Source organism: Lissotriton helveticus, chromosome 5_1, assembly GCF_964261635.1.
Source record: "Lissotriton helveticus chromosome 5_1, aLisHel1.1, whole genome shotgun sequence".
Lineage (NCBI taxonomy): Eukaryota > Metazoa > Chordata > Amphibia > Caudata > Salamandridae > Lissotriton > Lissotriton helveticus.
The window spans coordinates 162696053-163272768 of NC_136065.1; the positions used below are offsets into that span (position 1 = coordinate 162696053).

Consider the following 576716-nt stretch of genomic DNA (forward strand, 5'->3'; position numbering starts at 1 on the left):
AGAGCTTGTATGGGAAATGCACTGCTAAAGACTCTTGCTTCCAGGCCTGTTTCCTGTCATACTGGATCCACTCTCACTAACAGAAAGAACCTATCTAAGAGTAGAGGGCATCATGAGGTAAGAATCTTTATCTGTGATGTCTTGATGTGTCCTTTAATTAGAAATAGCCAGTGTTAGGAGAAGCTATCCATGGTTTGCCCTTCGGTAACCCAAGCACTGCCCTTGCTTCCTCTTTTATTAATGGTCAAGAACCATACCCCCTCTCCACAAAATTGTGGGGCGGTTGAAGGTGAAACAATTGTTAATCTTGTGATGCCATTGGAGGTTAAAAAGTGATTTCGCTACTCATTACACACCATTAATGATTTATGTCACATATATGTAGCCACAGTGGTACACATAAGCACACTAAACCCACTTGAATGCGTGACATCCAGGACCAATGTAATCGAGTGCAAGGTGGGTTTTTCACCTTTTGACACTTTATTACACTGGTCCCCATACAGTAGGCTAATTGCATCAGTCAAAACTAACTTATCACATTTTTTTTACACATTGCTATAGTTGCGTCAATTTTTTGACCAACTACAGCAATATGCCATTTTTGGGCCAGATGCCTTTCGGCATCCTTCCCATGGATACGCCAGAATATTTGACGTAACCATGGGACCTTGCGCCATGGAGCCCCAAATTGTAAATGAGGTGCATCCATGGCATCATAAGGAATTTGCACACAGGCTCAATGATTTTTGCTGCATCACTGTCTTGGCACAGTGATGCATCATCTCTTGTAAATAAGGCCCTAGGTATTAATGTAATGTTACACAGACACCCCTACAGTGACTGTTAGATTTAGGGTTCAAGATAGAGTTTGCTTTACTGCTAAAGGATTACGATTAAGGATTAAGATTGGTGTAAACCTTAGGGTAAATTTTGGGGTTGTTTGGAATGGGCTAGGTCTAGGATTAGAGCTAGGGTAGAGATAAGGAAAAGGTTCAAGGTTAGGCTTGGGGTAAGGTTTAGGGTTAGTTTTAAGGTTAGGGTAAGATAAGGGTTGGGTTTAGTGATAGGTTAGCCCAGGGGTACAGACAAGGTAGAGTGTAGAGACAGGCTAGAGATTTGGATAAAGTTTAGGGTTAAATGTGATTGATGTTTTATAATTAGGGCTATCGGTTTTATGGTATTTTTTTTTTGCCATTTCCGTCTGTATTTCGGGTTTTGTGGGAAATTTTTGCTGAAATTAGGATATTTCCACATTTATTTAACCGATAAATATGCACTCATGCTTGAATGTCTCCCAGGTTTCAGTGCTGTGAACACCCGCAGAAAGATAAATCAATGCACCAATATGAAAATATGCACATTTTAGTATCAACCTTGTGCATATCTACTGCTGTTAAAGCCCCTTTACTAAAAGTCCTTTCTTTTTTAACCCCCTTATCTATCAAACCATAAATCCAGTGGACTCGCAGTCATGGCAGACAGTATTTAGAATTACTCAAAAAGCAACTCAATTTCCGTTTTTAACCACATTTAAAAATAAACACAAACAAGAAAACAAATGTTTTCTGTCTGTATTTATCTGTAAAAATCAGTAAAAACGGGAAATGGGAGCCTTATTTATGATATATTATGGTTTATTTAGTGGTCTGTTACATTGCATACAAGTTTGATGTCATTCCAGGAGGAGCTAGTGGTGCGGATGTATTGGTAGGTTGGCTTAGCGGCATTCCAAGCAAAAACAGATTTACGAGTCTAAAGGGCCATTGCACTGATGAGCTTCAGGCAGTTATCAGAGAACTTGGCATTACATAAGGGTAAGTTTCAAAAGAAGTGTTCCTGGCTGGTCACATGGCAGGCGACCAATGAACCATTCTGTTACTTTCCCTTGTGCATCTCTAGTTTGGCGTCCTTAGCGAACATTGTGTTAATTGGCCTCCTGCGTCTCAGTCTTGGCCTCCCCTCTAAGCAATCTGTTACTGGGCCTTCTGCATCTTGATCTCGACAGGTGCAGGAACTGCAGGAGGAGGATGCAGGGGTAGTTGACAGTGGAGGTCTGGCTGTGGTAATTTCTCTGTGACGCGAGGTAGAGGTTGCCTCTCCCATTCACCCTGCAAGAGACAAAAAATGAGTTGCAAAGTTATACCCATGTATTTATTCATGTGAGGTACGCATGCCAATAAATCTAGAAACAAGGGGGCAGATTTACAAGCCCCCTGCGGCACCAGTATGTCACTTTTTGTGATGTACTGGTGGCGCATGTTACTGCTCCATATTTACAAGAACAGGAAAAGCCACCCCTTTACACGTAACACTTTGTGTGAAAGAGCCATTCCATTGGTGTTGCTGTGGGGGCTCCCACACAACACCCATGGAACACGACACATTTCCAGATTTACGAGGAATCGTAAATCTGGAAATGCATCTGAATGCCACGCCACCCTCGAGGTGGCTTAGGCAGGCACAACGAGGAGAAATATTTTCTTTGGGGAGGTCAAGATGCTCCTTTTCCTCTGCATCTCTGTCGGAGCTGCATTGGTTCCCGATACTGCAAAGAGTCCAGTTTAAATCACTCTGCATAGTATTTAAAGCCTTGCATGGGTTTGGACCGAAACTAATACAGAGGAAATTTGCTTGGTATGTGCCTGAGAGAAATCTTCGGTCTTCCTCAGCTAGAATGGTGAGGGTGCCCAAGATTAAAAAAACATAAAAACAGGAGGTAGAGCTTTCAGTATCTCTGCTGCCCGATTATGGAACAAGCTTCCATTGGAGCTGAGACAACTGGAGGAGCTCCTCCCATTTAGAAGGAGACTGAAAACTTGGCTCTTCCCTAGTGCTTAATTGTTTTTTTTACAATTCCCCGGAACATTGGTCGTATTGTGCACCTATATGTTAGCCAAAATACATAGAAAAAAGGATAGATCTGCCCCGTATTTAATCAAGGATAGGCTCTTATAGAGTCCAGTTTTTTTCAGTAGTCACCCATTTCAGCGCTCACCAAATAATCAGGGCCTGATTAAATTCAAACAGAAGCAGATTTATAGAAAATATATATCATTTTTATTATTATTTTCTTCATATTTTTAAAGCACATATATGCATAATCATTTATTCGAACATTTCACAATAGCAAGGTAAAAAACTTTTTTTTAAATATACACCCTATCAACCTTCCAACATTCGAACTTCAACATATTCATACATCACAAACAGTCATACTCGTACAGAGTTCATTCATACATTCAACTCAGATAAGATTTAGGGAAAATTGCTCTGAGGAGATCCTGAACATTCCTCTCAGCCATAGGCCGGGGATAGGTGATTATAGGTTCAGGACAGGTTGTTTCAACGCCGACGCGCGTTTCGGTGCCAGGCCGAAAAATTAGCCGCACCTTCGTCAGGGCAAGGGAAAGGAAGGAGGGGTTGTACTTGACAGTGGGGTAAATGCTTCTGATATCCAGGCACTCTGTGGAAAGAACATATCTTTTAGTATAGTGTTTAGCCCCCATTCAAAAAAGACCCTTTATAGAGATACTCATTAGTTATCCTCATATTTTTCTTTTTCTAAAACAATTTTCCTATAGACCTATACATGATAGTGCTGGTCACATAGTACCTTATCATAGTAATAGAATCACATGTAAGAGAGACACTCATTAGTTATCCTCATATTTTTCTTTTGACCAATTTTCCTGTAGATATATACATGTAGGTACTGGTCACATAGTAACTAATCACAGTGATTAAATCATGCATTGGGGGCATTGGTGAGCTCGAAAAAATGGGTGACATATATGAAAGGGTTTAAAAACATACAGTTAACAGTTAATATTCAAGGTACATTCAAGACCCATGCAGTGGACCCTCACACACATACTCATTCTACTGTCTCTATACTTTTATGCAGTTCAAAAAAAAAAAAAAACATTTTCGAGCTCACCAATGCCCCCAATGTATGATTTAATCACTGTGATTAGTTACTATGTGGCCAGTACCTACATGTATATATCTACAGGAAAATTGGTCAAAAGAAAAATATGAGGATAACTAATGAGTGTCTCTCTTACATGTGATTCTATTACTATGATAAGGTACTATCAGCCTGATTCATCAAGCTAAATTGCACTCGCAAAGGGCAAGATTCTCAGAATCTTGCCTTTTGCGAGTGCAATTTTTGCATTTGGGATTCATCATCCCAAATGCAAAAATCGCTATTTAAGAATTCGCATATTTGCGAGGAATTGGATTTAAGGAATCTCTAATAGAGATTCCTTAAATGCAATTCATCAACCAATTAGAAATAGCGAAATCGCAATATTTGGTCTCAATTTACCACCAAGTCTGACTTGGTTGCTCTACGAGCATCCAGGTCAAGCGCGTTGATATGTCACAATCATCCTGTTTAGAACAACGTACATTTACATGAACTGTGGGAGTGAATTTGGTACTGGTCAAAGGTTTTTGATTGACATCGCTGGGACCTGAGGTCCTTCACAGAAGTATGAGCTTTGCACCAGGGGTGTGTTAATGGCTCACTCGCAACTTTGCAAACTGGTTATTGCCCACCAATGCGGCTCAGCGCATTGCCCATCAGCTCCATCTGCACATTTTGCCCACGAGTCCCGTTCCATTCACTGCCCATAAGTGCTAATTTCTCCTTCTGCCCACCAAAACTAGGTCCTCATATTGACCAGTGCCAGCTCCTCACTCTGTCAACCAGTGCCAGCTGTTCACCCTACCCACCGATGCCACTTCCCATGCGCCCACCTGTGCATCATCCTATAAAACTCAATAGTTCCTTTTTCTCTTGCGACCCACCAGAATCAGTGACGCATTTTGCCCACAAGTCCCTGTTTCTTACAACAGAAAACATCAGCTCAAACCCCTTTCAACCAAGGCCACCTCCTCAGCTACACATCAATATAAAATCCTCACAGTGAGGACTAATACAAGCTTCTGACACTGCTGGTGTCCAAGAATGCCAGCTCATCTCACTGCCCACATAGATGACTAGTGCCTGCGCTTCACACTGTTCACTAGTGCCCCTGTCCCACTGTTCACTAGTTCTGCTCCCCACTCTGCCTACCAGTGTTAGCTTCTTTTACTGCTTAACAGTGGCAGCTCTTCCTGACATCCAACCATGCATTCACCCCCATCTGCTCCACTGCAAACCAGTGCCTACTCTTCACATTGTCTACGCGTCATCTCCTTGCACTGTATAGCAGGTACTGGGCACACGTGTAAGGATAAACAGTATTGATACTGAGAGATTTACACAAAATTAAGTCGAGTGATAGGATTGGACAGATTTTCACGGTGCAGCCAGTGTAGAGGAATACCCTAAACCTCATAAAGATACCTGTGACTCTTCAGGGCTGATTACCGAGACGAGCACCGCCGAGACCTGTTACCACAAGGTCTTGGCAACACAGACTTATCCGCCTGTGTCTTCACCTTCACCCTTTCGAACCGTACCTACAGCCCCATGTTTACCCGTCGACCGGGTTGGAACTATCACCGGTATTTAGATTCACGTATCACGCATGTTCAGCCCTGAAGAGTCACAGGTATCCTCCTGTTGACGAAACACGTGTCGGCTGGTGTCGTATGTTCTGAAAAAAAAGAAAGAAATCCACATAAACAACGTGTTTGTTACACCACCGGTGTCGACTTAATTTTGTGTAAATCTCTCAGTATCAATACTGTTTATCCTTACACGTGTGCCCAGTACCTGCTATATGTTTTTCCAGTGCCAAGGGTGTTCATCTTTGGCTCTTTATGAGGTTTAGGGTATTCCTCTACACTGGCTGCACCGTGAAAATCTGTCCAATCCTATCACTCTCTAACTAACTATTTATACAACTGTTTGAGCGCCAACGTCCTGCTTTCTACTAAACCCTACGCAGGGCAGGCCTTCTATCTCCTTGCACTGTCACCAGTGCCTGTTAGTGCTACCTCCTCAGACTGCCCTACAATGTCAGTTCTTCATAATTCCCAACAATGCAGGCTCCTGGCACTGCTCACCAGTGTAATCTCCTTATAGTGCCCAATAGTTCTGGCATCTCGCACCACTAGAGTGTGCCAACTGCTCACATGGGCCGCCCAGTCTCCTCCCACTGCCCACAAGTGATTGTTACTTAGGCTCTGCACCAGTGTCTTGTGCTTGCTGTGTCCTTGTGCCTGCATCAGACCTGTTCCTGAGGCTCAGGGGGAGATTTAGACACCAGGAAAGCCTCATCAATCATGCATTAGCCAGTGCGCAGATAGGGATTTTCCTGTTAAGAGAAAGTCTACCCATATTGTTGTTCTGTATCTTTGTCTTTCTCCTCTTCTTCCTATAGCATTATCTCTCTCACTCCATCTCCTTTGCTCTAATTCTCCATCATTCTCACAGTCCTCTTCTGCTCAGCTTTTAATTTATCATCCCTTTCTTAGCACTGGCTTGTTTGCTCCCCCTCTCTTGCCTCCACAACTCATACCCACTTTCTCACCCTCCTTATTTTGTCATCTCTCTGCCTTTATTCTTCTCTCCTTCTCTTTCTTGCAGCTCTCCGTATGGAGCACCCCATGGAAGAGGGTATCTCTGGGCACTAGTGCAGCTGCTTGCATCCTGGCCCCATGTGCCTTTGTGACAGGGAGTCCTTGGGAGAGGATGTGCAGTGTTGAAACACCAGTCCTGTATAGTTCTCAAGGGACCTGCATTGAAGCTTCAGCCTTATACCAATTACATTTTTACAGAAAAAAAGTTTACTTTCTTCTTATACTTTCATTCTGCATTTCTTTATCAGTAGTCTAATGAGTCACATATCACTTTCACAGGTTAAATGTTGATGCCGCCAAATTTGTAGTATCTGTGGGCTCAAACTGTAGCATCATTAGCAGAATAAAAACATCTTTTTACTATAAAAAAAAGTGGAAATTATTCTTTCTGACAATAACACTTGACTTCGGGCTACTGAACCTATGCACATTTTCTGTTTAATTATGGATTTGTCTCACTTGACACATAATCCACCATCTGCTGTGCAATTACTGTGCAGATTCCAACAAATTAAACCGTTTTCCAGCTCTAGCAGCTTAAGTGTCACTAGAAATACTGCATGTGGGGTGTAACACTGCAGTAGTCAATCCAAAAACTTTTGCATGACAATCTTTAGGAAAATTACAGAAATTACATGAGATCACGCTCATGGAACAGACATTTTTATCTGGGCCTAATATATATATGACAAATTTTAAAAGAAGCCAAATATGACTTTACTCAGCAGATAATCTACATATTTGCCTTTCCTTGTGGCATTATCTGCCTTTCTTTTGCTGTATATTTAGGTAAATTGTGTTGCATAATGTGTTCCTCCTTTGCTGCATGCTCACCTTTCAGCTGTTGGTTGATGTGTTCACATATTAAAGAGGTGAGAAGTTTACCCATATGCTGTGGAACTCCCCAGCTGATGGACTGATAAGGGTTTTTTATACAGCAAAACACACACTCCTTACATTTTTAAATATAATTGCAATGGCGACGAAATAATGCAGCATTCTTTGTCAAGAAAATGTTTTCTTTCAGTAATCATGAACATGCATGTTTACATGACAGACACTGCCACCAAGCAGCTGTGATTTCATGAAGGCACTTAGATTAGATTTCCAAACACTATGCATGTCTTTCCACGGTCTTATGCTCTGAATTTTAAAGTGCCTCCTGATAAGACACCTACACGATAAACACATTATTTCCACTTCTGTCTTGCGCTTAGAGTACACCTAAGACTAAAAAAAAGTTTTAGAAAATAGCTGAAATATACAGAATAATCGAGGCACGCTTTTTAAAACAAATAACGCGCAAGTGTAGCCTGTTGTCTGCTGAATGCAAGGTTATGTATGTTTTAAACAACCTATTTTACTCTCGGAGGTAAAAAGGGCAAGCAATAAAAACACGTCTATGCTTACATGCAAGAAAAATTACCATATCTGAAACAGTGCTTAATTTGTAAAAAAAAAAAAAATGTATGTGCCAGGGCCCTGTCACGGGGGCCACTGCAGCTTGCAGCACCCACTGCCCGTGCCAGTGCTGCCAATGACAGTACTTAAGTGTAAGTGTGACAATTCAAACTATTTGAGGCCCTAAAACTATGAGAGTGGCTTGGGTGGCAGGTATTATTTGTTTTTATTGTGTATTGAATTAATAAATAACTGATTTTCTGCTCCTCTCTAAATAACACAAACAGCGCCCCCATGTGGCAGCTGTCATAAGTGTCGGTGTTGACAATTTAGTGCAGGGCCGAGCACCGGAAACCAATGGCTCAATTTAAGCACTGATATAGAACAGCCGCGGTCGGTAGGGGAGTACCTGCCGGGGCGGTGACTTGGGGAGGGGGTGGGGCAGGATGGGGGTTAGTAATGTATGGATAATGGAGGTTTGCAGGTAAGTAAACATTTAAATAAATCAAACGAATTTCGTTGCGCGCACTGCATTGCATTTGGGGATGCAGTGCACGCAACAAAATTCGTTTGATTTATTTATATGTTTACTTACCTGCAAACCTCCATTATCCATACATTACTAACCCCCACTGTGCCCTCCCCCTCCCCACGTCACCGCCCCGGCAGGTACTCCCCTACCGACCGCAGCTGATATAGAATTGTAAAGTGTAAAAAGCATCAAACAGATGTCACATATGCCCGTCTCTTGTTGACCCTGGGTCTTAGAAAGATGTTTCCTATTGCTGGGGACGGACTGGGTTATCAAAAACAGCCATGGCAAAAAAACAAAAAAAAATCTCAGATCAGCCCCTCTTCCTTCGTTTCCTCTAGCAGGATCCATCCATTCAACCATCCATCCACCCACCCACCCACCCGTCCGTCCGTCCTCTCTCTTTCTCCCCCACCTTCTCTAATTGCTTTCCTCTTTGGTCCCCTCCTTCTCCCTCTCTCTTTAAACCTCCCCTTGCCTCAAGAGCAGCCCTGGGCTTTCAAAACCGGCCTCCAAGTACTCCAACCCACTTGGGAAATGTCCGGTGCCACCCCGCCTATTCGTTAGCCTTGAGCTTCTACTGCCTTAGATGTCAGATAAAAACACCTTCCTGACACACCACTCACTGTAGAACCACCCGTTGCATGGTGTCAGGTGCCCAGTCCTATATAGTGTGGGACTTCCAACACTGCTTTTTCCACCCTGGGACCATCAAGCATGGCTTAGTGATCTGAGGCACAGAAAACATGCCACGCGCTTGAGAAAGCTCCTGCAGGTTAGGGCCACTGATGTTGCTTTGGAGGTCTGTCTTTGAAAAACAGACAAGGTTGCCATTCTGTCATGCCACCATGGCACAATGGAATGGCCGACATTGATCACATTTCTCGAAAGTGATCCTGTAGAGTGGGTGGAGCACCATGGTTGAAATATCTCAGTTCTAATGACCGAGATCTCTGGATAGGGCGAGAGAGTTATTATGGGTTCAGCATAAGAAGGTCATTCATACCCCCAGCAGCTCGCTGACCTACCTGCTGGTTCCAACTGAGCCTCAAAAAAATCTATCGTAGGTAAATACATTGAGACTGGGTTCTTCTGAAGAGGTACAGTTTTATAACTATAAGTGGTGGTCCCTTTGGCATTAATATTAACGGTGTGTGAAATTCGTGTAATATGCTTTTGCATATTTATGCAATATTTCAGGAAAAATTACACAAAATGACTGGAACTATATGAAATGTAAAACCGTCACATGGTCTAAATTTCAGAGTGACATGCGTCACCTTGTTCATTTTGGACACGAGAATGTATTTTGTTCTTAAAAAATGGGTCAGGAAACACAAGATCAACAAACAGCAGCCATTTGCATTCTGGGCATTTATTTGTGTTGTGTTGCGCAACTATGCAATGGGGCATAATAGAATGATTTTAGGAATTTTATATGACAAGCATAATACAAAATTACAGAAATTACACAAAATAATCTCGTGTAACAGACATTTGGTCTGGGCCTAATAAATATGACAACATGTTAAAACAAGTACATAATAACGATGTAAAATAAGCAAATATGACTTTACTCTGCAGATATGCCGCATATCTGCGTTTCGTTGTGGCATTATCTGCCTCTCTGTTGTTTTACATTTAGGTAAATTGTGTTGCATAATTTCTTCCTCCTTTGCTGCATAATTAAAGTGTCCTAATTCCTAATATGAGTTTATGATTTCCGAAAACGAGAGACAATTGTTAGTTTAATGCTTCTATGGGTTGAAGAAATACTAAATATTCTTCAAATTATGATTTTCCCTCGCAGCTTCCCATGCGGGACAGTAATTCTCAAGCTGTGCTCCCTAAAAGTTGGCAGGGTATGCTCAGACGTTGAGTCCCTTGCTCACTTTGCCACTGGATTCAAGCAAGCCTGGCTGAACACGGCTGTAATGCCAGAAACTGGTCCTAGGAAGCTTGATTCCGGTCCAGGGAAGGCATGGCTTGGCAGTTCGGGCTGGACTGTTCCCATGAGGCACAGGGTCAGACTGATTTGCATATGGCCATGTCTGAACTGGGGTGGCAGAGTGGGCTAAAGAACGGTGATGGATTAAACCCAGGTCTGTTGACTGGGTGTAAGTGTTTGATTGGTTCAGATGCTCCGTCCATCACCATCCCCTTTTGTACCGCTTTGTTTGCCGTAAGTTGGCAGGGTAGGCTCAGACGTTGAGTCCCTTGCTCACTTTGCCACTGGATTCAAGCAAGCCTGGCTGAAGACGGCTGTAATGTCAGTAACCGGTCCTAGGAAGCTTGATTCCGGTCCAGGGAAGGCATGGCTTGGCAGTTCGGGCTGGACTGTTCCCATGAGGCACAGGGTCAGACTGATTTGCATATGGCCATGTCTGAACTGGGGTGGCAGAGTGGCCTAAAGAACAGTGATGGATTAAACCCAGATCTGTTGACTGGGTGTGAGTGTTTGATTGGTTCAGATGCTCCGTCCATCACCATCCCCTTTTGTACCGCTTTGTTTGCCGTAAGTTGGCAGGGTAGGCTCAGACGTTGAGTCCCTTGCTCACTTTGCCACTGGATTCAAGCAAGCTTGGCTGAAGACGGCTGTAATGCCAGAAACCGGTCCTAGGAAGCTTGATTCCGGTCCAGGGAAGGCATGGCTTGGCACTTCGGGCTGGACTGTTCCCATGAGGCACAGGGTCAGACTGATTTGCATATGGCCATGTCTGAACTGGGGTGGCAGAGTGGGCTAAAGAACGGTGATGGATTAAACCCAGATCTGTTGACTGGGTGTGAGTGTTTGATTGGTTCAGATGCTCCGTCCATCACCATCCCCTTTTGTACCGCCCTAAAGAATCGGGGCCACACACAATAGATTTCCGAAGCCCCAGAAAGAAACTGTTTTTTGCAGGGCAGAGACACGCTAGCAGGATTTTTTCTCACCCCTCCCAGTGAGCGAGGCTCATTTGGATGGGAATGCCAGGAGCCAGACAAACCTATCAGAGATCTCTCATCTGCAGAAGATTTTCGAAACCACAGCTTAAACTGCAAGATTAGTTCACAAAGTTACCACTAGTTGACTACAGCTATTATGTATCTCTAGCGGTAAACCCCTCCTACTTTATGTCATTAGGCCTGAACTTAAAGAATCGCTTCCCAGCACCCTTAAGAAGCTTCTCCACTTGACTCGCACCGCCCCAAACATTGTTACCTTTTATAACTTTTTAATACATGGTGGTCTATGGGTTGAGGTAGGGCTCGATACTTAGCTCCTGTCCTCTTTCCCCACAGTAGATAGAACAATGCCTTGGTTCTAGTTTCAGGAAGCATGTGGCGTAACGGCCAGAGCTGCGGACTTTAACAGGGGTACCAGGTTCGAGTCAGTGACGGCACCCACACTGTGGGTATCTCTGCCTTCCACCCTGAAGGCCGAAACGGGCTGTCCTCCCGCAAGAAACTGAAACCGTGGCTGCTGGTGGACTTATGGAGCGCTAAGGCCGTGACTGTATGTTTTGCACATGTACCTCCTAGTAATTAAGACATTCATAAGACAACAATAGAAAATGTTTTCGTGTTCACTGTATTTGCAAAAAAATATTTTAGTATATTTATTTATAGATATTTGCAGATCCCAAATGTAGCTAGAGGGGAATGGAGTTCTGCTTGATACTTGTGATGAATTCAGTACTGACTACGCACCGGAAGCCTCATTTATGAGGCTGTGTGTCACTTTTACGCCGCTGGTGCGTCACTTTTTGTGATGCACAAGTGGCGTAAAAAATGCGCCTTGTTGCGCCATATTTACAAAGTGACACATCTAGGTAGATGTGTCACTTTGTAAACCCCTGCGCCACATTATGCCTGCGCAAGGGGGCGTATTGACGCAAGAAAGGGTCGTAGAAGTGACGCAGTGAAATCTATGTGATTTCACTGCGCCACTTCTAGGACACAAATGCGTCAATTTCTTACGCCTGCCTCACAGCAGGCGTAAGACTGATGCAGGCCCTTTCACATGGGGCTTGCCCCATGTGAAAGGATACATTGCTGGAGTTGCGTCACTTTTGTGACACACTCCAGCAATGCGTCACTTCTGCGCCATACAGATACGTCAGAAATACTGACGTATCTGTAACTCCTTGCGCAATGATGCGTCATACTGTAAATATGACGCATCATTGGTGGTGCAAGGAGGGCGCAGTGTAAAGTGACGCATCGCTGTTTTCACGCAGTGATGCGTCACTTTTCATAAATGAGGCCCCGGGGTCTATTAAAACCTTTTCTTGGTCTCAAAGCGTGCAATTTTGCAAAGTCACAGGCTCTGTGGTCACAAAAAAAGCAAGTCGCTATGTACAAAATCGCACTGCAAGCCAGAAATGTCTTTTCAAGTCAGAGAGTGCTCTTTGCAGTGCATTTCAAATTGCAAAAGCTGTCCCACCCATCATCTTTACATTTCGCTAAGAAATTTATCAACGCTTTTGCAATCACAAGCTATTAATCAGATACCACCTTTTTAAAGGTAATGGTATTCATTCCACATCAGACATCAATGACTGGTTTGCGATCCGATCTTCATATGTTGGTCCTTATATCAAGTTTGTAACTTTAGCAGCTAGAGTGAGTGAGTATGTTAATTTGGGTGAAATTAGAGTAGTGGGGCTAAGAGCGTATTACCATTGTGCTGTAAGCTATTAAGAGCTGTTAATTGCCCTGCTCCTCTTTATGATTCCGAGACTGTGACTCAAACGCATAAATGGGGGACAGGCCATTAAGAACTGTTAATGCCCTGAGAAGAAGCCATTGCTCTCTCCCTGACCAGTATGGCTATTGTTCATATATTAAATACCATCCTCCACACAGCAGCAGTGGTGCCATCGCATTTTAACATTCCTGTTGATATTCTGCCCAGAACAAAGACAGGGGCTCTACATTATTGCTACAGCGCTCAGCTATTAGCAAGCAAAATCCGCCCACGGAGAGACGAGGCGGGCGGGATTAGGTTCACTTGTTTAACTTAACAAAGCAAAGGTGGGTGTAGGATAGATGACAATTGTTTGTTATAAATACTTTCCTTGCTTGGAGGAAAACATTTCAGAATAACAAAGGGGCCCCAGAAAATCGAAGGAACTTGCGGTGCCGCAAGAATAAGAGGCGGGAAACCTTAAACAAGCTTCACAGCTGGCTCTTTGGATGATAATGCCTATCCATATTATGTAATCACTCACTTGAGATGGCCTGCTGTTTTCAGGTTTAAATGCTGCCTTTAAATTTATGTCAATTGCTTTCACATTTACCCAGCCGCGGCCCGTGCAGGTAAGAGCGGTGGGGCCGAGTTGGGGGTATTTCGACAGACGACAATGAGGGAACATTAATTATTTATTTGATTTTCCAACGTCGTCGTCTGTTGAAGTACCAGGCCGCACCACTCTTAACCGCACGGGCCGGGGCTGCATTTACCAGATAATAACTTCTCTTAATGAAATGTGCCTCTTTTATACAAATCAAATTCTGTGTTACCAAAGTAATTTGTATGTTTTTTGGGGGAATTTTACCATTTCATTGATACTTTACAGACATTTTTTTTTAAAAAAGGTCATTGTATGCTTGGGAAGATGTGGAAAAACGTAGCACCAGAGTTAGAGATTGGCAGACTTTGTACTCAACCACAAGCGTGAGGAAGCACCCTGTCCACCAAACCCTTGGTCCACCTGGTCAATTCTGAGTCATGTAGACTGTCATGTTACCAAGTGGCAGAGACCCCGTTAGCAATTGAAAACAAAATAATATATCCAGGCATCAACAATGTAGACAACTGGTACAAAATAGACATATCACAAAAAACACAAGCAAAGTGAAATACCAACTAGTTAACCATGATATCACAAAATTTAATAACAGTAATAAAAATTGATGAACACATTCAATCAGATAGCGAATGATAAAAAGATAAAAAAGAGAATGCAGTATTTAATTATCGTATTCTCTACAAATTGATACGGAGAAGTGAATTTTGATGATTTCCCGGCTGATTATCAAAATCGATGCCTGTCTGTCGACGCGTTTCGACACAACCAGTGTGTCTTCATCAGGACAACATCAGCATATTTCCGTAATTGATTTTCATATGTTTCTTCTTGAAATATTTTCTCATAGTACGTTGATTAAAAATGGTGCAGCATAGGATTTACTGTTTTGTTGTGACCTTACTATCTGTAATCTATCATTCAGATGAGTATAGCGTTTTTATTCAGCTCTGTTATTATTAACAAACCATCTTGCCTTGAAACATACTCAAATTATTCCTTATAAAGTCAAGCATGATCATGCAAAGCAGCATTCAAGGGTGCCAAGTACGATAGTACAAATAATTTTTTGTGGTACGCTGTCTAGGTTACTTGGAGAGCGTCCGAGATACTTTAAAAGCGTCTGATGATCACGGCGCCAGAGCTATTTGGAATCACGGCAATCAATTCTCGATATTAGAGGTGCCAGAGCTGTGCAGTTTCCCAGCAAACGGTTCCTGGTGTACAACCTGTAATAGACGTCGTACCACAGCGTGTACAATGGCGATGGCTGAATCCGTAGGAAGAAGCAAGGATTCTCTCCAAGTAACCTGGACAAAATTATTTGTACAATCGTACTTGGCACCCTTGAATGCTGCTTTGCATGATCATGCTTGACTTTATAAGGAATAATTCGAGTATGTTTCAAGGCAAGATGGTTTGTTAATAATAACAGAGCTGAATAAAAATGCTATACTCATCTGAATGATAGATTACAGATAGTAAGGTCACAACAAAACAGTAAATCCTATGCTGCACCATTTTTAATCAACGTACTATGAGAAAATATTTCAAAAAGAAACATATGAAAATCAATTACGGAAATATGCTGATGTTGTCCTGATGAAGACACACTGGTTGTGTCGAAACGCGTCGACAGACAGGCATCGATTTTGATAGTCAGCCGGGGAAATCATCAAAATTCACTTCTCCGTATCAATTTGTAGAGAATACGATAATTAAATACTGCATTCTCTTTTTTATCTTTTTATCATTCGCTATCTGATTGAATGTGTTCATCAATTTTTATTACTGTTATTAAATTTTGTGATATCATGGTTAACTAGTTGGTATTTCACTTTGCTTGTGTTTTTTGTGATATGTCTATTTTGTGCCAGTTGTCTACATTGTTGATGCCTGGATATATTATTTTGTTTTCAATTACTTTGCCCTGATCCAGGATTCTGATCTCATTCAGGGGGTCCCTGTTCTAATGCCATAAGAGACCCCGTTAGCTCCGGCATCGGACAACTTACTGAGAGTAGGGGCCGTCAGAGTAAAGCATCAGACCACGCGCCCTATTTAGGCCTGATGGTGCCCGTCACCACCTGGAAAAAACTGGTCATCACAGACAACAAAAAATAATGACCCCCAAACCCAAAGAAAAAATATCTCCCTTTGGGGTCATTATTTGTTTGATTCTAAAAAATAAACTCCCATTTTATGAATTCACTTTTGGTAAAACAAAAAGTTTGGTGGGCTGGTGGACAGCCATCAAAACCATCTGGCGGCAGTCCTCCAAACATTTTCTTCCTTCCGTGAACTGCTGTGAAGGACATCCCACAGAATGTCCGAAGGCACTTCCCTGGTTACTGTTTCTAGACAAATTCTAAAAAGATTTAGGGCCTCATTTATGAAAAGTGACGCATCGCTGCGTGAAAACAGCGATGCGTCACTTTTCATTGCGCCCTACTTGCGACACCAATGATGCGTCATATTTACTGTATGACGCATCATTGCGCAAGGAGTTACAGATACGTCAGTATTTCTGACGTATCTGTATGGGGCAAAAGTGACACATTGCTGGAGTGTGTCACAAAAGTGACGCAACTCCAGTAATGTGTCCTTTCACATGGGGCAAGCCCCATGTGAAAGGGCCTGCGTCAGTCTTACGCCTGCTGTGAGGCAGGCGTAAGAAATTGACGCATTTGAGTCCTAGAAGTGGCGCAGTGTAATCTCATAGATTTCACCGCGTCACTTCTACGACCCTTTCTTGCGTCAATACGCCCCCCTTGCATACATTATACCTGGCGCAGGTATAATGTGGCGCAGGGGTTTATAAAGTGACGCATCTCCCTAGAGGCGTCACTTTGTAAATATGGCGCAACAAGGCGCATTTTTTACACCACTGGTGCGTCACAAAAAGTGACGCACCGGCGGCGTAAAAGTGACGCACAGCCTCATAAATGAGGCCCTTAGTATTTGGAGTTTGGACTAAAGCGAGCACATACATTTTGTGAACAATTTTCAAGATCTGGCTTTCTGCAAACGAAATGAGATACTTTTAATGTGTTAATGGCTCTGGGGTAGGGGTGTTAGTATCAAGAAGCACGTGTTTTCCTGATGCTCTACACAATTGAAAAAGTTTGAATTATACAAAATAAAAAAACAGAAATAAAAACGGAATTAACTTAATCTGGCATTTCAATGAAGACATTTTTGATGAGTCCGAATCCGAGGAGAAATACTTCTATTTCTCCTCATTTTTAATTCTTTCTATGCATATTGCACTCTGCAGCGCGCATAGAAAGAGGAAATGCCATCAATTACTGTTGTGCAGCAAGGTGTCCCTTCCTGCACAAAAACAATCGTCCACACAATGCCGGCACCCTTGCAACGTGACGCAAGGGTGTCTGCGTTGGGGCATGACTGCTGTTTGTGAGCTGGGGAGAAGTACTGGAATGTGCCGTATTTTGTAGATACAGTGCATTCCTGCCCTTTTATTTTGATGCACGGCAGCGCAGCAGGAAGGCTTGCTGCCATGCTCAGTGTCAAAATATAGTAAATGAGGCCCTTAGAATACAAGGTAGAATAATTTGGTCATGTTAATTATTTAAAAGGAAATTACGTTTTTTAATTAAATGCTGCAAGAGCTAATTCATTTTCTGTGGGAAGAGACTGGATGTCAGATAAACCTGGTTATGGGCAGGAACCTGATTTCAAAAATGCTTTTTTGTATGTGACTTGTAGGACTGTCAATCACTAGCTGCAGTCATGACAACAGGGACAAACCGCAGTTCCACAGACCCCACAGGGCTCACACCGTCCTGAATCCATGCACCACCATTCTGAAGGCAGGGAGGCTTAATATATTTAATGGGGGTTGGCCAGCACTCTTTTGCTAAGAGGTATGCCATAGTTTAGGCCAAGATAGAATCATGTTAAGTTGATCTGCAGGTCCTGTCATATCATCTGTTGACATACTAACACGCCCATGTAGTAGGTACATTCTGCATTCTATTTACTATGTCTATGGACATGATAAACGATTCATTGTGTCCATTGATACAGTAAACATCCTATGAACTAGGTCCTTCATTTACTATGTTCCCAAGGCATTTACTTTGTCAATCAACATATTATACCAGCTTGATTAAAAGCAGGATAGTCAGATAAATCCCCCACAAGGGTGGACGACATCAAAAATGAAAACTTCCAGGAAGGGTCCTTGTGTCACATAAAGGGCTTCAGTATAGTCTCAATTGTTGGAACTGGCCCTTTTTGCAAGGTTATCCCTAAACTTCCTCCTGTATTTTTTCTGACCTGTTTTTGTTGTTTTTCTGACTCTGGGCAATTTGCCACGGGTGATCAGTGCTAAAGTGCACATGCTCTCTCTTGTAGACTTGGTAAGATTGGTCTACACCTGTTTGGCATATCCTTGTATAGTGGCATCCTCTATACCCAGGGCCTGTAAATGAAATGCTACTAGTGGGGCCTGCAGAACTGCTTGCGACACCCACAGAAGTAGCCTTTCAAATCTGTCTCAGGCTTCTGCCACTGCAGGGAATGCACACACAGTTTACTGCCGCAGTGATGTGGCACTTACCGTGTTTGTCACATCTAAAACTTCCCTTTTACTACATATACGTCACCCTTAAGGTAGGCCCCAGGTAGCCCTATGGGCAGGGTGCTATGTAGGCAAAAGGTAGGACATGCGCCTTTGTTGTGTGGCAAGTCCTGGTAGTGACAAACAGCCTATTTGGTTTCTCACTGCTGTGAGGCTACCCTCTCCTATTTTTGCATTGGAAATTCCCTGATATGTGCTTCAGTGGTAATTTCTGATATGAATAAGGTAGCATGACCATGTTTGGTATATTTGAAATAGTAGTAATGAATCCTGCTTATTGGTGAAGCAGGTTTGTTATTACTATTTTAGAAAAGTCACTTTTAGAAGTGGGCATCTCTGTGTGCTTATGATTCTTTGTGCCCGGCCTGGTTGTGCCTGGCCTGGTTGCGTACTCACCGTCTGGTTTGGGGTGACAGGAGAAGGGGATATGCATTCACTCTAGACAGTCACAAGGGGGGGGGTTGAGGCGTGTCCTCTATTTCCTGGGCGACTCAGCGCTGGACTGAATAAACCATGGCTGTATTTAGAGTGGTGGGAGGAGTTTTCCTTATACCGGAATAGACCTGGTCTGCATTTAGAGTGGAGGGAGGAGTTGAACCCGAATAGGGCTGTGCCTGCCTTTCACAGGGCTATCCCACCCCCCCTGTAGTGTGTCTTGAGCCAGGGCTTGGGATTGAATGGGAGTGTAGTGCACTTCTCAAAATTGTTTGAAGTGCCCCCAGAACAAGGACTTTTGGACTATAACTACCGGGGCTGTGACCCGATGATTTGAGACACTGCGTGGGCTAGTAACCAGATGCTGCTGGTTGTACACCAGAGGACTGCTGGACTGCCAGGAGGAACCGCCTTGGGACTTGATTACTCTGAAAGTGCTAACCTGCTGCCTGTGGGGCTGAAATATGGACTGCCACTTTGCTCTGATGACCCTTGTGCTGGCTTGCCTGCTTGCACCCTGCTGGTGTGCCCCCACTACTCCCCCAGGAGTGCTGTTATGCCCCTGGTCCTTGTAAACTCGAACGCATGGTGAGTGCCAGTCAGTCAAACAAGCTTTATTCGACAATTAGTCATAAAAGCGAAATACAAAACATATTACTAAAAAGATAATTCATTATCGATGTGCTAAGTAGCTATACATTATTGACAGAGTTTTAAAAACGCAATTGGATCATCATAACAAATTCTTTTTTAAAACCATAAAAACAGTGATAAAAAAAGCATTAGTAGTTATCACTAAAAACAACCACTAGAAGCAAGCACTGTTGGAAGTCACTACTGCAAGGTATTAAACTTTGGTCCTAACATATGGAGCCAGCTATATAAAGCAAGGTGCATCTTGGCCAAAGTGTAGTTGTGACTCTCCAAATACTAATGAAAAAATAGCATATGTTAGGTAGAGAGGGAGTGTGACCTGATGGCCCATGACCAACCCAAGCGAGTGCCTCTATTCCTCCTGACCAAGTGACCCGCGCATTGTGTTCTGCTCCTTCACTTTCTGAAGTGTAAGAGCATGAGTAGCGCTTTGGTCTCCCCTGCAGCGCCTGCCGCGCTGCACTCGCCCTGTGGTTCCTGAGTGATGGAAGGGGAGATCTGAGGGGAAAAAAGCACTCTCCCTCTCCCTGGTGGCTGGTTGTGTTTCCGCATTTGTATCTGCAGCTGGGGCTCTGCTACATGGCCCGGGCTGAAAAGTATCACAGCAGCCAGGTAGTGAGGAATCCCGGCCGGGAGTTCCTCTGCATTGTAGGGGAGCGGGTCGACCGTGCGTGCCAGAGGACGCGGAAGGACGCAACCCAGAGAGGATTCCTGCGGGCTGAGTGTTTTGACCCTGGCCGGGGAAAAGAAGTACGACAGTGGCTGCTGATGGTGACCAGCAAATGAGGAGGAACAGCGGCACATTTTCGTCTTTGCAGCCTATGGCCTATTGAACTGTGGTAACATCACTACAATTCTAGAGGTATCAGTCTGGAACATAACTTCTTTGCTGGATTTTGGATCTCAAGCTGTACACACTACATCAATACAAAGAAGTTCTTGGAAGGTCTCAAGGTTCTTTGGTAAACCAAGGTCTAATTACCTGAGTTTGGCTGTTTTGTTCTTGCAGGGGCTGTGACTTGAAGCAATACATCTTTGCCCTTTCACAAACATGAGTGATTAAAGAAGAAAATGTCTGACACCTGAATCTGTGTTCTAAAACATTCCCAGTCCACTCTGGGTGAAAGTTGGCTTCCCAGGAGGATGCATAAACTCTGTCCTGCTAGGAGAGCCAAATTGTTGTGGTCATACTGCCCTGGATAGACACCACAACCCATTCACTCACAACCCCTTCTTTCATTTTAAAGATGACAATAGTTTTAAACTAGTGGCATGGTTGGTCATGACCTGACATAGCCTGACCAAGAGGTAGAGGAGGAGATACAACAGAGTTCACACCCACACACTCATGAGTGAAACAGACAGATTGGAAAAGAGGCGTAGAGAAGTAAGGAAAGATTCAAAGGAGAAAAATACAGAGAAAGAAAAATTGAAAAGAGAGAGGAGAAGCTGGGAAAGGAGAGCTATGGCGCTGCAGAATGGTGGAGACATAGAAAGCAAGCATTGGCATAGCCAATAGGTCGCACCTTTGGGACCTTATAAGTATTTAGTTATGCAGCACAATATCCCTGCTGCAACAACATCAACTGTTGCATGGCTAAACACTTATACGGTCCCAAAGGCGAGGCCTATTGGCTCTGCCAATGGTTGTTTCTCAGCATGGAACGAGCTCCTGGACCTAAAAATCAGCACAAGCAGCATGACATGCTGAATTCCACCTGTTCGCTGAACTTCGTGGAATCTCGCAAAGTTTTCATGTAACTTTGTGGAATTCCACAGAGTGAAACTCCACACGTTCTGTGCCCCCTTAAATATTTTACACTATCTTTATAATATGCATTAATAAAACCTGAAGATTATGGTTAAGGCCAAATGTATCTCATTATGTTATATATAACAACGAATCTGGAGGACTTTTAGAGAGACTTTATTGTGCTTAAACAATGAATGTGCCTTATCTATCTGTCCCATAAATTGATTCGTTCTCTTCATGGAAATCATGCGTAGGCATAAGAACATTTATAAAATGTATGTTTTAAGCTAATGCAATCTAGACACAAGTCAGATGCATTTCCTTTTGGTTAGAAGAAGCTTTACCCAACTCTTAGATGGAATTCCCATTAAATTTGCTTGTGAAAAGATGCTTTATATGGCCTTTCAGAGACTTTCATGTTGACACTCATTATCCTGACCTCTCTTACTTCTTACAGACTTTCCCTTAGCTTAGCAGCGTGGGGTATTCCCTTTATGGTAAAACTGAGGGGCATATTACCAAGGGCCTTATCGCCGCTTTAGCGGGAATGTTTACCGCTAAAGCAGCGATAATTTAATCGCCCTATTACCTAGCTGTTGCTAACACCAGTTAGCGACAGCTATTAGGAGATAGCGAGCTTCTGGGGGCCTGACTTTGCATGTCAGCGATATATATCGCTAAAGACATGCAAAGTGGGCGTGCCAAGATGTTAGCGACTGGAAACAGTCGCTAACATCGCTAACTCCTATTACCTACTTTTGAAAATAATCGCGCTAAGCGCGAATATCTCCAAAAGCTAACACCTGCCCAGAGCAGTTCTTAGCCATGTTATCCAATGGAAGGTGGATAACATGGCTAAGAGCATTGTCACGCTAATGAATGAATATCGCTGATTTCTCAGCGATATTCATGCATTTCACACGATTTTTACCACTTTTGAGATAAACCTTGATAATATCAAGGTATCTCAGCGGTAAAAATCGTCGGAGCGTGGCGATATTATTATGCCCGCTAACCAAGCTTAGCGATAATTATCACTATTGCTTGGTAATATGCCCCTGAATTTGTTCTGTTTTCTTTGAGACAACTGTATAACAGCTAGTCATGATTTTGGATTGATTTGAAATATATTGACTAATGCATTCATTTATTGGCTATTGAATTACAACTAATTTGATGATTTGAGTTTTAAGCTTTGCTAATCTATTAATAAACCTTTACGGTTTGCATATTTAATGCTATCTGTCCTTTTTGTGAAGCCTAATGCACTTCACATTATTCAACTGTATTGATTGTGATGAGTAGCCTTAGTCAGAACTAAAGATCCATTTGAGTTAGCACCGTGTGAACCTGAGTGTGCACCATCATTTGGATGGAGCAAAACGCCCTATCATGTACACAGGACTACATTATATTGCTGGTTTTGAATAGCACACATGGAGTCAAGGCCACTGTAGAGTGCTGATAAAAAATGACACACATCACAAGAGTTATGAACCGTGTTGCAGTCTGTACCACAAACAATTTGATTTAATTACATATGTTAAACCTGACACAAAATTCATAAGTTTCAATAGAAATAAGAATGATACCTGTGCATAGCTTCCTTATATTTAGATTCATCAATTGTTTATGCATTTGCAAATCAGGTATATTACATTTGCCAATTATTCCATGCTGTGTAAATGAATCAACTGTTTATAAATGCATGGATTACGCTTTAAATGTAGATCTGCTTAACATTCACTGGTTTTTATTCACAGGCAAGTAGATAGATGTATGTGTATATGTCATTTAGATATGAATAAATACATTATATACATACATTTAGATAGATAGCAAAGACTGTATCTCAACTTTGACTCTTATATAGGCTCATCCACTTTTACATGAGGAATATTATATTGCTGTGAAATAACTTCTGATGTCACTTTTGTGACATTACTGAGTGTGATGTCATTGTAAACTGCATATGCTAATTAGTCCGCCTCCAAGTTTGGGGGAATTGTGCTTCGGGGGCATAGCCAGTGTGTCATGGATGCTGGTGCAAGGAGGAAACCCCTCTGGTTGCTGTTTGAATTATAAAATGCAGCAATAATCAGGGTTCAGTGGGCCTCTCAGGCCTCTGGGCCCTGGTGCCACTGCACCTGCTGCACCAGTGGAACATACGCCCCTGTTGTGCCGAGAATGAGGTTGCCTAATTATTTAGTCTCCGTCAACATGCTCCCCAGCTGCAACCTGATTAAGCAAATGGAGGTGCCAGTGAAGGAAATAACTGAACATACTGGGATTAAACTTTCCATTGCCCTTCTGATTGACCCAAGGAAAATGGACTCCTCATGCGATGAATAACTTGAACCCATACGTTTCTTCTGTGCATCTTTCCAGTGCAGACCGACCATGGCCCTCATTACCAGTGGTGCGATACAGCACATTTCGGAAATATGAGTTTTGAGATAAATATCACCAGGTCCAACCTGCCAATATTTCAGGGGGGAAATACTGCTTTTGAGCAGTAAGAACAAAGGGGCATATTATCAAGGGGGTTTATCTCCGCTTTTTTGGCTTTAAAAGCCAAGAAAGCGGAGATAAAATTATCTCCCTATTACCAAGCTGTCGCTAACACCAGTTAGTGACAGCTAATAGGAGATAGCGACCATCTTGGGCCCCGCTTTGCATGTCAGTGATATTTATCACTAATGACATGCAAAGTGGGCGTGCCAAGATGTTAGCGACTGGAAACAGTCGCTAACATCGCTATCTCCTATTACCAACTTTTGGAGATATTCGCGCTAAGCGCGAATATCTCCAAAAGCTAACACCTGCCCTGAGCAGTTCTTCACCATGTTATCCAATGGGAGGTGGATAACATGGCTAAGAGCATTTGCTCGAAAATGCATGAATATCGCTGACTTTTCAGCGATATTCATGCATTGCGGCCGTTTTTTATCGCATTTGCGATAAACCTTGCTAATAGCAAGGTTTATCTGCGATAAAAATCGCCGATGTGCGGCGATAATTTTTGTCTCTAAACAAGTTAGAGACAAAAATTATCACTAGTTGTTGGTAATATGCCCCAAAAATCTTAATGTTACTCCTCAAGAGCTTGTGATAGGCAATAATTATCAAACTGGGTAAAATACTGAGCAACTCGGTGTCGACTGTTATGGCCTCCAATTGGGGACAACTCGCAATAGGGCCTTTGCATGCGCGCTGCGTAGGCGAGACCTAAAAAGGAGCATGTGAAAGAGTGAAGATATTATACAAGGGAAAATAAAACATGTTGTGGAGGAGGGCCTCAGCGAACCAAGGGAGGGCTAAAGATGTGTGAACTATAAAGACCCTAGGCGCTGGAAGTAGCGGTCTGGGGGGTGCTGCACCACCCCCAAACTAACCATGCTGGAGTTCAGAAGGTGAATAAGCAATACAGATGCCTTAAAATGTGTTTTTATCTTTTCACATTTGCTGTGCATTCAAAAACAGAGTTCAAATGTCAGTCTATTTCTTCCTACAAATTGCTGCTTATTCTTTTAACATGAAGATTGGTGTTTGCTTTTATTTCCCTAACTTCAAATCTAGAGGATTTTGTAAAGTAAACTATCTGACAATATTGATGGGGTACAGGGAGTATCAAAGGAAAGGTAGTAGGTGTCCATTTTTGTCTAACACACAGCTTCATTTAAATGCCAGTAAAGGAACTGTACATATATCTCAAAATAAATTGTCAGTTAGGAATGAAAAAATAGAGTACTTTTTTGTGATTCTGTATTTTGATAGAAACAAAGATTTGAACAGGGTCAAAACAAATCAAGACACTTTACTTGGTGATGTACAAATGCTAAATTCTTGCTTAAAACCGATTTCCAAGCATTGTTATTTGTCCACTATATAGTTTTATAGTTTTATCAGTAAAACTGCATGTGAGTGTTAATTTGGTGCCCATTTCAAAGGAAAATGTGCAGTCTGTAAATATGTGTGAGCACCAACACCATGCTCTAGTAATATATTCACAATAGTGTGCTCCAAAATGCACCACTGGATACATACCACACCCTTTCCACTACACTGAATGGGCATTACTTATTTGCTATACTTTGTGTGATGCTTGGATTTTCTACTGTCCCTATGACGTAAGAGATGTAGCATTGATGACAGCACACCTGCTCTGAAAATTGATCCTGCATCACTGATAAAGACAGTGGGAAAGAGAAAACAACAGGAGTAGCTGAAGAAAGAAAGAGTCTAAGTGAAAGCAAGTGAGAGATTGGAATATACTTCGAGAGGGGATGAATATGGGAGGGGGCAAGTAAGAAGTAGCAACATGAAAGAGAGCACAAGAGAGAAAAAAGCAATGGGCAGTGCCTAATTTGTGCCAGTGTTTTCCGGTGCTCGGCACTTAATTGTCAGCACAGTTATGACAGTCTGCGACATGGTGGCACTCTTTGACTAATTTAGAGATAATAATAATAATAATAATAATAATAGGGAGTTTTGTAGAGCGCATGGTGACGCCAGACGGCGTGTCCCCGCGCTGTAGTGCTAGCGCTTGCAGAAGAGTTGTAAAGGTGGACCACTACTGGGCGTAAAGAAAAGTTTTTAGCTTAGCTCTGAAAATGGGCTCTGAGGGTTCCAGGCGTAACGCCACAGGGAGTTTATTCCACCGGATGCCGCCAGGTACCTAAAGGACCTGCCACCCATCCTAGCTTTGGACACCTTGGGAACACAACAACCGTTGTTTATTATTTAAATGTACATTAAAATGACTACAACCTGCAACCCACACCAGCTTTTGGGGGCCTAGAATAGTCTGAATTGTCACACTTGTAGGTTGTGATGGTTAATTGTTATGGTGATACTATCATTGGCAGTGCTGGCAGGGGCAATGGGTGGTCCAAGGAGCAGTGGCTCCCTGACGAGAACTTGGCACTTATGTTTTTTTTAGGTCGAGCCTGGGCAGCGAGGCATGCTGTATTCGAGTGTGGAGTTGAAGCCCACCCACTCTCCGCCCATATTTTTCATTGGCTTGTGTGATTGTCCTTTGTAAATGCTGGCTTCTGATTTGTTAATAGGCGTTTTAGTCTCTCCTTAGTACCCCCTTGTCTTCATTTGTACCCTTTAACCATTGCACAACAGGAGCACAGAGGGAAAAACAGGGCACAGGTTGCCCCCCACTCACATTACTCTTATCAACAAAACCTGCCCCTTGCCTGATAGGGTCTTTCAAACAGCACCCACCTCCTTAATTAGTGAGGATATTCATAGTACGCGACATGTCTGCAGTACTAACAGGATGCACCTATCTCCTTTCTTAAAATCCTAGAATCCTAACTGTGTCTGTGTCCCCACAAATCCAACAACACCCTCCAAATTATAAAGGTGATCAAAAAAGTGTGTGCAAGATGGGAAGGAACCTCACGGAAACAACCACCAGGGAACTGCTGACAGGTACTCATCAGTATGTTCTACTTATCATCATCGGTGCCTTCCCACCTAAAAATAAATAACGTGTAAGTAATGTGAGTAACTTAACGGTGAAACCAACTACACAAAAATCACTACAACCCAACCCCCCTAGGCTAGAATACCTGCATTCAATGTTCCAACCCAATAAAACTGAGCTAGGCACCACTAGCACTATAATCAACTTTATTCGCTGCTGGGTATCTGCTCACATTAAAAACCACAAGCTACTGTTGAGCTTCGTTTTAACATATATGAAGTCAACATGTTTCATTGCCTGTCAATCTGTATCGGCAACTTCTTCAGGGTTGGGGGTCAGTCCACACCCTGCTGTGACTTCATATATTCATGTGTACCCTCCCATGAAGACTGGCCCTTTTACTTCTGTTGTTACACGGTATGTCTTTTTAGTCTGTAAGCACTATTTTCTTTAATGAGTTGCTCCTATTACATGCACGACGTGCTTTCCTGCAACACTCACCGCGCCATGCGTGTTTTCATTTTCCAAACAGTCCGGAACAATGTCGGCCGCTTCTTTGAAATTAAATTGCTCTCGCTTTTACAAGAGTTTCAGCTATTGGCATTGCAAATGAAAATGCCTTTTATGTATCTGCTAATTATCAAAACAGATAAATAAAAGGCATTGCCATTGCCAATAGCTTAAACTCTCGTGAATTCAAGACCTATTGCATTGCAAATTCTTGTTTAAATCAAGAAATGGCAATAGGGAAATATTAGTGGTGGTAAGTTTTGGAAAAAAGAGAGAAAAAGAGAGCGAACAAGAGAGAGCTAAGACTTTAGAGAAGGGCAGAGGGAGAAAGGAAAACAGAAGGGGACTACGGGGCATATTCTCAAGGAGTTATCACCGAGTTAACCGCACTTTATCGCAGCCAAAGTGGCAATAAATATATCGCCCCATTCACAAGCTGGTGTTAACAGCCCATATCACCAGTTTACCTGCGATAGCTGCCGCATAAAACATCACCACAAATGACACCGGCAACTAACGCTAATGAGATGCAGAGTAGGCGTTCCCGTACCAAAAGACGCGACAAAACCACTGCACAACATTCTCAACGACCAGCCAGATAGGAGATAACACTCCAAAAAATGCAATAAGGCGCGTTAGCTGCAGGAAATTAACACCTGCCCTGGTGCAAAGTCGGACAGCAGCCTGCACCACAAAAGGGAGCCCTGCCCAAAGCCACACCAGAAAAACAACAGATGCCATGGACCCAAAGAACATGCAGCTCGGAGCCCCAGCTTGTCCACAACACCGACTCCCACCCGGCCCATGACCACCCTCCCCAGACCAACACTGAGGAAGCATAGACAAAGACAGCATCCCTCAGAAAATGCACCAACCTCACAGACCCAACACCAGAGGATGTCATTGCCCACTACAGGCTCAAAAGGACAACCATCCTCCCCATCCTGAAACTCATTGCCCACAGGCTGGAGGTACCAACACAGCGGACAACCAATATCACACCTCAGACAAAACTGCGGCCTGTGCTGCATGCGCTCCAACCAACAACCGCCTGAGTCGGAGGAGTTCACAGCCGGCCCAATCCAAGTCCCACACAACGGTCATGGATGACACCATCAGCTTGGTACTCCACTATCTATATGTCCCCCACACTGCGCAGGAACAGATGGAGACCAAGAAAGGCGTTGACGCAACAGCTGGCTTTCTGCACATGTTATGGGGCAATTGAATGCACATATGTCCTACTTGTGCCCCCTGGCAACACTGCACACAATAAACGCAACAGAAAGTGCACGTATTCCATCACTGTCCAGGCAATAGCAGACCACCGGGGACTCTCCACCAATGTCACCGCTAACTACCCAGGCATTGTGCATGATTCCTACATCAACCGACAGGCCATCACCAACCAACGCTTCCAGGATGGCACCTACGGAAATTAACTGCTCGTTGGCAAGAACCAAATGAACACACCACACACCCCAAGTCCACAATCATACAACTCACAACTCCAGGAATGCGCACTTTCCAAACTCACATACAACATGCCAAACAACCTGCCCACCCACCAGACACGACAGTCCAACTTACTGTGGGAACCTGGGGCAGCAATGTATATGAGCCATCAACGGCATGGCACAGCAGCCACACAATAGCAGATTGTTTGGAGAGGTGGGAACCAGGCATGTGCGAAGGAGGCAAGTGACCCATGAATGAGACTGCACACAATGCCAAGTGTGGTGTTGATGTGCTGTACAGACTGCAGAATGCAGACCACACACATATCCATGTCGACATACACCCCTGGTGTTTGGTGTGTACTGGACAGTGGACGCAACCATGTCACCCCATCCAGTGGGAAAACTTGTGGAAATGTAGCTTGTAATGTGCCCCCCCGTAAGCGTGAGCGGAGTGGGCTGTCCTGTTGTACGCCAGGCCAGGGTAGGGGTGTGAATAAAAGGCACTTAACTCTGGGCGTGGTTCTCTTCCAGAATGCCCAACGTCTCTGCCAGGGTGGCGCCTCTCACCCCACCATGAGGCCAATGCAGTCGCCGTGAGCGGTGTTGCCTGCTATCCCGTGCACCCGTTACACCCTGGCCCGATGGTCCCCGAACCAGTCTTGTACGCCCATGCGCATCCAGGCCTCACTGCTCACATGCCGACATCGGCATATGTCAAAGAGGGCCCACCGCATGCCGGTGCAAGCTTCAAGCCCAAGGGCCGCGACCCTGGCAGTACTCCATTCTCGTTGACGCACTCCACCGGTAGACACCGCGGACTAATAGCTCACACATTTGGAACTGAGTCTTGATTACACTATGGCAGATAACATTATTTATTGCTGCGTTTATGTCACTATACTCCCTTTGATGTGGTGCCACCAAGTCTGTGCATAGCATTTCAACCACACGTGTCTGTGGGCCCACGCGGATTACTGCCTCTCCTACGCTATGCTCGAGTAGGTCACACAATTGGAATTGAGTATCGATTTTTCAATGGTAGAGTACATATCATTGCATGCAAGGTGAGGTGTAAGAGGATGATGCGTTGCAGTCAGGAGGAAAACAGGATTATCTTTACGGAGGTGATTGAACACTACTGACAACTGCCCTGGTGTCACTAACTCTGTGCATCGCGAGCCAATGGCACGTGGCTGTGGGCCACTGCTGACCGCTGCCTCCAGTCTACACTGCGGTGGAGTAGGTCACACATTTGGGACTGAGTCTTGATTTAGCGATGGCGGAGTACATATCATTGTACCGGCATCATCACAGACTGCATCCCCTCTCAGCCCCGGTGCCACTAAGTCTGTGCCCCGACATTTATGGACACTCTCTGGTTGAACTCTGGTGGCATCTGAGTCTATGAATTGGGGGTAGTTTTCATCCTTATGTAGCTGATACCAAATTGGTGGTGGAAACAAGGCAGGAGCATTCCACTCCTCCATTTGCTGCTTTCGGACGGCTACTGCCCTCTGCATCATGCCCTGGAGGACACCTTCCACTGTCCCCTATTACCCTCCACCACATTCCGCTTGGACATCGTCAAGGACCCGCTCAGTCAGAGTGGCCCTACCTCAGTGGACGCAAGTCACCGTCCCGTGCCGGTGTGCCTGTGTCGTCCGCTGTGCATCCGGGGCCACTAACTCTGTGCGGCTCAAGTCAAGGGCCCTGTCTGATTGAATATTGGATGTTCTCTGAGACGATGGCCTTGGGGTCATCAACGCCATGTGTCTGTGGCCCTGCTCTGTCCGCTGCCTCCGGCCTCAACTGCAGTCCACCAGGGCTCACACATTAAATCGAGGCCTGACCAGCCCGGATGTCGTATCACCGCAGGAGGCACACACCACCATCGCCAGGACCACCTCCAACCGCCATCTGCCAGAGTCAAAACAGTGATACTGGCAGACTAACGGAGTTGCTCACACCTGTCGTGGATGCCATCATCTGCCTGATACCCTGCTCAGTATTCCAGGTGCCACTGACTCAGTGCACCGCAACCCATGGACCGTTACTGATTGAGTTTTGTGCTGTGGAGAGGTTGCACAGCAATGTCACCTCAGGCAGTGTGGGAGACCTAGGACGATGTTGAGGAAGAGGATGCAGGTGTAACACACCCCACTGCAGCTGCATCTGGTATCTCCTGAAGGGACACAATCCTAGACAATTTGTACACATGAGCGCGCTCAGCTCTAGTGCCCCAACCTCAGTGCACTGTAACTAATGGACACTTCTGTTTTCATATTGGGTGACCTTTGAACTTGCTCCGGCTACCTCCATGTAGTCAGAAGTTGTCTCTGTTATGCTGGTGTTTTCAGTTTCCGTTTTGACGGTGTTCACTGTACAAGCTGTTGCCAGCACCAACCACTCCGCGCGGGCTAGCTTACACTCACCCCACACACATCCAGCACAGGCGTCACTGTACATGTGGCCCTGCCAATAAAGGGGCCAGGCGCACGTGCCCGTAGCCAGTTCCACATACTATCTGCCTGGGCCCCTGTGGTCATGTTGTATGCATGAGGGCCCTGGGCCCTACAACATTACATTGTGCTGTGCACAACAGACGCAGACATGTCACCGCAGGCAGCGGGTTAGAGCTTGTACATGTGGCTTTATCGTCATCCACTCAATATGTAAGAGGAGTGGATTGGGCCGTCGTACACAGAGTCAAAGTGGGTGTGTGAATAATTATTGCGTGCCTCTGGGCATGATTCTGTACTGGAAATGTGCATATACATGTGTCCCTGTAGCAGTGTGGGTCTCCTTTGTGGGGTGTGGGTGGTCGATAAAGGGTATTAGACACCCACGTATGTGATCTAGTTCATCTTCCATGGGTTTGGACCCCACCCGCACCGGTTTGGCCACCTCCCTTTGGCATTCTGACACCTGACATTGTAATGGCATGTGTGGCTCGGTGACGTGTTGTGAGCCAGCCGTGCTTGTGGGTGCTTGCTGCTGTGTAGTCTGTGCAGGGGCTGGGTTCTCATCTATGTAGCTTGGCTGCCCTAGTTGTGGGTTGCCTGGGATGTCCATGAGCTGTTGTAGGACGTCGGTGTCGTAGGTGTGGTGGTCCGCTCAGGCATCACTGATGAGTTGTCTGGTGTGCTCTGTTGAGGTGTTGTTTGTCCCGCTGCAATGTGAAGGGGAGATGCATGTTGACATTGTGTTGACATGTATGTTGGTGCATTGTTCTTGTTTACATGCAGACTGTATGGCAATGTACATTGTGACTGTTTGGGAGGTGCTGGATTTTGATGGTGGACAGTGGACATTTGGAATACATGACGGATGTGAGGTTGTACACGTACATTTCCATCTCACAGTTTCCTGTTATGTTAGATGTGATTGGTGTATTTCTGCACATGAGCGGACCCAGTTGTGTCCTCTGTCCTGCAGTGTCAGAGTTGCACATTGTCGTCAATGTGGATTTGCTGTTCTTGCTATGTGTGTGTGTTGCAGTGTGCCACATGTATGAGGGACATGATCCAGGGTAATTGTGGGTGTGCAGTGTGCTACATGTCATTGTGCTTGTTTGCCTTTGTGCCCATCTCCCCCTGTGCCCCCAGTCCCTGGTCGTTACTTGCCCTGTTGATGTTGTGTCAGGTCCTCTGGAGCTGTGTCCGGACTCCCAGCTCCTTGCACCATCTCCACTCTGATGACTGTGGCCCCTGTTTCCTCCAGCACCCCTGTGGTGCAGGACTCCCACCTCCTGTCGCCATTGCTGCCTTCCTGTTGACAGCGGGTTTGTCCTTGGTTTGCTTTTCACATCATGCCAGAGCCTCTTGGCCTCCTCCATTGTCCTCCTCGACACTATGACTGCATTCTCGGTAGTCCAATTGTGGGTCAGTTGATGGTAGTGTTCTGTCACCTCCATGACGCTGGTCTGGTTTGCCTGCAGACTGCACCCCATCTTCCTCTCCCTCTTCTCCTTGGCCTTCCCCGACCCCATTGTTCTTTGCTGGTGGTCTGTGGGGCTTGTGAAGTTCGCGTTTGGCCTCTGCACGTGGTCCGGGTGCGTCCATGTTGCTCCGCACTTATGTATGTTCTTTTTGTTGTTTTTATAGTGCATTTTCCCACCAGACGCATGGGATTTGCAGGCCTGCCACTGATTTTTGCTGTTTTGGTATCGCGATTGGCCTCATTGCAAGTTTTTTTTAGTTTGTGTTTTGCATTTTTACGGCATCGTGTAGGCTTTATCGCAGCCTATCGCATGGTGCCTCCATGTTGTGAATACTTAGCTAACACAGCGTTATTTTGCCTCGATAGACTGTGATGTTGAAAGTTGTGTTAAGTTAATTTTGCAATGGTTATCACACGTTCTTGAGAATATCCCCTTTCTGTGTCATGATCACTGTTCTTTTTCAGGATGTGTACATTGTCCATACCATAAGCACAATCAACAGCGAGTTATTCTGTGCACATAGCCATATTTAGCTATCTAGTTCAATACAGAGGATGTGCTATGAAATGCAACTAGGTCTGGAAATATATACATATATATATATATATATATATATGCTGTCCCTTTTAGCTTGAGGATGTGCCGTCATAAAAATAATTAGAAATTGCTTTCCAAGAAACTTGCACATCAGCGATTTTGGCAGACTGTTGCTCAATTATTTCTTTTGGAATATCTGGGCTGAGCTTTTGACATTTTTAAATTTCATTTACAGTATAAAGACGCTATGAAACATAGTTTCGACCATAAAACCGCGGGATTCAGGTATTTCATTAATGATATTGCAAATGGATACCAGGGATTTTAATTTTCTTTTTTCCGCATGCCCCCATTACTTTGGGATCTTTACTCAAGAAAAAAATATTGGAAATAAAATGACACTCTTTGAGCAAATAATGAAGAATTTAAGTAAAGCAGATCAAATGTTCCCCCGTAGTGCCTAGGTTTTACTGAACAGGTTTTTGCAAAGTTTCTACAAACTGTTGAAGCGAATTTGAGGAAGCTGTTGGATGAATGACTTATTTTTATAGAAATACATTAGATTTTTGAGGTTTGAATTCATATGACAAATTATTGACGTGCATGTATTGTAAATCCACATATCCAATAGACAAAGAAACAAAGGGGCATATTTGCAAGCCACTATGGCACTTTGCGGAACGTTGTGGTAGCACTAGGGGCTTCACCTTATTTACAAGGCAATGTTAAGCCACTTAATTTGGCTTAACGCTGCCTTGTAAATAAGGCACCCTATCACGCTGTACTTAGCGTGAAAGGGGAGGGCAATGGGTGTTGCAGTGAGCATTCCACTGCAACACCCATTGATTTTGATGCTGCGTAAATAGAAGGCAGCGCCAAAATTAAGACCAGGAAAAGCCTGGTCTCACCACAGAGAAATTAGGATTTTTAAAAATGTCTCCTTGTTTTTGCTGTTTGCATGTGTGCTGTTTGTGCAGGACACATGGAAACAGCAAAACACCAATGATTTTTTATGTGCCGGAAGGTGTCCCTTCCTGCACATAAACAATCATTTAAAAAAAAAAAATGATGTTTTGCAACTTCTATGTGTGCAGGGGAAGATAAACAATCTTCCCCTGCAACGCAGACTCCCTTGACATCCTTGCACGATAGTGCAGGGCGGGGTGACTTCATTGGCGCTAGCCAGCTTAACCCCTTCCCCGCGGGGCTAATTCCCCTGCTGTGCTGGGGGGAGAGGGGGTGCGCGCAGTGCCACGTGCTCGTGACGAGCTGAGCTCGTCATGACCACGCCCTTTCCAATGGAACGCCCAGCACAGCTGGTGAATTATCCCCGTGTGGGTGAGGCGCAACGGTCATAACGAGCTCAGCTTGTCATGAGCACAACGTGACTGTGCCTCATGACGAGCTGAGCTCGTCATGAGCACGGATGAGGTTAATTTAGCACCAGCTCACGGGGAAATGCAAGGCTGCACCATATTCTTGCAAATATTGTGCAGCCCTGCGTTTCTAAAGTGACAGAGCGTGTGGTTAGCCTTCTTGGCTTAACAACACGCTTCGTCACTTTACTAGTAAACATGTCCCAAAGACTCTCTGACAGCTTTGTGGTTATTTTAAACTAACCAGTAACGTTGTAAACTGAAATAAGGTGGACTGTACATAAGCTCCCAGATTTTGAGGACAGGCCAATGCTAACAGGTGCATGGAATGGTTTGCTTGAGTGCGCAATACTAATCCCAAGAAACAAACAATAACTAATAAGAATGGACTAACAACTAAACTTTGGCCCCAGAGCAGCCTACAACACGGCTTAAGGTGCTTCAACACCTCATCAGGTCAGGGGTAGTAAGCGCTATGTATCTGCAAATATAATGCAATACAACAGCTGCTAACATGCAGATAAAAGGTGTCAACAACAATGGGTTATGAAGGCATCAAATAGTTATTTATTTATTCATTTGTAGAGCGCATGGTTACACCAACAGTGTGTCCCCGCGCTGAGACATATGGTTACAAAAGGCACCCCCAAAATTACTTTCTAGTGCTCATAGATCTAGGAAGACTCTGTAATGATTGATGTTGTCCAATGCCACAGATTTCATGTCAACTCAAAACAATTCAGAATATGAGAAAGGTACAACACGTGTATCCATAAACACAAACTGGGTACATGCACACTATGGGCCCGATTATGATGTCAGGCGGATCGCCACAGACAGGCTGCAGTCCTACCGCCGCATAATGCGTCGGTCAGAGCGTAATCCCCACAATAGGGGCAAGGCACCGCTGTAGGGATTACGATGTCCCTTTTCCCTCTGCCTTTACATGGAGGTCCTACCGCCAGATAAAGGCAGATGGAATGGGACTTTGGGGGCCTCTAGATGGGCCCCTGTCCCCCGGAGCCTCTGCAATGGGGACGGGGCGGGCACATGTGGTGACCCTCCAAACAGTTATCCACTGTGGTGCCTAGCACACAGTGCATGGAGGTTTCTATACATGACTTTTGCTGCAGCCCATTTGCGGCCTGCAGCACAAGCTGCAATTGTAAAAGGCATGTTTACGAAGCACTTCACGGTGGTCGCATCATAAGAAAGTGGGTGGAGCAGCCGACTACATGTTGGGCAGTCTCCATCCTAATATGATGACGGTCGGATGCTCGTCCGACCCTCATCAGAATGAGGCCCTATTTTCTCATGAAAATTTAGCATAATGAAGTCATATCAATGAACCAAACCATAATTTAAAAACTTACTTGGAGAAACATTTTTACATAGACCTCTGTGGTATTCTGTGGATGACTAGCTTCTGGATTTACCACTCTCAGTCAATGTACAGATTGACCAAACAGTAATGTCTGTAAGAGCCACATTACGTTCTATATAAAAATGAATACCATTGCTGATGCCAGCTGACTTTCACCTGGTGATCCAAGCTCTTGCAATCTCTGGTATCAGTTATGAAAATGCCACCTCAAGGAGGTTACAAAATTCCCATGATTTTGTCTCACTTTGTTCTTACATGCCAGAGCTAGACTAGTGAATTACCACATCACCTAAGTCTGGAAAGAGCTTCACGGTTTCCCCAAGATGGTAGAATCAATTTGAAGTAGCCTGCGAAACTTTCCTAAAAAAATTGAGATGAACACATAAGAAGTAAAAGTCCCAAAGGATGGTGTAAGGGTGTTACTTTAGTGAAAATTAGGTAATGCATTCGCTTTGTTGGTCACCTTACCAGAGATAGAGGAAGCCATCAGGCAAAGTTCAGATGGCAAAGTCCCTCGACCGGACAGGGTTCCTATGGATAGCGTCAAGTGCTGTGGTAATTTGTGGGGTCCCCTCATCACAAATGTTTAGTAGCTCTCTGTGTAAAAAGATCCCTAGTTCTGGGCCCTCTCATCATTCCCACATTTAAGAAAGAAGACCGCATGTTACCTAGATGATAGTGACCAATCCCCTTGATAGACAGCACAGTCAAAATAATTGAAAGAGTAATATTCGATTGATTACTATTTTGGGCTAATTTAAACAATATTCTGAGCCCCTAACAATTTGGTTTTCATCCAGGGATGGGTACCCTGCAACAGGGCCTGAACTTGCATCTGATTGTAGAAAAGTACACCGTGCCAAGGGTAATCCCCTGTACCTTGGAAAGGCACATGTAGTGGCCTGCGATCCCGACAAGAAAAACATTTCCAACTTAACGCTTAGTGGTCAATCTTTGAGCATCATGTCGCTTTTCAACTATCTAGGGATGGTCTTCGATTCCATGGGTCTTTGTCAGCAACAGGTTAACAGCTCCCACTTGAAGGTCAGTAGGGCTGCCGGAGTATTCTCTCAGTTACCTCAGCCTGCAGGGAGGGGGACCATCTCCACTCATTTGACTATTTACAGGACCCAATGTGTTACAGCAGCTCTGTATTGTGCTGGCATTTGGGGTTATCACAATGTCAATGCCCTGATGGTCGAGAACAACTGAATATGGAGGCAGCTCCTCAGTCTACCCCCTTCCAGTTCTCATTTCATTGTTCACTCAGAGCTGAAGTTGGAGTACGTCTGATAAAGCTAGGCTGGCCCCACTCTCGCTCTGGGTCAGCAACTGGTCTAACCCTGAAGCTGGCTTAAATAGGGACTGCCTTAGTATTGATAAGGGCCTTTGCATCCTCTGATTGGGATATGTTTTTAAAAACTCGCAGGAGGCTGCGCTGCGCTGCATGGAGATTTGGTAAATCTACCCCTCAGTGCACATGATGGTTTGATCATCCTAAGTAGGGGTGGGTGGAATTTGCATAGTCGCGCTACGCAAGCTTCAGGAAACGGTAAAAAATCTCAGCTAGCATGCAGAGTTCTGCGAACACGCGGAATTGCTTGTATCGCCCATTCGCGATGCTGTTTTCCTATTCGCGAACGCTGTCTGCGTGCTCGGGGGGAAATGTCTTGCGAACACGCATTTTGAAAGTGCCAACAAGCAAAAAATTCCACGAAGCAGCGGATCGCGCAATTTTGGGCAATTCCGCGTTCTCCCCGGAACATGCAATTACTCAAATTCTGCAAATTCTGCGAGCGGAACGGAATTAACTGCCCAGGCCTAATCCTAAAATAGTCGCCCAAACTGTCATGCGCACTTGGTGTGCGCACCACTCCTCCAGCCTGCTGCTATCAGAGAATGGCCCAGCCCCAAGTCTCGGGCTTCCTCCGTTATGAAAAATAAACTGACGATTGAATTGCTTTATTATCATTTTATTTAACATGTTTTTATCTGCTTGCTCCAGCATTGGGGTGACGCTCCTCCGCCATAATGGAGGAGCCGCCACTGTCCTTTCTTAAAGCAGTGGTGAGGTGTAGGAGATGGATGGAGGGCAAAGCCTGCAGAAGCATGGTATCAGCCCTTTGCATATATTCACTTGCACATTTCTATAGTTCAAATCATTAAGGTTGAATTTTATTGTATGCATATCGCCCTCTGCGCTCTTCTAATTCGCTTTTATTTCGCTATTACGTTGGATTAATTTATTTCGCTACACGTATCATTTTGAATCTTATCGCTGTTACAGTATTTAGTCATGGCTATACTTTCTGGACCATTTTGGTACGTTGTTGCACTGCATACACTTTATTATCCATGTACATCAAAAACGTGCCAAGGTTATGTCTATTGGGCTGACTGGTGTGTGGTTGTAGCACATTCACTCTATTACCCCTGTACCCCCCAAATGTTTTATCAGGTTATTATGATGGTTGCACATAATTTTCATATATTTTGTAATATATGAACCTTTTATTGACACTTGCCGTGCCGAATAAAGTATAATTGAATTGAGCTGAAGGAAAAGTATAGTAAGAAAGGAGTTGAAAAACATAAAAAGTGCATTCATCAGTCTCCCAGGCATTCTCAGGAGGAGTAACTCCCTTGTTCCGGGACACTCATCTAGAACAATTGTGACCCCAAGAAGACCTCCATTTCTTTTCAAAAATCAATTCATATCTCCAAATGCCACTCGTATCTGGAGCTCTACATCTCCTAGGCCTTAACATTTACTGTGGCCTTTCACCTCTCCCTCTTGCCTGTATGCTTACACCACCTTTTCCAATCTTAAAACACCTCCATTTTTACTTGATGTCCACTCTTTTTACTTTTGTCTCACCTGTACACACTTAACCATGCTTTCAAACTTCAAACGTTCGTGCCATCTAAGCTCAAAATATTTTATTCAATCATTCACACAACCCCCAGCTCTTCTCCCTTTCTACCTGTTTTTATTTTCTTCTTCTTCTTCCTCAAACTTTCCTTCCTGCTACTTCCTCAGATAATATGCTTCCCATTATCTACAGTGCCTAGTTGCCTGTCTCATGCAATGTAACTTGTAATCCTAGACCTATGTCTCAATACATCTTTTTTTTTTGTTTCAAATATTGTATTCGTTTTATAATAGAACATACAAGCATATAAGTTCTGAGGTAGCATTACGATATATATTCAGATTGGTAAATCAAACCAATAGTACACAGCATATGATATACAAGCAACATACTTGAAGTTGAAGTGATTTTGGTTCCATAATATCCAGAGTAGGGATCGAGGAGACGTTGCCTATAACTGGGTAAATAAACCTGTAGTAAAGTGTATCTTTAATATTTATTGAGTGTATCGTACCTATGTGATGAATACCTGCCTGTAGCTAAGTCGTGAACCTGTTGATGCCCTGATCTATGTACTTATCAAAGGAATGCCACACCGCACTCGGAAATTGGGGGAAGGACTGGTATTTAGACTGGGAGATATGTGCTCCTGTAAGATATGAGACCCATGCACAGCAGGTGTGATGACATAGATGGTTAAATGACTTCCATTCTGAGAGGGTGACTTTCACTATAATTGTCAATAAAAAGTCCAGCAGTGCCATGTCATTAGCAATCAGGTTCAATGAGGTCTCAGAGGCCCAGGGGCCTAGTCCTACCATGGGGAAGTTCATAGATATTGGTGTGTTGGAAAGATGGCTCTGGACTGAGGACCAGTGTGAGTCTAGGAGTTGACAGCTGAAGAATGTGCTGATGTGAGCCCAGCTCTAGGTTACAGTTCCAGCTAGTGTCCTTCTCTCACAAGTTTTATTGATGTATCCTGGATGGGGTCCAACGCAGAAGGTAAAATATTTGGATCGTAGGAGTGCAGGAACAATTTTGTTGTGTAAGGAGAATTTGCCAGTTTTCTTCAGTGATATAGTCAAACAAGTCGGTGTAACAATGTTTGTCCCATTTTTAATGTAGTGTCGATTGGTGGTGAGTAAGAGTCAGATAAGATTTTGTAAATTCTTGAGGCTGTATGACCTGAGTAGCGCATTGCAGCAAGCGGAGCAGATAGAATCGAGTGTTTGGTATGATTGATCTTGGAGAGTTTCACTTGAATCATTAGGAAGCTGTAGGAGTCTAAGTTAGGGAGGTAATACGTTTTTTACAGTTCTGAAAAGGGGAGCGGGTCATTGTTGTTATCATAAAGGTCTCAGATTAGCTTGATGCCTTTGGATGCCCACAAGTGAGCAATATTAGCAGTGACTTCTATTTTGATTTTAGGATTGTACCAAAGTGATGCTATTCTTGAGTTATAAATAGATTCAGGCATACGTTAGTCTAGAAGTTTTAATGCATTTGCAGTGTTTGTAAGTGCACAAAGGGATTCAGGGGGGTTAAGTCTAAACATTGTACTGACAGAGAATATGCTGACAGGAGTGTTTAGAGCGTGTTCTCTATCCATCCAGTGGTGGGTGTAGAGGAATCTGGGATTAGCCCAAATGTGCCCTGTGCGGCTAGAAAGGCAGATTGGTCGAGGTCCTAATTCGGGAGGTTACAGCTTCCCTTTGGAAAGCTCCTTCTGAGAACCGTATATGAGATCCTTGCTCTTTTACCATTCCAAGGAAAGATTGATGTTATTTTATCAATTTCCTGGGAAAAGGAAGAAGATTGTTTCAAGGGTAGCATGGATGACACAAAGTTTACTATTGGTGTGATCATCTTGAGAGTTTGAAGTCTTTCCCGCCATGAGATGTGTTTAGGCAACCAGGAGGTAAGAAAGTCTTTGACTTTGGTAACGAATTTGAATTTGTTGTATTGTAGTGTTTCAGCTAGGCCATTAAAAAAACAAAATCCCCAGATATTTGAGGCGTTTGGTTTGCCATTTGAATCCTGAGCCACTTAAATGTGAGGAACAGCATAATGAGTTCAGAGGGAAAACCTCAGCTTTATCCTTACTTAAAGTGTATCCGGAGACCCTTGAAAACTCATGTATGATATTGCGGTTACACAGGATTGCATTTTCAATGTCCTGTAAGAAAATGAGAATGTTTTCCTCCTATGCTGCAGTCTTGTAAAATTTGCAGCCAAATTGAAGTCCTTTAATTCTATGGTAGGAATTGATTAGTTGAAGTAAGGGGACGATAACGAGTAGAAAGAACAGGGGAAGAGAGGGCAACCATTCCTTCTGCCCTGGTGCCGGTCAAAGGATGTGGAGGTGGCACTGTTTATTCTGGTATTTGCTTTGGCATCGCCATATAAGGCCATAACCATTTTGATAGATGAGTTTTTGAGGTTGTGAGACTCGAGGACTGTGTGGAGACCTTATCAATGGCCTTTATAGGCGTCGAGTGTGATCACATCTGTTGGAACTGAGGAATTGTGGGCATGGTCTGTTATGTGGCAGAATGTATGTATGTTATCTCTGGCAAGTCTCCCTTTGAAGAAACCCATTTGGGAATTGTGAATACCTTTGGGGATGTATGTTTATAAACTTTTGGCTAGGAGTTTGGTAAATATTTTAGTTCCAGATTTAGGAGTGAGATTGGGCAGAAATGTTTGTGGTCAGAGTGGTTTTTGCCTTCTTTGGAAATCACCACAATGGTGGCTTCGGAGGCTGTGACAAATACCTTGCCTTTGAGAGCAAAGTTGTCCAGGGTATTTTTAAGATGCCTGATGAGAGAATTTGTGAATGTTTTATTGACGATAATGGGTAAGCCATCCAGCCTTGATGACTTCCCAGAGAGATTTGATTTTTGACAATTTCTTCTGTTTCTATTGGGTCATTGTTATAACTTGTGTTCCCTGCTGCTCAGCTGGTATGTATGTCATATGGATTGTTGGATGATTGGAATGTTGCTGTGCTGTGAATGTCAGTTGAGTGAGGGCTGAGCAGCAGGACAGCTGCTCCTGATGGGGTTATCTTTATAACTTAACTAACTAACTTAAATAAAGTAACTTAACCTACTTTACATGAAGTATCCATCTTCCTTTTGAGTACAACATTTTGGCGACATTTGGGAACTTTACTGAAAAGAATCAACGCGTGCAAAGGAAAAAAACTATTTGAAAACTTCATTCTGACCAAGGAAAGAACGGAAAAGGTACTAGTAAAGAAGAAAAAAGAAGACTAAAGGTAACAAAAAAAAGAATATTTTAGTTTGGATGAAAAATGCGTGTGTAATCCTGGCTGGCAAACAAACCCCATCAGTGACCAAGACATCGGTCGCCCTGTAATCAAGGTTTGCCAGATTGGATTTGTTTGATTTACCAGCGACAGTGCGGATTTTGCCTGAAGATCTGTATTTGGCATCTTGATAAGACATTACCTCTCTGTCTGTTGAAAATGAAAATGAAATTTTAACAGAGCACAAGAGATTAGCGCTGCAACTGTGGAAGAAGATAATATCAGCGCTGTGTGATTAACACTATCACTATGTAAGAGAGAATAAAACTGTCGCAAGTCTGAAGAGGTTAATGTAAGAAACAATGTCTGTTAAAAACGAAATTAAAGAGGTAAACGTCACAAGGAGAAGCGGAAGTGATGTAATCACGCTACGTGGTTGCCACCTTGAATCTGTGATACTAGGCAACCCGTTTTCAGCGGAGCGACGTGACATGTCGGAGCGATGTGACATGTAGAAACTCTACTTTAATTGGAACCTGGCGCGTGGTAATGAGCGCTGAAGTGAGCAATGCGTTTTTGGTGGTACAACGATCTCAAATCCCAACTCGGTGAGGCTGTAATTTTTTTTTAGACTCTGCCTCAGACGTATCGTTTTTTTGATCAGAGGAAACACCTTAAAGAGAACTAACGCGATATTTAACCAAAACTGCTCGTTTTGCAAAGTGTGTAATTTTTAGACTCTACCAGGAAATAAGTAATCTGCGACGGAGAACCAGTGATGATGAGGATCCACGCTGGGGACACTTTGATGAGCCTAATGATGATGTTTTTGACCAACTACAGTGTATTTTGCTTGCAGTGTTTAGGATGTTTGTATGAGGATTTGTTTAGTGTAATGCTAATCAAGCACGAGGATGGGTTTCTCATTACTGCAGTGTGAGGTGTTGTCAAAGTGTTAAACTATTCATTTGTTCTCTGGTGCGCGTATTAATTAGTGTTTGTAGTGGCTACGTAGTTTGTGGTCACTTTGTCATTAGAGAGATATACTGTACTTAGTTACTCATTGGTTATAATGTTTGGTATCGGTGAGTGAATCACCATGAGTTGTTACACAATTGGTGTTGTGTGTGAGTGTCTCTAGTTTTTCGGCAACTCATTACTCATGTGTGTGGGGGCTGTGTGGTATGATATGATATGGTCAACCCTTGATTGTGTGGTTTTGGTGTTCAAGTTATTTAGCAAGAGTTGTTACACGGCTTATGTTGTGTGTGGGTGTGTCTTGACTCATTAACTCATGTTTGTTGTGGCTATGTTGTATATGGTCACTTGGTTATTTGAGGGCTATGCTGTATATGGTCACTCATTGGTTATTTGAGGACTATGCTGTATATGGTCACTCATTGGTTATTTGAGGACTATGCTGTATGTGGTCACTCATTGGTTATTTGGGGACTACGCTGTATGTGGTCACTCATTGGTTATTTGAGGGCTATGCAGTATATAGTCGCTCATTGGTTATTTGTGGGCCATGCTGTATATGGTCACTCTTTGGTTTTTTTTGAGGGCTGTGCTGTATATGGTCACTCATTGGTAATTTGAGGGCTATGCTGTATATGGTCACTCATTGGTCATTGTGTTTTGATAAAAGAGTTGTTACACAAAGTTGGTGTTGTGTGTGATTGTAGGTTCGTTATGTGCACCTGGTTTCCCGGCTACCTATGTGTTTGCTGTGTGCACGTGTTGTGCGGAGGTGTGCTTCTTGCGAGTGTATGTTTTCCCGCGGTATGGTTGGGTCACACGAGTTCTGTCACTTATAGTGTGCGCGTTGTTTCCTGGTATTTTTACATTAAGTTTGTTCCTGTGTGTCTCGCTTCTTATACTGGTCTGGCCAACTCGTATAATTAGTGGCATAAGGATGTAGGATGAAGATAGTTGTTAATGTCAGGAAGTAATGCGGTGCGGGATGTGTTAAATTTATCGTATGCGTTGTTAATTTGTACTTTAGTGCATTGTGTTTACATTACTAACTATCTGTACTAGAGTGCATCTCATTGACAACCATTTTATTGCTTATTTGCAATTGTACCCATAACGAAGGGAGATATGTTATAACTTGTGTTCCCTGCTGCTCAGCTGGTATGTATGTCATATGGATTGTTGGATGATTGGAATGTTGCTGTGCTGTGAATGTCAGTTGAGTGAGGGCTGAGCAGCAGGACAGCTGCTCCTGATGGGGTTATCTTTATAACTTAACTAACTAACTTAAATAAAGTAACTTAACCTACTTTACATGAAGTATCCATCTTCCTTTTGAGTACAACAGTCATATAAGCACACTTTGCCTGAGTCGGAGACTAAAGCACTAGGGAGGGAATTTGTAAACACCAGACATTTTGTTTTATCGCACAAAGTTTTTGGGGTGTAAAATTTTTCATAAAATTCTTGAAACAACTCAAGTATCTCTTTGGTTTTAAATTTCTGAGATCCATCTTGGGCCATAATATGTGTAATTTGGTTATTGAGATTTTTTAATTTGAGGGTGGTAGCAAGAGTTTTTTCCGATATTTTGGAAAATAGTAGTTGTTGAGCATGTACACATACATATGCCCTTTTACTGACAATGGAGTTATAGTTGCATTTTAGTTGTTTGATGTCACTTAGTAGGGACTTGTTGTTTGAGTATCTAAATGCTTCCTCCTTATTTTTGATTTCAATCCCTCTTTTTTTCACTGTTTGTTTAATTTATCAATTATTTGGGAACATTTGTTTAATATTTTGTCCTCTTATGGCACATTTGAACACATCCCATACAGTCAGAGGGGATGTGCCAGAATGTTCGTTTTCTCTGAAGAATTGTTCTATTTCGTTATTTAGATCTGCTATATCTGGCTCCTTGTCTAGGATTTCAGTATTCATCCACCAGATTGGATTTTTCCCTATATCGGGAAAGTTTAGGATGGACATTGAGATTGCAGCATGGTTTGAGACGAGAATGGGATGGATTTTTGCCTCGGAAGTGGCCTTTAGAAGTGAGGTGTCTACTAGGAGATAATTAATGCGGGGGAAGCTTGAGTGAGCAGGGGATAAGAATTTATATTCATTGCGCTTTGCGTAGTGTAGTCTCCAGACATCTGGGAGACAGTAGGAGGAGCATACGTTGAGCATCTGTTTGTGCACCTTGGGGAAACTGAATATAAACGGTTGAATGGTGTCCTAGAATGGGATCCATAGGAAGGTTAAAATCACCTCCCAGTATCATTTTTGAGTCTCGTTGGAATCTCTGCTAATTTCTTATTAAGTGCACGGCAGAACATTGGGAGAATATAAGTTCATGACATAGAGGTCGTGTTCTCCGTTGTTCATTTTCTTTGACAGGGCTTTTTTAAAGCCTATCTGTGCTTCTTGGAGAAGGTCTATGTAGCAAATCACTGACAGAATATCGACTCTAAGAATATCGACCTACAGCAACATCGACGCTGGAATATCGAAGGTAAGTACATCGACATCCTATTTACAACAAGGTAAGTACAAAAATATCGAAACTAAAATATCGATGTTAAAAATATCGTAGTTATAAATATCGTTTTTTTCAGTTAAAAATAAATGTGTAAAATAAAGTAAATAATACTAATATATAAAATAAACATAGTTAAAAATATTTAATAATGTTTAAAATTAATAAATGATACATATATAATAATAAAACATTAATTAAACATATACATAAAATATATAATATATACTTAATAATAACTTTTAATAATTATTTTAATTACTTATAAATTATGTATAAATACTATAAGTTACAAATACATCTACACACATAAAATAATAACATAAATAAAAATTATATAATTATTTAATACATTAAATTATTTATAAATACTATAAATTACAAATACATCTACACACATAAAATAATAACATAAATAAAAATTATATAATTATTTAATACATTAAAAAAATTAAATATACCTACAAAATATTCACAATTTATTAAATACTACATTATATAAAATAATACAAAAACAATAAATAAAAAATAAATACAACTACTATTTAAAGTCCAAAAAATACTACAGTAATTAAAATATTGGATAGCGTTGAATGTAAAATTACTATTCCCACTCCAAAAAATGCAACAGTAGGGAAAACGTTGGATAGCGGGTGGGTAAAAATTACTATTCCAATTCCAGAGTGTGAAACAGTAAGGAAAGCATTAAATAATGTAGGGGTAAAAATTACTATTCTCACTCCAAAGAGTGCAACAATAGGGAAAGCGCTGGATAGCGGGAAGGTAAAAATTACTATTCCCACTCCAGAGAGTGCAACATTAGGGAAAGCGTTGGATAGCGTAGGGGTAAAAATTACTATTCCCACTCCAGTGAGTGCAACAGTAGGGAAAGCATTGGATAGCGGGTGGGTAAACATTACTATTCCAATTCCAGAGTGTGAAACAGTAGGGAAAGCGTTGGATAGCGTAGCAGTAAAAAATACTATTCCCACTCCAGAGAGTGCAACACTAGGGAAAGCGTTGGATAGCGGATGGGTAAAAATTACTATTCCCATGCCAGTGAGTGGAACAGTAGGGAAAGCGTTTGATAGCGTAGGGGTAAAAAATACTATTCCAGCTCCAGAGAGTGCAACAGTAGAGAAATCGTTGGATAGCGGGTGAGTAAAAATTACTATTCCCACTCCAGTGAGTGCAACAGTAGGGAAAGCGTTGGATAGTGTAGGGGTAAAAATTACTATTCCCACTCCAAATAGTGCAACAGTAGGGAAAGCGTTGAATAGCGGGAAAGTAAAAATTACTATTCCCACTCCAGAGAGTGCAACAGTAGGGAAAGCGCTGGATAGCGTTTGGGTAAAAATATTGAACAATGAAATATTTTTCAAAACAAAACACATATTTATTATTAAAAATTGATTAGCAATGAAAAAACTTTAAAAAATAAAATTATTTTTATACCAAAAATACTTTTTATAAATCATTAATTACCAATTACTAAAAAATAGTTTCCAATTAAAATAAATTACTTACCAATTAAAAAAATTAATTATCAATTACAAACATTAATTACCAATTACAAACATTAATGATCAATTAAAAAAATTAATTACCAATTAAAAAAATTAATTAACAATTACAAACATTAATCACCAATTAAAAAAATAAATTATCAATTACAAAAATTAATTACCAGTTACAAACATTAATTACCAATTTAAAAAATAAATTAACAATTAAAATAATTAATTGCCAATTAATAATTAATTAAAATGAATTTATCAATACCAATAAATTAAAATAAATAATTGTTTAATTACAATTACATTACTTCCCACCCTATTCCCCTATAAACCCACAACCCGCTCCAGTACTAAAACATTAAATTAACTTTAAAATATCACTATTAATATATAAAAATAGTACACATGTAATTTTAAACAAGTAAAATACTTAACAAAAACATATAACACATACATATTAAATACATAATAAAATACATAATAGTAATACAAATATCAATATTAGTAACATCGAAATTAGTAACATCGATATATTTGATATCGATATTACTGACTTCGATATTACTTACATCGATATAAATAAATTCAATATTACTTACCTTAGGGTCGATATTCTGTCCAACGATATTCTTGACCTCGATATTCTTTACCTTCGATATTGCAGACTCGATATTTCGGTAGGTCGACATTACAAACTAGATATTTAGACTGTGTACCCTATGTAGCCTGATAGGTCTTTACAACAGTTTACGATTTTGGCTATTTTAACTGGGTGGTCAACCCTTGGTGTTCAAGGAAATAATGCTTAGTGAAGGCATTGGTCATTGTTCTGAATCGTGGGTAGGCTTCCTGGTTTAGGGGTCCTAAGCGCGGCCCTATGAGTCTTTTGGCAAATCTTCATTGTTCCAGTTATCCCACTGGGGAGAGAAACAAGGAGGGGGTAGGGGTGGAAGAGCTTCTGGGGTATTAGCAAACAACTTTGGGAGCTAACACGGACTCTGGGGGAACCCAGAACCAGACTAGAGCCCCTTCCCACCAGGAGATGTCTGTAAGAGATGTGGTGCATAGGGGAAGTCGTAGTGGAGCAAGGTTGTAGCAGCTATGTCTGGTGGGAAGGGCTGGCTGGGGAAAGGAATCATGCAGGAATGGGTTTATGTGTGTGTAGTAGAGGGTGGAGTGACATGGTGCTTAACACTAATAACTTAAACGCCTTAAACACGCAACTACAGAAAGAAAAACATGTAAAGAAATCGGGCAGGTTTCTGGTAGGACAATAAGGTATACTTTGTGCTTGGAGACAAGGCCTTAAATTCAATAGAAATTAGGTACATGTTAAGTACAAGTAGAAATTCAAATTACGTACATCAAGCATGCATTTTCACGCTTACCCTTAGATTAGTATATATTGAATTATACAGATTAGCAGATGGAGCAGCCATGTTAGCAAAGATTATGGTTGAGTTACGTTCCGTGAATAGCCCGGTGAACAGTCTACGTGTCAATAAAGACCTGGTGGTTTGAGCCAGACATGCTGGTCCTTATATGCTCTAACAGGCTAGTCTTAATGAGACACCATGAGGTAGGCGCCCCACTATAGGGGAGTGATCTCAGCCCTAGACCTAACTACACTTATACTTTTACCCGCACAAAGTAAATGGGCTGATCCATGTATTGAGCCATGCTATGCTCTGTCGGGAGGGTCTGTAAAGTGTATGGTGTGACCCAAAGGCATCCCAGCGCTAGCGGCCAAAGAGAACCACTACTCCAAGATCAGACTCTACACCTAAAGGATGAGTTAATAAAGGGCCAGGTCTTGAAGGATTTTCAGAGACTCAATTTGTTATTCATGGATCTAATGGCCAGAGTGAGGGCATTCCATAGCTTGGCCATGTTAAAGCCAAAAGACTGTCCTCCACTTCAAGCTCTTCTGACAGTGGGGGCAGTTTCTAAATTAGAGTTAGTGGATCTAAGAAGCCTTCTGGGGTGCAGTGTGTAACCAGTTGGTAAGAGATAGGGGGGCCTCTCAAATGAAACGATCTGTGCACCCTGCACAAGGATTTAAATCCTATACTTTGGGAAACAGGCAACCTGTGGTGGTCAATTAGACCCTGTCTGGCTGATTTCTGCCTATGTGTCCCGAACAACAATCATGTGGCTGCATTTTGCATGACTTGGAGTTTATGAATAACTGACTTGTGGGCACCTAGGTCAAGTGAGTTGCTGTAATCCAAGTGTGAAAGAATCCGAGCTTGGACTACCAACCTCCTTGTGGTCTAAGGGAGTAAAGGTAGGATCTTGTGCAACGTAAGCATGATTCCAAAACAGGTGGCAGACAATTTGGTCGCCTGGATTTCCATGATCAGAGTTTTTTCCAGCCACATCCTTCTTTTATAGCAGGTTTATGAGCAGAAGGAGGACCAAGGCAAGCCAAATTTAAGGCAGTAATTGTTCATCCAGCTGGCAACCTGCTCCAGAAAGGGTCCCAAGGTGGTCTCTGATGGGTCCACCTCTGGGACAAGTGAAAAAAACTGCTGGGTATCATCTGCATAGGAGATGATAGAGATCCTCAAGGGAGTTATGATACCCGCCTGGGGTTGCAAGTACCCATCAAACAACGTTCGACTAAGAGAACACCCATGGGGAACTCCACAAGTAACTGGTAGAGTTGCCAATGAACAGGTTTTATCATGGATCTGGAAAGATCTATCCCTCAGGAAGGAGTCGATCAAATTCAGAGCTTTCCCTGTGACAGCAGCCTTACAAATCTGATCTAAGAGTGTAACATGATCCACAGTGTTGAAGACCGCACAAAGGTCAAGAAGTATCATCAAAAATGTGGCCCCTTGATCCAGTCTCTTTTTTGCCTCCTCCACCACTGATAAAAGATTCGTTTCAATGCTGTGTATAAGCCAAAAACTGGTTTGTGTTAGGTGCATGAATTAATTGACCTTGAGGAATTCAGAAAATGCCCATTGACATATTCTTCCGATTTGGGTTAAGGTTGGGCTTTTTTGGAATGGCTTTAACCATGGCATGCTTCCATGGTTGGGGCACCAGACCCTTCTCAAAGGAAAGGTTAGACATCTCTAACAGGGTAGGAAAGATAGTCTCATCTGCTAGAGCAAGAATCCTCAGAGGTGCGGGATCTAGAGGGGTTCCAGATTTAATATTGCTGAAAAGGTATGCAAAATAGTGTCTGGGGGGACATTGCATCATGTAGGATGGGTTAGACTCCTTGTTGCCACTCAGGCAAGTGTACTTTGAAGTCCTCTCCCTACTTTGAAAGGAGAGGTAAATATCTGATATTTTAGTATTGAAATTGGTGGCCAGTGTGTTACATTTATCATTGGAGGGTTCAGAAGATGGTCCATTGGGGATGGGTTCCAACAGTTTTTTGGTGATTTTAAACATCTTCCTGAGGGAGTCGGCAGCTTCATAGATTCTAGCTTCATAATAAGTGGCCTGCACTGATCTAATTTCTGTGTGACAGATCCTAACTGCCTCCGCATTGTTTGTTTTTTTGAGCTCCTTATAATCCTTCTGCCATTCCCTGTCTGCAGTTTTGCACTGTTTTATTAAAACTCTAAGATGGAGGGAGAACCAGGGGGCTGACTTCTTTTTCTTTTTCTGAATGAGCCTCTTCTTGGGGATGGTTTGGTCAAAAGAGTGGGTTAGCCATTCTGTGATCTTATTGTTGGCTGCTTGTGGATCATGGCCCAGCGACTGAATGGTCTGACTAAGGATTTCTTTCAATGTCAGAATTACATTTTGACCAACATCTGTCTTTCCACGCCAAAGGTGTAGGAGGTTTAATTGGGGGGACGGGGGGTCGTAAGTACCATTGGGATCATAGGATGGTCAGTCCAAATAATGGGTATCGGATCCGAGACCTGATGCAAAGGGTAGTTAGTGAAATTGGGGTCTAACAAGTGCCCCTTTTCATGAGTGGGGTCCTGTGTCTTGTGACCCAATTGTATGGATGCTAAGTCTGACAGGAAGTGGTTGCTAAGGTGTTGGTGGGCTCATCAAAATGTATGTTTAGGTCTCCCAAACCTGTAAAATTGGGCTCCTTTATTGCAAAGCTGTCGTGGAACTCTGGTAATGTCTAAATGAATTGACCTGCATGGCTGGGCGGGGGGGGGGGGGGGGCAGTAAGTTAAGGCTCCTAAAAATGAGAAAGTGTGAGACATAGAGATAGTGATAGAGAATGGACACATTTCACAAAGGGGCAGGGAGAGGGTGTCCATCGTACAAATGAGGAAGGACTTGAGCATAATTGCAAGTCCTACACCCTTTCTGTCCCTTCTATCTCTACAAACTATATAGCAATGGGGGGGAGAGCTTGAACAATGTCTGGTCCTGACTCTTCGTGGAGCCAGGTTTCTGTAAGAAAGACCACATCAACCTTTGAGAAGATTTCCAGCCTATGTCGAGGGATGGAACAACAATTTAACATAAGCATTTTCCGGTCGACCTTAAAAGGAGGGGGATATTGGCTGGAAGGTTAGGTAATACTCTGTAGGAGCAGTCCTTACCGGCAGTGCACGCCTTTGTTAAGTTCAATGAGTGGAGACATTTGCGGTTACAAGCCCCTCTAAGGTCAAACAAATGCCGCTTGGCATTGACTGCTCTCTGAGGGTAGGGAGGGGCAGATGTTTTGCCCCTGGAAGCATTCCGACACGGAAGGGTGCAGACAGGATTGTCTTTGGCGTGCCACCGCCGTGCCCACTGTGCGCATCCACTGTGCTCCTGCTGCCCTGCCATGATTAAGTAGTGAAGACGCCAACCACTAGAGCGCCAACCACCTAGGCAACTCTATGGTTATGGACTCTATGAATCAAGTGCTAAGTGCTCTATTTTCCCCTGTCCTTATTAAAAACACAGTCTATTCAGTCACGTTCCCCCATCCAAATTAAGAACACAGTCAAATTCAATCACTTTGCCCCCCCAAAAAGGTAAAAGTAGGTTAGAGTTACATAACTCTAATTTATCCAACCATTATGAGTGTTGGAGTTAGACACTCAATTCATAGGCCATCATCTGGTTGCTTAAGCCTTTAACTGTTTCTTTAAACCAACATTATGATTGCCTCTTGTGGTGTGATCAATTTGTAGAGGAGCACTCAAGGCCATCAAACTAGCCCAAAACCTCACTTGTGGGCACAGAAAACAACTTTGTGCTTGGCAGTAGTGACTTAAATACCATAGCCACACAACTGCATAAAGAAGGACATGGTTCACGTTAAACAGATTCCTGGTTGAGCACCAGGGTGGGCCTTGTGAGTGCTTCTAGGGCTTTAAGCATGCTAGCCACGCATGTTACATGAACAGCGACATACTTGGATTAAACAGAATGTCAGCAGAAACAACAATGACAACAGATATTATAGTTGAGAGCTATGTGGGTGGCCCAGTGCACTGCCTATCTGTGTAAATATCCCTAGAGGTGTGGTCCAGATATTTCAGACCTCAAATGCACTAACAGGCTAGGCTTAGTAGGCAAACACAAGGCAGGAGGCCCTTGCGCGCTAATGTGGTTGCTAAGCCATCATTAAGACATTATGAGACTCTTTAGGCCATTGTTGAGGTTGCTGATTAGTGGATTGATCAAGTAGACCCTGCAACTAGCAAAAGTGAAGAGCCTGTTTTGAGATTTGCTGTCTATCTGTTTGGCCAGCAATGTAAATATCATGCCAGAATCCTGATAGCTTGTGATTGGCCCAGTGTCCTAATTGTGTGATTGTAATTGTCCCCAGGAAATGGAGTTGAACAGTTTAGTCTGTCTAGGTTGAGTATAACTTCTTAACTATTCACAATCTGAGCATGGAACATCAAACTGCAAGACAGGCATCACCATTGCCAAGTGGACCATATGAACATCGTGAGGCCATGCTAGCAGAGAACAGCCAAGACTCTAGACATACAGTTTGAAGCATGCACTGAGAGCCTGTGTCAGACACAGAATGCAACTATACAAGCATCTGCCAGTATTCCTTATAACAAGATTGTTCCAACTATAAACAAGAGGATATGTAGGTGATATTGACATTAGAGCAGTTGCATCTACGGGGATGTCGGGCAGAACAGAGCCTTGCAATGGATTCAGGTAAAGAGTCCAGGTCCATCTGTGATTCTGATTTGTTGTCTAGGAAGGCCGCTAGCTCTGAAGGGTCTGAGAAAATTCTTATCTGCCCATTAAATGTAATTCAGGGGCATATTATCAAGGGGGGCGATATGCAATTTTCGCCGGTTTAGCGGCCGTTTTTTACCTCTAAGCGGCGAAAATTCTATCGCCCTATTATCAAGCTGTCACTAATAGCAGTTTGCGACAGCTTGAAGGCGATAGCGAGCGGTTTGGGGCCCGCTTTGCATGTCAGCGATATTTATCGCTAATGACATGCAAAGTGGGCGTACCTAAACCGTTAGCGACTGAAAGCAGTTGATAACGTCGCTATCGCCTATTACCAAGGCTGGCGTAGCGATGGAAATATTCCCGCTATCGCCAAAAACTGACGCCTGCTCTGACCAGTTCTTAGCCATGTTATCCAATGGGAGGTGAACAACATGGCTAAGAGAATTTCGGCGCTAATGCGAGAATATGTCTGTATTCTCAGCGATATTTTCGCATTACGCCGCTATCGCTGGATATTTTGGCGCAATGGAGAAAAACGTTGCTAATAGCATGTTTCCTCCGCTAAAATATCCAGCGATAGGCAGCGATAAAAAAAGTCGCTAAACGCATTTAGCGATAAATATCGCTAGTTGTTGGTAATATGCCCCTCAGAGCTTTGAGAATGGGTTCTCCACATCTGTGAACCTTTTCCATAGGCCCAGAAAGCCTTTCTGACAAATGACAGTTTCTCCTGCATACTCACGAGGGATGGAGATTTTATGCTCCTGACACTTGGTCATTATAATCTTCCTCATATGTGCCAGGATTTGCTCTGTGTGCTGATGGCGTAGTGGTTTAAAGAGCAAAGGTCTTGGACAGGACTTGTATTTAGGTCAGAGTTGGCTGTGTTTGCAATTCCTTCAGGCAATCCAAAGATGTGAAAGTTGCTCCTTTGATTGCTGTCTTTCTGTTTCATACGTTCTCTCCTCAGGGAGGATTTTGCCCTTTCTAGGTTTTGCAGGTGTTTAGCTTGGGCATTAGTGTAGTCTTCAACAGTGCTAATTCTTGTCTCAGCATTAGAGATTCTTATATTTAGGTCTATGAGGTCTTTGCGGATCCTAGTGACTTCGACCTGGAGCAGATCCATGTTTGTTTTGGTGCTCCGGGCTATATCGTGCACTGTATTTAATTTGTGGAGCACGGCCTCTAAAGTAAAGGAGGATTCAGGATTTCCCTTCACTTGTGATTCTGGAATAGGGTGGGATTGTTCAGAGCTTTTTAAGGTTCGACTAAACATCTCTTCTCTTCATGTTGTTGTCTCTGTTGCCTGATTATTGTGTCTATAGGACAACAGTCTAGTTTGTAGTGTTGTGTGATTCACTGGTCTAAGCCCTGTTGTTGTGCCAAGTCTTCAGAAGGTACAACTCTACTTCACGTGGATTGAGTTTGTGTTTCAGTAGGGCTGTGGCAGTTAGGAGTTGTGATGAAGTTGGTCCTGTGTTGATCTTTCTACTTAGACCGTTGCCTTCCTTAGAAACCCACAGGTTTCATTGATGTAACCAGTACCTTGGGAGAAGGTTGTTGCTCATTGTCAACGCTGGAGCTTGGCAGTCTGGGCCCCCTGCTGTCAAGGTGATATCTGACTTAGAGATGGATGCTTAAGTAGGCCCCTGCAAAGATGGACCTGCCCCAGATATGAATTCCTCCTGTGGAGTTTGGGACCACTAGATTGGGTGCTACAGTGCGGAGTGGGCCATTGACAGTATAATGCTGGTGGTTGGTGAGCTATGGCCGAGCACAGCCAAGTGCGAGCAAGGTACATGCGGAAACAAGCTGTGGGGACTGGCCACGGCAAGCTCTACAGTAGCCTCCATTTTATTGAATCAGAAACCCAAGCACAAACATATGTTTTGTTCCTAGCCCCAAAGAAGAGTGAATAATTAATGGTACACGGTGGTCCACAAACACAGCCAACTACTAATAATTAAGGGGATGAAGATCAGCTACTTCTGTATTAGATGTTCTCCTTCTGTCCCATGTCTGGATATATTGCACGCTGTTGTCGCAGGCCTGCTGGGGCTGAAATGGTCAGTCGGACATGGAGAGTGCTGTTGAGTCTTGTTAAGGTGGTATCATGCGATCAGAAAGAATGCTCAGTCGCTTAACATATGACTCTTTGACTCTTAGCTGGGGCCTCATTCTCGCTAATCTGCCCCTCGACAAAGACCTCTAAGGTGTAGACCGCACAGCAGGGCTATGGAGGTTAGAATCACTAGGACTAGGTAGTCACCGCCATTTTGTCGATGTAAGCGCTCGCGCTGCTTAAATCTAATACACCGAATCATAAATAATCAGAGGCATAACGAGTTGTAATGATAGGCCTCACCTCCAGACTAGTGTTTGGCTATGATGCGTTCTGTAGTGATTTCGGTGCCAGATTCTTGTCCTGTGTCAGGTGAAATATGCAGAATGATGGAGAGTGCATTGGGTATGCAGAGCATTTAGGGGTTAGCGCTGAGTCCTTACCGCTTCCACCCTTTGCTGATACCACAGCAGGATTGCTATTGGGATATAGCTGGATTCACAATCTGGTACCTGTTACCAGACCACTTAATCACCGGAGGTGGGTCGGTGGCAGATGGGAGCTCTGAAGGATCGGGCGGGTCCTGCCACATTGGGTTGCCCGGTCGCAGAGGGGTTTTGGTCAGGAAACTCAGGTGTTGGCGTGGTTTGGGTCTCAGCAGTCACTACCCCATGATCACTAGATGTTCCACTGCATGTTCATATTCGTGTTGGGTTCATTGCAGTCATCTGAAGGCACGCCAGAGCCTCTGCAGAGTTTAGGGTTCAGCCACCATCTTCGCCGCCTGCCTAGCCACACCCCAAAGATATTTAACTGTAAAATTGCAGTAAAATTTATCTTGGTAAAGTTGGGTTATAGAAAAATTTGAAATACTTTATTAACACGCATTAAGTGGTACCTTGCAGTAAATAGATATTCTTCTGTTTGGGCAATGATGCATGTGGGAGGTATTGATGTGTTTACATAGGTGAACTATCTGAGTTTACGTATATTACCATAACTGCCAGAGAGGGACCTGCCCCCTGGCCTCAATTTCTACATTGATTAGGTGAAGCTCAGGTGAGAATTTGGATACAGATGTGTGAAATGCTGTAACGCTGCCTAACCTTGCACCAATAAACAATTTTAGTTTGGAATTCAACTGCGTAATACATGTGTTATACCACTGACATTTATTGTAAATGCTAAGCTATCTACATCACCTTTGTTATGTTCTCTATAAGTCACATCAATTGTAATAATGCATGTCTTTAATACATTGTTTTCAATATGCTAACCTATATCATTATTTTATTATGTTAGATAAAGTGATCTTGAACCATTTCCCTTAATTATGCCTCACTGCAACCTGAGTTTTAGTCTTCATGTATCTTGAGAGCCTCTAATTGTTATATTAATTTAGTAAGGAAATGACAGGCATATTGTGTTCATTAAAGATAAATTGCCCATGATAATTGATGAACAGACAATCTGCCTTTTGTCACTTTTTCTATCAGGCAAGCTAAACCATTTCCATTAAGCACTTTCAGCATCAACTTTAAATTGCTCAAACATTGAGAAGGGAACATTTGCAGAATATGTATCATACATCAACTTATTAGACGAAGTAGAGACAGATAACTTGGTAAGCTCTTTCTCCAGGTAAATGCATATATATATATATATATATATATATATATATATATATATATATATATATATATATATATATATATATACTGTGCTAATATGAAAGGTTGATACGATTGTTACAGTTATTTCCCAGAGGGGGTTTTCCTTTTCTAGTTTAAATAATAAGGATAACATGTAGGAAGTGGTCATCTTAGTTAAGTGTATGGATCAAAGCTTCCCTGACTCTAGTAAATATGCAATACCAATCAATCAATGTTACCTCATTCTGTTGGATTTATCCTGAAATATTTCGACAAATTCTGAAGGCAAGAGGGCGGAAATATCAAGTTACCGCTAAATTAAGAGCTAGATTGTTAGAGAGAAGATATAGACCATTTACATCATGAAGAAGGCCATGTCTACTCAGCTTTAGCCCATACAGATCACCGTTTGTTAGAAGACGCAGATAGAGCTGTTTCGTAACACATTATTGGCAACTAAATTTCTTAGGCTCATATTTACTCATTGTTCTCTTTTTGCCACCTATGTATGTCTCATCAAATCGGAATCCTGCATACGCCTCACGTGCAGCTTCAGAGGCTGAGGCGGTGCAGTTGTTGATATTGTTGTAATATTTCATGAGAAACCCTAAAAGTTGCTGTTAGAAATGGGGGTTTCTAGTTGGCAATGCTTTGCACCATTGTCCAAGTAGGGACTCTTCTTCCTAGTCAGAGTAAGGGGGATGCACTTCTAAAGTAACCCCTGCTCACCTCCTTGGTAGCTTTGCACGAGCAGATAGGCTTATCGCAGAGGCAGTGTGCAAAGCAATTGTGCACACATACACTAATACAGTGTAAACACTACAAATGGACACCACACCAGTTTAGAAAATAGGTAATTTTTATCTAAACCAAAGAAAACCAAAACGACAAAAATCCACAATATATTATTAAAAATATGACTTTCAAAAGGTAAAAAGTGTTCTGTTCAATGCACATTACACATGAAACACTTTTCACACAATGTACTTTGGATGCGTCGCGCACACATCAAAAACTGTCACGGGGAAGGTGATGCATCGGTTCCTTACGCTCAGGAAAGGTGATGAGTCCGTTCTTTACTTCAGGGGAGTTGATGCGTCGATGCCTCACTGCCACGCTGGAGCGGGATACATCGGTTCTTTACTGAAGTGGAGGTGATGCGTTGTGTTTCTTACTGTGCTGGGAGGTGATGCATCGGTTTCTTACTGCCGCCCCGGTGTTCTTGCTGGCATGGCACCCACATGCGATGCGTGAGGATCGGGGATGCATCGGTTCTCGATGCGGCGACGGCACTGGTGTTGGTTTCTTCTGCCACGGTCCCCAAGCAGCCTCACAGCAGGGCCTGCGTCTGAATCGATGCAGTGATCTCGGCCTTCGAAGATCGGTGCACTCGATGCAGCGATTTCTGGAGCCGCGGGCAGGTGCTGCGTCGGTTTCTTCAGCGATTCATCAGAAACAGGTACGGATACTTCATGCTTCTCCTTGTTGCGTTACTTTTCCAGCTCTCAGCGGCAAACAGCCTTCAGAGGTTCAAAGCAGCAGCAGGCACCTCTTAGCAGGCCAGAACTCCCAGCAAGGAAGTTAGGGGAGTTGGCGGTGATGTCTTTGTGTCCCTTAGACTTCAGAACAGGAGGCAAGCAATATTACTTGGAGATCTTCCTCAAGCAGGGGGCACAACACACAACAAAGTCCTTGTCCTTTCCCTGACAGAAACAACCACTGCAGGCCAACCACAGACAGCAAACAGCAAAGGGGCACCACTCCACCTATGTTTCTCCAGCTCTTCTCTTTAGCAAAGGTTCCTCTTGATTCCCAGAAGTGATCTAAAAGTCTGGGTTCTGGGCCCCTCTTTTTATAATACAAAATCCTTTGTTCTCTGTTGCAGAGAAGCTCTCTGCCCAGCAAAAACCAGTTCTGTCCTCTCTGGTGCAGCTTCCTGGCAGGAGGTGGAGACAGCATTGTCTGAGGAAGACCAGACCCATTCAGGTGTGAATGAAATATCCTCCCCCTACTCTGAATGCAGCCCAGTTCCATTCAGCTCAACCCTGACTCACACTGGAAAGGCACACCTAACCCCCTGAAGTGGCTGTCTGATAAGAATGCTCATCCCCAGCCATTGTCACTCCAAAGCCAGACAGTCAATACACATCCTAGCAGAGGCACATTGGATGGTTAAGCAAGAAAATACCTACTTTCAAAAAGTGGTATTTTCAAACCCAGAATGTGAAATTCACCCTCACTAAAAGATGCATCTTAACATTCTGAGTTCAGACATATCAAACTTTACTTTCCTATCTTGTCCCAATGGGTAGTTATATTTATAGTATGTTATAAATAAACTCCCATTCTATCCTATAAAACAGACAGCCTTTTAATAGTGAAAACAAAATTGGCAGTATTTCTCTATCAGGACATGCCACACACACCAGGGCATGTCCTACCTTTCACATACACTTAACCCTGCCCACAGGGGTACCTTGGGCCTACCTACCTTAGGGGCGACACACATGTAAGAAAAGGTGTGGTTAGGGCCAGGCAAGTGGGTGCACTTGCCAAGTTGACGTGGCAGTACCAAGCTGCACACAGACACTGCAGCGGCAGGTCTGAGTTACATTTCCTGCTGCTTGTGTGATTGGCACAATCAGTGCAGCAGGCCCACCAGTTGCATTTTGTTTACAGGCCCTGGGCACACACAGTGCATGGTACTAGGGACAATCAAATAAGCAAATTATGGAAACACCAATCCACAACAATTTACAGAGGGAGCACATGAACTTTGGCACTGAACAGCAGTGGCAAAGTGCCCAAAGCTTTTAGACCAGCAAGGTCTAACAGTTGCTTTGAGTCTGTATCCATGCATTTTCCTAAAATGGGAATCAACTTCTGAACAATAATGAGTAAATGAGTTTCACAAGTCTCAATAAATGTTTTCTGTCTCAATTACATTGAGTGTGGGTGTCAAACCTAACTATGTGCGTGTTCTGATATTTGGCAATTGCTTTGTGTACTATGTACCACAAACGTTCTCATATGATCTCAGGTTTTCCCATCTTAATACTTTTTGACATGTATATGTGCAAATTCATAGCCCTTTATATGTAATATTTAAAATAAATACTGCATCAAATAACTGACAGGAATAAAGGTGTATTGGGAAAATTCAGATGGTCAGGGCCCATGAAAAGCCATTGTGATTCTGTAAAGCCAGCCAAATGTCACTGATATGGATCCGCTCTACCAGCTTTTCTTAGTAACTGACCACTCACTCAATGAAACCTCCGCATATTCCTTCTGACCATTCTACCCCTGTGGCCTTAGGCTGCTCTAAAGATCATTTTAATAAGAAGCACCATGTTTAGCTGAAATTAGGTGTGTTACATTTCTAATTGTGCAGATAGACCGAGTGCAGAATCACAGACCTCAGTGTCATGATTGGTTGATATGGTTAAAATGTTGACAGAGATGTTTGTGCAAGTCAGTTCCTTAAAAAAGAGAAAGTTCAGATATTGACAGAGATAGACATTTGAAAAGAAGCTAGAGTCACGTGTAGTTCCAGAATTTATAGAAGTGCAATTTAGACTCCATAAGTTAAAGAATAATGATGGTCAGTATTTAAGTGCAAGAGGTCATCCAATATGCCACTACTGTGAATGGATGTAACTGATGTTACCAGACATTGCCAATGTTAGGTAAAGCAGGGCAGTTATGACTGAAGTAGAAATATATCCCTGTGTCCTGGGAGAGGATGTGAATTTCTAAAGTACATTCAGCAACAGGAACGGGTATGAGTTGAAGCATAAAAACAATGGCACTTGACACATGTCCGCTCTGAAATAGTTCAACGTAAATGAAGTTTGCCAGATATGATATGATATGATATGATATGATATATGATATGACTTGAGGGGGTCAAAACCCTCTGTAACAAAGGAGGGAGCTGAGGAAATTTGCTTCCAATGGTCACCGTAGTCAAAGACCCTCCCATGGTGCACTAAGCCAATTCCATACGATGATCAGGATTGAAGGGATCCTGTAGAACTAACACCTGTAACGAAAATTTGCATAATTTCTTGCCAGACTTACCGGGAACCTGACAGCTGAAGACATGTTGCAATGCATGGAGATGGGTGCAAAGTTATAGAGAGATTTCAGCACTTCCTTGCTGAATGAATTCCAGGGGACAGAGGAGAACTGCTCCGGGATGGATGTCTGGGGGCACGTACATATCTCTTCGTCATTGAACCTGTTAAAGAAGAAATTCAAAACAGCTTATTTCTTCTTGCACACTCAGTCTGATCAAACCAGAAATCATGATTAGGTGCCAACAAGAGTCAATGCGGAAATAAGGACTATAACGTATGCAAAATGACTACTCAGATTTGGCTTTTTTACCCCACGAGATGACATATTACGAAATTTGTACAGGTAAAAAATGCAAAATGAACCGTTTTGCAGATTGGAGTAGGGTAAAACATGCAGTATTTGATATTTGATATTTATTAATTTATAAATCGCCCAAATCACCCCGCCAGGGGTATCTCCGAGCTATAGGGTTGCTACAGCCAGCAGCAGAAAAGGAGCAGTTCAGAACAATGAGGTTTTTTAGAAGCCTTCTGAACTGTAAATGATCTGGGCATTGTCGCAAGTGAATGGGAAGTTACAGCCAGATTCATGACGCCACAATCGGCTCGCAAAGGGCCAGATTCTGCGAATCTGGCCCTTTGCGAGCGCTTTTTTTTGCATTTGGGATTCATCATCCCAAATGCAAAAATCGCAAAATTTGAAATCGCTAAATTGCGAAGAATTGCATTTAAGGAATCTCTATTTGAGATTCCTTAAATGCAATTCATGAACCATTTTAGAATTGCGAATTCGCAATCTTGGGCCGCTATTTACCGCGAAGTCTGACTTCGTGGTAAATAGCGAAAACCTAGAAAAATGCACTTTAGTTCATTTTTCTAAGTTGGATGTTACACACACACACATGTCCTTTGGACATGTGTGTGCGCAACACCAGTGTAAATCACCATTTCAGGGGTGCTACAGGGTGTCCTTTGGACACCCTGGCACCCTTGAAATCGCTTCCTTATTTGCGAATCGCTAATTGCTAATCGCAAATAAGGAATGACTCTGGCCCATAGGAATGAATGGGGAGTCATTCCTTATTTGCGATTCGCAATTAGCAAATCGCAAGTAAGGAAGCTGTAGAAATCGCTATAAATTTAGCGATTTCTACATGCATCCCGTTTTGCGAGTCTTTAATAGCGATTCCTTAATAATCGCTATTAAGGACTCACAAAAGAGGAGCATGATAAATCTGGGGGTTAGTTCCAATAAGAAGGGCTAGGTGGGAGAGAGCTTTACCCCCCAGGTGAAATTTTTTATAGCGTGGAGTTTGAAGTAAAGATTTGCAGCCAGATTCATCAAACACAAATCCGCTCACAAAGGGCCAGAATCTGAGAATCTGGCCCTTGGCGAGCGGTATATTTGCATTTGGGATGCATCATCTCAAATGCAAAAATCGCTAATTAAGAATTCGCTAAATTGCGATTCTTTGCATTTAAGGAATCTCTAATTGAGATTCCTTAAATGCAATGCATGAAAGTGAAAAAAATAGCGAATTCGCTATTAGGGCACGCAAATTACCATGAAGTACAACTTCATGGTAATTTGCAAAAACTTTGAAAAATACACTAAAATGCATTTTTCAAAGTTTCATGTTGCGCACACACATGCCCTAAGGGCATGTGTGTGTGCGCAACATATGTGCACACATCATTTCAGGGGTGTAACAGGGTGTCCTTTGGACACCCCTGCACCCTTGATATCGCATTCTCAAATTGCGAATCGCTAATTGCGATTAGCAAATTGAGATTGTCTTCCCATTCATTCGCAATTTGCGAGTCGCAATTAAGGAATTATTAGAAATCGCTATTTATTTTGTGAATTCTTGATGCATAGCATTTTGCTATTCCTTAATAGCGATTCGGTATTTGTCGCTATTAGGGATTAGCAAAATGTGTTCTTGATGAACCTGGGGGTTGGTCCCTGAAGCCAATGCAATTGTTGCAGAAGAGGGAGGGAGGCCATTCGGGAAGAGTTATTGGACACCAAACGAGCCGTGGTGTTCTGGACTACTTACAATCAATTTAAGGAGGCTTCATTAACTGAAATCAGTAAAGCATTGTGGTAGTCCAGGCAGCTTAGCACCAGTGCCTGGATAAGAGTTTTTCGAGTGTTTAAAGGTAAGAAAGGGCCTACTCTTCGCAAAAGACTTAACACATGGAAGCATGCGCCAACAGTAGTTGTGGCGGGCTCCTTCAGTATTATCTAATTATCCTCAATTACAAACTGAAAAATTATCCAGTAAAAGCGCAGATATGGAATGCCCATTGCACACCACTTTCATGCAGAAAACCGAGTGAAAGGGTATCATATTTACGAAGCGGCATAACGCCACTTTGTAAATATGGAGCAGGGCATTGCGCCACAGGAACGTCTGTAAAAATGACGTTCCTGTGGTGCAATCCCCTTGTAAATATGCCCCTTGACTGTGGTAACCATTGTGTTTACTTGAGACATAGCATTGTCTATAGACTAAGGATTGGGAGTTATTGCTTGCTTTTTGCATAAAAATTACCTTTCCTTGTTATGACATCAACACTTTCTCAAACAGAGTCAACATGGCTCACATGGTTTTTAAATGTACACTTTTTTCATCCTAAGAAAAATCTAGTACATTTAAAAAAACTTCTGTAGCTCAAGTACCATTGAAGTATGTATCCTGACTATCTGATTGAGTAACTAGCAGAGTGTGTTTGGCCAGGAATCTTACCTAGCGCTTGGGGGGAGAGAGCAAATGTTTGTGGGGCAGGGCACAGGGTAGAGTGGAAGAATGAGCACAGAGAGAGGAAGAGAGAGGAAGAGCAGAACCTTCTAGACAGAAGAGTAAGCAGCTGAGGAAGATGATGAGATGAGGGAGGGAAGAACTTGACATGAGGCATGGTGCCAGGGATTTGCGGACATTTCACAGCATGACAAGCACTGACTCACTCCGGATGGCGGTGTTTGTCCAAAGTGATTGCTGTTTTCTTTGTTTTATTTTTTAATGGGGTGTGCCACCCCGTACTCCTGCTGCCCTTCCCAACCTGCCGACAGGCATTTTCCCACCTGCACTTGTAGCTCTATTTCATTGGGCACCGCAGTGCAGGTGGTAAAGTGTCCGTCTGCAGGAACAATTCAACCCAAAGTCCACATGCAAGTGCTGGGATGTTTGATCCGCCATACAAAACATCATATTGCTGACCGGACTTTTCTTGAGACTTGGGGGCATATTTACAAAGCTCCTGGGCCACAGGAATGTCACTTTTTTTGATGGTGGTACGCAATGCTGAGCCATTTTCACAAGGTCACGCAAAGCCACCCTGCGTGGCTTCACATTGCCTTGTAAATATGGCCCCCTTTCATGTACTACTCTGCGTGAACGGAGCGTTCCATGGGTGTTTCCACACAACACCCATGGATTCCGAGATTTAGAGGGTTTCATAAACCTGGAATGAGACAGATTCTTACGTCTTCCCAGGGGAGGGTTTAAAGTGATGCAACAAGGAGAAATACCTTTATTTTCCCTTGTTTTCTACTCTGCAGCACACATAGAAGGAGGAAAATGCCATTAATGATTGTTTTTTTTACAGGAAGTAGTCCCTTTATTCACAAAAACACTCATAGATGCAACACAGGCACCCTGGTGCAAGGGTGCTTGCGTTGGCGCTCGGCAGCCAACTGTGCGCCCGCGCAGAGGACAGCACAGGGATGGATCGTATGTATCCCTGTAAATACATTGCATCCCTGCACTTTCCTAATGACAAAGCTCTGATCAGCATGCTCCCATGCCCCACTGAGTGGCAGCGCTAATGAGCCATCGCAGGGTGGATTTACCTTGCCTATGAAGGTGCAGTTCCTTTTTAACTAGAAACATTTTAATGAAGCTTCAGGTGCTATTTAGCAATCTGAATTTGCCTCCTACTTGTGAGGCAGACTGGCCGCTTTCTATTTCATTTAGGGGCCATATGTATCATCAACCTGATTTGCGATTCTGAAATAGCGATTTTTTAGAAATCGCTATTTCAGAATCGCAAATAGGGATGTGCGTACAAATTCGCAATTTTTTGGCGAATTCTTAGTATTCCTTAATTGCGATTCGCAAATTGCGAATCGCAATTAAGGAATACTTTCCCATTCATTTCTATGGGCCAGGAGGCCCATAGGAATGAATGGGAAGTTATTCTCAATTTGCGATTCGCAATTTGAGAATCGCAAATTGAGAATAATTTCAAGGGTGCAGGGGTGTCCAAAGGACACCCTGTTGCACCCCTGAAATAAGCATGGGTGCACATGTGGCGCACATATATACCATAAGAGCATGTATGTGCATCACATGGCACAACGCAAAAATTTGCATTTTTCAAGGAATTCGGAAATTACCACCAACTTGAAGTTGGTGGTAATTTGCGATTCCTTAAGGACAATTTGCATTTTTTTTTTGCTTCATACATTGCATTTAAGGAATCGCAAAATTTGCGATTCCTTAAATGCAATTGCAAAATAAGGAATCGCAAATTTTGCGATTCCTTGTTTTGCACCAGATTTTCCTTAATACATACCATTTGGCAAATTCACATTCGCAAACGCCAAAATTCTGCGAATATCGGCGTTTGCGAATGCGAATTTGCTTGATACATATGGCCCTTAGTGAGACAAGTTAAGAATGGTGATGTGAAAGATGTGAAAAAGCTGAACCCTTAAGCAGCTGATAAGCAGACGGTATTATCGGTTTGGCCAGAATGTAAGCTATTTTCTACTGCTGCAGTGACTTCATTCAATGTATATTCATGACAGTTTCCACATGATAGTTCTGAGTTGAGATCCTTCTGTGATAGATTCCCACACGGAGCCTTGTCAGCCCATGACTCACCGGTTCACAAGATGAAAATACTTCTGCAGGTATCCGACGTCCACAGCGCTCTTGCAAAGCTCCAGCCTGGTCTGGGGATAATAATGGACGTAGTTCACACACATCTCTTCCATGATGCTGAATCCACCCTTTAATATGGGGAAGACGCAAAAGAAAAATTACATGCAGAGCATAACATATCTCGATCAAGATCACAGAAAGTTAGCACTGTTGTAAAAAGTTTTTAAAATGTTTTGCACCTCAGGAAATAAGAAAGGAAAAGACCTTGATACCATTGCAAAAATACATAAAACATCTGTTACTCAGATAAGACTGGTTGGGATTGACACTACACAGAACCTTCTGTTGTAATCCAGTTAGACGGAGGAGTAGATTATAAGTAGTGTATTTGTCAGAGACAGCTTAAACAACCACCTTCAATCGATGTCTGGATATAACTGCCGCTAGAGACACATACAGAATGTTGAAGCATGAACATACAATAACAATTCCATTAGAACTTTAATATGAGAATGCTACACACCTTCCCCCTTTAAAAAACCAAAAAAATTTATAATTATAAATCATAAAAAACAAAATAAAAAAAATTCATGAAAATAATCTTGTAACTTTACAGGAATATGTTTGATACGTGAACTTTTCCTTAAAACAAAATCTGAAACATCAGTATTCTGTGCAACAATGTTATCAACATTCTCATTGTCAAAAACTCGTATGTCAACAACTGGAGTGCGATTATTAATCACAGGAATGGAACCATCTAAATCTTGATTTTCACACCCAAAAGTATCAACCATGGCCGATTACGACGTATCATCTTTCATGTCAAACCTTTTTAATTTGTCTTCAGAATGGTTCCCCATAGAATCAAAATTAGTTGTAGATGAGTTTGCGTGTAGGTCTACGTCCACATTCAAGCCTTTACATAAAGAAATCCTTCTAAAATTCCACACTTTACCCCCCTCAACTCTGACTGCTTTGGAAAATAACTCTATCACCCTACAAGGATCAGACCATTTATTCCATTTGTTACCAATAACTCTACCAAACTTAACCCGCACAAAATCTCCAACTTTGATCTTTCCACTACGGTTGTTCAATGACAAATAATTACTTTTCATTTTTTCTTGGTATTTCAAAACCCTTTCCCTAACTAAGGAAGAGTCAAATGAAGCCTCAGAGGGAAATTTAACTTTCATCCACCAAGGAAGAAGCTTTGAACCAGGCTTCCTACCTCTAAGCATTTCAAATGGAGACAAACCTGTAACAGAATTAGGGGAAGTTCTATATGATAACAACGTGGCACGCAAAGACTTCCTCCAATCTAAATTACTTTTAACAGCTAATTGGATGGATTCTTTAACAACCCTGTTAAAGCGTTCTGTCTGACAATTGGCCTGGTGGTTGTAATTTGACACCCTTTTGTGTACTATCCCACATCTTCTTAGAAAAGACACAAATTCCTTACTGATAAATTGCGGACCATTGTCCGACACAATTTCACCCGGAATACCTTCCCTACAGAAAACCTCATCTAAAAATTGAATTACTTGAGTAGAACCAATTTTGTCAACAATCTTAAGCTCTGGTCATTTTGAAAAGTAATCGATCAAAACTAATGCAAATACCTCCTTGTGAGTGGACAAATCAAAAGGACCAATGATGTCAATCCCTAACTTTTTCCAAGGACATGTGACAAATTCAATAGGAGACACACCCACAGTTAAAGGTTTAGCAGTTTTGTCACTTTTAGCACAAGGAGAACATGAACTGACCCATTTATCAACCATTTTATCTCCGCTAGGCCACCAATAAAACTCACGAATAAGTCTTTTTGTACTAGACATTCCCATAGGACCTTCATGAGCCATGGAAGTCACCTCTGATTATGAAACCCTGATCGAACATAAGTTCATCTTTCACTTTAAAAAAAGATAAGATATCACCTGATAAATTTCTTTCTTGAGGCCAACCATGTTGAAAATAATTAGCTACAAAAGATAAATTGGTATCATTGCTCATTGCTTCTCTCCAATCAATCTCAGAGATACCATCCGATAGTTCTCCAATACCACAACCATTAACATCATCAATGTTAAAAACAACATCAGAATCATCTCTTAAACAATCAATACCAATAGAGTTGATTAAAGGCAACCTGGACATGCAGTCGGCATGAACATTCAAACGACCAGGAACATACTCCACCATGCATTGGAATTCTTGTAATTTCGCAGCTAAACGTGCTAAACGCGCAGTTAAGGTCCTACCACCACCAGCTGCAACATGTTAATCAAAGGCTTATGATCAGTCCTCAACCGAAACTTTGTTCCCCAAATAAATTGTCTAAAATATTCAGATGCCCAGGTACAGGCCAATAATTCTTTCTCTATGGTAGAATAATTGTATTCAGCTCCCTGCAAAGTTCGAGAAGCATATGCTACTACATATTCATGGCCCTTGTCTTTCTGCATTAGTACAGAGCCCAGACCGACATTGCTTGCATCCACACATACTATGCATTCTTTACCCAATTCAAATGGTCTTAAAAAAGGAGCATTAATGACTTCTTGTTTCAATAAATCAAATGCAGATTGCTGCTCAATATTCCATGCAAATTTGACATCTTTTTTTAACAGACTTCTTAAAGGATGTACTTTTGAAGCATAATCTTGAACGAATTTACTGTAAAATTCAGTGAGACGCAAAAATGACACTAATTGTTCCTTACTCGATGGTGCTGGTGCTTTTGATATGCACTGAATGTGATCAAAATTAGGTTTGATACCTTGAGAAGAAATCTCATGGCCAAGATATTCAACCTTGCTTTGTCTAAACTTGCATTTGGACAATTTTAACGTCAAACCCTTTTTTTGTACACATTCTAAAACTTTTTCTAGGTTTTTGTCATGGTCCTCAAAGTTTTTACCATGAATTAAAATGTCATCCTGAAAGGCAATTGCTCCTTCACAACCTTCCAAGACTTCTTTCATGAGTCTTTGAAATACAGACGCTGTGCTAGCTAGGCCAAAAGGCATTCGACAAAACTGGAACAAACCCTCAGGTGTAATAAAAGTGGTTAAAAATTTTGACTCCTCATGTAAGACTACCTGATGATAAGCACTAGCCAGATCTAGTGTTGAAAATACGCAAGCACCAGACAGCGTGGATATAAGCTCATGAATGTGGGGTAAGGGGTATCTATCGATCCAGATCTCCATGTTTAAACTACGAAGATCTACACATAACCGGAGTTTGCCGTTGCTCTTAAGGGATAAAACTACTGGCGAAACCCACGGCGATGATTCGGTAGGTTCAATAATGTTTTTAGCAACAAGGTCAGACAAATCACCTTTAATTTGTCGCGGTAAGCCAAAGGCACATTTCTGACCTTATGTCGAATAGGGATCGCTGATTCTTTTAGAATAATGCGGTGTTTAAAATTGACAAAAACTCCCAAATTATCAGTAAAAATAGATGGAAATTTGTTCTTCATTTGAACTATAAAATCGTTTTCAGGTGGAACAATATACACAGGAGGTGAAGCATTAGGGTCAAGTTTAATCCCTAAATCATGTTGATGAGGCCAACAAAGAATTGATGCCCCTTTAGTAGCAATATATACTTTGCCTCTAGTTACCCTGTCCTTAAATTTAATATAGACCCACATGTACCCTTCCAGGTCAAGTTCTTTTCCAGAATATCCACCAGGATGAATATCAGGTGGTAACAACTTCGTTGTGCCCCAATATTTGTTAAAAATATTTTTACCAATAATAGTGTACCAGGCACAGGAATCAATGAGCATAGATATTTCTTTTCCATGAATAGAAATGATATCAGTAGGAAAACCTTTGCATTCAGTATCTCCAACACATAACAAAGTGTTGATTTCAGAAGGCTGTTCTAAATTTTCACACTCCTCATATGATAATAAATTAACTTTTTGTGATGACTTACACATTTTGTTGAAATGATCCGGCCTTTTACATTTTATACATACTTTGTTGCAAGCTGGACAACCTCTATAGTTTTCTACATGATCATTTGCTCCACATCTGTAACATATAATTTGAGATTTTCTCACGAAGGTTTTATTTTCCTTGTTAAAAATCTCTTTCTTAACAGGAAGAAAAGGAGGTTTCTTATAATTGGAATAATTCTTTACCAAAGAAACTTCAGGAATAACTACCATTTTACTTTTAACTTCCTGACCTCTGATTTCGCTCACAAATAATTCAGATTGTTCAATGCCTTTGGCTATGTTTAACACTGCACTGAGAGAAGACTCGGTACCCATCCAAAGACGTTCTTGAATCTTTTTACTTTTGGTACGCATCATAATCTGGTCCCTTAAAACTTGTTCGAAATGTATTGTTTCAAAAGAACAGGAACCAGCTAAAGTACGCAGTGCAGCTACGTAATTTTCGATAGACTCATCTTCTTTTTGTACTCTGGAATAGAATTTAAATCTTTCCATGACCGTATTAATTCTCCTACTAAATCTAATACTTAGTTGTTTTACAACAATTTCAAAAATATTCAAGTCTCCAGCACCTATGTTTTCAACAGGGGGTAAATTTTCCAATTCTTTAAGTCCTGCACCACCTAAACAGTTCTTTAATAATGCTAGTTTCCATTTTGGCGAACATCCATCTTCTTCTACTACATCTACATAAGCTAAAAACGTAGGATACCATAGATCCCACTCCGTCTTGGGATCGCCAGCTATTGTCAAAAAATGTGCAGGTGAAATAATATTATTCGACATTTTTCTTATAATTTTAAAGCACCTAAAAGCAAAGTTTACAGAAATGTTAAAATATGAGTAATTGACATGAAAAGAAGTATTCACTATAGACCATGTGAATGAAACTGTGAAATAACAGGTTAAAATAACAATCTAAAACAATAAAAGTTGTCACCGTAGTCTATGGTGTAAATAACATCGATTGTTGATAGATGTCAGGATGCAGGAAGTTGTGGAAAGATATCTGTTGTTAGTCACGAGTCACCACAAATATTGTGTGGAAATTAACGATGAACAAACAGTTTATCTGCAATTGCGGAAGAAAATGGTATTAGTTGCTGTGGAAACGCTCGTCTTGGTAAGTAAAAATGGCCGCCGGATATGTCATGAACGTGAAGACGTAATGCGCACACGTAGTTCCAGGAAATGCAGATGCGCCGATGCGTGGTGACGCTACTATCTTATGTGCTGGAGCAGAATCTTCAAGGCGCCGAACACAGTGAGTGCGTTCTAACAGATTGGGTAAGTTTTTTTTTTTTTTTTTTAAATTGCGTTGAAGGAATAAACAGGATAAACACTCAGAATAGCGTGAAAGACGGTGAAGACTTCAAAGTCTGTCAAATCGGACACATTCCGAAGTCTCAATACATCGGAAATTCCTTTGCGTCTTCAAAACAATTAGGCACGTTATAAAAAACTGAAAACACGAAAAGAAAAGAAGAGAAATTTCACTCCCGCTGGTGCAATCAGGGCACTAAATTATAGAAACAGCCGCTGGTGCAATCATAGTGACACAATATAAAGTTAATACCTTTTTCTTTCTTTTTCCTTTATCTTGAAAGGTGAACGCTGTCTCCCCAAACTCACTCGAAGAATTTTTTTTTTTTGTGGATTCTTCTTTTTCCTATCTTCCTAAGTATCCCGATCGTCGCCAAATTATGTTGTAATCCAGTTAGACAGAGGAGTAGATTATAAGTAGTTTATTGGTCAGAGACAGCTTAAACAACCACCTTCAATCGATGTCTGGATATAACTGCCGCTAGAGACACATACAGAATGTTGAAGCATGAACATACAATAACAATTCCATTAGAACTGTAATATGAGAATGCTACACCTTCCATCTGGGATCACTCAGAAATGAGCACATGGAAGCAGCGCCTGTGATTTAAAGGGTTGGAGGATGCAAAGGGCAGTGCATGAATACAGAGCATTCCGGGTTTAGAACTGGATAACGAGTGGGATGGCAGAGGGATGCTCAGCATGCCGCCTCTAGAACTGGAAGATGCATAAGGGGCAGATTGAAATAGAAGAATTGCAGTAACCACTTTTATGTGGTAGAGGAATTTTAGCACTATGGTGGTGTTCTTTTGGTTTATTTTTAACATTCTTGCATTGTCTAATAATTAAATCACATATTGGCTTTTTACCATTATCCGTGGTATTGGTGGTTACGAGTTGGTTCTTACCTGTTCTTATCCTTTCTCCTTTTCACGGGTTTTTTCTCATGGTTTTCCTTTATATTGTTATTTTGGGTGTCATAATGTTTTCGGTTTCATATCTGGTACTTTTGCGGCACTTCTTTTCCTATTGATTTTGATAGTTACTGCAATTCTTGAAAAATGTTCTTCTCCTTCTCACGTGATATCCTTCTCGGTTTGTTGGTGCAGGTAGTTTTTTTGATGCAAATTGACTCCCCATTGTATGGGGTCTTATAATCGGGTACATATTTATTGTTACAGCCCTGAAGAAGTCACTGGGTAATTTGCCCTTGACGAAACACGTGTTGGCGTTTGGCTGTTGTGTACTATATCAAGACTGTACCTTTGTATCTACAAGTCTTCGTGATCAACTATGGACTAAGGAAATAAAAACAAGAACTCTTTTTTACCTTGGATGTGCTGATATGGACAAATTTTTTTGTGAACAGATAAATCTGTGATATTAACAGACTCGTGCATTTGTGCTCAGGGAATCCTCCATGGTTTGCTCAATATTAATTAAGCACCTAGATGTCAAACTTCGGTTCTATAAAGCCATCAAAATAAACTCCATTTCGAAGCCACCTAAAGTGAATCACCCAGATACTGACATTATAGTCCCTGTGCTGAACACCGTAACCTTCCCATCAATACGCCTATAAACAGAAATCAAAGCACTTTGGGGCCGATTACGATGCGACCCTGAAAGGCTACAACCATCAGTCGGAGCCTTTCCGGTCCGCATCTCGATTTAATCTACAACCCCCTCATTACAATGCTGGCGGTCGGAAATTAAACCAGACGGTCATTCCAGCTAGCTTCCGACAGGCTCAAGGAGCCCGTCAGCGAGTCAGAGGCCGGCCCGTAATCCCAAAGCTCGTCCTTTCCACCCTTGGGATCATGCTACTCGGTCTCATGCAGTCATTCTCACACACAACTAGGGCAGATAAGATTTTCTTGCAAATAGTCTATGTTGGACAGTATTAAATACCTATACTATTAACTCTACCATGCCACATCTGAATTATTATTTTACTCTTCTAATTAAAAATGCTAACATTGTAGAGATACACCCTGATTCGAATTCCACTCTTTGTTTCAAGACAAATGTGTCATCCTTAAGGAAACTTGCTATACACCAGCTAGTTTACACAATAGCTTGTTCTTTGGATGTATACGTCGCCATAGTCTAAAACACACTACACATCCTTATAACCACTTAACCAAAAACAGTCCTCATCACATAGATTCAGCAAACATGTAAGTTACAACAGCATCCTCTGTTCAAAGATATTGTCTTAAATCATCGTATTAGATTCACCTACAAATGGGTATCCTCAGACACCTCATTAGTCAGAGCACTTTGCATTCTATGTGGACTACAAGGTCATATAGTTGTCAAAGTGCTATCACCACCCCAACACACACAATAACTAAATCTAGTATAAATATACCACAGCCTAATCAGCACAACATCATGTCATAATTACCTACCTGATTCATAATGAACAGCTGGAGAGCATTTCAATATGGCAAGCAACAGCAACCTATCACCTCATTCACCGAACGAAAATGGGAAAGCCATTCAGCATAACCATTCATACACATCTGTACACTTAAATCACTATAAGCATCTAATATCAAATTCAATTTACCTTCACAAAAATCAACAGGAATGGTGGTTAAACTAAAATGTTCTCTCTACCAACATCACATAAATTAAAGCCAACAACAGCAGTTACAATTGATGGCCTTTCCTAATCCACATCAAAAGGCACTTGTGAGAAATTGTAGGCCTCATTTATGAGGAATTGGCTTAGGGCAGCGCCACAAGTCTTCTTACTGCTCTGCCCTACACCAATGTGAAAGGGCAGGAATGCACCTTATTTATGAAATACTGTGCATTCCTGTCCTTTTCCCATACGCTGGTGCACAATTTTCAACCTAGCGCCAACGTAGGTGTAAGGGTGCCTCCGTTGCAGGCAGGATTACTTTTGTGCAGGACGGGACGTTTTCCTCTTTCTATGTGTGCCGCAGAATGCAGCACACATAGAAAGGAATGAAAACTAGGAGAAATAAAAATATTTTTCCTCCTTACGCCTGCTTTCGGGAGGCGTAAGGTTGTTGCGCTGCCCCAGTTTTACATGATTAAGTAAATCTGGGGCAGAGTCAAAATCCATGGCTGGTGCGTGTGAAACCCCATTGCAACGCCCATAAAATGCCTCCTTGAGGCAGAGTAAGGCAAAGTGACTTGCACTGCTTTGTCTTACTTCATATCTATGAGGCCATGCAAAGCCATGCAGAGTGGCTTTGCAAGGCCTCATAGATATGACTGAAAAGCTTACGCCACCGGAGCGTCAAAAAAAGTGATACTCAAGCAGTGCTAGCCTCTCATAAATAAGCACTCTGTGTTACTGACTGAGGGGTGTATAACACTTCTCAAGAATCAACGACAATCCTTGTCAGGGTAAAGTCACAAGCAAACTCCAATTTAACCTGTGCTCAACCCTCTGGTAGCTGGGCACCAGACAATGAGGCTGAACTTGGAAGCAATGTGTACAGTATTTGTGCAACACTTTAAACAGTAATAAACTGAAACGCAATACAACAATTCCATACTGGATTAAAAAAGATAAAGTATTCATAAATAATTCAAGACCACAATGACAAAAATCCAATCAGTAGAATCAGAGATATGCAATTTTAAAGACTTCAGTGAATACAGTGCCAAAAAGGACACAGCGCAAACTCTGGATATCTGGTTGCGCCAGACTAGAACAAAGTCACAAGTTCAGGCTGACCATGATGTAGTGTGGGCCTGCTACAGGGACCCACTTAGGCCCACTGAACAAAAGTACTTTAAATCCAGGGTGCGGAGCATTGCAAGATCCTGCGTCAAGAATACATTGCGCAGTTAAAGTGATGTGAAGTCCTGGTTGGAGATGCGCCATACAGCATTGGTTCAGGGGAGCTCCACGGTTACAATGGGAGATCCTGCATTGTTGTCGAGCAGGCTTGCGTCAAGAGAGCTTGAGAAGCGATGTTCTGCGTCAAGGATGCGGTGCACATCAATGGTTCCAATAAAGCTGCGGGGCGATGCATGGTCTTTGCGCTGGGAGAGTACTCACAGCAGAGGTGATGCATTTGTTTTGCTCGTGGTTACACCCAGCAGCAAAGGAGATGCTTCGGTTTTGATGGATCTATGTTTGGGCTGGCAGAGCACCTTAAAGCCCACTTCCAAAGGTCCAAGACTGGGCTTGAACTACTTGGCAGGGAAGGACTCGCAGTTGAAGAGTCCAGATGCTGGTTGCAAGAGTCTAGTGATTGGAGTCACTTTGGTGGTCCTGGGTAAAAGTTGCAGGTCCAGTCCTTCTCCCTCAGGCAAGAGGGCAGAAGGACTACACAGCAGGGCATAAGTCCTTCAGGGCAGCAGTCCAGTAGAGTGGAAGTCCTTTCAGCAGCACAGCAGTCTTTCTTCCTGGCAGAGTCTTTCACAGATTCAGAAGTGTACTGAAGATGTGGTGACGGGAAACATCCTTTTGGATGAAGCCGGAATCACGCTGTGCCTTAAAGGTGCACTGGCAACAGAACAAACACTTCTTTAGCACGCAATCGTTCTGCACAGAAGTAGTTGCAACAACTTGCTTTAGGGGGCGCAATGGCACTACTGTTGCGCAGACTGGAGTTGGAATAGTAAATTAAACTATTCCAATATCCAGCCCCCCCCGAAGGCAAGTCGTTAAAGCAACTTGCATGCAGAACAAATGGGTGCTAAAGACGCATTCATTCAAATGACAGAGTGCCTAAGGAATTCGTGAAAAACACATGTGAAATTCAGTCATACATTTGTTGGTGACTGAGGTCCAATACTTCTTCGGAGTGGGATAAACTTCTAGAGGATTCCCTTTGAAGTGCTAAGGTGTCCTGCCTCCCCTGCCCTGTCTTCAGACTAACTACAGGAGGTATGCAATCCTCGTGTAAAGGCAGGACACAGCCTATTCAGGGGTAAGTGGGGCTGTGCATAGTTCTGCCCTCCTTTTCCTCGCAGTGTTGACCCACCAAGGCACACCAAATCTCTCGATTGTGTGTGGTTGTCTAAGAGGAATACATAAAGACCAGCTAGACATAGTCATGAGACCCAGAGACAGGCAGCAAGCACCGAATGGCTAAGGCAGGAAAATGCCAATTTTCTAAAAGTCACATTTTAAAAACTGTAATTCAAAATCCAACTTTATCATAAAAGAAGATTTTTTAGTACAATTCCAAAGACACCAAACATGAACTGTTTTCCTGCTCTCATACGATATCCTTTTTAAATTTAATAAGGTAACTCCAAAGTTATCCTTTGATCAAGTTAGACCCTGCAATGGTGAAAAATTATTTAGGAGTTTTTCACTATCCAAAAATGTAAAACTTAGAAGTACATGTCCTACTTTTTAAATACATTGCACTCTGCCCTCTGGGCTATTTGTGGCCTACACTTAGGGTGACTTATACGTTTTAAAAAGGAAGATCTGGGCCTGGCAAATGTTTTTTTTTGCAAGGGTCGAAATGGCAGTTTAAAACTGCACACACAGGCTGCATGTTTAAGTTAAATGTGCGGCACAAGAAGTGCTGCAGGCCCACTCGTAGTATGTAATTTACGGTCCCGGGGTACGTGCAGTACCACCTAACTAGGGACTAGTGTTCCCTGTAGGCGGCGAGCTTGCACGCGCGCCATATCTTCTCTGAGTACGCAATTATGATTAGGAAGTGCACATCGAGACTGTTCATAGCTCCTGATTTTATTCTTAAAAAAAGGGAACAGAATGAAAAAAAGAGCAGCGTTGGTGATCTCATGTGGAAGGGCAGACCACATGGAAGAGGGGAGAAGAAGTTTCGTATTCCTCTCCCATGCCCCAGCCTGGGGGCTGCAGAAGGTCACACGTTTTGTTGCAAGTGGCTCTCGCACAAGCCACTTGCCGCATTTATTTTAGAGGTAGCGGCAGCGGTGGCTACAGCAGTGGTGTCTCTGATGAAAATATTTTTTTAAGTCCATGCATTAATTAGTATTGCTTGACATCCAAGGGCATGATGCAAGGTTTGCTGAATTCAATTGTTTTAACAAGGATATTGTTTTACTAATGTTTCCTTTAAAATCTGCTCTAGACATTATGTTTACTTGCGGAGAGTTGATGCTGTAGAAATGGCTTCTGATGTTCTTGGCCTACTCATTCAACGCCTGGGGTGATAATTAGATAAAGATCAGCCAGCTAGATTACTCTTTTGGCATCAGTGCACATGCACCTCTGTCTCTGCTATTTTATCCCTTGTACAAGCTGAGCCCTGAAATATTTGCCATCTAATCATGCAGCAAACGTCACCTAACATATGATGAAGTCTTTTCAAATTATAAAAAAGTACCTTTCTTTAGCAGGCAAAAGCTTGACATTAATATGCCAAATTAAAGTATTTCATTGAGAAAGTGAGAGTTTTTAAATGCAAACTTAGAAGCATTCTTGCCTGTAAGGGAAGGCAAGAATGTTTCTAAGTTCGCATTTTTGGCAGCATTTTTGGCATGCATTTTTGGCAGCATGTTTGTGAAGTAAGAGGAAAGTAATTTGTCATGTGCACCCTGTATGTGGCACATTCTTATAAATAGAGCAACATTATGGTCTATTAAATCAAACAAAATTGTCGCCTCACCTAGTATTCTGAACTAACCTATTTGAAAGTGCTTTTGTAAGTGATAATGAAACACATGGAGGATTGCTAGAATACAATATTTGCCTATTGTCATACTGTTTGGTTAAGAAGGAAGCCAGGATTAATGTAAGCTTTTCTTGGTCTCACTTTCAATAAATCAGCCACTAAATGGGTATCTATTTGTCTCTCCCGTTTATCTCAAATTGTAATGCTTTGTTTTAAACTCTTTGTGCATAATTTTCACATTGCTTATCGAGCACTAGAGAGACAGGCGTGCTGTGCAGGATTGGAAATCTGTTTAATGAATGCTAATAAGGAAACATTTAAGCATATACCTCTTAGGCCTAAACTAGAACCCCATTTACCTATCAAATTCATGGTTGATTTCTTGGCCACATAGCCTTGGCTCCAGTGTACAGACACCTTCCACTGCCTCACACAGAGGAAAAAAAATCAAGGGAACATTGCTAGAGACTTGCAAGTAAATTCAATATGCCAATTGGGGATAAGCTAATGTTACCATGATTTAGAGAGTGAGCACACACACTTTAACATTACTAGTGGTAAAGCGCACAGAGTCTTAAGGCCAAAGAAAAACAGATCACAAAAATGTGGAGGAGGGAGACAAAACATTTGTGGGGAAGACTACCCTAAGGCTGACAGGTCTAATAGCATCAGTGTCAAGAATCTGGTACAATGCCGTAGTAATAAGAGTTAGGCGTATAGAAATTTGAATAACAATACTTGTTCTTGAATGTTACCAGTGTAAACAAAGAACTAGCCTAATCCAGAACAACTTTAAAAAAATTAAGCTAACTAATCTAGCTCTTAATATTGCTTCATTATGTTATGCTTTTGGACTTTTATTTCTCCTGCTGCCGTTAGCATGGCACTACAGCGCTTTCTTAATCTGGGTGGAGTTAGGTAATGTGAAAGTAAAATGAGTCCACCCCTACTAAATATCTTTGGCATTTGTTATATGTATGTAAAGGTCAAAATAATTTAATGTTTTTCAATGATCTACATCATCGTTTGCAAATTGCCCAGCCTAAGAGGATTGTATTTAGAGTGTCACTAGCCACAAAAATCGCTATGATGTGCTGTTGTATGCTTGATGGTGTGTTTAAGCTAAAGCTGCCAGTGGCTCGCAGCCACCTTCAGTGTAGCTCACAGCCTTAAATTAAATTAGCATAGGCTGTTTTTTTTTATTTTTTTAAAACCTTTATTAGCAAGAAGAAAATACAGTTACAGGCCTACAACCGCCAGGGCCGGCCATTAACACATAATAAAAGCAGTATAGTGCTACACAGCTCTTCAGCCGGCAACCGAGGGTCCGGCAGCAATGGTGCAAGATATTATCCAAATCTATAACAATAGGAGATGGAAAGGTTTCATTTTTTATATAATCGAACAAAGAATCATAACCAAAAAGAAGAAAAGATCGAGGCTGTACCTAGGGTTATTGTGCACGTCCCATGGGAGACGGGGAGAGGCAATCAAAGAACAATATGAAAAAGCCGGAGAACTTCCAGGAGACGGGAGGGGGGACCCAGAGCCAGAGACATAGCAAATACATGGTACAGGAGGAAGCCGAAACACACAGTCAAGGGGAGCAAGGTGTTTCAGGAGGATCAGTGAAAGGGGGATCACAGATCTCCCCACGGTATGAGTTCCATTGGTCCCATATCCTACCCCATTTCCGCGGCCTGCCACGGGAGACATATACAATTTTCTCTCTGAACATGCACCAGTCCATGTTTTCTTCCCATTTGCGAACTGACGGTGCCCTCTGAGATCCCCACAGCTGAGCGATGTCCCTTTTCGCAACCATGTTACCCAGCGTGACCCATTGAGTCTGGGCGGCAGTGCAATCATTCGGTTCCCATATGTTTAACAAGCAGCGTCTGGCCTCAGGCAGCAACTCAACACCCGTTACCTCACCCATCACCGCATGCACTCTAGTCCAAAAAGACACAACATCCGGACATTCCCATATGATATGGAGGAAGATAGCAAGCATACCACAGCCACGGCGACACAGCCCATCCGCAGAAAAACCCATACGCCTCAATCATGGACCCGTGACATAGACCCGATGTAGAATCTTCAGCTGAACGAGTCGCAGACGCGCCGGAATCGCAACCTCCTTGGGAGAGGATATCGCAACCTGCCAGTCCTCATCATCCAGTTCCAGCCCATCGTTAGTCCAAGTACTACGAAGCTGAACAAGCAAGTCCGATCTATCTTTGATGAGCTTTTTATAAATAAGAGAGATAGTGCTGTCCGGAACATGTCCGTCCAGCACTCTATCCTCCAGGGGGGAGCACTCCGGAATATCAGAACCGGCCGGAAAAACCGACTCAATGGCATGACGGACCTGGAGGTAGCGAAAATATTCCGTGTCATTCAGATTATATTCCTGTTTCAATTCAGCGAAGGTCTTAACTCTATTCTTAACCCAGAGGTCGCCCACTTTACTAATTCCAATTAGATCCCACCTATCGAAACCCTTTGACGTCCTTAGTTCACCAAGCTGTTCCGCGGCAAACAGAGGGGTAGCTCTGGACAGCCTATCCACCCATCCAGTAGCTGCAGTCGCGCTGCCCCACACTTGCACAGCCACTCCAGTGGGCCCCGTCAAGTTCCTTCTGGCGCCTCTGGAATAGAGCGCCCGGTAATAATCACCCCCGGGTAAAAGCCACCGGTCCATTTCAAATGCGCGATTCGGGACCGGACCATACATAGCATGGTTCACGGCGCTCAGTTGAGATGCCCAGTAGTATCGTTTAATATCAGGCAACGCTATGCCACCATCGTACCAGGGCAACGTCAGCTTGGCCAACGCAATACGAGGCCGGCCAGCCCATACGAGCTTCCTCTGAAGGCACTCGATTTCACGAAAATAGCTAGCCGGCACTAGATCGAGCGTATTTTGGACGGCATACAAAAAACGGGGAAGAGACATCATTTTGAACAGAGCTGCCCGTCCCAAGGGGGACAAGGGTAGTTTACACCACGCCGCAACGTCCGACCGAAGCCGGGCAAGTGGAGGCAGTAAGTTCCGCTCATAGCGTACCACAGGGTCAAGCGAAATATAGATCCCCAAGTACTTAAAGCGATCCCTAGAGACCGGGATCGGGCATACTCGGGCCAGAGAGGGGGAGTCACCGGTTAGCGGGAAGATGCAAGACTTGGCCCAATTGATGACCAAACCGGAATTACGTCCAAAAGAACTCAAAACATCAAAAAGGACTCCTAGCGACTTACGGGGGGACGTCAGGTACAGCAAAATGTCATCGGCATACAGTGACACACGATCTTCGAAATCCGGGGACCACCAAATACCCTTTAGCGAAGGCTCCCAAGCAGCGAGGGGTTTCAACGCAAGTGCGAATAGGAGCAGCGACAAAGGACATCCCTGCCTCGTGCCACGCCCAAGAACAAAGGGCTCCGAGGCTCTACCGTTAACCACAACCTGCGCCAACGGCTGCTGATACAGAAGTTTGACCCACGCAATGAACTTCGGACCAAAACCGAATTTGGCAAGAGTAGCCCACAAATATGGCCACTCAACCGTGTCGAAGGCCATCGAGGCATCAAGAGAAACCAAGATGGCCGGCTCGCCGAGAGACCCCGCCCTCACAAGGACGCCATGAAGATGACGAAGATTGAGCGCAGTATTACGTCGGGGAATAAAACCAGACTGGTCAGGGTGAACCAACTCGCTAATCACCGTGACCAGGCGGTTTGCCAAAAGTTTCGCCAATATCTTGGGTTCCGCGTTTTAAAGTGAAATCGGCCGATACGAGGAACAACGCTCGCGGGGCTTGCCATCCTTATGGATAACCACAATGGAGGCCAGCCTCTGGTCCCTAGGACGGGACCCAAGGTCTCGCGATACCGCAAACATACGAAGCAGATACGGAGCCATCTTATTCGGGCATAGCTTATACAACTCAACTGGTATACCGTTAGGACCGGAGGCCTTCCCCGAGCGAAGGGAGCGTATAGCGAGCGCAACCTCATCAACAGAAAAATCCACCTCCATAAGCACCCTGTCCGACTCAGAGAGACCAGGCAACACAAGATCACGAAGTAACAAGTGCGAGTCCTCTTCCGGCATAGTCGAAATCGGCGCATACACAACCCGAAAATGCTGGGCAAACACATCGACTATCTCGACAGGGTCCACGACTCGTGTTCCATCAATTTTCTCAACAACAGGCACCACACGATTCAGTCTGTCACGCTTATCCAGCCAAGCAAGCAACTTCCCCGCTTTATCACCCACATCATACAGACGCCCTTGTTGCACACGATTCATTGCCTCAGCCGCGTCAGTCACCAAGGCCCTGTAGTCAGATTGCTTAAGAGCCAAGAAGGGCAATCTCTCGGGTGTAACCCCAGACTCCAATCGTTCCTCCAACACGGCAATCTCAGACTCCAAGTTCACCACCTCCTCATTCTTGCGCCTCCTCTCGCCAGCCACCAAAGACAGAGTCTGACCACGGATCACAGTTTTGTAGGCCTCCCATAGGGAGACCGGGGAGGACACTGATCCCTCATTTTCAGCGAAGTAAAAGCTCATACATTTGACCACCTCCGATCTAATTTTGGGGTTCTGAAGATGCCATGGATTGATAGGGGCAATCCGGCCCCCAGCCCCCGGATGTACGTCTATGTGGAGCCAGAGCGGGGAGTGGTCGGAAATCCCCCTCGCCAAATGCTTGATTTCACGCACCGAGACCAGCTGCACCACCGGCACAAGGATATAATCGAGTCTCGAGAGACTTCCATGAGCTCCCGAGTGGAAGGTATACTGAAGCCGGCCAGGGTGCAGCTGTCTCCAACAGTCCACCAACCCAAAAGCATCCAAAAATTTCCCCAGCCATAGCTGCGATGCAGGGAGGAGCCTGGGGGGGGCTCCGATCACTCTCTCCATTTAACACGGAATTAAAGTCCCCACCCACCACCAGCAAGCCATCAGGCAACCCCAGAATTACCCCACCCAAGTCGGTGAATGTAGTAGACTGCAAACCAGGCAGAACGTAAATGGACAATATGGAGATCAACTTTCCCTCCCACCTCCCCATAATAGCTGCGTAGCGGCCTCTGTCATCCAACACCGTGCCATCTATCTCCAGGGGGAGGGAGTTTCTAACTAGGATACCCGCCCCCCTCGATCCGGTGGTGAAGCCGGAGTGGGCCACTAAACGGTAGCCCCGTCTGTTCAGCGCATGACATGTATTACCCACCAAGTGAGTCTCCTGGAGCAAGACTACATCTGGGGAACATCTCTTCAAGTATTGCAGTACTATCCCACGTTTTATCCTGTCCCCAAGACCGTTAACGTTCCAGCTCAACACCCTAAGCCCCCTACCCCCATCCCAGAAGAAGACGGTCTGCCCCCCCACCCCGGAACAAACACATAGCAGCCAATATGAAACAAAGCACAGCTATGAAACAAACAAAGAGGAAAGAATGCCCCCATACCCCCAGTGTACCCACCAAACACAAACTCCCCTCCCTGCACCCCTGCGGTAGACCTGAAAGCCACCCCAACTTGCAGTGTGCCTGTCGCCCCATTACCTAACCTACAAGAAGAGAGAAAAAATCCCCAGAGGAGGAAGATTCCCTAAACCCCCCACACCCCCGGGCATTCACAACATAACAGAACAAAGTCTCTGAGCCACTGCAGCGGATTCAGGGTCGCCGATGTAGACTCACTGCTCCTGGTCCTCAAAGCCACCTTCAGCGCCCCTCGAGGTCTCCGGGCCCTCCTGGCGCGTCGACAAAGTGTCCAACCAGTCACTAACCACCTCAGGGCGGTCAAGGTAGAACGCCCGATCCTCACGTTCGATCCTTAGGCGGGCCGGGAAAAGCATAGCATATTTCAGTCCCAGGTCTCTAAGGCGCTGTTTCACTCCCGTAAAGCCCATTCGTTGTTTCTGCACCGCCTGAGTAAAGTCTGGATAGAAACTAATCGATACATTCTCAAATTTAGTGGGTCCATTCATTCGTGAAGCTTGCAGGATAGCGTCTCTGTCGCGAAAATTGAAAAGCCTGGCAATTATGGCCCGCGGAGCGGCTCCCAACTTCGGCTTCCCACCCGGAACACGATGAGCACGCTCCACAGCGAAGAATTTACTAAGGCCCTTTGGTGGCAAGTGTTTCAATACGAGGTCCTCCACCAGGATATTAACAGGCAGGTCAGCGGAGTTCTCCGGGACACCGACGATGCGCACGTTATTGCGCCTGGCCCGGCCCTCGAAATCTTCCAGCCGACTGACAAGCAGATCAGAGGTAGTCCGGAGATTGCGGACTGTGGTCTGGAGATCCGAGACATCCGTGGTCAAACTAGCAGTCTTGATATCAAGAAACTTAACACGTTCGTTAGTTTTCCCCAAGTCTGCCCTGATTAGGGTGACATCAATCTCCACTGTATCGATCTTAGCCGCCAAGGTTTCGTATTGCTGGCCCATGGTGGACTGAACACTCGCAATGGCGCCCATAATGTCCTTCAGGGTCGGCTCCTCGTTCTCAGGAGAACCGTCACCAGCTTCCTCCAGGGCACCACCCGACCCGCCCGGGGAGCCCCGCGGACGAGTAAATCGGTCGATAGTTTGGGACTGGGCGACCCCCCTTCGGGACGGGCCTCTAGTGGTGCGCCTCTCGACAACCGCCCTGCCCGCCATGACGGGCAACCAACTCCAACGGGATCAGTAGGATCTGATCAAAATGATGTCCGTTGTGGCAAGCTGGATACGGCGAGAGAGTATGGATCCAGCGCTGGCTGAAGGTCGGCAGCAATAACAGGTCCGGAGCGCCGATCGGCTGCAGGGCGTGTACAACAGCGACCAAAAACGAAACCGAAAGTACACCAGGGGCAGAGGGCGTGGCACATCAGCCGTTGTTGTTCAATTGCCACCTGGGTACCTCGGGGACTCAAGCCCCCGGTTGGCATACGATGTAGGCCGCAAACTTCAGAGTGCAGTAAGTCCGGCATCCGGCGGCCAAATCGATTTTCGAAAAGGACGTGGACATCAGCAGGGCATCAACGAAAAGTACCCGTCGTCATAATCAGGATCGTTCACAGGATAATCGCGGGAGGCAGAAAGGGTCTCGGGAGCCCTTAGCTCACGCGTCCATCATGGAAACGCGCAAAGCTCCTCCTCGGCTGTATTTATTTTACAATATTATCATCAGGCTACAGATAGCAGGGCCTGATAATGAGGAGTACTTGAGCCAGATTTTTGACCCACTGTGAGGCATAGGGGCAATGACCTTTCCAACGCATGCTGAGTCACGTGTGCCATTTCCCCGCAAGCGTAGCGATGCTTCACTGGCGTAACGAAAATTGAGGGGACCTCCCTGCAAGGTATGTAGAGGGGCCCCCTCCGGGCTCAATTAGGAGCTCTCAGGACAGATTGCACTGCCGAGGGGGCCCCCTGGAGCTTCGGGCCCCCCCCGCACCGCGTGGGCTGCGGGGGCCTGTGTTACGCCCCTGAGATGCTTGCTTGAACCAGTCCTCTGCCTTAATCACGCATATGTGTGGTTAAGGCAGATATCGGTCTAGAATCCGAATGGGTGGGGAGAGGAAGAGTCAGGACAGGAAGCTCTGGAGTGGACAGGTACGTGGGGCTGGGGCCAGGTTTGGGGGTACTTTTTAGGGGTGGTGGCTGGATAAAGGCTTAGGGTGGGAGGGGGTTGAGGTAGTTTTTGGAAAGGGGGCAGGGTTTTAGGGCTCTGTGCAGGGGGTTGAAGTAGTTTTAAGGGCTAGGAGCAGGGTTGGGGAGGCAGTTTTTAGGGGTGGGGTCGGTTTTAGGGTTCAGGGCAAGGGGAGGGGGCTGGGGTATTTTTAAGGGCTAGGACTGGGTTTGGGGGGGTTTAGGGGTGGGGGGTTGGTTTTAGGGCTAAGGTCAGGGGGTCAGGTAGATTTTTTAAAGGAGAACAACATTTTGGGCCTCAGGGGAAGAGGTAGGGTTAATTTTAAGGGCAGCGCAGGGGTACGTTTTAGGGTTTAGGGTGAGGGGCTGGGGTCAGGGTCATTTTTGGAGGGGTAGGGTTTTAGGCCTCAGGTGAGGGGAAGGGATAGTTTTAAGGGCAGGGCGTGGTAGGATTTAGGCCTCAGGGCGGGATGTTAAGATAGGGGGATAGGATTTTAGGGCTTAGGGAGGGAATTGGTGATCTTTACCATGCATATCCCTTTACTAATCATGCCTTCACAACAAAATTGTGTGGTAAAGGCATGCATGGTAAAGGCATGCGTGGTAAAGGAAAGCATGGTGAAGAAGCATTCGTGGTCAGGACCGCATTGCAGAGGCACGCATGGTTCAGCCTTGCATGCCTCTGTAATATAACTGAGGCATAGAGGTGGACAGTGGCCAGTGTACACCTTGCCATATGGGAGACATTTTAAGTGAAGAACAATATTTCTATGGAACATTAAGTCTTAATGTTTCTCTTCACATTCACATAAGCAAATTACGTCTTAATATTTTATGAAGAATATTTCTTCACTTTAAATTCCTCCTATTTAAATAAATAGTTGTATGTGTCTGTTATAACTATGGTACCATGTGTACAGGCCGCTGGGTGCAACATGACTACTGTTTGTAAATTCAACACTTTGAAATGGGAAAAAAATGAAATAATGAGTTTTGTGGAATGCATATAAACAAGTTAACTCTTCAGTTAAATTTTCCACCGTTTTAAAGTGTTGCATTTACACACAGCAGGCATCTTGCCCCCAGTGGCTTGTAGAGATGTGTCTACTGTATATCCCAAAAATACAGCCATTTTTTAAGTGGGAGAAATTTAAAGTGCAGAATTCTTTTCCATATTATGAACATTTTTGCAGAGCTTTTTTGGGAATTTTAATTTCTCCCATTCAAAGAAATGGTTGCATGTTTGTGCTATACATGTAACAGTGCCACATATGGTGAGCCTATGTCCTGTGCCACAGATACATATGACACAGGGTCCCCCATACACATATTCTCATTCTTTCTCAAAGACCACACTCTCACTGACACACCTGACAGCCCCATCACTGTGCCACTAATCAAATAATTTTTTTTCAACCATAGTATCTGGCTCTATGGACATTAGACTTAGAGAAGTCATTGAAGCTGGGCATGGGCCTGTCTGGTAAAACATCACACAAGTAGCTTGGCCTTCATTAGCAAATTATGATTTTCACTGATCAAAAGTAGCTCTCTCTACAGAAAAGGTTGGAGTCCCCTGATCTGCTATCTTCTGATGGACATTCATGTTTGTTGTCACTTGTGTGTATTAGTGATCATTACTGCTTGATGGAAGGCAACAAGATTCTTGCATGTCTTTAGTCATGTACATACCACAAATTTAGACAAATTTGTGGTGAATAAACCAAAGTAGCATAATAACAGGAAGACTAGTTATCTATGTGGCTAGTCCAGATAGAGACCGTGAAACCTTTTTAAAATATTACATTTTTTTCAACCAGGTATGGATTAAAATTAATGAAACTTTGCTGATAGTGAAATAACCATTGAGCCACAATCAAAGTTTACTACATGAGCTATGCAAAATTATGAATTCTGCCTACTGCTAGGCGTTTACACAAAATGAGTGCTATGACAATTAAAAGAGCAATCAAATTTCCAGTCTCAGCAAAAACCTTTGACGACCCAGGATACATTATTCTTCACAACTTGAAAGAGACCGAATTTTGAGAAGGGTTTATGCCACATGCCATAGGTCCTGCCCTCAAAGGGTCCCAAAGTGGTCGATCTCCAGTTGAGTGAGTCTTAGTTGGGTCATGACTGATCAGTTATATTTATCTCAAGTAACTATAACTTGCGCACTCGCCCTGCACAGTATTGTCATCAATAATGTAATTTCGCCTATTGCAGTGATGGTTTCAATGATGATCAAATGAACATGTCATAAGTGATGTAATCTGTGAGGTAATTAGCAGTGCATGGCGAGGGCGCAGGTTACAGTTATTTTAGGGCATAAGTTATAGTTTCTTGAGTTAACTAGATCTGTTGAATTTCAGTGGTTTTGTTCGTTTAAAATGGTATATTTTAACTGATATTTTCACCTAACTATAATTTCCCTTTAACCTTTGTTTCTTTCAGGGAATTTCTACGTTTTAAAAGAAATGTAAAGTAATATATTAGTACAATTCCCAACTATATGTCACTTTAACCTTTGGTTTCTTCAGTGAATTTCTATGTTTTTCAAAATTTAAAGTAGGATGTGCATCGCCAAGTTTGGCTTGGGGTGGGATGCAGGCTTTTGGCCATGCACGGTGTGGGGTTGGGCACCCTACCCCCTCAAGGCAGCCTACCCCAGCAGCGCATGGCCATAGGCGGTTGGATGCAAGGCCTCACTTGTTGGATCATGACTCACTCTGTGCCCAACTCCTCGCTGCCACCCACCACCCTCTGCGTGGACGATTGGACGCAGGGACTGGCCTCTTGCCAGTTCTATTGCAGGCAGGAAAACAATGGTGTTCTGTGGGTTGGGATCACCGGGACACAGTCCAAGAGATGCACCATGAACGAGGGCCCCGGGCCATACTATGGCTTGGGGAGTATGTCTGTACTGCCCCCTCCCAATTATTAAAATGCTGGCCCCAGCGATGGGGTCCCCATGGCCTCAATTAGATTTGGAGATGAGCCACACACCCCCTTCCCAATATTAAAATACTGGCCCTGGGGATGGGGTCCCCAGAGCCTCTTTGAGGCTTGGGGAGCAGGGTTACACAAACCTCTCCCATTCATTTTTAACTTGGCCCCAGGAGATGGTGTCCCTGGGTTCTCAAGGAGGAATGGGCAGGGAGGCCACATCCCCCCTCCCCTATTAAATACATTTTGCTGCTCACCTCGCAGCTTCTGGGATCCCACATGTTTTTGTTTTAGATTTTCCAGTTGATTTGCAGATCATCTATGAATTTAAAAAAGAAACTATGCTTTGGCCTAAGAGGCAGGGTATTCTTACCATGCCTCTTTATAGTTTTTCTCTATTTTTCTCAGGACAGGGGACTGAGTCCCCAAGTCCTAAAGAGGCTGCCATCACATCTTTGTTGATGTGGTGACTGCCAATCAGATCTTGAGATCTGTCGACTCCGTAGCTCCTCCGCTGCATGAAATATACAATGTTTTTGAGCTTTAATTCCTCAAAAACTATTGAATGGCTTCAAACTAAATGCGGAAAGCATGCGATTTGGATCAAGATCTAGCCTGCCAAATTCGGTGTCATTCCATTTGGCCCTTTTGCCTGTAGTTGAGTCTAATTGAAATAATGAATTGGGAAAACATGTTTTCGAACCCCCCCTTTTTCTTGGTCCCCGCATGACAGATCACTCCAAAACTTTCCAGAAAGGAGCTGTAGTGGTTGAGACTTTTTTGGGAAGGTTTTGTGAAGATTTGTCAAATGGTGCCAAAGTAATAAGCAAACCCAAAAATGATCTTCCTATGGAAACATGTCTTAACTATAACTACCCAGTAGCAACAACCAATGGGTAAAAGTAAAAATAAATATATGTACACACACACACACACACATACACAAACATGTATACATACACACACATATATATACATATTTATATTTATTTACATATATAGCCGGTATTCTGAAGTTGATATTTTTGAACAACAGTATTTAAAACTTGGTATTGAACGTCTTGAAAAATAAGGACATGGATTCTGTTCCTCGGTGGCAGAGTAGATTGAGTTAGGGTGGCTGTCGGGACTCATTTCTGGCTCATGGTTATATTCCTACAACTTAACCCTTTGGTGTCAGTTGATTTGGAGGGAGCCAAGGTGCTTGATAGATACAACATTGACATATGTGTAGGGTTTCAGTTGCATATATTAGCTATTTATCGGCTTATTTGTTTTTTCTGTTTTCTTTGACTCAATACATTTGTTTTACTAGTTCTTAAAAATCCTGTCACCCTGTACCCAACTGCGCCAAGCTGATGACAACATGATAGCTCTGCACATCTCAGTTACACTCGGCATACCTGGATGAAGTGAAGAGTCTGGGCTGCCTGTCTCACATGATATACTAATATAATTTCTCAAATAAAGCAAGAGTCTCGATTATACAGAAACATTTCCTACCACAGTAGCGCGGGTCCTGTCTTCAGTGTTGTAGGTGCAAGATGTAATCAGCATATCCCCCTGTGCAGGAAATACAATGCATAGGTATCACACACCCCATTGCTTCAGAAGTTCAAGTAAACCTTATCTGACAACATATTCTGTGAAATGATGACCAATACCTCAGAAGCTCTGAGGTCCCAAGTTGTAATCCCTGGGAGAAGTGCAAATACAATTTGGAGGGAAGTGCCACTGGGCCGGTCCACTGTTTGTACCGTGTGTGTCCTGCAGAAGGAGGACCTGTTCAAAGGACTTTCCTCACTGAAGCCACAATGCACAGATAAATGCTCTGCACAGCAAGAGTGATTATCTTCAGGTGACTTAAACTTTGAGATTCCTGCTGTGGTCTCATTTTGATGCAAAGACAGATTTACTAAAGACTGTGTTTTTGAACCAAAAACGTGCACCAACCCAATTATTACAAAACAAGGAGAAATATCTTTATTTCTGCAACACACATATTGAATAGGAATATGCCTCTAAGAATAGTTTGTGCTTCCTGTATGAAAACTATTCTGACCACAACACAGGCTCTCTTGCGTCGTGGCACAAGCATTTGACACCAGGCATTGACACCAGGCTGCCACACGTGTGCCAGCACATGGAGAGAGCAGAACCGCACTATGGGCCAGATGTAGGAACCCTAATACCGGTCGGTACCAGCCGAAATTACAGGATTTAGGTATTTGGGATGTAGGTGGCTACATTTCAGATTCGGTAAGTTACCAAATCGGTATTTAAGAATTCAGTAAATTACCGAATTCTTAAATACCGATTCGGTAAATTACCGAATCTGAATTGTAGGAAGCACGCAAGTGAGTGCTTTTCACCTGTAAGGATTCGTTATTTACCACCAACTACAAGTTGATGGTAAATTCCGAAAACCCTAAAGAAAGCAATTTTTTGCATTTAATAACAGTGCCATGTGGCAGACATACATGCCCTTAGGGCATGTATGTGTGCCACATGTGCACCCATGCACAATTCAGGGGTGCAACAGGGTGTCAAAGTGACACCCTGCCACCCTTGAATGTTTCCCCCCTTTCACCGAATCGGTAAATACCGATTTGGTAATTCCCATTCATTCCTAGGGGCCTACAGGCCCATAGGAATGAATGGGAATTACCGAATCGGTATTTACCGATTCGGTAAATACCGAATTGCACCGATTCGGTAATACTTACCGAGTAATTACCTACATAGCATTTACTTATTCTAAAATACCGAATCGGTAAAATTCAGTATTTTAGATTCGGTAAATGTAGGTTACCTACATCTAGCCCATATATCTTAATTGGGAAAAGTACGGCGATGTATGAGGAAGAACATAGTGCTATGTTATTTCCTATTACAATGGAGTCTCTGTTGATGTGCTGAGCCTCAATCACAGCTAATGACACGATCCTATCAGGGCCCTCATCCAGCGCCCTAATGCGCCATCATTTGCTCTATCTGAGCACTAACAATAGATGGGTGTAAAATTTGTGTCAGTGTAGTGCTTGAAAAAGAGTGATAGATTGTTAAACTGCCACAATGGTGATAACGCATCATTTAGATAACTCTTTAAGTGAGAATCAACAAACATAGGTGAGGAATAAAGTTGTAGTATGGGGAAAGGAAAGAGAACCAGACCACAGCAGGAAGAAAGAGAACTGAAGGAGAAAGAAAGAAGAGGGGACCTGAAAGAGGGAGCAAAAATGAAAACATGAGGTAGACGAATGAATTGAGGGAGGGAAGAATGGAGTAAGATCATTAGAAAGAGAGGAAAAATAGGAAAAGAGAAAAAGAACTGGAAGAAAGCTAACATGAAAAGGCCACTCACAATAGAATTAAGTTTCTGCTTACCGGCAGCACTTGAAACACTTTTTTTAACATGCGTATTTCCTGAAAGAAAACAAAATGGTGGTCTCTGTGAACTTTGGAAGATATTGTAAGAACACAATTTGCACACAGGCGTGAAAACTCTGTAGCGGATACATTCACGCGTCAGTTTGAAAGACTAGAGAAAAGTGACTGGAATCCGGCTTGAAACAAGGGACAGGTGTGGGGTGTAGGACACTATTGAAGGAGGTAGACCAAGTGATCCCAGACAGAAAGTACTTTAAAGTTGGAGAGGTGTGGTAAAAGTTGCTACCGTGGGTGGCAATGACTGAGGAGCAGATTAGAACAGTGCAGGGTTCTCCAATGTCAGTCCTGGAGAGCCAGACCCATGCCAGATTTTCAGCATATCCACATTCAGATAAATGTAGTTATCTTAAAAATCTGGCATGGATTCGGCCCTCCAGGGCCAGCATTGGCAAGCCATGGACTAGAGGAAGATCTAAACACAGGGAATAACAGAAGAGAAGAAGAGAGGATCCGGATAGTACTGGAGGAACGGACAAGATACAGTACAAATAAGAGCCATGACTCTGGTATGGTGTTTGAGAGAACAGCATGTTCAATGTGACCATAACTGAGGGAAACAGTGAGACAGAGGGCTCAAAACCGAGACAATCTGAGGTTGGCATCAACCAAGAATCCAGCATAGAGGAAAAGATGGTATTGAGACTCACAACTTTGGTTTACATTATTTATTGAATCAGTAGACCACAGGCATCTCACTCCACTCCACTCTCAACAACCATTCCCAGATTTAAGGGCTCATTATGACCACCCTGGCGGTCACATCCTCTATTTTTAACATTGCGGCGGGTGCAGCTTCAAGCTGCACCCGCCGCAATGTTAAAAATGCATACATTGCATTTGTATGCAGAAAGCGGCAGGCACCGCGCTGTGCCTGCCGATTACTGAATACAAATGCATGGGGGTACCATAGGTACCCCCCATGTGCACCCTCCACCCCCCCTTCACCCGCAACGGGCCCCCGCAGTGCAGCTCCGTATGCTTTTCCACGGCGGAAAGCCCACCGTGGAAAAGCATTTCTTTTTGGGCATCCTAATATGGGTGGCGGTGTCTGAGAGACACCGCCACCATATTAGGGCTTTTCCGCCGCGGTTGTAAGCCAACCGCGGCGGAAAAGCTGCGGACGTAAACCTGGACCCACCAGCCATTCTAATGTGGCGGTGGGTCTTTGGTGGGTCCGCTGCGGTTTTTCCGTATCCTCCGGGCCGGCGGAGGCTTCCGCCGGCCCGGAGGATACGGAAAAACCGGTATCCTAATCTGCCCCTTAATTTCGAGGCCTCCCCACCACCACTCGTGGAATGCTTCACACCCTGGGTTGTGCACAGAGGGGGAGGAAGCTCCTACCCACAGAAGAAGAAAAGCACTGGGTTAACAACAGGAATGCAGAAAGAAGCCAGCAGGATCAATAGTGCAGGAGAAGTGGAATGCAGAAAGAAGCACACAGGATAAATAGTGCAGGAGAAGGGTATGCAGAAAGAATCACACAAGATAAATAGTGCTGGAGAAGTGGAATGGAGAAAGAAGCACACAGGACATATAGTACATGAGAAGTGGAATGCAGAAAGAATCACACAGGATAAATAGTGCTGGAGAAGTAGAATGCAGAAAGAAGCACACATAAGAAATAGTACAGGAGAAGGGAGAAGTGGAATGCAGAAAGAATCACACAGAATAAATAATACAGGAGGAGGAGAATGAATGAAAAAGCACACAGAAAAGTGGAATTCAGAAAGAAACACACAGTATAAATAGCCCAGGAGAAGTGCAGATGCAAAAAGAAGCACAAAGCATAACTAGTGCAGGAGAAGTGGAATGCTGAAAAAAGTACACAGGATAAATAGTAAAGAAGAATTGGAATGCATACAGAAAAAACATCGGATAAATAGTACAGGAGAAGTGAAATGCAGAAAGAAGCACACAGTATAAATAATGCAGGATAAGCAAAATGCAGAAAGAACTACACAGGATAAATAGTGCAGGAGAAGAGGAATGTAGAAAGAAGCACACATGATAAATAGTACAGGAGAAGTGGAATGCAAAAAGAAGCACACAGGATAAATAGTGCAGGAGAAGTGCAAATGCAAAAAGAAACACAAAGCGTAACTAGTGCAGGAGAAGTGGAATGCAGAAAAAAGTACTCAGGATAAATAGTAAAGGAGAATTGGAATGCATACAGAAAAACATCGGATAAATAGTACAGGAGAAGTGGAATGCAGAAAGACGCACACAGTATAAATAATGCAGGATAAGCAAAATGCAGAAAGAACTACACAGGATAAATAGTGCAGGAGAAGAGGAATGTAGAAAGAAGCACACATGATAAATAGTACAGGAGAAGTGGAATGCAGAAAGAAGTACTCAGGATAAATAGTGCAGGAGAAGAGGAATGTAGAAAGAAGCACACATGATAAATAGTACAGGAGAAGTGGAATGCAGAAAGAAGTACTCAGGATAAATAGTAAAGGAGAATTGGAATGCATACAGAAAAACATCGGCTAAATAGTACAGGAGAAGTGGAATGCAGAAAGACGCACACAGTATAAATAATGCAGGATAAGCAAAATGCAGAAAGAACTACACAGGATAAATAGTGCAGGAGAAGAGGAATGTAGAAAGAAGCACACATGATAAATAGTACAGGAGAAGTGGAATGCAGAAAGAAGTACTCAGGATAAATAGTAAAGGAGAATTGGAATGCATACAGAAAAACATCGGCTAAATAGAACAGGAGAAGTGGAATGCAGAAAGAAGTACACAGTATAAATAATGCAGGATAAGCAAAATGCAGAAAGAACTACACAGGATAAATAGTGCAGGAGAAGAGGAATGTAGAAAGAAGCACACATGATAAATAGTACAGGAGAAGTGGAATGCAAAAAGAAGCACACAGGATAAGTAGTGCAGGAGAAGTGGAATGCAGAAACAAACACACAGGGTAAGTAGTGCAGGAGAAGGAAGAAAACAACATGCAGGATAAATAGATAGATAGTACAGGAGAAGTGGAATGCATAAAGAAGCCCATAGGATAAATAGTACAGGATATGGGGTATAAAGAAAGAAGCGTACAGGATAAATAGTGTAGGTGACGTGGAATGAAGGAAGAAGCACACAGGATAAACAGTAGAGGAGAAGAGGTATACAGAAAGAAGCACAGAGGATACATTGTGCAGGAGAAGTGGAATGCATAAAGAAGCACAAAGGATAAATAATACAGGAAAAGGGGAATGCAGAAAAAAACACACCAGATAAATAGTGCAGGAGAACGGGAATGAAGGAAGAAGAAGCACACAGGATAAAAGGTAAAGGAGAAGGGTAATGAAGAAAGAAGCATAGAAGATACATTGTGCAGGAGAAGTAAAATGCAGAAAGAAGCACTCAGGATAAATAGTAAAGGAGAAGTGAAATGCAGAAAGAAGAAGCACACATGATACATAGTGCTGGAGAAGTAGAATTAGGTAAGAAGCCCACAGCATACATAGTGTAGGAGAAATGGAAATGCAGAAAGAAGCACATATGATAAATAGTGCAGGAGAAGTGGAATGCAGAAAGAAGCACACATGATAAATAGTACAGGAGATGTGGAATGCATTAAGAAACATACAGGATAAATAGTACAGGAGAAGGGGAACGCAGAAAGAAGCACACAGGATAAATAGAGCAGGAGAAGTGGAATGTAGAAAGATGCACACAGGATAAATAGTGCAGGAGAAGAGGAATGAGGAAAGAGCACACATGTTAAATAGTACAGGACTCAGAAGGGGACTGCAGAAAGAGGCACACAGGATAAATTGCACATGAGAAGGGAAATGAGGAAAGAAGCATAGAGTATAAATACCAAATAGGAAGAGTGACGTGAGAAAAAAAGAATAAGGAAAGATAAACGTCATACTAGAATGCAACAGTGAGACTGAACCCAGGGCGAGAGGAAATTGATGGAGCCAATAAAAGTAAAGAAGTAACATTGTATACAATGACAGCAGAAGTACTACAGAGAAAAGATGGGGGCCAGTAGAGCAGTAGTAGTGGCAGACAGTGTTAGTGCTGAGAAAAGAGCTGGGGCCAGTGCAAAAGAGCCAATGGAGTAGGGATAGTTGGAGTACAGCACAGCGGTGATGCAGTTGTTGCAATGCAGCACGACAGAGGATCAACCACTGATTCTATGCTCGAGAGGAAAGGAAAGTCTCAGGGCTAGGCTGAGAACCCAATCAGCCCAGTCAAGTTTTGTCAGACCCGCCCCGTACGGTGCTTAGTGAGCAAGCGCAGTGAACGAGCCTGGCCACTACAAGGAGGATTTTAGGGGGGTGTTTCCCCAATGGAAACTTGGGAACAAATGACAAAAAATTTTCATTCAACAACACATTTTCCCTTATATATTCAATTGCATTTGCTTTAAAAGCATAGTACATTTTGACCTTACAAAGCACCAGGATACCCTGTTATACCCGCAGACATTTTTATGGAGAACACAAACATAGAAGATGTCAAGCAAGAAACACGAATTTACATATAAAATAAATGCACACATTCCCAGTTAAGCACAGCCAAGAAGCTGAGAACACAATCAAAGACCATTTAGAGGGATGTTAGCATCCTAAACCCTGATACGTGGCACAGCAGTGCTGCCCCCTTTTGTACCGGCTTTAGCTATTATGGCACTCAGTGCATTTTTGTATTGGATTTTTGCCTCCCCATGACAACCGCCTCCACATATTCCCTCACTTTCACTTTATATCACACACCTATACAGAGACAATTAATCATATGCGTGTAAGTCAGTGTACATAAAGTATTACATAAGACAAAGGTGACTACAAGGTGTAGGATTCAAATGTCATCCATACTTGTAGACATTTTGTAAGAGTACTTGGTCTGGAGAAGCACAAACTCAGGATTCAAAACTCAACACAGTGGTTATGTTTGGCTTTACTACTAATAATTTATATCTAGCAAAATAAACCATTTTGAGCATAATTAGGATAATGAAAGGCTGGGGAAAAACATAACTTTCTAACCTGTATCATGCAGTTTGCAGGCTGCTCTTTGAAGACAGTTCATAGCCCACCATGCTATTTAACAATTGCAACTTATGAACTGCAAGTAACAAAAAGATCTCTATGACAATAGTAGTAAACCACTGAGCTATCCACATAAAATACAATTCTGTGATATGCATCGTACACAATATTTTCAGCAGGCATATTAACCCTCTGCCCTCCTCAAAATGAGTCAAAATTGCCTAGCCAAAACTCTGATCCACCTTCAACAGGAACACTAGTCAGAAGAGTTATCTTGACATTTTTATTGTTGCCTGAAAACTGCTGGATATAAAAGGAACTCTGCGGCAGGAACAAAACCAGCCCCTCCTTTCTAGCTTCCCAAGCAAACGCAAATGCCCTGTAGGGCCAGAGCGGCCTTGGAGAGCCTGGGCCTCATGCAGTGGGAGAGGACGCTAGTGACTAGGACTTGTGCAGGGAGAGAGAAAAGGCTGGGATCCTGCTGATGAGCGGTGTGGAGTTAGGATCTGGTCTGGAATTAATGGGAGTTATATGTGGCTGCATCTGTTTTTGAGGTTTTGGGGTGGACTTTGTAAGGCAGATCGTGTATTGATTTTGTCAGAGCACAGGTAAGTAATGAGGGAGACCAAACAAGAGGTATGAATTGAAAAAGAAGGAGCTTCTTCAACTGGTTCAATCACTTTGAAAAAGAATCCCTCTAGGGCCAGCTGGATGGAGCTGGGAGAATGTGGCCACCAAATGGAATTTTGCACTGGTGGTTTTGAAGGTTAAGGTGCTTGAAAGTTGTTCGTAAGACCATATGTGAGCACCTTGAGCAGCTCTCTACATTTTCTAGACTCTCCTCTACTCGCACTAACCCATATTATGACCTGGACAGCCTGCCAGGCCTGTTGGCCTCAGTTGTGGCTTTCCCTTCCCAAGCCAAAACCCCTTTGAGGTGTCTGAAATGGATCACTGACATAATATCGATTGACAAAATATCGACTACCTAAAATATCGAGGAAAAAATATTGACAGACAAAATATCGAGTTTGTATGTACAAACAGGTAAGTACAAAAATATCGAGTACAAAATATCGTTTACAAAAATATAGTTTTAAAAAATATCGACTTTATTAAAAACAGTGTTAAATTAAATTAAAATTTAAAATTAATTACTAAAATATACTTAAAAATACTTAAATTAAATTATAATAATTAAATATTTAATAAAAGTTATAAAAAAAAATTACAATCATATTTGTTAAAACATATATATATGTTAACATAATATAATTAAATAATATCCAATATTATTAACGTACAATAGCAAAATGTAAAAATTACTATTCCCACTCCAGTGGGTGCAACAGTGAGAAAAACATTGGATAGCGTAGGGGTAAAAATTACTATTCCCACTCCAGTGGGTGCAACAGTAGGGAAAGCGTTGGATAGCGTAGGGGTAAAAATTACTATTCCCACTCCAGTGGGTGCAACAGTAGGGAAAGCGTTGGATAGCATAGGGGTTAAAATTACTATTCCCACTCCAAATAGTGCAACAGTAGGGAAAGCGTTGGATAGCTTAGGGGTTTAAATTACTATTCCCACTCCAAAGAGTGCAACAGTAGGGAAAGCATTGGATAGCGTAGGGGTTTAAATTACTATTCCCACTCCAAAGAGTGCAACAGTAGGGAAAGCGTTGGATAGCGTAGGGGTTTAAATTACTACTCCCACTCCAGTGGGTGCAACAGTAGGGAAAGCGTTGGATAGCATAGGGGTTAAAATTACTATTCCCACTCCAGTGAGTGCAACAGTAGGGAAATCGTTGGATAGCGTAGGGGTAAAAATTACTATTCCCACTCCAGTGGGTGCAACAGTAGGGAAAGTGTTGGATAGCGTAGGGATAAAAATTACTATTCCCACTCCAGTGGGTGCAACAGCAGGGAAAGCGTTGGATAGCGTAGGGGTAAAAAATTACTATTCCCACTCCAAATAGTGCAACAGTAGGGAAATCGTTGGATAGCGTAGGGGTTTAAATTACTATTCCCACTCCAAAGAGTGCAACAGTAGGGAAAGCGTTGGATAGCGTAGGGGTTTAAATTACTATTCCCACTCCAAAGAGTGCAGCAGTAGGGTAAGCATTTGGATAGCGTAGAGGTAAAAATTACTATTCCCACTCCAGTGGGTGCAACAGTAGGGAAAGAGTTGGATAGCTTAGGGGTAAAAATTACTATTCCCACTCCAGTGGGTGCAACAGTAGGAAAAGCGCTGGATAGCGTAGGGGTTAAAATTACTGTTCCCACTCCAGTAAGTTCAACAGTAGGGAAAGCGTTGGATAGCGTAGGGGTAAAATTTACTATTCCCACTCCAGTGAGTGCAACAGTAGGGAAAGTGTTGGATAGCGTAGGGGTAAAAATTACTATTCCCACTCCAGTGGGTGCAACAGTAGGGAAAGTGTTGGATAGCGTAGGGGTCAAAATTACTATTCCCACTCCAGTGGGTGCAACAGTAGGGAAAGCGTTGGATAGCGTAGGGGTAAAAACTTACTATTCCCACTCCAAAGAGTGCAAGAGTATGGAAAACGTTGGATAGCGTAGGGGTAAAAATTACTATTCCCACTCTAGAGAGTGCAACAGTAGGGAAATGAAATACTTCATATATTATTTCAATAAATATAAATTAATATCTATCAAAAATTAATTAAAACTAATTACGAATTTTATATAATATAAACATTAGTCAATTAAAATTACTAATTAAATTTAATTATTACAAATATTTAACTATTAATACAAATTAATTACAAATTAACAATTCATAATTTAACATTTAAAAATTAATTTACAATAAATTCAAATTAAATACAATAAATACATTGATTTATTTAATTAATTATAAATGAATTACTTCCCATCCTATTCACCTATAAACCCAAAAGCCACTACAAAAATAAATTATTAAATTGACATAATTAGCTGTTAATCAATTAAATAAAATTAATTAGCAATTCTAATTTAATTAATTACCCATAAAAAATCCATTAACAATTAATTCTACAACAATACCAATAAATATGCTTACATATTTAATGAATTATAAATAAATTACTTCCCACCCAATTCCCCTATAAACCCACAACCCGCTACAGAAAATAAATTAGAAAAATTAACATAATTAACAATTAATCAATTAATTTAAATTAATTGCCAATTAAAATTTAATTAATTACCAAATATAAGTTAATTACCAAATAATTAAAAATGTATAACAATAAATAAATCTACATATTTAATTAATTATAATTAAATTACTTCCCACCCTATTCCCCTATAAACCAACCACCCGCTACAGAATTAAATAACGCAAAATTTAATAAATTAAAATTTCATTAATTAATATTTTTATAACATAAATACACACTTTTCACACATATAATAACTCAAAAAACACTATAAAAAATTCTATACTATTAAAAATTCGATAATTTTAAGAACCTATATTATATACTTCGATATTTTAACTGTCTATATTTTTAACAGTCGATATTACTTTACTTACCTTAAAATTGATATTTTTGATGTCTATATTCTGTCCAGTCGATATTTAAAACTCGATATTATGTCCAGTCGATATTTTGGAGTCGATATTTTGACTGTGCACCGTCTGAAATCCAAGTAAAGCCGCTACAAGTTCCCGCTCAGAGACTGAAGCGATGGGCCTCATTTATGAAAAGTGACGCATTGCTGCATGAAAACAGTGATGCGTCACTCTTCAGTGCACCCTCCTTGTGACATGCTGGATGCGTCATATATACAGGATGATGCATCATGTCGCAAGGAGTTACAGATACGTCAGTATTTCTGACGTATCTGTAGGAGCAAAAATGACGCATTGCTGGAGTGTGTCACAAAAGTGACGCGACTCCAGCAATGTCAGTCTTACGCCTGCTGTGAGGCAAGCATTAGATATTGACGCATTTGCGTCCTAGAAGTGACGAAGTGAAATCTCATAGATTTCACTGCGTCACTTCTACGAGGCTTACTTGCGTCAGAACGCCCACCCTGCATACATTATACCTGGCGCAGATATAATGTGGCGCAGGCGTTTACAAAGTGATGCAGCTATCTAGATACGTCACTTAGTAAATATGACGCAATATGGGGCATTTATTGCGCTGCTGGTGCGTCACAAAAAGTGACGCACCGGCGGCGCAAAAGTGACTCAAGGGCTCATAATTAAGCCGTGTTGCATTTACTGAAACTATTTCGTATATGTGGCCTCAAGGCGTTTACTCTTTAAAGTCCAGTTATTTTAAATATAGTTCACATTCACTGCTCCGACTTACAATAAATTCACAAATAATGAAAACATATCATGGCTATGAAACATCAGACACCCCTATGAACAAGTCCTCTATGAAGCATGGAGAAGGCAGTCAGCTCCATGAATACCTGGAAGTGTGGACTGTAATGTTTGTCTTCATTCACAACGCCAACTTCTCTGCCTTCTCGCACTAAGATGGTGCTCACTTCCCTTCCTGTCAGGTGAGTGTGCAGCTGGGAGGCGAAGATGTAAATCCCATCCGTGGGAAGTGCCTAGAAAACAGATAGTGGGGAAGTTGTCATTGTGATGGAAGCACATTAGAAACAGTACACCACAGATATTGTTTCAGTATGGTCACAGCCACAGAGTCTTACTCTGATCTTACGTGTGTACCTTTAATGATGCAAAAAAACAAGTTTGGTAAACATATTACACCAAGCTCTGAGGACATGCCCTTCAATGTGCATTGGGTTTAGTGGAGTGTTGGATCAGTGCATTACAAGTAGATTCAGAGGTTTAATCATTCGCTGCTGACTTCTGTGTGTGAGGTTGATCCTGGTGGCCTTGACTCAGCCTTTCATCCTTCAGTAGGAAACCAATTGTGTAATTGTTACTTCTGTTATATGTAGTACTATGAAACAGTACAATTGAGCATTATCCAACTGTACACAACACTTATTAGTAACAATAACTGTATTCCAGAGAGGCTATCCTGAAATGGGACCAGCTACTCCGACTCTGATATTTCAGTTGTGATTGTCTACCACTGGTGGTGCCTCGTACTGCTGTTGCCTTGTCTCCTGGTAGCATCCGCAGTTTGCCTGTAAGGTTGAAAGGTTCAATGGTAGAGATATGTTCTGTGCTTGAGGGCCAGAGTTGTGCTCCGATTATGTCACTGGCAAAATCGGGTACAGAAGAGGGCACCGGGACACTGTGGCTGTCCTGCTCAGCTGATGAACTCCTGACACTGTTTCTGGGGAAGACAGAGTGTGGTGTGTTTCCTTTAGGGCCCACTTAGTTTGCTCGTATTGCATGCACATTTATACTACTTTGCGTTTGGTATGTTTATTTTTGCACCACAACCTTCTTTTACGAAAGCACTGCACGTGTTTTTGTTATTGCTTCAGACTGTCTTGTTAGTAGATGACATCGAAGACCTATTTGAGACATTTACATTACAGCCCATTGCAACACAGAAGAGGCTGATCAAATGCCTAAAGGAAAAGGCTGATTGAAAGCACAACATTAACTATGAATGATACAGCTTCAATATAGCATTTCAGGAAGCTGATGAGTTGCGGGATGACTTTGCGACAAGACTGCAAAAACTTGTTACTATGAATTTCGCAATTTCAACAATGAAGAGGTAATTCGCTGATGAATAATCAAGGAATGTTGCTCGACAGCATTCTGCATAGGAATCCTGAAAGAGACATACACGCTTGAAAAGATACTGACCATAGCAAGAACAGAAGCAAGAGTGGTGACCTATGCTATCAACATGGAAAATGGTTGAACCAAAAATGTAGAACATGTACGCCGGATAATGGGAGGAAAACTTCAATGATGACATTAGGCCTACCCACATACAAGAGTCTGCCCAGCAATGCACAAAAGTATTGAATGTGCAAAAGAGATAACTATTTTGCAAGTTTGTTCAAAGCAGGTCGCCCAAGAACTGTAAATGGATGTGTGGAACAGCGAAAGGTCAGGAGCACTTGGCTTGTCAGACAGCTGGACACTCAAAGTCTGCGTCATCCCAGAACATGCAGGTGGAGAATACCTGTACCTCACAGCAGAGGACACAAAGCCAGACAAACAAAAGGAACATGTCCAAATGCTAATCAAAAGAGACATCCTTTTTCCTCTAAGTGGCAAAACAGGAGGTCTCAGGTGTACTCGACATCGGAGCCACCTGTAGCATAATGTGTGCTTCTGACTGTGATAAGATGGCAGAAAAGCCACAATTATCAGTCCACTGCTAATGTCTTTCAGTGGAGAGCAAAGCACCATGTAACCATCCTGGGAAATGTTTGGAAGAGTTTGATGCTTGGTGGCAGATACCTTAGAGAAGAGGTGCATGTCCTAAGAGGTGAGGTGCCAGAGCCATACCTCAATCAATAAATCAATCCGGATTTCTATAACATGGCTAATCTCCCGTGATGGTATCCAGGTGCTGCGAGCACTGCTGCAGGGCTGAACAATAAGGTCTTGAGCTCCTTCCTGACTTTCGGCAGAGAGCTTGAGGTCCAGAGGTGAAGTGGTAGCTCGTTCTAGGACTTCGCTGCTAGATATGAGAAGATTTGTTGCTGCAGCGGATGCGAGGGTGTGAGCGAGAAGGAGGGAGGTGGAGTGCCGGTGTCTGGAAGGAAGGTGGTGCTTCAGGCAGTGGTTGATATATGGTGGCCGTAGGTTGTGAAGGGCATTGAAGGTATGGAGCATCTCTTCTGAATGGGGAGCCAATGGAGCATCTTGAGGTCTGGTGTGATGTGGGTCTTCTTAGGGAGGTCAAGGATGAGTCTGGCTGCTGTTGTATGGTCTGCAGTTTCTTTGGGAGGTGCAAGGAGGTTCCAATGTAGAGTGCATGCTATTGTCTAGCTGGCCAGATGACAGCTCCTTGGGTGACGATCCATCTGGTGTCGATAAGAAGCCACTTAAAGAGAATGCAAAGGGTGAGGAATCAGGTGGATGAGACTGCGTTGATCTGTTTTTTCATTGTGAGCTTACTGTGCAGGATGATAGCAAGGTTGTGGGCATGGTCGGTCAGAGTGGGTGAGGGTCCTAGTTAGGGGTGCCAACAGAAGTCATTCCACTGGGAGTTGTTGTTCCCAAAGATTAGCACTTCTGTCTTGTCCGTGTTGAGCTCTAGGCAATTGTCTTTCATCCAGTCAGCGACACTTGTCATGCATCTATGGAAGTTGGTCAGCATGGCAGAGGGGTTTTCTGATAGTGACAGGATGAGCTGGGTGTCATTGGCTGAGGGATGAACTTTGAGGGACACCACAGATGGTGTTCTTCAGTTCCAAAGTGAAGGGAGGTAGACAGATTCTCTAGGTTCTTCCAGTGATGATAGAAGTGATCCATTTGAGGGCCTCTCCTTGAATTCCAATGTGGGGAAGCCTTTTGATGAGGATGTAGTGCGATACTGTGTCGAACACAGCAGAGAGGTCGAGGAGGATCAGGAACACTGCTTTTCCCTGGTCAAGAAGGGACCTGATGTCATCTGTGGCTGCGATGATGGCGGTTTTGGTGCTCTGGTTAGCGTGGAATTCTAAATTGAGAGGCATCCGTAAGATTGTTGTTCTCGGGGTGTTCAGTGAGTTGGTGGTTGAAGACCATTTATAGGCCTTTGGCGGAGAAAGGCAGCAGAGAGATGGAGTGGTAATTCCTGAGACAGTTGGGGTCAGCGGAGGGTTTTTTGAGCAGGGGTTTGACTTTTGCGTTTTCCAGTCTTCAGGAAAGGTGGGTTTGGTGATGGATGCATTGAAGATGGTGGTGAGCTCATTGCTGATTGTCTTACTTCCGCAGTTGAAGATGTGGTGGGGACAGGGGTGCATGGGCACTCCTGACTGGGCAGAGTTCATAATGGCTCTGGTGTCTTGTGTGGTGAAGTTGTCCCAAGTGGTGAGCAGGTGGTCTGTGCTGTGCCTTGTGGGAGAAAGAAGGGTGAGGGTGTCAGTGGTGATGGGTTGGGGTTTGAAGTTTCTATAGATGCAGGAGATTTTATCGTGGAAGAAGTTTAACAGGGTATCACAGAGTTCCTTGGAAGTGGTGATGGTATTTTTGGTGGCTGAGGGGTTGGAGAACTCTCTGACGATGTTGAAGAGTTCTCGGCTGTGGTTGGAACTTCCTTCGATGCGGTCAGCGAGGGCGCTCCTTTTTGCCTGTTTCCGGAGCTGGTGGTATTGATTGAAGGATATCTTGAATGCTGCTAAGTCTGTGAGCTCCTTGCTAGTCTGCCATCTCCTTTGAAATTGTTTGCAGTTACATTTCAAGGTTCTTAGTTCTGAAGCGTACCAGCTGGTTTGTTTGGAGGCCCTTTTGACTTTGATGGGTTTCACCGGGCCACTCAATCGGTGCATTTGGTGATCCAGGCAGAGAAGTTCTTGAGAGACTGTGCTAGGTTGGTTACGCCATGCGGAGGGGAGGCCAGTCTATTGGCTTTATAAGACTTTGTTACAGCTGCGGTGTGAAGTGTTGGGCAGCTTTGGAGAGGTGATGGGGTAATCAGAGATGGTTAAGTGGACAATGGCGTGGTCCGTCCAGGTGATCTCGGTGACATGGCTGTACTTAACTCTGTCGCTGGCCATGAAGAAGAGTCGAGAGTGTGTCCTGTGATGTGTGTGGGTTGATGACAAGTTAGGTGAGGCCGATGCTGTCCATGCTTTTGAGGAGGTTGGAAGATTTTGTATTGTTGAGGCCATCAAGGTGAAAGTTGAGGTCACGGAGGAAGATGTAGTGTTTTGAGTCAATGACGAGCATTGCAAAGAATTCGGGAATGGCCTCGCAGAAACTGGGGTTAGGTCCTGGAGGTCTGTAAATGGTGTTGTTGTTGTTTCAGAGTTGGAAGTTGAGGTGTTCCATGATCGGGGTGGCGTCATCCGCAGTGGGGTGCTGTGGATGGTTTACTTGTGGATGATGGCGATTCCACTTTTGTTCTTATTAATGCGGTCCCAGAGTGCTATCTTGTTACCATCAGGTATACCTGAGGTGATATGGGGATGAGCCAGGTCTCAGTAAAGAAGATGATATCAGGGTGAGGGAATGGATGGTGTCCCAGATCTCAGTGGCGTGTTTGCAGAGGCGTTGTGCATTGAGCAGGAGGTAGTGAAGTTTTTCAGGGGTGGTCATGATCAGCGTGGTGGTGTTTGTTATGTGTGCAGGAGTTTAGGTGTTGCAGGAGAAGAGGCAGTGCCTGCAGGTGAAGGGTCCTACCATCTACTGGGACGAGGTGCGACAGCAGTTGTTGTTGTTGCAGAGTCCCGGGTCTAGGGCTCGGAGTTAGTGGAGAAGTAGGCTCAGGAGGTGGAAGAGCCAGGGTTCCTGGCACTGGGCGCAGTACAGGCTTGGACGGGTGCAGGCTAGCTTGCCTTTGCTTTTGCCTCTAGAGATTATTGTGTCACTGTAGCTCAGAACAGGAGGTCAGCCACCTAACCTTTGGAGTCACTTAGGTTAGCCTGGGATGTAGAGAGCAAGTCCAGTATTCCTTCTCAAAGATTTTTTCGTCCTGGCAAAAGGTTTCATTTGCGAGGTTGAACTGCCAGGTTAAAACTGCAAACAGAATGCAATGTAGGCCTGAGACTTGTTTAAAAGGTTCCTTTAGTGGGCGTCACAATGACTGCTGTGGGCCCAGTTGTAGCATTTATTTTACAAGCCCAGGGTACATGTAGGACCAGTTTCCTAGGGATTTACAAGCAAATTAAATGTGTCAATTTGGTGTAATCCAATTTTATCATGTTTAGAGGCGAGAGCACAATTACTTGAGCACTAGATACCAGTGGTAAAATGTGCAGAGACCTAAAAGACAACAAAAAAGTATTTCAGGAAAAAGGAGAGGGAGAAGGCAAAACGTTTAAGGATGACAGTGGAGAGATGGCCAAGACCAACACTCCCCGTAAGCAATTCAATTACATTTTAAGAGGGGAGTCATCTGTGAAAAACATATTTAATTTTTGTGCACAGTCTTGCTCCTTTGACCATGTTGAATGCAGTTATAAAGTAGACAAAGCAAACAAAAAGACATTTTACTCTTGTCTTCCTCACAAGCATTGACATGGGTTTCACTTAAGATCATTTGAGCAACACTTGCGAATACAAGTTTGATGGAGGCACATATTTGTTTTTTTACTGCCCTAGGCTCCTAACATTTATAGTACTAACTTTGTAATTATAGCCTTGCTTCAGTTTCCAAAGGGCAATTCATCCGTTTTTTCTGGCTAGACTTTAAAGTCTTTTTAGTTCTGGTTGGTCTAAAGACAGCTGTAGGAGTCTTGCCAGCCTCTTGTTTTCCAAATCAATTGTAATAAAATTATAAGCATATAGAGGGAGCTTTTAATCAACCCTCTTGTCCACTGGGCTGCACTTATATAATGCTTCCTCCCACCACACCACACAACACAGGTAAATGGGGCAGCCTTGCTTTACTATAAACATCTGCAGTTTACTGGCATGCATGTATATTGCTGGTCAAAGAAAATATTGTTAAGGATAAAGTTGAAGGCACATGAATTTACCAGTGATTGTTGGCACACATATATACTAGGTTGTCATCACATGTGTCCCATAGCAATCAAGATATTTAATGAAATTTACTCTATTGACTTAGATTATTTGTTATCCTATACCAAACAAGCACATATCATTAGTGTAGGTTATGTTGCAGCCACACCCACACTGCATTGTAAAGGACATTTGAAGCAGTTGCATCCAACTTAAGAGGGACATCTAGTAACAGTGTGAGGTGCTGCAGCTTTGTTATTGACGTTATGAGAAGTTGCTTCTGACTCGAGAGAGACAACTAGTAAAGTCTTGGGGGATGCAGCCTTGTTCAATCCATTTACTTCTGACTTAAGAGGGGTAGCTAATGATGGGCTTGAGGTACTACAGTGATATGAAAAGTCACACCTATTGGCTTTGCCAATGATTTTGTGAAGCGGTTGCAGTAAGGACCCCTTCTAAGGCTATAAAATAAAGCAGTCAAATGTTTACTCAATTCCTGTGTGGACCTTTTAAAAATGCCTATTGGGCACTTGTTTGGGTAAATGGCCCATTTGGAACAAGAGCTTCCAGGTATGGGTTTGAGAACATCTAGGCTGCATTTAAGAAACCTGGCCAATATCATCTTGTTTAGAGGAAGTGCCCACACCACTTCAGTACACAAGTACACAGCAGGCTTAAAACTACAAATCATAAAATGGTATTTTGCAGAGCTCGACTTTATTGTGCTGTGAGCATTATTAGGAAGGATGCCAGCAATGTTGTGTTCTCAGCCTTGCAGCAGCTTTTCACGGTTGAATGGTGGTGTGAAGAATGATTCTTTCTTGTTGGACTTAGCAGTGCCAGGATGAGCTATCACCTTTTGCTAATGAAGGCATTCAGAGTTCTCTGTATGCAGTCTCGAAATTGCAGTTGCTTGGCGAGGGTATTTATGGCCATGCTTAGTGATGAACTGTTAGTAACGCAGTAGCAGAGGGTGGGAGTAAACTTGATTTCAGCTGGATTAAATGCTTCACTTTCAATGAATCGTCCGCCCCAGGTTATGCGTTGGAGCGTGCTTTCACAGGTGCGCCATTGGTTTATGTACTGGTTGTGAGAATTGCATGGTGGGGGTCTCAGAGCAGTCTTCTACTGCACAAGTTAGAGATATTTACCTCCTTAATCTATACTACTATTATAAAGAGAGAGCTGAAACCTTTGAGGCGGGTAATCTCAAGAAGTACAACACCAATCACAACACCCAATACAGCATTGTAAAGGGGAGTTGCAGTAGATGGACATAGGCTATACATCTGTCCACCATATACATTACAAAGGTCAAGCAACCTTAGGGGTAAAGTAGTCCCTTGTGGGTGTTGGCGTTCTGCTGTCAGCGATGGGCGTGTCAAAGTAGCGTGGGGGGCAGGCATAAACAAAGGGGCGCGGCTTTCAGAAGCGCACAATCACTCGCCGGCATATTGTCAGCCTCAGCGTTCTCACAGGGGGCAGGCTTCAAGAAAGGGCGCGGCTTTCACAAGCGCCCAATCACACTATATTACTCAATTCACTCGCCGGAACATTGTCAGCCTCTGTTCTCACAGGGGGCAGGCTTCAAGAAAGGGGCGCGACTTTCACAAGCGCCCAATCACGCTACATTACTCAATTCACTCGCCGGAACATTGTCAGCCTCGGTTCTCACAGGGGGCAGGCTTTAAGGAAAGGGGCGCGGCTTTCACAAGCGCCCAATCACGCTACATTACTCAATTCACATGCTCCGCGGCGTGTTTGTGTGCGTCTAGCGTCAGTGGGAGCGGACACTAATGCGGTGTGTGGCGCCTAAATGCCCGGACAACGTCGGGACGGGCGGGAGCGGACAATGACGCGGTGTGTGGCGTCTAAGTGTCCAGACAAAGTCGGGACGGGCGGGAGCGGACACTGACGCGGTGTGTGACATGTAAGTGCCCAGGCAACTTCGGGACGGGCTGCTAGTATTAGATAAACTGAATACTCAGAACATTGCTTTACCCTCAGGATTGACATTAAGAATGCTGGAGCCTAAAGCTGAACACTGGTTTCCCCATTCAAATAAAGGATTTTAAAGTAAGGGCACAGTAGTTCTTGAACAGCTAATCTAAGTCTGTTTTTCCTAAGACTAGGGTGATAGAAATCAGCAATGCGTATATCTCAGCGGCGACCATTTGTGGTTGACATTTTCTCATGCTGACTATGCCAATTTGTAGCAAAGTCATCTTGTGCCCTGGGCACCCTCAATTGTTTGATGACTTTACTGGTGGTAACTGACTCTGACTGCCCCTGAGCTCTGCCTAACCAGGCCGAGGGCCAGTGCTATGGTAAAAAAGACACTTGGAATACAGTGAAAACACCTATATATACTAGGGTACCCCATGGGTTAGGGTAACCCTATGATTGCCATGACCTCCCCTATAAGGCCCTAGTACATAATAGAGCAGGGGGATTGAAATTACCTTTAAATCCTTAGTCTATAATAGGGCATGGAAGTTTAGAGGCCAGCAGCTTTTCTGCACTTGCATGTGTGCACTGCTGAAGCCTGAGGTCAGTTTAAAAGCAGTCCTATGTTGCCAGACTGCTTTTAAAAAGCAAATTGTGCCCAAACTCCACTTTGGGGTACTTACAAATTAATAAACTACAATATTTTGGCATATTAGGCACCCCCCATGATCTCCCCTAGGTGTCCCAGGAAGGGGGATCAAGTAAGGAAGACCCTTATAAAATAGATTTTATACTCCCCGGGGTTAGTAAAATTGCACATTTCATTACCCCCATTGTAGTAAAGTGCTTCCCAAAATCGACTTTTGTGCTAGGAGCACTGTGAAGTGAGGATCTGCACTATTTAGACATATTCAGAAGCCCTGAAGCCTCCCTTAGGTTTTCCAGGGTGGAGGCCTGTAAATATAGGCAGTGTCCTTATAAAAGTGTTTTATAAGCCATGGGCAGTTCTCGTGCAGAAACTGCCACAAATCTTTCACTATCGACAGTCCCCGCAGTCACCGCAGGTACGCCCGATGCACGCACCACCAAAATCCTGACCTGCATCCTGCTCAATGTGCATTCTGTGACATTCTGTGACTCTCTGGATCCTCTTAGTGGCCCTTTTCAATGCCCTACTTGTCCTTTTAAACTCCCTATGCCATTGTGCATTAATAGTTTTCAGTCTAAGCCCCCGGCGGTTAATTTGTCTACTGATATCATAGGCACAGCCAATCAATCCACCCTTAAAGTGATGCACTTGAATGTCAGATCATTGTCTTGTCACTCCCAAGAAGTCTTTTCTTTGATGTCTGATGAAAATCCGGATATCTTTTTCTTTACGGAAACTTGGTTACATGACCAATCCATGGCAGTCATTAATCTAGCACTTCCTACGGGTTATATTTTGCACTCTCTTCCTCGCAAGGCCAGGGGTGGAGGTATCGCAGTTGCGGTAAAAATCGGCTATCCCTGCATCTGGAAACCTATCACCATAGCTGGCTGCGAGAGTGCTCTTTTTAATATATCAGTGAATCCTCATTTTACCTTTACGGGACTTCTAATCTATAGACCACCTGGGCCTGATATCGCCTTTCGTCAAAGCCTTCCGGAGGTGATCTCCTCCTTGGCTTTAAAAACTGCCAACTTCACGATTATCGGCGACCTCAACCTGCATATGGACGCTCCTTTTTCCAACTCGGTCCATAGTTTGCTGGCTGATTTAGAGGCGTTCCAGCTGACCCAAATGGTACAATCCCCAACGCACACAGGCGGCCATCTATTAGATCCCGTTCTAACGAGTCTCTCTACGAATATTTCAATGCTCCATCCCAGACCTATGGCATGGACTGACCATCATCTTATTGAATTTCGTATTACCACCTCCTTCTTTTCCCCTAAGAATAACTCTTCTGCTAGTTTTAGACGCCCCTGGAGAAACCTAAATCTAGAGCATTTTCATCAGCTCCTGCTGGAATTCCATCCTTCGCCCCCTACTGAAGTTTCCAGCGGTTACGACAGTTTCTGTGAGTGGTTAAATCGCTCATTAGACCTACTTATCCCGGCCAAGTGGTGCAAGACTAGATCTAGTCCCTCTAACCCCTGGTTTAATGATTCTCTTAAAACACTCAAAATCTCCTGTAAAAAGGCTGAACGCGCGTGGCGCAAAACTTATGATACTGACCTCAAGGCAGCCTATAGGGCCTGCACTAGAGTGTATCATCGGGCTATATGTACGGCCAGGGCTGCGTTCTACTCACAGGAGATAAAGAATAGCATTAACCCTACTAAGGTCATTTTCAGGGTGTGTAAGGACCTTACCAATAAAAGGATTGATACTGCCGCTCTCCAACCTTCCAGGGCACACTGTGAGGACCTAGCCTCATTTTTTGTGGAAAAGGTGGAGGCAATTTATAAGTCATTCGCTGAGCTTCCTTCTGTGGAGACTAGCTCTACGTCTGTGGTTCACAAACCATTATTGACTATTCCGAGTCCGACATTGGATGAATTCACTGCCCTGACGATTAAAGTCAAATCCGGCTCCCCAGACGATCCCATGAGACCCAATCAATTTCGGGAATTTGCTGAAGGCTGCTATCCTGCTTTACATGGCCTTATTCATTTGTCCTTCAGCTCGGGTAGTGTTCCTAAAGCTTGGAAACAGGCGACGGTCAGTCCCATTCTAAAAAAACCCGCCCTCGATCCTACCAAGCCTGAACACTACCGACCTATATCTCTCCTTCCTTGGCCAGCTAAATTGGCAGAAGCTCATGCTAATGCTATTCTATCTTCTCATCTGCAGGAAGCAAATATATTGGATATTTCCCAAAATGGGTTTCGTGCAGGCCACAGCACAGAAACTGCCCTTCTGGCTGTGGTGGAACACATCAGGCATCTGCTAGATCTGGGTCAGACGGCGGCACTGATCCTTTTGGATCTTAGTGCCGCATTCGACACTGTGTCTCACCAGATCCTATTACATCGCCTGATGGAAGCGGGAGTCGGAGAGGTGGCACTTGAGTGGTTTCGCTCCTTTCTTAAGGATCGTGCCTTTAAGGTTTCCACGCCCCCTTTTGTTTCTGCTTCTCACCCCATACTCCAGGGTGTCCCCCAAGGGTCAGCCCTAAGCCCTACCTTATTTAATTTATATGTTCAGCCATTAGCGGAGGTTGCACACAGTTTTGGTCTCTCCTTAGTGTCATACGCCGATGACACGCAGTTGGCGGTGGCACTTAATGGCGACTCCAATATGGATGCCCCCACTTTCCAGTCAGCTTTAAAAGCCGTGGCAGGCTGGATGGCGAACAATCGGCTACAACTTAATGCCTCTAAGACCGAGGTCATTATTTTTGGTAGGGAAAGTGAATTATGGGGAGATCAGTGGTGGCCTTCTGATCTTGGCCCTGTCCCCTCCCCTGTGACGGAGGTCAGAAACCTCGGGGTGTGGTTTGACAATAAGCTTTCTTTCATCTCCCATACTAAACGCGTGGCTGGCACTTGTTTTGGTACTCTGCAATGCTTACGACCGATCTTTAAGTTCTTCGATGCGGAGACCAGACAGATCATTGTTCAAGCCCTGGTTCTTACCAGATTGGACTATGCTAGCTCCTTGTTTTTGGGTTTAAACCAAGCTGAGCTATCTCGCCTTCAGAGGGTTCAGAATGCGGCGGCCAGGATGCTTGTTGGACTTCCAAGGTTTGTCTCGGCTCGTCGGACCATTCAGGACCTCCACTGGCTGCCAGTGGGGCAGAGAATCAAATTTAAAGCCTTGTGCTTGACTTTTAAAATTCTCAAAGCAGCCTCCCCTCCTATTCTTGCACATATGATCCAGCATTATGTCCCTGCCAGAGCTCTTCGCTCTGCCGGAGCTAATTTGGCTATGGTGCCGCGTTTTAAAAAAGCTAGGATGGGCGGTCGCTCCTTTTCAGTGATGGCAGCATCCCTCTGGAACTCTCTGCCTGCCTCATTGCGCTCCATTCCTGAGTTGTTTCCGTTCAGGAAGGCACTTAAAACCTTCCTTTTTGCCACAATCTAGACCCATTTCTTTTTCACTGTTTTTCCTCACCTTTCCTTCTGTCGTGTTGTGTTATTACTCTCCAAAGCGCCGGGACGCCACTTTGCTGCGGCATCCGTGCGCTATATAAAAATTAAATAACATAACATAACATAACATAACATTCCCTGCACCGACACGCCATTGAGATCTGGGACCTGCTTGACACCCTCTCGCCCGATGTTGCCTTCTTCACAGAAACCTGGACTAACCCCACCTCCAGTCCCGACCTCGCCACCACCATCCCGGACAGCTATAAGATCCAGAGAAAGGACCGCCCGCACCGCCCACAAGGAAGACTCGCCATCGCCTCCACCTATCCACATCCAGCACGAGTGACCTCCATTCCAACACAGAACACCTCCACTTCCAGATCCAGACAAGCCCCAGGACTACACTACGCGGCACCCTCATCTACGGACCACCAAGACCTCGTACCCACCACGCAACTACTATCGCCGAGCTCACCACACCGCACACCATCTCCTCCATGGACTACATCCTACTCGGTGACCTGAATTTCCACCTTGACAATGGCAACAACCCCAACTCCACTGCTGTACTTGACAACCTCGACAACCTAGGACCGTAGCAGCTCGTCAACACGCCCACCCACAGAGCAGGCCACACCCTTGACCCCGTCTTCGTGGGAGGAACAAACATCCTCTTCAGCCACACCACCCAGCCCCCCTGGACAGACAACCACTGCATCCACTTCACCTTCTACACTACCACCTCACCCAATCACGCCCTAAGCCCGCCACACAGGAACTGGAGCAAAGTTACAGAGGAACGCCTAAATACCACCCTCCTCCAGGACCATCTCAGTGCCACGGCCGACATCATCTCCAAAGCCAAGGAATTCCACCGCTCGATCTCCCACTGCACTGATAAGCTAGCACCCCTCCGCAACCCTGCCAAACACCGCCTGCCGAAAAGCCGCCTGGTTCACCACAGAACTTCTAGAAGCCAGACACCCCTGCAGATGCCTAGAGAAAACCTGGCGAAATCAGAAAACCACGGAAGCACTGAACGACCACAAGAGCGCCCTGAAGGAATACCACCTAAGCATAAGAGACACCAAACGGACCTTCATTAGAGACAAGATCCAGACCAATGCAAGTAACACCAAGGAACTGTTCAACGTCATTCAGCAGCTCGCCAAAGCCACGGACATCACATCTTCCCAGGAACTCTGGGACAGGCTCAACGCCTACTCCCACCTGAAGATCAATGCCCTTTACAACAACTTCAGCGAACCAACGAAGTGCACCACCCCCCTACCCACCACCACCGATAAGCCTACATCATGTCCTGGGAACCCACAACCGTTGAGTGCATCACAACCACCATGAAGAAAACCCACTCTGGGGCCCCTACTGACCCCTGCCCACCACACATATTCCACAGGGCCGCCACTTCCATTGCACCGAACTAGGACGCACCATCAACGCCTCACTCACATATGCTCAGAAGACTGGAAACGGGCAGAAGTAAAACCCCTCCTCAAGAAACCTTCAGCTGACCCAACGGACCTGATAAACTACCGGCCCATCTCGCTCCTCCCATTTGAGGCCATAGACACAGTGAGACTCGTAAATGCCCAACTGACCACCTTCATAGAAGAGAAATCCATCCTGGCTGCCTCCCAGTCAGGATTCCGCATCAACCATAACATAGAGACCGCCCTCCTCGCCAGTACTGATGACATCCGCATGCTACTCGACCAAGGACACACCGCAGCCCTCGTCCTGCTAGACCTCTCCGCAGCTTTTGACATCGTTTCACATCGCACATTCGCAGCCAGACTGCAAGATGCGGGAATACAAGGAGCCGCCCGACTGGATCTAATCCCTCCTCTCTGACAGAACCCAGAGGATCCGCCTCCCTCCTGTCCTCTCCAAACCCACGGAAATCATCTGTGGAGTACCCCAGGGATCTTCACTCAGCCCCAAGCTCTTCAACATCTACATGCCATTGTCATTCAGCACAGGTTCAGCATAGTATCCTATGCCGACAACACCCAGCTGATCCTCGCGCTCACGAAGAATCTCGAAGACACCAGACTATGCTTCCAGGAAGGCATAAAGAACGTGGCAGCCTGAATGAAGGATAGCTGCCTGAAGCTAAACTCAGAGAAAACGAAGTCCTCATCCTTGGTCCCTGCACCTCCGCCTGGGACAACACCTGGTTGCCCTCCGCCCTAGGGAGCCCACCCACCTATACAGACCACGCTCGGAACCTTGCCATCATTGTCTCCTCCGTCTCCATGAACCGCCAGATCAACTCCGTCACCTCCACCAGCTTCAACTGCCTTTGCATCCTCCGCAAGACTTTCAAGTGGATCCCCTCCAACTGCAGAAGGACCGTCACCCACACACTCATCACCAGTAGACTGGACAACGGAAATGCCCTCTACGCCGGTACCAACAAAACGCTTCTGCACAGACTCCAGACCATCCAGAATGCCACCGCCAGACTCGTACTAGGAACTCCACAAACACATGACCCAACACCTACGAGACCTCCACTCGCTCCCGGCTGAGAAGAGGGCTACCTTCAAACTCCTCACCCACGCCTACAAATCCCTCAACAACATCAGACCCAAATACCTCAATGAAAGACTATCCTTCCATGTACCCAAGAGAAACTTCCGCTCTGCAGACCTCGCCCTGGCAGAGGTCACCCGTACCGCAGGAACAAAACAGGTGGGAGAGCGTTCTCTCAGATTGGAGCCAAGACCTGGAACGAGTTCCCGTTGAACATCAGACGCTCCCAAACACTGCACACTTTCAGGAAGAACCTCAAGACCTGGCTCTTCGACTGACCCGGAGCTTCACCCCCCTCTCCCCAGCGCCTTGAAACCCTCACGGGTGAGTAGTGCGCTTCACAAACCCCCTGATTGATTGATTGGTTGATGCCCTGGTGTTGGAAAAATTGCACAAGTTATTTTCCCCATTGCAAATGTCCAGCCACATAGGTTAAGATGGTCAGAAGTTATTAACTAATAATTCCCGCTAGGAGAATCATAAAAAATATATATAATTCAAGGACTTCCTAGGATGATATTGATAAATCCAGCAATATGCTATTGTTGAATTTATCCTAAAATGTACAGACAAGAAGTTATAATAAGACTTTATAGTCTGTTAGCCACAATTCAGCCTTCCAGTGATCTGTCTTGATTGGTCAGTGTTAAATGGATTAGCCAGGCAGCTTTGATGAGGTGATAAGTTAGAGAGCCATTCTGGGAGGGCGGGGATCTGCTACCTAGGTATGCCATAGCAGGAGGAGGGTTGTAAACAAAAATCTTCAATGGAAGGGGAAGACAGGCAGGAGAGGCCATTTTAATTTACACCCCTTCTCTTTGAACCCAGCCAGATGGCAGGATGGATTAGGGAAGGACTGAGCAGATGCAAGGGGGAGGGACAATATGAAGATGAACCACCCTGAAGATTTGCTTAGCCAGCTCTTGTCTCTCTGGTGGAAAATAAGCCGTGTTGGATTTTAGAGAAATGGTGCTTTCTGGGAGACTATGGTGTCACACTTTGGAGGATATGGTCATACTGAAGGGTGTTGCCCTGCACCTCATTGGACAGAAGTGGCCTCCTGCTTGATACAGAGACCTTGGAATAAGTATCTGAGAGGGGTAGAGCCTCTCAGATCTGCTACTTGAAACCAAAGGAAGAAGAAGGGTCCATGCTGAGAAGTTTGATTTGCAACAACCAGGCCCTGCACTCTGAACACTGTGCCTGCAGCACAATCTGGAACTACAGCCCTGTGGACTAACTTGCTTCAAAACTACTAAAGAGTGGACTCCATGCAAGCTACAGGTTTACAGAGCTCGCCTGGACCATCACCACCAAGAACCCCCATCTTGGAGTTCTACCAGTGGATTTGTAAGGGTTTTGTCCAAGTGGATTGTGGGACCTGTAGTCCTTAACTTTCAAGGACCATCTTGGAGCTTCCAGACCCTTGGAGTAAGTTTAGGACACTTTGGGACCCTCTGGGGAACCAGCCGTGGCTCGTGGCGGGAGTTACGGTGGGGCAGAGAGGCAGGCGGGGGAGGGGCAGGGTAGGGGTGCTAAAAACCGGAATATGAATAATTGGAGGTAACTAAACAATTTAATTAATAAAACGAATTTCGTAGTGCGTCCTGCATCGCAAAATGTGATGCAGTGATTGGTGAGGATCTGCTCCGTAGCAGATTGTAGCTGCAGTACGGGCATCTGCTTGTGCTCTTGTCGAATCATTCTCGCAAGCAGTCTATCTGCTCTGTCCACCGCTGCATGTGTGCCCGCAGCGTGCAACCCATAGTTTAAGCAGCGCAACCTCTCTAATACTTCTGCATGTTTTTGCCTGTGTGTGTCTATGTGTTGGTGCTTAGCACTGACTTTGTTAACTCAGCTTCTAATGTGGTCAGAGTATCTTATGTTTTACTTCACAGCCCAGCTGTTTCCTGACGCACCAGCTCAATCTCATGCATTGCTCTGACCACTGCTTTGCCTGCATCCCACAACACGCCTGCATCTGTAACGGACCCTGTGTTCCTTTCAAAGTATGTCTCTGTCGCTGCGCCTACCGCCTCTCTGAATGGAGGATCTTCTAATGACAGAGCATGGAGCCTCCATAGGTGGGGGTGGGTCCCCCGTCATCCCTGTATAGTCTCATGATGTGTGGGCTATGGTCTTATTGAGTTTTACTGAGATAGTTTGCACTGGGGAATTGTGCTAGTATCGATGGGCTTGCGACAAACCGGTCGATGCGGACATGCAACCCATGTGGGTGTGAGTAATGGGAGTACAAGCATGTCTGCAGGTTTAGGGCTCTCCATACATCTGCCAAATCCCAGTGGTGCAGCCACTCACCCAAACCATGAGCGTAAGATGTTGCACCTGTTTTGGCAATGGGGGGAAAGATCTATCAAGTGCTGTGTCGAGGACCGAATTAAAGTCCCCTCGAAACAGCCAGGGAATGTCGCACCTGCATGAGAATAGGCCTGTTAGTGTGTGCCAGAATGTGCTCTGGTCTATGTTTGGTAAATAACAAAAGAAATGCCAATACTGATGCATTCATTCAAATATTTCAACCAAAGGTCGTGGAGCTTTCCTATATCCTAAATCATATATTTAATGAAAACGGCACCAATGATAGGTTTTATTTGACAAAGTCTATACCCTTGCCACCGCACAAATTCAAATTACTTGTGCATCCTGAGAGATGGAGTACATGCCAAATTGTACTCCACAAAACTCTTATTTGGACATAATGAACCAGGGAACTGATCATCTTTCAAAAAAATGTATTTAAAAAAAACGGCAGGGTACCATGTATTTGTTGCTCTGCGAACATGGGGGTATATTATCAAGGGGGTTTATCTCCGCTTTTTTGGCTTTAAAAGCCAAGAAAGCGGAGATAAAATTATCTCCCTATTACCAAGCTGTCGCTAACACCAGTTAGTGACAGCTAATAGGAGATAGCGACCATCTTGGGCCCCGCTTTGCATGTCAGTGATATTTATCACTAATGACATGCAAAGTGGGCGTGCCAAGATGTTAGCGACTGGAAACAGTCGCTAACATCGCTATCTCCTATTACCAACTTTTGGAGATATTCGCGCTAAGCGCGAATATCTCCAAAAGCTAACACCTGCCCTGAGCAGTTCTTCACCATGTTATCCAATGGGAGGTGGATAACATGGCTAAGAGCATTTGCTCGATAATGCATGAATATCGCTGACTTTTCAGCGATATTCATGCATTGCGGCCGTTTTTTATCGCATTTGCGATAAACCTTGCTAATAGCAAGGTTTATCTGCGATAAAAATCGCCGATGTGCGGCGATAATTTTTGTCTCTAAACAAGTTAGAGACAAAAATTATCACTAGTTGTTGGTAATATGCCCCTTAATCCAGTATAGATAAGTGTAAGTATTGTATAGGGTACATATATAAAGAGAAGAATTTATATCTTATTTAAGCTTATTTGTGTTTGGCATTTTAGGTGTTTTCTAGGTGAAGCACTCTTTTTTGGAATAAGTGAATTGTATGTGTATTGTGTGGTTTTGAGTGAATGGGTTTGGAAGTATGTGAATGTAAGTTGATTTATTATTTGTTCTGGTGTTGGATTGGATTCTCGGTTTATTTATTCATTTCTTGTGTATCACATTGAGCATTGTGTTCCCTTTTGAAAAAATTGAAAAGAAATTGTGCTACGAAATAAAAGCTATTTATGAGCTTATGGGTGTATTGTTTGATGATTCCTACACCTTTGGTTGAAATATTTGAAATAATGCATCAGTATTGGCATTTCTTTTGGTATTGATAGATGAAGTGCTCAGCCTTACTGATTAGAGCCACACCCTTTATTGTTAAACACTGGTCTATGTTTGGGGCGTAGATGGACCCTAACACTATTAACTTACCATTGAGACGGCCTTTTGCCAGTTCATATCTGCCATGTATGTCTACTCTAGTCTCCTCTGGTGTGAACAGGGTCCGTGGCCTGATCCAAATTAAGACCCCCCCTGGCGTAAAACGAGAAGCTTGTGGATAGTATCTGACCTTTAAACCTCTGCTGCAATCTGTGAATCTTTGGTTGTGCACTGTGAGTTTCTTGTAGGAGTGCCACATGGGCTACATGCTGCTTAAGGTACGCATACATTTCGTATCTATGGGCTGGCGTGTGAATCCCCCTAACATTCCAGGTGACTATGTTTGTGGGTGGCATGTGACAGAGTCATAGGTTAGTATTGTGTGCGGATGACCTGGTGCATCGAAGGTTGGTCAACAATGTGTCGAACACCCAGTGGGTGCGAAATGCTTCTAAAGTACTTGCAGGTGTGTGGGCATGTTGTCTCAGGCAGTTGCTGAGGATGGGAACCATGTGAGGTTCAACTGGGATAGAGCAGAGGGACAACATGTGTCTGCCCAAACAGAGAACAATGGCATGCGGCAACTTACGGCTTTATTCGCTATCTTGGTCCCGTTAAGAGGTGAGGGTGGGCTAAATCTTGCAATGAGCGAGTTGGTTTTGTTTGGTCCCACTCTGCGCGTGTGTATGTGCGCGCTGTGACATCGACTGTGTAGCTCGTCAGTAGCCTGCCCTCTGGGATGCGGGAATTGGAGTTGGCCCTCCAATTAGCGCACTTTACCTATTGCCTTGGGATGTCTTGTATAAAGTGCAGACGGATTATGCAAATCCCTCATGTATGCACTGCTACAATGTATACTTGTGTGACCATGGGCTGTGGTGATCAGCTACAGTAAATCATCTGCATTCTGGGGTGTTACAACTGGAAGTGATTGCGAATCCTTGCTAACGGACCATACTGCCAGTGTACAGTCCTCGCGCAACGACTGTTCTGATGAGGTGTCTGTGTCTCTGCTGTGTTGTTGTTTTCCCAGGGCTGCCATTGCTTGCAGGGCGTCCCATCTCTCCTGCAGTACCTGTTTTCAAGTTCCAGAGAAACAGATTCAAGAAATCATCAAATTCATTGTATACAACAGGTTTCGATCTCACTTCGTGATGTTGAAGATATCTTAAGAAAAATATTTTATTAGACTTGGTAAGACTTTGTGATGTTTGTGCAGAGGTAGAGGGTAGGAATTGTTTTCACATATAGTGTATTGAATGTTATTAACTGCAGCTCAGGTAAATGACATGCCTACTTGAGAAACGTGTCCACATATTATCATTGTATTGAAGTCTCTCCTGAAGGAAATGAAACTAATATTAAGACCATGTCAGACTCCAAATCCAGAATGAAAGGAAGGGCTTTGGATTCGTTTAATGGCACAGGCAGCTTGCCATCACCATCAAACAAGCAAGGTGTGTTTGTAGTAAACTTGAATGATGAATCAAGCAGGTAAAATCTTGATAGTATAAAGTTTATTCTCAGCACAGAATAAACAAGCAAATCACCATCTGGCCAAGCACCAACTGACAGCATAGGAATTCTAAGTAGAATCATAACATCAGGAACACACTAAAGTTCTAAACAAGAAACAAGGAAAACAGACTAAACAGGTAAAGCTATTTACAGCATATCTCCCTCCCTTAAATCAATAAAATAAAACAAAATACAAAAGAACAACTAATGAATGTAATCACTTAGGTAGACAGGTGGACGGCGAGATCGAGCACTTCTCAAAACGTTATTACGTGTAGAGACTGCCTCACTTGAATATGAAGGTGTAGAAGTAGAGACAGCATCACCTGAGAAAGAGGGTGCAGAAGTAGGGATAGCATCACCTGAGTGGGAAGATGTGGAAGCATCACCACTACCCACCTCCCCCCTTACATTAGATTGAGAACAAGGGTCTGAGTCACACTGGGCAGATAACATATAACCATTGTTGGAGGAGTCAGAGAAAGGTAGAGTACCCTTCACAGACACACCAGAATGACTCCTATACAAAGCCACCCCTCTAAAATTCCACTTCTCCCCATTATCAAGAAGGACAAAATGAGGAAAACCCGCTTTACACAAAAAGGACCTCTAAATTTTGAAAGATCCTTAGAGAATCTTCCGGGCTTTACTTTGAGCAAATCTCCCACGGAAATTGGTAATGAAACACTATCAAAAGAAGACTTCACAGGAGAAACTTTGTCTTGATTTCTTAACCAAGAAGGTGTTAACTTAGTTACAGGAGAACGGCCACACATCAACTCAAAAGGAGATTTACTCTCATGCTTGTGAGGAGTTGAACGATAGGCCCACACAAGTTCTTGAACCTTATCGTTAGAAAAACAACCAAATTCAACAGACATCTGTATAATGTCCTTAACCAATCTATTAACCCTCTCACACATACCATTGCTCTGTGGGTTATACAGACTGGTCCGATGATGGTGAATACCACACTCTTTTAAAAAAAAAAAACATTTTTCCAGACGTTAATTGTGTACCATTATCTGTTATTAATACAGAAGGAAACCCCTCATCCAGAAAAACACTTCTCAAAAAGCTGATTGTAGAGTCAGTAGTGATTTCCCTGACAAAACGAACAGTGAGCCACTTAGAAAAACAATCAATAACTACAATCGCAAAGCGCTGATTGAAAGGCAACTCATTTATAGGCCCAATAAAATCCAGACAAATGGTGTGCCAAGGAAGATTCTCAAAAGAAATGCTACCCTCATTCTGAGACCCAACCACCTTCAAACGTTTCACACCCTCCTTACAAAAACTGCAACGCACCATACACTCCACAGCGTCAGCATCAATAGATGGCCACCAGAAATTTACCTTCACCCTTCGTTGAGTGAGAGTCTGGCCTAGATGTCCCTCATGAGCTAAATCAAGTATTTTCTTTCTCAGTGAATAAGGAGGAATAAACCTGTCACCCCTCATTAAAACATTGTTATCAGAAAGAGACAATTCGTCTAAAACCATGATAAAAGGTCTCACATAGGGCTCAACAGTACTCTCCCTCCTAGATCCCTTAATGATAAGATCTACAACTTGTTTTAATACGACATCACTCTCCATTCCTTTAGACCACTCATCAAATGAAAACGACTCAGCACAAAGAAACAAAACATCCTGAGTAAAAGCAATCGCACAATCATCTTGAGGCTCCACTAATGAATTCCCACAAACCATGGCCTAAATGGGAAGACGGGACAGACAGTCAGCCTGAATATTTTTCCATCCTTGAACAAACTGCACATCGAACTAAAAATCCTGCAGACGCGACGCCAATCTGGCCAATCTGGGTGCCAAAATATTTACTAAGGGTTTGTGATCAGAGCGCAACACAAACTTAGTGCCCCATAAATAGGTCCTGAAATAATAGGTACCCCACACAGCAGCAAGAGCTTCACGCTCGATTACAGAATAATTACATTCTGACACCGTTAAAGGTCTAGAAGCAAAAGCAATGGTTTTTTCTTCATTTCCATGCCGCTGAAAAAGAACAGCACCCAAACTGACGCCACTAGCATCCACCATTAGAATTAAAGAGCGTTTAATATCAAATGGTGTGATAACACTAGCAGAAGAAAGTTCAGTTTTAATCAAATTAAAACAAGTTTCCTGTTCATTGGTCCATGAAAATTTCACTCCTTTTTTCAGAAAGCTCCTCAAAGGAGCAGTCTTACTAGAAAAATCCCTCACAAATTTAGTAGAATTCAATTAAGCCCATAAAGGACCGCAATTGATCTTTATCTACTGGAGAAGGAGCCAGTTCAATTGCCTCCAATAAGTTCCTTTTAGGTTTAACGCCATCAGCTGAGAGAGAAAAACCCAAATATTTAATCTCATTAACTAAAAATGCAAACTTCTCCTTTCGCAAAGTAAGGCCAGCCTCATCAATTCTGCGCAACACGCATTGAAGGACATTATTATGTTCTTCCATGGAGTCACCAAAAATTAATATCATCCTGAAAATAGATGACCTTCTCTATCCCTTTAAATACTTCCGAAACCATTCTCTGAAAGACACTCGCGGCTGAATTAAGCCCGAAGGGTAAACTAGTAAACTGAAAGGTCCCTTCACCAGTAATAAAAGCAGTCAAATGTTTAGACCCCACTTCAAGTAGAATCTGGTGATACGCATGTTTGAGGGCAAGCTTGCTAAAGAACTTAGCCCCTTTCAAGGTAGAGACCAGCTCCGCAATATTTGGTAATGGAAAAACATCTGCAAAAACACACTTATTTAGTGACCTAAGGTCCACACAAAATCTGATTTTGTTGTCAGGCTTCTGAGAAATAACCACAGGAGAAATCCACGGGGATGCTTCCACAGGCTCAATAATCCCGCCCTGAAGCATTTCTTCCAGAACCGCCTTGACTTCACTCCTCACTGCAAATGGCACCCTTCTTGCCTTGTGCTGAACAGGGATACTACCTTCCTTCAACATAATCCTATGAGAATAGCCTTGTAACTCTCCTAGTTGTTCTCTAAAGACACGGTTAAAATTTAACAGAATGTCATTCCTTCCTTCAACATAATCCTATGAGAATAGCCTTGTAACTCTCCTAGTTGTTCTCTAAAGACACGGTTAAAATTTAACAGAATGTTATTCAAAGTAAAATCATCCACAACCATCACAGGTTCTTCTGCTCTGGGATTTACCACAATGTGGAGATCATACTGATGAATACGACCTAAAATAGCTGGGCCATTAACAGAAATATACATTTTACCATGTGTAGATCTGTTTTTAAAAATAATTTCACTCTCGAAATACCCACGGAGGTCTATTTTTTCTCCCTGATAACCAGAGGGAAAAATATCACAATCCAAAAGAGTTTTTTGACCCCACAGAAGTTTTACTAAAGATATGGGAATAATGGTCCATTTAGAACCAGTGTCAACCATAAGACCGATAGTCTTGTTATCAATAATAAAATCAGCCTTGGGAATTCTTTCCCTTTTGTCCTGACAAGCACAAACAGAATCCTGCAGTACGAGTAATTTATTGACATCGCGATTCAACTCACAATACTCATTCACAACAGTCACTCTAGAATTGCTTCTATTTTTACACATCTTAGCAAAGTGACCCTGTTTGCCACATTTTAAGCACTCCTTATTATTAGCGAAACAAAATTTCGCATCCGAAGTATGAGTATTGCTACCACACCTCGAACACACCTTAGGCTGTGATTTGGTGTACTGTTGACTCATATTTTTTTTTGTAAAGCATACCCTTTTTTCCTAACAAGAGCAACAGCACAACTTTCACCATCACTGTTATCGCTAGTGACCACAACCTTATTGGAAATTTCAGCAACTTTAAGATCAAGACCACTCTTTTGTAATTTTTTCATACATTTTTCACTTTCCTCCACAATTTTCGCAAGTTCAATAGCAACTTTTAAAGTGGGGTTCTTTGCAGCCCATAAACGTTCCTGTATTTTCCGATTGTTACACTGAACAATCAGTTGGTCCCGAATAAGTTCATCCGTCTTCTGACCAAAACTACATTTCACTGAGAGTTCTCGTAAACGTGCGACAAAGTCATCAATGGATTCATCTTCACGCTGTTTGTTTTTGTAAAACTTAAATCTTTGTAAAACAAGATTTTCCTCCTTAGCAAACCTAGTCTCGAGTCTAGCGATGGCCTCTTTGAATTCATCAAGAGGAGATTGCGAACCAGAAGGTAAAACTTGAGGTAAGTATTAAAAAATTCGCTGACCTTCCTTACCCAGAGTTGTCATCAAAAGTGCCTTTTTTCTTTTTGGAGAAAATTCCTCCCCATCTAATGCCTCAATATAATTGTAAAACATAACAATCCAATCTTCCCAGGCAGTAGAGGGATTTCCAGATTCGCTAAGAAACTGAGGTGGGAGTGCCACATTAACTTGTTGTGACATAATTACCCTTGCAAAAATAAAGACTAAAAGATCATAACATAAAACAGAAAATGTTAATGTCAAAGATAAAATAAATAAATATTCTGAATGAGGGCTTATAGTCTTACTTATATTTCCAGTGTTGAAAATATTGACATGCAGAAGGAATTCTCCACACCAACAGCAGTTAAAATACATTATGTCCAAGCTTCCTATATTTCATTAAGATATCAAGGAAAGCACCAATGCACGTAGGTTGCAATACATGAAGATCTTGCCGAATTGCCGAAGGACTCGTTGAATCGCCGAAGTAACTGAAGATTAAAGATGGCCGCTTGCGTCTGACGAGCAGCGTCAGAAAGGTGAAATGTCAAACACGAAATGATGGCCTTGACGTTACTGAGGACGCGCCAGGAAACAGGTTGCACGAGAGGCTTAATAGGTTGCTATGGCACCAGTTCACGAAGCAGGTCACTCAGACAGGCAATAACTGAACGGTAACCAAGCAATGCAGGTAATGCGTTTAAAACAAAACTCGTTCAGTGCCAATGTTTCCAAAATGCTCACCTTTGTAAAAATAAATGCACGATGTTAGTTCTTCAAGTAAACGAGGAAGAAATGTCTTCCTGCACACGGAGTTCTTTTTATAGTGATTGCTCCATTTATTCTGTAAATACTCAATGTCCTTTGCCGCTGCGCCGCTGATCATCTGAATAATGGCCAGATACGAGTTGAAGTCCTTGTCGCCAAAATGTAGTAAACTTGAATGATGAATCAAGCAGGTAAAATCTTGATAGTATAAAGTTTATTCGCAGCACAGAATAAACAAGCATATCACCATCTGGCCAAGCACCAACTGACAGCATAGGAATTCTAAGTAGAATCATAACATCAGGAACACACTAAAGTTCTAAATAAGAAACAAGGAAAACAGACTAAACAGGTAAAGCTATTTACAACAGTGTTGAATCTGAAGAAGACCAAGGCCCAAGTAAGGGCTTCCACCACAATTCAATAGCAGTGACACAAATGATGTAGTAATTGCTGAAACATCCTCTGTCATACAGAACCAAAATAGCAAATTTCAAAATCCCCTAAAGAAAGTATAAACCAGACTTTGTAACAATGAATCACTTTTTATCTACACCACGTCTGCCCTATAACACTTTGAACAGTTCTCTCCTCTCATTTGTGCTGCTGTGTTGTTTTCCATAATGGTGCACTAATCTGTGCCTCAGATCTCTAGATTTGAATAGGTTCCTTTGAGATTGTAAATCTGTGTCATTGGACTCTCTTATGTACCTAGTCATAGTCATATTCATATGTTCTTATATAGCGCGCAACTCACCGTGAGGTCTCATGGCGCTGGCAGCGAAAGGGCGATAGAGCAGTCAATAATCCAGGCTAGTTAGCGATAGGAGGGAAGAGACAGGTTTTGAGTTTTTTACGGAAACCTTTGTGATCAGTTGTAGATGAGATATGCACAGGCAATTTATTCCATAACATGGGGGCAAGGTATGAAAAGCAACGGCCTCTATTACGCAAAGTTCGAATACGAAGCTGAGCAAAGAATAATTTTGAGCTTGACCTTAATGATCTTCCTGGTACATACCATTTCAGTCTGTTTTTTAAATAGTAAGGGCTGGCATCATACATTGTCTTATGAGCTAGACTTAAGATCTTAAAGTGGCATCTCTGTCGGATAGGGAGCCAGTGGAGGGATCATAGATTGGAGGCAGATGGGGATCTGCGGGGAAGGTTGAGGACCAGCCTTGCTGCTGTATTCTTCAGGATCTGTAGCTTGGAGAGCAGATCGTCGTTCAAAGCGGTAAACAGGGCGTTTCCATAGTCCAAGCGACTGATAATAACGCCCTGCACCAGTGGTTTCCTTGCCTCGATGGGTAGCCACTTAAAGATCTTACAAAGATTGCGCATGATCCCATAACAGACCCCTAGAACCTCATCAATATGGGATTTCCTAGACAGAGAACTGTCAATGGTGATGCCCAGATTTCTTACAGCTGCCTTAGGGGAGAGGCATGTTCCTAGTTCAGAAGGCCACCAGAAGTCCTCAGCTCTTCCAAACAAGATGATTTTGGATTTATTGCTATTTAGCTGTAGCTTATTTATAATCATCCATTCATTTATTCGGGTCATACAGCTCTTAAAACAAGACCGAATGCCGACGTAGTCAGAATTCCAAGTGACGAGTAATTGAGTGTCGTCGGCGTAGGACACTGTCTCGAAGCCATAGGATCTGATGATCGCCGCTAGAGGGGTTAGAAACAGATTGAACAACATAGGGCTTAGAATGGAACCCTGTGGGACCCCTACAGTCACAGGATGACTACATGAGGTTATGGTGTCTACTGCAACAGGGGTAGATCTGTCTGCTAAATAGCTCTCAAACCAGTCAAGGGCTTTCCCTCTGACTCCCACCTCCCACAGTTGATGTTTCAATATGCTGTGGGAGATGGTATCAAAGGCGGCAGACAGATCTAAGAGAACCAGGACCGCTGATTCCCTTTTTTCCAAAGCTAACCTTATGTTGTCAACAATCTCAATAACGGAAGTCTCGGTACTGGGGGGCGGCCCGAAAGCCAGACTGTGAAGGGTCGAGAAGACCGTGATTCTCCAGATGGGTGGTGAGTCTTTTGTTGACTAGATGTTCCAGTACCTTCCCGAAGTAAGGTAACAGGGAGATGGGACGGTAGTTGGTCGGTAGATTAGGGTCGGCCAAAGGTTTCTTAAGATTGGGCTTTATTTGAGCTTGTTTCCATCTCGTTGGAACCTTGGCATGTTTTAATGACATGTTAAAGACTTAGGTTAAGGCCTCTGCAAGTAAGGGCATGATCTCGGTGCAGGCTCTGGGGGGGAAGGGGTCAACTGGGGAGCCCGATTTGATCTTGGTCAGGCCTTCCAATACTTCGGCAGCGACAATAGGTTCGAATTCATTAAGCACCGGGACATTGGTTTTTATTGGTGTCACAGGCATAGCATTAATAGAGTGGTGAGGGTCTGAGTCCTGGTGAGGGAAGGAGGAATAGATAGTTTTGATCGATTTTATTGTGAAAAAAAGAAGAAATAGATTCGACCCATCCAGGTTCATCTGACTGGTGTATGTTAAACAGCTTTACCCGTATTGCTTCTTTGGCAAATGTGTGTTCTGTGCATAGAACTTTTGAGATTTATTTAAAGTCTCAGCTGTCTATGATCATACTGTGAAATATTGTGGATGTTATCTTAGGCTGCACTTTCATTTCAAATAGGATATGGGTCCAGTGGCTTCAGGACACTGGGGGCATATTTACAAGCCTCTAATGTCACAGGAGTCTCACTTTTTCTGATGCTCTGGTGGCGTTGCTCCGTACCCCATATTTACAAAGTGGCGTTAAGCCACTTAATGTGACTTAACGCCACCATGTAAATATGCCTCTATGTGTGGTGCATTCTGTAGAACACATAAAAACCACAAATCGCCTTTAAAGATTGTTTATGTGCAGAAAGGTGTGCCTTCCTGTACATAAACAGTCGCCTCTGAAGTGCAGACACCTTTGCAACATGGCACAAAGGTGCCTATGCTGGCCCTAGGCAGCTTTTTTAGCACCAGCGCTAGGGGAAATGCAGGGGTGCGTCATGTTTGTGTAAATATGGTGCATCTCTGTGTTTGAAAAATGTCGGCGCGTGGCGTCACCAATTTTGGAATAACACCAAGTTCCGACATTTTCTTCCACATATACTCCTTAGACTCACATTTGGAGTACGGTAGCCGCCATGGAAGGGGCACAATATACTCCACTTCCCTGGAGCATGGGCCCAGTGGCTTTGGGAGACTTAGACACACATTTAGAGCATGGTGGCTACCATGACAGGGGTGGTATAATCTACTTAACTGGCAGTAGACTGACTTCCTTACTTAGAAATCTCCACCAGGCAGGTAAATAGGTCTTTGTCATGAGGAGAACCTCTGTTACAGCAGCTTCACTGAAGGCTTTTCTAAGTGTTGATCATGTTTAATAGCCCGACTGAGAAGAATAATTGTTTTTCACAAACAAACTCCCAAAGCAGGATTTTTGTATTGAAGAACAAAAAAGAAATGAATCTGACATGCTCTGAGCTATATTTCAGTGGGAGGGGGTCATTACTTTAGTTTCCTGTGCAGCTTCTGCCAGGAAACTAAACTGCCAGGCTTCTTCTCGTAGCCCTGAAGAGGAAAAAGTATGTTGGAATGTGTATCCTAAATAGAGGAGACAGTCTGAAGAACTTTGATCGACAGCCCAATATCTGTCAAAGGCATCTGCAAGCAGAGCCAGCATCGGCTCTGCTTTCAGAAACATGGCAGTTTGTCCAAATATAAATCGAACACGTGAACTGCAAGATTGGCAGACATGATATCTGCCACTTTTTCGATGAAGTATCCTACAAGCCAAATTCAAAATAAGGCTTTTAGTGAACTTACCACAATAAACAAGACCATTTTTCGCAGAGTTTCGAAATATATATAGATTGTAATGAGAGTCTAGTGTTGTCCAGAAGTTGGCTGTGCTGTGTTGTATAATACTGCGGGCCTTATTTATGAGGCCATGCGCCAGTTTTGCGCTGCTGGTGCGTCACTTTTTGTGACGCAACGGCAGCATAAAACATGCCCCCTGTTGCGTTCTATTTACAAAGTGCCGCATCTAAGCAGATGCGTCACTTTGTAGACCCCTGCGCTATATTATACCTGCGTCAGGTATAATGTATGCAGGGGGGGCGTTCCCACGCAAGTATGCCTCGTAGAAGTAATGCAGTGAAATCTATGACATTTCACTGCGTCACTTCTAGGACACCATTGCGTCAATATCTTACGTCTGCCTCACAGCAGGTGTAAGACTGACACAGGCCCTTTCACATGGGACTTGCCCCATGTGAAAGTACACGTTGATGGGGTTGCGCACACAGATATGTCAGAAATACTGAAGTATCTGTAACTCCTTGCGACATGATTCGTCATACTGTAAATATGACGCATCCAGCATGTCGCAAGAAGGGCACAATGAAAAGTGACTCATCGCTGTTTTCACGCAGAGATGCGTTACTTTTCATAAATGAGGCCCTAACTGTTTCACGATTCCTAACGGCCATCTCAAAACCTTCACCACAAAACTTAAGATATCCTCCAACCTCTACAACTTTACTTGTTCGTTCATTTGTCTGACTGAAGGTAACCTCTGTCCATTTTGGCACAAACACTGCAACAAATTACATTTCCATCCATATTAACTATGGGATATCCAAGAAAGAAGTACCTAAAAACAGAAGGACTCAAAAATTAACAAATATATATTTCCACTGCAACGTTTTGGCTTCCGCCTTCCTCAGGTAGTACAAGATGGTTTGCTCAGATGCTGCACAGTTGATACTTCTGAATTGTCAAAAAGCCTCATGAGTGAATATCCCATTAGGAATGTAGAATCAAGGCAGTCCTGAGATCCCTTAATATATGCATTAATCAGGTGGTGGTTTCAGTTCTTTTGGATGCAATGATTTTAAATAATACATCCAGACATTTCTCTGGAGTTCAGTAGTTCTCCCTTTAGACATGTTTCACAGGGAAAATCTTCAAATCCGATAGCAAATGGTCCATAAGTTTAAAATGATTGGCTACAGGCTGGTCAATTTTCTTGATAATAATTGCTGATTTGTGATTCCTGAATCGTGTCCGGAGGACCATTCACTGTTTGGCCTACGTATAGATTTTTACAGCTTTTGATTTGTCAGTGAATGATATACCTAATGCACATTTATTGACATATAGGAGGCTGTCTTATGCCTAACAATGTAAATTACACAACTACCCAGGGTTTTGTTCTTTGCAAGATAAAGCTAATTAGCAAAGGAAGATAATGTCACATTACTGCACGATTTTATTTCCCAGTATCGCAATCCACTGCGTGATACAGGGTTTAGGAGTGGGGATTCCCCCCTATTAACAGTGATCATATAAATGTAAATTTAAATGTAGTCTCTTCATGGATTCTAGGCTTGTAGTACTCCCAGCCACATTTCTCACCACCCACATAGCGTGCAAGAGTGACAACATAGGCGCGGCTTGACAAACTATGAATAATTACGGCCTCTCCGCATGAGAGGGTATTGTAGTAGGAGTGCTATAATGGGCATCACAGAAAAAATGAGAGAGGGAGAATTGAATTACCCAGCCCTGTAATTTGCATAATTACATGGTGCTTATCTCTTCGGTATACAGTGCTGTTTTGAAAGGAAGTGGATACGCCATGATGGTGGCGCTTCCATTCTTAGGCGGGATTTTTTTTAATACAGTACTGAATTAAGCCTCATCCATCTTATTGTGTGCGGCGGGGCTGAGGCGGGCGCGCGCAGTTTTCAATGGGGCAGTGAAGCAGTGATGCTTTTGGAACCGCGGACTAGGCAGATGGTTGTCAAAGAGAATTTAATCAAACGAGGACTCATCATCCCCCCACTGCGCCTCGATGACACTTTCTTGCTATTCATTGCCGCAGCGGATCATTATGTTTTATTTCCCTGCCAGGATTCCTGCAGGCAGCACAATAGGGGGAAAACAACAGGTGTTATATTTAGAATAATTGACAGGGGTTAACATGGAGGAATGCTGCAGCTTCTCCCTCCTCAATTTTCGGTGATGCCTGGGAGAGGTGATCCTCATTACCCTGACAGCGAGGCTTTCAAGACATCCCAGTTTGTCACTAACATTGGTCCCTGTTTGTCAATTTCCATCCACCCTGCAGGCCACAGGCAAAGTGCCAGCCAGGCTTACTCTATCTACATGCTCTAATTTATAAAGGTGGAATTGTGGTCCACTGCCTAATTAGGAGACCTGACTTTTAATCTCAGCTTCCGTATTAGAACACATTGTGTGATCAAAGGCAAAGTACTTTTTAATTTCTTGGAATAAGTTGGAATATGCAAACCCTGCGTTGAGCACCCGAATAACAAGCCTGTGATCCTGTTGGCAAGCATCATGATAGGGTGACTTTTCCAAAAGCCTCACACTGCAAGTGCTTTTCACCTTTCATGCCATTACATACCCCTTCACCAGCTGCATCCTTCTGATCCTGACTCTTCCAATGTAAATGTAACGAAAGGGCAACGGATAGAACTAGTGCATACTGTGATTTTTAAGCATCAGAAAATACCTTGGAATGTGCAGTACTCTGTGGCCTATTACATTTTGAGAATGTGACAATCTTTACAACTTTTTGTAACTTTCTTGTTATGCAGCAAAGTTGGTTGTGTGTGTTTATTCTCTGCAGAAGCTGTCTTTGTAGTAAGGGGGAACAAAAGGATTAGAAAAGATATCTATTTGAAGTACTTACAGGCACATGCATCATTGTAGGCTTTTGCAATTTCTTAATTGCGATTTTTAAGAAACTGCAATTAAGAAATCGCAAAAGCCTATGCATTAAGAAATCGCTGTCAATTTTGCGATTTCTAAACATTCCTTAATTGCGACTCGCAAATTGCGAGTCGCAATTAAGGAATACCTCCCCATTCATTCCTATGGGCCTACAGGCCCATAGGAATGAATGGAAAGACATTCTCAATTTGCGATTAGCAATTAGCGAATCGCAAATTGAGAATGCGATTTCAAGGGTGCAGGGGTGTCCAAAGGACACCCTGTTGCACCCCTGAAATCAATCTGTGCACATATGTTGTGCACACACATGCCCTAAGGGCATGTGTGTGCACAACATGAAACTTTGAAAAATGCACAAAAGTGCATTTTTCTAAGTTTTCGCAAATTACCATGAGGTTCAACCTCATGGTAATTTGCTCCCTCTAATTGCGAAATCGCAATTTTTAAAACTTTCATGCATTGCAATTAAGGAATCGCAAAATGCGATTCCTTAAATACATTCGCAATTTGAGAATTCGCAAATATTTGCGAATTCTTAAATTGCGAGGGCCTTTACCCTTGATGGATCCAACAAGCTAATTTTGCAATCGCAAACGGCCGACTTTTTGTGATTCGCACCGTTTGCGATTGCAAAATGGTTTGATGCATGTGCCTGTTAGTCTTGCCAAATTATGTTCTATGTTTTGTGTTATATGAAAATAATCAAAATTGGTTTAAATCTACTTCAGAGCGATTAATGTTTTAGTAATTCCTCCTCCTTAGCATTTTGATTTTCATTTGCTTACATATGACAGGGGCCACGCCCCCTTGTCCCCACCTGTCCTGGCTTCCACTCACCTTCTGTGTACATTTGTCAGTGCAATATCCAGACAGAACAAAATCGACTTCCTTCGGTGGGATTGCCATGACCGGTGTGTACACCAAGCCAAGTTCCATAATGCCCGCGTCATATTTCCGGAGAGTAGAGGTATAATGCAGGCGGATCCCCGAAGAGTCCTGAAGTCCTGAGGAGACAATTTAACATGAATGGGTGACCGAGCAAATAACAGCCAGAAATGGCTCTATACATAAAAGAACCAATTACGAAATTGTAACATCAATACATACGGTCGCAGGCACCGTATGGACCAGAGAACACAACTAACCTGGGGGCATATTACCAAGGGGGACGATAGACAATTATCGCCGGTTTAGCGGCCGTTCTCGGCCGCTAAGCGGTGATAATTCTATCACCCCATTAGCAAGCTGTCGCTAACTGATGTTAGCGACAGTTTTTAGGCAATAGCGAGCGGTTTGGGGCCTGCTTTGCATGTCAGCGATGTTTATCGCTAATGACATGCAAAGTGGGCGTACCCAACCCGTTAGCGACTGAAAGCAGTCGATAACGTCGCTATCGCCTATTAACAAGGCAGGCGTAGCGTTGGAAATATTTGCGCTAAGCGCGAATATCCCCAAAAACTAACGCCTGCTCAGACCAGTTCTTAGCCATGTTATCCAATGGGAGGTGGATAACATGGCTAAGAACATTTTGTCGCTAATGCGTGAATATCGCTGTATTCTCAGCGAAATTCACGCTATCGCCGGAAAAATTATCGTTTTGGAGATAAAACCTTGCTAATAGCAAGTTATCTCAGCGATAATTTCCGGCGATGCTCAGTGATAAAAAATTCGTTGCTAAGCCTAGTTAGCGATAAATATCGCTAATCGTTGGTAATATGCCCCCTGGCTCTGTTCTCACCTGGAAAAAACACAGTATGAAGAACCAACTGAACTGATGATAAGCATACAGGGGCTTCCAGAACATCTTTAACCTTCCTTGCATGGCTCTGCGTGGCATAGCAAATCAGCAGTAGTTCAAGGCAGCACAAGTTGCTGCCTTGCAGTACTCTGTCCTGGGAAGGCATTCCATGGGTGGGAGTTCTTACACATCTACTCATGGATTTCAGCACATTTCCAGATTTACCTTCAGTAGTAAATCTAGGAATGCGTAAAAAACTACGCCATCCCAAGGGAGGTGCAAAGAGGAGAAATAACTTTATTTCTCCTCGTTTTTTCCTCTTTCTTCATCATTCTGCAGCACATATAGAAAGGGGAAACGGCCTCTATGGATTGCTTTTGTGTTTCCTGTGAATCCCTTCCAGCACAAAACAAAAATCAAAGAGAAAAGAGGATATTTCTCCTTGTTACACCAGCCTCAGGTAGGCACACTATTTTGATGCAAATCCAGGTTTACAGACTTTAATAGGTATGGGTTTCTGTCAAATTACATTGGTGGATGCACAGGAATGCTCATGCTCGCTCCATGTAACGCCTTACTGCCACAGGGCAACACCAGAGAGTGCAAGGCGCTACCTTGCTTTACTTTGAAGGTCAAAAGTTATGCAAAGCCATACAAGTATCACCACGTTTCATGCTAAGAACTACCACTAATACCATTCTGCTAAGGGTGCACCCCATATGCCAAGAATTACATTCAGCACATCCGGATTTACATTTTGCCGTGGGTAACAACTCCCATCCCTCTGTTGTACCCTCTGTCACCCTCTCATACACACTGCCCCTCATGCACACATTATTGCAATATGCTTGTGTTGTATTAGTAACACTCGCACTGCTGCAGCCCCTACTAAACCTATCTTGTATTAAGTGAAGCTTATTAAAAATATTTTATCTATATACTATTCAACAATCAATACAAATGGTCTTGTTAATGTTTGGTTTACCTAGGATGAGAATAAAAAAGTGCACTTCCTTACAACAGCTAAACAGAGCTTATATTTTGTTTCACGTGTGGATCAAGCAGTGACAGTGCTGGAAATAGAATTAGCCACTTTTTAAAATTAAATAACACAGCATCCAATTGGTCATCCAACGGTCATTCAGACAACCACGCTACTAGTCCTAGAAAGAAGCATTGTGGTGCCTGAAAAGTCAGGGCTGGCTGAAGGAGTCAAACAATACAATGAGCAACCATGTAGAAAGTTTAAAAGCAAGGTTCAGATTTTAAGTTGCAGCCTTTATTCCTTGAAGTGACAAGTGTGCTCATGCAAGTGCTGGGTGATGGTGATTAGTGTGAGTGGTAGTAGTGCAGGGTGAAAGGTGTGCCCGTGTGTGTGCAGGGTGAGATACTTGAGTGCAAGGTGAGAGGTGGGCCCATGTGAGTGCAGTTTGAGAGGGGTATGTGCAGGGTGAGCCATGTGGCTGTGAGTGTTGGGTGACCAGTGTGCCCATGTGAGTGCAGCATGAAAGTTCAGAGTGTTGGATTAGCAGTGTGAGTGATGGCTAAACATGGTGCCCGTGTGAGTACAGGGTGATTGAAGTACCCCTGTTAGTTCATGTTGAGAGGAGTGAGTGCAGGATGAGTAGTGGGGGTGCAGGGTGAGGGATGTCCATTGAGCGTGCAGGTGTCGAGTGAGCAGCTCAATCTCAGGGTGAGCTCTGGCCTTTGGAAGTTTCAGCAGACCATTCTTTCTGTGTGAGTCCATGTAAGTGCATGGTGAGAAGAGTGAGTGCAGGATGAGCGGTGTGAGTGTAGGATGAGTGATGTGCCCATTTGAACTTGAGTGGAGTGTGAGAGGTGTGTCCCTGTGAGTTCCACCCCACATAATTGCGTCTGTGTGAATTCAGGTTGAGATGTGAGAGTGAAGAGAGTGTTAGTGACTGGTGAGTGGAGCACCATTGTGAGGGCATGATGAGCATTGTGTCTGTGTGAGTGCAGGGTAGGAGGAGCGAATACACTGTAAGTCGTGTGAGTGCTGGCAGGCAACTGTATCTGTGTGTGTGCCAGGCGAGCAGTGAAAGTGAAGATTGAGCTGTATGAGTGACAGATAAACAGCATTTACCAGAAAGTCTTAACCACGTACTGCCTTTACAACGAGGCATCTTTACCACTGCATTCCTTTACCACAAGAGTCTTTACAGTGACTGGCCATAGAGGAAGAGGCGTGGGACTTCCCTAATATTGCGAAGACTGAATTTGGAATAGTAATTGATCTCTCCAAAGTCCAACGATTTCCCCTAAGCAAGTCGTTCTTCATTGTAAAGACTTGTGTGGTAAAGGAATGCAGTATTAAAACCAGGTCATTGTAAAGATCATGTTATAAAGCAATGCATCGTAATGGCTTGCGTGGTTCCGACATACAACCGTGAGTGACTGGTGAGTGGAGCGCCCATGTGAGTGTAATGTAAACAGTGTGCTTGCATGTGTGCGGGATGAGAAGGTTGAGTGCAGGGTGAGTTATGTAAGCAATGTGCTTGTTTGAGTGCAGAATGAGTGGTGTGCATGCAGAATGAGCTGTGTGTTCCTGTGAGTGCCAGCAGACGATTGTGCTCATTGCAAGAGTGGTGTAGTGCAAGGGGAGTGGTGTGAGTGCAAGGCGAGTGGTGAGAGTGAAGGGTGAGCTATGTGAGTGATAAGTAACCTGTTTGAATGCAGATTATCTATCCCCAGGCACTCTGAGTAGTTCATCATATCATTAATGTTTGCCAAATGGGGTTTCAGATGCAATTTGCACTATTATGGCATCTTTTAGGGATACAGGGTGCAGCAAATAAATTATCTGTTGATCCTGCCGCAAACTGTCAGTCCTCTTGGACATACCTAATGTTACTTGTCCCGCAACACATTCTTCCACTGTGGCAACAACAGTCATTCTCAAATGGAAGGAACTGCTAGAGAATGCCCCACAGGGGGCATGAGAAACAGTGAAAAAACACAAATCCTCTTTAAGCAATAAATGATCTTTTTAAGACCTGTGAAATACTTGAAAGAGTATACAAATTAGGCGCTAACCCATCCCAGCCACCTCACCATTGTTCAAGAACTGTCGGTGTCCGTGAAGCTGTAGCTTTGCAGTTGGGTTAAGAGATGATAGTGGGAGGCGTTGGAGGGATGCTGGCAGCTAAAGCCCTTTTAGCCCAATGAGCATTGCCCCCCTGCCTAATGTCTACATAATGAGGTAGTGTTTCAACACAAACCTGCAATATTTTCAAGCCAGTGTTACTTTCCACTAAAATGGATGTGCTTGCTTTCTTGTAAATTGACTTTAAAATAACGGTTGGCAATAATGTTCCTCCGCCTGCGGATTTGGCGGAGTTTCAGTCACTCGACGTTACACATTTAACACAGATTTCCTGCCAAATTCACCCGACCACTGCATGGCAGAGCTTTTTCTTGCATGTGGCTCACCAATAGTAAGTTGGCGAGTGCAGGCAAGATTTGGCATCCCTAGTGCGAGTTTCGGTCATTAGGAGGGCACCTGGCGAGACTTCCCCAACACGAGCGTTCGCGACTGTTTATGGTCAGAAAGCTGCCACTCAAGTAAAAAAAAGATACTTGGGCAGCAGCAAAGTCAACTCGACAAGCCCTGTCGCACTGTGTGGTGTCATTCACCCTGATTTTTTAGCACGGAATGAGCTCCCAACATGCGTAATTCCGCCCGTCCGAGGAACTCTGCTAGTTCTGCCCACTCCTACTTTAAAACCATTTTCCATGCAAGTATGAAACTGAATGAATGTTGGTAGTTTTTTTTTTCTTGACACAACTTAAAAAGGGCAGAAACTGTCCAATTTTAATGTGATAACCCATATTTAAGGAAACATAAACTACAGGTAGCGTTGAAAAAAATGTAGCATAGTAGGCAAGACAACGACAGATGTTATAGTTTGCCATACCTCCCCAAATATAGTTATGACGAGATTTGGGTTTAGATCCTAGACCTTCCTGATCCAAAATGAATTGGTCTGTGTTTTCTCCTCCCCATAATCCTCACTGAATTGCTGTTTTTAGGTCTGGTCTAAGATAGGTCTAGCTATTCTACCAGTGTAATCTAATAAAAACGTATGATTTAAAATACATAAATATACTGAGGAACTTTGTGGTCAGCCCTCTTTATCTATTGGCCTGCTCAGCTGTCATTCATATTTTGCTTCTGTCCCCCTAACATAAAGCATAGTCCAACTGTTAATTATGGCATCTCTACTTACATCGACCTAATGTAATGGAATAACATTGACCTTCAATCTCTGCGCTGCTTCCCCTGCCTGGCTCCTTGAGCCTGGGACTCTGCTTCCTGTCCCTAAACCACAGGTTTGAGCCTGCTGTCCCCCAACTATCTCCCATTATTGTCATTGTAACTTGACATTTATTGAACTTTGACTTTTTGTGGAATTTTGGCATTTGTTCGCATTTTGGCTTTTAATGTAATTTTATTTAATTTTTGCTTGGTATTGCACCTATATCTGTTCTGTATCTGGTTTAGTCCAGTTACAGTTGTGCTGTGTTCCACTGCTGTTTTCCCCTTCTCCTGCCGTTTTCCTCCTGATCCCCGTCCTTCTACCTCCTGAACAGACTCTTCCACTCGCAGGACTACTTATGGAGGCCGCTGGGTGGCCGTACTCAGCAAGAACACCACCCAAATGCCAAAGGCATGCTACAGGCAAGCCCATCTGTGCCCATCCGTGCCTGGACCACACCCAGCGACAGGACCCCTGGCACTCCTGCCACACGCCGATACACTGCCAGTGAACTCCTGAAACTGAACACCGAATACCAAAGCAACAGCTGCTTCACCTCCACACCACAATCAACTAAAATCACGCACCAACACTTCAGCTTTTCCTGCACACAACCTACAAAGGTCCTCATGTCACTTTCACCGAGAACCACTCCAATGTATCCTGCTGAACACCCATTCCCTCTGCAAGCAGGCCACTGAACCACTGGCATTGTCTTCATCACCGAAACTTGGATCACCCCCTCCTTGAACCTCAACATCGTCATTGCCATCCGAACTGCTACAAGATGATACACTGTGACCGCACCAACAAACAAGGGGCACGCATTGTTATCAAACCATCGGATGCACCATCATCAACAACGTCCACACGCCTCTCATGGAGCACATCAACATCCAACTACAGACAGATGCGAAGACCATGATTAGTGGCATACTTGCCTACAGACTCCCGGGATCCTGTCATACTTTCTGCGATGCCATATTCAACCTCATAGCCCCCTGGACATCGACTCCCACAGCTACATCCTACTCAGCGAACTCAACTTGCAAATCAATGACACCAATAACACCAACTCCGTCACCCTCCTAGAGAATCTAAACAACATTGGCCTCACCCAACTGGTCCCCAGACCCACACACAAGGCCAGACACACATTCAACCCCATCTTCACCTCCTACGACTGAATCAAATTCAGCCACACCACAGAACCCACCTGGACTGACCACTCCATCACACACTTCTCCATCGCCCCCACACCAGATCACTAAGTGCTACACCTCCTCCCACTGCAATTGGAGCTGGGTCGCCAACTCCCACTGGACACAGGTGCTCACTACCACCCAACTCAAAGCCTCAGCAGGTCTCGACCAGGCGAACAAGAACATCTCTACCTGGATAACCAACTGCACTGACAGAGTCGCCCCACTGAAACCTTCAAAAGCCAACAAAACCTCTAAATATGTTAGCTGGTACACCCCAGAGCTCAGGACCACTGAGCGTAACTGCTACAAAATGGAGAAGCGATGACGCTCCAACAGTGCTGCCCACAAAACAGCCATCAGGGACTATCACTGCTTCATCAAGGAAGCCAAGAAAAAAACACCACCACCCAAATCGACCTGTGGCCAACCACAACAAGGAACTCTTCAAGATAGTCAAGGTATTTTCCAACCTGACCGCCACAGATAACACCATCCGCCCTTTCCAAGAAATCTGCAACACCCTCTCAGACTTCTTCCACAGTAAGATTGACACCATCTACAACAACTTCAACACTCAGACCACCATCCTCAACCACCTCAACCAACCAGTAAACACCAGCCAAACACTCATTGCCTGGTCTCCATTCACCACCCGGACTACCAAAGCCATGATGTCTTCCATATACTCCTAAGTGCCCCCACCACCTCTTCAACCTCAGAGTGAACCCAATCAGCATGGAACTCACCAGCATCCTCAAGGCCTCCATCAACACAGCAACCTTCCCAGACAGATGGAAACACACAGAAGTCAGACCCCTCCCAAAAAAAACCTCTGTGGACCCAAGTGACCTAAAAAATTATTGACCGATCTCCCGGCTCCTATACCCAGCAAAATTACTTGAGAAAGCCATCAACCACCAACTACCAAAATTCTGGAACATAACCACCTATTGGATACCTCACAATCTGGATTCCATGCCAACCACAGCACTGAGACCGTGCTTATTGTGGCCACAGATGATATCAGACCTCTCCTCGGCCACAGAAAAATAGTGGCCCTGATCGCCCTCGATCTCTATGCTGCATTTGACAGCATCTCCCATAAGACCCTCATCAACAGGCTCTACAACATCAGCAGACAGCATGCTGCCCTCAAATGGATCACCTCCTCCTTTACAGATGTGCAAAGAGTATTTGGCTGCCTCCTTTCACATTCGCCATCAAGGACATCATTCATGGCGTACCCCAAGGATCATCACTCAGTCCCACATTAGTCAACACATATGTGATCCCACCCCCCTTGCAGACGTCATCATATCCCACTGTCGTAACATCGTAACTGTTGTATGCTGGCAACACTCAACTGATCCTATCGCTCATCAAGGAGCCTATCAATGCCAAAACCTGCTTCTCCAGTGCCATGACCAACATAGCCAATGAGATGAGAGACATCTGCCTCAGAGCGAAATCCAACAAGACCAAAGTGCTAATTTTTGGGAACAACAACTCTGCCTGGGACCACAGCTGGTAGGCAGCTAAACTCGGAACAACCCCTACATCAACAGACCATGCACGCATTCTGGGGATCATTCTTGACAGCCAACTGACCATGAAACTGCAAGTCAACGCAGTCGCCTCCTCCTGCTTCCACACTCTTCACATGCTGTGCAGGATTTTCAGATGGATCCCAGTCAGTACAAGAAAGACGTCACTCAGGCCCTCGTCACCAGCTGCCTCAACTACAACACTCTCTATGCCAGCATCTTCCCCCTCCTCAGAAGACTCCAGACAATACAGAATCTTGCAGCCAGAATCATCCTGAACCTTCCTCAACAGTCGCACACCACCCTCCACCTCAGAAACCTCCACTGGCTCCCAATCCAAAAGAGATGCCAGTTTAAGGTCCTCATGCATGCCTACAAAGCCCTCCATGATCAAGGACCATCCATCATCAACCCTTGACTGAATTTCCATCAGCCCTCTAGACACCTTTGCTTCTCCTCACTCACCCTCACCCCCCATATCCGTCACAGCTGGAGCAGAGGCGGCTCTTTTTCCTACATCGCCGTCAAGACTTGGAACAACCTGCCTCTTCACCTCCGAACAGCTCCCTCCATGGCGGACTTCAGAAAGAAACTCAAGACCTGGCTTTTCAATGAAGACACGGCATCCTCAGCACCGAGATACCCCTAGGGCTTACAGTGATGTGCTCTACAAATATTGATTGATTGATTGATAAAAAGAAGTGCACTTGAATGCAAGTACTACTGGGACAAGACTTTGATCTGCTAATGCTTTATTTCTATCCATATGTTAACCTTTTTAGTTTATCTTTGGTATTTAAACTATACCTTAAGGAGACACTAGCGTAAAGTCAATCGTACCTGTTGTGCTTGGTAAAAATATGTTTGTTTTCCAAGTTCACCTGCCTGTTAGAATGCACCTGTGCTGTTTTATTAAATTATAAGTTATGTTTTTTTATTTAAACATTTAATTCAATCATACCCTTAGATGTTTAGGTGCCAGCATATTTACCTTTTTCTTATTTTCATTTTTGTGGCAACCACATGCAATAAAAAATTAAAACAAATAAACATCAAAATAGCTTGCAGAGATCTGACCTAGTACCTTTCTCAATTAGTGTTTTCTCATATATATTACACACTGAGGGGCAGACGCATCTCTGCAAATCAGCAGAGATGAGCCAGGAAAGATGCGGCACGCAAGTTTATCCTTGCGCCACCCATGATGCGCAGCATTTACAATGCTACGTACCATGGCGCAGGAATAAACAGATGCGTGTTGTATCTAGGGCGTGAAGTTGGCACAGTGCTGAAGTTGTGTTGCGTACGGCACGCAACTCCAGCACTTTTCCAACTTGCACGTGGTGCGTCAAGCCTTATGCCTGATTCAAGCAGGCGTAGGGTTTTGGCGCATCAGCGTTGGTAAAGTGGCTCAGTGGAATCTTGTAGATTTCACTGAGTCACTTTTCAGGGTGTTCCTGCTTTGGAACGCCCCCCCCCGCGTGGAAACACCCACATGAAACCTGACGCAGGTTTAATGTGGCGCAGGGCCTTACACATGACGCATCTCCATAGATGCGTCACGATGTAAGTATGTTGCAACGTGGCACAGGGTTTACGCGGCGGCGGCGGCTGCGTCACAGAAGTGACGCAACGGCGGCGCAGAAGTTGCGCAAGTCCATCATAAATCTGCCCCTGATTGTCTTGAGCTCTCATTAGAAGCATATTTACATGTTTTATTTAACTACTATAATGCTTTACACCTTGTTGCTGTGTACCTTGTACCACCGAACTCCAGGCTCAGGTCTGCACTTCATAAATACCTCCAGTGAAATTAGATAAATAAATGTGCACTTCACAGGGGGAATGCTTCTTGTAAGAAATTGGGTATTAGCTGAGAGGGGTGAAAGCCCCACTTAAATAAGAAAAACTATCCTTGTCACCCACAAAAGTCTCCAAACTAACCTGGGATGGATGTATGACGTTACAACGCATACTTTTACAACGCCTACCTTTAAAATGCATTTTTTACACCGCAACATCCATTACAACGCACACCATTACAACGCATACCATTACAACGAATTCTTTGAAACTACCTTTACAACGCATTCCACTACAACGCATACAACATTTACAACGCATACCATTACAACGCATTACATTACATTGCATGTAAGGTAAGTGTTGGATAGTGTAGGGGTAAAAATTACTATTCTAACTCCAGGGGGTGCAACAGTAGGGTAAGTGTTGGATAGTGTAGGGGTAAAAATTACTATTCTAACTCCAGTGTGTGCAACAGTAGGGTAAGTGTTGGATAGTGTAGGGTACTATGTGTTGTAATGCTATGCGTTGTAATGGTATGCGTTGTAATGACTGCGTTGTAATGGCATGCGTTGTAGTGGTGTGCGTTGTAGTGTCATGCGTTGTAAGGACTGCGTTGTAAATGCATGCGTTGTAATGGATTTTGCGTTGTAAAAGTTTTGTTGTAATGGTAGTGCGTTGTAAAAGTTGCGTTGTAAAGGTTGTATACCACCTGGGATCAACTAGTAGCCGAGCAAAAAGCAGTCAGTCTTAACTTAGAAAGAATGGGGCATATGTATGAGCCACTTTGCGTTGCTCTTGCACCACACAACGTGGTGCAAGAGCGACACAAATGAAAACTGAGATTTACAGAGCCACACAAGGCCACCTTGCATGGTCCTGCCTGGCTTTATAAATCTTGAGTAATGCAACACAGTGCAAATCGCTGTATTGCATTACTCTGTGCCAGAGAGACATTTCCATGGGTGTTGTGTAGGTGTTCCCATGCAACACCCATGGATTCTGATGCATTCCCGATTTACAAAAATAGGTAAACCTGGAAATGCACCAAAAAGTTATGCCTCCCCAGGAGAGACATAATGAGGAGAAATATCTTTATTTCTCCTAGTTTTTTCCTCTTTCTTTCTATGTATTGCATTCTGCATCACCCCTAGAAAGAGGTAAAAGACTCTCAGGATTATTTTTGTGCAATAAGGTGCCCCTTCCAGCACAAAAATGATCCTGCATGCAATACAGGCCCTCTTGCACCATGGTGCACAGGTGCCTGCAATTGCACCAGGCAGCCCATGGTGCACCAGCGCAGGGGAAAGTACAGGAATGTACTGTATTACCTTAAATACAGAGGGATCCTGCCCTTTCTCAGTGATGCAGCACAGCAAGGTTTTCATTAATATGGCCCAATGTGTGAATTATTTCAGCAGCACATAGGCAGTAATGAAAGTCAAACACAACACAATGTAATCAATAAAATAACACCAAAATTACAAAAATCCAATCAGTAGAACCGGAGATGTCAGTTAAAATGTTTGGTGAAAATGGCGCCAAAAAGTGCCACTTGCGGTTATCTGGTTGTGCTGGACCAGGCAAAAGTCACAAGTTCAGGCAAACCTCAATGAAGTGCATGTTGGATACAGAGATGACCAGGTTAGTCCCACTGAACACTTACCTCCTCAAGTCCAGTGACAAGGGTACTGTTTGCATTGGTGGGGGCCACAGAAAGGAGGCTGTTGGTGTGAGGAGCAGATTGAGCATCACAGACGGCCGTCACTGTAGTGCAAAGAGTCGGTCATCACTGGAGATTCGCATTGGTTGATTGTTGCCTTTTATGGTCCTGCTGGTGCTTCCTAGTAGCAGTTGATATTTGCAGTTTAGTAGTCACTTTGAGGTCACAAGGAACCCAAACTTCAGGATTTTAAACCTTTCTTGAGGAGAAGTTCATAAGGATGCCAGTATCTGGGGGCACCTTTAGGCGATCAGGACTCATGCCAGCAGAGACCAGCAGCAAAGCACAGGCAGTGTCAAGGCAGGTCCAGTTGGTGCTGGTCAGTTCCAGGGAAGCCTTTGGAAGGTTGTTGTATCCCTATAGCTTACATAGGAGGTTAGCCAACTGGCCCTTGGAGCTCTCTGGCTAGAATGGGTTCAAGGCAAGCAGGTCCAATACTTTCTTGAGTCAGCAGGGTAGTCCTTCTTCCTCCGACGGCAAGGCAGTCCTTCTTCTAAATGTTCCACATGTCCAGGAGTGTCTGATGAAAGGCTCTGAAGATGGCACGTTTATACCAGGTTCCAGCCCTTGTGTGAAGGAATTCCCTGACCTACCCCGAAAACTGTTTCTGGCTAGTCCTGCCGCATCCCCTGGGTTTAGTTTCAACCTGTAAAGGGTGACAAAGCCAAGAGCAGGCCTGGTGCCTGTTTCCTTTGTGGAAGTATGTCCCTCCATACCTAGGCCTATTTGTTCCCATGTCTGGAATCAGTGCACAAAATACCAAAGGAGAGATACAAACTGTCATGTGACACTGGACATATGTAGAAGGGCACATTTGGTTTAGTCAGAAAAATGGCAACTTTCTAAAAGTGGCATTTTCAGAATAGTAACTTAAAATCTGACTTTGCCTTTAAAGAGAATTCTAAATTACAACTCAGTTGAGTGTTTTTAGCATATCTCTATCTGCTCCCAATCAGAAGTTAACACTTATTGTGTGTAATAAGGCAACCCAGTGTTAGTTTATTGGTGAGATAGCCTTACAGCAGTGAACAACAACTTTAGGAGTTTTCACTGCTAAGACACATGAACAACTTAAAAATACATGCCCTACCTTTTACATGCAATGCACTCTGCCCTATGACCCTCTAGGGCCTACCTTAGGGGTGACTTATTACTATTTAAAAGGAAGGTTTGGGCAAGGCAAAATATTTATTTTGCCAGGTCAAAATGGCAGTTTAAAACCACTATGGGCTGCAGTGGCCAGCCTGAAACATTTAAAAGGCTACTTTAGTGGTGGCACAATAAGTGCTGCTGCCCACTAGTAGCACTTAATTTACAGGCCCTGTATAATAGGGACTTACATGTAACTTAAATGTTCCAATGAGATGTAGGCAAATTTTTACCATGCTTTCAAGAGAGAGCACAAGCACTTTACAAGTGCTTAGCAGGAATAAAGTGCTAGAAGCCAACAAATGTCGGTTCAGCAATGGAAGTCAGAGGAAGTAAAAAATATGGGTTGACCCAGCAGCAAGGGCCAGGTCCAAAACTTCTACACAGGCCCCTGGATATTATCAAACCATAGAGGTGAGAAAAATTAAAATAAATTATAGAAATTATTTTGTAAATGCAAATGTCCCTCTATTTCTCACCTTCAGCTAAATTTCAGCTCGCTTCTCTATTTTAAGGAGAAACTGCGTAGGCTTTGAGCAACACAAAGACTGCAGGATTTCTGGGCTGCCATCCTGAATGCTCTTTGTAGGCATGAAAACACTCAGTAGTTCAATGAAGACTGCAGCTAGAAGGTGCTTGATCAAATCCACATCACAGCTGATGGAATTGACACAGCAAGTTCTCCCACAAAAGTGACTTTCTTTTACTCATGCCCAAGGCTGGAACCAGCTGGGTAGCCCAACTGGATACTATTGAGCCTTCTCTAACAATGCTGCAAGCAACCCTTGACACTGACAAAGACTTCAAGCAGGCACCTTTGGGGACCCTCAGAGGGTAATTGATTAGAAACGTATGGTTCTCCATTGATCTATCTATCACAACATGTGAATTCTATCATAACTATTTATGTACAATTGCTTAACTATTGAATTATTAAAAACAAAAAGAAAGAAAAGAAAAGATAAATATAAAAAGGCACAAATTAAAATACAGCAACACTTGAAAGTCTGCGTTTATTAAATACAACTTAAATCTTGATATATCACCTTCCTTATACATGTATACCTTACATGGACTTATATATCTATATATTTATTACTTTACTCCTATTGTTAAAAAAATACCATTTGCATCTCTCCAATGCACTACCCCATGTTTCACCCTATACCTCTCTCAGTATATCCTCTACCTCCACTCTCTGACTCCTCCTAAAACTCATTCTACCACTATGATCTTCAAATTAACCCATTCTACTACTATGATATCCAAAGTAACTATTTTTACACTCCTCTCTCCTCTCTCCCTCCTTGCATCACCCCAAATCTCATTTTGCAATAATATCTCCCAAGCAGCCCTTTCTAAATTCTTCCTCCATGTATTCCTCCTTAGACTCATCTGAGACCTCATTTTTACTACTTAGACCTCCCTAATTCATTTCTAGAGGCTCTTCCCTCCTCCATCTCTCCTTTACACATCCCAAACCTCCTTCTACTACTATGATTTCCCAACAGACTCTTCCTTCTTCTATCCCTCCATTATCCTTTTCACTCCAACTAAGATTCACTTGTCCATCACTCAATTCATATGTCCCTATACTAATTCACCACTAATGCTTTTTGGGCTCTGCAGTAGCATGCTACTCACCGAAAAGCGCGTTGATACCTTGTCAAGGGTAGTAAGAGCTATGTAAATACAATTACAATGTACACTTCCAGGTAGTCTTAGGGTGTGCCTCCTCAGCCAAAGCTCCAGGCACGCTGTCCCTGCCTTACTTCCACCTCGATTGGATCTTGCTCTGTATCTACAGGACATTGGGGTCTGGCTCCAAATTGTGTGTCCCCGGGAGTCTCCCTCTTAAGGGCTGTACTTTATTTTGTTTTGTTTCCAGAGCCACCAAGGATGTATCTGCACTATTGCATCGATACACGATTGTAAATAGAGGATATGAGTATAGTTACTCGATTATCATCACAAAGATGTGATTCATCCAGAGCAATTTGAATATAAATATATAGATGAAATAGTTAGGCTATATTTGAAACAACAGCCATTTATTAATGTTTTATGAAGATGTATCAGATGAAATGTTTGCTAGTATTTTTGCTTTTTACTTACCTAATAAAACCTTCTAGGTAATAACTGATTTGCCAAATTCACTTTCATTGTGTGTGACAGTATAAATAGAGTTTCATGTATTTGCATGTCTAGGCAAGCCAAGCCGCTAATGGGGACAGCTGAGACAGTGCCTCCTTCAATGAGCTGAGGCCTTTCTCCGTTTGACCAGGCACTCCTGAGTAACTAGAGCATGGCGACTCCATTAAAGCATGCTCCCTGATCCCATTGGCCAGCTAATCCAATGTGAAGAGACAATATGCTCTCAAGTGAGGTAGAGTTTCCTGCAGCCTGGCAAGCGTTTGCCTTGCAATGACTGGTAGTCCTTCAAGGACAGAATCCAGGGCATCCCTTGTAATCAGACCCAGGACATTCCCCTATTGAGAAAGAGGCACTCCCATGTCCCATAGAAAAGGCGAGCAAGAGGCAGAATAAGCCCACCCCTGACACCCAGCTAGACATCTAAAATCCCAAGATCACTGTCTTAGAAACTACACGATTAGATCCTTTGCAAGAATCTGTACTGGGGACATCATCACAACAGCGACATCCTCACAGTCAGGCTAGATCTAATTACCCTTGTATCCTGAGAACCGAGCTCCCACTCTCAAGATTTATACCCTTAAACTGTTCTTAAGGTGGGTCTGCAGCCCACATCACCAGAACAACATTCTCAGGTTCAGGCAAGGCATTCCTTAGGGAGTACGCCTAATTCACTGCATTTTGTGCTTTATGCAACATTTTGGCTTTTTTTTCCCTCTTTAATTGTAATCTACTTTTCTGACATGGCTGTCCACCATGTTAGATTGGGAAAATAGAAATGATAGCCTACGTTACAAAGCATGTGCATGCATGGATCACAATGCACATGCAACACAACACACTCCTGTGTTTATGTCACAACTACGGTTTGGTGGAACTCTGGAGTTTCACTCCACAGAGTTCAACGGAGTTATATAAAAACTTTGCAAGATTCTGCGGACTTACGTGAACTGGCGGAAATCGGCACGTTGTTCTACTCGTGCTCATTTTTAGCTCCGGGGAACTTGTTCTGCGCTGCAAAATCACCACTAGGGGTGCCTGAGGGTACTTCTTCTTTGCTGCCGCTTGAGTTGATTTTCTACTCAAGCATCAGTCTTCTCACCGTGAATGGTGACAATGGTCCGGGTAGAAAAAATGTTGCTGGGTGCCCTCTTAAATCTTAAAAATCATGCTAGGGGACGCCAATTATTTCACGCGCCTGCCAACTTACTGCTGGTGAGCTGTGTATGAGAAACAACTCCAAAACACACAAGATGATGGACGAAATGTTGCACAATGGCAAAACATTCACCCCCAGTCACAGATCTGGGTTTAATCCATCGTTATTTTGCTCACCAAGCCACCCCAGTTCAGACATGGCCATATGCAAATCAGTCTTGACCCTGTGCCTCATGGGAACAGTCCAGCCCGAACTGCCAAGCCATGTCGTCCCTGGACCGGAATCAAGCATCCTAGGACCGGTTTCTGGCTATCAACCGTCTTCAGCCAGGATAGCTTGACTCCAGTGGCTTTGTGAGCACAGGACCCACGTCTGGGCATACCCTTACCACATAGGGTGAACAGCAAAACACACAAGATGATGGACGGAATGTTGCACAATGGCAAAAAATTCACCCCCAGTCACAGATCTGGGTTTAATCCACCGTTATTTTGCTCACCAAGCCACCCCAGTTCAGACATGGCCATATGCAAATCAGTCTTGACCCTGTGCCTCATGGGAACAGTCCAGCCCGAACTGCCAAGCCATGTCTTCCCTGGACCGGAATCAAGCATCCTAGGACCGGTTTCTGGCTATCAGCCATCTTCAGCCAGGATAGCTTGACTCCAGTGGCTTTGTGAGCACGGCACCCACGTCTGGGCATAACCTTACCACATAGGGTGAACAGCAAAACACACAAGATGATGGACAGAATGTTGCACAATGGGAAAACATTCACCCCCAGTCTTATATCTGGGTTTAATCCATCGTTATTTTGTTCACCAAGCCACCCCAGTTCAGACATGGCCATATGCAAATCAGTCTTGACCCTGTGCCTCATGGAAACAGTCCAGCCCGAACTGCCAAGCCATGTCTTCCCTGGACCGGAATCAAGCATCCTAGGACCGGTTTCTGGCCATCAGCCGTCTTCAGCCAGGATAGCTTGACTCCAAGCAAGCCTGGCTGAAGACGGCTGGAATTTCAAAACAGAGCAAGAGTGTTGGAATTGGGGGTTGCCCAAGTCTCAAAGGGGGTAGCATGGCATCAAGCGGGCAGGCCAAACTTCGAGGACATGTGAAGCACTCACGCAGTACCCTCAGTCAACACACCAGGCACACCACAAAAGAGGCAGGACACCAGTTTGAGTTGGAAAAAGATACGTCGTTTAGTAGGGTTTCCAACCTGCAAGGCAAAAGAATGCAAAACAGTAGTGTCACACAGGACGCCAAATGGCGCCAGAGCCAAGTGAATAAAGGGGGGAATTATTTACATAGAAAGTAGTCCATGCTGAAATAAAGAACAATTGTGATTAAATAACAGTAGACCTGGGGCCAATCTGGCGGGGCCAACTCAGGCTCTCATCCTTAGGGGGTTGGCTGAAACTGTAAGTTGCAACATTAGCGTAAGTACACCTCATGCGTGACCATACCAACCCAACCCCTGTTAGGGAAAGAAAACATTAGGGCATCACGGCATAACATGGGCAGGAACACCTGCAATAAATCAGCCTATCTGGCCCATCAATCTGGTACATAACAAGGGCCTGGAATAACATCAGGCCAACCCGTTGACCAACCTAGGCGGAATATACATCATCCAGCATGATATCAGGTAGGGGCCCTCCTCCTAGATCAGGAACACCTGTCAGGACTCAACTAGGCTCCCTTTACCATCACTAAGGGGTATCAACATCAGGGTGTACACAGCAGTCAACCCTCCTTACTTCGGGACTCCCTTAGACATTTCCTTCCTCAGGGTACCTTAATAACTGGGGACCTCAGGGCAACCCGTTCAGCAGGGACCTATATTTGCACTAAGGGAGAATAAAACTCTCTACCCCAAAATATGCGATAAGGACAACCGGCTTGCTCCTGAGTTGTCTAGAAGGACAGTTAGGTACAGGCGATGTAGGGCAGTTCAATACTTCTCGTGCCCAAGTTGCAGATGCCCTCTGCCAGACGGGCCGCCTGATAAAGTAACACAGTCCCCGGGGCGGGCACCGGCAATGTACCCCGTTGCCCTCTTTATCCCCCACACAGTTAAATGTAGGCCCCACTCACCGGGCTCAATAGGTTCTGCGGGGCGTCCTTTGGGGTCTCCTCTGCAGGGGGGGACCAGGCACCGACAATGTGCCTCGAGGCCCCCCTTTCCGTGGCATCACCCGGGGCCCAGGGGTTCCAAAACGGCCTCTGGACGGCCACACTCGCCTCACCCGGGCCTCCTTCTCTCAGAGGGGCCTGGGGCTTCAACACGGTGTCTGGACACCCATGGGGGAAGCCTGCCTGGCTTTCCTCCCACGTCACAAGGCTCCTGCAGCTGGCTTTGTTGGAGGGGGCGGGGCTGGCACCGACAATGTGCCCCGGCCCCTCACTTAGGACCGCAGACCGGCGAGGTGGCCTCCCGCTCCGGTCGCTCCAATTCGGGGCTCCCCATTGACCACGGGGGCCCCGCACCAACACTTCACCTGGGTCCCCTTCCCTCACGGGGACCCAGGGCTTGGCGACGCTCTCCTCGCTCTGGCGGGCCGGCACCGACAGCGTGCCCCAGCCCCGCCTTCTCCACCGGCCCCTCGCGTGGGGCACAGACCGGCGGGGTGGCCTCCCGCTCCGGTCGCTTCTCTCGGGGCTCCCTCCTCGGCACGGGGGCCCCGCAACGGAGCTTCACCCGGGTCCCCCTCCTACCTCACGGGGACCCGGGGCTTCGATTCCCCTTCTCCCGGCCTTCCCGGCCGATAGCCAATCCCTGCGCGGCCTTCAGGGGTCACGGCTGCGCAGGCCAATCAGTGCGTGGCGGGGGCGGGCCGATGACGCGGTCAGGCCCCCGTCACGTGACGAGGTAGACGGCGGCTTCAGGGCCTAGCGCGGCCCTCACTCCACTTCGGCGGCCCTCTCCTGGCACCGGGGGCCGCCGCAACGAGGCCCACAGCAGTGGGGGGGGTCCCACACACGCCGGGCCGCGGCGGTGATTCCCAGCGGCGATAAGGGGTAGGCTCCCTTGTAATTAATTAATTATATAGCGGACAGCGCGCTGGAACGAGGGTAGGCTCCTCAGCGCTATTCCTCCTCACAGTTTCCTCAGCGCCTGCACAGCGCGATTCTCCTCAGCAGATGGCAAAGGGGGCCACAGCTTCCTTGGGGGCACCAACCTCCCCAAAACAGCGCTTCCACAGCACAGCGTCCAGCAGGTACACCTCACAGGGGCTCAATCCTCCCCAGGCGGCTCCACCCAGCCCAGCACTTCCAAGGGGGGCCACAGCTCCTCCAGAGGGGGTAGACAGTCCCACTGCAGTTCCTCAGGGGCAACTCCTCACCTCCTGGGGGGAATCCAATTAGCTCCTTCCCTTCCCAGTACTCTTTCAGCGCGGCGCTGGCATGGTTCAAGATCCCAACTGTGACAGGGACCTAGTCAGGGGCCCTCCCTTGTCAGGGGCCCATGGGGACAGCAGAGGGGGGGGTTCTAGGGATGCAGGGCCCAGCTCACAGGCCCATGTGGCGGTAGCACCTCACAGCAGGTCCCCTCTCTTTCTTGTCCCTGCGCTGACTGACTCTCTGGTGACACTTCTCCCTATTTATACCCTCCTCCCAGGCAGTGCCAGGACCTTCTAGAATGTTGGCACATCTAGCCTAAACTGGTTCTAGGGGAGGGGGTGAGCACCCTGGGTGCCAGGCTTTCCCTCCAAAAGCTAGGGGTAGCTGGGTAATATTATCTAGACCGCTGACCTATGTCAGTCCAGTGGCAAAACCCATGGCCATGGCATTCATTTGAAAAGCAATACATTTCAGTCAGGTGCAGTTTTAAAATGGGGGTGCAGTTTTAAAATGGGGGATTTCACAAGTGCTCACATTATGTCAGGTAATTACATTTTCACAAGGTGTCTCACACCACTCATGGCCTGTACAGGTTTAATCCCATGGGGGAGACAATCTAGATAAGGGGGTCAAAAGCGAAAAATTTTGGGGGGAAAAGGCCAAGTCCAACACGACTCCCCCCCAGCCAAAAGCCAGGGTAGACATATCAATGCCTTGATTGGCTTCCCTGCTTGGGGCGGAAAAAGGTGGACGCAGGCCTGCAACTACAGGAGCACCTGCAGTCTCTCCTCCACTCTGGAACCCGATGGTTCTCTTTCGCAACCCTCCCTTCACCAACAAAACCACCCCACTGGGGTTCCCTAGTGGGATGTTTCTCCTTCCTAGAGTGGGAGGCTCTAGCCTCAGGCTTGTAATTCTCCTGGACCACTCTTCTCTCTCCAAATTGCCACTGGTCCACCCATCTGGGGTCTACACCCTCAGACTGACCAGCCCTTAGGGGCGAGGCTCTCCTCCCCCTACTTCTCCTCCTAGGGTTCCTCCATCTCCTACGCTGGGGGACACCCTCACACAACTCTCTCCCCAACCTGGAGCCGAAACCCACAGGCTGAACCGGTGACAGGGGCGAGTCCTCCCTCTCCCTGCACCCCCTCCCAGAGTTCCGCACCCTCCTACCCGGAGAAGTACCCCTGGGAGTCACTTCCGGGGGGACTCTGGTTACAGAGATCCCTCCCACCAGGGCAGGCAAACCCTGTCCCTGGCCACCCAACCCAGGATCTGCGCCCTGTGGCTGAGCCGGTGACAGAGAAGAGACCTTCCTCTCTCTGCACCCCCTCCCAGAGTTCCGCACCCTCCCACTGGGAGTAGTACCCCTGGGAGTCAAATTGGTAGGGACCTGAATTACAGGTACCCCACCCTCCAGGTCAGGCAACCCCTTAACCTGGAACCCCAGTCCAGGATCTAAACCCTGTGACTGGTCAGACCCCCGAACCACTAGAGCTCCAATTATTGATGCTCCGGGTCCTCCTGACATGAGGGGATCCCTTCCTCTGGATGACGCATCGGGACAGCCTAGTCTCCCAACCGGAGGTTCTCTTAAAGAACACTCCAGGCCCGGTGACCACAGCTGGGGCATCTCGGGACACCTCCCCGTCTCGCTCCCTTCAGGATCACTCCCCTCAGCCTTCCCAGACGCTCTGGCACTTACCCAGAGGTCTGCCTCCCGTGCAAGTTCCCTGGGGTCTGAGAACCCGCACTGCAACAGATGGTGACGCAGTCTTGGGACACAACTCCTCAGCATGTGCTCCCGGATAACGGCATGGCACAGCCCTTCCCAATCCTCCACTGCTCTCCTCACCACCCAATCCTCCAGTACAGTCCAACACTCCTCCTCAAACTCTCCCCAGGACTGATGGAACAGCTTTCCCCTGCCCCTAAACACTAACCCGTCCTCCTCTTCCGGGGAATCAGGCACAGTCTCTTGGGTTTCGGGAGTGGGACTCCTTGCACTGGCTCTACACTCGCTGCCACCACTGGATCCCACCCTTTTCGGTGAATCCAGACTCCTAAAACCACTCTCAGGGGACAACCTACCCACCTGAGCTGATCTCTCCCTGGCGAAGGCCCTCTCCGCCTCCGCCATCCTCTCCAGCGCTAGGACTTTTTCAGTCTCTAGTCGCTGCTCTTCTACCCTCAGCTGCGCTAAGCCCTCGGCATGCCTGAGCTTTGCCAGCGCCAGCTGATACTCCCTTACTTCTCTCCTATCTACCCATTCTTCTGGGGACAGGGAAAGGGATGGGGCAGTGCCCCCGGGACTGGACCCAGTGCGAGACTCCCTATCTTCGGTGTCCTCCACAGCTACTGGCGTCTCTGCCCTGCTAGACTCTTCCTCCTCCTCATCGGAGCAATTACCTCCCAGGGTTCTGGATGGGGAGCCCTCTCTCTGGTCTCTAACCCACTGACCCTTCAAAACTTCGGGGGGGTAGTCAGACAAGTCCCCATCAATCTCTAAGGGCTCTCCCCTCTTGAGGGCCTCATAGAGAAACAAATTCCTCCTAATGTTCCCTACTGGGGGTATCCCTCTCTCCAGGAGGAAGTCTATCACCTCCTGTTCGGTGTACTCCATCAGTTCCACTTCCTGGTAAATCAACCCCATCGTGGCGAGGTACACCCGGGACACACCCTCCCAGTGGAACAAGGGGACAGTTCAGAACACCCTTCAGGAGGAAGCTATTTAGCAAACAATCTTCCAAACAATAATCCCCACCACAAGGCTCTACTTGTGGTGTAACCTGTGGCCGCTGTGGTACTGCGCAAACACAAGTCCTATCCCACCGCTTTGCCACCAAATGTTGGAATTGGGGGTTGCCCAAGTCTCAAAGGGGGTAGCATGGCATCAAGCGGGCAGGCCAAACTTCGAGGACATGTGAAGCACTCACGCAGTACCCTCAGTCAACACACCAGGCACACCACAAAAGAGGCAGGACACCAGTTTGATTTGGAAAAAGATACGTCGTTTAGTAGGGTTTCCAACCTGCAAGGCAAAAGAATGCAAAACAGTAGTGTCACACAGGACGCCAAATGGCGCCAGAGGCAAGTGAATAAAGGGGGGAATTATTTACATAGGAAGTAGTCCATGCTGAAATAAAGAACAATTGTGATTAAATAACAGTAGACCTGGGGCCAATCTGGCGGGGCCAACTCAGGCTCTCATCCTTAGGGGGTTGGCTGAAACTGTAAGTTGCAACATTAGCGTAAGTACACCTCATGCGTGACCATACCAACCCAACCCCTGTTAGGGAAAGAAAACATTAGGGCATCACGGCATAACATGGGCAGGAACACCTGCAATAAATCAGCCTATCTGGCCCATCAATCTGGTACATAACAAGGGCCTGGAATAACATCAGGCCAACCCGTTGACCAACCTAGGCGGAATATACATCATCCAGCATGATATCAGGTAGGGGCCCTCCTCCTAGATCAGGAACACCTGTCAGGACTCAACTAGGCTCCCTTTACCATCACTAAGGGGTATCAACATCAGGGTGTACACAGCAGTCAACCCTCCTTACTTCGGGACTCCCTTAGACATTTCCTTCCTCAGGGTACCTTAATAACTGGGGACCTCAGGGCAACCCGTTCAGCAGGGACCTATATTTGCACTAAGGGAGAATAAAACTCTCTACCCCAAAATATGCGATAAGGACAACCGGCTTGCTCCTGAGTTGTCTAGAAGGACAGTTAGGTACAGGCGATGTAGGGCAGTTCAATACTTCTCGTGCCCAAGTTGCAGGTGCCCTCTGCCAGACGGGCCGCCTGATAAAGTAACACAGTCCCCGGGGCGGGCACCGGCAATGTACCCCGTTGCCCTCTTTATCCCCCACACAGTTAAATGTAGGCCCCACTCACCGGGCTCAATAGGTTCTGCGGGGCGTCCTTTGGGGTCTCCTCTGCAGGGGGGGACCAGGCACCGACAATGTGCCTCGAGGCCCCCCTTTCCGCGGCGTCACCCGGGGCCCAGGGGTTCCAAAACGGCCTCTGGACGGCCACACTCGCCTCACCCGGGCCTCCTTCTCTCAGAGGGGCCTGGGGCTTCAACACGGTGTCTGGGCACCCGTGGGGGAAGCCTGCCTGGCTTTCCTCCCACGTCACAAGGCTCCTGCAGCCGGCTTCGTTGGAGGGGGTGGGGCTGGCACCGACAATGTGCCCCGGCCCCTCACTTAGGACCGCAGACCGGCGGGGTGGCCTCCCGCTCCGGTCGCTCCAATTCGGGGCTCCCCATTGACCACGGGGGCCCCGCACCAACACTTCACCTGGGTCCCCTTCCCTCACGGGGACCCAGGGCTTGGCGACGCTCTCCTCGCTCTGGCGGGCCGGCACCGACAGCGTGCCGCGGCCCCGCCTTCTCCACCGGCCCCTCGCGTGGGGCACAGACCAGCGGGGTGGCCTCCAGCTCCGGTCGCTTCTCTCGGGGCTCCCTCCTCGGCACGGGGGCCCCGCAACGGAGCTTCACCCGGGTCCCCCTCCTACCTCACGGGGACCCGGGGCTTCGATTCCCCTTCTCCCGGCCTTCCCGGCCGATAGCCAATCCCTGCGCGGCCTTCAGGGGTCACGGCCGCGCAGGCCAATCAGTGCGTGGCGGGGGCGGGCCGATGACGCGGTCAGGCCCCCGTCACGTGACGAGGTAGACGGCGGCTTCAGGGCCTAGCGCGGCCCTCACTCCACTTCGGCGGCACTTCCAAGGGCCGCCACAACGAGGCCCACAGCAGTGGGGGGGGTCCCACACACGCCGGGCCGCGGCGGTGATTCCCAGCGGCGATAAGGGGTAGGCTCCCTTGTAATTAATTAATTATATAGCGGACAGCGCGCTGGAACGAGGGTAGGCTCTTCAGCGCTATTCCTCCTCACAGTTTCCTCAGCGCCTGCACAGCGCGATTCTCCTCAGCAGATGGCAAAGGGGGCCACAGCTTCCTTGGGGGCACCAACCTCCCCAAAACAGCGCTTCCACAGCACAGCGTCCAGCAGGTACACCTCACAGGGGCTCAATCCTCCCCAGGCGGCTCCACCCGGCCCAGCACTTCCAAGGGGGGCCACAGCTCCTCCAGAGGGGGTAGACAGTCCCACTGCAGTTCCTCAGGGGCAACTCCTCACCTCCTGGGGGGAATCCAATTAGCTCCTTCCCTTCCCAGTACTCTTTCAGCGCGGCGCTGGCATGGTTCAAGATCCCAACTGTGACAGGGACCTAGTCAGGGGCCCTCCCTTGTCAGGGGCCCATGGGGACAGCAGAGGGGGGGGTTCTAGGGATGCAGGGCCCAGCTCACAGGCCCATGTGGCGGTAGCACCTCACAGCAGGTCCCCTCTCTTTCTTGTCCCTGCGCTGACTGACTCTCTGGTGACACTTCTCCCTATTTATACCCTCCTCCCAGGCAGTGCCAGGACCTTCTAGAATGTTGGCACATCTAGCCTAAACTGGTTCTAGGGGGGGGGGGTGAGCACCCTGGGTGCCAGGCTTTCCCTCCAAAAGCTAGGGGTAGCTGGGTAATATTATCTAGACCGCTGACCTATGTCAGTCCAGTGGCAAAACCCATGGTCATGGCATCCATTTTAAAAGCAATACATTTCAGTCAGGTGCAGTTTTAAAATGGGGGTGCAGTTTGAAAATGGGGGATTTCACAAGTGCTCACATTATGTCAGGTAATTACATTTTCACAAGGTGTCTCACACCACTCATGGCCTATACAGGTTTAATCCCATGGGGGAGACAATCTAGATAAGGGGGTCAAAAGCGAAAAAATTTGGGGGGAAAAGGCCAAGTCCAACACGACTCCCCCCCAGCCAAAAGCCAGGGTAGACATATCAATGGCCAGTACCAAGAGAACAGGAACAGGAATACCAGCAGAACCAGGCCCCTCAGGAGTACAAACGTACCAGAAACAAGGTGTATTGGCGATAGAATCAACGCCCATCATTAATCTATCTAGTAGAACATTAACCCCGGTAGAAAAACAAGTGCTAGGTATGGGATTTAACTTCGTACCGACAACAGGGATCAATAAATTCCAGTTAGAAAAAGACTTGAGGGCTTTTTTTCGATAAATACGGCTACGCCGTTTCTTCGAAAATAGACCAGCTAGAGATGAGCCAAAAGATTCAGGACCAAGAGCAAAATCCACCTTCACCCCAAGCTTAGGGATGGTAGATAAAAATTTGGAGTTATTCGAAGCAATGGTAAAACTAGAGATAGGGAACTTACTCAGTAAGAACCATTTCCAAGAAAACAACATCAGTAAAACACAGAGGTATGCAATTGATTCTTTATCGAAGGACACCTCAATAACAATCAAACCCGCGGACAAAGGCGGAGGGGTCGTAGTCTTCGATACGGAAGACTATGATCGCAGAGCGTTGGTTCTATTGTCCAATGAGTTGCATTATAAAAGAGTCCCACAATCTAGACTGATAAATCTTAAAAAGGAGGTAGAGATACTACTATTGGAAGCCAAGACAAAGGGCGACATCACAGAAGAAGAATGGAAGTTCTTAAACAATACTAGTCCGAAAACTCCAGCGTTTTATGGACTGCCAAAAGTCCATAAAAGCTTAGATAATCCGCCTCTTAGACCCATAGTGGCCTCCATTGATTCCCTGTTAGAACCTTTAAGCCAATTCGCTGATAGGTTCCTCAAACCACTGGTAGAAAAACAGAAATCATATATCCGAGATACTTCGGACATGATTGCAAAGACAGAAGGTGTAGAGTTTGACGGTGCAAATGAAATCATGGTGACCCTCGATGTAGAGTCACTCTACACTAATATTCCACAAAAGGATACCATCGAAGTAGTCAGGACCCTCTTAGAAGAGACAGAGATCACAGGAGGAAGCAAGGAATTCATAGTGCAATGCGTCTCTATGGTTCTCCTAAATAATATATTTCTCTTCAAAAAAGATCTCTACCTTCAATGTAAGGGGACTAGCATGGGCGCCACCTGTGCGCCGAGTCTAGCTTGCATCTATGTCAGCATGTTTCAAAATAAACATATATACAACGAGGTCAGTCCATATTACGAAAACATTCGGAACTGGACTCGTTTTATAGATGACATTTTCTTTATATGGTCTGGACCAGTAGATCTTTTAGAAGACTTCCTCACCTAGTTGAATCTAGGAGACCCTAATTTGAGGTTTACTGCAGAGTACAACAGAACCAAAGTAAACTTTCTGGATATAAGTATAAAGAGCAAAGACAAACACTTGAAGGTGGAACTATTTAAGAAAGAGTCAGATCGCAATACGGTATTGCATTATAATAGTTACCACCCCAAGAGCTAGAAAGATTCAATACCCTTTGGGGAGTTTCTCCGGTTAAGGAGAAACTGTACTAACATTGAGGACTTCTATCGCCACGCAGGAGAGATGAAGTCAAAATTTAAGGACAGGGGCTACCCAAAAAAACGTATAGATCACTCCCTTAAGAGGGCACGATTTTACAACAGGGATTGTCTTTTAATCAAAAAAGAAAAGAGGCAAATTAATGAGAAAATAGTCATGGTAAGCCAGTTTTCAGCAGTGGCAAACCAAGTTAAGAATATAATAAATCACAATTGGAAAATTTTAAACGAGGGGGTAGGGACTACTTTAGAACGCCCCCTGTATGCCTACAGAAAAAACAAAAACCTTAGAAGTAGCTTAGGGCATACGTACAGAGACGACATAACAGAAGGACAAAGGACCATGACAGGAACAAAGGCAGTTGGGAACCACAAGTGCGGCAATTGCTGCATCTGTGAACTATGTCTAGTAACCAAAGCAGTAGAACTAAATGGAGCCACACAGAAAATTACCACTCTGAATAACTGCAGAACCAAAAATGTGGTATATTTAATTTTATGTCCATGTAATCAAGGATATGTAGGGGAAACAGGTAGGGAACTTAGGTTGAGAATAGGAGAGCACAAATCAGCCATTAAAAACAGCAAGGAAAATGCACCACTAGTTAACCATTGGAAGGAACAAGGACACAGCATAAAAGACATCAGATGGGTAATTTTGGAAAGAATTAAGGAACAGACCAGATTGGGAGATAGCTCAAAAAGAAGAAAACAACAGGAGCAATGGTTCATGGTCAAATTTGACACCATCAAGCGTGGCCTAAACTCAAGGGAGGAATGGGAAATCTTAATTTAGGGTAGAGATATACACTATTGAGGAAAGGAACTAGAACTGTATGCCTAAAATCTAATACAGCGGAAAAATATGAGACTGCGAGAGGGACATGAAGATGCACATGCATAAAATAAATAAACCTAGGAAGTCATTTCACTCCATACCGCCAGATTAATTCAATGGCCCGGTCAGGGTAGCGGAAATTAGACTAATAAAGTATAACACATGAGTGGGTAAATAAACCGTTTCCTAAGCAACCTCACATATATCACCCACGTTATTTGCCCCAAAATAAGAACAAGTTTACCGGTGATAAAAACAATGAATGACCTTATACAAGTTCACAACCTCTTATTAGAAATAAAATAAAGTACATAAAGTGGAGTCTAAGACTATAGGATGGTGAACAATGTAATGCCCCATTCACGCTATCCGAAGAAAACTCCAGTCTAAGATGGCGCCGACTATCGAGGGCCATAACAAACTGAACCCGTGATAAAAATAATGAATGAACAAGTTCATAACCTCTTATTAGAAATAAAATAAAGTAAATAAAGTGGAGTCTAAGATTATAGGAGGGTTAACAATGTAACGCCCCATTTACACTATCCGAAGAAAAATCTCTAAGATGGCGCCGACGATTGAGGGCCAAAACAAACTGAAAGGAGCATGCGCGATCCCCAGCTGTAAACAATTGCAGGGATTAGCGCACTATAAAAATAACAAGCCGATAGCATCTTCCCAGAAAAGGAGAAGAACGCGGCAGAGGCGCAGACAATCTCACGAACAGGTAAGCAGAAGCGGGTGGGCTCTGATCTAAAAAGGCGAGTAGAAGCGGGAGGGCGTAGACGATAGCTTCCGCCTATCGGGAGTACGAAGCTTATTTTTGAGGGCAGGGAGAGCTTTTAAATACTATTTCTTGGCTATACGCTATTGCTGCAGGCATGCAAGAATGTGGAAGATAGAAACAGCTAACGAGCTCGTCCCTTTCAAAGAATAACGGAGGGAGAACTACAATTAATAATGCACTCGAATCCAGTGAACAGGGTCACTCAAAAGAGAAGGGACATTCCCTTGGTAAATAAACCATAAGCCATTCGTTGTTAAAAATGCCTCCATGAGAGAATTAAAGGAGATAGGATATGAACGAACTAAAATATAGATGGGTTAGATCTTAGAAAGCAATTTAAATCTAAATAAACCTTTCTTACCTACAGAACATATCCAGTTCCAAAGTCAAGAAAGATTGAAAAATTGACATATGCCCGTTCAGGAGAGCGTTTTAAATTACATAAAGGTAAGATGAATGGGGACTGAAATGTACAAGACAGGCCGTTAACCACAATGAGATAAGGGCTAATTATGACCCCCTTGCTTACACAGGCTTTCACCAATTGTTGAACCAAAAAATCAGAGAGAGAGAGGGAATCATCTGGGAGAGGTGTGGCGCCGCGGCCAGGGCGACTGACGCTGGAATCTGGGGACCAGGGTTCGATCCCCGGCTCCGGCAGCAGGTTAGCCCAGCACCATGTGACTCTGGGCAATAGCTTGCTTAATCTTCCCGACGGCCCCCAGCGCCTAGAGACCCTTACGGGTGATTGTGCGCTTTACAAATGTGGATTATTATTATTATTATTATAATCAAAGTCTACCTGATTATCCAACAGGAGAAAGACACCCCTACCTTGAGAAGGTTCATTACCCTAAAGGTAAATATAGGAAACCGCAACAGCTGGGAGGGTAACGAATATAGGATTCGAGATCAAACTAACGATATTTAATCAAACTGTTACCCTATAGGCACTATTAAAAAAAACCTACAGAGATCGTCTATAGACGGCTTCCAGATGGTTGTGTCCCCAGGGGAATCATCCAAGATTTAAAGGGTAAGGGGGACACCAAAATTGGCAGCAACGAAGGATGATAGAAGGATGAATGTTGTTGTGAATGTGAGAAATAGTGTAAACCCCAAACTGTTCCCACACTAAAAAGAAACGGAGGGTATGGTCCCGTATGGCATTAGTGATCCAAGTCCCTAACGGGCAACGAGAACAGTATAACTGTGAACCGAGCTTATAAGGACATCTGCTAAATTAGAATGTAAATATGTTATTTTTCACCATCTATGTAACTTATAAAAAATGTCCTGGCGAAATTATGAATAGGCCAATCTAAATGGAATTATGGTAAAGGTCTAAATAACCTACCAGGTAACACACAAGTCGCATGAAAGCTGAGGTAACGAATTTGGGGATATGAAATAAGGTGTGGTGTACTAAAGCAGGATAACACACCCCCAGAATAGTGATATTGTTTTTTCTCTATGTATCCACACAGAAAAGAAAAAAAAAATTCTAACATAAGTGTAGAAGCCGGTGACCCCAAAGAGACGGCATGTCCTGATGAAGGTGTTACAACATCAAGCACAATAACACCGAAACGCGTCGACGCATTTGTGGCTAGAATCCCAACAAGGTCAAGGAGGTAGCAGATACTCATAAATTATAGATACTGTCTACTGTACCACCAGCATTAAAGAAAAGACCAGTGGATCTACATGAGTAGTGGCAGAAAAACATCAAAGCCACAATAATAGGGGGTTTGTGAAAAGGATCCAATTGTTGTTTTCTGTGGAAATTCTATTAATTAACTTTTTCTCCTTTGTTTTATAATTTTGATGATTGTGATATTATGTTTTTTATGTACAATGAACTGTTATTAACTGTCTTTTGAAAATTTTACTGTACTTATTCAAAGAAATGTTCTTTGGATTTTTAATTTATCTTTTTGTGACAAGAGGCTTCATTTTTACAAAAAATTAAAGAGATTGTGAACGTTTACTTTTAGTGTGGAACTTCTTATCTAATTGGTTTATTTTTACATAAAATCTTCCAGTAATACCTCTATAAGGAATGTCTGTATGATTGGTTAGTACCCGTGCAGTAACATAATACACCCATTTCAGTGAACACCCAGGGATCTCTTTTTGACCACATTGTCACTGTACCCTGTTCCCTGTGCATAGTGGGGTACTCTCTCTTGTGTTTACTGAAGACGGCTGGAATGCCAGAAACCGGTTCTGGGAAGCTTGTTTCCGGTCCAGGGAAGGCATGGCTTGGCAGTTCGGGCTGGACTGTTCACATGAGGCACAGGGTCAGACTGATTTGCCATATCTGAACTGGGGTGGCAGAGTGGGCTAAAGAACGGTGATGGATTAAACCCAGATCTGTTGACTGGGTGTGAGTGTTTGATTGGTCCAGATACTCCGTCCCTCACCACCCCCTTTTGTACCGCTGAGAAACTACTCCACCATGGGGCAGTTGGTAGGTTACAAGCATAACAAGGGGTAGCCAAAATTCTACAAACTCTGCCGGCGAAGCGGGGGCGCTAGAGGGCGCACGAGCAGTATGGCCGCACCTCTGTGAGGCTCCTGCAGCCTGTGCCAACATCCGCTAATTATCCTACGTTAACCGCCTCCAATGCAGCTGAAACTTGGAGCGATTGTTGAAGACCCTTGACCCTTCAATCGCTGCGAATTTGAAGCAGTTCGGCCATCGGAGTGCGAAGTTATCCCGCCGTGAGTGGAGCGTCGACTGTGGAGGCGGAGCCTGCCCGATCGCGAGAAGGGTCTCAGTTGCTACGTGACCTCAGGGCTCCCACGAGGTGTGTAGGCCGGGCCGCTGCGCGCCTGATTAACCGCGCTCCCCTCGGAAGCAGACTCGGGGCAGCGGGAGCGGACCAACATCAACTGCGGCGAGATTTGAGGTGAGAGGCGCCGGAGGCGTAGACGAGCCTGGCGCTGGTAAACGGACTTCGCGCTCCTGCCGGTGCTTTGCGAACCCTCCCCCCCCCGTCATTCCCGGTGCTGTGAGCGAAAGGATATTACAGGCGGGGGTAATCCTACTGCTGCCTGAGTGCCTGGAAACGCCGAGGGGAGCGGATAAAGTAGGCGACGCAGGAAAGGACTGCATTTGGTGTTCAGTGGTTACGAGGGAGATGACTGTAGCGGTGAATGGTAGACGAGGAACAACCTATGATTGCATTCCCTACTTGGCGGCCACTTTAAGCGGAATCAGATGCGACGTGGCTCGTGCATGAAGTGCATGTCCTACGCTAGGAGCTCGCCTGCGCGTCGGACCCAGAGTGGGTGCTCACGAATTATGCGGCTAGTGCTTTGATAGGGATCACTGCAGGCCCACTGGCAAGTACAAGGGACGGGCCTACGAGAGGGCAGGACAAGAGTACTTCACGCCGCCTGGCACCAGATTGACTGTGATTAGTGGCACTGCACCTGGCACATGATGGAATGACCATTGCGCATGAGGTATGTTGGTATGATGGAGCTGTGACTGCTTGGAGGCGCACCTGGAGTTAGACAATATTAGCTAGTGTGGAGCTGACACGGCAACGCAAAACGGTGAATCTACTGCGCTTCTTGACAATTGTTGGTGCTTCTGAAGGCGCGGCGGACCGTGGATGCTGAGCCCGGGCAGTGTGAGACACTGAGAAGCCAGAGCTGCTCCCTCTGCACTGTGTACCCACTGTATTGGTTGCTGCGTACAGTGGTTGAGAGGCACGCTATGATAGCGCGTGGTGTGGATTGCGACAGGGCGGATCTCTGGTGATCAGCAGCAGGAGTAGTGTGTGACCAGGATTGGCGGACCCGGCTGGAGAGATTCCTGGTGGACGACAGAGCTGGATGCTGCGACTGTAACGTTACATGTCCAAGGCTTCTGGGTCGCCACGAGGCGGGAACAGACGAACGCATTCGCTAACAGCGGAGAGGTCAGCAGGAGGTGCCGCCATGGGCCGACAAGATACTCGACAGCCGAAAATATCCTTTGACTCAGCCTCGGCGTCGAAGAAGACTGTGAAGACGGGGACGGACTCGACTGGGGCTCAGAGCCCACCAACAGCGGGGCCTAGCTGCGGTGCGGCTGCACCGGACATGCATCTACTACTGCAGGAAATGAAACAAGGGTTCGCAACGGTGGTGGATAAGGTGGATCGCTTGTCCTCCAGGATGGACGCTCTTGTCCAGAAGATGGATGTTCACGAGGAATACCTCACGGAGGCGGAGAGAAGGATTTCAGATAATGATGATACCACGGCGTCCCATGCTACTAGACTGTCACGAATGGATAACATCCTCAAAGTAATAGCTGCAAAGAACGAGGAGTTGGAAGCGCGCAGTCGCTGCAATAATGTCCATGTGGTGGGTGTGCCGGAGTCTACGAACACTGGGCGTATGGAGTAATATGTTGAACGGATACTCCAGACGGCGATAGGAGCGGACGCTTTTTCCAAGCAGTTCATTGTTGAGCGTGCACATCGTTCCCTTGGTCCGCAACCCCAGCCAGGGGCTCCGCCTAGACCGATAATAGCTCGACTACTAAACTATCGTTATAGAGACACTGCACTCCGTGCTGCAAGAACTGCTAAACAGTTAACATTTGATGGGGTTAATTTTTCGCTATACCCGGACTTTATGCCAATTGTCCAGGACCAACGGAGAAAGTTTCTGGGCGTGAAGAAAAAACTAAGGGATCTACAAATAGACTATGCTCTACTGTACCCGGCTAAGCTTCGGATCACGCATCAGGCAAAGCAGCACTTTTTCTTAAACCCGCAGCAAGTGGAAGATTTCCTGAAAACATTGAGACGCGAGCGTGGGAACCGTCCTGTGGTGGAGGAGGTAGAGAATGAGGAGGACTGATCTGCGTGTGTGGATTGCTGTGGACTCTCCTAGCCTGCTGTGACTTAAGTTTGGGAACGGGGTGCGTGCTGTTTTCAAACCGTCGCACTTGAGACTCTGCTGAGGTACTGCGAATATGGACAATCGTGAGCGATGAAGACGGCATTGGACTATGGGTGGTAAAGTATGCCAGGCGACACGCCCCTCCCTCGACTTGCCCCTCTAAGGGCGGTTTCGGAATTGGGGACGAGGAGCGGGGGGTGCTAAAGTGTGTACCTTAGATGACCCTACTAGGGTGTGCCCCTTTGAATTTGTTCGTTACACTGCGGCTGGTTGGGTGTTTGCTAGCGGTGATGGGTGGGGGGGGTTGTGAATGCTGGAGGATTGGGGTTGCTTCAGTGGGTGGAGGGAGGGGCGGGACCGGGGTTTAAACTGTTACACGTAGATTGTTACAGGGTGGGTGGGGGGGAATGAATGGGGTTGTATCTGACCTGAGTCCTTGTTGAATGAAGATGTTGCAGAATACAAAGAGTTGGACTTGCCGGATTGGGTGGGCTGGGTGGAATGGGTCATACCCGTTTGAAGGGGAGAATAATTGGACGATGATGGCCTGCACGAATGCTGAGTGGGTGCATGGTGTGGACTGGGAGCGGGTCGGTGGTATGCCTGTGATAGTTGGGGGGAGTCAGGGGAAAGGGAGGGGAGTGTGGGAGGTTGGGTGCACTGTACAGAGGATTCACACGAAATTGCAGAGTACTTGGAATATGTGGATTGGCACGTATGGGCGATGGGGGGTACGGGTGGGGGTGAGTATTGTTGCGGCTGATGCCATTAGTGATGGCTGATATGGCAGGGAGCAAATTGATGATAATGTCATGGAACGTGCGGGGCATTAACGATTCTAGGAAAGGTAGAAATATCCTTGCCTATCTGGATAGGCATAATGTGCATATTGACAAAACACATACAATGTCACATTTTAAAATTAATATCAACAATAACGAATTTTACACAGTAAAAGAATCAGAACATCATATAAAAATCGAATTATAAGTAGGGGTACATGTAAAGTAAAAAAGAGAGAGAGAGTGTGGCAAGATATTTCTCTACGCGCGTTTCGGCGAACCAGCGCCTTCTTCTGGAGCAGCCACGAAAATTTCTAAAAGGAAAATTATATACAAGGGAAAATTATACATAATACCAAATATATTCTTTAAAACATGGTTTAAGAAATGCGGTTTACAAATTCTAACAGTAGTCTCAGGTTGTACTTTCCTATTTACATTAGTCATAATATTTTGACATATGCACATTTTTGATTTCGTTTCCTTGCTTTACTGACATCGACAAAATTGAAAGGCATATGATTGAATAATAACGGATACAGGGACCTCTAGTTAGGGGAAGCCAACGAATACTATTGTGGAGCCATGCGATTCTCTAGAGACCTGTTGCGAGTTTGCAGATAGTCTAATTAATCTTTATGCAGTGATTCCAACTATAGCATACACTTACAAGAAATGATGTTATATAGGTGTATGGGGTATACTATAGTTTCTTTGTTTCTATGATTGGTGGTTCCAACAGTCAGAATCCAGGAGCTTTAAAAAGAATATATAACAGAAAGTTCCTAGATCCGGTTCTAAATAAACTTATACGTTTCGTAAGATAATAAGATGCATCTAATAATTGTAAGGCACTTACGTGAAGACGAAGGATAATATGTAAAGCCCGATGGCTGAATCTGGTTCTAAGTGAGAGGTTTTACTCTCCTAGTTTCTGGAGATAACACTGTAGACCAAAAAAAGGGGAACAAGGTACTGTTGTATACAAGTCAATAATTAATGTCTCGATATCAAGGCATTTATAATGATGATTTATACCTAGTTCAATTTGTGTCCTGGATAGATTTCCAAGTTCAGTCTTTGCTGTTTGATGCTTTTAGGTCATAGTTCTTTGGTTTTATATTTCCTACGAACATAAATCTTGATTATAAGTTTTGGAGTTTAGGAATTTATTTTAACCAAACGTGTATAGAATTCACGTTTTCTTTACACATTATCGAGTGAAGTCAGTGAATTACCTGAAAAGTTAACAGAATATCATTTGATCCCGCCGACCGGAATCTATAAATCACTTGGGCCAAGGGTGGGCTTGGTGACTCGGTACTACGAATACGAAATCCTCTTGATGTGGGGATCTTGTTGGAGGTAATCTCCTGTGCGTTAAAGGGAGGTGTTTTAGAACAAAATATTTGTTTAAATTTGAAGAAACAGGAACTTTGTTAGTATTTTCAATGCAATAACAGATAAATCTAATTACCTTGTTAGTTTACCTCCAATAGAGTTGATAAGGTGAGGTTTAAAATAACTCCCTGTCTGAAAGGTAAAAAAGGGACGAGTTGTATAAGTAAATAGTAAGCCAGAGGTGAGAATATCACGCTAAGTGATAAGAAGATCTTACCCAATATAAATTAACAGGGCTCTCGATTTCCGGCGGCGGGACGCGGGGTTTCTGCAGTCGTGTCAGGATGGATAATACCTGGATGCGCCGAGAGTCGCGTTTTTATGATGCGATCAATGGGCCGATGTAATTCAGGTGTGCACCGTATAGAGAGAGAGAAAGGACTTACTATTGTGGCGCGATAAAAAGAGGACTATATTTCTAAAGCAAGCCGGGTGAGGATACTCTCTGTACTTCCTGCTGATGCGCGGACATTGCCCTGAACTGATGACGCGTCAAGGCATTGAGATAGAAGAAGGAATAATAATAATAAGATCCCTATTAGTAAAAAATAAAGGGGGGACTATAATCCCTCTATGAAATAACGCTTCAATATAAAAATGGATGTATCCTTGGGGATTTAAATAGCAACAAAAGAAGGGCTATTAAGTAGGGCAGTTAGTTACTATTGAGGATACTATTGAGGATAATCACAGAAGATTTAGTTCATGTATCTTTGAAATTTTAAGTGACAGAGATAACTAATATACGAGGGAGCTAATTCATCTTAAGAATAGTCACAGGAGGTTAGTAGGGCTATGAAGAGTTAAAGGTGACTTAGCATATGGCATGCTCCCATGGTATTTCACTGTTCATTCCCTCGCGGAAGGTGTTAAAAACAAAAATCCAGAACACCTCCCTTTTCTTTCTGATGGCTGATCCGCCATTGGCGTCTGAGGTGTGAATTTTTTCTAAGACTCTCCAAGTAAAGTCTTCGGCACTGTGTCCTTTTTCCAGGAAATGTTTTACCATTGGGGCAGCAAGTTTCTTAGTTCTAATCGCAGAACGATGTTCATTAAGACGTGTCTGAATCATACGGGAAGTTTCTCCTATATATCCCAGGAGGCAGGGGCATTGTATAAAGTAGATCAAATTTGAGGATCTACAGTTCCACATTTCTTTTGCAGTTGTTTTATGGCCATTATGAGTGAATTCCTCTCCTCTCAGGATATTAGTGCAGGAGGAGCAGGAGGAACAAGGAAAAGTTCCTTTAATTGGGTTATTTGATACAATCGACCTTTGTGTCAAATTTCTTCCAATCACTGTGGTTTTAAAACGTGAGTGGACAATGTCTTCTTTTATATTTTTGTTTCTTTTATAGGCAAAGAGGGGTTGGCTAATTTCTGTTCAGAGGAACAATTGCTGTTCAAGATATGCCAATTCGAGTTTATTACTTGTTTAACTTTGGCATCAATGGTTGAATGTTTTGTTATACATACAACCTGTTCATTGGTTTTCAAGGGTTTGGGTTTGAGTAAGCAATCTCGGTCATAATAACGGGCACGTTTGTAAGAATGTCTCACTAACCGATGAGGGTAGCCTCTCTCAATAAATTTGCTTCTCATAATTAGAGCTTGTCTGTCGAAGTCAGCTAAACTTGTGCAATTTCGTCTGACTCGTAAAAATTGAGAAAATGGGATGGAGTCTTTTTGTGATCTTGGATGAAAGCTGCTGTAATGCAACAGGGTGTTCCTAGCCGTGGGCTTTACATGTAAGTCAACTTTCAGCTTGCCCACATCATTTATTATTTCGATATCCAAAAATTCCACCTTTTCGCAACTGATGTGCGACGTGAAATGAAGATTAAGGTCCGCTTCATTTATCCAAGAGATGAACTCCTCTAGAGTCTCTCTCCCATCAGTCCAGACAAAGAAGATGTCATCTATGTATCTGGACCAATGGGAGACAGACTCGAAAAAAGGGGCCATCTCGTTGTGGATGTATTTCTCCTCAAATGCCGCCATGTATATATTTGCGATCGAAGGTGCCACTGATGCGCCCATACTTACGCCTTTGATCTGGCGGTAAGTATTGGATCCAAATTCCAAAAATTTATCAGTTAAAACAATTTCCAGGCATGCCAGCAGAAATGTTTTAGGGCAAGAGATGTTATGCAGGTCAATAAACCAAGATGTGGTTTTCATCGCTTCGGCTAGTGGAATATTGCTATAAAGGGACTCAACGTCCAAAGTGACTAAAAGGTCTCGTTTGGAATTAAAGGCTAATCCTTCTGTCTTTTTTATCATATCACCCGTGTCCCGTACATAGGATTTGATTTTTGATACGAACGGACGCAGATAGTTATCTATGTATTTGGATAATGGTTCAGTGGCGGTACCTATGGTGGAAACTATTGGACGGTAGGGTGGATAATTCAGATTTTTATGAATCTTAGGAAGCCCATATATGCATGCAGTTTTACCTAGATTGTGATTTAAAAATTCAAATTCCTTCATGTTGATAAATCCATCTTCTAAGGCTGTTTTTGTCAAAGACATTATTTTTTTAGATAAGTTTAATGAGGAATGCGTTTGGACTGGGGTGTAGAATACCCTGTCATCCAACATTTTCAACATGTTTAATTCATATTGGGCGGTGTCAATGAGAACAATCCCGCCTCCCTTATCGCAACTTTTAATAGTTAAGTCTTTATTAGAGGAAATAGCTAATAGGGCTTGATGTTCTTCTTTGTCTATATTGTAGATGGGTTTGGGGATAAATCTCAGAGCCTGGTCTAGTTTTTTTAACACTACCAACTCAAAGGTAGCTACTTCTGGTCCCAGTTGTTCTAAAGAGGGACTAAAGGTTGATGGAAGACTCAGAGGTTTTATAATGGCAGTTTCTTCATCTCCATGACTATCTACTGCGAAAAACCTCCTTAAGCGGATTTTGCGGAAAAAGGAAATAATATCGCAATAAAGTTCAAAGAGATTGGGGGTAGAGTGAGGGACAAAAGAGAGACCTTTGGATAATAATGTAATACTGGATGTATCTAAGTCAGTTTTCGAGAGATTGAAAATAGGGATTACATTCCCTGCTTCCAGTATTGCCTGTTTCTTGTTTCGCGTATGAATTGGGGTTCCTCCTGTTGTTGATGGTGGTGTTGGGGTTTGTAATTCCCTCTCGATTGTCCCTGGAAATGGACCCGGGGGCGTCCCCGTCCCATCCCTCTGTTCCCTAAAAAAGGGTGTCTATGTGCTTGTCTGCCTTGTGCCTGGTTATAGTTTGGTTCTGGTTCATAATAGCCTTCATTCTCATTTTCCGAATCAGAACTTTGTGAGAAGGTATTTACTCGTTGTTGTTCATCCCTATTTTCTGCAGTAAAATGGTTTTGTTTATAAAAATCTAGTTTTAAGTAGGGATAGGTATTTTCGATCGTGACAAACCGTTTATCTTTTAATAGTTTATCGTTCTTTCTTTTGTCTAAATAGCTAGAGAATGATTCAAGTTCTTTGTTGCAGTCCACAATCTTTTTCATAGCATCCTCTATGTTTCCCATTTTTTTGATTTTATCTTCGAGTTCTTCGACTTCTGATCTAACTTCTGCTGCTAGCTCTTTTGCGGTTTCGACTATTAGCATCATAAGGTCTCTTGAGCACCTACTTGCAATTCTGCTCCATTTATCTAAAAATGCCTTGTAGTGGACAAAGAGACCAGGAATATTTCTTACACGGAGACCCATGGGGATAATGCCTAGACGTAAATATGCCAACATAAATTCACCGTGGGCTTCAATACGTGTGAGCTTCTTTTTGAGATCTAATAGTTTCTTAGTGTCGTCATTATGACGATTGGATTCACCTGTGGTATTGTTGAAGGAGCTCGAGGTGCCGACAAGCAACTCGAATTCTTCATCGGTGAAGCCAAACGTTTTTTGAAGAGCCATGATATTAGCTTAGACCAAATTATAGCAATTTATATGAATGGATTATATCAAGGCTATGGTTAGCAAGTAAGGCAAGGAAAGGAATTACAGATATAATACTTGATGGCAAACAACGGAATAGCCCTGCACAGACAAGCTGTGGGAAGATTAGCATATATTTAACAAGGACCCCCTGAGTTCACGGAAGTGAGGTTCCTAGACCAGGGAAAAATAAACAATTGGTATGTAACAATCTAGGCAACCCAGGAGATAATAATTGGAAGGGAACTGAGCTACAACTTTAGTTTTTGTTAAAAAATTCCACAATTTATTCAAAATTGACAAAACACATACAATGTCACATTTTAAAATTAATATCAACAATAACGAATTTTACACAGTAAAAGAATCAGAACATCATATAAAAATCGAATTATAAGTAGGGGTACATGTAAAGTAAAAAAGAGAGAGAGAGTGTGGCAAGATATTTCTCTACGCGCGTTTCGGCGAACCAGCGCCTTCTTCTGGAGCAGCCACGAAAATTTCTAACAGGAAAATTATATACAAGGGAAAATTATACATAATACCAAATATATTCTTTAAAACATGGTTTAAGAAATGCGGTTTACAAATTCTAACAGTAGTCTCAGGTTGTACTTTCCTATTTACATTAGTCATAATATTTTGACATATGCACATTTTTGATTTCGTTTCCTTGCTTTACTGACATCGACAAAATTGAAAGGCATATGATTGAATAATAACAGATACAGGGACCTCTAGTTAGGGGAAGTCAACGAATACTATTGTGGAGCCATGCGATTCTCTAGAGACCTGTTGCGAGTTTGCAGATAGTCTAATTAATCTTTATGCAGTGATTCCAACTATAGCATACACTTACAAGAAATTATGTTATATAGGTGTATGGGGTATACTATAGTTTCTTTGTTTCTATGATTGGTGGTTCCAACAGTCAGAATCCAGGAGCTTTAAAAAGAATATATAATAGGAAGTTCCTAGATCCGGTTCTAAATAAACTTATAAGTTTCGTAAGATAATAAGATGCATCTAATAATTGTAAGGCACTTACGTGAAGACGAAGGATAATATGTAAAGCCCGATGGCTGAATCTGGTTCTAAGTGAGAGGTTTTACTCTCCTAGTTTCTGGAGATAACACTGTAGACCAAAAAAAGGGGAACAAGGTACTGTTGTATACAAGTCAATAATTAATGTCTCGATATCAAGGCATTTATAATGATGATTTATACCTAGTTCAATTTGTGTCCTGGATAGATTTCCAAGTTCAGTCTTTGCTGTTTGATGCTTTTAGGTCATAGTTCTTTGGTTTTATATTTCCTACGAACATAAATCTTGATTATAAGTTTTGGAGTTTAGGAATTTATTTTAACCAAACGTGTATAGAATTCACGTTTTCTTTACACATTATCGAGTGAAGTCAGTGAATTACCTGAAAAGTTAACAGAATATCATTTGATCCCGCCGACCGGAATCTATAAATCACTTGGGCCAAGGGTGGGCTTGGTGACTCGGTACTACGAATACGAAATCCTCTTGATGTGGGGATCTTGTTGGAGGTAATCTCCTGTGCGTTAAAGGGAGGTGTTTTAGAACAAAATATTTGTTTAAATTTGAAGAAACAGGAACTTTGTTAGTATTTTCAATGCACTAACAGATAAATCTAATTACCTTGTTAGTTTACTTCCAATAGAGTTGATAAGGTGAGGTTTAAAATAACTCCCTGTCTGAAAGGTAAAAAAGGGACGAGTTGTATAAGTGAATAGTAAGCCAGAGGTGAGAATATCACGCTAAGTGATAAGAAGATCTTACCCAATATAAATTAACAGGGCTCTCGATTTCCGGCGGCGGGACGCGGGGTTTCTGCAGTCGTGTCAGGATGGATAATACCTGGATGCGCCGAGAGTCGCGTTTTTATGATGCGATCAATGGGCCGATGTAATTCAGGTGTGCTCCGTATAGAGAGAGAGAAAGGACTCACTATTGTGGCGCGATAAAAAGAGGACTATATTTCTAAAGCAAGCCGGGTGAGGATACTCTCTGTACTTCCTGCTGATGCGCGAACATTGCCCTGAACTGATGACGCGTCAAGGCATTGAGATAGAAGAAGGAATAATAATAATAAGATCCCTATTAGTAAAAATAAAGGGGGGACTATAATCCCTCTATGAAATAACGCTTCAATATAAAATTTATGTATCCTTGGGGATTTACATAGCAACAAAAGAAGGGCTATTAAGTAGGGCAGTTAGTTACTATTGAGGATACTATTGAGGATAATCACAGAAGATTTAGTTCATGTATCTTTGAAATTTTAAGTGACAGAGATAACTAATATACGAGGGAGCTAATTTATCTTAAGAATAGTCACAGGAGATTAGTAGGGCTATGAAGAGTTAAAGGTGACTTAGCATATGGCCATGGTATTTCACTGTTCATTCCCTCGCGGAAGGTGTTAAAAACAAAAATCCAGAACACCTCCCTTTTCTTTCTGATGGCTGATCCACCATTGGCTATTATCCAAAGGTCTCTCTTTTGTCCCTCACTCTACCCCCAATCTCTTTGAAATTTATTGCGATATTATTTCCTTTTTCCGCAAAATCCGCTTAAGGAGGTTTTTCGCAGTAGATAGTCATGGAGATGAAGAAACTGCCATTATAAAACCTCTGAGTCTTCCATCAACCTTTAGTCCCTCTTTAGAACAACTGGGACCAGAAGTAGCTACCTTTGAGTTGGTAGTGTTAAAAAAACTAGACCAGGCTCTGAGATTTATCCCCAAACCCATCTACAATATAGACAAAGAAGAACATCAAGCCCTATTAGCTATTTCCTCTAATAAAGACTTAACTATTAAAAGTTGCGATAAGGGAGGCGGGATTGTTCTCATTGACACCGCCCAATATGAATTAAACATGTTGAAAATGTTGGATGACAGGGTATTCTACACCCCAGTCCAAACGCATTCCTCATTAAACTTATCTAAAAAAATAATGTCTTTGACAAAAACAGCCTTAGAAGATCGATTTATCAACATGAAGGAATTTGAATTTTTAAATCACAATCTAGGTAAAACTGCATGCATATATGGGCTTCCTAAGATTCATAAAAATCTGAATGATCCACCCTACCGTCCAATAGTTTCCACCATAGGTACCGCCACTGAACCATTATCCAAATACATAGATAACTATCTGCGTCCGTTCGTATCAAAAATCAAATCCTATGTACGGGACACGGGTGATATGATAAAAAAGACAGAAGGATTAGCCTTTAATTCCAAACGAGACCTTTTAGTCACTTTGGACGTTGAGTCCCTTTATAGCAATATTCCACTAGCCGAAGCGATGAAAACCACATCTTGGTTTATTGACCTGCATAACATCTCTTGCCCTAAAACATTTCTGCTGGCATGCCTGGAAATTGTTTTAACTGATAAATTTTTCGAATTTGGATCCAATACTTACCGCCAGATCAAAGGCGTAAGTATGGGCGCATCAGTGGCACCTTCGATCGCAAATATATACATGGCGGCATTTGAGGAGAAATACATCCACAACGAGATGGCCCCTTTTTTCGAGTCTGTCTCCCATTGGTCCAGATACATAGATGACATCTTCTTTGTCTGGACTGATGGGAGAGAGACTCTAGAGGAGTTCATCTCTTGGATAAATGAAGCGGACCTTAATCTTCATTTCACGTCGCACATCAGTTGCGAAAAGGTGGAATTTTTGGATATCGAAATAATAAATGATGCGGGCAAGCTGAAAGTTGACTTACATGTAAAGCCCACGGCTAGGAACACCCTGTTGCATTACAGCAGCTTTCATCCAAGATCACAAAAAGACTCCATCCCATTTTCTCAATTTTTACGAGTCAGACAAAATTGCACAAGTTTAGCTGACTTCGACCGACAAGCTCTAATTATGAGAAGCAAATTTATTGAGAGAGGCTACCCTCATCGGTTAGTGAGACATTCTTACAAACGTGCCCGTTATTATGACCGAGATTGCTTACTCAAACCCAAACCCTTGAAAACCAATGAGCAGGTTGTCTGTATAACAAAACATTCAACCATTGATGCCAAAATTAAACAAGTAATAAACTCGAATTGGCATATCTTGAACAGCAATTGTTCCTCTGAACAGAAATTAGCCAAACCCCTCTTTGCCTATAAAAGAAACAAAAATATAAAAGAATACATTGTCCACTCACGTTTGAAAACCACAGTGATTGGAAGAAATTTGACACAAAGGTCGATTGTATCAAATAACCCAATTAAAGGAACTTTTCCTTGTTCCTCCTGCTCCTCCTGCACTAATATCTTGAGAGGAGAGGAATTCACTCATAATGGCCATAAAACAACTGCAAAAGAAATGTGGAACTGTAGATCCTCGAATTTGATCTACTTTATACAATGCCCCTGCCTCCTGGGATATATAGGAGAAACTTCCCGTATGATTCAGACACGTCTTAATGAACATCGTTCTGCGATTAGAACTAAGAAACTTGCTGCCCCAATGGTAAAACATTTCCTGGAAAAAGGACACAGTGCCGAAGACTTTAATTGGAGAGTCTTAGAAAAAATTCACACCTCAGACGCCAATGGCGGATCAGCCATCAGAAAGAAAAGGGAGGTGTTCTGGATTTTTGTTTTTAACACCTTCCGCGAGGGAATGAACAGTGAAATACCATGGGAACATGCCATATGCTAAGTCACCTTTAACTCTTCATAGCCCTACTAACCTCCTGTGACTATTCTTAAGATAAATTAGCTCCCTCGTATATTAGTTATCTCTGTCACTTAAAATTTCAAAGATACATGAACTAAATCTTCTGTGATTATCCTCAATAGTATCCTCAATAGTACCTAACTGCCCTACTTAATAGCCCTTCTTTTGTTGCTATGTAAATCCCCAAGGATACATAAATTTTATATTGAAGCGTTATTTCATAGAGGGATTATAGTCCCCCCTTTATTATTACTAATAGGGATCTTATTATTATTATTCCTTCTTCTATCTCAATGCCTTGACGCGTCATCAGTTCAGGGCAATGTTCGCGCATCAGCAGGAAGTACAGAGAGTATCCTCACCCGGCTTGCTTTAGAAATATAGTCCTCTTTTTATAGCGCCACAATAGTAAGTCCTTTCTCTCTCTCTATACGGAGCACACCTGAATTACATCGGCCCATTGATCGCATCATAAAAACGCGACTCTCGGCGCATCCAGGTATTATCCATCCTGACACGACTGCAGAAACCCCGCGTCCCGCCGCCGGAAATCGAGAGCCCTGTTAATTTATATTGGGTAAGATCTTCTTATCACTTAGCGTGATATTCTCACCTCTGGCTTACTATTTACTTATACAACTCGTCCCTTTTTTACCTTTCAGACAGGGAGTTATTTTAAACCTCACCTTATCAACTCTATTGGAGGTAAACTAACAAGGTAATTAGATTTATCTGTTATTGAATTGAAAATACTAACAAAGTTCCTGTTTCTTCAAATTTAAACAAATATTTTGTTCTAAAACACCTCCCTTTAACGCACAGGAGATTACCTCCAACAAGATCCCCACATCAAGAGGATTTCGTATTCGTAGTACCGAGTCACCAAGCCCACCCTTGGCCCAAGTGATTTATAGATTCCGGTCGGCGGGATCAAATGATATTCTGTTAACTTTTCAGGTAATTCACTGACTTCACTCGATAATGTGTAAAGAAAACGTGAATTCTATACACGTTTGGTTAAAATAAATTCCTAAACTCCAAAACTTATAATCAAGATTTATGTTCGTAGGAAATATAAAACTAAAGAACTATGACCTAAAAGCATCAAACAGCAAAGACTGAACTTGGAAATCTATCCAGGACACAAATTGAACTAGGTATAAATCATCATTATAAATGCCTTGATATCGAGACATTAATTATTGACTTGTATACAACAGTACCTTGTTCCCCTTTTTTTGGTCTACAGTGTTATCTCCAGAAACTAGGAGAGTAAAACCTCTCACTTAGAACCAGATTCAGCCATCGGGCTTTACATATTATCCTTCGTCTTCACGTAAGTGCCTTACAATTATTAGATGCATCTTATTATCTTACGAAACTTATAAGTTTATTTAGAACCGGATCTAGGAACTTCCTATTATATATTCTTTTTAAAGCTCCTGGATTTTGACTTTTGGAACCACCAATCATAGAAACAAAGAAACTATAGTATACCCCATACACCTATATAACATCATTTCTTGTAAGTGTATGCTATTGTTGGAATCACTGCATAAAGATTAATTAGACTATCTGCAAACTCGCAACAGGTCTCTAGAGAATCGCATGGCTCCACAATAGTATTCGTTGGCTTCCCCTAACTAGAGGTCCCTGTATCCGTTATTATTCAATCATATGCCTTTCAATTTTGTCGATGTCAGTAAAGCAAGGAAACGAAATCAAAAATGTGCATATGTCAAGATATTATGACTAATGTAAATAGGAAAGTACAACCTGAGACTACTGTTAGAATTTGTAAACCGCATTTCTTAAACCATGTTTTAAAGAATATATTTGGTATTATGTATAATTTTCCCTTGTATATAATTTTCCTGTTAGAAATTTTCGTGGCTGCTCCAGAAGAAGGCGCTGGTTCGCCGAAACGTGCGTAGAGAAACATCTTGCCACACTCTCTCTCTCTTTTTTACTTTACATGTACCCCTACTTATAATTCGATTTTTATATGATGTTCTGATTCTTTTACTGTGTAAAATTCGTTATTGTTGATATTAATTTTAAAATGTGACATTGTATGTGTTTTGTCAATTTTGAATAAATTGTGGAATTTTTTAACAAAAACTAACGTTGTAGCTCAGTTCCCTTCCAATTATTATCTCCTGGGTTGCCTAGATTGTTACATACCAATTGTTTATTTTTCCCTGGTCTAGGAACCTCACTTCCGTGAACTCAGGGGGTCCTTGTTAAATATATGCTAATAATGTGCATATTGCCTTGTTACAAGAGACACATTTCTGCCCTAGATCTGATTCTAAATATGCTAGTAAGTGGGCCTCGGTCAGAAAGTTCTCCTCAAATTCTTCGTATTCTAGAGGCACTGCTGTTCTGATCAAAAAATCAATTGCCTTTCAGCTGTTGGGAGAGATTCTTGATCCTGATGGACGCTTTGTGATATTGTGGGGTAGATTTGGCATAGAAAATGTTGCTATAGTAAACTGCTACGCTCCGAATGTTGACACACCAGAGTTTTTTACCACGGTTTGGGGACATGTACTGGTGACGGGTGCTACACACATTATTTGGGGGGGGAGACTTTAATGTTACGCTAGTGCCAGGCATGGATAGATCAGATGGTTGTGGTCAATATAACAAGCAAGCGAGGGATGTGTTACTGGGCGTCATAGAGGAAGCGGGGCTGGTGGATAGTTGGAGATACACACATCATGCACATAGAGAGGGCACGCACTTTACGTCATACACTAATACATGGGCTAGATTAGATTACTGCTTTGTGTCGAGGGGGCTTTGTACGGGTATAGATAAGGTTACACACTTGCCCAGAACATATTCAGATCACTGCCCAGTGTTGTTGTCTCTGAAGATTCCGGGTCATGAGAGAATAAGACCTCCATGGAGGCTGCTCCCTGCTATGCTGCTAGACACAGTCTTTAGATCGGAGCTGGGTGATGAAATCGAGGAGTTCTTCCCCAGGAACAGGAATTCAGTTAATAGTGTAGAGATGGTGTGGGAGGCATTCAAGGTCACGGTCAGAGGTATTTGCATATCCAAGGGCGGGGGGATACTGAAAGACATTCAGAGGATATTGGGCAAGTTAGAGCGCGAGCTTAAGGAGCTTGAACTTGAGATGTCAAGCAGAGTTGACTCGGAACTACATCATACCTTTAGAGAAAAACTTTCCGAGTTTGGAGAGGAAGCAGCGAGAGAAGTAAAGTTTAAGGGAAAGTATTGGACGGCGCGGCGTTACTGCGAAGGGGAACTGCCCGGCAAGGTACTGGCCGCGATAACGAGAAAGCCACGATTCAGTGCCACTATATTAGAAATAGTCACAACAAACGGCATACGCTGTCAGGATACAATAGGGATTCAGGAGGAATTTCTTTCACACTATAAGCAGCTGTATACTTCTCAACAAACTACCGAGGTAGATATGGGAAGTTTTCTCGATGATGTAGCACTCTGTTGGCTCAGCCATGTGCATAGACAATTTCTTAGTGCACCATTGGAGACTGATGAGATCCGAGACGCCATCATGTCGCTTGCCAATGGAAAGGTGACGGGATCTGATGGACTCCCCGCTGAGTTTTATAAATGTTACATCGATATCATGGCACCGGTTCTTAAGGAAGTCTATGAGGAGTCGCTGGAAGTTGGGGAATTCCCGGGATCGATGAGGGAGGTGGTAATTACCTCCTTGTTGAAACCGGGTAAAGAACCGACGGACACGGACTCATATAGACCACTATCTCTCATCAATTGCGATGCGAAGATCCTTGCCAAGGTGCTAGCAACACGACTCTCGCTGATTATGTCTAAAATAGTTTTGCCGGACCAAGCTGGATTTGTGCCGGGCCGCGCCACCACCCATAATCTTAGAACACTGTTCTCTTTGATTCAGACGATAGCCCCGGAACTGCCTGTCGCTGCTGTCTTTTTAGACGCCACGAAAGCGTTTGACTCGGTCGAATGGCCGTACCTATTTACTATATTACACAGGATGGGGTTCCCCAAACTGTTTGTTAACTGGATCGAGCTGTTATATACCAGACCGACTGCCAAAGTGGTGGTTAACGGATCACTGTCGGCCCCAATGCTGATAACGAGGGGCACCAGGCAGGGGTGCCCTCGCTCCCCTCTGCTCTTTGCTATGGCGATCGAGCCTTTGGCATGTCGAAATCTCAGTTACACAGAGCTAGTGCCTTCCACTGCTTCCAACGCCAAATTGGAGTATCGCTGTATGCAGATGATATCACGCTGTATGTGAAACATCCTCAAACCAACCTTAATCCTATTTTAAGGGAGTTCATTGTCTTTGGTGGGCTGTCGGGGGTGCATGTGAATTGGAGGAAATCCCAATTTTTCCCGCTAACGAGTGCCGTTACGAAATTCCAGCTGGACTATCCGCTCGAATGGTGTGACACAGATCTTAGATACTTGGGTATCGTCATATCTCTGGACAAGGATGTGACACTTAGATCGAACTATGGAGTGGCCATCACGAGATTAGCTGATAATGTAACGCGCTGGAAGGCTTTGTCGCTGTCGATGGCAGGGAGGGCGGCGCTTATAAAGATGGTTGTGCTACCGCAATTCCTATACCTATTCCAAAATGTACCATATTTTCCTGGCGTTTTTTTCTTTAAACAACTACGCTCGGAGTTCCTACGTCTCTTTTGGGGAGGCAAACAACCTCGGCTGCGTTGGACCATCATTACCCAGCCTTATGAGAAAGGAGGTTTTGATGTGCCGGACTTTGAACTTTATTACGTCGCTGCCCAAGCGCAATACGCGTATCATTGGTTGAAACCCTCGCCATGCATGCCGCAAATCGCCGCAGAGGATTGGATTGCGCGTCCTCTTCCTCTTAATGGCCTCATACTGGGTACGGTCAAAGCGATAGAAACGCCGTTTACCACGGTAACATTCACCATTGACGCGTGGAGTAGGATAGTAAGGCTAATCGGTGCTACGCACTTATATTCTCCGGCACTTCCTCTTACGTACCATCCTCGCATTTCCCTTTTGCAGGAAACGGGATTTCAATTGATGTGTAGGCGCACGAAAACTTCTGTATGGGGGGACTTGTTCAGTGATGGACGGTTCCGTACCAAGGAACAGCTGTTTCATGCAGTTGCACCCACGCCTCTGGAGGTGTTCTATTACATCAGCCTTAGACAGGGATTGAGGGAAGTGTTGCCCACCTTTCCGGAGGAACCGGAAGTGGTGTTACCACTGCATACCATGCTTTTGTCGGACGGACGCCATCTTGTTTCTAGACTATATAATAATATAAGGACACAGCGCCAAGGGCCGGAGAGCTCGGCGCGGCGACATTGGACTGTAGACTTAGACCGGGATATTAGTGACGACCAATGGCGCTACTGCTGTGCTGTCACGGCTCATATTGCATCTAGCAATAGGCTAAAGATCATTCATTTCAAATTTTTACAACGTTTCTATTATACACCTGTGAGAAAGCTGCGCTTTCACTTGGCAGATACCAATAGATGTGATCGCTGCAATACGGCAGGTGCGGGATTCTTCCATTTAGCTTGGGAATGCCCAGGAGTTTTTGAATATTGGACACAGGTGCAGGCCGCGCTACAGGTTATGACATCTGGGGGCAATTGACAAAGACCCGCTAATTATGCTGTTGGGATACACTCGGGATGTGCCTAAGTCTATTTGGAAATTCACAGATGTCGCACTATTACTAGCTAAGAGGCGCGTTGCTTGTCGCTGGGGTCAAGGTAGGGCTCCTAAGTTTAAGGAATGGCTTGATGACCTAGTTTATTGTCAGGATCAGAATGCTGTTTATGCAGAAATAACACAAGTACAGAGCAGGCCGAAGGATATTTGGGGGCCGCTACAAATTTATCTGTTACGACACACGGCAGCGACCACAGACTCTGAGGTCGACAGTTGAGTATCACGGCTATACCTATCACTTAGATGAGACCCTCATGGAGGACACTTTGGGAGGCACACTGATGTACACTGATGCGAGACGCTGTAGGGAATAGATTGCGGAGAGGGAATGGCCCATCCCAGCCCATAGCCGGGGTAGGAGGCTACTCAAGGTTCTACACACGCTACACTCATTATGCCATGATGTCGTGAGATCTTGCTTTCTTGAAACGACTTCGGAGAGCTGTTCCTAGTTGTCTGACCGTTAGATACCACTCCTCATGTTACATATCTATTTGACTGCCCGTGACTGCTTATTCCTATGTATTGTCCGCTCCAATGTAATGCATATGTTCTTCTGTGTGACAATTGTCTACCCGTGCTGCCCACTCGCCCATGTATAAGTGCCTATATGATATCCAAACGATTGTGATATGTACTAGTGTGACCTCTGTGGTTGTTTCTTCTTTGTGCTGTTCACTGAGGAAAAACTTAATAAATAAAGTTTAAAAAAAAAAAAAAAAACTGCCCGCGAAGCAAAATTTATCTCCACCTCAGTCTCAACATGTGCATGCGCATCGGCTGCCATCTTCGAACCATTTTTTTCCCCCTAGAAAACCCATACCAAAATGAAAAATAAATAAATTCCAAAGCCAGTAACTAAGCATTTTAGAATGGAGACCCTCTGGCTTTGGAAAAAGCTTGTTTTTTCACTATCACGTAGCAGAAACTTTAGAAACATGTACTGGAGTCTGTAACATGAAATGTCTTCCTTTTTTTTTTAGCTCCCTCGAATGTTGTTGAAGTGTGGGTTTTGGAAACGGGAAAGCACTTGTGCGCAGCTCTGGTTGATGATGAGATGTTGCCCAGGGCGACAATAATTAGCAGAGAAAGTTTCCCGGTGAAGAGCGTCTCCGGATCGTCAGCTCGGTTCGATCGAAAATGTCAACGGATAATGATCCCTCCGGTTACAGAGCCTGTTCTGAGTAGAATCTTGGAACAGGGAATCTGGGGACACCATGCCTTTCCACAGGATGCACAAGAGCACAACTTGAGCACGTGATATGTTGGCCTCTTTCTTATCCCTTTACCTCCAACCTATAATGTAATGGCAGAACTCTTATCCAAGGGGGTGTCCAGTAGGTACGGTACATTCACATCAAATACATTTACATTCAATTAGTGTTCAGTAGAAATCCTTTACATTCAGTACTTAGGGCCTCATTAAGATGGAGGATTTTCCGCCTCCTCCGGGCCGGCGGAAGCCACCTCCGGCCCGGAGGAGGCGGAAAATCCTCTGCGGAGTCACCAAAGACCCACCGCCGCATTACGATGGCTGGTGGGTCTTGGTTTCTGTCCGCAGCTTTTCCGCCGCGGTCGGATTACAACCGCGGCGGAAAAGCTCTCATTTGGCTGGCAGTGTTTATCAGACACCGTCAGCCAAATTAGGAAGCATTTGTAAATATGCTTTTCCGCGGTGGTTTTTCCGCCGTGGAAAAGCATGTGTACTTTTGATTTTGGGGGCCCGTTGCGGGCCCCCAGGGTGTAGGCGGGTGGGGGGTGCACATGGGGGGTACCTGTGGTACCCCCCAGTATTTACATGCACAAAGCGGCAGGCACCGCGCGGTGCCTGCCGCTTTGTGCATGTAAATGTTAAATATGCACTTTTAACATTGCGGCGGGTGCTGCTTGAAGCTGCACCCGCCGCAATGTTAATTATCCAGGATGTGACCGCCAGGGTGGCGGTCACATCCTAATTTGCACGGAGGGACCGCCGCTGCCCCTGCGGACGGTCCCTCCACCTCTGGGGTGGCGGACGGACGCAAGTCCGTCCGCCATCCTAATCGGCCCCTTAATTTGAGCCAGTGGTATCCGGTGCTCAGCACCAGCACTTATTCATCAACAACGGAGCTTTTCATGAGCAACAAATAAGGACACATTCATTTATGGTTGGCATGGGGAGACTAACCCCCAGATTCATCAAAGTCATGTTTTGCGAGTCCTTAATAGCGAATTGTAAGGATTCGCTATTAAAGATTCGCAAAACGGGATGCATGTAGGAATCGCAATATTTTTTGCGATTTCTACTGATTCCTTATTTGCGATTCGCTAATTGCTAATCGCAAATAAGGAATGGCTTTCCCATTCATTCCTATGGGCCTTCCATTCATTCCTATGGGCCTAAATGCCCATTGGAATGAATGGGGAGTCATTCCTTATTTGCGATTAGCAATTAGCGAATCGCAAATAAGGAAGCAATTTCAAGGGTGCCAGGGTGTCCAAAGGAACCCTGTTGCACCCCTGAAATGCTAATGTTCACTGGTGTTGCGCACACACATGTCCCAAGGACATGTGTGTGTGTAACATACAACTTAGAAATATGCACCAAAGTGCATATTTCTAAGTTTTTGCTATTTACCACGTAGTTAGACTTCGCGGTAAATAGCGGCCCCAGATTGCGAATTCGCAATCTTGGAATGGTTCATGCATTGGATTTAAGGAATCGCAAATTGCGATTCCTTAAATGCAATCGCAATTTGAGAACTCGCAATTATTTGCGAATTCTTAAATTGCGAGTGCATGAAACCTTGATGCATCTCAAATGCCATTTTTGCGGGCGCAAACGGACGGATTTTGCGATTCGCACCGTTTGCGCTCGCAAAAATGCTTGATGCATCTACCTGTATGTGATTTGCCCAGAATCACAGGATGTTGATCCAAGGCTCAAACCTGGTTCCCAAGGTCCGAAGTCAGTAGCTCTGGTCATTAAGCCACACTCTCTCCCCACTTTCATGATTAGAAGTTGGTTCTGTTTTAGCGCTAACAGGAGAAATGAGCTGCTGCAAGTTACCTTCTTACAAGAGCCCCGGTACTTATTTTGCTACAAATTAACTACTGTTTACATTGTCAGTGATTATCCTGACAATCTGGCATGAATCCGGACTTAAAAAATGTACATTGTAGGCTCATAGTAAACAAAAAGGCGGCATTAAGCAGAAGCACAACACCTGTGGCACACGGTGTCCTTGTTTGTCCTGCTTCCATTCCAATGTCCTGGCTCGCTGTGTTTATTTCTCCCTTTCTCAGAACTTTTCATTTTATTTATTTTATTCTCTCTTTTTTACACATGTTTATCCCACGTTTCTTTACTTTTTCACTCAACCCCTTCAAAACAACTCTTAAACATTAAGCCTCTGCCTTTGTCCCCAAACTTCTTGTCTCCATCCCTGTCAGCTGGAACTGATGTGAAAGGTCATTGGTATTCTGTGCAGTAGGTCAGTGGTCCCCAGCGTTGGTCTAGAAGGGGTGCTGCAAAGTCAGATTTGGGGTACCCACTATGGAAATGATTCCCATTTAGATTCAGTGTGTGTGCATTTGTTTCTTGAGGACATCCTGAAAATGTGGCATGCTTCTGCCCCTTGTCGACTATCCTTAGACACCACTGCATTATCTATATTTGGAGGGTGCGTTGGTATATATGCTTTAGAACTATGTGTTTTTTTTCCAGCTGTCAGGTTTTTTCAGCTTTCATTAAGGCCTTTAAAAACACTGGGCCTCATTTATGAGTGTTTGCCATAGGGCAGTGCCGCAGGCCTTCCTACTGCGCTGCCCTGTGACAAAAGAAAAGGGCAAGAATGGGCCATATCTATCACATTCCTGTCCTTTTCCCCTGCACCGGCTCACAATGGGCTGCAGGGTGTCAATGCAGGCACCTTTGCACCATGGAGATGATTATTTTTGTGCAGGAAAGAAAACCATCCTGTACAAAAACAATCACAAGAGGCTTTTTCCTCTTTCTATGTGTGCTGCAGAATGCCACATACATGAAAAATGAAAAACGAGTAGAAATAAAGATATTTCTCCTTGTTGTGCCTCCCTTACGCCTGCCCTGGAAAGGTGTACGTTTTTGTCGCTGCCTCAGATTTACGATTTCTCCCCCAACAACACCCATTGGATGCCCCTTTAATTCAGAAAACTGAATTAAAGGGAACAATATTTACAAGGTAGCATTAAGCCAAAAATAGTGGCTTAGTGCTGCCTCGTAAGTATGGAGCAGGCTCCTGCGCCACGGACGTTCCAGTGGCGCAAGGGGCTTCATAAATGAGGCCCACTGACTTTTGCTGTCTTTGTTCAAAACTACCTTGAGATATCATGTCATGGGAATTATAAGGAACATGAGGACTAAATTATGTGACAGGGTAGACTAAATTATGTGGCGTAATGTGGCACATTTTGTGATAGCATTATTTCATAATTCTGACATTTTTTATAGATGTTATCAATGCCTGGGTAAAGCTTTTACCTGATTAGTACTGAAAAGTGACCAGTCAACTTTTACATAGGGCCTTCTAGCTGCAACCGGTGCAGGTAAGAGCGGTGGGGCGGGGTGGGGGGGGGGGGGGAGTCGACAGATGACGATGAGGGAAAATAAAAGAAAAAAAGAAAACCACTTACCTGACGCCTCCGCATTGCCGACTCGGCGATGCAGCGGGCGCAAGGTAAGTGTTTTTCTTTTTTTTCATTTTATTAGTTATTTATATCAGTGTAAAACTTTTTTCTTGATTTTCCAAGCCACTTCCAAGAAAGCATAGTTCAAAAACAATGCTAGATCTGATTTCTCAGGTTCTTGTATAGATCGCATGGCTTGAGAATGTGAGCCTCCATCTGCAGCCTTAGCTATTAGTTTAAAGGATTGATACATTCAGGTTTGTGGATTAATTTCATCTCTTGAATAATACAGACAAGTATGATCAGAATTGATTTCTTGATGCCCTGGTTAGACATCTGATATAATCCAATAAACTAAATTTTGAAACATAGTCACAACCAATTGAAGTGCAAGCACCCATACAAACATTTTGTAAATCCGAGCGAAAATGTGCAAATCCTGACAGTCATGAAATCTGTGGAAATGAAAAAGGCAAAAGTTCATATAGTGATGTTCACTTATATATAATAGTATGTTGTTATAGGTGTGCTGATTCATTACGGTCTTTTGTACAATTTCTTCATTTTTTTTTAACACAAACTTTATTACGTTTTTCAGATTTATATACCATCTTCCATAATCACAGTAAATCCCAATACGGACCGTGTGACACGTCGTCGTACACACTGCTAATACCTTCATGAACAAGTTGCCAGTACAACATTACAAAGAGCATAGGGGCTTATTACCAAGGCAGGCGAAATTAAATTATCGCCGCTTTTGCGACCGTTTTCGGCTGCAAAGTGGCGATAATTTAATCGCCCTATTAGCAAGCTGTAGCTAACATCAGTTAGCGACAGCTTTTAGGTGATAGCGAGCGGTTTGGGGCTCGCTTTGCATGTCAGCGATATTTATCGCTAATGACATGCAAAGTGGGTGTACCCAACCTGTTAGCGACTGAAAGCAGTTGCTAGCATCGCTATCGCCTATTATCAACGCAGGCGTAGCGACAAAAAAAATTGCGCTAAGCGCAAATATCACTGGAAACTAATGCCTGCTCAGACCAGTTCTTAGCCTGTATATCCAATGAGAGGTGGATATTCAGGCTAAGTCCCTATTAGCGCTAATACCTGAATATCGCTGAATTTCCAGCGATATTCACGCATTTCGCCTCTATCGCCGGATATTTTATCGCTTTGGAGGTAAACGTTGCTAATAGCACGTTATCTCTGCGATAAAATCCGGCGATGCGTGGCGATAAAAAAAATGTCGCTAAGCTTATTTAGCGATAAATATCGCTAGTTGTTGATAATATGCCCCTCAGTTCTACGACATCAATACATTACTGTGTATACATCTTTTGACATTAGGTATTCCAGTCTATATCTTTACCTTACATTATGAGATTCCAATTATTCCTGAAAAAAACAACTACCCTGGATCCCTCCCTCCAGCCCCCACCCGCAGTGACTTAACTGGGAGCACCATCTATATCTGCCTAATAATCAGAGTAATATAGTGACATTTCATGTAGAGACCAGCATGAGAACTAGGACTTGCAACACAATCCACCCCAACCAGATATGCACAAGGATTTCTTGGGATCTGCATCCCCACCCCACTGCTCTCCAGCCTCAGCCGCGCTCATGCCACTTCTACCTGCTTTGGTTTCTCCCAATGCCTCATACAGCACATCCCACACCATCGCTATTGGTATCTATCTCAGTCCCCTCTGCAGGCACGGCCCGTGCAGGGCGTTGTGCCGGGGTGGTGACGTCAGGCGGGGGAGGGTCAGGGTGGGGGGTTGTAAAATGCGGGATATGGACCATTACAGGTAAGTACTGAAAAAAAAAATTGTTACCTGCGCTGCATCGCCAAATGTGATGCAGCGCGGGCAACAACATTTTTTTTTTCGGTGAAATGAAATTTGCTATTTTCAACTCATTAAAACTTCTATTTATAGCCTTGCGACTTTTTAGCGAACTATAAAATGTACCATGTCATTCCTGGGCTTTGAACTACCATACAGAACTTCATAAGTAAGTTAAAATGAATAAGTGATCCCTAGTTTGACCTATGGTGATCATTCATGGGTGAGCGATCTCTAAACTTGGCTATAAACACCAAAACACTAAATCGGCTATCAATTGCAGAAGAGTTCTTCGGTCTGGTACATTATGCATCCATATGTCCTGTTCAAAATAGGGGCAAGAAAAATTACTGGAGGTGTCTCTAAATTGACACTGCCTGGCAGTGGAAGGTTTGTTCAATCTTCAATAAAACAAAAAGATCCAAGTAGCTGAGACCGTAAAGAATTGTGCAAGTGATGGCAATAAATATAGTTTTCGTGCTGTCAAAACAAACAAGCATTGGCAGAGAGAATATGACTGTTTTTCGTTGGAGAAATTATTTGACATTGGTTGGATGACTGTATGCTATATCCATCTATCCTTGAAAATAATTCCCTTCTTGAACTAATAAGGGAGTATTTTTCAATAGAATGTGTAGTAATCTACTGTTTATCATAATGCATCCTCTTCCTTGATGTTCATTGATGTTCTCGTCCCTGCTGCTCACTCGGTGTGTGAGCCCATTAGGATGTTGAGAGTGTTTGTGTTTGGATGCGGTGAGTTGGAGTGGATGGGCTGAGCAGCAAGGATGCTGCTCCAGGTGGGGCGTTATCTGTAACCTGTAACTAAGTTAAATAAATTCTACATCTATAACTCACAATGATTCATCCAATTTGTAAAGGAATGCTTTTCATTTAGCCATGTTGTACCTTGAAGTAGCTATGAAAATGAGCCACGTTTGTGTTTAAATTCGGAAACATAAGATACATACACCACCCAAAAATATTGCATAGGAGACATATCGAAAAAGGAACAGAATTTCTGATACAGCTATTAAAAAAGCCTATGGCTACGCATCTCTCTATACTGCAAACAAAAGAGCTGTAAATCCAACATGTTATCATACCATCAAAGTAAAACAAATGAACACACCAGGGTGCATAGTGGAAAGCACTCTCTCTCGTTAAGGCATCCAAACAGGAAGCACTTTCTAAATAAAAAGCCATACACCAGCAAATAAAATACCTCTGTGAAACCAAGCAAATGCATCAAACAGCACACACTGTTTCCGTCGAAAAAAAAACCGGCTACTTGATGTCCCTTCACCAAAAATGAATGAAGACTCCAATGGTGCAGTGTAACCATCCACAAAATTCCAGGCCATAATGGGCAGTCCATCCGAGTAACAACAAACCATGAAAGGCACAAAAAAGACAATGGCTGAAGGAGACGGAGCCAAGGTCATTTTACTCACTGCACCTTTTTACTGTACTTTTTGGAATACTTCATTACACGAGAACTTCCGGACAGCTAAAATGTCTTTAGCCAGACCTAAAAAGATGTCTCCCATTAAGGGACTGTAGAAGATTGGTAGACAAGAAGTTAGTCTAATGCAAAAGAGAGGATCAAAAAAGCTCATTAAAACATCGGTTGAGCCTGCTTAAAGCTGCAGTGAAGAAAGTCGTTCATTTGCAAAAATGTTGGCTCGGTTTGGGCAACGAGGATTACTATCTCATCCGTCATAACTTTTACATGTCTTAAGTGGCTGCATCGGGTTTAGGGCTGAGCTCCTTAAGCTGCCGGCTTTGCTAACTGAACTAAAGCGTGCCCCAGAGAGTTCATTAGAGTCGTGTTAAAATGTATACTCAGTTGAACACAGAGGGGCAGTCTTATGAGACCCTTGCGCCACTTTTGCGTCATTTTTAACATGGGAAAAGTGACGCAAAAGTGGCGCAAGGGGCTGAAGATGCAGAAATTTGTTTACACAGGACCAGCTTCTTAAACCTTGAATCACACCTAGGTGGTGTGAAAGCAAAGCTACTTTTGATTGTGAATGCCACCCATCCTCATAGTCACATATCCTTATAAACAAAACAAAATTGTTGAACTTTGAGATGGAGGGGAATGCAGCGGTGCTGCAGATGTTCCACTGTCACAACTTTGGGTTTGAATGGGACAGGGTTAATGTCATGGTGGGCCACCTTACAGAACCAGGTGAGTATTCCCTCGGTCACACATCTGTGGGTATTCACACACCTCTCACAGTTAGTTTCTCACACTGGAAACACATGCAGGTTTACTCCTATGTTGGGCAGGAGTCAGTACATTTCCTTGGTCTGGAAGTGAAGGAGTCTCTCCAATATACAGTGGGGGTGTTGGGGAAGCATATTCTTCACAAGGAAAACTATTTTTCCTGTGCGGAAAAAATAATTAATAAAGTTGGGAATATTCGCCTTGGCAGAGTCCCTCCAAGATACGATAGGGGACAGATGCAGTGCAGGGGAGATGGACACTTGGGAAAGGGGAGAGGGGGAGAGGGGGAGCTCTAGAGGCAGTGCATGCTGGGGGGGGAGGAGGGTCATGGTGCAGAGGAAGTGCTGAGGAGGCAGCTCTAAAAGGGGACATTTGCCAACCACTATTGAGACATCCTCTTTCCATAGTCCTTCCCAACAGCAGCGAGACTAGCTTCACATTACTAAAAAGGGTCACAAAATAATCCCTTTATACGTTCTGCATTTTCCAAACCTCGTGAAGTCTAAAACCTCTAGATGTGGCTCTCCCCAAGTGCGAATACACAATTCTACGATTTATGAATGTACATTTTTCATATAGTGAAAGGAGGTAATGAGCACATTTTGAAAACTGTAGTACTGTTTGAAATGTATACCTATCATAGATTTTGAAAAGCAATTCTGTTATTCCTTGTAAAAAACAAATAAAAGTCACTGTAAACGTCAAATATAGACTGAGCCCCAAGGCAGTGGATTCCTGACTTATAAAACCCTGTTTTTGTGACTGAACTAGAATACTTAAATGAAAGCAATGAAAAAGTAAAGCAGGCCTCAAATGTGAAGCCACTTCATGCAATATTTACTAAAAGCTTGAAGGAAGTACTTGTGCTATGGTATTATAATTTGTAGAGCACTTAAGTATACCCTAAGCTTTCTTGGAGCTATACAATGGAATAACATAGTCTGGGTAATGTAAATAAGGTAGCAGGCCCACTTTTACGGATTGAAAATAAAGTATTTTTTCTGAATGATATGAGCACAGAAATTGCATGGATATCTACTGGGTGTTTATTTAGTTCTCTTGCTGTCCCTACTGGGAAGGCTCTGCCCCCAAATTAAACATTTACTTTCAGGAATTTCCTGGAGGAACTTTTCTACAGAACGGACGGTGTGACTGGGTGGGTACAGCTTAACATCTCAGACCAGGCTAAAAGGAGATAAGTTATGAACAGCCTTATTTTGTAGAACCAGTGCTTTCCACTGTGCTCTTTTCTGACTGAAAGTCAATGAAGTGCTCTGAGAATAAGAGTAATATGGTCTCTTCCTAAATGATCAGAACAAGAAACCCTTCCTTTAGAGTTTAAACAGGTCCATAGGACCCACCATTCAGAGCCAAATACTAGAACAGTCCATCATGCCTTTGTTTTTTTACAAATGTATTATTCATTATAAATATAGTACATCTTTAGAAATTCATGTGATGGCGACTAGGTATTAGTGGGAGTGTGCCTGTCTTTTGAAAGAATGGTTGGATGTGTGTTTATAGAGTATGTGGAAGTATGAGTATGAAAGTTATCGTGGGTTGTGTGGGACTGTATATGTGATATTGAATTATAATTGTTTTTATTAAACTGTGAAAGATTAAACTATATTCATTTATATTTTTGTAGTATCTGAAACTTTGAAATAATTTAAAATGAATAATAAATTTGTATAAAAAAATGGAATGATGGACTGTTCTAGTATTTGGCTCTGAATGGTGGGTGTGGCTCCATTGCCATGTTAGGATCCCCTATGGGACCTGTTTAAACACTAAAGGCAGGGTTTCTTGTTCTGATAATTAGGTTTTTTCCCCCACTTACCTGCCCATATCCTTACCCTCTGGGGGACCTCCTTCTATTTTGTTAATATGGTCTCTGCGTCTAGATCTTAAAACCAATCGTGCAGTGGCGTTTTGTACTTGCTGTAGTTTTTTCAGTGATTTTCTCTGGCATCCCAGATAGAGAGCATCACCATAGTTCGTCTAGATTGAACTAAGGGTTCACAACTGAAGCATGGTATTCTTGTGGAACATATGGTAAAGTGTTCTCAACTTCTCGCTAAAATATATGACTATCGAGTCGGACTTCCTATGCTGTCTCTCTGGATCTATGCAGATTCTCTGTACCCACCCCTTCATCTTAATATGACTATTTGCAGAGGCAGGTAGAACTTCAAGTAGTGGATCTAGATGAGATGACAAGCGATTGCCTGCATGTTGTTCATTCTTGAACTGCTTGTGATCTGGCTGCCACATAGAGATGTGACATCGGGAGAGACCCTTGTAGAGGACTTGGTTACATACCTTTCAATGGCTACTAATGGAAGACCACCAGTAGAGCTTCTGTTTGGCATGAAAGAGCAACTTGCTTCTGGGTGCAAGAGCTAACAATTGAGTCCAGTGAAATATCTGTTCCACATAGTAAATTGTGAAGCCAAGAAATCCAAGAAATCTATTAAAAACTGATGATGAAAAAATGTTAGGTGCATGGAAGCTCAAGTTATTATTGGCCTGCAGATGCAGATAGATTATTTATTGGTTGAGGTGTCCCTCATCTAACTTGAAATGCTAGATGATTTTAAGTCAAACCCCTTAAGTACCTCAGCTCTCTGATATGAAGTTATTTGGGTGAGGGACCTAGAAGCATCATTTAACAAGACATCACAGTTGGGAAAACAACTGGAAATGCATCTGAAAAACTCATGCTAATGGTGTATAGAGCAGGGATGTGCAAAACCCTTGCCCACTTAGATGAAGTTGGTAAACTGAATCTTGCAAGATAAAAGGTGCACTTTCCTAACTTTCCCTGATTTTGCTCAAGGTGAAGTTTTGTTTGCCCGGCTCCAATTCCATGCACACCATTGGCACGCCAAAGATGTATGGGTCTTCAAGCTACTGGGAATTAGTTGATGAGCTGCAGTTTTCCCACTATCACTCAGGGCTGCCATTGCCCTTCGATGTCAGTAGGGAAATATGGTGTAAGCGGCCACTGATTTGCAGAAATCAAAGCCTCCATGGCGGTGACCTCTGAAAGACAGAGGGGCAGATTTACAAGCCACTTGCGCCTCATTTACGCCGCTGTTGCGTCACTTTTGTGACGCAGCAGCGGCGCAAATCCTGCTCCATGGTGCGGGGTACTTACAACGTGACGCATCTGGGAGATGCGTCACGTTGTAATGCACTGCGCCACATGTAGGCGTTCCTGTTCAGGGGGGGCGTTCCGGCGCAGGAACGCCTCCTAAAAGTGGCTGAGTGAAATCTATAAGATTTCACTCAGTCACTTTTAGGCCCATGCTGCGTCAAAACGCTGCGCCTGCCTGAAGCAGGCGTAAGGATCGACGCAGCAGATAGGGCCCCCGGAGCATTGCTGGAGCTGCGTCGCGCTTGTGGCGCAACTCCAGCAATGCGTCACTTTTACGGCACAGATGCATCACGCAAATGCGGCACATCCATGATGGCGGAGCTGTGGCGCACAATAACTGGCGCATCCCTGCTGATTTGCAGGGATGGGCCAGTTATTGTAAATATGCCCCTCTATCTCTACCTCTTCTATCTTTTTTTATGAAGAGATCCACATGCATGTAAGTCTAGTGCAAAGTAGTAAATGTGGAAGGGACCAGGAGAGTGCCTCAAAAACGGGTCATATTCACTACTACATGGGAGGGCCTTAGAGAGGAGTAAAGATGTTTAGGGAGTGTCTGGGACGTATTTAAGGAGGTACATGCATCAGCCTCAAAAATATATCCTTAACCTTCAATGAGGCTCTTTTTTATTTCCATGGTAATTTCCTCTTCTGAAAACTCCACTATGATATGATGTCAACTTTTTGTGCTTCTTACTGCCTATTCACCCCATATTACATCTTTAATTAGCTAAATTATAATACCTTATTGCTGTATTCTCAAAGTTTCCACGGATCAATAATAAAAAGTTATGCCTACATTTCTTTTTGTCACGGCCTTTTGTACAGAGGATATTGCTCCTCCTCTGTCATCCTTAACTTTTCCTTCAAAACTCTTCCATCTCAGGGATCTGACCATTAAGGTTAAAGCCTATGTTAGACCTTGTTTTGGGAATAGGGATCACAACCCTATGGGGTTCCTAGGTAAGCAAGTACAGCCCTAGCAAGTGGCTAGAGGACAGCGCTTGGTATCGTTAGTCTGCACTTGCGCTAGTAAACAATTGCGCTGCATTTATTTGTGATATTTACAATTGCCTTCCTATATTCGTGTCGTCAGTTTCACTTCTGACCCCCCATTTTGTTGTGCTCGTGGCCCGTGGCTCCTCCCCGCTCCCGCCTCCCAGCTGCCCCTCCCACCCACTAGCAGAGTCAGCTCGCTCCCCCTGGGCTCCTGTGACCAGCTGGACTCGCTCTGGGTCGGTCGCTCCTCCTCGCTCCCTGCCTTTAACCTGCACCCCTCCTGCAGATTGAACTTTGCGGTGCCTAATACCGCCTGCAGCCCCAGCGCCTAGACGATCACATAGCGCCCATCACCTGGCTGAGTGAGAGCGCCTCGACGGGGACAGCGCTTGGTATCGTTAGTCTGCACTTGCGCTAGTAAACAATTGCGCTGCATTTATTTGTGATATTTACAATTGCCTTCCTACATTCGTGTCGTCAGTTTCACTTCTGACCCCCCATTTTGTTGTGCTCGTGGCCCGTGGCTCCTCCCCGCTCCCGCCTCCCAGCTGCCCCTCCCACCCACTAGCAGAGTCAGCTCGCTCCCCCTGGGCTCCTGTGACCAGCTGGACTCGCTCTGGATCGGTCGCTCCTCCTCGCTCCCTGCCTTTAACCTGCACCCCTCCTGCAGATTGAACTTTGCTGTGCCTAATACCGCCTGCAGCCCCAGCGCCTAGACGATCACATAGCGCCCATCACCTGGCTGAGTGAGAGCGCCTCGACGGGGACAGCGCTTGGTATCGTTAGTCTGCACTTGCGCTAGTAAACAATTGCGCTGCATTTTTTTTTGATATTTACAATTGCCTTCCTATATTCGTGTCGTCAGTTTCACTTCTGACCCCCCATTTTGTTGTGCTCATGGCCCGTGGCTCCTCCCCGCTCCCGCCTCCCAGCTGCCCCTCCCACCCACTAGCAGAGTCAGCTCGCTCCCGCTGGGCTCCTGTGACCAGCTGGACTCGCTCTGGATCGGTCGCTCCTCCTCGCTCCCTGCCTTTAACCTGCACCCCTCCTGCAGATTGAACTTTGCTGTGCCTAATACCGCCTGCAGCCCCAGCGCCTAGACGATCACATAGCGCCCATCACCTGGCTGAGTGAGAGCGCCTCGACGGGGACAGCGCTTGGTATCGTTAGTCTGCACTTGCGCTAGTAAACAATTGCGCTGCATTTATTTGTGATATTTACAATTGCCTTCCTATATTCGTGTTGTCAGTTTCACTTCTGACCCCCCATTTTGTTGTGCTCGTGGCCCGTGGCTCCTCCCCGCTCCCGCCTCCCAGCTGCCCCTCCCACGCTCCGCCCCCCTACACTCCACATTTATGACAGATGAATCAACGCGCAGCGTCCACGCGCTGCGGCCGCGCCGAAGGTGCGCCAAAGGTAAGCCCGTCTACGCCCGTCCGCGCCTGGACCGCGCCCAGCGCCAGACCCCCTGGTCCCCGCGTCACCAAACGCTCCCGCATTACATACGACACCTCCACCCTCTTAGCACTTAACACCGACCGACTCCCTAACTGCGCCCAAGCAGCACCTGGACACACCCACGGACCCTTCAGCTGCCACTCCTGCAAATTCACCTGCATCGAGACCCACACTATACCAACAAACACCAAACAGAGATCCAACACCAACCACCTTAAATGCATCCTTCTCGACACCCGCTCGGTTCACAAACACGCCATCGACCTTTGGAATCTACTCGACACCATTTCTCCGGACATCGCCTTCCTAACAGAAACCTGGATGAATGCCTCTTCAGCTCCAGACATCACCATAGCCATCCCGGACGGATACAAGATCATCCGTAAGGACCGCCCCATCCAAACAGGAGGAGGCATCGCCATCGTCCACAAGAACACCATCCGCGTTTCAACCAGCTCAGAAGACAATCTCGCTATCGCCGAACACCTTCACTTCCAAATTCACACCGACCCTAAGACCACACTCAGAGGCACCCTCCTCTACAGGCCACCAGGACCACGCACAAAATTCAGCGAAGACATCACCGACTTCATCACCACACACGCCCTCCCCTCGGAAGAATACATTCTACTGGGAGACCTCAATTTCCATCTGGAAAAGAGCAACAACAGCAAAACTACCTCCCTTCTGGACAATCTTGCCAATCTCGGACTCAAACAACTTGTTAACACCCGCACACACTATGCAGGACACACACTCGACCCTATCTTCTCCTCCAGCAAGCATATCTCCTTCACTCACACAACACCCCTCCACTGGACGGACCACAGTTGTGTCCACTTCATTTACAATAAGGCCTCGATCCACAACCACCCTCAACCAACTCTACGAAGAAATTGGAACAAAATCACCTTCGACCAGATCTCAACATCGCTTCTTCAAAAACCCCCGGCCTACTCAACGAACCCTAACCAAGCCGCCATCAACTTCACACAATGGTTAACCCAAACCGCCGACAAACTAGCACCCTTGAAAAAACATCAAAGCAAGCAAGGAAGCAAGAACGCCCCCTGGTTCAACGATGACCTTAAGAAATCCAAGAAGCTCTGCCGTTCACTTGAGAAAACTTGGAAAACAGACCCAAACACTATCACCCAAACCGCCTTCAAAAACGCCACCCGCATACACCACCAACTAATCCGAACAGCCAAGAAATCAGCACCCAAAGACCGACTAGACAACAACGCCCACAACAACAAGGAACTTTTCAACATAATCAAAGAATTCACCAACCCCACCGCCAGCTCAAACGACATCACTCCCTCTCAAATCCTCTGCGACTCCCTCGCCTCATTCTTCCATGACAAAATCGCCGACATTCTTAACAGCTTTGACAACCAACACGCAAACCAGTCCACCCCAATCACCTCCGAACCTGTACCTCCTCCGAATAACATTTTCGACTGGAACCCAATTACCACAGAAGACACCATTCGACTGATGAACGCCATCCACTCAGGATCCCCCACAGACCCATGCCCCCATCACATCTTCAACAAAGCAGACTCCATTATCGCACCCCATCTCCGAGATGTCATCAACTACTCCCTTAACTCCGCCACATTCCCAGAAAGCTGGAAACACGCCGAACTCAGCGCACTTCTGAAGAAACCCTCAGCTGACCCCACCGAACTCAAAAACTACCGCCCCATCTCGCTCCTCCCATTCCCTGCCAAAGTCATTGAGAAAGCCATCAACAATCAGCTCGCCGCCTTCCTCGAAACCAACAAATCACTCGACTCCTCACAGTCTGGCTTCCGAGCCAAACACAGCACCGAGACCGCCCTCATCGCAGCAACAGACGACATTCGAACACTACTGGACAACGGAGACACAGTCGCCCTCATCCTCCTTGACCTCTCCGCAGCCTTCGACACAGTCTGCCATAGCACCCTGATACAACGCCTCAGAAACATCGGAATTCAAGGAAAAGCTTTGGACTGGATCATTTCGTTCCTAGCTGGAAGAACTCAGAGAGTCCGCCTCCCCCCTTTTAAGTCAGAGGCCACTGAAGTCATCTGCGGCGTCCCACAAGGATCATCACTCAGCCCCACCCTCTTCAACGTCTACATGAGCCCCCTCGCAACCATCGCACGCCAACACAACCTCAACATCATCTCCTACGCTGATGACACTCAGCTGATCCTCTCACTCACCAAAGACCCAACTACCGCCAAAACCAACCTTCATGAAGGGATGAAAGAAGTAGCCGAGTGGATGAAGCACAGCCGTCTGAAACTGAACTCGGACAAAATGGAAGTCCTCATCCTAGGTTCATCCCCTTCCGCCTGGGACGACTCTTGGTGGCCGACGGCCCTAGGAAAAGCCCCCATACCGACGGACCACGCACGGAACCTGGGCATCATCCTGGACTCCTCACTCTCGATGACCAGACAAGTCAACGCCGTCTCATCATCATGCTTCAACATCCTACGCATGCTCAAAAAAACATTTCGCTGGATCCCCACCGAAACAAGAAAAACGGTCACCCACGCACTGGTTACAAGCCGTATGGACTACGGAAATACCCTTTACGCCGGCTCCACAGCAAAACTGCAGAAAAAACTCCAACGCATCCAAAATGCTTCAGCCAGACTCATACTAAACATCCCCCGCACAGACCACATTTCCGTTCACCTGAAAGACCTTCACTGGCTCCCCATCAACAAGAGAATAACGTTCCGTCTCCTCACCCACGCACACAAAGCCCTATACGAACTTGGACCTGATTGTCTCAACACGCGCCTTTCCTTCTACACTCCCACCCGCCAGCTACGTTCGTCCAACCAAGCCCTCGCCGCTGTGCCGCGCATCCACAAAGCCACCATGGGGGGAAGATCCTTCTCCTACTTAGCGGCCAAAACCTGGAATTCCCTTCCCATCCACCTCCGCCTTACTCAAAACCACCTAGCCTTCATAAAACAACTTAAAACCTGGATATTCGATAAGTAAACCTCCCCCCCCCCCCTTTTCCTCAAGCGCCTTGAGACCCTCTGGGTATGTAGTGCGCTATATAAATTCTGACTTGACTTGACTTGACTTGACTAGTCAAGTGCTCTACAGTGGATGTACATGCAAGGATCCATTTCTTAGGGAGAAATGTGTATTTAGGATAGAGAATTCTGGGGTCTATACTTTTGTGTTTAGGTTTTGGCAAAAAATTATTTTAACAGTTTCTTTCTTCACATACTACCTTTGTTAATACTGGCAAATCCTTGTTCGCTTGAAACAATTAATTAATCCAGTGGTAAACTATGTGGGCAGTCACCAAGGCTGGATTTAAGCACTGACTATTGGTCAACATTTCTGCAAGAAGACATATATGTAACATGGGATTTTAGGGTTCTATATTAGTCAATGCCTCCGCAAAATATGTTTTTCTGACTAAAGAAGCAAAGGAAAGCTCATTGTGTATGTGCAATACTTCTTTCTTTTCACCTGTAAATGAGATGGTGTAACCAAAGGTTGGGTGGCTCGAGCATACACTATTTGATGGTGGAGGCTCTGCTACCACTTAGCATTAAATAAGGAAATTTGTACTGCTTTTTAGAATTGTTTATCGGTAATCCTGGGAGAGATTTGGTTAGATCTGGCAAGTACAATCATGAAAAGAGTCTACCCACTACACATTGGTGAGTGCCCGATATATAGGGCTGAAAGAGATGACCTTCTTCTCAAGAATATGAAAAAAATGTGCACTGGAACATCATCCAAAGCTTCACAATGTGACCATTTCTATAAATAGGAGGCACTCTGCCTACTCCTTGTTAAAAGATGAAAAACAATATGTTGGCTACAAAAATCTGACACAATGTATTGTGTGACAGTAACAGATGCAAGAATGTCGTCAGTAAGAGAGGGACGTCACATGACCAGGGTGAAGTGAAGCGGGCTGAGGGTTCCTGAGATTTTGGCAATTTATCCACTATGATCAATGAACTCCCGGAGGGAGAGCGTTCATCATGATTCATTGTCCTCTGGACCCATTTGTCCTGTCTTGTGAATATTTTCTGTCCTGTTAATGTCCCAAGAATTGATAAGTCCATTGTCCTCTGATCCCTGTTAGCCCAAATTGATAGATCTGACATTTTCTGTTTCATAATTGGATTGCTCTACCTTGCACCTAGTTGTATGTTTAAATATATATAAGCAATGACATTGTTTTCAAACCAAAAGGTTTAATTATTGCTGCATTGAGTGTAACGACAAAACTATAAAAATGTTGTTTTTTTTGGGTGGATTTAACATCGAGAAGTTTGTTTTGCAGTAGCATCATTAACTCATATTAGAGACTAGTTTAATGTAGGGCCAATTGGATGACTTCAATTGACATCTGTTATTAGAAAAATCCATAGATGTAGTGTTATTATTCTGTGCATTGCTTGACATTTTGCTGCTGATAGTTTAGTAAGGATAGAATGCAAAATGTATTTATGTTTCCATGTCTTTAATATGTTTGTGAATTCCTTGCACATCTGGTTAGGAAATTTACGATTACACTGATTAGAAAGCCTGTACATATGGCATAACGAAACATGAGGGTCACCCCCCTCTTCATGGCTCACACCTATCACTTTTGCTGAGGGGACCCCTTAGAGATCGGGGAGCCACTGCTACGCGGGGTCTTCATGGGCTTAGGTTGCGCCACTGATATAGACCATTCAGTAGGGCGTATTTCACCCTGTATGTAGATGATTACTTACTTTAATTGCTGGAATTTTTTAATTTGTGTGTCACTACCTGCAGTAAACTAGGACTGCTAAACTATGGAGAGAGAGACTTCAGTTTCTTGTATGACCTCTGGTTCAGCTAACAAGTTCAAAGCGCCTAGGAGTGACAAGGATTCTGCTAGGAGCACTGAACAGCTTCTTAGTAGCTTGATGCAAGACACAGATACTACTGCATGCTGTACATGAACAGCTGCAATAAAAATAGTACAGTTATGAAATATATATATTCTGATTTCCAACCCAATTTAGTTGAAAAGAGAAACGAATATTGATTAAAAATACATCGCAGTAATTAAAACTCTATTATTCATGAGTTATAGAAATGTTTAAAGAGCATCCGTAGAAAACAATAGGGAAAACAAAGTCCAATGTTAACCAATTGGGTGCAGCTGCCAGGGTGCTTAGCACCCTACCAGACTGAGTGGTGAAAGCGGGGGCTTTTAAATGTACACAATTCATTCCCATCAAGAGTTTTACCTTCTGATTTAGCTGTTTTTAAGAATGTAAAAAAAGAGATTTAGGAGGGCGGACAAACATGGCTGACACAAGACTCTGAGCTCCGGATCCTAAACTCGAACTAATGATGGCAGAATAGACTAGAAGACATGGAAAGATCCCCGGTTGTTTTTGGGAGAAAGAGGTAATCGTTGGCAACAGGTAATGCTATTAAAGTAGCCCAGAACAGGGCTTAATTTGTAAAGAAAAATTTGCTCCAGGGCCCTTGTCAAAAGGCCACTGCAGCTGCAGCATCCATTGCCTCTGCCAGCCCCGCCTCTGACAGACCCAACACAACTACTAACCATCACACCTTACAAGTGTGACCACTCAGACTAACCGGGATCCCCAAACCCAGCAGAATGGCATAGGCAGCAGGTATTAGTAATTTGTAATGTGTTATATTACCGGGGATTTATAAAGCGCATGTAAACCAATAGGTCTCCTATAGGTCTCTTATCGACTACCACTAGTGCTGCATCTAGCTGTAGGCTTGAGTGAAGAGTCAGATTTTCATTTGTTTCCCAAAGCACATGTAATCTGTTGTCTGCCTGTTAGTGATGGGCATGGAGTTCCAAAGTTGGGGCCCAACGTGGAGAAATGTGAGTCGCCCATTCCTTTGTGTCTGAATCTGGGAAAAGTCATTAGGTTCATTTTCGCAGATCTAAGGTTTCGTTTTGGGAGATACGGATGTATCCTTGTGGATAGGAATTTGGGCCCTTTATTGTGAATTGCATTGACGATAATACAACCCGTTTTAAACATGGACCGCTGTGCTACTGGAAGCCAGTAAAGCTCCTTCATCAGCGGCTTCATGTGGCAGTGTCTGGGCTTTTGAAAGATGATTCTGGCAGCTTGATTTTGTATCAACTGAAGTCTCTGAGTTTGGTTGACAGGAAGACCCAGGTATGTGGCATTGGCATAATCAATTCTAGACAGGGTCATGGCGATGATGATTAGAGTACTGGCCTCCCTGCTAAAGAATCTTCAGGTTTTCCTGAATTTTCTAAGTTGGTAGAAGCAGGATGAAATGTTCATGCTTATCTGTCATTGCATGGGTAGGTCAGTGTCAATTTGGATACCAAGACATTTTACAGAACACTTAAGGATGGGTGTGGGGGCCTAGCATTTTGGGCCTGTAGGCCGGAGTACAGTAATCTAATTTATTGTTGGAGATAACAATCTCTGTGTTATCAGAGTTAAGTTTTAGCTTGTTGTTATTCATCCAATCTCTAATGAATAGTATAGTCTTCTGAAAGAATACCTTAGAATCCAGTGTCTCGTCAATTGTGAAAATCAACTGCATATTGTCCGCATAATTATAGATTTTTACCTTCATTTGTTGGAGGGAGTGTATCAGAGGCGGATGTAAAGATTAAAAAGATGGGGGGACAGAGAAGAACCCTGTGGTACCCCACAGTTCGTTCTAACTGGCAGAGCTTTAGGCTACGAGACTGACTGATTGAGTTTGATCTTTTAGGAAGGATTTAATCCATTTTAACACAGTACTCCTAAGACCTGCCACAGCCATTCGATCCGCTAACATTTCATGGTCAAAGGTATTGAATGCTGCTGACAAGTCATCTAGGACCAATGCTTGGGTGTGTCCTTTGTCAGCCCCTTCATTCAAGTCGTCCGCTACACTTAAAATGATTGATTTGGTCGAGTCGGAAGGCCGAAAACCTCCTTGGTGAGGGTCTAAAAAGTTGGTCTCTTCAATGAAGGTGCAAGGTTGTTTAGCTACATGTGAAACAAGGATTTTGGCTGGATAAGGAAGGAGTGACATGGGCCTATAGTTATCTAGCTGTAGGGGATTCACGCCATTTATGTTTTTTGAAGCAGGAACATGACTGCTTCTTTCAATGTGTGGAGGACAACTCCTTGCATGAGCAAGAGGTTTAGACAAAGTACTGTCTGGGAAGGAAGTACAGATTACTTTTTGTATGAAGGGGGGGCAGACATCTTTAGGTGAGCCTGACTTTACTTTATTTGGTAATTCTGTGAAGTGTTCTGTGTTTATGCAAGGGAAAGTAGAAAGTGTAGAGGGATTTCTATCTTCCTGCAGGTGTTTCAAATCTTGTGGGCTAGAAATAATGGATTCTTGTATCTTCTTTATTTTTTCTACAAAGAAGAAACTAAGATCATCACTAGGGCGTCGATTCCGATCCGGAAAAAAGCTCTCCGAATAGAGGGTCGGAGCGTTTTTCTCCGTACAAATCGCACCTGCATGCGTCCCCGTACGAATCAGCAAGTACGATCACAACCTAAGGCGTCACTCCGTACGGCACGTAAAAAACGCCGTACAAATCGAAAGTCCATACGAATTGCAGTCGGCTGACGCACCACGCTACGTCCGTACGTAAATAGACCGCGTCTTCCGAACCAGGAAGTACGATCCGTGTTGAACACACTCCGTACGGCTCTTTTTCTACGAGAGCTCAAAACTCCCGTAAAACCACACTCCGGCACGACCCGCACCCGGTACACGACAAGCAGGACATGAACGCCATCGTCCGTCTCATCCCTATCCTGTACGGCCACCACCTCGTACTTAGAAACCGACGACGGCGCAGAAGGTGAGCACAACGAAGTCCAACATACCTGTACGTGTTGCCAGACGGGCACATCGCCATTGCACGATTGTAATGTCTGGGTATGTAGAGCCACACACTCCCGCACATCACTAGTGTAATACGGAGAGAGGCCGTACCTTCGCCATCGACCACGGGGTAGGGCACGTCACCGCACAACACCATTGTAATACGTGGACGGGCCCACCTACGTAATCGACCACGTGGTACGGAACGTCACCGCACATCAGTAGTGTAATACGGTGACAGGCCGCACCTACGTCATCGACCACGGGGTACGGTACGTCACCGCACATCACTAGTGTAATACGGTGACAGGCCGCACCTACGTCATCGACCACGGGGTACGGTACGTCATCGCACAACACCATTGTAATACGTGGACGGGCCCACCTACGTCATCGACCACGTGGTACGGAACGTCACCTCACATCACTAGTGTAATAGAGGTGTGGGACATTCGTCTGCTATGTCAATGTAAGTCTAAGTGGTGTATAGTACACACATCCACCACTGTCCACCACTGCCCAGCATCAGAGTGTGTGTGTGTGTGGCTAACACCCCCACCACTGCCCACCACTGCCCACCACTGCCCAGCATCAGAGTGTGTGTGCGTGTGGCTAACACCCCCACCACTGCCCACCACTGCCCACCACTGCCCAGCATCAGAGTGCCCACCACTGCCCACCACTGCCCAGCATCAGAGTGTGTGTGTGTGTGGCTAACACCCCCACCACTGCCCACCACTGCCCAGCATCAGAGTGCCCACCACTGCCCACCACTGCCCAGCATCAGAGTGTGTGTGTGTGTGTATGGCTAACACCCCCACCACTGCCCACCACTGCCCACCACTGCCCAGCATCAGAGTGCCCACCACTGCCCACCATCAGAGTGTGTGTGTGTGTGGCTAACACCCCCACCACTGCCCACCACTGCCCAGCATCAGAGTGCCCACCACTGCCCACCACTGCCCAGCATCAGAGTGTGTGTGTGTGTGTGGCTAACACCCCAACTACTGCCCACCACTGCCCACCACTGCCCAGCATCAGAGTGTGTGTGTGTGTGGCTAACACCCCCACCACTGCCCACCACTGCCCAGCATCAGAGTGTGTGTGTGTGTGGCTAACACCCCCACCACTGCCCATCACTGCCCACCACTGCCCCGCATCAGAGTGCCCACCACTGCCCACCACTGCCCAGCATCAGAGTGTGTGTGTGTGTGGCTAACACCCCCACCACTGCCCACCACTGCCCAGCATCAGAGTGCCCACCACTGCCCACCACTGCCCAGCATCAGAGTGTGTGTGTGTGTGGCTAACACCCCCACCACTGCCAAGCATTAGAGTGCCCACCACTGCCCACCACTGCCCAGCATCAGAGTGTGTGTGTGTGTGTGTGTGTGTGTGTGGCTAACACCCCACCACTGCCCACCACTGCCCACCACTGCCCAGCATCAGAGTGCCCACCACTGCCCACCACTGCCCACCATCAGAGTGTGTGTGTGTGTGTGGCTAACACCCCCACCACTGCCTACCACTGCCCAGCATCAGAGTGTGTGTGTGTGTGTGTGTGTGGCTAACACCCCCACCACTGCCCACCACTGCCCAGCATCAGAGTGTGAGTGTGTGTGGCTAACACCCCCACCACTGCCCACCACTGCCCACCACTGCCCAGCATCAGAGTGCCCGCCACTGCCCACCACTGCCCAGCATCAGAGTGTGTGTGTGTGTGGCTAACACCCCCACCACTGCCCACCACTGCCCACCACTGCCCACCACTGCCCAGCATCAGAGTGTGAGTGTGTGTGGCTAACACCCCCACCACTGCCCACCACTGCCCACCACTGCCCAGCATCAGAGTGCCCACCACTGCCCACCACTGCCCAGCATCAGAGTGTGTGCATGTGTGGCTAACACCCCCACTACTGCCCACCACTGCCCAGCATCAGAGTGCCCACCACTGCCCACCACTGCCCAGCATCAGAGTGTGTGTGTGTGTGGCTAACACCCCCACCACTGCCCAGCATCAGAGTGCCCACCACTGCCCAGCATCAGAGTGTGTGTGTGTGTGGCTAACACCCCCACCACTGCCCACCACTGCCCACCACTGCCCAGCATCAGAGTGTGTGTGTGTGTGGCTAACACCCCCACCACTGCCCACCACTGCCCAACATCAGAGTGCCCACCACTGCCCACCACTGCCCAGCATCAGAGTGTGTGTGTGTGTGGCTAACACCCCCACCACTGCCCACCACTGCCCACCACTGCCCAGCATCAGAGTGCCCACCACTGCCCAGCATCAGAGTGCCCACCACTGCCCACTACTGCCCAGCATCAGAGTGTCTGTGTGTGTGGCTAACACCCCCACCACTGCCCAGCATCAGAGTGCCCACCACTGCCCACCACTGCCCAGCATCAGAGTGTGTGTGGCTAACACCCCCACCACTGCCCACCACTGCCCACCACTGCCCAGCATCAGAGTGCCCACCACTGCCCACCATCAGAGTGCCCACCACTGCCCACAACTGCCCAGCATCAGAGTGTGTGTGTGTGTGGCTAACACCCCCACCACTGCCCACCACTGCCCACCACTGCCCAGCATCAGATTGCCCACCACTGCCCACCACTGCCCAGCATCAGAGTGTGTGTGTGTGTGGCTAACACCCCCACCACTGCCCACCACTGCCCAGCATCAGAGTGCCCACCACTGCCCACCACTGCCCAGCATCAGAGTGCCCACCACTGCCCAGCATCAAAGTGTGTGTGTGGCTAACACCCCCACCACTGCCCACCACTGCCCAGCATCAGAGTGCCCACCACTGCCCAGCATCAGAGTGTGTGTGTGTGTGGCTAACACCCCCACCACTGCCCACCACTGCCCACCACTGCCCAGCATCAGAGTGCCCACCACTGCCCAGCATCAGAGTGTGTGTGTGTGTGTGGCTAACACCCTCACCACTGCCCAGCTGTTACATCAATAACATACCATTGTTAACCTCATTACCCTCAGGAGATTGACACATTTTAGCATACCTAAATGTGAACATCACACCAGCTCCCAGGCACACAGCAGTCACAGACATCATCACACTAACTACAAATCAGAAAAGCAAAATATTAGCTTTATTCAGCTGATTCCAAATATAAAAGCAAATGAGAGTCCTCGCTCATTAAAGGCCAATGGCCAGTCCAAAAAAGTCTCTGCAGCAGTTTGTGCCTCCATGGGTGTTATCACACCCAAACCTGCCTGCACATGGCATGTAATCCGCTGTGGTGACTACGGGGGCACCATCTGTGGAATCCTCCGGCACCGCATGGACAGGAGAGGGAAGGACAGGTGAAGTGGATTTATCCACACTGGTTGGGGCATCGGCGAAAGTAGATTCAAAAACCTGGCTGCACACCTCAGCCAGTGCGGAAAAACTACCACCTGAACCCGGGGACACATTGGGGGTGGAGGTACAGGGCTGTGAGTCTGTTCTACTGGGTGTGTGGATGCGTGTGTGAGGTGTCTCCCCTCTCCCTGTGGGTGTGCCTACTTCCCCTTGAGACTGGGTGCGTGGAGCTTTGAACTTCTTATGCTGTGTGTGTGCGCTGGGTGTGTCTGACCTGTGGCGTGTGCGTGTATGCTGTGTGGTATGTGAGAGGCATAGGTGGATGGCTCTGAAGGATGGGGAGGGGACAGATGCTGCTGGGTGTACATAGCTGCCGTCAGTGTTGACTCTATGGCAGACACACTCCGACGCAGATCAGACATGGCTGATGACATGCCCTCCATGAACGACACCACCTGTGTAATCAGTTGTGTATGTCCATGGAGGACAGTCAGCATGGATGTCTGACCTACTGCAATCTGCCGGAGTAGGTCCACAGTCTCAGCACTGAGGGCAGCAGGGGACACATGGGCAGGGGCTGCGGTGCCGGGAACAAAGGAGACACGGGGGCTAGCAGGGACCCTAGGCACACCAAGGACTGGTGGGGTGGAGATGGTACTGGAGGAGGGGAGGGCAGCCAAAGATGAAGAAGTGACCATTGCTGCATATTCCCCCCCTCCTGAGAGTCTGACTCGGTGTCGTCGGCATGGTAAGATGTGTCAGTCACATGTCGTCCGGCCTGCAGACTCTCCTCACACTCTGTGCCACTGCCTCCCTCTGACACCTCAAAGCAGGTGGCACTGTCAGTGTGTCCCTCTGCCTGGTCCGCGCCTCTGTCCCCTCCAGATTCAGATGATGATGCTGTGAGCAAGGAGAAGAATGAAAACATATCAGTCACCTGTACACATCAGACATATCAGCTACAAACCATTTGGCCTCACTTCTCAACATGGCATGCATCATGAGTCACATGACACTGAACTCTGCACAATGACAAGTCTACTTGTGGACAATTGTCAGAGACACAACGCTCAATGTATGGTAGGATACAAGCTACAGGCAAGGCAAATACTTGTATGAGAGACACAATCATGATCCACTGCCTGACAACAGGATAGCTGATGATTCATCACAGTTCATTTGCCAACCCTGCCAACCAAATCAAGACCTGGTCATGTTTGAATTGCTTTGACTCTGTGCCACATGGGAAAAGTCATGCCCGAACTGCCATGTGATGCCATCCTGGGACCTGAAACAAGTGTTCCATCACCTCACACTGGCATCACAGCTTTCTACACCCAAAGTCACATTGTGTGGCGGACCCTCAATACTATTTACAAACAACATGCAACATATTTTGAGAATATGCACACACGCACTGCCCAGTGTGAGTATGCATAAGCCCAAAATATTGCACATGTACATTGTGCACCTGTAGCTAACACATGACAATTAGAAAGTGTACCATGGACAAAGGCCACTGAGGCTGACTTGTGCAGAAAACACATGTTGAGACTCAAGAACAGTGCCAAAATATGAAGAAGGGCAGACACAGTGCACATGTGGTGCTACATGTAAGGTACCAACAGGTGTCACAGACCCCCCTACAACATGATGATGTGCAAAGGAAGATGCATACTGAGACATTGCACCATAGGAGTACATGTCAAAAACAAGCATTAGCCAAAGCAAAGCTCAAATGTGGAGTAGGGCAAGGCATGTAAAGAAGCAGCTGCTGACACTGGGACATTCAAATGCCAATGCATGAAGTGCCTGTCTGACCACACCACTCAAACTATGGGAGTGTTACCATGCCTTGGAGCACTTCAGGTAGCATTTAACACACACATGACAATAAACAGACATGTACCTACCCCCTTCTTGCTGCTGTCCCTCCTGCAACTGCCTATGGAGGTCTGGGAACACCACTTCCAGGACCTGGAGCATGTGGGTGGTGAGGTGGCGGGTGCCGCCATGCCGGCGTGGAGCTTCCAGCTTCAGCTGGACTCTGGCGAGGTGGCGGGTCCAGCACCGGATGTCCTGCCACCTCTTCTTGATGTTTCGGAGCCTCCTGCGAGGCCCTCCCTCTCTCCTGACAGCCCTGGCGATGTCCACCCAGATTTCACCCTTCTCATAGGCAGATACCTGTCACAAATAGAAAGTAAAAGAACATCAGTACACCTGGTCCACATTCCAAAGACACACATATGTGCACAAAATACATGAGGACAACAGGGCATCGTATGCCACACACATTTGCATCATTGTCCAGGAGTATGTGGCCTGTGAGCAAACACAACTGCATTGCATCACATTGAAAGTCTACAGATGACATGAGGGGTGCAAAACACTCTTTGAGCATGGCACTCACTGAGCAATATATGCTACATCTGGGTGCACTGCAGCACGTGCCATGCTGTCACACACCACACTACAACAAAGAACTCTCTTGTAACAACACTGTACACCCTGGCACTCACTCACAACAACATTGCATCTATCCACTATACATACTGTTAGAAAGGCGATCCCGGGGGAGGCAGAAGATGTCTGACTGACCACCCCTAGGTCCACCCCTCCGTCTAGAAGTAGCCGAGCGTTAGCGAGAGACCTCCTGGGTGAGGGTCCTCTCTTAGGATCGTACAGCAGAGTAATCACACCACTTCAAATGGACACCACACAAGAGGATAAGTTCTTAGGCTTTATCAGGAATAAAGGTTGCTTATCTTCAGTGATATGTACAGGCAGATCGAGGGATCTGTAAAGTCTCGTAATCAAGGGACAGGGTAGCGGGACAGTCTTAGTATTGAGGAAGGTAGGGATACCCTGCGCACAGCTCTCAATCCTCGAGCCGGGGGGTTCCCAGAGGTCGAGCCGCGGCAGCGCCAGCAGGACTCGACAGGTGCACTTCACGGAGAGGGGGCCGCGGCAGTGCCAGCAGGCCTTGAGGTGGATACGGCGAGGATGGGCCGCGGCAGCGCCAGCAGGCTCCAAATATGGTTCAGCTAAGATGGACCGCGGCAGCGCCAGCAGGTTCCAACGAAGGTTCAGCTAAGATGGACCGCGGCAGCGCCAGCAGGCTCCAAAGATGGTTCAGCTAAGATGGACCGTGGCAGCGCCAGCAGGTTCCAAAGAAGGTTCAGCTAAGATGGACCGCGGCAGCGCCAGCAGGCTCCAGAGATGGTTGCAGGTTTCAGGGAAAGGAGTTCGTCTCGGGGTCAGCCGCGACAGCGTCAGCAGGGCTCTCGACTCCAGGATACAACTGCTGTCCTACTCTGGGGCTGGCCCAGATATAGGACTGGAGTCCTTTGATGTCCGGACCCTCTCGCCTTGGGGTCAGAGGGGCCGGGATGGTGGTGTCCAGACACCCAGCAGGGGGGTGGAGCCAGCGCCCAGGAAGGCCGGAGGGCGATCGATACCAGGCGTCCGGGGACGACTGGAGTGCCATCGAAACTTCCCTCCTCTAGGATCTGTTGAGTGGCCACTCTACCACCCGGGGGGATCTTGGTGCCTCGATGTCGGGGCTTCGCTGGGGCCTTGGCCGGGGCCGAGGCCACGTGCTCGGGACGTGGTGGTCCAAGATGGATTCGGACGAGGCCTCGTGCTCGTAACGTGATGGGCCCAGGATGGAGTCGGGCCGGTAGGGTTGGGGATATGCTGGGTCCGCCATGTTCCAGGGGAGGAGAGCGATGGTGTGTCAGGGGGGTTGCTCTCATTGGTAGTTCGTGTAAGGTCGGGCCAAGGGGCGCCCGGGGTCTGATGGAGGGCCGTTGTCGTCCTGGGCCCGCCATGCGGGGAGGGTTAGGACCACGCCGTGGGGCCGGGTCCAACACGCGTCCCCCCCAGCTGAAGGCAGGGGAGAGTCACCCATCTTCTTGGGGAGTCTCCTCGCCAAGGCGGAAAAACCGGGACAGGCCATCAGCATTGGCGTGGTCGTTGCCAGGGCGATGCTCCACAGTGAAGTCCATCCCTTGGAGGGAGATGGACCATCGCAGTAACTTCGGGTTCTCGCCCCGCATCTGCATCAGCCACCGCAGAGGCCGGTGGTCGGTCTGCACCCGGAAGTGGGTGCCAAAGAGGTAGGGCCTGAGCTTCTTTAAGGCCCACACGACGGCGAAGGCTTCCCTCTCAATGGTGCTCCATCGTTGTTCCCTAACCAGCAGGCGCCGACTGATGAAGGCCACGGGAAGGTCGATTCCGTCAGGGTTCACTTGTGAGAGGACCGCCCCAATGCCGTGCTCGGAGGCGTCTGTTTGGTCCACAAACTCTCGGCTGTAGTCAGGGGCCTGGAGCACAGGGGCGGTGCACATGGCAGTTTTTAGTGTTTCGAAGGTCGCTTGGCACTCGGGGGTCCAGTGTACCTTGTGGGGGAGTCTCTTGGAGGTTAGTTCTGTGAGGGGCCCCACAATGCTCCCATAGTTTTTTATGAAACGCCAATAATATCCTATGAGCCCCAGGAAGGCTCAGACTGCGGTCTGGGTGACCGGGGGCTCCCAGGCCCGGATGGCGTCAATCTTCGGCTGGAGGGGAGCCACCTGGCCGCTCCCTACTTGGTGCCCCAGATAGGTCACAGACCCTTGGCCTATCTGGCACTTGCTGGCTTTTATTGTCAGTCCGGCCCGTCGGAGGGCCGTCAGGACCTCCCAGAGGTGTGTCAGGTGTTCGTCCCAGTCGAGGCTGTATACTGCAATATCGTCCAGATACGCGGCACTGAACTCTTCTAGGCCCGCCAGCACTCTATTTACGAGTCTCTGGAAGGTGGCCGGGGCGTTTTTCATGCCAAAGTGCATCACTGTGAAATGGTAGTGGCCATCAGGGGTCGAGAAGGCAGATCGCTCTTGGGCACCAGGGGTGAGGCCGATCTGCCAATACCCAGCCGTGAGGTCGAAGGTGCTGAGGTACCTGGCGGCCCCCAGGCGATCGATCAGTTCATCCGCCCGGGGGATGGGATGGGCGTCGGTCCTGGTGACGGCATTCACCCTCCGGTAGTCGACACAGAACCTGAGCTCCGGGGGTGCGCCGGGGGCGGCGGCTTTAGGGACCAGGACCACGGGACTGGCCCAGGGACTGTTTGAGGGTTCGACTACCCCCAGAGCCAGCATCTTGGCCACTTCGGACTGAATGCAGGCCCGAACTCGGTCGGGAACTCGAAAAGCCCGGTGTCGTACAGGCGGGCTGTCCCCAGTGTCTACATCGTGTACACACCACCGGGTGACTCCGGGAGTGAGGGAGAAGAGGTCTGCAAATTGTCCCAGCAGCTTCCGGCAGTCCTGGTGCTGTTCTGGGGTCAGGGTAGAGGAGAGCGTGACCCCTTCGACGGAGCCGTCCTTCTCGGTGCTGCTCAGGAGATCTGGTAGAGGCTCGGAGTCGTCTTCAGCTCCGTCATCGGTAGCTAGCAGTAGGCTCAGTTCGGTGCGGGCAAAGTGAGGCTTGAGCCTGTTGGCGTGCAGAACCCGGAGGGGGTTCCGGGGGGATTCCATGTCCACCAAGTAAGTGACGGGGCTCTTGCGCTCCACCACTTTGAAGGGCCCCGTCCATTTGTCCTGGAGGGCACAAGGTTCGACCGGGGACATGACCCAGACCTGCTGGCCCGGCTCGAACTCGATGGATGAGGCGTTCTGGTCATACCAGCATTTCATTTCCTCCTGACTGGACTCAAGGTTGGCCTCGGCAAGTTCCCGGAACTTCCGAGTCTGGTTGCGGAGGGTCAGGAGGTACCGGTAGACGTCCGGGGGTGCATCTTGGGCAGCCGTCTCCCAGCCTTCTTTGACCAAGCTGAGGGGGCCTCGGACAGGATGCCCATACAACAGTTCGAAAGGGCTGAACCCCAGTGACTTCTGGGGCACCTCTTGATAGGCGAACAGGAGGCAGGGCAGTAGGACATCCCATTTGCGTCGTAGCGGCTCTTCGAGGCCCTTGATCATCCCCTTCAAGGTTCGGTTAAACCGTTCTACCAGTCCATTTCCTTGGGGGTGATACGGGGTGGTGAACTTATATATGACCCCGCACTGTTGCCACAGGGACCGCATATATTTAGATATAAAGTTGTTGCCCCGATCACTCACGACCTCTCGGGGGAAGCCGACTCTGGAGAAAATCCCCATTAGCGCTCGACCCACCACGGGGGCCGTGATGGTGCGGAGGGGGATGGCTTCCGGATAGCGGGTGGCGTGGTCCACCAGGACGAGGATGAAGCGGTGCCCCTGAGAAGTGCAGAGGTCCAGGGGCCCCACGATGTCGATCCCCACTCGCTCGAAGGGAGTGGTGACCACGGGAAAAGGCTGGAGCGGGGCTTTGATTCTCCCCCCGCTCTTCCCGCTGGCTTGGCAGGTCGGACATGTTCGGCAGTGGTTATTCACGTCGTTGCGCATTTTCGGCCAGTAAAAATGGGTCACCAGGCGGCTGTAGGTCTTGTCCTGCCCTAGGTGCCCGGCGAGGGGCACGTCATGTGCCAGGTTCAGGAGAAAGTCTCGGAATCGGAGGGGGACGACCAGCACTTGGCTGGCTCCCAGTTCGGCAATCTTCTGTTCGCTATAGAGGAGGTCGTGGTCCCAATAGACCCAGTGGGACCCCGAGGGGTCTCCGGCGGCTTGAGTGGCGGCTTGTTGACGGATTCCCTCGAGGGAGGGACACGTTTTCTGTTCCTGTCGGAACTGTTCGCGGGTGGGGCCACCTACTTGGCGCCATTCAGCTAGTTCTGGAAGGTGGCCGAGCTCGGTGAGATCTTCAGCGTCGGACCCCTGGGGCCCGGTTTTCAGTGTTGGCGTCCTCGGAGACGGCGGGCGGCGGAGGTGCCGGCCACTCCGGTACTTCAGGCCGGGTGTCTTCGTTCGGGGCGGAGGCCCGGGCGGTCATGGATCGAGTGGTCGCACAGACCCACTCGGGCAGGCCGAGCAGCCCCAGATGCTCTCTCCGCTCGACGTGGGCCCAGGGGGAACTCTCCAGGTCGTTCCCGAGGAGGCAGTCCACGGGGGCATCGTCCCGGACAGTCACTTTCAGCATGCCCGACACACCTCTCCACTCGAAGGGAATGCGTGCCATCTGGCACAAGCTCTCGGAGTTGTCCGCCGACCGTACTGGGCACCGGATGTTGGGCAGGATTTGTTCAGGGGTCACCAAATGGCAGCGGACCGCCGTCACGCTGGCTCCCGTGTCACGGAGGGCTTCGGCCCTGTGTCCATTAATGGTGACTCACTGGCGGTACTTCTGGGTGTTGCCTGGGATCAGGGCTCGGGGGATCATGTCTCTTTCGCCCAGGCACACCAAGGACATAGCTGCGGGCTCCCACTCGGTCTGTTCGGGGACTTCGTCATCATCCTCGCCTCCTTTTTCACCCAGGGCGGCGGCCATGATCTGGCGGTTTGGAGGACCGGTGGTGCCAGGTCGCTGGTTCATCGGGCAGAGAGGGTCATTAGCATAGTGACCCAGCCGCTGGCATCTGTGGCAAGTAACGTTTGGGCGGGGCCCCGGTCGTGCTGGAGGGGCCCCCCCTCGGCCCAGGGATGGCGAAGTGGAGGTAGGGAAGGACCCCGTGGGGGCGTCTCGGCCCCTGCTTTGGCCTCCTCCGCCGCCTCGTGGTCGGTGGTTCCCCGGGGATCCCCGGCCGTAGTCTCCCATCGGGCTCCGGGGGACTCGGGTGCTTACCCATCTATCAGCTTCGACAGCAAGTTTTCGTGGTTCTGTCCGTTTGCTGTCGAGGAGATGCTGCCGGAGTTCGATGAAGCAGTTGTTGGAAAGATGTTCCCATATAATGAGGTCGGCCAACTGCTGGAAGGTGGTGACCTGACTGCCTTTGATCCACCCCTCGAAGGCTCTGCTAAAAAAGTTCACGTATTCCACCCAGGTGGTACCGGGGATTTTTTTACAGTCTCGGATTCGCTGCCGGTACATTTCGGGGGTGAGTCCGTAGCGAGTGAGGAGGGCGGTTTTCATGTGTTCATACGAGGTCATCTCGGCATCGGGAAGCTCTAGCAGAGCGTCCCTCCCTTCGTTGACGAACTTCCCCCATAAGCCGGAGCCCCAGTCCTTGAGGGGTACTCGATGGGCGGTCATGGCTACCTCATAGGCTTTGAACCACTGTTGGATGTCGTTGTTCTTATAGTACTCTTTGACGACATCCTTGGGTATGTGCACCTTCGTGTCCACCGGAGGGAGCGAAGTCTTGCCCCCGGAGGCGTTGGCCTCATTTGTCTTGGCCTTGAGCTCCAGTTCCTTTAAGCCACGCTCATGCTCGTACGTGAGTCTCTTTTCTTCGAGTTCTCTTTGTCTTCATTTCTCCTTCAGGTCTCCCTCTAGTCGTAGTTGCTCGAGGGCTATTTTATTCTCGGCCAGCTGTAGTTCTCCGTCTAGCCGGAGTCGGGCTAGGTCTAGTTCGTGCAGCCTGTTCCTCTCTCGTTCTCGGGCGTCTTTGTGGGAGAGGCCTGTGTCTAGGTTTGCAGGTCTTTCCCCCGCTGGGGACGCGTTGGTCTCCGGACTTCCGTTCGGGCCCGGGTTATCTTCATTCTGGGGTGGCGAGTCTCCGGCTTCCACCCATGCTTGTAGGGCCAGTTTAAAGTCTTCCTTGGTGCTTAGGCCAGTGGTAGCGATGCCCAGATCTTTGCAGAATTATTTCAACTCCTTATGACTGTACTCTTCCATCTTCTCTTTCCGGAATTCTGCAGTCGGTCTTGTTTCTTGAGTAGTCATGCTCGCGGTGTGTTTTTCTCGGTAGTGGTTGACTCACTCTCTGTACGAATTGCGTTGGCTCGGATCGCACCGCCTGCCACCAATGTTAGAAAGGCGATCCCGGGGGAGGCAGAAGATGTCTGACTGACCACCCCTAGGTCCACCCCTCCGTCTAGAAGTAGCCGAGCGTTAGCGAGAGACCTCCTGGGTGAGGGTCCTCTCTTAGGATCGTACAGCAGAGTAATCACACCACTACAAATGGACACCACACAAGAGGATAAGTTCTTAGGCTTTATCAGGAATAAAGGTTGCTTATCTTCAGTGATATGTACAGGCAGATCGAGGAATCTGTAAAGTCTCGTAATCAAGGGACAGGGTAGCGGGACAGTCTTAGTATTGAGGAAGGTAGGGATACCCTGCGCACAGCTCTCAATCCTCGAGCCGGGGGGTTCCGAGAGGTCGAGCCGCGGCAGCGCCAGCAGGACTCGACAGGTGCACTTCACGGAGAGGGGGCCGCGGCAGCGCCAGCAGGCCTTGAGGTGGATACGGCGAGGATGGGCCGCGGCAGCGCCAGCAGGCTCCAAAGATGGTTCAGCTAAGATGGACCGCGGCAGCGCCAGCAGGTTCCAAAGAAGGTTCAGCTAAGATGGACCGCGGCAGCGCCAGCAGGCTCCAAAGATGGTTCAGCTAAGATGGACCGTGGCAGCGCCAGCAGGTTCCAAAGAAGGTTCAGCTAAGATGGACCGCGGCAGCGCCAGCAGGCTCCAGAGATGGTTGCAGGTTTCAGGGAAAGGAGTTAGTCTTGGGGTCAGCCGCGACAGCGTCAGCAGGGCTCTCGACTCCAGGATACAACTGCCGTCCTACTCCGGGGCTGGCCCAGATATAGGACTGGAGTCCTTTGATGTCAGGACCCTCTCGCCTGGGGGTCAGAGGGGCCGGGATGGTGGTGTCCAGACACCCAGCAGGGGGGTGGAGCCAGCGCCCAGGGAGGCCGGAGGGCGATCGATACCAGGCGTCCGGGGACGACTGGAGGGCCATCGAAACTTCCCTCCTCTAGGATCTGTTGAGTGGCCACTCTACCACCCGGGGGGATCTTGTTGCCTCGATGTCGGGGCTTCGCTGGGGCCTTGGCCGGGGCCGAGGCCACGTGCTCGGGACGTGGTGGTCCAAGATGGATTCGGACGAGGCCTCGTGCTCGTAACGTGATGGGCCCAGGATGGAGTCGGGCCGGTAGGGTTGGGGATATGCTGGGTCCGCCATGTTCCAGGGGAGGAGAGCGATGGTGTGTCAGGGGGGTTGCTCTCGTTGGTAGTTCGTGTAAGGTCGGGCCAAGGGGCGCCCGGGGTCTGATGGAGGGCCGTTGTTGTCCTGGGCCCGCCATGCGGGGAGGGTTAGGACCACGCCGTGGGGCCGGGTCCAACACATACACAGTGGCTATAATGTCACACACACAACAGGTGCACACTCCAAGGTATTGCACACATCACTCACCTGATCCTCTGGTCTCCCATACAGCTTGCTGTAGTTAGGCAGGAGGGCATCCAGCAGGGCCTTGTTCTCACCATCAGTGAATGCAGGTGCCCTCTCCATGCTCAGCTAATCAGGGTCCAGAGGATTCAGAGACAGCAGCTGTGGTTACCACACCAATGTTGTGCAGGCAAGTGCCCTCCCACAGCCACATGTTGCCTTATATCTGTGCTGCAGAGGGTCTGTGAGTCCAAGGAGTAGTGTGTGATAGGCCACCATATTTAGCATCCTATGTTCCATCCAATCACATCACACATAAGCCCATGACACACATATGCATGGTTTGAAAATTGAGCCTGAGCTGAACAACAACTTTTGCAACATTGTATACTTTTTCCAAACTGAATTTTCCAGAACACCTGTAGGAGGCTAAAAAAACTCCGTATCCATGACAACCTGGTTGCATTTTGAACAGTACACTGTTCCCCTAGTTGTTCCCTATGTATTTATTCAAATACCCACACAAGTACGGTGACATTGCCGTTGCTAATGCAGCCCATTCAATGGTGTAACGAGGCGTACACACGCACGTACCGTTGGGGTACGCTTTGCTCGCGTATAGCTGAAATGCAATAGGGAAACGAGGCCGACACATGCACGTACCATTGGGGTATGCTTTGCTCGCGTATAGCTGAAATGCAATAGGGAAACGAGGCCGACACACGCACGTACCATTGGGGTACACTCCGCTCGCTTATAGCTGAAATGCAATAGGGAAACGAGGCCCACACACGCACGTACCATTGGGGTACGCTTTGCTCGCGTATAGCTGAAATGCAATAGGGAAACGAGGCCGACACACGCACGTACCATTGGGGTACACTACACTCGCGTATGGCTGAAATGCAATAGGGAAACGAGGCCGACACACGCACGTACCATCGGGGTACACTTCGCTCGCGTATGGCTGAAATGCAATAGGGAAACGAGGCCGACACACGCACGTACCATTGGGGTACACTTCGCTTGCGTATGGCTGAAATGCAATAGGGAAACGAGGCCGACACACGCACGTACCATTGGGGTACACTTCGCTCGCGTATGGCTGAAATGCAATAGGGAAACGAGGCCGACACACACACGTACCATTGGGGTACAGTGCGTCAGACATGGTCAAGTGAACGATTGTGTAGGCTGCGTCCCTGTCCACCTTCATGTCACCATTGGGAGAGTTACACCAGGAAATCACATAGCAGGGATGTAGTCTACACTCATGTCAACGATGTGGATGCATACATCAGCATGGCATACATACATCAGGATGCCCCAGGTGTGGCAGACATTGAAGAAGCACAGGGATTGTGACCTTGTGCCTCAGTTGATGTGTGAAGAACTTGCGCAACATGTCATCAATCATACTGCACATGTGCATCACATGCATTCAACAATTTGCACCGGAGTAACGTCAGCAACATGTTGCAAGGCACATGAACACTGGAATGGCCCACAATTCAGTACAGGGAACTGGCACATGATGACAGCAACATGCCCACTGTCACAGAGGTGTCACATCCGCACAGCATGACCCTGTGTGACCACGTCATGTGTGTGCCATGTGCGACATTGTGCATGCTGTTTGCATATGCAATGAACAGGTCAGTAACGTATTACTCACCTCAGAATATCCCCACATGTCATCCTGGATATGGCAATTTCCGTTATGCTGTACACTTGTGTGTTGGTAGGCATATCCTGCGGCTCTGCAAGTGTCATTGGCGTTGTGTATGCCGTGATGACGTTGTCTGAGTAGTCATACGTCACCTCTGCGTGCACATGTCAGGTCCTCTTTTTTCACCACACCGGCGCTGGTCCGGTATAAGTGTAAGCTTACACATTTTGTACCCAAAATCATAGTACAAACACTTCTGACCATTTAGCTTTGATTGTCAGACTCAGGACGGTGCCAATAGGGATGTCATTTTCAAAGCCTGTGAGGAATGCAAACCACTCATGTTGGTGACTGACCCTCACCGTCTGTGTCTCCACGGTTTTCACGTCAAGCACAACAACAAGAGCTGCTCCGACTGGAGGGACCAGACATATGAATCCAGGTGTGATTGGTCCCACAAGCCACTCAGACTCCAGCAGTTGGCACTGCACCACAATAGCTCATGGTCCGGACGTAGGACGAGTGCATGTGCGTGGGTGTGGAGACATCAGAGTCCCTTATTTTGACATCAGTCCTCCAGGGCAAACTCGTCAGGTAACCCAAAGAAGTCAGAGATATGTAATTGCAATTACAAATCACCACGATGCAAGTGCAATGCTGCATGGGATTAGGGTGACACCGACCAAACGGCTCCATCAGAATTGCAGCCGTCGTAGCCAGCACCACGACCTCCGGTCCCTGCCCTGCATGTGACACAGGAGGAGTAAGTGCACTTCTTCATGTCCATGATGTCCCTCACCCCACCAACGGACTAAGCGTCGGCTTCTGGGCCAGCGTACCTGTCTGGGGGCACTAGCGCGTCTGTTGATTTGCCACTGACGCCATCACTCGCTGAGTCATGGACGCAGGCGGCGCATACGTCCCAGAACCGCTGTGACAGACAGGATCTGAATGTTCATCCTGGTCCCCGCTGGTTCAACTCACAACCTCACTGGCAAATATCCCCCAGGTGTCAGCCGTGGCGCCGTTCTCGGGTGGTGCTGGCCCCGATACCACACACTGTACGGCTCCGCCGTGGGAACTGTGTGGCAGAACACCGCTGTTAATGCTGCATGGGAAGTTAAAATTCAATGATCCGGGCACACCTCATTACAATGGGTGTTAATGAGTATTGGGAGGGTCATGAAGACCCACTGGCACGTGAGCGTCAGTCCCAAGACAACAGGACAGGTGGACTGGGGGATGCGAGTGGTCTGGACACCTAGCCAGACACTGGTGATGTCTCTACTCCAAACGTGTTTTTGGATGAGCGGGCAACGTACAGTGTTGTGTTTACGTGGGCGGCCGGAACCTTGGTCCTTCATCTCCCCGTTGATGCCGTGAGGACCAACTCGTCACTGAGGTCCTTAAACTACACTAGCACTACGCTGAGCCTCTGCAGGCCTATCTTGATGAATGTACTGTATGTATATTGGCAAGCATGTACAGCCATGCAGCATGTTTGGCTGTAGATAGGCACGTTGTCAGACCCCCACACCCCTCCCTAGACTGACCATGTTCCCTGTCCTCCCACCCCACCCCAGAGAGCATGTGCATCCAGGCCTCAAAATCACAGACCACATTCCTGTTTGCTCCGCTGTAGAGGGTATCCAAGAGGTACGAGCACTATGCAAAGATGTCATCATCCTCCCTGAGTCTGGGAGTGATGTCTTCCAACATCACATGCATCTTTGCCCGCTACCCACACTCTCTGTGGGATATGGTTGTGTAACTGCTGGCAGAGTGCGCGTTGTAGGTACGGGCAATACTTGGCCAGGCCCTTGTAGGATGCCAATCAGCGACACTGTTTTTGTTCCGGTGTGGCCTGGATAGCCCCGAGTCACTGGTCAGATCGATGGCACCCAGGGAGGCTAATTTGTCCAAAGCTTGGTATGTATTGAAAGTCAGAAATATGCTACTGACTACTGTTCCTTACAGATATTTGGTTACAAAAGGTAAGTAACTAGTCCATACAGTTCTGTACATCTGCTGTAGGAGCATCTATGTTGTGTCCTTGCTGTGATGGCAGGGTTATTGATGTACGCACACCATGCCACGTGTGTTAATGACCCGTTCATATGTGTGATGGCATCACAGACCATTTGTGACACATCAAACATTTATGCTGTATGATGATGGTTATGTAATTGTTACTGAAAGTATACACCGCAACATGACATAGGCAGAACAGTGCAAATGATGGCACATGTGGTGTGTGTGTGTGTGTATTGCAGTCAGCCGTCTGGATGTGCAGACAACTTCCTACTGACATTGACATGACGTGTGTCACTGACATGATACATTGTCATGCTCACTAAGACCTTTCCATCAGATCGTTTGTATGCATGTCATATCCATTCCACACACCACAGGTCTTTTATTTTCCACGGAGGAGTGGCTGGGAGCTGGCACACGTTACATCAGTGTGTATCCCACGCCACACTCCAAATTGTCTAGATTATTTGAAGCAGTGTTGCTTGTGCCATGTACATTGTTATTGTCTTAGTCAGACAGTTGAAGACATTTTGGATTAATTGTGTTTTGCAGGGCACCCCCTCTGGAAAAGCCGTTGCCTGACTTGGAAGCCATGAGGGAGCGCAATTGCATTCGTCGATATCGCTTCACCAGACAGTTGATCAAGGACCTGACGGACAGGCTGGAGGCTCACCTACAACCACGCCACAGGTATCCAACTGCACTGACACCCAAGGTAAAGGTGATGGCAGCCCTCCATTTCTTTGCCACAGGTACGTTCCAATTTACCATAGCTGATGTGGGAGGGATGTCTCAGACTATGTTTAGTCGGTATTGGGTGATGTTTTGGGAGCAATGTTGCTCCACCTTGATGAATTCATTACATTCCCTACTCCAGAAGAGTTGACAGATGTCAAGGGGGAATTCTATGCCCTGGGCCGCATGCCACATGTAATTGGTGCAATTGATGGTACACATGTTACTCTGGTGCCACCACAGGCTCAGGAGCAAGCGTATCGCAACAGGAAACACTACCACTCGATAAATGCCCTGGTGGTGTGTCTTGCCAACATGATTATCTCACATTTTTGTGCACGTTTTCCAGGATCGTGCCACGATGCTTTCATCATGAGGCGTAGCAGGGTACCACAGATGATGCTGCAGCTGCACAACCACCGGGCATGTCTAGTTGGTGAGTATACACTGTCAGCTCTGTATGTCAGTATGTCACAACTTCATGATCTGCATCATATGAATCACTCTTGTACATGATGTCAATTTGTAGGAGACGCTGGATATCCAAACATGCCGTGGCTAATGACTCCGCTACGCAACCCCAGGACAGCTGCAGACCAGCGTTACAACAATGCTCATGGGAAGACCAGGCGGTGATCGAACGAACATTTGGACTCCTGAAGAGCCGGTTCAGGTGCCTGGACAAGACAGGCGGAGCCCTCCAATACAGCCCACGCAAGGTGTGTGACATCTTCACCGTGTGCTGCATGCTACACAACATGGCAGTGGAGAAGGCCGTGCCACTCTACCTTGATCCTGATGAGCTGGAACATCCGCCCGTTGAGGATGAAGGCCTTGGCCAGGATGCCAGTGATGAGGAGGGTGAAGATGATATCCGCAGTCACCTCATCCGCAACTTCTTTTCATCATGGTGAGTCATATCATCTTTTATGTAAAAGATGGACTATAGAGTTGCATGGGTAGCATGCTGTGTATGCAACAGACTGTATTCAAGGTCACTTGGAGATGTGTTGTGCAGTGTCACACATGTGCAGTTGTAATGCAACACACATACGTGCTATGTGTGCACTTGGAATGTACAGGTGTTATACTACATCTGGCTATTCAACAGACATTGCCAAAATGACATTATACAGAACTTGACCCCTTGTGTGCCACTCTCATCCACAGCTCGCCCTGCCTGTTGTCCGTTGGGGTCATCTTGGTCATCCTGCTATTGCTCATTATGATTGCAACGTCAGCCACATCAACAGAGCATGCTTGGACTTGTGGAGAAGTCAATTTGGGTAAGGACTCATTTAAGGCTGTTTAGCGTTGGTATGTGTAGAAACGTGTGGTACATGTTCATGTGCATGTAGTGAGACCTTGCATACATGCAACTCTATTATGTTACTTATGACATGTATGGCCACTCCCATGACAGGATAGTCACCCCATCTGACTGTCATTTGTTGTAGTTTGAGACTCTGGTGAATGCATCAATGTGTGTAGACATTGCCACTGCAACATTGCACATACCATGGATTGACATTGTGTCAGAGGTCACAACCACGGACTCTGTGGGGGATTGCAGCCTCACTGTGTGCATTAGAATGTGACTGGATCCTCACCTCCAGCTTGTGGGCCAGTCCAGTTTGATTACCATGAAACCATGTGGTGTGGGTGTGGCCCAGTGTATGTTCCACATGTTAAGACAACTGTCCTGTGAATCAGTTTACATGGATGCATTGCCCCTTGTAGCAGTATATCATGTCACTGTCATGTCGTTACCTCAGTGCAGGTTGAGAATACTACTACGCCAGCCTTCACAGTGAGTAGCAGTTCTGTTTTGATTCACATGATCGCCACAACACAGGACCTGTTCCTTAAGGGCTATAATTGTACCTAGTCGAACCCTCCTATATTCCTTTCAGGATTGGGCAATAGCCTGCCTTTCAGGCTATTTACTTTTCTAGACCAGGTTCACCACTTTTAAAGTATTCATTAAAAATTCAGAAACAGAGAGTGCACAGTTTATCCCTATACCTCTATAAGTCTCAAAACACCCTGCTAACAGGCTAGAGTGAAGTGGAAAGCAGAGGAGAAGGCTGGAACACAAAAAATAGTGTAGAAAAGAGTGGTGTCACCTCACGGGAGTAACACCATGGAGGCTCTGCAGGAAGGTACTCGCCTGCCGCCTAGGTTCTCATCATTAGCGTACACCACTCGAACAGAAATTTGTGAGGTGTGAAAGAAAAAGAAATGAGATAGTGGTGGGGGTGCTAGGGCAACAGTGACTGCCCGTGCACCAAGATTTGTGCACTGCAGGACTGGACCCAACTAGGTGAAGGGGGTGACACATATGATGTCACACCGCTTACATGAAAGTTAAAAATGAGTTATACCTCGCTGGCCCTCTCAACTTTATTCTTGGCTGCGAGATTACTCGTAATTAAAACGCCGACATGTTTCGTTGCCAATCAGAATGACTTACGGCAACTTCTTCAGGGCTTTGGTCTGTCGTTACGCCCTGCACCCGTTCACTGGTGTTCCTAGAAAATTAAATATAAAAACATAAACAGGCACTTTCTTATTCAGTGTTGGTTAGATGGCTGGCTGACTAACTCTTTAGCAAAGACTCGTGCCCAGAGTTGAGCACTCATATGTATATCATGACCCATTTACCTTTTCACCTACTGTGGAAGGCATACCTATACCTCCCTACAGGTTATGTCTGTGTCCCTTAATCTGGATACTTTTGCTGCAAGCTGCTCCCGTCAGTCTCTGTAATGGTTGTAAACACAATTCATATTGTTAACATCATGTGCTTGTGTTCCTGACCCTTACACTCAGATCATATATTTAAATCTGTCGTTGTCTATACTCTCTATATACATGTATGGCCGTTCATTTCAAATTCCTTGGTGGTGACTATAAAGTTTGTTGCCACATATTAGATAGATGTTAATCCCATTATATCACTGCTGTTTTTTAAGGATGTACATGTATATCTAGGGCGACTATCCTACAGCGGCACGCTCATGTTAAATCGTGCCGGAGGTGGACTGCTGCCAGCCGCTCCCCTACACTCGCACGCTCGTGTAGGTACCTGTCAATGTATAACACGACTGTGTTTACCGGCAAAAATTCAGCCCGTTGGTCTACCCGCTTGGGCAGCCGCGTAGTTGTCCCCCTTACCGCATGTTGAGCTGGAACCGGGCGTTGTCTCGGCAGCACCCGGCTCCTGTTGTGGTTAGTTTTTATACGTAACTTGGACATGCGCGGCGTCACAGTGAGGAGTAGCTCCTCCCGTCCGGGAAAGCAATATGGCGGCCGCCATCTTGGAGTGTCTCCGAACTGTGCCGTGTTCCCTTAGTTACCTACGTGATCGTTACTAAGTGTGATAATATCATAGTGTTGACAGTTTTGTTAATTATTTATTATTTACCACTGGTGCATGTCTGCTGCGTTTCAACCGTGCACCCATATCTATATTGCCCCTCATGGCTTCAACAGTATGTTGGATTAATTCACAAGTGATTCAGCTCTGCTACATTGTTACTGTATAGCTGCTGGGTGGACACCCCTCTAGTCATGTAACATGGTCACTGAGGCACCAAGTGGCTAACCCTGTGTCCTAACTCGGGCTAATGCAAGGTACATATATAGCATCTGGCATATGGCTATGTGTATAAACTTGCTCATTGTTTGGCGAATTAAAAACCTCTCAGCTGTGGTATGGGTGTATCGCCAATCAATGCATCTATTTATAACCTAGGCTGATGCCCCTCTGGACTTATAACATAAAGTGTAAGGCACTCGGATGGTACTGCTCCGTGTGGCTTACCCTATGTACTCAGTAGGGCCGGTGCAAGTTACATATATGGCTCATCGATTGTTGCATCTATACAGTGGCTGTCGTGTAGCTTTGTGTGTAAACTTGCTGAATGTGAGGCGAACTTATACAGCCTCAGCTATTGGTCCAGATGTATCGTTGTCGAATCCATCTATTTGTATGGGATTAGACATCTACTTTGCCCCATTCGATAAAGTCGTTCAGGCCCATTTCGTCCGCATTCTCTTGATATATCCATCGAGCTTCTCTGGTGCACAGTTTGCGTTTGATGCTGAATTGGTCACCTTGTACTTTTTCCAATACCACCCACCGGAGTTGTTTAGGACTGTGTTGCATTGTTCTGTAATGTTGGACCAGTTTGGTGGTTAGTTTACCAGCTCGTATGGTGCTTAGATGCTCCTGTATCCGGACTTTCACCTTCCGTGAAGTCAGCCCAATGTAATGCAATTCACACGGGCAAGTAAGTCTGTATATTACATTGGTTGAATTGCAATTGCTGTATTTATTCAGGTGCCACGTTTGTTTGTTCCTCAGAACCACCGTTTTAGTAATGGTTGTGAATTGACATACCGAACAACTCCCACAAGTGTAGTGTCCATGGGGGAGGTTGGATTCTCTCACTGTAGTTTTTGGGCGTGTGTGTACCAGCCGGTCACGGAAGTTGGTAGAACGCTTGAACGCAAACCTTGGTTGCGGCATAGTCATATTTTGAGTGCTCAACAGGTGCCAATGTCGTCTGATGATCTGGCGTGTTTGAGTTCACAGTGGTCCAAACGTGGTTACTACTGGTATACACTCTTCACTCTCTTTCACTGTGCGTTCTAATAGTAGTGGTCGTGGAGTGTTTAGTGCTCGTTTCTGCGCCTGCCGAATGATCTTTTTAGGATACTCTCGTTCTCTAAGTTTGGTGGCCAACTGTTGTGCTTGCTCTCTAAAGTCATCAGTTGAGGAACAGTTTCTCCGATATCGTAAAAACTGTCCTACAGGCAGGTTATCTCGCAGGGCACGTGGGTGATAAGAATTGTAATGTAGTAGTGAGTTTTTATCTGTTGGTTTTTGATGGACCCCTGTAACCAACTTATTGTCCTGGACACAAATGTCCAAATCAAGGTAGGTGGCCGATGTTCTGCTCTTAGTCCATGTAAATCTCAAGCTTGGGTCTAAGGTGTTTATCCAGCTGAGAAACTCCATCAGTAGATCCTCCGTCCCCCGCCAGATACATAAGACATCATCAATATATCTCTTCCAGAGGATAATATTCCCCTGGAAGAGAGTGGTCTCATGATTGATGTAATGTGCCTCAAATTGGCCAACATCAATGCACGCCAGGCTCGGAGCAAATGTAGCCCCCATCGACGTCCCAGAGACTTGTAGGTAGATCTGGTCTTTAAACGCGAAAAAGTTGTTAGTGAGGGCTATCTCTATGCATTGCTTGATGAATGTTTGTGGCGTGTCGTAGAACCATTCGCATTCCCTCAGGGAGCGCGCTGCTGCCACCAGCGTCGCCTCCTGAGGGATGCTGGTGTACAAAGATTGTATGTCTATGGTGACCAACCAGTTCTCATGTTCGTCATAGACAACATCCTCCAAGATTTTCAACACGTCCGTAGTATCTTTGACAAATGATGGTTGTGTTACGACACATTCTCTGAGAAAGAAATCTGAGAATTGCGAGAGGGGTTCCAATAATAACTGTATCCCGGAGACAATCGGCCGCCCGGGTGGGGGTCGTTGTGCCTTGTGAATTTTCGGCACTATATAGAATGCCGGCATTCTGGGTTTTTGATTGACTAGGAACTCGGCTTCTTTGTAGGTCACCCATTTTTTCTCTTTAGCATCCGCTACTAGTTTTATGATGGTGTCCTGTAGTTCTTTTGTTGGGTCCCTAGCTAAGGGTTTGTAGTTCTTGCGATCTCCTAGCAGTCGCTGGACTTCCATATCATAATTTGTAGTATCCATGACCACCACCGCTCCGCCCTTATCGGCCGGCTTTATGGTGATGGCCGTATTCTTTTCTAGGTCTCTTAGTGCTGCCCACTCCTTTTTGCTCATATTGGTATGGGGGATCTTATTCGTATTTTGTTCCAGTTTGGTGATATCTTGTAACACTTTCTGTTCGAACACCACTACCTCTGGACCTACCATATTACTCGAGGGGCAGAAGTTGGATGGACGACGTAAATTCGTGGAGAACAGGGTCTGTTTATTTTGTTCTTCCTGTTCTTTACCATGGAAGTACTTCTTAAGCTTAATCCTCCTCATCATGCCTTGAATTTCTCCTCTGAGTTGGAAACTGTCATGTTTTGGGGTGGGTACATATCCTAATCCCTTGTTCAGGACGCTTAGTTCGTCTGGACTCAGTTGGTGTTCTGATAAGTTAACCACTATTGTGTCTGGTCTTATAGTTGTAGCTGGCCCCTGCCTCGACTGCGTGTCTGTCGGGGTGAGAATGTCTGCCATGTTGTATTGGGGTTCTGTCGACCTCGGCCTCTCCCTTTTCCCCTGTTGTTTGCCCCTCTCGTGTGGGATGGGTGTGGATGTTGCTGACCTAAAAAAAACCTAAACAAGGCTCCTAGATCCTCGTTGGTTCTATCATTTGCATCAAACCTGACCCTTTGGTCTGTTGTGTTTGTTTGTGCGTTTGAGTCGTCTTCCTCACTACTGGTGTTATCGAAGGACCAGTTGTTAGGAGCCCTTTTCCCCTGCCGTTTACAAATCTTGGTGCACGGGCAGTCACTGTTGCCCTAGCACCCCCACCACTATCTCATTTCTTTTTCTTTCACACCTCACAAATTTCTGTTCCAGTGGTATACGCTAATGATGAGAACCTAGGCGGCAGGCGAGTACCTTCCTGCAGAGCCTCCATGGTGTTACTCCCGTGAGGTGACACCACTCTTTTCTACACTATTTTTTGTGTTCCAGCCTTCTCCTCTGCTTTCCACTTCACTCTAGCCTGTTAGCAGGGTGTATTGAGACTTATAGAGGTATAGGGATAAACTGTGCACTCTCTGTTTCTGAATTTTTAATGAATACTTTAAAAGTGGTGAACCTGGTCTAGAAAAGTAAATAGCCTGAAAGGCAGGCTATTGCCCAATCCTGAAAGGAATATAGGAGGGTTCGACTAGGTACAATTATAGCACCTTAAGGAACAGGTCCTGTGTTGTGGCGAATATTTAGAGAGGGGGACGACCTGTTCCTGTTATCCCCTAAAGCTCCTTGGTGTAATAAAAATTGATTCACATGATGCCATGTATGTTTAGCATGACAAAATAAAATGTTGGGATGATGCACATGTGATGTATTGTGTTGCACATGTGGAGTGCGGTCATTCACATGAATCTCTGGTCCCCTGCAGCATTACTGTGCAATGGTAGGGTCTCATTATGTAGCTTGGATGAACATCACTTGCACTTTATATTTCTTCTACCTGCATATCATGTTTTGCATAGTAATGCAAACTTGACAGATCAAAAGACTGGCTACAGAGTGCCTTCATTGCATGTAGGTCTTTAGCTTCCTCATCATATGTGATACTTACAGCTGTTGTGGATGAGGTCAAGTTTGCCTACATGGCCCTTATGGGTAACCAATATCAGATACAGACATTACAGTTAGCGTAAGTTGCAGTTCCATATTTTTCCATTTGTTTGTAAGGTCCACCTCATCTGAGCCAGTGAATGAGTTTTAACAACATTGATCTAATTGCATGGTAGCTCAATTGTGAGCGTTATACATGACTCTAATGGATGACAGACTGTCCTAGGTTTTATGTGTCCGTGTCACAGCATCGGATCTCATGTGATGGCATGATTACTCATCAAAATTTTTCTCCAGTCAGTACACGTCACAGGTGTGACTGGTACAGTGTAGCAAATGAGGTTTTTGAAGTGTCAGTGACATGAGAATGTACTCCTAATGGTTATTTGCCTCTGTTTCAGGTCTCCCTCCCAGCAGTTCCCATCCTCTCCTTCCATCGCCTGATCACCCTTTTGTGTCTGTCGTTTGTACTCAGACCAAGGGGCTATTTGGAGGTGGAACCCTTTGAGCATCACACCACTCTGATGAAGAAAGGTACGGCCAGTCCTTGACAGCCTTGTAGGTAATAGTAATGCGGCATTACAGGTGACATCATTAATAGTGTAATTTGGACTTCTTGCCAATGCACATGTATGTTTGTTAATGCTCCATGGGCTCACAATGTAAATAATCATGTTGTGCATGATGTCTGACTCCTACAGAATATTGTGCCGCCTTGGTGTCAACACACATGTCCTTCTAATGTGCATCTATACTATTTGGCATGAAGTTAGCTCATGCTTGTTATGTGTTTACCTGTATAGTGACCACACGCATGGGGTTGGGGAAGGCTAGAATACTATGTTGTGTGTGAGGTAGATGGCTTTGTCGCTGCTGTTTGGCTTTGAACACAGTAGCTGTTGTCTACACCTGCTGACGCTGTGTGTCTTGTGCCCCACTTGTCCGTAAGGGCCCTGATCCTGTGACTGATCTGTGGTGATTACTGTGCCATTTTATTGTCAGTGACCCTGAGTGAGGCAGACACTCCTGCCTTCACATCCACATGTCACTTTGTGCCTTGCCAATGCCCTTGTGTTATGTGTTTGTTTAGCAATTTGTCACACCCCTCCTGCCGTCATGTCTTCACTCATTGCTGCTGCTGCATACACAGCCACCATGCAGCACACACTATCCAGGAACACAGACACCTACAGGATGACCCTCCTTCCATCCATTAATAGAGCATGCTCCTGCCACCCTACACACAGACAACACCAGACAATCACCCTCCTGCTATCACAATGCTTGGAACTCAGCCATTGCTGCTGCTATGCCTGTGTGTGCAACACATACTGGCACGACTATGCAGATTCACATGACATTGGGTCTACGTACCACCAGGTCATGTGCTGTGTCCACCACACACACACCTTCCATAGGCACAATATTGTACAGTGTTACCTTGTCAACACCACTAGAGCAAAAAACTGCTAGCTTACAGTCACGTGCCAGTACACAACCTGCTCACACCACTTCAACATTGCTGTCACAGTCAGTCAAGTTGCCACATGGGACACACACCATGACCCTGTCTCTTGGGTGTGGTGTGATTTCCCCGTTCTGGTGTAGGTATTTGTCAGACGTGTGTAGTTGTTCTGTATGCGTTGCTCCCATTACAGTAGTATAGTACTTGTAGCTCCATAGGGGTAGGTCACCTAATCAGGTGTGCTTGTGTAGAGTGCTACAGCCCATTGCCCACAGTCTGTCCTGCCACCCTTATCCTGTGCCCCATTGATCACATACACAGTAATGCATCATGCTGATGGTAGCTCACATACCTGAGGACACAGTTGTAGGTACTCCCTACGTGGACTACTACTTTTGTGACACTGATATGTACACCTCAAAGTGACTCTCCTGGGCCTGCCTGTGATAGCAGTTTTGGGATTCAAACCCCCCTCCAGCATTTACTGTCCCACACAGGTGTGTATTACCATCCATGTATGTAGTTGTTGGGAATTTCTGACCAATGTGTGTCCTCACTCAGATTCTGATCCAAGTGTGTGGATGACTGCTGTTTGATGTATACCCTTGCATTTTATACATTTGCACACACATATCAGTTTATGCTGTTTCAAAGATTACTCACCAAATGCGTATGAGGTTTAGAATATTTATTGGGTGATCTTGTGCAGGAAACGTGAATAGGTGCTGTACAGAAAGGGGTGGAATCCAAAGTTCACTGCTGGAGATGAGATGCCTTACAGTTTCAGTAAACAGAGTCCAGGCCACAGTGCCTGACATCATTGGGCAGACTGTGACCAGCAAGTCCATGTGGGAGAGTCTCATAGGGGATGCTGTTGCACCCAGGGGCAATATGCCAGGTCCAGTGTCCTGGGAGATGTCCATGGCCCACTGGCCCTCAACGTCTTCGCCGTGGACGACTCACCTTCCTTGGGGGACCCTCATGTGCAGGCATGGACGGTGCATGGGACGCTACGTCAGAGGGTTCCTCCTCCTCCTCCTCCTCCTCCCTCCCTGTGGCTGGTGTTGCACTTTGCCGTGATGTTGCTGGCCTTGTGACACAGGGAGGGGGCTGCATGTTGGCAGCCATCTGACGTAGCATATGGCAAATGTCCCGATGCACCATCAAGAGCTGAGCCTGGTGTGCCTCCACCCGTCCATAATGCAGGTCTTGCCTGTCTATTTGCTCTGCCTGCTGTTGTCTGACCTGGTTGAGGGCCTCCGCAAGCTGGCTTACCTCCCTGGTGTCCCGCCGGTATGCCTCCAGGATGTTAGCGAGTTCAGGCATACCGGGTGCTGCAGCTGACTGTCCAGATTCTCGCCTCCGCCTTCCGCCACTCCCACCACCCTGACCCACATGAGCACAGCCTGCGCTTGTGGGCACATCCGATCGACGGGCCTCCCGAGTGCTGGCAGGGTGGAGGTCGTCACCAACCTCAGGGGCGCCCGACAAAGGGTGTCCCTCATTTTCAGACTGGCTCTCTTGTGGATCATGGGCAGGGCTCTGACCTGTCTGCTGGGATGTGGTGGGAATGGGTCCGGTGGTTGGCTGAGATGTAGCTGGTACAGTTGCTGCAGGGGTTTGGGATCCAGAGGAGCCAGGTTGGTTGGGGTCATCCACAGTGCGTTGAGGGACGGCGCTGGCGGTGGGGTCTGGGTCCTGCTGAGCCTGGGACTGGGATCCTTCTTCCGCCTGGCTGGGGGGGAGCTCCGCACGTTCCCCTGTGTGTGGGAGAGACAGACACTGTTAAGGCACTATCAAGTAACATCTTGTTTAGTTATCCATTATCAGCATCACAGTTCCACAAGCTTTATTTTGTTGACATTGTTCAGTTGTGTATGTAGTGGTAGAAAAATGAAATGGACGATGGGGTATTTACATTCTTCTAATCTCTTGACAATGACTGACACAGCCATTGCTGTGTCTTGTGTTGCTGGCACCACACGTGTAAAGCATTGCTCAGTTTCACGCTACATCCAGGATACGGTGTAAATCCTTATGTCTGCGTCAAGCATGCACAGAGTTTAGATGCAGCATGTTGATGTAAGAGACAGAGCATCATTATTTTGCATGTCATCTACTACTTTGGATGTCTTTTGCTGTTCCGTGCTGGCCAAACAATGCCAACACCCCTGGACCTGTACACCCACTTCTAGATCATGGCTTTAGAACTTGGCACTTCTCAAAGACGCATCACCTTGTCAATACCCATGTCCATGTTGGTACTTAAGTGCATCCACAAAGTTCATGAGATGGGGCACGTGCATTGTTTGAGAGGCACAATGGACTGGAGCTTCTGCTATGTGCATGTATGAGTTGTATGCATATTCATATGAGTGAGTGTTTTGTTGACAGGTATGCTATTACTTTGCTTGTGAATTGCAAGCGTCCATCGTTCATGATTTGGCTGTCCCCTAATGTGGCATGCTGCCATATTCGTGGATTTGTGTTGGTGCACAGGATGTGTGACCTTGTCCTGGTGTTTGTGTTTGCAATGATCACAGGAGGGACTTGTGCTGCCTACACCTGTGCCCATTGTGTACTACAGAGCTTTCCGAGATGTGTGTCCTGACACAGTACAGTGTTGACTGCAAATGGTGGGTGTCTTGCAGGCACATAGCAGAGGACTGCTGGTACTTGTGAGACATCCCTTAACATTCTGCTCTATGGTGTTTGTGAGGCCTGTGCAGTGCTTGTGTGCAACTGTGTGTGTGCCCCAGGGAGGTGCGTTGAGGTGACAGAGGGAGGAACACTGAGTGATGGATACAGAGGGAGGCAGGCAGACAGAGGGAGAGGGAGAGGGAGACAGAGGGAGAGGGGAACAGAGGGAGAGGGAGAGGAAGACAGAGGGAGAGGGAGACAGAGGGAGAGGGTAACAGAGGGAGAGGGAGAGGGAGACAGAGGGAGAGGGAGAGGGAGAGGGAGACAGAGGGAGAGGAAGACAGAGGGAGAAGGTGACAGTGGGAGAGGGCGACTGTGGGAGAGGGAGAGGGAGACAGAGGGAGACAGAGGGAGAGGGAGAGGGATACAGAGGGTAACAGAGGGAGAGGGCGACTGTGGGAGAGGACGACTGTGGGAGAGGGCGACAGAGGGAGAGGGAGAGGGAGACAGAGGGAGACAGAGGGAGACAGAGGGAGAGGGTAACAGAGGGAGAGGGAGAGGGAGACAGAGGGAGAGGGTAACAGAGGGAGAGGGAGAGGGAGACAGAGGGAGACAGAGGGAGAGGGAGACAGAGGGAGAGGGAGACAGAGGGAGAGGGTAACAGAGGGAGAGGGAGAGGGAGACAGAGGCAGAGGGTAACAGAGGGAGAGGGAGAGGAAGACAGAGGGAGAGCGAGACAGAGGGAGAGGGTAACAGAGGGAGAGGGAGAGGGAGACAGAGGGAGAGGGAGAGTGAGACAGAGGGAGAGGGAGACAGACGGAGAAGGTGACAGTGGGAGAGGGCGACTGTGGGAGAGGGCGACAGAGGGAGAGGGAGACAGAGGGAGAGGGAGAGGGAGACAGAGGGAGACAGAGGGAGAGGGAGACAGAGGGAGAGGGAGACAGAGGGAGAGGGAGACAGAGGGAGAAGGTGACAGTGGGAGAGGGCGACTGTGGGAGAGGGCGACAGAGGGAGAGGGAGACAGAGGGAGAGGGAGAGGGAGACAGAGGGAGACAGAGGGAGACAGAGGGAGAGGGAGACAGAGGGAGAGGGAGGGGGAGACAGAGGGTAACAGAGGGAGAGGGCGACTGTGGGAGAGGGCGACTGTGGGAGAGGGCAACAGGACAGAGGGAGAGGGAGACAGAGGGAGAGGGAGAGGGAGACAGAGGGTAACAGAGGGAGAGGGAGAGGGTGACAGAGGGTAACAGTGGGAGAGGGCGACTGTGGGAGAGGGCGACTGTGGGAGAGGGCAACAGAGGGAGAGGGCGAGACAGGGATGGGGACAGGTAGTTTGTGCTTGCTCTCTTGCTACACTGCCTTACTGTGTCACAAAATGATGCATCTCTGAAAGGTGTATCAGAAAAATGTAAATGTTTAGAAGCTGTGGTCTACTATCGTGTGTGATATTTCCCTATCCCTGTGCATTGGGCATGGTGCTTGTGTGTGTCCCTGGGACATATGGGATGAGAGCAGCCTCCCACCCTACACATTCCACCCTTTGTGCCTCCCACTTGCAACTACCCCCATTTGGTTGTGTACTGCTGGGACTCATGCCCACCCACCCCATGCTGCTGGGCACTGTTGTTAGTCTACCCATGTAACTTGTGTTTTTTGTACACTCACCAGACTCAACGGCTTCTTCTATTCCATGTACTCCCACCGGTGGCAGCAGGGCCATGACCTTCTCCTCCCAGGGATGGTATACAGGAGGTCTGCGGGGACCACTGCCTCCAGTGTGGTGTGCAGAGGCGTAATCCTGGTCCATCTTCTTCTTGACCATCCTCCGCAGATCGTACCACCTGGACTGGCATTCCCCCCTGGTGCGCCTGATGGGTGCAACAGCATTGACCCGGTCTATGATCCTCTCCCAAAGGCGTGTTCTTTCTGCCATGCTGGTCTGTCTGACCAATGCGCCAAACAGCTGCGGCTCGACTCTGATGACTTCATCTGTAAGTATCTCATTCTCCGGGTTAGTGAACTTTGGATTCTTGGGTGTGTTCATGGTGTGGGGTGTATGTGATTGAGGGGTTGATGGTGTGTATGAATGAGGGTGTGTGGGTCTGATTGTGAAGGGGGTGGTGTGGGTGTAGATGAGATAGGGTGTATGTGTGAAGGTATGTGGCTGCAATTGTTTTTGTGCTCTCTGTTTCCTCACAAGAATGGGTATGTTGTAAAGGATGATGGGTTGTATGTGTGGACCCTTTTATTGGTCAAATGGTGGGTGTGGCTTATTTTGAAATGGTGGTGGGTGTTGGTGGTGACCTCTGTTTGGCTGTTTGGCTGTGACCAGGACATTGATTGTCAATGATGTGTACACAGGAGACATGTTCAGTGTTGTAGTGCGACTCGTTAGCAAGGTCCTTGTGCTCGTTTGGGTGTTGGCGTTATGTGTGCGTGCGGTACTTGTGCGTGCGATTGACTTGTACGGGCCGTTGGCGGGTGGGGGGGTTCGCGTAGGCTTGTTGGGGTGGTGTACGTGCGGTACTTGTGCATGCGATTGAGTTGGACGTGCCGTTATCGGGTGGGGAGGTTCGCGTAGGCTTGTTGGGGGTGTGTGCGTGCGGTACTTGTGCGTGCGATTGAGTTGGACGTGCCGTTGGGGGGGTTCGCGTAGGCTTGTTGGGGGGGTGTGCGTGCGGTACTTGTGCGTGCGATTGACTTGTACGGGCTGTTGGCAGGTGGGGGGGTTCGCGTAGGCTTGTTGGGGGGGTGTGCGTGCGGTACTTGTGCGTGCGATTGAGTTGGACGTGCCGTTGGCGGGTAGGGGGGTTCGCGCTGGCTTGTTGGGGGTGTGTGCGTGCGGTACTTGTGCATGTACAGGCCGTTGGCGGGTGGGGGGTTCGCGTAGGCTTGTTGGGGGGGTGTGCGTGTGGTACTTGTGCGTGCGATTGAGTTGGACGTGCCGTTGGCGGGTGGGGGGTTCGCGTTGGCTTGTTTGGGGGGGGTGTGCGTGCGGTACTTGTGCATGTACAGGCCATTGGCGGGTTGGGGGGTTCGCGTAGGCTTGTTGGGGGGGTGTGCGTGCGGTACTTGTGTGTGCAATTGACTTGTACGGGCTGTTGGCGGGTGGGGGGGTTCGCGTAGGCTTGTTGGGGGGTGTGCGTGTGGTACTTGTGCATGTACGGGCCGTTGGCGGGTGGGGGGGTTCGCGTAGGCTTGTTGGGGGGGTGTGCGTGCGGTACTTGTGCGTGCGATTGACTTGTACGGGCCGTTGGCGGGTGGGGGGTTCGCGTGGGCTTGTTGGGGGGGTGTGCGTGCGGTACTTGTGCGTGCGATTGAGTTGGACGTGCCGTTGGCGGGTGGGGGGTTCGCGTTGGCTTGTTGGGGGTGTGTGCATGCGGTACTTGTGCGTGCGATTGAGTTGGACGTGCCGTTGGCGGGTTCACGTTGGCTTGTTGGGGGGGTGTGCGTGCGGTACTTGTGCGTGCGATTGAGTTGGACGTGCCGTTGGCGGGTGAGGGGGTTCGCGTAGGCTTGTTGGGGGGGGGTGCATGCGGTACTTGTGCGTGCGATTGAGTTGGACGTGCCGTTGGCGGGTGGGGGGGTTCGCGTAGGCTTGGGCGAGGGGTATACGTGTAGTATGTATTGATGGCGCTTGCTGTGAGGCGAATGTTCCGTACGAATCAATGTTAATGCGCGAATACTTTGGGCCGTACGAATCTCTGTCAGGCTTTACGTACCGAATCGTAATTGTGAGTTTGTACGGCCTGGTAACGAATCGTACGGTAGTATTCACAAGGCTTATTCGTACGGGTCAACGACTGTGGTTCGTACGGTTCGCTGATAATCGTACGGAAATCGACGGAAACGGATCGGAATTCGGAGGTCGGACGGTAGTTTCCCATTCGTACGGATTCGGCTACGAATACGAATCGTATGGCGGATTTTTTTTCCGGATCGGAATCGGCCCCATAGTGTCTGAGAAGGAGTGGTAGAGAGTCTTACTTAGTCAGGGTTCGATAAATCCTTTACTATATTAAAGATGTCTTTCACTTTGTTGTCAGAGTTTATAACTTTTTTAGTGACAAACGATTTCTTTGCCTCTAGGATGACTGTTTTGTAAGCTGTCAAGCTTTGGGTGTATAACTCCCTCATTTCTGGTGAGTATGTTGTACACCATTTCCGTTCTGCCTGGCGAGTTCTCAGTTTAACTAGTTTTAACTCAGAGGAAAACCATTTGGATGCCTCATGTCACCACGTGCGACTAGATAGAATTTTGCAGAGGGGCATGTATATTGCTAGCCTTCAACTGCCAATTAGTGATCACTGTCTCATAGCTATGAAAATTATCTGTCCTGACTAGAAGATTAAGTGCCAGGGTTTTTTGGAAGGAGGTCCGGTTTATGCGATTCCAGTTTGTGGTCATAGATTTAGGGCAGGCCAGTGGTTTGGTTAACGAGAGGTCACTTAGGGTAAAGCTGATTAAGTGATGGTCTGACCAGATACACGGGTTGATAATTAAGTTGTAAAGTGAGAGATTGATAGAGCATACCTGGTCAAGTGTATGTCCTTTAATGTGTGTAGGCACATATAAATGCTGTTCAATATTCAAGCTCGGTACCATTTCGGTAAGTTCCCTGGAGCCCTTGCTCCCCTCTTCCCCATTTCCCCAGTAGTTCAACTCTCCAATTATCAGAATTTTAGCATAATCTATGGTCAAAAGGGCAATACAATTAGCTAGATTTTTTGAAAACTCCAGCATCACAATTGTATATTGGATTATTAAACAACTGTTGCTGTGTTCATCTCCAATTTAGACAAACACTGCCACTATGTGGCAGACTCTCATTTTTTTCGTTGTTGACAATTAAGAAACCACTGGCTCAAATTAAGCAATGGTCCGGAGGCAGGTTAGCAAGAAAGAGAAGCTTTAGAGCCACTCAAGCTCGACTGTTACCTCAGCCATAATTGGGCCACATGCCTCCTCAAGAAAGTAAAATCGAAAGACGCCAATCCTCAATGATGGCTTGGAAAGAGGCAGAAGACAGACACGACTAGAGAGGAACCCTAACAAACAGGGGAGCCATCCGCTTTCTCACCCTTGCTCTCACAACACCAGCCAGAAAGATGGTGTCCTCTTAATTTTGTGCCCCTAGAGCAAATTAAATGACAGCCAGCTCTGTGGCTGAGATAGAGGTGCCAGTTTGACTGCACTGAAGCGGGCTGGGCTTGAGAGATGCCTGAACCCTACAAAAGAGAGAGTGTGACATTTGAGGGTGCCCTATTACTGTTCTTTGGAAAGGGGATACATTACAACTGATGACAGCTACAAGTGGAATATTGACACTTCAATTGGGAAGAGGAGGACTACATGGTCCAAAACAGTCATTAAAAGTACAAGACATAACCTCACTACGTCAAAGGAGAACTCTTCACCCAGTGTACTCATAAGTCACTCACAAATACGACTCTCCTGCTTACCTCAAATTGAGTACACACTACACATTGGTAATGCTTCAAACCGACAGAGGTGGGACGCAGGATGAATGCCTATAGGAAGTGCCTATTTTGTTGCACAGTCACACAGCTTCCATGTAGACTGCACTTGATCGCTATAGTGCACAACCCTTTCAGGGTGCATGTCCTGAAATGCCGAACAGAATAGTGGGAGAAGTTTCAAGATTATTTGGGACCATGGGCCATATGTATCATCATCACCATTTGCGATTTCTAAATAGCGATTTGTAAGGAATCGCTATTTAGAAATCGCAAAATGGTATGTATGTAGGAAATCGCTTATTTTTAGCGATTCCTTCACATTCCTAAATTGCGATTAGCAAATTGCTAATCGCAAATTTCCCATTCATTTCTATGGGCCAGGATGCCCATAGGAATGAAGGGGAAATTTGCGATTAGCAATTTGCTAATCGCAAATTGTTAATATTTTCAAGGGTGCAGGGGTGTCACAAGAACACCCTGCTGCACCCCTGAAAATGACATGTGTGGGCATATGGCGCACATACATGCCCTAAGGGCATGTATGAGCGTCATATGGCACCTTTGGATTTGAAAAAAATAGCTTTTTTTTAAAGAATTCGCAACTTACCACCAACTAGAAGTTGGTGGTAATTTGCGAATCCTTATGGGCATTTTTGAATAAATTTTTCTTTGATACATTACATTTAAGGAAACGCAACATTTGCGATTCCTTAAGTGCAATCGCAAAATAAGGAATGGCAAATTTTGCGATTCATTATTTTGCAGCAAAAATGTTTCATACATACCATTTAGCAAATTAGCATTCGCAAAGGCCGAAATTCTGCGAATTTCGGCCTTTGCGAATGCTAATTTGCTTGATACATATGGCCCCAAGACTTTTAGAGTCATCATAATTTCCTTTGGAGGTTCATTACCTCAACTATGAAGGCCATTCGGAAAGGAAGACTCCTCTTTAAGGTCTTAAGGAATGCCTAAGAGAACTGTGAGATGAATGGGGAGGGGGGATCTACATCAAGAACTAGATAAAGTAAAAATCAGCATCAACAATGCAATTTCAACCTTTCGTCAAGATGTCAACCAATTGGGTGCAAAATATGGAGATGAGATTGCAAGATCTAGGGAGATGGCTGGAGCCATGACATGCAAACCTTTGCCTTTCTGAAGGCCCAAATCGACCTACTCTAACTCTTGTTATGCTAATCTACGGATAAAAAGCACTAAGAAAACACTTGGTGGCACATTAGGATGGCGGACGGACTTTGTCCGCCCACCATCCCATCGTACAGTGCGTCATAAGGGCGGGCGTCCAGTGCCTGCTATTAGGATGCGCCTGCCACAGTGGCGGGCGCATCAACCATTCCTGACATTGTGTCGGGCGGTGCACACAGCACCGCCCACCACAATGCCAGGAAGGCATGTTGTACACTTCCACGCACAACATGGAATACCCCCCATGTGCATACCCCCATGTGCAACCCCACCCACCCTGGAGTCCCTGGTGGCCCGCAACAGGCCCCCCAAGCAGACTCCGCCTGCCTTTCCATGGCGGCAATGCCGCCACAGAAAGGCATTCCCAAAAGTACATTGTAATATGGCTGACGGTCTCAAACAGACACCGCCACCATATTGCAGCCTTTTCCGCCCGGTTGCAAGGTGACCAGGGCTGAAATGTGACCCCCCAGCCATAATAATATGGCGGGGTCTTTTGTGCAGGGATGGCGGGCGGATTGCCCCCGCCGAGCCGGTGGCGACTACAGCCGGCCTGGCAGGAGCAATCCGCCTGCCATCCTAATGAGGCCCTTGTTGTGGGGGTGTCCTGGGGCTGAGAACTACTGGCGGGCAGTGGGGACTAGGCTAGAGGGGACATCAGGATGGGCGCTTGAGCTGAGTGTTAGGTTGTGTCTTTTGGAATTGCTTCCAACCGGCAGGAAAATGGGGCTTAGTAGGCGGTTCATACTGTTGGGATTAGTACTGTCAAAATGCAGGATTGTCATTAGGTGGGTATTGACAGGTCCGCTCCTGCTGGCAAATTGGCTACAAGATATGGTGAAGTGTGCAGGCGTAATAATGGCACATAAGTAGGATACGTAGGGACAATAAACTGGCTGATGGTATGCAGGCTTGGGTGGCTAAACTTGCTGAGCTGATTGAGCCCCAAGAATCAAGGCCTCCTAAAAGATGGGGGTGCATTGACGACAGGCTTGTGTGAAGGGATTCATAGTGTGCAAGGTGTATGGATGGGGGAGCAAGGTCCGAATGGGCCGGGAGGTATACGATGACGGTGTGCAAGTGCACCCTCTCTTTGGTATTACTGGAACAATAGAACATAGATGTTGAATCACTATTTCTGCAAAAATGGGAACTGGAAGGAAGGGGGAATTTTGTAGTTGTTCACCTTGGGCTAGATGTAGGTAAATCTTTTTTACCGATTCTAAAATACCGAATTTTACGGATTCAGTATTTTAGAATCGGTAAAATAGATGTAGGTAATATTTCGGTATTTTTTACCGAATCGGTAAGATTCGGTAATTACCGATTCGGTAAATACCGAAAAATGCAAGGGTCGCAGGGTGTCACCTTGCCCTAAGGGCATGTATGTCTGTCACATGGCACAGGTGTACATGCACAGATTTGCATATACACAGGTATTCGTTATTTACCACCAACTAATAGTTGGTGGTAAATAACGAATCCTTAAAGACCTGTGGCACTGTTAACAGTGCCACCTACATCTCAAAATACAGATTCGGTAATTTTACCGAATCGGTAATTTTACTGATTAGGTAAATTTACCGATTCGGTAAAATTACCGAATCTGTATTTTGAGTAACCCTGGGCGAAGCACTACGCTACGCTCGCAGAGTTTGCGAAGTTTCCGCAACTTCGCACTACGCGAGCTGCACGTAGCACAGTGGGAACATGCGTAGTGCAGCGTAGCGTAGTGCAGCGGTCATTTTTTGCTTGTTCGCGGTCTTGAGCGTCATGTTCGCGACCGTGAGCAAGCAAAATGACATCCCGGCGAGATTCTCAACGCGAGGAGGTCAGGTTTCTCATGTGAGTGGTTGCGCATGCTCGCGACCACTCTCAATGAGAAACTACCTGTTCGCGTTGAGAAAGCTGCCGCTCGAGTAATAATCTACTCGAGCAGCAGAGAACTACAGCTCGCACTGTGCAAGATGCCGTTTTCAATGCTTGCACAGTGCCGGATGCTTGTCCGCACTGTGCAATCATTGAAAACGCATCTTGCACAGTGGGAACATGCTACTACACAGCTCGCGTAGTGCTACGTGAAGTTCGCGTAGTGCGAAGTGCACTTCGCGTAGCTTCGCGTAGCGCTACTTCGCGAACTACGCCCACCCTTAATTTTGAGATGCCCTACATCTCAGTATCCGAATACCGGTCGGTAACGGACAAAAATCGGTATTTTTGGCCGTTACCGACCGTTCTTTGGATACCTACATCTGGCCCCTTGTATCTTACAACATTTTGATGGAAGTCAGACTATTGTATTCGTGAATATTGTAGAAAGCCAATAAAAATCAATACAAAAAAAGAAACAATGAGGAAGATTCAGATGGACCACATATGATTGCCTATGTCCAGGGAATCTTTGGACAGATATTGTGCAAAACATAAGGTGAACTTGTGGCGACTGAGAGAGCTCATGGAGTGGGACCAAGGCATAAAAGACAGTGGACAGATGCTGACATAGAGGGGCCAATTACGATGGAGATCGGAAAGCCTCCGACCCTCGTTGGAGGCTTTCCAATCCCCATTGTCGGTTTCAATTCCGACCGCCTGATTATGTATCAGCTGGTCAGAATTGAAAGCAGTCATCCCGGCTGGATTCTGATGGGCTCAAAGAGCCCGTGTGCCAGTTAGAACTGGCTATTAATCCCAAAGGGTGGGCCTTTTCACCCTTGGGATTAAAACGTCAGAAAGTGTGTTTGGATGCCCCAGCAGGGCCCCGTAGTGTGTGCGGCCTCCGGTTGGGGGCTGAGGGGCTACCTATGGGCCCCCCCCTGTTGATCCCTTGAGGTGATGTAAAAGGCAAATACAATTTTTGTACAAAAGTGCAAAATACAAACAAGTGGAATAGAGTCTTTAGTCAAAACCGATGGTCCTCTTATGCTGATTAACACCACTACTCCGCTGTTTACATAGATGATTTGGTGCTAACAAGTCGATGGTAATGGCACAGACATAACAAACAAAAACCTTGATGTCTCAGATAAATCTACAAAATGCAAAAGAATTCAGCCATACAGCTTTCAAACAGAGCTAAAGTACAGAGTGTTCCTAGTGCTCGTACAAGCCCATAGAAACATAGCGACTGAACAACATGTAGTAGGGTCTGGAGGAGATTTTAAAAAGTAGAGTGCTACTCGAGATTGCCTAAAATTACAACTTTTTAAAATTGGAGTAATATACCTTGCTCGAATAATTTTGTAAAAAGCACAAAATAAGACAATGTGGAGATCAGACTGCCTTGATATCATGTCACAAGAGTAGGATGAGCATGAGAAAAAACTCTGCCACATGGCAAAATTCCACAAACTCCGCAGGCAGAGTGGGATTTATTGCCCGCCGCTAGGAACAACACAGGCCTCCAGCAGCATGGCAGTCCTCAAGGAATAGAGGCAACTTCAAGCAACAGGTAGCTCTCTAGTAGCAGCAGGGCAGTCCTCTGAGGAACAAGGAAGGCCTCAATCAGCCTGGCAGTCCTCGGGGGACAAAGGCAGGCTCAAGGAGAATGACAGTCCTTCTGAAATATCCGCAGGTTCAGGACTATATGGAATAGTGGCTCAGGATGTCCAATATTTATACCTGGTGTCACTCTTTGAAGTGGGGGAATTTTCTAGGCTACTCCCACATCTGGTTCTGGAAAGTTTTTCCCCTCCCCTGCCCAGGCTAAAAGAAGTCTAGGGGCACAAAAGAATTGTGTTATGTTTCTTTATGTGCGCTGGAAGTAAGCCCTTTGAAATGTAAGTGGGGCAGGCAACAGCTCCGCCCTCAACTATCCTGGCAGAATGAACCATCATGGCCACACCTACTCACCTATTATTTCTTGTCTGGGCCCAATACGCATTCTTAATTAGGGAGCCATTAACAGGCCCAGGCTGCTGGAAACTCTTACAATTCCTTAGAAGGTTTTGAGAAAACAAATGTCAACTTTCTCATCGTGCAATAATGTAGGTTAGTGTCATCCTCATTTTAATTGTGCGTTGGCAACATTGGAGTGTTGCTCCCAGTTTGAATTTCTAAACTAAAATTTTTGAAAGCGTGAACTTGCCTGCACATATTAGACATGAGTTCATCAAGAAGTCACAACGCAGCCACTCTAAATGCTACCAGCAAATGTTGGCAGACATCAAATGGATTCTGTTCATCTGTCTTCGGCTTTATGAAAACATTTGTTGGTTTGAACACTTGTTGACATATGCATATATTTGCAGATCTCCTTTGCATCTATTCTAACCTGAAAGATTCAGCCCACAACTGTCAAGTTGTCTGTACACTAGTACATTTAAGTGAGTGTACAAGAGTTCATCCTGATTATCAGAATTTGCCATTCTTTTCAACTTAGCCAGGTAATTAAATAAGCCCCTGTATTTGTTTTATAGAAATAATTTGGACATTCACACAGAAGAAAAAATGGAAGGATCGTACTATCGGTTCTGCTGTACAATTAAGGTTAAGAGTTTAGGATCAGAGACAATTATTTTACCTCCCCACACACAGAAATCAGTAAACACTAAAACATATATTTTTTTTCTTTTATAGTATGCAACCATTCTGCGTCCTTAAGAGAACCCCTAATTTAATTAGGGTTCGAAACGTGTCAAAAGTGCTGCACACCAGAGAGCATTTCAAAGACATTATTGGTGTACAGGGAACATGATTAGGCTGAATTAATGTAAAGAATAGATCGCTTGCACCATTCATTGCATTCAAGTTATTTTTGTCACACTTCTGGTTTTGCCCAACTGATAGGAGCTAGGTGAATGAATAAATTACTGTGGCTCACAGTGGACTATTTAATTCAGAACCAGGGTACAATGGTATTTAGCTGTACACACAGGTGTGAATAGGTTGTTGATGTTTTTCACATGTGTATGTTATGATTTGTGTTTGTTAACTGTTTTGTGGGTTATTATTGTGAGTGAAGAAATGTGCTGGTATTGTATTTCAAGTATGTTGATCAACTCTCTACTAATTTGTGATGCAAAAATGATTTATGAATATTAAAAAATATGAAAAAATAAATGGTAGTCGCAGTAATTAATTTGTGTGTGCAAACAAGTGAATTCATGGAAGTATCGTCAGCATTGGCAATTCAATATTTGTTCTATTGTTAGTGGCCTAACCTTGCTGACGTGGTATTGGCCCAACCCCTGTTTCTCATTGTTAACTTTCTAAAAGTGGCATTTTCAAATAGTAATCTAAAATCTGATTTTACTATCGACAAGGTTTTTAAATTACAATTCATTTGAGTCCAAACATGACATTTCTACATGCTCCCAATCAAAAGTTAGCACTTATTAAATGTAATAAGGTGGCCAATTGCTATGCAATGGTGAGAGATAGGCATTACAGTAGTGAAAAATGAAGTTAAGAGATTTTCACTACCAGGACATGTAAAACTTAAAAACAAAAGTCTTACTTTTCAAATATGAAGTACCCTGCCTTATAAGCTCTTTAGGGCCTTCCTTACAGGTGAGGTATATGTCTTAAAAAGGACTGTCCAGGCCTAGTGAATTGTGAATTTTGCCCTCTGTAAATGGCAATCAAACCTCACTACAGGCTGCAATGGCAAGGCTGAGATATGTTTTAAAAGGCTAATTTGCTAACGAGTTTCAGAAAAGAGGAGGGCTGAATGCAAAAAGTTTGGGGTGACCTTGCAGAGAAGACCAAGCCCAAAACAGGACAACTTGGATAGATCAGTGCGTGAATGTGGATCCTCAAGTGAAATATCCAGAGATGTCAAAGACCAGATAGGAGAGCAGGGCATAGTAGATATTGCGAAGGGGATATCAGCCAAAGAAGAAGGATTATTCCTTCTACTCGATGGTCCATTGCACCTGCTCAACAATTGATATGATCTTTCTCATAGGAGAGCGATGAAAGAAGTGTCAGACACCTCTATAGGACCAAGTGTCAAACCAATCACCAGCAGACATCACAATTAGAGGTCTTACACCGAATCATTGAGCTAGAAACTGGAAATTAGGTAAATACAGCTTAATGGACAGAGTAAACAGACAGGAAATTTCACAGGCCAGTGACGATTACTGGGCAACCAATAACATGTGAGAGGTGTCTTCCATCCTTATGTGTGACGCCTTTCAAGTGGTACTTAGAGGCAAATTTATCTGTTTGGCCCCAACTGCAAAGAGAGAGAGAGGCCTTTTCACGCAGGGACCAGGTATTCAAGTTAAAAAACACCCAAAAAACCCACAAACGCATTGGGCTTAGATCATATCTCAAACAATTGAATGCTGTGAAAGGCCAAGTTAGGGTAATACAAATAAGTAAAGATGAAAGCACACGGCTAGAAATAATAGTTAGCAAATAAGGAGATATAGCTCATAAACGTTTTGCAACTACCCTTCAAGCGAAACTGAATAAGGAGAAGACTGTAGGCATGAAAAATGAGAGAGGTCTCATATCATATTATAACAGGGACACACTGACCCTCTTTCAGACCTTTTATTAGAGTTATACGCTAAAGGGCCTGAGATGTTTATTGTAGACTCATACTTGGCAGATCTACCACTTACCTTCCTGACTTACGGAGGAATTAGGAGCACCTATTGAAGAATACGTAATTAAATTGCCAATGAAAAGCCAGATATTTACTAAAATACTTGGTTCATATGGGTATACTGCCTAATTTCACAAACGTGTGCCAATAAAACTGGTCCCTCATTAAGCATGCTGTTCCTTTCCTTTCTTTCTGGGAAAGTGGAACAATGTCTCCATCTAATGAGGAGGGGAACATAGCAGTCATACCCAAACCGGGCTAGGATCACACTGAAACTGTCCCCAACTGACCATTTACGCTCCTCAATCTCAATGTTAAAATGTATATGATTTTGCTTGAATGCGACTAATGCCACTACTTCCCAATCTGATAGGCAAAGACCAATCAGGGTTTGGTTAGGGTTGACAGGCCTTTGACAATACCCTAATAATGGCCTACTTTCTTGAAAAGACCCCAAAAAAAGAAGCAGAAAGCTCTTTTGGTGACCATTGACACAGAGAGGGGCTTCCATGTGGTCGAATTGAGGTTTATGAAGGCAGTCATGATAACGTTTAAATTGGCAGAATAATATATCTGAAAGGTGTTGTCAAACTACCAGGCTCTAAGGCCCAAGTACTGATAGATAGAGTGCGATTAAACCATATAGAATTCTCCCGGGGTAGAGACAGGGATGTCTCACCAACTTTTACAGCATGATAACAGAATCAGTACATATGAAAATACATGCAATAGAGGGTATTCATTTTGAAGACAAGACCAGAACATTTCCCTATTTGCTGACGATGTGCTATTGTTGGTGGGCTACCCAAACACTACACTTGAAATACTTAAAGAAACTTTACATGAAGATGCTAAAAAGTCTGGATGTAAAATCAATGAGTCTAAAAACGAAATACTCCCTTTAGGATTAGACAGAGCAGACATCAAAACTACACAGCAAGAATTATCACTTAGAGTTGTACTACAAAAGATACTGGCTCTCAGGATTGCACACAGCAAATATATCCAGAGTCCAGGGGAAAATACGAAAATACCTACATTGATGGCAGAAAATATATGTATCTAGGCTAGAGCAAAATGCAACCAGAAAGATGAAGTCAGTTCCTCATCTACTATTCATTTTTCAGGCTCTTTCTATCCACATATGGAAAGAAAGATTCAGAGACTTAAAGGCATCATTGCTGAAATTTGTGTGGCATCCTACAGTCTATACAAAAACCTTAATGCTTCCGAAAGAAAGGCCTTGGCTTCCAAAATGCCATAAATTACTACAGAGTGGCTCCAATACATAATAACCCAAAAGAGTAGTCTAGAAGGGAATCCGAAAACACTTGGTCCACATGGACAGGGCAGTAGTGAATATACCTTTGAGGGACCAACTGTGTAACATCTACACTTAAAGGTACATTTCGTAATGCGCTTGATTGGATTAACACCTCCCTGGAATTTATTCTTATGCTTAAAGCCCTTGATTCTGCCCAATTTCCCACTGGAAACTGATTTGAATGATTTAATCCAGACATTGTCCTTCAAGGATGCATCCTCTTCAGAAACCCCTGACACTTGGACTTTCCTACCTGGTCATAGTGTACTGCTAAACAGGCCTTGATGGCACCACTCCAGCATGTTAAGGCCTTTCTTCGCCACATATACCGTCCCATTGATTCTTCCCCCCTTGAACTCCAAGATGGTTTCAAAATCTCCTGTTGACTATTCAGTGAGGTGAGCATAACTTCCCATCTGGCCACATTTATTTGTACAATACATCCGTAATCATGGGCATTCTAGATCCAGGATCAATAATACATTTAACACCTACAGTGATGTTCTGATAAAGATCAAATACATTCAACTCTCTCCGAATCACCATCCTGGACAACAAGGGCAACATTCCTTCTAAAGCATTGTTCATCATCCGATCCTTCACTGACTTCTCTCTCAAGAATGGCATTGGCTCTATTATTTTTTAATTAACTTTACAATTGACATTTTTAGCTGGGCAGGGACGACCATTCTGGGAATGACTCGGATAATCACAACAAAAGCACATATTGTTCTGTTTCAAAAAATATTTTTCCTTTCTTTTCTCTCAACATTTCTGTTGCTCTGATTACTTTGCTGAAACTCTCTTACTCTTTTACTACAGCAACACCACTTTGCTCTTTATGTGTCAATTCTTTGGTTGACTTACATGACAGCTCCATGCTTTTTACAATTGTTTTAGAAAGTGTTGGATTTTTTAAAGTGAACAATTTCTCCTGTACATTCTTATCTTAACACAATTTGATCCTGTATCATTTGCGTAGTAAAATTTTCAAACTTGCAATCAGCCGCAAGAATGTGGAGTGCTGCCACATAACTATCAGTCGGCTCATCCTGATGCTGCTCTCTTGTGAAAAATGTATGTCGATTAACAATTAAACTTGGCTGTACATCAAAGTGTTTCTTTTCTATCTTCAACACAGCTACAGCCACATCTTGTTGACCCTTCCCTAACTCTAGTGGTGGTAAGTGTTCATAGATGAACTGTTCTACAAACCCTAAGTTATGCTCAAGAAGATACCTTTTCCTTTCTGGACTGTATCTATTGCCTTCTATGGAGCCAATTTATTTTGTGAACGCCCTGAACCACGCTTTACAAGGTATGGCCAGCTTTCCAAGTGTTTGAAGAAATGGTGGTGGTGTATTAATGCTCTGCATATTTTTTGAATCAGTGAGGAAAACAGAATGTGTGTATATATCAGCCAAAACAACACTGTGAATACCAATATACACAGATAGTAATTTTTTCCCCACACAGATATCTTGTACGTGTTATTCAAAAACGTCACTGTAGAGTATGCGATAAATCTGTAGACCCTGTGTGCACATCTCAGTTAACCTTTGACACACAACTTTCCAGGATGTGATGCAAAGTATGGGTGTGTATATATCATAGTGATGTGATATGCAGAAATTGTGTTCATATATCAGGAATAATTCCATCAACATAAAACAGAAATGTATTCTCCTTTACGATGGTGTGTTTTCCTTCTTGCTTGCAGAATGTGGCATGTGACATGCATGCGTGTGTGTGTGTGTGAATCACAACAATTGTACGCTCAGAGCAGAATGAGCTTGTTTTGTGCGTTTCACAGTTTAGCCGGGCTGATGATGTACACAAGAGTGCATGAGTTTTAGTGAGACAGCAACTGAGTGATTACACACACAGTGGAGTTGTTGTGAGTGTCGCCAAGCAACCAACAGGGACATGCATCATCCATTTTTGCGAGCACAAACAGTGCAATTCGGAGAAATCGGCCGTTTGCTCCCGCAAAAATGGCATTTGCGATGCATCAAGGTTCAAGACACTCGCAATTTGAGAATTCGCAAATAATTGCGATTTCTCAAATAGCAATTGCATTTAAGTAATCGTAATTTGAGATTCCTTAAATGCAATGCATGAACCACTTTAAAATAGGGTTTCCGCTATTAGGGGGTGCAAATTACCATGAAGTTGAATTGATGGTAATTTGCAAAAACTTTGAAAAATGCACTAAAGTGCATTTTTCAAAGTTGTAGGTTACACCCACACATGCCCTTGGGGCGTGTGTGTGCGCAACATATGTGCACAGAGCAATTTCAGGGGTGCAACAGGGTGTCCTTAGGACACCCCTGCACCCTTGAAATTGCATGCGCATTTTGCGGGTACCTAATGGTACTCGCAAATTGCGCATGCAATCTCCTATTCATTCCTATGGGCCTGTAGGACCATAGGAATGAATGGGAAGGCATTCCTTAATTGCGACTCGCAATTTGCGAGTCGCAATTAAGGAATGTTTAGGAATCGCTATTTTAGTAGCGATTCCTACATGCATAGGCTTTCGAGAGTCCTTAATTGCGATTCCTTAATAATCGCAAATAAGGACTCGCAAAAGCTTTTCTTGATGCATGTGCCTGCTACTCGCTGAGGCCATAGTCTGCGTATAGGCTGATGATGACACGCCGCCCTCTATGCACGCCGCTGTGTGCAGCTCGCTTCAGGCTCGCGCAGAACCTCACGTGAAATACCAATGACATAACCCACAAAGTTGAAGGTCGCAGCGTTTGTAACGAACCCCGTGATGTCCCGAAACTCACAACAGGGTGAGCAAAAAAAAAACGACATGCTGCGCACTGGCCTGGGACTGCCTTTGACTTGGTGGAATGATCAGTTGAGCACTTCGGTAACCATCCTGGCCATTTTCTCCAATAAAACATGGTGCCACAGCGTCATAGGTTCTGGGTTGTGGCAGAAATAATCTTTCCCAAATTTTTGGCAGACAAACGTAGATAAATACCTCCTGAAAGGGTATGTAGAAGGAGAGCTTTATTCTTAGTACCCCAACTCTAGCAGCGTCAGCACATCTCACTCTGGTGGAATATTTGCAGTCAAAGCTTTTAAACATTCTAGGCTCTACACTCAGCCATTCTCTGATGTTGTGGGGAGAGATTGCATAACCACACCCTCCTTGGAATCAAGGGGCCTCATTTATGAGGCCTTGCGTCACTTTTACGCCGCAGGTGCGCCACTTTTTGTGACGCACCAGTAGCTTAAAAAATGCACCTTGTTGCACCATATTTACAAAGTGACGCATCTAGGTAGATGCGTCACTTTGTAAACCCCTGTGCCACTTTATACCTGCGCCAGGTATAATGTATGCAAGGGGGGCGTATTAACGTAAGCAAGGGTCGTAGAAGTGACGCAGTGAAATCTATGAGATTTCACTGCGTCACTTTTAGGACGCCGTTGCGTCAAAATCTTGCGCCTGCCTCACAGCAGGCGTAAGACTGACACAGGCCCTTTCACATGGGGCTTGCCCCATGTGAAAGGATGCATTGCTGGAGTTGTGTCACTTTTGTGACACACTCCAGCAATGCGTCACTTTTGCACTTATAGATACGTCAGAAATACTGACGTATCTGTAACTCCTTGCGACATGATGCGTCATACATTAAATATGACGCATCAGGAATGTCGCAAGGAGTGCGCACTGAGAAGTGACGCATCACTGCTTTCACGCAGTGATGCGTCATTTCTCATAAATGAGGCCCAATGTTCCTTCATTTTTGCGAGACCTCTTCCCCTTAAAACAGGCAGATGTCAGGAGCTACCCTTGTAAGTAGCTGTAGAGCAGGAAGACTATTGTTTGGGCGAAAACTTTCATCAGGATAAATGGTTTTATGTACGAGGAGGGGAGTAGATATGTATGGTCTTAATCCCCTATTAGCACTAGGGGTCTCATCTTTCGCAAAGGGATTGCTGGCAAAGACACAGGGTGCGTAAAAGAGAGAAGAAGCGGATTTTTTTAAGTGAGCTTTTATTGCAGTACATAAGATAAAAAAACACGTTCAGTAATATTTTTTTACATTTCTTAATTAGATATATTTTGTTTAATTCAAGTTTTATAAGTGACTAGTGTGTCACCATAGACACTTCATAGCTTTAAAAGGATAAAACCAGCATTAATGAGATTATAGTCCAGATGAATATAAGCAGTGGTGCTATATCTGGCATTCTTTAGTCACTTCACTGGATATAAATGGTCCGAGTTGATGAATGCATTGAAAAGCTTGATTTTCAGGAGCATCTTGACTTGAAGGTGGTTGCTTTCAAACCGCTTTTGAGTACTGAGTGTGGTCAAGGGTTTTGTACACTGGACACCAGAGATCTTCAACTGCATGTTAGTCTCTTAGAGGACCATTGTGAAATAAGCTAATTGAAGATGACTATAGGTTTCTGCACAGCTACAAATGGTTAGTCAGCTGGTCAATGTAACCAGGACCTCTGCCCCAGAATGCTTTGTGCATGATGCAGAGTATTTTACATTGTTTTGCTTGATTCCACTATGAGCCCAAGGAGTCTTACAAGGCTTTTAATTTGGTCATGTCACCATAAGTGTAGGTAGCTTCTGATTGTCTGATTTTGGTTTCACCGAAGCCCAGTAATTACTTTTTTGTGGGCCTCATGTAGATTGCATACCAATAGCTCATATATGCCAGCAGTCCAGTGATTAGTTTACAGGATCAGGATGATTCTTCATATGTGCAACAGTTGAAAGTGTGTCCCCGTTAAGACTTAATTGATTTACGGATTGTAGTTCAGGTAAGAACTGAAGATTGCCCACGGGTGTCTGGCTTGTTGTGTGGTGGTGCCTTGTAGACCTTTACTAGTAGGTAATTTGAAAGAAGCCCAACCTATTTTATGACTAAGACTTCAGTCATAGTTCATTTGTAGTAGAGGAAACCTCCAGACACTTAGAGGCAGATTTACAAGGCACTTGCGCCACTTTTACGCCACCGTTGCGTCACGCAACAGCAGCGTAAATGTGGCGCATCCCTGCGACCGATTTACGTGACGCATCTATGCAGATGCGTCACGTTATAAAGCCCTGCGCGACATGCGGGCGTTCCGGCGCAGGGTGGGCATTCCGGGGCAGGTGTGTCTCGCAAAAGTGCCTGCGTGAAATCTTGTAGATTTCACGCAGGCACTTATGCGACGCTGGTACGTCAATACCTTACGCCTGCTTGAAGCAGGCGTAAGGACTGACGCAGCACGTTAAGTATAGGGCACACCCGAGCATTACTGGAGTCTCGTTGCGCTTGCGACGCGACTCCAGCGATGCACCGCCCTTACGTCACGCGATGCGTCACGCATCTGCCTACCCTTGTGCCACGGCACGCCGCATTGTAAATGCGGCACATCTGCCATGACGCAAGGGTAGTTTTGCGTGACGCATTTGTTCTGGCGCATCCCTGCTGATTTGCAGAGATGCCCCTATGTGGGTGAAATGGTCTAAACAATCCACCAGGTGGCCATGCTCCTCAGCATTGTTTTCAAAATCGGTCTGAATTTGGCTAACACTTGCAAATGTAGCGGCCATAAAGTGTTGCAGGGTTTCTGTACTCACACAGAACTGTGCACAGAGGAGTGGAACCTCGGCAAATTAGGGTGTCCCAAAACTTACCTTAGCAACCAACTCACCCCTTACCGAGCTAGCTACAGTGTCTCATTGGACATATCAAACACCCAATGTTTAGACAAACCAGAACATGAACTTACAGTACCTCAGGGTACGTGGGACTCATGAACACTCTTTCGTTATATTATCATTACAAACCAGAACATGGAGTAAAGAAGACACATGTGCATTTGAAATGTTTATTTACTAATGCCGTCTTCTCAGGCGCAGTATCTTTGATAATACAAGTATACTTATTATCAGTAGCAAAATTATCAGCATAGTTACTAAGACATAAAAAGCGAATGGTGACAGCATGTTAACATGCTGTAATGAATAAGAGTTAACAACACTTATATCTCACCCTCCCTAACACATATATTATATTATTATCTAAGAAGGTCTCTTTGGGTTGTTTTAGGGCGGGCCCATACCTTAGTGTCCTAGCATGAAGGAATCACATCAGCATACACCAGCTCTCTCTGCATGTGCACCGCATCAAGTGTGTTAACAATTCTCGTGCAAAGCAATATCAATCCCGCCTCAAGCCCAAGTTGGCAAAGGCTGCACTTGTGTTATGACTATGAAGGCGTGGAGATCAGACCTCATAACAATTCCATATCGTGTTGCTCCTGAAACTTCAGCACTCTCCGTGCAGACATGTTTTATTAAACAAAGTAGATATCAGAGCAATAACATATTATTCTCACATTCACCACGGCAAACTACTAGGTTGAAAGCTAAGTCAACAAATAAGGGTCGTGTGCAGAAGTTGCAAGAAAGGAAAAATGGCGTTTAAATCTCGAACGTACCTATGCTAACTTAACACGATATAGGGATATATAGGAGCTATACAACACCCCCCCATGATCCGAGAACGGACTAAATAAGATAACAGAAGTGCCATCACATGAGAGCAGAATCCAATTATAAACGAGCATGAATAAAAATTCAATTTATAAAAACTAATGCCAAAAAATAGCCCACAAGTATACTGTGGCTCAAGCCAATAGGTAAGCAAAAATAAAATGTCTTGACCAAAAGTCAATAAAATCAAGGAAATGCTATCAATCAGCATGCCAATTTGAGGCAGTGTCTATGATAAGACTGTATATGAAAAGTAAGCTGCAACAGCCTCCAGGAGAAAGTCACTGTCCTCATCCGAAAACAGTTCAGCCATCCAATTTAAAAGACGAAAGGAACATACGTGATCTTCCAGCACCGGATCCTCTATAACCATCAGAGGACAGCTCGGTGGGTTCTCAAGAAAACTTAGTTCCAAGAAATTTTGCGCTGCCGACAACACATCCCAGGGACCCATTAGTCCATGTGCCACCGCCAAGGCCATAATCCTTTCGTCAGAACAAACCAACTCGTGAGCAATGATAGGACTCATCAGTTGATCAAAATCGACGTCAGAAGATGCTGGTCCGCAGAGACACAAATCAATGGCCCAAAGGAAATCACAGGTCAGACAGCGAAATACAGGCTGGACACAGGTGAAATAGGAGAACCGAAAAGATAATCCAAACGCCGTGCTTAGAGTCGCTAACGGCAGTGTGCCATAGTAATCAAGCATGCGGTTGCGAAACCGCGTCAGTAGTAGCTGTGCGTGGTCTTGCACAGGAAGGGCATCCATATTTAAAAAGGCAGAAAACCACCAATGCGCCAGCCGCTAATGCAAGCAAAAACGGGAACCCTCCAAATAAGGATGAAAAAATAGAATGGAAGAAGGCAGGGATGACTCCAAAAATCTTCTCAAAGGAAGTCACGAGACCACCGCTAACAACTTTAAAAAAATGTGCTAGGCCCGTTGTGGAGGATGCGTTAAAGATAGAACGGACCATGGCTCCGAAATGCAAAGGCAAATCAGTGTTTAAAAGAGCCTGAACCTCCGTACGGGTGTTAGCAATGTGAAGCACGAAAGTTTCACGGGCCGAGCTCAAGGCCACCTCTTTCTGGGACAATAGAGCTCTTATTCTAGCCATGCCGCTGAATTCTGCTCCCAAGGTCGGTATCTGTGGCCAAATGGAAGACTCCCTATGTTCACGTGTGGGAGGATAAAGAACATTTCTGCAGCAAATAACTCGCTCACTAACCGTTACTATGAAAGCTATACTTTTAATTAAACCACAGCAGTTTTCATTATTGAGCATTAAATAACTACCATTCTCTAACAATTTAAACGTGGGGATGATAGCAGGAACTGGCGTGCCCTGTAAAACGCAAGCCATATTCGGTCGGTCCTTGTTACATGAACCGTGTAACTGTATGTGTCTGCACATTAAAGAATGATCTGGCGTCTCAGTACACTCATCCCCTGTCAGATAAACCTCTTGTTCATCCTTGAAACATCTGTATGTGTATGGGAGTGACCAGACTTCATGAAGAAAACCGCTACCTAAGGGTTCAAAACGACCTATTGGCACATACTTCATACAATTTGAAAACTTATATAAAGCAAAAGGCAGCGTTATTAAACCGTGGATAAGCCACGTAGCAGCAGTGGATTCTGCCACAGAAAAAGGTAAAGATTCCAACCTTTCAATATGGAGCATAGAAAAGGAAGCATCACGCATTGAAAGCAAGCGTTGTTTGTCTGTCAAATTAAACGGTGCAAATAAAGAAGAAACATTCATGTATCCCCAGGGAACTTTACCCATTTTCAGAGTCTGAAGTGTCCATGCAAATTGCATGATTGAACGTAATTGATTTTGACCATGGTATAATACAGATACTTCATCATGTACAATATCAACAACAGACGACACAATATTATCTAATGTGTAAATTCTAGAGGAAAGCACGTTAATGCTATTGTCAACCACTGCAAGCACTTTCTCAAGATTTGCCTGATCAATAGCCCTAAGGCGTGAAGCAGCCTCAATCTGTGAGAGTTTCCAAATTTCATTGTAAACACCATATAACCACCTTTTCGACCTGCCACTAGCTGGGCCCTTAATGAAATCATTCAAATCCACGTCTGCATTCAGTTTGGAAAGGTGATACTTAACCGCAGGTAAAGTTGAATGTTTCAGCCAAGCTTGACACAACTTGCCCACTGAGTAAGAGGTGACAGTATGACTCAAATCAAAACGGGGATCAGATCTAACAGTCTTAAAACCGTCAGTTATATTTAAAAATCTCTTTTGGCAAGAATCAGCACTACGGTGCCAAAGCAGCCAACCCTTGGGATTCATACTGGAAATGTTAAAGGAGGAATTCAGAAGCAGAGCCTGTATATCACTAATGGACAATTTAGTAAAATTACTCCAATTCTCATATTCCTCCAAATCCGGGAAAGACGGGGTGTTTAACCTTTTAGATGTAGCCAATCCAAAGCATGTGGTCTGGGAAATGGTTTCATTTAAAAACCACATATGATTTGGGATGAGACATGCACGGTGCAAAGCCTCAGTGCCTTGTACCTGCCAGGCCCTTGAGCCCCAAACTGATTTAAGGTCTATTGTATCCTTCCATAACTCATACCCTCCAGTAACTAATTGATCCAGGAAGGCCTTTGAGTATAACAATTTTGTATTTGTAAGTCGAACCTTGGACAGTGACTGTTTGTGAAATTTAAAATAAAAGGACTCGGGATTGGACTGATTAAAGTCAGTGAAATAAGTATACTTTTTAAGAAACGTTTCTGAACTCCCTTGTGTTGGTGCTGGGCAATGTTCCCACTGAGTAAAATTAACCGCATCCCTTCGGGAAGATGTCTTGTGTAAGAAGTGATTGCCATAATGTTGGTAACAGAACAATTCACCATAATTAGCAGATTCTAAATATAAATCCTCAGCATCAAAAGCAGCATAATATTTCAAATCAGAAAACAAACTTTCCACAGCATTAACATCCCAATCATCAGAACGAATGTTTTGTTTCACTACATCCCCCATATTAACTCTTAGTACATTAGGGACATTAACGACTTCCGTTGGGCCATGAATCTGAAAACGAACTGCATCCCACGCGATTCCATCCAGAACAGGCCACGCTGTGATGTTAACCAAAGTCAAGTCTCTTTTTAATCTGTGTGTAGAATGTGAAGAGGAAAGTGGGGCCAAAGTTCCATTCAAATGAGTAATGCAAGTTCTCTCCTCGACATAGTGTCCATTCATAATCCGAAAAAAATAAAACACAAAACCAATTGACATAAAAAGGTAAACTGAAAAAAGGACCAGCCAAATGTATATCCAAGGAGGTATCAAAAAATGTTTTTTAAACAGGCTAGCATATACTGCAATGTTTGAGGGTTTTTTCGAGGCAAGGGAAGCAGAGTCAAATGAAAATCTGGAATCCGTGGCTAAACGAGCTTGCAGGTCAGGCATGGACAAATCAGTGGGGTATGTATAGTCTGTCTCATCAAGGTTAGTTCCTGGTAAATTATTCAATAATGGACTGGAAACAGCAGGTAATTCGATGGCCACCTCAGGTTCATTATTAGAAGCAGTGGGCATAATTGAATTTCTCACAATGGAAGGACAGGAAACAGCCGGTGTCATGCTAAGAAGAATCGGCCACTCTGTGTATCTTGACATTGTCAATAGAAATAAACCTGTTTTCCTTACGACCTGGAAGTGGTGGTAGAATGACTGTTCTTGTGCCCTTCACTCCAAGCACTGGGACTGGAGCTCGATAGGAGGGACCAAACTCTTTCTTGTTGTCGATCTTCTCTCGAACCAGTTCTCCAACTTGGGGTAGCCAGCCAACTACCGGGATCTGCAACGCATCATCCGATGTGGAGGGCAAATGTTCCTTTGCAAGAGTGTCTCTCGTCTTTTGTAGATTCTGTAAAACATTGCAATGTTCATCTGCGTCAAAGGAAGTGGCGCGAACCACTGAGTCTAGACCGTCAAGGTCAGGGACGAACATCTTGATGCCAAAGAGCATTTCGTATGGGGTCCGCCCACCCAGAGACCTTCTAGGGAGATTATTAAGAGCACGCTGCACGCCATAGAGGTGAGCCAGCCAGTTTCTGCCAGTGCCTATAACTCGGGCTGTCAAAGATTGCTTTAAATCACGGTTCATTCGTTCAACTACACTATTACCCTCGGGTCTGTAGGGTGACGAAAACTTGACTTGGACCCCCATCGAAGTCATGGCATCCTTATACGCCTTAGAGGCGAAAGCCGGACCCTGATCCGAATGGAAGGTACCACAGGCAAAAATCCCTATAAAGATACGCAAATCTCTGATGACAGTCCGGGAATCAGCGCTGCGATGTGGCCATACCCAAACAAAGCGTGTGCATGAGTCAACTGCTACTAAGATGTATTTATACGCAGTATCAGATGAAAATGGACCGCAGTGATCTAAATAAACACAGCCTAGTGGTTTATTAGAAATGTACAACTGAGTCTGTGGCGGACGCGTAGCAGTTGAAGGTTTAATCTGCTGGCATATGTCACAAAGAAGGACATAATCACGCGTCTGTTTGTACAGTCCCCGCCACCAGAAACGTTGTTGTAGTTGCGTTACAGTGGCTGAGACGCCCGCATGCGCAGACGCCACACCTTCATGAGCCGCTGTAATCAAGTCTGTTCTGCGATCCGAGTTGGGAATCAGCCGTTCCCCAACATCAGGAATTGTCACAAAAGGAACCTTTTCGGGACTTAAGTGGTATTTATACTTCGAAGGGAATCCCGAAGGATGTTTACTTCCCTTCTCAGAGGCAGCAATCGCTGCCAAGATGTCGCTATCAATCTTGGTTTTAGACCTAGTAACTGCTGCAACTAAGTATGTAGATACTGCTGATTTCGCTGCTTCATCAGCAAGCGAGTTGCCAACAGCGTGAACTCCTAAGCGCTGATGACCGAGAGTATGAATCACATAAACGAGTGGCAACATAGCCTTAAGCTCTGCCACTCGAACCCAGATCATTTTATGTTTTATTGTGCTACCCTTGGAATCATGAAAGTCATTTTGAATCCAAAAGAACAAGTTTTCATTGTAAGACTGGACACAGTAGTAAGAATCACTTACAATTAGAGTAGTAACACTTGGATCCGCGTACTCCAAAGCTAGTAATAGAGCACGAAGCTCTGCCAATTGTGCGGTGCAATCGCCCAGGGGCAACGTGTGTACCTCCTTGGATATGAACTCATCATTCAACATAGCACCGACCACAATGGCGCATGCGGAAACGTAGGCATGTTTAGAGCCATGCGCAACCTGCGCCGACCCATCAGTGTAAATGATGCAATGGAAGTCCTCCAAAGGTCGCATCGCCAGAGGAGCAGGGTGAACGAATTCATACTGCAAGTACTCCTGCGACCGTAAGGAAGCGTCAAAAATAAACATGACATCCGTGGATGACAATGACGCAGCCCACTGAAGCCACCGAGGGTGCAAAGCCTTCGAATTTGGTACACTTGCTTTCGTGACTGCCTCCAAATGAGGACAGGGTGTTACCACTAGCATGCGTTTCCCCTGTGACAGAGCTCGTTCCTTTAGAATAGCCATCTGTACAGCAGTTAAAACCTTTTCTATGGTGGGAAACCGCATCTCAGCCGAAGTGTACAAGTGTGACTTGTAAGCAATAGGTACCGTGTCACCTTCATTAAAAGTGAGGTACGTGAAACCCACCGTCCCAGGAATTATTCTTATGACCAGGTTGGTGTGGTTATCACGAGTCAGTAAATATTTAGAAGCGAGCAGATCAGCCTGCAAAGATTGCAAAATGGCTGAATGCTCAGGCAGCCAGCATGATTTAGAGAAAGTCGGTTGTATCAAAGCATACAAAGGCTTGATACGCTGGGCATATTCCGGAATGTAAGTTCTGCCGAAATTCAAAAAGCCCAGTAAGGATTGTAATTTTTTCAGAGTTGTCGGTGCGCGCAATTGTGCGCACTTCTCCAAGAAGTGAGGTGCCAAACCTCTACCTTCATTGTTGAGCTCATAGCCCAAAAACAACACTGTGTGTTCAGCAATGTGCGATTTTGCAAAGTTGAATTTGTAACCCATGTCTGCGAAGTTGCAAACAAGAGAATTTACACGACACAGATGCTCCCAAATATCGTCGTCTGTGAGATATATGTCATCCACATACGAAAAAGCATCAGGGTCGAGTGCCTCCAGAATAGAGACAATTCGAGCGGTAAATACACCAGGACTATTCTTGTAGCCCATTGGAAGACGCCGGAATTGCTTTTGGACTCCAGCGCTCGTAAAACTGGTCCATTGGGAGCTAAAGCTGTCCAATCTGTGGGCATAAAAACCATTGGATATGTCAAGCGTTGTCTTGAAACGCTTACGCACGAGACTATCCACTAGGGCAGAGCCGTGGGTATTCTGTACTGCACAGTTACTGCAATGCGAGTTTAAATGCCGGTAATCCAAAACCAAACGATATGATCCGTCAGGTTTATTCACAGTAAAAAGGGGATTATTCATCGGTGACACACACGTTTCAATAACTCCCTGATATTCCAATTGTTCAAGGATTTCCGCGACGGAAGATTTTGCTTCACGCCGAATGGGATATTGAGGTTGAGGCTGCGGCTGAGACCGCAACGGAATTTCGTGGCAAGGCGACAATTTATCCCAACCACATTGGTTACGGTACAGAGCCGGCGCGAGAGCCCGAGCCCACTCTTCTGCAAAATGCTGCGCATGCTCTTTCGAGACAGTGTTCGCGAAACTGGGTAGGATTACCTCCTCCCCTCGCGGCGCCGCGAGCACAAAAGGTGGGGGCCAGTCAGCCTCCGAAAGTAAAATATCATATGTAGAAGACAGATTCTCCCAAAATACACCTTTAACGGTACGCTGTATGTCACCTTCAATTAACAGGACAATTTCATATAGTCTTTCAGGGGGAGCAAGTCTAGTATCCGCTGTTTCTATCACAACGTAGACATCAGTCGCTGTCACCCTCAGTAGTGGACGCAGCGCCTCTCTGACTATGGTTATCTCCGCCGCGCTGTCCAGCAAGGTCAGAGCCCACGTCAGATTCCGAAGCCGCGTTCTCACTATCTGTGGCATATCGATGCGCTGTTAAGGCTGCGACTTTCTTTTTCGCAAACTGCGGACGCCTAGGCGTAGAATCCTCCTGCTTCACTGCGCCGTCCGTCTGGCGGGACTGGCCACGTCCTTGTTGGCCACCACGTCCACGTCCACCCCCTCCTCCTCCACCGGTCTTCGGGGCCGATGTGTCCTGAAAGGAACGAGGAGAGCGTTGATCAGAACCCTGAAAACGATCAGGCGATTTAATCATCGCGCGGTCGCGCAAATCATAAACTTTTTCGGGTGGCGCAGGAGCTTGTATTGCAGGAAAAGTACCCTGAGTCTGCGTTGTCTGCTTCCCCTGTGTCTGTTTTTTAGGCCAATTTTGTTTCTTGGACTTGGGCTGGGCATCTGTCACTGCAGATTGTCCCTGTGGTTGTTTTTTCTCCTTCACTGGAAAATATTTCAGACCTCTACTTGTGCGGCCAATCGTTTTATAAGCGGCCACCACAATCTTCGCTAACTGGCGGGGTTTGTCGGCATCGGGCAGAGCAGCCAAGGCATTCGACACCTGAAAGTTAACTGCATCTCCTTTAACATTGGAGAGAATGAGATCACTTACAATCTCAAAAGAACCACACAGGCGCATACCCAATTCAACAGCCGCCTCTGGACCGTGATCATTCTGAACACGTCTAACGATTTCAGGCAGGGCAGTCATAGACGGGGTGCCGAAGCACCTTGTATAAACTGCCGCAAATGTTTTTCCCCAGCTGTCACAGTCAGCAAGTTCAGGAGTAATATCCTTCGGTAGAGTAATCGTCAACATTCTATGTTTATCAGCAGGAGTAGAATTCGGAAAAACCGCCTCCAGTTGATCAAACTTCTCTGCTAGCCAGAATGGGAAGTCATCGTTGTCAACCGGACGCGCACCAAAAACCGAATTTACCATCACTGGATTGAGACGCATTCCGCCTCGTTCCATGGGAGCGGCCGCACCCCCCTGGGGACCACCAGGAAGATGTCGACCGATGTATTGCACTAAAGCACGAATCACGGAAATGGAAACTACATGCAGCCTGCGAATTTCTGCCAGGGTGCAAGCCCCGTGATTCGGGTGCGGGGTAAAGCCACCCAACGCAGGCCAATTAGTACCTGGAATTGAGAGTGGGCCTAACCTCGCAGGGGACAAAGAGTGGGGGAGGGCGCCATCAAACCAAACTCGATGCTGCCAATGATCAATAGGTATTTCCAATGCCCTGTACGGCGTATATTCAGCCGGGACATCCGAGGCGGTGTAGGAGTGGAACAAACCAGAATTAGCGTCCACAGCCGGAAACGTAACCCAAGAGTAAAACAACTCGTAAGGAAACGCCGGATCTGCACATACCACGAAAATCACAGCCATCCCATCTACTGGGACTTGGTACGTCTGAAGATGGTTGCGTACCGCTACGCGACTATGCTGCGCAATAGCCACCGCTGCCGCCATTACAGAATTGGAAATAAGAAAACACAAAGAATACTTTGTAGCACAACTGGGTAGTAATTCAAAGAAACCGTTTAAGAAAGAATCAAGCTTGAATAAAGACCTATTTCAAAAAATAGGTAGGTTTCACCGACACCCCGTTTTCCGGAAACGGACGTGAAGGGGTTAAGGCATGAACGATAAACTACTCGAGTGTCATGATATAAGACCACCGAAACCGTTGGGCGCCATGTTGCAGGGTTTCTGTACTCACACAGAACTGTGCACAGAGGAGTGGAACCTCGGCAAATTAGGGTGTCCCAAAACTTACCTTAGCAACCAACTCACCCCTTACCGAGCTAGCTACAGTGTCTCATTGGACATATCAAACACCCAATGTTTAGACAAACCAGAACATGAACTTACAGTACCTCAGGGTACGTGGGACTCATGAACACTCTTTCGTTATATTATCATTACAAACCAGAACATGGAGTAAAGAAGACACATGTGCATTTGAAATGTTTATTTACTAATGCCGTCTTCTCAGGCGCAGTATCTTTGATAATACAAGTATACTTATTATCAGTAGCAAAATTATCAGCATAGTTACTAAGACATAAAAAGCGAATGGTGACAGCATGTTAACATGCTGTAATGAATAAGAGTTAACAACACTTATATCTCACCCTCCCTAACACATATATTATATTATTATCTAAGAAGGTCTCTTTGGGTTGTTTTAGGGCGGGCCCATACCTTAGTGTCCTAGCATGAAGGAATCACATCAGCATACACCAGCTCTCTCTGCATGTGCACCGCATCAAGTGTGTTAACAATTCTCGTGCAAAGCAATATCAATCCCGCCTCAAGCCCAAGTTGGCAAAGGCTGCACTTGTGTTATGACTATGAAGGCGTGGAGATCAGACCTCATAACAATTCCATATCGTGTTGCTCCTGAAACTTCAGCACTCTCCGTGCAGACATGTTTTATTAAACAAAGTAGATATCAGAGCAATAACATATTATTCTCACATTCACCACGGCAAACTACTAGGTTGAAAGCTAAGTCAACAAATAAGGGTCGTGTGCAGAAGTTGCAAGAAAGGAAAAATGGCGTTTAAATCTCGAACGTACCTATGCTAACTTAACACGATATAGGGATATATAGGAGCTATACAACAAAAGCAAGTACTTAAATCTGGGGAAGCATACAGATATTCAAGAGAAAAGTGGCAAGGGATGAATTCAGTTACATTCCACATTATACTTTAAGGGAGAATTATAGAGAGGATCGTATATGTCTCTGCTGACTCTGGTAGTAGAGTAATGATTTAATCCAATTGAGGACAATACCTGATACCCCCTGATCAATCCTCAAATCTTTTCATTAAAAGCCAATTTCCTTCATTTTGTATGGGTCTCTTCCAAAATGCATTTAGTGAGGTAAGCCACGTTTGTGCATGTTACTGCTTTGTAGTATCCCTTCACATGAATCTTGCAACTGTGTTCATCTGCTCTAACAGAGAGGTATGCCATTTACTCTCTATTTTATATAATTTCCTTTTCATTTTGCCCTGCTTGCTATTGTACCACTTGGATATAATATTCCTGTGGTTCTTTTCCCTCAGCAATTGGAGAGCTTGTTTGGCCAAAGTTTAATTTATTTTACACTGCAGGAAAATTAGCGGATCTCTAGACTGCATTGCGCAATTTGTCAAATTACCCTGAGTTTATATTGTTCAATTTAAATTTTCTATTTGAGATAGCATTTGGATCTGTCTTGCTGAAGGAAAAAAACTGATATATTGAATTACATAAGAGGATGGTTAGTTTTTAGCTTGGGCTTGCAGCTTTAACATCTCAGATTCACTATTATGTATGAAGTCTAGATTTAGAGCTTGTCCAATGTGTGACTGGAGCGACCCATCTCTGGAGTGAGTCCCAGTGCTTCCCAGTGTCATAGCAAGGGGGGGGGGGGAGGGTCGCCCCGGGAGGCACGAGTTTTGGGGGCATCGGTGGTACTTTTACTGTTACCCTTATCATCGTCTGTCTCCCCACTGCCACCCTACCCCGCCCTTATTTGCGGCCATCGTGGGGCGGCAAACGTAGGGAATGCCACGGGCAGCAAAAGGTCTAGCTGCGCCACTGGTCTTCATATCTTCGATGAGTACTGTGGTAGGTTTCTTTGTGAATTGTCCGAAAACAGATTAAAGACTCACACTACAATATTGTTTTGTGCTATGGTGAGGATGTGCAAGGCCAATTCAAGTATTTTATCCATAAGCAGGAGATTGATGGATGGCTGCTGTTGTGAAGGACAATTATGCGTTGCTGACACAGCGTGTAAGTATGCACTTAAAGGAGCACTTTAAATGTATTTCAGTTGGATACTGCCATTTGGACACTTCCTATTGACCGGTCTCTATGAAGAGAATGAGGGTAGCTGGCTTCAAAAGTCAAAGCTCACACTGAAATCCTTAAGAAATTTAAAATATCAACTTGCCCTTCAACCAAGCTACGGGGAATAAAATAGCATTTATACTCATATTAATTGCCATTATGAGTCTTTCAGTAGACTGTCATTTTTCTAATGCAGTTCACTGCTTTCAGACCTATTTTAAAATAACTTGAAATTCAGTGTCATGTTAGCAAAACTGTTCAAGCTTTGATCACAAGGAGATTTGGCGTCGCTCACGTAATCCTGCTGCACAGTTGTGCACTTTCATCACCCTATTAGGAAGAATTAATTGGAAGAGTCGTCAAAAGAAGAAAAATCTGACTATGACCCCGTTTTCTTGAGGTTTTCTAGTTGGAATAAATTCAGCAAAGCTTCCCGAACATTGTAAAACTATTAATTGATGTAATATGGCTGGCATTTCATGGAGCGTACTGAGGAGTGGGGGGTAAGTGACCCATTAAATGGCTTAACATTTTGCATTTTTTTAACTACCAATATTACAGGAATTTCCACATAAAAGAGACTTTACAGAAAAGTTGAGTGTTCCAAGGAGATATGTTTGAGCATGAGCGAAAAAAGCAATTGAAAATTAACGAGAGCATCTAACTGTAGCCTATCGCAGAGTTTGCACATGTGCAACCGAGTTAATCAATATATTCTAAAGTAGAAAATATAATTAAGGAGTACAGCATTCTGCTATGTGTCCTAAAAGGAAATCACAATTTTCTATAAATTTGCAATGTTTTGTAGAGGGAAGTCCCTGGAGGGCTGTAGATATCAAACAGCCCTTGTGAAAATCAATTATCAGGACTCACTATGTTCATTCTTGGATGGGGCATTTGTTTACCATTTTTTGTAGAGGTTGATAAGATACAAGTTGTGTGGACAGTCTTTGCAGGTGTGAGCGCTATCCATATGTCAGATACAGTAACAAGGCTTTTCTCTGGCAGGCACAACAATCTGGTATTCCATTCCTTTTAACTTAGGTACAGAAAGGTCTCTCCTAAGTTCAGTAAACTGTGGGCCCGATTCACAGAACTAATTTACGACAAAATCCTAAACTTACTACTCAAGGTATTCACAGAATGCACTTAAGACTGTCGTAAGTTTACGTTCGCACTCGGGCCGGAATTCCCGCACCCGGAGTGTAAGCTCCACACCCAGAGCGGAATTTCCACCATCGGGCCGGAATATCCACTTCAGTGTCGGAATACCCACAATCTGGTGTTAATTGACTATATCTGATGTATTGTGGGTATTCCGGCCTGGATGCGGAGATTCCGGCCCGATGGTGGCAATTCTGCTCCGGGTGTGGAGCTTGCACTCCGAGTATATGTGCTTTTGATCGGAACTTACAAATGAGTTAAGTGACATCCTGCTATTTCATATTTCTTGATATGAGGGCAGTTTAATCCTCCAGCTATACGTGCAAGCCTACATTGGGACTGATCAGAAATGTAGATTAGACTGCACTGTCACATCTGTTAATCATAAAGTGAAAGAGACAATGTATTTATACATTTCCAGTAATCGCCTATAGTAAATACGCATAGCTCTTTTTATGATATTCTTCATTGTTATAGGCCATAATGTTATTATAAACTAAATTTACAGTTTTTTGAATATCGCATACGTGTCAATAGTTCCTCAAATTTTATGAACTTCTCTCCACTCCAAAATGCCTTTGGTATAGCAAGTAGTAGCACAGTAGTACAATAATCACCCCCCCACCAGTTGTCTGTGTTGGAAGGGGGGGACCTTCCTTTCCAATCTTTGGCTATGCACAATCCAGTAAGGACTATTTGCAACAAACACAAATGAGGAAAGAATTCTTGGATATGTGAGTATCCGTTCCTATGATAATAGATTAGTTAGTGTGCATCACATCATATTTAAGTATTTCAGAAAGAGTCATGACAATATAGAACCAAAAATGGATAGACATGGGCACTTGTAAATCATTAGCTGATTCTAATATACATATGGGTGATCTAGAAGGCATTAAAATCTAACATGTAAACAATTTGTCTGGATTATAATACAGTTTAATAATTACTTTGAACTGCTGTAATTCTAAATTAGCACGTTGAAATGGAGAATGACTCATGCTAAACTCTGTTAACATGCATATTTGCTTATAAAATTGTCTAACTTCCCTGATATATTTCTGCAACCATATTTTAACCCATTCTCTATCCAGCAATTCACTGAATAAAAAACAAAGTCTCGTTCTCCCCTCATGTAATATGTCAATAAAAGGTATTATCTTTATACCAATATGAGGGATTTGTTCTTATTAAAATAGGCCCTTATTTGCATTTACTTGTAAAAATTGTAATTGGTTAATGGGTACTTCTCCTTTAAATTAACTCCTTCCATGCTTAGGACAGCTCCCGGCCATCATGAGTCACAGTAGGCCTGTGCTCATGACGGCCGGGAGCCGTCCGAACGTTGTCGCTCCGCACAGGCGCAATTAATTCCCCACCTGTGCGAGAGAATGAATCAGTGGGCGGAGTTTGGACAGCTCCTGGCCGTCATGAGCACACGCCTACTGTGACTCATGACGGCAAGGAGCTGTCCTGAGTACCTGAGCACCATGCCCAGCCCCCCCTTGCACCACGGCGGAATTTTCCCCTTGGCACAGGGGTTAAGAAATGACCAATATATCCCTTCTTTTATATGTTACTCTATATTAGTTACACCATGCATCACCCATAGAATCTTTAAAGATGTTTGGAAAGAAAGGACACTCCTTCAGCCATCATTTGAAAGTAGGATCAAGGCTACAGTGGGACATGTTTCGGAGTGCTGAGACTATTAAGGAAGTTTTTGAGGCTATTACCGAACTCACCACCGAAAACAGTAACAAAGCCCCGGCTGGTTTCCCGGCTTGACTACTGCAATGTGTTCTACTTAGGGATTTCTAAAGGCAGACTGGCAATGCCTCAAAGAGTAAAAAATGCGGCAGCCCGGATGTTAATAGGAACTAAGAAATGGATTACCATTAGCCCCTATCTTAGCCTTCCTATTAAGCATAGAATCTCATTCAAAGCTCTCTGTTTTATGCACAGGATACTGTATTTGAGGAGTCCTAGCTATCTTTTCCCCTTGATCAATGTTTATACCCCTTCCAGAGTACTTAGATCGAGGTAAGCAGCTCTAGCAGTGATTCCTAGAGTGCGTCGTGCGCGACTGGGGGGATGCTCCTTTGGTCTCTGTGCAGCCGAGCTGTGGAACTCAATGCCACTCAACCTGAGACTTGAACCTTTGGAGCAGGTTTCCGTAAAAACCTGACGACCTGGCTCTTTAGACAGAGTAGGAGTAGGAGGAGTAGGACCTATCTGCATCTGACTTTATTTCTTACCTTGATATGTGGCTACTGCTTAGCGTGGGGACACTCCGTTGGTGTATCCGGCGCTCTACAAATTCCAAATACATATTCGTAGGTATGCTTTAAAAAAACTTTAATATTGAGTGATTAGAATGAAGGTAGTATCCACTGCCCATAACCCGCCCCTTAAAAAACCTCATCAATATGGTCTTGGATGAGGGGGAAAAATGTTATAGAATTAAACAGGAATTTAATCCTCGCCCGTTGCTTTATTATATGTTAGAGAGGGGATTACTAGTAGAATTACCACTATTAATACCCCTATTTCCAATTTCAACATCAATGCTGAATCTAACTAACTAAATAACTATTTTGCATGTATGAGCTGACCATATCCTGATTACTATTATTGTCTTCTGTGTATAATTTCTCATTAAACCTCCTAAATTGAGCCCATATGTTTTTTGAATCTCTAATCACACTAGCTAATTTATCTTTAATTTCTGTAATCATTGATATATAGTTGTTTTCCCTAGTCTTTTATGCAAGACATTTCACAACTAAGAGCAATCAATTGTCTAAAAATAGTATTCTCATTGTATGCTGACATCCAAACCAATAGTGTGTGCTGTTTTTCAAGCTTTTCTTCTTTAACCCTCTCTGTTCTGTTTCTTTCTGTTGGTGACAAATTGAACAGTAGTGCTTCTTATATATGCCTTGAGAGCATCACAGACAATATTCAAGAAAGCAGTTTCAAGATTTACATCTAAAAATTCCCTGATGCATCTTGCCATGTGCTATTGAAACCCTACGTCTGACAGTATAGTCCGAACTAAAGTTTGTCTTGTTCGTATGCCACCCAGTAGAATAATAATACAATCTTTATTTGGATATAAAAATAACATCCTTAGAAGAGACACCAACAACAATACACAATGTAAAAGAGAAACTTAAAAACTAGCAGCACATAAGCAGCGACAGGTAGGTACTGGTCCGAAACATTATACAACTCCCCTTTGTAAGCAATCCAAATAGTATTAAACTAACTTTAGTAGGGAAGAAAGTTGTTGTACCAGTGATTGGCAGTAATGAGCTTGCGAACCAACAACTGCTAACAAATAATTACAAATATTAAAAATGAATACGAATAAAAATAGCAGCAACAGTTCAATAGCAACAGGTTGTGGGAAAATGCAATGGTAAAAAGGGTTTTTAACAGTTTAAAAATCTTGCAATTTGATTTAGGTTATCGACAGGAGGCGGTATACATGGCGAATGTAGGTTGTGAGGTCTATGTTTAAGGCTGTGTTTTCTGGGCTTAGGGCCGCGATAATTGCTTGCCTGCAAGTCCGAATTCCAAGCCTGTTCCACTCCGCTTTCAATTTGAGTCTGCGCAGTGACGTAAATGCTGGGCAGAGACAGATCACATGCTCCATTGTTTCAACCGTTCTTCCGCACCCTCTGCACCATAGTAAGTCGGACGTACGGCGCCAGCCTGGCAGATCTTTTAAAAATTGCCAGTCACCTAGTCTGATGGCCAGAAAACTAAGTTTTAGGTGCAGAGAATACGTGCATGCCAGATAGGATGCGGGGCCTATACGCCCGTAGGAGTTCATAATAGCCCAGGCGTGTCTACGTTTGGCAAGGAGATTTTTATCAGTAATGAGAGAACTCATTCTAACACTTTTCTTGACAGTGCTTTTGAATACTGACACGCTGGGGTTAAGGTCCCATAGGTCGCCCGCAGAAAGTTCTAGAATGGAATCTTTAAAAAGGCGACCATACGAGCCCCCTGGGTTTTTCTTGATGATATCTAGCCAAACTAGTGACTCCAGTGAGCCTGCATCTGCTTGTCTCAGTTTATGGCAAAAATTTAAAAACGTGCCAGTGCTAGAGACTTCATAGTTTAATAAGCCAAGTTCTAGCCTAATCTGAGCGGCAGAGGCACTTTTGGGCAAGCGGAGGACCTTTTTGTAGATTTTAGTGACATGTTGGTTTAAAATCTTATTTAGTTTACACTTAAAGGTTTCAATGCCGTATGCCAGTGTCGGGCCAATTTTTGCTCTCATTACCTCAAGTAAAGGTGTTAGGCTTGGGCCGGCCAGTTTTTTTGAGAGCTTTGAGAGGGTCACCTGTAGGGTCACAGCTTTAACTGATATCTCCTTACAGTGTTTAGCAAGGTTGCCCCTTGAGTCGAGGTTAACCCCTAAGTATTTATAAGTGCTTCCTACTGCAATACTCATGTTGTTGTACATCCATCCTCCCCCTGCTTTTCTTTTTTTACCGAAGGTAACCACTTGTGTTTTCTTTAGGGTAACCTCTAGTTGATTTGCAGAAGTGTAATTGTATAATTTAGCTAAAAGCCTTTGTAACCCCACTCGTGTGAGACTAAAGAGCACTAGATCGTCAGCATAGAGCAGGTTGCTTATGGGAGCTCCACCCATCTTTGGTGGGTGACTGTTGGCTTCTTCCAAGGCTGTTGGCAAATCAGCTATAAACAGATTAAAGAGAAGCGGGGCCAGCACACAACCCTGCTTGACACCCCTGGTTGTCATGATTTTCCGGGAGAGATGTGTGCCGGACCCCAGCTTCACCTGAACCCATGTGTCAGAGTGTAACTGGATAATTGCCTCCAGGAGTTTTTGTGGGATTCCCCATTTCTTTAACTTTTCCCATAGTGCTGCCCTGGGGACTCGGTCGAAGGCGGCTTTAAAATCAACGAAACAGCAAAAAACCGCCCTGGATGTGACGCAAACTTTGTCGACAATTATGGCCAATGTTAATAAGTTGGTCATGGTCCCGGATTTAGCAGTGAAGCCTGTTTGAGTCATTGGAATCAGATTATTCACGTCCACCCATGCTCTCAATTCACTCAGGAGAATGCCAGCGTAATGCTTGGCCTCAATGTCCAAGAGAGCAATTAGTCTGTAGTTATTTGGGGACGAGTGGGAGCCTGATTTATAAATTGGGTGGATTATTGCCCCACGCCAGGAGTCCGGTATAATTGAGGTTCTGAGAGAGTAGTTAAAAAGGTTAGTTAGATGACCCGACCAAAATGGTACATTTGATTTAAATAAAGTCTGTGGAAGGCCATTGGGGCCCGGGGCTCTGTCCGATCTGGCTTTCAACAATGCTGTAGTGACTCTTTCTTGGGAGATCTGAAGGACATCGGTGCATGAGTCCCAGCCACCGGTGGACCTGCTCCGGCTGTTGCTAGAACCTGTTTGCTTCAACCTGAGAGCACGTGTGTCTGTAAGCGCTGTTCCTTCTGGGGACTTAAAGTGCTCTGTCAGAAAAGTAAACCAACTGGCTTCTTGAATGTTAGCTGACCCAAAGCTGCAGTTGCTGGAATTTTGACGATTAATTAAGGCCCAGAATTTTCTTGCGTTGCAGTTTTTGCTTTCCCAAAGTAATTTGCACCAGAATTCATTTTCTTGAAGTTGCTTTTCTTTCTTGACCGCCTGCCTAAACATTTTTTGTGCAGATTTATATGACTTATGGAGCTCGGCGTCTCCCGGAGATTTCATTAAAGACCGCAGTGCGCAATTCCTATCAGTCTTTAGCGCCCTTGTTTCTCGTGAGATTGGATGCTGGTGACTGGCCGAGTCCGTCTGATGGTGCTGTTTAATTGGAAAAAGGGATATCAGTTGTGCACAAAGCGTCGACCATGCCTCGGCTGAAGAAAACCCCGGGTCGGAACAGTCTGAGATAAAAGCCTGGCTTGCCTCCTTGACGAGGGGTATTATGTCGTCACTCCATCTTAGGCGCTTCAAGTTGTCACAGTGCGTTCCTGTGAATGAGTTTGGGGCAGTTTTGTGGGACTCTGGATTTATTTTAAAAGTTACGGACTGAGGTCGGTGATCGCTTTCTGTTCGCGGGTGGATACTAAAGTTGCCCAGGTGTTTCAGCAGAGCCGAGTTGCAAATGGTGTAATCTAAATACGAATGCTTGCGGCCGTTCGTCCAAGAACAATTTGGAGGAGTGTCATTTTTGGATCTTCCATTTATTACCAGAGTATGCCACCCACATTCCCTAATCTGACTCTGTTGAAAATCAGGTTACTGTCAGAGTGAAAACATTTATGCTTGGAACATCAATTTTCTCGATATAAATGTCATATCTACACAGGCATTTTGTTTCTGAACTGTTGAATAAAATGAGTAGCTAGAACCTTTAGAATTTGTTAGCCTCCACAGAGTTGTTGGTCAAACGCCTGACAGATCCTGCTAATAGGTTTTCAAGGTATATTCATGTGCGCAGTCACTCTCCTATTAGTACTATCCATTTTTGGATCCATAATGCAGGTAGAATCCCCCAGCAAAATAATCTTTCTCAGCCATGCTGTCAGCTCCAGACCAGCTGATCAAATATGTTGTATTAGAACCATAGTCACCACGCCCAGTTAATAAAGTAATGTCTGCGCAGATATGCACAATTGAATTGCACACCATCCTTGGGAATCAGCTTTGTTTTAAGTATTTTAAATCCAATCCGAGATGCCCAAGTGTAGCCATTTCTCTGGTTGACATTTGCTGGGAAGTGTTTATGGATATTGAAAAGCCTATTTGATAAAGGCTTTAAAAGTGAAACAAATATTGCACGCTTCACAGAAAAGTACATTTTGTCGTATTTGCCTGCATTTGTGGGTGCCATTCGAACCACGTACATTACAATTAATGATACTTAAGCAATTCCCTTAATAATCTGTATTGACTCTTGTACTGTGCTTGGTTTTACAACTTTCATCTTCATGTTCACTTTCATATTTATATTAAGAACCAAACAAGAAGATTTACCTGGTCTTTTGTCTTTTAGTTTTAAATATACATCGCCCATTCCCCCATCTCCCATTTGACCGACGCACCTCTGCAAGTCTGTTATTACCCTACTATTTTACTCCCTCTTCCTAAGAGAGATCCACCCCTTAGCAATCATCACCTAAAACTGCATTTACCTACCCAGCTGCTGCCACCTGGATAGACCTAATCTATCTAGTAGGAAAGAGACATCTGTCTCATCTTATTTCTCGCCTTCTTTTAAGCCCCCTAAAGGCCTTCCTTCATTACACACCAAATTCACAAACATCAAGCACTACAGATTCGTTTGTTGAAGATTTGCCTTAATCCCTTGCTTATTCAACATCATTTAGGCCACCACTTTCTCCTCTTGTCTTCTGTCATTACCGTTTTTAGCTTACTGACTTTGCAACTAATAGACCCCAGCAAAATTAAATGTTGAACCTTTCTAAACACATTTAGACAATACATTCTTCAATTCATAATTATTTCTAGCCTAGAGGGCTCCCATAGGTAAACCACTGCTCCCAGTTTTTGTGAGTTGCTGTTAGTTTTCAGGTTTCCCTCTGTACTTAATGATTTGTCAGGCTATACGTCCCACTTACCCCAAACCCATAGAGGAAGAGTGCATGATACCTTACTTGCCTGAAATTCTGCTCTGTACTGGAGAGGGAGGCCCAGCCTTTGCCTGCTATGGGCTCTTTAAACTGCTGTGACCTGATTGCGAAACAAGGTTGAGCCATGCCCCCCTGGGTGGTACAAGAGTAGAGCACAAAGAAGGGAGTGTTGGCCATGTTGTCGAGGATGAGAGCTGTGCTTCGGAGCAGAGTCCTGAAACCCCGTCCGGAAGAATCGGAGGAGAACGCTAGAGAACCAAAGCTGGCCTGACCCCTGCCCAAGAGGCCTGGAACCTGTCCCAGAGACGCTGACCCAAGCGCCAGGAGGCCAACAACGCCATGAATCCTCCAGCCATGTTCCAGGAGGAGCGTGGCTTGCCCAGGTGCGTGCTAGATTTCTGGGGAATGGGGGGCAAGTAGAGGAGTGGACTCGCCCCTTAAACGCGGGGAGAGCACCTTAACAAAGACGTCGGTAAACCTCTGATAAAGGCTCCACTCCTCTTTCTTTTCATTAGAGTTATAACAGCACAGGTGGAGGAAATTTCTTTTTGTGTTTTCCTTTTTTCTAGCGGCGTTTGTCCTATCTGCATGTCGGGTGTTTTTCCCCCCACTCCCATCCCTGTTGAGACGCTGATTGTCACACACAACGCTGATTCTCTTCCCAGCTTTTCTTTGTTTTACGGATACCTATCCTGGACATCTGGACTGGAGAGAACAGCGACCAGAGTATCTGAATTCTCAGAGAGGGATATAGAAACGAGTATTCCCAGAGAGGTACATAAAGACAAACTATATGAATGTGCTTTGTGACAATTAATAAATAATGAGAGCAAATGACGTTTGTCAGACTTTTGCTTCTCGCCACGCGCAACATGGTTGAGCTACAAAAGTCTGATCGTACAGGGCTTTGTACAGTCTTCCATGCCCCGCAAGATAGTGGCAACTTCTTAAGCTCTGATGCCACGCAGGGGATCTACTACAAAAAAGGTAATACCAGCCTGCACGCAATTAATTTGGTCATGCCTACAGATTTCCCTTATTCTCCGCAAATTAACAAATATTGCAAGTGCACCTTATGAAGCCTCTTTCGTGTTCCAGTTCAGCAGCAGTGAGGTTATTGGTTCTTTTTTTAACAGCGGCCTCCATTTTGATGGCAATCCGCCCGTAGCATTCTCATCCCACCGGCCGAGAAAAGCCGTATTTGCAACTCAGAACATATGTTAGGAGCATGCCCTTAAACGTCCATGAACTGCTTTTTAAAAATGTTATTTTTTTAATTTACTCGGCCCTGCAGTGGTGAATTTTAATAATTAACGAGTGGCTGCCATTTTGTTAACGCACTTCTTGTTTGTTGGAACCTGGGATGTCAGGTCACCTAGGGTAGCCTGGCCTAGGGGTAAGACATGCAATTCTAGAGGCACAAGTGTGAAGGTTGCAGACCACCCAGCAGTAAATCCACGCAATAACACTTAAAAAGGACACTACACCAGTTTGTTATGAAAATAAGTACCTGTTTATAAAAATAATATACTCTGTTCTCTTATACTTTAGAATCCACAGTTCAGTACTTTACAATCAATCAGGTGAAATAACAATCCGCTTAAGTCTTGGGAGAGAAAACTACGACTCAGTATAAGCAAATGCAGATGTCATGGAATTAATAGCAATCTTTTTAGCAGTGTCAACTGGCATTAGAAATCAACATCAATAGTATCTTTCATTACATACGTTTCCAACATCACTGGTTTTGTTTTTACCTTAATGCCTAAACCTTTACCTCCCTTATCTGTCCCTCTTCCACAAAGTGAGGCATACACAGTGAAGAGCAAAGAAAATGCCCAAGCTCTACGCTGTCACCAGTAAGCTCTAAGAGGAACTTGTAACTTTCCTTGTAACTTTAGTATTTCCAGCACACTCTTGATAGGTTGATTTTTAAGTCTACTCCCCCTCCTCATTCACCACAGTGGATGGAGAAATCACCAAAGTGTAATTCCACAACTGGCAGGCTCAAGCGCCACCTTCCCCCTTCAGTTTATCTCCTTACTTATAGATGACTCGTCCGGTGAAGCTTATCAGCACCAGACACAGGGGAAGTCACTCGGCAGTTCCTGGGAGTCCAGCGCTGGCAAGACTCCTCAGCTCCTCAGCTCATCCGCCCTTCCCGCTCACGCCAGCTCTCTCAGGAGGCGCTCAAGCAGGGAAGAGGTGTCTCTACACACGCGTCCAACCGCCGAAGGGATCCCGACGCTCTTCTTCACTCTGGGCTGGGATGCGCACACTTCTGGGCATGCGCGAAGAGTTCACACTACACCGCCTCGCTTCCAGACCCGCCTCCGCTCCCGCCTTCCTCCGCACTGGCTCCGCTGGCAAGACGCTGCTCCTTCCGGGCCTGCTCGGTCCTAGGCCCCTCCTGCCCAAAGGGAGTGGGAACGCCTGGGGCATGCGCGGTAGCGCTTACTGACTTCAAACCTTGGGCTTAAACACAATGACGCGGCCGGTGCCCCCGGGGTCCTGCAGACGGCGATATCAGCGCCGCTCCGTGGAATCCGGCACCCCTCACCTTCAGATCGCCTCTTCAGCCACAACTCGGCGCTGATCCCCCTCGCTGTCACAGGGGCAGAACAGCCCGATCTCTCCTGGCCAATGCTCCCTCAGCGCCCGCTGCTCCTCACAGTTGGCTTCACTCCACAGCAGGTGAGAGATGACACTCTGTGGGGTGATTGAGCTAGGGGACAGTCGCTGTAACCAGGGCAGGTTTTTATGGAGGACTGAATAAAAGGCTGGGGGGGGACCACAAGGATTAGCCCTCCTCCGTTTGAGGGAATCACAGCAGAAGTCTTTTCACTGGGCAGAGGACTGCACCCCACAGTGCTGGAGTCTCCTTCTCCTGTCCACCTCCCTATTCTTTCAGAGATTAGACAGGCGCCCAGGGTCTCCCTTAAACAACCACAGCGGGGACAAGACAAGGATCCCAAAGGAGGAGTAGAGAAGTGGATTAATTAGGCTGCTTCCCAGTCCAGGAGATCAACCCTTTCACTAGCCTCTCCCCACCTTCCAAGATAGCCTGTCCTCCAGCTGACTCTCTCAGGTAGACAAAATGGCTGCCCCGCATTCCGCCTTATATAGGCTGACCCTCAGTGGTCCAGAATGGACCAGAAGGTTCTGGAACGCCCTATACTGGTCTATGGGCAAGTTCTGGGTTTGGCAGATAAGGCAGTTGGTAGCCACCATTTTGTGTGGTTCCAACTTTTCCTATCAGAACAGGCCTCTGGGCCTGAGGTGAAAAACTATGAGGGGGGAAAAGAACACCTATCCCCTTGACCAACACCTATAAAAAGTTAGTGGACAAAAATTATTAAGGGTATGAGGGGCAAAAAGGGGACAAAATAAATAATAGATTGGAAGGACTACGCAAAAAAAACAGACAGGTCTAACATTGTTCTTCAGTTTTTTACACACTTACGACCTCTCAAATGAAATGCCTACATATAATAAACATACCCTATAAAGCCTGTCAACTCAATATTAATTTCTATCTTCAAGCTATTTTTCATTGTTAAAGACAATGATGTGAATCTTTTTCTGCCTCTCCTCGCCCAACTCCTTCACAGAATACCTTGTATTTGTGGTCCAGAATTTTCAGACATTTTCTTCAGCGCTGTTATGAACACTGCCTGGTATTGCTGGTGTGAATATACGTCCCATTTCCGTATCAGGCTCAGAGGCTATGTTGCCACTGATTCAGTGCTGTTCTCTGTTTTAATTGATGCTGCTCCGGTCTCTACTGCCTCATATTCAGTTTGAGTTAGTTTCCCTTTTTATGGGCAGGATCAAACACTTTCAGAAAGTTGCTCATCATATTATTTATTATGGTAAAATTGTGAGTCATCCTCTTGCAACGGCTAAATCTCCTCTATCACAAAGTCTAAAAGGGTGAAAAATTCTCCCCTGTGAGCTATCATGTCTTCTCATAATCCTGTTTAAGACACCATTTTGAATGAGGTGAGGGGCCTAAAACCCTCTATGTGTGCCATTAATGAAAAGCTTCAAAAAATTGAAGACCGCTGGATCATTATGAAGGGTAAAATGGTCAAAATGGAGCAGCGTGTTAGCAATCTTCAGGATGTGGCCACTAAAATTCCAGTTGTTAAACAGGAAATTTAGAAACTCAAACTGCATACAGAGGATCTTGATAACAGGAATAGATGGAATAATTTTCACTTACATGCACTGCAGGAAGCTCTTGAAGGTCCCGCCCTCCTGGTATTTCAGAAGAAATTCCTCCCAGATCTTCTAGGACTGCCAAATACTCCTCCACTCAATATTCATTGCGCACAGTGCTTGGGTCATCCTCTTCCTCACTTTTCCAAACCTAGAGTGGTGTGGCTCACTGGTTAGAGGCGGCAGACCCGGAAGCAGAGGACGGCCCGGGACCAGGGTTCAATTCCCGACGTGGCAGGGTCGTGGACCAGGGTCAGCGGACTCGATATTTCTCACTTCGGTGCCTACTCTAACCAGGGATCACACTCGGCAACTCTGGGCATTAGCTTGCCTCATCTCCACAACGGCCCCCCACATACACCGGAGATGCCCGGTTTCACCTTGGAGATACCCAGCAGGGATCATCTCACAGGGAAAGCCAGGACGGGTTCCCCAGTGGTCTACAGCGCTGGGACGCCCCATTGCTGGGGTAGCCATGCGCTTTACAAGACAACATAACATAGAGACATCATTATGATTTTTCTGCAATTTACGGACCTTCTACATATCTTATAAGCTGATAAAGAAAAATGTTGTCTTGTCTGGTCTGGGCACAAATATTAATTGCTCAAGATATCTCTAATGAGACCAATGCCAGGCGAAAGGAGATCCTTGCCCTACGACTTCAATTGAGACATCTGAATATCCACTATGGCATTCTACATCCTTGTCTATGCATAATCACTTATAAAGGCACCTCAAGATTCTTTAATGAGCCTGTTAAAATAAAATTATTTCTTCAAATTCTCCCTCCTAAGATTATGGACACTAATGTTCAACAATCCTAAGTCCCTTAATGTGTGCCTGTCCTCCTCCACTCCCTTCTTCATTTCTCGAATCTATGAACTTTTCAACATAATGTTTTATTTTTCATTTCTCCGCTGTTGTTCTTGTTCTGGTGTTGACTTGTCTCATGCTACTTTGTAATGCTCTTCTTTTCAGATCTGGAGTCCTATCCCTGATTTGTCTCTTCTTTTCATTTTTCTATACTCATCTTCCCCTTTTAATCGTCTTCATTTTTTGACAACTATTATGCAAGTGCTCATTTATTGTACGAAATTATTATGTTAACTCAACCATGCCTTATGTTGTTCTTAATATATGGTGTCATTTTGTCTCCATTTCAGTTTTTGCAGCTTGTCATCCATGCCCTTTTTCCCTTCTCCCTGTGTCTCCAATATGTTAAACATTGTTTCATGGAACATCTGTGGTCTGGGTCATCCAGTAAAATGACAGAAGGTACTTTCTCATTTGTCTCACCTAATTCCCACCTTGCCTCCCTAGAGGAAACTCACTGTTATGATGTTGAATCACTTTAATTAAAACGACAGTGGGTTGGTAAGGTTTTTTTTTTCTCTAAATATTAATCGCATAGGCAGTGTTGCAATTCTATTCTTAAAAAATGTTGAAAATACAAAGTTTTGTATCAGCTGAATGTGATACTAGTGGACAATGGGTAACTGTTAATGGCATTACTCATAAACGAAACATATCTCTCTGTTCAATATCCGTGAGCCAATTAGGCTTGATCCTGATTCCAGGCACTTTATTAAATTAAAACTGGCTTCTATTGGTAATCCTAACATTAGTGTGGCAGATGATTTTGATCATTGGCTAGGTCCCTTTATGGTTAGGAAATCAAAATGCACATTTAATCCTGAAAAGTCTCATAAGGCATTCCAATCAGTCATTACCTCTTGTCCACTATTTGATTTCTGGAAAACTTATACATGTGATACCTATTCCTTACTCCCTTCTATTCAATCATCAGAAATAGGTTCTATTTTTATTTCTGATCATGCACCTCTTGTGTCCTCCTTTGAATTATTCCCTACTGACTGCAAAAATGGTTGTTGGAGATTTAATTATTCCCTACTGTCTGATAAAAACTTTATAACAGAAGCCACTGCTTTCATTCAGATGTTTTTCTTCAAATTAATCAACCTATTGATACTTCCAGTCCTATTAACTGGGATGTTTTTTAGGCTTCTTTTCAGGCTTTTACTATAGCTTATTCTGCAAAAAGGAAAAATAGGTTAACTGCTCAAGACCTTACTTTACTTCAGCAAATTAAAACCCTCAACATATTTACTTCACATCCAAGACTTCCTCTGTTTTACATGAATTAATTACAGCTAAATCTAACTTTAACAAACTTGTTACCATTGACGCATGCAACATCTCACTTAAAGTTAAATCTAAATTCCATTGAGGTCAAAATAAGGCTGGGTAAAATGTTGGCTAATTAGTTAAAGATTAAACAGTACGTAAACCTTTGGGTCCCATTCGCAATTGATGTCATAATACCACAGCAATTTCCTATCAGAAAGTATTATACAAAAACGATTTAGTGGTCTCCTAAACCTCCTTCCCTCTATAACATTTTAATGAACTAGATGCTGAAATTACTCTTTACGAAGTTATTAAAGCGATCAAGGCCCTAAAAACAGCTAAGGCACCTGGTCCTAGCAGATTTTCTATATAACGAATTTCCTCTTTTTCAATATTTTTTGCCCCTAAATTATTAGAGCTCTTGAATTACTTTCTTCTGTATTCGAAAGCTAGTGACTCTTTTTTGAAAGGTTGAATGTTATTATCCCCAAACCAGATAAACACCTCACCCTTTCTAAAAACTTTCAGCCTATTACACTGATTATGATTGCAAAATATTCTTACATCCTGCCTAGAAACTGTTGTACCCCTTCTTGTCAACCCTGATCAATCCTGTTTATTTAAGGGCAGACTTGCTGCATATAATGAGAGGATGTTTTCTGCTATTCTTGCATTAGCTAAGAAACATATTGCCCCCTTTGCAGCCATATTTATGGATGCTGAAAAGTGTTTGACTACATTAACTGGCACTTCATGCTCATGGTTTGGTTTGTATTTCATTCATAAAATGATTATACTCTGACCCTCGTGCCAGTGATTTTGTGAATTATTGTTTTTCCCCTTTTTTCTTGAACATAGAGGTATCAGGCAAGGTTGCCTTCTATCCACTTGGATTTTTGTTCTTTGTCTAGAACTCTTCCTTAAACGTATTTGTTGCAATACACTTATCTCCGGATTTAAGCTCAGCACCTTATAGATTAAGCTATCAGCTTATCTGATCATGTTCTTGATTACATGTCCAATCCTTTGGCCACTTTGGATCCTTTTTTACAAAAAAATTACCTTATATTCTATAATCTCTGGATGTAAACTTTTCCAAAACTGAAACTTTACCAATAAATTCCTTTTGTTGTTGATACATGTTTGCCAACACTAATTGTACATGGTGCCCTTCCAAAATTAAATATCTTTGTGTTTTTGTTTTTTCCTACTATCCCTAGCACACTCAACAATAATTTAAATGCTTTAAAACTGAAAATTCAAACATTACTCTTGTCTTGGTCTCCACTGCATTTATCTTGGTGGGGCAGACTAAATACTATCAAAATGATGATTGTACCGCATGTCCTTATATAATTTCTATGTTACACTTCAAGATTCCTAATTATATTTTTCGCAAATTGACTCCATTTGCACAAACTTCCTCTGGAACAAAAAAACACCCATGTATTGCCCTATCCAAACTTAAACACTGAAAGAGTGAAGAGGGAGTTTCATTTCCTGATTTTAAGCTTTATCACTCTGCTTTTTAAATCTGACAATTTCATGGTCTAATTAATGATTTACATGACTCACCCACACCATGATGGATTACTTTTGAATGATCCTTATTAAATGCCTTCTCATTCAAAAATATTATTCCTATGTCTAATTGTACTTTTATCTCCCAAAATATTCCCTGCATTTGTTGCATACAATATTTTCAGTTGATCTCGATTTTCAACAAGGTTTTCCAATCTCCTCACTTTGGTATAGTAAATTCCTCAAATTTCATCACAAATCTTTTTTTTTCAAACACTGGAAGAAGACGGGCATTGTGTTTGTTCACCAGTTGGTGAAGGATAATTCTGTTGCACCTTTACCCCAACTACAAATAAAGTACTGTTTACCCAGTTCTTTTAAAAAGGAAGTACGAAATAATATCCTATGCATTCTTTCTCACTTATCCATAAATCCCCTCCTCGCACTTCATGCTCATGGTTTGGTTTGTATTTCATTCATAAAATTATTATACTCTGACCCTCGTGCCAGTGATTTTGTGAATTATTGTTTTCCCCCTTTTTTCTTGTACATAGAGGTATCAGGTAAGGTTGCCCTCAATCCACTTTGATTTTTGTTCTTTGTCTAGAACTCTTCCTTAAACGTATTTGTTGCAATACACTTATCTCCGGATTCAAGCTCAACACCTTATAGATTAAGCTATCAGCTTATCTGATCATGTTCTTGATTACATGTCCAATCCTTTGGCCACTTTAGATCCTTTTTTACAAAAAAATCACCTTATATTCTATAATCTCTGGATGTAAACTTTTCCAAAACTGAAACTTTACCAATATATTTCTTTTGTTGTTGATACATGTTTGCCAACAGTATATTGTACATGGTGCCCTTCCAAAATTAAATATCTTTGTGTTTTTGTTTTTTCCTACTATCCCTAGCACACTCAACAATAATTTAAATGCTTTAAAACTGAAAATTCAAACATTACTCTTGTCTTGGTCTCCTCTGCATTTATCTTGGTGGGCAGACTAAATACTATCAAAATGATGATTGTACCGCATGTCCTTATATCATTTTTATGTTACACTTCAAGATTCCTAATTATATTTTTCGCAAATTGACTCCATTTGCACAAACTTCCTCTGGAACAGAAAAACACCCATGTATTGCCCTATCTAAACTTAAACACCCAAAGAGTGGAGAGGGAGTTGCATTTCCTGATTTTAAGCTTTATCACTCTGCTTTTTAAATCTGACAATTTCATGTTCTAATTAATGATTTACATGACTCACCCACACCATGATGGATTACTTTTGAATGATCCTTATTAAATGCCTTCTCATTCAAAAATATTATTCCTATGTCTAATTGTACTTTTATCTCCCAAAATATTCCCTGCATTTGTTGCATACAATATTTTCAGTTGATCTCGATTTTCAACAAGGTTTTCCATCCGCCTCACTTTGGTATAGTAAATTCCTCAAATTTCATAACAAATCTTTTTTTTTCAAACACTGGAAGAAGACGGGCATTGTGTTTGTTCACCAGTTGGTGAAGGATAATTCTGTTGCACCTTTACCCCAACTACAAATAAAGTACTGTTTACCCAGTTCTTTTTTAAAGGAGGTACGAAATAATATCCTCTGCATTCTTTCTCACTTATCCATAAATCCCCTCCTCGCACTTCATGCTCATGGTTTGGTTTGTATTTCATTCATAAAATTATTATACTCTGACCCTCGTGCCAGTGATTTTGTGAATTATTGTTTTCCCCCCTTTTTTTCTTGTACATAGAGGTATCAGGTAAGGTTGCCCTCAATCCACTTTGATTTTTGTTCTTTGTCTAGAACTCTTCCTTAAACGTATTTGTTGCAATACACTTATCTCCGGATTCAAGCTCAATACCTTATAGATTAAGCTATCAGCTTATCTGATCATGTTCTTGATTACATGTCCAATCCTTTGGCCACTTTAGATCCTTTTTTACAAAAAAATCACCTTATATTCTATAATCTCTGGATGTAAACTTTTCCAAAACTGAAACTTTACCAATAAATTCCTTTTGTTGTTGATACATGTTTGCCAACACTAATTGTACATGGTGCCCTTCCAAAATTAAATATCTTTGTGTTTTTGTTTTTTCCTACTATCCCTAGCACACTCAACAATAATTTAAATGCTTTAAAACTGAAAATTCAAACATTACTCTTGTCTTGGTCTCCACTGCATTTATCTTGGTGGGGCAGACTAAATACTATCAAAATGATGATTGTACCGCATGTCCTTATATAATTTCTATGTTACACTTCAAGATTCCTAATTATATTTTTCGCAAATTGACTCCATTTGCACAAACTTCCTCTGGAACAAAAAAACACCCATGTATTGCCCTATCCAAACTTAAACACTGAAAGAGTGAAGAGGGAGTTTCATTTCCTGATTTTAAGCTTCATCACTCTGCTTTTTAAATCTGACAATTTCATGGTCTAATTAATGATTTACATGACTCACCCACACCATGATGGATTACTTTTGAATGATCCTTATTAAATGCCTTCTCATTAAAAAATATTATTCCTATGTCTAATTGTACTTTTATCTCCCAAAATATTCCCTGCATTTGTTGCATACAATATTTTCAGTTGATCTCGATTTTCAACAAGGTTTTCCATCCTCCTCACTTTGGTATAGTAAATTCCTCAAATTTCATCACAAATCATTTTTTTTCAAACACTGGAAGAAGACGGGCATTGTGTTTGTTCACCAGTTGGTGAAGGATAATTCTGTTGCACCTTTACCCCAACTACAAATAAAGTACTGTTTACCCAGTTCTTTTTTAAAGGAGGTACGAAATAATATCCTCTGCATTCTTTCTCACTTATCCATGAATCCCCTCCTCGCACTTTATGCTCATGGTTTGGTTTGTATTTCATTCATAAAATTATTATACTCTGACCCTCGTGCCTGTGATTTTGTGAATTATTGTTTTCCCCCCTTTTTTTCTTGTACATAGAGGTATCAGGTAAGGTTGCCCTCAATCCACTTTGATTTTTGTTCTTTGTCTAGAACTCTTCCTTAAACGTATTTGTTGCAATACACTTATCTCCGGATTCAAGCTCAACACCTTATAGATTAAGCTATCAGCTTATCTGATCATGTTCTTGATTACATGTCCAATCCTTTGGCCACTTTAGATCCTTTTTTACAAAAAAATCACCTTATATTCTATAATCTCTGGATGTAAACTTTTCCAAAACTGAAACTTTACCAATAAATTCCTTTTGTTGTTGATACATGTTTGCCAACACTAATTGTACATGGTGCCCTTCCAAAATTAAATATCTTTGTGTTTTTGTTTTTTCCTACTATCCCTAGCACACTCAACAATAATTTAAATGCTTTAAAACTGAAAATTCAAACATTACTCTTGTCTTGGTCTCCTCTGCATTTATCTTGGTGGGCAGACTAAATACTATCAAAATGATGATTGTACCGCATGTCCTTATATCATTTTTATGTTACACTTCAAGATTCCTAATTATATTTTTCGCAAATTGACTCCATTTGCACAAACTTCCTCTGGAACAGAAAAACACCCATGTATTGCCCTATCTAAACTTAAACACCCAAAGAGTGGAGAGGGAGTTGCATTTCCTGATTTTAAGCTTCATCACTCTGCTTTTTAAATCTGACAATTTCATGTTCTAATTAATGATTTACATGACTCACCCACACCATGATGGATTACTTTTGAATGATCCTTATTTAATGCCTTCTCATTCAAAAATATTATTCCTATGTCTAATTGTACTTTTATCTCCCAAAATATTCCCTGCATTTGTTGCATACAATATTTTCAGTTGATCTCGATTTTCAACAAGGTTTTCCATCCTCCTCACTTTGGTATAGTAAATTCCTCAAATTTCATCACAAATCTTTTTTTTCAAACACTGGAAGAAGACGGGCATTGTGTTTGTTCACCACTTGGTGAAGGATAATTCTGTTGCACCTTTACCCCAACTACAAATAAAGTACTGTTTACCCAGTTCTTTTTTAAAGGAGGTACGAAATAATATCCTCTGCATTCTTTCTCACTTATCCATAAATCCCCTCCTCGCACTTCATGCTCATGGTTTGGTTTGTATTTCATTCATAAAATTATTATACTCTGACCCTCGTGCCAGTGATTTTGTGAATTATTGTTTTCCCCCCTTTTTTGTTGTACATAGAGGTATCAGGTAAGGTTGCCCTCAATCCACTTTGATTTTTGTTCTTTGTCTAGAACTCTTCCTTAAATGTATTTGTTGCAATACACTTATCTCCGGATTCAAGCTCAACACCTTATAGATTAAGCTATCAGCTTATCTGATCATGTTCTTGATTACATGTCCAATCCTTTGGCCACTTTAGATCCTTTTTTACAAAAAATCACCTTATATTCTATAATCTCTGGATGTAAACTTTTCCAAAACTGAAACTTTACCAATAAATTCCTTTTGTTGTTGATACATGTTTGCCAACACTAATTGTACATGGTGCCCTTCCAAAATTAAATATCTTTGTGTTTTTGTTTTTTCCTACTATCCCTAGCACACTCAACAATAATTTAAATGCTTTAAAACTGAAAATTCAAACATTACTCTTGTCTTGGTCTCCTCTGCATTTATCTTGGTGGGGCAGACTAAATACTATCAAAATGATGATTGTACCGCATGTCCTTATATCATTTTTATGTTACACTTCAAGATTCCTAATTATATTTTTCGCAAATTGACTCCATTTGCACAAACTTCCTCTGGAACAAAAAAACACCCTTGTATTGCCCTATCCAAACTTAAACACCCAAAGAGTGGAGAGGGAGTTGCATTTCCTGATTTTAAGCTTTATCACTCTGCTTTTTAAATCTGACAATTTCATGTTCTAATTAATGATTTACATGACTCACCCACACCATGATGGATTACTTTTGAATGATCCTTATTAAATGCCTTCTCATTCAAAAATATTATTCCTATGTCTAATTGTACTTTTATCTCCCAAAATATTCCCTGCATTTGTTGCATACAATATTTTCAGTTGATCTCGATTTTCAACAAGGTTTTCCATCCTCCTCACTTTGGTATAGTAAATTCCTCAAATTTCATCACAAATCTTTTTTTTTTTCAACACTGCAAGAAGACGGGCATTGTGTTTGTTCACCAGTTGGTGAAGGATAATTCTGTTGCACCTTTACCCCAACTACAAATAAAGTACTGTTTACCCAGTTCTTTTTTAAAGGAAGTACGAAATAATATCCTCTGCATTCTTTCTCACTTATCCATAAATCCCCTCCTTGCACTTCTTGCTCATGGTTTGGTTTGTATTTCATTCATAAAATTATTATAATCTGAGCCTCGTGCCAGTGATTTTGTGAATTATTGTTTTCCCCCCTTTTTTTCTTGTACATAGAGGTATCAGGTAAGGTTGCCCTCAATCCACTTTGATTTTTGTTCTTTGTCTAGAACTCTTCCTTAAACGTATTTGTTGCAATACACTTATCTCCGGATTCAAGCTCAACACCTTATAGATTAAGCTATCAGCTTATCTGATCATGTTCTTGATTACATGTCCAATCCTTTGGCCACTTTAGATCCTTTTTTACAAAAAAATCATCTTATATTCTATAATCTCTGGATGTAAACTTTTCCAAAACTGAAACTTTACCAATAAATTCCTTTTGTTGTTGATACATGTTTGCCAACACTAATTGTACATGGTGCCCTCCCTAAATTAAATATCTTTGTGTTTTTGTTTTTTCCTACTATCCCTAGCACACTCATCAATAATTTAAATGCTTTAAAACTGAAAATTCAAACATTACTCTTGTCTTGGTCTCCTCTGCATTTATCTTGGTGGGGCAGACTAAATGCTATCAAAATGATGATTGTACCGCATGTCCTTATATAATTTCTATGTTACACTTCAAGATTCCTAATTATATTTTTCGCAAATTTAATCCATTTGCACAAACTTCCTCTGGAACAAAAAAACACCCATGTATTGCCCTATCCAAACTTAAACACCCAAAGAGTGAAGAGGGAGTTGCATTTCCTGATTTTAAGCTTTATCACTCTGCTTTTTAAATATGACAATTTCATGCTCTAATTAATGATTTACATGACTCACCCACACCATGATAGATTACTTTTGAATGATCCTTATTAAATGCCTTCTCATTCAAAAATATTATTCCTATGTCTAATTGTACTTTTATCTCCCAAAATATTCCCTACATTTGTTGCATACAATATTTTCAGTTGATCTCGATTTTCAACAAGGTTTTCTATCCTCCTCACTTTGGTATAGTAAATTCCTCAAATTTCATCACAAATCTTTTTTTTTCAAACACTGGAAGAAGACAGGCATTGTGTTTGTTCACCTGTTGGTGAAGGATAATTCTGTTGCACCTTTACCCCAACTACAAATAAAGTACTGTTTACCCAGTTCTTTTTTAAAGGAAGTACGAAATAATATCCTCTGCATTCTTTCTCACTTATCCATAAATCCCCTCCTCGCACTTCATGCTCATGGTTTGGTTCGTATTTCATTCATAAAATTATTATACTCTGACCCTCGTGCCAGTGATTTTGTGTATTATTGTTTCCCCCTTTTTTCTTGTACATAGAGGTATCAGGCAAGGTTGCCCTCAATCCACTTTGATTTTTGTTCTTTGTCTAGAACTCTTCCTTAAACGCATTTGTTGCAATACACTTATCTCCGGATTCATGCTCATCACCTTATAGATTAAGCTATCAGCTTATCTGATCATGTTCTTGATTACATGTCCAATCCTTTGGCCACTTTGGATCCTTTTTTACAAAAAAATTACCTTATATTCTATAATATCTGGATGTAAACTTTTCCAAAACTGAAACTTTCCCAATACATTCCTTTTGTTGTTGGTACATGTTTGCCAACACTAATTGTACATGGTGCCCTACCAAAATTAAATATCTTTGTGTTTTTGTTTTTTCCTACTATCCCTAGCATACTCAACAATAATTTAAATGCTTTAAAACTGAAAATTCAAACATTACTCTTGTCTTGGTCTCCTCTGCATTTATTTTGGTGGGGCAGACTAAATACTATCAAAATGATGATTGTACCGCATGTCCTTATATAATTTCTATGTTACACTTCAAGATTCCAAATTATATTTTTCGCAAATTGACTCCATTTGCACAAACTTCCTCTGGAACAAAAAAACACCCATGTATTTCCCCATCCAAACTTAAACACCCAAAGAGGGAAGAGGGAGTTTCATTTCCTGATTTTAAGCTTTATCACTCTGCTTTTTAAATCTGACAATTTCATGCTCTAATTAATGATTTACATGACTCACCCACACCATGATGGATTACTTTTGAATGATCCTTATTAAATGCCTTCTCATTCAAAAATATTATTCCTATGTCTAATTGTACTTTTATCTCCCAAAATATTCCCTGCATTTGTTGCATACAATATTTTCAGTTGATCTCGATTTTCAACAAGGTTTCCATCCTCCTCACTTTGGTATAGTAAATTCCTCAAATTTCATCACAAATCTTTTTTTTTCAAACACTGGAAGAAGACTGGCATTGTGTTTGTTCACCAGTTGGTGAAGGATAATTATGTTGCACCTTTACCCCAACTACAAATAAAGTACTGTTTACCCAGTTCTTTTTTAAAGGAAGTACGAAATAATATCCTCTGCATTCTTTCTCACTTATCCTTAAATCCCCTCCTCGCCCAGTTCCACGCCACCCTATGACACCATTGGATACTATTTTATCATGAACCTATTCCTAAAGCTGTTTATATAAATACAACTTTTTCACCAACTTCTGTGCATACCAAAAACTCTATTGAACTAATGTGAGTAACTGACCTATCCATATCATTCACTATTCATATCTGGGACAAATCTTTGGCTTAAAATATTCAACAACTACAAAGCCACATATATGACACAATCTTTATTTTTTATTTACAATAGAGTTTTTATCACGTCAGAATGTGTTTCTAAATTTAATTCCTCTTCCTTTCCACTATGTTGGTCCTGTTCTGAATGCAATGGTACTTTAACTCATTTACTATATTATTATTCTCAAGTGTTTAACTTTTGGAAATCTATTTTTTTTAAAGATATTCAATGTAATATAGCATTATCATTCCAAAATGTTCTCTTAGGATCTTTGTTGTCTGGCTTTGATAATTTCTCCCCCACCCTTCATTGTTTGTTCTTTTTATTGCCTTCACTTCCAAAGTTATACTCTTTTGCTGGAAATATGCTTTTAAACTATCAGAGTAAATATGGTGGGATTTTATACGAGATGAGCACAGAATCCATACTGTCTCTTCACTAACATTACTCCAGAAGATTAAATCAGATTTGTACTGGTTACCTTTTACTACCTACCTCTCTTCCCACTCATCATTACTTTAATCAAATAGTTCTTCCTTTATCTTTATCTTCTTTTCGTTTTTCTTTCCCCTTTTCTTTTTCCTGTTCCACCTCTTATCCTCCACTCCTCTTCTATCTTCTTTTTTTTGTGAAAAAATAACCAGGATCAACTTTACAAAACTCGCAATAACTCTGATGTATAAGCTACTCTGCAATATGCTACTTTTTCTGTTTTTTTATCGCTTTATGATCCTTCATTAAAAAAAGTAACTCAAAATATTTAGTCTGATCATACAAACAAATTACATCCTTTGCTGTTGCAAGGTCAGTGAATTGTGCCTTAGAAAATGCTGCAAAGTAAAGTTTCCTATTTGTATCAGTAGTGCCCTCAGTTTGGTCACTATGTCAACATTTTACCAGAATGGGAAGCAATGGGCTAGCTGTATTTGTGCATCTAAAGTGCCGATAAGCAACATCAGGAAATGCCCTACAAAATAATTTCACTACAAATTATTTTGTATCCTTCCCTTCCACTTCTTCTTTGCTTAAATTGTTCTAGCATTGCCTATTTTCCAAATTCTCCACTTCCTCCACTTTATCCTTGAGATCCTGCAGCTTACTCTGGTGTTCGGAAACCTGATCATAAATTCTAGCAGTAGACTCTTCTGTTTCCACACTTTGTTGTTCTGGCTGAGTAATTTTACCAAGAAAATCCCTAATTATTTCAGGAATGGTTTGAATGGAGTTTTGAGTCTACACCTGTTCCTGTATGACCTCTGCATATGAGACACGGTCTCCATTATCTACATTGACAATTGTGAAGTCACATCTATGGGGCACATTAGGATGGCATCGGAAAACGGGACTGCCCGCCTTAAGGGCGGGGGTCCCGGGGGTGCCATTAGGATGTGCCCGCCACAGTGGCGGGCACATCCTGTATTGTCAGCATTGTGGTGGGTGGTGCAGAGAGCACCGTCCGCCACAATGCTGAAAATGCATTGCAGCATTTGCATATTGAAAGCGGCAGGCACCGCGCGGTGCCTGCCGCTTTCATTATGCAAATGCATGGGGGTACCATAGGTACCCCCCGTGTGCACACCCCTAATGTGCTTCACTCTTGGGGCCCGCAGGGGGCCCCCAGAGTGAAGTCCGCCTGCCTTTCCGTGGCAGCATTGCCGCCACGGAAAGGCATTGAAAAATGACCATTATAATATGGCTGGCGGTGTCTGATAGACACCGCCACCATGTTATCCCTTTTCCGCCCTGGCCACAAGTCGACCGGGGCGGAAAACAGGCGGGCGGTGTTTCCCACCGCTGCGGTCCCCTCCGCCATCGTGATATGGCGGGGGGGAATACAGGGAAGGATGGCGGGCGGATTGCCATCGCCAGGCTGGTGGTGGCTACCGCCAGCCAGGCGGGGGCAAGCCGCCCGCCATCCTAATGAACCCCTATGTTTGTTGACCTCCATTCTTTAAACAGAAATCAGAATCCCTTAGTGTCAGGTTATGCAAAAAATCACATAATTTGCGTTTGCATAATTATGTGGAATTTCAACAGAATTATGCAAAGCTATGTGTAACTATGCAAAATGCAAATCCATCATTTTAGGCTATATTTTAGAGCAAAATATGTCCTTGAATTAATTCTTAGTGAGAGGAAACATTTAAACAAAAACACTGTTGTTCCAGTGTGTTTGCATTTTTCCTGCTTTATCACGGTGATGGTAACTTTTTACCAGGGATGGCTCATAATTATGTAAACTGGAGTAAATGTGTAATTGCAGGAATTTCACGTAAGAAGAGTATCCCATTTCTCAGCATTTACATCCACACTTTGACCGCCATATATGATAAAATACCAGGTTATTTAACCCAGTACTCAGTTGTCAGTAGTCAGTCGCTTTAGCTAATTGCAATGTTGCAATTTTGTTTTTGGAGATCTCTTGTGAGCTAGGCAGCCTCAGCTTTGTTATCGAATGAGTCACCCCCATTTCAGACAGTGTATCATTGCTGGAAGCAATAGTGCTGTTCTCTTCTGCAGGTAAGTCTGTCCAGGGATTTGGAGACTCTGCCCCTAGGCGACTTTTTGGGAATTTCCGACAGTGCCAGCTCTGCTGTGCATGACCTATGAGCCTGTGCGGATTACTGTCTATAATGCAGAGCAGGTGAGCTTGTGGGCGCATCCTTGCCTGCATGGAAGGAATGTGTGAGAGTGCCATGATCTATGCTGGTACTGGTTATTGGCTGTCAAGTGTTCCTGGCTTCCTCAACCTCCCTTCGTGGCACCACCTGATTTGCATGATCCTGCCCAACCATCACAGCACCGCTGTAGTTTTTATAGTGCCACTGCTCCACCAGCCCATTGCTTTGCTGCCACGCTGGCTCACCCCAAGTGTGGCAGGTGCCCACTCACTAGTCACTAGTGAAGTGACCATCATTTGCCACTCTTCAAACAAAAATGAGTGCTAGGTATTATTGCCAGCACAAGCGTACAGGCAACTCTATATCTGGCATGAAGTTCAGCTGCATGACCATCAAATGAATTTCAAGCCTTGCTGGGGAAGTTGCAGGCAATCAAGGCACAAACAGCACTGAAGGGCAGGTGAGTTCCTGCGAATGCCTCTAGCGGCTTTTTATCTTTTCCTCCCACCACAATGATTAAACTTCTATGATGAGTGGGGTTTAAACCCATGACATTAGGTTTACAAACAGTCCTTTGCGCGGATGCATTTACTCACGTGCTAACTTATCTCATAAGAATAAATAAGTAGCGGCTCTAAAACTACCACTGGAATTCATTGGTATTAATTCATTCATGTATGCAGCTCAAAGCATACCTCATATTAAGTGGTGATGTCATAACTGTTATTTGTTGTGCTTAGAAGTCAGGAGATGCCGATGCATCATGCCAACTCATATTCCCCCCCAAAAGCTAATAAATAAATCAAAAATATAATTGACATTCATTGTGCATTTCGAGCTGTAGGCCTATAAATAATGCCCAAAAATGTGCATGAGTTTTGCTCACTGTAAAAAGGAAAAATATTGTGAATTCATTATTATCTGCTGATCCTGTTTCTGGTTTCTGTATCTTTTCTCAGCTGAAGTTGTAACTTTTCAAGCTTGATGGCAGTGGCCGTTTGTGGAAGTAAATGTTGTCATTGTCTAGTATGTGAAGTCCACTCTTACACCATGATCAGGACTCGCTGTAGCGCTGGTGGCGCCAGGCGCGTTAATGTTTGTTGACCACCTTCCACCACAGGTACCATCACTATGAACCCTTTACCAGTGCCCCTCAAGTCTCCAAAACCACCACTCTCACTCAGATGCATTTAATGAAGTTTATAGTGCCACTCATACCAGTGTAAGGTGTCAGAGCACTTTATATCACATACTTATTACACAAAGACAATTAATCATAAGTGTAAATCAGTGTATAGGAACGTTTACATCAGACTGAAAACTACAAGCTGTAGGAGCCACAAGTCATCCCTACTGGTGGAGTGCATATTTTAACAGGGCTTGGTCTGGAGAAGCACACACTCCGAATTTAAAACGTAACACCATGGTTGGGAGTTGGCTTTACTAATAAGAATTGATTTCTACCCAAGTGAAACCTTTTTGCAACATTAGGATAATGAAAGACTGGGGAAAACATCATAATTCTCTAATCTGTACTTTGCAGTTTGCATGCAGCTCTTAGATGATAGTTAATAGCTCATTGTTCTATATTAGGATTTAAACTTATAAACTGCAAGTAACAAAATGGGCTCTCTGACAGAAGCAGTAACGCACTGACCTATTTACATTGTATGCACGTTGTGATCTGCATGCTACATGTGCTTTGCAGCAAGCAATTTAACCTCCTGCCTGCTTTATGATGCGCCAAAACTCTGATCTCTCTGCAGCAGGTCCGTCAATCACAAGAGTTATCTTGACATTTTATGGGTGCCTGAAAATTGCTGGAGACAAGGAACAGGGCTGCTGGTGGTTTTAAAACTATATTGTACTTGAAAACACGGTGCCCCCCCTCCCCACCCCCCCCCAAAGTCAGCCCCCTGTGCGGTGGCACCAATCACACCGCCCTAGAGAGCCAGCCCTGACCATGATATCTGGAGAATTGTGCAGGAAGAATGATTTGAGAATATGCAAAAAAATAATGAATCCATTGCATTTTAAAGTTGTTATATGCTTTTGGAAGCAAACATATGTGAAGAACTAATCCCTGCAAGAGAAAGGTTTTTATTTTTGTGTAATATCTTGTTTCCTACATCTGTTTCTGACTGAAGGTGATTTACTTAAAAATGTAGCAATTTGATTAGTGTAACGCAGGATTTATGTGATAAGATTGCCTCATTCTTCCACACTAAAATTTCTGATATCCATCTAGCTCTTGAGAAGCAAAGAGCTTGTATTAGTGTGCCCACCTCCCTGGTCTTACCGAAGGTACCTGCCCTCGATGCCTCCCCTCTGGACATCCTGGATTCTTTTCCACCGCTAGAATTGCAGGATCTTGAAGCACTGCTTAAAAAGATCAAATCTGGTTCCCCTTTGGATACTTGCCCTCTGAAAGTCATCAAGCAGTGTGGGGAGTCCCTTCTACCACCATTGCTAGATACTATGAACCTAGCAATAAGAGATGGTGTCTTCCCCTTGGAATGGAAGAAAGCAGTAATCAAACCCCTGCTAAAGAAGGCCTCCCTGGATCCGGAAGTCCTGAAAAACTTCCGACCTATTTCGCTGCTTCCCGCCCCTGCGAAGATGCTTGAGATACATCTAAATAAGCATCTCGCTGCTTTCGTAGAAAGCTCGGGCTGCCTTGACTCTTCTCAGCATGGATTCAGGAGGGAACACAGCACCGAGTCGGCCCTCACTGTCGTGTTTGATAACATCCGCTCGACAGTGGATAGAGGCCAGACCACCCTCCTGGTCCTGCTAGACCTAACTGCCGCCTTTGACACCCTCTCTCCCTCAGTTCTTTCATCTCGTCTGAGGGACGTGGGGGTGAGGGACGCAGCTTTGGACCTTCTAACCTCCTTCCTTACTGGGAGGGAACAGAGAGTCAAGATGGGTGAGTTCCTATCTCCATCCCAGTCTGTGCTATGTGGGGTCCCACAGGGGTCGGCTCTCAGTCCGACCTTATTTAACATCTACGTGACCCCACTGGCCAGACTCATAAGAACTTTCGGGATGGAGGTAGTCTCCTATGCTGATGACACTCAAATACTCGTCTCTCTCTCCCATTCAGATGTGCAGACCGCCTCCAAATTTAGATCATGTATGGAGGCGGTTGGTCACTGGATGATACAGAACTCCCTTAAACTGAATGGAGAGAAGACTGAGGTGATGGTGTTTGGCGGGAACGAAAACATCTGGTCTTCTAGCTGGTGGCCTGACTCACTTGGAGTGTGCCCCTCCCCCACTTTATCCGCGAAGAATCTTGGGGTGATGGTAGATCCTGCCCTGGATATGAGCAGACAGGTGAGTAGGACCATCTCCACCTGTTGGGGCCTTATCCATACCCTGCGAAGGATCAGGAAATATCTTTCTGCGCAGTCCAGAAAACAAATAGCCGTCGCGCTCATCAGCTCTCGTCTGGACTACTGCAATGCGCTGTATGCGGGGCTTAATAAGACCCTCGTGCAGCGCTTGCAGGTGGTCCAGAATGCCGCGGCCAGATTTGTCTTGGATGTTCCAAGCCGCTCATCGGCCACTTTGGCCAGAAAAACGTTGCATTGGCTCCCGGTAGAGTACCGAGTACGCTTCAAGGTCCTGTGTATGACATACAGGGCTATTGCCAGAAACTGTGTCTCTGGAGTAGGCTCTATCATTTCTCCCTACATTCCTGGAAGGAATCTGCGTTCCTCCGGGAAAATGCTTTTGTCAGTCCCTCGGGTGCGAAGAGCAAGATGGGGTGGTAGGGCTTTTTCCACTCTAGCTCCGAAATGGTGGAATGATCTTCCCCTGGATCTAAGGTCCTTACCCTCCCTGCAGACTTTCCGCGGGGCCTTAAAAACTCGTCTTTTTCTGAAAGCCTATGTGTAAAGATGATTGATTTAGACTTTCGATATTATTGTTAGGCGCCTTGATACCTGCGGGTTATTGTTTTTGCGCAATATAAATTTTTATCAATCAATCAATCAATCATTGTGTGAAACCTTATAAAAGGGCTCCAGCAACTGTCATGGTAGTTCTTTCTTATTTGGGCTCCATTCTGCTTGGATCTCTGCTGGCCTGCGCTGCTCTTTTATATTTGAAGTTATTTTTGCTAGAAGAATTGAATCTTGTGATTTTACTTATATAGTTGCAAATCTGTTTTACTATTGCTTTAGAGTCTCATTGACTGCAAGGTCCCCTCAACTTACTGGGCACAAATTGGACTGCTGGTTTATTTAACTTAATATAAAATTGCTCTGTGTGCACAAGTTGCAGACTTTTTCTGTGAGCACATAATGTCATTTGTTTCTCATTCATAGACCTGATTATTTGATTGTTTCTTTTTAAACTTAATCATTTATGGTTTCTTTTAAAAATTGATGTGCTGAACGCAAACAATTGACTTTCTACTTTTTACTTTTTGCTGCTAATAAATCTAATGATAAAAAGACCAAGGGCCTGGTTTATATATTGGTGGAGAGATACTCCATCGGAATGGTAACAGAGTTTTCTCCCCGCAAATATAGTCCGCCGGCCAAATGTAATTGCGGACCGACCGACTGCACTGTAAACATATTATAACAAAAACACTTTAATTTTCCCCCCATGGGAGAAAACTCCCATGCAGAGGAGACCATTATATTTTCTTTACAAACATAAAATCCCAGTTTGTAGCAATGTTTTTACAAATGACCACTTGCATAGCGGTCATTTATAAATTGGGCAGGCAGGCCATCCACCCACAAACAAGTCAGACCCCCAAGTAAGAACGTTTTGGTAAATTATTTTTGGTGCAACTTTGACTACACTTTGTAAGAAATTGGAGTGCTGTTTGTGAAGGTGTGAGAACCCACCTCAAATAATAATCACAGAACTCGTCACGATGAATCACAAAAGTCACTAAAAAACTTGCACTAACCACTCGAGGTTGGGAAAAACAGCAGCTAAGCTTGACTGAGAGACAGTGTGAAAAGTATTTATCCAGCACTAAAATAGCAATAAAGTCGAAAGAAAAAACAATACAAATCCCAAAATAAATTTTAAAAAATGGGGGAAAATGTAATAAACAAGACGACATTGAAAATTACATAAATCCAATAAGGGAACTGGAGATATGATTTTTTAAATTTGTAATTAGAAATAGCGCCAAGAAGCACAAAGTGCCAGAGATAGTCAATGATCCTAGGAGAACAGGACCGAGGCACCATTTGACAGTGACGGCGATGGAACGCAGGTTGGATACACTAACCAGGTTCATCTGAGTCAAATATTTTACCTTTTGACTGTAGTCCTTTAAGTTTCAACCCACCAGAGGAATACACTTCTAAAGACCCTAGGATCTAAGGAGAGGCACTTGAAGACTCATAGAGTATCAGGTAGTGGCCACAGCAGTGTCCAGTTTAGGTGTCACTGGTCAGCTGGGCACTTGCAGGAAAATGCCATCATGTAACTTGTTGTGTTCCTGTCCATTTAACAGAAAGTCAGCCTTATGAGTGCAAAAGGGAGAGCAGGTTCATCCCTCTAGGCCTCTTCTCAGGTCTCAAACAGCAGGTTCAGTGGTCTAATTATCATCCACAGGTCCAGGAGTGTCCTGAACATTCGTGCAAATGGTTGGGAATAACCCTTGGGGTAGACCTAACCAATTGGGTAAAGGAGCCCGATTCACAGGAGTAATCTGAGACAAAATCCTAAACGTACTACTTTTGGTATTCACAGAAGGCATTTAATAGTAGTAAAGTTAAGATTTTGTCCTAAGTCTGTCTTAAGTCTGTCTTCAGTTTGTCTTAAGTTTGTCTTAAGTTTGTCTTAAGTCTGTCTTACGTCTGTCTTACGTCTGTCTTAAGTAAAACTTAAGTCAAACTTAAGACAACATCCTAACTTTACTACTACTAAATGCCTTCTGTGAATATCAAAAGTAGGAATTTTAGGATTTTGTCTCAGATTAGTTCTGTGAATCAGCCCCAAGATGTCTGGGACCAACGCTACCCACTTTGTCCATTTTCAAGATGGCTGAAGTCATCAGCCACACTGATGTTGGGGGCTTAAGGCGTGTGTGTGTGTGTGGGGGGGTGTACTACGGTAATCCCAGTGTCCTTCCACATTTAAGAAAAAAATCCAGTTTTATGCAGTCCCTGAACCCACAGCAACCTCAGATATAGACGTCTGGTGCAAAAATTCTGAGCTTTCAGCAACCAGTGCTACACACAAATAGTTTTGCCATTATGTTTCCTTCCATTGAAGTGTTCTATAATGTTATATGTAAACTAGAGGACCTGTCAAATAGGCTGTGACATTGTAATGGCAAAGAGGCCCACTGTGATTGGGGCCTGACTGGGTGGGAAGATAACATAAGGGGCAATTATCAGCTAGCATTTGCCTGTGACAGGAGAGGTCCCTTTCCAATTGAGCAGGTTCAGCCTTAGAAAAAGAATTATAGGTCGAATGGGAGGTTTTGAAATTGATTGAGGTCCCTTTCCAGTGCATCAAGGGTCTGGCTACAGCCCCCAGGCCATCCTGTCAAGGGGAGGAAAATTCCTCCTAACACCCAAGGCCCTTTGCCCTTGTGCTGGGAGCAGTGCACATCTCACCTCAGGGGAACCATTAAACTGCAATGCAACATTTGAAAGGCACTGAAAGGAGAGAGACGCGCGAGCACGTCAACCAAGATGGCCACCGCCGAGTGAAGCTCGTCCCGTTTTCGGTCCGTTTTGGCAAAATTACGATGATTTTCAGTCAGAATTTTTATAAAAATGGGGGCGCTGGCTACCTGATGTGGTTCCTTACCTGTGTGGCAATTTTCCTGCAGTTTCCTTCATTGGAAGCCTGTTTTTCTACCTCCTGGTTCCTGCTCCCAGCCTCTCTTCAAGGTAGTGCCTGCTTTGTATGCCCAGGGGGAGGAGTCCTTCTCAGGAAAGGGCCTGGCATGGGCCTAGCCACGCCCACAGTCCGATTTAGCTGCTGCACTAGTGACTTTTAGGAGTTTTTCACTGCTTTCTTCCTATTATTACTCCTATAAATTACTTTTGGGTTTATTTTCGAATATTTGTGCATTTTTTCCTCTCACAATGGAAAATAAAACTCCAGCCACCAATCAACGAAGGCAGCAAGTTTCCCCTCCTCCAGTTAAATCTAAAGTGGTGGAGTCATCTGAGCCTTCTCTGTCCTTAATTTTAGAAGAAATTCAAGCACTACGAATTAATACTGAAGCTATTGCCTCTGATATTAAAAGTGTGCGCAAAGATATGGCGTCTATGTCAATGAACATTTCTGATAATTCCATCAAGATACAGGATAACACGAATAAAGTAGCTGCTCTCACACCTCTGGCAGCTAAAATTCTTCCTATGCATGTTCAACTTCTGGATTTAGAAAATCGAAATAGGCAGTACAACCTTCGCATTTTTAATTTGCCTGAAGAAGTTGAGGGTTCTAGTTGTCAATTATATTTGGAATCTTTGCTTCCTGGTCTTTTGAACCTTAAGTTCCCAGAAAAATTTTAAGTGGATAGAGCCCATAGAATCCCTTCTCATCGTAACCCTTGCCTTACTAAACCCAGGCAAATGATATTCAAGGTGCTGCGCCATCACCATCTTGTGCTGATAAGGAAAGCTGCAAGAGACATTCCTTCACTTATGGTGAATGGTAACAAAATTTTTATTCACTAAGACTTTGCTAAAGAGACGGTTGCTATACGTAAGGAGTTCTCTACTTGTTGTCCGCAGCTAAGGAGCCTTGGTTTCAAATATGGACTATTTGATCCTTCTACAATGCGCATATGGAAAGATAACTTTTCCAAATCCTTTCAACGTCCTGAAGAGCTGAGGCAATTTCTTGAGCAACAATCTCCACCTTCAATGGATACTCATGACCCCAACACTTGACTCCTTCTAGTCAGAAATTAAATGACACATTTATGACTATTCTTTACCTTTTTGGGCTTCAACGGTTCTGGCCATGCTTGTGGAACGTGTGTGCGTTTCTATGTTTCTATTTCTGTATTTTGTTTGTTCTTTTCTCCCTAATTTCTTTTTCTCCTCTTCTGTTCCTACTTATGGAGTTACTATTTTAAGCTGTCTCTCACTTCTGCTTTTCTCCATCTCTTCTTGTTCCAATGCCTTTTTTCCTTGTTTTTCTTTTTCTAATGGCTACTGTTCATAATATTAAAGTTGTTTCTCTTAATGTGAAAGGTTTGCGACATCCAGTTAAACGTACTAAAATGTTGGACTATTTAGGTAGTTGTGAAGCTGATATTTGTTTTGTTCAAGAGACTCATGTTGAAGATAAGGTTTTACATTATATGAATAAAAAATGGTTAGACACTATTGTTTCCTCTCCGGCTACTGGAAAGAAAAATGGAGTTGCTATTTTCTTTGCGAAACAGCTCCATTGTCAGGTTTTAAAAAAAAATTTGTATTCTGAGGGTAGATATGTAATAGTTAAAATTAAAATTCATGATTCCACCTTATTTTTACTTAATATTTATGGTCCTACAGCGGATGACCCCGCTTTTTGGTCTACTATCACTACTGAAGTTCTGAAGTTGGGTAACGTTCCATTGGTTGTTGGGGGTGATTTTAATGTTATTGCTGATCCATTGTTGGACAGGTTATCTACAACTAGATTTCGTCCCCCTAAAGTATTTCATGCCTTTAAATTGTTTACTCAAACTACTAAATTGGCTGACATATGGCGATTACACTTTCCTACTGATAAATGTTTTACCTTTTTCTCCAACCCTCACGAATTGATTATTTTTTACATTCTCCTTCTCTTATTCAAACTGCAACTTCCCAGGTTATTGGTAATATTGATATATCGGATCATGGTTTAATTTCTTTTGTTTTAAATATTTCCTCCAATTTTACTAAACAAACCAGATGGCGTAAGAATACAGGTATTGCCCTTCGTGACCATAACAAACCTAAACTATTACAGGCTATTCAAGACTATTTTTTGTTTAAGCCAGAAAATTCTACTTCTGTAATCAATAGATGGGACGCATTTAAGGCTTATATTAGAGGTGCTATAATTTCTATTATGGCTCATGAGAATAAATTGTTTAATGCTAATATTAAACATTTGGAGAAACAAATAGCAACATTTGAGAGGTTATTTATTACTTCTAATAATCTCCACTACAAAACTGAACTACAAAAACTTCGTTATGAATTTAATTCTACTCTTAATAAACGAGCTGGGGTTCAGCTTGCTAATTCAAATGCTAGATTTCGCTTCAGTGCAAATAAATCTGGAAAACTCCTTGCAAATTACCTATGCATTAAAAGAGATAAGGCACAAATTACCTCAATCCATGGTCCCCAGGGTAAGATTGCGTTGTCACATAATGATATTGTTAAAGAGTTTCCAGATTTTTATTCAAACTTGTATAACAAACCTGATATCTGTGATAGTTCGTTAATTGATACCTTTTTGAATGCATGTGATTTGCCACAGATTTCCCCCCCCCCGATAGGACTAAACTGGATATGCCCATTACTACTGATGAAATTTTGAAAGCCATTCTCTCACTTAAAAAAAATAAATCTCCAGGCCCTGATGGTATCCCTGCTGAATTTTACAAAGAATGTCACCCTTATCTTTTGCCCTATTTATTTCAGGTTTTTTCTCACTTTAGCTCTTCTGGGACCATTTCCGGCTCTTTTGCTGATGCTTTAATTGTTGTGCTTCCCAAACCTGATAAAGATCCTACCCTAGTTTCCAATTACTGTCCTATATCCTTAATAAATCAAGATTGTAAATTATATGCTAAAATACTTGCCTCTAGGTTAGCTCCAATACTCCATTCTATTATTCACCCCGATCAATCTGCATTTATGAAAAACAGATATTCCGCTAATAACACTAGAACTCTCTTACATGTTATAGAACAAAGTCCTACCCTTCTGGAACCCGCTGGGGTCATGGCTTTAGACGCAGAAAAAGCCTTTGATAAAATTAATTGGCAATTCTTATTTCAAACCCTATTGTCATTTAATTTTGGTCCATCTTTTAGTCGTATGACTTCTGCGTTATATTATGCTCCCACTGCTCGTTTATTTATCAATGGCCAAATTTCTACTCAATTTTCCCTTTTTAGAGGAACTCGGCAGGGTTGTCCCCTTTTACCACTTTTATTTCTGTTAGGAATAGAACCTTTTCTTAATTATATTCGTAAGTGCCATGATATTCAAGGTATTACAATTAATGATGTCTCTATTAAAACTTTAGAGTATGCAGATGACGTATTGTCGTTTATTAGTAATCCCATTTCATCTGTTCCCTCATTATTAGATATTATAACCAAATATTCTACAATTTCAGGTTACAAACTTAACGTTAATAAGCAGAATTTTTTCCTTTAAATGTTCTCTTTACATCTGACATGTTGCCTTTATCTGATATTGTTTGTCAAAAAGACAAGCTGAAATATTGGGGTATTTTATTTTCATCCTCTTTACATTCAACGTTAAAATTGAACAGTACTTTTATACTTGATTACATTAAAAATAAACTTCTAAATGGTCTTCTCTTCATCTTACATGGTGGGGAAGAATGGAATCTATAAAAATTAATATTGCTCCTAAAATATTTTATTCCCTTGCTATGATACTCACCCAATTTCCATTAAAATTTTATAAAGATATTGATAAATTGCTGTCTACATTTTTATGGCTTCATAAGCCTCCTCGGATTGCTTATAAAAAATTAAAAATCCCTAAATGCAATGCAGGATTTGGCCTTCCTGACATCTTGCACTATCATAAAGCATTCATATTAAAACAAAGTTCCTTGTGGTTCACTGTTTCTCCTATAGTTAAACCTCCTATCTGGTTTGATATAGAAAAATCACTTGTTGCTCCTTTTCCATTGCCCTCCTTACTCACAATGTCTCATAAATCTAATGTTGTACATCGTTCATCTATACTCAAATCATCAAGATTAATTTTTTATTATTTGGATGAGAATTTTGCTTCTCGTTTAAGATCTACTATCGATGTATCGTTATGGCATAATCCTGTTATTAAGCTGAATAGAAATATACATTTTTGGAATTCGTGGATTAAGGCAGGCATATTTTACCTTAAAGATATATTCTGTGATGATGCCTTCATTACTTTTGACAATTTGCGATAACAATTCCAGTTACCTCAGACGGATTTACTTAAATATCAATCTCTATGTAATTCCATTTTAGACTCTTATCCAAATGGTGTTCCTTCTACTGTTACGACTGATTTGATAATTTATTTGCATGCTGTTTCATCCTCATCAAATGCTGTATCTATTTAGTATAAACGATTTGCTGCTTCATTAGGTACCAACATTAATATAATTTCCTCATTTTGGAACGCTGAGCTTTCCATTTATCTGTCCGATGATTCTTGGAAAACTGTTTGGCTTAATAGCATTTCTGGGTGGTTACCGGTGTCGCTTTATCAGACCAATGCACATATTTTGTTTAATTCCTTATGGACTCCACTACGCCTCCATCGTCCTAAATTACTCCCATCTGATGTTTGTTGGCACTGTGGTTTACATCTTGGGTCCTTGCGTCACATGTTATTTGATTGCCATATCATTTCAAAATTTTGGTCTGAAGTTTGGGATGTTTTACTGAAAATGTTACCTATTCAAGATGCTCTTTCTTATAAATTGATAATTTGTAAATCAGTTGCGCTCCTTCATCCTCTTTCAGATTCTGAAGCAAAACTGTTCAATTTCCTAATTTCAGCTGCGTTGAAATCCCTTACTTTTTGCTGGAAAGACGCTTCTTCTCTATCTGTTACTGCCTAGTGGTCTTGGATCATCTTCACAAGAAGAGGTGCTCAATTGTCATTACATGGAATCACTCATAACCAGCCTTCTTACCAATCCTTTTGGTCACCTATTGATTCATATTTGTTATTAACGTAATAGTTTTTGTTGTTTTTTATGTTTATATTCTCAATTTGATGTTTATTCAATATTTTGAAGTTAATAGTAACTCTGATGGTCCTTATGCGATGATTTAATATGTACCCTTTTTCCTCTCCCCTTTTTCCCTTCCCCTTCCCATATCATTATTTTATCCTTGATTGACTATTTTGCTGATTGTGACTTCGTGACCTATTTTGTTTAATTCTTAATTGTAATAATCAATTGATTGGTTTAATTGCTATGTAATGTTTTTCTGTATTGTCTTTTCTTGTCTCCTTTTGAAAATTCAATAAAAATTATTTTGAACAGTGAAAGGCACTGAAAGGCCTTAGAAGCTTTGGGCAAGCAAAGGGACCTTAAAAGTTCGCTTTCCATAATATTTAGAACACATCCGACTTCACAGTTGTATAGGATGTTTAACAACTGTTAAAAATAGTTGTTTAATTATTTTTATATTGTGACACTTAACTTCAAGGTCCTGGGTATGCTGTGGTATCGTTTACTTGGGACCTAGAGGTACTTAGAAGCAAGTTAAATATGCCATTCAAGAGCATGTTACCATGTTGAAAAAAGGAGCCCAAGCACTTTACCACTGGTTAGCAGGGGTAAAGTGCACAGAGTTCTATAGCCAGCAAAATAAGAGTTTAGAAAAAAAGAGCAACATAGTTGTGATGAGCCCACAGAAAGGTCAAATCTACAACACACTTTGCCTCCCATTGATCTTGCAGCCTTTGTGATAGAAGGAAAGCAACAACAGGATTTCAAACATGTGCCTTACTCTTTTCTTTAATTAGCCTTAGATGTATGTGAGTGCAACACTATTGGTTTTTTCAAATCCTGTTAAAGTATATTTACTGATATCTACTCTGATCGCTGCAAAATACAAGACATTAAATAAACTGTAACATCTATTGAAAGAGAAAAAGTCAAAATAAATATGCTTAGAAATCAGGCACTGAAGCAGTGCCTTCATTTAACTCTTTAGCTCAGAAATGAATTTCACAACACCTGTCTTCAGCCAGAGTCCTGGAAGAGAAGTATCAGCGCAATGCTTTCTCTTGGGCATTTACAAAAGGATACCAGCTGAGGGGCCCCCACTCCTGCCTGAAGTTTGCATTTGGAATATGTAACCAACTAGGGACATCTTTTTCTTTCCTTTGAGACTCCAGGTTGTTTTTGTATTTGTTTGTATAATTTTTTAACAGATAGGAGATTATTGTGTGATGATAATGGTGATGATTCCATTGCATTTTAAAGTTGTTATATGCTTTTGGAAGCAAAAAATATGTGAAGAACTAATCCCTGCAAGAGAAAGGTTTTTATTTTTGTGTAATATCTTGTTTCCTACATCTGTTTCTGCCTGAAGGTGATTTACTTAAAAATGTAACAATTTGATTAGTGTAACATGTATTGTGTGAAACCTTATAAAAGGGCTCCAACAACTGTCATGGTAGTTCTTTCTTATTTGGGCTCCATTCTGCTTGGATCTCTGCTGGCCTGCGCTGCTCTTTTATATTTGAAGTTATTTTTGCTAGAAGAATTTAATCTTGTCTTTTACTTATATAGTTGCAAATCTGTTTTACTATTGCTTTAGAGTTTAATTGACTGCAAGGTCCCATCAACTTACTGGGCACAAATTGGACTGCTGGTTTATTTAACTTAATATAAAGTTGCTCGGTGCGCACAAGTTGCAGACTCTTTCTGTGAGCACATAATGTCATTTGTTTCTCATTCATAGACCTGATTATTTGATTGTTTCTTTTTAAACGTAATCATTTATGGTTTCTTTTAAAAATTGATGTGCTGAACGCAAACAATAAAGTATATTTACTGATATCTACTCTGATCGCTGCAAAATACAAGACATTAAAAAACTGCAACATCTATTGAAAGAGAAAAAGTAAAAATAAATATGCTTAGAAATCAGGCACTGAAGCAGTGCCTTCATTTAACTCTTTAGCTCAGAAATTAATTTCACAACACCTTTCTTCAGCCAGAGTACCTGGAAGAGAAGTATCAGCGCAATGCTTTCTCTTGGGCATTTACAAAAGGAGACCAGCTGAGGGGCCCCCATCCTGCCTGAAGTTTGCATTTGGAATATGTAACCAACTAGGGACATCTTTTTCTTTCCTTTGAGACTCCAGGTTGTTTTTGTATTTGTTTGTATCATTTCTTAACAAATAGGAGATTATTGTGTGATGATAATGGGGATTTGGAGATAACATTGTGGGAGAAGGCAGTAGGTATGGACTGATTCGCCCCATGTTTCTTCCAGCGAAGAACTATATGGCATGCTTTTCAGGCAAGGCCTCTTCTTCCCTCACACAGTAAAACAGATACTTGAAAGATGTATTTGGAACAGAGGCTGTGAACACTGTGTGCACTGTCTAAACTGGACAGGCTGCTTTGAAAATTGAAGAATTTGTGCTCGCTGGCGTGGCCGATGACATCCCCCACGAGAAGGGCAGTTAAAATTGGGCTGCAGTTTGAGTTCTCCACCATTGCATCCCTGTTAAAGTAGCTCTCTGCATATGGAAGGAGCCATGAGTGAAGGAGGTAGCAGGGTGGGGGAGATCGAGTGGAAATTCTGGAAAAAGCCCATGTTGGATGGTGAAATTGCCTCCAACGTTGTCGGCAATGGAGTATTTCCAAGTAGATTTCCACTACTGTCTGTACTGCAGTCTTGCCTTTCCAAAAGCTGGAGATGTTTATCAGTTTGTCAGGGATTCAGCCACTGGACTAACAATGGCAAATATGGTCAAGCACCATTTTAGACACAGTAGCAGAGGAGCCACCATCATTAGTGGAATTTGCACCTCATCATGGTGCCCCCAGGAAACTCTCCAACCGTGAGAGATGGGGCTGCTGATGTGTGGGTGGAGGATATTACATTTTTGGCAGAACCTTTACTACCTCCAGCTTCTAATCAGAATTTATTAACTAAGGGATGCAGAAGGCAGCGGTCTTCCTCAGCTTAGATTATAACTGAGTCTTCATGCCAGGCCATTCAGTTGTGCCCCAGAGTCAGTGGCAGCTGGTGCATAGGGGCAAAAGGGGCGTTGCCCCACTAGCCTCTGGACGAGGATCGGGGAGGAGACAAGAGAGATACCACCTGTAATGTGGCAGCCTCAAATAAAGTGCTCACTGCCCTGTGTCGAACACAAACCAAATTCTGTTTTCTTTTTTTCTAGGAAGGGATGAGGTCACAGGTCAGAGTCAGAGACCTCTTGCGCATATGCTGGCCGAGGCGAGGACTAATACTCGCACTCGAAGCACATGCGAGAAGAGTGATGTTATCCTGAAGGGAATGGCCAGAGAAAGCTAAGAGAAAGCGGAAAATGGCTGGTTTCAAATGGGGCGCCTAAGCTGCGGCCCAGGAAACTTCAGCAGCGCGCCACTAAAATGAATGGCATGGGGCAGAACGGGCCCCCTACAAGACAGAGAAGTGGGTGGCAACAATCGGAGCCCTCCCTTGCCTTCACGCTAGGCCCAGATCTCCTGATTGGACAATGGGAGCTGAGGGAGTGGGCTGCGGAAGAGCCCGCCGACCGCCATACAGCTCTGACTCCGGCACCAGGACTGATCGGCAGGCAGCAGGCGCGTTGCACTCCATGTGTTACTGGCTGTGCATTGCTCAGGACGGTCACCGGCCGCAGTCACAGCACAGCACTGTAGACAGGCTGGGGTGCGACAAGCGCAATTCCATTTTAGTGTCCCGTGTCCGACATGCTCAGGTAGAGCCCATCTACTTTGTGTTTACTTTGCCAACAGGTCAGAATGGCAAGGGTTATTAAACGCGCCGGCCTCAGACACAGAGTAAGCCTGAGCTCCACCCTTAAAAAAAGGCGGGTTTTTGGGTGGCATACTTATGGCTGAGTAGTTATCCGATGGGTGCTGGGAAATCTCGGGGGGGCAGAGATGTCCGCATCATTTGATCCTGGGGAGTTGGACATGTGCTGGAAGAGTGGCAGAGCCTTGCTTACTCACGCGGATGCCAGATACAATTGATAGCATTGTTTAGGTATTGAGCTGGTTAAACTTTACAGAGTGTTTTACATTGCGACGCTTTGGCATGTTTGAATGTGGCACGTTTAAACAATGCATGATTTGGACGTGATTCGATTAATAATTATAGTCACATTCAGGAATAGTTTGTGGATCCTTACATTCTTTTGGAATGCTTGCTCGCTAACACATTGAGATGGTAGTGAATGAGTGTCGAAAATCAGATGGAATTAATTTGTTTGAGCAACAGCACATATGGAATAAACACTCACCCAACGTGAGCATCCCCATACAGTATTTTTTCGCGTTTGAAATGGATGCACTTTTTAATGCATGAGAATAGTTGTTTTATCACCGACAGATGGGATTCTTAATGTTGTAGGAGCATTCAACCAATCATGATACCACATATGGCATATTTATTCAGGTCGGACATGCTCACTTTGCTCGCTCGTGGCACAGAACTCACCTCCCAACTTTTACACCCCCCAACTTCAAAAGTCACCAGCCACCCCTGCCCAGAGTCGATAGATTGAAAAGCACAAAGATGCAGCGCCTGAGTGTCAGAGCCTAGTCTGGGGGCCTGGTCTACATTCGCTGACTTTGTCCTGGCTATGCAACATAAGCTGATGCACATCGATGCACAGAGCAATAACACAAAAGCAGAAGAACATACCAAAGAAAGGAAAGGAACCTGGTCCCACTCCACACAGACAGCCTTCATGTGACGAGTCATAGGGCAAAAACAGTCAACAAGCAGCAATGACATACCGAAAAAGAAACTAAAGGTAACAGCTCAAATCTGTTCCATTATCAACTTTGTTGATGTACTTATGATACAGCAAAGTCAGAAGTCAAAGCAAAGACAGATGCCAATGGTTGAGAACTACAAAACTGAAGGCTCAAGTGAGGAGAAACCTCATTACCTGGAGATTGGTAATACACAGAGTAGTAGATATACTTAAGCTTACACGTTTGTGTGTATTCATTAACATTTTGCAGGTAGGTGACCACCCTGCAAACACTAGTACGCCTTCTAGAGGCACAACCTGTAGGGAAATAGGTCATTTTACATCTACAAGTGAAAACTTATTTTCCCTGTGGAGAAAAAAGAATGTACTCATAATGTGCATAAGTATATTTTCAGATGGGGTGCATCCATGGAAATCCATGCCTGTTACACGTTTCCATAAATACTTCGTAGGTCGCGGAGTTTCGCCACCCGGAACTCCCCGATGTGACAAAAAACTTCTCTGAGTTCCAAAAGTGTGGAGTTCCTGCTGATCTTCCTGCGGCTCGAGTAGAAATTCTACCTGAGTGGCTGTTCCCGCTCGCCAACTTACTGTTCATGAACTTGAGCGGGGAAAAAAACTTCACTGCACTACGCGGAGCTGAGTTTTCTGCGAGCTAAGCAGAGTGCAGAAAACTCGGCAAACTCCGCGAAAGGAGCAGAGTTCACCGCCCAGGCCTACAGTCACAATCTCTGTGAATTCCCATGAAGTCAGAAATCTCTTTCAAAAGCAACAGGAGCCCAATGTTAGCAGATTCTGGGTATGATTTAGACTTTGGCAGATGGTAACTCGTCACAGCAGTGATAGATCCTGTTTGCTTTATTCTAAGTGCATCGTATACCATGGCTCATGCTGTGATGTAGTACCCGCTGCAAAACTCTAATAGATTGCACAGTTGCAAGTGTAATTGCAGACTAACATTTCAACCTTTACACTAGCATGGGGAAACTAATCCCCAAAACATCGGAAAATGACAAGTGTAAAATATTTACCAGCACAATATAGGTAATGCATAAATGTTGCTGAACATTTCTTCCATTTTATGTAACTTATTTACTTCAACCCCCACAGACCCAATATTTGCAAAAGAAAGCCTCCTGCCAACTTATACTAAAGGGTGTGACTTACTCCTGGAACAGCATCCATGCTGACACTGAAGCCAATTTGGGGTCATTTCGCTTTTACAGGTACATGTGTAGTAGAAAAAAGGTACGATAGCAGATTTGCTGGACTTTTTAGACTCAGCATTACTAACATTTCCAGATCATCCAGAGTTCCTATACCAATACAACCCACCTTTTGGACATTTTAGCAAATTTGTCTGGCTGCCAAGAAAGGCGGAAATGACCCTTATCAAAATAATTAATGCTGAGACAATGACTATGAGGGAAATCATTACCTCCTGTTTTTACCCACCATTCCCAGCCCCCTGCTAAATAGGCTGAAAAACTGCCATTAATTGTAATACCGCTAGTCATTTCCATTTACCTGAATGTAATAAATCGAGGCATTGCTCAGAGAGCCGCATCTCGGAAAGAATACCACAACTGGTGAAAGATGGGAATTGAGAAAAAGAATGAGAAAGTCATCGTAAGAGACAGAGGCCCTCATTATGAACTGGCTGGTTATTTTATTACATACAATTAAATACTTTTTTATAGTATGTTGTCATTTGGGACTCGCCTTTCCCATAGGGCTCACATGTAGCTTTTTTATTAGTAGACCAGTGTGATGCTTATGACTGTTTTAATGTTTTTGTCTTTATTATATGCAGTTGTAGTATTTGTGCATCAATATGGTGTCTTTCAGTGTATGTTGTGTGTCTTATATGTGTTTTTTTATGTAATACTTGCAGCCCTGATGAAGATCAGTTTGTTAAACGAAACGTGTTGGCTGTAACCTTGGTTGTTTTATGAAAAGACAACAACATTTCAATAAAGGAGATAATTAACATAAAAAAGAATTGTGGATTTTTCGTTGTTGGGTGTACCATTCTGTGTTCTGTCTCTACGCTTAGCAGTGATACCAAGCAACAGCTGATGCCGTGGATAAAGTGCACCATTTTCGAATAGTAAGGAACTGTGTGGGAGGTGCGCTTCCAGAAGTCCACCATTGCATCTGGTGATTATAAAAAACTATTTAATCCGACTCTGCTGAGTCTGACTTTATTATCCAAGATAATTACACACAATTATGGGGTTTTCCCTGTTAACAAAAATAAGATTTTGGAGCTTTCTGTGTCAAACTCAGCAAGCATGTCCCGCTATTTACCGGACATTTTACCCCTGATAAATATTAGCAGGATTGACCTGACCGACTCATTATTCTGACTTGTGCAGGTACAGAGGTTATTACACACTTTGGAATTTTAACACCAACTCATAATGAGGGCCATAGAAATAAAACTCAAATTGCAGATGAGCACAATGAAACACAAAAAGAAAATGAAGGAGAAATGTAAGGGAAAGGAACACTGGCAAATGAAGGCCCAGATTTAGAAAGATTTTGTGTTGGTGATTGTGTTAATTTGTTAATGCAGACCCGACACAAAATACATGTAGGTATTTACAAAGCACCTAATTTCAATACGCATTGCTGTGTAAAAATGTGCAACGCTGATTGTGCTGCCTTGTGTTACCTTGCATCAGGGAGGCATTCCATGGGTGGTGCATAAGAGTTTAGCAAAACCAAAGGGGATGATGGACGGTGTGTTGAACATTGCAAGCACTCACCCCCAGTCAACTGATCTGAGTTTAATCCATCATCATTCTTTAGCTCACTCCACCATCCCAGTTAAGACATGGCCATATGCAAATCAGTCTGACCTTGTGCCTCATGGGAACAGTCCAGCCCGAACTGCCAAGCCATGTCTTCCCTGGACCGGAAACAAGCATCCTGGGACCGGTTTCGAGTTCATAACCCTCATCCGCCAGGCTAGCTTGAATCCAGTGGCAAAGTGAGCAAGGGACCCACGTCTGGGCATACCCGGCCAACATAGGGCGAACTTAGCAAAATCAAGGGCGATGATGGACTGAGTTTTGAACATTGCAAGCACTCACCCCCTGGACACAGGGTTAGACTGATTTGCATATGGCCATGTCTGAACTGGGGTGGTGGAGTGAGCTAAAGAATGATGATGCTTGCAATTTTCAACACTCTGTCCATCATCCCCTTTGGTTTTGGTGCATAAGAGTTCCCATCAATTTACCCATGGATTTTGCTGCAAACCCATAGCTACAAAGTGTTGTTGACATGGTGTGTGCCAAAATGGAGTGCCTGCCTGAGACTAGCATAATGAGGCAATATATCTATATTTCTCCTTGTTATTCCTATTTGCATGCTAGATTCTGCACACACGTGCAAAAAGGAAACAACCTCGTATGCTAGTTTTTGTTCAGGAAGGTTATCTTAACACAGTCACCATTGCACTATTGTGCAAGCGTGTCTGCATTAAGGTCAGGCTGTTTTTTGTTATCCTTCCTTCACAAAAACTACCCTGACCTTAATGCAGACACCCTTGCACTATAGAGCAACAGTGCCTGTGTTGGTGCTAGTCAGCCACGAGTGCGCCAGTACATGGAGAGAGCAGTACTGCACCATTTCTTTGAAGAGATGGCACACTTCTGCTCTTTTCCGGTTACGAAACGAAGAGCAGCAACTTTACTTGCTGCACTGCGTTGCATGAACACCTTGTACATACGCCCCAATGCTCTGCAGGATGGTGCAAGCAATGGGAGAAGAGTGGGAGCCCATCATTGCAGGACATGTCAGATACTCAGCAAGGAGCCCAGTGCAGACCACTGTCCCCACATCCCTTCATTAAGCTCACGTCGAAGGAAGTAGATATTGGGGGGCACCAAACATCACTAAGGGGGCGCTTCATCTGCTGATCTTTCATGGACGTCCATTCAGCTACCCCCAGATGGCATCAGAAATGTCATGCTTTGTTACACTGTTGCCTCTCAAACAGTTGCAATTGGCTGCTGAGGCACTAGGTTGTGGGCAAGGCTGGCAGCTACAGCAGGTAAAGAGGCCTCATGGGCCTGGGTGTGTGAGGTACAAGGTGGCATGTCAGCCACAGTCAGCACTGATGGCCATGCTTCATGCAAAACTCGCAGGACATCAGCTTATATGTAACGAAAGAAAGAGCCTATGTTTGCAAACGTGTGCGTTGTAGTGAATAGGATTGCTCAACGGGTTAAACCCTTGCTGCAGACGCCTTGTGTGTGTCCTGGAGGCCATGGGTCCAGATGCTTGAATGGACAACTCAGATCTCTACACTTCTGAGATAGATAAAATGAGGCCCCCGAGATGGTTAATTGTATCAGCTGGCATTTAGAACTGTTTGGAGCTGAATCAATATTCAGCCAACTTTTAAAATGCTGTGACAGCATGTCAGCGTGTGCTTTACAAAATATAATAGATTAACTTGTTTATAAGCTCTTTCCAAACAAATTAATTTAATTGTGGTATACTGTGCTTCTGGATGCCAAAACTTCTGTTGATAACAAATGCAAATATATGCAATACAACATAGCAAGTGGTGGGAGGTGAAAACGAATGCAAAAATATACATTTCAACATTCACAGGGGGTTGTAAACTAATACAGAGTTAGAAACGTCAGAGAAAAACTGCTACTGTTACCACTCTCGAAGCACCCATGATGTACTGAGTAGAGATAACTTCCTGAGGCTAATGAACGCGATACCAGGGACCGTATGTGTTGTAGCGTCGGATGACATCACCTCTGTGAGGTTTATGGGTAGGAGCGAAGGTGCATAGACAAAAAGGATACACTGTTCCCCCGAGGAGGACGAATAAGTGAACCAAACACAAAAAGGGAGAAAGGGGGAGGGGAATCCCCCTTTCAGAACTAAAACCCTCACACACCCAGCAAGCTAGGTGTCATGCTTCATCATCTAGGTTTTGCTCCTCGTCAGACTGGCGGTGCAATATCTGACGGGCAACCGTAAAGGGGCTCTTTATCGGAGATCTTTTGTTCCTGCCAGTTGGTGCATGTGGGTGTGAGGGCTTTAGGGGGAGTGTAGACGTGAAAGGTGGGTGATCATTAAAAAGGTTAGGTAATCCACTAAGTATTTTTTAATGGTGTGGTTAACTACCTTGATAAAAACAGTGAGGAGAAAATACACCCTGGTGCAATGATCCAGAGGCGTATGTTCTACCTAATGGTCAGAGCGAAGGTGAGCACGAGGAGTCAGTATTAACTACAGGGGCATCACCCTCGCTGGCAAACTAGGTAAGTACTCAATCACCAGGCCCCTTGCCAGCTGGGATATTATTGTTAGAACTGCACCCTGCAATCCTAGTACCAATAAAACTCAGTATGTGCCAAGTCATGTTAGGAAGGGTTGGAGGAAAATTGCCAGAATAGTCTTAAATTCATTCCTAAAATGTCGGAGGGATGGGATATTATTCGCTTTGGGGATAGAAATAGTTTCATGACCCCGAAGTGGGCAAAGAAGGTTTATCTCCCGGGTCTGTCTTTGTTTTCTGGGTTGTCAGTTTTTGAAATGAGTCTCTGCAAGCGATCTGGAAGCAGCTTTAGATGGACTTATTTTTGAAGGGTGATCTGATTTCATGGAGATGTTTGCCTTGTAGATTATGGTATATGTTTTATACTGAAGCTCAGTGGGCAGCCAGTGCTGTTGGGATTGGAGGGAAATGGTGTTCTTGAATTTCATTTGGCATGTGAACAGTGGGAGCTGGCATCCACAGAAAAAGGGTAGGGGGTTTGGCGTGCTCACCCGAACAAGCGGAAATAAAAAAATAAATAATTAAAGACTTACCTGAGATGCACCAGACCTCTTCCTTGCTCTTCTTTCTTCCTCTGCAGCCCGGCCACCAGGAAAATTCCCCGACCAATCCTGCACCATGAGCGCAGCGCCGTGATTGGAGGGAGCTGCCTTATTCGGCCATCCACAGCGCTCTGGAGGCCTGCACTTACTCTAAAACCTGTTTAAAGTGTGCATGTGTGGCTGGCCATCGTAAGACAGCTCGCCAAAAAAGACATGCACACTTTAAACAGTGCAACCTCCCTGCTGCTGTCACTCAGCACCAGCCCCGTCCTGACTTTTGTTGTGGACATGGAATGAAAATTAAAATGGTGATGAATATCCATGTTATTTCTCATCTCTTGGGCTTTGGGAGTCATTTAAGTGAGGCAAAGCTTCTCCGCTCCAACAGAGTGGTCGCCTCAGCATGTGATTACATTTTTGCTTCATAGAAGATGGTTTTTATTAGTGTTAGGGTGGTCCAGCATTTTATTAAGAATGTACATTGCTTTGGTAAATTTCGAAAAGGACAAGGACCTGATAGGTGGAATAGAAACTGAATGTGGAAAGGAAACATTTGTACTTGGAAAGTAAATCCAGACCATACATGGCCATTAATGAACTTTTGTCCATGTGGGTGTTGAAGAAGGGCTGGATGTTAATATGAAACTGGATGGATTTAATCCATTGGGTGAGTGTGGGGCTTAAATCCCCTAAGATGCAGGCAAATTGGCTCAGTGAGTTAAGTGCTCACTTTTCACATCTTTAAATGGCATTCATATCAAAACTTGCATCCCTTGGTGGCTTCACATCTTTTTTGAGGTCAATAAAATGAATACCAGTAAAGTGAATAATAGTAAACACTGTTTTTACAGCGCTGATAGATCAATTACAACAGAAAATACTGTAGAAAGCATTTTACAAATGTTAAAATTGGACAATATGGACTTGTCGAATGGTTACTAAGATTGAACCCCTCCTCTATCGGTATTGCAAAGCCAGAGGTGGGAGGGGGACCAACGTTATACTGATTTGTGGCTTGGAGGCTTTCAGAGAAGGGCGTAGTGCAGGGTTTCCCAGGGACCCACTGAGGAGTGAGAAGATTCAAGGGACATGACCTCCACCAGAGACCCCGCCACACAGCCTTCCTCAGTCTTGCAGTGCAGTGGGACAGCAAGTCGGTTGTAAAATAGACAATTGACTCATTTTACCCTCTACATACGCAGAGCGTGATCCCTTTTTTATTAAAATTGACTCCAGTTACTGCCTGGTGTTAAAATTGACTGTCCACTCAACTGGATGATACTTTTTATGCAATGAAAAATAAAATCTCATCTCTTGGTAGCCTGAAAGACTTTGCCTGCCAATTTAGAATAGATATTGTGTGTGACAAACTCTGAGAAGCAACTACAAGATTCTGAACCTGGAAATGAACTACTAAGGTAGGAGGCAAAAGACCAGGAACTGGAAAGAGCAAGCGTAGGAAAAGCTAGTTAGGTGCAATGTTTAAAAGCAAGCAAAAGGTAACTGTGGAATCAGATGCAAATCCTCTGTATCTTACCTTTTAACTCCAGAGGATTGTGGTAGTGAACCTCAAGCCGTAAATATTTAGACGAGCCAGGTCCTCCGAAGGCAAGTCCAGCTTCTTCCGGGTAATAGAATGGCTGAAATAGCAAAGACCTCATATGAAACTTGTAGTTTCCTGTCTAAGTGCATGAAAATAATGGAACATCCTAAAATGTTCTCAAACAGACTCTTCAATTAGAAAATCCAACTAAACAGTGTGTCAGATCCCTGGTACAAACGCATCTATTCAAAGTCATTTTCTACACCATGAAATTGAATCCTGATTGAGCTATAAAAAGAGACTTCCTGCATGTTCTTCTGGGACATTATATTTAGCCAGGGCGCTTCTATAATTCTTATGTGTGTGAGACAATTATCAAAGTATGGGATTAACATTTACTGTCTGTTTTACCCTAGGTCTGAAAAGGCATAGTTTCTTACTCATGAGTCCAAGGACTGAGTTCAATGCACTTCGATCAGGAACAAATACCTTTTGAACTACCGCCCCACACAACCCACTACGCATTAGTGCAAGGGTAGTGTTTTCGAGGTTACTAACAGTCCCATTAAAGATTCAGTGACAGAGCGGTATTTCAAATTATCTTTTATTATAGAGTTGCACACTCAAGGATCACAAAAAAATTGATATGCATGTTTACATATTTATTTTAAAATAGTTATTTTAAAATTCCTGAATCCAGTGCACACAATATTGTATTGTAACATCATAGAAGAAAAAATTAGAAACAGCTATGTGTTTCATGAAGAGTGAAAACTACAGGGAAAAATTGTAACATCATGATCACAATTAGTAGCCCTAACACCCTCACTGTGCTATCTCTGAGCGCTATGATACTTCTATCAGAATTAATCAACAATATGCCTAATTCTCAAGTTTTAGAGGTGGTGCGAAAACATGGGATAACAAGGTTTGTTGTCTGTTTGGAATTGTTTGCTCCCTATTTTAAGCACAGGGCAACAAGATTAAGTCTGTGCGAGAACACAACCCTGGTACCAGCCACTGAAGGCAAAATGCTTCGCAGAGCCTCAGAGGAGGCTTGCCTTCTTTGGTTAGGGTGGAATCTGTTGCCACATTAATCATGATCTTCGCCTGGGTAAAGTTTCTATCTGAATCAATGGTTAATTCCTGTTTTTTTAATAGGGTATTGATCACTGATTCTTATCTTCTGTTTTTTTAATCAAATTGAGATGTTAAGACACTGAATCTAACTGGACTAAACTAGTGGGATGCAAATTTCATCACCTCTGTAAAAGCCCTAAGCATTTGAGTCATCCTTAGCCCATGTTTACATTAAGTATCTACTGCTAAATCCTTGAGATGCAGATTTTGAGAGGATGTACTAGAGTTGTGGCATATGACACTGTAACAATTCAGGCTATAGGTTGTTTAGACATGAATACCACTTTGACAAGTTCTGTGAAAGATGACAAAATACTGAATGTGAATTTAAGTGCAGACAGGATTACTAAAATGTGCACTGTGTCCAAAATGGAACCTGTCCTGCATGTGTTTATGAATTTCAAATTGTAATAAAAGGAAAATCAAGAAGCCTAAAAGCAAGTGATTGAAATAAGCTATACAAATAATACAGTAGAATTATGAAAGTGGAAGGCCACGGTCTTCATGACTTCCCTGGAGCAGCTTCTAAAACAATCACTGAATGTGTTTTTGAACATGCTTGATTTTCATAACTCTATGACACATTCATGTTACAAAAAGATAAACTAGAAATATGCATTGATGGAATCTTAGTCCATTACTTTTTGCATGTTTAATAACAATGTTCTCATACTGAAATGAAAGCGATCTCTGCATGTGGCATCACAACATGGCAAAACCTACTTTTCACCAAATTCTGTCATATTTGCACCTTTGATGTGAAGGTGTGAGAGAAGAGAGATGTTTGAAAGTATGGGGGTTTCAGGTAATGATGACCTAGCTGGGACACACTAAAGAAAGATTTTCCAAGATCCACACTAAAGCACGACTCGGGTCATGGGCACAAACAAGTAGGGTGGGAACTTTTTCTTCTGGAATCACTCACACACAACTTGGTCCAAAACAATAGCCACTGGGAAACCTGATGAACAATAATAATTTGTTGGTAATATAATCTTACAAACTGACAAGGTTCAGTGGAGAGGTAAGACACATAATTGATGACCATACTTTTTACATGATCTATGCATCATAACATCTCTATAATAATAACTTAACCATCACCATCGGCAGTAATGGGAAAGTTGGTGCTTGCCATTTTTATGGAGTACATTCTGCACATATGTGGGCACGTTTAAGTGACAGGTACATTAAATACAAAGTCACAAACCCTTAAAATATGGGAGTCATAAACATGCCCTTGGGGGGGTTCAACGCGTGTGGTGTGGTGTGGTGATAATATGGTTATTGTGCAATAGCCAAGATTTACTAACCTTAGCACCCATGGCCCATGCAGCCAGGACATGGCGGCAGTAGTTGAGGCGCTCTGGTTTCATCTTTGAGTCGCACGGCCCGTTGTAGTGAGGAAAGGTGTCAAAGTTGGCAGCACACTGGAAAACCTCCATGTGATGAACCACAGCCTCATTGCCTTTGGTGATGATGGGCTCATACTGGGGAGACAAAAGGCATCATCATCAAGACCATCACCAGAATCGTATCACTACCACCCTCTATATCATCAACAGAATAGCCACCATGGTTAACATCAAATCTACTCACTACAATACAAACAGACATATCACCATCATCCCATTCACTATGACAACTATTTTGTTGTCATATATGATTGTGCCATAAAATATTCAGTGAACCACACCTCACAGTGCATAATGTAGAACGAAATAAGATGTGCCTTTGTCAGTTTCACATCCCACAGCGAGGCCAGTATGTGCAAGGTTAAATCCCATTTTGTAAAAGCACAGCTTGTCATGATTAATGCAATTACAATCATACTCTTTTTATTCATAATTGCAACACTTGCAATTTACAACGCAACAATAAAGAAACATTCTAAGAGCTTATATGTCCTTGTTAATCTCCTGCTTGAAGTCTATTAGGTTGATTCTGGCTAACATCCTGTACACGGTTATGTTCCTATGTATGGTCGAAGTTAAATATAGACTCCTACTTGAGTTCCCAGACATACTTAAGAAGTTGTATATGAATTCAGCTCATTGACTCTTGTAGTATCTTTCATCTGTAAACTAATGTATTATGTTGTGATTCTAGTCCTCCTTCCACTGTTTAATATTATGTCAAGTGGAGTTACATGTAAACCATTCAGTAGATCCAGGAAACCTATTAAAGAAAGGTACGCATGTTAATAAATACATGCTAAACGCTATAATTATTAACAATTACATTTATTTATCCCTTTAAGTTCGCCCGTCGGGCCACGGCCATCAAAAGCACTACCTCGGTAGTGCTGTGCACGTCCGTTGGCCGACGCGGCCCCGCCCACTCAATGGAACGCCCCGCACCGCGGGAGAATTGCCACCGCGGTTAAGGCTTTAAAGACTCACAACAGTGTAAATAAGAGAAAATCTTATATGTAGGATCCGAAACATAGTTCTGGTTGCCAACTTTTAGGACATTAAAAGGGAAGGGTGTCCAAAGGCATCTTTAAGTTTTACCAAAGGGAAGTACTGAAGTAACGTGTAGCCGTGGTAAGCATAGGAAAGGTGAAAGAGGGTTAAGGAAGCTTTGACTGTTGGTGTAATCTGGAGTAGAGAGAAGTGGTAGAGGATCACAGGTTACCCTTTTGTGAAAGACCTTGTATTACAATTCACATTCTAACTATTCAGTAGATTTCAAGGAAGAGAAAATAAAATCATTAAGCAAAATATATAATTTCCTGATCTGTAATGATACTGAAACAGTGTATGTTTTTTTAAATTTAAAGGGGAAAAGGGGATAGAAGAGGTTAAGCAGGGGAAAGCAACATCGGTCCTCTCTTTCTGTTTAGCTCTACTTCTGGTGGTCATATTGACATAACATTTGTATCCGTGTTTAATGTAAGATGGTGACGTGATTGTGGGCACCTCACCATAGGATGCCTGGTGTAGATGTCCTCAAGGTTTGCATCATTTCTCATTGACACTTCTCAGTTTTTCAAGGTTATGGCTAAACTGACCCAAAATCATGATTCTTCATCAATTTAGAATAGTGGCAGTGATGTTGGACTGAGTTGTCTGTGAGTGAGAGTGTGAATCATGGATCTTATAGGCAAAGTCCCAACCTTCATCATCCCTTTCCTTGTCCTCAGATCAGGTGGCAAGAATCATGGGGGGATTACATATAACTGCATCCCAGCTGTTGCAGGACCACCTCTCTGAATCTTATTGCTCAAATGTTTTTTTGTTCTGAGTTAAGCAGGATATATGAGCATGGGAGAGACCTAGCTGGATCTCCCTCTTCCAAGGAGTTTTTCATCCCTTTTCCTTGACCACGTAACTGTTCCTCAAGAAGGGCACGTTACTGGGTAATGCGATACATATAGTGTTGACCTGCACCCAAAACACTCCAAAAAAAACAATTTAATTAACTGTTTATGTTTTATTGATGCATTTTTAAATATTAAAATGCCTTCATTTTTTTTTTAACAAAGTCCTACTTCAATTTAAATAAGCAGTAATTCCAGCGTAAATAATACATACACTTCGATTTGAGCAGTAAATGTTGATGCATTGCCAGTCAGTAAACACAGAAAAGTAATGGGATGAATGCTTGCAATAAGTCTAACCACTGGCAATCACTTGGAGTAGCATTCCAACCCACCATTCTTTTGTCTCACATGCCACTGCAGATTAGGCCTAATCATATGCAAATCAGTCTTGGTCCTGCTTAAATAGGAACAGTCCCGCGGGAACTGCTAATCCAGGTCCTCTCCGAACCGGAACACAAGCAACCAGCCAGTGGCCATCCTGTTTCTGAGGGGAAATATCAACTTTCACGCTTTTCTTCAAGATTTCAGGGGTCATGTAGAAATTACCATACTTCAGGCACTGATTTACATTCACCAGGATATGACCCTCCTAGGCCTTAATATCTGCATATATTTACTGAACAGTTTTCTTCTTATACACTCAACTTCTCTACTGGCTCACAAGTGTTTAGTCCAAATGGCAGGTTTCCCACAGTAAAGAACCATTTAACTAAGAGGGCCTGGGGCTTTGAAATATCTTTATCAGCACTGTATTCCAAAGTGCCTGGTATTCATGTCTCTCAATAAAGCATAAAACACATTTCCATTGACCTTTGAAGCACTTCAAGAGAAGTTTATTAATCCTTCGGACTGACCCATATATTACCATGTGATAGACTTGTGCACCACAGGTTATTTATTTGTGTTTTTAGGTTTATAATGGGATACAACAAGTCAATTGTTAGTCGCACAGCTGAAGGATGGTTAACCAGGCATCCAGCTAGGATAACAGAGAACATAGTCAAAGTCTAGAAATGTAAGGTACCCGATCTGTTAGAGACAGCATAGTATAACAATGCTAGGTCAATGATTGAGAGATACTGGTGAAGGAGAGGTTATTTGGCATATCATTGACACTGGACCACATTATATAACACACTATTGCAGCTCCTGAAGCCCTCTAGCTTAGAAAGCATGAGGTGCTACGCAGGAATCATTTTATTCTACTTTAGTCAATTTATAGAGCACATGACTACCAAAATGGGCTCCAAGTGCTAAAACAGCCGACAAGACTTCAACCGATCAGTGAATCCATACACTAGGCTCAAGGTAGGCACCCCTCATTCAACAAACAGCCATGCCTTAACCTCTTCCTGAAGCTTAATTCCTTTTCAATGTTACCTATCCTGATCAGTAGAGAGTGCCATAGTTTGGAGGTCAGAAAACCTTTGAATCAAGCATCAGCAGTGTGCTTATGGACCTCAAGGCCCTCGCAGATGTATAGGGCTGCAGTAAGGACTGTTTCAGTTATCTTCTGCAAAGAACATTTCTTTCTATTACTCTAGAGCTCAAGTTGACGTCTGTAGTGCAGAAATTCTCTTTTAGATGAATCAACTGTGACTTTCAGTACTTGGCGAAACTGTGCTGTAAACCAAATTAAAAGAACTGGTGCTGATACATTTAGGCTAGATTTCTTTGTGGGAATGCGCCAGTTATTGTGCGTCACGGCAGACACCTCTTGCGCCACCATGGATGCGCCGCAAAATGCAACACACAACGGGGCAAGAATAGACAGATGCGTGACGCATCTGCTGCCGTAAAGGTGACGAATTGCTGGAGTCGCGTCACAAGCGCGACGCAGCTCCAGCAAGGCTCGGGGTGCCCCTATGCCTAACATGCTGCGTCAATCCTTATGCCTGCTTCAATCAGGCGCAGGGTTTTGACGCAGCATGGCCTTAAAAGTGACTGAATGAAATCTTGTAGATTTCACTCAGCCACTTTTAGGAGGCGGTCCTGCGCCGGAACGCCGACCCCTGCGCCGGAACGCCCACATGGCGCAGGGCTTTACAACATGACGCATCTCCCTAGATGCGTCACGTTGTAAATACCCCGCAGCATGGGGCTGGCTTTGTGCCGCCGCTGCGTCACCAAAGTGGTGCAACGGCGGCGCAAATGTGGCGTACAGGGCTTGTAAATCTACCCTATTGTTTCCGGACGGTATCCATGTATATAAATCCGGCCATTTTTAGTATTTGTCCCCCAAATGAGGAATAACATGCTGAGCTGGATTTTCGAGGTCAGGATTTGAGGAAGTGGGGTGTGAAGGCAAGGGGAAGTTTTTTGTGCTCCGCGCCCAAGGAAATGGCTTGTTGGGGGATGAGCTGCAATTGCAGCCTCAAAGTCGTGATTTCATCAGCTGGATTTTTTATGCTGGTTAAATGAGGTTCCATTTTTCTACAATGAGGAAATCCAGGTGCGGGAGCAAATAACTGTTTCTAATTATGCTGAGTAGAATGTCATTACATTTCCTGCTCCCGCCACTCTCCTCCTCGTGATAGGAAGGGGTCATATGGGGGCCAAGGCCGGGAGGCATTGTAGCCCGAACCTCATGTTGTTTTTTTGGCCAGATGTTCCCATTGTTTATTTGATGTCACTCAGAAACCCTTGGAAACAAACATCAAATTCACAGTTACCCATCTGTTATTATATATCTCGTCTCAAGTTCCATCCACATCGTCTTCTCAAGTGAGTCCTCCCCACTCGCTTGTCTACACCAATAACCTATCATGACCAAATCCTTCGGAAAAGAAAGTCTTTGATTTCTCAATCAATTGGTGACAACACTACAGTGCTGCACCACATATTGTTTTACATTTTTTAGTGTTAAGAAATTTGCTTACTTGATGGCTAGAGCACAACTGTACCTGTCCCATCTAGATCAACTCAGTATGAGTGTGCCCTCACAATCAGCTAGTACAGTCAGCTAGTACAATCAACTAGTACGGTCAGCCTGTCCAGACACCTGCTACAATCAGCTAGTACAGTATGTATGGAAGAGCAGTGTCTGACTTGTCCCCAATGTTGTCTTCTGTGATATCTTTACATTCATGATACTCTGACCTAGATATTAATGTCAAATTACATTCTGGAGTCGATATTTCAGGATACCTACCCTTCTCAAGGTTTATCTGATGCTGAACAACACAACACAATCAATGCTCGAGAACTATTGGCTATTTGAAATTCTTGTCTACATTGGAGACATTACCATAAGGCGCTAAACATCAAGTGACTGTATGGACATGCCATAAAAAAACTAATATTTCCTGAAATTAGTGCGATGTTCTAATCACAGACATGGTCGCTGGATGCTTTTCTTCTCTGTTTTTACTTTGTGGTTAATGACAGAGCTGGATGTTGTCTTGAATTTCAGAACCACCTATCATGCCTTACATACTTGCCACTCAGCAATACAAATATATTTTCTGAAATGTATGCTAAAGGCATATGTGTAATTGATAAAAACCCAAGCTGAAAAAATGAATTCTGTTTGTTTTATGTTTTTTACTACCCGGTTTATAATGCATTTCCACTTAGAAAGGCTTTCATCAGGATGGTAAAATCAACCTGGTGAATTCCATTCTTTGCACATAAATATTCCTTTGTTGGAGGTTTTTCCCTCCAATACTATTATTTTAAGGGTTCCCCCCTTCACCCTTTTTCTCTTGTATCTTCCCACTCTTTCTACTCTCTTTTTAAGGGGACTTTTACTCAACCCTTTCCATATTATTAACTAGTTCCACAGTGCTGCCAAAGCCATTCTGCTGCTACCCTCATGATTCTTAACTCTGATACCAACTCATCCACCTCTTCATTTTTAAATCAAATTAAGTTAAATGCTTTTGGGCTATTTAGAGATTAGTGGATGAGTTACTCTGTCACAAAAGTGACGGATATCCTGTGTGTCTTACAACAAGTGCATTTTTTTGTATGGCACTTGTCATAAGACAGATGGGATATCCATCATGCGTGAGACAGAGTAACCGGTCCGCCATTCTCTAAATTAGGCTTTTACTTTTTAACGCTTTTTTCAACATATTTTCGTCAATTGCCATTTCATCGAAATGAAATTTCTTTAAATTGTGTTTTCGCCATGTTGATTTCATATGATAGCTTTTCATTAACATAGTATTTCATCAGAATGAGGTAAACTGGGTACTCAACAGTTAGACCGTACAGAATGGCATGCCCAAGAACCTCATCAGGCTAATTGTTTAGAAACAACAAGTCTTTGTAGAGACTGAATCATTACAAGCAAGAATATACCTGTGGTGTCATGATGCACCCATAGATGGCCATCCATGGTATAAATGTACATTAGATCAGATTACACTGCAATTTTTTGGGTCAAATCTTCAGCAATATCTAAAGCTATGTTCAATCCTACTTTCAAGATTGGAATCACGCAAAGCCAGCAGAATTAACCATGCATCTGTCCCCTCCATCTCAGCCTGAATCCAAAATTTATATGGAGTTAGGCATTTATTTGCCCATATGTGTTTCTTTTATGGTATGCCTAGTTGTGATAGTTAAATTATCAAAAGGGGCTCATTTCAAACTTGCTCATACCCCACCTTCATCTCCATTATGTGCTACAGTCTTTTTGAAAGAGGTTGTTCTACACATGGTCTTCTTGATGTCATGGTCACTGACAGAGTTTCTCAGCTCAATTGCCGCTTTTGGACCGCTCTTAGGCTTGTTTGGAATTGTTGGTCGAAAATCCACTTACCTACCATTCACAAACAGCTGTAGAGATGGAAAGAGTAAGTCAAGCAGCTGAATAATGCGCAGTATACTCGCTTAGTATGAAATGGATTGGGTCGGATGGACTTCACTGGCAGAATTTGTCTATAATAATTGGTTCTACAATTCTCTTCACTATTTACCCTGGTTCTGTACATTGGCTATAATCCTCCATTTCTGCCATTTGGTTTATCTACTTCATTTCCGTCAGTGACTCATCATCTGGTGAATCTGCCCTCTCTTCATTGAACGCTGTTGTACATCTCAATGCTGCCAAAGCTGGGTATGCAGGCACCCATCATCCTTCCCCTATCAGGATGGTGACAAAGGGCCTGATTTAAACCTGGCGAATGGGTTAGACTGTCATAACATGCTAGATATACCATCTGCCCTATTTCAGCGCACAATCGGATGTTGTGCACTAGCAACAAGTAAGACAGTACATCTGTCATGTGACAGAATAATAAGTCGGACAAACTCTAATTCAGGCAGAAACTCTGGCTTTCTACCTACAGTAACCCAGGTTATCATTCCAAGTTTGCTCTTTGATCTGTGAGGCCCTTTTCTATCTCCTAGGTGATGAATTCAGTGACTTCTCGACCGATTTATCCTCCACAACAGTGTTTCCATGTTTCTCTTGTGGAACCCATTCCTGTAGTTCCTTTGAGGGGTTCTCTTCCTCCTCCTCCTTTGGTTGTGAATGATGAGATTGAAAAATGCCATCCTGGACTCAAGCATCCATAGTTGCAGTTTTTGGTTTCTCGGATGGAATAGGGTCCACCTGAGAGATCATGAAACCCTCTTCTTTCATGCATGCTCCCTGACTGGTTTATTCTTTTTTCACTATATATCCCTCCAAACCTGGGTGTCCTTCTGGGATGGGGTGTACAGTCAAGAATTGGTACCAGTCCCAGTGTTGCGTAGGCTGCACATGCCCACTTATGTGCATAGAGCTGCTCCTGAGAGAAGGATTCTTTGACGGAGTGTTCGGTCTCTGGCATCTGTAGAGACTATGCACAGTCTTCCAGTGGGTCCCACGTGTAGTTGGTATGCTGGGAAAAACATTGTTCTGCATGTGTGGCAGCCATTTTGGGAAGATAAAGAGGTTAAACAGAAGTAGCACAGCGGTGTAATGTACATATCGGCTAACACCTTTGTTTGGGCTATCTTGCACAGGGAACTCTGTGCTTTGCCACATTTGCATGTCTTTTACTTCCTGTGTGAGGCTGCACTTCTGAGTCACTTTAGGCAGATATGGTATAAAATTCTGGCAGGAAAATCACACTTTCCTTGACAACATTGCGAGTTGGTGGGTGTATCTCACTTTCCATATTGTTCACACCTGGCCTCCCTGTGATGTTCATCTTTTAATCATTCCCTCAGTTCCCTTTACTGTAAGCTTGATGTTATCCTTGCTGTCTTCTGCCTTTTTTTGGTTGCGCTTTTTCAGGGTTCTAGATCAGATTTGGGGTCTACAACAGACCACAGCATCTGGCCGGACTTTTTAGAATGAGTTTTTATGCTTTTTACCATTGTCATGTCATTTCATGTGTTGAAAAGCCCACTATTCCCAGCTAGAATAGGTGCTAAGCAGGTGTGTGAGCTTCACCCAGTGTGTGTCTAGCCATGTCTATGGTAGGTTGGTTGATTGAAAGTCCTGGGGAATTCAACAAGAGAGGAGGAGGCTGTGATTTAAGTGGGAGTTTGTTCCACACTTTAGGAGAGATGTGAGCGATGTAAGAGACTGTTTGCCCTCCTGACCTGGTTCTGTGTATGTGTGGGATGTGTGCATGTAGGAGTCCTTTGGAGTGGAGGTGTTTGGTGGTTAGAAAAAAAGAAATGCAACTGTTCAGGTAAGTGGGGCCTAAGCTGTGAAGGGCCTTGAATGTGTACGTGAGGAGGTTGAATTGAGCACATTTTTGTATAGGGAGCCTAAATAGTTCCCTGAGGTATGGTGTGATGGGAGTTCTGTAGGGTAACTTGAGGATGAGTTTGGCTGCCGAGTTCTGGATGGTTTATAGTGAGCTGTTTGGTGATCACAGCGTAGTGGGAGTTCCCATAGTCCAACTTGCTAGTGACAAGGTCATAAGTGACAGTATTTACAGTATTGCTTGGGAGTCATTTGAAGATCTCGCTCAGTATCTTGAGGGTGTGGAACCAAAATGCAGTGACTGCATTGCCTTGTGCTGTCATGTCCACTTTACTGTTGATGATTATTCTGAGGTTCCTGCTGTGCGTTCTTGCGGTGGGTCTGAGTGTGGTTCTGAGTCCAGCCAGCTTCCAGTTGGAGTCCCATAGTGAGGTGTCCTTGCCAAAGGTCACTACTTCTGTCTTTTCAGTTTAGAGCTTGATACAGTTGGCTTTCATCCAGTTAGTGACTTCAGTCATGCAGGTGGTGAACTTGTTTGTTGTTTTGGAGATCTTGTCCGGGAGGGAGAGATGAGTCGCTTCTCATCTGGTAGGAGAGGATGTCGATTTGTGTGTGGATGACATTGGCCAGAGGGATCATCCATGCGTTGAAGAGGGTGAGGCTGAGCGTTGAGCGTTGAGCCTTGAGACACTCCACAAATGAGTTTGCCGCCTTCTGAGAAGTAATGTTCCAGGCTGATAGCTGGTGTTTTATCTGTTAAGAAGGAGGAGATCCAGCAGAAGCACGTAGTTGGATTTCAATCTTGTGCAGGTGCCTGATGGGAATGGGGTGTGTGTCGATATCAAATTCTGCAGAGAGGTCTAGGAGAATGAGGGCTGCCATGTCTCCTCTGTCAAGGATCTTTTGTCTTGTATTTAGATCAGTGGCATAGAAAGGGGATCAGGGGGTAAGTCTGTCCCAGGGAGCATGAGTTTTGGGGGCGGTGGGCTCCTCGTGCTCTTACTGCCGTCTCGGTGGCGGCAATTGCCCGCCCACCCCATATTGCAGACTTCAAGTGGCGGCATATGCTGCCACGATCTTTAAGAGGCATATGCAGGGACCGCCACGGAGGGCTAGCTACGCCACTGATTTAGATTTATATGTTTGAAATTATTCAAAGCATTATTCAAAAAGTTTTCCGTTGTTTGAAGTACAGATCCCTTGTCAAATTTCTCTCAGCTAACCGACTGATTTTTTAGACTTTCTAAGGACCAGTCAATTATACTATTTCCTTATTTGTTCCTTGGTTTGTTCCCCTATAATCAGAATAAAAAGGCTCCATAGCACATTACTGACCTTGAGGGAGAGGTGTGGTGCCGCGGCCAGGGCGACTGACGCTGGAATCTGGGGATCAGGGTTCGATCCCCGGCTCCGGCGGCAGGTTAGCCCAGCACCATGTGACTCTGGGCAATAGCTCGCTTAATCTTCCCGACGGCCCCCAGCGCCTAGAGACCCTTACGGGTGATTGTGCGCTTTACAAATGTGGATTATTATTATTCCAAGCAACAACTGTTTAGACAAACTGCTAATAGCTGGTATTGATATACATAACTAACAGGAGCCTATTTATATTGAGAAATTAAAAGTTAAATTAAAAACAATTTAGACTGAGAAATTAAAAATAAACATGACTGCCCTTTAATGTCTAGTTTTAGGCCCTATTTTTAAAGTGCTTGGGTGGTTGGTACATAACCAGCCCTGCCGAACTATAGTGAGACCCTAATCTCTAGCTATAGAAGGCGAAAGTACCCTCAAGATGGCAGGTGAAGTGGAAGCATTGTGATACAGCTGGAACTTAATGGAGAGATTATGATTGAAGGGAGATCCAGAACCTCTACACACACCCATCAGTCTGCAGTTACAAGGAATGTAATAAGTAATTACTGACCTTACAAGTAGCAATCACTCAGACAAACTGATAAAAACACTTCTGGGATACACACAGCTATCAAAAGTCTATTTAGAATGAGAAATTAAAAACTAGATTTTAAAATTTTAAGCGGAGAAACTAAAAATGTAAAATGTTGGTCAAAATTCAAACTCAACTTTGCCAGTTGTGCTGGCTTCCCTAAATACTTTATGTCATAGGAGAATGTGAGAGCTTCGTCCTTGCTTCCACCATTTTCAACATTTATATGTTTTATATAGATAGTGTGTTGCAGGAACCTAAGTGTTTTCCACCTAGTCTGGTTCTTATAGGTTGGTGGCTTCATACTGCAATGACTACCATTTTCTTTTTGACCTCATTTTATAGATTTGCAAAGAAAATTGGGTCATTTATTAGTACATCCTAAAACTATGGAAAGCACCAAACTATCATTTTAAAATTGCTTTGAATAAGTATTGATATAACAGCAGTATGAAGGTAGGAAGACTTTATAATTATACACATCTGTAAAATTACTTTTGATGATAATTGTGGTCCCTTAATTGAAGCAAAGAGCAACTCAATTACTTCCATCACTAATATCCTTTGAAAACTTAGCTTAGCTACATATTTGGGCCTCTATTGAAGGTGCACCATACAACAATCACTTAGTTTATGAAAACGGTTGCATCGCTGCAATAAAACAGCGATACAACAGTTTCCACTGTGCCCTCCTCTCGACAATGTGGATGCACTGTATTTAATCTACAGTGCCCCATGTTGCAAGGAATGACAGATACTTCAGGAATCCTGACGTATCTGTCAGCACAAAAGTCACACATTGCTGGAGTTGTGTCGCAAGCATGACACAACTCCAGCAATGCAAGGGTAAGGCCTGTGCCTATGGCAATGCGTCATCCTTACGCCTGCCAAAAGGCAGGCATAAGGATTTGACGCAATGGCGTCCTAGAAGTGTTGCAGTGAAATCTTGTAGATTTCACTGCGACACTTCTACAACCCTTTATTACGTGGGGAAACCCACCCTGCCTTGTAAAGCCCTGCGCCACATTATACCTAATGCAGGTATAATGTGGCGCAGGGCTTTACAAGGTGACACATCTTTCTAGATGCGTCACCTTGTAAATATGGTGCAATGTGGCGCCTTGTTTACGCCGCTGCTGCGTCATGAAAAGTGACGCAACGGATGTCTCAAGGCCTTCATAAATAAGGCCTGTTAGACCTGGCATCTTTGTCGTAGTTTCCCCTATTTTTTTGCCTCTACCTCCTGTATTTTTGATGCTGTGCTGCATTTCGTTTTTGCTGGTTTAGATGCTTTGGACACTCTGCCACTGCTGATCAGTAGTGCTCCCTATGTAAAGTGTTATTCTGATTGGATATACATGGTTGGCATATTTGTATCAGCATGAAGTCCCTAGTAAAGTGCACTGAGTGTGCCAGGGCTGGTGATGTCAAATGCTACTAGTGGGCCTGCAGAAGTAGCTCTAAAATGGTGTCTCAGGCCTGCCACTGCAGTGCCTATGGCCAGTTTAGAACTGCCATGTCCTCCTGGTCAGTGTCCCCACTGACCAGGCCTAACCCTTCCCTTTTCGTGCACATCAGCCACCCCTATGGAAGGCCCAAGGTACCCCCCTGGGCAGGGTGCAGTGTATGTGAAAGGTAGAGCATGTACTGGTGCAGGTAACATGTTCTGGTAATGAATTACAACCATTTTCGTTTTTCACTACTGTAAGGCTATCTTGCTCCATAGATTAACATGGGGGATGCTGGCTACAGTGGTTAACAGCATTTCTTCTCATAGGAACAAGATAGGACATAAGTATCTAGTATCCCTGAACTCAGAATTTAATAACACATCTTTTAGGAAAGGTTGTTTTTAAATCCTGTGTTTGAGAACCGCACTTTTAGAAAGTTGCTGTTCTCTTGTCTGACCCTTCTGTCTGCCTGGGCCTGTTTGTGTATTGACTGTCTGGTTTGAGAGTGACAGGGGTTGGGGAATTCCCCAGGAGGCTGGCTGAGTCAGCCCTAGGCTGAATGACTGCATTTGCAACTGGAGTGGTGGGAGGAGTTAGCACCTGGGCATAAATAGGGCTGTGCCTGCCTTCCACAATGCTGGCTTCACCCCCCTGCTGGGCGGCTGAGGACCCTGCCCCTCACTCTGAAAGGAAAGAAGCAGCCAGCAAAACAAAGTGCTCAGGAAACACCCAGAACTGGTTCAGACCGGGCTCAGGGCCCACATGCACAGAGAGAACAAAGACTTTAGGGGTATAAGTACAGTACACCTGACAACAGAAAATTAGATCATCCTGGAATCAAGAAGGAACCTCTGCCAAGGAGAAAGCTGAAACTGAAGAAGGAAGACTGTCCTGCTGTTACTCTGCTGGACTGACCTGCTGTTGCTTTGCTGCCAAGGAGAGGGGAAGGACTTTGCCTGTGAGCTGTGTCCCCTGTCTTGAAGGAATCTCCAAGGGCCTGAGAAGAGCTGGCTCGCTGGTCTGAAGTCCCAGGAACAAAAGGACTTCACCCCCAACTTCCCTGAACTCTGCTGAGAGAGTTCTGTCCTTCCTAGAGTGCTTGATCTAGTTGTGGGGCCTCTGGAAGTTGTACCTGTGCTGGGAAGCTTGAAACTAAGCTTGAGAGACTTCTGCTATCGAAAAGTGTTGCATCGCTCGCTTGCGGAGCGCATCCCCGACAGTGCGAGAAGTTTCCCGCCGCTACGAAGGTCGAGATCGTCGCAGCGCCTGACGCCGCTGCCAGAGACATCGCATCCTTCGTTTGCGGCACGCACCCGACCGGTGCGGGAGAATCGAACATCGCTGCGAGTGTCGTCGCAGAGCCTGTCGTCGCTGGGTGAGATCGCCGCACCGCTTGCTTGCGGACCGCATCACGTCGCTGAGAGCATCATCGCAGAATCATCGCATCGAGGAGCTACGAGAGAGAGGATCACCGCTGGACCGCGCATCGTCGCCCCGGAGATCGTCGCAGCCCCTACGAGATCGTCGCATCATGCCTTTGCGAGAACAAACTTCCTACGAAACCTACGCACCGGAATCCATACAAGTGGCCTTCCTCCCCATACAGACCGGATTTGTCGCAACACGCCCGCTGCTGCAGCGGGGCTGTCGCATCGCCTCCACAGGATCTCAGGAGCAACGCATTGCTTGTTTTCGACCGCACCAGCTTTTGCTTTTGGAACTTTGTTGCAACTAAAAGGTACTGTGAGTAAACGTGACGCAACTGTGAACTTTTCACGCATCTGTAGAGAATTCTATCGCAACGTAGAGAATTCTATTGCAAACCTTAAGAACTCTTTTGAAACCGTATTCTTGAACTATGTATGTTGGATTTTTGTCGCTTTGGTCTTGTGTAGTTTAGATTAAAAATACCTTTATTTTTCTAAACTGTTGTGGAGTCAGTTTGTGGTATTTTCACTGTGTCACTGTGAGTGTTGGTACAAATACTTTACGCATTGCCTCTGGTTAGCCTAGACTGCTCGTGCCAAGCTACCTAGAGGGTGAGCAGGGGTTATCTCAGAGGGTTATCTCCTTGCCCTGACTAGAAGCAAGGGTCCCTATTTGGACAGTGGTACCTACCTCTGCCAACTAGAGACCACCAGTTCTACCATTGGTGGTCAGGCGGTGGGATTTGAACTTGTATTTGTACTTGACCCACAGTAATTGGTGTACATCACTAGGGATGTACGTTGTTACAACGCAGGTTGTAACAACGCATACCTTTACCACGCGGCCACTACAACGCAAGTCGTTACCACCACTTGTGTTGGAGGGCGCGGATTTAGGATTTTTATAATTTTATATTCCAACACCAGTCCCCGTGGATACTAGGGAAGGTGTTGGAATATAAATTTATAAAATTCCTTATCCCACAGCGCCCTCCAGCGCAAGTCGTGGTAACGACTTGCGTTGTAACGGCAGCATGGTAAAGGTACCGCGTAGTAAAAAATTCGTGGTAAACATTGTTTACCCATCACTAGTGAGTGCAGACCACTATGCCACCGCATACTACTGGTTTTTGATTTTTTCTATTTTCAAGTAACTCTTCAAAGCATCATGTCTGCGAAAGGAAAGGCACTCAGTGAGGGGGCAGAAGTTGAGATGGAGTTTGTCATTGGAGATTTGTATTCATACAAAGTTGAGCAACTTCGGAAATTCTGCCTTGGATTTGAGTGCCCCATAAAGAGCGCCTACAGAAAGGAGGAGCTGCAGAGAATCTTGAAGGCCCATTGGGAGGCACAAGATGGGAATGATGATGTGCATGGAGAAAATAGTTTTCAAGGCGCAGATCTGCCAGTGGGCAGAGTAGGTGCAGGAGCTGGCAGCAACCATTCCAGCAGGGGCCTCTCCCCAGAAGAGTTACAAGAGAATCAGAGAGTGAGAGAATATGACTTGGAGGTCTTGAAAATGAAAATGAAGCAATTGGAAGTAGAGAAGGCAGCGGAGGAGAGCAAAAATGCCCGTGTCTTAGAGGAAAAGAAATTGCTTTTGGCTCATGAGTTGAGCATGAGAGAACTGGATCTGAAAGCCAAGGAGGTGGATGCCAGTTCAAATGGTGGCAGCGCGCAGCCAGTGCATGGGGGTAAAGTATATATTCCCAAAGACCTGGTACAGAATTACCATAGGAGTGAGGATATTTATGCCTGGTTCACTTCGTATGAAATTGCATTGAAGATGAATGGTGTGCCTGATCAGCATTGGGGGGCGGTTCTGTGGAAACATTTTGAGGCTTCTGGGAGGAGTGCTCTAGAGCCCTTAGAGTTGGCAGGTGCCACGACCTACCCCAATATGAAGGAGGCCTTATGTCTCAGGTATGGCCTTACTCCAGAGCAGTATAGACTGCAGTTTAGAAACTCCAAGAAGAGAGAGTCTGAGTCTTGGATGGAGTGTGTGAATTTGTACTCGCGTGCACTTGAAGGTTGGATGAAGGGCAGTAAAGTAACTGATTTTAAGGGGTTGTTGCATTTAATCAGTTGGGAGCACTTGAGTAGTCTTTGTGTTCCAGAGCTGCGCCAGCATCTTTTAGACAGCAAGCTGACAGACCCCATTGAGCTTGCTAAGGAGGCGGACCGCTGGACCAGTACCAGGGTCCACAGAGGAATTGTGGGTACCACAGCCAAAGGTGGGCAGGGTCCCCAGCAGAAGAGTGGGGGAGACAAGGGTAACCAAAAGGAGTTCTCGGAAGGGCCCCAAAATAGTTCCCAGGGAAAGGAATCCCAACCCCCCCAAACCTAAACAGCCATGGCCCTCTAAAGGCAGGCGGGACAATAGAGACAGAAGGGATAACCAAGGTCCCCCTACCTGCTATCACTGCAGTCAGGTGGGCCACATTGCTCCAAAATGTCCCAAGAAGAAGCCCGCACCCACTGGTGCGCCAGCCCCAGGGTTAGCAAGTGTAGCTTTGGGTGGGGATTTGATTTCTAGTGGGGAGGTGGGCTTAGCAGTTATGTCCCTTGTCTCTCTAGGAGACCGAGAGATGGTCCAGGAAACCTTACTGCCCTCTAACACTAAGAAGTATGGGCAGAAGGTGACCATCAATGGGAGGGAGGTTGAGGCTCTGAGAGACACAGGGGCCAGCGTGACATCCGTGAGGTGTCAGTGGGTGTCTGAAGAGCAAATCATCCCTGGTGTACTCCGCCCTGTAGTGGCAGCTGACAGCTCAGTGCGCCTCTGCAAGCTGGCACGTGTTCCCTTTGAATGGGGGGGAGGCTCTGGTCTTTTGGAAGTAGTTGTCAGTGAGGCCTTGCCTGTAGACTGTCTGTTAGGCAACGACCTGGAGAGTTCTCCATGGAAGGATGTGGAGCACAGAACTCATTTGGAAATGTTGGGTCTGCCTGCGTGGATCTGCGTGACCACGCATGCTATGGCAGCCAGTAAGGGTGATTCAGCAGAACTGGAGCCAGAGACAGTGGCCCAGAGACCTGCCAGGAGAGGAAGAGGCAGAGGGCGCGGGAAACCAGCCCCAGCCGTTCCCACGGTCCAGGAGGAAGCAGAACCTGAGGGGGATGCCCTGGAACCTACAGGGGAACAGGTGGCTGAACTGGGAGACCTACCTGAGCTGACCCATTGGCAGCAGGAAGGTGGTCCCTCCAGGGAGGAATTCTGCCAGGCGCAGAAAGAATGCCCTTCCCTCATTGGTCTGCGGCAACAGGCTGCAGATCAGGCAGCAGGTGGAGCAGCCAGAGATCACTTTATCTACTGGGAAGATGACTTGTTGAATAGTGAGCCTAAGTTTGCTGAGCCCGGGGCAGCCCGTGTGCTGGTGGTACCCGAGCGCTTCAGAAACTTCCTAATGGGTCTGGCTCATGACGTGCCTCTTGCAGGACATCTGGGGCAAGACGAGACCCTGAACCGACTTGTCACCCACTTTCACTGGCCCCAGATGAGAAAGCACGTTGGTTCCTTTTGCAGGTATTGCCAAACCTGTCAAGCCAGTGGCAAGACTGGAATGAAGTTGAAGGCACCCCTTAAACCCTTCCCAGTAGTGAGCACCCCTTTCGAGCAGGTGGGCATAGACATAGTAGGGCCCCTGGACCCCAAGACAGCCTTAGGCAACAGGTTCATCCTGGTCTTGGTGGACCATGCCACCCGGTACCCGGAAGCAGTCCCTCTCAGGACAATCACAGCACCCGTGGTGGGCCGTGCATTGATGGGGATCTTTTCCTGTGTGGGGTTCCCCAGAGAGGTGGTCTCCGACCGGGGTACCAACTTCATCTCTAAGTACATGAAGTCTCTGAGGGAGGAGTGTGGGGTAACTTATAAGTTCACCACTCCTTACCACCCTCAAGGAAATGGGCTGGTTGAAAGGATCAACCGGACCCTGAAAGGTATGATTATGGGCCTAGCGGAGCCCATGAGACGTAAGTGGGACGTCTTGTTACCATGCCTGTTGTTTGCCTACAGGGAGGTGCCTCAGAAGTCCTTAGGGTTCAGTCCCTTTGAACTCCTGTATGGCCACCCTGTTAGAGGACCTCTCTCACTGGTGAAGGAGGGTTGGGAAAAGTCCCGTGGGAAACCCCCCCAGGATGTGTTCAGCTATGTGCTGGCCATCCGCAACCAGACACAACGCTTCAGGAAGCTCGCTCAGGCGAACCTGGAAGCAAGCCAGGAAGAAATGAAAAGATGGTATGACCAGAATACCACTCTGGTCGAATTTCAACCTGGGCAGAAAGTGTGGGTGATGGCGCCAGTGGAGCCTTGTGCACTCCAAGACAAGTGGACTGGGCCATATGGGGTGGTGGAAAGGAAGAGTGAGGTAACCTACCTGGTTAACCTGAGGACTCCCAGGCAGCGCCTGAGAGTCTTGCATGTGAACCGCCTCAAACCACACTTTGAGAGGTCTGTAGTGACAATGCTCATGGCTACAGATGCAGGAATGGAAGAGGATAGTGATCCGCTCCCTGACCTCCTGGCAGTTAAGGAGCAAGATGGGTCAGTGGATGGTGTGGTCCTCTCGCCCACCCTGACCCCAGAACAGCAGAGTGACTGTTGCCAAGTGTTGGGTCAGTTCTCCTCCCTGTTCTCCCTGACCCCAGGAATCACCAACTGGTGCGTCCATGATGTGGACACTGGAGACAGTCTGCCTGTGAAACAAAAATTTTACAGGGTAGCTGACAAGGTCAGGGCCAGCATCAAGGAAGAGGTTTCCAAGATGTTGGCGCTAGGGGTGATTGAGCCCTCCAGCAGCCCCTGGGCTAGCCCAGTGGTCTTGGTGCCCAAGAAAGCTGCTACGCCCGGTGGCCCTCCAGAACTTTGGTTTTGCGTGGACTACCGTGGGCTCAATGCGGTCACGAAGACTGATGCACACCCCATCCCCAGAGCTGATGAGCTCGTGGATCGGTTGGGAGCTGCCCAGTACCTCAGTACATTTGATTTGACTTCTGGGTACTGGCAGATTGCCTTAACTGATGGGGCCAAAGAGAGGTCAGCATTTTCAACGCCAGAGGGGCACTTCCAGTTCCGAGTCGTGCCCTTTGGGTTGAAAAATGCCCCTGCCACATTCCAGAGACTGGTTAACCAGGTACTGACCGGGCTGGAGGAATTCAGCGCCGCATACCTGGATGACATTGCTGTGTTCAGCTCCACATGGGAGGAACATTTGCAGCACCTCTGCGAAGTGTTGAAGGCTCTGCAAAGGGCAGGCCTCACTATCAAGGCCAGCAAGTGCCAGATAGGGCAGGGATCTGTGGTGTATTTGGGACACCAGGTGGGGAGCGGCCAGGTGGCGCCCCTACCGGCAAAGATCGATACCATTCTGGCTTGGGAGCCCCCAAGACCCAGACAGAGGTGAGAGCCTTTTTAGGACTCACCGGGTATTACAGACGGTTTGTCAAGGGATATGGCACCATTGTTGCCCCCTTGACAGAACTCACTTCCAAGAAGTTGCCCAAAAGAGTTGACTGGACTGACGCCTGCCAAACTGCTTTTGATGCCCTGAAAACTGCAATGTGCGCAGCACCGGTGCTCAAGGCACCTGACTTTTCCAGTGAGTTCATAGTACAGACAGACGCTTCAGAGCATGGTGTGGGAGCATGACTCTCACAAGTCACTGAGGAGAATGGAGACCGGCCAGTAGCTTTCATTAGTAGGAGGCTACTCCCCAGGGAACAGAAGTGGAGTGCGATTGAGAAGCATTTGCTGTTGTCTGGGCTCTGAAAAAGATGAGGCCCTACCTGTTTGGGACTCACTTCCGTGTTCAGACCGACCACAGGCCCCTCAGATGGTTAATGCAGATGAGGGGTGAGAACCCAAAACTGTTGAGGTGGTCCATCTCCCTACAGGGAATGGACTTTACGGTGGAACACCGCCCTGGCACAGAACACGCCAACGCTGATGGTCTGTCCAGATTTTTCTGCCTTAGTGAAGAGAACTCCCAAGATGGTGGGCAGTTCTCCCCACTTTCAGCTGGAGGGGACACGTGTTAGACCTGGGATCTTTGGCGTAGTTTCCCCTATCTTTTTGCCTCTACCTCCTGTATTTTTGATGCTGTGCTGGATTTCGTTTTTGCTGGTTTAGATGCTTTGGACACTCTGCCACTGCTGATCAGTGCCAGAGTGTAAGTGCTCCCTATGTAAAGTGTTGTTCTGATTGGATATACATGGTTGGCATATTTGTATCACCATGAAGTCCCTGGTAAAGTGCACTGAGTGTGCCAGGGCTGGTGATGACAAATGCTACTAGTGGGCCTGCAGCACTGATTGTGCCACCCACAGGAGTAGCTCTAAAATGGTGTCTCAGGCCTGCCACTACAGTGCGTATGGGCATTTTAGAACTGCCATGTCCTCCTGGTCAGTGTCCCCACTGACCAGGCCTAACCCTTCCCTTTTCGTGCACATCAGCCACCCCTATGGAAGGCCCAAGGTATCCCCCTGGGCAGGGTGCAGTGTATGTGAAAGGAAGAGCATGTACTGGTGCAGGTAATATGTTCTGGTAGTGAATTACAGCCATTTTTGTTTTTCACTACTGTAAGGCTATCTTGCTCCATAGATTAACATGGGGATGCTGGCTACAGTGGTTAACAGCATTTCTTCTCATAGGAACAAGATAGGACATAAGTATCTAGTATCCCTGAACTCAGAATTTAATAACACATCTTTTAGGAAAGGTTGTTTTTAAATCCTGTGTTTGAGAACCGCACTTTTAGAAAGTTGCTGTTCTCTTGTCTGACCCTTCTGTGTGCCTGGGCCTGTTTGTGTATTGACTGTCTGGTTTGAGAGTGACAGGGGCTGGGGAATTCCCCAGGAGGCTGGCTTAGTCAGCCCTAGGCTGAATGACTGCATTTGCAACTGGAGTGGTGGGAGGAGTTAGCACCTGGGCATGAATAGGGCTGTGCCTGCCTTCCACAATGCTGGCTCCACCCCCCTGCTGGGCGGCTGAGGACCCTGCCCCTCACTCTGAAAGGAAAGAAGCAGCCAGCAAAACAAAGTACTCAGGAAACACTCAGGGCTCAGGGCCCACATGCACAGAGAGAACAAAGACTTTAGGGGTATAGGTACAGGACCCCTGACAACAGAAAATTAGATCATCCTGGAATCAAGAAGGAACCTCTGCCAAGGAGAAAGCTGAAACTGAAGAAGGAAGACTGTCCTGCTGTTGCTCTGCTGGACTGACCTGCTGTTGCTTTGCTGCCAAGGAGAGGGGAAGGACTTTGCCTGTTTACTGTGTCCCCTGTCTTGAAGGAATCTCCAAGGGCCTGAGTAGAGCTGGCTCCGTTTTCTGAAGTCCCAGGAACGAAAGGACTTCACCCCAACTTCCCTGAACTCTGCTGAGAGAGTTCTGTCCTTCCTAGAGTGCTTGATCCAGTTGTGGGGCCTCTGGAAGTTGTACCTGTCCTGGGAAGCTTGAAACTAAGCTTGAGAGACTTTTGCTATCGAAAAGTGTCGCATCGCTCGCTTGCGGAGCGCATCCCCGACAGTGCGAGAAGCTTCCCGCCGCTACGAAGGTCGAGATCATCGCAGCGCCTGACGCCGCTGCCAGAGACGTCGCATCCTTCGTTTGCGGGACGCACCCGACCGGTGCGGGAGAATCGAACATCGCTGCGAGTGTCGTCGCAGAGCCTGTAGTTGCTGGGTGAGATCGCCGCACCGCTTGCTTGCGGACCGCATCACGTCGCTGCGAGCATCGTCGCAGAATCATCGCATCGAGGAGCTGCGAGAGAGAGGATCACCGCTGGACCGCGCATCGTCGCCCCAGAGATCGTCGCAGCCCCTACGAGATCGTCGCATCGTGCCTTTGCGAGAACAAACTTCCTACGGAACCTACGCACCGGAATCCATACAAGTGGCCTTCCTCCCCATACAGACCGGATTCGTCGCAACATGCCCGCTGCTGCAGCAGGGCTGTCGCATCGCCTCCCCAGGGTCTCAGGAGCAACGCATCGCTTATTTTCCACCGCACCAGCTTCTGCTTTTGGAACTTTGTTGCAACTAAAAGGTACTGTGAGTAAACGTGACGCAACTGTGAACTTTTCACGCATCTGTAGAGAATTCTATCGCAACGTAGAGAATTCTATTGCAAACCTTAAGAACTCTTTTGAAACCGTATTCTTGAACTGTGTATGTTGGATTTTTGTCGTTTTGGTCTTGTGTAGTTTAGATTAAAAATACCTTTATTTTTCTAAACTGTTGTGGAGTCAGTTTGTGGTGTTTTCACTGTGTTACTGTGAGTGTTGGTTCAAATACTTTACTTTACAGCCCTCCACAGGGCTTGGTCGCCCCACTCACTGCTGCCGCTCCTGCCTGCCTTTGCCGCCTCCTGCCTGCAGATTCCTTCGCTCGCTGCCCGCTGCTCCTGGGAATTTCCCGCTGCTCCTGGGAATTTCCCACTGCCCGCTGCTTCTTGGAATTTCCCGCCGCTGCCTCCCTGCGGCCCGCCGCCCTGTGATTCCATTCGCCGCCCCGCTCCCGCCACCCAGCTGCTCCTCCCTCCCGGCTCCTTACTTATGACGCCCCCAGAGCGACCGCGCAGCGGACGCTCGCAGCGGGAGCACCGATTGAGCGCCGAAGGTGCGCCAAAGGTAAGCCCGTCTGCACCCGTCCGCGCCTGGTCCGCGCCCAGCGCCAGGACCCCTGGCCCTCCCCGCCGAGGCAAGACGACCCGACTGACCTACGACGCCGCCACTCTCAACGCACTCAATGCCGGCCGGACCCACGCCTGCTGCCGAGCCACCCCGAGACGCACCCACGAACCCTTCACCTGCTGCACCTGCAAGTTCACCTGCCTCCGAACCTGCCCCGCACCCACCAAGACAAACACCAGCAGCAACCACCTCAAGTGCATCCTGATCAACACCCACTCCGTCCACAGACACGCCGTGGAACTCTGGAACCTCCTCGACGCTACATCACCGGACGTCGCCTTCCTCACGGAAACCTGGATGAACGCCTCCTCTGCACCCGACATCGCCATCGCCATCCCGGACGGGTACAAGATCATCAGGAGGGACCGCATCAACCAGACCGGAGGTGGCATCGCCATCGTCCACAGGAACACCATCCACATCACGACCGACGCCAACGACTCCTTCGCCGCAGCCGAACATCTCCATTTCCAGATTCACACCGACCCTAAGACGACCCTCAGAGGCACCCTCGTCTACAGACCCCCGGGACCACGCACACAATTCAGCGAAGACATTGCAGACTTCATCAGCCCGCACGCCCTCCCCTCCACTGACTACATCCTGCTCGGGGACCTCAACTTCCACCTGGAGAACAACAAGGACCGCAACACCACCGCCCTGCTGGAAAACCTCGCCAACCTCGGACTCAAGCAACTGGTCAACACCCCCACCCACTACGCCGGCCACACGCTTGATCCCGTCTTCTCTTCCAGCAAGTACATCACCTTCAGCCACGCCACCGGACTCCACTGGACTGACTACAGCTGCGTCCACTTCAGCTTCAAAAGATCCACGACCCACCACCACCCGCAACAGGCACCTCACAGGAATTGGAGCAAGATCACCGCAGACCAGCTCACCACCTCCCTCAGCCAGAGCCCACCCGCCAACACAACGGACCCCAACGAAGCAGCTCGCAACTTCACACAGTGGCTGACCGCCTGCGCCGACGACCTCGTGCCACTAAAGAACCCTCCCAGCAGACCCAGAAGCAAGAAGGCATCCTGGTTCACCGACGACCTCAAGGACTCCAAGAAGACCTGCCGCACCCTCGAGAAAGCCTGGCTCCTCGACCGGACCACCGACAACATGACCGCCCTCAAACACGCTACCCGCAAGCACCACCAGCTCATCCGCACCACCAAGAAGAAATCCCTGAAGGAACGACTGGACAACAACGCCCACGACAGCAAAGAGCTCTTCACTATCGTCAAGGAGTTCTCCAACCCCAGCACCGGCACCAACGACATCACTCCGTCACAAGACCTCTGCGACTCCCTCGCCTCGTTCTTCCACCGCAAGATCGCCGGCATCCACAACAGCTTCGGCGCCCCACCCACGCACCCAACCGTCGAACCAACGCCCCCCACCGCCACCCTTCGCACCTGGACCACGGTGACCACCGAAGACACAGCCCGCACGATAAACACCATCCACTCCGGATCACCGACCGACCCCTGCCCACACCACGTCTTCAACAAGGCCGACTCCACCATCGCACCCCAACTCCGGAACATCATCAACGCCTCCTTCAACACCGCCACCTTCCCGGAGAGCTGGAAGCACGCCGAGATCAGCGCCCTCCTGAAGAAACCTACAGCGGACCCCACCGATCTCAAAAACTTCCGCCCCATCTCGCTCCTCCCTTTTCCTGCTAAAGTCATCGAGAAGATCGTCAACAGACAGCTGACCGCCTTCCTCAAGACGAACGGATCCCTCGACCCCTCGCAGTCCGGCTTCAGAGCCAACCACAGCACCGAGACCGCCCTCATCGCAGCCACCGACGACATCCGGACCCTGCTCGACAAGGGGGAAACAGTGGCCCTCATCCTCCTGGACCTCTCCGCTGCGTTCGACACGGTCTGCCACCGCACCCTAGTCCAGCGCCTCAGCAACATAGGTATCCAAGAGAAGGCACTGGAGTGGATCATCTCGTTCCTCGCCAGAAGAACACAAAGAGTCCGCCTCCCCCCGTTTCGCTCCGAGGCCACCGAAGTCATCTGCGGCGTCCCGCAAGGATCTTCACTCAGCCCCACCCTCTTCAACATCTACATGAAACCTCTCGCAGCCATCGCACGCCAGCACAACCTCAACATCATCTCTTACGCCGACGACACCCAGCTGATCCTCTCCCTCACCAGAGACCCCGACACCGCCAGAACCTGCCTACACGAAGGGATGAAAGACGTCGCCGAGTGGATGAAGGACAGCCGCCTGAAACTGAACTCGGACAAGACGGAAGTCCTCATCCTGGGATCTTCGTCCTCCGCCTGGGACGACTCCTGGTGGCCCCCAGCCCTGGGCACCGCACCCAAGCCAACCGACCACGCACGCAACCTGGGCTTCATCCTGGACCCCTCCCTCTCGATGACCAGACAAGTCAACGCCGTCTCCTCATTGTGCTTCAACACCCTGCGTATGCTTCGAAAGATCTTCCGCTGGATCCCGACCGAGACCAGGAAGACTGTCACCCAGGCACTCGTCACCAGCCGACTGGACTACGGAAACGCCCTCTACGCCGGAACCACAGCCAAGCTACAGAAAAGACTCCAGCGCATCCAGATCGCCTCCGCCCGACTCATCCTGGATGTGCCCCGACGCAGCCACATCTCCAGCCACCTGAGGAACCTGCACTGGCTCCCCGTCGACAAGAGGATCACGTTCCGGCTCCTCACCCATGCACACAAGTCTCTCCACGACCTGGGCCCCAAGTACCTCAACGACCGCCTGACCTTCTACACGCCCACCCGCCAGCTACGGTCCACCAGCCTCGCCCTCGCAGCCGTACCACGCATCCGAAGAGCCACCGCCGGAGGAAGATCCTTCTCTTACCTGGCTGCCAAGACTTGGAACTCCCTCCCCATCCACCTTCGGCTGACCCAGGACCATCTCGCCTTCAGGAAACAACTCAAGACCTGGCTGTTCGAGCAGTAGCATACCCCTCCCCCCAAGCGCCTTGAGACCCTCCCGGGTGAGTAGTGCGCTATACAAATGGCATGATTGATTGATTGATTGATTGATTGATTGATTGATTGCCTCTGGTTAGCCTAGACTGCTCGTGCCAAGCTACCTAGAGAGTGAGCAGGGGTTATATCAGAGGGTTATCTCCGTGCCCTGACTAGAAGCAAGGGTCCCTATTTGGACAGTGGTACCTACCTCTGCCAACTAGAGACCCCCAGTTCTAACAAGGCCCTTAATTTCTGACTTATTTGGCACCCATCCCATTTGGATCTCTGTAGTTAAAACTCAATTGAAAAGTGAGGCACGTTTCCTGGCGTTTAAAAGCAGAACAGTGCTCAAACTGACTTGATTAGGTACTGAATCAGAAGTTAATTAGGTGTGATATTCAGCTCAAATGTTGATATGGTTCATTCAGGTATTTTGGGCCTCATTTACAACAAAATGATGCAGCGCAGCACCGGAAGCCATTTTGCTGCACCGAGCTGCATCATTTTGAAAGCACAGGGATGCGTCATATTTACAACAATATGACGCATCCCTGTGCTTTCCCCTGCGATGGCACGCAATTGGCTGCCTTGAGCCAATGCAGGAACCCTAGCTCATGTTGCAAAGGTGCCTGCATTCTGGGTGTGATAGTTTTTGTGCAGCAAGGGACACCTTCCTCCACAAAAACAATAATTGATGGCATTTTCCTCTTTTTATGTGGGCTGCAGAAGGCAACAAGCATTGAAAGAGGAACAAAATGAGGAGAAACAAAAGTATTTCTTCAAGTTGCGCCACCTTATGCCTCCCCTGGGGAAGCATAGGATTCTGATGAATTTCCAGGTTTACGAAATGTTGTGAATCTGGGAATGCGGCAGAATCCATGGGTGTTGTGTGGGAAAACCCACAACAGCACCCATGGCACGCCCCTTCCACACAAAGGGTGCGTATTTACAAGGCCAAAAAAGTCACTCAGGGTGACTTTGAGTGACCTTGTGAATATGGGCCAGCACACTTCGCTGCCAGTGCATCAAAAAAGTGACGCACTGACGGCGCAAGAGGCTTGTAAATAAGCCCCTTTGTATACAGGAGGAGCATTCCTAGGAAAAATCCTAGGAAAAAACATAATAATACCGAATTTGGCACCACTGATTTTGTTACCTGCATGATGTTACAGCCCTCTTTACACCACTCAATGAACTATTCTCGTAGACAAGCAAAGCAAGGGATGAGAAGTGGGTTATGTGGTATCCTGAGGGAGCAGTCTTTGCAGTTGGAATGCGGCTGCCCGAGGCCACCCGGTGGCCATCAGGAGGGCGGGCCCGTAGTCTCAGAGGGCCTCCCCCGCCCCCTACTCTGGTCATCACTCCTCCCCAGGTGGTGCCCGGCCGGAGGGTGGGCGGGCCAGTGACGCACGTCCGGGCGGCAGGCAAGGCGAGGGGTATATAACTTCCCCTCGCCATTTTAGTAGCCTCTTTGCCGGAAGATCTGTTTCATATGCAGGAACCACTTTGGAGAACCACCCTACACACGTGGGGGGCTGTCTGAGGTGCCGGATAGGCACCATAGCTAACTGTCTATCGTGTGGGGCGGTGGGCGCAGCTGGGCGGCGCGAAGTCAACCAGTAGGGGTTTTGCATGTCCTCCCCAAGTCGCAATCAAGGGGCAGTTTCATGGGCAGGCTCCTGCTTATTCAGTGCGCAGATATTATGCATGCGTAGTTCAGGGCTTGGTCTATCACTAGAACTGCATATTACATACGTCAACCAGTACCTTCCGGATGCAATCATGCCCTTTTCTCAGACGTCAGTGGAGGGCTAGCATTTGATTTCTCTAACGTCAGTGGAGGGCTAGCACCCCTGGGGGCTACCAAGCGAAGTAGGGTAGGTGTCTTTCCTTACCGAGGGTCACCTTGGACAACGGGTAGGGCTACCCGGGATAGGACTTCAGCAATTAGCGTGAGGGGATTTTCATGGGTCACCCAACAGGGGATGCAGCGCCTGCCTCTGTAATTTTTAACTTTGGTACATTGTCTATACGGGACGACTATTCCTTTCAGGTAGCACCACATTGGTCCATGTTTGCTTATAAAGTTCATTGGGGCAGGGGTGAGACCCATTCTTACGTTTCACCGGCCTTTCAAGACCCAGCATTACCCATGTTGGGTCTTGAAACATGCTTGTTGTTACTGCCTCCGGGATTGCATAATGTTCCATTGCTCTGGGCCGGATGTACCAGGGAGGCGCTCAGCGATGGCGGGAGTCGAGCTGATCGCACTACAGTATTTTGGGGCATCCTCCGTCTGACAAGCACTAAGGGGAGTATGTATACAAGCGGTTAATTACCCCAAGCACATGTTCCAGCAGGCGACGCTTTACATCCTCCTGATAGGGCTAGTAGGAGGCAGTACAGCATCACGTGCAGCGAGTAGTTTGGTAAATAGCTATTGGAATTGCTCTTATCAGCTATTATGAAACTCGTTAATTGCTGTGCGAAAATGTACCTGGGCACCTTAAATTATACAATTTACAGATTTGCTGTCAGGGCTTTCTCCTGTGGCGCTCAAGGGGGAGGGGCACTCACATTTTTCCCCGCTTAGTTTGCGGGGGTGCACACTGATCAATCTGGTAACCTACACCCCTTGTTGCTCGTTTTCACCCATATCGGTGGTAGCTTTGCACGGTGGGCTCCTAGCAGGAATTGGACACACGGCTTCACGAACACGATTACGTGTGGTTGGGCTCCCCTGGCTTGCGCCGGAACAGCCTTGTGAATAAACTTGAGTTACCCATAGATTCTCTTGGAGCCCCTCCCAATGTGAGAAGTTGGGTGGACCAATGGTTCACCGGATATGGGAGAGGCTATCCTCTCACTACAACCGCTAAGCACCGTCTGGCCAAGGCCACGGGCTACTTGGCCTATCAGGTGACAAGCTGCGAGGGGCGGCTTGCCTTTGGATCGTCTGTAAGATAACCCACCATGTTTTGGCATAAGTTATGCTAATAAACCTGCAGCTACTTTTTCCCAACAACAAGTTGTCTTGTCTGTTTATTTATTTATGTACAACATGTTTATTAGGGGGGGTTGGTGTGCGGGCCGATATTGGCACTATGCTGGCCGACCAACTCGTAGCCGCAAGCCGTGTCGCCGCCGCAGCTGAAATCATCGCAACGCCGGAGAAGCGAGAGTTTGTCGCATCTCCCTGGAAGTGCCACAAGATGGCAAGCGTCCCAGCGGCTAGCAGCCAGCAGCAGGTGCGTCACTTCCAGCGGGTGAGGGGTGGTGGGGGGGGGGTGGTGGGCGGGCTATTTAGGCTTCCCCCTCCGCCGGCCTGGCTGTGGCGGAGTTACAGGGAGATCCGGAAGCAGAGAGGTGCAGCACTGTACTTCAGCGGGCACATAGGGGTGCCAGAGCCTAAACCTGGAACCTCATGGGAGGTCCGGGAACCCGTGTCGGCGCCCCATTAGTCATTCGGGCAGTGTGTGCCTGTGCAACCGGGGGTTTGCCTAGATACGCCCCGCAAGGGGCGTGAGTAGATTTATTACCATAATGGCGAGCAGATGGGTGGTTCGCCACTGTGCTGCTTGGCTCATCAGGCGGCAGGTGGCGAGAATGCGGCCTGCCCTTGGATCGCCCATAAGATAACCCACCGTGATTACATAACGTTGTATGTAATAAACCTGCAGCAACTTTTCCCAATCTAAGACTGATGTCTTGTGTGTCATTTGCGGGATGTTTGGTATGTTGCGGGGCGGGGGGTTCTGTTGACCTGTTGTGACTATGCCGATTTGAAATCACAGGTTTTGTGCGAATAGCGTTAGATGCTGGGATTTTGAACATCCTAAGGAATTTGCTCTTCCAAACATTGATTCTGGTCACATGAAACATTACTGCTTGTTTGTCCTCATTACATAGAAGAAATTCAGAATCAAGTGCCACGCCCGGATACACAGTAACTTAATATACAGCAGGCAAGTTCTGCACTTTACAAAGTAAAACAAAATGATGGGTTTACTGTATTCTTGTAATTAACCTCAATACATTTCCACTGTCTCGCCACAAAACAATGTATCTGGTCCACTGCCTGACTCCCGGACGTGCTTTAACATAGCCGTCCTCCTATTTCAAATATTGTCAAAAATATGAATTTCTGTCATCCATCAGCAGCCCCTAAGCGTCATCCATCCGTTTCAAATATAAAAAGACTCATCGACCTGTATCCCTGTGCACGCCCGCTCCTATCTGCCCATTCTGCTGCCCTCTCCTCTCCCTCCCCTCAAGGCACTGTTACGTCACATCAGGATACAATCAATGTGGTTATTCACTGCTGTGACGTCACCGTAGTTGAGAACAGACGCCTGATTCCACTGCTTGGTACAATGGCTCTTCTTGAGCGCCATAGACAATGTCATAAGCTACGTTAAACAAAACCTCTTCTGCAGCATTAGACATGCAGAGCATGAGCACAGGGTGCCTGCTCGGGGAGGGCCGAGCTCCCCTGCCGGGTGATCAGCTCCCACAACCCTCCTGCTTCTGTCCTTGTGAATCCGGCTCCGACTGCGTCTCGCGATGATTAAAATGCCTCAGTGTCCCTGCTCGCGGTGGCGGGAAATAATCAGCACGATCGTCTTGTCAGGTTTGTCAGAGATGTTGTTTTGGGAGAGGCAAGGAGACGAGCTCTGTTTTTTTATTGTGGTCCCACCTCCTCCCCCCAGCCCTTGAAACCATCTTGGGGACGGTATTCAAAGCGCTTTAATACACTGGATGGGGCAACAATCATCCGTGGGGAGCCCCCAGAACCCAGGAGACACAGAGGAGAGGGAGCAGGTTTCATTCCAAAATCTGGAAGCATTCAGTATGAAATAACCCAAATTAGAATCCACTATCAATTTTATTTTTTAAGAAAATAAACATAACAAATCAATAAATCAAAATTCGAGGAAACGGCTGCTTTGCAGAGTAATTAACTAATGCTGTCTAAACCAGAAGGGCATTTACCCTTGATGGAACAGGAAATGAATAAACTAGAGGTGATCAAAGTGTGCATAATTCAAGTTTAGGTTTACGTATTACCAGAATGTTGGGTTTACTGTGGTTTGCAGAGCTTCAATATATTCCTGCCTCATGGATCAAGGGTGCCTGCATTGTTGTTAGGTTGCCACAGGTGCCGCAATGCAAGGAAAGAGCAGAAGTGTACCATATCTTAGTAAATATTTTTTTTCTCATCCTTTCAGGCAATGCAGCCTGGGATTAGCATTATCCATGTGGTGGAAGGGGGAGAAATCTGCATAACAGCATTAAATAACAAGCTTGGGTATGCCTTTCTCACAGGGGCTAATGGAGGAGAAGCATACGGTTAGCACAAGTCAACTCTTCCAGAACAACCGGCTCACTTAGTCTCATCAAGATCAAGAATCATGCCCCCCTCGACCTACCCAAGTCAAGCATTATTAACAAGACAACATGCCTCCGTGGCCCCTATTGAGCCCAGTCCAACATTACCACCTATGGCAGGCTCAGACCAATTCCGGCAAAACCTAGAAAGACAACACTGGGCAATGGACCAGTCTAGGAATGAGGCCCTGCAACAATCTGATGCTGACACAGAAATAGACCTACTGAAACTCGGAATGATTCCTCGTTATAAGTCTAGAGAACAACATGACACCCTAAATAGAAGTGCCATTTTAAAATTGTTAAATGCACTAGACAATCTCAAACACCTTCAAACAAACCACATGGAAGGAATAGAGTTCAGACCAAACCCAGCAACGGTGGGAGGAGAAATAGCGGTTGTCACCTGGACCAACCCAAAGTTAGCCATGGAGGTGTGGCAACAAAGGATTGCTTCTCTAAGAGGGGCATTGAATTAAGAAGATCAGTTGCAGATCTCTACCCCAGCCCTCTTCACCCCCAACCAAAACAACTCTTGATGGGTGAGTCCCTTATCTACGGGGTACTTAGGGGAGCAACGGGTCCCATTGATCAATCTTTTCTCAGACTTCAGAACTTAAGCATCCTTCAAACTATGGCCCCAGGCGCTCCCAGTTACATTAGGCATGTATCCCTGAAAACCTTGCAAGCCCCCCCAGGTGGTAGGATGGAAGCTTAAATGCAACAACATAGGAACAATACCCACACCCACTGTCCTCTAACACTGTGCTCTTGGAACATGAACGGCCTCTGAAGTAATGTGGGGAGACCAATTTTATAAACTACATTAAAATAAATTGATAACCTGCTCTTACAGGAAACCTGGGCAGAACAACCTTTTTCAATAACAGGCTTCAAGGAGTTCCACCAAGAAGCATCAAAAAGATCAGAGGAGGGCAGAGCTGCATGTGGCCTCTCCAAATACGTAGCAGCCCACCTACGATTGCATCAAGAACACATAGATCCGGAGCTAACGTGTACTCAATAACTCAATTTATTAATGTTTCTGTCCCTTCTCAATCAACAACGCAAATTAATGTTCACAACCCTAGTCTTTTAATCTGTAACGTATACATCCACTCCAGTCAGAAGAGCAAAGGAGGAAATATTGGATCATTAATAGCAATATTAAAATCATTGTAATATACCGCCCCTAAAGATTGCTTTATCTTGTCAGGAGACATTAACATGTACCTTCAGCAAACCAATACTAAACAGTGCCATCCACACCCACGTAGCTATATGAAAAGTATCCTCCCAGTAATTGCAACTCGCTCCAGATCCCACCATCATGGGAAAGCATGTACCACGGCCCAAGAGAACATCAACCGGTTTTCTCTTAATGGCTGCCTCCCTAAAAACCAACAGGCAGCTTTTACCAGGACATTGAAGCAAACAAACTCCATTCTGGGTTACACACTCGTACACCTAGAGCTGTTCCATATCATTACCCGTAACAATATTCCAGCTAGAGTGGAGAGCGACCATTTCCCCAAGCATGTGGAGTTTATGATTTGTCCATCGAGAGTACCTCGAGCCAAAAACCTGCTGGTGGCTCCCAGGGCCTACAGTCTGAAACAACTTGCTTGGAATGTAATGGTAGCAGCAACAATAATGGACAACATTGTCACCCATACATCCCAAATGAACTGCAACCACAGGTTGTCACCGTGGCAACACTGGGCGATCTTGACAGCGGCACTCACTGACACCTTTTCAGCAGAACCCCGCAACATTCAAACCCCCCACCCCCCTCCCAGCAAATGCAGATACTGGTTTCCCATATCTTTGCTACTAGAAAAACCAGAATTGAATAATGCAATCAGGAAACTCCAGAAACTGGACCCAAATCTCATCCACGCCACCAGGAATCTCATCACAACCCTAAGGCAAACCTACAAAAAAAAGGCTATCTGGACAGCTAAATTAACGTACCAGAAGAGCATATGGCTAAAACTCCCACATACCAGTAAAATGAAAAACAGTAAGAAATTCTGGGCTGAAATAAAAACGTTTGCAAATGGCAGCTTCTGCCACCACAATGCTGACATCTCTGAAGCTGTCTGGATAACCTACATAAACGTGGCATTCCCAGCACTAGATGCTGACAAAGTAAGGCAGATGTTAACAAAAACCTTGATAACCATTGCTTCAGAACTTTCATCAGCATCTCTGAAAGTCTAATGGCTAAAAGAGGCACAAGTCTGGAAAACCATCAAGAGGCTGAGATCAGATGGGGCTCTAGGACCGAACGGGCTCCCAAACACCTTGTGCAAGTACGATCAATCGTTTCGGGGTCTGTATCTCACTCCACTGTTTAATCAGGCCTTCTTTTCCAATTCCAATCTGGAATCGTGGAGTGGCAGCATTTTACATCCAATCTTCAAATCTGGTGCTCGGTCCAACCCTGCCAATTACTGATTAAATGCTCTCATTGACATTGAAGCCAAACTCTACGCCTTCAATTTACTAATAGACCTGGAAGATTGGGCTTCATCAGAAAACATCATACCGAAAACTCAGACGGGAATTTGAGCTGCCATGTGCTCAGTGACCAACCTTCTCGCACTCATTCTCCTCGTCGAAAAAGGCAAACGTAAATATGCAAATCTATACATCTGCTTCATCAATCTAAAAGCAGCGTTCAACAAAGTCCAGAAAGACCACATTTGGGCTAAAATGGGCAGATGGGGTGAACCACGGAAATTATTGGGGGTCATAATCAATCTGTATTCAGACACCTCGGTCCGAGTAAAAAAAGGCAAAGGTGACTGAACAATAGGCAGGATCCCCACACATACTGGCCTAAAGCAAGGTGCGTCCTTGCCCCTTGCTGGTTTAACATCATTATGGTGGACCTGGATGCACTACTAGTCACAGGCGACCCTTACAAATTAGCAAACAATCTAGTGCGCTGTCTACATTATGCGGATGGCATCGTCTTATGCAGCCAGAAACCGATTGGCCTCTGGCACCTAATTTAAAACCTTGTTGGTTACATTGAAACTTTGGGCCACAAGTAGATCGCAACAAACCAAAGGTCCCCATGACATGTTTACGTGGAAAGCGTCTGCAATAAATTTAGATCAGGCCAAATCCTACAAATACTTAGGAGTAGTAATTGACCCTAGATTATGCTTCAAGGAGCATCTACAACAGGAGAGGGCTTTGGAAAAAAGTATAGCTTTGCCTCCAACTTGCTGAAAAAAAGTATGGGGAGCACATCACAGTTCTATCTACTACAGGTTATTGGGGTCAAGTTCCTTCCTTCACTTATTTATGGATCAGAATTACTAAAGGGGAGCAACGCTACCACCATCAATCAACTCCAGTCCCTCTTGTTTAAACACATTTACTGACTTCACAGATATACATCTCACAGGCACAGGTTGAGAGTTTGGGCCATGTAACCAATCCTCCGTAAGGCTGGCAACAATCATCAACTGTGCTGGGAGATGAAATTAGCCCCTCCTGATTCACTGGCTGCTCTTTGCTGGTTGGAAATAAAGAACCAGCCAACAAACTAAAACAATTGGCCATCAGTGCATCAACAAGCATTAACCACCCTAAACCTGCCCAATGCTTGGGACTCAAACATTAGCTCGACCAGAATAACAACAAGGCAGCCAAATTACCTTGCTGGTCCTTTGATAAAGCGGAGATTGCTCACAAGACGGATGGACGGACACTCCTACACACCTATGTTAACTGGAGCCCACAACCCTATCTCACTAACCATGTCTTACAGACCACCATCCAACATTCTCTCCTTTTAAACCGCATGAGAGCTTTTCCTTCAAAAGATCAGATCCCAGCCTGGAAGGAAACCTGGTTGGACCCTTACTGTCGACTCTGCAGTCTGTTCGAGGAGAGCTTATTACACTTTTTGTGCATTTGCCCTGCCGTCATCCACCACAGACTGAATTTGCTGCGTCCAGCCCTGAGGGCTGCCCTGATCAGATCCTGCTGTGCTGCTGTGATGTCATTGATAATTGGTCATAACACCCAGACCGCCTGCAGAGCTACAAAGTTTTTATCACAAGCAGAAAAGACTGCTACAAGTACAGGAGGTGACCCCCGGTGTCACATAAGCTTTCTCTTTGCCTAATAGTCCCTTTCATGCACTTCAGAGACTTTCCCTCCCATCCCCAGAGCACAGCACATCTGCACTGCTTCCCACACTTACCGCGATTTTCAAGGGACCAATGACTACAAAGTCTTTACCACAAGGTAAAGGACTGCTACTAGCACAGGAGGCGACCTCTGGCGTCACATAACCTTTCCATTTACCTCAGAAGCACTTTTCATTTTTTTTAGAAGCTTCCTGCCTGCTGCTGGAGCACAGAACTCTTGCACTACTCTCTGCACCCACTGCGACTCCCTGAGTATCAATGCCTTTTACTACATATTACATTTTTATTCACAATGTACATTGTACATTTCTTTTTACTTATTCCACACGATACAACAAGCAGATTAAAAAAATTCTCTGTACTGTACTCTGCAATAATTTTTATTCATCTACAAATAAAGATTATCTTATCTTTATCGCAAGTCATACTGCGAAATCCTTTTGAAGTCTTGGATCGAAGAATTGAGTTTTGCATTGTCAGGGTTCTTGGATCGAGGAATTAAGGGGCATATTATCAAGAACAGCTGATAAAATTATCGCCGCTTTATCGGCAGGAAACTGCCGCTAAAGCGACGATAATGGGCTTGATAATATGTCCTTGTGAATTCCGTTAGCAGCCCAGGTTAACACCAGAACCTGGGATGCTATGGGAATTCACAAGGACATATTATCATGCCCTTTATCGCATTTTTAGCAGCAGTTTCCTGTCGATAAAGCGGCGATAATTGTATCGCCTGTTCTTGATAATATGCCCCTAAGTTTTGTAGTGTCAGGGGTGGGGCTACATCACAGGTAGAGCTCTTGCAAACCACATCTTTATGGTACCATCTTCAAAATGTTGCAGGGGCAGTCTGTGGGCTGCTCCTTTTGACTGTCTATCAGAGGTGGCCTTCCTGGGGACCTGAAGGAGAGAGTTTCATTGGACATCTGTTCACAGTTCCGGCTAGAGATGTATGTATGCATTTATGTGGTATTTGAAAAGCATAAACCTAATGCATTTATGTGGTATTTGAATAGCGTAAATCAAGCCAAAAGGCTGCTGAGCACTGTACAGGGTCAAAGGCAAGAATACAGTCGAGTTATGGGAGAGGTAGTTGGGTTCTGGAAGCTGAAGTGTACTGTTACTGCATTGTGATGCAGTGTTCTTTAAAGAGATGCATCTTTAAAGCTTTCCTAAATTGGAGCAGTGTTGGGGCTGGCCTGATAGTTGCAGGTATGTGTTCCAGCAGTGCTTCTGGGAAGTGTACTCCCCTGCATGACATTCAGGTGCCCTGCAAATGCCCAGACAGCTGTGCACGTGGGGAGTGAAAGCAAGCAGTGTAGCCTACATTGATGGTCAGAAGGGTGCTGCTCATCAGAGGCCTCAGGGGCTGAGGGGCAGGAGGGCAGGTCCATGATTCTCTCCCTGCATGGAGACAGAGCAGTCTAAACACAGCTCTGGAAAAGAAGCAAAACCTTAGAGGCGAGGGATCCCAATGTAATCATTCTTGGTGGATTGACCACACCACTTAGAGCACCACTAAGAAAGACCCATGCAATAAGACGCTTCAAACCACAGATATCCAAACTTGTCTTTACCACTCGAATTATTGTGATACCCAGCGCATCTACTGTGCGCGCCTGAGGTTGCCAAGTTTACTAATATTGAGTTGCATCTTGATGCATTGTTATTATTCCCTCAATGATGACAAGATCTATTTTGAAAACTTCGGGCCAGGCTGCAGCATTATTATTTTTGATATTTGTAGAAGTGTATCTCTTTTGTAATATGAGAAGTTGGTTCAGGACATACAATAAAAGCCCTGATGAAGATACAGGGAATATTTATCAGGAACAAAATGTGTTGTTGGTAAGAAATCTTGAGGCGTACGTTGCTTTTGGAGCAATAACAAATGGATGAAGTAAAACTAGGACGTTTTGTAAAAGCCATAAAAGGGCTGTTTGTTCATGTTCGGTGGAGTGTGCGTGGGCTAACCTTTCTCTACTGCTTGATTCCATATTCAATTTTTGGATATTGAGGAAGAAAAATCCCTTCCAATCCTTGCACTCAATATTGACTGAATGTTTCCTATTTGAAACATATTTCTTCAACTCTGTAATATTGGATCCCATGGGGTGTGCAAATAAATAATTGGAATTGTTGATTGTTGATATTTAAGGTACCTTCTTCTGATTGTGAAAGTGAGAAGTTGGTAGTTAGATCACAGCAGGACCATGGTTGGTTGTTGTACTTATAGAGGTGGGCCCATTCTAGCAGGCCTCGGGGTAGGGACTTTTAAAATTATTGTTTGTTCTCATGCCTCTACATAGTCACATGAACTTGGGGCCAGACTTATCAAAGTTTTGTGTTGCTTTTGTGCCACACAGGGGTACAAGGGCGACACAAAACCTAAGTGAGATTTATCAAGCTTCGCAGGCCATCTTGCATGACCCTACATGAATATATACATCTACAGAAACCCAAGGCAACACAAAACGCTGCCTCGCGTTACTCTGTGGCAAGGAGGCGTTCCATGGATTTTGGTGCATTCCCAAGTTTACCATTAGTGGTAGACCTAGGAATGCTTCAACATAGAGTGGTATACCTGGGAATGAGTCAACATAACAAGGAGAAATATCTTTATTTCCTCTAATTTCCTCTCTTGCTACATGTGCTGGATTCTTAAAAGGCCTCTCAGGATTGTTTTGTGTTCCTTCCTGCACAAAAACAATCCTGCCTAAAATACAGGCACCCTTGCACCATGACGCAAGGGTGCCAGCGTCGGCACTCGCCAGACAGAAGTCTGCCAGTGGTAGGAAAGGAAAGAGATGCACCGTATAATGGTAAATATGGCACATTTCTGCTCTTTTCCTTACAGCAAGTGCAGCCAGGTGGCTTGCTCCGTTGTGCTCTATGAAAGAATGATACATCTGGCACTTGGTGTCTGTGCTGGTGCTAAGAGACATATGTGGGCTGGTCAGTGAGATTGCAGATTTAACTAGAGGAGTTTTAGGCCATGTGACTCTGTGGTCTGAATTTGGCTACACAGTGTTTTTTAGTGCAAGTCCCATTTTCAAGTGGCATTGTAACTAGGTGAAATGTTTTCTTACATATATCAGCTAAACTATTGAGGAAAGGATCCCTCTAGACAATGCCTAGTTTGGGTTTTCTAGAAGCTCGTTCACACTCTGATTTCGGCAGAAAAAAACCCTCTCAACCGAGCCAGTAGTACGCTTGTTTCCACTGTTGCCATATCATCCCTGTGCATGAAGGAGGTTAACCCCAACTCATGAAGCATGATTTTGAAAAAAAAGCATTGCAAGAGTCTGTGGATAAATAAGTGTATGAAATCAGAGTCACACACAATATCGTAGGAGTATCAGGTGATTGAGGTCAGATCGCATTTTTGTATGTTACATTCACCACACATAAATGCAGAAGGCCTCTTTTAAGATGTACCTATATCTACCTATATCTATTTGAGGACACGGTCCTCAGGGAGAGGTGTAGCGCAGGGGCCAGAGAGTATGACTTCAGAGCGCAGGACTTACGGTTCGATTGCAGGTGGCATCTCAGCATCATTTGACTCTGGGCAATAGCTCACTTAGGGCCACATGCATCAAGCTGTTTTGCATTTGCAAACGGTGCGAATCGCAAAATTCGGCCGTTTGCGAATGCAAAAACCTTTTTTGGGATGCATCTTTTTTTTTCATTTTTCGCAATTTAAGAAATCGCTATTTTTTGCGATTTCTCAAATTGCGATAGCATTTAGGAAATCGAAATTTTTGCGATTTCTTAAATGATATGCATGATTTTTTTTAATTTGCGAATTCGCAATTAGGAAGGGGAAAATTACCATGAAGTAAACCTTCATGGTAATTTGCGAAAAGTTTCAAAAATGCAAAAAAATGCATTTTTGAAACTTATATTTTACACACACACATGCCCTTGGGACGTGTGTGAGTAAAATGTACTTACGTGACATTGCATTCTCATTGTGAGATTCCTTAATTGCGAATTCGCAAAATGAGAATGCCTTCCCATTGATTCCTATGGGCCTCTAGGCCCATACGAATCAATGTAAGGCGATTCCTTATTTGCGATTCGCAATTAAGGAATCGCAAATAAGGAAAATGAAGAAATCGCAAAAACTTTTGCGAATTCTTAATGCATAGGAATTTGCGATTCCTAAATTGCGATTCCTTAATTTTCGCAATTTAGGAATCGCAAATTGCTACAATGATGCATGTGGCTGCAGATCTCCCCGACGGCCACTCAGTGCCTGGATACCCTAGGTAGTGAAAGGTTTGCGCTTTACAAATGCGGAATTATTATTATTATTATTCTATTTAAAGAGTTTTCGACATAAACCTGAATAATTGACCACTGATTCAGGTATCCATTACGTGACTAACAATTTTCCACAGATTGCTAGACCTCAATAGATAACTGAAATAAAGCTCATTGTAGTATGCACTCTTTCATGAAAGTGATTAGTCCTACCATGACGATGTGGTGTTTCTCAAAGTTCTCAGGAAGCTTCACAATGTAGCACCAGTAGGTGGTTTCTTGGTTAGGGATCATAACCTGGGATGTAGTTATCTCCATTGTTTTAATGTCACTGGGTAGGTCTGGGGTAATGACATCAGTCTTCAGCAACTGCACCCTCTGGAGCCCTCGATGGATTGTGGAGACATTGATCCCTTTGAGAGAGTGTGAAGGTTTATCCAGCAATCCATAAATAAGGTGCACTGTTCCATCCTAAAAACAGGAAGAAAGAGCATTTGCAAAATGCGTTGGATATAGTGGTTAAGTCAATTAAGCATTATCTACATCAAAACACAAACAATGGAATAGAATTTGCACTAACAAAGGGAATTGTCTGGGTTAAGCTAGCGGCCAATTAGAGCTAAGGGATATCGGTTAGTGGTTACAGAAAGGCAAACACAAGAAGATGATGGACGGAGCGCTGATACTTTTCAGACACTCACCGCCAGTCACAGATCTGGGTTGAATCCATCATCATTCTTTAGCTCACTTTGCCAACCCAGTTCAGACCCAGTCATATGCAAATCAGTCTTCCTCATGGGAACAGTTCAGCCTGAACTGCCAAGCCAGGTATTCACTGGAGCCGGAAACAAGCATCCTAGGACAGGTTTCAAGGTAGCACCCCTCATCAGACAGGCTAGCTTGAATCCAGAAAGGCAGGCATTGCTTGATGTGGAGGGGGATAGATAGATAGATAGATAGATAGATAGATAGATAGATAGATAGATAGATAGATAGATAGATAGATAGATAGATAGATAGATAGATAGATAGCACAATAAGTATAGGCCTCAACATGCATTGCTGCAGTTGCATCTTGCTTGCGACACAACTCCAGCAATGCGTGACTTTTGGGCCAACAGATGCGTCAGAATTTCTGACTCATCTGTCAATCCTTGCTCCATTTTGCGCCGTATTGTAAATAGGACGTATCCATGGTGGCGCAAGGGTATCTCAGGCTGGCGCAGGGAAACTGAAGTATCTCTACATATGTGTCGGTTTCTTATATATGTGCCCCTAACTTTGTTAAAAATAGAGGCTACTGTCTCCATCTAGAGTGCTTCCCTGTAAACCGGTACAAAAGGGGGTGGTGATGGACGGAGCACCTGAACCAATCAAACACTCACACCCAGTCAAAAGATCTGGGTTTGATCCATCACCGTTCTTTAGCCCACTCTGCCACCCCAGTTCAGACATGGCTATATGCAAATCAGTCTGACCCTGTGCCTCATGGGAACAGTCCAGCCCGAACTGCCAAGCCATGCCTTCCCTGGACCGGAAACAAGCTTCCGAGGACCGGTTTCTGGCATTACAGCCGTCTTCAGCCCGGCTTGCTTGAATCCAGTGGCAAAGTGATGGATCAAACCCAGATCTTTTGACTGGGTGTGAGTGTTTGATTGGTTCAGATGCTCCATCCATCACCACCCCCTTTCGTACCGCTTTGGCCGCCATAAGTGTGGCAGGGTATGCTCAGACGTGAGTCCCTTGCTCACTTTGCCACTGGATTCAAGCAAGCCGGGCTGAAGACGGCTGTAATGCCAGAAACCGGTCCTCGGAAGCCTGTTTCCGGTCCAGGGAAGGCATGGCTTGGCAGTTCCGGCTGGACTGTTCCCATGAGGCACAGGGTCAGACTAATTTGCATATCGCCATGTCTGAACTGGGGTGGCAGAGTGGGCTAAAGAACGGTGATGGATCAAACCCAGATCTTTTGACTGGGTGTGAGTGTTTGATTGGTTCAGATGCTCCATCCATCACCACCCCCTTTTGTACCGCTTTGGCCGCCATAAGTGTGGCAGGGTATGCTCAGACGTGAGTCCCTTGCTCACTTTGCCACTGAATTCAAGCAAGCCGGGCTGAAGACAGCTGTAATGCCAGAAACCAGTCCTCGGAAGCTTGTTTCCGGTCCAGGGAAGGCATGGCTTGGCAGTTCGGGCTGGACTGTTCCCATGAGGCACAGGGTCAGACTGATTTGCATATAGCCATGTCTTAACTGGGGTGGCAGAGTGGGCTAAAGAACGGTGATGGATCAAACCCAGATATTTTGACTGGGTGTGAGTGTTTGATTGGTTCAGATGCTCCATCCATCACCACCCCCTTTTGTACCGCTTTGGCCGCCATAAGTGTGGCAGGGTATGCTCAGACGTGAGTCCCTTGCTCACTTTGCCACTGGATTCAAGCAAGCCGGGCTGAAGACAGCTGTAATGCCAGAAACCGGTCCTCGGAAGCTTGTTTCCGGTCCAGGGAAGGCATGGCTTGGCAGTTCGGGCTGGACTGTTCCCATGAGGCACAGGGTCAGACTGATTTGCATATAGCCATGTCTGAACTGGGGTGGCAGAGTGGGCTAAAGAACGGTGATGGATCAAACCCAGATCTTTTGACTGGGTGTGAGTGTTTGATTGGTTCAGATGCTCCATCCATCACCACCCCCTTTTGTACCATCCCTGTAAACCGAGCAGGATTTAATCATCGTCAAGCCAGCAATAGTTTATGCTTCATGCAAAAGAAAAGTAGAACTTGCCCGCAAAATGCACAGATGCTAAAACAAGTATTAGTAACCTTATCTTTTGAGGGGTCAAAGTTGATTTCCTGCCAGATTTATAATGCAAGTTCCTAGCCATATATACTTGGGCAGGAGAAAAGAAATCTCAGGGTTCAAGCCAGTGCTAAGCTTCCTGCTACCTACTACAATCCTTTCAGTCCTATCCAAATTCTTTTTCATTATGTGCCAGGATACCAGCAAGAAACTGGTTACTTTCCCTTGCTTTTGGTTTTATTGTTCACACAAGGAATTTTCTGTTTGAACAGGTGACAATTATGTAAAATCAAGTAATACAATGTAAGATATTTCTGTATTATGTATATTGCAAACTTTGCAAGTTTCTGCCCACATAATGAAAATGTTGCCCAGTCTAAATATGTGCGATAACCTAAAATAAACATAGAGATGCTTCAAAGAGCAAAACTGTCCAGATGGTTTCCCATACATGTAAAAGTATTCTCTGCATTTGGAAATAAGTTCTGCACACAGTTGCAGTCACAGTGTGAGAATGTGTCCACCATATGCCAATGTATGTGATCACCTTATTATGATTGCAAGCATACTGCCCTTCTGAAGGGAGCTAAAAATGTAGTATTCATTGTGCAGACATTTGAAATAAAATCCAAATTCCAAAGCAATAATAACTTCATCCAATTTGTCTAGAAGCAGTGGCTTCTTGTTTCCTTTAAATGTTATGTCATGTGAAGAGACTAGTGTACCTCGATACGGTAGTCTTGGGGGTCGCACGTGCTAAATGCTCGCTTGAAGATCAAATAGAGGCCGTCTTCATTCTTATGGGCTGCCAGAAGCTGGTAGTCCTGCTGGGAGTCCAGGTGCAGCTCTCCTCTTCGGTCGCTCCAGGCATCCTAGTTCAACAGGAATATAGAGGAAAAGTGATACTTTTATCCTTGTGGAGCTGATTAATTGCAGCTGCTGTATTATTAACACACCTAAAGAAGAGGTTCATTTATAGACTCATGCCGCTATTGAAACTTTGTCTTGTTTCTCACTTTCTATTTCTTGTGCCACATCACTCTTAACCAGGGTCTCTCCCAACTCTCCTCTTGGTAAGATATCCTTCTACTTCACACACTAGCACATCTTGTATCCCTCCCCACCCTTTCACCGCAGGGATATCAGTATTTTCTCCACATGTCATAGCACATACCAATGCCTGGCTGACTTACTCTTCAATCAGCACTCTTTTCCACATCCCACCCCATTGTTATATGCATGGGTCTCCAGCCTTTTATATAGAGAGAGCTACTTCTGCTCTAGAAAAGTCCTCCTGAGCTGCTACAAAATGTTATCACTTTGAAATAGGGAGCACATTGTTATGTTAACATTACACTGTGGCTACCCTAAAAAGTGACCACCCAAGTATTTCAGGTATGGTTGCCAGCAGAAATACCAGGAATAAAGAAATATTAACTTTAAATGGGGTTTGCACCTGCAACATTTTGTCTTTATCGGCATAAAATTATCTGAAACAACACATATTTTTCCATACCACTTCCCATTGTGGGCAAACAAATAAAATTTTCCAGAAGAAGAACCTTCTCTGAAAATATAATCTATCAGTTTTCATATTTGGGCAATACAATTGACTACTCATGTCCAAAAATATCACATGGACATCTTCTGCTTCAAATGTTCTGCTATTAAAACCATAGGCCATGGATGTTCACCATTAGCACAAAGGATGCATGTAATGTGCCAATAATGCCCACCATTATAACAGAGCAGCCATTGTGTCAAAGTTGGGCCCATGGCAGTATGCCCACCATATATCAGTCATGGCCTTTATTATTATGTGAGGGGGGCATCCATAATGTAGGATGTGGTTAAAAGTCGGCCAGGCATGCTCCTAATATGCCAATCATGGGCGTGAGTATGCCGCAACTATACCAAAAATACCCCAAATATGTCCAGCATCACCATTATTACGTCATTACCAATGTATGCCATGCATGGACACGATTGTGCTAGAAATGAACCCTTTATCATTGGAGACTGCCTGCATACACTCTTAGTGACCATTGACATCAGGCATAGGTTCCAGGGACCACCACTGTTAAATAGGGACACAATGTCGCACACGAACAGGCACACACATTAATGTGCTTGCACACACATACACACACACACAATTGCACAAGAGGTTCTCAATTGTCTAAGCTCTGGTTCCATACCCTGCTCTCCTTAGCTCTTGGGCTGAGCAGTGCTTCCTTCTTTAATGTACACAAACCTTTTTAATGAGATACTGGGCTCAGCTTCACTTCTGATGGCTACTTTGAGAGAATTGGTGAGCTAACAGTTTCTACTCATTGGAGACCCCTGGTCCAATGTCTCCTCCTGTTCACCAAATTCCACCACAATCTGTGCAAGTATGTTCTTGCTCCACCCCCACTCCCCAAATAACTCTAATGCTCTCCTGCCAGTTTGCTCAAATATATCTACACGAGAACCCACCCATACTACATGCCCCACGACTTTCCCACTCACTTATTAAAATATCACCACTTTCCAACTCATCATAGCACAAATCCAGTTTTTCCTTCACGTACTTGCTGTTGGGATACCTAAGTTCCCTCCTCCACACACCCAAAAATAATTAAAGGTTCTGTGTGTCCTGCCCATCCACATTTTTACGTTTGTTCCTGGCACCACCAGGCTCCCATGCTGCTCCATTTTGACATCCAACTTCCCAGCCACCAACAGCACGTGTGAAACTTTTCCTCCAATTCTTGCTGGCAAATCCTTCTTTGATAGCCACTAATCGGAATGTGTCCCAGAACTACCAGTTGCTAAGGTTAATTCTAGCATTCCACCCTTCACCTTTTTGTTTCTTCAGGTTGATTCTCTGAGTGTGTCAGGTATGCACTGGCATGGGTCCTGTACTCACTGCCCCTTATGAGTCAAGATGCATCTCACGGATGAGGCTCAGATAGGCCTCAGCCTTCGGGAGTTGCTCGGTTCCCATTTAGTAGAGACCTGGCTTTGCCGATAAGACTGCAAACTGCCTATTGAAGCAGGACGAAGCCAGATTTACAAGAGGGTGGGTATGGCTGGAGGAGCATAAAAGGTCAAAAAAACTGACAGACTGGAATGTGATCCAGAGTAATTAAAAGTAGTTTTGGTTAAAGCATTCGAGTCATCAGCTTTGTTTTCCTCAGTACTTAAATGTAAATCACTTGAAGGTGCATTATTGACAGCAGTGTTTTCGTAATGTATTTTGGGAGGCTACTGGTTATACAACTCTGCTGTAAAAATGTCCCTGCATTACATTTAGTTCCGATCTGTTGCTATCCTGTCATTCCTTGAAATGCATCATCTACCACAACTCGTGTTTGGGGACGACACTGGTCATTTAAGGTTGTTTCTACCCTCTTTCCAGTAATGGCGAGTATTACTGGCCCAGTGAGCTGATCCCGAGGTGAAAACCCTATAGGAGCCCTGCAAAGTTATCTTTGGATCCTATCCTTTTTTGACCAATGTTCCTGACACAATAATTGTTAAATCCATCATTTGATAGCATATTTTCCAAAGGATACTTTGGGGACAGCTCACAAGTCTGCCTGCAAATTTGTCTGCAAAAGCAAGGCTGTTTTACCAATGCTCTGGAAAAATGAACACTTTCCCACTCATCTTTTGAAAAGATCCCTAGTTTGAGAAACCGAGGAAAAACGAGCATAAAGATTATCACCCAAGCCAAGCCTGCGACAGGCCTGGAGCTGTCACAGATGTGTGCGGATCCTAGCCCTAGCAGAGCAGGGCAATGTATGCCAGGTTTGGAGCACTCCCGGGCTTTATGAAGTTGCAAACATTCCCTTTCTCACAAACTTCAGACATTTCTTGCAAAAGCTATAAAAAGTACTGATCAGGTGAAAAGTTCATGGAAGTTCAGCTTTTATACGAAAACCAGGACTTTGGTAAGTTATGTAGGTAAGTGTAATTTGTGTTGAGTAAGTCATGAGGAGAAGCTTAGTAAAGTATGCACTTGCATAGCAAACCTTCAGGAGCAGGGGTGCAGCTTGGCCAGTAAGTTCAGAGGGGTGTGGGCTTCAGGTTTTCCAACAACTTTGCTGCCATATCATGTTAAAATACATTAAAATAGCCAACATGTTTCAAGACCTTCAAGAGAGAGAGACAGCAAACATCCTGGGGCAATGCAACATACTCCTCACCAGTGGCATAGCGTGGGTGAGGCCACAGGCGTGGTTGCCCCAGGTGCAAAATTCTTAGCGAACGCAAAATAAAAATAATAAAAAAATCGTAATAATAATGTTTTTACTTTTAAATTTTGTGCGAGGATGTGCTAGCAGTCCACAGGTTAGGTGGTGCGATACTTGTCTTGCCCTGGGTGCTGGCAACCCACGCTACGTCGCAGTTCCTCACTACACCGACTGAAAACACCTGTACCCAACTTTTTTACTAGAGAGCAGATTTATTAGGGGTGTGTAGCACCCCAAACAGCCCACCCCCTAAAGCTGCGCCCCTGCTCAGGAGTTACTAGTGCAAACCAATTCTCACCAGGGAACTACAGAAGCATAGAGGCTTTGGAAAAGTGGGCTACTCTGTTAACTACGGTTAGCCCAATACTTGTGAACTCTGGGAGACTATGCTTGCCTAATAAAAACTTTTCTCAACCCTGGCTTTTGGTATGGGGATAAACCACATGACCACCCATTAAAAGAAACATATTGAAAATACCCTAAATCCCTCGATATTGCCATAGGGACAGCGCGATCCGCCCCATTTAGGGATTACCTCAGCCGTGTCAGAAACAAAGAAACAGATGGATTGAAAAAAACAGACCCGCACGAATTTCACAGTTTGGAAATTGAAAAAAACTCTTGAGCAGACAGACAGCTGATCTGCAGCACATCTAAAATTGGAAGACAGGGAGTGCAAAACAAGCACATTAACCAGCCCTCACACGATTTAGATCCAGAAATAATTGGCATCTCGGCAACATATTGTTCTTGAAAAATAAACATGCAGAATATGTTTCCTTCAACCTAAAGTTTTGTGTGCGAGGATGATCCATCTTGCCTGGCCGCTGGTGGGCTGGTGGGGGCTGCCAGGAGCTCCTGGGGAGAGCCGAAGGCAGGGGTGGCGGGAAGAAGCCGAGCCTAGCAATCTGTGGATGTTGAAGGTCAGGATATAGTTTGAAGAAGCATTGTCTAACAATATACTTGGCTAATGATTAGTTAAAACAAATATCATACCATTAAGTGATGATTTTCCAATATTAAGATTGATGAGGAGAAAAGTTTTGTAGAAGAACCTTAGGACACAATATTTAAGTCATAATACAATATTTCTGGTTTAAAGCTAAGACATTACCAAATCATGCATGGTTAGCATCTGTACTCCCGTAGGCGTGAGCATCTAATACGAATTTTGGAAAACAATTTACCCATATCCCCGATGGATGCCCAAAAATGTATTGAAACAAGGAATAAACACATTGAGCTGGCACTGAACCAGCCCTCCCAATCTCTAACATTAATAATAAGTGATAATTAGCGGAAGAACATGTAGAGGCGCCAGAGTGGGTGTTGGCGTGGCCGCTGCAGTTGGCTATAAACAGGGCCCTTATGTGTTCGATACAATCCGTAAGAGTTGAATATTAATGATGTTTTCACCAATTAGTGCACACAGCTTTATGAGGATATTCCACATAGGCGACTTGTCATTTACAGTCCTACATGGAAGAGATACCCCTGAAGACCCTTACAATCAACAGAGACCGCCCTGACTCTGAAAGAGTTAAACACGGCAACTGACCGGTTTGCACGTGGAAAATCCCTGGGAGAGGATGGACTCCCATAGAAATAGGATATCTGTCACAAGAATCAATTGACACCTAAATTATTGAAGCAGCTGAACAACAGGGAGCCTTGTCACAGTCAATGAGGGAGGCAATCATCGCAATATTACCCAAAGTAGGACAGACTTTTTTGAAGTTGGGTCATATCGACGGCTATCCCATTTAAATCTAAACTACAAGATTATAGGGAGGATGTTAGGAAATTAGTTCATGCTCTTGGTGACAGAAATAGTGCACCAGGATCAGAAGGCATTCCTTCCTGGTCATAACACTTTCTTAAATTTGAGGTGCTGGTTTCAGATTATGGACAATGAGTTAAATAACTCGGTGGTCTCTCTAGGCATAGAGAAAGCCTTTGATACTTTACGAAGATGGGGGTTTCTACGTTTTTGAAGTTGATTAAGTTATTATACATGTCGCCACTGGCAAGGGTCAAGACAGGAGCAATAGTGTCGGCACCCTGGAAGGTGAAACGGGACATGAGGTAGGAATGCCTCTTACTGCTTCTATTGTTTGCTCTGGCCATGGAGCCGCTGGCCTGCATAATGAGACGGCCAGACTGGGGAATTAAGCTGGATAATTGTTGTCATGCCATTTCATTATATTCAGACGATCCAGTACTATGTCTGAGAGGTGATGCCTTGGCAACAGATGATGTAATGTCTGTGTTAGATAAGTTTAGGGAAATGACAGGACATAAAATACACTGGTCAAAAAGTTGCTATTTCCCAAGTGAAGCAAACCCTTACAAGTCAACTTCTAGATTGGAATTAGGATTTGATACATTTCAATATCTGGGTGTTAAGGTTTATCATACCTCAAAAAAGTTGATGGAAGGTAAATAGGGTAACCTAAAGAACTGATCCCATTTTGGATTGGACTTCCACTATCCCCAATGGACAAGGTAGCGGTGTCAAAGATGTTAGTGTTCCCCAGATTGTTATACTATTTTGTGGCACTACCGATAAACACTGCCTTCTTTCAGGACTTGATATCCAGTTTTGTCTGGAGAATGGGCAGGTGCTGAGTAGCAATTACCAAAAGAAGCCAGTTCAAGAACAGGGTTTTGGGGCTCCCAATTATGAAGTTTACTACATGGATAGTCAATTGCAGCTTGTAATCAGATAGGTGAGCGATGTTGAGGATTCGTACAAGAGAGATGACATAGAGGCAGCATTTCCTACAGGTACTAGTTAGATCTGGTTGTTGGACAATGACCAGCTTCCACTATCTACCCCGTCGCTGTTACAGGCGGCAAACACACATTAGGAAAGGTATGTGAAGCAAACAGGTATAACAGCACCTTGCATGCCTTAAATTCCTTTGTGCTGCCTGTCGGTGTTCCATGAGCAAACAATAACATATAAAAAGGGGATGGAAGCAGGACACATAAGACATGCTCAATTACTTCAGGATGCACACAGACTCCCTGGGGGACACTTTTTAACACATGAATCACTTATTAGAGCATTAATGCAAACATGGGAACAGGGTAGTCTGAAGCATTGGCAATAGATGCCTTAAACTTGCTTCTTGCCCAGGGGTAAGGCAGGAAAGCCATATACTGTATACTATATTGCTGCCTATTGATACATATAACAATTTGAAATTGAAATGGGAAACTCAAATAATCTGATCTCGGATGATAAGTGGGCAAGGTGTTGAGCATACACGAAAACAGTTTCACGGAATCCACAGTTTCAATACACCCAATGTAATTACCTCAATCAAGCATATCATGCATATCTTTCACCCAAACATATGTCGAATATATGAGAAGTTAAGCTTGGGATGTCCAGAGTGCGGGTGATGGAGGCTGATTTCTTTTTGTACAGCCATGCCTAATAGTAGTAACGAAGACAATAATGTGTAGCTGTGATAATAGAAATAACAGACACTCATATTGCACTGACAACATTAGAGTGCCTTTGGTGTGTAGGACTGAGATGAAAAAAGCAAGAATTATATATATGTTAGACCTGTCATCCTTAGGGTGGTCTTCCCCCAAACCTTTGCCTGCTTATCTCCTTTTTTGCTGTATCCAGTGATGGATGCCCTGAGACTTTAGGATTCAGATCGACCTTTCTCACAGCTTTCATTTTCGGGCCAGCCGGCATACCATGCTGACACGTTTAAGTGCTCCGAGACCAGACTAGGATTAAAGCTGTTTTCTGGCTATAAACTTCCATACCGTCACACTACTCTAAATAGCTGAGCAACATGCGATACATTGTAAACCTGTGAATTCTGGGGGTAGAGCACCAACCCTGGCGAATATTGCACCGGCAGCATGGGAAGCACACTTTGGGGCTTTATATACTGACACTGAACCACAGTTACCTTCACATGCCACCCTTGGGAACTCTTATGAACATAGTTTGGAGGCCCTGCTGGTGCCGGCGACGGAGGTCGATGATGAAACTCCCCAGCCCCTCACTCTAGGACCACTAAATGAGTATTCTCTGGTTGGGTCCTTGATTTGCAAACAGGGCAAGGGCATAGCGGCCCCTATCGGTGCCCAACCTATGGTTGGCGCTGAAGATATCTCCCTTGAGGAGGTTGAGACAGCCATAGTTAAACTTCTACCTAAAAAGGCCGCCAGCCTGGATAAGCTCCCCGGTGATTTATTTCGCACACACAACCTAAAATCTGGGCACCATACTTGATTGTCCTATTTAACGCAATACTTAAGGGTAGTTACCCGCCGGATACGTGGTTTGGAGCGGAAATTGTCCCAATTCACAAAAAAGGCTGTCCACTAACCCCGTCTAACTACAGGCCCATCAGCCTGATAGATACCACACAAAAGCTGATGGGCAGGATTATTCTAGATAGAATCCAGGGGTGGATAGAGGAAAATGGGACTCTGTCTATATTCCAACCCGGGTTCCGGACGGGTATTTCTACAATCGATCAGATTTTTAGGCTCCAGGTATTATTTTGGAAAACGGTATGTGTGGAGGGTGGCAGCCTCTATCTCATATTCGTGGTCCTGCGTGCCACATTTGATCTAGTCCCAAGAGAAAAACTGTGGTCTGTATTGCAGGGTATGGGTCTTCCTCCCGAACTGTTAGACATCTTGATTAGACTACATACTAATAATTATGCACAAGTTAGATGTGGATGATATGGGGAACTGTCGGATCGCTTCCCTGTGAAGAAAGGGGTACGCCAGGGGTGTGTCCTGGCCCCAACTCTATTCTGCCTTTATATGAATGGGCTAGTTGAGCACCTCCTGCATGTAAAGGACAGTGATGCCCCTAGGTTGGTGACTGGACGCGTCCCCGCATTGATGTTTGCAGATGACACCTTGCTGTTGTCCAAATCATCAACGGGGATCCAGCGTACCCTGGAAGGCTTCGCTGTTTTTTGCGAACAGCGAGGGTTAGAGATTAACTTGGACAAGACCAAGTATATGATTTTTAATACCCCCCAAAAAACCCGCCCGAACCCTCTATTAAATGGTAAACACCTAGAAAGAGTAAAGATCTTCGATTATCTGGGCATTACCTTGACTGAAAACTTTGATTGGGGGGCTCAGACAGCTAAGGCGGCCCTCAGGTTGTCCCAGGTGGTGGGGGGAATTAGGAAAGTTCACAAGTCTTCGGTCTTCAAGCCTGCTGCGCCTGTCGTAGAAATGTATAAACTTCAGGCCAGAGCAGCCTCTACGTATGGTGCAGAATTGTGGGGCCATAAATGACCAGTGACTCTCGTGAGGGTAGAACATGGCTTTCTGAGGAACCTATTCGATCTACCAATCAGTACACCATTAACTCCGTTGCGTATGGACTTGGGGTTAGAACCAATAGAGGAGGTAGTAGCTGCTCGGCCATTAATGTATTGGAAGCGGCTTTGGTCTGTCCCTGAATTAATATCCTATAAAGCGGAGTTTACTGAAGTATGGGCTACTTTAAAAACTAGGAAGGTCCCATGGCTTGCATACGTGAGGGCACTCTGCGATCAAATTGGTTTACCCGAGTTGTGGGAGACTCCGGCAGATAGCTGCCAGAAGTTAATGAAACCTAAGCTCCTAAGCCATATCAGAAATTATAACCTAGAATCCCTCCAGAGGTCTTCAACTCTGGGTAGACTGACAGTGCAGTTCTTGCAAGTGAAGGTAGAACCGAGTGTGGAGAATTTCTTGGACTTAATCTATCCCGCTCTTGCAAGTAAACTCTACATACAGCTTAGGATCGGCAGCCTCCCACTTAGGGTATTCACTGGTAAGAGCACTCCTGCTTACTACTGCATTGCGAGCGCACCTAGATGCGCTTCTGCTTTTAAATTACCCGTTTTGGTCTTTATTTGATTTTCGTTTTGCACACTTTGCCCCCCTGTTCTTAATCCCACATTGCCGCATTGCTGCACCGTAATTGTGCCATTCACCGCTTTTCTAGCGGGCCGGACCCTCGCGCTCGCAAATTGGTGGGCGCCATCTTGGGTGGGTGCTAGGGAGCGCTGATACTCGCCGCGCTCTAGCAGTCAGGTGGACTCGCTAGAGCCTTACTTAAACCGGTGCCAATGACGCGCAGCGTGTGCGCGCAGCGTGTCTGCCGCAGCCACGCCGGAGTCACGCCAGAGTCCAGCCCGTCTGCGCCCGTCCGCGCTGAGGACGGGCTGGACAGCTGGGCGTCTGGCCATGACATCCCTGACCTCCCTAAAGTTAGATATACCCTCCAGACTCTGCTCGAACTTAAACCTTCGAGTCGTACGTGCTCACATACCTGTTCCCCCGATGATCTGTTACGCCCTCTGATATGTGGCTGCGGGACATCCAACACAGTAAGCCCCACCCCCCCACCATCGAGGTATCGGCTTAAACAACATACTGTTCCGGTAACCTGGGGGGAGAAGGAAGGCGGTATTCTTCTCAATGCTCGCTCACTTGTTAAGAACAATATTCTTTTTAGGGAATTCGTATCTGACAGAAAGCCTTCCCTGGTTTTCATTACTGAAACCTGGGCAAAGGACTCTTCCGGCCCCGATGTCACCGAAGCTATCCCGGAAGGTTATTGCTTGGCACGTCATGATAGACTTGGCCGGGTGGGAGGAGGGCTTGCTATTCTATATAGGGACCATTTTCACTGCCATACTGTCGCTATCACTGATCCTAAGGATAGCTTTCAAGCTATCTCTTTCTCTATAAAAAGTGGCCCTAGAGCCCTCCTAAATGGAATGTTGGTATATCGCCCTCCAGGCCCACGATCTGATTTCGGCCAACGGTTGCTCCAAGCCCTAGAACCTTTCTTTGGCCAAAAAGAATTTACGATTCTAGGAGATTTTAATTTCCATTTAGAAAAGCATGATAACAAGGACACCATCTCTCTGCTGGATAGCATGTTAGCCTGTGGTTTTAACCAGCGGGTTAAAGGGGCCACTCATCGAGCGGGGCATACGCTCGATGGAATCTTTTCCAACGAGGAGAGGCTGTCGATGGAGGACTCCATCCCTCTATCATGGTCTGACCATCTGGCCGTTCCATTTCAGCTCTGCTGTCCGCGCACATCTGCGCTCCCAAATATTTCCAGCAAACAAGAACTCCGTAGAAACTACAAGGATATTTCCAACAGTTCCCTCTCCCCGTGGGCATCCAACTTACGCACACCTCAGGATGAAAGTGTCTCCATAGCTGCTACGCAGTTTGAAAGAACCATGACTGAAGCTTTAGATCAATTAGCTCCGCTTCAACCATGCCGACGTGCCAGGAAAAGGCCTTCAGCCCCTTGGTTCTCAGAACATCTGAGACTCCTGAGACAGGAGGTAAGGAGACAGGAGCGCCTCTGGCATACAGGATGGGACCTAAAAGATAAGGAAGCTCATAAGATCTTGCTCAGGAAATATAAGGCTGAAATTATAAAGGCCAAACAAGAGCACTTCACGACCTTGACATCCTCATTGTCTTCTCCTAAAGAGCTTTTCAGGGTTGTAGATTCACTTATAACCCTGCAAACCCCAGATCCTGTAGTGCCGTCCCAAGAGCTTTGTAACAGTATCGCCTCCTTTTTCCAGACAAAAATATCAGACATATACTCTGCCTTGGAGTTTCAAAAATCGCTTATGATTGGACCCCCTGCTTTAGGGGCTGTAGTTTCCGCCTTGGTTGAAAAACCTCCTGTGGGAACCTTAGATTCCTTCCCCTCCCCTCTCTGTGGAGATGCTGGATAACCTCCTTAGCAAAACTAAATCAGGCTCTCCTTTGGACGTGTGTCCCCGTAGGATTCTTAAGCAGTGCAGGGAAACTCTCCTGCCTGTTCTGGTGGATATTATGAATAGAGCCATGAGAGACGGATGCTTTCCCACCCAATGGAAAAGTGCGGTGGTGAAACCTCTCTTAAAAAAGCCCTCCCTGGATCCGTCGGTCTTAAAAAACTTCCAGCCTATTTCATTACTCCCAGCTCCAGCAAAGATGCTAGAGGCGCATCTCAATGTGCACTTTGCCGCTTTTGTTGAGAGCTCGGAATGGCTCGATTCCTCCCAACATGGCTTTAGGAGGGAACACAGCACTGAGTCAGCCCTCACCATAGTGTTGGATAATATCCACACTCGCGTTGATGAGGGCCAGACCACCCTCCTAATCCTCCTAGATCTGACAGCGGCCTTCGATACCCTTTCTCCCTCAGTATTAACATCACGGCTGAGGGAGATTGGGGTGCGAGGTGCAGCCCTGGACCTACTCACGTCTTTCCTTACCCACCGAGTCCAAAGAGTGAAGCTGGGGGAGTTTCTATCTCCATCCCTTCCTGTGCAATGTGGGGTCCCCCAGGGGTCGGCCCTTAGTCCGACCCTATTTAACATCTACGTGACCCCACTTGCCAGGCTTATTAGATCTTATGGGATGGAGATAGTCTCCTATGCGAACGACACCCAGATCCTTGTCTCTCTCTCCCAGGCTAGCGTCCCGACTGCCTCCAATTTTAGATCTTGTATGGAGGCAGTCGGTCAATGGATGATCCTAAATTTGCTTAAACTAAACAGAGAGAAGACGGAGGTGATGGTGTTCGGAGGGAGCGAGGACATATGGTCATCCTGTTGGTGGCCAGACTCACTAGGAGCCTGTCCCACCCCTACCTCCTCCGCAAAAAATCTGGGGGTTGTGATTGACCCTTCCCTTGATATGGGTAAGCAGGTCAGCCGAACCATCTCCACCTGCTGGGGCATTATCCATGTCTTGAGGAGGATTAGACATTACTTATCCTTACAGGCAAGGAAACAGCTTGCTGTTGCCCTTATCGGCTCCAGGATGGATTACTGTAATGCGCTGTATGCGGTCATGAACAGGAGCCTACTGCAGCGCTTACAGGTAGTCCAGAATGCCGCTGCTAGGTTCGTTTTGGATCTTCCCAGGTGCACCTCAGCTACAGCGGCTAGAAAGCTGCTGCATTGGCTTCCTGTCGAGTCTCGCATCCACTTTAAGACCCTATGTATGACATATGGGGCTTTGGCCAGAAATAGTCCCACTGGTGTAGGATCTATCTTGTCCCGCTACACCCCTGTTAGGGATTTGCGGTCCTCGTGCAGACTCCTGTTATCTGCTCCCCGTTTCAGGAGAGTGAAATGGGGTGGCAGGGCCTTCTCCACTCTTGCGCCCAAGTGGTGGAATGCTCTCCCCTTGGAAATATGATCCCTGCCTACTCTTCAGGCTTTCAAAAGGGCTTTAAAAACATACCTCTTTGTGCAAGCGTACCTGCAGTGATGTAGAGATTTCTTTTTTGATCTGTTTTGTTAGGCGCCTTGATGCCTTCGGGTTATTGTTTGCGCGGTATAAATTTTATTCAATCAATCAATCAATCACTGGTAGATGGGCCAATAGTGAGACCATTATATGCCCAGCTTGCAATTACAAGCGAGAAGATATTTCTCATGTTTTGTTTTTTTGCACTGCCTACCAGGAGATAAGGAAACGCTGGCTGATCCCACTTTGTAGGAATCTTGGTTTCACCCAATGTGCCCATGCTTGTAGGGTCCTTCGCTTTGATACACATCCTCCAATTGTCTTTGCTGTATCACGATTCCTGTTGAGTATGTGGCACAGAAGGAGAAGTTTTTTTATAATGCTGTATATTTTATCATACTGTATAGTTGATAACTCTTGGTTTAACCCATTTTATCCTTCGGGTTTTACTGTACATGTAATTTATTGTTTTACCCTTCAGTGAAATGTCCTGTTTTTATCTGCACTTTGATGGTCTACTTGACCGTAATAAAGTTATCAAACGAACGGTAAACCTTCCACTATGATAGTGACCAAAAGGAGCAACAAAATATTGAAGACAAAGAAAAAAGATCATATCGCAGACAGGAAACAGGAGGGCTTATGTAGAAGGCTATAAACCGAATTATGGTACACATCTTTTCTGTTACTCAGCCCTCCTCTCTGTTTGCCATCAGGAAGCTGCTGAAAGCCCATCTTTTTGGTTTGATTCTCTGTCCCATACCCATAGTTTTAAGATCTACCTTTTCTGGGCATCTGCATGCAGGTCTTCTAAATGTATCTGTTGTGTGAATGGCTTGATTACTTACCGGTAGGCTTCATTGAGAGTCCCAGCCTTCTTTGCAACAGTCATACCACCATAAGAAAGGCTGGGAGGGCGTGAAAAGATGACTGTGACAAGGAAAGCTAGGACTCAGATTACCTCTATGTAATTGATACATTGCTCCCTTGTTCCTCCTTTTACTATTTAAGGGTGGATGTACTGAGCCCTCCACAAGCAGCTGGAAGAAACAGCAAATGCACTAGAAATATTCCCAAACAGAAAACATTTTACGAAAAGATGGCAAGTGAAGCATAGACTGGACACAAAACCCCAGGCCCAATCGCCATGGATGAACCACCCTCCATTTCAAGGCAATAGCAATGTGTAAAAGTAGGTAGGAGGATGCCAGGTTTTGGCCAGCGGTAGATGGAACCTTTGGAGTTTCATTCTGTGGAATTCAGCTGAGCTACATAACAATTCCACGAGATTCTGCAGAATTCTGCCAATGGGCATAAAATATGCACTGCGTGCTTCTCATGCTGCAATTTCGTACCGGCAGGGCGAGCAGTGCTGAAAAATCAGCGCAAACAGCACCATGTGGTGCACAAGAGCGCGCGCCCATTTGAGTTGATTTTTCTGCCGCTTAAGTAGTAAATCTACTCGAGCAGCAGCAAATCTACCCAAGAGTCAGCCCTCTGACAGCAACAGCTCAGGGCTGCCCATTTTAGACAATCGCTCTAGAGGCTGCCAAATCTCGCTCATGTTCGCCAGCTCACATTTCTGGAGCCTCGGGAGGAAAAAAATTCCACTATGCAGTGATTGACGGAATTTGGCTGGAACTTGGCGTTACAAGAAAAATGCAGTTGTCAAATGTTGCCATTTCTATGGGCAGAATGAAACATTCCGCCACCCTTAGTTCTGCAAAAATAATAGATGATGGATGGAATGCTGAACAAATCAAACATTCACCCCCAGTCACAGATCGTTTTTTTTAATTTTTATTTTTTATTGTTCTTTCACATCAAAATTGCATACAAAGTAACAAATTCACCGTTCCAATACTCTCCTAGGACATTACAACAAAGCAAAAAAGAGTACAAAACAAATAACAGATAGCACATCACTCCTCGTAATAATCACGGAAAGCACTCCAAATTTTTATGCCCAGTCTTCTTTTCCTCGATACCTTAATAGAAAAAAGACCGCACTCCAAATTGTATAAACTGAGCATTTTAGCACGCCATTGATGGAAATCCGGCGTTTTTTCCTGAAGCCACTCCGTGGCTATGCACAGACGTGCTACTGTCATCGCAAAGAATATAAAATGCCGATGTTGAAATAACAGTTTTTTTCCCAGCAACAACATTGCTGGCGTGATAGCTACAGGCGTTCTAATTACCAAGGATAAGAATTTTTCAAGATCTGAAATAAAACATTGAAGTTTGACACAGCTATAGAAAATATGCACATCCCCAGCATCATTATCTCCACACCAAAAGCACTTGCCTTCATTTCCTGCTCCCCATTTTGCCATTCGAATCAGAGTATAATATAAATCATACAGTGTCTTAAAAAACTGAGCTTTTAAATTTGCCGACATTAAAGACTCCTTGGAGAGTATTAATAGCTCTTCCAGCTCTATTTCTGTGTCATCTAAATCACCCATCCATTTTAACTTCACTTTTTCCATATCGTCACTCCTACCCGCAAGTAATAGTTGATATATCATTCCAATTTTTACAGGCCTCCTGATTCCTTCTACAACTTTATTTTGCTGGAATATCCCTTTTCGTCGATATAAGTAGTCTCGAATTTGTAAGAATTTAAAGAAAAAGTTTCTAAGAAAGGAGAACTGGTCCGTCAGTTCCTCAAAGGATTTACAAATCCCTTCCTCCTTGAACATGTCTCCTAATTACATTACCCCTTTCCTCTGCCAACTTAGTGCCATATCATCTGAAAAAATGCCTGGAAGGAGCCTATGTGCATTAAAAGGCATATAATAAGATATTTTCCCTATCGCCATTGTCTTCATGAACCATTTCCAAACTTTGAAAGCACCTAGCACCACCTTAAAGCGAGTCCGCTTGTAATAGCTCCGTCAATCTCCTTAACTAGCGATTGTTTTGCAAATGGACCTAACTGCATTTCAAAGATAGTAGGGGTGACGGCTACATCAGCTCCTGTCTCTCCAGTAATCAAAACCCTCATCTTCAATAAAAAGCAAGCTACATAATACAAAAAAAATCTGCCACCCCCATTCCTCCCCTCAGGTACGGTAAAGTCATAAACTTCATTGCCCGTCTCAGTCTCCCTGGACTCCAAATAAATTTACCACATCTTGACTGTTATGCCTGTATCTTGTCTTTAGTAATTTCTAACGGTATTGACCTAAATAAATATAAGACTTTAGGTAACACATTCATTTTTACCACATTAGACCGGCCAATAATAGTGAAATATAGACGTTCCCATCTGTCCAAAGAGTTCCTAATTTTAGTCATCAGTGTGTTCCAATTAACCTCCACTAGTTCAGTCATATTTGCCCTCAGTTGAATACCTAGATATATAACCTCCTTCACAACCCTACTATCTTGCCATCCTACAGTCTCAGAGAAAAGGATCTGCGTCTTTGCTTCAGTTAATTTATATCCTGCTACTCGCCCAAAATCCTTTGTCAACTGCTCAATTTCTTTAATTGCGGTGTCAGGTTTTACTGTTGCCACCGCGATATCATCAGCGTAGGCAAAAACTGAAAAATAATATTCATCCACATAAAAGGGTGGGATCAAAACGCTCCGAATCAGTTGTTCAATAAAAGGGTTAATATAAAGGGCAAACAAAAGAGGGGAACAGGGACACCCTTGTCGTGTGCCGCGTGTAATGTTCACAGTGTCCGAAAGTAGACCATTAGCAGAGATCTTGGCCATCGGGTTCAAATATAAGGATTGTATAGCAATAATACATTTTTGGCCAAACCCCATTTTAGCTGTCAATTTCCATAAATATGCCCACTGTACCCGATCAAACGCTTTTTCCGTGTCTAGCAAGATAAGGGCAAGATCAGTCTTTTTCACCGCGGCAATATCAAATAAGGTGATAACCTTATTGACATGTTCAACAGTCCCTCTTTTTGGTATAAAGCCATGTTGGTGGTGTGAAACTAAGGAGTCCATACACTCAGATAGGCGATTAGCTAGTATTTTGGAATACATTTTATTATCGGCATTTAGTAGTGATATCGGCCTATCGGATCCTACTAGCTCTGGCTGCTTGCCCTTCTTACAGAAAACCGCTATGGTAGCGTCCGCCCATGATCTTGGAGGAGAGCCCGACTGAGCGGCCTGCATCACTACTAACAGCTCCTCCTTAATGTTATTATAGAACTGTCTGTATACCTCACTAGGTACTCTATCAGGGCCAGCAGCCTTTCCAACGGAAAGGCTCTTAACTAACCCTGGGCGAAGCAATACGCTACGCTGGCGGAGTTTGCGAAGTTTTCGCAACTTCGCACTACGCGAGCTGCACGTAGCACAGTGCGAACATGTGTAGTGCAGCGGTCATTTTTTGCTTGTTCGCGGTCCTGAACGTCATGTTCGCGACCGCGAGCAAGCAAAATGACATCCCGGCTAGATTCTCAACGCGAGGAGGTCAGGTTTCTCATTGTGAGTGGTTGCGCATGCTCGCGACCGCTGTCAATGAGAAACTACCTGTTCGCGTTGAGAAAGCTGCCGTTCGAGTAATAATCTACTCGAGCAGCAGAAAACTACAGCTCGAACTGTGCAAGATGCCGTTTTCAATGCTTGCACAGTGCCGGATGCTTGTCCACACTGTGCAATCATTGAAAACGCATCTTGCACAGTGCGAACATGCTACTACGCAGCTCGCGTAGTGCTACATGAAGTTCGCGTAGTGCGAAGTGCACTTCGCGTAGCTTCGCGTAGCGCTACTTCACGAACTACGCCCAGGGTTACTCTTAACAGCTTTCTCCAACTCCTCCTCCGTGATAGGTTCTTCCAACTCCTGTGCCACTGTTGGATCTAATCTTTTCAACCCCTCTTCTAGCACTTCTAACCAGTCTGATCCCTCATCATCAATCCCTGTTTGCTGAGCGTATAGTTCTGAATAAAACTGCTGAAAAATCCTAAGAATTTCTTGAGGTTCAGCATCTGTCATTTTCAAGATGTTTCTAGCCGACTCCTTCATTCGCAGCTGTACTGCCAGCCTTCTTCCAACTGTTTCCCTATACTCATGCTTTTCCATCCTAGATGTTAAAAACCTCCTCGCATTCTCAATGCTCCAAAAACCCAATATTTTCGCTCTATCTTTCGCGACCTTTTCCTCTAATTTCCTCAAATCCATCTCACCACTAACCACCCCTTCCATCAGCAAGAATTCAGACTGTATTAAATGCTGATATAACATATCTAGCTCCTGCCTAGCCTTCTTTTGTTGCTGAAGCGAAAAACTCATACATTCCCCACGAAAAGAAGCTTTGAAAGTATCCCAAATTATAACGGACGTGGCCGAGCCCTTATATTCCTGAAAAAAAAGCTGTATCCACCTTCCCATATGGGCTACGAAATCACTATTTACCCCCAGCTTCCTATCAAATGTAAAGTTAAAACTTTTAGGTCTAGTTACAGCCCCACATATCTCCAATACTATAGGAGAGTGGTCCGATGTGATCCTGGGACAAACGGTGATTGTCACTCCATCCACTACTGAAGCAGGGGCAAAGAAATAGTCCAGCCTGACCAGTTTCTTGTGGGGATAAGAATAGAATGTGTAGCCACTGTCCTGCGGTCTCATATGTCCCCACACATCTACCAAACCTTGATCTTCCACTAAGTTATGCAGCGCTTTATACAATTTTGGCTTACGTCCCTTGTACTTAGCAAACCCATCTCTCAATGAGCTATTTATCAAATTAATATTAATGTCTCCACAAACCACTACTGGCTGGGGCCAAGTTGCCAGTTCCAGATTCACCTCACTTAAAGCTTCCGGCTCATCTAAGTTTGCTCCATACACGGTGCATATTGTCAGGCTTTTACCTTCTACTCGACATTCTGCAATTGCCCACCTTCCTTTCTTATCGCTTAACGTCCTATCCGTGATAACATTATTCCCCTTACAAAGAATGGCCACTCCCCGTATCATACTAGATTGCCTTGTTGCAGTTACTAACGAAAATCCAAGTTCTTTCAACATCTCCCTTTTTGCCCATGGTATGTGTGTTTCCTGAAGACAAAGTAATTGTGGCGAAATATATCTCAACCCCTCCTCCCCTACACACCGCTCCCCCCCCACCCTCCTCCACCTACCCTTAATAGAGGCTTTAGGTCTTATGGTCCTGGTGATGCGAGCTTGCCCCCAACAGCCTGCCTTCGCCCGCTGGGCATGTATTCCTTATCATAACAAATACAACAAAAAGACTAATCCGCTGCCAATCCAGAAGGAGCAGTACAGAGAGAAAACACAGGTCATAAGAGTTTAGTGCCCTACTTGCCCAACAATATATAGCATGTATCTTGATCAGAAACCAATTACATTGTGCCCAAAAATTCCTTTGCTGCTACAGCCGTCATAAAGTAACGAGTACGTTCCTTATATAGAACTTTCATTTTGGCAGGAAACAGTAAATAAGCCTGAGCCCCTTTAGCTTGAAAGTCTGGCATTAATTGGCGAAACTGCCATCTCATATCCACGGACTGCTTGCAAAAATCGGGGCGAACAAAGTACTCACAATCTAGGCCACTTCTCTTTCTATCAGTCGTGCTTTAGTGAATATTTCCTCACGGGCCAAAAAATTGTTAAATGCCACTAAGATAGCCCTCGGTTTCTGATCCCGTTGGTTTGGTCTAATGTTAAACGGAAACCGGTGTGCCCGCTCAACTTCCCTGTTCCAATCCCACATAGTAGACTCAGGGAATTACTTTTTTACCAACTCAATTATAAAGCCCCGAGGGTCTGACAACTCCTTGCCCTCCGGAATCTGCAAAAATCTTAGATCATTTCGGCGTGACCGATTTTCTATATCCACCAAATTCCAGTCAATGTCATCTTTATTGGCCAGTTGTTGCTCTAAAGCTTTCTTCTGTTGGACAAGTTCATCCTCAAGCGTAGAAATGCGTGCCTCGGCTTCATTGGCTCTCTCCACAAACTCTGAATGTGACCTAACAAGGCGTCTGACTGAGTTCTGTAATTTCCTACAAGAGTTCTGCACTCTTACGCTATCTTCCCGGTTTTCAGCCCTGGGCAGCATCATGGTCTTATATATCAACCCAAGTGATATTTCCTCTGGTGACTCCTCTCCCACAGGGGGAGCATCTACAATGTCTCTTTCACTTTCATTTTCTCCGACTTTTTCCCCTCCGTTCTTGTTTAGCTGCAATCTCCGAACTGTTCTAACTGTGCATAAGTCAGAGCCCTGATCCTCAAGTTCAAGATCAAAACTACTATGTATGCACCCATCCTCCATACTCATATATGTGGCATACTGCTGAGCAAGGTCTTCGGCAGAGGACAAGGAATGATCTGATACTGAGTAAAAGTCTGCAGAATCTGATTTAATGATGTTAGGGGCCAGTGATTCACGTGAGGTCCCCCCTTGCGACCCCCTCTCTCCCCTAAGTCTCTCCATATTGCCGTCTAACCCCTGCATAGCCTTTGCTCTCGGAGGTTTAACAAAATCTGGCGCGGTTTCAAGCTCCGTCTCTCGCAAAATCTCCTCATTTATTAAATCAATATTGCTCAATACTGTCTCTAACCCAGGGGGTACAGGGAGCCCAAATACACTCTCCAGCCCATTCACCGGCACTTGTGCTTGTGCTTGTGCTGCTTCTCCTTCTGCTTCTACTATTGTTTCTACTATTACGCCTTCAATCCTCTGCCCTTCTGCAGTGCCCCCAGCCAGTACATCGGCTGTTTCGACTGTCTCAGTTGTTTCAGCTAAAACCCCTTCAGCCCCTTCAGCCTGACCTTGTTTAAGGATTTCTTTGTTCTTCAATGAGAAAAATAACTCTGGAATTCCTTTCGCCGATTTTGCAGCCCCCAGGTCACCAACCTCCTTCACACGCGCCGCCGGTCTCCCGGGTTTCTCCGGCTCCTTGCTTCTTGTGTCCATGCGAATGCCAGCCTTCGTTGTAATTGGAGCCGAGCCTGTGCCTGAAGGCGCACCTGAGACCTCTCGTCCGTCCTGTGCCTCGGTAATTGTAGCAGCTCCCTGCCAACGACCTCTGCGACCTTTGGGAGCCATTTCTCCCTCCCGCGTTACCTCCACTGTATCCCGGTTCGCGCTCCCTACTGCAAAGCAGCTTCCTCTGTTTCATCCAACGCAGGTGTGCAAGGTGAGCCGTCTCCAATGCACCGCCCACAGCCACAACCTCTGCCGCGGACTCCGTGCTCCGCTTGCCGCCGCCACAGAAAACCAACACATCAATGCCAGTGAAGCCTTCCTTTTCTCCGTCTCAACAACACGAAAGACCAGGTAAGACCCCCGCAGTCCTCAGTATTCCGCAGCACCACTCTCTGGCTTGCTCCTTACTCAGGCAGCCTCACGTCCAGCGGGGTCCGGCAGGGGTGGACGCCATCTTGCCTCCCCCCCCCCCAGTCACAGATCCATTGTTTTTTTGCACACCATGCCATTCAAGTTTAGACCCAGCCATAAGCAAATCATTCTTGAGCCTGCTCCCCATGGGAACAGTCCAGCCCAAACTGCCAGGCCAGGTCCTCCCTGGACCAGAAACAGCAACCTGGGACCAGTTTTGGGGTATCACCCCATATCAGCCAGGCTAGCTTGAAAATGGAGGAGTAGAGAGTATGGGACCCACGTCTGGGTATAGATTTGGCCCAACAAATGTCATACAGGTAAAACCTGGATTTCAGGCTATTATGCTTCTGCAATGCAACCAACATGGCTGCCTGCAACCACCTGTTCAAAGTTAATAAAGAAGGCTTTTTCCAATTGCAAGAGAGCTGAAAAGTCATAGACAGAAAGTCTGGAAATTGAAATTAGGCTGGTTGGGGTGGTGGAGTGAGTTAAAAAATGGTGATGGATTAAACCCAGATCAGTTGACTGGGGTTGAGTGTTTGATTTGCTCAAACGCTCTGTCCATCATCCCCTTTGGTATTGCTGAATTGGAGATTAGCCAAGAGTTTGGATGCTTTACTAGTGAACCCCATGTTCCACCGGCTGCCAAGAAAACAGTCTCCAGATCCAGAGAAAGACATCCTCTAAAGACATGGTGACAAAGTGAATTGAGTAATACCATTGCAGATTCTAGGTCACCTATTTAGCCTTGAAAGTAGACTAGAGTGCTGTAGGAACTGCAGAAGATGTAAACCCCTTGATTCTCCCCATGCCTTTGAGGCTTAGTTACACTTAGTAAATGAGGAGGTGCACGATGCTGAGACTGGAAGCTATTCGCAAATCTGGTCTCCTAACTACTAAAGTTCTGTCCATGAAAGAAACCACAGTATGGAGGAGCAGACAGGCTAGATCCTCATTGCAGTAATGAGAATCACCATCTCCCTACTGGAGGATGGGAAGGAAGCAGCACATTGCCATCTTCAGAAATCCACTTAACCATCTCATCTAACTGGTCTTCAAACAATTACCTGCCAAGGAGCTGACTCATATATAAAGCATCCATTTTCCAAGGTCCGCCCTACATGTGGCATACATGTGAATATACGCATCCCGTTTGTCTCCACCTATAGCCCCTCAAGCAATAAAGAATTATAAACAAAATCATAACCTGGATACATACCATCTTTCAACAACCCCCCCTCTTTTCTTACTAGAGGGTGTACAACCTATCTGACCAACTAGTACATGCTGTGAGATGGCCTGATGTAACCAAAAACACCACATCCATAACCTCCGCTTGGGGTCTCCCCCTATACTCAGACACTATAGGTGTAAAAATTGGGTGGTTTGCCCCTTACTATCAACACAAAAGAATTCACGGTCAAGTACTATACTTATCAAATTAAACAATTTTCTAACTGCTGCACTACAAATCTAATTTATGCCATCCACACAAGAGTCGAATCAAATGTAAAGTCGAGACGGCCCCCTTAGTCTCACATTACATGGAAAAAGCACATTGAAACTGTCTTCATTTGGCAGGTCATTGACCAGCCCACCGTGCCTTTGCGTGGTGGCAATCTACAACTACTTTTTAACAAATACAAATGGAGCTGGATCTCACGTTGCGACTCAGTATATCATGGATTGAACACACTAGACAAATGGAATACCACTGATGAAGCAAAGCTTCGCATATTTTGCGGCTTGCCGAAATCAAGAACCTCATTTATGTGTAATAAGGTAACCCGTGTATGTTTTACTAACGTTTATATTAAGTTTGAGTAAAGTTTGAGACGCTTGCCTATGTGTATTTCTAATGAAATTAATCCATGTCCTCTAAAATGGCCGCCGCTTGTATTTTAGTTACTGCGCATGCGTCAGCCACACTCACGTGTCCTGACGCGTCTGCAGAAGTGGAGGGAAAGTTATGCGCATGCGTAATTCATAGCTGTGCTTATCATGTGGTACTGCTCGTGCCACTGCTCTTGTATTTCGTCTAAATGTAGCTAACATTTAAATTGCATAAGTTTATTTCTTGATGATGAGTTAAAAGTACAAACCCTGCGATGTGTTTTCATAATGACATTATTATGTATTAATTTGTTTTCGCTTACTTTTCATGTACCGCGGGCAATGGGGGTCTGAGTGAGAGGAGAGCCATATTGGAGGTCCCTTCTGCGCCTGTGCGACATTCGGCAGCACGAGGGACCTTGGCTGATGGAACATAGCCAGCTGGCAGTGATGGGCGAGATGCTCCTGAGAAAGTCACCTCTGCCCTGCGAGAACAGCGAATGTGGCTTCTTATATGTTACATTGTATAGATGTGCTACTGTTAGCTCATGGGAACCCAAACATGCTAGGCGGTCCCAAAATATGTAAATGAAGGCTTAAAATCGCATATTGTGATTGGTGTGTTACCCAAATCCTACCTTAGGACCAATCGAAATTGAGGGATTCTGACACTTTGCAACATTGGGGGGTGGTACACTGTCCCAAAACTGTATATCTACCCTGGGTTCATCTAGTGAACCGTCCGACTTGTCTGGTTTAGCTGACCTGTCACTGACCCAACGCACTCAATAGGTGACTGAAAATACAGAGAGCTGCGGAGCACTCTGTCCGAATTTGACCATAGACTAAGGTTTTACTGAACCTTAAAGTGCTGGCAAGGCACTTAGCTGGGAGTTCGCTGACCCAATCGGGGTCTTGATCGATATCTGCAGAGCGGGTGGAGCGCAGGCGTTGCTTCCTAACTGTGGGTTCCGGTCCTGTCCTGAAGAGGGTCCTGTCCTGAGGGTTTGCTGTCCTGTCCTGAGGTCCTGTCCTGACTCTTATTCCGAGGGTATCCTGTCCTGTCCTGGGTGTCCATTCTGCACCTGCTGTCCTTTGAGGGGTATCCTTCCTTGAGGGTTTCCTGACTTTAACTGACCCGTGGCCAGGGTTTGGTTTCCACACCTTTCTAGGTAAATACTGCTCCGAAATCTCTTGAAATTCTTGCACCTTCTGAATTTCTAACTTTTGCTTCAATAAAGTTCAACATTGCAAATGTGATATTTTCCATGCCTTTCCGCAACTATTGAAAGTCATTTAAAATTTTGCAAAGTTATTTCTATGTCTTCTCATTTGTTAGAAATTATATTTTGCATAGCAGGGTGTCATTTCCTGATATGGTCTAGAACTTCGTTGCCTAGGTTGTTCAAAGGCCCTTTCACCTTAAGTGAAGCGTGTTATTCATTATAAGTTCTTCTATAATCACACACACTTAGTCTATCACTGTTTTAGATAATACTGACTTGCATAAGTATCTTTTCTCGTTACATTTTATTAGTACTTTGATGATTACTCTGCCATTATTTCTTTATGCATATGTGATTTACATTTTCTTGGTTATTGATTGCCTTATTTTACTGTATCTCATGCAAGAAAATACTGAACTTTAGATAAACATTTTAAAACTTCCAGTTGTCCGTGGTCATTTACACAGTATTTGAATATTATTGGTTGGGTTTGTATTTTGTTGCCTTTCCTTTACAGCTAGCTCCCTGATTCATTGTGGTCATTAGGCACCTGCATCGGTGGATGGTAAGTCGGGTGCACTGAGAATTGGTAGCAGGGAACACACACACACCAAATTGGTAGAGCTCGTGAAGTCACCTGATCGATGTATATGGTGATTTGAAAAGTATATGGGCCCTGAAGCCGGAAACGGCGAAAACTATTGGTCGGGTGGCCTCGCGCGCTCTATCAGTTTTTCTGGTAGATCAGAGGATGGTTAGGGACTAGTTGAGAGTAAGGCAGGGACTAGTTAGGCTAGTTAAGTCGGAAGCTGCTATTATATTAATGCTGCTACAAGAGCGGCTGTTCTGAGGGAACTGATCACTCTCTTGTGAATACGCTGCGGAAATTTATGAATTACTGTATTGTCATTATTCTTGTTCTTATATTGTTATATGTACTAATCAATGCATTTGTAAATCGACTTGTTAAGTGTTGTCCGAACTCCCCGGGGAATTGAAAGGGCAAGTGGTGAATAGAATCCATTGTCCTGAGGTCACAGGTTCGAGGAAAGTTAGGTGCAGGTTAGGATAACCGGGAAGCACTAACTAGGGTTTTCTGAATACATGTGTGAATAAATGACAGTAACGGGGTTCATTGGCAAAATTCCCATAGTGGCGTAACCTAGTAAGGGTCACATCGGAAGAGTAGCAGGTTCCTCGGAGCTAGCGTGAAAGCAGAGGGGTCCGCTGAGAAACCTTAAACTCGGAACATATCCCGGAAAGAAGTGGATGAGTTTAGGGGAATAACAGGTTCACCGATGCTAGAGTGAAGGGTAGGCGGAAGAGATCTGCCCGCAGCAAGTGAAAAGTAAATGGAAGTAGTTTACTTGCAGTAATAGAATTCTATCTCTGTCTAGACACTTGAGCACTGTGGCGAATGTGTATTTGTTGTAAATTAACCAAGCACTGAGCACTTTAAAAGAAAGAAAGTTTCCGTTACCTTGTGAAGGGAGGGAGTCAGTCGCGAAGCGCCTCTGACGTCACTCTGTGCCGCGCTGGGATTGGTAGAAACAGCGGGCGGGTAGCGGAGCTGAAATTGTAAAGGAGGGGTGAGCGCCGGAGCGTGGGAACTGTCTCACGAAGGGGCCGCGCACCCATTGGCAGAGCTTATTTTGTGTCGCGCACCCATTGGTTACACGATTTTCTGAAGCGCATTCTGATTGGAGGTAGTTTGTAAACAAAGTTAGCGCAGAAGTCGTATGTGGCACTCGCGGACTACAGAGACGCGACCTGATCCAAGACATCTAGGGTTTGAAAGGGATCAGTGGAAGGCTAACAGATACGATATTATGTACGGAACCAAGAGAAAAATGTCCCTTGTAAATAAGGTGAAAAATTATTTTAAAACGGACAAACCGATTAAATCTAGGGAAGGTGTTCTTGTCCCAGCACCCAATACTCCTGCCTCATTCATGATGTTTGACCGAGGGTACAATACCTGTGTGTGGCTGGAGAATTGGGTGAAGTACACAAAAGATGACGGAGTATTGGCTTTTCCGTTAGATGGTACTTTCAATGGTAGGATCTTATTTAATTTAAGAACCCGAATGAATGAACTGCATCCCAGACCGAGACTAACGCAGTATGAAGCATTAGAGGAATGGGAGATTGAGGCTTTTGAAAGAGAAAGACCCCGAATGGACAAGGGTTTGACCAAGTGGTACCCCAGGCTGAAACAGGAGTCCAGGGATAAAAGGATGAAACAGTGGAGGCAGAGCATGATTGTTGAGGGTCTGTTTCCCATGATGCCGGCATGTCATAACCCTGCAGCGGGGGGGAAAAGTACTGAAAAATGTAAGCATTGGGGGGCCCTAGGGGATTCAGATGATGAACTAATAGATGACATCTGTACCAGAAGTCCGCCACCTTACAATGAGGGAACCCGACCTTCCAGTGTAGGAGATGTTCCCCGACGCCCCTTCCAAAAGGAAGAAGACAGGTCCCTGGGACTGGGAGGGGGTGGTCAAGTATTACCCTATCCTGAGAAACCCGAACTGGCGGAAACAAGGGATATATATCCCAAAGTGCCCGCAAGTCAGGAAGAAAAATATTCACGTACAAAAACTTTTTTCCCCAGACCCTTGTATGAAAGCGAAGAGAAACCATCGAATTCAGGACTGCCTTTTGTTCAACCTCCATATGGGGAAGAGCGCAGGTCCTTTAATACTGGAACTTTATTCCCGAAGCCAAATTATGGTGGAGGACCAAGTGAAACGCATCCTACTGCCCCGAGTTTTACTCCTCCGCCTACTGCCCCGAGTTTTACTCCTCCATTGACCCCACAGATATTACATGACACAACTCTAAGAAGGGTACTAGTGGAAAAGGAGCAAGAGGCTCTAGCTAGACAAAGAACAGAAATAATTCAGAAAATTTCTCAGATAAATACCAGTCCTGAGGCATTGACTATTCCAGTAACTATTGGACCGGTGGTCCCGTTATACGGAAATGGTCAGGGAAATCCGATTACTCCAGTCATGACCCCAGTCATAGCAACCCCGAGACAGGAACCAATCATCATAGATGATCAGTCCAGTGAGTGCGAGTCTGAAGTTGCATTCTTGGAATTGCCAAACAAACAGACCGCAAAGGGAACACAGCTGAGGTATAACCCTTTTAATGCAAAGGAAATTAAATTAGAGACAGCAACAGGTACTAGGAATGTCTCTCTGGTAACTCCGGATGAAATTGAGAGTTGGAGTCGTGAATTAGAAAAGCAGACTCCGCAAACAAAGCCTTTAGACCTCTACAAGCTGAGGGTTGAAATAGAAGAATTAATGGCAGGAAATGTGGGGTTGAATCGATTGAATACCTACTCTGAGGAAGAATTGTCGTTCATATGTAAAAGCTTTACAAGGAACACCAGAGTGCTCCATGAAAAACTGACCGAAACAGCAATTAGTATGGGGGTAGATATCTCAAAATCCAAGCCCTTACAGAAACCATACAGAGCAGACTTCTCAGACAAGGATATAGAACATCTGAATGTGGCCGGAAAGAAGCTACAGATTAAAGAATTAATGGGGGTACTGCAGAAATGGGGAGATGTGGAAAAATGGAGAAGCAGGTGGGCGAAAAAGAGGGAAGAGGTTCGCTCCCGACAAGTGACTCCCGAGTTTGCTTTAAGAGAGGTAGAAAAACCTGAGCAGTTATGCCCCATGCGCGAAGTTCCAGGAGGGAAATATGTGCATGTCCCCTGGTCTAGGCAGGATATTGTGTCCTTCACGAACGATTTTCCAAAATTAAGAGAGAAACCAGTTGACTGGTACCGGCAAGTGGAGAGGTTCGTGAAGGTACAGAAATGTCTGTGGAAAGACCTGGATGGGTTTTTCGACATTGTGGTTCCAGTAGATTTATGGACCCAGTGTAAAATAAACATAAATTGGCCCAGTGAAGAGTATCCCAGAGACAAGGACACAGGGGAGCCATCAAAGGAAGTCATGCGAAAATATGAGCAGGTAATTCAGCACTTGAAAGAAAAGGTGCCCGCCAAGGAAACTGATTGGACAAAAATAGATAGAACAACACAGGAAAGGGACGAGACAGTGCACTCCTTCTATGAGAGGTTATTGCAGGTATTTAAAACATACAGTGGTATTGACAACATCGACCTGAAGGATATGACACACTTTATTTACAGGTTTGTAAATGGTTTAAGACCTGAAATTTGTCAGTGGATAAAAGACAATAAAATCTGTTGGCATACTAAGAAAATGGATGAGGTCCTGCGGTACGCTAAGTACTGCGAGGACGAGATGGCAGAAAAGAAAAAGGCCCTTAAGGAGAAGGTTATGTGGGCTCAGGTGAAGCTCGCAGAACAACAGGAAAAACAATTGAGTAACATGGTTAAAAATGCTGAGAACAAAAGTCCTGGGGGAGGGGGTGGAGGAAAGCCCCGGCCCAAATTTAGCAGGGAAGAGGCTATGAAAAAATTTCCCTGCCATCAGTGCGGCGAAATTGGACACTGGCGAAACGAGTGTCCCCAATTAGTCGATGTTAATGAGACAACTCCTGATTTAATTCCACAGACGCAGAAAGAAAGACCAAGAAAGACTCAAACGCAGGTAAAAACAGTTCAGGTGCCTCGAGCACCCAAACAGGTATACAGGGGAAAACAGGCAGAAAATGAGGAGATAGAGGTTTGGGAAAGCGGGGAGAACAGAAATACAGCAACTTCGCAGTATCTGCTGAATGATACCTTCCTTTGTAATGATCAGGACTGACGGGGCCTGAGAGGGGAGGACGAGGAGTGCGTACTTGGCGCTTCCTTGCCGGTAGACCAGTCTGGACCATATATTGAAGGAAAGGTTGACGGAAATGATGTCACCTTTCTGTTGGACACTGGCGCTACCCGTTCTACTGTAAGAACAGTAGACGTTCCAAACCTGCCCCTCTCGGGAGAAAACATCCAAGTAGTAGGTGTATCTAATCAATTGATTAGTACTCCTGTTACCGAACCAATGGAGATTTCAATTGGAAATTTTAAACAGATGCATAGATTTGTAGTCTGTGACACCAGTCCAGTAAATTTACTGGGACGTGATTTGCTGTGTAAAATGAACTGTACCATCTTTTGCACACCAAAGGGTGTCGAAATACAGACCCCAGATGAAGACGGCATTTATAAATTATTGTTGCTTAGACCTGACTCAGAACTTAAAAGATTGACCCTGCAGGACTTGCCCCAAGAACTACAGGAAGCCGTAAAACCAGAAGTGTGGGATTTCACTGGAAAAGATGTGGACCCCATACAAATAGCCATCAAAGACAATGCAGTATATCCTAACACTAGGCCCTACCGAATGAATGCTGAAGTGAAAGCAGGTGTCACTCTGGAGATACAAAAATTATTGGAAGGAAACATCATACAAGAAGTGATGAGCAGCCCATGCAACTCACCGATTATGGGCATCAAAAAGCCTAGTGGCAAGTATAGGGTAGTGCAGGACCTGAGAAAGGTTAACAAGATTGTAGTTCCTTGCTGCCCTATTGTCCCGAACCCTGCAGTAATTCTGTACCAGATTCCTTGGGATGCTGAGTGGTTCACTGTGATTGATTTGTGTCATGCATTCTTTTCGATACCCCTGCACCCCGACAGCAAATTTCTTTTCTCATTTGCCTTCGAGGGTCACGTGTATTGTTGGAACCGGGTCCCTCAAGGGTATACAGAGAGCCCCTCTATCTTTAATCAGATCTTGAAGAAATGTCTAGAGACTTTGACATTACCTGGGAACTCTGTATTAGTGCAGTACATAGACGACCTTCTATTGGCGTCTAAAAGTTACAGGGACTGTGTAGTTGACACCATTGCTCTCCTAAATCACCTGTGTGAGAAAGGGCATAAAGTGTCCCCTGACAAACTACAGTTCTGTGCGAAATCAGTGAAATATCTGGGACACCAGATAGAAAAGGGTGTCAGAAAAGTCACTTCAGAAAGAGTGAGAATAATTCAAAAGATGCAGTTGCCCCGTACTCAAAAGGAAGTCAGAATGTTCCTGGGTGTTTTAGGGTACTGCAGGCAGTGGATTCTGGGATTTGCAGCCTTAGCCAGGCCCTTGATAAAAATGACCACGAGAGGAATGCCAGATGTTGTACAGTGGGATGATGAAAGTCTAATGGCTTTCACAAGACTGAAAAACTGTCTGTGTACAGCCCCTGCATTGGGAATGCCAGATTATTCAAAAGAGTTTGCCCTTTTCTGTGACACTCGCGATAATTGCGCATTGTCAGTCCTGACTCAAGAACATGGCACAACCAGGAGGCCTGTGGCCTATTTCTCTGCCACACTGGACCCAGTAGCTGCTGGGTTACCAGGTTGTCTAAAAGCAGTAGCTGCTACCTGTGCAAGTTTAGAACAGAGTGAGTCCATTGTCATGGGACATCCTGTGACTGTTTATGTTTCACATGGAGTGGTAATTCTATTGACCAGAACTAAAACACAGTATCTCACCCCTAGTCGGCTGACTAAATACGAGAGGATTCTTGTGGGCGCAGCAAATGTAAACATTGTTAGGTGCGGTATTCTGAACCCTGCCACCTTACTTCCTGACCCCTCAGAAATGGAAGGTAGGGATGATGATGAACATGATTGTATTGATCTGACAGAGTTCAGTACCAAGCCACGCCCAGACATAAAAGAAGTACCATTGCCGGAGCATGATAAAGAACTATTTGTGGATGGTTCCTGTCTAAGACATGAATTAGGAGGCTTGAGTGCTGCTTATGCAGTAGTGTCTTTCGAAAAGATTGAACAAGCAGGTTATCTATATAACATCAAGTCTGCACAAGTAGCCGAATTGATAGCCATGATAATGGCTTGCAAAATTGGGAAGGACTTACGCATAACAGTGTATACTGACAGTCAGTACTGTTATGGCGTTGTGCATGACTTTGGCCAATTATGGATGCAGAGGGAATTCATGACTTCCTCAGGTACTCCCATTCGGAATGCAAAGGTTGTTCATGACCTTTTAGAGGCCATCCAGTTGCCCAAAGAACTGGCAGTGGTAAAATGTGCTGCTCATCAAAGGAGCATGGACAGAGTATCACTGGGAAACGATTATGCTGATCGAGTGGCTCAATGGTGTGCCAAAGATCGATATATTATAAATCCAAAACGAGGGGGGCCAGGAACCAGCTGCCAGCTTCAGGTGTTTGAGGAAGTGCCTACATGGGATGAGGTGAGAGAGTGGCAGGAGTCGGCTCCTTGGCAAGAAAGAGAGAAATGGAAAGAGGATGGATGTAGACCGAGACGTGTGGATGGTGTCATCATAGGTCCAACTGGTATGCCTGTGTTACCCCGACACTTGCTTGGCACAATGGCAAGATTAATACATGAAGGATCACACATTGGTAGGGATGCCATGATTCTGGTATTTCAACAGACTTGGTACAGCAAGAAATTCAGGAAGGTAGCAGAGTCCCTCTGCCAGAGGTGCCTGTCATGTCAACAGATGAACCCAGGCAAGAGGACCGTGGTTGAACTGAGCAAGATTGGGAGGTCAGGGGGCCCCTTTATAAAAATACAGGTTGATTTCATCACCATGCCCCGTTGTGAAGGGAAACGATATGTCCTTGTCATTGTTTGTGTATTTTCAAAATGGGTAGAAGCTTACCCTACTCCCAAGAGTGACGCACTGACAGTAGCAAAGTGTTTACTAAAAGAGCTGATACCTAGGTTCGGAATACCATACATTATTGAATCAGACCAAGGTGGACATTTCCACAATGAAATAATGGCTGAACTGTGTAAGGCCTTTGGGATAAGGCAGAAACTTCATTGTGCATACCATCCAGAGGCTTCTGGAATAGTGGAACAAGTAAATGGAACTATCAAAAACAGACTAGCAAAGCTGACAGATGCTACTGGCATGAACTGGGTGAAGGCCCTGCCCCTGGTCCTGATGGGACTAAGAAGTGTTCCAGACCGCAAGACAGGCCTAAGTCCCCATGAAATCATTATGGGAAGAGTGATGAGACAAGCATGGGTGCCAGGAAGCAAACTGTTGAGTATTACTGATGATTTGGTGCTTGAATACTGCAGAAGATTGGGTGACCAAGTGCGTTCTATCTCTCGCCAGATTGGAGACGACGGCATCCTTAATCCAACGACTCCTCTCCACAACTTGGTTCCAGGAGACTGGGTCAAAATAAAGAAGCACACTCGATCAAGCTGTCTGGCACCCAGGTGGGGAAAGAAGCGCCAAGTAATCCTGGTGACAACCACTGCAGTGAAAGTCGCAGGTGTTCCCCAGTGGATCCACGCCGGACACACCCAGAAGGTATTGCCAGACCAAGGATTTGAAGAACCAGGGCAACCAGCAGAGGACCCTGAAGAAGCCAGACCAGTAGCAACTGACAACGAGCAGCCCAGCACCAGTCAGGTTGCAGGAACAGCAGACGTTGGCCCAGGAGTAGTTGACTGCGAACTGCCAAGAAACCAGCCTGCTGAAGAAGTCCAGGAAACTGAGCCAGGAGTAGCTGAAGACGAGCTGCCAAGCATATGGCCAGAAGAATGGATACCGATGATTGATCTGACCGAAGATCCTATCAGAACAAGAGAACGACTTAGTGAAGGTAGAGAGTGGACTAGTCAGGAAAAGCAAGGCACAGGCGAAGAACCTCAGCCACTTGAGATCCAAATCAAAACTGAGGAAGGAGAAGGTCAGACAGGGACAGAGCACGTGATTGATACAGATCCAGTGAATAAGACTGAACAAGTACCCGATACTGAACAGGTACCTGAGACTGAACAAATACCTGATATTGAACAAGTGCCGGATACAGAGCAAGTGTTCGATACTCCTCCATTAACTCCTGATGTGGATAAGGGACAGACGAGACATAGAGTAATAGTTCGAGCAGAAGAAAATCAAGAGATCGAAGTGCTTGAACAGGATCAGATAGAGTTAGAAAAACGGGTTCAGGAAACAGAAACAGAAACAGAGACAATTGAAAGCCAAAAACAAAATATTCCTGAACAAGGCCAGATTAGCAACCAGGCAGAAGAATTTGATGCTAGCCCTGGAACTAGTCAGATAAGGGAAGTAGGAGAAGAAAGTGGAGAAGAATTACCACAAGATAAAGAGAACAAGAGAAGAAGAAAAGAAAGTGAAGTCCAAGTACCAACTAAGAGAATAAAGAAAAGAAACAACCTTGAGCCTAGGTTTGTAAAAAGACTAAGACTAAGAATAAAGACAGTGGAAGAAAAACGTGCAGAAGCAAGAAGAAGTGCTCGAATAGCAGAGCAGGAAGAAGACTCTTCCAAAAGAAGGAGTGAGCGAATAAAAAGACAAAACAAAAAGTACAAGTCTCCTGAATGGACACTGGTTTTGGAGGAGCTTGAAGATCTTGATATAACTGACGTGAGTGACGGAGAACCTGTCCCAGAGTACTCAGCTGAAGAGAAAGACGAGCCACCGTGAATTTGCACAAAGTAAGCTAATTGTGTAAAACAACAAAGAGGGGTTCAAGAGACTCCTTCTGAGCTAAAATGTCTGATTCAACAGTGAATGGTAGACCTAGTTGCAGCCGTTTTAAGACGTGTTGCAAGGTGTGTATATGTAGTATAGTAGTACTGATAGTTATCTGGATAGGATTAACAATTTTCATTCCCTTTGCTGTAAGTAAAGATACTAACATTGTCCCTACTGAAGTTGTAAATACTGACAGTGAAGAGCTGACAACACAGAGTGTAGAAAGACATGAGAGAGCATTGAGACAAACTAAACGAGACTTAGAAGCATCAGATGAGAAAGGACTACATTATCATGGCATGAAGAACAGGACACATTTAAATGTTTTCGCAAACTTGTTAATACACTATGTAGAGACTATGGAAATTGAGGATTGCTATGTCTGCATGAAGCTACCTACTTCGGTGGCTGAAGGCGTGACATACCATCATCTGCCATTAACTTATGGAATTTCCTGTAGCATTTTAGCTAGTTTATTTTACAAAAGGGGACCGTTACAGTATTATTACTCTAACAATGACGTGATCTTTTCTGAACTACCTATACGTGGGAACTTGAATCCTGTACATACCAAAACTGACACCATAAGATATATGGGAGACTACTTTCTGACTATAGGGAACATTGACATAGCAGACGCACACAGAGATAACTTGACTTGTTCTTTGCGTGAGCAAGAAAAGATGTTCCTGAACATGGCAGAGAAAAGGAGAATTAAAATTCAGAAGAAGGCTAATGACGAAAGTCAGAAAAAGCCAAAATGGGCAGAAAACATGGAAGGCACCTCATCTGGTGGAGCGGGTCCTGCTCTGTTGCTGGATTTTGAAAAGAAAGGCAAGCTATGTCTTCACCGCGAGAAGACTAGCTATTATAATAATGTTTTCATTGGTTCCAGTGAATGCGAACATAATTACAAGGTAATTGGAGGTTGGGGTTTCAAAAATGGGTCAGAGCCTGTGTTTCCTGGAATTTATTATATTTGTGGGGACAAGGCTTATTTCAAATTGCCGGATCACTGGTATGGAAGCTGCTACTTTGGCATTGTCTTCCCGAAAATATACCATGTGAATGGGAAAGCTGGAAGCAATGAAGATACTAATGGCTTAGTGCGTAGTAAAAGAGAAAGTATAGGTGAAATTATGGGTAGTATTTTCAGTGCACTGATACCTGGAGTGGGAGTGGTTCTGAACACTCACAGAATTTGCAAATTGTCTACTATAGTAGATGTGCTGTCTACTGAAACAGCTCATGGATTCCTGCTGGTCAATACTGAAATGGTTGCGATCAGATCAATGGTTTTACAAAATCGACTTGCTCTTGACACCTTATTAGCGAAAGAGGGCGGAGTCTGCCGGATGTTGAAGGCGCAACATTGTTGCACTTATATTCCGGACAAAAGTGTACAGATCAAAAGATATGTGCGAAACATTACTAATTTGGCAAAGGAACTCAAACCACTCGAGGTTGATAGTGCCTGGAAGAGACTGGTAGATGGTCTCTCAAATGTAGGTCATTGGCTTGCTGGCATAGGTAAAAGCTTATTATTCAAAATTCTGATGCCTATTGGTATTATAGGTCTTATTATACTTTCCATTTTCTTATGCTGTAAATACCGCAAGCGCACCAGAAAGCACGAGGTTAATGCAAGAGGGGTGAAACGAAGTGTGGATGAGATTGAATTAGAGGAAGTGAATGATCAGATATACAAAAAGGTGAAGACTTCTCACCCTGCTAAAACTGAAAGAGAAAAGCTAGAACGGTTGCTGGAAGAAATAGAACTTTATAAAGTGTGAAAGAAAGTTGGCATCTGGTTCCATTATAATTTGTGATGATAGTAGATATCATCAAAGAGGGGATTGATGAAGCAAAGCTTCGCATATTTTGCGGCTTGCCGAAATCAAGAACCTCATTTATGTGTAATAAGGTAACCCGTGTATGTTTTACTAACGTTTATATTAAGTTTGAGTAAAGTTTGAGACGCTTGCCTATGTGTATTTCTAATGAAATTAATCCATGTCCTCTAAAATGGCCGCCGCTTGTATTTTAGTTACTGCGCATGCGTCAGCCACACTCACGTGTCCTGACGCGTCTGCAGAAGTGGAGGGAAAGTTATGCGCATGCGTAATTCATAGCTGTGCTTATCATGTGGTACTGCTCGTGCCACTGCTCTTGTATTTCGTCTAAATGTAGCTAACATTTAAATTGCATAAGTTTATTTCTTGATGATGAGTTAAAAGTACAAACCCTGCGATGTGTTTTCATAATGACATTATTATGTATTAATTTGTTTTCGCTTACTTTTCATGTACCGCGGGCAATGGGGGTCTGAGTGAGAGGAGAGCCATATTGGAGGTCCCTTCTGCGCCTGTGCGACATTCGGCAGCACGAGGGACCTTGGCTGATGGAACATAGCCAGCTGGCAGTGATGGGCGAGATGCTCCTGAGAAAGTCACCTCTGCCCTGCGAGAACAGCGAATGTGGCTTCTTATATGTTACATTGTATAGATGTGCTACTGTTAGCTCATGGGAACCCAAACATGCTAGGCGGTCCCAAAATATGTAAATGAAGGCTTAAAATCGCATATTGTGATTGGTGTGTTACCCAAATCCTACCTTAGGACCAATCGAAATTGAGGGATTCTGACACTTTGCAACATTGGGGGGTGGTACACTGTCCCAAAACTGTATATCTACCCTGGGTTCATCTAGTGAACCGTCCGACTTGTCTGGTTTAGCTGACCTGTCACTGACCCAACGCACTCAATAGGTGACTGAAAATACAGAGAGCTGCGGAGCACTCTGTCCGAATTTGACCATAGACTAAGGTTTTACTGAACCTTAAAGTGCTGGCAAGGCACTTAGCTGGGAGTTCGCTGACCCAATCGGGGTCTTGATCGATATCTGCAGAGCGGGTGGAGCGCAGGCGTTGCTTCCTAACTGTGGGTTCCGGTCCTGTCCTGAAGAGGGTCCTGTCCTGAGGGTTTGCTGTCCTGTCCTGAGGTCCTGTCCTGACTCTTATTCCGAGGGTATCCTGTCCTGTCCTGGGTGTCCATTCTGCACCTGCTGTCCTTTGAGGGGTATCCTTCCTTGAGGGTTTCCTGACTTTAACTGACCCGTGGCCAGGGTTTGGTTTCCACACCTTTCTAGGTAAATACTGCTCCGAAATCTCTTGAAATTCTTGCACCTTCTGAATTTCTAACTTTTGCTTCAATAAAGTTCAACATTGCAAATGTGATATTTTCCATGCCTTTCCGCAACTATTGAAAGTCATTTAAAATTTTGCAAAGTTATTTCTATGTCTTCTCATTTGTTAGAAATTATATTTTGCATAGCAGGGTGTCATTTCCTGATATGGTCTAGAACTTCGTTGCCTAGGTTGTTCAAAGGCCCTTTCACCTTAAGTGAAGCGTGTTATTCATTATAAGTTCTTCTATAATCACACACACTTAGTCTATCACTGTTTTAGATAATACTGACTTGCATAAGTATCTTTTCTCGTTACATTTTATTAGTACTTTGATGATTACTCTGCCATTATTTCTTTATGCATATGTGATTTACATTTTCTTGGTTATTGATTGCCTTATTTTACTGTATCTCATGCAAGAAAATACTGAACTTTAGATAAACATTTTAAAACTTCCAGTTGTCCGTGGTCATTTACACAGTATTTGAATATTATTGGTTGGGTTTGTATTTTGTTGCCTTTCCTTTACAGCTAGCTCCCTGATTCATTGTGGTCATTAGGCACCTGCATCGGTGGATGGTAAGTCGGGTGCACTGAGAATTGGTAGCAGGGAACACACACACACCAAATTGGTAGAGCTCGTGAAGTCACCTGATCGATGTATATGGTGATTTGAAAAGTATATGGGCCCTGAAGCCGGAAACGGCGAAAACTATTGGTCGGGTGGCCTCGCGCGCTCTATCACCACCACTGACATCCATTGAGCCATTTCCCTTACTTTATCTGTCCTAACATTCCACATTTCAAGTACTTTTTACTCATCTCTAATCCATGACACACAAGACCACAGCAAATACACGACTGACTGCGTTGTTTGCCCAATTGATGTGAACGGGACTCTTGTTCTTTCCTAACATTCTGCCTTTCAAATACTTCTTAGTTATGTCCTACTTGGGTCCCTCCTTTCGCTACACCATGATATATACGACAAGAGCGAATACACTATTGATTGTATTGTGTGCCTAAATTGATATGAACAAGACACCATTATTGAAACTTATTTTTTCCCCTGTATGTATATAATATTTTCGATCAAGTCCTTTTTTGTTATATGAAAAGTTTGAAATTGTTCTTCTTTCAGCATGTATATAATAGTGTGGATTAAGTTAGTATGTTTTTTACACAACACTTCAATTGTCCATATGAATCCCAAGTTGTTTAAAAATTCTCTTTTCCCTATGTTTCTCCTGTCTCCACCCCCTTCTCTCTCTTAAGATCTTCCCCCTAGTGTACCAATGAGTGCAATCACTATTCACTCCTATCGGTCTAGTCACTCTCCCAACCATGACCTCGTTCTGACCCCGCAAGCTACTACGCTTTGCGCTTGTTACATCTCGAATTCCCGCTGCTACCTCAAACACAGCACAGATTGGATCTATTCATGGTCTGACTCCAAACATATGCTGGAATTTCACCACCTGGTTTCAATCTTGAGGTGGGCCCAATCATTTCTCTGAGCTTCTATATGCTTGCCGGATAACTCAAATCAAGGTATGAATCCATCCCTCATTCCCGTACCCTGATTTCCCAACCTGAATGGCCTCACCTACCCACCCTTTGCCCTCCCTTTCCTCCCAGCCGTGGTCCTGCTTCATTCAGCTTCCACACCTTGGAATTCACAGCACATGCCCCTGGATTCCCTCCCTTAACCTTCGTAGGTCTCTCCGGGCATCCACACGTGCCTCCGTTGACGCATATGCCCCATTTCGGATGCGGTAAGCCTTCTCTAATTGCTAGGTCATGAATTTCCTTTCCGCCCCCCTCCCCCTTTTAATTTTTTATTTTTGATGATCGAACTTCATGAGCCTCTCGGGGCTCTGTCCATTAGCCTCACTGTGCATTGGGGTAATCACTCCCATTCCTCCACAGATCTTACCCAGATGCTAAGACACAAAATCCTTGCCTGATTCTCTCCGGCCATAAGGATTTTCCCGCTACCAACACTATAGGTAGCATCAATATTATTTTATTTCAAGCTCCGTCTCCCCATTCATGTGCCGGTCCCATTCTTATTCTTTACCCTTTTTACTCTTCTATACAGCACTGTCCAATTCTCTGTAACCCGGTCCTGATGATGACCAGAATTTCTTACAGGTTGAAACACAGTCAACCATTCAGCACATCATTGAGCGTTCTCTTGGTTTCTTAAAACAGTTACATTTTTAATGAACTCTCAATATATTGTTCTGTAACCATTCCTCAAATTATTCTGTGCACCATTTTTCGCTGTTCTTTCACTTTATTTCATATGTCACCTGTGCCATTAACCTTCTACATAAGCACATTTGTTCACACCAATGTTTGAGTTATACTTGCATACAATGAAATTTAGTACTGATATAACTATAATTGCTCAAAAACGGACCATTTTATATGTTATGTTATGTTATGTTATGTTAGATTTATTTATATCGCACATGGCTACCCCAGCAACAGGGCGTCCCAGCGCTTGCGGACATACCTAATTATAATATGGCCAAATGGAGGTGTAGGTGCCAGATTACCAGAACATCCTAAGCAGAAGAAAACAGCCAGGTTTTAATGCGTTTTCGGAAGAGAAGATGGTTGGAGATAGTACGAATGCTTAGGGGAATGGAGTTCCAGATTTTTGGGGCGAGATACCCGAAGGACCGGCCTCCTGCTCTGCACCTCCGAATCTTGATAGTACGTGCCAGAGAAAGGTCCGCAGAGCGGAGGGCCCGTGCTGGAATATAGAAGGAGCATAGGCCCTGTAAAATTTGGGGGCCAAGGCGATAAAGCATTTTATGGATTAATCAGAGGGTTTTGAAATGTATGCGTTGTTTGACAGGCAGCCAATGCAGCCTGCGCAAAACCTGGGAAGTATGGCAACATTTTGAGCGTCCAAACAGAGTGTGCGCGGCGACATTCTGAGCCCTTTGCAGTCTATTGGTGACTGTCAAGTTAGACCCAAGCATAAGGGCATTGCAATAGTCCAGGTGGGACAAAACCATAGCCTGGACAATTGTCTGACGCACGGGAGGTTAAAAAAAAACCTAAGATAGGTTTAAGGGAACGGAGGCGACCATAGCAGGTGCCAGACACTCTTTTTGCATGGGATTCGAAAGAAAGTGAATCATCTACAATAACACCTAGATTTTTCACTTCTTTCTTAGGAATAGGAGGTGGACCCAGTGTAGGGGGCCACCACTGCTCCTCCCACTTCTGAGTATCACTTCCAATAAGGAGAACCTCAGTTTTCGATGAATTCAACTGGAGGCAGTTCTCCGTAAGCCAGCTAGAGATGGCCAGAATGTCTTCCTGGAATTTGGCTCGGTCACCCACGGTGTCATTAGAGAAGGTAAAAATTAATTGCGTATCGTCCGCGTAAGATATTAGTTTGATGTTACGTTCCCTGGCCAATACGGCCAAGTGGCGGACGTATACGTTAAATAACGTGGGGCTTAGAGCAGAGCCCTGGGGGACACCGCAGCCGTGAGGAAAACTGCTGGATGAGTACGGCGGGACATGGACCTGGAAGAAGCGGTCAGATAGAAAAGACCCGAACCAATCCAGGGCCCTGTTCCCGACACCGATCTCCCACAGTCTCCTGAGAAGGATCCCATGAGAGACCGTGTCAAACGCCGCACTCATGTCCAGCAGAACCACGGCCGCGCTGTTGCCCATATCCTGTGTCTCCCTTAGCTGTTCCGTAACGGCCAATAAGGCCGATTCGGTGCTATGTTTGGCACGGAATCCATTCTGAGACTCCTCCAAAATCCCGTTAGTCTCCAGATAATCTAGCAGGATGGAATTCACGTGTCTCTCCGCCACTTCCCCAAGTACGGGAGCAGGGAGATAGGACGGAAACTTTCAGGCTTGGAAGAGTCCAGAGTGGGTTTTTTTTAACAGGGGGACAACTTTGGCATGTTTCCAGGTTTTAGGGATCATAGCTGACTGGAGGGATCTGTTAATCAGCTCCCGTCCTTCGGTCATGATGGAGTCCAGAAAAAGTTTAAATAACTCTGGTTTGACCGGGTCTTCTGGAGAACCGGACTTGATTTTTTGCGCCAAGATTCCCATATCTGTTTGTGAAATGGATGGGAGGGTATGAAGTGAGTAGGGTAGGTTCAGAGGGTCTACGTTGGCTTTAGGACTCATCAGAGTACCACCAGAGTGAAAGGACTTATAAATTCCTTGGACTTTATTAACAAAGAAACAAGCTAGTTCTTCGCATTGTAGATCAGATACTATTATGGAATTGTTCCCCTCAGGTGACTTAGTCATCTCCTTCAATGCTTCCTCTTAAATTTTGTGGCCACCCTTTCCTTTTTTTGTGCTACAATTAACTTGTTTGATTCATGAATTTCTCTAGTAAATGATTTCCGGTTGAGACATTGTTGCATTGTTATATATATCTAACGGGTCTCGACTGGGTTTGAGCGTTATCTCCTTTTTGTATTCATGTTTCTTTTTATTTCAGCACACCATGGGAATAAATGTGTTTTCTTGCTCTCTCCCCTGTATGCACCTTTTCTCTTGGCCTGGGCTAAATTTTAATTATGATAGAGTAATCAGAGGAATTTCATTAATTACGTATTACTCTTGTGATGCAAAGGTACTAAAATTAAGCATTTATGTCAGCTTGAGTAACTAAGAGTAATTTGAGGCAACCCCAGGTGCACGCCTAAACAAAGAACTCAGAGAGAGTGAGTGGCTGCCGGCTTCTGCTGTTCGTGTCTTGTAGCACTTAGTGATAATTTCTCAGCCCAAAATGCATCCTCTGGCCAATTTTGGATGCAAAGGTACATTTTACACTAAGAAAATAAAGATAAATGCTGGATTAAGCTTCTCACATAATTACGCATAATTACAAGCAAAGTTGCGGTAATTATCAGAATTACCCTATAGGGAATTATGCCAGTTATGCCCACCCCTAATTTTCTCACATGCCTGGGTCCCCACACTTTCCATGTTGCTCCTCTCTTGGGCTCCATTGATTTCCCAATGCCAGTAAGTCCTGCTCTATATTACAAAACAAGGGGACCCCAATATTTGAACTGGGGGTGTTAGATAGTTTTTAATGAATAATGGCTAGTATGCGGCCAGTAGGTCCTAAACAAGGAACTGTTATCTTAGGCAAATATTAATCAATTAACCTCTTGCATAATGCACTTTACTAGATAAATATAGAAAGGGACACAACTGGACATTTGAAAGACGGATCATTTATTTAACAATATTATTATTTTGATAACAATTGGATTATAGATCCAGTGCTCACAAAAAAAAAGTGAGAAAAAGCTTGGTGTGGTGAGTGAAGAAAGCATTAAAAACATACATCATATTGACAACATAAACAGAACTCCTTGGTACAGTTAAAAAAATAAAGGATTTCAGTTGTAAAAAGAAGTCAACAGTGTTTCAATCTCACAAATTTGAGATCTTTCTCAGGACAAGGACTGTGAGCATGTAGTATTTAGTGATCCCAGAGGAAGCGAGTATAATCCTGGTCGGGTACGTCAATATCAACAAGTCAAAATGTCAGGGGGCAAGTCTTACAGCATCAAGGAGGAGACCGCGTTGATATGGTCCACTGGCCCCAGGGGCCAGGTAGCTTGGAAGAGGCAGGGGCCCCTTCTTAATTTGGGGTATGATGGGATGGAGAGACAAGCTCTTGAAAATTGACCCAATTCGCACCCCGAAGTCAGTATAATATGCACCACACAGTCGGCGTACCAAAATTTCAACTGTAAGCGCATCATGTGGAGAAGTGTGGCTCACTGGTTAGAGGCGGCAGACCCGTAAGCAGAGAACGGCCCGGGACCAGGGTTCGATTCCCGACGCGGCAGGGTCGTGGACCAGGGTCAGCGGACTCGATAATTCTCGCCTCGGTGCCTACTCTAGTCAGAGACCACACGCGGCAACTCTGGGCATCAGCTTGCCTCATCTTCACAACGGCCCCCCCAGATCGCCGGGGATGCTTGGTCGCACCTTAGAGATACCCATCTGGGACCATCTCTCAGGGTGAGCCAGGACGGGTTCCCCAGCGGTCGAAGCGTGGAGATACTCCTCCGGGAGTCGATTCCTAGTGCTATATAAACCCGCAATTAAATTAAATTAAATTAAATTAATCAGGCGGTCGAGCACAAGGACGGGCAGCCGCTCCGTCTGTCTACTGGTAGGGGATTCTACCTGCTCTTATTTTTTCTCCTCCCGCCCACAGCTCCCACATTACTTCTTGCCACCTGGATGCCTTGAATCCTCCAGTACTCCCCCCCCCCCCACCCCTCGCAGAGGAGATGGCACCTGCAAATACCAGCTAACCATGGCTTATTCTGTTATGCACGTTTGCCAACTTTATTTTTTCATCACCTCAACTTGCACATCTGGCATCTTGGAAAAGCAAAGAGTAAAAAATTGCTGTGGCAGAATCATGATGCCTGGAAGTGCATGAGTGGTGACACGTGCACATATACATTATCAAGCTTCAGACAATCCCATTAAAAGTAAAACAGGCCATTTTGCTTCCCTAACTCCTGCTTACAAATTTCTGGGCCAAAATAATGTACGTTTACACTGACTATATCTGAGATTCAATCACAAATGTGCTCCTGATAAACCAACTTTGGAAAAGCTGCTATGATAGCTCCCAATAGTTCTTGAAACTGCCAGCTAAAACTAGTTTGGGAAAATGGAAGAGAATTTAGAGGTCGTCTCCTAAAATGATATAAATTACAAAAATATGCTTTTTTTACATTTGCTCGGTGGAGGATCTTATGTGTAAGGAAGGATTTAACAATGCAGCTTTATCATGAGGTTTCATTAATTGTTTTACTTAAAACATAGTATATGTTCTGATACCCCAGTCTGTATATCATCAAAAATTGGGACTGGGGTGCTCCTTCTCAAAAGAAATGTTTTATTTTTTAATCTGGGAAAATTGAAATGATAGTTTGCTACAAAGGTGAGCAGAGCTCTTCAGTCTGCAACATGAAGCCATTGTGTGCATTTGTTTCGTACATATTACGATATTCAACATCATTGTTTTCCTTTTTTGCCTAGCGTTACTGTTATTTATTCCTCTGCATCATTTTGATGCAGTGAAGTCCCTAGCTCCCTCTTCATAGTACATTTTCTCTGAATTCTGTTTTTTGTATGTGCCTCATTAACCAAATGGCTTTTCCAGCGTGATTCAGCGCTCTGTGCAGCAATGAAAGATGATTTTTGTTTTACCCTTGATAGTACACATTTGGGCATGCACAAGTGCATTAATGTGTGTCCCTGGGCGTATGCACATGCACTAACACACAAACACACACAAATATTTCTGCAAAGTAAAATCCTACCCTTGATAAGCTGCTTGAAAGACCACGGTGCCCTGAAAGAATGTGAAAATTGGGATGTAGCAATGAGTGCAACAGAGGGGCCTTCTTAAATTGTTCACACACACACATATATATATATCTATATATATATATAATTATATATGTATGTATATTGCGCCCCCGCCATGCAAGTTTTCTCATGGAGGGGGTGTGAGGTATAGTTACCTAGGGCACGAGTTATAGTTACTTGAGATAACTATAATGATACCTGCTGAATTTCTATGGTTTTGTTTCTTAAAATCTGAGCCTAACTATAACCCCCTTGTAACTTTGTTTTTTTTTCCGTGATATGCATCAACGGAGGCACGTGTGTTCTTTTAAATTCTATTTCCTAACTATAATGCCCCTGCAACCTTTAGTTTTTTCATGTTTTAATGGTATTTCCGAACATTATGTCCCTGTAACTTTTTGTTTTGTTTGAGTGCATGACTTAATGTGTGACTGGGTGTTTAAGTGGCTGTCTGAGTGTGCAAGTGCGTGTGTGAGTGGTTGTCTGTGTCATTCTCACATCAATGCAACAACTCACAAACCCACTCACACAGCCATACAGCCACTCATACACCCACTCACAGACCCACAAAACCCCTCACACAGACACTTACAGACACACACAGCCACTCAAACACCAATTCACACAGGTTTGGGTTTATGAGATGTTGTGTGGAATTGTGAATGTGTGTGGGAGTGGGTGTGCAAGTGGGTGTATGAGTGGGTGTGTGGGTGACTGTGTGACTGGGTGTGGTAGTGGTTTTGTGGATCTATGAGTGGGTGTGTTAGTAGCTGTATTGGTGTGTGAGTGTGCAAGTGGCAGTGTGGGTCTGTGAGTGGGTGTATGTGTTTTTAACTGGGGTCTGGATCCACAGATCTGCCGCAAATTCACACAGGGCCACGTTGAGTGCGGCAGTGGATCAACGGATCCTCGTGCATGTAAAATTAATTTAATTCCACAATTCCTTACCCATTAGGGGTCCCTCACAGAACCCCTCCCTCATTCCCATGGGGTCAGTATACCTCTATTCTGACCCCATATATCTTATTTTTGCTTTATTTCCTCCCTAGGAAACATGGTGGCTGCATTGCTGTTGGCGCGTTTATCCATAGATCTTCCACGGTGGATGCACGATGGATCTGCGCCTCTAGATATACATTAAAATAATGCTTTAATATCTCCAAAACTACTTAGCAGATTTACACCAATTCCTAGATTTTACAACCATGGTGCAAGAAGCTTGCCGCAAGGACACCGGAGTCAAGGCTACACTGTAGGACCTGGGCCTCAGGTACGGCATGATCTACCCTGCTGGGCTGTATGTCATGGTGAAGTGTGACTCTTTGACACCCCAACTGCGGTGCAGGAATTCTGCCGCACATATTCAGAGGCTCATGGGACACGTCGGAGGGAACCGCTGTGGGGATCCCCTTCGGACAGTAACTCCGGAGCTAGAGCCTACCTCTTCTCCACCGATTAATACCCTGTTCTACCTGCCACAATCATGGACACATGAAAACTACCAGGCAGCTAGACACACTGTTTAGACATTGCTTAAAGTTCCTGTAAACAGAATATGGCAAATGAAGCATCATATTCCAGTAATTGGAACATTCTACAGACAACCGGCGTTGTGTTGCCACCCCTTTAGTGTGTATAACACCTTTTTGAATCGCAGAGAAGAAATTGGAAATGTTCCTATTTACCGCAATTGTGTTAAAGTTGGGTAGTCCCTGTTATGGCTTCAGCAGGGATAAGTGGGGGGAGGGAAGATGAGACACTTAGTTTGAATGGGAAGTATAGTAATCATTTCATGTTTTGGTTACTGTTCTTAACACACCGCAGTACTATTCACAGACATTATACCTCACAAGACACTCTCATGAACGCACACGGTAGGCTACATCCAATCTTGGAATTAACACTAGTAACCTGGAACATCAGGGGATTAAATAATGCATGCAAAGGCAAGCAAGTCCTACACTATTTGCATAGACACCAGGCTGAGATGTGCCTTCCATATATTGCCTTGCAGGAAACACACCTCCCCCCATGCCACCACCTGGGTTTGCATCCACATGAAGGATACACCGATACTTTGCAGCCTACAGCACATACACCAGGGGGACTGCCATTCTAATACATAAGCGACTACCCTTCTAACCCTCAACAATTCGTGCAGATACTGAAGGGTGCTACCTCAAGGGGTACACCATGGCCCTTATCAACGTCAACGCACCCAATACGTACAGTCCAGAATTATTTTGCATCTGGTAGGCCCAGATAGATCATATACTCTATCTCCCAGACCATTATCGGACCATTCCCCAGTTCTTCTTAAACTTCGCATACCCAGAGAAGGCGGATTTGAGCGACAAAGGAGATTTCCGGGGCTGGTGCTTAGAGATGAGTTATTCCGGTCTGAACTGCGTGCAGCTATTGTAGAATACTTTGATTTGAATAAAGGGTCGGTGCCATCTGGGGACACACTATGGGAGGCCTTTAGGCCATAAATGAGAGGGGTTTGTATCTCTAAACACTCTGGAATTCTAGAGGTGATGGATCGGGAACAGGCATCGCCTAGCCCGCAGGCGACACTACACCACTGAGTGGCCTTCAGACTGAATTCTGCGAAGCAGCAGAACGGTGAAAGCCTTTTTTAAGTAAACACGCTATTGCTAGGAGATATGGTGAAGGTGAAAGACAGGGGCGCACATTCGCACGACTACTACAACCCCCTAGGTGCCAGCCCTACCTCACTAGTCTCCAAATTAGAGATGGTACCCAAATAACAGATATAATAGTCGTCCAGAACAAAATCCTCACTTACTACATGACTTATACACAACCCGAGTTACAGATGATGCTGCTGAGAGAATGCAGTACCTGGAAGAAATAGCCATGGTGAGGCTGAGCTCCGCACATCAGCAATTTCTCCAGGAACCCATCACAGCGGAGGAAATTACACAAGCCATTAAAGTAAAGTAATGGATGGTATGAAGGCACCGGGTCTGGATGGCTACAGAGGCATTTTTTATAAAACATATAAACATTTACTTGCCCGACACTTCCTTGAATTGTATGTGAAGACCCTTAAGAACAAAGCTCTGCCACCCACATTGCGAGAAGCGGTAATCATACTACTTCCCAAACCTGTGAAGAACCCGCAGCTGTGTGGCTCCTACAGGCCACTCTCATTATTAAACTTCAATAACAACATTTTGGCTTAAATGATCTCAACGCGACTTTCCCTCCTACTTAAACAAATAATCTCACCGGCTCAATCGGGCTTCGCCCTGCACAGTTCCACGGCCCTGAATCTGTGCACACTGTTGGCAGTACTGCATAGTATCTCACCTGAAATATCCGCAGTTGCCACATTGTTGGACACTGAGAAGGCGTTTGACTCCCTGGAATGGCTGTTCTCATTAGCCACACTGCATAAGATGGGTATGCCATCGGGATTTATTGTGCTCATTACCTTACTTTACACTCGGTCCTTGGCACGAATCTGAGTAAACGGGACGCTGCCCCTCCTTTTTCCTGACGCGAGGCACAAGACAGGGAAGCCCGCTGTCACCCCTGTTAGTCATCATCGCGCTTGACCCCCTGATAAGGCACTCACAAGAGTGCCATCTCCACAGGGGGTTCCAGTTGAAGTCTGGCCCACTCATGATGTCCGGCACCCCAGTGACAACTTTGTGCCCATACTTGGAGAAGTAATCTGATTCTGTACGTTATCTGGGCTCCACATAAACTGGAGCAAGTCCAAAGCATTCCCCTTGACGGTGGTGGAGGAATGCATTGACATGGTGCGACATGTCCGTTAAATATCTGGGAATCCACATCCACAAGGAGGCAGAACAGATAATACGATTGAATTATGGACCAGCGTTGAGCAAACTAAACATGCAGCTAGAGCACTGGTTGAAACGGTAAACAGACATAATATCGACTACAAAATATCGAATGGACATAATATCGAGTACAAAATATAGGCTGGACAAAATATCGAATGGACAGAAAATAGACATCAAAATTATCGTTTTGAAGGTAAGTAATGTAATATCGAATGTTAAAAATATAGAAAGTTAAAATATCGAAGTATATATTATGGGTTATTAAAATGATCGAATTTTTAAGATTATCGAATTTTTTATAGTGTTTGTTATGTTATTATATGTGTGAAAAGTGTGTATTTATGTTATAATTAATTTTAATTAATGAATTTTGTTGTTTTATTTCTTGCGTAATTTAATTCTGTAGCGGGTTGTGGGTTTATAGGGGAATAGGGTGGGAAGTAATTTAATTATAATTAATTAAATATATTAATTTATATATTGGTATTCATTTTTAATTAATTGTTAATTAATTTATATTTGGTAATTAATTACATTTTAATTGGCAATTAATTTTAATTAATTGATTAATTGCTAATTATGTTAATTTTACTAATTTATTTTCTGTAGCGGGTTGTGGGTTTATAGGGGAATTGGGTGGGAAGTAATTTATTTATAATTAATTAAATATGTAAAAATATTTATTTGTATTTTTTTAGAATTCATTGTTAATTATTTTTTTATGGGTAATTAATTAAATGCTAATTGGCAATGAATTTTATTTAATTGATTAATTGCTAATTATGTTAATTTTACTAATTTATTTTCTGTAGCGGGTTGTGAGTTTATAGGGGAATAGGGTGGGAAGTAATTTATTCATAATTAATTAAATAATTCAATTTATTTAATTGTATTTAATTTGAATTAATTGTTAATTAATTTTTAATTGTTAATTAATTAATTGTTAATTTGTAATTAATTTGAATATGTAACTAATAGTAAAAATTAATTGTAATTTGTAATTTTAATTGATTAATTATTATATTATATTAAATTGGTAATTACTTTTAATTAATTTTTTATAGATATTAATTTATATTTTTTTAAATAATATAAGAAGTATTTACTTTCCCTACTGTTGTACTCTCTGGAGTGGGAATAGTAATTTTTACCCCTACGCTATCCAACGCTTTCCCTAATGTTGCACTCTCTGGAGTGGGAATAGTAATTTTTACCCCTACACTATCCAATGCTTTCCCTACTGTTGCACTCTTTGGAGTGGGAATAGTCATTTTAACCCCTACGCTATCCAACGCTTTCCCTACTGTTGCACTCTTTGGAGTGGGAATAGTAATTTTTACCCCTACGCTATCCAACGCTTTTGCTACTGTTGCACTCATTGGAGTGGGAATAGTAATTTTTACCCCTACGCTATCCAACGCCTTTCCTACTGTTGCACCCACTGGAGTGGGAATAGTAATTGTTATCTCTACGCTATCCAACGCTTTCCCTACTGTTGCACTCACTGGAGTGGGAATAGTAATTGTTACCCCTACGCTATCCAACGCTTTCCCTAGTGTTGCACCCACTGGAGTGGGAATAGTATTTTTTACCCCTGCGCTATCCAACGCTTTCCCTACTGTTGCACCCACTGGAGTGGGAATAGTAATTTTTACCCCTACGCTATCCAACGCTTTCCCTACTGTTGCTCTCACTGGAGTGGGAATAGTAATTTTTACCCCTATGCTATCCAACGCTTTCCCTACTGTTGCACTCTTTGGAGTGGGAATAGTAATTTTTACCTGTACGCTATCCAACGCTTTCCCTACTGTTGCACTCTTTGGAGTGGGAATAGTAATTTTAACCCCTACGCTATCCAACGCTTTCCCTACTGTTTCACTCTTTGGAGTGGGAATAGTAATTTTTACCCCTACGCTATCCAACGCTTTCCCTACTGTTGCACCCACTGGAGTGGGACTAGTAATTTTTACCCCTGCGCTATCCAACGCTTTCCCTACTGTTGCACCCACTGGAGTGGGAATAGTAATTTTTACCCCTACACTATCCAACGCTTTCCCTACTGTTGCACTCACTGGAGTGGGAATAGTAATTTTTACCCCTACGCTATCCAGTGCTTTCCCTACTGTTGCACTCTTTGGAGTGGGAATAGTAATTTTAACCCCTACGCTATCCAACGCTTTCCCTACTGTTGCACTCTTTGGAGTGGGAATAGTAATTTTTACCCCTACGCTATCCAACGCTTTCCCTACTGTTGCACCCACTGGAGTGGGAATAGTAATTGTTACCTCTACGCTATCCAACGCTTTCCCTACTGTTGCACTCTTTGGAGTGGGAATAGTCATTTTTACCCCTACTCTATCCAACGCTTTCCCTACTGTTGCACTCTCTGGAGTGGGAATAGTAACTTGTACCCCTACGCTATCCAACGCTTTCCCTACTGTTGCACTCACTGGAGTGGGAATAGTAATTTTTACCCCTATGCTATCCAATGCTTTCCCTACTGTTGCACTCTCTGGAGTGGGAATAGTAATTTTTACACTTCCGCTATCCTACGGTAATAATATTGGATATTATTTAATTATATTATGTTACTATATATATATGTTTTAACAAATATGATTGTAAATTTTTTTTTTATAACTTTCATTAATTATTTAATTATTATAAGGTAATTTAAGTATTTTTAAGTATATTTTAGTAATTAATTTTTAATATTAATTTAATTTAACATTGTTTTTAATAAAGTCGATATTTTTATAAACGATATTTTTGTAAACAATATTTTTTACTCGATATTTTTGTACTTACCTGTTTGTAGATACAAAGTCGATATTCTGTCTGTCGATATTTTGTCACCGATATTTTTGATAGTCGATATTATGTCCCTCGATATTATGTCAGTGATTCTTTGAAACACCTACCATCACTGGCCGGTCGAGTCGCCATTATTAAAGTGGTAATGCTCCCCAAATTCCTGTATATGTTCCATAAAATTCCCATCCAGCTTACTAATAGGTTTTTCAATACACTACGTGTCACCCTAACGTGCCTGTTCAGGGGGGGCAAACTACCCAGGATCAGCTTGGACACTATGATTCTGCATATGAATGTGGGGTGTTCGGAGTCCCCAATTTTCAACTATGCTACCTAGTGGCCCAGTGCAGTTTTGCACACCACTGGTACCACCCTGATGCCTGGATCCCATACACTAAACCAGAAGCGGACCTTGTGGATCCGACACTGCTGGTTACACTACTGCCAATGGGCCTCCCTAGAGACGCCTATGACATTCAAACTGTATCAACGACTAGCTGGCCTGGAAAAACTGGCCGTTCTGACTAGAGGCCGCTTGCTGCATTCCTCGGCTATCCTTCTAACTGGCAACCTGTGGCTGCCTATCACACAAGAAATGCTGGTGCGCCGTACCGTCACAAAATACTCCATAGCCACCTAGCCAACCTTTTTCCGGGAGGGGGCACGTGTATTCGAGAACAGAGGATGTCCGATTCTAGGGGGCCCCACTTATGGACCAGTTTATACTGAGCAGGCTGCAGGGAGCCTTGAGAGCTCAGATCCCTAACTTCCCCCTGGAACCAGACAGCCCCACCCCCTTAACACTACTCATTTCCAACACAGTTGGGGAACATTTAATATCTAAACTATACAATCCAAGTCTGTCCCTCCTTCCGACTAGGGATACCAAGCCTCAAGAGGCATGGGAACGCAACCTTGGTTGCCAAACACCAGATTCCCTGTGGAACTACTGCTGTGCACAGACACAGAAGATATCCCTTAATCCCAGACACAAACAACTTCATTTCAAATTGTTGTGGAGGGACTATGCAACTCCAGCTAAACTGCACAAAATTTACCCCATGCACTCCCACACCTGCCCCAAATGCCACGCACAATTTGCGGACTTCGCGCACATGATGTGGACCTGCGATAACATAAAACAATACTGGCAGGAAAATTTCACAGTCTTATCGCATATGGTGCACACCACTATTAAACCCTCATCAAAACTGGCACTTCTGGGATATGCATGAGAGGTCCTGAGTCAATACGTTGCTTTGTTGTGATTTCCTTCCTGCTAGGTAAACAGGAAATAGCCATACATTGGGGCAGAAAATGGCTTAACAGTTTAATCTATTGCAACACTAACTTTGACTTATATGCTAACCAACAACCAATAACATCAAGACCTTGCAACATTTGGCAGCCACTGCGACAGCATCTCCTAGATATGGATGACACCCAAGGCTCCCAATTTCAAGGACAAAGCCACACATTCCTGATGCCCACGACTAGGTAAAGGGCACTAATATACAGTGAAATCATTGATTTTGCACTCTTGTGATGGTAGGATGGTGTAATAACTTAACTTATACATGCAGACCAAGACTGCGTGGCATGAACAAGCACGTCTGAACCTGACAGAAATTAGGCTAATTGTAATGCCTATAAGAGTACCACACATTTGGTTTACCTGTTAAATATGATCAAAGAACAGTTTTTTTTGTTGTTATTGGAAAATGATAAATAAGGTTTAAAAAAAAAACTGATTTACACCAAATTACAAAAAGCACTCTTTCTGGACCAAGAACTAACTTTCTGCCAAATTTTGTGCAATTCTGTTCAGCAGTTCGGGCTGTGGTTATGTCGAAAATCCCAAGTGGAAATTACATAGATGAAACATATTTTGGGATCTCCCCTTTGCTTGGCATCCGCTTGACAAATCACCCCGGAATTTTCTAAACAGCCGCTGAAGTGACTGGCACACTAGCTTTGAAACTTTCATGAAGATTTGTAGAACAGCGCCACAGTTATTAGCAAAACAAAAATGTGTTTCCTTTGGAAACCGGGTTTTAACTATAGCTACGTACTGGTGACTGCTGCCAATCTTCCCCATGTAGAAGATCCATCAGGAACTCTAGAGGGATGTCTGAGGAGTAGGGCATACACACCCTAGTTTTCAGCAGGCCCCTGGTCAAGGCAGCTTTGCAGTACCCAAAACTCAATGAAGTTTCCAGCTCCAGGTGTGCTTAGGCGCAACATCACTCAAGATAATTCACAATGGTCTAGATCAGAAGGGCCCAGCTCTCTCCCAGGTGCAAGCTTGCCCGCCACCCACTGCATCAGCTATTAGAGTTTACTGCTAAACAGTAAGGGCCTTATTTATGAGGCCTTGCGAAAGTTTTCAGCTTCTTGTGATGCATTGGCGGCGTAAAACATGCCTCCTGTTGCGCCCTATTTACAAAATGACGCGTCTAAGCAGATGCATCACTTTGTAAACCCCTGCGCTACATTATACCTGCGTCAAGTATAATGTATGCAGGGTGAGCGTTCCCGCGGAAGTAAGCCTCGTAGAAGTGACGCAGTGAAATCTACCAGATGTAACTGTGCCACTTCCAGGGTGCAAATGTGTCAATATCTTACGCCTGCCTCACAACAGGCGTAAGACTGACGCCTGCCCTTTCACATGGGGCTCACCCTATGTGAAAGGACACATTGCTGGAGTTGCGTCACTTTTGTGACACACTCCAGCAATGCGTCACTTTTGCGCCATACAGATACGTCAGAAATATTGACGTATCTGGAACTCCTTGCGACATGATGTCATACAGTAAATATGACGCATCAATCATGTCGCAAGGAGGTGCACTGAGAAGTGACGCATCGCTGCTTTCACGCAGCGATGCATCACTTCTCATAAATGAGGCCCCAGGTTTTGAAGTCTGGAACCTCCAGACCCCCCTCTGCCATTGGCCTCTTCAGTGAGGCCAATACTACTCTCCTACAACCCCTTCCCCAGGTGAAACTCGTCATAATCGTGGTAAGGTCCCAAAAGATACCCCATGGGATTCACACTAGCAGGACCACAAAGTAGTGCAGCAGATAGGGGAGGACTACCATTTTCAGTAGTGATATCTTTCCCGCTACACAGACAGTTAGCGTGGCCCTAAAGCCAGCATTGAATTGCATTAACTGCCTTGCCCACATTGTCCTCAAGGGTGTCCACAGGACCATGATAAATCTACACTCCCTTATAAGGGAGATATTTAGGCACCCAATTGACCTACCCCAATCTACCTGGCAAGTCCCTATTCACCCTCAATGGTGGCCAGGCAAGATTTTTGCCAATGGAGCTGTAGCTCAGACACTGTCCTGAACTGCTCTAGCAGATCACAGGCACCCACAGGGATTCCCCGGGAACCCTGAGGAACAACAATAGGTCATCGGCCTAAAGCGCAATGTGTTGGGTTTTCTCGCCTAGTGTGATACCCAGGTACACAGTCCCCATCCTGCCACAACAGGCCAGGGGCTCTAGGACAAACAGCAAGGAGGAATAGCAGCATCCCTGATACCTGCTGCATTCTATGCCCTTGCCGATGGATCTGTGTACAGTAGTCAGGTCCAAGACACAAACCTCTGACCAAGACCAAAGTGCAACATTACTGAATAGAGGAAGGCCCATTCTAGGCTATCGAACGCCTTCTCAATTACAACTGCAAAAATTAAAGCCTCCTTTTTTCATAAGTATCTGCCTCCAACAGCCGGAGAAGTCTCTGAATATTCAGGGCTGTGCTGTGGCCCAGAATAAACCTTGCCTGATCTCGATGTATAAGTGGTGGCATGTGCCAATACCCAGCTCAATACCTTATAATCAGCATTCAGCATCAACAGTGGCCTGTAGGTCCTCTTTTCATTAGCCAGTTTGATAGGTTTCAGAAGGGGGACCGCCAGAGACTTTCAAGTAGAAGTGGGAAGCAGTTCTGTGTGTCTCTCTGCTTTATAGACCTCCACCAGCTAGGGGCTTAATTCTTCTGCAAAGGCTTAGTAAAACTGCACCAGCAGTCCATCCATGGCAGGTGTTTTGTTTCAGGCCATGGATTTTATGGCTGCCCTAATCTCCGGGAGCATAATGTCTCCCCCCTTCTGTCTGCTTCTGCCAGTGTGGCAGTTGGTAGTTCAACTGGTGCCTGAAAGGCCTCAATGTCTGTAACTGAGCAGTCAGCTGTGCTACTATAAAGGTTAGTGTAATAGTCATGGAACTCAATGTTAATGTCGATCTGATGATATAGTGTGCAGCCCCGGTCCACAACAAGCTCCACTACCACTGTTTGGCCGGATTTGGTAGCTACCATAGCAATCATGTAGTTCCTACAATCAAAAAAGTACAACTTTTCTACCTGTTCTGCTACCTTTTCTTTAGATTCTCAAAGATCAGTCTGCGCCTTAGGGTGCAAAGGCCTGCGCCTCTTAATGTCCCTCAGTGATTCCTCGGCCACTCCTATCACTGCCAGTAAGTTCCTTAAGATTCACACTGTTGGACTTGGCCCTTTTTGCAGGGTCATCCCTAAACTTTTTGCCGTTCTCCTAACCTTTTTTCTGACATGGTGTTGGTGGTTTTAGGACTCTGAGCACTTTAGTACTACTGTCCAGTGCAAAGTGCGGGTGCTCTCTGTGATAAACATGGTAAGGTTGGTCCACACCTGTTTGGCCTATTTAATTTACCTGTCAGTCCCTTGTAAAGTGGTATCTCATATACCCAGGGCTGGTGAATTAAATGCTACTGGTGGGCTTGCAGTGCTGATTGCGCCACCCACCAAAGCAGCCTTTCAAACCTATCCCAGGCCTCTGCCATTGTAGGGCCTGTGCATGCAGTGTTACGGCCGCTGTGACGTGGCCCTATGTGTGTGCCATGTCTGTGAACCCCCTTTTACTACATGTCAGTCACCCCTAAGATAGGCCCTAGCTAGCCATATGGGAAGGGTGCATTGTAGGTAAAAGATAAGATATGTACCTTAAGTGTGTGACATGTCCTGGTAGTGACAAACAGCCATTTTGGTTTCTCACTACTGTGGGGCTGCCCTCCCATACGAATGCATTGGGGGTTCCCTGATAAGTGTTTCAGTGGTAATTCCTGATATGAGAGAAGCAGCGTGGTAAAAGTTTGGCATGTTTGGAATAGTAATAATAAATGATATGCAATGGTGTGCGCAGATTTATTATACCTATTTTAGAAATGCCACTTCTAGAAGTTGGCATTTCTGTGTGCTATGTGTCTGCCTGCCTGATGTGTATTGCATGTCTGGTTTTGGAGTGACAGGGGCTGGTGAGGTGTGTGTGGCTCCAGGGAGGGCAGGGTGAGTCAGCGCTAGGCTGAGTAGGGCATCTGCAATTGGAGTAGTGGGAGGAGTAGTCCCCTGACCCTGAAGAGGTCTGTGCCTGCCTAATTTATTTATTTATTTATTTTAATTTCTTATATAGCGCAGGAATAGACTCCATACGGAGTATCTCCGCGCTATGCTCGAAGAATGTATATAGAGAGGAGGTGTAATAGCTGAGCTGTAGTCTGGTAAGCAGAAACGATCCAATTATTCCTCTTGGAATAGTAAGGTTTTTTATTTTTTCCTGAAGGTGAAGTGGTTCAAGGTTTCCCTTAAGCTAATGGGCAAGTTGTTCCAGTGGGTGGGCCCCACTAAGGAGAAGGCACGTCCACCTTGTCTGGTCTTTTTTACAAGAGGCGTTTTCACCAGCAGTTGGTTACTTGAGCGTAAGGATCTTTCAGGTTTGTAAGGATGCAGTGTTTGACTCAGATATTTGGGGCCGTTTCCGGACAAGCATTTGTGAACAGTGCAACAGGTTTTGAATTTGACTCGTTGCCGTATTGGCAGCCAGTGGAGTTCTCTCAGTAAAGGCTTGGAAGGGGTTCGTGGAGGGGCATTCAGAATCAGTCTGGCCGCCGTGTTCTGTACCACCTGTAGACGGTTTATGGCATCCTCGTTTGCTTGTATCAGGAGCCCGTTACAGTAATCGAGGCGACTTATTACCATAGTTTGTACAAGGGTCTTTCTGTAGTTGTCTGGGAGGTAGGGGAATACTCGCCTCAGCAGTCCGATGGTGTGGAAGCATGCCCCTGCGATTGCATTCGCATGCTCTTTCAGAGTTAGATTTTGATCTGACTTAACTCCCAGGTTTTTTACCTAAGTGAATGCTGGCTCCGCCCCCTGTGGTGTGTCTGATGACGAGCCCCCACCTGACAAAGGGAAAAAGGAGCCTTGTAAACAAAGTGCTCCAATTTCCCCTCAAACCAGTTTAGGCTGGTTCCTCAAGCCCTGTGCCAGGGCAAAACAAAGAGAAATGGTGTATTAGTACTGGGGCTGTGACCCCATGAAGCTGTCTTTTTTGTGAGTGCCGATTGGTGCCTACTTGTGGCCGGCAGGCTGCCGGCCTTCCAGGGAGCTGTTTGTGGTTACTGGGACTGAACTGACGCCGCCAGGAGGAGCTGGGGCTGGACCTGCTGCCCTGCTTGGCAGCTGAAGGGTCTGTTGTCTGTTTTTCATCCCCAGTTCGCTGGCCTTCCTGTGTCTTGTCAGAGGGAAGTGCTGCCTGCTTCCTACTGGTGCCTGCAGGTGATCCCCTGAATACTGCCCACGCTTTAGATGCTAATTTGGGTCGATGGCGCGTGGTGAGCACTTTTTCCTAAGCCCGGTGAAGGGGGGCGGGGAGGGTTCTCTTCCTGGCCAGTGCCTCGGGTGCGCTCTATCTTTATGACTCCTCTATGCCAGTGCCGAGACACGCCCCGCCTCTCCTACATGCGGAGGGTAAGAGCAGGTGTCAGGCGCTTTGCCGCTCAGAGGGCCACAGCGGAGTTTGATATACAGGGCAATGCGGTGTGCACACCCCCGAAGCTTGCTGATAGCCAGTTTGCCCATTCCTGCCTGACCGGAGGAAGCAGGAGAAAGCAGGCAGAAGTCTTGCACCCTCCAGGAAGGAAGATGTGCGCATGACTTGAAATCAGACCTCTGGCATGGTTCTGGGTGAGTCCATTGCTGTGCACAGCACGTCAGAAGGAGCTGAAGTGGAAGTCAGGCGGTGACTCGGCCTGGACATGGGCGAGCCCACAGCCGTGGGGTTCAAAAGCGGATTCGGAGTCTTGCGGGCTCCTTGAAGCGACCGGAGGAAGGACCAGAGCCCCGCGCGCTCCATGTTGCAGAATTTCCGCCTTGCCCCCTCAGGAAGGATATTCTGCTGCTGAGGAGATGGGAGAAGCCGTGGGGACGAGATCTATGATGGTCATAGTAGGCCTATCGGCCAAGGATACGGCGAGAACAGTGGGTGAGTGCCTGGGGGGAACCAGGGCGCCTCCAGCTCCGGGCTGTGCTGTCATGTTCTCGGCCCTGAAGGGCGTCTGGCATACCTCCTGTTTGTGCAGAAGGAGCACCAAGGATCTTCCGACATTTGTCCCCCTAAGTCCAGCTGCCCGCATGATCATGGGTGGCGGTGTGCTATCAGGGGCAATCTTGTATTGAGGTGGCATAGAGGGGTGAGCCCAGGACAGGGCCCCCGCTTGGGAACACTGACTGGGGGGACTGTAACCCTGTGGTGGGTGCACTATAGGTCTCTGACTGGGGGGACTGTAACCCTGTGGTGGGTGCACTATAGGTCTCTGCTGCTGATTAGGTTTAGGCCTCAGGTGGGCCTGTTAATGCCCACTGTAGATGATGTTCTGCATTACTGGCTCCATTAGGGCGCAGTGATGCTATAATGTATGCCTTTAGCGGTAGTTACTGGTTGTTGCATTATGTGTATGCCAAGGTGTATGGGGTTACTATCTATATGATGCTAATGTGTGACATAAGGTGCCTTTATGTCTGTACCTTGGAGGGGAATGATGGGAGATGCTATGGTGTACTGCTAATTGGGATGTTGCCTAAATGCTAGGTGTACCGATACCAGTAGTTGCTGGTTGTTCTTCTAATTGTGATGGTCATGCCTAACAGTGACCTGATATAATTATGATTTATGCATAATGTGTTTATGCTTGTGCGGCCTAATGCGTAATGTGTTTGTGCTAATGAGGTTTGGGCCTAATGTGTATATGCCTAATGTCATGCTATGATATTTTAGGATGGTGTCTAGTGTGACTATGATCATGCTTAGGTTATTAAGATACCAGTAGTTACTGGTTGTGTTTTATCTTTACTTACTTGTCTGATGGTTCTGACCATGGCCCGATTGGCCTGGTCCTGTATATAATCACCTGTGAATATTGCCTGGTGCCAGTTGGCACAGTGTATATTGTGTGATTACTAGTCTAATGTGTTTATGATAATACAAAGGCTATTTTTATATATCACCTTGTATGGAGTTCCCTTTGTGGTGTGCCTAGTGTGTTTCTACTGTGTGTGTGTGTTGCCTCTGGGATAAGCCTGACTACTCTTGGCAAGCTACCAAGGGGGTGAGCAGTGATTATCTTCAGCATATAACTCCCTTACCCTGACTAGAGTGGTCGTCTCTGCCTGGTTTAGCCCTAGCCAACCAGAAATCCCATTATTAACACACACCAACTCCTAAATACAACTGCCTCATATCACTATCTTAAACACATCTCATTCTACGTGGGGAGTCAGGGCAGAACCAGCATTGTCAGCAAAATATCACCTGATAGCCTCTCTGATTGTCGCTCGGAAGACCCGGTCTCCCAGTACCTCCAGCTTTTGCTTCCAAGTCAGTACACAGGCCCTCTCTCCCTCCACCCCTAGACCAAGTAGCAGGGGATTATGATCAGAAAGGGTCCTGAAAAGATACACAATGGTCTTGACCATCTCGTGCACAGCTGGCATGCACAACATTGCATCCAACAACACATGGAGCTGATGCAAATGAGAGAAAACTGAGTAATCATGTTTCCCAGGGTAGTGTGGCCTGACCTCCAGGAATCCACCAAGGCGCATTGTGTCTGCCAGTTTTTGAATGCTCTAATTATCAGAGAGTCCCACAACAGTGGATAGGAACCGCCCACGGAATGGTCGACCACACAATTATAGTGCCCTCCCAGGAGGACCCGACCCAACAGATGAGGGGCTAATACTCTCGAAAGCTCAGTTAGAAATGACTCTTGACCCACATTTGGGCCATAAGTGCTACCTATAGTAATATCTCAGCCATTTAACCATCCAGTGACCAATACAGGTCGGGCCTCCTGATATCTCAAATGCCCAGTATGCTGGAAGGGAATTCCAGGTCTCACCCATAATAGAACTCCCCTTCCAAAAGCAGAGTAATCTGTGAAATAAGCCTGCCCTCTCCATCTACGCTGCAGCGCTGCCCCTTCTTTAGCCGGGAGGTGTGTTTCCTAAATTAGCACTATCTGAACTTCTCTCCTTTTGTGATATGAGAAAACTTTATGCTGCTTAGCCATAGTGTGCATCCCCCTGATATTCCATGATAACACTTTATATGTCATGGAGGGCTCAATTGACCATGGGAAGAATACCTCAGATGACCCCGCCAGACAAATGCATCCTAACTGCGGCAGCACCTCACATGTTCACACAAAAGTAAGCACCTACCTGAGGCGCACATCAAATCCCACTCCCCAACAAACAGCAAATACCTCACCTCCCACACCCCAGAACAAGCAGGGCCACCCCCTCATCCAAACAGTCAGCCACCAGGCATACATACCGAGTGTTATTCGGAGGTGCATGCCCCCACAGACATTCCACAGTATAAACAATCCTCCCCAACACACAGCCAATCACAAGTCCATACATCGCACCCACAGCATCAAATAAGTTAATCTGCTGTGCCAGGCCTAACCTGAGGCAGCTCAAAGGTCTGAGTTCTCCACCGAGCTGGTATCTCTTGTGCTATCAGAGTCCTGGGCGCTTTCATTGCTCAGTGATGGCGTTGGGCTCAGTCCTCTGCTGCTCATTGCAGCCACCACTTCCACTGCACTCTGCTGCTCTCATTGGAGCGCTTCCACTGAGCTTCTTTGCTTTCTTGTGCTTAGGGGTATGCCCAGGCGACCCCCAGCTGAGGTTGGCCTGCGGATGTGCCTTGACCCAGTCCCAGCCTTCCTGCAGGGTTCTAAAGAATTGCACCCCCTCTGGTGTCACCACTCTTAGACAGGTTGGTTCAGGGGCATACACATGACATTGGAATGTTGTTAAAGTGTCTTAGATAACTATTTAATTTATGTTGTTTCTCTCTTGCAGGAGCACAGATGGGAGTAGGGCAGTCATTAACCTACATGTATTTTTAGGTCTGGCTTCACAGTACAACTGTCATCTGACCTTTTTACCTACTTTAATATTATTTTACAGTTCTCTGCTTCCACATAAATATGTATGAATATCTATTCCCCTATTTACTTGTAAAGCTTCAAATTACCATTCAACATTTCTTTAAAGCCAGACCTATTGGCATTGCCAATGCTTGTTTTAATGGGGTTTGCACCCAAACATAAGAATATTTTTCAATGTCCCACATTGGTCCAGCTGTAGTGACAGTAAGGGGATTGAGTCAAGGGGCGTTGGACCACTGGGGGCTGCATGAGAAGCAAAGTCAAAGCAAGTCACATATAGGGGAAGGTGGTCAACTCCACTCTGCCAGCAGAGTTTTCTGAGTTTTGCCTACAGAATTCAGCTAAAATCTCTGATTCTGCCGTGTGGAGAAGTTTGCCCTCGCCACCCACCCCCAGAAAGGCACAGTGGTTGAGTGCTTTTCCAGGGGCCGCCTTGCACAGCGCACTATGACACACAACAGAAAGAAACATTTACTGGGCATGCGCTTAGATCTTGCCTCAATCCAAATTGCCATCAATGCATCTAAAACGGAAGTGTACTCAGCCCTTGTATTCAGAAAGCTCATCAATTAAAATAACCACGGAAGCAACTAGAAACATTCATGCTGTAAATGCACTCCACATTCCTCAAAAGGCCTGGTTTTCAGACAGGGAAAGAGGCGCCCCGTTGCACGCAAGCAACACCGCCATAAAACGGGGCCCAGACAGACGGGAGATATGGTTATTAAACATTTAAATTGGCATTTTTCCCCATCACTGGGGCACCATCAAGTACTACAGTTTTCCCAACTTCAGAGGGGCAAATTACCTCAAATACTGAAAAGATAGCTTAAAATATTAACATGTGGGCTATCCATAAACCCTTGAAGGCAAAGTTTCCAAATAAATTGAAAAGTTCAAAAAATATGATGAAACCAATTAGTAGCATCAAAAAAGATGGGATGAGATTACTTATAAATTAAACAAATGTTCCCTTGTGCTCCCCACTTTGTTGTACTTTAACCACTCCCCATTGTGTATTGGGAGTCACCCTGCTGGAGGTAAGTCTCTGCTCCGATCCCGGGGAAAGTACTAATAATTTCTCCAAGAAGTACTCAAGCATCCTGAATTACCCAGAAGGCGCCAGTCACAGCTGGGAGAACGACAGTTTACCATCTGTGCTCACTGATCAACACACATAAACTGCCCGGTTTTAATAAAGGGAAGAAGCAGCCTGTGTTGCAAGCAGTAACTATGTATATAGAGATAACTCTAATCACTAGTATATGCAGTAGACCGTTGTGCTCTCTACCATTCCTATGTGACTCTTAGAGTATACCCATTCGTACCCCTTCCCTATGTATTTAGAGAACTCTAATCACCAGTCTCTTCTTTGTATGGCTTTACATCTTGTACATTTGCAATTTTTTCTGTATGTATCTTTTATGTAACGCATGTAATCCTTCGTCCTTATGTTTTGCAACTGGTTCTCATGTAAAGCGCTCTGACACCTTCGGGTAAAGTTCGCGTTATATAAAATCGCATTAAATAAATAAATAAATAAATACCCCTCCCAGCCGCCATGGAGCACAGTGATAGAATGCCCAGGCGGCCCCTAAAAGCACCTCTCATTTGCCAATAATAATGATGTCAACCAGTGGTGGGTATCGCGCGGCAAGTAAAATGTAACAAGTCCCAGGTGCTCTGGAAAAGCTATTAACATAAGGGCCTTCCCCAATTCATCACCTAATTCTAGGTGAGCCAGGCAGGACCTGCCTGGGGTGCACCGGCCCAGCCCCGCCCCTTCCTCCAATGTCCCATTCTTTCATTTGCAGCTTGCAGACTAACATTAAGGCGAAGCGGAACTCTGCAGATTCCCACCGAGTCTCTGCGGAATTCGGCGAAATGCAACTCCGCGAACTCCGCCCATTCTGCGTTATCATGTGTTGGAGTCATGGGTCGAGTTTAAAAAAAAAAAAAAGAAGCTGCCACAGGATTATAAAGTCTCCCTTGGACGATGGGAGTCGTTTATGGTAAAAGCGTATGCAAACATCACTAAATGCAGCAGCCTGCTAACCTTTTAAATGCATGTATTTCAGGACTCAGGCAGCTTCCTGCAGTGACCGAGGGTGTAATGGAGAGGCCTCAGCCCTTAGAGAGCTCCCCGAAATACATGAGAGTCTCTCGTAAGTTGGGCAGTTCCCCGAAATAAAGAGAGCTGCACTGAAGTGTTCAATAATAGCTTGGTTTTTTTTATATACCTTGCTCTGCCCTTCCCATCCTCTGTAAATAACACGTGTTACTATTAACCACTTCAAAGATACGGGAGATTCGACAGGTGAGTTGGGCTTTCACAGATTCGAACAAGTGACCTGAAAGTGTTTGCAGATATCAGGGACGAACGAGTAACGCAATAAAACACCTTACTTTCACTAATTAGATTCCTTTCTCAACACCAGTCATGTTTCCTGTCTCCTACCTCGCCCGCTAAACACCTGTGATGTCATAATTGGGTGGAGGTGCACTGCTCCTCATTTTAACATTGCCTGGTAGTGAAGGATGGCTGGGAGGAACATTCAGGGGCCGATTCCGATCTGGTAAAATCCCCGTCCGTACGAATCGTATCCGGAGCCGTTTCCGTACGACTCGTACGGACGCCGTACGACCGGACGATTCCGATCCCGATCGGCCGACCAGGACGCGATTCGTACGGTACACGTCGATTCGTACGGAAAAGCGCACGATCACCTACACACCGTACGGCGCGTACCCCCCATGATCACAGGGGTACGCGCCGTACCCCTGTGATCATGCGGGGTACGTGCCGTACACCCAGCGTACATGGGGTACGTGCCGTACACCCACCGTACATGGGGTACGGTGCGTACCCCATGTACGCTGGGTGTACGGCACGTACCCCGCATGATCACATGGGGTACGGCGCGTACCCCTGCGATCATGGGGGGTACGTGCCGTACCCGGGGGGGGGGCGTTCCATACCTTTTTCGGCGCGAACTCTGAGTTTACGACTGTTTTCAGCTCCCGTAGGAAAAGGGTCGTACGGTGCGTACCCGACACGAATCGTACTTGCTGGGTCGTAAAAACCAGCCGCGAACCGTAGTGATGTCGCGTACAGCGGGTTCCGAGTGAGACTCGTACGGAGATTTGATTCGTACGGAGTCCTGTACGACTCGTACGGAGTTCGGCTCCTGGTACGGATCGTACTTCGTCGTACGTACGGGACGTTTACGGGTACGATTCGTACAGGGAAAAAACGTTCCGTACGACGATTCGGAGCGCATTTTACCGGATTGGAATCGGCCCCTCAGTGTCTGTGGAGGTGGTGACGCAACCTGCCACAAGTGCAATACTTGTAAAGGAATCTCCACGATGACACCTTTACCAGAAAAGGGGGCCTAGCACTTCCTAGGGCATGTCACCAGAAAGATGACTATTGTCCTCTGTTTCTTCCAGGCCCTGGATATCCTCCGAGATTCTCAAGGGTTTGGTCGATTTCTGCCAGTCACCCTTATTTATTTAATTTATTTTATTTGAAAGGTTTTATATAGCGCTGGCTGGACCCAAGGGTGTCAGAGCGCTTTACATTGGTTTAATGAGTAGATATTGCAATAAAGCAAAAGAACAATGAGGTAGCATTCAAAACCAATTAAAACAATTAAAAACAACACTATTTTTTCACAATCTAAATACATAAATTACAATAGGCTACAGCAAGTCAAGCGAAATTAAGCTAGAGTGAAAAGGAAAGGATAGAGAATGTGAGGGGTAGGATGTAAGAATGAGGAGAGGCTGTGGATGGGGGTGAGTAAGGAAATACCAAGTAGGTCTAATCAGGGCCTATGAGAGGCATTAGTGGGAGAGAGGTAGTAGAAAAAAAAAGGACGGTGTGAAAGGAAAGGGAGAAAGGGAGTCAGGCGATCAGTAGGATGGACCCTAAATAGTAGGAAGCAGGGATGGGATAAGTGCCTGATGAAGGGGTTAAGGACCCCAGTATTTGGTAAGGAGGTGTAGTTTGAGTTCTTTTTTGAAGCTGAAGTAGGAGGGGTTGCAACAAAGTTCTTTAGGGAGGGAATTCCAGATGGTAGGCGCATTTCAGGAGGAGCGTGATTGTGTGGATTTCTTGTTTAACAGAGGGTCGGCGTGGATGTCTGTCAGTCATAGGATGTTGTCACTGCCCCAGCCAGTCCTAGACACGTAAACGTCTTATAAAGCGCCTTGCAGGCAACAAAGCTGCCCCGAGAATCTTGCAGCACATGGACACCTTGGTGCAAGGACTGAGTTTGTAGTGCGGGTGTTTCAGCACTCGGACAGCTCCCTGCAGTCTATAGCGTGGCAACGACGATGGGCATTGTTACAGTCTCTGCAAAGAATACATGACTTGTGCCCCTCTTTTTGCACAGGTTCAGCAATGTTTGCGTCGCCTATGCGCATAATCATCAAGTTGCACACGTGCCTCTATTGTGATGAGTCTTCAACGAAAACAAGGGAAACCCTACTCACAAAGGAACCAGGGCCAACAATTATATCAAAAACAATGGTTCCAGTGGTATAATCAAAATGATATGAATTAGATATATAGCTCAATGGCAATAAACATTAATACTGAGGATTGAGAAGGATGGCAGAAAGAAATGTACGTACAATTGTGTATATTTCTCTCGTGTTTTTTACTTCATAGTATAAATTTTGATTGAAATATGTCATACAGTACAGTACATACATAAACAAAAACATAAACAGTACACAAAAGTGCAGTGTGTCCCAAGTGTATCAATAAAACCAAACTAACAATACACAAAACATAAGTTCTCTCAAGGCACGGTGGTTTCTAAATGGATATATGAAAAGGAAAAAGACCAAAGAAGAATAATTTGATGATTAAAAGTGATTCTACACAATCGTAGACACTTTATTTAAAGGTTCAATTCCTTATTAATGTCCAATTAATGTTTATTGCCATTGAGCTATATATCTAATTCATATCATTTTGATTATACCACTGGAACCAATCTATTGTGATGAGCGCAGATGCTGTTATAACAGTTTTTCATTGGCCAGTGCTCATTTTAAGAAGTCGTTTCTAACTGAAAGTTTGACAAAACACTGTCTCCTTTTTACAACAATAGAAGTTAGGAGCAACGGCTTAAAATGTGAAATAATTTGCGAAAATGGTTAATCTTAGCACTTGCCCTTATAACAACCCAGGGATGCTGATGACGGATGTATGATGTTACAACGCGAGATATTACAACGCATTCCGTTACAACGCATTTTTTACAACGCAGGATCCATTACATCGTATGCCTTTACAACGCATGACATTACATAGCAGATGCTATTACAACGCATGCCATTACAATGTAAGTATAGGTAAGTATATATATTTTTTTTTAAATGTAAGTAATTTAAATTTAATTTAATAAATAAATTAAAAACATTTTAAATAATTATTTAGTACATATATTACTTTAAGTTTATTTTTAAAAGAACTTTTAATAATAAAGAACTATTTTTATTAAATAATAAAATTATTAAAATTAATTTTTTTAATTAAAATAAAAGATTGTATTTTAAAACTAAACCCTAAAAAACAACCTGTACCCCAAAACCCAAACCCAGCCTTGAACCCTAAAAATACCCCTGTACCCCAAAACCCAAACCCAACCCTGAAACCTAAAAATACCCCTGTACCCCAAAACCCAAACCCAACCCTGAAACCTAAAAATACCCCTGTACCCCAAAACCCAAACCCAGCCCTGAAACCTAAAAATACCCCTGTACCCCAAAACCTAAACCCAGCCCTGAAACCTAAAAATACCCCTGTACCCCCAAAACCCAAACCCAACCCTGAAACCTAAAAATACCCCTGTACCCCAAAACCCAAACCCATTATAAAAAACATAAATTAATATATTTATTTATTTTTAATATTAATTAAATTAATTAAATAATGTTAAATAAAATATAAAATAAAATTATATACTTACCTATACTTACGTTGTAATGGCACGCATTGTAATAGCATCTGCTATGTAATGTCATGCGTTGTAAAGGCATGCGATGTAATGGATCCAGCGTTGTAAAAGTTGCGTTGCAATAGAAGTGCGTTGTAAAAGTTGCGATGTAACGGCTGTTTCCCGCTGATGACACAGGAATCACAGGAACGCTGCTGCACCTTTGCAAACGGATGGACGAGGGGTCGAAGGTCTTTCAGGGCTTGGATAGCTCCCTGCAGGGCACGTGGCTGCAGCCGGGAGCTTCCAGTACTCACACAGCTCCCTGCTGGCTGGGGAGCAGCAATGAGCTCTAATGCAGTGACTGAAGCCGCAGCCAGGATCTTTCAGACACTTCTGCTGCAGGGAATGGGGTTGCATTGAGGAGCTTTCAGTACGCGCACAGCTCCACGCTAGAGAGCTCCAAACAGACTCTTTCAGCACATGGACAGCTCCCTGAAGGGAACGAGGCTGCACTGAGGAGCTTTCAGTACGAGGACAGCTCCACGCAACGTGAGCTCCAAACAGAATCTTTCAGCACCTGGACAGTGCCCTGAAGGGAATGAGGCTGCAGTGAAGATCTTTCAATTCTTGGTCAGCTCCCAACAACCAACAGGCAGAACCACTGGTATTATGCGGCATGGAGGACCAAATTATGCAATAGGGGTGCCTAAATGAGTCAGCAGCAAAATGCAAAGTAAGCCTTTTTCGACAGTATTATTTAATCATTTTTACACAAGTTAACACTGTTTGGGCAAATGTGTCCTGTCATTAGTACCAGTTTAACTGCTAAATTACAGTACTCAGCAACTGAAAGATGACCACTTAATTTTTACAGTGGACTTTTGATTGCCTGGAAAACACTTGAGGACAGTTTTTGTAACTTTTGATCAGTTTGTGCTAGAGATAAAATTGCTTGTTAAAATCAGAACATTATGCAGGTGATAATGGATATTGGGTTTAGTGTGCACATCCATAATTATGAAGAAAGGTCCCTAGCCTTGGAATTGCATAATTCCAGTAGCCTTGACTATAGAGCTGTATTAAGCACTAATGCAGCATCTGAGGCTGTAATTAATATCTGTACAGCTCCCAAAATGGAATGAGGTCTAGTGTATGGTTGATCATAATTTAGACACCTGAAAATTCCCTTCTTTGACTGGCATTGTGCCTATATATGGGTAAACGTCCCCTACAAATTGAACAACTCCTCACAGGATGTTGAGATTGTGAATAACGTATGGTGCAGAATTGTCTGCAGGTGGACAGCTTCCTACTGGACCAACGCTGTGTTTAACATCTTAATGCTCTTGGAACTCTCCTTCAAGACATTGATGGTGCATGGTTATTAATCAACAGCATTGAACAGCTGGACAGCTGCCTGAAGAGACATTTTCACATTGAACAAGACATTTTATCCTCGAAACAGTCTTTTGCTGGTATCACTTTTTCGTGCCAAGCATATCCTCAAAGATGAAAATGATTGAAATGCCAGTAAAGTGTATTCCACATGATTTTGTAATAATTATGTGTATTTCACAAAAGGAAAAATATAATGTGGACATAATAAGTTTAATGGAGTCAAATAGAGGGATAAAATGTCTAGGTCATGTGTTCTGAAACAGTAAATAATGTCATAAATACAGAATTTGCAGCAAGTTCTATAGGGAGAATAGCTATGATCAATAGGATACATATTGACTGTCACTGCAATAAAAAGAGCCTAATTGAACTATCATAAACCATGCAATAATTAGACAGTATATTTTGCCTTTAGATATGTCATGTGTTTCTATTTTCAAATTAGGACTGAGCCTCATTTTTTGTTCCATGTCCTGAGTTTAAAGGTGATTTATGAATGTCTTTTTGGAATACAATGCCCTATCCTTTTTTTAACCAGTATATTTTTTAAAGCATAATTGTTTATATTGTTTGCATGCCTGTATGGAATTACATTTTAGCGTTTGTTTATATATATAGATATATATATATATATATATATATATGATGTGAACAAGCTCCCCTGTGGAGCGAAACGGTCATCTTCTATGGAATAAACCGTCTTCCTGCTGACTCATTTCGAGTAGTGATTATTTTGCTGGCTATATTTCGCTGCATTGTGTGAGATTTCTGAGGTCCAGACCTACTATATTCCGCCGTTACTTGATGGAATTGGGACTGCTTTCTTCATATATATATATATATATATACATATATATATATATTTGTCAGCCCTGAAGAAGTCCCAGTGGTTTGGGACAAAACGCGTTGGCTGTGTCCATGTCTTATTTGAACTTGTCAAAATGGAAATAAAAGATACAAGTCCCTTATCAGATACAAGGAGTTGTTTAATTTGGAGGTCTAACTGACTGACAAATGATACTGTGTTTTCTGCTTAGACAACTTCAAGTTTTTTTTATTATTGTTTACTGAGTGCTCCTGCCACTCTTCTTTTTCTATTTGTGATTTTGCTTTTCGTTGGAACAGGTGTACCAGGGAGTGTAGCACCGGTATTTTGGAACAACACATAATGCAGTCATTTTCCCCACAACTGTTACTAATATGTTAGTTTTACATTTTTTTTTTTAGAGTTTGGTATATTTAATCTAAAAGTGCCTGTTACTAAGACACTGGCATAATAAAAGTGTAATGCAAAGTTCTATTTTTATAGCTCTAAAATAGAGCCATTCACATGAGAACTGGCAGTTAAACGCAGTATTTGCCTGATATTAGCCTGGCGAAAAATAGACTGCCAAACGCAGCAGTCGCAGAATTCTGATTGACGACACTAGCAGCTGCGGTAGCCATGTAAACGAGGACCCCCACTTGGAACCCATTACAATCTCATCTGCAAGTAGAATTGAACAACCAGACGTACACCCAGGGAACGGCGGCAGCTTACAATCCAACACAAATTGGGGGAAAACTATAATTAGCACATTGGAACAGGCAATAAGAGCATTAAACTTCCAATCCGATAAAATGGAGGTTCAAATAGACTTAATAAACATCATTGCGGAGCACATATCAAACATAAGCTCTAAGACAGACACAATAATGACTCTATTGGTTAAAAAGGAAAACGTGGATAAAAAAAAACTACAAATACTGACCATCTAATCCCAGGAAGCAGACTTCAAACTGAAAACAATGTAAAACAAAATACCTGCAACTGTGGGAGCATAATTGAAAAACTGGCGTCCCTCCCAGACATTCTAAACGACATTCTGGGAGTTGTGAAAGCTTCATACGACCAAAAGGGAAATCAGGAATATATTGATAGTTCCTGGAATAAAAAAACTCCAAAAGCTCCAAACCGTAGATCAAAACTAACCCCAGCCAAGAAAGAGGTTTGGAATAACATAAACACAGAGCTCGAAGAAGGGGCAACGGAAAGCCAAAAGAAACAAACAAACGACGGCTCGCCAATCCCTCCACCTGAACATCAGGACAATCTAATAAAACGGCAAAGGAAAAGAGCCAGGAAGGCACGGCCCAAGAAAAAAAAAAACATCACGCAGCCCCAGAACACCTCTTTCCAATTTTTACAAAGAACGTAAGTCAGGGCTTGGAATCAAACAAAGATACGTTGAAATCTCTCAACACTAGACAGGTCCAACGGTCTTCAGAAAGGGTGAGTTTCTCGTTTGGGAAGTCAATAACGGTGGAATCCCTACACAAATCGGAAACAACATCTTCCGACAGGCCAAGGACGATCAAACAACTAACCGTAGGCCCACACATATCCAACTGTACAATAAAACAAACAGTACAGACAAGGACCTCTGTGGATACGCACTCATACAAACGTGTAAACGATCTGACCACCGAAGATGCAACCGGCAACATAGAGGATAGTTTGATCTCTCCTCAAACAAAAGAAAGAGAGAACGTACGAAATACAACTAACGGACCCTCGGGCGACAAAATAAGATCCCAAAACAGGAAACAAAAAACTGCATTTTTAGGAACAGATGAGAGGGTACTAAAGATCACCACAGACGGAACATGTAGAAGCGTGACCACAAAGAGAGGCTCCCAAGAATACGAGCAATCGACGGAATATATAGAATCAAGATTCGAGAAGAAACTAAAAAAGAACACTGTGCCAACCGAAGATCAAGCAAAAGACACAAATACTATCAACGGGTCCAAAAGATTAAAAGACCCTAAAAGGAACCAAGAAGAAAACCATACGCTAGAACTGAACGAGATCAAACCAGTTGTGACCTTTATCCCGGAATATGTAACAAAGGGAAGACAGGATATCCTCAACAGAGGAAATATTCTAAAACGAGTTAAAGAAATTCCTGAACTGAATGGAATAGTCTCTCAAGACATGGAAGCAGTAGAGTTTCACCAAAATAAAGCTAGACCAGACATCGAAAACTCGGTTACTACCTGGAAATCAAAAGAGCTAGCAGGTAAAATCTACTCTCACAGAGCAACATTTGAGAGATGGGGAATCACTTTGCAGCAACATAAACAACCGAGATACCCCCTCCCCCTCTACATCAACCTAGACCATCACAAGGATGTAGAGTCGCAAAGGCCCAATGCAAAATTGTGCCTACAAGCAGCCCGAGCAACATCTCCGGGCAAAAGAACACAAACAAAAACTACCCAAAATAGTCAGTCGGTCATATACCGGCTTCATAGTAGCAATCAAGACTGGTCATGGATCCCGTCAGCACTAAGCGAAAAGAGCTCCTAGAATAGACACAATCAAAGAACAAACAAAAGGCCTGCACATGGAAGAAATAAACCCGGACACAAATAAATTATGTTCTTGGAACGTGCACGGGTTCAGTAGCATGGAGCAGGACCACGAAACTCAACTATTTTTTGAGGAGCAAGACATAATTCTCCTACAAGAGACCTGGAACTTGCCTCATTTAGGAATCCCTGGCTTCACGGACTATCATATACTTGCAGAGAGGCAATCAAAATACGGGCACCCACGAGGAGGCCTATCAACTTTCATTTCACAAAAATACAATTGGGACGTTGGGTTAAACTGGGCCCAAGCTACAAAAATTACAATAAAGCCTCAGTACCAACTGCTTCTACTAAACATTTATATACATCCAGAATGAAAAGCAAAAAAGGAAAAATTGGGAACACTCCTCAAATTAATTATAACCCTACAAAAAACCAATAAACTTAGTTCAATGTTCATTTCGGGAGATTTTAATTGTAATCTATTCAGCCCTGACAAGGGTAGACCAAACAGGAAAAAAAGTTCAGCACAAGGGTCCTACTTAGAAGAACGGGACAACATAAACTCAATGGGTCTAACAATTCTAAATAGCAGGAAAAATGGACACCCTCAGCCGTGCCCCACTTACACGAGTGGCAAAGTTAAATCGACCATAGATTTCACAATCGTCAGTGTAAGCATGACAAAATCTATAGTGGAATATTCTATAGTTCCGCGTTTGGAAAGTGATCATTTCCCACAAATTACACGGATGATTACTACAGTTCCAAGAGCAGAAACAATATGTTCATTACAGCAACTCCCAGAAAAATGTAATCTTCGGAAAATAAAATGCAGGGGCGTTGAAACAAAAAAAATCATGATTACAGCTAGCAACTTTTTGACTAAAATAGGGAGCCTTGATAACGGAGATCACGTAAAGAATTGGGAAAATCTACTGGAGGAACTAAAAGAAAAACATTCAGTCCAGTCGAAGGCGACTAGAGACGGAACACCTAAGCCAGCACCATGGTTTAACACGGAATTAAGATTAGAAAAGAGAAAACTAGCCAGGCCACAGAGATCGGCTGCTAAGGGACACAATTTAAACAACATAGACATCAGAAGTATGAGAAAAAAATATCGGAATAAAATATGGATGGCGAAGGCACAACATAAGGAACGGATATGGGAAAAACTACTAATTACAAGTAAAAAAGTATCCTCCAGAGAGTTTTGGGCTACTATAAATGAATTAAATTCAGGAGCAACACTGAAACATGACCCTGGAATCAGCAACAAGGCATGGGGGAAACAGGTGAAGAACCTCTACTTAAAAGAGGAACCACTTTTAAATAAATATAAACAAGGTTCATCCAATGACATCGAAGAACAGAGTTTTAAACTTATATTCGTCAGTCCAAGACCACATGATAATGTAAACCTAGAGACAAATGCCATTTATCAAGAAGTTTTGTCCACTCGTGCCCAAATAAAAACGCTGATTCAAAGACTAAAGCCAGAGGGGGCACCAGGTCCAAATGGTCTCTCAACAGCAGTTTATAAATCAAACGAAGACTTTTGGGCCGAACATTTAACAGTTTTATTTAATCACATCTTTACAAAGGGTAACCTTCCGGCTACATGGAAAGGAAACATAATCCATCCAATTCACAAGAAAGGGGATCGAAAAAATCCAGGGAATTATCGTCTGATTTCCTTAATAGATGTAGAAGCCAAGCTGTATACTTCGTGCCTACTAGAAGAGCTGCAGGACTGGGAAAAATCATCCAATATAATACCTATGTTTCAAAGTGGTTTTAGATCAGGGATGGGGACATCCACAAACCTAACCACCCTAGGCCTGCTAATGGAAAACGCCAAAAAAAGAAGCAACAACTATATGGATGTTTCGTGGACATAAAATCAGCTTTTGACCATGTAAGCAGGTCAAGGCTTTGGAGCAAATTAAGAAAGTGGGGTATGCCAGAAAATTTAATAAACGCAATATCCAGCCTGTACAGCGAAACATGGGCAAAGGTTAAACAAGGGAACGGGACCAACCTTACAAAGAAAATCGAGACACAAGATGGTTTAAAACAAGGCTGTGTCCTTGCCCCCAGTCTTTTTAATCTATACCTTGCAGATATTGGACGTAATTTAGAAGTAACGGAAAGTCATGCCCCAAAACTCGGCAATGTTCCTGTACCAATCATGCAGTACGCCGATGACATAGTTCTACTAAGCAAAACCCCAATAGGCTTGCAAAGCTTGGTAAACATGTTATCGGCCTACTTAGTACAAGAAAACCTGGAACTGAATAAAGATAAAACAAAAGTACTCCGGCTTGTGGAGGGGAAGAAACTTAATTTCAGATGGTCAATCAATAATTCAGTCCTCGAAGAGCAGGTTTCATATAAATATCTGGGGATGACCATAGAGCAGGGCAACACAAAAAATGGCACATTCTGGTACTAAGAGGGAAGGCACAATCATTAATTTACGCATACAGGCAACTGCAAAAAACAGTGGGCGGTCCAAACTACACGCACTTACTTAAAGTAATGGCTGCAAAAACTATCCCCACTTTATCATATGGTTTAACCGCATGGCTAGGAGTGGAATCAACAATTTTAAACAATTTACAAAATAAAATATACAAGGAAGTCTTCAATCTACCACATTCATCTGCGCCAGCCCAAGTTCGTTTAGAATTTGGCTTACAGAACCAAGAAATTCGGTCAATCTCCATGTTCGTAAAATTGTGCCACAAGCTTCGCTCTGCCCCAAGTAAGTCAATGGACAACATCTGCTGGAAGGAAATAAACCACCAGGAAGTCCAGCCAAAAACAACTCAATGGGGAAAATATCTCAGTGCGAGTTTGACCACACTAACTCTGCACAAAGTATGGAAAAAAAAAATCGACCACGTACACTTCTGTAAAGTAGTAAATGGACAAGCAAAAAAGGCTTCCTTGCTAAGAGATAAAACAACTTTAACTAAACGACGACACCCTTGGACAGTAGTCAACTCCTACATCAACCAAAAACCGCAAGGATATATAGCTTCGCACTACAGTCAACATCTAAAAAAACCTTTTTTAGAGTACCGAATGGGCATGCACCCATCAAAAGATGTATTGCCCTCTTGGAAACAACAAACTGAAAGTTTGAACTGCAGATTATGCGGATATCAGAAGGAAACATTGACACACTTGTTATGTACGTGTCCGGCCCTACTGGCTCTAAGAAGAAGGCATCTACGTGTAATTTTTATCACACTAAAGATCCGCACTTGCAGACAAGTGGTGATAAGCTGGCTAGGAGGTGCCTCATCGATTCTGTCATGCCGGGGAGTAAAATTTATGACCAAGGTAACAAAACTGCTACAGGAAACTGAACAGACAAAGGCACCTACCACCTAGTGCAAACACTGGCCAGGAAAAGAAGAACGTGGTGTTAGAAATGCCATTTCGCGAAAATCTCGCCCTGGACACACATACTGTGTTTTAATGAAAGATACTTGTCCAGAGAGGCCTTTTCTGGGTCAGAAATTTTTTTCTTTTATTGTTAAGAATACATGTAATTTTATTTTCATCTTAATTTCTCTTTTCTTCTTTTCTGTTTTTATCCACTCGAATATTGTAAAGATTTTTACTAATCAAACAATAAATATTGATGATGATGATGATGACTGCCAAACGCCAAAGTGGATTCCAAAGCTACTGAACATCTGCGGTCACCCTTAGGTCCTCAAAAAACTAAACAGGCATTGGAATGAAAGATAGGAGTCCACCCCCTAACCTCTCATGGTTATCTGTAGGCCCAAGGAAGAGGGGAAATGTAAGTCACCCTCCTGTACCAGCAACAGTCTTTTCCCTAGTCAGTCATGGACTAAGCAGAAAGGCTGCCAGCACACCTCGCCTCTCTCCTCCCTTCTTGAGAGCAGAGAGGACATCAAGTAGGGTGGGAGGTGTCTAAAGTGTCTCGAGAGTTCCCTGGGCGGTGGCAGATATGTTAGGTATTATTTATACTGAAATGAACACAGAGAGTATATTAAAATCAAGGTGTTGGTGGAGGATGGCATGATAGTGGGTATATTTGTATAGTCAATGGTGGAAGAAAGGGAGAATGCTGATGGGAATGGGGAACATTTATTTCATTTTGGTTTATTGTATGGTGAGGGCTTTGGTTGACAGGCCATGTGGTATTTGCATTTTTTAATGCATGGGATCAAGAAATACGCATCAGGGAGATGGGACAATGTTTAGTATGGGCTCCCAGTGACCTCCTTGCCCCTACAAAGCTGATCCATTGGGGCAGATACTCCCGGGATGTGGATTGCGGGGGCATGGACAACACCAAATAGTAGATAAATAGCTGTCCATCACATGAAACTGTCCACCTCAGGTGCCAAGTGTTGTTGAACAAAACTCCAGCTCTGATCACTTTGGGCCTCATTAGATCTGACTTCTCACCACCTTCAGAGTTTTTGATACCCAGAGTACCAGTAACTCTGGGATTATTTATGGGATCTCGAGGGTTCCCTTAGAAAATTGAACTATAATGGAAAATTGTTAATTCCACATCGGATTTCCCTAGACAATACTTATTTCTACACCACATTGTCTTCAACCCCGGTATTTCACCAGCTCTGGGGATGTGAATAAGCACTGTAGCGTATCTGTGATAAATCTACAGACTTTGTAATTCCAAAGGAGTTTGTAACTCCTGTTACTGGCTGCTTTGGAATTGAAGTGTAATTGGTAATATGGCTCAGAGGGGCCTCTTTACGAAGAGGTTAGTTCATTCGTATCCTTTCGCACACCCTTGTTTATGCATGGGTCAGAATTACAAGTTGTTTTTTTATTTAACGCACTCAATAAATATCAGATGCGTTAAATACTTCAAAGGTCATTCCATTAGTTAAATCAAACCTGCCGAAATTTAAGAGGTGAAAAAAGTACGGGGCAGATTATCAAGACAGGCGATAAAATTATCGCCGTTTTAGCGGGAGAAAACTGCGGCTAAAACGGCGATAATGGGCTTGATAATATGCTTTATGGAATTCCAATTGAAGCCCATGTTAGATGTCCTTCACATCTAACCTGGGCTTCTATTGGAATTCCATAGAGCATATTATGAAGCCCATTATCGGCGTTACGGCGATCATTTTATCGCCTGTCTTTATAATATGCCCCTATGTTCTTTTTCCTATCATGCAGATTTTGATGCACTAAAAACCAAAATTCTGAATGGCATGCCTCTAAACTCGTAATAGGTGCTGTTTATCTCACCCAATTGATAATGTACCCCGTTGTATCCTTATTTATCATGTGTGATGAATAGCGCCTACACTTGTAATCAGGGCCTTTGTCTATCAAATTTCTTAGAACTCCCTCAAGTAGAAAGCAGCTCTGTTACTGATTGCTCTCCATCGATAATTCGTTATGTTCTGCGGGGGTTGCTACTTGTTAGGAAGTGATTCTTCAAGAGTTCCTTCATGTGGAGCAGAGTAAAAATAGATTTGAAAATCCAGCGTAGGAAGGCAAGCTTCCTTTCTGCCAAAATCAATATATTATATGCTTTAAAAAAAACTATTTTAATGTGTGAGCGAAGAAAGTAGTTTAATGGTGTTCCTCTGCTTCAGTGCATGACAAAATCATTAATTGTAGGTGAATAGCATTTTCAATGGGATGTTTGGAATGCTATGTGTTTTCTCGCATGTCCACATGTCTTGATGAGGAATGTGTGTTAAAATGCCAAACAAGCTAGATAATTCCAGATTTTGTATTTAACTGGATAAGCCACTTACAGCCTGATTCATCAAGCCGAAATCGGCTCGCAAAGGGCCAGATTCTGAGAAACTGGCCCTTTGCAAGCGCTATTTTTGCATTTGGGATTCATCATCCCAAATGCAAAAATCGGTAATAGCGATTTCGCTATTTTGCGAGGAATTACATTTAAGGAATCTCTATTTGAGATTCCTTAAATGCAATTCATCATCCATTTAAAAATTGCGAATTCGCTATTTCGGCCTGCTATTTATCGCGAGGTCAAACCTCGTGGTAAATAGCGAAAACTCAGAAAAATGCTTTTAAAAGCATTTTTCTAAGTTGCATGTTGCACACACACATGTCCTTTGGACATGTGTGTGCGCAACACCTGTTTCAATTTGCATTTAAGGGGTGCTACAGGGTGTCCGTTGGACACCCCTGGCACCCTTTAAATCGCTATCTAATTTGCGATTAGCAAATTGCTAATCGCAAATAAGGAATACTCCCCATTCATTCCTATGGGCCTTTTGGCCCATAGGAATGAATGGGGAGTTATTCCTTATTTGCGATTAGCAATTTGCTAATCGCAAATAAGGAATGTGTAGGAATCGCATTTCTTTATGCAATTTCTACATGAATCCCGTTTTGCAAGTCCTTAATAGCGATTCGTTATGAATCGCTATTAGGGGCTCGCAAAACGGGAGAATGATGAATCAGGCTGTTAATCTTCCTTTGAAACTGCATAAATTGTTTTTGTTGCCAAGTAATTGAGTTAACCGTGCCGCATTATTAGTCCCTCTATTGCCTAATTCCTGTGCATCTGGGGTAAGGTATCATGTCCGGCTCCACTTGCCACCACAGCAGTCTGGTGGAGTCTGTTGAAATGTACAAGTTGGGCCCTTTCTTTCACCAAACTCCCCCTGCCAGCCGCCGTCTCTGTTACCCGGTTGTGTGTTGTGTGTGGGTCCACCTCCTACCTCTCCTCTATCCAAGGTGTAGGCTGCACACGCCACTACTGCTCCTGGCTGTGCTGATTCATGTGGCTGGCGCCTTCCACGCGGATGTATGACGTTACAACGCATGCTTTTACCACGCATGCTTTTACAACGCGTTTTTTACAACGCATACCAGTACAACGCATAGCGCTTTGGGGTGCTGGATAGTGAATAGTTTAATTTACTATTCCAACTCCAGTCCCCGTGGACACTAGGGAAGGTGTTGGATAGTTAATTAAATCTATTCCCTATCCTAGAGCGCCCCCCAAAGCAATGCGTTGTAATGGTTTGCATTGTAAAAGTTGCGATGTAAAAGCACTGCGTGGTAAAAGTTGCGTTGTAAAGGATGTTTCCCCTTCCACGCCGATTCACACACCAGCCTTCTTGGCCACACACCAGATTGTAGGGCTGGGGCAGAAAGCGGCGGCTGATGCCCGCTTGTGATTGGATTTCAGTACTACCAGAGGGATCCCCCAGCTAGGCACCAGTTCCTTCAATGTTTCTCCATGCGGTGGGGGAGACTTGTCATGCGGTGCAGGAGAATTGTAATGTGATGGGGGTAATTGTCATCCCTGGAACCGAAGACACACAGGAGCGACAGCACACAGATGTTCTCTTTGCTTCATTATTATATTTGTTCTTTCTTTTGCTGTTATTATTTAGTATCTTAATGTTCTTTCAGTTTCATACTATTGTTAAGCTGTTTAGAATATCGAACTGTACACGTGCTGCCCCGTATCTGCACGCTTTTAATAGCAGCGCAGTCTCGGATGCTACGTTCTATACCTGTTTGCAGAGATGGGCAGATAGATGGGCAGATAGAGACACACAGACAAGGAATCATACCCCTTTGCAACACACCCACCACACCCCGATGTACAGTGATTATGATCATGAAGCTGCGCACTCTCTATAATCACTTCTATTATATGAACCTCCTTAATTGATCACGTTACGCCTTGTTACGGTTCACTAGTTCCTTGAACACCCTTCTTTTCTGAAACCAAGCCCGTCACTTCTCCGATATGTGATTTATTTTGCAAACAAAGCGCCCCTGTGAACATTTCTGATTTATGTGATGCGATATATGAATAATATCATTTGACAACTTGTTATTTTCTTCTGAATAACTCTGTACCACTACGGGATGCTATGTTGAGTTCTTTTTTCTGTTTTGTCTCGCATTATTATGTGTACTGTGCATAAACAACGAAAACCAATAAAAGATATTCAAACAAAAAAATGGGGGTAATTGTCATGCGGTGGGGAGAATTGTCATGCGTGGGGGAGAATTGTCATGCGGTGGGGGAGAAATGTAATGTGATGGGGTAATTGTCATGCGGTGGGGAGAATTGTCATGCAGTGGGAGAGAATTGTCATCCGGTGGGGAGAATTGTCATGCGGTGGGGAGAATTGTCATGCGGTGGGGGAGAATTGTCATGTGGTGGGGGAGAATTGTCATGCGGTGGCGGAGAATTGTCATGTGGTGGGGAGAATTGTCATGCGGTGGGGGAGAAATGTCATGCGGTGGGGAGAATTGTCATGCGGTGGGGAGAATTGTCATGCGGTGGGGAGAATTGTCATGTGGTGGGGAGAATTGTCATGCGGTGGGAGAATTGTCATGCGGTGGGGAGAATTGTCATGTGGTGGGGGCAATTGTATTGTGGTGGGGAGAATTGGCATGCAGATGGTGGTGGCAGAGATGGGCGCGGACGTGCCATTTTTGTGATGTAGAATCATCACTGTGTCTATGGAATACACATTGGCCCTCAGTACGAGCAGCCTGCTTAATTTGCCAAGCGTGAAGTCACTATTGTGACTACACATATCGCAAGTATGAGTTTTGTAATAAATATTGGCAGGTCAGTTCATCACACAGTACATTCTGACTTAGCGGACCCTGATTTTTTCAGGTGCAATAAATATCACACCAATTACCGGGCCTACTGTGTTAGTAGACTATGACACTACTGTAGTACTGCCCACCATGTAATAAGATGCGTTGTGTGTTAGTGAGAATGTCACCTACTTCATATAAATCTTTGGGTCGGTAAATGTGAGGGGAGTAATCACTGTATGAAAACTGGAAAAAAAATCCACGTGAACACAGGGTTATTTATTACATTGATCATGGTACCAAGAGTTTGGGTGCTTTTTTAAGGTGTTCATTGGGAGAGGTCGGTGGTCACTGTGTGGGGAATTGTTTACTGCAGTTGAGACTTGGTCAGGTTATCACATCAATGAGGCATTGACAAAGAGGGAGCTATCAATGTACTTTCTGCGCATTCATTGGGTTCAGAAATGGATCACCGCTGTCCGTCGTGATCAGTGTGCATCACTGGATCGGTAATCTACTACGAAGGGGTACATTGTATCAGAAAGAGCGACTTCCATTCTTGGATTTGATAAATACAAGGATAAACCTACCTCCATGCAGCACTTGCTACCACAGATGTGTCACTTCGGAGCGCTATGAATTACAGGTGTTATTGTGTCTTGCTTGAATTGTTCCCAGTGTATTGATGCTTAAATGATTCATGGCTGGCAGAGCCACGCCGGAGTTCAAACATGCACCTTCGCACAGAAGCGAGCGCTGAACTCGCTGAGTTATCCTGCCAGCTACAACACATGCAAGGAGTTGTTTCTGTACCACAGCACGTTGGCCTTTGCATAAAAAGCACTTAGGGGCATATTATCAAGAACAGGCGATAACATTATCGCCAGGAAACTGCCGCTAAAATGGCGATAATGGGCATGATAATATACCCTTGTGAATTTGTTAACACCAGAACCTGGGCTGCTACGGGAATTTTATCGCCTGTTCTTGATAATATGGCCCCTTGTTTTATAGCACCGCTGGAGCTTCTAAGCACTCTGACAATGAGGTGATATTTGTTTTAACTGTACACCATTGACTAACCTCAGTAGGACGCTATGCTGAGTCAAACTCCACCAGTTTCGAACTCACAACCTTTACACCCCGACATATATAGTATACTATGAGTATTCAGCTCGCTGAGCCATCCTGCTAATTCACTCCCAGGCACTCCCATTCTATCAGGCTATAGATCACGTGCCATAGACGTGACTGCTACATCTAGAAATGAACAGCATTGGTTAATTGAAGAATTGCTAACAAATAGGTGAATTCATTACTTTCACAAAGAAAGAGATACTTAATACATCGGCAGAGTGACTGAAGTATTTACAGATTAATCAGGGCATTAGAGAATTTGCCAGCGTCGAACTATTGTCGGGACGAATTGCACTTGAGGAGAATCAATCGTACAGCCTTCTTTTGGGATAATACTCGTTCTAGAGAAAAAACGAATTAAATCATTATTGGAGCCGAAATCTGCCAAGGGAATTAGTCACTTTAATTTGGGATTTAGTCAGTAAAGCGAGAAAGTAGATTGCTCTAATGAGATAATGTATTTCTAATCAATTGGACTCAAATTTGCATTTTTCTTTTATCAGTGAGATAATGCTAAGTGTAATGCACCTCAAAGAAGGGAGGATTTCTGAAATGTACTGCAAGCACAGGTTTTACTATGGGGGCTTTAGTAACTTTAAAAAAAAATCTTATTTCGGCTCTTTGCAATCCCTGCCTAGTTACATGTCTGCAGCCCTTAAACTGCACACAACCTCAGCACCCCACACCCAGCTCCACCATCTCAAGATTCTGGAATGGTACCTGCAGGCAGGTCACCCCCACCCCTCAGCCTGAGAGAGGCCTTCTGCCTGGGTACCATGGCAGTAGCCCTCAAGCACACAGGTGATGTCTCTTGCAAAGAAACAACATCATGGACGCTTCTTAAGTATCATGTTTACGGATGGATGTAACTACAGTAATCGACTAGTAACGTCTCGCTCACTACTCTGCTAGACTTGCCTCGCAATGTCTCGCTAGCAGCCCTGCTGCGTTCATCTAGCAATGTCTACAATCAGGTCATTAGTCCGAATTTGGGTGTGAATAGCAGTTTGGTCCTGAATCAGGATTCCAAGATGTGTGTGAGTTTCTGGAGCCCACGGGATCCCCCATAAATCTTTTGCAAGATAATAGGCCGGCTGCAATGAGGTTGTGAGAACCCCTGTCTTGCTCACAACGTTGCTGTATTGGTCTTGTAGCATCTTACTTTGTACCAGTCTGCAGTCACCTAGGACTGCCTCACTCAACACTCTCTCTGCCACATATTGGTTTCCTTTTATCCTTCACCATTGAGTAACCTGTATCTTTCCTGTACCTTATGCACTTAATTTCTGTATCATATTCTCAGCAAAAATAAACCTAAATACACCCTCGAATGCATAAACCCTTCTGATCTGAAACCAAAAAACTGCAAACGAACAAATTCCTTAGCGAGAGAAGTGAAGAATGCTGTTGAAAAGGACATTAAGCAGACTTGTCATGCATGTGTTAAAACAAATGAAATCCTACATTATAAAAAGTGATGGAGTTCAGTAAAGGGGTCATAATGATGGGAACATGACATGGGTGGGACTTTCAAGGAAGAAGTACTGATGAATCAAGGAGCTCACCCTCTCAGCAGCCAGAATGAGGAACACAGTGTCGTGAGTTGGGATGTCCTGATGGCGAGTGCATACAGCGAAGCCTGGACTGAGGCAATGGAGGTGGAATGCGAGATGCCATGTCCTGGTTGGTCATACTGGAATATTTAGGGAGGAAAGGTGAGGTGATTGCCAGGTCACTTTATGAGCCAAGCTCCTTTCAACTGTACAGTATCATTGTTAATTGGCACCCTTGCAGCATGCTTCACATGGGAACTAATATATGGGGGACCAGGGAGATACCTACCTCAAAGATGACTTGCATTGTGAAAGTCAGACTTGAACCTCTGGTAATAGGTGTTGAACAACCGTTACAACAAAACTATTACAACGCACTACCATTACAATGCGGTCATTACAACGCAAACCATTAAAACGCATTGCGCTGGGGGGCGCTCTAGGATAGGGAATAAGTTTAATTTTCTATCCAACACCTTCCCTAGTGTCCACGGGGACTGGAGTTGGAATAGAAAATTATACTTACCACTATCCAGCACCTCTAAGCGCTATGTGTTGTAAAGGTTTGCGATGTAAAAACCACGTTGTAAAGGCAGGCGTTGTAATAGCCTGCGTTGTAACGTCATACATCCGTAATAGGTACACTGATCACCTAAGTGATGATAGTACAGATAAGCATCTTCTCTTCGAAAGCCAGAAATACAAATGGCAGTTCTTACCCCAAAGTATGAGTTGGAGCCATCACTCCAAAGCACCACCAAGTCTGCGTCCTCAAAGTCCCCCCGGTCGGACATGCCAAAGAGTAGCCCAAAGCGCAGGTCCCTTGCCAGGATCTGGAAGTACACCGCCTCCTCTGGGTAGCTGACGTTCCAGGAGAGCTGCAGCTGGCCCTGGGGGTCTAGGGGCACTGTGTAGGGGAAGGGGCTTTCCTTTGGGGAGGTGCCCTGAAGAGCAGCCACTAGGATGACCAAGAAGACTGCCACCATGGTGAAGTAGAGGGACACCGCCTCGCGCAGCTTGAGGTCTGGCCAGGTGCAGAGCTGTTTGGCGGCGGCCTGCATGCTGCGGAGTGAGTAGGAGCAGAGTGTGCCGAACTGCTGGCCTCCGCCATTTATGTGGCAGCCCAGCTATGCCGCGTGGGTCAATTGCATTGGCTAATCACATTTGGTGCTTGGTAAATTTGATTGTCGCCTCACCCCCTGGACATCCACTTCTCATTGCTTGCCTGGAGGTGAGTGCCTGTAATTGTACATGGACACTGTCAGTTTCAATTGAGGTGGACTAAGCTGATTTCCTTGTCTCTTCATCTTGAATCTATTCTGCTAAGTGGCGGTTACTCACCTGACGTGTCCCGGCCTCAGTACCGGTTTGTGCCTGCTCGTCTGTCTTCATCTCCATGCCTCTCTCTCCCACTTAGCCCTGCTATCATTCCCTTCTGTTCTTGCACCCTCCACAAAGTGTTAACTACATTTCTCACTATTGTGGCTGTGCTTTATTCTTGCTCACTCTGCACTTCTTCTGGGCTCTATTCCACTGAATGTCAATTTCTTCGTTTCTATTTTTCACGTCCACGCATCCGTTTTTTCACACTGTCATGCCCGTCTCCCCACACTATCTCTCTAAGAGTTCTGCCCTCCTCCCATTCATTTTTCTTCCATATTACCACGTCTCTTTTTCTTCTGTTCATTCTCAGAGTTTATCTGCCTTACCATGCCAGGGAATGTTTTTCTCGGTCTCTTTCTGTCTCTCTCTCTCTCTTTCCCTTACCATTTCACTTTTTCTTTCGCAACCTCCCGCATCACCTCTCCGTTGTCCTCGGGGTCCTAAATGTCTCTATTTGATTGCATGTTCCTTTATTAGGTTCATTTTCTTTCTTCTCTGCTTCCCTTACTCCCTTCCCAGTCTGCATTGTCGCTCTCCTTTCCTGCATTGTCCACCACTCTGTCACACTCCCCTTCCCTCCACTTTCTGCCCCCCTCTCATATCTCTATTGTACAATTTAAATTTGCACCTGACCATCTGACTATGGGCCATATGTATCATACAAATTCGCATTCGCAAAGGCCAAAATTCGCAGAATTACGGCCTTTGCGACTGCGAATTTGCTAAATGGGATGTATGAAGGAAAATCCGGTGCAAATTAAGGAGTTGCAAAATTTGCGATTCCTTTTTTTGCAATTGCATTTAAGGAATCACAAATTTTGCGATTCCTTAAATGCAATGTATGAAGCTAAAAAAAATAGCAAATTGTCCCTAAGGAATCGCAAATTACCAGCAACTTTAAGTTGGTGGTAATTTGCGAAATTCATGAAAAATGCCCATTTTTGCATTTTTCAAAGTGCCATGTGAAGCACATACATGCCCTTAGGGCATGTATGTGCACCACATGTGCACCTATGCTTATTTCAGGGGAGCAACAGGGTGTCCTTTGGACACCCCTGCACCCTTGAAATTGTAATTGTATTGTAATTGTAATTGTAATTGTAACGATATTTATTAAGCGCGGTTGCTGCCCGTAGGCGTCCAAGCGCTGGGTTGAGGCAAGGAAGCACGGGAGGCTAAGGTACTTCGGATTTAGCAAACAGCAGTGTCTTTAGATTTTTCCGAAAGGAGAGGAGGTCTGGGTTGGATCGGAGTGAGATGGGGAGCGCATTCCAGAGCCTGGCGGTGTTCAAAGAGAACAGCCTACCCCCAGATCTGGCTCGCTTCACTCTGGGGACAGTGGCGAGGAACGCCTCCATCGACCGTAGGTTCCTGCTAGGGTGGTAGGGGGTAACCAGGTCGGTGTTGATGGCTGGACCTGTTTTCCAGAAGGCGCGGTGCGCCAGGCATTGCGCCTTTAAGGCCACTCTCTGCCTCACTGGAAGCCAGTGAAGGCTTTTTAGGGCAGGTCTGGCTGACTGGGTGCGTGGGATGCTCAGCAGGGTGCGTGCTGCACAGTTTTGAACAACCTGCAGTTTTCGGAGGGTCATCTCCGGTGCTCCCACGTATAGGGCATTGTTTGAGTCCAGCCGAGACTGGATGAGACCCTGTATCGCCACCCTTTTGGCCTCTAAGGGGAGTAGCTGGAGGACCTTTCTCAGGATCCTAAGTAGACCAAAACAGGTGGCGGACAGTTTGGTGGCCTGGGTGGAGAAGGAGAGTTTGTTGTCCAACCACACTCCCAGGCTTTTAACACTTTCCTTAGGGATGGGGGGCGGGCCTAGTGTACTGGGCCATAAGGAAGTGAAAGGCACAGGAGAGGTTGGGCCTAGGAGCATAAGCTCCGTCTTTTCTCCATTTAGTTTTAGGGAGGAGTTGGTCATCCAATCCCTGACGTCCTCTAGGCATTTTAGCAGGTCGGCTGGGGAGTGACCGTTGTTCTCTGTGGCCAGTGAGACCACAAGCTGGGTGTCATCGGCATATGACATGATTTTGATGCCATATGGTTCGACAACACCCGCCAGCGGCCCCATGTACACGTTGAACAGTACAGGGCTCAGGGAGGAGCCCTGAGGTACTCCGCAGGTCAGGGGTTTGCTCGAGGACCTCATCTCTCCGTCGAAGATCTGAAACGACCTCCCAGACAGAAAGGAGTCAAACCACCTTAAAGCGTCACCAGAAACTCCGATGTTACAGAGACGGTCCAGCAAGATGGTGTAGCTGACCGTATCGAAGGCGGCACTTAGATCAAGGAGGATCACTGCCACTGATCCTCCCTGGTCTAGTATCCTTCTAGTTTCTTCGGTGACCGCTAACAGGGCGGTTTCTGTACCATGCTTCGGTCTGAAGCCTGTCTGGGATGTATGTAATAGCGAATGGTCTTCCAGGAACTGAGCCAGCTGAGCGTTTATGTACTTCTCTAACACCTTACTCACCCAAGGGAGAAGTGAGATAGGGCGGTAGCTGGAGTGGTCATTAGGGTCCAGGCTGGGTTTCTTCAACAGTGCCCGTACCATAGCCTGCTTCCAGGCAGTGGGGACTGAGCAAGTGGATATGGATGTATTTAGAAGATCCAGGATTACAGGCAGGGTGGCTTCGCTTGCCTGCATCAGGATTATTCTCAATTTGCGATTAGCAAATTGCGAATCGCAAATTGAGAATAAATTCCCATTCCTTCCTATGGGCCTCCTGGCCCATAGACATGAATGGGAAAGTATTCCTTAATTGCGAAATGCAATTTGCGAATTCGCAATTAAGGAATATCAAGAAATCGCTAAAAAATTGTGATTTTCTTGATACATACCAAATACCATTCTGAAATAGCGATTACAGAATCGCAAATTGGTACCTTGATACATATGGCCCTATGTGTCTATATTTCTTTTGCCGCCTCCAGTCACCATCATATTATCTTTCTTGTCTCCTTCTCTTACTTTTTTGTTCTTTGTGTCGTTGAATTCTCGCCTCCCACCGCATTTCTCCGACTCTCTCCCACGTTCTCCTGTCCTCTCTCTGCTGCCCTCCTTCTGATCTACACAGTACCCTTTCTTTTTGTCCAAGTTCCTCGGCAATTGTGTTACACTTTATCTCTTCAATCTTTTCCATTTTTCTTTTTTATTTCTACTTTGCCTTCTCTCGTTGTCTCTTTCTTTTTCTTATCATCCGGTCCTTTTTCCACGTACTCTTTCTAAGAAATTGTTACATTGATAAACGTCAGTGGCCTGTGAATAGCACCGCGTAAACACGTCTAACTCAGATGTGGAGGAAGAGAGCAGGTAAGCAGGGCATAATATGTTTCTTAACTTCCTAGCGTGTAACACAGTGACTCCCAGTGCAAGGATTTACACAACGTCAGGTAAAGTAATACTTTACCTTTGGGGCACTACTTTCTATGTAGCAATAAATAACTATGTCAAGCTCTTTTGTACAATCTGGTGCCCTCTTGTGACCATTTGTGACTCTGTCATAAGGCCAGCTAACTAGATTTGCTGGGTGTGTGCAATACAACACTGCATAGAAATCTGCACTGCTGCGCTGCACGAATGGCGCCATATTATTCTACAGCACATGCTGATGATTTAATCAATCATATTTATACTTACAGTGCATTGTTTATGCAACACTGCACAAGATTCAGCAATGTGCCCCAGCGCAAAGATGAACAAGTGATGCCTTGCATGAGTTTTGTAATTGAGACACAGGGCCAGATTTTCAAAAAAGTCTTGCAAGGAAGCGCAGCCCCCGTAGAGGCTGTGCAGCGTTGTGTGGCAGGGTGGGAGCAGGAGAGCACTATATCTTCAGACATATGGCTCTCTCCTCCCCTTTCCCTAGGATCAGCGCTGATTTTAACTGCCGTGCGCCAGGCACACACCTTTGCACGATAGCGTTCAAGGTGCGTGCCTGGGTCTAGCATAGATTTTGTACAGGAAGGGTATTCTTTCTGTACAAAATATCATGCCTAGACAAGTTTCAATGCTGTTCCCACTTTGTATGTATTCTGCACAGTGCACCATACATGCAAAGTCGGAAAAGCACGGAGAAGTGAAAACATTTCTCCTGTTAGCGCCTCCTTTTAAGTGGTGATATCTTTTGGTGCAAAACCCTGTCTACAATTCATTGTACATATGGTTTTGCCTCAAAAGGCCTGAGTGGTTGTATGGGAACGCCCATGTACCAACCATGTAATGCCCCATCGGCGCTAAATTACATAAAGCAGTGCTTTACGCTACTTTAAGGGTACTTTGCAGTGCAAAACAAGTTTTGTACTGGAAAGTATATTCCCCAAATAAACATTTTGCACTGGTTAACCTCAGTTTTGTGATGCTAAACCAGCGCACAATGTTTGAAAATATACCCCCAAGTCTTTAATTGAAATTTCTATGTAGCTAGGAAAAATTGTGCAATACGTGTAATTTCACTGGAATTAAACATATTACACCTGGAAATATCAAGTACTTTGCCGTTTCCACATCGTTTGTGCCTGTTTTCATGTGGGAAATGAGTGAAGAGGGGAAGGAGGCGCACACCTATTTCAACTTGTAGACCAATTAGTCTGATTGTGTTAACAATGTTGCAACAGTGTAACGCTTCTGTCTATACAAGCGATGTGTATCAAAGAAGAGAGTTACTAACAAACGTGGTAGTATACACTGTGCACTGGATTTCTAAAGAACCCTAATCATGAGTACAAAATTTCAAAAACTACAATGAATATAATAAAACCAGTGTTTTAGTACAGATACTGTATTAAGTTATATCTTCTTATACATATTCATACATCATAGTCACATCAGGAAAATCTAATAGTTTCACAGATATACATCAAATGATAAAAGAAATCATAACGTGTAGTCATTGCATCATGAACAACACATGAAATAATATACACAAAACGATTAAAAGAAAGCCCGATGCATTTTGGGACTGGGGCGTCCCTTCGTCAGGGGCAACCTGTGAACAAAAACTTCAATATTACAATAACAAATTAACTTGAAAACAGATTCTTTACAACACGGGGGTGTCATTGCCAAAATTAAAAAAGATGCATTTGTGCAGGAGTGACCATCACCAGCACAGTGTATACTACCATGTTGGTTAGTAACTCTCTTTCTTGTTTTCATGTGGGGACAGGATTCCACGCAAAGTAGGTCAGGCTTCCTTGTGTGACTAAATGTGGCTTTAAATTGAGTCCTAGAATTTTTGGACTGTTCCTGCAATGTTACACCCTCTTTTCACACATTATCACCGGTTTCGCACTAGAGGTATTCGTTTTGCATCAAATACAGTAAATCTGGTCCATGGTGTGAATGATGAAGCCTATTACAGAGAACAATGGGAGGTGGATAGGAAAGGACATGGAGGGATGAATTCCTGTCATCAAAGCCAAATCGAGTGCACAAAACCAACACTTGAAACTTGACTGTTGTGGTTTCTTGCACAAGGGACTGCAAAACATTTATCACCTGTTTGGGCTCTGTGACCTTTTATTGCATACCATGTTGGTTAGTAACTCTCTTCTTTGTTTTCATGTGGGGCTAGGATTCCCCTCAAAGTAGGCCAGGCTTCCTTGTGTGACTTTAAATGTGGCTTTAAGCTTTAAATTGAGTCCAAGAGTTTTTGGACTGTTCCTGCAACGTTACACCCTCTTTTCACAGATTATCACCGGTTTCGCACTAGAGGTATGCGCTTTGCGTCAAAAACAGTAAAGCTGGTCCATGGTGTGAATGATGAAGCCTATTACAGAGAACAATGGGAGGTGGATAGGAAAGGACATGGAGGGATGGATTCATGTTGTCAAAGCCAAATCGAGTGCACAAAACCAACACTTGAAACTTGACTGTTGTGGTTTCTTGCACAAGGGACTGCAAAACATTTATCACCTGTTTGGGCTCTATGACCTTTTATTGCAACCAGATGAAATTTACTGTGTCAGCTAAGTTAAATTATTTCTGCTAGTGCTACACAATTGTTTCAACCCAAGTAAATTAATTGTGAAAACAAAAAGTGCTAATGAAATAACAGTTATTCTTAACTGAATGCAGTTATAATGAAAGTATGATGATACTTTGCGATCATTTTGATCGTGGTATCTTACAACGTGGGTTTTACAACGCAAGTAATTTCAACAACTTGCGCTGGAGGGTGCTGGACTTAGGGACAGTACGATTTACTATTCCAACACCAGTCTACGTACAGTAGGGAAGGGGTTGAATAGTAAATTGTACTATTCCTTAGCTTACAGCGCCCTTCAGCGCAAGTCGTTGAAACAACTTGCGTTGTAAACCCCGTGTTGTAAACCTACTGCGGTAAAATTCCTGCATAGTAAAGGTCGTCTCCCATTATAATTATTCTCCAGGATGATTAGAACAATTAAAAATGAGGAAGAATATACTTGAGTAAGTAAACATTTTTGAGCTCCCTGTTCGGAACAAATTTTAATTTTATTATCCATTATCTGGTAATTGAGGCGTGTATAATTCCAACCAAACTTTCAGAAACGGTGGTCACTCTAAAACAGTTGAGATATGCCCTATCCTGTCCATTTAATGACGACAGTGTGTACCGTTGCTTTGCTTAGGGCTCCACAATCCTTACTATGTTCCTGAAAAAGATAGGCAGTGGGGGCCCTGCGGAATTACCCACTTTGTCCATGCCTTCAAATGTCTCTGAAAAGAGCAAAGACAAATCAGAGCATGGTAGCAAACATATATTCTGGATGCACGGACTACTAAGTGATCAGAGGTGAGGGGGAAAGAAGGGGGAAGACAAGTACTTGATTATCTTTAAAAACCTCATGCAGGCCTGAAGATGCAGTGTCATTGGAGGAAGCAGGGGTAGAAGAAATAAATGATCGTGGGTTCATGTTCAACACTCTGGAGTGAAGTGAAAGTCAGGAAAAAGACTGCCATTTCACTTGACTATCCTTTCATCTGTTGTCGGTGATTGGTTGAAACCACTTGGGTCATGCAGTCTATTCCCTTCCTGAGACCCTAGAGGTGCTTTGTAAATGTGGTCTTTCTTGGTTTTTGAAGCTCCCCTATGCTCATGCTAGCTCTTTCTTATTTCCACCAACTTGGCCAATGCATCTTAGTGGAGGCCCAGAGGGGCCAAGCCGAGTTGGTGAAGGCATTTGGTTTAAGTAGTGCACACTACTTGAGTTTTATTGTTTCTGTGATGACTCTTCTTAAGGGTCTCTGGTTGGGAATCATTGGGTACCTGCTCTGTCATGGCAGGTAGTAGCCTGGGTGGCCACCTGGAACTGGGCTGTCTCCAATTGTGAATAGAGGGATAAATGTATGTAGCACACACATTCAAGTATATTACCATGGCCAGTGCTGTTGACATTTAGCACAGTGTTTACCATAGTTCCTCTGCCCTTACTGCTTCTCTTTCTGTATAAACTCTCCTTCAGCATCTTAAATTGCGGGGCGTGGCTACGACGCCAAACAAGTTGGCCGCATAGGGATTCCGCTCTGCCGTATCGGGACCAGCTTGGAGCTTTCCGCTGCGTTTCCTGTCACATTTAGTGATGGAAAGTACCCGCATCTTGTGTCGGACGATGCTTCTCTATTTCAAGCGCGACGCGCTTCCACAGATTCCAGCCTCAGCAATCTTCTCCTCACAGCGCCCGCCATTTTAGGCGTGCACTCGGCAGTTAACGCTATCAACGCTCTATATGCCTGGATAACAGTGAGATTCTGCTACAAACATTTTTCCTCATGACGCTTTCAGACCTCTTTCTGGTACTGTCAGCAGCCTTCAGTCCTATTCTGCTTATTTAGAACTGTACTATTTAAACATGCTTGTTCTACTTATGGCCATTTCTGCTTAGGAAGACCATTGTTTTAACCAGTACAACATTTTCTCTGGACTGTGATACATTGTTGCCTAGTCCTATGTGATGTTTTTTCAGCGAGGCAATTTTTTTTCTCAGTGAAGATTTGTACAAACTCCTTGCCTGAGTTTACCTCACAGCTCATGCCTATTCCACAAGACGCCAGCCATTTCACATGTGTGTTTTTGTCACAATGCCTCTAGCATATTATTGATAATGTGCTTCTTACAGCGGCCAATACCATAGTGTCTTCTTCCTAAGCCTGCTCATTTTGAGATATGCGTCTCCTTTGTCACTCAGGAAGATTACAGGTTATTTGCTAAGTGCCATTTCACTATATGCCTTCACATTGTCTTTAATATGATGCTGAGGAGCCTTGCTGTTGCCTATTTCTAGGGTTCTTCTCAGATTATCCACTTGTGCCTTTCCAAAGAGCCACGGAATTGTGTTCTCACCCGGAGCATTTATTATTTTCTCTAAGCGGTTCCTAACATCACTCACTCTTGCTATATGCTCTCTATTGGTTGGATTGAACACTCATTTTCTTGGTATCGATTTCATTCTGCTATCAACAATACACCGTTGCGTCACCCATTCTAAGCTCTGGCTGTCAACCACATATGGGAAGACTGCGTAAACCAAAACTTGTTTTTGTGCCGTCAAGGAGTGCTTCTCAGACTGTACTTCCATCCTGTACAACGTTGGCATTAAACTCTTCACACATCTCAAATCAAATGGCTGGAACAAGGCCTGGTCACTCCTCTTCGACACCATCTGCGTCAAGTAAGTCCTCTCCTCCTGTTTCTTCAACTAAACGCTTGAAACAAGATCCTCCATCACCTGATAAAGCATCTTCTCTCCATGGAATTGATTTAGAAGAGGTACGCGCTTTGTGCCCGTTTGTAGAAGAAACCAACAATAAAATGCAATTTCTTGAAGAGAAATGGTCTACATTGGATAACAGAGTGACTTCAATAGAACAACAATCACCAGAGATACAGGTTAATTCTCAACGGATCTCTTCTCTAGAAAAGACAGTCCTTAGCCTCCAACAACACTCTGAGGATTTGGATAATAGAAATAAGAGGAACAATTTACGTATATATGGTTTGCCAGAATCTCTGGAGGGTGGTGATCCTGTGTCATTCTTCTCCTCTTTTCTTCCCAAACTGGAGATGCCGCAAACTACTTCTCTGAGCATCCAAAGAGCCCACAGACTAGGACCTCGACTTTCTTTTCATCTGCTTCAACTAAACCTCGAGGTGTCATCATTCTCTTCTTGAAGTTTACAGATCTTCTCTCTGTCCTTTCTGCAGCCAGATCTAAGCGTCAACTCTCCTTGTTGGGTCAGAGAGTATTTCTTTCTCAAGATGTTTCCAATGCTACTGCCTCCAGAAGAAAAGAATTCCTCAATCTTCGGGCTCCTCTTCGTTCTCTTGGTGCCAGATATGGTTTAGTCCATCCATATATTTTCAAAGTGACGTACCAAAATAAAACATGGTCCTTTCAGGACCCTGAGGAACTTAAGAACTTCATCCTTCTTCACACCACAAGCGGAATGGAGACTGCTAACTCTTCTAATGGTTGATCATTTAACTTCTCCTTTTTCCTTTCAGGGTTCTAGTTGCTTTTCTTACAGTTTTTTCTCTATATTTACCAGGCACTGATTTATCTTTAACATTATCTTTCAATGGTTCACGCATATTTCTATTTGTTATATTGCTGTTTGCCTTTTGATGCTTTTTGATGTTCACGTCCTCTTTTTTATACAAGTTTTTCTACAGATATCACAAATCCTCAATAATCTTTTAGCTTTAATCTTGTTATCTTGTTGTATGTTAGCTTTTATCTATTTGTTTTGCCTGTTGACCTGTTTTACACTCCCCTATGTATTCCCCTGTTGTTCATTGTCTCTTTTGTTTATTTACATAGATTGGTTGGTGTTTATTCCTTTAACCCATGTGGTTCTCCCGCTACTTTTCCTTGTCCTGATGCGGTCCGGATTCCCTTTTTCAGGTGGCTAGTCTTGTTGAGTGTCGCCATTGCCCCATTGTCCTTTTTTGTGTCCCCCTCAGGTATGATACCTTCAGTCATCCTTTTTGGATATGTACTGTCTCTCCTTGTACTTTCTCCTCTTCTCCCTTTTCCTTTCTCCCTTCTTTTTCCTTCTTATTCGCTGATTATGCGCATACTTTCTCTGATTTTACTCCTCTTTTATGCCTACTTTTGTACAAACTTCCTTTCTTCTGTTTTACTTTATTCCAATACCTTTTCTGATGCTCTCTACTTTTCTCACTTCTTTTTTCTTTTATTTTTGGCAATGTTTCACTTTTATGCGAAATTGTGGTTTTTACTTCTATTGAATTTATACTGTTTGAAAATTCAGAGTTATCTCCTGGAATGTAAAAGGTTTTATTAGCTCTATTAAGCGGCAGAGCGTCCTTTCCCATCTAGATTCTTATAACCCTGATATAGCTCTTTTACAAGAGACCCATCTTACTGAGGCTAAATCCCTTAAATTAAAAAGGAGTTGGGTGGGTATGGTTTTGTTTTCACCTTCTACTAATAAAAAGAATGGAGTTGTCATTTTATGTCACAAAAAAACTCAAATGTAAAGTTTTGTCACAAGAAAATGATTCTGATGGTAGATGGATATTAGCCAAGTTATTAATTAATTCTATACCTTTAATTGTTTTTAATGTTTATGACCCCACACAACCTGATTGCTCTTTCTGGCCTTTAATCATGAAAAAAAATTTTCAGCATAAGGATGACTTGTTTATTTTAGGTGGAGATTGTAACCAGATTGTTGATCCGTTCCTTGATCGTAAATCCACAGTCCGTTTTATACCTCACAAAACTCACAAACAATTTCTTGACACTATCTTGCAATCATGTCTCATTCACTCTTGGCGATTCTCTCATCCTGAAACTTTGGATTATTCATTTTTCCCTGTTCCCCACTCATCCTTTTCTCATCTTGATTACATTTTTCTCTCTCATTCTCTATCTCAACACTTATTGTCTTCTTCTAGTGAACCCATAGTAATCTCGGACCATGCTCCCATTGTAACAGACCTTGATTTACTTTCGCCACATCCCAAGTCTTCCCGATGGCAGTTCAATAGTTCCCTTCTTACTGACCCTAATTTCTCTTCCTCTTTTTGTTCTTTTACCAATGAGTTCTTCTTGCTTAATAGCGACCCTAATACTCCTCCCCATATCCTCTGGGACTCCTTTAAAGCCACTTCAAGAGGCTTAAATATAGATTTTGCATCTAAAAAGAAGTAGCAATATCTCCAGAAGCGAAAAGACTCATTGGCTCACATAAAATCTTTAGAACATAACTTTTATATTTCTTCAGATAAATCTATATCCCCAGAACTTTTACGAGAAAAACTGGAGTTCAATAAATCTATTACGGATAATGCATCTTCGATACTTCTTCGTAGTAGTGCTCGTTATTATGGTGGTCGTAATAAATCAAGGAAACTTCTAGCTAATTATCTCAAGTCACGTAAAGATTCTACTCTTATAGCATCTATTTCCTCTTCTGACAATACCCTCCTTCATAAAGACAAGGACATACTTAATCAATTCCAATTATTTTACCAACAGCTTTATACTCCAGAATCTCCTCCTACTCCTTCTCTTATTCAGTCCTACTTTGAGAGGCTACCTAAACCCTCTCCTTCTCAACTTAACTTTCCGGACCTTGATCTTGATATCTCATTACATGAATTTTCTATAGCTTTATCATCCCTCACTAAGGGTAAAACACCTGGTCCTGATGGATTCCCAGTTGAGTTTGATTTACACTTTTCTGATCTCTTACTTCCTAAACTTTTAACGCTTTTTCACTCATTTTGCTCATCTGGTAAGGCGGAGGGTACCTTTCAAGATGCTACCATCTGTTTTATTCCTAAAGATGGTCGTGATCCCCAACTCTGTAAAAATTATCGTCCGATTTCTTTAGTCAATGTGGACTATAAATTATTTGCTAAATTACTTGCTTTACGCTTAGACCCTTCCATGCCCATCTCATTGATAAGGAACAATGGGGCTTTGTTAAAGGCAGACTCACCTCCAACAATTCTTACCTTTTTCTTAATGTGTTGAATAAAGCCTCATCTCTTTTAATTCCTCTAGCCGCTATCTCTGTTGTTGCAGAAAAAGCCTTTGACCGAGTTGATTGGTCTTTCTTGTTTGCCTCATTACGATGGCACAGCTTTAGTCCTAAATTCATATCCCTAATTTCCTTTTTATACTCGGCACCCAAAGCTTCGGTGCTTGTGAATTGTCAGGTTTCTTCGTCTTTTACTCTTTAACAAGGTGTACGTCAAGGTTGTCCCTTATCCCAACTCCTTTTTGAGTCTCGCTACCGATGTAGCACATGCACTGCTCGCGTAGCAAGCCTTATTGTCGCTGGGTAGCTCACGAAGTGAAGACAGGAGATGTGCACGAGCTTACCAAAGCCATTGCAGTCAATGGCTGTGACAGCGCGCTTTAGGAGACACGCGCTGTGAATGCGCGCGCTTTAGGAGACGCGCGCCGTGAACACGCGCGTCTCTTCTCGTGCTCTCCACACTTTCACTTTCACAGCGCGTGACTCCTAAAGCACGGGGGCACAGCCATTGTCTGCCATGGATTTGGTAAGCTCGTCAGAAGGGCTGCGTGTGCGCAGCAAGGCAATCTTGCCTTTTACGAGGACCGGCGGGCAGGGGCCGTGCTGGCCGGTTAATGGGTGCTAGGGGAGATGTCTCATTCCATGGACGGGCGAGGCCTTCTGCAGCTCCGGAGGAAGAGCCGGGAACCACTGGCATTGTTTCACCCGGATCAGTGAGCACAGGCCCCCAAGCCGTGGAGCACCAAGGGGGAACGGGCTTCTGCATGAGGGCTTTGAGGGGTTAGGAAGCGCACATCTGCCAAGCGTTTCGGTAGCACTGTGTTCACTAATTGCTTGGCCTCTTGGCGCTAGCAGGGCAGATTGTTGCATACTGTTTTAGGGTTTTCCGATAGAAGGGTGTCTGGTATGTGGGTATCAGGGAGCTACTTTGTGTTTTTTTGCCATGAGTGTCTCTTAGGGGAGGAAGAGTTCTAGACCGCCCCTTTCCGGTTTGACCTAACAGTGTTGCCAGTTGTGGGAATTGTAGGAGACCTTTCTGTACACGATAATAGAAATGTTTATATTGTCTAGGTCTGTCTCTCTCTTTCTATCTCTCTCTCTCACACATGCACACTCTCTCTCACACACACTCTCTCTCCCACTTATACTCTCTCTCACTCTCTCTCGCTCGCACACTCTCTTTCACTCACTTCCTCTCTCTTTCTCTTTTTCTCTCTCTCACACACTCTCTCTTCAACTCATTATCTCTCTCACACTCTCTCCCATTTACCCTCTCTCTCACTCTCTCTCTTTCACTTACTCACTGGCTCCCCCCCCTCTCTCAGTGATAAATGTGATTCCCTTTGTGACACTGGGGGGGGGGGGGGGGTAAACTAATACATTGGTATCTATAAGAAAATGGGCCACCTAGAATGAAATGAAGGAAAGTTTCACGCATTCTTGCTTTTCTCTATACTATTAGTATTGGTTTACTTTGAGGGTGCCACATACAAGCGGGGAAGCAGTAACCCCATTGTAGGTCTACGTTTGTAAAACTGACCAGTGGACAAATTGCAGGTGATGCTCTGAGTTGCCAGGCTGAATGGATGTCTGGGGCATCATTGCTGCCATGTAGACACCTGTGTGCCCCTGGCATGCCAAAGGTTACTGGTTAGGAAATGGTGTGTATGGGTGGAAGAAGGCTTCATGGGAAGGAGGAAATAATCAAAAGAAGGCATTTGACATTGTGTGGGATATGGAGTTGGCGGCACGGTGAACACACCCAAGGCTTTGAAGAGAGATAGAAAGAGGCCAATGTCCTATACCCCATTGGAGCAGCTCCAGAACCTCTTCTCATGCTAAGCAGCTTTGCTTTGTTGCTTCCATTTCTTTCCATTAATGTTGAGGGACCTCTAGTCTGGAAGCCAGGGTCCAACTTTTAACTTCCTGTGTAACTAGATGGTGCTGGTTGGAGCTAAATTAAACGTGACCTAAGCAAATGTAGCCAAGGATAACTAGTGAAGAGCTGGATTGGGTAACCATCAGATCACCGCACCTTGGCTGACATCCTTTCGGATCATGCATTACTTTCACAAATGTATCTCCACTTAGGTCCTGATTTGTGTTGATAGTTTGCATAGACAAGTTAACAAGATGAAATCAGGTCCTTGCGAAGCAAATTCACAAATATATTCTTCTGGCCCATGCCCATTTTACTTAAGGAGCTAGTCCGGTGCTTGATTCACATTTAGGCTTCACAATGTGTTTCACAGTCATTTAACTCCCAACCTAGAGAAGACACAGGAGGCAAGTTGACAAGAATGTCTTATATATGTAACCGTGATTAGGCAATGCTGACTGCGGCTTTAGGGGTAAAAAAAAACGGGGGTAGCCTCTCATGGTTAGAAGACCCACTTTCCTAGATGCCGTAGACTCTGAGTAGCCAGCCAGGTGTCTCGTTGTATTCAATGGGTTGGAGCCGTACATCTGTGTCTGGTACTTACTTTGAACTGAGAAGTGCTTACTTGAGAGTGTTAACCAGTGCCTTCCAGGCTGAATAGAAGAAAGGATGTCTGGCATTGGTATCTTATCAAAAAGAGTGGTGGGGTGCGGACACTATGTTAAGAACAAGCATTTGCAATGCAATAGGTCTCGCATTTACGCAAGTTTAAGCTATTGACATTGTATATTACAAAGCCTTTTATTTATGTTAACAAAAACAAAATAAAAGGCATTGTTATTTGCAATGTCCAAAGCTCAAACTTGTGTAAATGCGAGACCTATTGCATTGCAAATGCTTGTTGTTTTAGCACTTGAACACTTTTTGTCCTCCATCCGTAATAATCACTCCATTTTGGCTTTCCATATGGGGATAATCAACTGAAACTCTCTGCATATGCAGATGATATTCTCTTATTTATTTCTGATCCAGATGTATCTGTTCCCCCTTTATTATCTGAATGCCACTTATTTTCACAGGTCTTCGGATATAAGTTTAATACTGATAAGACCGAAATTCTTCCTTTAACCAAAACTCTTCTTCCCCATCTTTTCTCTTCTACTGGCTTTGCTTGGAATAGCTCAAAGATCAAATACCTAGGTATTTGGTTTTCTAACTCTATTCTCTCTTCAATTAACTTAAATATGTCCGACGTTTTGTCCCGTATTGATAAATCAATCTCTGCCTGGAATCCTCTTTTTCTTTCCTGGTGGGGTTGATTAGATTCAATTAAGATGATGATAGCTCCTATTCTAATATATATTTTTTCTATGTTACCTGTTCATATTCCTGCAATCCATTTTAAACGAATTGACTCATCTCTTTCGAACTTTCTTTGGAAGAACAAAAAATCTAGAATCTCTCTTGCAGCTCTTTGAAAACCCAAATCTAATGGTGGAGTTAATTTTCCAGATTTCCTTCTTTACCATAATTCTTTTTCAATACGCCAAGCATCAAGATGGTTTTCATCAGAACCTTCCCCTTTTGCCCCCCTTTGGTTTCTTATTGAGCGAACACTATTGCTACCCTTTTACTTTGATGAAGTTATATGCTTCTCTGACAAATCTCCTCATACCTCATTTCCCTTATTCAAACACACTTCTTCTATTTTAAAACCCCTGGTTTCTCCTACCACTGTCACATGTGAATCTTTTTTAAACTTCCCCATTTGGTTTAACTCATTGATCCTTTTAAATAACAGACCCATTTTTTGGAACGCTTGGAGAATAAAGGGCTTCATGTGGGTTAACCAACTTTTTGATGGAGTTTTGCCTTGTTCCTTTCCCCAATTTCAACTCTTATTTCATTGTCCGCGATCCTTTTTACAGAAATTCACCACTCTCATGGCAGTCATTCTTGTCCTTTATTATTCTCTTCCATCCTCCCCATCACCTATATCTAGTCCTCCTCTCCTTAAAATTCTCACTCCCCTTCCTAAAGCGTCTCTTGTTTATAAATGTTTCACCTCCCCTAATCCAGATCGTATTAAAACTAAGCTGGAACTTTCCTGGGAAGTGGACTTTGATTGTACTTGGTCTGTTGCTCTTTGGGATAAGCTATGGTCCAGATCCTTAAAAAACTTCTCGCTCTGCTTCTCTTACTCAATCTTTATTTTACCTATATCATCGACTTTATTTTTCTCTTCTTTCTTTGTCACGTTTTTCAACCTCTTCTGACTCTAAATGTTGGACATGTGGTACTCTTAATGCTGATCTTCTTCATCTCTTCTTTCTATGTCCTGTTGTATCTAGATTCTGGGACACAATTTGGTCATATCTTACACAAATCGTTATGCTTACTGTTCCTTATTCTATGACCCTTCTCTTCTTGTGCAGTCTTTCTGACTCTTTGGACCTTCCTACAGATTCACATGGCCTTTTTGACCTCATGCTTGTGCTTGCATTTCAACATATTTCATCTAATTGGAAGTCCCTCACAAACATTTCCATACAAGGTTGCTGGAATACTCTGTCATTTCCACAGACTGGATGTTGCCTTTGCTTCCTCCGGTAAACCACTCCGTAACACTGATCTCTTCTGGTTACCTTTTACCTCCTATTTGGATCGTTTGGCCTTAAAGAAATCTCTGCATATCAATTAAGAAAATTGTAAACCTCCTTGAAGAATTTGACTCTCTACCTTCTTCTCATCTTTTACAGGCTTCTTTTGTTACACTATTTTTAAGTTGAAATGTATCTATTGAATGTTTATTTCATTTACATATATGCTGCTATTCATACTTTTACTATTTAATATTTATATATTGTTCGATTCATTTCTAATCCCCCCTCTGTTCCCTTTTTCTCCTCTCCCTTTCCCTTCATCTTAAAAAAACTCCAAAAAATGCTGTTTGCTTCTTAATATTGATATCAGTGTTGCTTGTATTTCATATTATACTTGAACATATTTTCTGTTCTTTCTTGCTGATGTCTATGTTTCTTAACAATTTTCTCAATAAAGCTTTTCAAACATTAAAAAAGCATCTTAATTTGCTCTCAAAGGTCGGCTTAATAGAGAGCAATTGATCTTCTTTGAAATTGTCATTTTCTGTGATCTCTGGTTCGATTAGATGCCTGATCCAGCCTATTGTCATTGTATGCTGTTACTACAAGGTGCCAATTTGACGAAGTTATCAGTACATTTTGGTGAACATCACAGGAAGTTCTAGGCTTGTGTTACAAGTAGTACCATAATTATGCCAATGGTAGTATCGCCCTATATTCAACTCCCGTTTCCTGGTTTTGGCATCCCTGTTTCTTAGTTCTTTCCCGTTTACAGTGCTCTGGTCAAGCTCTGATGATGAAAATAAATCCTGGTTCCAAAATTAGGTCTCTGTGCTCACCACCTGCAACCATGTTCACATATTAAGGACTGTCTCTGGTCCCTGTACACTCACTTCTTCAGGTAGGAGATGTGGCATAAACGGTCACTGCTGCTGACTTTGGAACTACTTGATTCAGAAAAGGGGGTGGTGATGAACAGAGTGTCTGAATTAAGCAGACCACTCTTACCCAGTCCAAAGATCAGGGCTTGATCCATCACCTTTTTTTAGCTCACTGCACCATCCCAGCTCAGAACCTGGCTACATGCAAATTAGTCTGTTCCTGTCCCAGTGCATGATGGGAACAGGGCAAACCAAACTACCCAGCCCATTCTTATACTGGGAAGGAAACAAGCTTCCGGGGACCGGTTTCTGGCATTTCAGCCGTCGTCGGCCCGGCTTGCTTGAATCCTGATGGTGCAATGAGCAAGGGACTCACATCTGAGTATACCCTTCCACGCTTATGGTGGACAAAATGATTCAGAAAAGGGGGTGGTGATGAACAGAGTGTCTGAATTAAGCAGACCACTCTTACCCAGTCCAAAGTTCAGGGCTTGATCCATCACCGTTTTTTAGCTCACTGCACCATCCCAGCTCAGAACCTGGCTACATGCAAATACGGAACCAGGTTCCAGACTGGCGTCGGCTCAACTTCCTGTAATTGTGGGCAAATCACTTAGGGTCTGATTCATAAAGGTAAAATTACACGTTTGTGTAATTTTACACCTTTTCTGTACTCAAGTCAAGTCAAAGAATTCTTTATTTCAACTTTTAAGGCCATAAAAGCACAAATAAAAAGTACAGCACAATTCATGCATTCACATTTTCCAGATATAAAGTGCATCTGCATTACAATGTCAGTAATTCAGAATAAAAGTTTTAAAATGTAATAAATATATAAAAATACACATTTATAACATTAAAATGTAAAAAAAAAAATGAGTTTGGAAGAAATTAGTAATCACAGAAATGGAATAAAATGATCAAATTAGGCGAGGCCTAGCTGTAAAATTGCTCGACGTACACACCACATAGAAAATTGCAAAACTGCATTTTAATAGTACGTTTTGGCTTGCCCTATCCTTTTATGTGTGGAGTTCTACGCCCTAATTGCGCAGTCTCCACACTCATAAACGTACTATTGAAATGCAGTTTTGTGAATACTGTAAAAGTGTAAACGGCCATAAATGTGTAAATTTAACTTCGTGAATCAGGCCTTAATCTCTCCATTCCAAAAAAGAAATGATAATCTGATTCTGTGTAATGTAGTGTGGTGCTCATGTAAAGAGCTCTATAGCGTCTACCCTGCAGCACAGAAAGCTGGGTGCAAAATCATCAGAATGTGGTCCTCCTGTCCTGATAAACTAAAAGCCACTCTGCACAGCCCAAATTTCAAAGCCATGTTGTACTAAAAAAAACCTCTGATGCCCCCTTCTCCAAAATGCAACTGAGTAAATATAAGAAAGTCTCCAATGGCCCTTCTCAGTTTCTCCCTGTCACAGCAGAACAGCTGCCAGGGTGCACCAGACTCTGCCATGAAACGTGGCATAGCTCAGGGCACATTCTGCTGCTGGAGCTGAATATATTCTTTGCCACACTTAGCCCTCACTGCGAGCAGGTTGGTTAACTGTGGAATGTGTGGTAATTGCTGTACTGCACATAAGGTCATGATGTTTTATATGAATAATATTGGCACGTCATACTTGTCAGGGGGAAATGCCCTGTATTTACTAGAATGCACAGAGTTCGGTGCTATACGCATCAACATCTGCATGTTATTCCCCAAAACCTCATAACTGGATGGTATTTCACCAATTACCACACCCCTTGTAATGAGGGCCCTACCTTTATTCTCCATAAGCAAATAATCCTCATCACATGCCTTCGATATTCCACCCTGGGGGGATTCTCAAAGCTAATTTTTAAGAGCTGACAAGGGCTTTATGTAAAAACCATATAAAACCAGAAATCAAAGACATCTTGCGCATGTTCGCTGAAGTCCAGAATGAAACAAATCAGCACTCTCCCCACTAGCTAATCCCCAGAAATCTGGCTACACAGGCATATACGTTGTATGGATAAAAAAAAAGTGCCCTCTCCGTTTCCTTGATCTTAAAACGGCCCCATCCAGGTGTGTTAGAGGGCGGAGCTGCAGTTAACTTATGAACCCATGACTCAAAAAACATCTGCATTTGGACACCGTCCCTAGTGCCTCATTTATGAGGCTGTGCGTCACTTTTACGCCACCGCGTCACTTTTTGTGACGCACCAGTGGTGAAAAAAATGCGTCTTGTTGCGCCATATTTACAAAGTGACGCATCTAGGTAGATGCGTCACTTTGTAAACCCCTGCGCCACATTATACCTGCGCCAGGTATAATATATGCAAGGGGGACGTTTTCATGCAAGAAAGGGTCATGGAAGTGACGCAGTGAAATCTATATGATTTCACTGCGCCACTTCTAGGACACAAATGCGTCAATTTCTTACGCCTGCCTCACAGCAGGCGTAAGACTGACGCAGGCCCTGAATGGACACATTGCTGGAGTTGCGTCACTTTTGTGACACACATCAGCAATGCGTCACTTTTGCGCCATACTGATACGTCAGAAATACTGACGTATTTGTAACTCCTTGCGCCATGATGCGTCATACTGTAAATATGACGCATCATTGGTGTCGCAATGAGGGCGCAGTCAAAAGTGACGCATCGCTGTTTTCACGCAGCGATGCGTCACTTTTCATAAATGAGGCCCCTAGCATTTAGTTGACTGCTCCTAGAAAGGATGATGTACATTGCGTCACTTGGGAGCAGCCAATGAGTATCTCGCTCACTTGAAGTGGCTGAGCCCAGTTTACTGCTAAGCTAAGGTAATTGCCTGGCTCTGTCTCCCTGCAGTAGACTTGTTAAAAAGCCTTTTGGTAAGCTTTGGGATAAATACAGGGCACGCCGCAGTGCATAAAATGAACCAGCCCATCTGTGCTCATGTCTCCGACTAGCAATTGATGTGCTGCTGGTACATCCGGCCAGAGTGTAAATCTTCTGCAAACGCAAACCACGGAAGAGTTATGAGCGCGCGGGGACACTTATCACGGGGCCCGCCTCCGCCCTCCGCGCTCTCTTTCGGAGCAGTTAGTACAGGAGGAGAAAGCCTTTCCCTCGTGCGATGCTGAGCTTCTTTCTTAGTCAATCCATGCTCGCAGTTTCACTTGGGTGCCATTGCTGAAGCTCCTGCTTCTGTGGGGCATGGCAGTAGATTCAGGCTCCTTGCATCACTGTCACGCCATGACCTCATCCTGGTCCACTAATGACGTCATGACCCCAGCGTGCTCCGTCTGCTCCACGCACAATGACGTCATGGCCTTAGTGTCCTTCTTCTGCTGCACTCATTGATGTCATAGTCTTATAGTTCTGCCTCAGCTCCACTCCATGACGTCATGGTCTCAGGGTCCTGGCTCTGCTCCACTCTATGACGTCATGGCCTCAGCGTGCTTCCTCTGCGCCACTCACAGTGACGTCGTGGCCTCAGTGTCCTGCCTCTGCTCCAATCAGAGTGCCATTATGACCTCATTGTCCCTGATGTCATAGTCATATTGCCCTGCCTGTGATCCGATCACAGTGACATCCTGGCCTCATTGTCCTGACCCTGCGCCGCTCACAGTGACATCATGACCACATTGTCGTACATTTGCTCTATTCACAGTGACGCCATGACCTCCTTGACCTGCCTCTGCTCCAATAACAGTGCCATTATGACCGGATTGTCCTGCCTCTACTCCACTCCATGCCATCTTGGCTTTATTATCTTGCTATTCTCCACTCATGCTATCATGCTCTCACTGTCCTGCCTCAGCTCCACTAACCGTGAACATAGAACCCTACTGTCTTGCCTCCATTCCACTCACTGATGTTATGATCTCATCCCTGCTTCTGCTGTTTCACAGAAGCACCATGACCTCAGGACTGTGCCTCATTGACCTGTCTCTGCTCCATTCAATGACGCCATTGCCCTATTTTCCTGATTCTTCTCCACGCACAGTGAGATCCTTACCTTATTGTCCTGCCTCAGTTTTTCACGCAGTAACATCAAGTTCCCATTGTGCTGCTTCAGTGCCAGTCACTGACATCATGGCCTTATCATCCTGCCTCTTCCATATTCACAGTCACCTTATGATCTCATTGTCCACTCACCCTGTGTTAGAAATGGGGTTCTCCAGGTAGCAGAGGTAGGTACCTTTGTCCAAGTAGGGACCCTTTTCTTTTAGTCAGGGTAAGGGGGATGCACACTCTAGATAACCCCTGCCCACCTCCTGGGTAGCTTGGCAAGAGCAAATAGGCTTATCCCAAAAGCAATGTGTAAAGTATTTGTACCCAAAACACCCTGTAATACAGTGATACCACCACAAAGGGACACCACACCAGTTTAGAAAAATAAAGTATCTTTATTTAAACTCAACAAGACCAAAATGACAAAAATCCAACAGAGAGGTAAAGAAATGTGACTTTAGAACAGTTATTGCAAAAATAAAGGTTGTAGAAAACAAATAGCTCCACTTGGGGGTATTGTGACAGCAATAAATCCAAAGTACAGTGCCAACCTTGTGGAACGTGTCATCGGGCATGGAGTTGCACGAACCCCCAAACAAACAGTACATTGGAAACGAAGTCTATGATGATGCACAGCGTCATGGAGGTGAGGTGTATGTGCCGAGGTCAAGGCTGGCTCCTTGGCTGCCACGGGGGAGGCGAGGAGATGTGTCCGCGAGGAGGTGACGTGTCGAATCCAGGGCAGGGGAAGTTGGTTGAGTCGGCGGTGAGGGGTCAGTTTCTGTGACAATGCAAAGTCGGTGAGTTCATGGGGTCACCCTCAGTGGTTTCCGGTGCTACAATAACAGGGTTCAGACACTTGTGATGACGGAGATGGTGCAAGCGCTGGAGTCGTGAAATGCCAATAACTGCAAGTGTCGAAGGCCATCGGAGCTACGGTGCTGGCCGGGCGGTGTGTTGTTCACTCCACTAGCAGTGATACAGGCCACGGTGCAGGTCACTGCATCACAGAGGCGTCACTGATGGCATCCATAAGCAATAAAGCAGTGAATGATTTTAGATGAAAAATGAATTCATATTTGTACAGTGATGGCAATGGTGAATATGTATTAGATTAATGGCTAATGATTTTGTGCTGGTTTTAAATTATTCCTTCTTATTGTGATGTACGTTTTTATGTTGTTTTTTATGTTGTATGATAGACATGCAAAACGTGTCAATAGGAGGGGACTCTAAGTATAATAAATACAAAACTTTTTTATACTCGTGCTTGTTTCACTGTATTCTTATGAAGCCGAGGGGCATATTTACTAAGAAGTGACGGAGTGCAGCGTTTGCCTTCGTAGCTTAACGCTGCACTCTGCCACTTCTGAAATGCAGGGTTGCACCATAGGAAGGAACAACTTCATGCACATAAACAATCATTGGCGTTTTGCTGTTTCTATGTGTGCTGCACAGCGCAGCACACATGCGAACAGCAAAACGAGGAGAAATGAAGATTTTATCTTTGTTTCGCCTGTTTAAGACCAGGTTTTCCCTGGTCTTAATTTGGCACTGCCTCCCATTCACGCCTCCCTTGTAAATAGAGGGCGGCAGTGCTTAATTTGAGCCAGTGGTGTCTGGTGCTCAGCACCGGCACTTAATTGGTTTCTGATGCTCGGCACCAGCACTTAATTGTCAACACCACGCTATGACAGTCGGCCACATGGTGGTGCTGCTCATCTAATTTAGAGAGAAGCAGAACAACGGTTGTTTTTGAATACAACATACATAAAAAAATTACTAATACCTGTCTCCCCGGCCATTCCTTTAGCTTTGTGGAACTGGAATAATCTGAACTGACGCACTTGCAGGTGAGAGAGATGGGACATCATTGTTTTGGTACCATTATTGGCAGCAATGACGGGCAATGGGAATTGCAGGCTGCAGTGGCCTCCTGGTCAGGGCCCTGGCACTTATTATTTTACAAATTAAGGACTGGAGGGCAGCGTCAAAATCAATGGTTGTTGCAATGGCATGCCCATCACAACTCCCATTGCCCACCCCTTTCACGCTAAGTGTAGCGTGAAAGGGGGCATTATTTACAAGCCAGCGTTAAGCCACGTTAAGTGGCTTAACGCTGCCTTGTAAATAAGGCAAAGCCCCTATCGCCACTACAGTGTCCTGAACAGTGATGTTGTGGTGGCGATATGGACTTATAAGTATGCCCCCCAGTGTGTAGTAGGCTTTGGCAGTGTGAATGTGAGTGGTCGTACAGATTTCTGCCAAGGGGAACATTTCCTTTTTGTCTTCATAAGTCAGAAAACACCATGCCCTTCTTTAGCGCTTCGAGCCCATACAAACGAATTGCTGGCTAGTCAAACGTATCTAACATGCAATCTTCCTTTCCCTTTGTGTTATTTATCCCAGAACTACCTCAAGGCAGATTAAATGTGCACTGCAATATTCAGCCATGTCAAAAATGAGATACATCCAGGCAAAAGTTCGTACTTACTCATCAGTTTCTCCCAGAGATTGAAGTGTACAGGGGAAGGGGGACAACATTCCTAAGTTTTGTTAATTAGATCAAAACCGATGCCATAATTTTTATTTAATAAACAACCGTTCTCTGGTGATTGGGTTGCTGCAAGTTGAAATGGGAAAGGGAGGGACTCTTCTACCATAAAGGGACCAGAGGGAGGGACTACTAAAGAAGAAATATAAATGTGCCTGGGAGCCATTAAGGTGTTTAATTGATAGAAGAAGAACTTGTTCTTTTAATGGAAACCTTTGGAAAGGTCTGCACGAGATACAAGCAGCTTATTACTAAAAACATTACTTTTGAAAGCATTGTAAACATTTAAACAAAACCTTTTTGCACATTTTGTGACAACCTATTTACATTCTGAGCAATCTATCTTATATCTATTTATCTCATTTTCCACAGATACAGTTAAGTTGCAGTTACATACACCAACAGTCCCAATTCAGGCACGAGATTCCCGATTTTTTAATCCAATAATTGCTTTAATTTAGCTTTCTCCTACCTGAAATGTAACCTTCTTTAGAGCAAGTCACTGGGGAAAATATATCCAGTTCTTTTTTTTTACATCTTCCTATTTCTGCCGTCCAAATGTTGGCATGTGTGTATTTATTTTTCATTAAGGTGTGCGCATTATATTTTGTGTGAGGTTACCTGTAGGTGGAAGGCGAACAAAAAAGTTGCAGAATACTTTGTTCTTTTTAGCCACGTCTCTGACCCTGCCCCCTACACTCGATGACCTTGCCCCACTGTACTCAGGATCAGGGTTTGCATACTTTTCATTTGGCACTTCGACCTCTGTTTTCACCCACAGTGTATTGCAGGGCACAAGTCCTGAAAAAAGAAGTGGGGGTACGCTGTCACCGGAAGTGACGTCATGACAGGAAGTGATGTCACGAAAGGTGGCTTGCTCCATCGTGAAGAACCGGGTTATTTAAGACCCAGCGGCGCCAGGGGCACGGGTTCGCCTGTCTTAGAGTACAGAGACACGGGACTCTTCGTGGTGACGTCAAAGATCAAATTTATTGGCTGCAGCCAGTAACAGAAGTCCTAGAAATCATCACCGTATGAGTTCTCAGGAGACTGCTCAATTTTACAAAGCAAGTCATCTCTTTTTATGCCAAAAATCACATTCCAGACAAATACCTAACATTTACAAACTGTCCAATCACATGTATTCACACCAGAGGTATCGCATGACAGTAAAACCCACTTTTCAGTTGCCCAGCCCATGATCAATCATCGGTCAAACCCAACATTCTTCTTTGGACAGGTTGAACGAACCCATAATGAAAAAAGGCACGACCCAATCATAAATAGACCATAAAGAAAGGAGCAGAAACAGGTGAGAGTAGGATAAGGCATATTTGTGTGCAGTAAAACTTTAGGATGTCCTGTGCTCTGATCCTTAATCTTGATCAGCTAAAAGGCAGTAACTGGTTTAACAAGGTCAGCTTCAGGCAACAGGGTCAGTTCACTCAGGTCAAACAGGAGTCAGCACGAACTCGAGCTAAGGTGTACATGTCCTTAAAAGACTAGTTCAACCACAGTCATCGGCCTATGTGAGGGCAACCACAAAATGGCTGCCATACATAAAATGGAACCCACGGTTCAGAACGAAATCTCCACAAACGTAGTGAATCTGTAAGTCTAGCGTGACGAGATCACTCGTACTTGCCGAACTCACTAGTTACGGTTTGCTATTATCAAATTCGTAACGAAACCATGCCATTTATAAAACAGGTTCAGAATTCACAGAACCTCAATCGGGCTCATTGCCTCCCCTCGCTCACCCCTTAGATGTGATTGCATCTGAGAAGCCAGCGCGTGAGCAGCGTGCTGTGAGCTCCGATCTCGTCCCAGAGAGGCCAAAAGTTGAAGTCCAGCTGATTGGCAGGGGGGAAGGCATCCACCCGGTAAAATAAGTGGGGGGACGCCGTCCACCCGCGTGGTACCTCAACTCGAGCCCTGGTATGATGGCACTATTGTTTACATGCACCCTCTGCCAAAAGATGTACGCAGCAGCATTGAGTGGGGCAGGCCACCGCAAACGTTACCTCACTTTTGTTAGCACTTTCATAGATATCATTTGGAGAGAGTCAGGGGTTGCAGCTGTGACCTCGAGCTTGCTCCCTGCTATTCCTGGCACCTCCTTTGCAAACAATGGTCACAGAGGGGGCAAAACAAAACACCTGGACTCCTGTTTCAGCTCTCGACTTTAGAGCCTGGAAATCACAGACCACACTTCTCTTTCCTCTCCGTTGACTCGGTGGCTTCTAATAAGCGTTTAGCCCACATTTATAATTGTACAATTCTGAAGGCACAGTATCACAAGCCACGTGACCTGAGTAAACCGGCTTTCCCTTTATGGGAGGTTATATGAGCCATCTCTGCTGCCAAGGCACAGAACTTGGCGCCAGTGACGAGAATAGACAAACATTTCTAATAGGATTTCGCTGTTCCGTCAACATGTCATGTTATTTCCTTTGTGGCCAAGAGAAACAGAGCGATACAGCGACAGCAGGGATTTTGTTCCATAGCGCCTCTCTTCTTTATCCACTTCGTGTTACCTCTCCGCCACTTCCCCCTCGCTCTCTGCAGTCAAACTCTAATTGTAGTGAGTTGGGATTTCGTGATAGGCGAGTGCATACAGCGAAGCCAGGACTGAGGCAGTGGAGCTGAGAGTTGCTATATCCTGAACGGTCAGACTGGAATATTTAGGAAGGAAAGGTGAGGTGATTGCAGGTCAGTTTATGAGCCAAACTCCTTTGAACTGTCTATTAACATTGTTAATGAACCTCCTTGCACCATGCTTCACATGGGAACTAATATCTGACTGACCAGAGAGATACCTAGCTCTAAAATGAAGTGGAAGATGTGGCGCGCAGCGGCCTGGGTAACTGACTCCGGAACCCGGGAGCTCACAGTTCGATCCCCGACGCCAGTGGCAGATCAGCCCAGCATCATGTGACTCTGGCCAATAGCTTGCTTAATCTTCCCGATGGCCCCCAGCGCATTGACACCCTCGGGTAATTGTTTGCACTTTACAAATACTGGACATTCACATTCACAAAATGATTTGCATTGTGAAAATCAGACTTGAACCTGTGACCTCTGGTAATAGGTACACTGGTCACTGAAGTGATGACAGAACAGACAAGCATCTTCTTTCCGAAAACCAGAAATAAATCCGGCAGTTCTTACCCCAAAGTATGAGTTGGAGCCATCACTCCAAAGCACCACCAAGTCTGCGTCCTCAAAGTCCCCCCGGTCAGACATGCCAAAGAGTAGCCCAAAGCGCAGGTCCCTGGCCAGGATCTGGAAGAACACCGCCTCCTCTGAGTAGCTGACGTTCCAGGAGAGCTGCAGCTGGCCCCTGGGGTCTAGTGGCACCGTGTAGGGGAAGGGGCTCTCCTTTGGAGAGGTGCCCTGAAGAGCAGCCACTAGGATGACCAAGAAGACTGCCACCATGGTGAAGTAGAGGGACACCGACTTGCGCAGCTTGAGGTATGCCCAGCTGCAGAGCTGTTTGGCGGCTGCATGCATGCTGCGGAGTGAGTAGGAGCAGAGTGTGCCGAACTGCTGGCCTCCGCCATTTATGTGGCAGCCCAGCTATGCTGCGTGGGTCAATTGCATTGGCTAATCACATTTGGTGCTTGGTAAATTTGATTGTCGCCTCACCCCATGGACATCCACTTCTCATTGCTTGCCTGGAGGTGAGTGTCTGTAATTGTACATGTTACAGAAAAAAAACAATTGTCCCAGACTATTGTAGCTTTCCATTCAAAAATTCTATCATTGAATTTGAGGAACATAAGATCATTGGCAGTGGCACACAACTGAAAATAGAAAGACCACTTACAAAAGATGGACTGATAACTTAAGTTTATTCAGTCACATAAAGAAAAATTTAAAAAAGAACCCAATTCATTGTTCTAATATACAATGTTTTAGACGGTTATCATCAGGAAGAAAGAAATACGTGAAGAGTTGGTGCTCATGTGAAAGAGTAGAGAAAAAAGGGAGAAGAAACTGTATTCAGGAGATTCAAATATTTGCAAAAACACAAAAGGGGACCTGCAATGGTTGAAGATACTCTCCCTTAAAATATTCACGGCCTACCCCTATAAGTACAGTTGCGCACAAGTTATTAGTTAAGAATAAATTATTAGTTGAGCTGTTATTAATCAACAGTGTAATTTCATCTGTGGGTCAAGAGTATGGGCAGAGGTAGGGTGTAGGGTGTAGGCCTATTCAGATGCGTCGACGTTTCGACCCTATTGCGTAAGGGTGGGTGTGTTCCTCAGCAGCGGGTCTCCTTCAGGACGAGGGTGGGGGATATCTGAAAATAACCGGGATATCAGTCTCAGGTGTTTTTTCAGTGATTATATGTTGTCACTGGTGAGGGCTATTTCTTTTTCAGTGGGGTTTTATCAGTTATTATAGGTTTAAACCTAAAACCCCACAGCCTAGGTATAGTAAATCTGGGGCAGGGTGTGAACGATGAAGCCTATGACAGAGAGCAGTGGGTGGGGGATAAGGAAGGCCTGTTGTTCGAGAAACCGTAACAGTCAAGATTTATCAATTGTTTGGGCTTCATACGCTTTTAGTGCAACCAGATTTACCTTGTCATTTGATTACAATTATTTCTGGTAGTGTTATACAAATGTATCAAAAACATAAATTATGAAAACAAAAGGTACAAATGAAATGGCAATTATTCATAACTGAATGCAGTCACTCTGCACTTTACCTTGTTTTGTGTCCTGTATAAAACAGAGAGAAATAGACGTCTGTTACCTTTATTGAGGGCTCACGACCTGTTTCTAATATTTAGGTTTCTTTTTTCCCTGGATACCTCTGATACCTGTTACTGTGTTCTCAATTTTACCTTTGTATTGTAATTATAAAAAGGTGTGGATAAAAGGGTGAGTTTGAATGTTAAATATTTTTAATATAGTTTCTTGTAATTATTATTATTATTTTTTTTAAACTTTATTTTTGGTTATACAACATGTATACAAACTTCCCCCCATCAAATTGGCATCATCACAACACAAGTAGACAGTTCGACATCCTCATTACGGCACTAGAGGGCTCAGGTACCATCGGGACAGGCAAGACCCATGAGGAGTAACAGAATAGCATGGAACAAAAAAGAGAGCATGAGGAAGCAGCCGGGCACCTCTCCATCCCTTGGAATAAATAAGCCCTAGTAGTCCACCCCTCCCTCCCCGTCAGACCCCGACCTCACTGGAGAGAACAGTTTGTCGCTCGTCCCATCGGAGTCACTCTGGGATGACTGCCCCCTTTCTGCTAGTCCTGAAGCACACATAGTTCGCCAAGCGAGTAAATCATCCTGCAGTTTCTCATCCCTGCGCGCCAGCTGCATATGCGTTTCCTCGGCCAGGGACCATTCCCTCACATCCTTAAGCCAGGTGGGCACCTCTGGGGCCCTCTGTCCCATCCACTCTATGCCTAGCCAGTACCAACATTAATTGCAATAATATGTAGGAAAGGTTCCTCCTCTTGGGCTTGGGAACCACCGCCAGCAAACAATGAAGGGGATTCATGCCTATCCTGGCATGGTGGTGGTGTCTATGCGTTCTACCACCTCCATACAGAAGCTCTTGACCAATGGGCAGTCCCAGGCTAAATGTAGGAAGCCCACCCCCCCACCCCACATCTGGGGCAGCTGTCCCCCCTGTCTCCAGAGATGTGTTTCAATGATATCGGAGTCAGATAGGTACGGTGCATGAAATTAAAGTGTATTAATTTGAACCGTGCATTGCACAATACCTTGCGCGTGAGGCAACCTATTGGCTTCCGCTGCCCCTGATCCAGGGCGGCACCAAGATCTGCCTCCCATGCCCCCCAGGAAGGCGGGACCGGTGGAGTGGAGTCCTGTTTCATAGCCGAATATAGCAGGGAGATCAATCTACGCCCTTTACCGCAGGAAAGGATGATGTTCAGAGTGTGGGACAACGGGGGCGTGTCCGGGAACTAGGGCCAGGCAACCTTCACCACACCTTGAAGTCCCCGGTAGTGCAGGTAATGCCCCCCTCCAAACCCAAAGGTCTCCTCCCCCTGCTCAAACGATAGGAAGGACTCGTTGGGGTGGAGGTCAGCTAGGGTCTCGCATTCTCCCGCCCGCCAATTACGAAAGGACATGTGTTCCTCCATGGCAACTAGAGGGGCCAGGATCCAGATCGGCAGCTCCCTATGGAAGGGGGCCCGCCGTAGAACCCTCTCCACAAACCGCTGCCAGATTCCTGCAGTGTGGCGTACCACATATGGCAGAGTGTCATCCGCTCCCCTTCCCTGCATCAGTGCAACCTGTAACGTCCGCATGTTCGCTCTGCCCGCCAAGAGTCGTGTCTCCCAGCTGTCTGCGTCCGCAAACCACTATGCTGCAGGCTGTAGTTTTGCCGCATAATAGTATAAGTCAACTTGCGGTGCCTCCAGGCCTCCCTCCTCATAGCTCCGAACGACAGTATGAAGGGCGACCCTGCTGCGCCATCCCACCCAAAGTAGAGACATAAGCAACGTGTTAAGGGTGCATAAAACTCACGGGGGAGAGGGCACAAAGAATTCTGGATGACGTATAGCTTCCTGGGAAGCATCACCATCTTAGCGATGGCTAGCCGTCCCATTAAAGAAAGCGGCAAGGAGTTCCAGAAGGACACCGATTGCTGTAGGGACTTCAGAATCGGATCGATATTCCGGACCAGCAGCTGTGAGTCCGTTGGGGCCACCTGAAGTCTGAGGTAACGAAATGCCTTCTGTTTCCAGCGCAGCCCAAGGTCCAGCAAATCTGTCAGTGGCACCGAACCATACACCGCAAGCGGTAATATCAAAGACTTGCCGCGATTAAGTTTCAAACCCATAGCCTCGCCGAACCGGTCCAGGTGGTGCAACAAGATCGGCAGTGACTCCTGCAGGGCTGTCAAATAAAATAAGGCGTCATCCGCATACAGGGAGACGACACTGCACGTGTCCCTCACTGTTATGCCCCACTGCGCCATTTCCGTACGGACCGAACCGCAAAGGGTTCTATGGCCAGGGCAAACAGGGGCGGTGAGAGGGGCACCCCTGGCGTGTACCCCGTCCCAATTGCCACTCCTCTGATCGCGCCGCTCCCAGTCTCACCACGGCACAGGGGCCTTGTATAGGGTACGGATCCAGCGACAAAAGTTAGGGCCCAGCCCTACCGCCTGGAGGACTTCCAGCAAATACCCCCAATCGACCGTGTTGAATGCTTTAGCGAGGTCGACCAACATCAATACCAACTGTTCCTCCCCGTCGCGAACATCGTGCATAATATGATTCAACCGCCGCAGGTTCATGGCTGTGTTGCGTCCTGGAATAAACCCGCACTGGTCCGTATGGACCAGGTGGGCCATATGCGGTGCCAGACGGATGGCCAAGAGTTTGGTCAAGATCTTCACGTCCTGTTAATCATTGTGATGGGACGATATGCCGAAGGGTCATACTTATCTACCCTCGGCTTCAGGATCATACAAATTTCGCCCTGATTCATACTTGGTGGGAGAGTCTTGCATTCGAACTCCTCAAGAAATACTTGCAAGAGGAGATGGGAAAGTGAATCCTCGAATGCCTGACAAAATTCAGGGGGGAATCCATCACTCCCCGGGGACTTAGCTCTTTGCAGGCAGGCCATCGCCGCACGCACTTACGCAGCGTCGGGGATTCATCTAGCTCATCCTGCGCCGCATTGGGGAGGGACTGCAGGGTCAACCCCTGAAGGTAAGGGAGGTAAGAGGTCTCGGTGATAGCGGGGTCCGCGGCATATACCAATTGTAAGTGAGACTTGAGAACTCGGAGGATGCCCACTTCTGAGTGGGCCACAATCCGCTCTGGGGTCTGCTCCCGCCTAAGGATCCAGGCCAACAGGCGGCCTGATTTATTGCCTTCTCTGTGAAGGCACTGACTATATTGGCCAAGGGTAAACTTGTCAAGTCAGTCTATGATGTCATGCACGCGAGACCATGCAGTCTGCTTCACCTCTTGCTGCAAGGCATCAGGGTCTTTCGATGTTTGCAAGTGTAAGAGTTTATCTTCTGCCTCCTGCAGGTCCCGCTGAAGCTGTCTCTGGACCCCATAAGTGAGGCCCATACACTCTCCCCGTATCACCGTCTTCAGGGTGTCCCACCTAGCGAAAGTAAGTTCCCCCCTTTTCCAATTGAGGTCTACGTAGTCGGTAAGGGTAGACTCGATATGACCCCCTCCTACTTGGTCCTGAAGCAGATCTGCCGGCAACCTCCAAGTCCGAGGGCGGGAGGCCTGCATCTCCCAATTCAAAACGCACGCCACCGGGGAGTGGTCAAACAAAAAGCGTGCCTGATATATAATCTCAAGGGACATATTTTATTTATTTATTTATTTATTTATTTTATTTTGAAAGTTTTATATAGCGCGAACAAGATCTTTGCAGATATCAGAGCGCTTTACAGACGAAAGGAACAACGTGTGAGTAAATAACAATTGGGGAGGGGAAGGTACATGTGGGAGCATAGTCAGCCAGATACATCACTAATGTTACAAGTACAGATAATAGATAGCGTAAACACTCAGGCAGGTCAATAACACGAGTCATACAAAAATGCAAAAAAGATCAGTAGAACTGAATGGTACAACGTCTGTAAATATCATCCCCAGTAATAATTCAAGTGTATTTAGCCATGAGGATAGCTTTTACTTCTGTCTTAAAGAGTACGGTAGAGGAGATGAGCCTGATTTCAGGGGGGAGTGAGTTCCAGATCCTGGGTGTCATTCCTGAGAAGGAGCATTTATACGTTTTTTTTCCTTGCGGAATCTTTGGGGCTTTAGCAGGAGATTGTTTGTGCCTCTAGTGTTTCTAGAGCCTCTGGAAATCGTCAGCTTCTGGGCGAGGTATCCGGGTGAGCTCAGGTGGACAGCCTTGTGCGTGATGCAGGCGATTTTCAGATTAATTCTGGCTTCAAAAGGCAGCCAGTTCAGGGCTCTCAGGTCAGGGGAAATGTGTGAGTGTTTTTTTGATCCGGTGATGAGTCTCGCTGCAGCGTTTAGAGAAGCTCTTATGGGTGCCGTGGTAGTTAGGGGGAGACCGCAGAGGGCGATGCTACCGTAATCTATTCGAGGGATGACTAGAGCTTGTACCGCAGTTTGGAAATCTTTGGCTGGAAGGAAGGGTTTGAGTTTCCTTAAGGTATTGATCTGGTAGTTCGCCCCCTTAGTTGCTTTGTTGATGTGTTCCTGCATGTTGAGGTTGGTGTCAAGTGTTATGCCTAGAGATTTTGCTGAGTCTACAATGGTGGGATGAACATTGAGTGCGGTTAGATGTTTAAGCCAGATTTGAGTGGTAGTGATCTTCGCAGGAGGTGAGATCAAGAGGAACTCTGTTTTAAGAGCATTGAGCTTGAGATGATTAGCGGCCAACCATGATTGGGTGCTTCTGATCGTTGAATTCAAGAGCATAATGTCTTTGGGTGATTGTACTTTGAGATAAAGTTGTGTGTCATCGGCGTACATGTGGAATTGAACATTGGATGCTTGTAGCAAGGTGGTGAGAGGTTCCATAACTAGGTTAAACAAAGTTGGGGATAGGGAGGATCCTTGTGGGACGCCTAGCGATACCGGTATTGGAGAAGACATCAAGTTGTTACTCTTGAATTTCTGCGTTCTGTTGTGTAGAAAGGACATGAACCACTTGAGCACAGTTCCAGATACACCCATTCTTGTGTGTAATAGATCGAGTAAGTTCTCATGTTTGACGGTGTCGAATGCAGAAGAGAGATCAAGAAGGATAAGGAGGCAGGTATCGTTTTGATCTAGGATTTGGAGGGCGTCGTCAATTATGTGAATCATAGCAGTTTCTGTACTGTGGTCCGCTCTGAAGCCTGATTGATGAGGGTTGAGTAGATCAAACTGATTAATGTGTCTAGTCAATTGAGTTTGTGCGCATTTTTCCAGCAATTTGGCAAGAGCCGGAATATTGGTAATGGGACGGTAATTATTTAGATCAGAGGGGTCGGCTGTAGGTTTCTTTAGTAGAGGTGTGACTTGTCCAACTTTGAGGGAGTCGGGGATGGTCCCTTGTTGAAGTGAGCTGTTGATAATTTTAGTCCAAAGTGGGAGGAGCGACGGGGTAAGGTCTTTGACAGCGCTGGCAGGAAGGGGGTCCGTGAGGTGATTGGCTGGTTTCACAGTGCTGAGCAGTCTACCAATTTCTTCTTCCGAGTAGGTGGCAAAGGATGACCATGTAGCATTGTTTTTTGGTTCAGTGGGTGCTGTGCCGAGGGGTTTGGGGTAGAGACTTACGTCGATGAGGAGATCGTTCTTTATGTTGTCTGTTTTTTGGATAAAGAAAGAAGCGAAGTCTTCACAGGAGGGTGCTTCGCCCAGAGTACTGAGTGGTTGGGGTTGTTCCTTGGATTGTGTTCTGATTAGCTCAAACAGCTTTCTCGGACGATTTTTGGCTTGGTCGAGCTGACGGCTGAAGAAATCTGATTTTGAGCGTTTTATTTTCCTGAAGTAGGCATTTCTCTTTTTCTTCAGCGTTTTTAAGTGCAGTGCGGAGGGAGCTGATCTCCAGGTGCGCTCTGCCATTCGCATGGCCCGTCTATCGTCATTGAGACTCCCGTCGTACCAAGGATTGGACATTTTTGTGGATGCTCTTTTTAGCTGCATAGGTGCAGCTTCATTAACTAAAGAGGTCATAGCGTTGAAATAGTGATCCGTCAAGGATTGGACATCCGTAACGCCAGTGGGAGGAAGTAATATGTTGCAGCTGTTGGGGGGTAGAGAGTTTGGGTTGAGTTTTTTCAGGTCTCTTTTCCAGACTTTGGGCTTGAAGGATTGAACCGGGTTAAATTTGACTTTTTCGTTGATGAAGAACGTGACAATGTGATGATCTGACCAGTCACAGGGTTTGATAGATTCGAGTTGGATAGAGTCCTCTTTGGAGATGATAAGGTCGATGACAGAGCCTTTCTCGTGGGTTGGGCTGTTGCATATTTGGGTGAGGTCAAGGGCGTCGAGGAAGTTTTTAAGACTATTTACCACCGCGTCATTATGATCGTTCCAGTGGAGGTTGAAGTCACCAAGGTATATTTGTGTGAGTTGTCTCCCTGAGTTGGTTGTGATCAAATCCATGATTTGTTGCGAGAAGGTAGAGTTGTCCCCTGGTGGGTGGTAAATGCCGTGAAGAGAGCATATCGGTTTGCCCTCACTGATAATATCGAGGCAAATGTATTCAAAGGAGGTTGGGGAGGGTAGGGAGGGAGAGGTTACTTTCATGACAGAGAGGTTACTCCTGTGTATACATGCGATTCCCCCACCTTTTTGACCAACCCTGTCTAGTCTGGTGAGGAGGTAGTTGGGGGGAACCAGTATGTCCAATATGGGTGTAGAAGATTCAGTTAGCCAGGTTGATGAGGTCTATGTCCAGTGATAAGATGAGATCAGCGATTGCAGAGGAGTGCCTAGAGGCCGATCTGCAGTTGAGGAGGGTGCATTTGAGACGGGGTGTGTCGAGGGTGGAAGGGTGTTCTAGAGAGAGGGGGACTTTTCTCAGGTTACTAAGGATAGAAATTCTGTTGTTTTGCGTGGGGGGTCTAAGGGGATTTGGATGAATCGTTGGGATGGCGCGGAGGGTATGTTGTTAAGGGGGGCTGGGTCGTAGGAGCGGAGGAGGGTGACTGTGTCGAGGTCCGATAGTGTGTTGCAGGTGCGATGGGGACGGTTTTCCCGATTGCGAACAGGGATTGAGGTCCAGTGCGGGGGGCGTTGAGTGCGAGAGTCAGCCGACCAAGTGGAGGTCCTGTTAGGAAGGGTGGTGCTGGTGAAGGCGGGTGAGGGGTGTCTGGGATGTGTGCAGAGTAATTATTTGATGATGTGAATGTCTTGTTTGAGCTTGAGGAGGGTGGTGGGTGAGGAGTGACTGGAATGCGTGCAGAGTAATTGTTTGATGATGTGAATGTCTTCTTTGAGCTGGAGGAGGGAGGCCATAACGTAGTCTAGTGTGGGATTTGTGTTGGTGGCGGGTATTGGAGGGTTGGGGAGGATGACATAGTATGGAGGAGGGTATTGGTGGTAGGTGGAGAGTGCATGGTGGAGGATGGGCGTATGTTAGTGGTGATGGGGTTGCATGTAGGGTAATGAGGGGTGAGAATGGGGGGGAAGTGTGATTGTATGTGGTTCTTTTTTGAGGAGGCGGAGTTGAATTGATAGAGGCGTGCTCAGTGTGCTTAGTTAATGGGTGGAAGTGGGGGCTGAGAGTGGGGGGGGATAAAGGGTGGGGTTTGTCTGTGTGCGTGTCGGTCTGGTGCTGAACTCGGTTGGGCGGATTGTGGGTGGGAGCTGTGGTGTCATGGGTGAAAAGAATTGGAATGTGGGCTGGTGAAGGGGGGGAGGGGGTACGGTTGGTGTATGTGGGTGACAGATCTATGTCTGAGATTGAGGGGTGTGGGGTATCAGCCATAGGTGGGTGTATGACTAAGGTGAATTTGACTCCATATTTGCAACTAGTACCCTGTCCAATCAACTATGCATGTTGTGAGTGGGGGAAAAACATGTGTACACCTTCTGTGTCAGGTTGCTTAGGTGCCAAATATCATTAGCCCCTAAATTCCCCATGACCTCCTTAAGCTGTGCTGTCATACATGGCTTTGTGCCCGCGCGGGGCGGAAACCTATCCAAAACGGTATCCAGAACACAGTTAAAGTCTCCGAACCAAAGCAGAGGTGCCTCCAGGTCGGGGATGAGGACCTCTTGCAGGGTCAGGAAGAAACCAGGGTCATATATGTTGGGTGCATATGAATTCAGTATGGTAAGATCTCTGCCATCCAGCTTCTCCCGCAGGAGCAGGTATCTGCCGTGTATGTCCGCCTATACATACTGGATAGCAAACGGGACCCCGGGTGCCACCCATATCAGGACTCTCCTGGTGTATGTGGAAAAGGAAGAGTGAAACACCTGACTGCCACTTTTTCCCCAATTTTTGGGCACCATCGTCATCAAGGTGGGTTTCCTGGAGGCATGCAATGGAGACTCCATGCCTGCGAAGGAAGGACAGGACCCTATATCTCTTAGTGCATGTGCCAAGCCCCCTCACATTCGTATACCCCATGGCTGGCGACGTGGCCCACCCGGCCCTACAACTCTACTCCCGGTGCCACCTCGACCCCGTTCCCGAACTGTGATACATACGATGCCTGTAACATTTCCCCTCAACAATCCCTCCCAAAACCCCAACCACCCCCTCCCACGAGCAATATTCTTGCAACAACAAAACATGCTGATATGCCCTTCCCTTGTTGGTGCCAGGACGTACACTGCTCCCCCATATGCCCAACAGGGCTAAACCACCAAACTGGTAAAGAGAAGAGTTCCCTCCCCCCCACCCAGCTCCCAACGCAACCAGCTATCATAACAATAACATGTGACTCGGACCCTCAGAGGTGAAACATACTCATCTGCCAGAACATCCGCCCTACCAGTAGCTACACCCCCCTTCAAAACCAAATGTGTCAAAAAACACTTTCCCCATTGGGAGTTAGTCCAGGCAAGTCAGCTAACATTCACGTTATAGGACCAACCAGAGTGCAAGCAAATATGTCCTTCAGGACTGGGTCTCAGACACAGCCAGTAAATCCCCCGCCGTTTCAGGGACCGTGTCGATGAGAGGCGGGAGAGTGTCCATGGTAGGCTGCAGGGTGTCAGGAACCAGTACCTCATTTTGAGGCGAATCTATCAGAGGCACTGGAGGGCCCCCGGACTCCGAGAGCTCCAGACGGAGGGCCCCATCGTCTCCCACCGTGACCCGTCGCCTCTCCTCACACTCAACATTGTCAGGTGAACGCCGGCGTCTGTTATAGCGCTTCCTTGCGGGTCGTGTCCCCCATGTACTCCTGGCTCCACCCCGTTCCCCCGGCTGGAGGGCATCGTCCCTGATCTCCAGCCACTCCCATACCTCTTCAGGTCCTTCAAAAAAATGTGCCTTTCCCTGGGATATGACCTTAAGTTTAGAGGGGTAAAGCAGCATATACTGCAGGTGCAGCTCCCATAGCGTCTGTTTGACTGCCAGAAAAGATTCCTGTTGTTCCTGAACTTGGCTAGTGTTCGCCGGATATACGGACACCTTGGTGTTCTCAAAAGTGAGGCTCGCAGTTTCCCTAGCTGCTCTCAGGATGCAGTCCCTGACTCGGTAGTTTAGGATCTTAGCGATGAGGGCCCACGGCGGGGCGCCAGGCCTTGGCGGCGGGACCAACGCTCTATGGGCGCGCTCAATTACAAATACATCGGACAGTCCCGTGGGGCAAAGTGTTGTACGGATCCAGTGTTCCAGAAAACGTTCTGCATTTCCCATCTCCGCGCTTTCCGTGATTCCAAGGACCCTAATGTTACTGCGGCGTGCTCTCCCTTCAGCATCCTCCGCTCTGCGCTCCAGCTTCTCCGTCGAGGCAGCGAGCCGCGAGACAGTTTGTTTGAGGGAGGCCACCTCTCCCTGCAGCTGGACGATATTCCCCTCCGCAGCAGTGACTTTATCCATTACCTTACGCAGGTCTGCTCTCAGAAGGTTCACATCTATGGACACCGTCTCGATGTGCCTTTCCAAGGTGGAGTCAGACCCTTGTATCGCCTTCAGCAGCTCTGCCCAGGAGGGCTCGCCGGGGCCCTCACCCTCTCCATCCTGGCCGGATTGACGCGTGATGCACTGCGAAGAGAGCCGTTGGGTGGTGTACTGCGTGATGGTGTTTGGCTGTGAGGCTCGGGCCATCTTGTCCTTACGCATCATATGAGACTATAGGGACCCCCTCCGGACATCCGAACAGTCGAGGTGCCCTCAAACTGTCCCCTCTCAAAAGGTCAGCGGAGATGCGGAGAGTCCCCAACAGTCCCAGCGGCCGTGCGCCACCGCGGCCACTCACAGCTCCAGCCCCCACTCACCGCAGCTTCATCCGCATAGTGGCCGTCACATATAGAAGGATCCCCCCTGAACTCGGAGAGCGGGCCCCGTGCCAAGGTCGTGGACCGTTCGGGTCCCCAGGATAGCTCCAGCCGCCACCACTCACTTCTCGTCACCCAACCACTCACTAGGTTCCCCAACTCCTAAATTATTGATCATCAGCTCAAAACTAAGACCGACCTCTTTCTCCAACCTACTGTCCTGCAGAAGCAATCCAATGTGTCTTCCCCAAATTTCTTTAAATCGATAAAGGCAAAGAGAACCAGCCAAAGAACATAATCTTTCACACTGTGCAGCTATCTTTTCCAGGGTGTCTGAGAGACTGACAGACAGGCACACATTCACGGTAGAGTGAGTCTCAGCACTTCTCTTGTCAATTGACAGAGACAAGGCTTTCCATCGAGTTCACTGGCTTTTTTCTGTGGAAAATATTGGATAAGGTGGGTGTGGGTAAATGATTCAAAACATGGGAATCGTACAACTATTCTAGCCCACAGCTCGAAGGCTGAGCTGGACTTTCACTTCATGTGAGAAGTTGGCCTGATGTGCAGTGTTCACTATTCTAGTGATCACTATATGTCAGTCCAAACAACCCTTATTGATGATTGGTTGTAAGTCAACCTTATAGACCAGCTATCCTAGTAGCATGGATACGAGCAGTCTAAGGCTAAGACTCTAGAGGGCGTGTTAAGCCAGCTGTTTTACCATCACATTACCCCTTGAACACCCAGTGAAAGGACACCACACAAGTGTTATGAAAATAAACAGTGTATTTATTAGAATCACAACAACCCTGTACTCTTTATGAGGACAGGGTGCTAGGCACACAACAAAACTCTTACGAAAATACTTAAGTTAGCACGTTATACACTAATGCCCGAGGGGCACGAAAAACCATATACTTTAAAAGTGGAATGCGAAATTACTAGCAGGTAAGTACAGTACTAATAGGCTTTGGAATCGCTAGGACTTGACTAGGGAATCATTAGATTACTTCTAGGAGACCTAGGGGACTCGGGTGCAGAGTGTGCACTCTCACGCGGGATGCGGGACAAAGTCTATGGAAGCTAGTAAAGGCAAAGTTAGTGTTCACGGGCGAACCCGACCTGGTAGGGAGAAAACGACAGTGGATCCTGACCCTAGGATAGTGAGGCTATGCTGGGACACCGAAGTGCCGAAGTTACCTAGCCCAGGGGCTGCAGCTGCATAGGTCTGAAAAGACGTCGGGAATCTCGTTGCCGGACCAGGAGCCTGGAAGAAGGAAGTTGCTGGCAGGCGACCAGTGAAGGAAAGTTCGATGGATCCAAGCCTGGATCAAGGAAGAAGAAAACCTGAAAGCAGAGGGGACCAAGTTCTTGAATCACTAGCCAGTGATTAAGTGGGCACCAGGATGGCACCGGGCGAAGTCACCGCAGTCAGGTGAGTGGGCGCTGCTGGGCTCTGCAGTCTCTCGGACCAGGAGGCATTGTCGGCGACCAGGATGGAGGTGCGAGCTGTCCCACGAAGGTTCTTGCTGTCAACGTCGCTGGACCCAGGATTGGGCAACAAGTCTTGGCAAATGCAAGGCCCACGCGGTGGACCTAAAATGGCGTCTTAGCCGGACCAGGAGGGTCCAGGGTACTTCTCCAATGGAGGGAAGCAAGGGCCAGTCTGGAGCAACCCGACTAGCAGCAGTGATGTCGTCGGGCGTCGTTCAGAAGGCCACAAGCCAGCGGGCTAGTAGCCAAACAACGCGGTGAGCAGCAAAAAGCAGAAGGGCCCCACGCAGATCGTGGAGATGCTGGGAGGCTGCACTTCGGTGCTGGAGCTGCTCAGGGTCGGGGCTTCTCGAACCCCAAAGCACTCACCAGGAAATTACTCGGCGGGCTTGCTGTGCAGAAGTCGTGCAGTCTTGAAGATGGCCGGTCCCTCGAGGTCTCGTCACACCCACGAATCTCAGCGTGACTGATGATGTAGGTAGAGGTCGGAGGTGCCAGGGAAGCCGGTTCTCGTCGAGCTGGGCAGTCTTGATCCGGAGGAGAGACTTGCAGCAGAACGCAGTGTTCTTTAAGATGGTGCCTGCGGATGCAGGGTGACTACTCCTTAGTCACAAGGGAGAAATCTTAGGAAGAAGTCTTGAGTTCCTTTCGTGGAAAGTAGTTTCAGGATTCAAAGATGATCTGATTTGGAAGGGGGCCAGTTCCTACCTTTATCCTGTAAAAAGGGGCTGGCACGCGACTAAGTCCTGCCCTAGGGGTGGGACTAGGAGGGGGGTGGTTACACCCACTTCCTTGGCGGGCTTTTCCCCAGCACAGGGTCTGGAGTGACCCTGGAACTGGTTCCAGCCAGCCTATGCACAGTGAGCACCGGGGTGCCACGTGCAGTCACCTTCATCTGAAGCCCTGCCTACCTACAATACACAAACCCTGTCTGGGACGGTGCTGGCACCGCCCCTGGCAGGAAACCCTTTGTCCTTATCTCCTGCTCTGGGAGGATTCCCAGCAGCAGGAGGGCAGACTTGTGTCTTGGTGGCAGCATCCATTTTGTGGATGCTAAGGCTCTGTCTGATTTTAACCGGGGTTAGGGGTTACATACATGTCGTGTCCCTCTAGAAGGGTGGAATGCTAACCCCGTCGCCAGAATTGGCGAGGGGTTAGTATTCCAATTCGTATGACACCTTACTCGACATGTTTTGATAAAGCGATACCAGAGTTGGCATATAACCGCGAGGATTATAATGCACTTAAGAGTATATGGTATGCGATATCATGGAAACGGCTAAGGGATGGATCCCGAAAGCCGCAGACAGGCTCAGCTCATGCCAGGGCACCATCTCACACGATTCCAAGCACTCTGCCTTCAGGATTGTTAAGGCCTGCCATAGGAGTGACTGATAGGAGATCTGTGTGTCCATTTTAGGGTTAGATATAGGTATACTATATCTAAAGCAAGGGGTGAGTACACCACCTTGCCCCAGCTGTCGTGCAGCCAGTTGTGTCAGTTTAGATAGTCAGCCCAGGGGTGGCATAATACATGCTTCAGCCCCTGGGAGACTTCTGGGTACCTCAGCCCTGGGTACAGGGACTTAGAGAGGGCCCAGTGCCAATTCAGTACCTGAGTACAATTTGGATAGAGAGAACAGCTAGGCTGTGGGTCTGATTAGCAGGCCCACAGCCAGGGGAAGTCGTAAACCAGTGCAGCAAAAAGCAAAACTCTGGGTGATCATAGGATTGCAGACCCTACTCTCCTACATGACCCCCCCCCCAAACTTTGGGACAATAAACTAACCTTGACCAGGTGAGTCTTCTTGCTCTAAGTGGAAATACCTGGAGAGCCCATCAGCATTGCTGTGATCAGTACCAGGTCTATGCTCCACTGTAAAATCCATCCCCTGTAGGGAAATGGACCACCTAAGCAGTTTGGGGTTTTCACCCTTCATCTGATTTAGCCACAAGAGGGGCTTATGGTCTGTCTGAATGGTGAAGTGAGTGCCAAACAAGTAGGCCCTCAGCTTCTTCAGGGCCCAGACCACAGCAAAGGCCTCCCTCTCAATAGCTGACCAATTTTTCTCTCTGGGTGTCAACCTCCTACTAATGAAAGCAATAGGCTGATCATTACCATCAAAATTCAGTTGAGACAGAACAGCCCCCACACCCAACTCAGAAGCATCTGTTTGGACAATGAATGGCTTGGAGTAATCTGGACTCTTTAGGATAGGTGCTGTGCACATGGCCTGCTTTAGGTCATTGAATGCTTTCTGACAGCTTGCTGTCCACTGAACTTTCTTTGGCATCTTTTTGCTTGTCAGGTCATTAAGAGGGGTCACTATGGACCCATAATTTCTGACAAACTTCCTATAGTACCCAGTCAGGCCCAAGAAAGCTCGAACCTGAGTCTGGGTGATTGGAGGAGTCCAGTCCTTGATGGCCTGTATCTTACTCTCCAGTGGCTGAACCTGGCCTCCACCTACAAGGTGGCCCAGGTATACAACCTGTGTCTGCCCTATCTGGCACTTTGTGGCCTTGATAGTGAGGCCTGCCTTTTGCAGGGCCTCTAACACTTTCCTCAGGTGGACCAGGTGATCCTCCCAGGTGGAGCTAAAGACAGCAATATCGTCTAGATATGCTGCACAGAAGTCATCCAGCCCAGTGAGGACTTGATTCACCAACCTTTGGAAGGTGGCAGGTGCATTTTTCAGTCCAAAAGGCATTACCACAAATTGATAATGCCCTCCAGGGGTAGAAAATGCTGTCTTGGGTTTGGCCTCCTCAGCTAACCTGATTTGCCAATACCCAGCTGTCAAATCAAATGTACTTAAGAAGTTGGCAGAAGCCAATTTATCTATAAGTTCATCTGCTCTTGGTATTGGGTGGGCATCAGTCTTAGTGACTGCATTGAGGCCTCTGTAGTCTACGCAAAACCTCATCTCTTTCTTACCACCCTGGGTGTGAGGCTTTGGCACTAGAACTACTGGGCTAGCCCAAGGGCTATCTGAGGGCTCAATGACTCCCAGCTCCAACATTTTCTGCACTTCAGTTTTGATGCAGTCTCTAACATGATCAGGCTGTCTGTAGATTTTACTCTTGACAGGCAGACTGTCTCCAGTGTCAACATCATGGGTACACCAATCAGTTTGGCTGGGTGTCAGAGAGAACATATGTCTGTAGGATTGCAGAACTTGCCTGCAATCCTGTTGCTGATGTTCAGTGAGGCTGCCACAAAAGACAACACCATCAACTGATCCATCATCAGGATTCTGAGTGAGCAGGTCTGGGAGAGGGTCACTCTCTTCCTCCTGTCCCTCATCTGTGGCCATGAGCAAGCTCATGTCCTTCCTGTCAACATATGCCTTGAGCCTGTTAACATGGAGCACTCTGAGAGGGCTCCTGGGAGTTCCAAGGTCCACCAGGTAGGTAACCTCCCCCTTTTGCTCAATGATGGTGTGGGGCCCAGACCATTTGTCTTTCAGAGCTGCTGGGGCCACTGGCTCCAGCACCCACACCTTCTGCCCTGGCTGGTACACAGTCAGAACAGCCTTTTGGTCATGCCAAGCTTTTTGAAGTTCTTGGCTGGCCTCAAGGTTTTTGGATGCCTTTTCCATATACTCAGCCATCCTGGAGCGGAGACCAAGTACATAGTCCACTATGTTGGTTGCAGGCTTTTTGAGAGGTCTCTCCCATCCTTCCTTCACCAAACACAGGGGTCCTCTCACAGGATGTCCATACAGAAGCTCAAAAGGGCTGTAGCCAACCCCCTTCTGTGGGACCTCTCTGTAAGCAAACAAGAGGCAGGGGATCAGGACATCCCATCTTCTCCTAAGAGTTTCAGGTAGCCCATGAATCATCCCTTTGAGGGTCCTGTTGAATCTCTCAACAAGCCCATTGCATTGTGGGTGGTAGGGTGTGGTGAACTTGTAGTTCACACCACACTCCTTCCACATTGCAGTCAGATATCCTGACATGAAGTTTGTACCTCTGTCAGAAACGACCTCCTTAGGGAAACCCACTCTGGAGAACACTCCAACTAGGGCTCTTGCCACTACAGGTGCTGTAGTGGTCCTAAGGGGAATAGCTTCAGGATACCTGGTGGCATGATCCACCACCACCAGTATAAACTTGTGCCCTGATGCTGTCTGGGGTTCCATTGGACCAACAATGTCAATCCCCACTCTTTCAAAGGGAACCCCCACCACAGGTAGTGGTATGAGGGGGGCCTTTGTTGTGCCACCTGACTTACCACTGGCTTGGCAAGTGACACAGGAGCGACAAAACTCCTTGGTATTCTCATTCATATGGGGCCAGTGAAAGTGTGAGACAAGGCTGTCCCAAGTCTTTGTCTGACCTAAGTGACCTGCAAGGGGAATCTCATGGGCCAAGGTGAGAAGGAAACCTCTCAGAGACAAGGGGATGACCAGCCTCCTGGTTGCACCAGGCTTGGGGTCTCTTGACTCAGACTACAGGAGTCCATCTTCCGAGTATACCCTGTGGGCACCTGTGGCATTCCCTGCAGCCTCAGCAGCAGCCTGCTGTCTGAGGGGTTCAAGGGAAGGGCAGCTCAACTGTTCCTTCCCCAGGTCTGCTCTGGAGGGTCCCCCTGAGCCCAGAAACTCAACTTGATCAAGTTCAAGCTCTTTAGGCTCAGTTTCCCTCAGCTCTTCCAGATCAGCCTCCTCAGAGACTTGATCCTCAACCTGGGGCAAGGGGGAAGGCAAAGCCTTACCCTTACTGCTCTTCTTCTTGGAAGGTGTCTGGTCCATCATTTCAGGATCCAGCACCTGTTCAGTGGGGCATCTTCTGGCCTGTGACCTAGTCACAGCAAGCACATGTGCTGGCAAGCCTAACATCTCCATGTGAGTCCTCTGCTCCACTTCTGACCATTGTGATGACTCCAAATCATTGCCCAACAAACAATCAACTGGGAGGTCTGAACTGACTACAACTTTCTTTTGTCCCTTCACTCCACCCCAGGAGAAAGCCACAATTGCCACACTATGACTAGTAGTGACATTGCTGGCATTGGTCACCAGGAAATCAGTACCTGGCATGATCCGTCCAGGGTCCACAAAGTTAGGTGTCACCATGGTGACACTGGCACAAGTGTCCCTATAGGCCTGAGCCATTTTGCCATTTATCAAAGGTGTCTGCCTGTATTTGCCCAAAGTATTGGGACTTATTTCAGGGGACATATCCATATCCCCTGTACAGACAAGGACAGCCTGAGTGAGTGTGCCAACTAAGTTGTCAGACCCCTCAGTACCCAAGGTTAACCCAACTAATGCCTTGGGAGGTACACTACCACTACTGACTGTACTAGGGGGTGCAGCTGCCTTAGGGGCTGTAGTGGCAGGAGTTTGTCCTCCTCTTTTGGTGCACTCACTAAACCAGTGAGATTTACTTTTACAGTACTGGCACCACCTTTTCGACTGGCCTTCTTGAGTCTTCTTCTTCTGGGAAGCCTGACCCCCACCCTCTTTGGTTTGTTGGGGACCTGGTGAAGACTTCTGGTCATTTTGCTCATTCTTAACATTACCCTTCTGGTCTGCTTTCTTCTGACCACCCTGGTTCTGGTTCTGGTTCTGCTTGATCCTTGTCCTGACCCATTTGTCTGCCTTCTTTCCCAATTCTTGGGGAGAGGTCAGATCTGAATCAACAAGGTGCTGGTGCAACAACTGGTTCTGACAATTGTTTAAAATTTGTTCTCTCATCATTAGATTATACAATCCTGTGTAATCTGTAACCTTGCTACCCAGCAACCAGCCCTCCAAAGCCTTAGTGGCACAATCCACAAAGTCAGACCAGTCCTGAGACTGAGTTTTCTGGGTGTCTCTGAACAGCAACCTGTACTGCTCAGTGGTTAAACCAAACCCATCAACCAGTGTATTCTTCAGGACCTGGTAATTGTTAGCATCCTCTACTCTTGTAGTGAGGAGCTTATCTCTACCTTTACCATCAAAGGAGAGCCACAGTATAGCTGCCCACTGACTCTGGGGAATGCACTGCACAGTGCAGGCCCTCTCCAGAGCAGCCATCCATTTCTGGATATCATCCCCTTGCTTAAAGGGGGGCACTATTTTTGTCAGGTGTTTAGTATCTAAACCCTTCTATTTTTCTCTTGGGAGATTGCTGCCACCAGTGGGAGCTAACCCACTCATCTGCTGCTCTCTTGCCAGGGCAAGCTTCTCTTTGGCCAGGGCAATTTCTTCCCTTTCAATCCTTAGTTCAGCTTGTCTCATCCTAGCTTCATGCTCCCTTCTCTGAGGGGAAGTAAATCTCCTCTGAGAAGAGGCATTAGAGTGCAGAGATCTATTGGAGTCCCTAGAAAGAGATCTATCTCTCCTAACTCCAAGGTTAGGCCCACTTCGGGTTAGTACTGGGGGTCCCCCAGATCCTAGCCCAAGTAAGTCTAAGTTGGTCCTGGTTAGCCTTCTGACTACCTCAAGACCTTTGTCTACCTCATCCCCAGAGAGTTCCTCCTGATCCTCCTCCTCCTCAACTGCATTGGCAATGTTGGGGAGGTCTGGATCCCCAGAGGTACCCTCTAAGGCTGGCATATTCCCATCTAGCTGAGAAAGCTTTCTCGCATCATAAGTCTCTAAGAGACCTATTAAAAAGGGAATGGTGGGGTTAGACCCCTGCTTCAGTTTTCTGGAGACACAGATTTGTCTCATCTCCTGGAAACTGAGAGCTGCATATCTTGAAGTGACCTGTGGAGGGTCAACACTGACCAGGGGAGTCTCAGTAGATTCTCCCTGGGTAGACATGCTTTTCTAGTGAGGTGTAAGTGGTGCACTTACCTACACTATGTGTTTGCCTACTGATCCCTTGCTAGAGTTGTAGTTTAGGGTGTGCTAGGCCCTAGGAGCTACAACAGCTGGTTCAGTAGAACTCAGAGTATTCTAAGCTAAGTTATATGTACCTTTAGTACTTATGTGATCTTTCACAAGATATTCTTAGGGCATGTGTGGTAAAACAACAGCAAGCTCAAATCCCAACCGCTGCTCACCAATGTGAGAAGTTGGCCTGATGTGCAGTGTTCACTATTCTAGTGATCACTATATATCAGTCCAAACAACCCTTATTGATGATTGGTTGTAAGTCAACCTTATAGACCAGCTATCCTAGTAGCATGGATACGAGCAGTCTAAGGCTAAGACTCTAGAGGGCGTGTTAAGCCAGCTGTTTTACCATCACATTACCCCTTGAACACCCAGTGAAAGGACACCACACAAGTGTTATGAAAATAAACAGTGTATTTATTAGAATCACAACAACCTGTACTCTTTATGAGGACAGGGTGCTAGGCACACAACAAAACTCTTACGAAAATACTTAAGTTAGCACGTTATACACTAATGCCCGAGGGGCACGAAAAACCATATACTTTAAAAGTGGAATGCGAAATTACTAGCAGGTAAGTACAGTACTAATAGGCTTTGGAATCGCTAGGACTTGACTAGGGAATCGTTAGATTACTTCTAGGAGACCTAGGGGACTCGGGTGCAGAGTGTGCACTCTCACGCGGGATGCGGGACAAAGTCTATGGAAGCTAGTAAAGGCAAAGTTAGTGTTCACGGGCGAACCCGACCTGGTAGGGAGAAAACGACAGTGGATCCTGACCCTAGGATAGTGAGGCTATGCTGGGACACCGAAGTGCCGAAGTTACCTAGCCCAGGGGCTGCAGCTGCATAGGTCTGAAAAGACGTCGGGAATCTCGTTGCCGGACCAGGAGCCTGGAAGAAGGAAGTTGCTGGCAGGCGACCAGTGAAGGAAAGTTCGATGGATCCAAGCCTGGATCAAGGAAGAAGAAAACCTGAAAGCAGAGGGGACCAAGTTCTTGAATCACTAGCCAGTGATTAAGTGGGCACCAGGATGGCACCGGGCGAAGTCACCGCAGTCAGGTGAGTGGGCGCTGCTGGGCTCTGCAGTCTCTCGGACCAGGAGGCGTTGTCGGCGACCAGGATGGAGGTGCGAGCTGTCCCACGAAGGTTCTTGGTGTCGACGTCGCTGGACCCAGGATTGGGCAACACGTCTTGGCAAATGCAAGGCCCACGCGGTGGACCTAAAATGGCGTCTTAGCCGGACCAGGAGGGTCCAGGGTACTTCTCCAATGGAGGGAAGCAAGGGCCAGTCTGGAGCAACCAGACTAGCAGCAGTGATGTCGTCGGGCGTCGTTCAGAAGGCCACAAGCCAGCGGGCTAGTAGCCAAACAACGCGGTGAGCAGCAAAAAGCAGAAGGGCCCCACGCAGATCGTGGAGATGCTGGGAGGCTGCACTTCGGTGCTGGAGCTGCTCAGGGTCGGGGCTTCTCGGACCCCAAAGCACTCACCAGGAAATTACTCGGCGGGCTTGCTGTGCAGAAGTCGTGCAGTCTTGAAGATGGCCGATCCCTCGAGGTCTCGTCACACCCAGGAATCTCAGCGTGACTGATGATGTAGGTAGAGGTCGGAGGTGCCAGGGAAGCCGGTTCTCGTCGAGCTGGGCAGTCTTGATCCGGAGGAGAGACTTGCAGCAGACCGCAGTGTTCTTTAAGATGGTGCCTGCGGATGCAGGGTGACTACTCCTTAGTCACAAGGGAGAAATCTTAGGAAGAAGTCTTGAGCTCCTTTCGTGGAAAGTAGTTTCAGGATTCAAAGATGATCTGATTTGGAAGGGGGCCAGTTCCTACCTTTATCCTGTAAAAAGGGGCTGGCACGCGACTAAGTCCTGCCCTAGGGGTGGGACTAGGAGGGGGGTGGTTACACCCACTTCCTTGGCGGGCTTTTCCCCAGCACAGGGTCTGGAGTGACCCTGGAACTGGTTCCAGCCAGCCTATGCACAGTGAGCACCGGGGTGCCACGTGCAGTCACCTTCCTCTGAAGCCCTGCCTACCTACAATACACAAACCCTGTCTGGGACGGTGCTGGCACCGCCCCTGGCAGGAAACCCTTTGTCCTTATCTCCTGCTCTGGGAGGACTCCCAGCAGCAGGAGGGCAGACTTGTGTCTCGGTGGCAGCATCCATTTTGTGGATGCTAAGGCTCTGTCTGATTTTAACCGGGGTTAGGGGTTACATACATGTCGTGTCCCTCTAGAAGGGTGGAATGCTAACCCCGTCGCCAGAATTGGCGAGGGGTTAGTATTCCAATTCGTATGACACCTTACTCGACATGTTTTGATAAAGCGATACCAGAGTTGGCATATAACCGCGAGGATTATAATGCACTTAAGAGTATATGGTATGCGATATCATGGAAACGGCTAAGGGATGGATCCCGAAAGCCGCAGACAGGCTCAGCTCATGCCAGGGCACCATCTCACATGATTCCAAGCACTCTGCCTTCAGGATTGTTAAGGCCTGCCATAGGAGTGACTGATAGGAGATCTGTGTGTCCATTTTAGGGTTAGATATAGGTATACTATATCTAAAGCAAGGGGTGAGTACACCACCTTGCCCCAGCTGTCGTGCAGCCAGTTGTGTCAGTTTAGATAGTCAGCCCAGGGGTGGCATAATACATGCTTCAGCCCCTGGGAGACTTCTGGGTACCTCAGCCCTGGGTACAGGGACTTAGAGAGGGCCCAGTGCCAATTCAGTACCTGAGTACAATTTGGATAGAGAGAACAGCTAGGCTGTGGGTCTGATTAGCAGGCCCACAGCCAGGGGAAGTCGTAAACCAGTGCAGCAAAAAGCAAAAATCTGGGTGATCATAGGATTGCAGACCCTACTCTCCTACACTTCATCCAAAAGTAGTGGACTGACATCCTCCGCAAAATGCACACCTCCTCATTCTGTGCCTTGGTAAAAGATTATACACTATTGGTACTACACCACAGCCAAAAGGTGAAATGGAAACTCAACAGTCCTAATGACTGTTAATGCAACTTCGGCCAACCAGACACACTGACTCCTCTCCTCTGGCTCTGTCCCAAACTTAAACGCTACTGGTAGGCCATCTGAAAGATATCAATGAAATATTTGCAACAGATATACCCTGTCTTTCTAGCTACGCCCTACTGAGACTCCTCTATGCCCGACACACCCTCTACACTCTAACGAAGGGAAGGCAATGATAATGGCTTTGGCTTTGTGTGGGGCTAAACATGTCATCAAAGCCAAATGGGGCAGAGATACAGCGTTGTCTCACTTTGACTGGCCGCATTAACTGTGGGACCTTACAGGGATGGAAAAGCTTACTGCTTCCCTGAAGACCAAGTTGCTACACTTTGACAAAATGAGGGGCCCATGCATGCAATCTCTGGCACAGGACTCTTGGGAACTTCCTAGTCCTCTTTACTAATGAGTACACCAGCTTACAGGACGAAGGGGCATGCCTGATCAGCAAGTCAAAGACAGAACGCAGTGGGGTAGGACGCACTAAAAGACCCAGCCTGCTGACACTGAATATGTTGTGAAAGAGCTAATTCTGGTGTGAGAGGTGATGCTTCCTAGGTGACAACCCCTGATATTTTATACCTCCTCTCCTGCCTTTCTCAGTCCCCCCTGGTATCCTCCCTTCCTGGCCAGTTATCTCCTTCTTCTGTTCTCCCACTGTTATGTCCCACTGTTCTACCTAATCGGCCTTTGGATTTAGGTTAGAGTATTTGTTCCTGGATAAATAAATAAAAAGATCTGAACCATAAAACATCAATAGGTCGGCAAAATAATTAAATTCGAACATTGTTATTATAGTATTCCATCAACATAAGGTTACTCAGATTTGTGGTCTTAGATTTTCGCTGTTACTCTCCAACACTGTAAACTTATTTCACTCTCCTTTGGTCTGCAGAACTCTCTGATAACCCTCTTCATCTTAAGGCACCTCTTAAAATAGAGTGTTTCTTTGTTCTGTATTTCTACAGTCTCAAAGGCATTACTGTACAAATTTACGAACCTCAAAAAGATGAAACTATGACTTGGCCTAGCTGAGATTCAAATTCATGAACAGATCAAAAAACATGGCTTCTCTTTTGATCTCACCATATCGTCTCTCTCACTTTCTCCCTCTCTCAAAGTCTTCTTCTTTTTATCTTCTTAGTTCTATAACCCTTTGTCTTTCTTTCTCTCTCTCTCTGCCTCACTTACTCTCATTCTTTCCATTTATCTCCTTCTCATTAGCTTGCTTCTCCGTAGTCTGTGCCTTCTCCCCTCTCTCTGCCCTCCCGTTGTCTATGCCTTCTTCTCCCTCCCTCTCTTTGTCTGTGCCTTCTCACCCCGCCCTCCTCCATTTGTCTGTGATGCCTACTATTTGTAATGCAATAGTTCTCGCGTAAATGCAAGACCTATTGCATTGCAAATGCTTGTTTATGTGGGGCATCAAGTTGGCCATTGCCCCGGTTTCTTTCCCTTCCTCCCCTATTGGGGGTGGCACCATGGCTTTCTTTAGAAAAGCTTTCCACCGTGAACTGCATGTTGTGTACTTGCGACTGATACAAAGTAGCTGACCTTATGATCTTCGGCTCTACCACACAAGAAATAAAACAATCTTGAAGGAACGAGAGGTTCACTTCACCCCCACCCAGGCGCGAAGCTTCCGCTACGACTCATCGTGGTCAGAAAGCATTTTTCGAATCTCCCCTGCTCATCTCCTTTTAAGGTTAGTGAACTACAAACGTAGCCGGGGGAGGGGGTTAGACTTTTCACACAAAAGGAATCACGTGTTGTGTAAAACATTTGCACAGTGTCACAGGGTTAATTCAAGTGGCATGGTGTTGGGCATGCAACGCTAACAGACATGGGCCCATCGAGAGGGCACAGGACATTGAAAGAGACGAGCAACAGAAACTAGCGGGCGCAGTACATATGACCAGCAGGTCACTACACATACTACACGCTATACATGCCAATGTGGAACTCTTTGAGCTCGGAACATACAACACACTAGGAGACGTGTATATGCCAATGTGAAATCCTTCGAACACAGAGCTCATTTAGACAGTGGAGACGTGCATGCCAATGTCAAGCTATTTGGACAGTCCTTCACATACCAGAAGACAAGTGTACACCAATGTGAAACAATCTGGGCACAGGACGTACTGTACACACAAGGCGACATACATGTTAACAAGAAACACATTGTAGGGGACGTGCATGACAATGAAAAACTATTTGGGCACAGTAGAATCAGAAGAAACGTGTGCATGTCATTGTGAAGCTATCTAGGCACAGTTAATTTTACACCTGCTAGAAGACATGTGCATGGCAATGAGAAATGTTCTGGGAAAAGTACACACTTCACATCTCAGGACAAGTGCATGTAAATGAGAAACTATGCTTCTTGTCAACGTGGTACTATCTGGGCACAGTACACATTGCACTCACTTATAAAGATGTGTATGCCAATGTAACTATATATGGGCACAGCACATGCACTGCCTTGTGTGTCAATGCAAAACTATCTGGGTACAACACACAGTGCCCTGTGTGTGAATACAGTGCTGTGTGTGTGAAAGTAAAACTATCTGGGAGCAATACACAGTGCCTTGTGTGCGAATGCAGTGCCTTGAGTGTGAATTCAGTATCTTGTGTGTGAATACAGTGGCTTGTGTGTGAAAGTAAAACTATCTGGGCACAAAACACAGTGCTTTGTGTGTGAATACAGTGCCTTGTGTGTGAATACTGTGACTTGTGTGTGAAATTAAAACTATCTGGGCACAACACACACAGTGCCTTGTGTGTGAATGTAAAACATTCTGCTCATGCACTCACTAGGAAAGCTGTGTGTATCAACGTAACATTTTCTTGTCACAGGTCATACAGAGTTCTCTAGAGAAGACGTGTGACTGTAAAACTGTCTAGACACAGGACATACGGAGTTCTCTAGGAAAGATGTGTATGGCAATGTAAACATATCCGTGTGCAGTGCATACAGGGTTGTGTGAGTTAATGTTAACCTATCCGGGCTCGGTACATACAGGGCTCACTGGGAAAGGTGTATGTGCCAATGTAAAACTATTTGAGTGCAGTGAGTGAGCACATGGCTCGCTGGGGATGACGTGTGGGCGCTATGCATACAGTGTTGTGTGTATCAATACAAAGATATCCGGGGGGTAGTACATGCAGTGCTCGCTAGTGAGCAAGCATGCAAATTACAAATATTTGTGCAAAGTACAACACAAACTAGAAAAGGCATTTGAAATGTAATAGGTCTCATATTTTCTAACCTTTGTCCTATTGGTATTATAAATGACAATGCCTTTTATTTATCTGTTGTTTTTTAAATAAATAATTAAAAGGCATTGTCATTTACAATGCCAATAGCTAAAAATCTCGCAATTGCGAGACCTATGGCATTGTAAATGCTTGTTTTTCTTCCTGTCCCTCCAGTTTCTTTCTCTCCAGTGAGTGGAAACAGAGAGGTTGGTGCAGAGCACATAAGAGAAAAAACACTGAACTCAGGAGCCAAAAAGTATAAAAAAAATGCAGTCATCACAGGCAAGATGCCCCCTCTCGCTCCTGAACCCCGGTGCCACTGCACTGGCTGCACCACTGATAGGTCCCTGATTGTGTACCTTCCAATGCGTCTAATCAGAGTCTGTTCCTGGAGGGAGCTGCACACCTTCTGCGTCCCTAGTGAGCTCGTCCCTCCTCAGAGGCTGTGCCCTGTGGGGAATGTTCTCTCTGAGGTCCCCACCCCCATCCTTTTTCCGGGCCTGGCTTGTGGCTCTGACTGAAGACAAACAATATAACTTGTTACTTTGTTTCTCTTCTGTCCAGGTTCAGCGTGAGGAGCTCAGAGAAGGCTGCAGCCTGCAGCTGCCTTAGAGCAAGCCTCTCACAGCTCTACCGATGATCTGAGGGAGCCCCCCTTCAAGTACTGAAGACCGGGGGCACCCCCCGCAATACCTTCCAAGTGAATCTTGCCTAAATTCCTTCTCTCTATGGCCCACATGCATCAAGCATTTTTGTAGTCGCAAACGGTGCGATTCCTTAAAATCGGCCGTTTGCGAATGCAAAAGTGCTTTTTGGGATGCATGAAGCAATTTTAGAATTCGTAACATTTTTGCGAGTTCTAAAATTGCGGGTGCTTTTAAGAAGTCGCAGATGTGCGATTTCTTAAAAGCAATGCATCATTACTTGTAAAAGTGTAAATTCGCAATTAGGGTGCCAAATTTACCGAGTGGTTGAACCACTCGGTAAATTTGGAAAAAGTGTTTAAAATGCTGAAAATGTTTTTTTTTCAACATTCATGTTTCACACACACATGTCCTTAGGACATGTGTGTGTGAAACATGATGCGAAAAATACATTTCAGGGGTGCATGGGGGGGTCCTTTGGACCCACCCCCTGCACCCATGAAATTTTCAAAGTGCCACTCGCAATTTGCTAATGCCTTCCCATTGACTCCTATGGGCCTTTTGGCCCATAGGAATCAATGGGAATTGCGAAAATTAACTTAAGAATTCGGTATTCATTTGGGATTCTGTAAAAATTGCGATTTTTACCGATTCACAAATGAATATCGAAAATAATGATGCATAGCATTTTGCACTTCTTAATTTGCGATTCCTTATTTTTCGCAAATTAGGAAGTGCAAAATGTCACAATGATGCATGTGTCTTGCACTATATAATCTCCATACATGTTGGAAGGAAAAATGATTGCAACAACAAGTAATGTGTGTGGGCTACACTCTCTCCCATCCCACCAGGAACAACGAAGGTAAGGTGAGAATCAGTGATGTTCCTTTACATATAGGCTCATGCTCAGCGCGGTTCTGACGTAGAAAAACCCTTGATCAGCACTAGAGCCCTGAGAGGCGCACTGCTACTGATTTGTACCTAGATGGGTCAGGTAGAATGTGTGATTTCGATGTGCAGCTAACACAGAGGACTGATTATGAGTCAGGCAGAGTGGAAATCCAGGATGTTTTATGTGTTTATTTCGATCTGACCAATTTACAAAATTTCCATAATCCATTTTTTCATATGTAATTTTACTGTGTGGTAAAATCGTATCAGTGAAAAACTGTATGCAATTTTACCATTCGATAAGATCACTTACAGAAAATAGATACAGCTCTTACATGTTGGGAAAAATGCCATTTACAAGAGGCATTATCACCTAAATTTAACACTAGTTTGAAGCTAGTGGTAAATTATTTAAATGCACTGTAAACCTGCTTAATTGTAGTAATAAACTCTCAAATTATAATTTTTTTTAACCAAAATCTATTTTATTAATGTAATAATTGAACTTCATTTTATATTTTTTAGCCATATGCTAATTTTATATTAAAGGCTGATGATATGTGAATTAATTAACTTTGTGCTAGTCAATATTACTGTAAACATTCAAACCCTGACTATAAATATTGCCTGTGCAAGATATTACGTTTCCAAAACAACTTTTTTTAAATGAATAATAAGCCATTTAAACCCAAAATTATGGGTCAAAACAATTGTCACCATGATTGTGAGTACAAGGAAATGGTTTTGAGTGGAAACTGACCAGAGTATTTGCTTTAAACAGCCAATATAAGGTTTTACAGGGAGCTTAACAATCAATCAGTCAGGCCCTGATGAGAACCCCTAAAAAATGTGAGGTTCAAATTGTTGACGACCATTCATGGGGAGTTATTTGCAATCATTGTGACAATTGCATGAGGGCTATCCTAAAAGAAAAAAATATTGGGAGCCTACACTAACAAAGTGCCCTAAATGACCCCTATGTTTGGACTTGAGAAAAGAGGTCACGAAGGAGATTAACAATAAAGATCTCACTATCAATGAAATCATTTGACTGGCCCCACAGCCGAGGGCGTAACCGTTTAATGTTAAATGGATATGTGAAATTATGTTCATGTTGGATATATATTTTAAGTTGTATGTTTAACCCATAGTTTTGGGTATAAATTACTTATAACAAGTTGGTTTGAAAATGTATTGTGCTGCTGAAATTTACCTCACACAAACTTGTGGTCCGATTAATATGAAGATGAGTTTTTTAATGTATTTGAAAAATATACAGTGAGAAGAAAAATCATAAAAATATTAAGAAAATAAATTACTTGATCTTATGAAAATGTGTTGATTGGATAATTTCGTCTAGGCAACATTGCAAGCTTTTTGACTTTTAGAAAGCTAGCATTTTCCGGCCTTAGCAATTTAGTGCCTGCATACTGTCTCTGCCACATGACTGGGTGTAGTTGGCAGTGGGTCTTTGTGTATTCCTACTAGACACCCACAGCTAGAGAGCTTAGGTGTGCCTGGATTGGGCCATTACTGGCAGGATGGGGTGGTGGTGGTAAGGAAAGACCCACTTACACCTGGATAGGCCATGTCCTTTTTAACACAAACAATTGCATACCCCCTGCAGTTTGTCTGGAGCCAGGAAAGGGGAGGTAGTAACCCAGTGCACTTCAAAGGGAAACCTCTAGTAGGTTTTCCCAATTCAAAAGGTGCACTAGTTATAAATATTGGACCTAAAACACCAACTTTTCAGTATGCATTTGAACCGGTGGAAGACTCGTCCAGGAAGTAGGAATGCTATGCTGGTGAAAGGACTGCCACTCTTCTGGACTGCTGCTATGAAGGGATGCTTACTTCTGTGTTGACCTGCTGTCTGCTGCCCTCATGCCTGAGTGAGGAGGACTGGACCTGTAACCTGAAATCAAGACCACCAGAGTGACTCCAGGATCTAGTCTCTTGCAACCAGCACCTGGATTCTACAACTGTGAGTCTTACCCTACCAAGTGGTGTCACCCCAGTCATGGACCCTTGGAAGTGGGACTGAATGTGCTCTGCTTGCCCATATGTGATCCAGTAGAACCGATGCATCACATCTACTGCACAGTGCAACCCCAACCAGAACCGAAGCATCACCTCTGCTACAAGAATTCTTCCAGCGCAAGGAATCCACATTAACCTTGCAGCTCGCAGCCTGCATCAGAACCACTTCTGAGCCCAGATGCAGGCCCTTCCATCACAGAACTTTCATTGATGGCAGCCACAATGATGTTGCAGATCTTTGCAACTGATGCCCCGTAGTCCCTTCAGAACTAGCAGGTGTGCAACGCATCATTGGCAAAGAACTTCACATCACAAGCTTTCCTGATTGTCGGCCTCCTAGACAATGATGAAGGACCTCGCATGGCAGCCTCAGACATTCCCATACCAACAGCAACCACAAGTGCTATCACTCTTTACTCTGAGATCTATGCTTTTATGAGGGGTGGTATATCAACATTGTGTCAAAGAGATCACAGCTGCTAAGGTTTGTATGGTGCACTAATGCAGTCACTCATTCAGACCTACACTATCTTATGCATCTACCCTCTCTCATTGAACTCACTCCATCACAGTTCTCTTGAGGATGCCAAATACCCTCTGTTCACTTGGATGTGAAGATAGCCTTATTACATTGAAGGTTCACATTAGACTCATACACAAAATCTGATATGAGTTTTGTGCACAGTTAGACAAACAAGAAAGATAGGTTTGAGTAAAAGTTACTGTCTTTGGAGAACGGAAAGAGGAATGACCATACCACAAGGATCAGTGAGAAAGAACAACAAAGAGCACCTAAAAACCAGGACAGTTTGCTAGAGGACATGGTACAGCCCTTCGAAAAGTGGGAGAACAGGGATTAAGAAAATAGGAACAGCTCATTTATGGAGCAGGAAAGGAAAGTGATTGGACTCCTATTATGGAGGAAGATTCCTCCTCATTGGATGAGCCAAGCATAAGACATGAGTGAAGAGCTAATTGAAAAGGTCAAAATGTTTAGGAGAATAACTGCACATTACTCCCTGGGCGTAATACTGCCGTACGTATTGCCTTTTGGCAATGTTGGCCACTCTCTGACGGATGCACTGAGTGAGTATGAGTGGGTGCACATTGCAAGAGTGACAGCGGACCCCCTAAAAAGTCAGTATAAATGAGATAAGATGGTGCAGTCAGACACTCTGGAAAGGGGGGCTGCTAATGGGGCACAAGTTAGGCATGCTCTGGCAGGGGGGAAAGCAGATTGTGGGGGCTCTGATGAAGTTTAGACTGAGCTTCTAAAGACAAGGAAAGGTGGATTGGATTTACCCTTCCAATGTGTAGATGGTTCACATTGGTAGATGTGTAGATGCTCGTGGAGGCTATCAACCAGCAAGGTGTAGCGACACAGGAATTGACACTAGTTACTCACTGACTAATTAACTGATAAACTCCCTCACTCATTCACATTCACTTGATTACATTCCCCTTGTAGCCAAAAATAGATTGTTCTTAACTCGTGATGCCCACATTAACTTTTTTATAAACTGTTGTGCATCACACAGCGCCCACAGGAGGCAGGATGAGTCATCACATGCAACATCAGACAACTTTGAGTAACTTTGCTGAACAAACACGATACTCTAAGAATTTGACATGAGAGGGAGGTCTGCCTAAATTTAAGAGCTGTTTCTTTAAGGATCTTCTTTACATTGATATTTCAGCAGCATAATATCTGAATGCTGCCTGTCGATTTCAATGCTCATACATAAATAATTGATTTCATTTAAATTACACAGAAGTGTGCCTCAATTGCAAATGCATATATTGAATTGAATAGCAGAATTTATATATGAGTTTTATCTCATTTAAATCTCAAATCCCACCCAAAATACTCCATGTACGCCTGGCATGCCATCGCCTCCAGTCACCATATTAGCATCCCCTAAATGTTCCCATTGTCTCCCATCCATCTCTTCCCTCGCCAGCCTCATCAAACCTCCTATGATTACAGCGTGAGGATACATTTCATTATTAATGACCTGAGCAGAAATCTTCAAGACAAAACAAAATGTTTGTAAATGTGGTTAAGGTTAGAGCTGCAACTGGAGCGCGCCGATATCAAATATTAATTTGTCAGTTATAGCTGAAAAGCTGCCGCACCAGATCAGTGATAGACCTGCTGAGAAAGGAGTTGAAGCAACATTAGCATGGGGAGGGCATTTAAATATTCATGAATTCAGATCTACCTTCATCAAGCATGCCTGCCCCCCTCTTCCTCCCACCGCATCCACGCTCCACCTGGAATAACACATGGAAACATTTATTCATTTGCTACCACTCACAACCCTCATGGGCGAGGACCCCATGCACAGATTTAAAAAACTTGTTTTGTCAAAGAAATACAACTTGGTTAAAGACATGTTTGATTGCTGCCCACAGAACAGCGTCTTCGCCATTTGTAATGGTGTCGCGGCTGACTTCATGGTAGTGTGTGTCAATCTTTCATGCATAATGGGGCACTTTTGTTTGACTGTTTGTTTGTTTATTTATTTATGCATTTATTTATTTATTTGTTGATTTATTTATGTTCTTTTGTTGAGTGCTCACACTGCCTTGCGGTTCTTAACATCTCTAAGATTGGAGATGGGGAAGGAACGATGGAGGTAGGGGTTGAGACAGCATAGTCTTAGAGGGTGCTACATGCTAAACAAAGTCTTGGACAGAGAAGGAAAGGGTGATCTTCAGTTAATTTTAGAACTTTAATTGGTCAGCTTCCAGTTTTGGAGTGATGCAAGTGATGCACTAAAGAAATTGACACCACAACCCTTATAGTGAGGCTACCAGACCGCTATTAAGAAGATTTTGTAAAGCTGACCTTTCATATGTGTACTCCTCACAGCCAGTCCCCCAGCCCTATTATAAAATTATTTACACATAACATAAAAATACATTTCTGGGGTACTTAAATACTTCAAAAATGTCTTTAGTAGGTACCACTTTTTATTCATGCTGTGCTGTTTGCAGTTATTTCTTTACACTAAATTAGAATATCACTTCCACAGTGAAAAACACAGCCACCATGAAAAACAAACTGACTTAAGGACATCGCTTTTTCATAAAAACCATCAATCGCATTTTCATGAGGTAATTTTGAGATGAACGGATAAGATTTCTGAATTTTCGCATGGCTCAAAAAGTGTAACATAGAATACATGCATATACTCAAAATATAAAGATACAAAAGAAGAGTTCAAAACCAAATACTTAAGGACTGACAATCTCTAAGGGGCATATTATCAAGAACGCAGCTAAAAATTATCGCCGGTTAAGCGGGAGAAAACTGCAGCTAAGACAGCGATAATGGGCTTAATAATATGCCCTGAAGAATTCCAATAGAAGTCCATGTTCTGGTGTGAACATGGGCTTCTATTGGAATTCACAAGGGCATATTATCAAGCCCATTATCGCCGCTTTAGCAGCAGTTTTCTGCCGCTAAACCGGCGATAATTTTAACTACGTTTTTGATAATATGCACCCAAATTAGGTGTGCAAACAGAACTTGGAGGACAGGGTATTCCACTGCATTACATAGAAATAGCAAATCACCACTATTTAATGATTGTTTATGTGCAGGAAGGCACACCTTCCTGCACATAAACAGTTATAAATGGCATTCTGCTCTTTCTATATGTGCTGCATTTCTATTTATGTTAATAGTGAATCAAATACATTTATAAAAAATGGGCTGAAAAGGAGGGTAGTCGCCCCAGTGTTTGTGGCACTGATTTGAAACTTCTGAGGCCAGCAGTCCCAAAATCAGTGCAACCTGCGCTGATCCCTAATGACGTCCATGGCACCAGGGAGATTGGGATGCTACAAATGTCCATGTCTTTACTTTTAAATATTTAGCAATAATGAATGTAAACAAATACTGCAAGTGCAGTTTGGTAAAGCTTGTTTCGGGGTTTTTTTGCATTCCATTAAGAACGATGACAGATATACATTTTTGCAGTCTCTTCTGCAGATTCCGTGAGCCTTCCCTGAAAATGTTACCTCATTTTCCTGCATAAATAGGAACATATTTCCACAGACGTTCCCAAGATTTTAATTAGCTCTATTTGCGATTCTAACATTAAAAAAATAGGTCTTAGCTAAGTGTGCAGAATGTAAATGCTGATGGTGGAGTTGTGAAAAATGGTCAACTCCTGTAACTTAGTAAAGATGCAAAGTTTGTCAGCCAGGTGAAGGTCGACCAGGAACAAATCTTCAGGCAAAAAATGTTTCAGCATGAGATTTGTTTATGAAACACTTTTGAGTCCTACTTCTCCTTCAAAATGTAGAGTTTTGAGGGTTTGTACAATAAAACCTATTTGCGAATGGTTTATCACTCACTAATGTAATCTTGTGGACTTACTGAAGCTTTCAATGTTTTAAAAAACTGTCCAAGTTGGCACACATTAAATTCACAAACTTTTCACTCATCCACCCCTATGCAACAGAAGAAAGCTACGTCCTTGGCAGCAGATAGGTGTGAGGTCCCTTCTGTATAGTGTTGCTTGCTCTGTCCATATTTTCGGGGCTAAAAAGGTTTTGCAGACCCCAAATGGGCAACATTTCTTGTGCGCTCTCAGGTACACCTCTTTCTCTGCTGGATCATGGCTTCTGGGGAACCAATCTTCAAGTGCGTGGATACCCTATCAGGTGATTAGTGCGCTATACAAATCAACATAACATGCTCAAGGCCCTCTCTTTGTTTGGTATTCTCTACACGCGTGGGCTTTGGACAAGCAGCATCTATAGAGGTGCTGTGAAGATACGTATAGACAAGCAATGTGACCATAAACAGGGTACAGTTTAGCAAGCAAGACCATGTAAGATTGAGGTTTGCCATTCTTTTTCTCATAGGATAGACCGAGCACCTTAAGAGTTCAACACACGTCAATCAATGATGCAACACAGATGGTCTCCCAATTGAGTTCTTCAGTACCTTTAACACCCTCCTTGCCACCCCACCTACCCGAAATGTATGAAGAAACTCTACATTCAAAGAGACTGCCGCCATCCCTGGCTGTCTCTGTACTAATATCGCTACTGAAACCTGACAGGAACACATCACTTCTCACATCCTACTGCCCCATTGCTGTCTTGGTCATGAACTACAGGATCCTGGAGAAAATACTGGCTGAGGGCGACACCCAGATCCTGCTGACCCTAGTGCACCTTGAACAAAATGGTTTTGTTCCTGAGCGTAACACCTCCCAAAACATACGCTACCTGCTCCATCTGATGGATCAAGCCCTGAGCCGGTTCCCTACATGGCCTGCCTCATTATAGATTTAGAAAAGGCTTTCGATGTTCTGGAGTAGGACTACCTCTTCCAGGTGCTGTCCACCTTGGGGATCTACCAACAACAAAAAAAACAACAACAAAAAAGTACCTGCCCAATGTTTGCAAACGAGGCCCTAGGAAGAGGGTCCAAATATTAGTGGCCACCCACCGGAGCTGACCAGAGCTAAGACAGACACTCACATGAGGTTATTCAGAAAAATTTGTCAATTTATTTTTTCTTTATCAAATATATAAGACAAATATCATCAATATATGAACAAGAATTAAATACAACATCAAATCACATATAAATAAAACATGAATCAATAGGTCATGTCCCACACACCAGATTCTCACATAACACTCATACTATCATACACACCAGGACTCATCATAACACCTCAAACGCCACACATGTAGTTCACAACAACAAAAACATCAAGGTACATACAACAGCCACAGGATGATTCGATGACAAGTTGGAAAAAGTCCCCCAAAGGGGGAGGGGTGAATACAATCCAGCTGCCCCAGCACAAACCACGCCAACGCGCTTTTCGGTGTATCGCCCCAACCGGGGCTACACCTTCATCAGGGCGAAGATGGTCAAAAAGGGTGGGACAGTGCACCTGCAGGCATGTCCCCTGTGTGTATCAGGTAAGCCGATAGCAGGCGGTTATTTCGGCTTAGGCATATTACGAGGCTGATGCCACCACAGTATTATCTTCCACCACCGCTTTTTTTGACTGGCGAGTATACTAGTAGACCGTTGGGGGCTTAGGAGTTTTCACATCTAGTCTCTGTATTGGGTGTGGGAGGCATTTTAAGGGGACTGCTGCACCAGGTGGTAACTGAATAGACATTTAACTCTTGACCATGTCCTCGGCCTTTTCCAGTTTTAGCGTAGGGCGTACGGCTGTTTGTCTATCTGGCACTGGGGTCTAATCATATGGCATTCATTATCCTCACATTGCCTGTATGGGCAGTTCTAACAGTTTTCCTTGCCAAAGCGTTTTGACTCCCGTGTGGACTGTGTCGCTGCCTCTACGGCCCAGGCCTCTGCTTGTGGGAATAGGCTCTCCGCCCCTCTCTGTAACGTGGACAACATTAGCCCCCACGCATCCTTGGATCTATGTGTCCCTGAGTCCCCTTGTCTCCCTGGCGCCGTAGTGGGCCTTTTAGACTTTTTGATGCTTGCCGATAGTGTCACTTGTTAGACCCTGTAGAACTGTATGTTGCTCCTTGCTCAAAAATATAATTTCTCCCTTTATGTGGTCTAGGCTTTGATCCTGTTCCCCAAGTGACGTTTTCGGTGATGCGATAGCCGCCCAAACAACCCTGTGAGGTGTGATATCCTTACCTCCCCCTGTGACCTCTTGGAGGGAGTGCACTGTGTGCTGTGGATAAGGACCCCCTGGAAACCGCTGGGTAGGTACTTCCACCTCTTATTCTGTTTGAGGTGTCTACAAGCATCTTCCCTAGGACCCCCTTCCTCATTCTTCCCCCCAAGGACATTCTACGAGTAGGTGATGATGTATGTTCCGGTCTTCTTTCTTTTCTTATAGAGTTCAGCTGGGAAGTCCTATTTTATTGGGATCCTAGTAGCCCCTTGCTCTAGAAAACTATCTACCGATCTAGGTGCATTGCGAAAAACTATGGGTATGCGATTGAGCAGTATATGTGATTTCTGTGCTCTGCATGTAGGGTTGGTTCATGTTATACACCTACTACCAGCCTTTCTTCTCCCACCTCTGATACTGGTTAGGTCTCGCACCTGCGAACCGGATCGCGAAAGCGATCCGTCGCTGCGAGACTTATTGCAATCATTTCATCTTTTAAGGACTCAAGGGGAGCAGACAAGAGACAAGAGATGTGAACGCGCAGATCTTCAACTTGGATTAGGTCATGCGCATCCACTGTGACAAGCATTTCAGTTTCAGTTTTCCAGGAGCAGTTCTACATTATGTTACTTTGTTGCAGTTTAAAAGTTTTGTTTTTGCTTTACTGGTTCAGGGGCAGCTGGCTTTTTGATTTCTGCACCCTGCACTCAGCAGCAAACTCCACCCTGCACTTCGCAGCAATCTGCACCTTGCACTGAGTAGCTAACTGCACCCTGCACTCAGCGGCAATGTGCACCCTGAACTCAGCAGAGCGGCGTGCTGGGCTGTGGAGCGCTGCGCTGTAGAGTAGAGCACTGCGCTGTAGAGTAGAGCACTGCGCTGTAGAGTAGAGCACTGAATAGTGGAATAGTGCACTGTAAAGTGGAGTGCTGTGCTGTAGAGTAGAGCACTGCGCTGTAGAGTAGAGCACTGCGCCGTAGAGTAGAGCACTGAATAGTGGAATAGTGCACTGTAGAGTGGAGCGCTGCGCTGTAGAGTGGAGCGCTGCGCTGTAGAGTGGAGCGCTGCGCTGTAGAGTGTAGCGCTGCGCTGTAGAGTGTAGCGCTGCGCTATAGAGTGTAGCGCTGCGCTGTAGAGTGTAGCACTGCGCTGTAGAGTGTAGCGCTGCGCTGTAGAGTGTAGCGCTGCGGTGTAGAGTGGAGCGCTGCGCTGTGGAGTGCTGAGCTGTGGAGTGCTGAGCTGTAGAGCGGCGTGCTGGGCTATGGAGCGCTGCGCTGTAGAGTGGAGTGCTGCGCTGTAGAACGCTGCACTGTAGAGTAGAGCGCTGCGCTGTAGAGAAGAGCGCTGCGCTGTAGAGTAGAGTGCTGCGCTGTAGAGTAGAGCACTGCGCTGTAGAGTGGAGCGCTGTATAGTGGAATAGTGCACTGTAAAGTGGAGTGGTGCGCTTTGTGGAGTAGTGCATTGTTGAATGGAGCGCAGCGCTGTAGAGTGGAGCGCTGCGCTGTAGAGTGGAGCGCTGCGCTGTAGAGTGGAGCGCTGCGCTGTAGAGTGGAGCGCTGAATAGTGCACAGTGCTGCGCTGTGGAGCGCTGTAGAGTGGAGCGCTGTGCTATAGAGTGGAGGGCTGCGCTGTAGAGTGGAGTGCTGCGCTGTAGAGTGGAGCGCTACGCTGTAGAGTGGAGCGCTGAATAGTGGAATAGTTCACTGTAAAGTGAAGTGCTGCGCTGTAGAGTGGAGTGCTGCAGAGTGTAGCGCTGCGCTGTAGAGTGTAGCGCTGTAGAGTGTAGCGCTGCGCTGTAGAGTGTAGCACTGCGCTGTAGTTTAGCGCTGCGCTGTAGTGTAGCGCTGCAGAGTGTAGTGCTGCGCTGTAGAGTGTAGTGCTGCGCTGTAGAGTGTAGCGCTGCGCTGTAGAGTGTAGCGCTGCGCTGTAGAGTGTAGCGCTGCGCTGTAGAGTGTAGTGCTGTGCTGTAGAGTGTAGCGCTGCAGAGTGTAGTGCTGCGCTGTAGAGTAGAGCACTGAATAGTGGAATAGTGCACTGTAAAGTGAGTGCTGTGCTGTAGAGTAGAGCACTGCGCTGTAGAGTAGAGCACTGCGCTGTAGTGTAGAGCACTGAATAGTGGAATAGTGCACTGTAGAGTGGAGCGCTGCGCTGTAGAATGGAGCGCTGCGCTGTAGAGTGGAGCGCTGCGCTGTAGAGTGGAGCGCTGCGCTGTAGAGTGAAGCGCTGCGCTGTAGAGTGGAGCCCTGCGCTGTAGAGTGCAGCCCCACTGTAAAGTGGAGTGCTGCGCTGTAGAGTAGAGCACTGCGCTGTAGAGTAGAGCACTGGGCTGTAGAGTAGAGCACTGAATAGTGGAATAGTGCACTGTAGAGTGGAGCGCTGCGCTGTATAGTGGAGCGCTGCGCTGTAGTGTGGAGCGCTGCGCTGTAGAGTGGAGCGCTGCGCTGTAGAGTGGAGTGCTGCGCTGTAGAGTGGAGCACTGCGCTATAGAACGCTGCACTGTAGAGTAGAGCGCTGCACTGTAGAGTAGAGCACTGTGCTGTAGAGCGGCGTGCTGGGCTATGGAGCGCTGCGCTGTAGAGTGGAGCGCTGCGCTATAGAACGCTGCACAGTAGAGTAGAGCGCTGCGCTGTAGAGTAGAGCACTGCGCTGTAGAGTGGAGCGCTGTATAGTGGAATAGTGCACTGTAAAGTGGAGTGGTGCGCTGTAGTGGAGTGGTGCGCTTTGTGGAGTAGTGCATTGTAGAATGGAGCGCTGCGCTGTAGAGTGGAGCGCTGCGCTGTAGAGTGGAGCGCTGCGCTGTAGAGTGGAGCGCTGTGCTGTAGAGTGGAGCGCTGAATAGTGGAATAGTTAACTGTAAAGTGTAGTGCTGTGCTGTAGAGTGGAGTGCTGCGCTGTAGAGTGGAGTAGTGCATTGTAGAATGGAGTGCTGCACTGTAGAGTGGAGTGCTGCACTGTGGAGCGCTGCCCTGTAGAGTGGAGCGCTGCAGAGTGGAGCGCTGCGCTGCAGAGTGGAGCGCTGCACTGTAGAGTGTAGCGCTGCGCTGTAGAGTGGAGCGCTGTGCTGTAGAGTGTAGCGCTGCGCTGTAGAGTGTAGCGCTGCGCTGTAGAGTGTAGCGCTGCGCTGTAGAGTGTAGCGCTGCGCTGTAGAGTGTAGCGCTGCGCTGTAGAGTGTAGCGCTGCGCTGTAGAGTGTAGCGCTGCTCTGTAGAGTGTAGCGCTGCTCTGTAGAGTAGAGTGCTGTAAAGTGGAGTGGTGCGCTGTAGAGTGGAGTGGTGCGCTTTGTGGAGTAGTGCATTGTAGAGTGGAGCGCTGCGCTGTAGAGTGGAGCGCTGTAGAGTGGAGCGATGCGCTACAGTGCAGCGCTCCATTCTACAGCACAGCGCTCCACCCTACAGCGCAGCGCTCCACCCTACAGCGCAGCGCTCCACCCTACAGCACAGCGCTCCACTCTACAATGCACAACTCCACTTTACAGCGCACTATTCCACTATACAGCGCTCCACTCTACAGCGCGGCACTCTACAGCGCAGCACTCCACTCTACAGTGCAGCGCTCCACTCTACAGCGCAGCACTCCACTCTACAGCGCAGCGCTCCACTCTACAGCGCAGCGCTCCACTCTACAGCGCAGCGCTCCACTCTACAGTGCAGCGCTCCACAGCCCAACAAGCCGCTCTACAGCGCAGCGCGCCTCTCTACAGCGCAGCGCTGCACTCTACAGCGCAGCGCTCCACTCTACAGCGCAGCGCTCCATTCTACAGCACAGCGCTCCACCCTACAGCGCAGCGCTCCACCCTACAGCGCAGCGCTCCACCCTACAGCGCAGCGCTCCACCCTACAGCGCAGCGCTCCACTCTACAGCGCAGTGCTCCACTCCTACAGCGCAGCGCTCCACCCTACAGCGCAGCGCTCCACTCTACAGCAGAGCGTTCCACTCTACAGCGCAGCGCTCCACAGCCCAACAAGCCGCTCTACAGTGCAGCGCGCCACTCTACAGTGCAGCGAGCCACTCTACAGCGCAGCGCTCCACTCTACAGCGCAGCGCTCCACTCCACTCTACAGCGCAGCGCTCCACTCTACAGTGCAGCGCTCCACTCTACAGCGCAGCGCTCCACTCTACAGCGCAGCACTTCACAGTCCAGCACTCCACTCTACAGCGCAGCACTACACAATGCAGCACTCCACTCTACAGCACAGCACTTCAGTTCAGCACTCTACAGCGCAGCACTCCACTCTACAGCGCAGCACTTCCCAGTACAGCATTCCACTCTACAGCGCAGCACTTCCCAGTACAGCATTTCACTCTACAGCGCAGCACTCCACTCTACAGCGCAGCACTCCACTCTACATCGCAGCACTCCACTCTACAGCGCAGCACTCTACAGCGCAGCACTCCACAGCGCTCCACTCTACAGCGCAGCGCTCCACTCCACAGCGCAGCGCTCCACTCCACAGCGCTGCACTCCACTCTACAGCGCAGCGCTACACTCTACAGCACAACTATTTTATAAATACACATTTATTATGTACTTAGAATACTTTAAAACGGCCAACTAACTAAAGCAATACAAAACAAATCTAACAGCACATTACCATTATTTTGATATATACCTTAAAGTAAAATACTATATACACAGCTACTTTAGCATTTTACCACTAACACTGCGTTTTAGAATATTGCACTTTCAATATTAACATACCATATAAAACATTATTACAATACAAATGTACTTCAATTTATTTTCATTCGTAGCCTTAAAGCTAAACACTGTGAACACAATTACTTTTGCGTTTCAACACCAATGTATATAAGCCACACACTGCATTATGCAAAATTGCAACTGTAAAAACTAGCATCTAATGTCTTATTATTACTATATTACAGCAAAATACACAAATGCTCACTTCAAATTATTATCTTGTTACATGGCCGAATACCACTCCGTGATAACAATAAAAACACGCAACACACAATGTTACATTTAAAAAGACATATCAAATATATCGAATACGTAATAAATTAAATACCTTGAAAATGTACTCACAATATAAGCACTACATATAAAATATAGAGCAGTTTAGCCACCTTCATAGGTAACAAAATTGCAAGTGCAAAATACAAATATAGCAAATACTAATCCATAAATACTCTATATACCTATTAATGCATTGCAAACGAAATACCGTCCCTACAAATAAAAAAACTTCATATATTATGAGACGATAACATATATTATTGAAACAGCACGAAATAACAAGTGCATTATATATACATAATCACATAAGAATAACAATTACAATTAGAGACATTGTTACCAAAATACAGTCACATTACAATTAATAAAAGCACTTACATTATGCGCGAAGCGAAGCTCCCTACTAGCGTGACACTTCTTACACCTTCAACGCCATCGTCAATATAACATTTACACGTGCGGTGATTGCTACGTTACATTACGTAACAAAAGAAGCAATCTGATTGGCTACGGCATACGTCACACTCAAAGAGGAGCAAATTAAACCACAGAAAGACTAGACCACGACATTACAAACACCTTCACACATTAGGGGATATTTTAGACGCCATTATTTTCAATACAAAAACATTTGCCGTTCCATAGCACAACTACCCTAAATTCCTTCGTTTGTATTATGGGATTTTAATCCTCTGTTTAGACCTTTGCAAGTACAACTAGGCGAGACGGGCGTATGGGGCACGTGGCAGTGGTGTGGTGAGTGAGTGGTATCTCTGTGCTGGCAGATATGAGGTTAATCAACGGCGTAGCTAGAGCGTGTGGCACCCGGGGCTACCCCTCAGATTGCCGCCCCTTGGGGGGTGGGGGGGTGCTGGGGAAAAAAGACGGTGAGCACTTCAAAGATGTCCGAGTCTCCGAGGAGAGACAGAGACAGGTAGTATTGCTGCTAACAGTTACCTCGATTATGAAAGTTACATTTAGTTATTTATAGTTTTATATAGCGCAAACTTGAACCCGATGTATATCAGAGCCCTTTACAATTTGAGGCAAAGGTAACAAATCAGAACATTAGTCTAACATGGGGAATCTAATGGGCATTGAGATGTTTACCCCTCTCAAAATCGCAATGGTTGTTTGTTAGAAATGGGGGTCTCTAGTTGGCAATGGCTGGCCACTGTCCAAGTGGGGACCCTCCTTCCTAAGTCAGAGTAAGGGGGCTACACCTTTAACCATTCTTTCTTTGAATATGTGTAAAACCAGTATAATATAATGTATAACTTTTTTTAGGACTTCACTTTACACCTTTGTGATAGTGCAATTTGTATTTATTCATTTATTTGCACGATTGCATGTTAAGAGCAAAACACCACCGGGTTTTGTGCTGACACTTCCCAGCATTCTTTTTTATCTTATTGCACTAGCAAAAAATAATGCCTGAGAATGAGTGATGGTATAACCAACCTAGTTGCACTTGCTATGCTATTAATTTCTCTTTTTTAGGCTAGCGCAGGTCATGAATGAGCAGATCAATGATATCATTGATTGCTGTGCCTGCCTGACCTCTGATACGGTAGTCACACAGTCTGTGTCTGTTTAGTGCCCTTCCATTTCTGGTGTTTTACATAAGTTTTAAGATGATCATAGAGTTTCTCGTTGTTCAAATGGGGATAATTTCTGATATTTAAATGTTTTCCTTGTCTTCATTGCTTGATTTTGCTCGCAATAATGTGTCACTCATAGTCCTCGTAATGTCACTCATAATTGCTCTAAATTACTCCCTCTTTCGCAAGGGCCTGAAAACTTTTTTGTTCGTCCAAGCTTTCCCGCAATAATTCTCTCTCTTTACTTTTTTGCTTCTCATGCCTCCTAAAGCGCCAAGAAACCGTCTGGTGTACGTTGCGCTATATAAATATTTTAAATTAAATTCAAATTCACACATAATCTAAAACTTGGCAGCTATGCTTGCAAGACAGTGTCACTCATAGTAGTTGAAATGTCACTCATAATTACACTGAAATTATGAAGATGTCACAGTCACACATAGCGATTTGAAACTCAGCTATAAAATCAAGCCCCACACCCTGGAATGTCTGCCCTCATCTCAACACCCGTGAAAACAAGAAGTCAGTAATGTAATCCATATTGCCTTCTGGTTTCAGGTAGAAAATAAACCACACTGTTAGAAAAGAGTTGGCACGAGCTACAAAAAACAGGCTCCGGCCAACGATGTATCCAGCACTTGATTCATCCTTATGCCCGCACTACTACACGTCGATCTAAGAATTCTTCACCTGGCGTCGCCTTGAGCGTGGACCAGTTCAGACAAATGGGGACGCTCCTTCGAATATCTGGCCCCAGAACTCTGGAACTGTCACTGCCTACACTTGTCCGAAGCTGTTTTCAGGAAACAATTACAAACCTGGCTGTTCTAAAAAGCTGCCCCAGTTAATGTATATCTTTCAGTACAGTCCCTAGTAGTAGGACTCCCAGGTTATGGCAGCTATGTGTTTTGCAAATGACAAAGTTCAAACGTCATGTAAATACAGATTCTCGGGGGAAGAAGTCTTGTCATTGTTGATTTCAAGCATGGTGATTTCACAGTTGAGTGTTTGGTGATGCCTCACAAAGATCTTATTCATGTTTGCCAAGTACTGTACACTGCTGTATTGGCAGAGCTCTTCTTGGGGATGCAAGCCTGACCTTATCTAAGCACCGTATTATCCTCAAGCTCGTCCATCAACGGTTTTGCTTCTAATTGTGCTTGAAGTCAGAAAGAAGATATCATGCATTGCCATTGTCATAACGGCTGTGATTTTCGATCCTGGCTGATGGGCACAACTTGTCATAAAAGTATTTCTGGAATAAATAATTACTAAGGCATTCTCTGGACTCGACTCCCCCCGGGCCCCGCTACGACCGACTTTCTCTCTCTCTCACCTCAATTATTTTGGTGTGTGTCGTCGTGTCGCGCAGAGTGCCGCCCGCAGCCACACAGTGACACAGCACAGGGTGACACAGAGTACAGTCAGTGAGTACTGTAAAGCGCTGAACAGGGCAGGGCTGAGGGCAGTAGGGCCCCGGCCAGGCCAGGCAAGAACTTGAATGGTGGTGGTGGTCTCTCTCCACAGTCCACGCACTCCTCGACAAGACGGGTCACGGGTGGGGCTGGGACAGTGAGCGCGCAGCCGCATCGCGTAATGAATCACAGGTCACACTGGCGCGGCGGCGAGAAGGCTGGCCCAAAATGTTACAGGGCCGTCATTGGTTGCGGCTGTGCGCACCGCGCACGCTACCTGATTGACGGCCCTGACCTCTGTGAGCGAGGCTGGGAGGTGGGGGCCCTGTTGATGACATCGTGATAATCGGAAGTGAAACCAACCGAACCGACAGGTGTACATTAAATGTGAGAGAGCGTAAACTGACTTAAATGTATGAGTACATCACACTTATCTGTAGTAAGCACAAATCATGAGGAGAAATGCCATGAGTGCTAATAGTATCTGCAATTATATTTTAAATGTATAGCTAATGTAGAGAGTTAAGTAGAAGTGGAACTAATACAGAAATGTGTGACATTATATGATTTAGTAGATGTGATTATTTCTGAATCCATGTCGTGTAGCTGTTAAAACATAAGATGGTATGTGGTTAAACGCAGAATGTGGTAGGCCTCAGGGCCAGAGCTAAAAGGGAAGATGTTTCTTTTCACGACATAGATTGTATTAATGTTTTGGTCATTGCATTAAATGGGCCATGATTTATAGAGATGTATATTGAATAATAGAATAAGAATATTAACATGCTAATTAATGAAGAAGTTGAATGCTATAATCATTATGAGAAATGCTGTAGGCCTGAATTATTTTAACATTGATTTACACGTACATGTCTGGGCTGAGAAATGTTGCAAGCCTTTCTTTTAGAAGTCTATGAGAGTTGGGTTCTTGGCTGCAGATATCAGTCTGCAAAGGAAGAGGGGGGATCCAATTATAAATGAATGAATAGAGGTCTGTTCAGTGGACGGCCTAGACATGGAGGAGGGTTCCGGAATGTTTGAGGGGTATCAGCGGGCCGGAGAAGAGTCTGAGAAGCAAGGTCAACTCTAACGTATGAGGCCCAATACAAAGCATCATGGAAAAAGCCAGAAGCTACACCACGTGAGGGGCGTCTCGCAAGGGGCGTCTCAAATGTTGTTGACTGTTTTGTATTAGGGACAGCACCCCTGGGTGGAGTTAGAGCAGATACCTGAGGACCCTTTAGAGAGCGGATGGGTAGGCAGAGAGGGGTCATGACTGGAGAACTATAGGTTTTCACCAAGAGACTTAGAGTGAGTGACTTCCCTTGGGGGTCATTCACTGCTGACACCTTTGTTAGGTTGGGGCTTGGTTAAGTAGGGATACCATCTAGAGCAGGGTAGGGACAGCCTAACCTGTGCGTTTTCCTCCAACCTAAATGAAGGAGAGATATGCGTCAATGCTGATAGCTTTATTATTCTTAGAACTTGTGTTAGTGATTTCTGTTGCTCGTCTGAGGGCTTTCCGAGAGCACATGTATGTAATTGGACCTGTGTATCTCGTGAATCTCATTCTGAGATGCCTGTATTTGCAGCTTATCATATCTTTACAATAAACTTTTGAAAGCTAGAAGTTGTTTGTGATCTTTGGGAGCAGAGTCCTTTTATTGGGTGAACTAATTTGGAAATAGGTGCACTTTCTTTCCTCACAGACAGGCAACAAAGGTTCAGTCGACCAGATCGAGGTTTGGATCAATAGATATAAGGTATCGATCAAAATCTCGCCCTTTCAGTTGGTAGCTATAGAGGATGGTTGCCTTCTTGAGGACGGTGACCTAGGCCAGGTTAGCTTACCCCAAGGCCCCTAGAGATCGATGATCGGAAGAACAGCCCGCTGAAGAAGATCCGGATGACGCGAGACAGAAAAAGCAGCAGTATCGGTCGAGAGTGAGTATAAAGGGTTATGCGTGTTAGATTGCGGTGTTTTGTATTGTATCTATGTTGTAATGTCTGGCGGAGTTGAATGTCTGTAGAGTGACTGTGGAACAGGTTGTGAGCGCGCGCAACCGGTGGAAATCTTAAGTTCAAGGAGAGCTTAAGTGGTTCGGGTGTATCGGACACCCAGAGTAATTGTCAACTAGTGTGAAGGGGGTCATGAGGTACCATTGATCACCCGAAAAGACCGAGATAGGGGGACCGTAAGAGTGAGTGCGTGAGTAACGGACGCTGGTCGGAAGTTACTGTGTGTGTAAGCAACCTATCAGAGAGACGATAGACATTTCGTCAGTTTTGTTGACAATTACAGATAGACTGTGGACGTACAGTCGAGAGAAGTGACCGCTTGGTCGGAAGTAGTCATTTTTCGGTGTATGAATGGGACGCATGCATAACCGGGAGACGAGTTGAGAAAGGAGGGGTGCTGCTGCGAAGCGGAGAAAAGTGATGTCAGAAAGTGTCGCGACGAGATTGGCCGACCGGAGAAAGACCGCGCTGTGATAGGCCAGCTAGCAAAAACGTCAGACAGGGTCGCGACGTGATTGGCCGACCGGAGAAAGACCGCGCTGCGATAGGCCAAGCTAGCAAAGCCGCGACAGGATTGGTAGATTGTCATCAGGAAGTAAACAGAGTAGCGAGGCTGGATATTTTGCGCATAATTATGAAGTGTTTTAAATGGCTGAAAGCGGTGTTTAAGAAAGAGAAGCGGGGATCGTATGAAGGGGAAGAAGCCCCGCCGGAGGGTACGCCAGCTCGTTATATGGCAGTGAATGTTGGGCTGCATACGATCCTTTGGATATCAGAGTGGAGTAAGATTACTGAAGGAAATGAGGAACTGACGTTCCCGAAGTACGGGACGTTCAGATTAGAGGTGTTACATCGATTAAAATCAGTCATGACCTCACTGAGACCCTTGCCTAGACCGACCCAGTTTGAAGCTCTTGATGCATGGATTAGGGCAGCGCATGAAAAGAATATGAACAGACGACAAGAAAGGGTGAAGCGATCGGTAAGGGCAGTGCAGGATGCCAGGTGGGATGCGGATGCTAAAAGATGGAGAGTGCATAACATGGAAATAAATAAACTGTACCCAGTGTTAGAGGTGCCCGTAAATAAAAGCCCCCTAGAAGAAGATGATGAGAGCGAAACAGAGGACAGCCTGATAAACAGATTACTGACAGACAGGCCACCCCCGTATAATAGAGCAGGGGGAGAGGTCGAGCATACTGAAGGAGAGAAGGGGAGCAATGCAGGAGAGCATAGACCGCTTCCCAGTTCAGAGTGGGATCCTGAGGCAAAGAAAGAGCTGTCCCAGCCTAGTCAGGTGCAACAGGTAGTCGGGAGGTTTGTGGTACAAAGAGCGCCGGAAACGGAAAGCGCCACATCCTACCCATTACCAGATGCACTACAGGTACCTGTTACCATAGGTCCTATAATATCGATATATGACCAAGAGAGAGCAAGAGGGGAAGAACGGGTACGGAAGGACAGAGAAAGAGCAGAGAAGGCAAGAAGGAACGATACGATCAATTCCCCGAGTCAGAGGCCGATACCGAGAGAGTGGAGCACCCCGATGCACACAGCAGGAGACCCAGGAGGAGATCCTGGGGGCCCTAGATGGCCAATGGATCTGAGGGGATCTGGACGAAAATCCTTTCAAGAGCTAAATGAGTACATGAAGCAGTGGGATGAGGCAGTGAAGGCTCAAAAGAGCATCAATGCTGCGGAAGCTGAAAGGGAAAGTCAGGACAGCCGAGCTCGGACTCACTGCGGGGCTGGGGAGAGCAGCCCGGAGTGGGACTGTAGAGAGAGAGAGAGTAGGGGAGTCACCCATTGGGCCCGGAGGGGAGATAGAACAGACCTGGAAAACGGGGGCCCCGGGAGTGGAGGGGTGGCGCGCCCAATACTCAGTGAAGAGGAGAGGAGAGCGCAAGAGTACAGAAACAGCTTTAAGTGTCCACACTGTGTACCTGGCATCAGAGAACGGAATGGGAGTTGTGAGAGGTCGCATCATAGTCCCTGTGATGACGGAAATGAGCGCAGCCCAGGGAATATGGGGAACCAGGAAGGATCGCATCGGATACTGAGCGATACTAGGCAAAGAGAGAGTAGAGAGCAGAGGGAAAATAATAGAGAGGTGTGCGGTGAGAGGAGAGGAGAAGAAGAGAGTGGGCAGAGCAAGAGTAGGGGTAACAGGCCCGTGTTCCATCACCTTCCAAGATCGGATGGCCGAGCATGGGACCTGGAGAGATGGGAGCAAGGGAGACCACCCATTAACTCTCCCGAACCCAAACGTAGAGCTCGAAGTTGGGATGGTAGGGAGACCAGTGAGCCCCCTTCGAAAGACATATTGCGAGCTGAGATAAAAGCCAAGAGACTCGATGTCACCAGTTTAAGGTCAGACCTGGATGACATGGTAGATGGTACCCTGCCTTTGGAAAGAATGGAAATGTATGAACAGGATGAAATACTGTATATGGCAAAGGACATTACTCGAAAAGCGAGAGCAGTCCATGAGAAGTTAGTCGAACTAGCAGGCAAATATATGGTGGACTTGTCAAGAACCAAAGCATTACAGGGTAACCACAGGCTACATTATACAGATCGAGACCTAGATGAGAGGAGAACGATTGGGCTGAAAACGCATATAAGGGAACTGATTGCTGGAATAAGGACATGGAGGGCACTAGATAAGTGGGAAGAGAGGTGGTCCAAGAAAGGGACCGGCAGGAGAAGCACGCTTGGTATGACACCAGGACAGCAGGGAATAGAAGCTTACCCTTTGCGTGAAGTTGCAAATGGGAACTATGTCCATGTCCCTTGGAGTAGGGGAGATTTAGCTGCTTTTACCACCTCTTTCCCCAAATTACGTGAAAACCCAGTGGAGTGGTACAAGCAAGTGGAGAGATTTGTAAAAATCTCAAAGGTCCTATGGATAGATCTGAACACGCTGTTTGATATTGTAGTACCAGGAGATCTGTGGACCGCATGCAAGGTTAGCGCTGAGTGGCCCACAACGGAGCCAGAGAGAGATGCCAAGACTAATGGGCCGTCCGAGATTGTGATGGCAAAATTCGAGAGAGTGATGACTTGGCTGAAAGAGAAAGTGCCAATGCAAGACATAGATTGGGTCAGAATAGACCGAACAAGACAGGAACCCAAAGAGACAGTTCACGAATATTACGAGAGATTGCTGAAGGCGTTTAAACAGTATAGCGGCTTGGATGTAATGGATCCAAAAGACATAGGGCAATTTGTGTCCAAGTTCGTCTTGGGACTGAGACCGGATATTAGTTTAATGATTCAGCAACACTCGATTTGTTGGCAAACTAAACCTCTAGACGAAATACTGAGATATGCCAGGTACTGCTGTGATGAGATAGATTCCAAGGCTAAGAAACTAAAAGAAAAGTTGATGGTGGTACAGATGCAGGCAGCAGGAAAGGGGGGACAACAGCAACAGCAGCAAGGAACAGGTACAGGAGGAAAGAAGCAGTACAGTCAGAACAAGGGCAATGAGGAGAGTTCCACCTTTAGACCCAGAATAGATATAGCTGCCTTGAAGAAAACGACTAGGTGCCACCAGTGTAACGAGGTGGGGCATTGGAAACGCGAGTGCCCCTACAATGTAGAGATAGGAGAGCAAGAGGAAGAGGAGGAAGAGGTCCAAAGCGCACCTACAAGAGGGGTGACGCCATACCAAGGAAAGGTGCTCAAAGGGGGGGGGGCTCCTCCCCGAGCCCAGTTCCCGCAACCTCCTCGAGTAAGGAGTATGGGTAAGACCTATAGACAAATGCCCCTGTTTGTGGAAGGGGAAGAGTGCTATTATGTGGACCCATTAACCGGACAGAGAGTGGAAAGAGAAGACTGCACCCTCGGGGCAGCCTTGGAGGTGGACCAGAGGGGACCCTATGTTGAAGCAGAAGTAGCAGGGTGCCCTACGACATTTCTGGTGGACACAGGAGCCACTAGGTCCACGATCAGATCAGCTGCAGTTCCAGACCTGCCCATGTCTGGAGAGACCATACAGGTGGTAGGGGTCGCAAACAGGAGAATAACCAGCCAATTGACAGAACCGGTACAGGTGAAAATAGGGAAGTACAGCGATGAGCACCAGTTTGTGGTTTGCGATTCAAGTCCTGTGTGTCTGCTAGGGAGAGACCTGTTGTGTAAATTGAATTGTACTATATATTGTACACCTCAGGGAGTGGAGGTATTGACCAATGATGATGACGCCGATTTCAAAGTTGCAAACTCAAGAATATGCGTGGAGCTGTACCCTACTTTAACAGTAGATGAGCTCCCCTGGGACTTGAGAGAGACAGTGGCACCAGAAGTATGGGATTTCACTGGGGAAGAGATTGGATTGGTCAAAGGGGTGGACCCAGTGAAAATTGTAGTGAAACCGCATGCTGAGTTCCCCAGAACACCCCAATATAAATTGACTCCTGAAACGATTGCAGGCATAAAACCCGTGATCGAGTCCATGATTAAACAGGGAATACTGAAAGAAATCGTGGGTAGTCCATGCAACTCCCCGATTATGGGTCTCCAGAAACCAAATGGGAAATTTCGGATAGTGCAGGACCTTCGAAAGATTAATAACATAGTCGTTTCGTGTTGTCCAGTGGTACCGAATCCATCAGTGATACTGTTTCAGATTCCATTCCAAGCTGAGTGGTTCACTGTGATCGATCTTTGCCAGGCTTTCTTTTCGATCCCTCTGGACGAAGAAAGCCATTTTCTTTTCGCATTTAAGCTGGAAAATCGCGTCCTAACATGGTGTCGTATCCCTCAGGGGTATACAGAGAGCCCATCGATCTTTAACCAGCTTTTGAAGAAAAATCTTGAAAGTCTAGTGCTGCCCCAGAAGTCAGTTCTGGTCCAGTACATAGACGACCTCCTTGTGGCGTCAGAAACAGAAGAAGCTTGCAGGGAGGACTCCATTGCTTTGTTAAATCATCTAGCTGCCAATGGGCACAAGGTGTCCCCGGGAAAATTGCAGTACTGCCTGACAGAAGTGCAGTACTTGGGACACAGAATAGAGAAAGGCAAACGAAAGGTGTCACCAGACAGGATAGAGGCGATCATGAAAATGAATGCGCCTAAGACACAGAGAGAGGTCAGGATGTTCCTAGGGATGGTGGGTTATTGCCGACAGTGGATCGTGAACTTTTCACTGAAAGCAAAGCCCTTGCAAAAACTGACGCACAAAGAGGTGAGTGATCCGGTACCATGGGACAAAGACTGTTTGATGGCGTTCTTACAGCTGCGAGAGGACCTGTGTCGTGCTCCGGCATTGGGAATGCCTGATTACAATAAACAATTTTTTCTTTACTGTTGTGAGAGAGAAGGGTGCGCGTTGTCTGTGTTAGTCCAAATCCATGGGAATGCCCGTAGACCAGTTGCTTATTTCTCGGCTACTTTAGACCCAGTAGCCGCAGCGTTGCCCGGATGTCTCAAATCCGTTGCTGCAACGGGTGTCAGCATTGAGAGATGTGAAAATATCGTCATGGGGCACCCGTTAGAGGTGTGCGTGCCCCATTCGGTTGAACTGTTGATGACCAGGACCAAAACACAGCATCTGACCAATAGCAGGCTCACGCGCTATGAGCAAGTTATTCTTGCTGCAGAGAATGTGACCCTCAAGAGATGCTCTGTTTTGAACCCTGCTACCTTGATGCCACTTCCAAATGATATTGAGGATGATGATGAATATACAGACCATGACTGTCTCGATGTGACTGAACTATGCACCAAACCCAGACCCGACATCGTAGATGAGCCACTGACTGACCCAGATGAAATTTTCTTTGTCGATGGCTCATGTGTAAGAGACGAAGTTGGGCAGTTGAGAGCAGCTTATGCTGTTTGTACAATTACTGGAGTTGTGGAAGCTGGGTGCCTGGAAGGAGTACACTCCGCTCAGGTAGCCGAGATTATTGCCCTGACACGTGCTTGCTTGGCAAGCAATCAAATTCGAGTCACCATATACACCGACAGCCAATATGGGTATGGGGTAGTTCATGATTACGGGCAGTTATGGTCTCAAAGAGGGTTCATGACCTCTTCAGGCTCTCCCATTCGCAATGGAGAGTTTGTGCGCCTGTTGTTAGAGGCATTGCAATGCCCAGCAAGTATCGCAGTTGTAAAGTGCACCGCACATACCAGAAATGAGGACTTTGTTTCGAAAGGCAATAGATATGCTGATGAAGTTGCGCGGTATTGCGCGGAACAAGGTTACTCTTTCACAGAGGTGGAAGTGGGTGGAATAAATGTAAGAACTGAATTAGCCATGATACTGGAAACTGTTGATACTTGGGATGAACTGTCAACCATGCAAGAAAATGCTCCTGATTCTGAAAAAGAAACATGGGAAAAGGCAGGATGTGTAATGGGTGAGACCCATTTTTGGGTCTCAGCAGACGGTAGAGCAGTGTTGCCCAATGAGATGGTGAGTCCAATGGCTAGACTCATACATGGTCCCGTACACTTAGGGAGAGATGCTATGCTGAGAGTGTTTAGACAAACTTGGTACAATCCTAAGTTTAGAATAGCAGCAGAAGCAGTGTGCCAGCGTTGTGTGACCTGCCAGCAGCTGAACGTAGGGAAAAGAACACCAGTTGCACTAAGTCACATAGGAAGGTCTGGAGGTCCATTCAATCGAATGCAGATAGATTTCATTGAAATGCCAAGATGCAACCGCCTCCGCTATGTCCTGGTGATTGTTTGTGTGTTCTCCAGATGGGTTGAGGCATACCCTACACGTAGGTGCGACACCCTCACAGTGGCCAAGTTACTGCTCAGGGAACTCATTCCTCGCTTCGGGGTGCCGGCCTTTTTGGAATCAGATAGGGGAACACATTTTAACAGCGAGCTTGTGAAGATGGTTTGTGTAGCGCTAAATATTGATCAAAAGTTGCATTGCAGTTACCGACCCGAAGCCTCAGGAATTGTGGAGCAGATCAATGGCACTATCAAGGCCAGAATAGCAAAAGTTTGTTCCTCAACGACCCTGAGTTGGCCTGATGCCCTGCCATTGGTTCTCATGAGCCTTCGTAGTACCCCAGACAGAAGGACAGGGTTGTCACCACATGAGGTGTTAATGGGGAGAGCAATGAGGCTGCCATCTGTCCCAGCTACTGCACTGTTAAATATCACAGATGATATGATCCTGGACTATTGTAAGGGGCTGTCTGACGCCATGCGTTCTGTGTCCCTTCAGGTGCAGGCTGCCGAGGTTCCAGCGTGCCAGGGCCCGTGCCATGACCTGTACCCTGGGGACTGGGTCCTGGTGAAAAAACATGTGAGAAGAAGCTGCTTGGATATTCGTTGGCGTGGGCCCTTCCAGGTCATCCTGATCACGAACACAGCTGTGAAGGTGGGAGGCCTGCCCAACTGGATCCACGCGTCACATACGCGAAGGGTTCCAGCACCTCGGGAAGAAACAGCTCCTCTCTCGGATAGACGTCCAGAAGAGGACCGAGAAGCCATAGAGGGGGCTAGCCAAGCTGTAGAGGTGCCAGCGGAAGCAGGGAACGAGTCTGACCAAGCTGAGGACGGTCAGTACAACAGCGAAACAGAAGACGCTACAGAAGGAGAAAGTAGCTGGGAGTACGAGTCAGACCCTGACAGGTCTGAGAGAGAGCGAGAACAGACCAGAAGGAGAAGGAGTAGAAGGGCACGTGGAGAAGCTAATTGGCCGCAAAGAAGGAGCTCTAGCCTGAGGTCAACTCCAGAGTTAACCCTTCCTCCGATATCAGAAGACTCAGACCCAGAAGAAGGTGCTCAGGGCGCTGAAGCACCGGACCGAAGAAGGTCAAGAAGAGTGCGTGTGCCTAACAGAAGATACTCCACACCTGAGTGGACATATCTGGCGACAAATGTCTGTGAAACCGGAGACAGGGAGGATCCGAGCGGTGGTGGTGTCCAGTTCTGAGCCCATTATCACCGTGGAAATACGACTGTTGGTACCCGGTGTCGAACAAGAAGGGTCACTAACATTCATGCTCCCCAGACCTCCCCGCCTCAGCAAGTTAAAACACATGTTCCTTACAGAATTGCAATTCCCCGATTTTGGTACAACGATAACAGCACATGAAGAGCACAATCTTCGTTTGGAAATACTGAACTATGCTATTGAAGCTGCAACCACAAACCTGATAGTAGACTGTTAAAGGACTTTGTAAATAAAGCAAGCAGAAAAAGAAGATTACCTAGCGCCCAGGAAGCAGAGAATTTTAGGGAACTTCCCTTGAGTTGATGGAGAAGGGCTAGGGTTGTCTTTTTTGAACTGTTAAAGGACTTTTGCGAAGAAGGTTGTCAGCCTCCAGTTGTGTGGATTCGAAAGACAAAAGGATTAAAAGAGACTGTAAAGGAACGAGAGGAAAAGAACTTTTTGCTAAAGATAAGAGAGAGCCATATTGTCTGACGAAATGGAGGCCGGCACCCCGAACCGCAGAGCTAAATGTATAATAGGTACACTAATAGTAGGAGTGATAATATTAATAGCTTTAGTGGTAACAATTTCTTATGTAAAGGGACATGAGGAGGAGGCAAAGGTAACTGATGTGAAATCTGTAGAAACGCTTACACCTACTGTTGCTGGTGAGAAAAGGGAAAACACTCAAGAGAAAGCGTTATTGGCTGCAGAGGCCCGTAGGTTACACGTAGATGAGTCCCAAGGAGACTTTAGGTCAAATGCTTATGCTAAACTCTTATATGAATACGTGGATGCCATGGAGGTTAAGGATTGCTACGTCTGCATGCAGTTGCCGGCGTCTGTAGATGAGGGAATTCGATATCATCACCTCCCGCTGACATATGGCATTACATGTAGCTTATTGCTTAGTATATTTTATGAGAGAGATAGTTTTGAATACTATTTCTCCAATTATGATTCAGTGTTGCCAGAAGTCCCAAATTATAAGCAGATGAACAAATGGGACTACTGGAAGAGTGAAGACAGATTGGCCAAGTTCTTCATTCCTTGGATTACCTTAGATACTTCACATGCCCGTAGAAATAACCTGACATGCAAGGTGTCAGAAGTCGAGAAGAAGTTCATAGGGCAGGTGGATGATCGTTACAGGAGACAAAAGATTTTGAAAAAATCAGGACAATGGAAAACAGATTGGACCGAGGAAGAGAAGGCACACAAGAGAAAGGGTAGTAGTGGTCCAATAGCTTTAGATAAGACGCAGAGAGGAAAGCTATGTCTTCACCGAGCTAAAACGTATTATGAAAATGTATACGTGGGTGAAGTTGACTGTGAACATGCTTTCAATCTAGAGTACTATACTAAGGATTTCCTGAAGGGAATGCAAGTGATTCCAAATGTGTATTTTGTATGTGGAAGAAATGCTTATGTGAGACTACCTGATAACTGGTATGGATCATGTTACCTAGCAATTGTCTTCCCCAAAATATATCATGCACAAGACTTAGTGATCATTGAGGGCAAGACATCTTCGAGGGGAAGGAGAGATGTAGGCGATGCAGAAATGGTTGGAGATGTCTTTGGAGCTATGTTCCCTCTTTTGGGAGTAATCCTTAATGATGTTAAAATTAGACGACTGGCAACAGTTGTCGACAGGTTGTCTGCCAGCACAGCTCAGTCCCTAATGCTGGTAGAAGGAGAGATGCAATCGATAAGGGCTATGGTTCTTCAAAACCGTCTTGCATTAGATGTCCTACTAGCAAAAGAGGGCGGAGTCTGTAAGGCTTTGAAGGTCCAGGAATGCTGCACTTACATTCCAGACAATTCGAAGCCCTTTGAGAAGGTTATTAAGAACATAACTAATATTCACAAGGAGATCGAAGACTTGAGTAGAGAAAATGTCTGGGAAAAGGTGGGCCACGGAATGAGTACAGTTGGAGGGTGGTTTTCCACCTTAGGCAAAAGCTTTGTTTGGTATATCCTAAAGCCTATCATCATAATATTGATCTGTGGGATTATATTGTGGGGATTGGTGAGGGTATTCAAATGGTACAGAGCAAGAAGGTCAGAAAGGGCCCAAAGAGAACAGCTGCAGAGATTGGCTGCCATACAAGATAATCAGTACAGGAGTCTGAGGGCTCTGGAAGCGCAGAGAATGCCAGCAATAACTGCAGTCTAAATGTTAGTGATGACCCCGAGAGGTCATCAAAGGGGGGAACTGAGAGAGCGTAAACTGACTTAAATGTATGAGTACATCACACTTATCTGTAGTAAGCACAAATCATGAGGAGAAATGCCATGAGTGCTAATAGTATCTGCAATTATATTTTAAATGTATAGCTAATGTAGAGAGTTAAGTAGAAGTGGAACTAATACAGAAATGTGTGACATTATATGATTTAGTAGATGTGATTATTTCTGAATCCATGTCGTGTAGCTGTTAAAACATAAGATGGTATGTGGTTAAACGCAGAATGTGGTAGGCCTCAGGGCCAGAGCTAAAAGGGAAGATGTTTCTTTTCACGACATAGATTGTATTAATGTTTTGGTCATTGCATTAAATGGGCCATGATTTATAGAGATGTATATTGAATAATAGAATAAGAATATTAACATGCTAATTAATGAAGAAGTTGAATGCTATAATCATTATGAGAAATGCTGTAGGCCTGAATTATTTTAACATTGATTTACACGTACATGTCTGGGCTGAGAAATGTTGCAAGCCTTTCTTTTAGAAGTCTATGAGAGTTGGGTTCTTGGCTGCAGATATCAGTCTGCAAAGGAAGAGGGGGGATCCAATTATAAATGAATGAATAGAGGTCTGTTCAGTGGACGGCCTAGACATGGAGGAGGGTTCCGGAATGTTTGAGGGGTATCAGCGGGCCGGAGAAGAGTCTGAGAAGCAAGGTCAACTCTAACGTATGAGGCCCAATACAAAGCATCATGGAAAAAGCCAGAAGCTACACCACGTGAGGGGCGTCTCGCAAGGGGCGTCTCAAATGTTGTTGACTGTTTTGTATTAGGGACGGCACCCCTGGGTGGAGTTAGAGCAGATACCTGAGGACCCTTTAGAGAGCGGATGGGTAGGCAGAGAGGGGTCATGACTGGAGAACTATAGGTTTTCACCAAGAGACTTAGAGTGAGTGACTTCCCTTGGGGGTCATTCACTGCTGACACCTTTGTTAGGTTGGGGCTTGGTTAAGTAGGGATACCATCTAGAGCAGGGTAGGGACAGCCTAACCTGTGCGTTTTCCTCCAACCTAAATGAAGGAGAGATATGCGTCAATGCTGATAGCTTTATTATTCTTAGAACTTGTGTTAGTGATTTCTGTTGCTCGTCTGAGGGCTTTCCGAGAGCACATGTATGTAATTGGACCTGTGTATCTCGTGAATCTCATTCTGAGATGCCTGTATTTGCAGCTTATCATATCTTTACAATAAACTTTTGAAAGCTAGAAGTTGTTTGTGATCTTTGGGAGCAGAGTCCTTTTATTGGGTGAACTAATTTGGAAATAGGTGCACTTTCTTTCCTCACAGACAGGCAACAAAGGTTCAGTCGACCAGATCGAGGTTTGGATCAATAGATATAAGGTATCGATCAAAATCTCGCCCTTTCAAATGCATCATGGTGTGTGCTACTGACTGCTTAGATCGAATGGGAGATGGCCTGATCTCTGATTTACTGTTGTCACTGGCCGTCCAGTCCGGTCCGACGGGTGTCACGGCACTGTAAAACTCAAATTTTTATGTGTAAAGCAGGCGCTGCCCTGCGCCACCGCGCCGCCCTAGTCACAGCTCACAGGCCTCCGCGGCCGCAACGGGCCTCGGCCAGGCCTCCTCCAGTGCCGGCCCCCCGCACCTCCCTAGCTACGCCGGTGTGAGGTTTTCGAGGCAAAGTGGTGGCGGTGGTCATCATAATCAGAGGACACCGGTGCATTGTGGAGAACGACGCCAGCGTTTATTTGCGGGTGCGAGGCTGGTACTGCCAAACTAATCACTCGAATCCGACTGGGCCCGGCTGGGTTGAGTGGTCTGGCGCCGGAAGGATAGGAGAAAGGAAGAGGAGAGCATCGCTGAAGGGCCCCAGCAGATGGGACATCGAGCAGAGAGGGGGGCTGAGGGAGACGAGATATTATGACGCAGCATCGGCCGCCGGCGGAGCAGGTGCCGCATCCAGTAAGTTTAATTTATATGTTTTTATTACTGTATTTATTTCATTACCCCCGGCCTCCTTCCCCCTCCCCCCACCGCGCGCGTACCCACTGAGTCATGCAGGCCGTGAGAGGGACCTGTAAATTTGATGCCACCTCATGCACTTACAAGAATGGTGCGGTGGACTTTTTAAACTACTTTACTTTCTTTGGCCCTTACAATCAAGTGCTTGCTGCTGCCGCGATATGAGAGAGAGAGAGAGTGTGAGCGAGTATGAGAGCGAGAGAGAGAGGCAGCCTTCAAAACTGACCTCAAAGTTCTCCTCCTTCAAAGACACTTCAAAACTTAATTCACGCCCTCTCTTTTACCTGAAGAAAGACTTTCCATTATAGAAAATTCTTCTTTCCGTGACTATGGAAGTGGCTTCCCAGTGTCTTCTTGTGGTTGGAGTGTTTGCCATTTATTGCAGTATTATCCTTCTACCTATGTTTGGCACTCGTTTATAACATGCACACGTCACTTTTCTCTTGTATCACACCGTTTGCTACCTCCTACATTTTGTTTGCTTTAGATACTTGCACAAGTGCCACCATTGCCTACGTAATGTTTGTTTTTGTGTTTGAGTGTCCTCCATTTATTGACGCTTTTGTAACCTGCACACTTGTAACTCTTTCCCCCTGTATTGCACCGTTTGCTACCTCTTGTATTTTGTTGGCTCACCATTGTCACTTTTGCCTCATGTAATGTAACGTTTGCTTTTGTATTTTGTTCACTAGTAATGTTCTCATGTATCAGTTCTGTTCCTATTGTGAATTCGCTCTGACACCTTCGGGTAAAGTCCGCACATCCCTTCTTACTCAGCTTGCTTAGCTGGCAGAATGGTGTTGCAGCGTTGGCTAGGAGTTTATTATAGTTGAGATTTTTTCTTTCAGTTAAACAATAAAGTGACATTCATTCAACCTAAATTCAGGATGCTGCCTCCCTGCCAGCGTTTTAGGCATCTCTCTTTTTAAAGTCGGGAACATTCTGTTAAAGCAGCTGTTTAGGATGTAAGGTATTACTTCTCACGAAACAGACTGATTTTTGATAATGTCCTGAATGCAGCAAGGACCGTCTGAATCAATGCAAAGAATTGCAGTGTTCCTAATGTTCTATATGCGATTTGCCTTCAACTAGTAATTACCATTGGATCATTGTGTGCTGTCTCACTCTTAATGCCTGTTTAAAAAGAGTGCTCTTTATGCTGGACCCAAGTATGTTGCTATTTAAACACCACCAGCGATCAATGCACGCTTCCACCACACGCACACAGAACCAGACGTCAGTGCACGCTTTCACCAGGCGCATACACACACCACCAACCGTCAGTGCACACTTTCACCAGGCACACCCCATCAGCCGTCAGTGCACGCTTTCACCGGGCACACACGCCACCAGCTGGCAGTGCACACTTCCACCAGGCACACACACCATTAGCCATGAGTGCACATTTTCTACAGGCACACACACACCACCAGCCATCAGTGCACGCATCAATTGTTAACACATCCACAATTAACTATTGTAGCAATCGCAGTATGGAGCACTTTACTTTTAAACATGTCAGTGCACGCTTTTCCACCATGCACACACACCATCAGCCATCAGTGCACACTTTCAACAGGCACACACACACCACTAGCCATCAGTACATGCTTTCATCAGGCATACACACCACCGGCCGTCAGTACACACTTTCAACAGGCACAGACACCATAAGTCATCAGTGCACGCTTTCACCAGGCACAAACACCACCAGCCGTCAGTGCACGCTTTCACCGGGCACAAACACCACCAGCTACCAGTGCACCCTTTCACCAGGCACAAACACCATCAGCCATCAGTGCACACTTTCACCAGGCACAAACACCATAATTTGTTCGTGCACGCTTTCACCGGGCACAAACACCACCATCCGTCAGTGCACGCTTTCACCGGGCACAAACACCACCAGCCAATACAGAGTTTGCAAAAGAATTCATGCAACACATTGTCATATACCATGCCAATAACTCAAACTTGAATGCTGCGAGACCTATTGCATTGCAAATGCTTGTTTTTTATAGCATGCTACCATTCTCTACGTCTTCTTTTTGCCTTAACACACTTTTTGGTGGAGTTTCTCTCTATTGCTGGTGATTTGGTACCTCTTAAAATAATCTGTGCCCGCTACTTTAAAAATGTAAGTGTCTGGACCATACTTAGTTTGTTTTGTTTTATTGTCTTCACTTAGGGACTTTTTGCACACTATTCCAGTTTTATTAAATCTTCGTTAACCTTATGTATAAATATATCTCCCTGGTCACACCGGAGTCGATCATGTAGCTTGTGAACTTGATTTTAGAAAGAATTGTCAGGCTATTAGCATTGCTAACCACCTTGAATGTATATATCTACTTTTTTTATGCCTGCAGGTGCACTGTTCCACCCTTTTTGTCCATCTTCGCCCTGATGAAGGTGTAGTCCCGGCTGGGGCGATACACCGAAATGCGTGTTGGCGTGGTTTGTGCGGTGGCAGCTGGATTGTATTCACCCCTCCCCCTTTGGGGGACTTTTTCCAACTTGTCATCGAATGATCCTGCGGCTGTTGTATATACCTTGATGTATTTGTTGTTGCGAACTACATGTGTGATGTTTGAGGTGTTATGATGAGTCCTGGTGTGTATGGTAGTATGAGTGTTATGTGAGAATCTGGTGTGTGGGACATGACCTATTGATTCATGTTTTATTTATATGTGATTTGATGTTGTATTTAATTATTGTTCATATATTGATGATATTTGTCTTATATATTTGATAAAGAAAAAATAAATTGACTAATTGTTCTGAATAACCTCATGTGAGTGTCTGTCTTAGCTCTGGTCCGCTCCGGTGGGTGGCCACTAATATTTGGACCCTCTTCCTAGGGCCTCGTTTGCAAACATTGGGCAGGTACTTTTTTGTTGTTGATTGTCCTTATTTCCCCTGCTTACCTGCCTCTATCTTGTCAGGGGCCCCCCTTCCTATTAGCATCTCGGGGATCTACTCTACATGGCCCCTACATCCAAGGTCTGGCTACGCCAGCTAATCTCCCTAGCATTCCCAGTGAAGAGGGCCCAGACAGGGCAGCCCCCTCTCACCCTTACTATTCACACTCACGATGGAACCCCTGGCTGCTAGTCTTCACTTGAAGAGAGAGGCCTAGGGGATACCCCTGGACAGCACGACCAGCGCAGTTTGACTCTATGCAGACAAACTACTCCTATACATCCAGGACATCCGTACAAAACTCACCCCCATCTACACCACACTGCAATCATTCAAGCATATTGCCAGATTCCGTGTTAAATGGGGGAAATCATGCGCTTTCCCCTTGCGTGGCCCCTTGCCCCTGTCGAGGTTCAGTTGGGGGGCGTCTTTTGGACTGAAGAGGTAACACTATCCGGTACCTTGGGGTGTGGCTGTACCACTCTCCTGCTGACCTTTTCGAGGGTCATTTTAGTAGGTCCTTCACAGCCTTGAGATCACAGGTACAATTATAGAAATCACTCACCCCTGGCCATGACAGGAAATATCGCCTTTTTTAAATGATAATCCTCCCCACCTCCATTACTGCTTCACCACCTACCCATTGTTCCCCAGTGCAGCTTTTTTCATGATCTTGATACACTGCTCAGAGAACTTATCTGGGGCAATAAACAGCAATGCATCGCGCTACAGAAACTGCAGCTGCCAGCGGACAGGGGCGGCCAAGTCCCGCCCTCGTTCGAGGCCTACCACCAGGCAGCCCAGCTTCAATGGATCTCGTGGTGGCTGGCACTGTGCAACTTGGCTGAGACGTGTGCAGGCTCAGGCCCCCTCATTCCCTCAGAACTTCAGAGGTTCCTATTGCCTAAGACAGCTCCCTTGAATCTGCATTCACAACTGATGACAATCGCACACAAATGCATTAAGCAGGTAACTAACTTTACACTTCATATCATTCCATATGCCCCCCACTTTGCCCCCCCAACTCTCACTCCTCCTTAGACCTCACGCCCAGGCTCACCTGTTCCATAGCCACCGTTGGTGACCTATTCACGGACGGCCAACTCCTTACTCTCGACCCATTGATTGATGACTTTGCACTCCCCAGGGGTCAATACCTAACATATCACCAGATGCAGAACACAATCCATAGTAGAGGCTGACCCTCCCCACTCATTCTGTCATACAGACCCTACTAAATATGGGACCAGGTCGGCGCCTTAAAACATGGTTCTACAAGGCATTGAGGGAGCACACCTGGGCCCCACTAACATCACTGAGAGATGAATGGGAAACTAACTCCGGTTGGGCACTCCACAACACAGAATGGGTTAGGGCCCTCAAATTCCCACACCAAGGGGCTCATTTTCAAGCCCCTTGAGCCACGTTTGCGTTATTTTTAACATGGGAAAAGTGACATACGGTGGTGCAATGGGCTTGTAATTCTGCCCTCAAGTCTCCTGCAATGCCCAGTTTAAAGGTATCCAATTCACCATCCTCCATAGGGACTATCTGACGCAACATTAACTCAACCTCTTCTTTTGCAACGCTCACTTGGGCTGGCCGTTCTGCCATGCGATTCTGGCACAATTACAACATATACTGTGGTCTTGCCCTGCCCTCACCATGTACTAGAATACAATCCATACAACACTCATGTGCGGTGACATAACTCCCAGACATATACACTTTGGAGGCCTGTGCTTTGGGCATTTCCAAACATGGAAAGCGCATAGCAGTTAAGGCATGTTTTGCTAGCCTCGCTTTACTCCTTGTCAATTGCGTCATCATCCTACACTGGTGATCAAGTCAGATCCCCAAACCAGAGGCCTGTTATAGAGCTGCACAGAGATGGGGAGTGCTGAGAGTGAAACCCTGCACTTTAAGGAGCTCCGGCACTAAGCAAACGTCCCATTTTTCCCTGCATGAGACACCCTCTCGACCACTTTCTCCAACTCACTCGGAATGATGATCGACTACTGCGAATCCCAGATCGCAGCACTCTATCCATCGGACCCCCATCTCCTCACCGATGCCCTTGGTACATTGCTCTGACCCCTGCCTACCTCTGACAATGATAGGCCCACCAGCCTCTCTTCCTTTTTTCTTGGCACCCCAGGACCCTCCCCCAGCAGTCATACCACCCTAAATAGAACCATACACATTCAACAGCAACATGTCTTGTAATTAACTGAGAACCTTGACTGACCATGCCCTGGTGCCTAACTCTCCCGATTTATACCCGCCTAGCTCTGTCTCCCCCAGAACAAGGATTCACCACACCGCTACTAGGGTACTTGCGATACTGCACTATTGCCCTGGAGTTACTTTGCGCATAGCCTACATTAGATGCCTCGCTGCATCGACCACTCCTATGGCCACGTTGACACCCAAAATGACTACATGTAATTCTTGGACTGGTTCTGTACCTAATATTTTTTATTAAAAACCTCTATAAAAACACTTGTTAAAAAGAAAAATGATGCAGCACAGATCTGGATCCATTTGACTCCTTTGAGAAAAGTGTTTCTGTAAAATCAAGGGACGAAATCATAAGCTCAAATGCACCACCAAGAAGCCATAACTACATTTGCAACTTATCTAAAACATATAAGTCAACAGTCTGAACATGATGCAAATATAATTTCATGACAATTAGGTACTGGCAGCATATACAGAATAATATAGAGAGGATGTGGCTGGCTGCAGCTTGGCATTTCTTTTTACTTTAGTCATATTTCATCTGCATTCTCACAGGGTGATGAAAAATATGGCAAATCGATGAACAATGTCCGAGCTTGTCTTCCACATGCCAGCAAGGTGTTTTCATACACTCCTTTGTCATCTTCTTTAACTACATCACTCCATGTATGCTAGAGGTGTTGGGGCAACTGAAGGCTTGAGCAAAGCTCATGCCACATACCTGTATCTGGCTCAGCTTGAGGTCCTCGTTGATTTTCAAGTCCATAACTGGTCGAGATTTAGGTTTTCTGCCCAGCGAGGATGCTATAACCTCATTCTTCCAGGTCCCTTGAACACTTGTGCAGAAGAAGAGGTGCTGGTCTGTGCTGAGCCGTCAGAATTTTTTTATCACTTTGTGTGGGAGAATGTCCATCAGGCTGATAGTGAAGATTAATGCTATGGTAGTGATGGGCGAGGGATATTATGCTAGTCTGTAAAATTGTCTGTTGTGTGCAGTAGCAGCTGCTTCCGGGTGGGGGCGGTGGGGTGGGGAGTAGGGGTGGAGGGGAGAGAGGAAAAAAAAGAAAATAAGACTTACCTGTGTTGGCCGGCTACCTTCTCTCCTCCGGCCTCTTCCCTCTTCTGGTCTCCAGTCCTGGCCGCTAGCAGGAGGCCCCCTGGCTCCCAAGCAGCCCTGAGCCAATCACAATGCTGCAAGCAATGCAGTATTGTGATTGGCCCAAATGCAGTTGTTCAGCGCTTAGACGGGCGCTGGGACGCTTTGCATGTTCCTCATCATGCTGTGAAATGCAGACCGGTGGTGAAGATGCAAAGTGCGTATGACTGTTTGGCAGGGCCGGACTGGGAACCAAAACCGGCCCTGGCAAAGTGCTCGGCCGGCCCCCCCTCCCCTCCCCCGCGCTCTATGCCAGGGCTGGTTTTCAGCCGATTTTGTTACAGGGCCGTTTTTGCAGCTATGCAGCAAAAACGGCCCTGTAACAAAAACGGCCCCCAGGGTTCCCAAACCGGCCCCCACCCGTGCGGCCCACCGGGGGATTGCCCGGTGCCCGCAACGGCCAGTCCGGGCCTGCTGTTTGGTCGGCCCAAGAGGGCCGGCCAAACAGTCATGTGCTCTTAGGTAAGTGAAAACCACTCCTCCCCTTGCTCTTGCCAGCCCTGCCCAGCCACTTACTGCAACAGGAAAAATTAAATTATAATAACGATATGTTAGTATTATTTTTTTTTTCCTTTTAAGCAGTGGGGCGATGCACCTCTGCCTTAGCGGAGAAGCCGCCACTGGTTGTGTGGTCAGATTATTTGAAAAATCACTGGTATTACATACCTCTCCGAGTACATTCACGTAACTGAAGAGTGTTCATGATCAGTTCATCTGTACCCCACGCCTCAGGTGAGATCTGAACTTTTATTTTGTCTCAGGGAAGACCTGTACCTCTGACGGATCTCCCACACCTCTTTTTTTGCAAATATGAATAATTGGCTTCACTGAGGTGTTGAGCCGCTCTAGAAATCAGTCCCTTAGTTAAGTCAAGGGAAGACAGCAATGTCAACATAAAAATCGAGTGTTCTTCAATAAAGATTTCTTGTGACAGCTTAATTTAACATGTAATACATGCATTTATTTAACACAGCATACTAATTAATCTCTTCAAACAATTAAACACAAAGGATTGTCCTAAACACAATGAACTGTCCTTTGCGGTTAACCAGGAGACATAGACAAATTCCCATTTTTGGACTAGAAAAGTCACCTGCATGGTGATGGATGTGTACGTACCCCTTACCCTGAGTACCCCCGCTGTATTGATATATGGATCCGTATTACTGATTTGTTGGCATGGGTGCACATGGATCAGCGTGTGGGCCATGACCTAAGCATGTTTCACGGCAATCTGGTTTGCTTAGACCTGGAGGGGTGCACCAAGTGCTACCCTCATGAAGGTAGAGTTCTACTGCCTTTACTAAGTAACACAAGCACAGTGGTGGCAAAATACCCCTTTTTGTGTTTATTAGACACAGTGATGTCAACAGACCTTTTGATCTGCATCACTGGAGTTGGGCCTACTGGCCTAGTCGTGAAACATTCCATGGCTGTGTACTTAACCAACACATGGCCTGCATGGATTGGGTGTAGAACCGGACAGCATGTGATACTTTTGTGTGCGTGCTGGGTTACATGAGTGTGTCTGTGGATGGTGCATACCATGGTATCATGGAGGCCTGTGGGTTCCATTTTGGAAGTGCAGGGCATGGAAAGGCTGGAGAGGTGAGAACTGCAACCCAGAGACAAGGGATATGCCCTGCTGACTTTCCTGAGGGCTGGTTGGGACATATAAACAGAAGTGAAAGGCGCAGAGCATTCACTGTGCATATGATAGGGCTCTTTGATCCCAGGAAGAGTAAGTCATTAGAGGGGCCTGAGCTCATCATCAAGGAGATGGTGAGGCTGATAATGGTGGCACTACCAGGTAATCTTAATAGATAGGAAGGCTAAGTCCTTCGAAACTCTATGGGGCATATTTCAGTGGGTACTGACAGCAAAGTGTGATCCCTGGTTACCCCCTTCATCTGTGTTGTGGGTCACTCAGAAATGGAGACTTTCCTGATTTGGCGGATCGTTCCTTTGACAAAACCCAGCGCAGAGGAGAGAGTAATTCAGAGAAGCAGACAACCTGAACCCAAATTTTAAAAGGCCGGACACTAAGGGCTAGATGTACATGGCTAAATACCGGTCGGTAACGGTGAAATGCAGTAAATTTCACCGTTACCAACCGGTATTTAGCCATGTGCGATGTAGGTTTTACCAATCGGCATCGGTAATAAGGAATCGGTAAAAATAAGGGAAAACAGTTAACGAGTCCTTATTTACCGAATTGGAAATAAGGAATCGGTAAAAATTTGGTAAGGTGATGTACAAAAAATCGGTTATACCGAATTTGTCAAAAATTGGTAATTAAGAATCGGTATTTAACACTAACTCAAAGCAGGTGGTAATCAGGTGCACTGCATAAAAACAGCCCCAAAATGCAACAGTGTGATCACAATGGCGGCCCTGTACGTGATAGCAAAGCGGCTACGTTTGCGTGTAGAAGGACTGAGGATCTGGAGACGGGAGGAGCGTGTGTACAGAGTGCGAATAACACTGTTCCAACTGACTGAGGCTGAAATCCATGAGCGCTACAGGCTACACCCAAACACCATCTTGGACCTCATACGGGACCTGCACCCACTCCTGGAGCACCAGACACCAAGGGAGCACGCAATACCTACTCATGTACAGGTACTCTGTTGCCTGCACCTTCTGGCATCTGGCAGTTACCAAGGAATGGAATGGAAGATACATTTATATAGCGCAGCTATCACTCCAAGGAGCATCTTGGCGCTTGGTGCCAACCTAGGTGGAACATGTTGGCTAACTGATGTCCTTCGCGGGGTCCTGTACACTTTATTCTAGGGTTTTACAGAATGGAATGGAAGATTCAGGGGTAATAGCTGCTGCAGGTGGAGTCTCACAAAGTTGCCTGTCACATTTTTTCCGCAAATTCCTGGAGGCCATGTTGCAAAGGATAGCACACTACATCAAATTCCCCAGCACACAGGCAGAACTGCTGCAGACCAAGTTGGACTTTTATCAGAAGGCCCACTTCCCACACGTCATAGGTTGCATTGACGGACACATATACCAATCTGCCCCCCTGCTGCGACTGAGTAGATCTACCGCAAACGCAAGTCCATACATTCCGTCAATGTACAGGTCATATGTGATGTGAAGAACATAATCACCGACATAGTTGCAAAGTTTCCAGGGAGCACCCACGATTCATACATATTCAGGAACAGTGGGATATATACCCGTCTCCTTGCAGGAGAATTTGGTGAAGGCTACCTGCTAGGTAAGTACATGAGACACCCCCTGAATTTCACAACTGTTGCTGAGATTGTACACTGTGTAATACTTACTTACATCTCACACACAGGTGACAGTGCCTATGCAGGGCGCTCTTTCATCCTGACTCCGTACCTGCACCCATCTAGCCCAAGTGAAAGGAGATATAATGTTGCACATAGATCGACATGCAGTGTGGCTGAGCGAACATTTGGACTCCTCAAAAGCTGGTTCCGCTGCCTGCACAAAAGTGGAGGTGCACGGCTGTACCAGCCATTGGTGTGTTGCAAAATCATAGCTGTATGTGCCATGCTGCATAACCTTGCCACTAAGAAGGGTACACCTGTGGAAATGTGTGATTCTGAAGAGGAGGATGAGGATGAGAAAGGTACACAGTCACAGCACAGCGCAGCAGTTGGCGCAGCTGCAGCAGATGGGAGACAGAGACGTTCAGAGATCACAAATAATTATTTTTGAGTAAGTGATGAGACAAAGCCAGGTAATGCATTTATGTCAGGGTGTTTAATAGACCTTACATCAGGCAAATTACCAGCACACCATGACACCAGCTATGTGTTCAAAAGGGTTACTTCACCCACTGTAATTGTAGGGCCGTGCCTATCTCCTGCGTCCCCGCACACCAGTGCCGCATCCTGCATGCACATTGTCCTCAGCAGCACTATGTCCTGCAGCAGAGCCGTGCCTCACACTGCGCCTCCTACTCTCTAGCAAGGGGGTGTTTCAGTGCCACGACTGCTTGCCTCCTCACTTTCCTCAACGTCCCCGGAACCGGTGGCAGCAATCTAGTTTGTCTGTACTGGTGACTGTGACCAGGCCCTGGGTAACCTCACGGCTGGACTTTGCCATCTCAAGTTGCATGGCCATGATCTCTTACTCAGCATGTGGGTCGCATTACACAGTCTGTTCACAGACTTCGTGAAGCCTGCAATCACATGCCTGTCTCTCCGCCTTGGAGCGCACTCCCCCTCCATTCTGTCACTTAATTTGCTCATTGCCTCAGATATCTCCTTCAGTCCCTCTGCCATTGTATTGTTGGGGCAGTATATGGCCTCCTTCATTTCATCCACCTTCCTGTTGTTTGCCACCATCTGTCTCTGAATGGTCCGCATTGTCTTCCCCTGCAGGCGCTGGACTATCAACATTTGACCCTCCAGGCCTGCAAAGACACTTGAGCCTTGAAATTCAGGATTTTGTGACCTCGGTCATCGTCTACGGACACCTGTACTGCGTTCCCGCATGGGGGACTGCGCCCCAGATGGTTGTGTGTCTACACCTGGTGATGTATGCTGGACTTCCTGCCTGTCCTCCTCTGTGGCATCAATCTCCGGGAGTGGAGCAACTGTGTACCGCTTTGACTTTGGTGGTGATGGTGGTGGTGGTGGAGTAGTTGGTGCAATGGGTGGAGGTGACAGGACTTCCTCATCACTTCTGTTATCCTCCCTGAGAGCATCAGCAGTCTCCCCCTCTGAAGCCTGTGGCGCTGTTCCACATGTGGATACAGAATGTATCACTACTCACTTTTCTTGCAGCAAATGTGTGCTAATAAATTTCACAACTGACATCCTAGCTGTCTGTCCTCTGCTATCTCATCTATAGATGTGTGACAATTGCCTATGCTTATTGGGGAGTGCCTGTTTTGCTACCCATTGATAGGGACTACATTTCCCATGATGCATTGCACAGCTTCCATAAAACATGGCCTGGAGTGGGTTTGTTGCAGGGGGTTAGGGTTAGGGAGGGGAAATAGCATAATGTAATGCAACTTACCTTGTGTTTTGGAAGGTGTATCCACATCCTCAATGCAACAGACGCTCTCTGGATGGAGGGTGGATTCTACCAGTTGGTCCAGGGCAATAGCAGCAGGCGCTGTGGAGCTTCCACCACCTGTCTTTCTAGATTCTTTCTGGCGCTCAGCCATCCTCTCCTTGGCACGTGCTCTCAGGTCGTACCAACACTTTTTCAAGTCCCCAATCGTCCGTGGTGTGACCCAAAATGCATTTATTTTTTCTTGAATTGCCATCCAAATGCCCATTTTCTGGGACTCGGGCAAGTTTAGTGACCTCTTCCCAAAGAGCTGGTAATGGTCTTTTACTACTTCCTCAATGAGGACCTCCAACTCCTTTTCACTAAATGGATGTTTTCTTTTTCTCCCAGCTGCAGAATCCTTAATTTTATCAGATGTGGCTATGGTGCAGTTTTTCTCTGTAAACTGGATGTTGGCTGTTCTGCTCCTCTGTTGTTGCTGCTGCTCCCAGTCTCTCCAACACCTACTGATTCAGTGCACCTGCATGGGTGTGGCCACTTCCTGGTTGGGAGTCATGTGCTTGTTCTAGATTGGCTGATTCAACAATTCCTGTTTTTTTGAATTTCCAATTCGGTATTTACCGAATCGGTATTACAGAATCGATATTTTACCGATTCGGTAATGGGTTTTTGGTAATATTTTTACAGATTTCATGAAATCGGTAATTATTACGAATTTTACCGAATCGGTAATTTTTTCCGAATTATTACCTACATTGCTAATACCGATTCCTTATTATCGATTCGGTAAAAATCGGTAATAATGATTCGGTATTTGTGATTTACCTACAACTAGCCCTTAATCACATGTGGATCTGGATTTGGGCTCAGAAGGTGGAACCATGAGCCCCATACTTTGTTGAACAACCATCATCCATGTGCGGATTGTAGTTGGTTACTCCACATGTCAGGAGCGGGTCCCTGTGAAGTGCAGTCTGTCGCCCTTGTGTACACAGCCACCGTGAAGTGCAGCCTGCCACCCGTGTGTGCACTGTAGTAGGTGGACTAGAATGCCAGGCCGGGGCCACAGTGAAGTGCGGGTTGCCGCCCATGAGGGAGCTGAAGTTAGAAGCCCCTGCATGCCTGGAACAGGTCACCATAGAGACAGGTCTGTTGCCCTTGTTAATTGTGCCAAGGATGCCTTTTAGAACACTTACTGGTTGCTGCTGGAGCTACAAAAGAATGTCTGACTCCTATGTGGGCCGTCCTGGGACTAAGGAGGCCAGAAATCTCATTGGCTTAAGACCATGGGAGATCGCAGACTCTTGCGAAGGGAATGGTGGAGCTCATGGAGTAGCACCCTGATTCACCTGGCATGGCTAGCAGTCAATTGGTCAGGTTAGACAGTTCTAAGCTGCTGGGGCTGCTCAATAATTAGCAAAGGCAAAGCATAGACTTTGGGGTGTGTGGGCCTAGGGTGGCCGCATCTGAGAGCCACCTCGTTTCAAATGGGGAATACACTACTGGCAGTGAAAATTGGACTTGGAGAGCTTTCCCCCTATTGCATCAGTACACTGAGCTTGAAAGGGCTGTGTGGATTACTTATTGCATTGTACATGCTTTGTGTGTTTACATTAAATACTCTTTTTTCATAAGAGCTACTATTGCCTGGACATTCACCTTATTGCTGCTACTGTTTGCATGTTGACTTATAAGCCTGTGCATATCTAGCAGCTACCAACCCCAAAGCGACTTTTAAATACTCTACCTGTGCTCCTACTAAAATTCAATTGCTGGATGGGGTGTTCCTTGTCAAAGTCACTCAGGAACCTATAGTATGTCGAGCCCTGGGACATCGGGAGTAAGAGGCCATAACCCCCTAAGCTCCTGCTTGCTCCCTGGCCCCCTTAAAGAGATTTATTTTCACACTCATCTTGTGGCTGATTTGCACAATGAGTAACCGGGAAACTTGGGTTCAATCCCAGGTTCTGCACTTCGCCAATTATTTGATTCAATTCAATTACTTTTTTTAATATGCCTCTATTGCTTGACCATCACATGGGAATTGATCCTTTTCAGAATGTGTATCATACAAAAACTTTTAGAACAATTTAGGCTATAAATGGAAGTTAACTTGGGTCACTAATTCACGGGCAGTAGGGGGCGATTCATGGATTTTTCTATATTAACATTTAATAGCTATCACTTCTAATAAGTGTCAGAAAAAAGAAGAGATATAATTTATGGTTTAAATCTTTTATTAATTTTCAAGCAAGTAAACGGAAACAAGACCCCCGGCTCCATGGAGTCAGTGCAATGTAGACAACAATTGTCGCAGATAATAGCATTACCAAGGTAACATGAGTGGAGCGGGCCTGTGGGAATAAACAATAAAGGAAAAAGGGGGAGAAATCATAACAAATAATTAAGATCTAACATTAGCCCGCCCCCACCACTACCCCTCCCTCGTTCACCATTAACCGGGAAGAATATTCTGGGAGTCAGCGCTGGTGCTTGCGGCACGTCGAGGAATCAATGTGTGGGAGCTGTGTGTCTGAGAGACGAAGACGTCTGAGGTATCGGGGGCATGTCAATTCACAGAAGTCAGACACAAGTAGGGTCAGGAAGAGCCACCACAACTCTGGGAAGTCAGACCCTCTGCCTGCTTACATGAGGGTTAATTTCTCCATGCCCAATACCAGCCAGTAGCCATCCAGAATGGGTTGGGAGCTGGGTGGAACGCCAATGCACCAGGATGTTTTGCGTGGCTGTGCCTAATGCAATGGCAGTCTACCCCTCCGGGACTTTAGCAGATATGTCAATTGGTTGGGTAAACCCAGAATGTATGTAGGAAATCTCGGGAGCTGTGTCTCAAAGTGGGCTTCTATTTCATCGATTACCTGGGACCAGTAGGGTTGAATACGGTCACAGCTCCAGAGAACATGCACCAGAGTGACCACCGCCCTGCACCCCCTCCAACAAAGGGCGCTCTGTCGTGGATCAAATCAATGTAGATGCTCCGATGTATAATACAAATATGTGACTATCTTAGTCAGTGTCTCAGTGAGTCCCATGTGGTATGCTGAGTGGCGCGCCCATTCCTTCCCATCCCATCCCTTTCCTTGTGGCTAAGTGTCCTTCCCAGATCCCTTTCCCAACGAGCTCAGCCCGCGTTATATGTATGTGTAGTGGTTGTTAGTTACATTTTGTACAGGTCGGAGATGATTTTCTTATCAGATGTGCGTGTAATAAGCCACTTCTCATAGGGAGTCAGGTAGAATATGTGGGTGAAGTGCGCAGTGTCGGAGCTGCAGATAGGGCAGGTGCTCCAATTCCGGAAGGGCATAGTCTGCCTTAAGCTGTGGGAAAGGGATAATCCCCTCCAAGTTGAAAAGGTGGCCCAGGGACCGACAAGGGAAGGCCCTAGTGCCCATGCCCGGTTGGAATTCTGGGTTATCGAACAGTGGCGTGAGGGAGGAGGGATAGGTAGTCAGCTTGTGGGCGATGTTAGTGCGGTCCCAGGACTCCATGAACTTGCTTGTGATAGATGAAGAATAAAGGTTGGGTGGTGTGTGTGTTTTACGGAGAAAGGGAATGCCCTGTAAGGGCATGGCTGCCACAGCCTGATCCTGGAACAACCAGTGCTTCTCTGATTCCAGGCTGTGCCACTCCACTAAGCATTGGAGCTATGAGGTGTGGAAGTGGAGTTAAAGGTCAGGCACCCCCACCCTACCCTCTCCGGCGGGAGAATCACAATCGCGTGCTTAAACCGGGGCTTACGGCCTTGCCAAATAAAATGCGCCAAGTCTGATTGGGTCAGTTAATTCCAACCTGAGTGAGGGCATTGGGGGAGGGTCTGAAAGAGATACAGAATCTGAGGGAGGATGGTCATCTAGGTAGCCGCTATCCTACAGAGCCAAGATAATGTGTAGTGCTTCCACTGGTTTAACTCTTTGCTTATGCGTGCGTGTAGCATGGAGTAGTTGATGTCAGCAGTGGTCTGTATGGTGGGAGCTAATTGAGTTCCCAGGTACGGGATCGAGGAGGTTGCCCATTGTACAGGATGTTCTTCTTGTATATGACGTAAAGTGTGCGGGAATAAAGAAATATTAAGTGCGATCGATTTGTCCATATTAATCTTAAATCCCGAAGCCTGTGCGAAGCTATGTAGTTCAATAAAGAGAGAACGGTGGGATCGGGTCAGAGAGAGCAAGCAGGATGTCGTCTGTGTACAAGCTAATAGTGTGTACGTCTCCGCCGAATTTAATCCCAAAAATAAGGGGTGACGTCTAACTCGTAGTGCCAGTGGTTCATGTCAAGCGTGAATAGGAGGGGTGAAAGGGGACACCCCTGCCTAGTGCCTCTTCCAATGGGAAAGCGAGATGGCGTGTGACCATTAACCCAAACCGTTGGCATGGGGGAGCGGTATTAGTTAAGGATCCAAGTACGTAGTTTCTCACCGAGGCCAGTGTGCGTCAAGACCTGTTCCAGATAGGGCCAATGCACTCTGTCAAAGGCCTTCTCCGCGTCGATAGCTAGTAGCATATATTCTCCCTGAGTGCGAGACGCCTTTTCGATCAGGTGAGGAACCCGATTGGTGTTGTCGCTTGTCTCTCCCTTCGAAATGAAGCTTGCTTGGTCCGGCTCGACCAATTGAGACATGTAGGGCGCTAGCCGGGCCGCCAGTATGCTGGTGTATAGTTTGATATCTATATTGATTAGGGAGATTGGCCTAAATGCACCACAAGACGTTTTGTCTTTCCCGGGTTTCGGGATGACCACTATTGATGCTTCAAGCATCTCTTCCGGGATAGCCCCATCCTGTACAAAGGTGTTAAACAAGCCTGTCAGAAGTGGGGCCACCTGACCGCAGAATGTTTTATAAAAAGCTGCTGTGTAGCCGTCTGATTTGGGTGATTTGCCCAGCTTAAGGAGGGAGATCGCTATAATGACCTCTTCCGTCCTTATATCCCTATCTAAGTAGTCGGCATGTGCTTGGTTGAGGGAGGGCATATGTGCTGCCGCCAGGTAGTCGGCACTGTAATGGGTAGCTAGAGGGTTGCTCAAATAGAGCTCTGTGTAGAAGTCTCGGAAGGCTTCCGCTATAGCGGTGTCGTCGGTAACGGACTCGCACCCAGAAGATGGGATGGCCTGAACACCCTGTCTCTGTCTAGCCTCTCGTAGTTTGTGTGCTAGGAGGCGACCGCATCTGTCACCTCCCATATAGAATGAGTGTCTGAGGTGGAGGGCCGCATATTCGGCCCTATCCTGGTCTAAGGCTGCAAGTTGCTTCCATTCTACACAGAGCTGAGGCCAAGTTCGGGAGGCGCCGGTCTGCTGGTGCATCTGGTCGAGCTCCGTGACCCTCTGAGAGAGTTCCGCCCATTTGCGGCTAAGCTCACGGTTGTTAGCGGTAGATATAGCTATACATTCCCCCCTTATAACTGCCATTAATGCCACCGATTGTGTTGCCAGGAGGTGTCTGAGTTAGCGTTAAGGTCAAGATAGTTTGTGATGGCTTTTTGGATCTATTCAATTATGGAAGCTTGGTGGAGCAAGGTGTCGCGCAAGCCAATGTCTAGTAGGCTGCGGCGTTGATGGGAACCGGAAGGTGGCGAGGACAGGAGCGTGGTCTGAAAGGGAGACCATTAGGATCTCGGAATTTGTTGTGAGTGTATGCAGTGAGGAAGAGCTAAGAAGGTAGTCCAACCTAGCGTATGTTTTGTGTGCCCCTGAATAGAAGGTGTAGGCTCGGCTAAGGGGGTGGAAGTGACGCCAAAGATCTACAAACCCCAAGTCCCGGAGACGAGCCCGCCCCGCAGATGAGAGAACGCCAGTCTGGCTCGTCCTCTGACAGAAGAGGTCGCTAATGTTACGGAAGACAAGGTTGAGGTCCCCTCCCAGTAGCAGGCGGCGTTCCGTAGTGGCGGTGGCCTCCATGAGTGCGTTATGAAAAAATGTATCTGCCCTTCGTTGGGTGGGTATATTGACCCGACTATAAAGGTCACCCCTCCCAGCAGGAACTGATATGTGAGTAATCGACCTCTGATTTCCGCCTCCTTCTGCAATACTCTACCAGGGAAGGATCAAGTGACCTGTATGGCAACCCCAGCAGATTTAGTGGGACTAGAGGAGAACATCTGTGTAGGGGAAGTACAGGATTCCATTCTGTGGTGATCCTTAGAAAGGAGATGAGTCTCCTGCAGAAGACATTTATCTAAATAGTGCTCTAAATAGTGAAGGAATGCTCTGTGCTTGATCTGGTTATTCAAACCCTGCACGTTTAAGGTAAGGATCTTAAGAGAGTTGTGTGGCATCTAGATGCAAAGGAGAGTAGATGTTATGGTGTGGGCTGCGTTCCTTATTGAACGAGGAAGAACAGAGGAAGGGGAACCATAGCCCGGTATCGAGCAACATCCAGTGCACAGTGAGGGAAGGTGGACAAGGGGACCCAGTCCCAAAAAACCCCAAAACCCACCAAAAGTAAAAATTCCAACATAAAACAGGAACAATAACATTTAGAACAATAAAGATCAAGAAAAATAGTCCATCATCCCGGGATGACAAGGAGATCGTCAGAGTGGGGTCCATAGTGTGACCAAGAAGGGGGTCCCAGCCCCATCCGCCGCCCACCCAGGATCGAAGGGGGTCATTCAGAAGAAACAAGGATCTCGTCCGTTCACTTGACGCCAGAGCTCGCACCAGCCATGGTATCTGTTGCGGAGGCGAAGGCGAAGGCCTCCTGCTGACTCCTAGCTATTTCTGTCTTGCTCGGCTTCCGGACACGCCTCCACCGACCCTGTCGCTGCCACCCCAAAGGGGAGATCTCAGGCCCTGAGCTGGTGCTGTGTCGATCGTCCTCTTCGCTTGGCACCACTAGGCCCAGAAGTCGGCAAGAGTGTATGAGTGATGGTAACTGGTGGAGTTTGCCATTGTATCGAAAAATAAGGCAAAACGGATGACCCCAAGAGTGTGGGATAGCTTGCTGTCTAAGATGTTCAGTAACATGGTGAAATTGTCAGCGGCGCTGAAGCATGATATGGGCCAGGTTCTGGCAGAGCACCGGGGAGTGTCCCTGGAATGAGATGGGGTGAAGAGATCTCGCCTTGGTGAGAATAGCTTCCTTGGTTCTGAAGTCCTGGACGCACACAAGGATATCTGCGGGAGGGGCGTTAGGCTCACGAGGGGGTCCAACCCTCTGTGCCCGGTCTAGGATGATCTCAGCTTCATGGGCAGCAACCAGGGTGTGATGGAACAGGCCCTTGGCGAATGCAAATAGATCTTTAGTGTGCTCCGATGTCTTCACTCCCCGGATCCAGATGTTATGTCTGCGCGACCGATTTTCCCAATCCTCCAAGTGGGTTTGGATGTCGACGTGCTGGTCCTATTTCGTCCACATCCCTGCGCATCTCCTTAATCCTAGATATGAGATTATTTTTCACAGCTTGCAGGTCTTCTCTGAGGGTGTGAAACAGCGACTCCAAGAATGCTTTCGTGATAGGCTCGTCACTGGTGCTGGCAGACTGCTGCGGGGTCGCCATTTCGGGGGCCGCGGTCGCAATGTTGGGGATAGAATGTGCACGTCCAAAAATGTCTTTCAGGGGTTTCACCTTCTTCGTCCTGGAAGAGGACATATTCCTCTGGCACCCCCAGGCAGGTCGTTGAGTGGAAGGTAGGCGTTGGAAAGGCCACAGCAGATCAAGGGGGTGCTGAAGTGTCAGGCCTCTGTGGATGCTTCGCGTGCCTGCTTGTCTCCGCTGCGTTTTAGCGCGGGGTTCTTCTGCTGACCCAGGTAGAGGCTTCGCCCGCTCCCTGGGTGAGAAATTTGGTGAGCTTCGCCAGCCCCAGTGTCTGCGTGGGCCTATTGTGTCCGCGTGCTGCCGTAGCGTGATAGTGTAAGAGTAGGGGCCTAGGTAGTCACTGCTAGGCCAGGCCTCCCCTCAATGGCACCCAATTTAGGACAGTCCTGGCAGGCTCCGGTCCTCCAACCTCACTCCCAGGTTCAGGGTGCTTGACGGGGAACCCCAGTGCGCACAATGTCTGCTCAGTGGTAAGGGCAATCCGAACCCAGTTCGTGTGGCCTCCCTCCTGGTGTCGCTGCAGGGCGCAATTTCTTACCGTGTGTCCACAGGGTGAGGCCCATCACAAGGGCTGGGCCCGTGTCCACGTGGGCTGTGATGATACAGCACTCCGTTAGGCGCCTGGTGGGTAGTGCAGAGTCGCGGGCTACCCCCAATCGCCAGACCCCGCAGCAAGGCGCGGAGCGGCCCCGCCGTCCACCGGAGGCCAGAGGCCTCAGCGCCCCGGACGGCCACCTCCAAAATCGAGGCAGGTGCTCCAGCGGCTCTGTGTGCTGCGTGCTGTGAAGCTCTCCCGGCAAGGCGGATGGTTGCAGTGTGAGACAGGAGAGTGGCTTGCCTCAGTCCCTACCGGGTGCTCCGAGGATAGTGGAGAGCGTCTCAGAGAGCTCCAGCTGCCTCTGCGAGCCTCACAGTCAATGCCGCGTACAGGACACAGGCCCAGGTTCCCTCCAGGGTGGGAGTCACAGGCGGCTGGGCATTGTGCTGGGCAATCCGGGTGTCGTCCGGGTTGCCTGAGCAGCGGCTGGTTGCAAAGCAGCAAGACTCGTTGGTCCGGGCTCCGGGCCACCGCATTGTTGGGGCCGCTTCCAGGCGTCGGCGAAGGGAGGTCTCCCAGTGAGGCCGCTGCTAATGTCATCCGCTGCTGGGTATCGTGCCAGCCGTGGGGAAAGCCTCGAAGGGGGACCCTCTGGCGTCGCCCCAAATCTATTTCTGGGTCCCACGGGGACCTGTAGGCGCTGAATCGGACAGGCGGCGGGCAGGAGCTCTGAACAACACGTCCTACCTCGCCGTCATCTTGGCCACGCCAAGATGTATAATTTAGAGCACGAAAGTGAAATACTTCCAAATATTAAGGGAATATACTTTTTTTAATTTCGAAGAGATTTTATTAAAATGGTATCTGACGTTTGTTGTTTGATTTACATGTCAAATATTTTATTGCTTGACTCCTACTCTAGCTCTTAGAGCCAAGCAGACCCTTTACTCAATTATGGCTCTCCCTAATAATTTGCATGGTTGCCCACCAATAATTAGGGGCCCGATGTAGGTAAAAGTCATTTACCGATTTTAAAATACCGATTCATACCGAATCGGTATTCTGAAATCGGTAAATGATATGTAGAGAAAAAAAATCGTTAAAATACCGAATCGGTAACAATCGGTATCGTGTTTCTACACTTACCGATTCGGTTACACTCGAATCGGTATTTCCCGATTCGGTATGTCCCGAATCGGTATTTCCCGAATCGGTAGATGCCCAATCGGTAGATACCGAATCGGTAATGGCAATACAACCGTATGGGCCAAAGGCCCATAGGAAAGCATTGTCAAAACCGATTCGGTATTTCCCGAATCGGTATTTCCCGAATCGGTATTTCCCGAATCGGTAAATACCGAATCGGTAAATACCGAATCGGGAAACACGTGATCGGCAAACAAGGAAGTGAAACTAATGAAAGCAGCCAATGAGGTGGAAGCACTCTCCCCCACCCTAGCAGGGAGTGGCTACCCATGCAGGTGCAACTCAGCAGAACTTTCTGGAAAGGAAGCCAGAGCTGAACAGAGAGAGTGAGCAGCAGAGAGAGTATTGGGAGTACTGTGTACACAGTCAAAATGGCAAGCAGCTCTGAGAGCCAGAAGGCTGACAGGAAGAGAAAGGTCAAGTTCAGCAGCTTGGAGCTGAAAGTATTGGTGGAGGAGGTGGTGATGGTACACAGGCAGCTGTATGGGAGGCTGTCCCTCACAGTCCCTGAGTCAACGAAGAGGAACCTGTGGAGTGCCATCAGCGAGAGGGTGAATGCAGTTGGTGTGACCCCCAGGTCCATGGATGACCTCAAGAAGAGGTTCTATGACATCAGGAGCCTCACCAAGAGGAAACTGGCGGAGATCAGCAAGCAGGCAGGACTGACCGGTGGCGGCAGGAACCCCGCACCCCCCCTCACTGAACTGGAGGAACTGGTATCGACAACTATCGAGAGGGAGAGTGTGGTCGGAGTTGGGGACCTGGACAGCTCAGCCAGAGCCAAAGCTAAAGGTAAGAAGCATGCACAGCATGACACACCCTACCAGACACCTCCCCATTGGCCCCCATGTACAGCCAAACCCCAGTCCAGTACTGCTAGCAATATAAATGTGCAATGCATGATGGGAAATGTAGCCAGCTAATGTAGGAACATTTTACAGTGCACATGACAGTGCAATGCACCTTAAGAAATAATCTGAGTAATGAACTTGACATGTGCAATGCATTTATTGTAGTGACAGGAAGACATTTCCACTCAGTTGTCAAATGCTACTTTATTCCTAGGGCCACCATCAGGTAGTGGAGCAGCAGCTGCACAAGCCTCAGCACCAGCAACAGCAGACAGTGCGGTGGCAGGGCCAAGAAGCATGGCAGAGTCGCACTAGGTGGAGGACAGCAGCGAGACTGCAATTGAGGATGACTCAGGACATTCCCTCTTGTTTCCCCACTCCCCCCAATTGTCGCAATCCCCAACACTCCAGTTCTCCCCAGAGGACACACCCACACAGTACCAGCAAGCACCTGCCACAGCTACAGCCAGGAGGATTAATGTGGCCCCATTGTCCATCATGGAGGGAGATGCGGGTCGGGCACCAGATCCCACCTGTGGCACAGCAGCCCATACAGCAGACCAGCACCGAACGCCGCCGTCCACGCACTTCCAGCAGTGGCAGTGCTATTCCATCACGGGAGGGCAGCGTCTTCCAAGGGCTAGAGGGGAGCATGGTCCGGATACAGCGGATGCAGGCCAAATCCATCCTTGCTTGTCACCGCCAATTGCGACAGCACAACCTGCAGATGGGGGAGTTGACAAAGGGGATTGTTGACTTAGTTGCAACCAACCGGGAAATAGCCACAGGTATGGGCAGAATGACAACTGCCATGACACAGCTGTGTGCAAAGTTGGACCAACATGAGCACATACGGCGCAGGGATGCCCGAGTACAGAACCGGGCAATAAACCGGCTTGCCGCATCAACAGCCCTGCTATGCCGTCGAGGGGCAAATATGGAGGACTGCCTCACTAATAACACTGCGGAGCTGACCAGGGGCATGGCCCGCATCACCACTGCCATGGAGACACTGATTATTTCTAACACTGTCATGAATCCTGCCCTGGACGTGGCCAAGGCTGGGGACAGCAGCAGCCGCAGCAGTCCTGCCAGCGCATTGTCCGAGCCGCGCCGGAGCACCAGGCGCTCCGCAGAGGCAGCCGGACATGCAGAAGGGGGGGAGCAGCATCCCAGTGGGTCTGCAAAGTGCAGCAAGAAATGAGACTGCCAGTGTGGGTGAGGCAACCCGGCCCATTTCCTGACCACATATTGTTGTTTTTTTTTCATTTGTTGCACATCAGTGCTGTGACGTTATACCGAAAATTAAAAATGGTATTTCTTCACATACACAACGTGTCTGTGCATCTGTACTCACTCAAAAATAGTTGTCTGTTATCTCCTCACATCTGTACCTCCCATCACTTGGTGTAGACGCTCCAGCAGGTTGTGTTAGTGGCACAGCTATGTCATCGTCAGGGTCCTCGTAGTCAGACAACTCTACCTCTGTGCCCTTCTTGACCGCAAGGTTGTGCAACATTGCACATACAGCAATCATCTTGCAGCAGGTGATGGGGGTATATTGTCTTGCACCTCCGCTCTTGTGCAGGCATCTGAACCTGCTTTTCCAGATGCCGAAGGTCCGTTCTACTACATTCCTTGTGCTTTTGTGCGCACGGTTATACCTCCTTTGGCTGGGTGTTGAGGGGTTGAGGTAGGGGGTGAGAATGAATGAGCGGAGGGCATATGCACTGTCGCCTAGAAGAAAAAGGGGTAACATTACTCACATGCATACATGTACTTCACACTGCTATTTAGGTTATGGGGGTCTGACACTGTGTCTTACCTAGGAGGTATCCTTCACCGAATTCCCCTGCCGTCAGCCGTGCATAAATTCCGCTATTTTGAAAGATGTAGGAGTCATGGGTACTCCCTGGAAATTTTGCTACCACGTCAGTGATTACACACTTGGCATTACAAATCACCTGCACATTTATGGTGTGCGTTGACTTCCGATTACGGTATATGTATTCCGTGTCAGCAGGGGGACAAATCGGAATGTGTGTGCCATCTATGCAGCCAATGATGTGGGGGAATCTTGCCATCTGGTAGAAGTCTGCTTTTGTCTGTACCAGTTCTGCATGGGTTGCAGGGAAGGAAATGTATTGGTCCATCCTTTGTATCATGGCGTCTAGGAACTTGTGGAAGAACCGGGACAGGCAGCTCTGGCTCACCCCTCCTACCGCAGCTACTGCACTTTGATAGCTGCCAGACGCAAGCAGGTGTAGGCTGCATAGCACCTGCACGTGCACTGGGATTGCGTGTGCCCTTGGGGTGGGGTGCTGCAACAGGGGTTTGAGGTCCTTAATGAGCTCTAAGATGGTCTCTGGGTCCAGCCTGTACCTCTGTAGGATCTCTGCTTCTGTCTGCATGAACAGGGTGATACGCTCTCAATACACCTGCTCCTCTCTCTGCCATTCCCTCTCTCCATCCTGCTGTAGCCGTAGCCGTCTTGCTATGACATAAAAAGCTACCATGGTGCAAGCAGAAATGCATTTTGGGTCCTTTTTTATAGGTTGCACCTGGTTACCACCTGATTCCAATCTATGGTAAATACCGATTCTTAAATACCGAATTTGACGCTAAATCGGTATTTCAGAGCTTTCCTACATCTCAATCTTCAGTTTTGCACACAGAATCGGTTTTATACCGATTCGGTAATTTTACAGAATCGATAAATTTACCGATTCTGTATTTTTTTTCCGATTCTGTGTTTTTCCGAATCGGTATTCTACTGAATCGATAAATTTACCGATTCCATATTTTTTACCGATTCGGCTTGTTACCGAATCGGTATATTTGCCGATTCGGGGTAATTTCCGATTCGGTATTCTAACGAATCGGTAACTTTTCCGATTCGGTATATTCAACGAATCGGCCGGTTTTGGGACTGCTACATCCCGAGGGCTCGATACCGGTCGGTAACGGCCGAAAATACCGATTTTCGGCCGTTACCGACCGACCTACATCGGGCCCCTAAGTGTGGGCGGTGAACTCAGCTCCATAGGTGGAGCATGCAAAGTTTTGTCCACTCTGCACTCCACTTGGAGGCTGAGTTTGGCATAAAACTCCACCTCTCACCGCCGCGTAGCAGAGTTTACTGGCACCACACATTGATACTCACGAAGGGCAGTGCAAAAGCTTTCAAGTTATAATTAACTGTGGGGCATATTACCAAGAATAAGCGATAAGTATCGCTAAGCTTGGTTAGAGGCAATAATTTTATCGCCGTGCTTCGCCTATTTTTATCGCTTAGAAACCTTGCAATTATCAAGGTTTATCTCCTAAGCGATGAAAATCGGCCGAAATGCATGAATATCGCTGAAAAGTCAGCGATATTCATGCATTACCGAGCAAATGCTCTTAGCCATGTTATCCACCTACCATTGGATAACATGGCTAAGAACTGCTCTGGGCAGGCGTTAGCTTTTGGAGATAATCACGCTTAGCGCGATTATTTCCAAAAGTAGGTCATAGGAGATAGCGATGTTAGTGACTGTTTCCAGTCGCTAACATCTTGGCACGCCCACTTTGCATGTCATTAGCGATAAATATCGCTGACATGCAAAGTGGGCCCCAAGATGATCGCTATCTCCTACTAGCTGTCGCTAACTGGTGTTAGCGACAGCTAGGTAATAGGGCGATAAAATTATCGCCGCTTTAGCGGGAAAAATTCCCGCTAAAGCGGCGATAAGGCCCTTGGTATGCCCCTGTGTCTTTTCAATTTGACCCCTAAAATCACCCCTTAAAAGAACACCCGCAAAGCCGGCACAATCAAAGGCCAACTGTTCCAACAGAAGACAAAATCAAGATCATTTACATGTTTTCAGGTCACATGCAGATGAGTCCTTGCTTGTGAGTCGTGTACTGCGGCTAACACCTTCAGATGGGAGGTTGCAGAGGGCGCTCCGGGGTAAGGCTGCTCCCTGCCTGGCCTCCCATTCCTCCCGCAAAACATCCCGCATTCACAAAAAAATCTTCCTCCTAAAACCACCAAAGTTCTCTAACTGATGGCGAGGACCCAAAAAGGGAGCCTTGGGCAGGCCTGCCTGTTAGCTTTAGCCTAAAAGAGTGACACTCTTATCAAGAGGTTCACATTTCACATTTATTAATTATGAGAAACTTCGAGTTCAAACCACAGCGCTTCGAAACGTCACCATGAGCAAGGGCATTGAAGTTAACTCACTTATCTGTTAGCTACGTAGCCATAATTGAGACTCCAGACTGCATTTGCATAGCTCGTCATGCCCCGACGAGGCACTGAGGCACGTTATTATCACTATCAGACGTGTAGTGAGCTACACAGTGCAGGTTGCTGACTAGAGTACACAACCAAGCTGATTGTAACTGCTTGAAAACAGCTGCCCTCAAACCGTGCTGAGGTGCCAATAGAAAAGCAGTATTTTTTTTTAGCTAAACCAGGATTTTTACGTTTATATATAACATTATTAAACCCACCCAGTGCTATCAGGTCTCATTTTCAAAGCTACAAAATTTGGAAAAGAAACAAATTGTGCCACAGAAAAATAAACCGTTTTGCTGAGACACACACATTTTGATCTGACAACTTATCTCCTGCTCTATTCAAGCATCACCCTCATCCGGCTCTCCTCATTTCCTGGTGACCCGATCCTCGCCGGTGCCGCACTTCAGAGGCCATTGCAGGGATGCGTCATGAGTTCAATGACAGTGTTCGTCACAGACACAATTAGGGACTACAAATCCCAACAGCTCCCAGTTCAAAGCAGGTGTGCACTGAGCAGTCACACACCAGATTCACACCAGCGTGAGTAATGCAGTCAGTTTGTGCACAATATACACCTAACATGGCTGCCTACAGAAAGTGTGTCACCGGAGTGTTCCAGGTGTGGTCTTGCATAGGCCATAGTGGCTGGCTGGGAGCTGAGGTCTGTGCCCGTTGCAGCTGGTGTCTGTGCATTGTGAGAAGGCCAGCATGAAGGTCGCTGTGCAGTGGGACCTGTTCAGTACGGGCCAGCTGGTCCAGGCTACCGGGGAGGGACAGCTCTCTGCAGGTACACGTCCCTCAATGATGGATAATGCCTTCCAGATCACGCTCCAGGACTGCAACAACTTTACAGGTCAGTAGTGATGGCACAGCACAATCCCCTGGACAGTTCCTAAATATTGGGGTACCGTTCGTTTTGAGAAAGTGGCTCTATATATACTGGACCAAAATACGGTACAGTGTGTATAGAGTCCCCAGTCCCCAGAGGTTTGGCAGAGGCTTAAATTAGATATACACAAAACTACAGAGTAGAGTAGGGCCCAAGGGGAATTATTATTATAGACCTACCAGCACCTTGTCCCCCAACTATACATATTCAATACACGGAAGATGCTACAGGTCTTTGGTACAGTCCAGACACGCTAGGGGAATCTCAAAGGTATTCCACAACAGAGGCTGGAGTAACAGGATAGACACAGGGATACAAAAGATGAGAAAAGTACCCATCAGCCCACTCAATAGTGGAGGCTCGTCATTTGGGATTTTCAAATGTAGAAAGTTGGTGTCCAACCAGCACTGCCTCCAGTGAGTACTGAGGCTAGCCTAGGACCCAAAGGTTGAACCCTCAACCTGAGCAAATGACAGCACAAGTGGCTGAAAAGGGCTTAGTTGCAGTGCTCAAAGAAATAAGAAAATGTGAGAAAAAGGAAGATGATCCAAGTGATTCTAAAAATGCCTATCTTGACGTCAACAAGCCTGGACCAGCTGGCCCGTACTGAACAGGTCCCACTGCACTGAAAAAGCTCAGTTTAAGCCAGAGGCAACGACGGAGAGTGCGTGGCCTCCTTTAGCCTGAGCTGTCGCCAGGTGAGGTGAGGCTCCTGATCCCACAAAGTTGGGAGGGGATACACCACCCATGAAAACATTATTTTTCTTTATTACACGTTATGAAGTAAGTGTTGCAGTAGTGATACGTAGGTCCTGACGAAAGCCTTTACAGGCTGAAACATGTTGACCAGATAACATCTCGGGTAAATAGCAAACCATCTTTCTTGCTATTGTCACTCTGTTTTTAATTATACCATCTTGACGGGCACACCCAATAAAGTTTTCTTGTTGACGTCAAGATAGGCATTTTTAGAATCACTTGGATCATCTTCCTTTTTCTCACATTTTCTTATTTCTTTGAGCACTGTAACTAAGCCCTTTTCAGCCACTTGTGCTGTCATTTGCTCAGGTTGAGGGTTCAACCTTTGGGTCCTAGGCTAGCCTCAGTACTCACTGGAGGCAGTGCTGGTTGGACACCAACTTTCTACATTTGAAAATCCCAAATGACGAGCCTCCACTATTGAGTGGGCTGATGGGTACTTCCCTGTGTCTATCCTGTTACTCCAGCCTCTGTTGTGGAATACCTTTGAGATTCCCCTAGCGTGTCTGGACTGTACCAAAGACCTGTAGCATCTTCCGTGTATTGAAAAAAAAAAAAAATTAAATTAGATATAACCTTACTCTCTTAAGTGGTAGCTTGGTCGAGCAGTAAGGAAGTATCAGAGGACAGTGTAAAGCATTTGTTGTACACACTCAGTCAGCAAATGGTCTCACACACTTAAGAACTGAACTCTAAGCCAATTGTTTTGTATCAAAAGATATAGTTGTTTTATTTAAGAACCACCAAGGTATCAAAATATACTTTCTCAGAATGGATTACTTTAGTTAAATACTTTTCAAATAGGCAATAGAGTCCTTGAATACAATAGTCACCGTTTATTGCAATAGGCAACACAATTTCAAACACAATGCAACATTGAGCTCAATTGGAATTTCCAGTTAAATGCAATTAGTTACTTTGTAGATTACTTTTCTAACCTCACGTCTGGATCCTAGATTCAGTCCTGGGACATGTCCTGTAAACAGTTAAGTAAAAGCGTTTTGGTTACAATAGTGATTTTTAAGGATTTTTATTGTATTTTAAAAGTTGACACAAACTTTTTCAGTTGAAATTACCAATGTTTCCTATGGAAGGAAATTTAGCTTGCAGGTAAAGTATGTTTACGTTACTTTTGTAATCCAGTGCTGGACTCCTAGGTTCAGCACTGGGACATCTATCTAAAACAGGTAAGTAATTATGTTTTTATCGTTGGCACGATTTTTAAAGAATATTTGTAAGTTCAAAAATCGACAGAAACTTTTTCAGCAAAAAGCTGGCAATGATATCCTACGGAAGGAAATTCAAGTTAGTGGTAAGTACGGTTAGAATTACTTTTCTGGGTCAGTACTGGGCTCAAAGATGCAGCACTGAGATCTCTCCTGATAACAGGTGAGTAAATCGGAATTTGTTGTTCGGCTGATTTTAGATGAATATTTTAAAGTTCCAAAACTCCACACTTGAAAGAATTTCCAAGTGAAACCAGTCAATGTTAGCCTATGGAAGAAAAGTGAGCTATCGGCTTTTAGGTAAGTACTAGACTGGCAGAGTTAAGGTTCTGGGCATAGACTCAGGGGTCTCCCAGGGTCAGGTAGGTACAGTTGGTACACCCTCAGCGGCACAGGGGCAGCCGGGTGCAGAGGTAGTTAGACCCAATGTTATCCAATGAGAGGCAGGGGGCCTTCGGTTGATGGCTGCTGGCTAGGAAGCCACGCGGCTTTGGGATCTGGGCTCTGGGTCACTTGCTCAGGGCAAATGGGGAAGTAGTACAAGACAAAGGTTGCACTGCCAGGGGCACTCGGGCAGCTGGGTGCAGGGTGCTTTTGAGCCGTCGGGCGCTCAATGTTATTCAATAGAGATCTTGAAAAGGAACAAAGGCTGCAGGCTCGGGGATGGAGATTCTTCTGGAGTGACCAACACTTCGAGAGGTAAGTTGGGATCTTGGAGGATAGGTAGGCACCCCGGAGTTGGGCACAGTAAGCCGGGGGGTGCCGGGTGCAGGGGTGTCTTTTGACGTTGGGAAATCTTACCCACTGCTGGTCACGGTTGAAGGGGTCCCTGGTTCTGAGGCTGCAGGCATAATCTGGGTCATCAAGGAGGGTCATTGGGCACTGTATTCCAGGTCAGAATTGCCGGGGGGATGTCCTCAGGGTCTTTGTCCACTCAGGCACAGGCCAGGCTTGGCAGGTGCAGAGTGTGCTGGATTTGCGGTTCCTGGCTGGCACCAGGGGTAGTGCTATTTGAGCAGAACCACTGCTCATTGGAGTCCCAGTCTCTAAGTGCATTGTTGCAGGCCCAGGCAGAGCGGGGGTCTCTTCACCCAGGGGTCCAGCAACATGTCTGCTGTGTGGCAGCCTAGGCAGCCTCTCAGACAAGACATGGATTGTAGGTTAGGTTTCAGGGGGCATCTCTAAGATGCCCTCTGTAGTGCATTTTACATTAAATCCCACACTGGCATCAGTGTGGGTTTAATGTGCTGAGAAGTTTGGTATCAAACTTGTCAGTCTTCAGTGTAGCCATTATGGTGCTGTGGAGTTCATAATGACAACCTCCCAGCACCATATACTCTTAACGGCATCACTGCACTTAAAGTGCCCAGGAATGGCCATGGGTACTGTGGGGGCACAGGGCTCATGCACCTGTGCCCACACCACTGGCATAGGGCACCCAGCTAGAGGGGTGACTGATGTATTCCACGGCAGTGTGTTTGTGGGCATGGCACACAGGGGTGCCATGTCGACTCTTTGTTTAGTTCTGCACCAGGACACCCAGCCTGCAAAGACAGTGTGTGTGTGTGACAGGGTGCAGGGCCCTAAGGGTGGCACAATAAGTGCTGCAGCCCTTAGGGGTCTTCTCTGGTCACAGTGCCCTGGGTACCCATGGTACCATTTACCAGGGGCTGACATGTGGCCAGAGATGCCAATTGGGTTTTAGCTTTAATTCCATTTTAGGGAAGGAACAAAGGCCCTGGGCACCAAGTTGGCAGGAGCCCAGGGCATACACAATCAAAGCACATCAGCAATTCAGCAAAAAGTGGGGGCATACCATGCAAGGAAGATGGCCCTTTCTCACACTTGTTTTATTTCAGAATGATACACTCAAAGAGGCGGGTTCATTCAAATTCAATTGGTGTTAACACGGAGTGGAGTTATGCAGAATTACACGGAGTTTTGCAACTACACAGAATTCCGCGTAGTGCAACTCCTCCGCCCACCCTTACCTATAACACGTGCAAAAATCAATTGTGCTATTTACAGGTTGTTGAATTTTGGTAGTAATACTATGATTTGGTAACAGCATTACCGCAAATCGTAATCATGACATTGCTGCCATTTTAGATTTGAATGGGGAATGCCATTTGAAAACAGTTATTTGTTATGTACAAAGATTTCTCATGCAGAGGAGGGGTGTTGCCAAGAGTTAAATAAATGCACAAAAAGCACTGATTGTGGAATGCGTCCTTCCGCCTCCAAACGCTATAGAGCGTGTTACGTAAAATGTGCACTACAAGACCTGCAGCTTATCACATAAAGTGGGTACAGGAAGCACTAAGTAAAGACACAAACTCTGCCACAGTTTTAGCTGACTGGTTTCTCATATATTTGAAGAGCTAGAAATGCACTAAGTTACCATTTTTGACACTGGTAAATGGTTGCGTGTCACAGGAACGTACAATGCATGAGCTGCTTTTGACTGAAAATCAAGCAGCATTTATTGACGTATCTAAAGGAAACATCTGGGCATAACACAATAGCATACACAATGCAACATTGCAACAGAATTGCAACATAACAGAGCACATCACAACCAAACAGTCAAAACAGAACGAAACACAACTGCAGTACAACACTACAAAATCACATTGAAATAAGGCAGAATAAGTACACCACAGTCAAAAAATTACAGAGCACCTTACCACCACAACAAAATGCAACACAGCAAATATACGAAAAAGTTCTTGTCACACATTACCACTTTCAGAATCCTGCTTTCATTATATGATGGTAAAAGGTGTTTGCACCGAGCATATCCTTAACTTACCACCAAGGACATGAAATAGGACGGGTCAAAAATGATTTGCCATCTGGCCCTAAATGCAGGCTTCAGTTATCTGCAAGAGTCAATTAGAGTTTGACTGCAGAGAGCGAGGGGGAAGTGGCAGAGAGGAAACACGAAGTGAATAAAGAAGAGAGGCGCTATGGAACAAAGTCCCTGCTGTCGCTCTATTGCTCTGTTTCTCTTGGCCACAAAGGAAATAACATGACATGTTGACGGAACAGCGAAATCCTATTAGAAATGTTTGTGTATTCTCGTCACAGGCGCCAAGTTCTCTGCCTTGGCAGCAGAGATGGCTCATATAACCTCCCATAGAGGGAAAGCCGGATTTCCCAGGTCATGTGGCTTGTGATACTGTGCCTTCAGAATTTAACATTTGGAAATGTGGGCAAAACGCTAGTTAAAGAGAAGCCACCGAGTCAACAGAGAGGAAAGAGACGTGTGGTCTGTGTTTTCCAGGCTCTAATGTCGAGACCTGAAAGTAAAGTAAAGTAAAGTCCACATTTGTAAAGCGCACAATCACCCGTAAGGGTCTCTAGGCGCTGGGGGGCCGTCGGGAAGATTAAGCGAGCTATTGCCCAGAGTCACATGGTGCTGGGCTGACCTGCCGCCGGAGCCGGGGATCGAACCCTGGTCCCCAGATTCCAGCGTCAGTCGCCCTGGCCGCGGCGCCACACCTCTTCAGTCCCGGAGTTTTGTTTTGCCCCCTCTGGGACCATTGTTTGCAAAGGAGGTGCCAGGAATGGCAGGGAGCAAGCTGGAGGTCACAGCTGCGACCCCTGACTCTCTCCAAATGATATCCATGGAAGCCTTAACAAAAGTGAGGTAACGTTTGCGGTCCCCTGCCCCTCTCAACGCTACTGCGCACATCGTTTGGCAGAGGGTGTGTATAAACAAAATTGCCATCATACGAAGGTGGTGTGCGTTCCTAGGGAGGTCAATTGGTTGGTAGTGGAGATACTGTGTTTGTACCAGAAGTGCATGTTGAGTGTTTTCTCGCGGTACTTAATCTTAGGGTTAAACCATATCGACTCCCACTCGGTGTTCTTTATGCTAGCATCCATTTTCTTGTCTATTTTAAGGAGGGCGTTTCTGGTGTTCTTGAGTATGGAGTTGTTGTCGATCTCGGGGTGCCTGGTCGCTGTAGTAGGTGGTTAGAACTGACCAACCCAACCGAACCCATACACATTGTGTTTCACCCAACACCAGAACCCTTCTTTTCTCCTTTCCCACTTTTCCTTTCTCGCCGCCGGGGGATACGGACAGGGCCCGAGGAGACAATACCAATCACCGAAATTACGGACGCTGCACCCTTGTCACACAAAAGGCCGTATGTAACCCCGCCGGCCTAAAACTTTGTAGAAACTACTATATCTTTTGCTCTCCCCCCGGGGCGATCTTTGACTGCACCCCCTGTATACTGTACCTTGTATATATAAACCTCTTTTTTCAATAAAAAATTACTGAAATAAAAAAAAAAGTGCCATCATACTGGGGGTGAAAACAGTGGTCAAAGTGCAAAATGAAAAGAATGCAAACCCTGATCTCCTGAGTACATTGGGGCAAGGTCATTGAGTGTAGGGGCGGGGTCAGAGACGTGGCTAAAAAGAACAAAATATTCTGCAACTTTTTTGTTCGCCTTCCAAATATATTGCACACACCTTAATGGAAAATAAATACGCACGTGCCAAAATATGGACAGCAGATAGAGAAAGATAAAAAAAAAAAGAGGAATGGATATATTTTCCCCAGTGACTTGCTCTAAAGAAGGTTACATTTCAGCTAGGAGAAAGCTAAATTAAAGCAATTATTGGCTTTAAAAATCGGGAGTCTCGTGCCTGAATTGGGTCTGTTGATGTATGTAAATGCAACTTAAATGTATCTGTGGAAAATGTCTTACACACAGTATGAGACAGATTGTGCAGAGTGTGAATAGGTTGTCACAAAATGTGCAAAAAGGTTTTGTTTAAATGTTTACAATGCTTTCAAAAGTTATGTTTTCAGTAATAAGCTGCTTGTATCTAGGGCAGACCTTTTTAAAGGTTTCCATTAAAGGAACAAGTTCCACATTCTATAAATTGAAGCCTTTTTACAGCTCTCACGCACATTTACATTTCTTCTTTAGCAGGCCCTCCCTCCGGTCACTTTATAGTAAAAGAGTCCCTCCTTTTCCCATTTCAACTTGCTGCACCTCAATCATCTAGGAACGGTTGCTTTTTAAATAAACATTTTGGGAACTGTTTTGATCTAATTAATAAAACTTAGGAATGTTGTCCCCCACGCCCCCCCTCCCCCTCCCCCCTTCCCCTGCCCACTTCGATCTCTGGTGGAAACTGAGAAGTAAGTAAGAACCTTTGCCTGACAATATCTAATATTGGACATGGCTGAAAAGTGCAGTGCACATTGTAAGCAGCCTTAAGTTAGCTCTGGGATAAATAACACAAAGGGAAAGGAAGATTGTATGTTAGAAATGTTTGACTAGCCAGCAGGTCGTTTGAATGGGCTCAAAGTGCTATAGAGAGGCATAGTGTTTTCTGACTTTTGAAGACAAAAAGTAAATGTTTCCCTAGGCACAAATCTGTACGACCACTCACATTCACACTGCCACAGCCAAGTACACACTGGGGGACACACTGTAGTGGCGATAGGGGCTTCGTCTTATTTAAAATGCAGGGTTAAGCCACTTAATGTGGCTTAACGCTGCCTTGTAAATAAGGCCCCCTTTCATGCTACACTTAGCTTGAAAGGGGTGGACAATGGGTGTTGTGGTGGGCATGCCATTGCAACAACTATTGATTTTGATACTGCCCTCCAGTGCTTAATTTGTAAAAAAAATAAGTCCCAGGGCGCACCAAATCCGTCATCACAACTGACTGCACCCTGTTATTGTAGTGCCGATAACCTTTGAAGGTGATCCAACGAACTTGCTGTCTTTTCATTGTCACCGTAACGGACGCCTCACTGCCAACACAACCGACTTCCCTTGTCTTAGATTCGATGTGTTGCCTCCTCGTGGACACGACGCCTCGCCTCCCCCTTGGCAGCTAGGGAGCCGGCCTTGACCTCGGCACCTAGGCCTCACCTGTATGACGCTGTGCATCATCATAGACTTTGTTTCCAATGTACTGTTTGTTTGGGGGTTTGTGTAACTCAATGCCCGCCACTACGCTCTTCACGGTTGGCGCTGTACTTTGGATTTATTGCTGTACCGATGTCGCAATAGCCCCAAGTGGAGCTATTTGTTTTCTACAACCTTTATTTTTGTAATAACTGATCTAAAGTCATATTTTATTATCTTTATGTTGGATTTTTGTCATTGTGGTCTTGTTGAGTTTAGATAAAGATTTTATTTTTCTAAACTGGTGTGGTGTCCAGGGCCGGACTGGGAACCAAAACCGGCCCTGGCAAAGTGCTCGGCCGGCCCCCCCCCCACCCCCCGGAGTGGTTGGGGGTGCGATCGTGCTCTTTGCCAGGGCCGGTTTTTGGGCAATTTTGTTACAGGGCAACGCTGCAAAAATGGCCCTGTAACAAAAAATGCTCTCAGAGGCCCAAAACTGCCCCCCACCTGTGCGGCGCACCGAGGGATTGCCCGGTGCCCGCAACGGCCAGTCCAGGCCTGATGGTGTCTATTTGTGGTGTTATCACTGTATTACAGGGTGTTTTGAGAACAAATACTTCACACCTTGCTTTTGGGATAAGCCTATCTGCTGTCCAGGGGGTGAGCAGGGGTTATCTAGAGTGTGTATCCCCCTTACCCTGACTAGAAGAAAGGGTCCCTACTTGGACAAAGGTACCTACCTCTGCTAACTAGAGAACCCCATTTCTAACACAGGGTGAGTGGACAATGAGGTCATGAAGTCACTGTGAGTGGGGAAGAGGCAGGATAATAAGGCCATGATGTCTTTGACTGGCACTGAAGCAGCACAATGGGAACATGATGCTACTGCGTGAGAAACTGACGCAGGACAATAAGGTACTGATCTCACTGTGCGTGGAGAAGAATCAGGAAAATAGGGCAATGGCGTCATTGGTTGGCGCTGTACTTTGGATTTATTGCTGTCACGATGTCGCAATAGCCCCAAGTGGAGCTATTTGTTTTCTACAACCTTTATTTTTGCAATAACTGTTCTAAAGTCATATTTTATTACCTTTTTGTTGGATTTTTGTCATTGTGGTCTTGTTGAGTTTAGATAAAGATATTTTATTTTTCTAAACTGGTGCGGTGTCTATTTGTGGTGTTATCACTGTATTACAGGGTGTTTTGAGTACAAATACTTGAACTGTGCACAGAGACCCAGGACATCAGTGAATTGTGGTGGATCAAAAAATTCACCTCAGTACCTAGAACCCCTAACCGACGAGCATCAGTGTCACATTAGCTTTTCGTCCTATAGCAAAGGTACCAATGATTAGACAACCCAGAACATGCAACTTAGGTTCCTCTCAGGAATGGTGGGAATCATGAACACTCTTTCGTTATATTCTCATACCAGTCCACAACATGGGTGAAAAGAGACACAATAAACTTTAAAATGTTTTTTTTAACGACGTGCTCTAAGATGCAGTATTTTTGCGATCATAAGCAGACATATGATTACAAATATTACGATTAGCATTGTTACAATTCCATAAAACACAAAAGGAGAAATCATATTATAATGATGGTGGGAATAGGTTCTATAGCGCCTTGTATTCCACTCTCCCTAGCTAGGAACAATTTTTTATAAAATATAGAAGATCTCTTAGGCTTGAATGGGGAACACCATACCTCCAAGATCAGTAGAGATTTCTCCAAGTGCCCAAATCGTGCATGCAGTGTTATATATAAGACGCCAGAATTTCAGCTAGCTTCAGCTGTGTGCACGTGTCTAGAGCATGAGCCGATCAGCCCAAAAAACACCTAACATTGTAATGATAACCTTGGCGGCTTCAACACTCCCTGTGCAGACTAAGGTCGAGATGTAAGTTTAGGGACGCTGAAAACAAGCCATTCTCATGTGAAGCAATTAACACTGCCTAACTTACAACAACAGTTACATATAGTGTTGTGTGCAAAAGCAGCAAAAAGGTAAAATGGCGTTTAAACTTCTAATAAGCCCATGCTAAGATAGCAATGTGCGCAAGTAAGGCCCTGCCTTCACTACACCCTCCCTTGATCGGAACACGCACAGAACGGGGGGGCAATTTGAAACGCAGAGTTCAAGTTAGAGTGAGACAGAACCAAGTTCAAATTTTGCCAAACTGGACAATTGGGAGTAGTATTCCGAATTAGCAATCACCTAAAAAAATTGTTTTCACTCAACACGAAGCAGGGGCTGTATAGTGTTCAAAGCACATAATGTGAATGGAGTAAAAAATAGATACAAAATAATGAGTCACAAATGCCTTTGAAGTAGAAACCACTCCAAAAGTGTATAAGCACAGTACGTGCCTCCAAGAGGAAGTAATTGTTTTCATCCGAAAACATATTAGCCATCCAATTAAATAATGGGAAAGTACACACATGTTCTTCGACAGCCGGAGCCTCTAGCACCATCAGAGGACAACTCGGGTGTTCTTTGAGATAACTGCGTGCCGGAAAGTCATTGGCTGCAGTCCATATGTTCCAATTAGCTAGGACTCCATGTGCCGCTGCGCAGGCCATTATCCCAATACCAGAACAGTCTAGCTCTTCAGCAACTAAGGGACTTATTAGTAGATCATAAAACAGGTTAGGAGACACCGTGTTGCAGATACACAAATCCAGAGCCCATTCAAAATCGCAATCCAGGCAATGGAAGACCGGCTGCAAGCATGTAAAATACGAGAACCGGAAAGATAATCCATATGCCACACAAGGTAGCCAGCGGGAGAGCTCCATAATAATCAAGCATCCGGTTACGGAGCTGGAGCAGCCGGGGCAGGTTGTCGTGGGGCACAGATTGTGCATCCATTTTTGAGCAAGCAAACCAACAGCAGTATACTAGCAGCCAAGGCGAGAATTAACGGTAATCCGCCGAAGAGGCTGGAAAAAATAGAATGAAAAAATGCCGGTATCACACCAAATATAGTTTGGAATGAAGTCACAAGGCCAGAACTTACAATTTTAAAAAAGTGCGCCAAGCCCGTGGTCGACAAGGCATTGAAGATAGTGTGAATCAAGGCACCGAAATGCAGGGGGAGATCAGTATTCAAAAGGGCATGCACCTCGGTGAGAGTTTTTGCCACGTGAAGGACGAATGTTTCATGTGAAGAAGTAAGGGCGGCTTCTTTTTCAGACACTAGATCTCTTATTCGACTCATCTTGTTGTACTTTGCTTTTAAGGTCGGAATGGAAGGACAGATGGATACATCGAGCTTCCCATGTGGAGGAGGGTACAGCACATTTTTGCAACAAACTACACGTTGGGAGACTGTCACAATGTACGGAATCCCTGCCAGCATACCACAGGAATCTTCATTATTTAAAATAAATAACCAACGTTTGCTAGCAAAGTCAAAGTCAGAGTTGTGGCCGGGACAGGATTTCCTTCTAAAATGCACACTAAATTCAGGGCATCAGAGTTACAAGAGCTGTGCAAGTGGAAGTTCCTGCAAACTAATGAGTGATCAGGTGTGGAAGTACAATCTTCACCTGTCAGATAAACTTCTTTACCCCTCTCTCAGGCACCTACAGGTAAATGGCAGAGACCAAGTTTCATAGAGATAAGCGCTACCTAAAGGTTAATATCTGCCTATGGCATAGTATTTCATACATGAATCAAATTTAAATAGTGGAAAAGGCAATGTTATTAACTCATGAATGAGCCATACTGCTGAATTATATTCGGCGACAGAAAAAGGCAATGGTTCTAACTTTTCAATATGCAAAAGTGAATATGCAACATCTTTCATAGACATGAATTGTTGTTTCACAGTCAAATTAAACTGTACAAATAGAGAAGAGGTATTCATGTAGTCCCAAGGCACTTTACCAGGCTTCAACATTTGCAATGTCCAAGCAGATTGCATAATGGAACGTCATTGATTTTGACCATGATACAAAACAGACACTTCATCCTGTACGATATCAATAACAGATGAAACAATATTGTCCAATAAGTAAATTCGGGGAGAAAAGGTGTTAATGCTGTTATCCACAACTGCAAGCACTTTTTCTAAATTTGCTTGATCTATTTCGCATAGCCTAGAAGCCGCTTCAATTTGAGACAGTTTCCAGAACTCATTGTAAACAGCATATACCCATCTTTTCGATCTGCCTCCCACAGGGCCTTTAACAAAGTCATTCAGATCAACATCTTCAGTGAATTTAGACAAATGAAGTTTAACTGACGCTAAGGTGGAATGTTTGAGCCAGTTCTGACATAGCTTGCCTACAGAATAGGTAGTAACAGAATGATCCACCCTCACCTGTGTATAACCAGGGGTCAGACCCAGGAAACGATGTTGGCATACATAAGAACTTTTTTGCCATAACAACCAACCTTGGGAATCAAAACTGGAAATGTTAAAATACAAATTCAGCAACAGAGACTGCAATCCACTAAGGGACAAATCTGTGTGATTGTACCATCTAGGGTATTCTCCTAAATCAGGAAGAGAGGGAGTATTCAATTTTTTAGACATAGCCAATCCAAAGCAGGTTTTCTGTGAAATTGTCGAATTCAAAAACATCATATGGTTCGGGGTGAGGCATGCCCAATGCAAAGCCTCAGTGCCTTGTACCTGCCAGCCTTTAGAACCCCAAAGAGATTTAAGATCAATAGAATCTTTCCACAGTTCATAGTCCCCAACTGCTAATTGGTCAAGAAAGGACTTAGAATATAGTACTTTTGTGTGGGTAAGTCTAACTTTGAAAGAGGACTTGCCAGTCATCTTAAAATAAAATGTGTCAGGATTAGATTGATTAAAATCAGTAAAATATGTAATCTTTTTCCAAAGAGTTTTTGAGCTGCCCTCAACGGGAGCTGGACAATGTTCCCATTGTATATAATTAACCACATTTCTAAATGTGTTTGCTTTGTGCAGAAAATGATTGCCATAATGTTGGTAGCCAAATAAATCAGCATAGTTGGCAGAGTCTAAATGCAAATCTTCAGCATCAAAAGCAGCATAATATTTCAAATCAGAAAACAGAGCCTCTATGGCCTGGTCATCCCCATGATCAGAGCATATATTTTGTTTAACCTCATCCCCATTGAAACACGTAGTACTTTGGAAACATTAATAACCTCTGTGGGGCCGTGGATTTGAAATCTGACAGCATCCCATACAATCCCATCTAAAATGGGCCAAGCTGTAATGTTAACAAAAGTCTGGTCTCTCTTCATGATGTGAGATGAGGAGTGGGGTGCTAAAGTTCCATCAATTAGTCTAATCAATGTTCTTTCTTTAACACAGTGTCCATTTACAAAATGGAAAAAATACACCACAAATCCAATCGACATGAATAAAAAAATAGAAAAAAGCACCAGCCAAATATAAGTCCATGGCGGTATCAAAAAATGTTTCTTAAACCAAACAGTAAAAATCGAAATTTTTGATGGGGACTTTGAGGTAACAGAGTCAGTGTCAAATGAAAAGTGTGACTGGTTAACTGCAGATGTTGGCAAATCAGGCATCAACAAGTCTGTAGGATAGGTATACTCAGAATCACTAAGGGGATCACCAGCCGGTGAACTCAATAAAGGATGAGTAATTATAGGCATCTCGATGGCAAAGTCAGGTCTGGTGGAACTCGCCGGAGCCAAAACAGAATTTCTTAGCATTGCTGGGCAAGAGACTGCTAGGGTCATACTAAGAAGAATAGACCACTCACTGTAATTTGACATTGTCAATGGAGATGTACCTGTTTTCCTTGAAACCAGGAAGTGGAGGTAAAATAACTGTTCTTTTACCCTGCACGCCAAGCAAACAAATTGGTGCACGATATGAGGGGCTGAACTCCTTCTTGTTCTCAACCTTCTCACGGACCAGATCACCAACTCGGGGTAGCCAGCCAACTACCGGAATCTTAAGAGCAGCATCAGATGTGGAGGGCAAATGTTCCTTTGCAAGACTGTCTCTGGTCTTTTGTAGATTATGTAAAACAGCAGAATGTTCATCTAAGTCAAAGGACGCGGCAGACACCGCCATGTCTAGACCCTCAAGGTCCGGAACAAACATTGGGATGCCAAAGAGCATTTCGTATGGGATCCGCCCACCCAGAGACCTTCTATGGAGATTATTAAGTGCATGCTGTACGCTATAGAGATGGGCCAGCCAGTTCTGCCTGTATCTTAAACCTTTGCAGTCAAGGATTGTTTTAAGTCACGGTTCATTCACTCCACAACACTATTGCCCTCAGGCCTGTATGGAGATGAAAGTTTGACTGGGACCCCCAATGAACCCATAGCATCCTTGTACGCCTTAGAGGTGAACGATTGACCCTGGTCCGAATGAAAGGTGCCACATGCAAAAATTCCCACAAAGACACGCAAATCCCTGATGACAGTGCGGGCATCAGTACTCCTTTGCGGCCACACCCAAACAAAGCATGTGCACAAATCAACTGCAACCAAGATGTACTTATACGCAGTATCAAAGGAGAAAGGACCTCAGTGATCTAAATAAACTCACCCAAGTGGCATATTAGATATATACAACTGTGTCTGGGGCGGGCGCGCAGCAGTTGAAGGTTTAATCTGCTGGCATATGTCACAATGAAGGACATAATCACGCATCTGTCTGTATAATCCACGACACCAGTAACGCTGTTGAAGGAGAGATACAGTAGCTGACACGCCGGCGTGAGCCGAGGTCATGCGCTCATGAGCCGCTGTAATCAAAGCCTGTCACCAACGTTGTTCATTTTCACATAGGGTACTTTATCGGGCCTTAAAAGATAAAAGTATTTAGAAGGGAAACCTCTAGGGTAATTACCTTCCTTCTCTGTTGCGGCAATAGCTACCAAGATGTCATCATCAATCTTACTTTTGGAACGTGTAACTGCTGCTACTAAGTATGTCGCAACTGTGGTCTTGGCTGCTTCTTCAGCAAGACAGTTACCAACAGCGTGTACCCCCACGCGTTGGTGGCCAAGAGTATGAATTACAAACACGAGTGGCAGGCGTTCTTTAAGTTCTGCGACTCGAACCCATAGCATAATGTGTTTAATCGTGCCACCTTTGGAATCATGATAGTCCAAAAGAATAAATTATCATTGTAAGACTGAACACAGTAGTAAGTATCACTCACAATAAGAGTGGTCACAAAAGGGTCAGTGAACCCCAGTGCAAGCCCCAGAGCGCGGAGCTCCGCCAATTGGGTGGTACAGTCCCCTAATGTCTGTGTATGCACAACATCGGACTTGAACTCTCCATTCACCATAGTAACAACCACTATTGCGCAGGCCACTGAATAAGCATGTTTTGAATCCCTCGCTGCGCCGATCGGTCAGTGTAAATGATACATTGGAAATCTTCCAGTAGACGCATGGTCAGAGGAGCCGGATGAACGAATTCATACTGCAAGAACTCTTGAGTTTGCAAAGAGGAATCAAAGATGAACGTGACATCCGGAGATGTCAAGGACGTGGCCCATTGTATCCACCTCAGGTGCAAAGCTTTTGAATTTGGTACACTGGCTTTTGTCACTGCCTCCAAGGCAGGATATGGTGTAACAACAAACATGCGTTTCCCCTACGACAGTACCCGTTCTTTCAGAATCGCCATCTGCACTGCAGTCAAAACTTTCTCCACAGTGGAAAACCGCATCTCAGCCGAAGTGTACAAGTGTGACTTGTGAGCAATAGGGACTGTGTCACCCTCATTACAAGTCAGGCATGTGAAACCCACCGCCCCAGGTACGATTCTTATTACCAGGTTGGTTTGGTTGTCACGAGTCAGTAAGTATTTAGATTCAAGGCCGATCAGACTGCAAAGATTGCAAGATTGCAGAATGTTCAGGCAGCCAGCAAGATTTGGTGAAAGTAGGTCGTACCAAGGCATAAAGAGGCTTGATTTGCTGGGCATATTCGGGAATGTAAGTACGCCCTAAATTAAAAAAAAACAGTAAAGATTGTAGTTTTTTCAGAGTTGTCGGAGCGCACAGTTGTGCGCATTTCTCCAGGAAGTGAGGTGCTAAACCTCGA

The 576716-nt window shown here is 45.0% G+C and overlaps 1 protein-coding gene across 1 annotated transcript; it reads right to left on the reverse strand.

The window, feature by feature from the left end:
• Positions 1 to 603: 603 nt before the first annotated feature.
• On the reverse strand, positions 604 to 447995 carry DBH (dopamine beta-hydroxylase). The gene is made up of 12 exons (XM_078640352.1): positions 447654 to 447995; positions 363686 to 363832; positions 360383 to 360640; positions 321171 to 321347; positions 318712 to 318814; positions 133943 to 134109; positions 101279 to 101422; positions 91774 to 91812; positions 89890 to 89949; positions 65855 to 65982; positions 60964 to 61123; positions 604 to 2111 (listed from the first exon to the last, which is right to left on the reverse strand). Exons 1-12 carry the CDS (start codon positions 447993 to 447995, stop codon positions 1977 to 1979), a joined length of 1860 nt encoding a protein of 619 aa, XP_078496478.1. The 3' UTR covers positions 604 to 1976.
• Between the last annotated feature and the right edge of the window lie 128721 nt (positions 447996 to 576716).

Excerpts from the sequence above, each read along its gene's own strand:
- DBH (XM_078640352.1), bottom strand. The coding sequence starts at position 447,995 with ATGCAGGCCGCCGCCAAACAGCTCTGCACCTGGCCAGACCTCAAGCTG. Across the intron at positions 363,833-447,653 it reads GCTCCAACTCATACTTTGGG|GATGCCTGGAGCGACCGAAG; the intron begins GTAAGAACTGCC and ends CTGTTGAACTAG. Across the intron at positions 360,641-363,685 it reads CCCAAGACTACCGTATCGAG|GATGGAACAGTGCACCTTAT; the intron begins GTACACTAGTCT and ends TCCTGTTTTTAG.